This window comes from Rhea pennata, chromosome 4 (assembly GCF_028389875.1).
Source record: "Rhea pennata isolate bPtePen1 chromosome 4, bPtePen1.pri, whole genome shotgun sequence".
Taxonomy (NCBI): Eukaryota; Metazoa; Chordata; class Aves; order Rheiformes; family Rheidae; genus Rhea; species Rhea pennata.
The window spans coordinates 24,716,407-25,290,260 of record NC_084666.1 but is presented as its reverse complement, the minus strand read 5'-3'; the positions used below and the strand labels follow the sequence as shown (position 1 = coordinate 25,290,260).

The 573,854-nt window shown below is 38.2% G+C and overlaps 14 protein-coding genes across 33 annotated transcripts; 6 read left to right on the top strand and 8 right to left on the bottom strand.

Annotated features, from left to right (window-relative positions):
• Positions 1–7,302: 7,302 nt before the first annotated feature.
• Positions 7,303–13,116, bottom strand: CHRNA9 (cholinergic receptor nicotinic alpha 9 subunit). The gene is made up of 5 exons (XM_062574650.1): positions 13,047–13,116; positions 11,834–11,979; positions 10,862–11,016; positions 9,675–10,207; positions 7,303–7,850 (listed from the first exon to the last, which is right to left on the bottom strand). The coding sequence occupies exons 1-5, from the start codon at positions 13,114–13,116 to the stop codon at positions 7,303–7,305; spliced, it is 1,452 nt and encodes a 483-aa protein (XP_062430634.1).
• Positions 13,117–52,598: 39,482 nt separating this feature from the next.
• RHOH (ras homolog family member H) lies at positions 52,599–53,273 on the bottom strand. Its single transcript, XM_062574655.1, has one exon. The coding sequence runs from the start codon at positions 53,271–53,273 to the stop codon at positions 52,698–52,700; it is 576 nt and encodes a 191-aa protein (XP_062430639.1). The 3' UTR covers positions 52,599–52,697.
• A 30,674-nt stretch (positions 53,274–83,947) lies between these two features.
• Positions 83,948–123,346, bottom strand: N4BP2 (NEDD4 binding protein 2). 4 transcript variants are annotated; one of them, XM_062575473.1, is made up of 19 exons: positions 123,259–123,346; positions 116,097–116,211; positions 115,628–115,800; positions 109,032–109,371; positions 106,110–107,349; positions 105,105–105,229; positions 103,823–103,911; positions 101,333–101,409; positions 98,935–99,090; positions 95,373–97,714; positions 94,807–94,892; positions 93,968–94,013; positions 92,855–93,099; positions 91,398–91,516; positions 89,912–90,050; positions 89,627–89,815; positions 87,262–87,430; positions 85,541–85,664; positions 83,948–84,762 (listed from the first exon to the last, which is right to left on the bottom strand). In XM_062575473.1, the coding sequence occupies exons 4-19, from the start codon at positions 109,249–109,251 to the stop codon at positions 84,717–84,719; spliced, it is 5,412 nt and encodes a 1,803-aa protein (XP_062431457.1). In that variant the 5' UTR covers positions 109,252–109,371; positions 115,628–115,800; positions 116,097–116,211; positions 123,259–123,346; the 3' UTR covers positions 83,948–84,716. The 4 variants fall into 4 exon arrangements, with proteins under 4 accessions (XP_062431457.1, XP_062431456.1, XP_062431458.1 ...); XM_062575472.1 differs by lacking the exon at positions 123,259–123,346 and adding an exon at positions 119,014–120,877; XM_062575474.1 differs by lacking the exon at positions 123,259–123,346 and adding an exon at positions 120,017–120,877.
• Positions 123,347–140,194: 16,848 nt separating this feature from the next.
• Positions 140,195–217,703, top strand: PDS5A (PDS5 cohesin associated factor A). 4 transcript variants are annotated; one of them, XM_062575471.1, is made up of 33 exons: positions 140,206–140,436; positions 141,225–141,395; positions 168,318–168,521; positions 168,875–168,961; positions 169,761–169,858; positions 170,271–170,397; positions 174,024–174,104; positions 175,572–175,712; positions 176,805–176,920; positions 177,697–177,791; positions 178,650–178,795; positions 185,047–185,198; positions 188,460–188,573; positions 190,022–190,103; positions 190,895–190,943; positions 191,065–191,204; positions 192,668–192,783; positions 193,457–193,562; positions 194,981–195,141; positions 197,880–198,003; positions 199,163–199,321; positions 199,596–199,664; positions 200,313–200,449; positions 201,156–201,279; positions 201,516–201,720; positions 202,270–202,384; positions 205,547–205,679; positions 206,329–206,448; positions 207,535–207,597; positions 210,542–210,687; positions 211,913–212,018; positions 214,268–214,620; positions 215,805–215,961. In XM_062575471.1, the coding sequence occupies exons 1-33, from the start codon at positions 140,410–140,412 to the stop codon at positions 215,959–215,961; spliced, it is 4,224 nt and encodes a 1,407-aa protein (XP_062431455.1). In that variant the 5' UTR covers positions 140,206–140,409. The 4 variants fall into 4 exon arrangements, with proteins under 4 accessions (XP_062431453.1, XP_062431454.1, XP_062431455.1 ...); XM_062575468.1 differs by lacking the exon at positions 215,805–215,961 and adding an exon at positions 216,501–217,703 and having other exon boundaries at positions 140,208–140,436; XM_062575469.1 differs by lacking the exons at positions 199,596–199,664; positions 215,805–215,961 and adding an exon at positions 216,501–217,703 and having other exon boundaries at positions 140,195–140,436.
• A 10,555-nt stretch (positions 217,704–228,258) lies between these two features.
• UBE2K (ubiquitin conjugating enzyme E2 K) lies at positions 228,259–266,291 on the bottom strand. The gene is made up of 7 exons (XM_062574602.1): positions 266,052–266,291; positions 250,617–250,710; positions 245,435–245,493; positions 242,572–242,654; positions 233,698–233,797; positions 229,933–230,061; positions 228,259–229,586 (listed from the first exon to the last, which is right to left on the bottom strand). The coding sequence occupies exons 1-7, from the start codon at positions 266,112–266,114 to the stop codon at positions 229,512–229,514; spliced, it is 603 nt and encodes a 200-aa protein (XP_062430586.1). The 5' UTR covers positions 266,115–266,291; the 3' UTR covers positions 228,259–229,511.
• A 15,106-nt stretch (positions 266,292–281,397) lies between these two features.
• Positions 281,398–323,826, top strand: SMIM14 (small integral membrane protein 14). Its single transcript, XM_062575467.1, has 6 exons — positions 281,398–281,527; positions 282,296–282,392; positions 297,672–297,782; positions 311,711–311,759; positions 320,049–320,197; positions 320,647–323,826. Exons 3-6 carry the CDS (start codon positions 297,708–297,710, stop codon positions 320,677–320,679), a joined length of 306 nt encoding a protein of 101 aa, XP_062431451.1. The 5' UTR covers positions 281,398–281,527; positions 282,296–282,392; positions 297,672–297,707; the 3' UTR covers positions 320,680–323,826.
• A 7,094-nt stretch (positions 323,827–330,920) lies between these two features.
• On the top strand, positions 330,921–345,848 carry UGDH (UDP-glucose 6-dehydrogenase). Of its 2 annotated transcripts, XM_062575465.1 has the most exons (12): positions 331,144–331,215; positions 332,800–332,942; positions 333,556–333,657; positions 335,109–335,309; positions 335,407–335,604; positions 335,819–335,966; positions 336,990–337,084; positions 340,310–340,440; positions 341,174–341,307; positions 342,585–342,676; positions 342,759–342,869; positions 344,317–345,848. In XM_062575465.1, exons 2-12 carry the CDS (start codon positions 332,892–332,894, stop codon positions 344,425–344,427), a joined length of 1,374 nt encoding a protein of 457 aa, XP_062431449.1. In that variant the 5' UTR covers positions 331,144–331,215; positions 332,800–332,891; the 3' UTR covers positions 344,428–345,848. The 2 variants fall into 2 exon arrangements, with proteins under 2 accessions (XP_062431448.1, XP_062431449.1); XM_062575464.1 differs by lacking the exon at positions 332,800–332,942 and having other exon boundaries at positions 330,921–331,215.
• Positions 345,849–349,279: 3,431 nt separating this feature from the next.
• Positions 349,280–360,716, bottom strand: LIAS (lipoic acid synthetase). Its single transcript, XM_062575463.1, has 11 exons — positions 360,607–360,716; positions 360,099–360,271; positions 359,312–359,405; positions 358,491–358,571; positions 358,091–358,247; positions 357,107–357,164; positions 355,478–355,606; positions 353,977–354,122; positions 352,172–352,242; positions 351,304–351,415; positions 349,280–350,382 (listed from the first exon to the last, which is right to left on the bottom strand). The coding sequence occupies exons 1-11, from the start codon at positions 360,685–360,687 to the stop codon at positions 350,330–350,332; spliced, it is 1,155 nt and encodes a 384-aa protein (XP_062431447.1). The 5' UTR covers positions 360,688–360,716; the 3' UTR covers positions 349,280–350,329.
• A 165-nt stretch (positions 360,717–360,881) lies between these two features.
• On the top strand, positions 360,882–366,349 carry RPL9 (ribosomal protein L9). The gene is made up of 8 exons (XM_062575460.1): positions 360,882–360,903; positions 361,275–361,321; positions 361,404–361,519; positions 362,430–362,525; positions 362,914–363,046; positions 364,322–364,402; positions 364,900–365,015; positions 366,217–366,349. Exons 2-7 carry the CDS (start codon positions 361,276–361,278, stop codon positions 365,004–365,006), a joined length of 579 nt encoding a protein of 192 aa, XP_062431444.1. The 5' UTR covers positions 360,882–360,903; position 361,275; the 3' UTR covers positions 365,007–365,015; positions 366,217–366,349.
• Positions 366,350–371,288: 4,939 nt separating this feature from the next.
• On the bottom strand, positions 371,289–393,142 carry KLB (klotho beta). The gene is made up of 5 exons (XM_062574516.1): positions 392,405–393,142; positions 381,989–382,496; positions 376,017–376,285; positions 373,714–374,857; positions 371,289–371,680 (listed from the first exon to the last, which is right to left on the bottom strand). The coding sequence occupies exons 1-5, from the start codon at positions 393,140–393,142 to the stop codon at positions 371,289–371,291; spliced, it is 3,051 nt and encodes a 1,016-aa protein (XP_062430500.1).
• A 6,531-nt stretch (positions 393,143–399,673) lies between these two features.
• Positions 399,674–440,593, top strand: RFC1 (replication factor C subunit 1). Of its 5 annotated transcripts, none has more exons than XM_062575455.1 (25): positions 399,674–399,743; positions 405,701–405,829; positions 407,562–407,637; positions 409,640–409,714; positions 422,732–422,964; positions 423,674–423,748; positions 425,254–425,331; positions 427,264–427,351; positions 427,442–427,743; positions 428,601–428,708; positions 429,222–429,401; positions 430,266–430,370; positions 430,724–431,120; positions 431,929–432,038; positions 433,231–433,345; positions 433,825–433,913; positions 434,930–435,067; positions 435,408–435,503; positions 435,681–435,779; positions 436,239–436,393; positions 436,506–436,623; positions 437,515–437,660; positions 437,946–438,159; positions 439,235–439,426; positions 440,080–440,593. In XM_062575455.1, the coding sequence occupies exons 1-25, from the start codon at positions 399,741–399,743 to the stop codon at positions 440,173–440,175; spliced, it is 3,417 nt and encodes a 1,138-aa protein (XP_062431439.1). In that variant the 5' UTR covers positions 399,674–399,740; the 3' UTR covers positions 440,176–440,593. The 5 variants fall into 5 exon arrangements, with proteins under 5 accessions (XP_062431439.1, XP_062431441.1, XP_062431438.1 ...); XM_062575457.1 differs by having other exon boundaries at positions 409,640–409,759; positions 422,873–422,964; XM_062575454.1 differs by having other exon boundaries at positions 409,640–409,759.
• Positions 440,594–441,053: 460 nt separating this feature from the next.
• Positions 441,054–485,571, bottom strand: WDR19 (WD repeat domain 19). The gene is made up of 37 exons (XM_062575459.1): positions 485,520–485,571; positions 484,165–484,256; positions 483,862–483,927; positions 480,996–481,121; positions 477,649–477,764; positions 476,945–477,060; positions 475,821–475,901; positions 474,066–474,178; positions 472,625–472,798; positions 471,347–471,417; positions 470,444–470,616; positions 470,239–470,353; positions 469,409–469,515; positions 468,875–468,997; positions 466,948–467,097; positions 466,485–466,632; positions 465,660–465,864; positions 464,940–465,099; positions 462,618–462,728; positions 462,223–462,332; positions 460,656–460,713; positions 460,091–460,237; positions 459,901–459,983; positions 458,281–458,364; positions 457,038–457,184; positions 455,940–456,064; positions 454,370–454,482; positions 453,417–453,485; positions 451,983–452,060; positions 449,048–449,144; positions 446,668–446,792; positions 445,893–445,974; positions 445,101–445,251; positions 444,489–444,612; positions 443,056–443,132; positions 442,079–442,196; positions 441,054–441,232 (listed from the first exon to the last, which is right to left on the bottom strand). Exons 1-36 carry the CDS (start codon positions 485,523–485,525, stop codon positions 442,085–442,087), a joined length of 4,035 nt encoding a protein of 1,344 aa, XP_062431443.1. The 5' UTR covers positions 485,526–485,571; the 3' UTR covers positions 441,054–441,232; positions 442,079–442,084.
• A 975-nt stretch (positions 485,572–486,546) lies between these two features.
• KLHL5 (kelch like family member 5) lies at positions 486,547–545,766 on the bottom strand. Of its 9 annotated transcripts, none has more exons than XM_062575446.1 (13): positions 545,545–545,766; positions 545,101–545,227; positions 542,463–542,553; positions 515,756–515,941; positions 509,657–509,793; positions 509,050–509,246; positions 500,924–501,136; positions 497,797–497,983; positions 496,998–497,222; positions 496,516–496,678; positions 493,987–494,199; positions 491,749–491,920; positions 486,547–488,062 (listed from the first exon to the last, which is right to left on the bottom strand). In XM_062575446.1, the coding sequence occupies exons 4-13, from the start codon at positions 515,896–515,898 to the stop codon at positions 488,006–488,008; spliced, it is 1,707 nt and encodes a 568-aa protein (XP_062431430.1). In that variant the 5' UTR covers positions 515,899–515,941; positions 542,463–542,553; positions 545,101–545,227; positions 545,545–545,766; the 3' UTR covers positions 486,547–488,005. The 9 variants fall into 9 exon arrangements, with proteins under 9 accessions (XP_062431430.1, XP_062431432.1, XP_062431433.1 ...); XM_062575448.1 differs by having other exon boundaries at positions 515,756–515,938; XM_062575449.1 differs by having other exon boundaries at positions 542,467–542,553.
• Positions 545,767–548,512: 2,746 nt separating this feature from the next.
• Positions 548,513–572,482, top strand: TMEM156 (transmembrane protein 156). Its single transcript, XM_062575306.1, has 7 exons — positions 548,513–548,612; positions 553,076–553,357; positions 554,896–555,153; positions 557,232–557,339; positions 559,628–559,732; positions 565,978–566,082; positions 572,321–572,482. Exons 1-7 carry the CDS (start codon positions 548,513–548,515, stop codon positions 572,338–572,340), a joined length of 978 nt encoding a protein of 325 aa, XP_062431290.1. The 3' UTR covers positions 572,341–572,482.
• The last annotated feature ends 1,372 nt before the right edge of the window (positions 572,483–573,854 follow it).

The following is a 573,854-nucleotide window of genomic DNA, read 5'->3' as shown; positions in this document are numbered from 1 at the left end:
CTGCTGAACAGTATTTAACGGAACAAGAGCAAACTACAGATGACTGTATAGATACTTGATAAGATACTTTCTTACCCTGTTTTGCAGTGAACCTTGGACCTTTTAGCTTGGTACCAGAATGCAACCCTTTTCTCTCAATAGCATGCAATTAGGTAAATTACTTGTCATAGATAAAATTGCCCTTTAGAGAGATATTACTTACAGTGAGATACCATAATCCATAAAAGTGATAAAAATAGGTGAGGCTCACACAGCAGGTAAAATGGTAATGAGATTCTAACAAGGCTCTTTTCTTGAGCACTCACTCTCTCCCACATACACTCTCTTCTGGATTAAAGTAAATCTCTATTCCCTTTCCCTGCAGATTCAATTCATTTTAAGAGAAATCTTCATCTCTAATGCAAATTGTCTGTTTATTCAGCTATAACAGCTGCATGCACCTGAAGGGTCAACATGTGAGAACTACACACCTATAAGCAAGCTCCATACACCCAGTAGCACACCTCCAAAACAGTGGTTTCACTTCCAAGACACTAGGCACCCGTAAGTGCCAGCAGTCATAACCTGATCCAGATTTAAAGCACCAGCAGTCATAACCCGATCCAGATTTAAAGCACCAGCAGTGGGTAACCTGTTTGCAGGCTCTTTAACTTAGCCAAAGCAGCTATTGTAGCACAATGCTCTATTCTAGAAGTTTCACCTCTCTAAACTCGATGAATGCTTTTATTAATAATTTTTAATAAAAAGTTAATGCTTTTCCTACTTTTCTGTTTAACATTAGCATTGCCCTGACCAAGCAATCCCCTAAACATATCAGGCAATGAAACAATACGCTTATCACTTCACATTGTCTTGTACTCACCTCGAATCCAGAGTGATTTACCTATACACACTGCAAGAAAACCACTGGATGCCTGCAGGACTATGTCCCATTGTTGGGACACTATCATCAGCAAAACCATGACTCAAACCCGTAATACTTTGGTGCCTCATTTCTAATATGCTAAAGCATATCAATGAAACTAGATGCCAAAACAACATTGTGAATCCTGCCCATTGCCTCTCTCCTTTCTGTGATAAAGCCTCACTATCCATGCACAAAGACTGCAGTTCTAGGTCCCATTGCATCCCTGCAAGGCATCTATTTCTTTTGTTTTCATTTGTAACCTCTCAGATAGCATGTATGAACAGGAATTTGAAACAACTAGTTGTTCCTTTATTACATGTTCCTTTACCGAAAAGCAAGGTTTAATATATTTAATGAATTTAAATCCATACTCATACAGATCTGAGCAGTTAATTAACCTCACTGTCCTGGCTGGGTTCTTTTCTTTAAGAATAAATAACTGCTACTAAATAGCAATGTAACAATGTAACAATAACAGTTGCAGTGCAAAGGAAATGAACAAGGATTTATGTTTTCCTCCTGCACAAATAGAAATCTACCCTCTGAACTGACCTGCTAGCAGCAGCCCTCATTAGGTTTGCTGCTCATTAGTATTTCCAGGTCTAGGTTGTCCTAATAATTGTATGGAAGAATACTCATTTAGTAATACCATGCAAGTGTATTTCATTGTGCTGAACAAGTAATACATTTTGCCACATGTTCATCTTGACAGGCTTCCATGTTGATCTGATCACAGGTAGATCCCATAACCATCACTCAAGCAAGTATGCTTAGATCTATGACACAGCCTGGCTGCATCTTCAGCCATTCTGCCTTCTCAGCAACATCTGCTTCAAGGTATAGTCAAGGATTGCCTCCTACACCCTCCCACATGAAGGGAAACCTTCAGCTCTAGGCCCTTTCAGGATGGATGGACAACACTACAATGCTAAAGTAGGTTTGTATGCCTTAAATTATGGCCCTATCCACCAAAACAGAATTCTTTTACTGTAAGAGAGCATAACTAACTAGAGTAGGAAGAGGGCTGAATGCAGAAGCAACCTAGACAAGAGACAGATAATTTAATCCAGAAGTAAGATATTACAATGGAAGACAGTAAACCGTTTGCACAAAGCTTCTATTCTTTCAAGTTACTTGAAGTTAGAAACCAAGTCAATGCATCTCTGCTGACCTGGCCCAGGGAGGGAGTTCCTGCTGCTGTAATGCTCATTGCCTTCAGCAGGCACTTTCTGGTGGTCTCATAAGCATGCCAGAATCCCTGACCAGCTGCATGCTCACAGCTTCCACTACTCACAAAGCTTTGATTTCCCAGTACAGTGAAAAATCAAATTCCAAACAGTTTTGTTTATAAGACTATTGGTCCCTCAATCACATTATAAACCAAAACCTAACTTCAAGGGATAAAACTGCCATTCAGAACAGTAGCTACTACACTGGCCTGTAGGATACATTTTATTGAAAGTCTAAGTAAAAGAAGAAAAGTCAAAGTTACCATGCTAACAAGACACCAAGTCTACATCATCTGGAGAAAAAAAATGGAACATCTAGGGTTAAGAGTAGCAGTTTTTTTGCTCAATTATTAAAAAAAAAAAAATCCACACAGTCTTGAAGCACCCAGGCAACCAGAACAGCACTCGTATGACCCCTAGAGGTATCAGGATTTAGGTGAAGAACCATCCTTACATGGAGTTTTGCTGTAGAAGGCAGCACCTTATGATGGCCACAGGCCCTGGATTCATCATCACACTTCACCTCTATTCTCCTCACTCAGGCTGGCCCCAGTCCTTTTGCAGTCCTTAACTATGTTAGTAATTCACCTTTCAGTCTTACTGACTGCTGAAGCTGCACAGCCAAGGGAACAGAGGCAACTGCAAGTTAGATATGGGCACGTAAGATGGGAACTGGAATCTGGTTTACTGCCAGTATCTCAGGAAACCACAGTCTCAGCGTAAGGCTCCTAATACAACATGCACTGGGTTGAAGTATTGCCGTGAATGACACAGGTTCAGCTGTGCCGTGCCATGCCCTACCCACTTCATTTTGAACTATGGTATTTAGAAAAGCTCATTTTTTAGTGCAAACAGAACCTCTGCAGGGTAGCAAGAACCGTTTTCAAAAGCAGAATCAGAGCAGTGTAGCTGAGTGCAAGCTTCCAATATCAAACATCAGGCACTACACACTACACTACTGTTTAAGAGTGCAAGGGATAAGAGGCCATGTACTACTTCAGACATGTGATGGTGTTAAAGAAAAATTCCCATCCTTCAGCCATGAGGAAACATGATCATAACACTGTTTCACAATCACTGTTTTGCTGCCATCAGTTCCAAAAAGAAAAATAGATAAAAGCAAAAAAGTTTCACTCACCACAGATATATTATTGCCAGTCATCTAAACCATTATCATGCTTAAAATACACACAACTTATAGTACAACACCTTTAAATACCATGAACCATGTCAAACCACCTATGGAGAAAGTACATCAAGTTTCTTGTGGAAAAAGTAGGCAAAGTGGACAGGATTTGAATACACATAGGTGCTAGAAGAAATGTAGAGTGATCAAGTAGCCCAGAAATAGCCAACCTTTGAGACTGCACAAATGGAACATCTCCATACGGAGAGACTAGACACTTACCTTTAGGAACTGAGTAGAGAGGGAAAGTAGGACTGACTTACAGGCAGGAAGTGGCAGTAGCTCCTCAAGGTCCCACCTTTTCATCACAAGTAGTGCAGGCTTGAACACATCACTGACGCCAGGTAAGATAGCAACCTTGTCTTTAGCAGGCCCTTTTTGCTTCCACAGCTGAAAACTTAACTGAGCCACTAATCCCTGTCCCAGAACAGACCTGCTGTTGCGATACAGCCCATGGTGAGAGCTGCATTTGAGTTGCTGGCAGTCTACCTACAGCCACAGGCTGCCTGCCTATCCTTCCTCCCTCTGCTCTCCCCCATGAGTAGGATGCAGAAAGAAAGCAGCTGTACCACAGGGAGAAGGCACTCTAGCAAACAAACTCTCAAAGTTACTGAATGAAGGGCTTTTCTGGTCTCTGGAGACTACCCTGGAAGATATTAACACTTAAGTACCTTTACAGGTAGAATCCATTTTTGTCATTAGGAAATGCTAGCAAGGCTCTGCTCTGTCACTTGAATGAAGAGCACAGTTTGAGCTATGCCTCTTATTCATTCCACATTTTAAATTCTAGCTGATTCTAATAAAATATAATTAACCTAAGACTAACTACAGTCAGATGTGCCTTAATAATACCATTATTTGTCCACATTATATTGGTTTGATAATTTCCTGCTAGTATGTTACATACAGAGAATTCAAATACATAACAATGTTATTAAACAGTATTTAAAGGCATTATACAGTATATTTATACAGTATTTAAGTTAACCAGATTTCTGTCAGTGGTCACTCATAACAAGCAAGCACCCAATGAATCCTAATTTACTCAGATTATTCGCTGACATACTTTGCTTACAATTGTCAGGGTTGGGTTTAAGCAACTCTTAAAAACCATACCAGTTTTTGCTCCACTGGAAACACTACTACTCCCTTTTGCCAGCTCTGTCATTTCATTTACAATAATTAAAACCTGAGTATTCTTCAAACTAAAGGAGAACGCTGAACAGAATCTCTTTGGAATGAAGTGCAGTCCCCAGCAACTCCAAACACCACTGAAAAATCTTATTCAATAGAGAGTGGTAAGATAATGGTATAGAAAATGTTTCAAGTTCTCTCACAACACAAGTGAAAGCTTACTGCAAGTAGCTGCATGAACATCATTAGGTACAGAACTTCATAAAGAAGAGTGCTCAGAATAGCAGAGGAAGCAAACAACAACACTGGCTCTTCAGAAGAGTTCTTAATTCTGGATAGGGTTAAGTGTACACCAAGAATTAAAAGCAGGAAAGGGTTTGCTGCAAGATGACAATTTAACATATGGAAATTAAAAAAAGATTCCTAAGACTGCCTAGTAATCCAAACAAAAGAAGCCACCTGAAGAATAGTTGAGAATAATTTAATAAGCAGGTATAGTTGTATATAAACTAGTTGTGAATAATTTTCAAACCTTATCATATTCTTATAAAGGAAAATTCTTTAGGGCTACCAGATCTTTACAGAAAAGAGACTAGGAAAGTACAAAGTATGATTCAACTTCAAGCATGCAGCCCGGCAGAAACTTCTGAAGGGCACCAGCATGACAAAAAGCTCCATGATCCACCCATAGTTACAATATTTACCATTACATATGTGAGGTACACAGCTATAGGCACATGTGCTCTAGTTTATTTTAAACAGAACAGAGTAGGCACAGTCTGAGTTTTAAGAACACCAATTCTGAGTGGTCTTGCTAAATCCAAGATCTGTCTCCAATAGATGCTTGCTGAAGAGCACAAGAGACATGCAGTCAGAATTCCTTAAATACTTTTCCAGTTTTCAACATTCAGGACTGTATTTAGTTGTATTCTTTATAGATTTTCTTCCATTTTTCCCCTGACTCTTTAAATCTATAACAATCTTTTAACATCCACAAATCCTGCTGCAAGGATTTTTTTCCTCACACATTGTATGACCATCTCCCCCATAGTCACTCCCTGTATTTGATGCATCTGAGTCCTGTACTGAAAGAAACAACGAAGAGTATTTCTCTATTCTTTATACTACCCATATAGACCCTGGATGAACATACCCTCATTCATCTATTTTCCACTCTGAAGACTCATGTTCTGAATATCTTAACCTTATCTGTAAGATATTTCACTTCTCAGGCTTTTGAGACTGTTTTTTCCATCACAAAGAACAAATCAGTTTCCTCAAACAGGCAATATAAGCACTAAACCCTGAACTCCATGGCAAATGGATGAGACCATTTTTCTGCACAGTGAAAAAAACAGCTTGTTTTCTAAAGGAACTATTCATTAAAGTCACCCCAGTTGCCTGGGAACTGGTAATATACAGGGAACACACTTGAGACTTTTTCCACATACTGAGTTTATTCTTCGCTAGCTACCCAGTTCATCTTTACATTGTAACCTCAACTTTAAAGCCTTGCTTTATTTATGAGAATCCAGATAGACTTACGGCTTTCATTATTCCATACAAAAGACTAAACCTGCATTAAGAATTCAACACATCATTTATAGACTAGTAATCACAAATCCCTTCTTCCAATAAATTTGGGCATAACAATGGCATCACTGTCATTCTGACTCCTAACTACCTTAAATTAGTTTCACAGGTGAGCTCCCTATTAACTGTAACAATTACAAAAATAAGCTTTATCACATGAACTTTTGACTGGGATCTATTACAGTGTCATTCTGCCTCTCCCACTGCATCTAGGATATCATGGTTTCAAAGTTCAGAGTGCTTTGTAAAGGCAATTCATCTGCCCAAGGTACACCCAGGATATTAGCTTCTCACTTTACTACATGAGACATCTTCCAAAGTTCCAGTTTAGTCTGAAAAGGTTAAGAGAAATTAACACACAGAAGAGAGGTGGTGGTGGTGGTGGTATTGTCAGTGAAGCAAACATTTAGTACATAAGTACTAAAGGTGCTGAGTAAGTGTTGATTACAACGCTAATTTAATGGGCCAGTAAGATCATGCTTTTGTGCTAGAAAATGCACACAGTAACCTCGAATTGTAAGCTGTCTGGAAGAATGTTAAGTATTAAAGAGAATGTAACAGTAGACACAGGACACGTGGAGTGAGCATTGGTGAGGGTCAGTAAAATGAGAAGGGACAAGTCACAGCTCCCTACTTTAAATCCTACTTGTGAGACTGCTAAAGATCCATCTTGCATAGATGCCCAGAAGAATGAGACATTAAGGGCAAGAGAAACAGTATATTAAGAGAATGAAGAGCAAAAGAATGGAAAAGCCACCTTATGGTTTGGTGAGGAAGAAATCCTGGGAATCTAGATTACTGGAGCTGGGTGGCAGTGGGGAAATTCAGCAGCAGGAAATGGTTAAGAGAAAAATCAAGGTAATCATCATGTTCAGTAAGCTAAATAGCATTAGAAGTGAAAGGCAGCAGAGACAGGTAGAGCCTACCAACTAATACGAGCAATGATCAGAGAGCAACAGACACAAGTTAGCAAGACAAGCTAAGAAAGGAGGGAAAAAAAATGTAATGCCATGAAGGATAATTTCCGGGGTCTGCCATGATCTCTCTAATACCCTAGTTTTGTTTTGGCAGAGAGGAAGGGCTGGCTAAGTTAGATCTTGCAGAGATGATGTCTTCTGCTGCTACACTGTTGTAGCCTACAGAATCATTTATCATTACAGAGGGCAAAGAGCACAAAAGCACCCATTACAGAGCTCCACAAAAAAGCTTACCAAGAAAATACTTATAAAAAACAAATGTGCTCAGATCTTCAGTTAAGCTGCTTTCCCAATGATCAGCATGCTCATAAAAAACACCATGATAAAGAAAATCCACATGAAGAATCTGTCCATCACTTTTGCTACCTTTTTCCACTCCATTCCTTTGGCTCGGTTTGCTTTATGGTCTCGAACACAATTAGCAATATACTCGATATTTTTTATCAGTATTTTGTAACAAGAGCAGTAACCTGCCTCCCTAACATTTTCACCATGAATTCCACAGCTTTTATTTAAATTTCCATTCAGCTTCTCCTTGAGATCACAGTCATCATTTCTACTGGAAAGGTGACTCCTTTTCTCTTTGTGCCTTCTCTGACATCTGTCATCCATTTCTAACTTATGTTCTTTCTTTCTTTGTGGACTTGTGCAATTTTCACCCACATCATAAACAAAAAAGATTTTTGACATGTAGTCCAAAATGATCACTCTGGCCCACTGTGGGACAGGCTTTGCTTCTGAGCCACAGTGGTGAACATTCATTATAATGATTGTCAGTGCAGTGGAAGCTGTGATCATCGTCATAGTTGCTATGTAATACTTGCCTGAAACATAAAAGAAAGTTATATTAAAAAAGGTATCCCAACAAATACTCAATTCAGCAACAAAAAAAAAATCTTACAACATAATGCTAAACCTAAATGCAAGTGAAACTTTTTTCTTACTCACCCTAATATTCTGTACTTAGATTGCACTGAATTTATTATTTAAAACAGATTAAAGCAAAAACATCATATTCTGGCAAGCCTATATCAGATGACTGTTGCAACAACATGGTAAATATTTGCAAACCAAACCCCTGCAACTTCCCTGAAAAACAAAAACATTCAAAAAACAACTCTATATCAGGAGACACTTTTCCTGATCTCCAGGTTTCCAGTATCTGTATCTTCAAATGGCATTTTAGAAATTCTACTTCCTGATGTATTAATAAAAGTGACAATTCTTTTTTGGAGCTATTAAAGTACCCCACATCAGCAGATATATGGCTCTTCAATCACACAGAGCTATGAGTTTCCACACATTATTGGCATGCACAGCTAGCGCACAGACAGATAAGCCAGGCACAGAGTGACTCAGTTGCCAGGTGAGGAATACTGTTTGAATTTCTTTCAAACTAGCCAGGTTTTAGCATGGCCAGTCCAAGGAAGGCATTCTTGCCAGGAATATTTAACAAATACAATGAACACAAATTAGGACCCTCAGCTATTGCCCTTCACAGTGGAAGAAGGCAGCTGACCTACGGTGGCCTGTGGCTATGCAAAGATGCAGCTCCCAGCTCCTGCTCTGCTGCTCCTAAGCATCTGCAGGAACTTGGTCAGTATAGGATCAGCAGTGCTTAAGAACAGAGAATAAAAGCTAGCATTAATGAAATAGGATGATGTGCCACAGAGGAGTTTTATATGACCTCAGTTTTCAAAGGAATTGGGAAGGATGCCAAGGAAAAGTGGGAGAATATATTTAAAAATCACTCTGCGGTCAGGTCCTGGCTTCTTAATTTAGACAGCGAAGGAGGGTAGAAAGATACTCAAGTGCAGTAAGCCCATACTCCAAGTGGGAACAGTGCTTCCCAGTGTGGGAAGCACATTCAATACAGTCCTATTCGTTGACAGCTTTTAGTCTCCGTATACCACGTATTCTTCATAAACGTACACAACTTAGCAACAAGAACAGAAATAAGATCTGAATTATCTTAATGAAGCAGGAGACCAGTGTGGAGGCAGTGCACCCAGTCCTCTGGAACTCCCATCAAGGGAGCTGGGCAGCCTCCTTCCCCAATAGGAGGCAGATCAGCCAGGGACAGGAGAAAGGTCTTGCAGAGGACAGAACTGAATGTCATTCACTACCCCACAGAGTCCATATGGGGATCTTCTGAACAAAGAGGCAGTAAAAAAAAAAAAAAAAAAAAAATCAGCATAACTGATTCCCAGATATTAAAATTCAACACAATAAATGACAGATCTTAAGTCACCCTGGAGTGTCCCAGCCAGGTCATCTAACCATCTGGCAGGAACACATTCTGAAACAGTCCAACCTTGTGTTTATAGTTCCCTCACTTGGTCTTTGTAATCTAGTTCCACTTTTAAAGAAAAAACAGTAAATAATAAAATTGCTTTGAACATCCTAGCCATATGATGCTAATGAAATAGATTAATATGATAGCTAACAAATACATAATCTAAAATAGACAGAAGATGACCTTAAAGAGCTTCAACGTACATGTACAAGTTCCATGCACATTTTAAATACTCCAGTAGGTTTCAGAAATGCAGTGCATTTATCTTCTCAGAAGACATGAGTGACATATGACTTATTAATAGCAAGACTTTATGTCAGAGAAATCATATTTAAAAAAGTATAAAACTCACCTATCAAAGGCACATTTTCAGAAGGAGGCATGATCTCTGCAACCATCAGCTGGAACACAGTCAGAGCAAGAAGAACTGTAACACCCAGAGACACTTTTTCTCCAGAGTCTGCAGGGAGATAAAATCCCAGTGGAGCCAGGAAGGATATCAGAATGCAAGGCAGTAACAGATTAAATATATAGAAAGAAGACTTCCTCTTCAAAATCAATGTGAATGTCACATCTGGATAAGGCTCAGAGCAGCAGCCATAAGTTACTACATTCTTAATTGCTGGCATACCATGGATCTCCCACTCCACATCTTCTATAAAGTCAGAGAGGTCACCACTATCAAGAGAATTGATGATGTCTACCTGATTACCATTGTAGGTCCAGGACCCAAATGTAAGGTTGCACTGCTGGCTGTCAAAAGGAAAATAGGATACATCCACTACACAAGAGCTCTTTGTGATAGCTGGTGCATCCCAAGTGATTTTTCCATCATATCTCAACACAACATTAGTATTCACTGGTTCTGAAAAGTCATCATCAGCCCTAAAAGACAGAAAAGTGACAAACTGATAGGTAACAACTTACTGTGATAAAAACCCCTCCCTTCAGACCACTAAAAGCATGCTTCTGAAATCATTATTTATACTGAATTTTATCAGGAATTCACTATTTATTATTTATAGGTAGTAATGCCCGTTTTTGGACAGAGGGATTATTACTCAGACGAGTGCTAAACATCAGTGCTGCTAAACTATACTGTATTTCTTGGCCATAGTTTCTTCAAACTTAATCTGAAACAGGATACAGCTGGGATACAAAATCAAATCAAATATCATGATAATCTGCTCTTCACTACTGGTCAAGGAGAGCAGTGTGTGTACTACTATTTTGTGAACACAATCTTCCAGAGTTCTTCAATAGCCTCAGCAGAAAGCACTTCAGACTGGCAGCAGGAGAGAAGGGTGTTCTGAATTTTTCTGTTGTACTGGGAAATAAACAGTTTTGCTGTGTAGCACAAGCAGTAGTCAAATAATCCTGTCTATGGCTTTAATACCAAATATTTGGATGATCAGCAATAAATCTTAAAATAAGTATTCCCAAAGTCAACTGATTAAAGTGGGTCCGTGGGTCCTGCTTTCACCTTCTCCTTTAGCCAAATATTAACAAAGCTGATTCTTTTCAGCTACACTCACTTACTTGTTATATAAGACAATATCTGGTCTCCAAACCAAATTGCTTGGAATCCTGATAGAATCCAACCCATCATATTTATCCTTGTCCCATTTGAGGTATGCATCATACCAGCTTTGTCTAATCCATAAGTAAGCTGTCAAAATTTGGTTTCTTTCATCCTGTATAAACATGTAGAAATATTTCCAGCTGAAGGTGACAAAAGTATATCTTGGATACAGACAACATTTGTTTCATAGCCATAAATTAGTACTAAAAATAGGCCAGTACACTGGCAGGCAAAAACAGTACTTCTCAAATAGATGCATATGTTCATATATTGCACAGGGGGTTACACATTTCAGCTTTCTCATCCCAACTCTTTTTTCCCTATACAAGGATTCTTTTCTCTGCATCCTCCCTAGCTTTGCCATTATAGAAAAACTTTTGCTTAAGGTTTCCAGTATCTTAAGAATTCTATTTGGCCAACTTAAGAAAACAGACCAGCTGAGAGATTTGGTGCAATTGATTCTCTGAAGGCTGGTGGAGGCGTTTAAATTGTAATTCAGAAGTCAAAGTAGTGATTTTCCTTTCTTCTTCCAGACACCTTCTCTTTTGCCTTAAAAGCAAAGTCTGGCAGAACCAAATTTCTAAAAAAATGAAGTGTACTTTTTCTATTTAAGTTGATACATTGCAAAAAATGTGAAAACTGAAGATGCAAAATCAGTATTTAACTGTTACTACAAAATAAATTTTAATAATTCAGCAGCTGTCAGTTTGTAGCCATATAATGGAAGTCCTAGTATTGCAGATGGTTAAGTACCTATTAAGATTCCTTTACTTAAAAAGCGTTACAGAAGTTGTCACAGTAAGATATAGGCCACTTTTCCTGCTCCTAGCAAAAAAAAATTCCATCCTTATAGCTATATATTTTCTGAAGTTTAGAGTCAGCACACTGATTTCTGCACCTCTCTAGAAAATTGAACAATTTTTACTCACCATGTCTTTAATCTGGGACAATGTGATCTGAAGGGTGACATTCAATACTTTATCTGTGTCTTCCACTGGTCTTAAAGCATTTGAATAGTCTTCAAACAGTTCATTAAACAGCATGTGTGCATATTTTCCTTTAGCTGAATCCACAGCTAGATAAGATTTGTTCAGTAGATCAGATTAAGTACTGAATAATATCAGAAAACACTTCTATAACTTCAAGTAGCATTAACTATAAATTTTATACTATAACCATACTTTATCATCCATATACTCTAGAATATCATTTAACACAGACAATAACTCTGATGAAGCTATTCAAATGAGAACATCATTCTTCTGTAGCAAACACATGGCTAACAGCTTCAGTTGTTCATACTCACTATTTATCTTCCCCCAAAAAGCAGTAGCAATACAGAAGATTTTTTTTTTTTGAGGAAAAATACCTTTAGCTGTTTTACTGATTTCTTTTCATAAGCACAGAGAGATCAACGGTCACATACCTGCCAAACTAAAATTAGAAGCAAAATCTGAAGTCAAAACTGCTCCCTAGCTAATGACTTGTTATATAAGCCCAAACGCAAGACTCAGACTCGTGCTTTCAGAGTTTTTTCAATGGCATCTGGAAAAAGTATGAGCATGAACACATCCTTGGAGTAACATCTTCAACTGCTTGGTAAACGACTCTCAAATCACATTTAGAGATGCTTCTTGCTATACGAATTTACTTGCTAAGGACAATTCACTGAAATGCATCCTTTCAAATTACTCCTGCTGTTCCATTCTACTCTGTGCATCAAGTTTCTCTAGACTACCTGTATTATCTTCAGATGGATTCACGCATTTCTGCGAGCAAAAGGCAAGGACTAACATTCACAAGACTTGCACAACTGCCAGCTGGCACAACACAGGAAACAAGTGCTTGGACTACTTCACTCTTCAGTGACTCACACTGACTTCCCGGACTAGAGTTAAAAGCAAATGTTTCTGACTAAGAAGAAATTCTAACAAATAAAACTTATAATAATAAAAAATAAGAAATAGTATTCAGATCTGGCTGTATAGGATCATTCCATTTTGTCTACGTATTAGTAAGAAAAAAGTAAAACAGATGAAGGAATCCTCTGGAGCTGAGCTAGGTAAGATGTACACATTCAGACAACAGCTCCTACCTAGGTAAAACTCAATGAAACATTTAACTACCAAGAAGTGCTCTCACCTTGAAGCACCACTGCTGTCAACAGCCACAGGAGACATATGCAGGAGGAGAACAGGCTATTTCTCTTCATTTCTGGACCATAAGCAAAATTCTGTTCATTCAAGAGGCAAAGACTTTTATCGCCATCCAAAACTAACAAGTTGCACAGCAGCACAGAACTATCTGAGGCACCAATGAGCTGCCAGAAGCAATTCTGCCTTCCTTCAGCAGTTGTCAGGGTCCTAACTTCAAACTTCAGCCTGTCTCTGCCACCTCCACAGGGATCTGATGAACCCTCCTCTCTAGGTAACCTGAGAGCAGTTCTCACACTGATGCTGAGCAAGATGATAAATGGAAGGGATATCAGCAGGAAAGCTGCACTCCACTGCATTTCTTATTACAAATCCAGCATTCAATGGCCAGTCTATGATAAACTCATTTCCTCAGAGTGGGCCAAGGTTTGCTGCTCTTATGTTCAGCAGTAGCTCGCTCAGAACCAGTCACCTGAAGCCTTACAGACCCTCACCCAAAAAAGTATCAGGCTCGACAGTTTAACTGGCATAGTGGTACTGTATATCATAGCCAATGTGCCACAAAAGAAAAATCCCCTGCCTACCTACCCTAATGCTGACAAAACAATGCTTTTTCAGTCAAACTGATGCCACACAGAAGGCATGCATCTACACCAACAGCAAGATTTCTCCTTTGGACAACACAGGTAACACTTGCAGGAGCGGGCACTGCCAACACAGTTGTGCAAGCAAAAGCTTCCACTGGCACTGATAGCTCCAAGACAGTGGTCTACTCAGCATAGGAAGGAGGAACAGAACTTGACCCTACAGATAAAGTACCATTTTCTGGTACAGTATGAGTACAGTTTGCCAGAAGAACTGTAGTCTTGACAGCTCTGAAGTTTAGCAAAAGGACTGGTAAGAAGCACAAGTTTACTGTAACTGGACTCCCTCCTACCCCAATGTCCTGCAAGAAATGCTCATTAACTCTGTCTGTTCCCCATATTGCCAATTTAGTTTCCTAGTGTTGCAGGCATTTTCCAGGTTTCTCACAGAGAAGAGGCAGTTGCTTCTTCTTTTCCCTATAGGCAAATTCCATCACTTATGATATCCTGCTATCAATAATCTTTGCTCTACTTTAAAAACAGGTAACAGAAGACAACAGCCACTAAAAATGGTAAATAGAAAGGTGGAAAGGTATGAATTACCAACAAAAAAAATAGCCCAGAACACTCCTAATCCACACAAAGATTAAATACTGTTGCTTTGCTCTTGTGCATTCTTTTGGCTAGAAGCAAACTGATCCCTCCATACACATAGTATCTTCTATATAGTAGCACCCCCTGGTACTCACTGCTTAATATTGGTGCTTTAGTGGGCTCCATAAATCAGTGACATTTGTGGCCAGATTTAACAGCTAAGCAATAAATAATTTCAGTCAAGGCACCTGTAATGAAATCCATCTCTGTCACTTCATTTGCTGAATTCTCAAAAGGGAAAAAAGTAGAAAACTGTTTAGAAGTCAAAAAGGTCAAAGCAGCCCAGAGGCAGTATGTAATATCCTGCTTTTTCTGTTAGAGACAAGAGAAATTAGACACTAAGGAGATAAAAGTTATTGGATACGGTCCAGTCAGTGGGTTCTCAGGTGATAACTTCAGTCTCTAGTATGCTTGCCATTATATCATGTCTGCAAGTAACTACTGTTCTTACTGTAACTACAAGAGAATGGCCAGGGCTAGTGCTTTAAATATGCTGCTCTGAACACTGCTGAAATCAAGATCAAGCCTGCTTTGCCACTGGCTTGGGGCAGGCTTGTGACCAGCCACACCAGTATAATGTAGCTGCAGAATACCGCAGATTGATATACAGTAATTTACGTAAGATTACTGCAGAGGTGTGAAGTACTTCAATAATGTGTTCTTTTTAGAAGTAAGCTGCATGTTGAGAACACGCAGAAACAAGAAGCATGTCTACATGCATTTATTACTCGGAATATTCCATAAATTGCTTGTTAAGAACTCAAGTGGATATAGTATAACCTCTCAGTAATTTTCAAATAAATTTAGCTAGTTGCCATCTATATGGTAAAGACAGGTAAGTTGACACACGTATATACAAGAACACAGCTCTTGTGTGAGGTGTCACATCTATTACACAATGACTGTAAAAACAAACTAAATATATCCGAAAACCTTTCCAATATTAAAGATAAGATATTTAACAATTTCAGTATGTCAGGCTATTTGGCTTTTTACTTTGTTCACAAGAAATTGGATTTGTAATTTTAATCAGAATGTCTCTAATGCAGATACTTTGAGAAGAGTGATTTTTAACATTAATTGTTATTTAATGATCCAGGAGATTCATCTACAGACTTCCTCAGAATATAGTTTTAGATTGTGGCTTACTCTATGGTAATACTATTCCCAGATCAAATATCCTATTTAACATTTCAATGGGTCTTAAATTTATAGTTAGGCAGTCCTCTATTTTTAGAATAAGAAGTTCGGCTACAAAGTCAAGAATTAATATAAAGTATGAAGAAGCTCACAAAGATAATTTAGAAAGAGTCACGGGTGTTTGGAAGTTAGAATCAAGTCATTAACCTCTTCCAAAACTAGATCTTGTTCCAAGGAAATTCAAAGTTACTTTGTTAGAGTATCAACCAGCAGGTGTCCCTGTTAACCACTCTACTGAAAACCCAAACGTTCAAGACAATTTTTCTTTATCACATAAAAATCACATTTAAATCTACTTTAATTTCACCACTAATTACTTGCTTCACATTTGACATAAGACAATGCAGAGACAAGATACTCTTTTAAAGAAGTAAAAAGATAAGCAGAAGGAACAAAATTACTTAATGTTTGGATCTGGCTCTCTGGTCTCCCTGATAGACAAAACTAGACACAAGAAAATTTCAGAGCAGGCGAATATAAATCATTGTCAACAAACATACTATATAAAACCATATTCAGAGCACAGGCTGCTTCTGCTGATACGGAGAGCACTTAAGGCACGGGGTACAGCACCCCATCTTGCTTCCATATATGATTTCATTCAAATATTTGACTTTTAGAACATATGTGGGCTATTAACAGAACATTGTGTTCATTTCTGCATTCAATAGGATGATAATGTTCCATTCCTTTATCAGTGCACTGAGCTTCTTTGACACTCATACAACCTGCATAGCTTCTTATGGTTCTAGACAAGCGCACATGTTATGAAGACTTCCAAAAAAATCTGAATTCCACGTATTGCCATGTAAGGGAGGTTTGACTTCACATGCATCTTAAAAAGAGACTGAAATACAGAGGAATTTTTATTTAATATTAAGCACTTTCGATCCTGGATTTTTATCTCAGTCAAGCAAAGCAGAAAAAAAGTTAAAAATAAATATTTTTAAATTTGCTCTTTTGAGTAAACAATCTGTATTTCTTATTCTGCCTAAATTAATTATTTGCTCCTAAAGATGATTTTTTTAAAAACATGTTCACATCTTTTTTTGCATGAAGAATATGGAAGATTGAGTCTCAAACTGGAAAAGCTACAGATACTGTATTATCACAAGCCTCAAGGCTGTCCATACCATTTATAATCCATCCCTCCATTGGAGAACAATAAAGAAGAACAGATTGGTTTCTAAGCACAGTTTGTTGCAAGCGTCTCACAGTCTGCTTCTACTTGCCTTCCTGCCAATTTTTCTTCTCAGAAGCTGTTGTGTTCACATTCTTCAAAGCATTTGCTACAGAATAATATCTTGTGATGAGGTCAAGCAGCATGCTAACTCTGATTCGAGTCCAGACTTCTCCTCAGACTAACTGAAGTCTTACTAGCACAGGTAACAGCTCTTCCTGCTAGTAGTACTGCCTACTGGGCCTGCTCTATATATGTAGAATACAGCACTTCATTCAGACGCAATGCGTTTTTTTTGCCTCTTTCTCACCCACCTACTGCCGCCTCCTCCTTCCTTCCTTCCCCCTAAAAATCCCCTACCACTTGAAACCAGCACCCTCATTCATATTTTCTTCCTCTTACACACACAGAAGATAGGAAATACATTAGGAAGTGTTCAGAATGTCAGGTCATGGAATCTTAGCCACACTTTCCAGAAATGGAAAAACTTAATTTGTGTTAGTTAGTTTTTCTGAAAGTAAGTTTTATTTAGGTCCACTTATATACACAGCTTTACCAACTGTCTTCGAGCATGTGAAGGGGAGAAAGCTTTTGCCCTGAGCTTTGTATGTTCATTCTCTTTCACCAGGATGCATGCAAGTTGACTGGGTAACCAGGGCTCCCTAGTTTTATGCTATATTGCTAGGACACAGATTACAGATGACAATATAGATGACTATATTGCCAGCAAACAGACCTACTGGTAGGGACTTTGCTTATGCTCACAGCATTTTACCACCTTATGCACCACTACGTTGACCCAGCAAAGCATCTCCAAGCATGAACATGGCTACATGGCACAGCTGACTGAGCTAAAAGTTCACCCTTGAGCAAGTTACAATAGTAGAACTGCAATTTTTCTCAAAATCTGCACCTACACTCATTCTGCCACAGGGTCATTTAGATCTTGGGGACAAAGCACCACTAATTGAGCTGAAAACAGTATCTCTTACCTTAAGCATCTCTGAACACAGTGGCTTCTGGCCAGAGCTGAAAGTTGTATTCATACTTTTGGTTTATTTCTACAAAATTCTGAGAGACTGTCTAAGATCAAGGCATCAGTTCTTTTTCTGTGCACTTTTCTGTGGTGCCAAGTGACAGGACAAGAGGCAACAGGCACAAATGGAAACACAAGAAGTTCTGCCTGAATATGAGGAGGAATTTCTTTACTGTGAGAGTGACAGCACTGGAACAGGTTGCCCAGAAAGGTTGTGGAGTTTCCTTTTCTGGAGATATTCAAAATCTGCCCAGATGTGATCCTGTCTAACATGCTATAGGTGACCCTCCTTGAGCAGGGGGGGTGGACTAGATGATCTCCCTTCCAACCTCAACCATTCTGTGCGATTCCCATTCAAGTGCTAGTTTCAGACAAATGCAACTGCTTCTATTTGAAAATTGTCTCAAATAGTCCCTTCAACACGTAGAGCACAAAATTTTCTATAAAATCGCAAGAGCCTAAGTTGCCTTATTCTTACCTTTCTAGACTTGACAAGTGCAACTGATTTCTGTACCTACTCAACTTTCAACAGATATCAAAAAAGCTATTTCCTGCAAGTTTCCTCTGCTTCAGGAATATGAGCTAACTGAGAATTTCAGCAATGACATACACTTAATATTTGATTAATTAGTACTATACTGCTTAATGGATAATGTTGTTATTGGTCATGTTAAGGAATATACTTCACCAGAAGCAGAAGAGAATTGAAACCATATTAACCAGCTGTACAAAGAAATACTTTTCTGAAATAAAACAAGCAATTGCTTCCCCTTTACTCTTTGAAGGGCCCAATTATTTGCTAACCAACAATTAGAAATGCTAGAAATTGTAGATGTTCAGAACTCAGTGAAGTTTATTTTATAGCTCTGTCCTCTTTACCTCCCCAGCTACTTCCTAGACTTCATTTCTGCTTTGAGGGTACAAGATCAACATCTCTGGCTACAGATATAGAGCACAGAAACAAAAAAGTTAATTTGCTCTTCTGCTTCGTGTATCACACTGGAAAAACATTGTGAAAATACAGATCTACAGTAAGACAGTCATCCATTTTCTAGTAGTGTCAAGTAGTCACTGCGGAGCTTGTCTGCAAAATACAAAGCAACCCATGCTTTGGGTGAAAGCAGTACTGTGAAATTATTGTAGAAATAATTTCTGGAGTACTGTGTCGAGTTCTGGGCTCCCCAGTACGAGACATGGAGCTACTGGAAGGAGTCCAGCGTAGGGCTACGATGATCAGAGAGCTGGAACACCTGCCCTGTGAGGAACGGCTGCAAGAGCTGGGCCTCTTCAGCCTGGGGAAGAGAAGACTGAGGGGGGATCTTATCAATGTGTACAAGTACCTGAAGGGAGGGTGTCAAGGGGACAGGAAAAACTCTTTTCAGTTGTCGTGTGTGACAGGACAAGAGGAAATGGGCAGAAATTGAAGCACAGGAAGTTCCGCCTGAACGTGAGGGGGAATTTCTTCGCTGTGAGTGACAGAGCACTGGAACATGCTGCCCAGAGTGGTTGCGGAGTCTCCTTCTGGAGATGTTCGAGGCCCGCCTGGATGCAACCCTGTCTAACATGTTCTAGGTGACCCTGCTGAGCAGGGAGGTTGGACTAGCTGATCTCCAACCTTACTGATTCTATGGAGCATGGATGAATCCATGAAGATGCACTTACTTTAAGCTTTAAAACAAAATGCACTTTTATTAAAGGCACAAATACCAATACTGTCATCCCTGTCTTACCAGAATATCCATTTACTCTAAAAATATTTGCAAGGCCTTTTTGTTTCCCTATCTGGGATGCCCAATCTGTTGTCAAAATCACTTAAATGGGAGAGTCTAGGCCTTGGCAAGCAGGAATGCCAGAGCTTGTCTGAGGACCTGCTCTTGTACTGTTTATATCACTGATACATCCCAGCTTTGTAATACTGGTGCAGCTATTTTGATCTACTTGGAGAAAGAACTTTTATTGAGATATTCTGATAAGAAAACCTCACAGACTGATCAGAGGTTTCTGACTGTCTTGAAAAGACTTTGTCAAAAAACCCTAAAACCTTAAGGGCTTTTCCCCCCTTCAACTGAAACATGCCATTTAGATCAGGCCATGCTCTTCCACCAGAACTCAGTTTCCTACTGAATAGAATGTACACAGGCTCCAGATGTTTCCATCTGTGGCCACGCCAGGACAAACCAAGATGGAAAAGGCAGAACCTTCTCTACTTGGTTCCTCTCATGCCAAGCTCTGCACCTCCAAACCTACATTCATTAGGAGGCAGTAACAACTCATTTCCATCCACGCTCTTTCCCTCCATCCTGAAACAGATGAACTTGACTACCAGTTAAGCTCCTTATTGAACTCCATTATTGAGGTCAGCTGTGCTTTAGAGCCTCCTGATCAACAAGAAGTCATATGCCAAATTAGTTTTTCCATAAGCAGCAAGTCAATTTGACCACAAGACAATCCTTTGGCAAATCTTTCTCTCCAGAGAGAAAAAGACAATTTCACTTACAGTAATTAAGAATTCACAGTAGCCTTTATATTCTGGAAGTTGAATACTCAGCTGTAGTTCTCTATTCAGTTACATCCTTAGTAGGAAAACATTACTGGAATATTTTACAGAACCCTATGGGGAAAAAGGGATTCTACTGAAATAGTTGTTTGGGGCACTAAGAACCCATTGGCAGCACTAGTGACACTGATTTCACCTTTGCTCAAAAGAATTCTGACACACAAGCAACAATCATTAAGACTTATATCCTTCCATATCATCCTCTCATACAACTCTGCAAAAACATCAACCAAAAGGACTACCATTCACACTAAAAGCTCTTGCTTTTTCCTCTGTAGGGAAAAAAAAAAGTCACCAAAACCAAATATATTTGCATGCCAGCTTTCTAAGATCCTTTGTCTCCCCAAGCTACATGGCAGCCAGCTCAGCTTGTCCATTTGCCCCATGACACAGGACTGTTAACCCCTCAGAGAGGCTGAGGACATTTTCTGGGATAAGGCAATAGGATAGGAAGCCCTGCAGTAGGACAGCTTTCAGGAGTTGTCCAACTCAATCCCATTGCCTTTCCTTGTGCTCTTGGAAGACTCTTCACTGATGAAGTTCCACCAGATGCCATCTCTTCCTTATTTTATACTCTCAACAGCCAAACAGGAGCCTCGGTTGCAGGTGTTCCCTTGCTACCTGCTGTCATCAGGCCTCAGCTAGTAAACATAGGAATACTCCAGTGTTTTTTTTATAGCCTGACTACATGATATATTACCTCTAGGATTATTCCACCATCCCACTACCAAAGAGCCAAAGAAGCCTATGTGACTCTGACCTGAACTGTTCAGTCCTTGGTGCTTTGCAACCATCCCAGAATTTGTCTCTCAAATCTACCCACAGAAGTGTGAGACCTGTCATACTGTTCACAGCAAGATGATAGACAATAGATCTGTACAGCATGCCTTGGAAGTACATACATCATGTACACAGGTGACAGCAAAAGTCTATCACAGTTTGCACTGAGCACATAAAACACACTTGCATAAGGAACAATTAAGAATCTACGTAGTCTAACCAGCGGCAGCAACAGCCAGTAGGGACTCCAGGCTAAGTTCCTGGTGCATTGCTATGTTCACATCACCTCAGTTCTGCTTACAGTTAGGTGTTATGTATCCAGACAGACGTTATTTAATAAACAAGCATTTCTAATGAACAAAGCCAGACAGTGAAACACAAATAGCTTTTAGCTGAGCTGCAGCTCAAACAAAGACCTCAAGAGAACCTTAGATATGATAGTGACCACTTAAGTCTTGCCACACTGTATTAAAGTCCTACAGAGGATCCAAACACCGCTTTTGCCATGTAGCAAAACATAAAACTGCTGTTGATTGATGGTGGCCTAAATGGACAGTGTTAACTTCTAGTAACCAGAAATCTCAAGAAAACTCATACAGTTATCTACCTAGAAGTCAAGCCAGCCTTATCAACTTTCAACTAGCACCCAAAGATTAGTTAGAAAAGGGCATACACTAGCCAGTTTAATAACACTTATGGTCCATGTTTAGAGCAGTGACTAACAAGAATTATCAGTAAGCTTGCTCACTATAGTTCTCAGCCAGGGTCAACACATTCTCATACCCACCAGTTCTCTCCCAACCTAGCCACATGATGAAAAGCATTCAGATGCATGCTATCAAGCAGTATATAATTCAAATTACAAAGTTAAAGTACAATGATTTGAGTACTTCTAAGACTAGGGTTGAGAACTGCTCAAGTTTAGGAGTGTCTTAAAATTCAGGCCAAAAAAAAAATAGAAAAGTAGGTTGAATTGAGGACAACAAGCAACACATCTTAAGGAAATCATTAATTGTTGAGTGAACTGTTGCTATTTTAATTATTTAAAGTTCTGATTAGACTAATTATGCTCAGAGGGAATTTCAGTTAGAAGATTAAGTGATATACTTTCAGAGCCAGAGTTTGCCTGATAGAAAAGCTGCTGTCTCCAGTCTGAACAGTTCAAGTCATTGCCTTATCTCTTAAGGATAAGAATGTTTTATAAAAACTCAACTTTTAGTATCTCAGTTACTAGGCTGATAATGCAACTTTTATCTCCCTTTTGACCTCAGTGGCATCTTTTGGTACAGCTCTACATTTTAACACCAATATATACTGTAAAAGAGTAGGTAATTAACACATAATGTTAGAATGCAACATTAAAGGGCACGAATTTTCCTTCAAAACTCAGTCTGTTAGTCACTTACTGCTGTAAAAGCCAAGTCTACAAGTTCTTCTGGGTGAAGAATAGTAGTATTATTAGTAGGCAGAGACTGTTTATAAAAAGAAAGCTTTTATTAATTTAAACTATGCAAGATAAAAGTGCTTTCAGACTTCTCTGCCAAGACATACAGATGAAACCCAGAGCACCTTTGACACTCTCCCCACCCTCAACACTAGACAATGCAAGCAGCAACATGAGTTAACTTCAGAAATCATCCCTTCTGAAATAAAACACTCATTACAGCTATTAATACTAAATTACTGCCAAAGATTATAAACTAAAAATTCTGCACTACAGAAAGTAATTCATTAGTTTCAATTTTCCAATTGGTCTCCATGGTTATGATCGCTCTGGGTTCATACACTGCTATCTTGCCAAGCAAGTAATATCTTCCTCAGAATACCCACAGCGCAGAGCAGTGACAACAGTCCCCCGCCAGAAGGGACGCACGCCATACTGCTCTGGGTGAAGGCCAAGCAACCTAAAGGCCCACTGGAGAACAGTAATGAACTCCCTCTTTGTTACAGACAGACTGCTTGACTGCATAAGGAGGGGCCCTTCCAGCTGCAAATTACCATCTAGCTCTGGAGAGCCAGAACAGGGCGCAGCCATGGCTCTCCCAACAGCCTAAGGCTGATGACATGTCTCTGCTGACTCACAGATAGAAGAGCTGTGCAGACAAAGCATAGCTGTCCTTTCTGTCAGCTGGAAGTCATTGAAAAAGAGCAGTTCTGGCTGCAAAAGATTTTAGTGCATTGCCACCATCTCTTCCAGTCAAAGTGCCCAGTAAATAAGTCACAAAACAGTAAACATTCATAATGGGATATGCACATAGACTCCAGAGCTCCTAAAAGAGATCACAACACCTCAATTGTTAGAATTGAGTATTTATTCCTTACAATGCCTGCTCAATGTATCAAGTCTAACATCACACAACAACTTAGGGGATTTTTCAGCATGACCAGTCAGCCTGCATACATAAGACAGCACAGCCACATACATCAGTGTCTTTGAGGATGAGTAAAGAGATTCCACAGCCAGAAACCCTCTAATGTAATCCTCTGGCACTGGGCAGGCTGCATGCTTTTCCTAAAGTCAAGACATTCCTTCAGTCCTTTGAGGCAGGCTTGCCAAAGCTTACCATTCCCTGAGCACTCCAACAGCGACTAAGTCTTCAGAGGCCAAGGTCCCAAGCAATGCTTCTAAGCCTGCCTAAGCCCCCTTCCTACAAGAGGATCATCATCTGCACAAGTCAGCAACGGGTACAAGCATGCCACTGAAACAATGGAGACAGACTCTCGAATTGATACAACTCTAAACCATACTCAGCCATGAGTTTACCTGCCCGAAGGAATTCACTTCACATTCAGTTACACCCATCAGAATGGCTGAAGAGTAGATACATTTCACAAATTCACAAGACCACACATGACATACAAAACCCATTTTAGGGATTAGATTAGCAATGGTCTTGCAACTAATAAATTCATGGAGGAGCCCCAGAGAAAACTAGCAAAAGGAAAATTTTAAACCAAGTCCTGCTGCCATAGGTTACAGAACATATGACCAACAAGGGACAGCACATACTCCCACAACCAGACACCACCCTCACCATGTCTTCAATTGCAACAACCCTGTCCCTGTACAGCTCCTTTTATAGCTGCAGCATGCAGCCACGCCCACCTCTCTCCTCCGATTGGCCGATCTGGTTCGGAGCGCTGCCATTGGCTGCGCCAGCGCGGGCGAGCCCCGGCAGGGCCGGGCCTCCCCCTCCCGCTCCCGCTCGCGGTCCGCGGCGGTTGTGAGGCGGCCGTCAGGGAGGGGCGGCCGTCAGGGAGGGGCGGCCGTTAGCGGGGGCGGTGCCGTCGCGGGAGCGGGCCGTACCTGCTGTGTTAGGCGGCGGAGGAAGATTTTGGCAGGCGTTTTGTAGCTACCTTGGCCTCATCCTTCTCTGTTAACTACAGACAGCACTGAGAGATTTCAGACACGGCTCAGTGACACTGTAAACCCCTCCAAACGGGCTCTTTCTACAGACCCACCAGATAAAATACGCAAGCCAGGCCCTATAGCCTAAAATTTTCTGGTCTGAGGTTTTGGTGTTTTCCTGTGAAACTCCATCCCGTTGGGCTGCGCTCAAGGAGCCTGGTCACTCCGCTGGCAGGGCAGCCTGGCAGGCAGAAGGCTGCGGGCTGGACAGGAGATGCCCTGCTCACCAGGACCCCCAGGGCCTTGGTCTGTTCAAATTTGTCATGGAAAATTAGGCTTGCTGGCCACCGTAAGTGTGTCCGACCTTAGATTTCCACAGAGACAGAAGTTTGAAGCTGAATTAAAGAAAAATAAATTTTAATGACACACATGCAGTAATTACAGCTTGGGTTGGGTACATCCAAAGAGGGACCCCCAACAAAGAAATTCCTAGGCTATTATAGCCTTACAATCTAAATCCCTTCATGTGATAGTTTGGAAGCAATAGTAATACTAGAGTTTGGGGTCTTGCAGCTCCTGTAGTTTCCAGGTGTGTTCTTTACTTCTTAACTCACTCCTACATAGTTGTGGATGGCTCTTTTACTCCCTGATGGCTCTCCATGGCCCTTTTACTCCACTGATGGCTCTCAGAACCAATCTTTGAAACCAGTCTTTGTGGCTTCTTCTTTCTTGCATAGTTGTCTTGCTTTTCTTTTACTTAAGAAAGTTCACAGCTTAGGCCGAAAGCTTCAGCAAATTTAGCTATTAATGTTAAGCAAGTTATGCTAAGCGACTAACTCCTGATCACTTCAGTCTAATATTCTTTAGCAGTCCTCCCTTTGTTTTTTATTAAACATTCCTGCTAATATTTTAAGCAGAGTCCTTCTAAGTCTTTTGAGATGTACTACTCGCTATAACTTTATGTATAATATGAACGTGAGGGGGAATTTGTTCACTGTGAGAGTGACAGAGCACTGAAACAGGCTGCCCAGAAAGGTTGTGGAGTCTCCTTCTGGAGATCTTGAAGGCCCGCCTGGGTGCAACCCTGTCTAACTTGTTCTAGGTGACCCTGCTGAGCAGGGAGGTTGGGCTAGATGATCTCCAGAGGTCCCTTCCAACCTTACTGATTCTATGATTCTAAGATTCTATGATTGTAAGTAATAGGCATAACATGGTTAAACTTAATACAACCACTACTAGATGCAACATGCAATTATAAATTCCTCTTGCGGTTAGTTACCATCCCAAGAGTTTCCCGCCAGCAACACTCAGTCTCTCTCTAACCTTGCTAAGACACAATGTATTTCTTCTGTATCATGGTGAACCATAGGATTCTTTGTCCATTATTCCAAATGCCTTCTAGCAACTGATACTGGTCATTATGTTGTAGTAGTTTTTTCACCAATGTTAAATTCATTCCAATGAGGGTAGGCAATAAATCTTGACTCAATGTATAGTTAGATTGGAGTAATTGATAAGATGTAACAGGAACTGAATAATTAAAGTCGTATCCAATAATTTTAATAAAGTTGCAAACACAATTATTTGAGTGATTACTTTTATCTACATAACTGATATCTACAAATATAAGATCACAGAGGGTTCTCATACAAACACATCCTTTACCAGTATACACAAGTACAGTTTCAGGAGTTTCACTGGGATGTATTTCAAAATGACAAACATTTTGTTTTTTGTCAAGACAAATATCTTGAGCTTTAATGATATTACTTTCACAAATAAATCTTTGTTGTTCCCATGCAACATACGCATTAATGTCTAAAGTTTGCCATTTGTTTCTGTTTTGTTGTGTGCACACTCTGTGTTCTAATGGATAGAGTATAATTCCATTGTGGTTTAATCCCAGCACAATGATTAGGTAAAAGGTGTATACTGAAGCATTGCAAATAGTTAAGACAAATTAGTCATACTGTTGATGGGGTCATAAGTAAAACTGACTAAATACCACCAAGATTAGAATTCCTTTTCAAATTTAGTTGCATTATCCCAAATTACCCTTTGAATCTCAGTGGATAAGCTGCCCTCTTCACCTTCTCTTATAACTGCTGCTACCACAGATTGCATCCACATTTGAGCTTGGATACATCTAAGAGCTAGTGAAACATTAATTTGATCTGCACCAAATGCCTCCACAATCTAGTGGTGGTCCTATATACCCCAAATACCCTAGGTTACTCTCCTCACCACATCTGCACTCTGCTGACAAGTGTTTCAGCTGTTCTGAGAATGGGGTATCTTGGGGTTAAATAATTGTGACTTGCGAGTCAGTTAGCTTGCATGTTATTCAGCACGTTCTGTCAGTATTGTGATCTTGTGTAATCTTAGCAATAAACTACATTTCATCACAGTGGTTAGTTACAAGGTAACTTCGTACAAGCTTATGCATCCTTTTTATTGTCCCATGGAATGAGAAGTGAAACTGGCTAGTAATTGGTGATTGGAAGATGTGGATATGGAGGGGATTTAGCTGTTACCCCATCCAAATGTAACACTAACAAAAGCTGACACTTGTCCAGCTCCATAGCAGCTGTATCCAGCCTAAGCAGTGGCTGCCATCTCAATCCTATCCTTCCTCTACTAATGTGAGCCTGCCCCCTTAACACTTCCTAGGCACCTTCACTGAGCCTTTCAAAGGATGTCTCAAACCCAGACACTGACCAAAAATAGCCTCTAATTGAAATAAAGTTAAAACATCAAAAACCCTGCTGAGTTCAAAGGAGCCTTTCTTGTAGCAAGGAACACTATGAAAAAGGTAGCACAATAGCTGACGTTTAGTGATGGAGCATTAAGTATTTGTTAGAGTCAGAATGTTACTGCAGATTGGGTTACTAACATCTAAGAAGCAGGATCGTAAGCAAGCTGTGTCTCACCTTTCAGTATAACAAGAATGTCTAATGGTATCCCTGGTAGTGCATCACATCAGTGCATTCAGGAACTACCTAGGTATGAACTAGGTATGCAGTAGCAGCCAGCATAAGTCCATTTTCATTTTTCAACACCCATCTAGTTTCCACGAGAAGCTTTAATGGCAGAAAGCATTACAAATCCATAAGATGTAATAGCAGACTAAGGAATCTGTTGCTTCCTTGATGTGCACTTGAGAGCTTCCCTTCTACAGTTTTAGTCTAAGCTGTTGTGGAATTTCACGCACTGTGGGTGCTGACCCAGAGTACCAACCATCTTGCCTATGTTTGTGGAAATTTAAGGGTTATGTCAGATTGTCTAGAACTCTGACTGTAAGGTAAAGAGGTTAGTTAAAATGCTCAAGTGAAGGTTGCCAGGGAAAACAGGCCTTAGGTTGGGTTGTGAAGGAATGGAGAAGATTGATTTACAAGGAGAGACAGGAAAAGGGCTTTGTGAGGAGGACTGGCTTATTGTGCAAATGTAAGAGGGAGTCTTGTGGGTCATTATTAAATGATTTATTCAAGAAAGAGAAGGGATGTGTTTTAGAAGGAGAAACAGTTGTACTTCACACATGATGGTGGGAGTAGAACTGACAGCACAGGCCCAAGCATTTGTACTTTGTGTATATGACACTTGTAGGCCTTATGCCATGTGATCACACATGGAGTCCTTGCCTGCTTTTTCATCCTGAAACAGCATTTGGCATGTGGCAACAACAGGTTGGATGAAAGTGATTGGAGGACCCATTTTGCTATCCCTTGTGCTACCATAAAAGCACTTACGTGCTTCACAAGAGTGTAGCAGGCTACCGTAGCCAGGATGACACTGGCAATATCAGCCTTGAGACTGTCCTCAGGTGTGCAGTTGGAAGTTTGTCCCATCCTTACCCAGCAGCTCTCTATTAAAATCTAAATATACATTGATAATCTTTTCAAGGCAATTGATAATCTTTCCAAGGAGGAAGGGCATGGTGTTTTCAGCTACAGTTACGGTAACAGTAGATACAGTATGCTCTCACTCTACTGCTCTTTAAATTCCTGAAATGGAAAAGGATTCTGGCTTGTCTCGGATAGAAACCAGAGTATTTGTGATAGTAACAATCTCAAAGATGGAAACATGATCCATTTCTACAGTCTGCTTAAGGGCTAGAATGAGAAAAGATGTAGAGCTCACTGTAGCCAATTCAGAGACAGGAAAGCCTCTCTGGGTATCCCTAGTGGTGATCTCAGGGATGCCAACCAAACAGGGAAGGATGGAGGAGGAACTTACAAAAATCTGCTGAATATTACTGTGCAGAGCAGCTTTGTAAGCAGCTTCCAAATGGCAAAGGTTATACTTTTTCCTAATGGGGAAAAGAGCTCCAAAAGAGATACCAAAAAAAAGTTTAATCAAATTACGTCATAAAAACACTTCTGTGGTTAAGTCTGCCCGGGGAACTGCCTTCCTAAAGAGCAACCATCAGTAATTTTTGTTATTTTGCATCCTTGAGGCAAAATTACTGCAGCAACAACCTTAGGATAACAAAATCAGACAAGTAAACACAAATTGCCTTTAACTGATGTTGTTAAAGTTTCCAGGTAGATTTCAGTGGCCGGTTAATGAGCATTGTACACATCATCATGGAAAAGTTTTGCATCATTATAGCATAAAAAGTTCTATAATTCTGTGAACACAGCAGCTCTGAAGTGTAGTGATATCCTAATGAAAGGGAATCGGTTAACTACCTAAACAGACAACTTTGTCAGATATTATCCTAGATTACCAGATAGATCCATTTTAGTAGCCCACAGAGAAGTGGAGAGAGAGTCCACAGAGAGCTGTACTTAAATATGATCCTCAAGAAGTCCATGTAAGCTAATGTAAAGACTGAAGGTAGCAATTGAACTCTTCATGGACATAAAACCTTAGACACTGGCTCCTCCAAGTTTAGACCTTCTAAGCTCAGATTTTAAAGTTATTGAGGCTTTTTGTGTTAGATTTCATATGCATTCTTCACTGAGTATTCATAAAAATAATACTATACTGTACCCAGTATAGTATACCCATCTAAACCCATTTGTTTAGATTTACCCTCACCTTTACCTTTTGGTGTGTTCCACCTGTTCCTTTAGAGACAAGGATTTACTTTAAGACTTGGTCAATTAGGAACCAAGTGTTGCATCTCAGCTTGGCTTTCACAATAGCATACTTGCTAGCATAGCTGCCAGATGACTTTGTACCCAACCCCTTCTCATCCCCAGCTGCTAGGCAGTGTGAGATCTTGTACCCTCTCACACTACAGGTATGTTGTACTGAGTTTGCTTGCTGCTAACTCTGGGGATAAAATTCCTAAAGAGCAATTCTTAAGAAATACCTTAAATAGCAAAAACCACAGAGGAGTTTATTAAAAATGCACTCTCATTGGTCATGCAATAGAATAAACCATGCACATGTCACATTAATGACAGGTAAAGCCTGTGTGCTATATATGAGTGAAGCTTAAAAATAAGGTGAACTTCCACAAGCATGGAAGGAACAGAGGCAGTGTTTATCATCTGTAGAGAAGTTCCTGTTGCTGCTCCAGTAACTCACTCGAGTGGCTTGTTCCTGTTCCAGTATCTCCTCCAACTCTGAATATAGGGATGCAGCTCTCTTGTTGCCACTGTGGTCAGATGAGTGTCTGGGGGGGGGAGGGCCTTTTCCTTTTCCCTTCTTTTTTCTTTGGAAAAATGGCATATTCTCAAAACATCATTGGAAGCTGAGGCACATGGACTCTGAGCACATTCAGGAGTATTTCAGGTGTGAAACGGCCCACTCATGTTTCAAGGTATTGCATCCCTTCCTATTAGCACTGAAGCATAGTTTCCAGTTTAATTACATCCAAGAAAAATCCAGTTTGTCCATGCCACAGTGCAAAGCTCTTGGTCATCTACTCTTGGCATGCTTTGGTAGCTTCACAAAAGCACATCCACTGCAAAACAAAATGCAAAGAGACATCTAGGAGGCACAACCACCTGAGAACCGTTCTACACTGGACGGTGCTCATAACAAGCAACAGTGCAAGCCATTCAGAATACTATAGCTTGAAACCCTATGCCACCTTCCTTCCTCAGGCACACTAAGCTTTCACTGACATCACTTTCTGCAGGACTTACTAACTGTACTCACCCATACAGACCCCTGAAGGGAACTAGAGTCAAGTCCAAGACAGAAGGTGGCAGCCCCATCCATAAGGAGTGGTAGGACCATGTGCCCCAATGCAAGATCCTCACTCAACTCTGCAGAAACAAAGGTCCATAAAGGGGCCATTATCCATGTTGTTTCCGTATTTGTGTCATTCCTGGGCATAGTCTAGTTAAGAAATTAGATATACCTTATCTGTTGATATTTGACTATTTTCAGTCCTGGGCAGTATACACAGTGGATGAGTACAGAGCACTGTTTATTTAAGGCTGACTCCCTCACTTCATGATTAAAGCGTGTGCACTAAAGCACTTCTGGGATTTGTACAAGGCAGTTCAGTCTCTGAATTAATGCTGAGCAAAAGCATGCCCTAGGGTGACTTTCCCACTCAGCTTTTCTCTTCTTACCCCTTCCTACACAGGTGTTGTAACTTTCATAGCCCTCTGGAGTTACTACTGCTATTTTCACCAGAGGTGTGGGTAGGAGATGACACCCGAATGGTTAAGAGCAGACTCAACAGGTTTTCCATGACTTAAGGAGCAGCTTTCACGGGTCACAAATATTGTCCCCACTAGCATCCCCAGCACTAGAACCTTGATCTTGTTACTGGACAAATAGTAGACACTGAAAATTAAATCAGTTTAGACAGTTTCCAAAAGCTGCCTGTGCTTTTACTGGGCTCATTTTAGCTGAGTTTAAAAGAGGCAGAATGAACTCTTCCTAGATCTTGACATTTAAATGAGCCCAGCTTGGCAAGCCTCCATTTTGTCAGAGGAGAAGAGGTGACAAAACGAGCACTGGCAGTGAATTGTGTGTAGTGGCTACCTGCTGAAAGGAAGAGGCAAAAACATTGAATTGCTTTCCCAGTGAGGCATTACGGCCTTCCCCTGATCTGTGGATTGCACTCCTAGACATAGAGTAAAAGACTGCGAGTTCCAGAACTCTAGCTTTGACCTGATGAGGGCTTTTGTCATGGAGACTATACTGAAAAAGTCCAGAGAGAACATAAGTAGCCAGTTGTTCCTCTTCATGAAGCTCTGTGCTTCATTCAGCAAGTTATAGAAATGCAAGGTTACCATTTTGGCAAAGGATATGGTACCCCCTTCTGGGTGCACTAAGGGTTCAGCCTATCCTGGGGGAGGCCTGCAGCACTTACACTGCAGGAAACACCCAGCAGATGTGAGACCCAGAAAACACCCTCCTCTGCCTGGTGGCCTGTGCTGGAGGAAGACCTGCTAACCAAGTTACATCACAGGCTCTGTGCTCCCAGTTGAATCAAAGTACTGTGTCTCCATACTGGGGCCAGCAGTTCTACAGCTAATTCTTTGTTATATAAAATGGTTTGTATGGTCACAAATCACATTTAATCATTCCATTACAATTCATTTTTTCCAAATTCTTTTCAGTCAGGAGAAGATAAAATGAACCTCCCAGTGAACTGACAGTGTGCAGTTGTGAAAAATACATTTTACAGAAGCTTGCTTTCAGGCACCTCTATGTTAGCAATGCACCTGGTGAAATAATACTATGAACTGCATTTAATTTAAATCAATGTACCAAATTTCATCTGATAACCTATTATTATATGCATAGAAGGTTAATTCAGGGCTTTTCTACATACAGTCTTAGTGAACACAGCCTTTTTGGCAGGTGTTTCCGGTGCAGAAAGAAAACAGGTCTCTGTGGTTAAGCTGTTTAGTTTTCTACAGCTTACCCACCAATCAATGCAGAGTGCAAGTACTCAGCCACGTTATCTGAGCCTGTGTGAAAAACTCCAGAATTAGGAGGATATTTTAACACCCCCCCCAACATGACTGCTTAATATTACACAGAAAAAGTAACTTTAAAAATACTTTAAAAGAAAAGAAAATCACTTTGCTTTTCTTCAGCAGTAGCTACAAAACCTGGGCTAAGGCAGTGGTCCTGTTCTTCCTTCCAGCTTCCCAGGGAGAAACTTTCCAGCACTGCCTGGCACATTGTGCATATCAGAATCACTGAATTAGTTCATGTGAACTAACTTAAGTGAATGGAAGTGTTATTACCTTCATTTTTTTGACTGGGAAAACTGAGGCACACTGCAAATACAGGAAGTTTATGGGAAAACAATGTATGGGAGGCACAAGTTGCTCTGCTCTGAATCTCACTTAAACCCTCTCTGTGAATCTGTGAGTGCTCAAAAGCAGCAATGTCCAATACACATCAAAGAAAGAGTCCCCAAGATCCCAGAAGCTTCTAGTTCTTTCTCCCATCCTCTCTTCCTCTGGTTTAATGCATTATTACTCTGCTTTCAGTACTGTAGGAGAAGTAACATTTGTCAACAGCCCAAGGGTTTCATGTGCTTGCACCTTGCACAGCTGGCATGCCAGAGCCATGCGCAAGGCTGGAGTGCTACATTGATGGAAGCACACGCTTGTGTCCTCCAACATCAGCTCTTACATCCAGAGGCCTCGTGCAGCCCCATATCAGACTGCATCTCTGCACTGAGAGTGCCCCTGGCCAGCACCCAGATCTTAGCTCTGCACCCCTAAACATCGGTGAATCCTGTCTTTGACAGCATCAGTGCACTGCCTCCAAAAAGAGCAGGGACAAAGCCTGCAAATCCAGAGCAGCAAACTGATGCAGTTGTTAAAAGTAACCTGGAGGAAGTGCAAAGGGATCATTAAATCACTTTGATTTAAAACAATTCTTCCCTCCTTGGGCCTCAGCCGCTTACAAACTGAAATGAATGAAAGAGACCTGCCACTACCTTACCTGCCTTGGAGTTTCAGGCTCTGGTACAGCACTTTGCTGCAGCCCTGCTATCAGGTATTGCCTACCTCTGTATGGTGCACTCTGTTAACACGTACATTTTACCAGAAAGCTGGCATTGGTGGCTGAACTTCCAGAAAAAGCTTGATTCAAGGCTGCAGCATTTTCCAGCCATGCTTGTCCCTTTTCCAGTTCTCTGTAAACCCATGCAAGTGCTTGTGTTGGCACAGCACAGATGGGCATGCCTACCCATTTTAATTGGGATACTGGCATCTGAGTTGAAAATGCTACCCCATTCCACAGTGATCCTTTCTTTGTGCTGTTCTTCAGGACAGGTTCAACTCTGGTGTGCTGCAGGCACAGCCTTTGAGTCCATCTGAGACAAATAAAATTGCAGACAAGACTACAGGCACACAGTTCGTGATTTCCCTTGATTTTCCTACTAAATGTGCTCAGAAGTGTTTGTTTTGACAGAGTATCTTCCTCACACCTCCCCTCACCCACACTCCTGAAACAAGGTTTTCCTCCATTGCATGGAGGTACATGAAGAGCTGAGTACATGAAGAGATTTAATTGATCAAACACAGAAGCAGCAGCCTTCCCTGGGTGCTTTCATGTGATTCCCACTTAGCTGCTTGAAAGAGCCTAGAGGCACCTTCCTTCCGAAGAACGCTGAGGCCTGTAGGTGCTAAACAGGCAGAGTTTTCCCTGAAGCCCTTGCAAGACTCCTGAGGTAGGGTTTGCATCTGCCAGATCTATGCAGCTGCCTGTGGAGCTCGGTGGCTCCAGCAGACTGCTCTGATGCTCCATCCTCTGGGGCTTTTGACATTCCCCAGACGCCATACTGCCACCCATGCTCTGCTCCGGGACCAGACACCTGAAATTGAGGGGTGCTGGATGCTATTTCTTAGCACCTGTGCATCTGCTCCTGCCTCAAAGGGTAGATGCAGTCACTGAAAGCTGAGACTCATGGAATTGAGACTCAGGGAATTATAATGCACTTTTTCAAAATGATGGAGAAGACAATGCTCTATGCCACAAATGCACTTGCATATAACTTGGACAGCCTGCTCTAGATGACCCTGCTTGAGCAGGGGAGTTGGACCAGATGATCTCCAAAGGCCGCTGCTAGCCCCAGTTCTTCTGTGATTCTGTGATAACAAGACACACCAATGCTTGGGCCATCTGCCTATTCCCACTGAGCTTTATGTTGGCATTATTATACAGTGTACAATGTTGAAAGAGCTGCAGTAGCCAATGACTTTCAGCAGAATTATTTCTGCTGTGCACCATCAGAACAAGCAAGAGATTCCCCAGCTCACTAATGGTTACATTTCTGATGAAGTGACTCAGTCAGCAGATGCTGATGGTCAAACCAGAGTGTCAAAGAGAGCAAAAGAAATCAAGCAGAGAAACCCCACAGAAAAATAAAGACTTCTGAACTCTTGATTTCATTATGCTGCTTCAAAAGTACCCGTCAAAATTGTCATCAGAAGATGAGATCAGTGGGGCAGTCATACTGCACTTCTGGCCTAATCCAGTCACTTAAAGTTGAAGAGTCTCTCTCTTCATTTCAGAGAGTTAACTCCCTGGCAAAGATAAAACGTTTACATGACCTTTAGTTAAATAATCCATCTCGCATCTGGAATGTCATATTCATTGTTCTGTGTGACAGGGCAGAAGAGATTGTGGCTACTTTTAAATAGGAGCTTGGTCAGGCTTGAGAGCTGTTTCTTGCTGGCAGATAAAAGGACCTCATAACTGAATTCTCATTAGTACAAGACTGAGTCTTTTCCAGAATAATCTAGTGATTTTATTTATTTGGTATTTGGTATAGTGGTATTTCTCCCTATCGTAGGTAGGAACTAGGCCAAGAACTCTCATCTTACCTTCAGGCTTGGAGTTACACGCTTGCAATCGATACGCTTGCACTTCCTCCCTCTTCCCAAGCTAAGACCATGCCTCCTGGCAGATTCACATGTGTAGTGTGATCCGTGCAAAATGTCTCACTCACCAACAAAATCTGGCAGATAAGTTCTCTGGGCCCTACTTCAAAACTTCCATGTCAATTTAATTTATGTGAAGCAGGCAGGTTTTGTCACCTTTAGCCCAACGTCATCTCAACGATTTGCCACTAGCATTTATCTATGGACTCTGAAGGGAGATGACAACTGCTGGGAATGCAGATGACAGACTTCTCAATGGGACATTTTTTGTCTTGAAATCCCTGTTCAAGAAACACTTCAGGTGCAGTATTACCTAAGGGCTAGCGAATGTTAGGGGAAAAAATACTGCTTCCTTGTATGTGCATGAAGATATGCTGTAGGTAGCTGTGTATTGTAAAGGCACTGACACTCTTCATCATTAAAAGCATTTCTACTTGGGGGCAGGTTTAGCTCAGTTGGTTAGAGCATGGTACTGCTAATGCCAAGGTTGTGGTTTCAGTCCCCATATGGGCTACACTGAGGGTTGGACTAGATGATCTCCAGAGGTCCCTTCCAACCTTACCATTCTATGATTTCTATGAACTCACAGTAATGACACACTGCTGTCCTCTGTAGATGTATGCCATATGGGGGAGGTGAGTTCATCAGATACTGAAGGAGGACTGGGCATCTAAAAGCTTCTCTGTCTTCTCTCACTATATCATTCCAACAAAAGATGGGAGCACTCCCTAATCTTGCCAAGCATTTTTTACAACAAACATTGTCTGGAATACCAACAGCAGAGGCCTCCTTTCACTGGAGTCTCTGTAAACAGTTTCTCATGTGCATAGTGAATATTAAGAGAAAAAATACTGTTTCCTTGTATCTGCATGAAGATATGCTATATCCTCTCTTGATAGGCCTGGAGACCACAAAACAGAGTACAGTGATAGGCCTTAGAGGATAAGACCTGGTCCTTTCTGTATGTTCTTCCTTTACTCAGCCATGAAGTGGATAAAAAGAGTAGATGAGAGGGTTTGATTCCTTCCTGAAGGTGCTAAAGACTGAATTATTATTTAACCTGCAGGCACAGCACCAGCAGCACCAGCTTCAGCTCTCTTTCCCCAGAACCTGAGGTAAAATTACATAGTGTTTAGCCAGGTGGAAGGAATAGTGTTGACTGTAATAATTCAGCCGGCATACACTTCTCTAATGAGACCACATCAAAAAGTGAAACTGCAGTCTCATGCGGTTCTTTGCAGTGTAGATGAGTCAGAGCCTTCTCTCTTTCCATGCTGCAGCTCACTAAGCCTGTGCCCTGTTTAAAAATTTCCATGCTCTGCTGGAGAGAATGCCACATTTATGCTGTGTGATCACATAAATATTCTCCACAATGCAGTGAAAGATTTTAAAGTCTTAACCTTAAAGTGTAATTGATGAACAATATTTCATTTAAATTGTTAGATTTAACTCATGTCTGCTTTGGTGGAGAAACTCATATCTTAAATCCAAGTATAGACAAGTTTTGCAGTCAGTCACAATGATCTCTGGATTCCCTCTTTGGATTTAATCTAACCAGCAAAGCTGATGCAGACCACTTTATAAGTGAGGATGGTTAAAGAGGGAGGGCTCTAGCCTTCACATTAGCATCAGGCCGCGCATTCACACTGCACAACCCTCACCCTCACCAGCAGCCATCCCTATCTTAATAAATTGTAAGTCTGACAATTTAGTCTCAGTTGCCTTTATATCCTATTCTATGGGAAACCTCTGAAATGGTTGCAATGAGATTAAATGCCACAGATACACAGGGCAGAATAATCCTTAGTTAATGCAGAAGTTTAACTTCAGTCAACTATCTCTGTACCTTTGTCTTTAATTCCTTTGAGCATTATTTGATTCTAATCAAATATTGATGATCTTATATCTATGCTGCTTTGTTGCACAGTGTCATTCATAGCAGTTACTAGTTTTGCCTCTGTTGCGATAGGTGACAAAAACACCTTTAAAGTGCAATTAACTTCAGAAAGAAGCAATAACTGTGACAAGTGCCTCCATCCCTCTCAGTGGAATAGTAATATAAAAGGTTTAATACAAGTAGAAGTCTGTTTTGTTATATATCCACCCCCAGTTTCAACAACAGCATCCACATCATGTGCCTATCTAGCTGAATACACTGAGAGGATTTTCCCTAAGGATTAGATTTATCACAGGAATAAGGCGATCATTCTATTAACTTGAATTTGTAGGAAAACTCATATTATGTGGTTGGTGTTTGCTTGTCTCTCTCTTCTCCAGTAACTTGTTAATTTATTGTCAGAAATACAGCTAAATTCAGTGGATAAGCAAAATCCTTAGGATACTCAATTCTTTAAAATTTCATGAAAATATACAAACAAGTTAAGGGAAAATCTTGCAATTTGAGCTGAATTCATCCAACTTTGAGACACAGTCATAGGAAAGGAGGTTTCACTAGTTCTGCTGCTGCATACAAACACTGCAAAGGTAATAGGTGAGGCAAGACTCACCAGACCAACATCATAAAGGACACAGGAGGATGTCAAAAGCTGTGCTAATTGTTGTCCGAGGATAAATAGACAAGGGTGGAATTAATCTCCCCTATCTTCAGATGTCACAGTATGGACACCTACGACTGAGTTAGTTGTCTAGACTCCTTTTACAGTAATAGGGAGAAGTATTGCTTTTCTGGGGCACAGTTCGCCTCACCAAAGTCTGGAATAGACTAAATGAATCATATGTCAGAAGTACCTTTTTATCTCTGCTATGTTTCTGTCCGCTTGCTTTCTGAGAGAGGAGGAGGCAGGCCTGCCAGCTCACTGAGAAGCAGACCCATACCCACGCCTTGCAGAGAAGCTATATTGCGTTTCACATCTGCAAATGGCTGGCACAAATCGAGTCTGTGAGCATTTGCTTGCAAGGCAAGGAGAGAAGAATAGTGTGTGATCATGTTACCTTCTTTCATCTCCACTCAACTCTGTGAATGCTCTTTTCCTGACAGTTCTTCTAAAGTGCTATGCAAGTGGGCACATGGATCTCAAACACTTTGAAATACCAGCTGTTGGACCAGAAGCTATGCTCTAAGCTATGCTCAGAATAGTTACGTTGTTCCAAAAGCAAACCTTGCTGAAACCCACCAATATGTACAATTCATATCCCAAGAGAGCCACATGTCATCATGAGTCACCCAGTTTCTCTAGCATCTGGCCACCGGTGTGCAATACTTTGCAGCAGAGCTCCAGTCCCACACCAAATGCTGTGAAGACTTTCTGCATCACTTCATCTAGGCAGGAGATGATTTTTGCTCTGATCACTCGACTGGCAAATAAGATTGTTTGTGCAAACTGCTGCATGCTTGGCAGGCTACTCCCTGGCAGTCTGTAGCAAACCTGGGCAAGATCAGTGCCGGAGCTTCAGTCTCAGCACTGTAAAAAGCTCCCAAGTCAGTCAGCAAACTTGTTTAGGATGAGGCTGTATTTTGGAAACCTTTTGTTTAGCAGCTTCATATTCAGGCCACCAAATCTTAGCTTTCCCTTTCAATTTTTGATGATTGTAGTAACTGTGCAGATTCCAAAACATGAAGGAAAATCAGCCCCAGGTTTCAGTGTCACAAACACTACTGCACCCTGGCTGCTACCACTTGGTGTCACTGGATGTCACAGTTCTGCTGCTGTGCTGAAGCCTCACCCCACTTGGAGCATTCACAGATGCTCCATCCTCACACCCTGGTCCCATATCCCCAGCCTCCAACCCCTGCAAAACAGCCTACTCGGCTCCTACCTGAGGTCAGACTTCTTCCCGTGTGCTCACAGCCAGGTTCCTTTCCCTGGGAACTCACCCCATTCAGCCGATGCACAGCCTCTCCGTCCGGGCTGAGGAAGCGACCCTCACCTCACCTTTGCCCTGTGCCTGGCACACCACAGTCCCCTCAGCCAGGGCACATGCTCCAACCCTAGGAACCAGGGCTGGGAGAGGAGTAGGCCACTGGGAAGGTGAGCATGTGGCAAGGTGGAGGTGTTACACCTGGAACAATGCAGATGTATAGGAAATATACTTTTTTATGAGCTTATATTATACTTTGCCTTTAACTCTCCTTCTAGGGAAGGACTGGGCTCCAAAATGTCTTGATCACCTTTCTGTGCTTTCATGGCTGGGAAGAGGCTGACCTAGCAGGAGAGTCTTGTTTTAACCACCAAATGCAAGTCTTCCTTCAAATTGCATGTTCATCAATTAATTCCTAGTTTGGGGTGTCATGTTTTCTGCTCTGCTTCTAGGAGAAGGATCAGAATAATCTACTTTCAAATGCCTATATAATTCCTTGTGGTACAAACCACACAGGGTGTAACAACTTTTAAAAATAGGAGTGAGAAGTTCAGGAAAAGCTCTATTCAGCCAGATTGTCTCTTCTGCAATTTCTTCAGTTCTCAGTAACATTTTTCACTTTTTTCAGCCTCAGCTATTTCCTTTCACTACACTTTAACTCCTACCATTCTGCTTAACAGCAGCCCACCTCTCTCTCCTCCTTTCCCTCCTACCTTCTTTCAAGACCTTCTTTAGAGCAAACCACATCCTTATGTTCATCTCATTGTTAGAGCCTCTGTCAGTGCTGCTCTTACAGCTCTTTACTACTTTTTGATCAAGTGGTCTAGCACAGCTCTGAACCTAAACAGCTTTTCAGATGTTCATGTCTGCAGGTGTTCAGACTATTTCAGTAAGCCATATTTGATAGGTGTTTGAACCAAGTTCTCATTAACTGCACAGTATACACCTGTAAAAATATTACACTAAACAAACATTTCAGACATAAATAGACATTTCAGAGAAAGGAAAAAAGTGGTTCTATTTCTAAATCTGTTTACTGTTTATTAGTGCTGAATTTGTACATTGTTGGATCATTCAGTGATTAACTTACACTTGAGCTACTGAGGCACAAGTACGTAACTGAATGTTCTTTGCACCATTGACCACATTTGCGCTTACCTGCACAGAGCATGGAACAGTGATCACAAAGCCCAGCTGTTGCCAGCTATGACAGCTTGCATCATCCCCATCCCTCTGCTTGCCAATATTTTTCATTCCATGACATAAACCCACTTTGCACTGTGGAAATGTTTTTTGGACATTTGCATTAGGGAAGTTGTCTTGCTCATTCCAAGCAGCATCTCTGTCACAGTCATTTAAGTGATTTTGCAATTTGATCAACATTTGCTACATCAAGGGAAAGCTGGGGCTAGTTAAGCTGGGGCCACAGTCAGGGGGAGGCACAACATGCAGATCTGCTTCTCAGCACTGGTGGCTTGCTCCATGTATGGGCTCAGCCTGAGAAAGGAAAATGGTTGTGCAAAGGTTATATTGCAAATGTGAGAAGACCAACAGGAGAGGACTTAGCAATGAGCAATATGGAAATCTGCTGTGCTGTGCTGTCCAGATGGGGAGCAACTAGAGATCCCTCTTTTGACATCTGGCAGCAGGCAACCCCTGATTCCCTTCACTGTGTTGCCAGTGAGTTTAAGCCTGGAAATGTGGTCACCACCGCAAGAGGTGACATCTGCCATTGCTGCAGGTCTTGACCCACACAACCTCTGGTTGCAGAGGAACTCACAGGGGATTTTGTCAACGAAATGCATACTTCTATGGGCTAGCTCCTTTGGTCAAGCTGAGTTCTTCATGAGGAAGCAGAAATACGACTGCATTGTCAAATACCCTGGATGCTTTACACCACTGTTTGGTCTGATGAGGCATGTGACAGCTGTATTTTCCACTTCTCCAGCTTCGTTGTCGTTGAACAGGCATGGTCCTGGCACCTGATCCCCAGTACACGGAGCAAAAAGGAGTCCCTATGCCACTCTCCTACATGGCAATTCTATCCATCTAGCTGATGTTTTGAAGCTGTTACTAGATCACTTTAATTACTGCTATATGGCCAAAGAATGTATTTTTATATGTAAGAATTACAGACAGAAAACTTTCCTTTTCATACTTTAGTCTGACCCTACCTGAGTTTGATTTTGTTTCCTGTTTGCCTGCTGCGTCCTGCACAGTATTTGTGAGATCAGAGAGGAGCAGACTTCCGCCCATCATGGTCACTGCCTGCACCAGCTGTGGCTCATTTGCTCATGCCCCCCTTGGGATTACCACATCATGAAAGATGGTTGTTTTATGCCAATTCCATAACAGCTGCTTGCTGTCATGCAATGCTGTGCACACACTGGAAGCTCACAACAAATTTGTTCTTGTTTTTTGCAACTTGTTCCTGGTTGCTGTCTTATCTTGGCAAGCCTCTCCCACAAATTCTGTTGTTCCAACAGCCTTCAGTGTCTTACAGTCTAGTCCTGCAGCCTATTGCACCCCAGGCCCTTCTCAAAGCAGGATGTGCTTTGTGGGTTTCTGTGTTGCAGACCCAGAGCCTGAAAATTTCTTCAGCATGATGTGTAGAATGGCCTAGAAGTAATGACCTCACTGAAGCAGGTGCAAACAAGTAGTGCGATAAACCAGCCAAACCAACCATAAACTTGTATAGCCAAGAAAGGGCCGGGTGTGAAGGTTGGTGAGCCAGCTCAGGGAAATCTAGTTAAACTGCTGCAGAGGAAAGGGAACTGGCATGAAGTAACATACAGGAAGTCTGTCAGGACAAAGGTAATCCCCAAATTTCTGGAACCATTTTCACCATGAGTTTATGTCAAAGTGGAGTTTAAAGAGTGCTTCACATCAGGGATTGCAACATTTATAATCCAGCATGAGGGACCCTAAATCCAGACTGACCATCTCATGAAATCACAAGGTAACTGAGCTGCACTGTTGAATGCTCTTATATTGCTGCAAAACACATGGCCTCTGGAGAAGCAAAGAAGCACACGGAAAATGTACTCCGGACTTAGCCAGTTATGTAATGCTGTGCAGCCAGGGCCTTAGGCACTCAAGCTAGCGCTGCAGAGCACACAGTCTGAGCTCACTGAACCTTTTTCTTAGTGTCCCCTCCATACAGTCACACAGTTTCCACTTCTGGGACTGGTGGCATTAGCTCAGGCTTCTCTGTACCATACCAATATCTGCTTCTTTGTACCAATACCTACCGCAGATATTCCCCCCAAAAGCCCATCTCTGACATCTTCCATCCTCGCCAAACACAGGGATAGTATGAGTTAGACTCAGCCAGGTCTTCACAGAGAAGCCCACAGTTCTGCAGATAGTGCCAGGACTCTGTGGTCTCTGAGATCCTCCACGGTGCCATGTGGGCCTGTAAGCAGCACCCCAGATACTGACATTGACCTTGTCTTTTGTTTCGATAATGTTATATCCTATAGCCTAATTTTTTCAATCTGCTGCCTTTTGAGACCTTTCTAACAAAATGGCCGATTCATCATGTCCTTCACTTTGGGCTTCAGAGAGTGTCATTCATTTTTCTGTACTATGTACCTGCCAGGGCAACACCAGCTTGTGACTACACTTAAGAATTGCCATTGTTTGTGACCACGGTTTTCCATCAGACAAGCACAGCATCAACTTCACAAAACAGGAGTAGCTTTGGAAACCCCAGATCCTGTCAAAGGCTTTTTCTTTCCAATTTATTTATATATCTGCAAGTCCCTGAGAGCCTGACACAGCTTTTCTTCCACAGCATAGGGATTTAAGAGTTACATGAGTATCTCTAGCATCATCATTGCTTACATAATGAATGTAATTTCCATTCACATTCATGCTGACTGTCTGTTCATCTCCTGCTGCAACTTTGTCCATTGCTCTTATGAAGAACATCTCTGAGCTCTGAGGCTTTTTTTTTATCTTCTCTTCTTCCCATGCTGGGTATGTTCTGCTGGTGCTTGCAGACTGCTATGAAATGATGTGGTCCATTGCTTTTTCTACACTTCATTCCACATGTTTGGCACACTCTTAGTTTCTGTTAATCACAGCATACACAGCTCTGCAGGCTAATTTTGTGAAATTAAAAGCAGACTTTTTCATGCTATCCTGCCTCAGGTTTCTGTTTTCCCAATGTTTCATTCTTCCATCATACCCACAGCATCAGATACCTACCCTGCAGCCATCTAAGTTCCTCTGCCTGGTGAATGCTCTGTTAATTCTGGGTACTTCAGTGGTGTCCCTGAGTGATTTGTCCCAAATCCCGAAGAGAAACTGGTCTCTTTTCAGGGACCCAGTTAACCCCTTCTGCATTAGATCTTTCTTGAACTTATCTCTGTTCTCATATTCTATTTGTACTCTCTACTCGAAGCCGTATCACTCATATGTTTTATAAGGAATACAGTGATACTTTTCTCTGTTGTGCAGTTTCATGGGTAGTTAACTCCACCAGAGTCAGCTAGCTCCCACTGCAAAGATGAGGTCCATCAGAATTAGCTATTCTAAGGCGAAAAGCAACTCTCCTGCTAATCTCCTTTTGCTAGGGAAAAAGCTTTCATTTGTAAATTAGAAGTTTAATTCTGATATCTTCAGCAGTGGAAGTCAAAAGCACAGGTCAGCTATGAAAGGAGAGGAATTTTGTGGGTAAAGGTATCTTATTTTCTTTAAATGCCTCAGGATAGCCAGGGGAAAATAATAAAGCCATATCCCTACACACTACAGAACAAAAGACTTGAGGATGTTCCAGAGCAAGAGCAGTACATTCTTTTTCTTAGCAGCCAGAGTCCTTTGAAAAGTTGTGAAAGACCTGGAGTAGTCAGAAAGTCCTCTCCCTGAGTTAATCTCCTTGAGTTATGTCTTGTAATGCATATAGAAGATGAGACTTCATATCCGTATCTCTAGCAGTTCCTAACACGGAAGAAAACTTTTCCCATTATTGTGGAACAATTTCAAGAAATACTGGTTATTTCTCCTCTATCATGGAAGGGTGAAATTCTAAGCGAGAAAAAGTCATACTAAGTCACCTTGTGGCTACTCTCCTCACTCTTACTAAACCTAAATTCTCGTTCAGGTTATGTTCAATCCTTTCTGTTCACTCAGAAAAGAAAACTGAAACATTTTCAAAGTGATGAAATTTCAGTGAGAGCTGCCAACTGGGGGCTAAGTCCTTGCCATAAGAATGTCCCCACTCTACAGATCAAGGTTGATCTAGTACAGAGACCTATTTTCAGCAGTAGCCACTGTAGGGAATGTAAGAGAGTGTTCCAAAAACAGGGTTTAGAGGGCAATATAGGGTGATCTTCCCTCTGTTAAACCCTCTTGGCAGTCAGCAGAACTTCCTCAGGCAGAATTTGCCTTCTAAACATGTCACTGATGGATGAGATGTTAGCTCAACCCATTACCTATGTTTTACACAATTAAGACGAACATTATGTTGATAGATGTGATTACAATCTGTAAAAATAGTAAAGGAATTCCTGCATCATATATGTTCTCCCTTCTCCTTGTTTTCCTTGTGCTTACTTACACCCTATGCCTGCAATTAATTGAAATACTAAAGAGCTCTAATCCTATAAAGCTGTACTACAAATCCATTCAGAGCAAACTCCACAGATCTAACTTACCATCAGAAATGTTTCTCAGAAGGGGAACTAGGGACCATCAAACTAAAAAAAAAAATACGTATAACTACCAAGATCTTGCATGATAGATCTGAAAGTATATTAAGAAAAGGTTGGTAACATCTTCCTATTTCACATACAGGGCAAGTGGAGAAGGGACTTGCCTAGTGTCACCCAATCAGTCAGCAGCAGAGCTGGGAAACAACCGAGGTGTCTGTGCCGTAGAGTTTCATGTCTACTGTTCATCCTATTGTCTTATCTACGCAAACTATGTAGAACAGGCACAAGGCAGATGAATCAATTTGGGTCAAAATTATCCTGATTATAATCCCTTATGGAGGGAAAATGCGCTAACAGTCAAATTGAATTTGCATTTCTGAAAGTTACTTATTTAGGCTTACCTAAGGCTTGATCCAAGGCCTGGTTGAATTTAAAAGCTTCCTCTTAGTCTGAATTGGCTTTGGCTTGACTTTATGGAGTCAGGGATAAAAAACAGATTGGACACCAAAAAGTCTTTGCCTAATCCAGTGCCCTAGACTGTGGATTAGGCAGGGCTATAGCTCTGGTTTAGTAGGACAATAACTCTGTGATAGACCAGATAATGGTACAAATTCTACATCCTACACGATAATTTATATATATATATATGTGTGTGTGTGTGTGTTAATACCCAAGAGCCATTAAAAATCCCCAAACAGCTTCTTATGAAATCTTGTGACCTTTAACACTTATTCAAACACATACTGTATGAACACTGCGTCACTCACAGCCAGATGGCTCTAATATTGTCTTTTAAGCAGCAGATCTTGTCTCTTGATGGTAAATGAAATAATAAATAAATGAAAGTGTTAATAGATAAATGACTGTTGCATTTTTTATATAGGAAAACTGTAGTGTTTTCTGTGAATGAGAGAATTCTGTAATTGCTTGCGTGTTAGCAGAGGTTTGGGGCGGAAGAAAGACATCTCCCTCCAGTGGTTTCTACAGAATTAATTCATCTTACAAGTTGCCAAGTCTCAGTTTCACTGCCAGCCCTTCTCTACGCTCTCGCCCCACATGAGGAGGCAAAGCTGGATTCAGGTGCCACGTGTTCAGGGCTTGATGGCAGCTCCGCTCACAGCCAGGGCCAGACACCCTCCTCTGGACACCACAGCCCTGCCTGCCCTCAGCAGCCACACTCAGCAGCACTCGGGGTGGCCAGCGTTTGTAGCCCAGCGGGGGAAACACCACGTGAAAGCTGCTGCTGGCCTGCTGGCCTTGTTCTCACGCTGCCACAGTGGATGTCCGCTAGGAGGGAGCCATGGGAGAGGCCCCACATCACCAGCTTCTTGGAAATGCTACGCATGCGAGAAAGCGAGCACCTCGCGCCATGCAGAGGCATCGGTCGCCGTTTCCTTCCTCTTTTCCAGAGATAGAAACAACCCCCAACATATGCAGTTGTGCCCTTCTACGCCTCTGCATGAATCATACTGGCTTCTGCCCAAGGTGAGAAAAATAATGACAAAAATCCCCCCAGCGTGCCGTATGAAGGTCATTTCTGAGAGATGTAAGATAGACATGTATTCATTCACTTTTCATAACTAGGAAGGCCATGACAGTTATTATTTCATTTGCTAATAACTAATTCAAGGCTCTTTTAGCAGACACACATAAAGCCAACAAATGCAAGGCTAGTTCCCTTGCACTCGGTAAAGTGAAGCAGAGATTTTGCCCCAGCAGTTTGGGACGCTCCAGAAACGGTCTCCAGCCTGCGTTGCCAGCACAACAACATGCGCAGGAGCCCGCCTTGGGCCAGGAGTTGATGAGACACTGATTTTTAAAATGGCACAAAAAATATGTCTGTTGCTGCAAGGGCACCTGAAGGTGACAGAAGTGCAGCCAGTGCAGGAGCAGATCCGCTTGCAGAGGGAGTTAACAGGGGCACTGGCCACGATAGCTGCTGAGGAGGAGCCCCAAGGCACATCCCGGCTCAGGCCGGGGCACTCTCCCACCAGGCTCTGTCCGAGCCTGGCTCCGGCGCCGTTCGGTTCTGCCGGTCCTCACGGCTCCCTGAGCGGCACCACCTGCACTAGTAAAAAGCAGCTGTGTGCTTGCGCCGCGTGGAAGCAAGCAGCCCGGGGCGGGGGGGGAAAGAGCCATCGTCACTTTAGATAAGCAGTTAAGGCAATATAAGCATCTAAATAAGCCAAAATATTGTTTTCTCAGTGAATTTTGCTTTTAGCAGCTGGCTGCTCAGAGCACAAGGTGAAGGATATGCAGGAGGTCAGCTACGCCAGGTACACAGTGATAGCTAATCACAGGTTTTTGCTCGTGGCTATGAAGGAAATCTCCGAGGCATAAGATGTTTTTCCTCACATCCAGAGACAACAATTCATTACAGTAGCTTCAGACTATTTTCTATTTTCATATTTCAGACTTTTTTCTAATCTAATTGTGCCTATACCTAGCACAGGGGTTTTCAGGGATTAAACTGATTTTTAGTTAAGGTAGTTAAGTTGCTCACAAACGGCAAGAATGGGCAAGCCTTGAGATACTTGAGAAAAATGAAGTTTTTCTTTGTTGAAAGTATTAGAAGATGTTAAGAGATATAAATTGCCTCTCTCATTTGAAATTACATTAAGGCTGCATTCATGTGAATGGAATAGCAATACAAGAGAGGCTGAGACCCGAGAATGACACCGTCTTTTTACTTCATGTCTGATCCCTGCAGCGATTGCGGAACCATGTATAGAAAGACTGTTTTAAATGCATTTTCTGTATCAACACCTGCATTAGGTAGCATGTGTTCAAAAGCAGCTGCAGTGTACACACAGGGTAACTTACTGGGCACCTGTTACCAAATTTTCAAAGCATCTAAAGGTATATTTTTTTCAAAGTGCTCTCTAAAAGGGGCCTAGATCACATTATTTGAGAGTCCAAGTGACACAGGTAATTTTGAAAATGCTACCCTTTTCCAATATGGACCCAGTTTTGGCCCTAACTTAAGCACATTTTTAGGCATCATTCCTGGACAGGGCTCTGTGCTTGGGCACATCCGAGGGGACTTTACGTCCAAACAGTGCATCCTGGGACCGTTTGATGTCTCTGCCTGTGCTCCAATTGCACGCTGAAAGGTGGGGGGGGGGGGTGATAAAATGCACACTATTCCCCTTCTGCCCTTTTTTCCCTCAGATGCTGCAAAAGGGAAACCAGGGAGACCCCACTGTGTGCTCCAGGAGGGCCCCTGTTAGGCTGGTATGGAACCAGGGCTGAAAATGCAGAGCAGGGGCACTTGCCCCACTCTCTAGGTAGAGCAATTGCATCGGCTTGTTCCCTGCCATTGCCACCGTCCGTTATTGCCTCCTGCGGAGTTCTGCCGCTGTACTAGGAGAAATCCTTGGCCGTGAAAGAGAGAGAGATTCTTTCAACCTGAAGTTAAGAAGGTAACCACAAAAACAGAAGCAACTGTGACACAAAGCTTTGCCAAACAGAGCAACACAAGCACAAGTAGTTAAAAACCACACAAACATTTGCAAACTGTTCATTACAAATATCAGACAGACTAAATAGTGTTAATTATACCTATCATGCTTGAATAATTTTCCACATGAAAATTCTGGGGAAAAAAGATCGGAAGCATATTTTTATTGTTTATTCTTAGAAAAGGTTTCTATTGTGTGCTATGGATCAAGTATGAGAAAGCTGTGAAATCTGCATTTAAAATAACAAAATGTGTTCTCATCACATTTTGCAAATAACAAAAGGAATTTTTTTTTTGCTGTTGAAAGGGTAGTTCATGATCTTAATTCAAATTGCATATCCATGCAACTTTTTATTCAACTTGCAGAATTAATTTAAGAAATGAGTAACCCAAAATGATTTTTTTCTGTCAAAAAGAAAAGTCAAATGATGACAAAAATAACAGCGCTTTTTCTGACCTTATTTGAAGTTTCAAGTATTTTCTCTCTTTCTTTTTTCCTTTTAAGCTTTTTTAATGGTGAGCCAAAGTAAACTTAGCAACAAAATAACAACTTGAAATGGTTTGGTTTGGAAGGGCTGAAATGGAGCATTTGGACAAAGTTTCTTCTCCTAGCTGAAAAAAATCAACCCAACAGACATGAGGCTGCATGGCGTTTTATTCTCCTTGAACCTGCCGATTTTCAGAGGAAAAAAAGTCGAAACTAATTTTGCCCAGCTGTCATTTGAATATCTTTTGAATATTACAGGCAGATTCTTATCACAGATCTGTACCCAAGGACCCTGTTGCCCAAGTAACGTTAGCAAAACAACCTTGGTATGGTTTTACGGGAGGCCCAGGGGGTCCATCCCTGCCTTGCCTTGCCACAGGCTGTGCCCAGCGCCACATGTTTCCCCTCGGGCCGGCACAGTTGCCGTTGTGCAATCCCCATCCCAAGCAGCCATTCAGCTGAGGCCCCTCTGCGGACACAAAATGACAGTTTAAAGTTTGTGTATTCCAAACTGATAAGAGAAAGAATCTTTCCGTATGAAACATAAACAGGAGGTGGCCCAATGTCTCGTATCGCTCAAAAGAAGAAAAAGATTAATATTTCTCAAAACAACACAGACAGCTACGTAATTCATGCTGACAACATTTCTGGAAGGAGGATTAAACCAGGCATCTCAGGGCTTTGGCCAGGTCAAAACCTGAGGTGAGAGCGGGGTACTGCAGACCTGTGCACTTGTGTCCTCTGTGGGGACACATGGTGCTGGGCATCATGAAAACCACAGTGCTGGATTCAATGCTTTGTTGGGCTGAGTCGCTCTGTAAAACCCAGTGTCACGTCAGAGCATGCTAACAGCTCTGTGGTCCCCACTCAGACCCAAAAGGGGTTTCTGTTATGTCCAGATCTTGCTCTCTGCATTTGAGATGCCACACGTCTTGAGCACAGCACAGGGAAAGCTACCTAATTACTGATGCTAAAATAGTGTATTTCACAGTTTGTCCCCGATGAAATGGGCCTGCTAGCTTTGAGAGCTTGTAAATAGCAAGGCTGTGAAAATTGGACACATTTTTTCATATGGCACCAAACTAAAATTCCCTTCATCCATTTCATGTCTCTATCTGATCTGATATTAAAAACGAGCCTGCTTTTACGCAGTGACCTCACACCTTGCATTGACTTTAGGACCCAAAATCAAGAGCATATCAAGACACTCCAAAATTCCCCATGCATCCCAGATTGTCAACTCAGGTGTCTCTGAGAATCCTACCTGCTTTGCTCCACTGCAAACAAACCTTCATTTCTTCATTTTGTAATGCACCATAACAAGCCTTGTGAAACAAATATGGATGGAGTGGGAATTTCACTTATGCTGTAATTCTGGAACATACATTCATCTGGCTTTGATACAGTTGTCTGCAGCCACTCTGCAGGCTTCTGGTCACTGACTGCCAGAATCCCATGGCAGGTATCATGACATAGCATCCTGGCCTAGCAGTTACTAATTCTTCAAATCATGAAAAAATATAAATATGAACTGTTGTAAACAAAACTTAACCCACAGAACAAAAGACCATTTAATGGAACATGGTGGCAAAAATGTGTCTCAAAAAAAGCTGACTAAACCAAGTATTAAATCAGTTAGTGGGGTGGAAACCATAACAGAAATTTCTAAAAATATAATAGATTTGAAGATTTACAATGTGATATTTTGCATGTGTTCTTTAATATTCAAACAGTAACAATAGCTACTTTTAAATTAGGGTTACAAAAAACACAACTGTCAGTGAAGGGCATTACAAGAGCTGAGATGTGGAAATATGCGTGTTCCAAAAGTCAAAAGGTTTTTAAATGAGGACTGCAAATACCTAGGCACTTATGTAACTATATCTAAGTAACATGCAGTTCAGGTTGTTTTACAAATATTGTCAATTTTAGTGTTTCAGGGGGCGAAGGGTTTGCAACCTATGCCTAAAGTTTGAGAACGAGAAAGAGAGACAGGAAAGAGAATACCACAGGAAGGCTGGGTGGTGAGGGGAACCCTCATCTTGTGTTCTACGGTGCAAAACCTTGTAAGGATTTAAAGCTAGTATAAAAGCCTCACATGAGACCAATATGTATTTTATGACAAGAAGTCTCCCTTCAAAGGAGGTTAATGAACTCTAAATATTCGCCAGCTCAGGAGTGATGGATGTTTTGTGCACAGTTGCTCTTCAAGTCAGCTATAATGCAAATACTACCTCACAGGTCAGATCATCTCTGGAATTCATAAGAGGAGAATGATTTAATTTGTAATTTCTCTTTAGAGAAACATTTTTCAGGAGGAAACAGTAGGTAAACCTGAGCTATAGCTTATATGCTAAAGAAGGTAACTCTTGAAGTCCCACCTTGGATTTGAATCAGGTAAGCCATTGCATCCATTCCTATTGAAATACATGAATTAAAGCTCAGACAAAACTGAGGTAATTCTCTTTGGGTCCACATGGAGAGAGACTCATCCTACTGTTTTATGTGCTACCTCTCCTAGCACTGTGCTATAAACCCCCTGAAGGCCAGTTCTGAGCTAGCTAAAGGACAGGGAAAGAGAGAACAAAAATCTTGCTGCACTAAGAAATCCCCTTAGGGGATTCCTGTTGTGGGCAGCAGAAACCCTGGGATGAGACAGGTTTGCAAGATCTGAGGGATGCCGTGGAGTAGAGGGTTTTGCACAGATAACCTGAAGAGAAGGGGGACACTGCAAATCACAAGGAATTTATGACATTGTGTGCTGAAACCACATCCATCTTCCAGCAGAGCTCTCTTATGCATATGGAGCTCCCACCTCCTTAGACTGGCTTTCTCTGAACGTGAGAAACTCCTAAGTACCTCAGGATTTGACTCATATTTACCAGGCTCCCCAGGATGCAAAGCCTGTTTCGCTCTTTGTTTTTGTGTAATTACACTCAGTATGCAGACTCCAAAAAAAGTTATTCAGCCATCTAAATATGTGCACACAGCATTGCCATGCACTTGATTTTTATTAAATTTAGTGGCTGGTTTCAGCAAAAGCTGTTTGGAGAAAAAAAGCATACTAAAAATATGTGAGAATTTTAGTTCTCCTGAAAAAATACCTTTCATCCACGGAGACTGAAATCTTTTGCCACCAGAAATATTGCAGGGGCAGCAGAGGCAATAGCACAAATTTCTCTCTGTCACCCCACCTATATGTCTAAACCAGCCTGACTGCAAGCTAAGGTTGTAAGTAGGTCAAGTTTAGGAAGAAATCAGGTTAGTTTCCTCCCAGTTCATCCTATCTTTGATGACATTGTTGATACAGTCTCCAGTCTGCTAGGAATGAGACAAAGATAACAAAAGAGACCTCAAAAAGCCACAGGACTGCTATCAAATGTCACTAACTTTTTTATCATTCCTGCACTGAACACATTGGATTTGATCACTATTGTGTAGTAACTTGGACGTGTGTAAGAACTGCTAGACTGCAGGCCATTATTTTATGGATATGACAATTTGCTTTTGTGGATAGCTACAGGAAGAACTTTCAATATATGAAAACAAACTCTTGTCAGGATTTTACAACAACATATACAAAAGTTTTTTAAATAGAATACACAGTGGTTAGACTTTATGTACAAAGTTCTTAGAGTACAAAAATTCCACATGGGCAGATTTGTCAGGAGACGGTTAGATCAGGGTGGAAGTTTCCATCATTAAATAAATGCAAACAAACCAACAACTGAGGAACATCAATGACAACAACAAAGTCAGCACAGCTAGTATCGATAAATCTCCAGACTAGGCCCATGCCAGTCCAGACTAGCAAAGTCCAAACACACGTTTGTGAAGAAGGGCATTTACCTTTCATTTTTAAAGATAGTACCTGTGGAAAGGGAAAAAAACGAAAAAAGAAAGGCAGATCAGACAGAGTATCTATCTGTCTCATTAGGGGCACCTGCACTGTGTGATCCTGCCGGGAGTCCTCCTTTGATTTGCCTTTCACTGTCTCTGCTGATATATCTTTGTGCAAAGAAAGAACAAACACGGGCCAAACCACTGCTGATGGGACTTAAAAGATCTTGCACTCATTAATGGAGAAGAGCTTCCGCCTGTTCTGTCTTTTGGCTTGATTGACCACTGTGCGGACTGCGTACTCGAACACCTGCTGCACTCCTCTGTTGCTGAGGGCAGAGCACTCCAGATAGCCTTTGGCCCGAACATCCTGGGCTAGCCGCTTCCCGTCCATCGGGCTGATGCAGGAGGAACTGTAGGGCCCTATATCTCGCTGGTCAGTCTGAGTAGCCACAACCAAAACAGGGATGCGGGGCAAGTGGTTGCGGATCTCACCAATCCATTTATTCCTCAGGTTTAGAAAGGAATTGTGGTTTGCCACCGAGTAGCACATTAACACCACATCTGCCTGTTGGTATGAGAGGGGACGAATGCCTTTGAAGGCATCACTGCCAGATGTGTCCCAAAGACCTAGGCTAATCTGTACACCATCCATGAAGACATCCACTCCAGTATTTTCATACACCGTGGGTCTGTACACATCTGGAAAAGTCTCAGAGGTGAAACGTACCAAGAGTGATGTTTTCCCCACTGCAGAGTCTCCCACCAGTACACACTTGATTGAATCCAGCATTTTATTAATGTCCACGTCCAAGTGCACCGTCTCGACGCAGTAGGAGCTGGATGCAGAGATGCAGCGTTCTCAGAGGGCTCTCTAGATCACTTCCATTTGGGTTTGAGAAGCCATCCAAACTCCTTTATTTCTGAAAACTGATTATGTCACTTGAGTAAAATCCCCTTTTCTCCCACACAACTCTGTGGTGCTGTCAGTTTTAATTCTTCGGTGAGTCAAATGATGTTTCTGGAACAATAAAAATAAAGTGTAACATTTATAAACCACAGAAAACAGAACACTCTTAAGATACAATCTCCTGGCTATGTCTTGGGACAGCCATGGGGATACTCCACATCAAGGATGCCAAACTTTGTCACTCCCTCCCACCCAGCTGTCTGGACAACAGTCATTCATGTAAACAAGCTTCTTGCTGCCCCACCAAGGCTAACAGTTGTATCATCTCTGCTATTCTCCAATGAGACCAACAACTTTTTCCCTCCATTTGTCTCAAGAACTAATAAAATCAAGTTATCTTGAATATAACTGTTCCTAATCTGCTTTTAGAGAGACATTTGCTGCATCTGTCTTTAACCAAGACTCTGCCAAAAACATCTGACTCTGAATCACCCTCTACCAGTTAGTTTAGACTCCCCTGGAAACACACCCGTGATCTCTAGAGATAGTCAAGAGAAAAAAAAAGCCCTTCATTAACTGATTTAAGCTAGTCTGTAATGAACAATAACACAGAACCGCTCGCAACAATGAGGAAGAAGACTTCAGATACGACTCTTGAGTAAAATGAACCATAATAGTTTTCGAAGTAACATAGGATTCATAGCAAAAATACAAAAATGTTCAAATTTTTTTCTTATAAATCACTTCCAACAAGCAAATAAGCACAAGCCAAAGGAAGCCATATCACCAATGCTGCCCCAGCCAAACAATTTCATTTGAAGGAGATATAGTTACATTAAGTTTATTGCAAAATTGACCTGAGAGGACCTCCTGACAGTATGTAATTGTTTTTGAGCTCCTGCCAGCATTCTGTCAAATTTTCCTATTTTGAAAACGCTTGTCTTTTCCCCACTAGCTGTGTGGAAGATTCAAAGCTCACACAGGGAGAAACTGGCTACACACGAAATACACTTAATGCTTCAGCTTACTTCATAAAGGGAATTAAAAAGGAAAAAAGAGAAAAGCACTGGCTGAGCTTCGAGAAGATTTTACAGGCATTGACAACTGCTACCGGCAACTCCCCCACTTCCATTTCATAAATAAGCAGCATCCTACCTCCTCTCTTGCTGCCAGTTGCTGGTACACTTGCCATTTCTTCCATCTGACAGACTGGCCAAAAGAAGATGTGTCCAGGGCTTGGCTGGTGCCTTGTATTTTATACACGCTGCATGGAGCCTGCCTGGCAGTTGTCATGCTTACTCTGGTTACGGGTATTTAAAGTACCATTGCAACAGTCTGCACTTCCTGGTTTGCAAGCGCAACGTACTTTTTCACGATGTAAGTGCAATTCTAAGAATTTGGATGGAGGCTGAGGCCCGCTGAGCAGCATTCCTGTCTGCCGAGAAATCAGCAGTTCCATGAACATAAGGTTTCGTGATAGCAACTGAAAGAGGGCTAACACTACTGTTCTTCTTCCTCTTCTCCCAAAATTTAATTCTGTCCCAAGGAAATTAAATGAGATATTTACAGAATGTAACTACACAAAATTCAAAAAGTCTGTGCGGGATGCACACTCTACTTAAGTGCATCATCATCTTTCCCTCAGGGCAGTCTACTTCAAAATTGTGTCAGCAGCACAGTGTGAGAACACTGCAATTCACCACAGCCCGGCAGCCTGTGATTCAGACAAAACAGCACGCTCTCAGGAGAAAGTTGGCATGTACAAAGTCTCCTTTTCAGAACAGACATTTCCTTCGCACAAGTAGTCTTTAATGCCTTTAGTCTCAGTATTTTGTGTATATTTGACAGTGGGGAAAACAAGGATGTTCAAACTGTGACCTTTGCTATTTCACTAATGCCAAAATAGAAAAAGAGAGATAAAAGAATCGTTCTGCTGTTCAGTTCATTGGTAAACAGATCTGATTATGTTGCCCATTTTGAAAAGAAAATATGTAAATAATTAAAGATTTTAAAAATTGTCAAAGACTAGTGGGCATAGCTAGTCCATACACACAGTAACAAACACTGAAGCATCCCACCACGACAGCGCAGGGACGCTTTCAAAGCCGATTGTATTGATCTCCATTCCATTGCTGAATAAAAATGAAGAGTACGTAACGGGGTCCATATTCTGATCCTGTGCACAGATGGCAGTCAGTGGTCCTGATCTTGCTTTGGTTTGCAGCCATCTGGAGTTTACACTCCTTTACATACTATTGGTACTACGCCCATGCATATTCAAGTTGTATTTTTAATTATGTACATAGCCTGTTATTGATACAGTCTTAGGACAAGAAAATTTTAATGTATTGAAATAATTCAATAGTTCACTTCAAGTAACTAAAAAAAACCTTTAAACATCAGTAGCAATCAATGTCCTTTAAAGATTGCCAGCACAGGGTAGTTCTAAGCATCAATATACAACCACTTGTATAAATACATGCAAAGCTTTCATTCCCTTCTATCTTATTATATGCTACAGACTAGGTCTGACAGTGCAGCATGCTGTACCCATTAAAAGATTGCACTAAAATGTCTAACAACAAATGGTTGAGTTCATGCTGCTGAAGAAATGTTTTATAGCAGATTAGTTTTCCAAATCTTACAAATTTTATGAAATTAATTTTACAGCCAGATTTCCAGATATATACCTTTATCTTCTTTTCCAGTATTTTGTTTTATGTTTTCATCACTTGCACTAATTGAAGATTTTATCTGCAGGATTTTTAAAATATTTTTATTATAAGCATAGGAATATATGTGTAATTCTGATGCAATAATTCTGAATAGTGACTTTTAATGAATTTTTTTATTTAACTGCCAATAAAAGCCTTGCACAGTTTTGCATAGAGCAATGTTTCTTCAGCTCTATGATACTGTCTACATAACTAATGCAACCTTTATTTTCTCTGTTTTAATATTTTTGTTTTCTTTGCTTTCATATTTTTGTTCCCACCTTCTTTGCAGTATAGGGCACTAGCAGCAATTCGTGTTTAGTGCTTGCGAGTGGCTGCACAGCACTCGGACTTCACTCCCAGCATGGGCCTGGAGCACGAGATGCCGCGCCGGGGCAGAACAGCTGCTGCTCTCCGGGGACGGCAGGCTGCAGCTCACCCTGCAGGCGCGGCGCCTGATACCGCTCCCCTGGGGCAGCAGTCCCGTACTTTAGCATGCCTTAATATGTTATGGGAAGGTAAGCGGCGTTATGATTCTGAAACACAACTATATGGGAAGAGGGCACAGCAACAAGCTCTTTGCAGGTTCAGGTTATCCACATGAATATACACTACATGATAAATCAATCTAATATTTGTTGAAACATTCTGCCAACAGATGAAAGCAAGACTATTTATATCAGAAGGGGATAAGTTTAGCTTCTGAAACAAATGGGGTTTTCATTTATCCCAGGAACACCCCAGCATGTACTAAAGGTCACTGTGAGCACACAGATGGGCATAGGCTCACTGTGGCTAAACGTCTGCAGGGAGGGAGAGGGACAATAAACAGTCGGGAAGTCCTGCTTTCAAACGCTGTCTTGGATATTGATACTGGAGCCTAGGGTAGGCTGGGGTTTGGAAGGGATTAGCTCATATGTAAACAAAATTCAGTAGGCAAGACAACAGGCTTTGTAGACAACACACTAATATGCCAGTCAGAAAATGCTTTAGGAAGAGTTAAAGCAATTAACATACTAGCCAGTATTGCCCTTATCTGGTCCCTACCACAATTACAGCTTACTGCAGTTCCTGCTGATACCAGGACATGAGCTGGGCAATTTTTAAGCTTGAGCATTGCATAAACTGACTCTTGAAGGAAACTGATATTGCAAGGAAATCAGAATATTTATACTAATAGAAAGCTGAAAACACTGGAGAGATTTCCATTGGCTGAGCAATGCTTGAATGCATGTATTGGCTTTGCCTGCCCACATTTCTCCTCTTTACATCACACCAGGTTCCACTTCACACAGAGATTTGTCCTGCAAAATGTTTTCTATGTTTTTTTCCTATCACATTGATTATAAAGAAATCACTCTATGTTCAGACTGCACTGCAGATACATAAAATGTCCATCTCTTACCTAAAGGCTATGAAGGAGAGGAAGAAGTGGAAACTATCCTCACTAACCAGAACAACTCACAGCTTGGCAGATGCCATGAGCACTTCAGAGCACAGAGCAGGATATGAAAGCGATCCCAGGGGCGGTGAGGGTCAGCAGGCCAGCAGTAAATTTGGAGAAGACAGGGATGCTATTGCCCAGTCAGAGGCAGCAACCAGAAAATAGATCGGGGAGAAGGCTGGCCCCCGTGATGGAGACCTTGTGGGCACCACGGATCCAGTCTGGATGCTTGGGTAGAGGACCAGAGAGCCACGGTCGCACATGGCCCTTTGTTTTCCATTCCATACGAGAGTTTTACTAGCTCCATACAGATGCAAACCTCCAGACTGCTGCACATGCCTTTGCCAGCACAGCACAGGACTACCAAAAACCAATACATCAGCAGCAGTCCGTCTGGAGGCTGCCACTGGTCCACAAGCAAATAGCCCTCACTGTGAAGACTTCCTTTCAAGGATTCATTAAGTTGGCCCTCTGACATGGGCGTTGCCTGTCTCCTGGCTTTTAAAATCATTTTTAAACGATTTTTATCCATAGCTCTAAGTGGTCCTAGTCTTGCTGATCTAGGAAATAGGCTCTCTGCCCCTCGGACAGTGTCACCGTTTCAGTCCATAGTGGCTTTTGGCAGTGGTGCCGCTGCCATGAAGAACTGCCTCCCAGAGGACTTTATCTTACAGCCCCATATCCTTCCAGCTCTTCTCCCCACACTACAGCACCAAAGAATCTGCCTTCAACTTACTCCCTTTCCAAGTGGATTACTACAGGATCCATCTTTAATCTTTGGCCCAACAGCAAGATGGAAGACTGTATTACACTGACAAGATGCTTCAGATGCCTGGTATATTTATCATACTGATGGATTAATTGCCAGACCATCAGTCACTGTGTTTTTATATTTTAAAGAATTGTGAGGATGAATAGAAGTTTAGGTGAGAGCTTTTATACAGCTATTTTAACTTTAAAAAAAATCACACCTGTGATGGTTTCCTAAAGTTAGAAGAACAAGCAACATTCAACAAACCTATATTTTCAAAGACAGGATGTCTTACCTTCTCAAAAACAAACTTCTTCAGACATTAAAAAAGAATGGGTCCTGACATAACAACTTTGCAGACATAACAACTTAGAAATTTTTATCTTTAATTTTCCTATTCACAAACTGAAATTCTTTATTTTTAAAAAAATTTCAGTGCTTCATTACCAACAAAAATGCAAAATCAAAATTTTTAAAACTTCCAAATTCATGAATTTTTAAAAATGGACAAACATTTTCTTGTAAGCTTTAAAAAAAATCTCTGCTGGGTCAAGACAATACCTGGAAATTTAAACCTCTTTCTTTTTCTTTGGCAGTTTCTACAACTGAAACTGAAAAGAAAGGATTTAGGAACAAGTATTCAGTCATCTTGACAATTTTATTATTAGCAAGCTAAGTCAAGTTATCAGGTTTAAAGGAAAAATCCACATTTTGCTATAAAACAATGATAAATACAGACCAATGTTATTCAGAAGAAGGAATAAGACATGAAGTCCTGGTAAAGGAATGAAAGCTTTTCTGTATGTAAGCAAATGTACATTTATACACATGCTTACACACATGCACATACGTATATAGCGATATAATGAGATATTTTAACCTAAGGTACCAACTGCCAGTTCGTTAGTTTAGTAATAGTGCCTATAATGAGTGCGTATAGGCAGTGGATAATGGCGTGTCTGAAGATCCATTCAATTAACCACTAGAATCACAGAGAAAAACTATTTAGTCCTAATTTTAATTATCCAATTAAACAAGGGAAATATTTATTTTATCTTCAAGGATCATCTAGCTATGACTAATCACACTTTGATTCAGCCACTTGCAAATTAAACATGAACACAAATAATTAGAACCACTCTAAAAATCAACGAAAAGTCTCTAAGACTCTAGTGTATTGATCTGAGATTTTGAATTCAAGAGAAGCCAAGGAGAGCTGGCAGGGCTAAGTACCTGCTTCAGACTCAAGCCAAGAGTCTGAAGTCTTTTTTTTTCACCTGTTTATGGCTTGACTTGATAACTTACAGACCATGCGGTACTCAAGGGACTACAGGGCATTTTCAAAATGGACCCATTTCCCATATAAACCTTGCATCCTCTCCAAATTAAAATTTGAGTAAATCTAGTGTAGGAAATTCACCCCTTCACAGAGAACCAACCCGTGGCCCATTTGCCGTCTGATCCAGCAGCCTCCCGAGGCAGTGGAAAAGGAGCAGCGGGTTGTGCCCGACGCATTGCGTGTGCCTCGAGCTCCTGCCTCGCGCTTACCGAGCGTGTGCCTTCTGCCAGGTACGGGCACGTCAGCCCTCCCTTCCCACCCTTCCCGGGGAGAACCTTTATTCTCTGCTCTTAGACGTGCCTTGAATTTCACCACAGACACGGCCTCACTTGAAGCAGTTGACGTGCAAATGTTACATGCGTGTTTGCACGCAGAGGCTTGCCAGCCATCTAAGTTCCCTCATAATCCCTCATTTTGTGTACATATTTGTGCTTGTATGTATGCATATGTATACATATGCATATTTATATTCACTGCTAACACAGAACTAGTGCTGGGTGCAGACAGGGATACAGATATGCATGAGGATGAGCACGGATAAACCTCCACGCGCTGACTCTAGCGCTACGGCAGGTACCTATGAAAAATCTTTCTGTAGATCACAACAGACCTCCAGTTTTAATGCAAGTTTTCATGTCTAATTTCATTATAAGCAAATCAAAAGAGTACTCTTATAAAATGTAACTTATTTAAGTAATTTACTTGACTTCAGTGAGACTACCACGTGTAACATTATTCACAGGTGGAAACGTTTGCAGCTTGAGCCCAAACTACTTCAAAATTTTCATGTCATATCCTCCTTTAGCCTTTCTTGAAGTTTGAGACATATCAAAAAAGGCATATTTTTATTTTAGATTTTTAGATTTTTTTTTTTTACTGGCTAAACTTCTCAAAATCTCTTCAAATTTTTGGCTCATCACATTTGAAGTGCTTTCTTATCTACAACCTCAAACAATCGTGTTCTCTTTCTGTAGTCTAGCCCTTTCCTCAGGTCTTTAATAGTTCACTGGCTACCTACAGGTACAGGTATAGTTATCATGAAGTACTCATTTCTCTTTTATACATTATTAATAACTGTTAGTTTTAAATAAACATTTGTCTTTTTTTTCAGAATCATGCATTATTTGCTAGACTTGATGTATATGGTTATATATGCATATATATATATATATATATATATACACACACACACACACAGTACTATCCAAAGATTAAATAATATATAGTCAAAAATTATAACTATTTCAAAAATGAATCCATACATTCATGTACACAAAAATACATGAGATATGTATGTGCACGTATGTTTGTGTGTGTGCCTACATATAAATACATATATACATGCACAGGTATTCATTTGTGGAAGATTTTGCTGCAGTTTGCTACACAAAACAGACAAATACTCAGTGTAAAATATCTTACCCTCATTTCAAAAGCTGCATATATATTCTGCATCAAACAACGGATGCTCTGTTGAAATGTTCATAGTCTTTAAATATATTTTCTTTTATTTCTACATATAAATATGCATATGTATTTGTAAACACGTTTTTTAGACATAATCACAATATGTTACAATAGCTTGTTATTAAGGAGATGCACAGACTTCATCTCCTCTTCCTTGTTTGCACAGTACCAGATCTTCCTAATCAGGTCCCTGAAACACTGCCATGTTACCAGTAATCAATACAAACAGTATAGCTAACTGTTAATATATGAAAAAATACACCTGACATAACCCTCCACAATGTTAAAAACGCTGAGAAAAAATGTCCTACCATTTCTCCGCTGCCCTCCACAGATCCCTTGCAAGGGCTCTGAGGTTACTTTAAGGTCTCTCCTCAAGTTTAACCGTGCTCACTTCAAACACACAGAGCGGTTGCTTTCCAAGCTTTCGCCACATCTTTTTTTACAAAATACATATCACAAATTTAAAAAATAGGGGACTCACAAGCCCAGATCTTCTCCCCATGACTACAGTGCAGTGAAAGTAGGTTCTCCACTTTCATTAAATTATGTAGCATTTGCATAAGTTTGATTTCAGTGGGAGGCAAAAGGTGGAGGAGGAAAATATTAGTGTTAGAACAGAACTATCCAGTGTTTGATGGAAGATTATTTGTGAATTTTATGATAAGAAGAAAATATGCATTGAATGTATAGATGTTTTGAGTAGCAAATAACATTGCATCATTTGACACTGAACAATTCAAAATAATAACTTCTGGATAAAGCACATACATAGAATTCTTTTTGTTTGGGGAGGAACATATATTCACTGCAGGTGACCTTAGTTTTGTTGCAATGGGTGTTAAACTTCTAAAGTTAATGAGCAAAGCCAGGATTAAGTGAGCAACAATAATTCAGTTAGTTAGTTAATTTATATCACCAAGAAACCGGCTGACAATTTTAAATTTTCACCTCAGAATTGCCACCATCAAAAAGTTGTTCTTGCCTCTGTTTACACTAGGCTGTTTAAAGCCATAGTCTAAATTTCAGCCAGGATGAAGCTGCCATTCTTTTAAATTCTTTCTTAATTTTTGTGTGTGCACGCATATGCATTAAGATGTTAAAAATTTTGAGACCGTGCTTGGAAACAATTTTAAACACTTTGCAGGTAGAAGTTGCAATACAAAAACATACAATTATCATACTTTTCCCCCCGTGTGTTTTCCTCCCACGTGTACTTTAGCCCTTTAATTTGTTTTATGAATTAAAAAGGAGTTGCTTTCTACAGCCTAGCCCACAATCCAGGATTCATGCACTCTGCCAGGCGTTAGGGTGAAATCAGTTACAATGCATTTACAAGATAGGTTGGAAAGTATTTTTTTCTCACTGTGTAAACCTCCTAGAATTCCTTAATTGTAGCAGGTTAAAATAAACACCACAAATGTGTGTGCCTACTTGCCTACATGGCATTGCATCCCATCACAATAGTTACGATTAAAGCACAATTTCAAAGGAGCACACTAGCAATATTTGTTTTTGGAAGTAGCACAAGTTATACCTGGCCGTTCAGATTTTACATTGATTTATACCTTACATCAACCATATGCTGGAGCAGAGTATGTCCGCCCAAGCCTGCTTTCCTTCACCTTTTTCCAATTCCGGTGTAACCTTGATCTCTTCTCACTTTTTTATAAAACATGTAATATTGCAGGCAGCACTGGATCGTACAGAATAGGTCAAGAGGAGAAGAGGCTCTACTCTTCAGCACCAAAAATAAATACGAGTCCCTCTTACTCCTTCAGTTCAGCCTTTGGAGAAGCCATTGCGCGTTCTTAAAGTTGACATGTGCTTGGCTTTCATTTAGTGAAAAGATTGGGCAAATCTCTGTGCTATAGTGAATCTCAACACAGGGTTTCTGTTTTTCAGTGGGAGGCAAGGAAAGGAAAATTTAATTTTTTTCCTTAATTTTCTTGGGTTTTATGTATTTGGCATGAAAATGAGCAAACATATGAATAAAAAAGACATATTTTAGGTGAGCTGGAATATTGTGAGAACATTTCCCATGCACAATTTTAAATCCCGGGAGACTTGGTTCAAATTCACAGCGATATTTTACACAGTGCGATGCAGAATTAAAATTCCACTGAAAGATAGGTGAATTTCAAAGCTGGCTTTTATATTGGTGAAAACAAGAAATTACATGGGGGATTTTGAAGGAGGACGTCTTATAATATCTTTTCGTAACGAGGAAAACGCCAGCACACAGACGCCAGGAAGTGAACAGATCGTTCCGATGTCATTAATTTGAGAAAATGGCTACATGTCAAACTCCGAGGCTTAGCCAGGCTTAGCAGCTGCAAATAAGCTGTGTGACCGCTAACACTTTCAACAGAAAGGAAAGAACAGGTTTCCTTGCCAGAGCGAAAGCTTTCACGGTATTTCAGTGACGGTGAGCACAGAAGACAACCGCAACGGCTTAAGTACCTCGGGCCTTGGCCTCCCACTGCTGCTTCAGGAGAGCCGATCTTACCTGTAGTTCTACCTAAACCAGGGACAACCCTGCCGGTCGGGAGGAAAAGGCCAGGTGTTGAAGCACCTTCGGGCTGGGGGAACGTCACTTATTGGGGGCGGCAGTCTGCCCCGCCGAGCGGGCTGGGGGCCAGGCACCGCTCGGCGCCGTGGCTCACCTTGGTCGCAGCCGCTGCTCGGGGAGCTGCTCCGCCCTTCCCGCGCGTGCCGCGTCTTCCCGCCGCCGCCGCCTGGCCCCCTCCCCGCGGCGGGGCCCGCGCGCGCTGCTCGGCGCGTTCCCGTGCCCCGCTGTCCTCGCAGGCAGAGACAAGCTGCCGAGTCCACTCGCCCCCACGTCCGTGAGGAACTGGCAGCTCCCCTTGGCTCCTGCTACTGAGGGCCGCACGAGAGCTGCCGTGCCGAAAACACGACACAGACCCAGCTGCAAGCTGCTCTGAAGGGCGGGAAAGATCAAAGGGCGCGTGAGAAGCGCAGGGCACAGCCAAGAGCGGGCTTAGGGGCAAGCAGGGGTTCCCACACCCTCCTTCCCTCTGGGATGAAGCCACGCGCGGGACAAGCGCTCCGGCTCCGTTCCCCGCTACGGCCCGGCTGTTCGGAGGAGCAGGAATAGCCGCCCCGGCAAAGCCCGCGGCACGACACGGCCGGTTGCGCCTGCTGCTCCTCACTGCTCTGGCAGCTGCTCATTTTAGACCTGTTACACCGAAGTTTTGTACTGATGGCTTCCAGTCCTCACTGCTGCATCACAGAGGTTTCTCTGGCTCCAAATTGCTCTCCTTGGTGAGTTAGGAAGATTTTCCAATTTTTGCCTGACATTAGAAATGAAGCGCAACTGAATTCTGCTAAACATACATGAAACTGCATTTGGCTTTGCAGAAAAATATTTGTTGGTAGGTTGCACCCCACAAATTTTGTTTTAACGTTGTTTCGTTACATTTTTCTGAGCTTCTCCAGTATTTTAAAGCAGTAATGCTTTAATGGCAGGCTTGAGATAGCCACAGACAACTTCCCCTCCTGATTACCCTGCTGGGGTTATCCCGAGCCTTCTTTCAGCTGTAAGCTGTGTTCACAGCATGGAAACATTTGAGAACTGCTGATTTAATAAAACCACACATCGCAGACCCAAGAATGAGAACCTAATTTGGAAATGATGTTAGGCTCCAAAATGGCAAGTTAAGACGCTGAAATACACAAGTTTCAGTTATTCATTTTAATTGCTTTCAAGTGATAATCAAACCTCTACCAAAAAAATTGGCAATTTTTTGTAGTATAGTCAATGCCAAATTGACTTAATCACTCGAGCAGTGTGTTCAGTAATATTTGACTATTTCTTAATTATAAAATTCTAGCACTAGCACCAATATTTTATAAAGAAAATGGAGATGCTAGTTTTAGGCAGAAGAGGCATTTTTTCAGTGAAAATCCTTTTGATTTAAAGCTCTTAGCCAGCTCCCACTACCCATCTAGATTTGCACAGCAATCGCAAGAAGAAAAACAGAGAGAGATTTTCACCTCTCTGTCTTGGGGTCCTCCCGAGGGGTTATCAGAAAGCGCGCCGCAGAGCAAGGCGCTTCCGCTCGAGCAGCGCCCTTGCTGTGCAAGGCGGGCAGCAGGCTCGCTCTGCGAGACGGCCGCCACAAACCCCGCTCGTTTCCAGCGCGGGCAGTCTTTCCAGCTGCCAATATTATTGCAATACTGCAAACTGTCCCCTTAAAGGCTTTGTATGGCTTGCCCTTAGCTGTATGAGAGAGTGCCTCTCTGATATCACTGGTGCTAGCGGCTGTAATCAGCTGATGCAATTTTAATATCAGTCTCCCGGCCTGGCAGGGAGAGTGTTTCCGTATCCTCACCAAATTCACACTCCCAATGGACGAGCTGAGCCAGAATCTGTTAAAATTCTGCATATAAACATTTTCCAGAGAAAGCCGGTCGCCACCAAGGGTGGAAAAGTATTTCTGTTGTTCCAACTTCATGTTTTTACTGCACTACATATGGATATAAAGACTGTCCTCTGATACAGGTGATTAATGTGCAGTGAGGCCATGTTACAGCTCTCCAGCATGGTAAAGCTACCTTAAAATGGGATTAAATGACAGTAATTTACAGCCACTTTGTCCTGCCAAAGGACTATGGATTTGTCTTGTTATATGAGAACCAGGCCCATTTCTTGTATTTTAATTCTTTGCTCTGGAACTTAGTAAGTACAGATTACTTATAAAAGCACAAATTCTCTACAAATATAAAACTACTAACTTTCCCCATTTGTAGTACCTAATCTAGTGAATATAAAATTTGTTATTGTACGCTGCTAAGGCCTTATCTTGTCTTAACAGGAAGCAAGCAGACGTGGGGCTTTTCTACCCTACAGAGGCTCCCCCCCCATCCCAAACAGGGTGTTCACATCCAATCCATATCCACTTTCCCTGGTAAAATGGAATTTTATGACACATCTTCAGACCTGTCTGTGACAGAGGAAATTAAGCCATGTTCTGAAAATTAACTATATGTGTGTGATCTGTTCTACTGGAACATTTGAGGCAGCTTTCAGAAAGGTAAAATTCAGAGCAGCGCAGTGCAGTGCACAATTACACCTTATTCCTACAGCATGTACTGAGAGCAAAAAAATGCCAACCCATCTGTTTGCTAACAACTATCTAATCCCACCTACTTTATCCTACCTTTTTCTTCTGCAAATGTTTTCTTCAGGACAAATCCCTTGTTAAAGCCGGCCTCCTCCAGATGCCACAGACCCACTCCCGCCCCATCCACAGCTGGAAACACAGCTGAAAGAAGAAGATAGAAAATCTTAGAGCCACGTTCAAATTTTTTTGTGGGACCTGTGTCGGAAGGATGGTTCCGGCCTCTGTACACTCTTTCCTCATTCACTTTTTAGATTAACTACCTCTCCTTGGCAATGTGACAAGACCATCCCACAGCCACTAAAACAGTATAAGATGCAGTTTCTGTAAGTAGAATCTAAAAAATGTGAGTGTAGGTGTGCACACACGCAAGTGCACGTACACTCATACCACTCTCTATGGGAGCCCATAGCAGGAGCTCGGTTGGCTCAGAAAGCAGAGGAAAAGAAGGTGCAGGGGTGAGAGGAAAGCGAAGAGTTATGTCCGCGGCCATTTAGGCAGCACACGAAGCCCTTCCTTCCTCAGAATGAAGGTAGAGAAGCTCGTCAGACCCCAGCTGGGCCACAGCGACAAAGATATCAGCAAATTAAAGGCACTTTGAACCTCCCTTTGGTCCTAATAACCTGAACTTCACCGTTCACAAATTCTCACAGTAAAATCTTTTCTCTAAATTTGCTTGGAGCCATTTAAGATGAAACAGAGCAGTTTCCTCACAGGCATGGCGTACTTCACAGATGAGGAAGCAAACTGTCCCGCGAGGTGTTGCAAGTTTATAGCCGTGTGTCTCTGCTGGGCTCCCGGTTCATACAACAGCAACAGGGACCAGAACCAGACCCATCATTTTCAGAGTAATTCACTTTTCTTTCGTTTTTCTTACATCGATTAAAATGTGAATTACTGGCATGGCATAGCCCATCATGCCACTTTTTCTATGGTTATAGAAGGCCTTTTTATGCTGAAGTGGAAAAAAGCTTTGCAATAAACAAAAATCCAGGAGAACATTTGTGACCTGGAGAATTAGACCAATGTTTAACACAGTATCGTAATACTGAAGATTTAACAGATGGTATTAAAACTAAAACTGATTATATACATAATTGTCAGAAATTTATTAATAAGAAGTAAAACTAAAAATGCTGGATTTGATTCAGAATATAAATTCGCATCAAGACATTTAGGAAAAATTAAAAAAAAAAAAAAAAAAGAACTCACCAGACGCAGGAAGCTGAAAGCGGCTTTTGAAAATAAATGTTACGGAAGTCAAATGTTCTAAGCAAGATACGGGAGGAAAGAAGAGTCGAGCCCTCGGTTCTCGGTTTTCAGGTGGATTTTTTTAAACCAGATTAGAACGATTATATTATAGAAGAAGGAAAACAAAACAAAACAAAAAAAAGTAACAGGTAGCACTGCACGTACAGGCCAAATAAGTCCTAGAGTCTGGGTTTAGTTCATCTGGAGGCAGCGGCGGCAGCAGACCCAGATACAGTGTGATGAGAAATAGCTGAGTGGTTTGGGTTAAGTCAGCTTCCTGGTGAGCACTCCTCGGCTCTGCCTGTGCTGGTTTTGTTGTGGGCTGGTGTATGAGTGCAGATGTGTTATTCTCTCTGGTGACTACAGACACGTGTGTTAAACCTGCTCCTTGAAGATGGGGGAGGGAGACAAACCCTCCAGGCATCAGAAAGCTTTTTCTTTGCAATTTGCTGTTCCTGCAGCTGCTGCCTCTCTGCTATAGCTGCTAATAGCATGGTGCCGTCCAAAAACTCCTGTACTAGGAAAAGAAGAGCAGATTGACAACTGCCCAGCAGTGCTGTGTGTGATTGACACTCCATAGGATATTTTTATATGTAACCCTGCCTTAAAGACAAGAGGGTATGTATGTTTAGCTGCCCTTGTGCAAAATGCAAGGGAGGCACTTTTAGATGAATTTGAACCTGGTTTATAGGGATTTCTCTTAATTCAGTGAGGATTCCCCAGTATTACTGGTTAGGATTATCCTGTGTCATTTTACTGGTATGCATGTCCTGTGTGTGCCCTCTTTTCCCAGCACAAGGAGGCCGAGCAATGACGGACCACAAGCATGGGGATCTCTGACTTACCCAGCATGAACAACCCAGACCAGGCCAGGCTAACACCACTTCTAGGTTTCCTGCCGCAACACGGGAAGCAAAGCTCTGATGACAGCATAGGGATTTCAGAGTGTCTCTTCAGCAAGTTTCCTGATGATACCGAACTAGGAGGAGTGGCTGATACACCAGAAGGCTGTGCTGCCATTCAGAGAGACCTGGACAGGCTGGAGAGTCAGGCAAAGAGGAACCTCACAAAGTTCAATGAGGGCAAGTGCAGAGTCCTGCACCTGGGAAGGAATAACCCCATGCACCAGTACAAGCTGGGGGCTGACCTGCTGGAAGGCATCTCTGTCGAGAAGGACCTAGGAGTTCTGGTGGACAGCAAGTTAACCATGAGCCAGCAATGTGCTCTCGTGGCCAAGAAGGCCAACGGTATCCTGGGGTGCATTAGGAAGAGTGTCATCAGCAGGTCAAGGGAGGTGACCCTGCCCCTCTACTCATCCCTGGGGAGGCCTCATCTCAAGTTCTGGGCTCCCCAGTACGAGACATGGAGCTACTAGAGAGACTCCAGCGCAGGTTTACAAAGATGATCAGAGGACTGGAACAACTCTCTTATGAGGAACAGCTGCAAGAGCAGGGCCTCTTTAGCCTGGAGGAGAGAAGGCTGAGAGGGGATCTTATCAACATCTACAAATAGCTGAAGGGAGGGTGTCAAGAGGATGGGGCCAGACTCTTCTCAGTGGTGCCCAGCAATAGGACAAGAGGCAATGGGCACAAACTGAAATGCAGGAAGTTCCACTTGAATATGAGCAAAAACTTCTTTACTGTGGGAGTGACAGAGCCCTGGAGCAGGTTGCCCAGGGAGGTTGTGGAGTCTCCTTCTCTGGAGATCTTCAAAACCCACCTGGATGCAACCCTGTCTAACATGCTGTAGGTGACCCTGCAGCCCCTGAGCAGGGGGGGGTTGGACTGGATGATCTCCAGAGGTGTCTTCCAACCTCAACCACTCTGTGATTCTGTGATTTCAAGTGCCTGGCTCTATGGCAGAGTCCCAGTTGTGTCTACACTCTTAATCTACAAGAATTTATCAGCTCTCAGCTGCTTGCATGCTCCTTCCTGACTCAGGTACAGCCAGTACCCCTCATTCTGACATAGAGGATGATTCCTGCATCCTTTCCATCCACAGGAAACCTAGCTGCACAGATGAGGAGGGAGCCACCAGATGTTACAAGAGGTCGCTGAATTTGGATGATCAGGCAATCAGGATTGTGGGGAGGGCACTCCTGTCCCGAACTCCTGGAGGAGCCTGGCACAGCAGGAATGCTCCCAAGCTGAAGGCATGAGGCCCCAAACCTGACCAGTACAGCAGGCTGGCTCCTTCTCAGCCAGAGACACAGTGCTGGCTTCCCTGGCCACCTCAAAACCTGCCTTGGAGTCAGAGATATGGAACCTGAGGCATTTTCAGAAAATAATTTGGGTTCAGCAAAGCCATTTCTGACCATCTCCAGCCATGAAGTAATAGGAATGGACTGATCCAGACCTAAAGCCGTACATTTTGTGTTTTTGTGTTCATTGCAGGATGAGAGCTCTTTGGAGAGAGCTGGTGAATTTATTCACATAAACGTTATGCCAAGATAATGCATTCCAAGATAAAGTTACATTGCTTCCAAGAATGCTAAGAACAACAGAATAAATGACAAGATAAATCAAAAAGAAAACAAACAGATAACTTATGAGCAGATGAAAACCAGTTTGTGTCAAAAATATAAATAGCTGCAGAAAGAATATTACCTATGTAAACACACTGTAAACCTGTTGAGACAAAGCTCCTAGAACAGTGCTGCACAGATCAGCTGGAGAAACAATTTGTTTGCTTTCCTGATGAAATGAAATGAAATCAGATAATTAGCAAGAGGTATGAAGGCAAGGAAAAGTGGCTCACAAAAGGCGTTTTTGGAATACTCTCTTCCTAAAGGCTTCAATCTTTTCAGTTTGAGACAAGATTTCGGATAAGGGGCTTCAGCATATTACCAGTTTATATGAGAGTTTATGTCACTTAATTTTCACAGAGAACACCTGTTCTTCTGTTTTTAACCAGGTTTGTGTTTCTCAATACTAGTGCATGCAATGAGGCAGTAAGTTTCCATTGCGATCATGATAAAGAAAGTCAGACACCCAAACACTTTGAAATGTTTCCACCAGAACACTGCAGTTTGTCAGAAGTAGAGAAATAAATACCATTTGCAAATTATATTGATACAAATGTCTTAGGTGATCATCACCCATTTTAGGTCTGCTACAGATAGCAGCTGCTTAAAAATGCAACTGTTTTGTTCTGCTTTGTATTGCAGATTAATCCAGATGTGAGACCATCTGAGTAAGCAGTTTGCATTTTGGATAAGAAGTGCATTCATCTGGAAAATAGTTCATAAGCAACTTCTAAATCGACTGAACTTTGGGAAAAAGCAAGACCTTTAGAATTAGAAACAAGTTCTAACATATCTTGATTTCTCCTTGTTCCCTTCCACTACCCTTCCTGGAGCAGCTTCACCCAATGAGTGATTTGAAAGTCAGGGATTTTTTTTTCCTTTTTTCCTTTTTTTTTTCCTTTTTTTTCTTTTTCTTTTTTTTTTTTTTTTTTTGAGTAAAACTTGGAGCCTTTTACGAGGATTGGACATGCTATATATAGCATTTCTTTAATTCCTAGTGGTCTGGAACACCACAAAGAGATCCCCAGTTTCCACTCTTGGCAAAGCACATTCCAAATGACATGCAATGTTGCAGCCTAACTGCCACATTTGCTTTGATTCTTGCTTTTTATTTTTGTTTTTCTTATTGCAGTTTTTCAGCCCCTTTTCACCTGTTCGTGATGTGTGATAGAGGGGAAAATCTGGCTGTGACAGACTATTGTTAATGCATTCAAAAATACCTTGCTTCTCCTTTTTTAAAAACTCAATATGAGTCATACTATGTGGGGGTTTTGTTTTGCAAAATATTTATGGAGGTGGAGTGGAGGCTTGTAAATTATTTTTGCATTGAAAAATCAGTTGACAGCAAAAAAAAATAGTCTTAAACCTCAGGTTACTATGGGCTTATGAAAAATCATATAAAATATTATTATCCAGGGTTTTGCCATGTCAGAGAGAGGCTGGTTCACAGCCACATCCTAGGTGACCATTACATTATACAAAATAAAGACGTTTCCTTCCTGTGTCTAGACGCCTTACTAACGTTACAAATGTACATGGGATATGGTTGTTTGCTAAAGAAAGAACTTAAACTGTATTGTTCACAGTAACAGAGGAAGGCAGGAGAAATGTGTGTGGTCAAGATGTCAGCTCTGGGTCAGGACGACCAGGATGCCACTATTTGCTTTCCCCGTGCAGCCTCAGGGAGGGTGCCCAGACCCATTGAACGCTGCTGGGGCAAGAGCGGTTTCCAGCAGTGCCCTAAGGATAAATGCATCGAAGAGAGGGGGACTTCCTCCCACCATGGAGGAGACCCTCACAAAGCCTCTACTATAGACAAGGCATGCAATGCCAGTGAAATTACTCATCGTAAGAGAACTAGAACAGAAAGGGGAAACAAAAAGACAGTTTCACAAGCAGCTTCTGCATTGATTTTGGGGGAAATAGCTCACACGTCTAATTATTTTTCTCCAGTGAATTTATGCTTTGGTTCCTAAGTAAGCTAATGCAGTGCTTGGACATCCCTAGGTCTGGTATGACTCTGTTGCATAAACTAAGCCCACGTACCTGCGTAGCTCGGACAGGCAGAGACTTCCCTACTTCTTGAGGGCTCAGTCTTCTGCATGTGTGCAGAATTACTCTTTATCACTTGTGTATCTTTACCCCTGTGCACTCACTACCGATTAGCTATTTCTTTGGAGTATGTCTCTTGAAATCTGGTTGTCAGTAATGTACCCTGGGCGATAAAACTAACATTTACACATTTTGCTTTGCTATCTTATAAACAGAAGCAGTATGATAACCTCCCACTATAATTCCTTCCATGACGACAAGGAGGAACTGTGGTCAGAGCAATCTATGGGAAGTGCTTTCCTTTAGAGTAATGTGAATCTCTACTTCCTATTTCTTAAAAGGGAAGTGTGTTTAGCTACGGCACGGAGGGTCCCCCCCATTTCTATTCCTGAGCAGGAAAGCTATAACATTACTGAAAATTTAGTCTTCCTCCTCAACGTTAGGTATGTGTCCTAATTCCCAAAATAACCATCAGCTCTATCAAGGGAATAAGATTTGTTCCGTCTCTGACAGATGATTGTGGAAGGTTTTTCCCGGTGTTCTTTTGGTTGGGCTTTTGGGGGATATCCAGAGCCGCCAAGGAAAGCAGAGCAGATACGTGGCACCAGAGCCCAAGGGAAGAGGGGGAGCAGTAGCCGCATGGCTCATGCTGCCCGCAAAGAGAAAAAGTGGCGGCAAAGGGGCTGCAGGGCTTATGCCAGCAAAGGAGGGCTCAGGCAGCAGGCCGGCAGGATGGACAGACCCCATCATCCAGCCTGCTGGTCTTGCAGGCAGCGTGAGTACAGGCTTGGATCTTTTTCTGCAAATTATCTGACTTTTGTAATTTTCTCTCTCCTCAAGGACATTTATGCAGTCTGGATTTAACACAAAAATAGTCACATTGAATAATCATGTTGAAACCACAGAGAAGGTTCTTCTGGTGGTTTTGTCTGTGAAAACACGTCTGACCCGAGGCTATTTTATGCCTTAGGGCCAGGACAACTTCCTGTATTTGTTGTCCTGGAATTGCCCAAAGGGTCAGAGCATCAAAGATTTCTGAGTGTTGCTGCCTGAGGGAAAGCAAGGAGAAAGAAAATGCTGACTGAAAACCGCAGAACAGCTGGGATTGGAAGGGACATCTGGAGATCCTCTGGTTCAACCCCCTGCTCAAGTAAGGTCACCTAGAGCTGGTTACCCAGGACTGTGTCCATTAAGGTTTTGAGTATCTCCAAGGATGGCGAGTCCACAGCCTCTCTGGGCAACATCTTCCAGTGTTCAACTACCCTTCAGTAAAGAAGTGTTTTCTTATGTTCAGATGGAAATACCTGTGTTTTGGTTTGTGCCCATTGCCTCTTGTTCTGTCCCTGGACATCACTGAGAATAGTCTGGCTCCATCTTCTTTGCTTCCCCTCCCATCAGGTACTTACACATGTTGCTAAGATGCCCCTGAGCCTTATCTTCTCCAGGCTGAGCAGACCAACCTCTCTCAGCCTCTCCTCATGAGAGACACTCTGGTCCCTTAACCACCTACCTCTGTGTAGTGGCAGTGTTGAGGGAAAAGCTGGTGCCCTCCTCCTTTCTTTTACTCTCTTTGAGAAAGAGCAGTAAAGGGAGAACAGAGATCTATTCATAAATACGTGGCAGGAGGAAGAGCATTTGTCTTTCCTGGGAGAGGAGGTGGTGGAAGAGCCCACCACTGCCTCCTGGCCGATGCCGCAGGCAGCTGTGCCACCCAGCTCACAACAGGCCCAGCTCACAGCAGGCAGCTGGATCCCTCATCCTAGCGGAGCAGCTGCCCTGGCAGTTTGGAGCCTCCCATCCCACAGGCCCCTCTCAGCCCTGCTCCAGGCCAGAGAGGAGCTGGAAGGAAGCAGCATTTTCTCCCCAGTTTTTGGAGAAGGGTCAATAGTGTGCTGACCATACAAGTACTCTCGGGGCTCCCGCCCTTTTCCCGTCTCCTCCAGTAGCCACTGCTGCACCCAGCTCGCCAGCACCCTCTCATCACACCAAGCCACGACGAGGTGCATGGCCCCATCACCCTCTCATTCCTCTCTCACTTCTCCCAAGAGGTTATTTCTACCACATGCCTCATTCCATCTTCTTACCTTCACCCCGCAGTGCTCTGTTGTTGGTGTGTGCCCCAGCAAGGCGATCCAGCCCACAGTCTCTGCAGAGGCACAGCTCTTTTGGAAGGCTGTTGCAAAGTTGTGGTCCTACACATTTGTCACTAATGCAAACTATGCTCTCTTAGGGACCAGCAAGCCCTGGAGTGTTGTGAGAAGTGAGCTGGCTTTCAGCAACATCTCCCCCACCACCACCAGGAGGCCAATATGTAATTTGTTTATATTAAGTATTTTAGCACTGAGTTTCTGCTCTCTGAACTCATCTGGAAAGCTCACAGCTCCCTCCCTCTCTCCTATCCTACCCTATCATGGCACCAGGTTCTTGGATGAAGAGGACCTCTGCTCATTTTGGAGCAGGCTGGTCACTACTCTTGGAATTAGGCATTTCCTCCTCCTCCCTCCTCATGAGCTTGAGAGGAGAGCTGGAGGGCAGAAGGGCCAGGGGTAGATCTGTAACTAGGGAAAGGAGAACTGGTAGAGGGGGAGCAGGTCACTGGACTTTAGCTAGCACCAGCTAATCTGTCATCCATGCTAAACCTGCCCCTGCAGCTTAAGTTCAAGATGAGATGAGAAGGTGATGTGACACGGAAGAGAGGAGCTTAAGTACTTTACAGGTTAGGGATTAGTACCCCACCATTCCTTTAAGAGGGATCTCTGGAGTATCAAATGTATCTCTTGTCCACATCTCCCAAGTTTCTTCATGCAAGAATATCCTGATGCAGGCAGATTTGTGCAGAGACTAAGAGTTTGCAGTCAATGATAGTCTTTCATAGGGCCGTATCATGACAGCACAGGAAGTACATGGTGCAGAACAGATGCCAGAAGGACTCTGCTGGGCATGCCCTGAAAGCCAGTAAAGCAGACGCACCCCATGGTAGCATGGTGGGAGCACCACTATGGATGTGCATGCAGTGCAGTCCCCACAAGCATCCAAAAAGCAGCACAGGGGTAGTCACAACACCTTGTGCATAATCATGCTCCCAGGAGACACTGGAGAGAATATGTGCTTTTAATTTCTTCTTGATGAACTTCAGAAAGTGTTAACTGAGAAACTACAAAATATCTCAAACCTGAAACTAGTAATTTTTGCCATCTGTGCACTTGACTTGTAAGAAAAAGAAATGCTAGCACAAAATAGGCTTATTGCCCCAGCAAAGCCTGAAGCCACTGGCATTCCCACTTGGAAAAGCAAGAGCATAAAAACAGTAGTTATTTTTATTTTAAGCATAGTGTTCCTGTTTCCTCCTGTTTTGAAGAAAGCTTTGTATCTGAGGAAAAGGAGGTAGTCATGCTGTCCATGCTGAGGCTCCCTGCTTCACCAGCCAGTTTCCCTGAACTACCTGTCCACCCATGAAGACAGAGGCATTTCCACAGAGGAAGATGCAGACCAGGAGCCTACACCTGTAGGTGCTCCCAGACTTCTCCCAGACTGCTCTGTGCGGTGAAAAAACTTCTGATCAGCCAGGATGCATTACCCTTCCAGGACAATTCTCTTCTCTCTGCAATATGGCTATTTACTACTACTGCTACTACTTTATAAGTTTATTCTGATAAATACTGAAAAGCTTAAGTTTCCAGTCTCCTGTGGCTTGCCTATATGGCACTGCACAGCCAGTAAAAGAGGATCATCTGGAGAAGCCAAAATAGACCCATGGATGAGGAAGACTACTTTTGCCCTAATTTAGAGGTGGGACCTGAGGCAGTGCCTTGCGAGTTAACCTAGGCAGAGCAAGCGCTGCACCGCAGACCTCCCACAGGCTGACCCGAAAAGAGCACCGCTCCCTCCATTTATAGGCTGAACAAACAGCCAAGGTTTGGAGCCTGTGCGGAGGATCTCAGTTGCTCACGCTTCTGTCCAGTGTGCTTGCGGATGTGTTTCACGGAGAGTAAGTAGGAGGGTCCTGTTTCTCAAGATAACACAAAAGTAATAATGCCCATCCATTTGCTTAACACATTGCTCACAAAAATGCTTGCTCGTAGAAATGCCAGTGATCATAGAAACGGTGCCTCGCTCAGATGTTCTACAGCCCAAAGAACACAGCAGATATGAGACCCCGATCTAACAGAGGAAATGTGTCAGCATTTAATATTTTACTATTATTTTAACACACCCTAAGTCACGTTACATACTTTCTAAGCCATTTGAAAACCAGTTCTACTTGGGAGGAGTGTGTACAAATTTTAGACTCAGCACCAAGACAGAGAATAGAAAACAGCTTAGGAGAATAGGGCAAAAAAAGCAAGGTGGCGGCTTTTACCCTCTGCTCCCCTTCAGTTCTTTCCATTTTCACAGCTTGAGTTAAAGTTCACATCACGTGACAGCGCAAGGGTCTCAGCCCATGGGGACCTCTGGTGGCACTGGGGACACACAGTCGCCTTTATCCAACCCCGAAGCTGCAGAAATTGCCTAGACTTTTGTCTCCGAGTGGATGCCAAAAGCCCCGTTTGTTTGCCAAGCTGCCAAAACTGCAAGCCCCCCTTGCCTTTGTAATGTCTATTTTCTTGCTGAGACAAACATCTATAATACTCTTAAAATATGGAAACTACATAAATAAAAATAAAAGAAACCCCCAAATCTGAATGCAGTACAAAACAAGTTATTCACAGGATGCTGAGCCCTATTGACTACACGTACTTAATTCAGCAAAACTTCTGAATAGCGTATGCCAGTGACAGAGTCTGCTTTGAGATGTTGACTTGGATACATCATCCCCACAATGCTGGAGCTGAGAGAAATGGGCTGCCCCAGCGGGAGAGCCCCACTTGTGCATGGTACCTTGCCCCAAGATCTTGCAGTGTGTCAGGGTCTCCTGGACACATCACACTGCCCGCCCCATGAGACACTTTTCTCAGCTCTCACATATCCCTTCTAGCATCTGCCTTCCTCCCAGCTCACTTGCACTGCATGCACCCTGTGCCACCAACCACCCTCTTCCAGAGGAGGCCTCCTCCACCCTCATGCCATAAGAGGCCTCTTTTTTCCACCTAAAACAGAGCCACAGGCTCTTGGTCAGTGGTCAGCCTCCAGGCCCTGTTGTCAGCTTTCCCCACAGCTCCCCAGGCTCTCTACCTGCATCTGGCATTAGCCCCCTCAGATGCAGCCCATCAACATATCTTCACAGATCAGACTCTTCCCCACTAGATTCTTATAGGCTATCTCCATGCCCTGTAGTTTCCCTCACCATGTCCCTGATGCATGTCCTAAGGGGTCACCAGCACCAGGAACACAGGACAGGCCATCTTAGATGGTGGTGAAAGACTCTTGGATTTAGAGGAAGAGTAGAGAGGGGAAAGGGGCACCACGAATTTGAGAATTAAGGCCTTCCTGAGGGCAAGGAGCCAAGAAAGCTATCATATACTATACTCCTAAAAAGTCAAAGCTCATAACTTTCCTTTGGGACAACTATAGGCCCTGTGTAAGAAAAAGGGTTTCTGAGGCAATCTTCTAGAGACAGCAACTCTCAGCTCAATGCCATGTAGCAGCCAGCCAAGCTGTAGGAGACACGGAGCTTTACCTCCTGATGTACCCTGGATAATTAACGGTGGCAATTAATGAGAGGACATAACTAGCCAGCCAGGTCCCCTGATGCAGAAAGTCAGGCAACACCAGGAGGATGCTCTCTCACCATGGATTTTCAGGAAAACTCCTCATTATCTGTGCACCTGCCACCAGCAGTACCCACAGGGAAAGAGGACACCACTGAACAAGCGCAGACGCTTTCCATGTCAGTCTCCGAACTGACCGATAGCTGTTTGTCCACACATCTGGATAAAGAATAAACTGCAAAGAACAGCACACTGCAGCTGAAGGAGGAACCCCAGCCATATCCGCTCCAAATCCGAGGGCAAAACGCACTTCTTTGTCTTGCCCATCTTAACGTTAGCATAGAGCTGCAAGTACATTTCGAAAACAAAATCTACCCCACCCACCTGTAAAAAAAAAAAAAAAAAAAAAAAAAAAGAGAGAGAGAGAGAGAAAGAAAAAAAGAAAGCCACCAAAACAATACTCTGAATACGGTATTCTCCCTCTGAGGAAGAAATGAAGAGCATGTGATATGTCATAACATCCTTCAGGGCACTTCTTACCGAGAAACAACAGCTCTGGTGAGGGCAAAGTAAAAACCAACCACTGCTCTATGCAGTTGGCAATGGCACCACCTATTGGCCAGACACCTGACACCTTCCCAGAGATGCCACCTTAACTGACTTCTTAACGATTCAGACTGAAATTTTCTATGCCAGTTGTCTGCCTCAAGTTTTTATTTGCTACTTTTCAATTTTCAGCCATAAGGTGCGTATCATTTCCCCAAGGAAGGACATGTTAAAAAATACTACACTTTCCCTGTTTAAAAGGGGAGCAGGAGACATTTTGCTTTGAAAGGCCATAGCACAGCCACACTTCAGAGCAGGAACCTGCCATTTGGCAGGAAAAAGAGATGGCTTCCCTGCCAAAATTAAGTTGTTGAGTCTTACTCAGTCTTTTTGGAGACTTCTTCTGTTTCAGCAGATGTAAGAAGATGAGAAGGAATCTCACAGATTCCTTCCATGCTGGACAATATACACACTAGGACTAAGGTGGTCTTCTACAGCTACAGCTTTAGTCACCCACATCCAAGCATTTAAGCAAGAAGCAGTCTGTCTTACAAATGTTTCCTTTCTTATCTCCACAGCACTCCCAGGTGCTAGCGTAGAGGAGTTAGGAGCTAGTCCACCACATAGGGGAAACAAAGATTTAACAAGGGACATGAACTTGAACACAGGATTGGACTATTTCAGCAAGGGTAAAAGTCAAACCAGGTCTCCAAGGTAAGCCCTCCAGAAATACAGCTCTCTTGCCTCCAAGGAGAAAGTGGGTCTAAGAGCAGCATTTCCACTTTGTAACAGTGCAATAAATCCCAAGTTGGACCATGAACCACACTGCCAGGACAGGAAGTCCTGCAAATACTGTGCACACAACCAGCCATACATTCACTGATGCTGTAGTTTATTATTTGTGGCTCAGTATTGGCCATGCTAGATCTAAGCTGGCATCTACCAAGCTTTAACACGTTTCCAAATCCTATTTCTCTACTCGCTTGTACAGCTTGTTTAGTCAGGGTGTTGCTGTGCAAATGCACAAAGCTGGCTTGTTGCCCCACCATATCCAACCTGCAACTCAAAGTCACAGAAATCTCTCTGCAGGAGTTAACTCAGGTCCAAGCCAGCTGTCCTTAGCCTAACCTAATAAAATATGCCAGACTCCAGCCAGCAGTTTGTTCTCAGGTGTCTTTCCACAGTTTCAGGAATATGACACACGAATACCCGCACTAGATCTGCACATACAGTTACAATTGTCCTTCTTCAGGACCTGACCTAATCACCACACTAGACTTAAGATATCCACTGAATGAGGTCTACTGAGAACACCTCTCTCCCACCATGTCCCACCTTCACAGTGCTCACAGCTATCCCTCCCTCGACATGTATCTCTGCCCTCACTCTGCCACAGAGAGCTGCTCCTGAGCAGCTTCTTGCCAGCAACTTTAGACAAGAAAATTCTGCAACCACGACCCTCATCTTCAGTAATGTGAGCGTTCAGCTCCCACTCGCATCACTTAAAATCAGGCCACAAATCTGTTCCTTTTTACACCTGCAGATGGTTGCTTTATCTCTCTACAGATGGTATCCTAAAGTCAAGTGGCTTTCATGCAGAACTCCAAGACAAAATTTGATACAAGCCAAAATGTAATCTTCCAAGGAAAGACACAAGGCTATACTTGTGGTAAAATTCCTTTATTAAACTAGATTCAGTAAATTCCTTTTGACATTAGAAATTCTAAATGCAAATTACAAAACTGTATTCCAGTAAAAAAATGAAAGTTAGAGTTAACAGCAAAATTACAACTTTATACAAATTAAAAAAATCATTTTTTCATTTTAATTTAAAAATAGACATTGATATTCTCCAAGGTACTGGTCCTAACAGCTTTTACATCTGGTAGCTACAATACTGTGTTTTTGCACATGCATATTCACATACATAGTCCTTTAATACTCAGCACTGTTTATTTAGCTGAAACAGCACAAATAGCTAGGTTCTGAGTTGGATTATTTTTAATGAGAAAATAATTGTGACAGTTGGGAATTGTGGCAAGTCAAAGAACTCTTCTTTTTCAGTGTTCATACTCTATCCTTTCTTCATCTCTGCAAATGGGGCAGCATTATTGTGAAGTGTGAATTGCATTTGAAAATAAAAACATCAGTAAAGTCTATGTACGATTTATCATAGTATATTTATGATAATCCTTCTTTGCTATTACCACAATGAGATTATTCTCTTATCTACCCACCATATTCTGCGGCAAGATTAAATAGCAACCTGGTTACATTTTAGGTCTTCAGGTAAAACCTTATGTAAAACACATGTTCTGTGGAGCATGCAAATACTCCCCTGACCTTACGCTTACTCATTACAATGATGTTCTTAGAAAGTCAGACATTGGCATCTGGACATTGTCTGAATGGGCATTCCCAAGTCACAGTTGTTTCCAACAGCCACAGAAAAAAAAAGCTACACTTGGCCTTAGATGTCCTTGAACAGGCCAAGAAAAACACCAAGTTTAAAAGAAATTGAACGACATACTATTATAGTAAGACGTTAAAATATTAAAGTATTATTCAAGGTATCTTAAAATTTTTTAAAATCACTTTTTGACATACTACCTTCATTATCAATGAAAATATAAATATATATTTAAAAAATATTAAACATCTCTCTGGAGAATAACTTTTTTTCATTGCATCTGTCAGTTTTGGTTTTGTGATTTTTTTTTCAACTGTGAGGCTACTGATCGATGCATTAGACATTCTTAGGGAAAAAAAGTAATAATCTTAGAAATTTAAAATTTGGACTGAATATTAAAATGTATTAAAAAAAAATGAAAGTCACATATTAGAGGCTACCAGCCATTACAACCACATGCTGCAGAAGAATAAAATAAGTAGTAGTATACAAGAACAAGATCTAAGAGTCACATATTATTTCAGAGTGCTGGTGGCAATACTGCTATGTGCTCTTTTCAATTAAAAGTGTAAGAAAATATGGAATTTACATGATATCTCAGAATTCTCATTAACTGCAAAAGACATCAGAAATGCTGTAAGTTCTAAAATGTGACATATCTTCAAATAACATTTTCAAACAATTATATTTGAAACAATTAATCTCAGTATACATTATAAATAGAGCCAAAAGAAGTATAAAAATTCCAGTGTTTTTTTTTTTTTCTGGACAGTTTGGCAATTAGTTCAAGGCATAGAGATTCTTAATAATGAAAACCTCCTTGCTCTCTGTGACCTGATCTGCTCCATCCTGTATCCAGCTCAGCAAAATTTCAAGCACACATTTGAAGTCCAATTGAAGAAAAAGGCAGAGCTCACCATACTTTCTCTGAATGAGAACTGCAGTGCTTCATCCTGAGTTGCTGTAGCTGATGGAAGTTCTGCCTCTAATTTCAACAAAGCCAGGATTGTTTCTGCCCATATTATGATTTTAAACCATAACCCTTCATCTAAATTCAGCCTGTAATCAAGCAATTTGTAACTGCTCAATTTAGCAAATGCAATGCTTACTAATAAATCTGTAACCAAATATTCAGAGCACCTAAGTGAATGCAAATATGTATCCAAAAGGATGATGGAGGGAGGGAGGGAGAGAGAAAAAACTCCTAATTGACCTTAAGATACATATTCTTCCACTGACTTTACAGATGGATGAAAACTCTCACAGAAAGGGATGGAGTTGAGGTTTTTCACCTCAACATTTTTTTATGCATTTATGCAAACAAACAGGGCTAAAGAGAGAAAATAATGAGGGTGGGAATCTTAAACTCAGTGGGAGAAGCTTCTTCTCTAAGAGTCTGAGTCCCTGTTTCAGAGACTGCTTATGCAGTTTGCATTCCTTAATCTCCTTATTCCCTTAATCTTGCTTTTTTAGCTTCCAGCAGCAGTTTCAGAAGAGGCTCAGAAAGTGGCATCCTCAAGAATACTGCTGAGCCCACTGGTTAGGACATTTTCTACAGAAGCAAGAGTCAAGTGCAATCATCCTCCCCCTCCGAAGCCAGAAGAAGGTAAAAAGCTGTGTTTCTCACCTCCAGGGCAAGCACGTCAGCAACTAGGTTATGATGAACAGATGGGCAAGACAACAATTTTTTCTCCTTGTATTTTCAACTGAAATCTAAGCTGCTTTTATCCATGTGAGGCATGATCTGAACATGCTGAGCGAATCAAGACCCTTCGCTGAACAAGCAGAAGCGTAGACACTTCCCTGCTCACAGGTGCTCACAGTAGTGCTCAGGTACCCAACAGCTCAACATGCAACACACTTCTGAGCATACATGGGGACCTCTGCCGACCCAGTCATCCAGGCCAACCACTATGCACCACAGGACTATGCACAATGCACTTTAAGTAGGTGCCCCAGAGCGCTGCACATTCATTCACTACAGAAAGCAGTGCTCAAGAGTATCTGTTCAGGAACAGGGGGACTGTCCAAAACAAAGATCCTAGCCCCATTTAGGCAATTCTAGCATCTGCAATCCAGGACAGCAGACAGTCTGAACTGCTGTCTTGAGTCTAAATGCCTAAAGAACATCTCAGTCCATTTTATGTACTGTCACAGAGGATGGAGCATGGGCCTCACCACACAGGTCAGCATGCAATGGCACAGAGCTCTGCTAGTACTGTTCGGGAAGCACAGTTCTCTCATATTTCAAACACTGCTTACCCAAGCGGCCCAGAGAGAAAGAAAAAGTGAAGAGACAGAATTTGGATGAATTAAGTACCCACAAAAAACACAAAACTTATTACAAACATCTATTATTCTTGTAAGAGTCCCTTTGATTAAATAGTATTCAAGCTATTCTTCCACTTGAAATCACTGTAGAATGATTAGTTTTATCTGTTAAAGTATGACAAGCTCATTTCTAAGTCTACCATATATACCATTCACAGTGTATATATTACAATAAATAAGGATATTCAGGAAACATCATGTCTTTCAGTTTGTCAGCAACTTTTATGGACACATTTTCAAAGGAAGCCTATTTCTCTGCAGAGCTTTTCTCACAGAAGTTCCTTGCTTATTACTACCTATTCTCACAAATGGCAGGACTTGCACACACATATGGATTCACATGTGAATTCTCTGTCCATGCAGTTCCTGCATAAAATTTGCTGAAAAGTGGTTTAAAAATTAAAACCCCTCCCATTAATCCTTAACCTATGACTATTATTCCTAATTCATAACTCATATCTGTTCTGAAAACAAAGCCCTACATCAAAAATTAAATGGTTTGTAGTAAAGAATGCTTACGCCTTCCAATAGTCAAAGACATCATTAAAGAAATAATGTATTTAAGATAGCTCTATGAAAATAAATGTTCTGAGCGCTTACTGGAAACACTTGCCAAAGTACATGTTTTTATATCAGTTGCTTTTTTAAAATAGGTGTTTCCAGATGCTGATATGACACCATCTCCAACAGAATAACTTCTGTCCTTCCAGACTTAGAAAATTCTGCAAGAAATTTTAAATGTATTTTTAAAATCAAAATGAGTGCTACTACTACAGTAGTAACTGTCTACAGGGAAAGTACCAAATACAATACATATAGACTAAAAATGACATCACTAACAAACACCTGTTAGAAAAAGGTACTCTTTTTATTCCATTTGAAAAGAGAATGGAAGAAAATTTTTCATCAAATAGATTTTAAAAAATAAAAGGGGCATTTCTTGCAAAATTAAAATTTTAGAGTATTAGCTATGTGTAAGTAGAGAGGGAAATACCGTGTTATATTTTCCTTTTTAAAGGATCACAGTAAGTCTGTAAAATTACCTAATGCACAGCTAGTCTTAATGTAGAGTCCTTTAAATGCAACTTCTATGAATTTCAGGGAGTTTAGAATAGAATAAAGACAACAGAACTGGCCTATTCTACTAGAAAATAACCACAGAAAATACAATATCAGATTTTTGAAAGAAACCTAGGAGTATTTAGCACTAACCCATCATTGGATTTCAAATATCAGTAGTTGCTTAGTTCCTGCCTCCTCTATCTTTTGAAGGGCCTAGCGCAATGTTGCTAATCACAAGATAACCTCCCACGAGGTACTATGTTTCACAAGCATGGAATCCACAGCAATTAAGATACATGAGGGTCAAGAGATTGTCAAAGGCCATGTATGCTGAGAAGACAATTATATTTGAAACCTATACCTTAATTTCCCTTTAAAACATTATACACTGCTCATTAGAATTCTTATCTGCATTTCTGAGACTTCAAATCCTCTAAGCACCATCTTTTTGCAGGAGATCCATTCCACATCCAAGTTTTCTTGGAAACATACTGACAAAACCACTTATTGTAAATTGAAACAAATCCTAATAAAATACTGTCCTTTAAACAGATTACAAAATACTATTGCAGTTGTTTAAAAAGTTGTTAGCTGTCATCTGACACCTCAATTTCTATATTCCTTTTCTCTTCACAACAATCCTTCAGTTCAGCATGACTTTCAGGCAGCCTGGTTTTATTTCTGTGAACCTGTGAAACAAGAAAAGATGAAGCTTCAACATGAAAGCTACATGCAATGCTCCTTCAGCCCTCAAACATACGGAAAATGATACGGTTCTCAATCAAATATGCATGAGAGTGGGGAAAAATCAGCATTATGCCCTATGGATGTGACAGTGAAAGAGGATTTTATAGGGTCTGGAGAGGTAAAGAGCTGTAAACAGAAGGAACTGAGAGGAAGAAAAAAAAAATACACAATATTGTTGGTTATATTAATTCTGCTTCTATCTTTTCCTCCTCCCCTTTCCTCCTACAAATATATTTTCCTCCTTTTCTTCTGTGGAAGATGAGAGGGAAATGGAAAGAGAAATCTTTGCTATACTCATTCTGAGTCTGATCTTCTCAGCCACCTTCATACTCCTGTAAAAGAAAATGAGCAACACACTGACACCAACCCGAACTTGCTACATTGCTCTCCCACTCAGGAAGTCGAGAGCTAAAGCATATATTGCAGCCTAATAAAATTAACTTCTCACACTCAAGTTAGCAACTCTGAATGGAAATAGATAACTAAACTATGTTTAGATGAGTTTATTTTATAATATTTTCACCTATCTCACAAAACGATTTATTAAGTACCACTTATGAGAGAGCTTTGTGTCATACAATTGCATCTCCACTAGACTTGCAAGACAGCAAACCTTAAATGGTTTAGCAATTTAGCAGTACTCTAAAACGGACTTCAATTTTCAGTTAGTTAAGTGTGGGTTAAAAAAAAAAAGTATCAGTAGCAAAAATCTATACTCACCTGAAGTTGTGGCTTGTGAGGTATCTGATAGCTGCTGGTTTGATGCGAGCAACTCCTCCCTGGCTATGGCTTCCTCTTCCCGTGATCACACAGAGATATGGTTTACCACCAGCCTGCTGGTACTCTAACAGCAGGGATTGTAACGGTTAAAATTTTTTCTCTCTAGAGACTTGGCAGTCAGCATAGCTTTTTTATCCATCCTTCTGAAAACTTTCACCACAGTGATTTAGAACTTTGTTTTCCCACACTGGCTCTGCATCTTTTATATAAATACTGCCATTTTTCCCTCTTCTAGTGTAAGAAAAAAATAAATACGTCTTCAAGGTCTAGAAAACATCTAGATTTACCCAGATTACTTGCAATATGCACATTGTGATCATCACAAAATCCTTTTAATTTCAGAGCAGCTTTACTGAATGTATCATCTAATCTTTATTTGGAGTTTACACCCTATGAGAATAAGGTGATTAAAACTGCAAAATTAAAAACAGAGATGTCACATTTGATTATTTTTGTAAGAGTCTTTCTACTAGTAGTGAAATTGTTTATTTAACTCTAAAATAACTTGAAAAAATATAACAAATTTTACTGCATAAAGAAAAAGGAGAGAGAAGGAAAATAAAAGTCAAAAACTATCTGGATTTCTAACTCACACTTATCTGGATACTAACTTTTGCAATATTGCAACACATGAATCAATATATCAACATATGACATAAGCTTTATTAGGGCATCTATCTACGCTAATAAAGGAAATATCTCTTTTCCTGAACAATATAACAGCCTAAATTAATGCAGAATTTGAAAAAGAGGAAAAAAATATAAATAGGATGGGATTCTCACAACAACCCAAGATATGTCAGTTAAAGATTATCACTTCACATGATATCTTTCCTAATCTATCCTCTGTCTTTCTTGCCCAGCTTTACTTACATTTTGTATTAGTTTACTGTTTATACTGTCAGCACTAAGGACTGATCCCTTTACATGTAACAGAGACTGGAGTAAATGTTTTCTAAAATAAGGAAAGTGGACTGAACAGGGAGCCCCTACCACCATATCCAAGACTCCTGATGTAAACGCACCTCCAGGGAATTAAACCTCTAAAAAGCATTATATTACAGCTAAAATATACAAATATTATTTTAGGAGTAGTACGAGATAACACAATTTAATAAGCTCTAACTTATATCGAAAAAAATGGTATATCTAAGACAAATGTATATGAAAGTGCCTGAAAGATGGCTCACTTTGTGCACTTTCATGTAAAAGCTGAAGACTATATAATCATTGTGGTTAGAATTTCAACATAATGATTTCTCTTTACGATTAAAAAAGCAAAACAATTCTGACAAAACAGCGCAAAGGTGACATGAATGCTTGCACTACCCATTCTGTCAAAAACATCAGGAAGATCAGTAAGGGACAGATCAAGTCTTTAATAAAAAAATAGAGAATAAAACAGAAGGAAAAGGAAGATTTACAAAGCAGCACAGGGAGGGGAAGAAGAATCATTGTCATGTCAGAAACAATTCAATGTGGGAGCTTTAAAAATGAAACAACACAAACAGCCAACTGTTCTAGTAAGTTATTCAATTGCACTCAGGCACTGTGATACTGCTATACCTAGTGATTTCTTGGAACTCAGGAAAATTGGGAGATCAGGAAAATAGGGTGGGTTTGTGGGGAGAGGGTTGTTAAGAACTGTTAGCTTCTCCTACCTTCACTTTTTTCCTGCAGCACTCTGGACAACTGATTCACAGCTTCATCCACATGAAGACCATGCAGATCCAACACATTCATAGGCAGCAGGGAAGTATTTACTTTCTCAAAGATTTCCACAGCAGCAGCATGGTTGGCTTCTTTCATCTTCTGCTCATGAAGACGACCCTTTATATTCATAAAGGCATCAACCATTACACTCTGAGACATAATCTAAGCTCCACACTGGTTGTTGAGATTCAAAATGACAGTACAGGTAGGGCTTCACTGCCCTGACTAGACTTCACTAGATTTCACTGCTTCTGTTTGTGAGCTATAATCACAACAGAACTTTGAAGAGGCTCAGTAAGACCCACTCACAAGGAAATTTCATGAAATTTTTCCCTAAGAAACTACTCAAAGCTGGCACAAAGAAGAAATTATAAAGAAATCTTCACAGAAAAAACACAAACCGTAAGATCCTTACAAGACACACTCCATGTTGATTTTCAATTTGTTATTATCCTAAAAATGGTATTTTGCTATTTGAAAATATTTAGCTAAACTTTAATGAAATCATGTCAAAAAACTGACAGATAGCCCAAGTACTATGTTTGAGGTTGATTCTACTAACATATTCCCTTGAAATCAGAACAGACAAAAGGGCAAACACTTTTTTTGACAGACGCCTAGTCTCTACTCATTTTTTTGATAGATCTTTTATGATTGACAAGATCAACAGAGTCCCTATCAGAATTAAGAGCGAGGAGCAGGGCAGTTATTCACTTCGCACACTGTAGGAACAGGAACAGTACCAACTATTTCCTATGAACTTTGCAGTGAGAGTATGCAAGAGATTGATGTAATAGATTGTCTTTGAAGATCTATAGGCATAGTTTGAAAAGAAATGGAACACTTAACTCTAGGTATTGGCCTGGCAAAAGTTCAAGTAAGAGAACAGAAGTGACAGTCTGTCTTGTATTTGCTTAAAATAGATCATCTGAAGTGTATTAGCGTCAAACCAGAGACATTAGCCCCACAACTCTCAGTTTCAAAGGATTACCAGGACAGACTGAGACCACTAATCGTAAAGATCAAAATATTTTTCATGAATAAAGGTAACTGTTTGCATTTTAATTACCTAAAAGAAAATGTATTATAATTTCCAAAGTGTCCTTAGGTCTAAGAACAAAGAGCAAGACAGGACTTGTAATTTCATTTCTATCCCAAAACTATGCATATCTCCCCAAAGCTCAAGAACATACATACCAGGAATATAAAAGTTGTTCATTAAAAAGATACAAATATTCAAGGCTTCACACATGTATAGTAATAATACAAATATTTAGAATATTTTATACAAGTAGCATGAAAGCTTTCTAAAAATAATAAGTAAATTAGCCACTCCTGAATTTGCTTTTTGTTCTGTCAAGATGCAATTCATAATTTTAAAGAATTTCAATAAAAATTCACCATTAATTCTACATATGTCATTAGATCACTGAAAAGCCTTTGTAGAGATCTGCAACAGAATTTTTAAGTGTGGTTTGAATGAAGTATGAATAGAAATGTCTTGTGTGTGAAGGCACTAAAAGAAACAATGTACAGTAAGCGTCACAAGAATGGTCGGTGCTTATAATCAAAAATATGATCAACAGCAATCAAACTAGTATACACTAAGAAATGTTTATATCAAGACCAGAAGACTGGAGTTCCACAGCCAGAGCACAAAAAACTCATCAGCAGAAGATTTGCGTTCCAGTGACAGAAAGACAACAAAGTGTGGCATGCCACACTATATTATGCTAACAGGAAGCCAGACTGTAGCCATAAAATTACCAAAAATGATGAAACAAAGCCAATGTGCAGCAACTGTGCCCAAGATTTATGCAGGATGAAGAAAGTAAGATTCTGAGGCAAAAAATCAGGTCATGGTATCTGTTTAACTCTGGAAAAATAAAAAAGGCTCAACTAAAACCAATTTATTGTTACCAATCAAGAGGAACCCAAGAGATGTAGGTAGAACTCAATAGCTGATGTTTCTTTTACTCTGTGTTGTGTACAAGAGCACATGGACACAAATCCTGGTACTTGCAAGTATCGGGATGCAAGAGCAGGACTGAAACATACACAAAAATGAGTATATTTGAGCACTTAATTATCACATTTCCTGAGGTCTCACACAGAATTTTGTTACATCAGCTGCATCATTACTAATGAAGATGAGTTTAATTATAAGGTGATTCTCCAATATAACCATATGCAGGGAACAGTAATTGAGTAAATTTATCAATTGCAGTAGGGAAAATTTTGTTCTGATCACTTCCAACTCACTAGTTAAGTATCTTTCTAAACTGAGAGGAAAAGCACAATATTTACATTTACCTGATGTGCATAAAACGCTGCCACAGGTTTCATACCCATGCGATATGCCTCCCCAGCCTTTTTCAAACATTCCTGTCTCCTTTGTTGGTGAAGAAAAGCTTCTGCTCTGAAATCATCATATTGTGGATACTCAAAGTCTTGGAACATCATTTCACTCAGAGCATCATCCTCTTCCTTACTTTTTTTTGCCTGTAGGAATTAGCAATGTTGAAGCTAAGTATGAATTGCAGAGTGCTTTCACTGACACGACTTTGCATATGTTTGTAATTACTATTAAAAAAATACCTTCTTCTCACGGTTCTTTGCAGCACTGCAGAAAGGAACAGTTTCATTTTGCTGAACACTCTCTTGAGCTATAACTGTTTTTACAGGCTCTGCCTCCAAAACACAGTTCAGAAACTGTTCAGTCTGTTCTAAAGAATAGCTGGAAAGGATAAGTAAAATCTGTAACTTTACAAATACATTAATAGCTGCTACATTTGTTAGAATACACATTATGGACTTTTATATAGTTAGAGAAACAGATGTAAATGCAAATAAAGCACTGGAACTGAATTTTCCATCTTATTTATCACAAAAAAATCTTGAAGACTCACTCTATTGCATTGGTATCAACACACATGCTGTCTTGGTTGACAGAGGTGTGATTGAGGGGCACTTGAATATTACAAGTACACAGAAATACTAAGTTGTATCATACCTTAATCAAACAGACATCAGTTTAGAAGTAAACACTGCTCTTTGTGCTGGATATATTATTTTATCTTGAACTCCCCTTGGATAGGGATAGATAGTACAAACTAGTCTAAAGCTAGCTCAGTTTTCTGAAACAGTGGTGCAGGCAAACCCTTGTATTTTCAGTCAAGCTTTGTTACTCAATTTAATACAGTAAGAATATGGCATCAGTTGCCATTAGATTTCCAACAACTCCTCTTTTTCCTTTGTTCTTCATGCTATTCAGAAAGCAGACAAGAAGAAATCTGATACAAAATAAAGATAGATTTTGGGAAAGGAAATTCTCTTCACTATGAAGATAAATCAGAAGGTGAAAAACAAGAGGTGGTGAAATGCCTGAGCTGTAGAGATGGATAAAGAACTATTTTAGACATTCTGCAAAGAATGGTTTTGATAACAACCTGGGCAAGCAGAAAGACTGACAAGTAAGCATGCAAACCCGTATGAGTAGAAAGATGGGTAACCTATCAAGGATGAAAGAAGGAAGAAAGGTTTCTTCAAAAACATCTCTGCTCTCGAGAAATTAGATTTAAGAAGGTAGCCACAGACCCCAGTAATATAATGCAGAAAAGAAAAATGGAAGAGATTAAGCAATGGCTCATTCCTTCAAAGCTACTGTAGTAACTTTGAGAGTATTAGCAGCTAACATCAAGCTGTGGTAGTTTTCCTCTTGGGCTGGATGCCACTTGCCGTGAGCCAACCCATCATTAGCATCCTGCACTAATTTCTCCCACTTCATTTTCACCACAGCTCTAGAGCAAATGAGCAGATCCATTGACAGCCAGAGACATTCTTCTCCTGATGAGAGAAACAGTCTACTCCTCAAAGAAACAAACAAGTGTATACATACTGTCTTTATATTCTTTTTCCTTTTTAAGACAAACTAGCTTTGCCTTTAGTTTGTTTTTTTCAAACTAATCCTTTTTTCTGTAAACCTTTCTTTTGCAATTTCTTAAATCTTGACATTTAAGATAGTAACTGCACTATAGAGTGTTGCTGAGTAACAATTTTGCAAAGAACTTTAAAGACCTCTTACTTGTTGTCCTTGAAGATATCCATTAAGAAATTTTGGTTAATGGTTGGGAACATCTCAAAAAGTTGCTTCTCCTTTAGCTTGGCAGCACAGTCTTTTCTTGCCACAAAAGGAACACTTTTCTACCCAGAAGACAAAGGAAGTAATATTACAAGCTCAGGATCAAAACAAAATATATTAACAGTGTAGCCAATCTAATTACACTCTTGTTTGCTACTATTTCAAAAAATATCTACTTAATAGGTATGTACCCACAGCAATGACAAGTCAGTATCAGCCCACTATACTGACTTGAGGAGAAGAAAAGATGACAGATATGTTGTATTATACACTGCTGCAGGACTTCGCAGTCATTTGAAGCCAAGCTAGAGTTCCCTCATAACTCAGAGGAAGTAAAGTGTGAAGGATTTTTAGAAGATGTTTCAGTTTTGGAGTTTTGTTTTGGAGTTTCTGTTCAGGAAACATTTTGTTTTGGTGTAGGGTATTTGTAGCTCTACTGTTATCAATATTCACATCTGTGAAGTCACGCTGAGTAGACAACTTAATTATAGCCCCGAGTAAACAGGACTGATCATTCCAAAACTTAGATTTAAAAAAAATAAAATAAAGAAAAAAAAGGCCAAAATAAAGCCAAGCTCCATGAATTTAAACTGAAAATAAATCTGCTGTCATTGTAATTATCAGTCAGCCACATATATGCAGTTCAAAGAATGAATCCACAAATCATTCTTTTAAAGTGTAAGCTAGTAACATCTGACTTTATATGCCAGTAAAAAGAGTTCCTCTTTTTAGGACAGCTACTTATCAGAGACAATTAACAAAAACTAAAATTCATGTTATAAACTGTCATCCAGTAGAGGGCAATAATATGCTCACACCAGCTAGAGTATGGAAACTACAGAAAACACAAAATTAACAAAAAATTGTAGAAAAAATACTATTTGCTCAGAAGTCAGTATAAGAAAAATGATTGAGATGAATCTCAAAAAAACTTTTTTTAAAAAAATGTCTCATCTGTTGGGAATGTTGTAGGTTCTCCTTAGAAAATGTCAGGTCAAAAGCAATTTCTAAATAAACGGGGTATGGAGCTGAATTTTTTGATACAGCTTTCCCAAGAAGCACAGAAAAAAAAAAAAATCACACTGATCAGCTCTCTCTGTTTTAAAGTGAGCAATCAAAAAATACAATTCAAACAAATGCCAATGCTAACCTGTACAGTGAAATTCAGCATGAACTGTTTGTGAAACAATCAAAACATTATTTTTTTTAAAAAAAAAGAACACAGAAACATCAACCAAAAGCAAACTTCTGTATTACAGTAATTAATACAAGCTGGCACACACTTCTCTTGTGAATTCAGGTTGTTGTCAGCAGCATGAAGAGGAGTCACCAGATAAGCCATATTCTGCTTCACTAACAGTAATGAAGTTATACTGCATTAAAAATGGTAATATACATACGAGATCCTGTTTCTCCTGCATGGCTATTTCTTCGGATATTATTTGTCTGAGAGAAACTTTCTGAATCTGTGCGTTCCAGTGATCCATAAAAGGAAAGACTTCTGATGTTGCTGATTTTTTGGTGTGAATGTCATTAGATGAGTCTGAAACCCAGCCTGATTTTTTCTTCTGCATTTTACTCTCTGTGTTCTGAGATAACTGCATTTCTGAATCATCTGTATCTATCTGCTGATTCAGAGTGGGACCTTCAAAAGCAATAAAAAGAGAAGTGACAAATAAAACACTTAACTTACTTATATAGGCAAAGCCAAAAGTAATTAAAGTAAGTTTTTTCCACCCTAGATGTTTTGTTTCTGTTAAAACAATGTCATTATCATTAAAATAGAAAGCAATACAGTTTTTACCATATTCATTTCTGTTTTCCAAGGACTATATGATCTTCTTCATCTATTTTATAAAACAAGAGCAAAACTACTAGACTCCAACTGAATTTTCAAGTGCTAAGACTCACCTTACTGCTGTAAACAACCATCTTGCACATGCGTAAGGGTGGGGGTTTGTTTGTTCACTATCTTGTAAGACAGTTACTGACTCATGCTTACCTTCCCTCTACAACTTACGGACAGATGAGTAACAACCTGGTCTTGCACTTCCCATACGTTCATGCTAACACCACCATTTGGCCATTTGGGTGACTGGAAACTAAGATTACCAGAGATTCTAACACTTTCTGAACACGGGCTTGTATCTTTCTGCTATAATCAGTTCATCCAAGGAGGAGGAAGAGAAGCTGTGAACACCATAATCCTGACCTGCAGAGATCTTACTCTGCTAGCAACTCTAGCCTGAAGCAGTGCCTGCTGTGCCTGCAGAGACTCCCTTTAAGTACACACAATCATGTATTTTTTGTATATCTACCTGGGATCAGTGATACTGCTTATAATTAGCAGATTTTCTTTTCTATACCTTTAAGAGAACAGTAAATAGAACCAAGGCCAATAAAAACCTTGCTTAATAAATGAATCCATCATTTTTCAACAGACAGAGTATTTGTAGTCTTTCTGGTTTTAAAGAATTAAATATTTTTACAGTATCGGAAAATACATAGCATACCTTCTGCAAACAATTTGCATGATTCATCTTCTCTCCTCTGACGCTTCTAAATAAAAATAGCAAAACCATGAATGTTAAGAAGCAATAAATATAGAATTTCCAAGCAAAATGTGATAAGCATTAGCTTCTAGGTAAACCAGCTTCAAAATGATGTTTTATAGTATTTCTCACAGATTGGATATTTTAAAAGAACTATATTTAAGAAAAATATTTGAGAAGTAACATTTGAAAGATATAGCTGTATTTCCAACAACATATCAAACTAGAGGAACATACTCCTAGAGGAAGTGCTAAGACTTCAGAACTGTAATTAAAAAAAAAATGAAAATTTTGCCAAAATGAGACTGTCTGTGCTTTGTAAGGCTACAGAAGTCTGTACAGTGACATGAAACAGCGAGGGTAGAAAATTCTTCTCAATTATTGTACATGCGGACATTTTCTATATAGAATAATTCATACTAAGAATTCATCTTCTAGGTCAAAAGGCTAGTAATGATTAGATAAGATTTTTAGTCAATATTCTGGTGAAACTGTGTACAACCACCCCCCTCCCATACTTTTTTTTTTTTTTTAAAAAAAAAAAAAGTCATGGTTTTGTTAGCGGCACTCTATGACCTGCAGTTTTTTCACCGCTGAAACTTTCTTTCAACAGTTCTGGTGATTATTCCCTAAATGATATGTTGATATACTCCACATATTTCACAAATTATAACCATATTCTATTATTGTTCTCACAAAGATATTTACATCTTACAAACACATTTGTACTAACAAATACAAAGACAACTGGTTTGACAAAAGTGCAAGCATAATGTTTCATAACTAAGAGAGCTACTGACCAGAATAGATTCTTTCCATTTCTCATGAATCACTTTTGCCAAATTCAGATCAATATGAACCACACAGTCCTCAGCAGTAAGTGATCCTTATGAAAAGGAGAAAATACAGTCATTAAGGCATTCTATAAAGACTTATCCAAGGAACTAAAGTATAGTAGTTTAGTACTTATTAATTTGCAGTTTGGAGATCTGCAAAAACTGGGGGGGGGGAGAGGGGAATCATTTTTTTTTCCCCAATCATCCTTTGCACTGGTCTCATCATTTCAGTATCCTTCAAGAGTTAGAAAATAAGCTCCAAAGGCTTGTTGCTCAAAAAAAAAAGTAAGACAATATATTTCCTCATGCTTTTTAAAGCATGTGCATGGACAAAGAAATACAGGCAGAAGGCAGCACTACTGTATCTACATTTTACACCATGCTTGGCTTGCTTCCTTTCTTAAAGAACTGCACAATTCTGTTTCCCCAAGTCAATCATGGAAGAAGGGAAGAACAGGGAAAAGAAGAGAAAGTTTTTCTTAGCCAAACTTAATTTTTCACAAAAATACGGATTATAATAACGTCCATACCTGCATCAATGCCAACAGGCCCAAATATCTCTTTCAGTTGGAGTGCCAGTTCAGGAGGTAGTGTTAGCTCTAGGCAATCTATATTGAAGGCTACAGAGGGTACTGGTAAAGGGTTTTGTATCTTGGTTCTATCCTCATCCTGATTTGGAGTTTCACTCTCTTCTTTAACAAATATCTCCCTGGAACTCCACTGAGTTTCTTTATCAGATTCCAGTTCTTTATCACTTGTAGGATCCTTCTGAGATGTTTGATCCATTTCCAGTAACAAAGTAGTTGTATTATTTACTTTGCCATTCTCTGTATAGCTTTCTGAAGGGTTGTCATTTTCATTATTTAATTTAAATTTCAAATTGGTAGAAGTTGCGTTAAGACCATGAGGTAAAGTCACAGGTACACACAAACCTACATCAAGCTGTGAACCTGATTGCTTATTTTTCGTTTCCTCAACAGTACTCACAGGTTGCCTGTCTATTTCCTGTATTTCTGAAACAGGCTGCTCAGTGTTACCTGCTGCTGAGCTAACTGTATCAATTCTAAGAGCTGTATCATCTGAATTTTCGTGTTCCACTGAATCATTCATGGAGACAGTAGTTAATGACTCAGATACATTAGCATCTGTCACAATTGCATTGGTACTCCTACCATCTGCAATGCTGATTGATGAGTTCTTGTTTTCTGAAGGCTCAGAAATATCTTCAGCCCCAGTTATTTGCTGGATTTGTTTGGAATTTTTGAGATTCTCACCACAGTCTGCATTTGCCTTGAAATCAAGGTCTGTGACAACTGTCTCAGCTTCTCTTACCTGCAAGCATTCAGTATCAACATCTTTGCATAGCTTTTCATCAGAGTCCAACAGCAGACCTGTGGCCCAGTCAATGTCTTTATTGCATCTTTCATACAAATCTTTCAGAGCTTCAACTGAAAGGGACTCAAAGAGCTTGCACAGCATATTTAACTTTTCAGACTCATCAATATTGCTAAGTTCACTTTCCTCCACAAAGGTACTTTTATCATATGTAACTCGATAAGGTATTTTTTCCTGAGAATCTGAGGTACTGTCCACATCTTTGGGTCTGAAGCCGTCTAGTCTGCCATGCAACACTTTGGTAGTCTCAGGAAAAAGCATTTTCTTTTCTAGTCTCCACAGGAGAGCAAAATCCTGTGATTCAGTCTGCGAATAGCTATTCACTTGCCTGCTTGAGCTTGTGTCATGTTTCTCTTCTGTGGAATTAGGCACAGACAACTGCTCCTCTGCTTTGGGAGGAGGCAAATTGTTGTTTGTAAAAGTAAGGGCTAATTTATGATGTTTCCTCGTTCTCTTATTTTGCTGGGTTTTCTTCTCACCGAATGTTTCACTAGCTACTGTTTCAGGCTGGTGAAAATGTAACTTCTCTGTATCCTGCAGCTCCAGGGTGTTCCCTGGTGTTCCGCGAAGCACATCTACTGTGTCAAGAGCATTTCTAATCACGTCACCTTTAGCACTTCTATCTTCATCCAATTGATTTAGACTTGTCTTTCTCATTCTCCTTGACCTTTGTTGTCTCTGTTCTAAAGAGCCTGAGAGAGGCCAATGTCCTACCATTTGCAATTCTGGTGAAATTATATCTGAACTAACAGACAAATTTTCTTCCTCCAGTCCTTTTTCAATAGTACAGGTATCAGGTAGGCCCACTTGTTCCTTTCCTAACTCAAGAGGAGGCTGACTGGGAGTTTTACATTCCTTATCACTCTTCAAAGAGGATTTTTCTAGTCTTCTAGGTCTTTTGACTCTCTGTCCCATTGTTTGTCCTACAGGCCAATCCCCCAGAAAGTTTAGTAACTCTGTTTTTCCTGGTGTGTCCAAAGCTGAACTGTTTGGTTCAACAACATTATTTCTTTGTGTTAATTGTGGTTCTGTATGTATTTCACCATATTGTTCAATTTCAACTTTGACAACACTGTTATCGCTATGTTCTTCAGCTCTTTCAGAAAAAGGCATATCAAAGCATACAGGCCCTTCAGAGCTGGTCACATCAACCTCACCCATTTCTGTTTCAGTAATCTGTTCTATTTTTTCTCCTTTTTCTTCTTTTTTCTCCAAAGGCAGTACTTTTGCTTCATAATCTGACAAACAGATATTCAAGTCATCTTGAACAGTGTTGTTTCCAGAACTGTGTTCTGCTGAGTTCTTTTCCAGTCCTTTGTCCTCTTTCTGAAAACTTTCAGGAGCAGAGTTATTTTCTAATGTTGAAGTACCAGCATACAAGAGTTTTTTATCTTCAGCTAGTTCAAGTGGCTCCAGTTCAAGAGGCTCCAGATTAGAAGCAAAAGATCTTTCTTCCTTTACATCAGATTGAGTCTCTCTGAAAGACAAATTGGAATGAAAGATACACCATCTCAAATGATTTTAAGCACCTGTCCTTATTCACGTTTCTAATTCTGACTTGGATATTTAACATATTCAAGATACAGATCAAAAGCTGCCTGTTAGAACACATTATAATCATCCAGATGGAGAATACATATGAAATCTTCACAGCCTCACATCCTGAAATCTTGTGAGAGGAAAAAAAAATTAAGATGACTTAGCACAAACCTTAATACTCTTATTTAAGAAGAACAAACAAAAACAAGTAAAGCAGAACTTTACTTGGTAAGTATCCCCTTTTTACTTCAGCAGGGGACTAAGACTATTGAGGAAGTATTCTATCTTCCCCATTTCCTAACATTTAGTTATATACAGAAGCACTCTGCTGCCTCATATTTCCTCCTTTAGATCACAAAACCTGGTAACTAAGTTTATTTAATGAATGTTACATGATCCTGATCACTAGATTCTAAACAAGTCTAGAAATTAACTAGTAAGCGGCCTGCTATTTCTTGTCATAATGTTACAATCTGCTATGCTCCGTTAGCTGCCAGAGTCCACTTCACTTCAAATACATTAAATATGCAAAAATAAATGAGATTATCAACATATGAGATGGTCAACTACAGCAATATCTCATTTCCTGTGCATTTTTCTGATGCATTTATAGCATTATTCAGAGTAGCCACCACAAAAGTCCCACATATACACCAATATAAATCTACAGAATTCTACATTAAATATAATCCACAAGAGCAAGTAGATGACTCATTCCTATTGCACTAAAAATCCCTTTTTGTAACAAACGTTATTATACCAACACACAAACTCAGAAATAGTAATCTGCCTGCATATGGGACTAGATTCTTTCTGAAAAGCTTTTTATAGATTTTAAGTATCTTTAATTACAGTATAGATCTAACAGCACATTTCAAAAACAAGAGAAAGCAAGTCAATTCAAGTTAGCTTGTTGGAAGGTAACACGGCAGTACCAGAGGAGTTTCAAAAAGCGATGGAAAGTTGACTAGATCCCTTGATTGTTCCTTCCCAAATTCTTCAAATTCTTAAAAAAACAAGGAAAAAAATTCTTGTGTATTTTTTTAAATTAAGTTTTTGAATGCATTCACAATTCAATAGCATTAGCCAGGCTCCACTGCTAAAAGTTTGCATTTTTACCCTTTAAGAATATAAAGCTAACAAAAAAACAAATCTAACCTAGAGCTTTCTTCCTGACAAGAATCTTCACTCCATCCAGCAGCTTCTGATTTGTCTGGGATTGAAGAATTCAGGATTGAACTAACAGAAAGGCAGCGTTCATATCGTTCCAACATTCTTTTGATCTTTTCTTTAGATATACCATGAACATTTCGCCTGGATTAAGAAAAAAAAAAGGAGGGGGGAGGAATTTTTTAATATAAAAATTTGAAATGCATTTTTAAAGAGACCAAATAGAAGAGAAAAAAACTAAGTGTACAGCAAGACTGACCAGAGAATGCAGGGGGCCAAGACAAAAGCTGAAACAGCAATTCTTTCTGTATCAGTGTGCCAAGTCATTCAGAATAGGGAGTCTCAGACAAACCTTTGTTCCACTTGCCTTCTCCACCCCATGTGGTGGCCCTTTTCTACAAGAGGACATTTTGCTTAATACTAAAAATCTAAAAATGGCAACAATAACAGATCTTCTTCAAACAAGTATCAGAAGCACACCACATCAGATACTGACTCTGATGCAGGGAGCCAGGCTGGGTAGGGAGGATTTCTAATTCAGTCTTCCTTCTCTGAAAGGAAGCTAAGAGTTCCTAGGAAGCTAAGCTAAGAAATCCTTGAGCCTTGAGGAAAATCTGTTCACCTGTTGTTATTCTGCACAACTTCCCTTGGCCAAGAATTTCCACTGATTTTGTTACATACAAACTAGCAATGTGGTCAGCAGTGGTTCAGCCTAGAAAAAAGGAAATCTGCCTATGATGACAAAACAGGAATTGGAAGGTACAGAAGAAAGTCCCAGTTGAGTTTGAGTCACAGAGGAAGTAGGACTTCCTTTCCATCTTACCTAATTGCACTTTACCCCCAAAAAGGTCATTTGCCCCTACTTTCTGAAAACAAGGTCTGTGTTAGCAAGAGAGTGGTATGCACGCTGAAGGTTGCCCAGAACACCCAATGGGTGGTTCTGAATGATCCAAAACTACTTTCAGCTCTCAGAATTATTTGAGAGCCTCATCTAGGCTTGACAATGAGGAGCTCCTGCTCTTTAAAGACTCAAAGTATTACCAGTCAATGGGAAGCAGGAAGTCCTTGGCTCCTACTGGAGCATTCTATTAAGTTCTGTTTTCAGAAAGAAAAGAGTCTACCAGACCATTTTTGAAAGGTGGTCAGCTTTAAGCTAAGCATGGAAATTCAGATGATGACATATGGTATGAGCTTATGATAAAATCACAAGATAAATTATACTGAAATGGTCCCCTGGAGGTCACATCGTCCCATGTCCTACTCAGGGCAGATTCAACTAGATCAGGCTACACAGGGCCTTACCCTGTCAAATTCTGAATATCCCCAGGATGAAGAGTCCAAAAACTTTCTGGGCAACCTGATTCAGGACTTGACTGTCCTCGTAGTAAATTTTTTTTTTCTTATATGTAATCAAAATTTCCCATGTTTCAACTTGTGTCCCTTTCCTCTTGTCCTATCCCTGAACGCATCTCAGAAGAGACCTTTTTAAACTTCTCTATAACCTCCCAATAGGTAGCTGAAGACATCAATATGATCCTTCCTTAATATTTTCTTCTTCATGCTGAACAAACTACACTGCTCAAAACTGTATCTACTCTCTCCCTTGTCCTTGAGTCTTGTTAACTATTTGAGGGTTTCCACAGCATCACTCCAACAAGAGTGCATGCAAGTTAAAAAAAAAAAGACATTAAATAGTATTGGTGCCAGTATTCATCCCTGAGAGACACCAACATCGTCTTGGACTGTTTTTAGAGAACTGATCACAATCCTCTAAATCTGGTACCCAGACAATCTTCCAGCTACCTTTTCATCCATTTACATAGTTCTTATCTTACCTATTCGGTTCTAAGTACACTGTGGGAGACAGTGTAAAGGATGCTGCTAAAAAAGAGGCAAACAACAACGCTGATTCACTCCCAAAGAAGAGTTTGTTCCTCTCAGTCCATGAGGTACTGACTGCCCTACAGTAAGCGGCAGCAGTAATGTTCAAAGTAAGGCAACAGACCAACTGAATACAAAACACAGATACAACCTGACATCATTTTTGCAATTTCAGGATCCCAAAGGAGCAGTCACTGTACCTTAAATGCAAAAGAAGTGCAGTCATGAAAGTATTATATAATCACTATTGATAATCAGTTTCTTTTGTATGCAGTTGAAGTGACAGGAGAAAATTTGCAGAATACTATGTAAAATCCCACAAAAGCTAATACTGTATGCAAAAACAAAATAAAGTAAATTAAGAAAGCTACTTTCTATCACAAAAATCCTCACTGACCTCTTACTACCTGATGAGCCACTGTACTAAGTGGTACATTTTAAAAATACAACTTACAGAACAAGAAAGATGTACAATCTAATGTGACATTTTCCTTTATATTCTTACCTTTCAAGTTCTTTTGGTTTAAACTTCCACCAAGTGTCTGGCTCTCGGAACATGACTTTATATTTGAATTGCTGAGCCTGAATAAAATAGATACAAAACCAAAGACAAATTAGTCATTTCTTTATGGAAAAGCACACAACATGTAAAAAACTGGCAGCTTTAACAAAGCAGGTTCTGTATTTCTCAAAACATTAAATATTTGGAGTAAGATATTTTTGTTCAGTGTTCATTTCTGATTATACAAATGGAGATTTTTCAAAGCACATATATGATTTATCTACTTCTGTTACTGTAAGCTTAAATGTGTACCATGATCACTGTAAAGTATCAGTCACATACAGACAGATAGATACTACATCTAACTAATTAACTCCAGTTAACATTCACCCTTGACAGACACACACACACACACCCATGCTATTTATAGTGATTTTTTTAAAAAAATTATTTATATCATCCCTTTCAATGTTCAACCTCTTCCCAAGTCAGAGTATCTCCTCTTTCCAAGTATGGTGCGGGCATGTCTCCACAGCCTCTCATACACAGAGACAAACTCGCTGTTTCTATTCAGAGTTGACCAGAGGCAAGCCAATTTCAAAACAGAAGCAATTAATTCACTTGCACTAATGCAGCTATAGTGGACAGCCTTCCTGAAGCATGGGGACTACAAGTGAAGCATGTGGTTCTTACATGGTCTCATCATGAGAGAAAAGCAGTCCAAAGTCTCATCAGGACAAACATTCCAAGTAATATGCCATTTCCTACCCCCCCTCCCCTTTTTCTTTTCCTTATTTTTTTTTGGAAAAGATTTCTTTTCCCTACCCAAGCCTGCATTTCCTGGAAGAACTTTTGTTATACCTTTATTTCAGTATACAGCAAAATCAGAGGCTTTTTGTCTTTCTGACAGACCTGTTAATTTGACAAATGTTAACAGAAGCAAATATAATAGAATCAAAATTTTTATTTAAAAAATGATCTGGATGCAGGTCTCACTGTTCACTAATCCTGCAGAACATGTAGAGCATCTGCTAAAAAGCTGTCCATTCCATATCCTGATACTTTCTAGTGTGCTCATGCACAGGCTCCTGTATGTGTGTAGGAGAAATCCCAGATGATCTACTTTTAAAAGAATCAGGGCTCTTGAGAAGTACAAATGAAATCCATTTATCAACAAAACTAGTACAGCATGAGCAATAGTAGCAGAAGTAGAAGCTACAGCACTATCCAAAAATATATTTGAAGTCAGAGTATGAGAAAAATCACACGAGGGCAAGACACTGAAGTACTATGAATTCTCCCCCTAGTTCATTGCTTTGCTAAACCCAGCTGAAAATCTACCCATTGTTTTCAGTAAAATGATCAGTAGATGTTCTGTCTATCTCTCCCTCATTCCCAAACCACTCACAGTACTTCTTTAAAACAAAACTTTACTGCCATAATGTTATGGAAAGGTATAACACGTTATGTTAAAGGTATAACATTTCCTCAAATAGAAAAAAAAAAAGGATATTAGAGAAAATATTAATCAGAACCAAGTTTATCCAGTAATGAAGTTCTGTAAACAAAAAAAGAAATATATAAAAATGACCAATCAAAATGATGAATGATCAACAGCAAAGTAAGAGCTAGACCCTAGAAGTGCTGACATGCATTAAAAGATGATTAAGTAAAAGGAAAGGTTTTCCAGAAACTGGAGCAGAAGATCCCTATAACAGAGTTCACTAAGTTACTTAAATCATTAAATGTAACTCAGAAAGTTAAATTCAGATTGCATATGCTTAGTGCAAAATAAAAGCAGGCCACTTTTCACTACACCACTAATACAATATTGTAAGTGCCTTAGTTTAATTACATCACTTCAATAAAAATGATTAAGTGTATCTATTTTCAAGCAAGATAACATTTGATAATTGCTTTTAAAGTCTGTTCATAACAGTTCCCTATAACACTGCAACTTTAAGGCAAGGAATTTCTGATAGTAGGTTTTATTTATTCTCAAATAAATACAGTTCTGATTCTCAGACTAATCTTCAAGGAATGAAGCTCATCAAAAATATTAGTCTTCCCACTGTTCTGTTGATAGCCTCATCCTGTATTTGACATAGAGACAAACAAGACTAAGTTTTTGAGTTTCACAGAGCATCAAACATACAATCAGCACTAATTAATATGAATAATAATAAAAAATAACTTTACAATTTTGCTGATAATATACAAAGAGGAATAATTCAGTTTCTTCTACAAAAGTTGAATTTGCTTCCAAGTAGCACTTGGATTTGTCACTTGGAAACTAGGCCAGGTCAATACTCAGGCATGCACAGGCTATGACATGATGTAATGTAATACCATATGATACTTTTCCGACTCCAGGCTTTACTCTCCCTTGTGGAAGAGAAACAAGAGCTGGACAGACAATAACTGCATTTTAAAACATATGTTCTCATGCTCGTCAACAATACCCTTTCACATTGCTCAAGTTATCATACTAACCAAAGTAACATAAGGCTTCATCTCCCATGCTTGTATGTTTGTGTTGTCTATTATTATAGGAGACATTCTCTTTTCAAATGCTTCTTTGGCTGAAAGACACATATACAAAAGAATGTGATCAGTTAACTCCTTGGTAATAGAGCAGATGCGTAACATTTTCAACTCATTCTCTACATTATTTTTTTTTATCCAAATAGATAAGCTATAGTAATTAACCACGGTGTAAAGAACTCTGGCTATAGCTTGATCTTTCTGTTCCAAGGGCATTTTTATTTCAGAAATCCCCCACCCTCACATGGAAAACTACTAAGATACAGCATTATACTTCTGAATTAACATATGTACGATAATCAAGGAATGAAAATGCAGATGTAAAATGCACCAAGATGACTAATCAGTAAATTAAACTAAAAAAAAACTACATGATCACCTTAAAGTGGACTTCTTTGTTGCATACAAAATTCTTGGCTTTTTAACAGTCTTAAGATTAGTCCACTCTGTAAACTGTATAAAATATGAAAAAATCAAAAGAATTATTGTAGTTTTTTAAAATACACAGTAATAAAATGTTTAGAATCACTACCTTTGAGATATACAGCGTCGTGTTTCTGTAGCTATGTTATAATGTATCTGAACAAAGTTATCACTGAATCACATATTTCTTATTAACTCATTTTTCTGCAAGTTAGAAATTTGACAGAAGGAAAGTTCAAAACGAATGAATAAAAGCTTGAAAATAGCTGTTTTATGGAGAGTTTAGTGGAAATCAACATCAAAAAATACACTGATCATGGTAAAAACATCATTCATCATTTTTTCTCTCTCGTTCTTATAGTTTTTGTCTTAAATTTGCCACCAACTGCAATTCTCTTGCTGAAGAGAAAGAAAAGAGCACGAAAATCTGTGTAGGTATTATTCATATCAATATCCTCATTATTTATTGCATATAATTTCTCCTCTTAATATTAAAAGAAATAATCTGGGGAGATGGCAAGATCAGCACTCCAGAAATGGGACACAGCCCAAAAATACATACCATGACAGAATCTGAGGAGAAAAACAATCCACTGACACAGACAGGGGCATTTGTAAGTGTAAAACACACAACAGACAGGTCACTCCTCAGTTTGTGCTCATACTCTTTTTCCTCTTATTAAAAATAATTCTAAAATGGCATAAATGCTCATCCTGCGACACAAGCATTACAGGACAGGCAGCTTCTTAAACAGCACTCAAACACTGAACTGTAAACAAGCAAGCTAATCCCTGGTTCATTTCTCACCTCGTTTCCTGTTCCAGTCATGTGCTTCCCCTAAGCAACTGGCATCATAATGGTAGCGTCCGTGTTTACAAAAGTAATCATCAGTACTAAGAATGATTCCACCTGGGTTATCCTCAAGCAAAGCCCTGTGGAAGATCAAGAGGTAAATAGGTTTTTTCCCCTTCACCTCCGCACGCGCTGTCTTCGCTTCCATGCATGTATTTGGACTTCTGCACAGAAATGGCATGGCTGACTACCAGGAACAGAAGGAGCAACTTCCACTGAGGGAAGAGCAACCCCTAGGGCACAAGTGATCTATAACCATTCCCCTCTTTCCTCCAAAGGCTGAAGATGTTTAAAGGAAACAGCTGCTCAACACTTCCTGAAAGTCTCATTTCAAGAAACGAGAAGATTTTTTCATCTACATCTAGTGACATACTTTCACACCAACAGACAGGTATACAGTCTTAATTGCACCAAATGTTTCTGATGCCAGACACAGATGTCTAAATACAACCAAAGCTTTGGGGAGTTAGGAAAAAAAAAAAAAAAAAAAAAAAAAAAGAAAGAAAAGAAACTTTGATCTGGCCAGTTCAACATATGCTACTTGCACAAATTCTCTTAAAAGAATTCCCACCATGGAAAGGAAATTTCTGCCTTTGCAGACTTTACACATTTCCACCTGTTTAGGTGGACGGAAACACCACCTGAAATGCATAGGGACTGGAAGAACATGGTAGAGCTAAATACTACCATACTAATCCTCTGCTGGCATAAACTCCATTCCAGACCTTAGGCCAGCGACAGAAGTCAGAGCCAACACTTCTTATTTCAGTTTCCACTAGAGGCCAAGGAGCTGCAAGCAACTCAGCAATCATTACACATGATGTTGCATGTACCATGTGACTGCCAATCAGGGTTTATGCATAACTATTTACAAATGCCAGGAAACTGTCTCTGCCTCCATTATATCCCATAAAACAATTAAGCAACTTCTTTTATAAGCTCACAATATAGATGTTCTACCTTGCCAAAAATGTTTTTCCTGATCCTGGAACACCTCTGAGAAGAACAAGTACTTGACCTACAAGGTGCATCTTTTTTCTCATCATGTGACAAACAGGTGGCTGCTGTGCTTGCGAGTGGTTCAATTTTGAGTTTCTATCTTGATTTCCCCATACCTTCAGAGAAGGATTGGTATCCCAGGCATTGGAAACCACTGGAGAGGAAAAAAAATGTCCTTTTGTTTCAAAAGTCTTATAGTCTGAAACAGGTCTCCACTGGCCTGGACTAACAGCCACAGGAGTTACAAAGCTGTGACTTCCACTGGATGGATAAAAATGGGGAGCCATGATATTCCAATGTTGCTGAGTTTGACATGATGGTGTAGAAAAATTTAAGTTATATCCCTGATGAGATTGCTGAGAATCTACTAGTTTTGGTGTTCTGAAATTGGTTCTTTCAAAAAAGACATTCACCTCCGGGAGAAAAGTGCTCTGGTGGCTGTTACAGGCAGTCATTACCTCTTTGTGCTGTTCCAGGCACTTTGAATTAGGATTTTCAGGGACAGCTATTGTAAATTCCACAGGTCTCTGGAAGGACACACCAGAAGCTGCAGTCACATTTTCATAGTCTGAAACAGTATTTTGTGTCTGATCAGAATTTCCACATGATGTGCCTCCGCTCGATTGTTCATAGACTTCTGGAGCTACATCATGAACAAGCATTTCCGACAAGCCAGGATCTTCCAGCATCTGTGCAAAAGGGTCCAATTCATCTGGTGAACTAACTTTTGTGTGGATGCTCAGCTCACTCATAGGTGGCTGAGAAGAGCAGAAATTTTCTAAGTTCTCATTTGTCTCCATTTGCTGTGGAAATAGCAGGGCATTGCAACCTGAATCAGGTTTTTCCCACTCAGAAAATTCATTAAAGCCACTAGAATTGTCATGTTCCACAGAGTGTTTATGTACGATTTGGTCATTTGTAGAATTAGGTAATTCATCACCAAAGCTGTATCTCACAAAAGCATTCTCTATTAAGGAATCCAAATCTTCAGTTAGCTGTACATCATGTGACAGGACCTCTTCTGTTTCTTCAGAATTTTTTTCTTCTGCAGTACTTTCCCCCACTCTTTCACTTACAACAGACCTCTGCTGATTAACAAGAGCTACTGATGATACTACTGAATCAAAACTTGAGATTTCTGAAGATGCTACTCCTTTTGCATGGGTGGACAGCTCTAGCAGGTAATCCATAGCATGTTCTACTGTTGAATAAGGTAAAAAGAATAAAGAATGGTCAGCTGAAGCAGCACAATCTGATGTAAATACAATTTTTACATGAAGCACTTTAAAATGTAAATTGTTAAGCTGACAGTCTTTTTATTAGTATTAATAAACCTTCCACAAACCACTTGCCCTGTTCCTTGTTAGAGATAAAGACAGAACTGAATACAGACATATTGCAGAACAGTAATCTAGTAGGCATAAAAATGACTAAAGAAATATTAACTGAGGGGGGCAGACCAAACAGAACTGGATGTTTATACACATGCTTATTTCTATATACATGCTTATTTCTAACACGTATTATATACAAGAAATAATGTGAAATTAACTGAAAGACATTTAAGATAAGAAAGGATTAAAGAGATACAAGTATAAAAATTACTTTCATTATGATTAGGCCCAACTGAAAATGTCATAACCAGAAAAAGAAAAAAAAAAAAAAAAAAAAAAAAACAGTATCTGCATTACTTCTTTGTAAAGCCACTAAACAAAGTATAGGTTGCCTCTGATCAGTCTGAACAAAATGAAAATCCAGGACATGCAGCACCTGAGACCTAAAACTAAGCTTCTGTTGTTCTGAAGGCCAATGCAGAAAAAATGCAAGGTGTAAGTTCTTTAAAATATAACTCTATTATTTTGATAAAGGTAAATTTTATTAGACTTCAAGGCATAAATCAAAAATTCTATCAATTCCAATTCAAAAAAAGGTTAAAAAAAAAGCATCAAACAACATGAGAAGGCTGTTAAGTACTATACATAATTTACGTAAGCTTAAAACAGTAATAAAAGCAGCCCTTTTAATGGCTACCTAGCTTTCATACATATGAGAAATTCTAAATCTCTGTCTTCTTTGCAAATATCCTTAGAAAAATCTTAACTAATCACATCTGATCATGTGGATATAGATCGTTTAAAGTGTTCCACATACGATTTATTCTCCCCCCATAATAACTCACTGGATGTTGCTATACAGCATGTCATCCATTATTTTTATTATAAGCTAATGAACTCATGTATAAGGTGATTTCAAAACTACAAAAGAATCAGAAGGACTGGACACATGAAGAGACTACCTCAAGTGGGTAAGTAAATTGCAAGGAGAGAAACACAGTTCAAGCAAGGCTGCAGAGAACTAACATGACAAACAAAATTTATCCCGCAAAAGCTAATCCTCAGTGGAAATCACAAGATGATGGTGAAAAACAAAATAAAAGAAAAGAAAAACTCAAACAATTAAGCAAAAGCTGCCAGGACTATACACTGTGTACCTTTGCCTTAGAAATTGTGATGCAGAATTTAATACACCCGTCCAGCAGAAAGTTTCTGCATCTGATATGGCACAGAAACTAACTGGAAAAACTGGGTACTCTACACAACTTTGCCTGTTCTGTGTCACAGAGCAAGCCACCTAAACTGTGCCTATGTTTACAGAGCACACTGCTACTGCGACTCACCAGCCTCACAAAAATGTTGCCAAAAACTTAGGAGAATCTTGTATGGGAAGAGGTATAAGATTTCAAAATATTATGACTCACCTACTCTTTAAAAGCTAAATTGACAAACAGGCTTGCAACTCCCACACCAAGTTTTTTGGAGTTCCCCTTTTTAAGGGCTATCTGCATATGCAACAAAACTATAATGCCAATAGTATTTTGTTTACCTTTAAAATCACATTCAGATAAAACCATATAAACCACACTAGGATCCAGATCAGAAAACATTTCTGACATGCTGTTGAAGAGCTCTTCCTTATTGACACTGTACATCGCTTGTGATATTGAAGGTCTTAGGTCTCCTTGAGGGGATACAGCAAGAACAGTTCTGTCAAAATTCCCATTTTTCCGAGAGGGACTCCCACCAGTTTTTCTTTTCCGTGGCATTTTGTTTTCCAAAATCAGTTTGTTCTCGTTTTATTTTGTCCACCTGAGTTCTACAGTACCAAGTTTAGAAATCACAAGAAACCTGTCCTAACCAGGAAGCGCACATCAGAAATGGCATACCTAGAAAGAAGAGAAAGGAGAAATTTTTACAAGATAAACAATCACATTTCCACATGCCTTCTCTTAAGATAACAAAAAGATCCCCCAAAACCTATAGTATCCAGAAAAGCATTTTGTAGGAGGTTGCTTTCTTCTTTTGAATGGTTAGCAGCAAAATAGCAGCCTTATTTTCCACCTAACTTGATATTCAATCTATGTATGGAAAGTAAAACAAATAAAACAGAGTTTAAAACTTCCAGAAAAGTGAAAGAAGTGAGACAGGGCACACATTTTGAAATATTTCTCTGATGAGTTAACATTACATTGAGTTTATATTCTGTTAAAAATCCAGAACCTTTGCTCCTTCTACAAAAATATTGGAAAACATAACAAATATCTCCAAATCACCCATAAGTCTTCCAAAACATGGCTGTTTTTTTCAATTTCTGCTATTTCTAAAAGAAACAATTGAAATTGTTCAGTGTTCAAACACTGGCACAGATTGCCCAGAGGTTCTGGAGTCACTGTTGGGGATATTCAAAGCCCCACTGGACACAGTTCTCTAGCAGACCCTTCTTTGAGTAGCACGTTGGACTAGGTGAGTTCTAGAAGGACCTTCCAACCTCAACAATGCTGTGATTCTGGGGGTTTAATTGTTGAAAATATTTTGGAGGTTGAAGTGAGAATCATGAAGCAAGAAGAGGCTTCAGCCTTCCTCCTCCACTTCCTCCCTTAATTTTTTTGAATAGTCTTAGTTAAAACATCATGTCATCTAGAATCACTGCAGTTATTACACTAATTCTGCACAGAAAATGAAAGCAATTATTTATTGAAGTATAAGCAAACAGTAGAATCATAGAATCAGTAAGGTTGGAAGGGACCTCTGGAGATTCTAGTCCAACGTCCCTGCTCAGCAGGGTCACCTAGAGCATGTTAGACAGGGTTGCATCCAGCCGGGCCTTGAAGAAAAGGAGACCTCCAGAAAAGGAGACTCCACAACCTCTCTGGGCAGCCTGTTCCAGTGCTCTGTCACTCTTATAGTGAAGAAATTCCCCCTCACGGTCAGGCAGAACTTCCTGTGCTTCAGTTTCTGCCCATTACCTCTTGTCCTGTCACACGGGACAACTGAAAAGAGTTTGTCCCCGTCCCCTTGACACCCTCCCTTCAGGTACTGGTACACATTGATAAGATCCCCCCTCAGCCTTCTCTTCCCCAGGCTGAAGAGGCCCAGCTCTCGCAGCCGTTCCTCACAGGGAAGGTGCTCCAGCCCTCTGATCATCTTCGTAGCCCTACGCACGACTTCAGTTTTTTCTTCATATTAAAGTCGGAGCTCTGTTGTGTTCCAGTGAAGCTCATAATACTAAAATCACTATTAAGTTTTACAAAGAGCTATTCAGTTGACTAACAAACCTTGGTAAGTGCGAGAATCTGATGTTTAAATTACAGTGAGGACTCAGTGTCTGATGATAACAATTACTAAGTAGGACGTAAAACGCCTGCTTTTACATAAAGGTTATTTTTCCAGTGATGAACAATTTAACGTGTACAGATAAATCCATGGCAGCACTACGCAGTCCGTCCCTCCCTGGATCACTGGCACACAAATGGCAATGCCAGATCCTGACAACCTTTCTCCACTATTCTCTCTCTAGCGATCTCTTACAGTAACTATGAGAAGCATCACTTACGAAGAGGTGGATTCTTACACTCCCAAGTCATAGATTTTTTTTTTTTTAATAAGGAAAACAGACAACTCCAGGGTCCCAGGAGTTTCTACCATATGTATCTGCACCTTAGGTAGGTAAGACAGATGTCAGACAATGAAGAGGTCAAAGAAGAATGAAACACATGACATTAGGAAAACAGTACACAGGAAAAGACAGACTTCCAGAAATAAGGGTCAGACAACAGTGGAAGCTGCTAGACTGAGCTGGGACAACCAGAACTATGGTTTTTTAATTATATATTTTTTGGCTATTCTCTGATTAGTCACCCTTCAATTATCTGAATGAAAGTCTGTATGTTTACTTGTAGAATACCAGTTTGGGAAACAAATTATACTATTCATTACAGACAAAAATATTTAAGTAAAATTAAAAAAAAAAAAAAAAGAGTGAGAGAGAGAAACAAAGTTACGGCAACTCATGGATTTCAAACTCATATTCCTATTTGATTCATCCTCCAGCCCGTAAAACAGGTTGAGGCATAACTTCAAGTAAAATGTGTCAGAGCTTAAAAATGTGATTGTTCTTCAGTATAACAACAGGTTCAGTGACAAAGGAAAGATCCTGCAAGGAATAAACTATTCACATACCTTGTTGTTACTAAACAGCAAGATATTATAACCAAGATATTCCAAGTGTTGATAACATTTCAATCCAAGTCCCTTATAATAAATCAATCTCGTAAGGAACTACTGCCAAGAGATTCTCTTAAGCTAGGTCTTTTAATATTGATTTTCTTAATTCACTAAAGTATTTTCCTTTCCCAGGTACTACATACACTGGACTGTGAATCCCATTACATGTTAAAATAAACTAACAAATCCATACACTTAAGACTGTCTGAATCTAAATCAATAAATTATACTGCATTACTTCAGTCTTATTGAGGTTTAAACTGTTCGTTGTGATTAATCACATACCTGCTATCACTCTCCTTATCATCGTATGTCATTCCAACTCTACCAACACTTTATTTTTCTTATGGTTAATATGCTACAGAAAATATTGTGTTTTACAGGAAAAGATTCTACTTATATCAACAATGATCATAATACTTATTTTTCAAGCTAAGATACTGTTGCAGTGGTCCTGAGACCTAAAAATCTTGTAAATACATTACTACAAATCTTTAATATTATTACAGAGAAATAAGAAAAACACAACAGAAAAATCACAGCAAAAACGTAAAGCTTTTTAATTTATTAGATTTTTTTAAAATCTAATAAATGAAAATTTTAAGTGTTAGACTTCTTGCTGGTCCCAGATTTCTTAATCTTTTGTCCAATATATTATTGAGGAAAAGGCTGAAATAAACACGGAGATTTAGATCAAGTAGGTATTTAAGAAATAGATCCACATCTGTTTTTCCTCCCTGCTTTACCTAAAATGTTACCTCTAGTTTTCCAAAATCAATTTTTCCTTCTGTGGATTAAGAAATTCCTCAAAATGTATATTATTACTTTTTTTTTTACTTCAGAAAACAAAATATTCTTAAACATTGCAATAATTTTGCTATAGCATATACTTTTTTGCAAGTTTACTGATCAGTTTAGAACTCTTCCTTTATTTTCCTGGACAGTCATTCCTGAAGTTTGCTTTGTCCCTAATAAAAGAACAGGTATCAAAAAGAAAATGTACTTTTTGTAATTTTGAAAAAAATAAGTTCTTTGAGCTATTACCTGGGTAATTTTGAAAAACTCTTAGATTCCGAAAAGAAATATGTAGACTACAAAGTGGCCGGAAGTAAACAACTGAGTGAAGACTTGGTGGGCAGAAAAGACACTGGTCACCTCAGAATTTGCACACAGGTCAAAGTCTTGTGACTTGCACTACTTCAAGATATACTAAATCAAAGCACAGATCAATATCATCTCCTTGTTCAATCTTTAAAGTTTTAGCAAAATGCTATAAATTGTTAAACCTATCAAAAAGACAGATCAGCAATGCCCATGACTTCTTTTTAAATAAGGTATTTACCATGGCCACTGCTGCAGATAGGTATTTTGACAGAAGCTCCTTTGTTTACCATCATATTGTCCGTGTAATTCCTAGACAGATTCCCGGGCAATATCTCTCTAGATATTACCAAGCACAAAGAAAGTATATTAAAAAAGCCTGTGATCATATAAAGCACGCTGTACTGTTACTATACTCTCAATTTTTATTACATAAGAGATAATTCAAATATACTCAACTAAAAGGCAAAGTTATTCACTTGCTTTTAAGAGCATGTCCTGAACTTTTGAGGACATTAATTAGAGGCTTGTGTTTTCAAATTGTGTATTATTTCAAATTATACATTCAGATTTTGGGGGGAGAAATTAGTTTACTAAAAAGACAGAAATAATTTTCAACAATCTGAGTCAAGACTGCTTCAACAGTTAAATTTGCAGGTCAACCATATTTGTAGGTTCTGAATAATATAATATGAATCAGTCGGTAGTTAGCTAGAAATTAGATTTTTCCCCAAGATTAAAAGGGGTTTGTAATACCATAACGGTTTAGAAGAGCAGGGCTATGCTGGACACACTGAAATGGAATTCTAGACAACTAGCCAAAGGCTGCAACATACTCGGAGGTTCGCTAGTCGATTCTGGGTACCATCATTCTACACACCCGCAACTAAAGCAAACAGCTGTTTCATTTCAGCACTGAGGAAAAGCAATACTCTTGTGGCACCCTCAACTTCACCTTTAAAAAAAAGGCAACAAAAAAAATTAACAGAAAAACCACTGGCCTCTCCCCACTCTTCTTCAAAACTACACATCTCCTGATGGTAAAGATCTTCTCCCAATGTAGTTCAACTACCAGAAGTAAGTATACATACAAAAATCTACTTGCAGAAAAACTACCTCTTAATCAAGCAATCTGAAGAAGAAAAGAGATATTAAGAGACTGGCATCCTCTATAAAATGACTTTCAAGTTTTAACAACCTGCAAAAGAAAAAGCAGAAGACTTATCAGCTCAGGATGCTTAATGTTAGCAAACTTTCTAGGTGGCCACAGTTTATTTTTATGTGTAGATTATGAGCTTAAGATATTGCCTGTTTCTGCACTGCTACCCCAAAGGATCTGGATGGACAAAGCACCGACACGGTCAGGCTTGGAAACATACAGCCAAGGATCAGCAGCCATTACAGGCAAGCCAGTCACTACGCAAACAGACAAGCACCAACCTTATCAACCCAACACAACACCTTTTCCTCTTCTGTTTCACAGATGGAACAATAAAGCAAAGAGAAGTGGCCTGCCTTGCACAGCAAGGGGGGTGATGCTCTATCCCCACATCTTACTAACCACATTCAGCTTTCTTTCCAGTGAAAAGAAAAACAATCAATTAAACAAACACATATTAAAATAACACCATACCAGCCTTCCTGACAAAACAAAGGAGAGTGAAGTTATTGTCTTAGTGAAAGACAATGACTATGAAATGTTTTATGAAAAAAAATTAATCCTGGCCTGGAGGCCCTCCACCTTGTGGTTTGCCATTGCAGAAAGCAGCAATTCAGAGAGCAGGGAAGATACCAGCCATCTTGCATGGAAGAATTCTGCTCACAACATCAGGCCAAAGCCAATACTTAAAATCTTATGGAAACTGTTTGTAAAACAAAATGATCAGCAATTCAATTTAAACAAGTGTTGACACTAGTAGCATTCTTACAGGGTTCAGCCTGAACACGTTCAAAGAAAAACATTAACTCTGGAGCGTGACAACTTAACTATTACTTCAGCTATTAACAAACAAGGTTTGTATTGCTATACCGACAAAAATATTTCTCTCCACCAATTACAGTAAAAGAAGTTTCCAGCCAAAGGGCAATCACATATGGGAATCTCATTTAAACTGCTGAAGTCTTTTCCTTCAATTCAGGTAAGAGACACCGAAGTAAGGGCTGAGGAACAGGTAGTTTCTTCTTAGGTAGAGCAAACATTATAGGGCAAAACCCACGCTCAAACACAGGCCATGCTAATTGTAACTTTACTTAGACTTTACATAAAGGTAATTGAAAGTCTTCCTTGGAAAGGCTTTAAGTGGAATCTTTCTTCGACACATAAGCCAAAGAATTAAAAGCACTTAAAACTACCTAAACAAAAATCTAAGTTAAAAACTCCCCACAACCCTCCAAACACATATTTGTCATTAGGAGAACTTACTATTGAAATGAATAGACCATAAACACACTCTGAGCACTCCTCAAGATATACTAAAAGCATTCAGCAGCATGGGAAATTTCTAGTTTGACTATGATCAAGTTCAAATGACAAATAAGCCATCAAAATTCAACTTTGACCTAATGTAACTTTCAACCAACATGACCAAAGTTGCCTGATTTATATATATTTTTAAATTTCTCTGAGTAATGCAGAAGATAACTGCATAACCTATAAAAGACTATTTTAAACTCAGTTTTGAATTTCAAAATACATAAAATATTTATCATGTAATGTTTCTTTTCATTTTCTGGCTTTAGAAATATACTGACATTCTACAGACTGAAAAAAAATCTGTATTTGTAATTCAAATAAAATAATAATGGTATACAACTTACATTTTGAGCTTCACTGAGTTGCTCCACAGTGGGACCCTTTTCATCTTTTGTAAACCAGCACTGATGACACATTTAATAAAGATTTTGCAGTTAAAAAATATAATACACTCTTCTGTCAGGAAACCATACTGTCAACATATAACTTAGATGTCAATAGAAGTGGATGCTCCTTCCTGACAAAGAAATTAGCAGAACACAAATTAAAATTGATAGTTTGTTCATGGACTATGTAACTGTAGGCAAAGTTTTAACACTGAGCAATATATACACAATTTAAATAGATTAAGCACACTAACATTTTACTGACAAATTACGTAGCATGCCAAGTTGTGCTCAGATGTAAGCTTTGCTAAGGATATCTACTTGATTTCAGCCACGGATTTCTTTTGCAAAATAGTTGACTTACATCAGGCAAAGAAACGATATAATGACAATAGAAATAATTGGTTATAAAAGTAAGTTTCCTCACTTGTCCTTTCACTTTGCTCCTCATCGCAATTCTTAACCATCTTGAAAATGTTCTCATATCCATGCTGGTCACGAAAAGATTCATTCCATCATACGGAGAATTAGGCAAAGAAATCCTGGTACATTAAAATCAGAATATATTACTTACTGATAAATCATTAATTTTTAATGCTCTAATTATGCTAGAAAACTGCATTTCTGTTCACCAAAGCAGCTGAAAAGTCCTAAACAGTGGAGATAAGTTAGATCCACTTGAAGCCTGACTTCATTCCAGTGTACATACATATTAAACCAGAGTTTAGTTTCCTAATAGCAGAGTGACGCTTTCAAACAAATTTAAAATCAATTAAAAGGAAAAAAAATGAAGAAACATATACCAGAAATAGAAATTTAAACAAATATTCTGACATACTCCTAAAACACCTGGTTGATGGCCCAGTTTCTTTAAAAGAATCTTCCCCAGAAGCAGAGAAACCTGTCTCCCATGTTGTACCTGATCACGTACCGTTTCTCCAAAGCATTAAGAACGCCGATCAAAACATATAGAGCGATTAAGATAAGCAAAACCAAAGAGGATCTAAATTTACAAAATGAAGGACAGGTTGCAGGCATAGAACTCGCAAGCACACGGCTTCCCCAAAGCTGCGCTAAACTGCTAAAACCACAAAAGGAGAGACCGAAGAGCCAGTCAGCAATTTTACAGCGCATTTTAACTCTAAAATATAAATTCAGTCCAGGACAGGAAGACAAGGCTGAAGTGTTACCAATAGCAGTGTAACATTATGTTCTTTCCTCTACCTAAATTTCTGCTTTCTGAATCAGACTGCCTAACAAATGCATGAAAATACAAAGGTTATTTCCAGATTTGTTCCCCTGGGGGATTTTTGTTGTTGTTGTTTCTAAGTCTTACAAATGGAGCAAAACAAGCAACTATTTAAACAGAAGCACAGACATAGCAGCAGCTAACAAAACCAAACTGAGACCCAGTCACCGTATTCTCTAGTTCAATTCATACAACAAGGAGGTTTCCATTTTGGTTCAAGCCTCCTCTCTAAAAACCACAAGGTGAAGAAAAGAAGAAGGGAGATGCCTCCCAGCAGATTTTTCTAAACAAGCCAAAGAGTAGCAACGGCAGCAGTTTGGGTCCCTTTTGCATTCTTTAATTTCTGTTCGCAGTTAGTAACAGAACAGGCTACTTGCACAATTCGCTGTTCAATGTGAAAATCTATACCCAGTTAGAGACAAAGCACTTTTAAAAGCACTTAAAATGTCTTCTCTACTCTTTTCCTTCTCCCACTCCGTGTTATTTTCGCTGTTCAGAGGGTTTTTTCTATTTCAACAGTTTTAACTAAGGTCCTGGGTTTTTTAAATAAAATTCTTTTAAAGTGCAAGACACTGACTCACTTGTCTCGATACACTCGCTTTATGTAATCCACTCTGCTTGGGGTTTTTCCCTCCCATCCCACTTTCGTGACTTTTAAGCCTTGTGCACGGCCTGTACCATAGATGGATTCTTTTGCGCTAACAGGAAAGAAAACCTGCTCTGAGTAAGGAACCAAAAGCTTTGTCCATCAAGTGCAAAGTTCGAGAGTGCAAAACCAGCACCAACAGGTCTGAAGCAGAGGATTAGGAAGCAAATACAACCTTCAGAAAGAGAAGAGCCCTGTTGGCTGGGAAAGGCTCGAAGGCTCTCCTCCGCCTGTCAAGAGCGGCACAAGCTAACCTGCAGTGGCAGTCGGCTGCTGTTTGACAAGTGACAGAAACCGCCAAACTCCACATCGTGCGGTTTCCTTTCACGCTGGGAAGCTGCTTTTCTTAGAGGCTCTCCCTACAGGTGAGTACAAGCTCACAGAAAAGTTTGCTCTCAAAGACAGGCATATCTCCTGCCAGTGGCACATGATTAAAGCAGGGAGGCAGAAAAGGAGGAAAAGACAGAATACACACAGCGACTAGTAAGCGCGTTCCCTGGCGGCAGGCTCTGCTTGTTAGGAGCTACTGCTTGTGCGCTCCTCTTTCACTGTTCTTTCTCCCGTTGCCGGATTTTTTTCAGATGAAACTAGAACTGTAGCTGAGCACTCTCAGCACTAGCTTTCCTGTAAGCCAGGCAGGTTTTCTATGAGCTAGGTTTCTATGAGCTATCCCCATCCTTAAGGTAATCCCACCACGCAGCTGTATTCCTTCCACCATTTGCCAAATGCCTCCACAAGGACTCCAAACACCTTCCTTTTTGCTGTATACAGAAGGTCAGAGTTTGGGACACAGTAAACATGGGTGGCCTTGGTATTCTGGAGGCTGCAGATGTACACCATGATGGGCTAGAAAAGCAACAGGCAGCTACTTTCTTTGTTTTGGTGGAGAGGCTTGTTTTGTCAAAAAAGAAAAGACGGCAGTATCTGCAGTATTTCTTTCCAGCCTTAGGGGAGCCTAGAGACAGCAAGTCCTTTTACAGCTTCCCTCCTACGCTCTTTGGTAGCCTCCCTACAGCTCGAAGTCCTGCCTCAGTATTCTGTAGCAAGGGTTATCCCCTCCTTCAAACTCATTTCTGATGAGGGAAGGTCTCCCCGAGGCAGAGCTCTCGGAGCGCCTGGGCAGACCCCGGCGCGGGTTCACACAGCTCTGCTGCTATGCAGTGACACACATCTACCCCCCAGAGCAATGCAGAAAGCTGGAACTAATGAGATCAGACTACAGCTATGTGAGTGTTTCTGTAGTTTAACGCTTGCAGTTAATACTGCTGCTTAGAACTGCATTTCTGCTCCATGTTATAAACAGCAAGAACAAGAGAAACTTTTTTTGGGGGGGGTACTTGCAAAGCAAAAAGAGAATTCCTGCCCAACAGAGCTGCAGTTTGCTCACACTATGTTTCCAGAGACTCTATCCAAAAGTCAGGTTAAAAGGGGAATGAATAAAGGTAATACCTCTGTAAAATGAGAGCTCTGTCATAGCAGTCAGCAAAACAGAATGGTCTTTCACATCTTCTCCAGGTGAAGATTTGTACCTTTCTCTGAACAGCCTCCTGACAGCAGTGCCTCTACCTGTAATCCAAGATTTGCTGCATCTCCAAAGCACTGTTCATAGTCTTTTTTTTTTTTTTTTTTTTTTTTTTTTTTTTTTTTTTACAAACTGCAACTTCAGCAAGATTTAGCAGAGAAGCTAAGAAATAATTTAAGGCACAAAATGTTTGAAACTGGTAAAAGAGGAAAAAATAACAACATGGAGTTGAGCAAGATTTTCCTAATTAGGTTAGCTTTAATACTGCTGTATTCTGCTATACTGCTGTTTGCTCTTTCTCATTAGGATACAGTTTTTTTTTTTTTTTTTTGATTTGCTGTGACTGGGACCTGGCTCATGGGTGAGCATTTATTTTAGTACCTGGAGGATCAGCAGAGTGCAGCAGCAAGTACATGGCAGCAAGACTGAGGAGTGGTTCCCTCATTTTGGGATAATATTAGAGAAAGAGGAGTATTACTGGAGATCACAGGTGATGGTTACTATTACAGACAAAGAGGTTGGTGGCCTTATGGAGGAAGGAAAATGTATTTTACATTTATTTAGAATTTTCTCTGTTGGCAGCAGTCAGCATTGGCAACAAATGCAAACTCTACTTGCACAAATCTTGGCTTGCTGTTAATGCAAATGAAGACAAGTCTGCCTTCTTTATCTAGCTGCTGCTGAAACTCTAACTGTGCTTGGGACTGAAGGGAGCTGGCTCTCAAGGACTCAGACTCCAGAGCACGAATCTGCAGACCTAGGCAGACACCTAGCAGGGCTTCTGCTATGTGACCAGGTCCTGGTTCACGCACTTCTACATATGAAGCCTCCTCTGCTCTACAGTCTCCTCTTGAGATCTGCGTTCGCTACACTGAACAATTCAAAGCTAGCACTGTCCAGCCAACTTTCTGCAGTATATTCTTCTCCTACCTGAAGGTCTATTTCAAGTCCTTCAGAAGTCTGTTACGCAAACAGGGCTGCACTCTGGTGATCCCGAGCTGCCATATCTTTGGTGCCAAGTCTCTCATAATTCCCAGTTCTCCTAACTCCAGATGATGGTTTGTTGCACACTAGGATGAAGCTGAGGTGTAAGAAACCTTTGGACTTCAGCACAGGCCCAAATACAGAAAGAGAAAGAAGATATATTCAGGTTTGCAAAAAGCATTTGCAAGAACAGGTTACAGATGAGAAAAAAAAAAGACTCCTGGAGCACCAGAGCACACATAAGCCAAGGTGATATCCAGTTACCAGTGACCTCAGAATAGTAGAGGACACATCAGAAAGCCTAGGATCCTGGCTGGGAAAGGACGTAAAGCAGTGTATAAACTGTGCTAGTGACCCACACACAACACCAGCCTGAAGTAATTTCTCAAAAATACGATACAGTGAAACCTAATACATTTGCCAACTTACATTGATTCAAGTTGCATCATACTAGTGCCATTTAAAAAAGGAAACAAGAATACAAACTACATTAGGGAAGCAAAACAGGAATGATACCTTAGTCACGCAGATAGATTCCAAAATAATTCTAAATATTCAGGGAGGGAAGGGGATCCACTAGGCCAAGTCCTAGGCTAGAAACTATATTATGTGTATCTATCAGTACAATTCTATCTATGTCATGTGTTTAAATTCACTCTCATTTCTGAGGCTGCTAGGCTAGTTGAACATAGCACATACATAGCTATTGCACTATTAAAAAAATAAATAAAAATAAAATCTTCATGTAAACCACAGATAGATGACCTCATCCAGATCCAGGTACATCAATGAAAAAGGGTATTGCCTCCAAATTACTGCGAATACATACTTGATAAAGACTTAATCCTACCAGATTACCTCCAGAAAGCAATACACAAGTTTACCTCACAGTACTATGGTCAGTCAGGTCAGTAAATAGCTGTAAATGGTAGTTTGAACTAACAGATTTTTTGAGACAGACGGTGGATCAGTTACATAAACCATCCTGCTGGTAGATCAAAATCCCCAGTGGAGTCATGAGAAGAAACAGCTGGAGAATTTAACCTCTTCCACAAGAACAGCTTGTGGAAGGAGAAAACATAGCCTTACTTAATTCTGAGAGGCAGTGTAACACAATGCGTTAATGGCCCTACTGACATTTTTATAGTAGCAAAGACTATTTGTTTTGGCAAAGGCAGTGACTTTCTAAAATTCAGGATTAATAATCTAGAACTTTTACCAGATCTAAACACACACAGAAGTCTATTTAAAATAGAAATTTGACTGATTATTTCAGCTATTTAGCACAGACTCCAGATCAGCACACAGGTAGGAGTCAAAGACCACAACACACTACAGAACTACAATCATCCTACATCCCTATTTCAACATCTTCATACAATAATCCAAAACAACGTAATTCTCTTTTGTAAATTGGACAAGGTCACAGCTAACGAACCACCTACACCACACAGTGAAAGAGTTGTAAATATGCCACAGATGTTCCCAGAAACCATGCCGAGGTTAACATTTTTGTCACCTACTACTGCACTTTTGCATTTGTAACACTCTAGGAATCTGGCTTCTCTCCCGCATCAGTGCCTCCCTTAGGTGAAATGTACTGGTGTTAATACAATACAGGGAGAGTTCTTAAAGAACTGAGTGCAAACAAGGGCATGAAAAGCACAGGAAAATATCACACTAGAAAAGAAAAGAGAGAGAGAGAGAGAGAGAGAAAGCCTATGAAGAAGGAATGAAAGCATTCTTAAGATGTGCTTTGATGCTGTCAGATTTCTTTTGCAGGCTCTACACATGGGTATAACCTACAGCAAGACTACTGCAACTTAAAAGCATTACAAACACATGACACAAGCTAGCCCTGCCCTAGTAATGGTGACTATATGCCAAGTAAACTGGAGACAAACACTGGCATGATTTCAAAAACTTCAGATTTCTCTGCTACTCTTTAATTTGCTTCTGGTTTATATGTTAAGCTTATGCTCTCCAATCATATCCCAAGTCATATAATGTAAAGCTTTCCCTTCAGTGGCCAATCCTGAAGCTAGGATTTGCCACTCAGTAAGGAGAAATGGATGAAGAGCAACTTCATCATCATCTTTGTTCTTCTGCTTCACCTGAAGCCTTCACCAAACAACTTGTGCAGGATTTGTGTTTAAACTCTGTATGAACTAGTTATCTTTTAACTGCAAGGTCCCACCAAAAGCCTCACAAGATTCGAGCACCATACTGTACTTTGTTGAGACTAAAACATTCCCAGAGTCAGCGTTTGCATTGTTCCTAGTAGTTCAGAACAAGAGTTAAGGAATATACTGAAGAACAGTCCTTCTTCCCTCTCCTTCTAAGTCAGGACCCTCTGAAGCCCCAGCGGCTGTACGGCACTTGGCCAGCAGAACGGCAGGATACATCCCAAAGCGCCTATCAATACTATGTCACACAGAACACAGCTTGAACGACCATCCTGTAAGTGTGTTTGTTTTCAGACTACTCAAAATAAAGCCTTAACTATTTCTGGATTTCCTTCTCCATGAAATTTCACGTACGGCCAGTTGAACCGGGCTCTGCTCGGAGCCGCGTCCCGATGCTGACACAGCAACCGGTCACGGCTGCCGCGGGGGAGCGGCCGCCGCGTCCCGCCGCTGTCAGAGCTGCGGCTCCCCCGCAGCAGGAGGCGGCCCGGCCCGGCCCGGCCCGCAGCGCCCGCCCCGCGCCACGCCGCAGCCCTGCGAGGGCAGCGGCCTCCGCGCCGCTCCGGGCCCTCGCCGCCGAGGCAGCGCCTGGCGGGGGCAGCCCGCCCCGCCGGGCCGCGCCGAGCCCCGCGGCTTGCGGCGGCCCCGCTCCCTGCCCGCCCGCCCAGCAACTCCCCCCGCGTGACGCCAGGGCCTGGCCTCCCGGCGCCGCCCGGGCTCGCCGCGTCGCGCCGCGCTGCGGGAGGCGCGGCCGGGGGCCGCCCCCGCCCCGCGGCGCCCCCAGCGCGCCTCCCCGGCCGAGGGGGCCGCCGGCAGGCGCCGGGCCGCCTCCCCGCCGCGGACATGGCGGCGGCCGCCGCCGCCGGGCAGCGCGGGCCGCGGGCTAGGCCTCGGCCCCGGCGCGCCCGGCCCCGCGCCCGGGGCGGCGGCGGCAGCGGCGGCCGCGGGGGGAGGCGCCTCCCCGGCTCCTGCCGCCCCTCGCCGGGCCCGGCCGGCCGTTACCTCTCGCCGCGCCGCTGGCCCTCGGCTCGCTCGCTGCTCGCGGCGGGGCAGGGACCGCGGAGCTGCGCGGCGGCGGGCGGGCAGCGGGGGAGGCTCCGCGGAGCGTGCGCCGCGGGGACACAGTGCCCCTCTCCGTCGGGCCGCGGAAGAGCAGCCCGGGAGGAGGCTCCGCGCCCGCCCGCCCGCTCCCTCCCTCCCTCCCTCCCGCGGCCGCGGCCCGCAGCGCCGCCCCGGCCGGCTCGCAGCGCGGCGGCCGCGGCCTGGCTCGGAGGGCAGCCGCCGCGGCAGCGAACAAGCGGTGCAGGCGGGGGGCGGCCGGGCCCGCCGCGCTTTCACCTGGTCAGCGGTCAGAGCGACTGCTGGCTTCGCCTGCTCATCTCCGAAGAGAGGAGCCGCGTTTGCTGCCCCGGCAGAGCCTCCGCTAGGAGTTAGCCCTCGCCTGCCGAGGGCGCGATGCTGACCGCGGGGTGCGGGGGGTGAAGCGCACGGCTGGAGGCCGACGCCAGCAGGACGGTTGCCTCTGTCAGCCGGGTAGCGACTGGCAGGTTTTACATCAGTAATAAAGAGGAGGGTTGTTTAATTTGTCGTGGCACTGCCCTGTTTTACGAGCGGTTTGTCACGTGGCAGCAGAAGGGTTTCGAGTGCGGTCTAGGATGACCCGGTGGATCTGCGGGCTGGCTCTGCAGGAGGCATAAGTGCATAAGTGGCTGTCGTGAGACCGAAAGTATTTGTGGAGGAGGAAGAGGCGGAGAGGCTGGTGGAATCGGGCATTGGGGTGGAGTGGAGGAATGAGCGGCAACACCGGAGGAAGAGGAGTAACTCGTTAGGGGAGGGTTTGTGAGTTTAGTTCTGCAACAAACAGCACTTGAGAGAGATGGATGATGATGGAGGGAGAAAAGGAGGGAAGATGTGCTTCTGACAGGCTGAGATGTTGGTAAACAGCTCTTAAATTGGAATTGCTGTGAAGCCACTTTGAAGAAAGCTAAGCACCTGAATGAGAATTTTGAATCAACCCAAGAAAAGGGGCAAAACTTTTAGAAACGCTGTCAAAATTAGGGGCAGGTTTCGCTCTGAGGCAGAAATAAATAGTTACGTTTCCCAAGAATCTGAATTTGGTGAACGAGGAAGGGAGATGGAAAACAAACCCTGGAGCCCTGGTGCCCCGGGGAGGGAGGGGGGAGACTGGAGAAGCTCAGGTTCTATAAGGAAACTTTTGTGTGTTTGGATAGAAGTTCACTGATCTGAGAAGTTTCAGGTATAACAAAGAGACATTTTACTTATTTATGTGTGTGTGGTATATCTAGGCATGATACAGTATATAAAAAATGGAAGAATCCCGATCGCCTTTACCCATTACCGATTTCCAAGGACCGCACTTGGAAATACATATATCGTATAGCGATAGGCTTCCGTCTAAGCTCCGTCTCGCTGCCTGTGCCAGCAAGATAGTAGGGCAAGGTCTCAACTTCTTACCTTCCTGCTTTTCCCCGGGCTCCTGAGTGATGAGAGGTTTTCCTCCCATCCCGCCTTTGTGCCTCCCCCACGCTCCATTGTCCGCAGAGACCTCCCCTGCCATCTGCATTCAGCCCTCTCCCGTCGGGGCACAATACCTCTGGAGGAAGTTAGCTGGAGGTGTCACACTGTGATTTTCCTAGGGAACAGAAGCTTCTTCTCCTGTGAAAGACGAGAATCATTTCTTCCCCGAAGGGAGCAATGTTGTCTCCCATCACCGACTTCGCTTACATTGTGATTCATCCAATTCAGAGAACAAGGTGGTATCTCCCAGCCTAATTTCTCTTTGATTTTCCTTCAAAGAGGGAAACAAGAAGTGGCCTTTAACAGACTACTTACATTGAAGCACTACTTATTTAGCACCTCATCTTATATCCTTCACCATGAGAAAGATAAGAAAAATCACTGCCAGTTTCGCGTCGCGGTCACTCCTCCCGCAGCTGCTTCCCTTCCCAGCCTAGCTACCGTTTCCCTCCTCCCTCAGGGCTGACCTGTTTGCATGAGAGATGCAACAACCTTAACGTGAATAAAGAGCAAGAAAGTACATAAAATAATTGATAGTTTCAAGATGAACTAATTAGGGGGTAGCTCACTGTAGTTGTCTTGTGAAACTGCGGAAGAGTGCTCAAAGTAACTTGTCTACGGCTTCTGGGGATCATAGTCCCCAAGTGCTTTCTATCTGAGAGCAGAGCAAATGAAAAGAAAATCACTTGTGTGTGTAGGGTTGCATGTGTTCTCGCAACGCAAACAATGTTTCAATTCTGAAAAAGGCGTTAAAAGCATTTAATATGTTTTGGGACTCAAATTGATTTAGGCATTGCTAAATTGCCTGTCACTTTGGCATTTCAGTGCTTATTTTGTAGTTATGTGGTATGCAATATTTAAATAAATAAGGCCAAACATTTAAATTTCTAATACAATCGCTAAAGCAGTCAGTCCACGGAATGTACTGGTAGGTTCGTTTTTTTGTATTGTTTTGTTTTGTTGTTTTGTTTTAAAAAAGACTCTACTATGACTCACTAAAGTAAAATAAGAAATTCTCCAATATACTAATCTTGTATATGCCCAAAATATTGAGGAAAAGGAATGATGAGAGAGAGAAAGAGAGAGAGATGCCAAGATGCCAACTGGTGGTTTCATGCATATACAAGGAACCGTTTGCTTAATTTTTTCAGTGTCTGGACAAGTATCAGAAACAAAATCTCTTCTCTTTAAGGGTGTGATGCTGGTAATGTGTTAATCATAGACTTGGAAAAATTGGTCATATAAATTCCAGTCTAATGACCATGTGTCTTTAAATTTTTAAGGTTGCCAAAAAAGAGGAAGAGAAAGGTTTTCAGCATGCTTGAATCTGATAGCCTCCATTAAACTGCATTGCTAGTGGGGTGTTGCTACTGGCACTTCATGCATGAAACTATGTTGTTCTTTGCCAGTTGTACATTACAGTATTTGACACCATGAAAATGCCAGACTAATTTGGGTACTGGCAGATTTCTCACTACTACAGTTAACACTTTAAATAGGAGGGATATTGGCATCTAGAAAGTTGAAAGAACCTCTAATACAGTGATTATAATTATCTGGGTTTTTTTAATTTTCACACAACTGTTTTTCAAATAACACAGTAATCACCTATTGTCTGTTATTTTTTTTTTCATTCCTTTGTCTCTCCTCATGTCTGCAGTTGGCTTGTTTTTTACTTAGAGTGGCTTGAACATACAGCATGTAATCTGTGCTGTTTGGCAGAAGTGTTTAGTCTGGTCTTGAGTGAGTGCTTTCACGACAGATTTTCCATTGCAGTTTCTGCAATGCTGCCTCTTCAAAGTAAAAACACTTCACTAAGTTCTGGCTTATGTTATAAATCACATTAAAATATTATTACCAAAGATGGGCCATAAAAACAAGAAAATGACAATCACTTTTACTGTTTCTGACTATATACAGCCTACTAAGTCTACTCAGCAAATTCGTGCCTGCTTTCTTTCTATGCAAAAACAATATGCAGCTTAAACATTACAGGTTTGAGTAACATTACGGGTGTAGTAAGATAGGCATATTTAACTTCAAGTTTAAAGACTATTATTTCTACTTGTAGTAGCATATTGAATATTTAATAATATATAGCGTAGGAAAACATCTAAGAAATTAGAGTGCGTTAAAATATTAATAATGCTACCTGACAAATTCATACCTGCCTTCAGTAAATCTAAAATAAATTATCTTTCAAGCAACTTGATGCATAATCATCATTATTGAACATTTCACTATGGACAACTAATCAGAGCCCTGAATCATAGAGATATTTTTCAGCCCTATAGATGAGAGGTGAAAAGCACCCACATTTAGTTCCCACAGAAAATTTTGTGATACAATGTTGATTCAGTCTCTCTGTGCCATAACCCTTCCTCTTCTTATGGAGCCTTTCTTTTTGTCCCCAGCTTTTGCTTTTATTTACCATAGAGGAAAAAGAAATGTTTGTTAACTGATCCATTCGGGCGGAGGAAGGGGAGGCTCACCCAATGCTGTTTTAAGGTGTCTTACTTGGCTTATTGAAATCTCTGTATCTGCAGTTATCACTGTTTCGCCCAGGAGATTGCACTTTGTGATCCTACAAAAATAACTTTCCCTTCGGCCTAAATTAGATTCCTGAAGTAAAAATTTAATTCTTTAATTCTTTAGGTAAAAAAGTGAAAAGGGGAAGCGGAGAGGAGGGGACAGAAGAGAGGAGGGAGATATACATACATACATACATATACATATATATATATATATATATATATATATACATATATATATATAAATACATGGGTTTTTGGAAAGAGGATGGTGAGAGAGGAAAGATGACAACAAATGATGTAGTCCAAATGGTAAAGAATTATACTTAATTGAGTCTTCTCTGCAGGCAAGGAATGAGATCATGCTTATATGCCTGACAGAAGCCCTACTGCCACAAGGACTGAATTTGAAATAAGTGTGTTTTGAAAAGTGAGTTTGCACTTCAGTTTTGATTTGTGATGACTCTCATTCATGTATTGGATGTTCTCTGCTACGCTGTTTTTATCAATCTGATGTGTCAAATTTCATAGATATCACAAATCCGTCTTGCTCTGTTGAGTCTGGAAAAAGGAAAATCAAACCGTGCTTAATATTTTTGCCTTGCACATGACAAAAAGTTATAAGCTGACCTTCCGTGTAGCTGCTGTATGTTTTTATCTGTTGAATATCACTGTCATTATTTTTTAAAAAGGCAATGAACCTATCCTGTAGAAGATTTAATATTAGAGAGCTCAGAAATCAATGTATTTAAGAGCATTATCTAAAAATTAGATGTAGGAGTAAAATAGTATATTTGTATATTTTAAAAATCAGATTTCATTTGTATTATTGTAATAATTAGACCAAAATTAATAGAAAAAAATTAATCTTTAGCATTTCTTTAACTTGTACCGTCCCAAAAGCGAGTTATAAATGAATATACCAAGGGGATCCATTTCATGCATCAGCCAGCTGAGGCCACCTCTTAAAGTGCAACAGCTGTTTAAGTACATTGTACAGTACCAGAGGGTAGGTTAAGGTGAACGTAATATCTAGTTGAAACCATAGGAAATCTGTAAGTAGAATGCTGTTATCTGATTTGGAATTTGACCAGGATATGAAAGTTTACTTACTGTTTTTACAAAACAATTCTGTTTTATGCTGTCCAAATAAGAGGACATTTGCAACAAGAGGATGTTAATAGCCTCCACTCATTGGTAAAGTCAGAGCTGTAGGAACAAAACTGCCCCAGGACAGAAGATCTTCGGGTCTCCAGTGTGCGAGGAACTGCCCTTAGGCAGCTGTGGTGAGATGACAGTCATAACTGAAGAAGACATTGCTCTGAACTGGAACTGGGGTAAATTTTTTCTAGGTTAAGATAGAATTAACATAATTCAAGAAGTTGCAGTGTATAACTTAAGTATTCATTTCCTTGGGCAGCTGGGATGTGTTATTCACAGTCAGATCCCTAATATGAGTGATCCTAATCATCCTGTTTTGGACCTTGTCTTCATCAAGGAGAAAAAGGAGTGGAGGCAGAAAGGGAAAGATCTTATTGCTTTTAGTGGGAATAATGTAATATAATACATATTAGAGAGTTGTAAAGTAATTTTATGTTCCTACCTGTTTACTTTTGCTCTGATACCATGTAAAAACTACAGACTACCTTGCCAATATTAGGATATTATGGCATTTAGGTATTACACAGCACCTTTTTTTTTTCCTTAGGGCAAAACAGGTTCATTTCCTCAAATGTATTAACTCTCAAGTTCACTTACTATGACCAGTCATGTAGAGATGCAGAACTAAACACCTGAAACCAAACTAATTTCTTGAAAAAGTCAATTTAAATTTGACATTTTGCAGAAAAGTAAAAATGTTACAATTTCTTGCTTTCTTTGAGTATGTAATATTATTTCAACTACATTTTTGAGTGGGTTTGGATTTTATATTTTTGTACGTTATGGTTCTTAATATTTTATGACACTAAACATCATCTTATCAGTCCATTTCACCATACTAGAATACCAAAAAAAGATATTTCCTTATTAAAAACTTTCAGTGATTTCAAATTAAAAACAAAACAAAATAAAAACTTTTTAAATTTTAAAATACTGTACCTTGCTTCAGAATGGAATTTCTGCCTGGATCTAATGTTAAAAGTATCACACGGAATTTTCGGGAAGTTGCAATCACCTGTTAGCATCACTGGAACGAAAAAATGCTTTTACTTGTCAAAACAGACTTTATTCCATGGCCTGTACAATTCACTTATGGGAAGTTAATGGCTTGCCAATCGCAAGTGATTTACAAATGTTTACTTCGCAGTGACTGACCCGCAATGAATCGGAGATTTTTTAAAAGTATAAAAATCTATTCCTTTCAGAAAGAATCCAGCTACAGATCTGATCCAGATCTGCTTTGTCTACAAAATGTGCCCAGATCACAGCTTTCATATTCTACAATACATAAGCATAGCTACGTTATAGCTACCCTGTTTAGTGTCAGTTCTCCTCGGTCCCCAACTGCTACAGGAAAACCGGCTATCCGGAGCAACGCTTAACCTGTACCACAAACATCTCAGAAGTATTCCAACTGCTTATAAAAATAAATTAGGAAACTTGTTATGGTCTAAAACCATAAGCACTCATTTATGAATTCAATTTTACTAACTAGTTTCTGAATTTGAATAACTTGTACGCTGTATTTCTTGCACTGAAACAGGCCGCCAAGCAGAAGGAGATGGGGGAAGGGAGCAGGGAGTGCTGTGCATTTATTAAAACAGCTGCATGGACTACATATTTTCTTTTTTTTTTTTAAGGAAATCCTTTGTTCAGCATGTGATTTTTTGCAACTGTCACATGAGGCAACCTTGATTATTTAAATAGGAAACTGACTCCATAGTTGCTTGGTCCCTGCTGAACGGGCACCTGGGCCTGCTTTGCTTTCCTGTAAATTCCGACCTCTTCTTTTTCTTCCTTCCCCCCTCTCCTTAAAATCCACCCATCACTTCTACTTTTTAAGAGTCTGCACCCTCTGTCACTGGAAATGGAGCCACGTTCTTTCCCCATGAATAACACGAGCCACAAATGAAACACAAATTTAGACCCCTACAGGCAGCTAAAGACCACCTCGTGCTTGCAGAAACGTGAAGGACAGTTCCTCATGGCAAGAGGAAAATCTACAGCTTCCAATTTATTTGAGAATTAGGTAAAAATTAATTAGCTTGGACATGCCAAATTCATGCCCAAATCCAAGTCACGAGGACAGAGGGAGTCAGATCTTAAGATAAGCTCTGCTCCATCCTGCCCTAGTTCAAGATATTCAGATTTATATCTCTAACCAGATTTAGCCTACACATACAATTCAGGTAGAGGAGAGGTGCTGTAGTTTGGATCTGGGCCCATCTGTAATAGACAACTCACATAAAAAATAGTTTATACAACTGTCACAAAAACATGTTTAAGCTTTCTTCAAGTAGTCAATCCAACACTGAACTCTAATTGCTTTATTCCCCTGTTTAAATCCCCCAAAACCTGGAAGAAAGAACGCACTAATTTAAAAGAAAAGGATGATTAAAACCGGGAGTAGTTTGAATTTTATATGCAATTCTTCAATTTCTCAGTTATGATTTCTTCTATGCACTGGTGATGGTTTGGAGTGAACATCCGTGTATTGAAACATCCCTTGGTACATTAAAACCAAACAGGATTTTTATCCATACATTCTCAATTTTTGTTAAGAACTTGACTGTTTTTTGCATGCAAAAAATATATACTATACAGTACTGAAAAGTAGAAGTGGGAAAAGGTTAAATATTCAGCAGAAAATCAAGCTGCATCCTCCTTCATCCATACACATACTGATAATTACTTCCCTGAGTAGCATTACGCAGTTTGTGCTTCTAATGACTCTTAAAGGTGAGTGATTTTGGACTTTTGTAATTGTAGTGGTTGTACTTCTACTTCCCAAATTCAGAAGTGATCAAAGGCACATGCAAGTAAATCTCTATCTGGATTATGATTAAACCTATTATTAGAACTGGAATATGTGAGAAACAGTACTTCCATACATTTAAGCTTGTTTAATACATCTGTCACCACTCTGAAGAGTCAAGTTCACCCTTTTGTGGACAACAGATTGCATCACTCCTGGGTATGACTGTAGCCACCATCACATATATGTTGTTCCCCAGGCTCAGCAAGATCTTTACTAACCCTGGCAGCATTAAAACAGCAAACAAATATATGCATGCAGAAGCAAAAATTTCTAATATATTTTGAAGCTCCCCTTCATATGTCAGTGGGAGGGGGACACGAAAAGAATCCATAACAATTGCCTAGCTTCAGATTTTTATAGTATGTTCTGATATTTTTAAACCTCCTTGCAAGTTCTTTCAGTTAGTTTCAAAAAAGATTTTTTTTGTAGCTTCCAAATATGCAAAGCCAAAATCAAACTGGTGAGGAGCCTTGATATGAAGGAAATATTCAATGTAGATGTAACTAGATTTAAGACGTGTAACAATATATTTAATCATATTGCTTTCCGAAAGTGGCTTCCCCAGTTCAGCCTTAACTTGGCAAAATTATACCTATTGATCACACATACTATAATTAGAATATACTTGCAATTCACTTTGGACCAATTTCTTCACCTTCTATATCTGCATTTATCTTCACTTCATATGAAGTTCCCTGATGTTGAGACAGCTCTCAGTTCTCTACTAGTGTTCTCTTAGATCCTCCCATTTCTTCTCCTCATTCACACCGGTTTACCTGTGTGCCCTCTTCCCAGATCTGGCAACAGGCCCAAGGAAAAGCCTGCTTTTAGAAAGGACCACAGACACAAACCCCGAAGTAAGGACAGAATAGTAGTAACATTGTTCTGTTCTATTTTATTGTATGCGGAATCCAACAGGATTGTGAACTTATTTTTTCATTCAAATATTTTTTACTATCAAGTTGTGTGAGAGAATGTTTAGTGGTAGTTTTTGATGCAAGGATACAAGTCTAAGAGCCTCAGGCAATGTAAGAGCTAAATTATGCTAAAAATGAATGAAGAAAAAAAATGATTCACTCAAGCTTCCTTCTCCACATGCTTGCTTACAGATGACTGCTGAGCAAATTTTGAAGGAAGTTAAAAAAAAAAGTACCGATCAGATATCTACCAATGGCATTCCATAAGCAAAAACTAGTAAATATAAAGTGATGACTTAAATGTTCACATCCTGGCTAAAAGACTTTTGTCTGCCTTTTAAATGGTCTGAGAGACAGGCAAAGGAAGTCTATAATTTTAGAATGTTCTTAACTGGAAATATAAATGGTTTATGAACATGCAGTGTCTTGAAGACAAACAGCACAGAGATATATTTAAGAAAGCAAGTGATTATGTACTTGATATAGTGTAGTTATAGAATATTACACAGAGTACATATGAGCTGCCTTGCCAAATTCAGATAGGATATAAATAGTGGTATTAGATGTTAGTAAATTTGTAAGTGGATACATATCAGACCACTTTACAAACAGTAATCCCTCTGCTGGCATTTAATATCATCACCTTCAGTGATCGCTGCCATCATGGGTTCTTTTTTTTATTCGGTCATAGAGAGTTCTTGGTTAGAAATCTTGACTATCACAAATGCAATTTCTGTATTTTTAAGCATTCATATTTCTCAAGTCTATGCCTTTCCTATTTCTGTATTTGCTCTTCCTTTGTCTAGTCTGCTTCTGGATTTGTCTACTCAATACTGGATATTCTATTTTCTCTTTACATACTAAAGCATTGATTGTCTGCATTGTTAAATACACATTCAAATACTGGCACAAATAATCTTGGTTACTCTCTCTGTTCACCAATGCTGTTGCTATTAAATACTATGCAGTGCCAACTTAAAACGTGAAAGCTTTCTTTTTATTCCATCACTTTCCCCTGCCATTCCCTCTTTTACCTATGGCCGTACCATTTTGGACAAAAGTCATACAGTTTTCATTGATTCTAGATTAGAGACCAGAGGGACCAGACATACAGAACAGCATCCTAAGTTTTAATGTTACGCTAAATGCATACAGGTAGTGGTTTGTCCCATGTTCTGAATTTTGGAAAGTCTTCTTCCCCTAACATTCAGTTCCATGCTGCTCTATCATTATATTGTCAACGTTCTCTTTTGTCATGCTGCTTGACAACCTGCATGTATGCAAACATCTAATACATTAACTGAAGTAGAATCAAAAAGATGAAGTGACAGGAGTTGCAGACTTCAAATAAGTTATTTTATGAATTCAAATTGTTCTTTACAAGAGTTGAACTTCCAGTTTTCATATTCAAGTTCCCAAATATTTATATGGTGTAGTGTTTTAATGAATGTCCCCTCAAACAGTTCACAGAACTCATTGACTGAATCATTAGCTGCTTTCCTAGCAGCACAAACCTATAGGATCAATATATTTCCTGACTTTGTTCAAAGGCAAGTTGTAATGATTCCATTGCTCAGAGTTATACCCAAACACTTTGAAGCCTCCCTGAGTATGATAAATGCAACCCTTTTTTAAGATTCTGATAGTACACCACACATTTATCCATCATCATGAAATGACCCCATCATTACACTACAGCTCTGAGATTTCACACCCATCAAACATCTTTGACTATAATGCTAAAATTCCCTCTCCTCACATTTCAAGTTCATATTCATTTACATAGTTTCATATCACGTTTTTCTTTACTGCAAGCAGCAGGCATTATATTGGTGAAAGGATTATGAATAGCATCACAAACACAATCAATACATTTAATGTCAGAGGCCTCTTAATCGGAATTTGTTACTACCATGGATTGACATGTTCTCATTTTTGAATAGATCATAGGCCAGTTCTCATCTAATTGGGAGAAGGGGGAGGAAGCTGCTGTGCTCAAATTGTCTTCCTCCATTAGGCAGCCACCACAGGCTAAATATATATTACCAAGCTTTCCCAGTCTTCTCAGTGATGTTTCATCTACTAGCAGTCTCATCCACTCAGTTCCCCAGATCTACCTTGTTTATGATTGCCTGGTATTAGTCAAACAAGTGCCACACACTGCTGTTATAACTGCAGATTTCTACGCAACCTGACTTGACTGCAAAAAGTACTTTACCTCAAAAAGCAGAAAGATTTGACTTGGTGAAAGGCTTAATTTTTGCTGTACCAACTTATGAATGTGAATCCCAAGAAATTACTGATAGTGACAGGGAAAAAACTGAAAGAAAACTTTGGAGATGTGGTGCAAGCAAAGACTCTTTCATATCTCCTGGATAGAAAAAACATAAATGGTCACATTAAAGATACTATTGGAGAAAAGCAGACTTGGTTATTAGAAATGAATAGGTGTAAATATGTGTGCTTTTGACACATCAGGAGTAGAGATGAAAATAACCTTGAGAAAGCAATTTTGGAACGAACGGTGGCAAGTCAACATTCTAGAGAACAGCTAGAAAGGAGGTGGCTAGATGATACGCAGTAGATCGCCCTGACTTCAGTTACTGAATGCTCAAAACTAGCAATGGATCAAGGAGGCGTGTAAAAATTTGGCTGTATCACCACTATACAGGTGCTAATAAATTGATTTGATTTAACTTGCAAACAAAGTAAATATAACTGCAATTGTTCTGTCAATACAGTATTTTGTGAATTATAAGCGTATGCACAAATGCACACTTTTTTTACATTACCTTAACAATACTCATTTCTAAATGTGACTTGGGACCATAAAATCTAGCGGCAAGTATAACTACACTGTCTCTAAGTGTGTCTGAAAATAAGGACATTTTCAGATGGCCCACGAAAAACCCTCCTTACCAAAAAATGAAGCAAAATAACACATACATAGATTATGGCAAGGGATCAGTTTCTAAGGAGAAAGATATCCATATAGTGTTTGGACTTTCTCTTTATTCAGAACTGTTGGTAGCCCATCTATGAGTCTTTGGAGTTGCTTTTCTCTCTTCCAAGGAAGCCCTTTATGTCTCTAGCTGATTGGCTTCAATATGCAATGTACACGTCTTCATCTAACTTTCTACGGATTTTTGCTTTGAACAAAGCAACTTGCTTCTAAACCCATCTGTTGCATTTATCATGTACAACTGGGAGATTTTTCTTCCTAGCTTTGGTTGCCAAAGTATCTTATGAAACACGTGCAAGTCCTTATTTTCAAGACAAAACATGCTTCCTGGTCTACTCCTTGATTAGAGTAATTTCACAGCAAATACTCTCTGGAATGGGATATATTTTGGAGCTCTTTCATCATGGCAACCCACACTGAGATGAAATACGCCTTTGACTCTGGTCAGTGTAACCACTGTTCTCAGTTTAGAACAAATGTAAAAAATATGAATTATTTTTTTAATAGGTAGTTAAACTATTAGGTGATATTATCTAAGACAGCAGTACACTGCAAAGTTTCATTAGAAACCTCGGAGATTTCTCTGAAGAACAATACAGCAAACTTAGAGGCTGCAATATTAACTGGAGCAGCTGTTTGCAACTAAGTATGTGAGAAAATCAACAGGCAGACAAAGATACAGAGCAAAGACGATCAGAAACAGAGACTAATACAAAATCAAAAAGATCAAAGAAAGAGCTTCTGTGCAAATTGAGGACAAAAAAATTATTTTCTACAGGTTAATTTATAACGAGTTCAAAGGAACTTGTTTATTGCAAGAAAAAATATATTACTGAAATAAAATAGGATTTCAGAAAAATAAAATCCATTCTTGATCAATTTCTCCTCATGCCAAAAAGCAACCTGTAGGATACTGAAAACTGGCAAAATACTGGAGCTGAAAACAAGTAATGATGATTACTTGAGCACAGTCATTATTAGGAAGTGCTTTGCTAACTCAGCAGTTAGAAATTCTTACTTGTTCCGGTAGGTGACTGGCAGGTAAGACTTATTCTGCAGCTCATGATACACTATGGTATCCTGATATGAATATTTAGTTCTTGATCATTATTAGTATTCATGCACACTGTACTAACAAAGACCTGAGGACAACCATTAAGCTGTTCCTGCAAACATGTGCACGTAGCTCACCTTCATCAACGTGAATTAAGGGATTCTCTGTGCTTAAAGTAAACACTCAATACTATCTTCTGTTCCACGTGAAAGCTATTTTGTTCTGAAAACCTTGTGCTGCATTATTTTCCCTACCAGTAATAATTCCACATTATTCTTTTCCTCTTAGTTTCCTTTACCATCTCCTGACACAATGGAAGAAAGGAGAAAGAAGTGGAACATACTTGCTCCAGAAGAGCATTCAGCACCCTTTGGTTTAGTCTGCTTATAAATTACACTTGCAGTGGTAGTCTAAAATATATTAACATGTGAAAAATTCCAGAGATTAGACTAAATCAAATGATTTCAATGGAAATTTGTCCAGGTAGGAACTCAGTAAAATCTGGGTAAAGATGAAAGGGTTGGGTCTTATTATTAGAGTCACCCATTAAAACTCAAAGGATCATGTGAATCTGGCTACAGCTGTAAAAAAAAAAAGCAGAGTCCAAGTCAGAGCTCAGCTGCATGCTGAAATTAGAAGAGTGAAGGTCAAATAAGCAAAGGCAACAAATCAGACACTAGCGGCTGCAAACATATCTGCAAGCAGATTTCTGGACCATTCAGATTAAGAGTACCACAAGTCAGATTATCTGAAGCTTTTATGTTTGCACATTCTGGAAATTCCATGCATATATTCAAGTTAATTGGCAGCTAAGTGGTCATTCATACCTCCCTTAATTGGGTCTGATATCAAAACCACATGCTTTGTTTTAGCCTTTTAGAATTACAAATGGTGCAGAAGTATGTATCCCACTGCTTCTCTTCTGAGGAAAGATGGAGGGCTGGCTAATCATCCCGTGATTACAGAATTTGCACCTACTCCTCTCCTAACAACTTGGCCTGATCATAATTTATCTCAGACATATTCAGAATATCACATATATCTGACAGTCAGCATCTGAATTAATGGCTATCCTAAGAGCTCTCTGTCAGTTTTAAGCTAGTATGCTGGCAATATACTCCTGCTGTGGAGCTATGTTTACCAGCAAGGTTGGGCTTTGCAGTGATATCACAAATTCCTGTCAGAGGGCAGAGCAAAGTAATGGAGCAATCTACCCGTAAAACTGCATGTATATTTAATCGGTAAGAACTCCAACATTGAGGCAGAGCAGTGGTCAAATTTCTCATGCTACTGACTAATCATATCTGAGCGAACAGAAATCTAATGTAAACTCAGCATAGAATACTCAGCCTTCTGCTGAGGTGTTTCACGACTTTTCCTGTGGCCTGCTCCAGAAGCAAAATCCTGAGAGTAAGGAATCTTCAAATATTACTCCATAGCAATTGCTAACTTCACTATTTAACTGAACTCTGCAGGAAGAGACAGAGATCTTGGTCCACAACCAAGGGTATTTCAGAGCAGGGCTGCATGAACAGCTTGCCCAAAATGAAACAAAGTTTTAGTTAATGAGCAGACTTCAGCTAGCACTTTTGTCTGAACTATTAAATTGCAACATCTAACTACCTGTTTGTTCCAGTGCTTATTTCTTAGAATGCGAGAGTTGATCAAAATCTTCAGTAGAAAACAGAAGCATGTAGAACCACATACTAGGGATCTGCACTTTGTTCAGTCTTAAATTAGACTAAAAGCAAGTTGTAGGAACCTAGCCCATTATCCGTTCATTCCTTTCCCCTACTTTAGGGCCTTTGCTATCTAGATAAAGACGGTATCAGTTCCCGCGGAAAACCTGTAACTACAAGATAACAAGAAAATATTATCATGTTGTAGGTCATATTAATGATATACATAAAATGCCACTTTTAAAGAATACAATTTCACCTGAAAATAAACATTAGAAAACCAGCAAGTTCAGATTTCAGGCTAAATTTCTATAGCACAACACCCAAACTATTTCAGTTCTGTCCAAACTAGGAAGTCCACCTAACATCTTCCTCACTTTATATTTGGGTCATAAAAACATTCAGTGAAGGTCACTGCAACTCTATTTCTTGTATCATTTTTGCTGACTTATATGCTTTCTTCTTTTTAAAACACAGACAATTCATACAGTTTTTTATATATTTTTTCTTTTTTTTTTTTTTTTTAGCAACAGAATCTATTTCTAGGATTTGTTTCTGATTTATTATGCTAATACAAATGCATTAAAAATGAATCTACGTCTAATGAACTGCTTACGTTAGTCATCTGATTCGGGAAGTTTACCTAATGTAAGAAGTGAAAGACAAAACCCCCCAAATTCCTTAAATACATAGGTTTTTGACAGTATATATTTTTTGAATTTTGCTGACAACAAATAAGATAACTGTAGTCTTGAGTACATTGCTACCGCATTGCACCATGTCTAGCAACATCAACTCTAAGGTAAATCTAATCTAAATGGCCACTTAAAAAAAAAAAAAAAAAAAAAAAGGAAAAAAAAAAACATTAAATACTTGGTGGTTATTTTTTTTTTTCCATTCAGCTCCTGTATCCCATTCTTATGGTCACCTGTCTGCTGTGAATGTATCAATCCAGTGATACTCTGTGTTTTTAAATCTGGGATCCATTTTTTCTAATTCTGGATTCACCACCTCTTGTCTGGTACTCTTCTAGATTTCCAGATTAGAGTTTGAACTCTCTTAAGCATTTCTTGCAATCCTCACACATTCCCAGGCTGTCAGCAGCTAGTGCAAGGCCAAACCCCACCACGAACGCCTGGCCGGCAGAGCACCCCGTCCCCTCCTGGGCTCACCCCAACTTCCTCGCTTCAGTGTCCCCCTACAGACAACTCATGGGAGATCTGCAAAGCTGGGAACAATGGTGCTTTCAGTCGGTGCCAGTAAACAACAAAACAAACAAAAAAATCAGCTGGAGGCCTTAGATTAGTCCTGATCAGTTAAAAATGATCTTTCAGTTGTCACGCACCTTCTCTGAAGACTCCACTACCTACTGTACATCAACATAGGCAGGCTTAGCACCTAAGGCAGATTCAAAACGCACAGATACACCCTACTTCACCACTGACTTTCCAGATATATTCCATCTCTTGGAAGTATGAAAGAATATTAAATTACAAAGCACACTGGAAGGCTCTTCTGAGTTTACTGGCAAGGACTCCTTCCATGTGCATATTCAAGCTTCTCCTGAAGATTTAGTAACTAATTTCTGAGAAACGAAGAGAAAAATTCAGATACGAGCGTGCAGACACGGCTCTTTCCCTAGCCCCTGGAAGAAGGGCTGTTTACTTCTACCTGCCCCGGCACAGACTGCGCCACCATGAACCATTCTCCCCTATCTCGTTATCTATCGCGCCCATCAGGCCTCGCCGATGGGAAACGTGGGTCCAAAGCGGCCGGGAAGCTGCTCCGGGCCGGCGGCGAGGCAGGGCCGCGCCGGGGAGGCCGCCGGGGCGGGCGGTGCGGCCTCCCCGCCGCACGCAGCGCCCTGCCCGCCCGGCCCGGCCCGGCCAGGCCTCGCCCGGGCGCGGCGGCGCCCCCGGCCCGCGGCGGCGGCCAAGGAGGGAGCCCGCCGGGCTCGGCGCTGGGGCCCGGCTCTCGGGGGCCGGAGCAGCCGCCAGGCCGCGGCCCGGCCGCCGGGGCCGCTCCGGGGCTTTTGGCGCCAAGCGGGAGGCAGCGCTGCGGCGGCCGCGCCCGGTACTGCCCGCCGCCGCCCTGCGCGAGCCTCGGCGCGGCCCGGGACACCCGCTGGCCGGCGCGGCCCGGCGCGGGGGCTGGGGGCTCCTGGCGGCGCGGCCCAGGCGGAGGGAGGGAGGGAGCAGGGAGGGGGAGGGAGCGGGCGGGCGGGCGCGGAGCCTCCTCCCGGGCTGCTCTTCCGCGGCCCGACGGAGAGCGGCACTGTGTCCCCGCGGCGCACGCTCCGCGGAGCCTCCCCCTCTCGCCGGCCGCCGCCACCGAGCAGCCGTCCCCCCTCCCCCAGCCCTCCGCGAGCAGGAGCCCGAGCCCCAGCCGGAGCGGGAGCCGCCGCCGCCGCACCGCGGAGCAGGCAGGCAGCGGGAGCCGCCGGGGCAGCGGCCGGCGGGGGCGGCGAGCACCACCCGGCACGGAGGCTACTCAATGCTGCACCTTCCGGAGCTGCATGAGGTAAAGGCGGCTCCGGTCCCGCTTCCCTCCCTCCGTGCGCCCTGCCCGCCGCGCCCCCGCCTCGCCGTCGCTCCGCGGCCGGCGGGGGCGTGCGCGCCGAGCCGGGGGGCTCTTTGTGGGCCCCGCCGCGGGAGTTGGGTGAGGGGCGGCGGGGCGGCTGCGGGGCGCGGGGCTGAGGGGACATGAAGTTGCGGGAACAAAATGGAAAGTGGAGAGTGGCCTGGCCGCGACGCCGCGGGGGGGGCCGGGGGGGCGGCCGGGGCCGCGCGGGGCGCCGCGGCCGCGCCGCGGGCCGCGGGGGGTTTTGTTCGCCGTCGGCGCCGCCGCCTCCCTGCCCCCCTCTCCTCCTGGTTCCTCTGCCTCCCGATAGTTTTGAGGCCTAACTGTTTAGGCCTCGTCTCCCAGCTCCGGGGCTTGTGTGCCGGCTCCGGAGCGCCGCGGGCGCCGGGATTCGCCCCCCGCCGCGGCCCCCGCCGCGGCCCCCCGGGTGCGGGGCATCCTTCGATCGAGCCTAAAATTTCATTGTAAAATCGGCGGCTCCAAAGTAATCGTGTTGGGCTGGAGCAGCCCCGCAGTGAAAGGAGGCGCCGCGGGGCCGGGCCGGCGGGCAGGGGCGGCGGCGGCGCGGGCCTCGCCGCGGGGCGGCCCGGGGCGGCGGGATGCGGCGGCCGCGGGGCTCCGCCGCCGCGCTGGTGCGCGGGGCCTTCGGTGAATTGAGGGTTAGAAATGGAAAAAGAGGGGTAGAAAGTCGTTTCTATTCTGCTGAACTTTTGTTTTCTGACCGATAGAGGCCGGTAGAGGACTGTGGAGAAGGAAAGTTTATAACTAGCAGCACCAGGATGGACTTCCCTGCTGCCCAACCAAAACCTGCTGCCGATGGTAAAATCATCTACTACCCTCCCGGCGTGAAGGAGATTACGGACAAAATTACCAACGATGAGGTGGTGAAACGGTTGAAGGTAAGCGCCCCGGCCCCTCTGTTCCGTGCAACTTTTGCTTCTTAAAGTAAACGCTTCGTTGCAAGAAAGGGGAGCCGCCACACTTCTGTGGTAGTTGAAATGTCTCCTCCTTGCCTACAGACCTGCTTGGGGATACTGCTTTCTTGCTTTGCCTTAAAAGAGGAGGAGCCATTTTTTGTAATTCCTGACTGCACTGCCTTGTCTAGGCTTGTGTGTGCTCTCTCAGAGCAAGAGTCAAAGCAGTAAACTGCAAATTTGCACGTGAAATGCATCCAGATTGGTGGAGAGAGGTCTGAAGTGGAATTATAATTGTATAAAATATTACCAGCAATTTTAGTTGGTAAACTAGAACATGTCCTTGGCTTCCAGCACTTTAAGCGAGCGTGGTTGTGTGAGGGGAACAAGTAGATTTAGTTTACAGTATTCTTGACTAAAAAGATAGCATTGTTTACAAGTAGAGAGATGGATTTCTGGAGTTTGTAGATTGAATCTTGAAATTTTCATACGCAAAAACCACTTCAGACTTTGCTATTCGATATAATTCATGTGTATTTTTTCTATTTAGTGTAACTGATGATTTGTAAAGTTGCTGAATTTTCATAAGCAAAAGGAATTGCTCTAAAAGCATCTTTTCTGTTTGTTTGACACTGTCCTGGGGGGACTGTGCAGCTTATCTCTGTTTCTTATCTTTTTAATTCTTTTTTTCCATTGGAAATGTGGAACATTAAGTCATTCAATTTGTGTGGCACAATAGTGTTATTTCTTAACTCTGTGCTGAAAATTGAGATTAAAGTTACGCATTGATCCAATATTGGCAGAGCTCATTTGTTAGCGCTGTGGTCTTTGGACCAGAAGATTGTCGTAACCTAGGATTTGGTCCAGTGCCCAGGGCGGAGATGTAAAAATAAGTTTTCTGAAATCAGAGGTATTCTCACATCTGATTATGTGGTTTACATCGCTACAGTGGCTCTATAAAGATTGAGAAACGTAAATTATGGTCTTGACTAGTCAGTTAGTGCACCTAAATGTCTTAACTATGAACGTGAAGAAAATACAGGCTTCAAACCAGCAAGGTACTTGTCAGTTATTTCTTTGAAAATGAGCCTTGTGGTCCAGTTGCAGTTTTGAAAACTCTGTTGAATGTGCAAGTCTAACCTAATATTTTCAAAACTCGAGTGCCAGCTACAGGAGAATAACCTAGTGTTTTGACAGAAACTTTGAATCAAAATCTGTTGAATGGGGCAGAGTACAATTTTGCGGTGTTCAGACTAAATAGGTATTTTATTTTTTTCCAGTTGGAGAACTTGGAATGGTGAGCAATACTATTCCTAGATAATAGGAATAATAGAATTTTGAAGTTGTGCGTATGTATTTCACTCAATTCACATCTGTGTCTTGGGCATAATTTTCAGACTAAGAGTGGTAGGGTTTTTTAACTTTTTTTTTTTTTTTTTTTTTTGAAGTGCTGTTAAGGAATTCAGAATGACCTCAAGACTGTAGACTAAATTAAAATGTGAATGAATACTTTGTTAGTGTTCCCACTGTTACAGAAGTGTCAGAGAAGATTTTCCTTCTCGTATTGGTACTGCTTAATCTGAGTTGGAAGGTTTTTTCATCAGATACTGGGTTTAATGGTGCATCAAGAAAATTGAGAAGTATTATGTGTTTGACAACTAAATAGCAAATGTTTTTTTCTTTTTTGTATTTTTTTCCCTCTATTATAGACATACAAACATCTAATCTATGTATATGAAACCTATGCTTCTTTACAACAACTTGATTTTTAAAAATACTCACTTTTGCTTGTGGAGTATCATTATGATGCTATGCTTGGGAAGGAATTACTTGGAAAAAAGGTTTTTAATTAAAAGATAGCTTTCCACATCTTTAAATATTACTTGTCAATAAAGGCTACTTTTACAAAATTTATAAGTTCAAGAATTGACCCTTGAAACTGTAGTTTTTTTTTGCCATTTTTTCCTGGCCATATATGACCTAGAGATGCTCTGTTGTCTCTTTTTCAAAAGATCCTTGTGTAACTTATGTTTAGTCTTTGGGTCAGTCAATGCAAATTTTTATTCTCTTACTTATTAAAGTGATGGGCAACTTAACTGACTACAGATCTGTGTCCATATTAGCCATTTTTTTCTGTTATCACATCTGTATTTTTGTGTCCAGACCTCTTCTCGTAATGAAGGCTTTTCTTATTATTGGAACTTGAGATGTTCTGGGCACCTGTCCCAGAGTGCCTCAGCAGCAGCTTTTGTGCCAAGGACTTAAAAAAAAAAATTTTTTTTTAATCCTTTCTCCCCTCTGCTTGGAGTTATGGGTAATAAAATGTAGGCCAGCTTTATTTACAGTGTTTATCATTGATATGGTAACATTATATTGTTGTATAACATTAGCACTGTCCTGAACATGGAAGTGCTTAGAATTTTAAAATCAATGTGTACCTTCTGAATGATATAGAAAGGAATGGCCTCTGAATTGCCTGTGTGGGGAACAGATCACCAGGAGTTCAGGGATTTAACAGAGATGGGGTGGTTTTGGTGTGCAACGTTACATCCATGGAGCAGGGCAGTATGTTATATTGAATTTTGACTATTGAAGAAGAGGTTTTAGTTATAGTGTGCCATGGCTGGGGAGACAAGTGTGTGTTCTACAGATCCAATTAAGTGTAAGCCAAACTAGGCTGCTAGCAACTAGGCAGAGAATTGAGGCAAACTGTGAAGTACTTTGGCTACAAAAACATTTCTTTAGGTGAATGTACCTGTTTGTGTCTGTGTGTCTGTTGTGAACTGTTTGTCAGTTCAAGTTATATAGTGATTGGTTTCAGGGCTGTAAAGAAGATTCTTGTCAATTCACTTAGTAAGGTTTGTGGGGAGAGGTAGTATCTTTTATTACCTATGATAATAGGTAATAGCATAGATGGAGATACAGGTGGAAAAGAACAAACAAGCTCTCAGGCATGCAAGTCCTCCTTCAGGCCTATAGTTGAATTGGCAGCTAAATACAAGTTGAAAACAAATTTCACTATCAATATTATGTTTCTTCCTTTAGGACAGCTGAAGATTGAAGTAAGAAGTTTTAGAACTTCAACTTCTGCTTTATTGCAAAGCTTCTCTACAATATCAAATACCATATTTTACTTACTGTTAGATTTGGAAAATTTCAAATGTCTCTCATTGCCTTGTCAGACTCCAAATTTGTATATTGTCAGTAAAATACTAAATCTCGAATGTAATTTTATCAGTCACAAGAGATTGTTCTGGGTATAATTTTATATAAAACTTTGTCATCATTATGAGTTAAAATAGCAGTGGTATACTTAATTATCAGATACACTTAAAATAACCCTATCGTTCTCTCGTAAAATGACCTAAAAAGCCTTTGTAGGCAAAGCCAGGACTGCCACTGAAAGTTAAGTGGCACTCGCTGCTGCTTGTCTCTACCTCTATTCCATCCCTTCTCTGCAAGCATTTGTTTTGCCACATGGTAAAACTAATGGGTGAACAGATCTTGATTACAATTTAGGAAAAAAATACTGTGTTAGTTTTAGCCAGGATTGTTTTCTTGCCTGTTTTGTTGTGAGAGTTCACAAATACTTGTGCTGGCATAGGAGAGAGAACAGCTTTTTTCCATAGCAGTCCTGCCTTAGAGTGTTGGAGTTTCAATGTCAGTTTGAATGTATAAGTTTGCAAATGTTGTATTCTGAAATAGTTATATAGAAACCACACAAAATTCACTATCTATATTCTCTTTCCTGTTATTTTTTTTCAGTAGAAGAAATAATGCACAATGACCAGTTCAGATATAGATTAGTATGGTTAGCTATACAGTTTGGTAAACTGTATGGCAAATCTGTAGGAAAGAAAAAGTTATAATGCAATGTTCACTTTTGCATAGAGTCCCATCTTAGTGTAAGCAATTCCAGGTCATAAAATCTGTCAAAAGTGTTTCATCAGACACTAAAGATGCAAAGTACAAAAAAGGAACTTTCTAAAATCTTTGAAAAGACTGATAGATTAGTTTCAGTATATATATTTTAACATAGCTTTAAGGCAATATAAGAACAAGTGTTTGTGAAATTAAGAGTTTTGTAGATTATGTTTTTGTTGAAAGCTGTGCAATTCTTTTTTATCATAGCTGGGCTTAGCATTCTGGATTTTGATTTTTTACGGAAGGAAGAGGAATGTCGTCTGGTTTTATGATCAGTTCAATAGTCTTGCTGCTTTTCCCATGGTGACACTTTAGCAAGGTATTTTCTGTGAAAGATGGGGGGCATTTTTTGCTTTGGGTGTTGTTTGGTTTTTTTTTTGATCCCTTCTCTCTTGATCCTCTCCTTTCCAAGGCTTGGCTTGTGATTGTCTGGATTAGATAATGGTCCTGTTGTGCCTTGAAGTCTTCCTTACCTTGTTCCAAGGCATTTTTTAATTACCTGATGTGCATTTGTGTGTGAGTGTGAAATGAACAATGCGAAGAAGGATACTTCTTCCCATTGTCTTTCTGTATGCTGCTCTGGTTATCACATGTTGACCTCTTTTTAGTTGGGCTTGTTGTGTTTCTATCTTTGGAAGATTATCCTCAGATGTCACTGGAAATAGTTACTGCTAATAATTTATCATACTATGTACAGATGTTTTTTGGGCATCTGTTACATAATAAATTAAGAAAGGTATCTTTATTTGTTGACGTATGCTAGAGGTGTGTGAGAGAAGAAAAGTTGCTCTTTACCCACTCTCACATTTCTGCAAAAGTTAGTGGCCACTCTTTGAGATTGCATACTGAGATAGGCAGACCTTTGATCTGACCTGCTATGGCTATCCTTATATAGGTATCTTGAGGGAAGCTAAAAATAAACAAATTAGAGTATTATTTGGGAGAAGAAAATCTGTGCTTCATATGCTTTTCTTTTTGAGGGGAAAAATGTATACATATAAAGTATGCTAGATAATTTTAGTTAATAAATACTATTTACTGGTAAGACCTAGTTGACATGGATATATTCATTACTTAGACCTCTTATTTGCATATACTTAGGTGCTTAAATTTAAGAATTATAAGTAGTTTTGTGGAGGTTATATAGCCTGGTTACAGAAATGATCCACAGTTAATTATTCCAACACTTTGAAACTTTCATTAATTGCATTTAACTGCAGACTGCAGTTTGAGATGTTCTTGAACTATTGCTGGCCACATAAGCCTAAAGCCAAATTTCTAATTTGATTTTGCTCATAGTTTAATCTTTTTAATTAGTTTGACTCTTGTAACAATCAAGTTTTTCATTAACTAGGACAGGCCACTAGTCAGAATATAAGAAATCTTGTTCTGATTTTTTTTTCCAATGGAGTATTAGCTGTTTGCTTTGTAAATGTCCCAATTTTATCAGTCCCTGGAGAAATATACCATGTAGGCTCACCAGTTTCCCCAAATATTACTTCATTTTCAAATGATGGATGAGACTGTTTTTGTTTCTGATGCATTTTTTTTGTTATCAGTGCATCAGTAATTAATGGCAATTTTAATGTACAACATCATTCAGCATGTTTCCTGGCAACAAGAAAGTAAATATATCAGGAAAGAAGCCCCAACTGAAAAAAAAAAAAAAAAAGTTGGGGGAGGGGGTGCCGAGCTGTTGAATTCAGCGTGATAACTTATGATTGACCACAGAAATGGGTGGATGAGTTCAGAAGTCCTTACGGTATTTTATATGAAGCCTCATCTATTGCAAACTAATAATAATCTTGAAAAATTATTGATTTTATTTGGTGAGATGAGGACATAATACTATTCTCAATTTAAAGGATGGGGATCTGAAGAGCAACTGGGAAAAAAAATGTAAGCTGGCTTCATATGCCTGATTTGGCATGTATAAAATGTGACTTTTAAAGTGAATGTGCATTCTATTGCATTTTATATATTCAGACCAGAAATTCCCTTGATTTCAGTTACATTTCTGAGTGCCTAACCCTTCTGTAAACTGGACCCCATCATCTCCACATAGGAACCCAGAAAATGAAATGTTGTGTGTGAATTTTGTTAGAGGCCATTTAACAGTCATCATATGGAAATTTTGTAATAGGTAAAAGGATAGCATACAAATCTTCAGGCTTAACTGTTTTAACACATGGCATAAAATATTCCTTTCCTGCAATATGCTCCTTCAGTTATAGTCTTCCAGCTTCAATAAATGAGAAAGGTGTGTTTTAGGCAATAAGCTCCTCTGCTTAACAATCTTGATTAACTCAGAGCAAGTCCTCTCTGTTAATTGAATGAGACAATGACTTCAGGTTTAAGGGGGAGAAAAAAAAATGTAATCCCTTAGCAAATACCATAGTAACATTATGACTGAGGATGCCAAATAGAGGTTTGAAAAGATGGGATTGTTTACCTTGGGAAAAAAGTGAATAAGAGTTGTTATGGTAAAAGCATAAAAAATAATGTCAGACTTGAGGAATTAGGGATTTCTGGGTTTCCCACCGTCTCCAAAAGCAAAAGTGTGCATTGAAATTGAAAGGTAAAACATAAAAACTGTTGAAGAATAAATATTTCTCAGGGTCTTAGTGTAAGTGTGTGGCAATACAGAGTTGAACCAATGTTGTCTTTAATATAAGCATCATGCTTTAATCATATAAATCACTGTTACTTTCTGTGAGTGTGCCTTTCAGCCTGTAATTTTATGGTTTAATACGGTAGACGACTTCTGTATTCAAATATTTTAATCAAAGTTTGTATATAAAAATCCTTGACATATGACTGCATTTCTATGAGGAGTCATTATGCAAAAGTTTGCAAAACAGCATAGTTTTACCTGTGCTCCAAGTCTCATAAGCAAAGCATTAATCTGTTAATCTTACAACAACTCTATGAAGTGAAAGAAAAATTACCCTTGGTTTGCAGACAGTAATATGAAGATGATTGATAAAAAGGGAAATGAAACAGCATCTGAGTTGTCTTCCTTGTCTGCTTTATGCCTGTGTGCATCTTCTGCTAAAAAAAAAAGTAAAAATCAGAATTTTAAGTTAATAATGGACAAAGTATTTAGCAGTAGTTCACAGAGTCTGTTTGAAATGAGTTTTATCATGAGCAGCAGATATCGTTAGTTCACAGAACCTGTTAGAGCCATTTTTGTAGTTAAAGAGCTACAGACTTCCTTTGAGACCCCAATCTGTGGTAAGCGTTCTTCATATATAAATACAATATCTTCTTAATCACCATTGTTACCTAGAAGTCTAAAACACATGCTTATTATTGGTGTCACTCAAAGCAATGTGTGTTCGCTGGCTCTGCAGCTGCAGTTAACTAATGAACTGTATTCCCACTGCTATGCTGACATCAGTATTTGGCTGTTGCAAAGATGTTTAAGTATGATGAAGTACTGTTAATGGTAAACAAAGATAGGATTTGTCCAAAGCATGCCCCTGCTCAGACAAGAAGGTTGAAAATTTTGTGATACCTAGATAGCATAGGATATCCTAAATGTATGTTTTAATACAAATGACAAGTACTTATTTGGTGGAGATGTCGGAACTACAGTGTTGAGATCAGTTTTGCAGCCATGGCAGGGGTAATGCATTCAAATTCACTTTGAAACACGGTCCAACTTTTTAATGTCTTAGTTATTCTCAAGTGAGTGCCCGTTTGTTTCTAATTTTTTGGTAATATTCCCTAACCTTAATTATATTCTGTTGTCTTAAATGAATAGAGCCTGTCACCTTTTACTGAAACAATGATTATTTAGTGTAGTCATCAGCAATTTTAGGCTGTATGTTACATTGTTAGAGTTGTATTTTTATTACCTTATCATAAAATTATGACATGTATTTCCAGATTTATCAAACTTTATTGAACTGTTGAAGAAGAAAAAAGTTTTGTGTGGATAAAATACATTCTTAAGCATTAAAGATAGATTTTATAAATATATAAAATCTATTTACAAATAATTTGTGAATTGATAAGGATTTGAAGATGGAGGAGAAGGAGAAAAAATTAAAAGGATTCTGGAGAAATCACATATTTCTGGGAGAGGGGGAATTGCTTTGTTTTAATTCTGTGCTGGCTACATACGCCTGAAAAATGCATATGCTTAGAGAACAAATTAGGCTAGTGATTGACAATATCAACATTTTCTTGTGGTTCCTTTCCTTTGCAATTGTACCCTCTTATCATTTGTATGGCTTTTTATGGAAATAACCTGATTGCCCATCATAGCTTTAGATTTGGAAGTTTACTTTTTTTTTAATATTGTTTGACTTAATGATCTTTAAACCATTTTATCAGTGCATCTAACATTAGAGACCACTGAAAGACCAACTTTAAATTTACTACAAAAATATTACTGCTGTTGCTGTAAGTACCGAAGGATTACCATCTCTCAAAAACAGAGAAAACATGTTTGTGTTTTTCAGTTTGCTTCATATATGTGGTAGTGCTTTGTCTGGACAAATGTTTTGAGCTTGCTCTTTCTGATGAAAGAAGGCTCTTATCTGATTATCCAGTCTGTTTGATTTCTTTGTTACTAATCTTCCCTGAAGTTATGTAAGTTCAAAAGTTGTTGGCAGCTGGGCAAAGGTTTCAAAGATACAAGATTCCTCTAATTGATACTGAATAGAATAGAGCCATCCAAATTCTGTTCATGCAATGGAAAATGCACCAGTACTGTGAATGTCTCAAAAGACAGCAGCCCATGGGCCGGCTGGAATAAACGGATCGATCAACTAATTCAGACATGGGTGTTTCAAATGCTCGAGGCAATGTGCTCGAGGCAATGTGCAGTGTCCTCCCTGCCCAGCTCCACAGGCCGAGCGCGGACAGGCAGTGGAGGAGGGCTGGAGTGAAGCATGCAAGAAGGACTTGGGAGCCCCCCTGGAGGAGAGGGATGAGGAGCAGCTCTGTGGGAAACCAGATGTCATTCATTCTGCCAGATGTCATTCATTCTGCTGCTCATGATCAAACTCATTTCAAACAGTAAGGAGGTAAACACCTTAAAAGAACACAAAAAAGTACAATGTAACTTTTCAGTACCTTCTTATCCCACAGATCAGTAGAGGGCTGTGCATGGTATTGGAAAATATTGCTTATTTTGTAAATCAAAGTGATGTTTTCTAACAACTAAAACCAATACCTATGTTGCTTGATTGTTGTATTGCTTATGCAGTGTGTTACCATAGAAAGAGTAAAATAAAACCAAAAAAATGCCAAGTAGCTAAAAATATCTTCATAAATATATGAATATAAAAATATGATCTCCCAAGTTCTTCACTTAGTGATTGTTCTTATATAATTTCATTTTGTTCTGCTTATTTCAGCTGCTCAGAATCCTGATGATATAACTATTATATCTATCTATAACTCTTTTGAAAATCTATGTACATATTTAATTATCTAAAATAGGATGATGGTCCTCCATAATAAGCTTGTTATTGAAATTTAATCAAACCATAGTCATAATTTGGTATTCTTTGGAGGGCGAAATGGATACCCCATATACCTTTTTTTGCCAGATGGTTCTTTCTCAGAACTTAATTGCTATAGGTTTAACATTCATTCACTTAAAAAACAAAAGGAAACCCAAGAAAACTTTAAATTTTTGCTAAAAACAAATGTTTATTTAAATATCTTGTTTCATCATCTTTTGTAAATATAGTTGGCATGTGTCACTATTTCTGCAAAACTTCTAATCCAACTGTTCTCTGAAGCCTCGACTTCTACTATAACTGGTGAAAATCCAGTAGCAAGAAAATAAATACTATTTTTGCTTGTATTAAATCAGTAAATTAAGATCTAGGAGTTGCATTTGCAAGCTGTTAGTGACATTTTCTTTTCTTAGAAAATGTATGTAAAATATGGAAGTAAAAATAACTTTTCAGCCTAAGGAAAATTACAAAGTCTGGAAATTAGATTTCAGCTTTGTTCCAATTGGAACTAGTAGTCTAGACTGCTTCAAAATCATGAGAATTTTGCTTGTAGGAAATAGGAGAGTTCATCAAGTACTAAAATTGTATCTTTGTAGACTATATGCTCATTGGTGCAACTGGAAGTAGGTCGGCTGAAAATCTATTAAGTTTTTTAGAAATCTCTTTGAACTGATCTGAAAGCCAAGTTAAAGGCTATGTTTCTAAATCTCAGCTGGGAAAGTGGGGGTGGCCCATAATGTTTCTCAAAGCTATGCTCTTTCAGTCCTAGCTTTAGTTCCCCTTTAAAAGTTAAAATACCTTCAGTCACGTTACAAAGCAAAAAGGCTGACTTATTTTTCACTTTGACATCTTTACCTGTTGTTCTTAGTTTAGGTTCTGGTGCAAATTGAGCCATTCTGGTCTGTGTTCTGTTTGCTACTCAGATTAATGAATATTCACCCTTGAATTGCAGCTCTGTAAGCCACTCCATTGTTGATGCTAAAACTGGTTTCTGATACCAATGTATATATCTCTGAGGATGAAGTTTTACACTACAGTTTACCTAGCAGTGAAGCTGGTTTAAGAAAGTTCTTCAGCGACTCTCTTAAACTGGCCTTGTCTCCTGAGAAATTACAACGTGGAACTATGCCCTAATTCGCACTATCTTTAGAATCATAGAATCACAGAATTAGATTAGAATTTAGATTCTTTAGTCATTCCTATTTCAATCCATATTCAATCCAGTTGTGATGAATGTAGATGTTGAATAAAATAGTACACAGAAACTTTATCAATACTATGGTTATAAGCTCAGCATCTTGCAGCATATATGTAAAATTAATTTTAAAATTAGCTGATTAATATTTTCCTCATTTATTAAATATGGATTTGAAGTACTTCTAGAGGGTTTCTGGAGGAATCTTTTTCGCACTGCTTTTCATCATCTTTATCAATCACCTACTTGGAAACAAAACTACTAGCAAAAATAATTTCAGCAAAGAGATGAAAAGGAGGAGGGGTAAGAAATGACAGGTTAGTTCCACAGTGCTGTGAGTCAGCTTTGTAATCTGAGCTGACCTGCATGGTGGGTATTTTAACATCGTCAAAAACAAGTTAGTTTAACTAAAATTAAAAAAAGATGCAAGTTCTCTTTACAGAATACCAGAATTGTGTTCTAGAAACTTGCCATTCTGACACATTTGTACTTGAATACTTTGAGTACTTTAAGCTGACGGTGCTACTGAAAGAACCAGTTACTCATCTTTACTGCAGCTGCCATTGCTGTTCAGGGAATACCAACTCCAAAGTGTTTGCCTTTTTAGAGTCAGGAGCTCTCGAAGTTGTGAAGCTTCTGAAGACCAAGAAGAGAAAAGTAAAAAATGCAGATATGTAGTGATTGGAGGAAAAGCATGAGAAATAGTATAATTGAAAAGGATGAAGTTGCAGCACCAGTAACTAGATGATTTTCCTTAATCGAGCCCTAATGTGCTTTGCTGTATTGGAATATGTGGAAATGCAAGCACCAAAGTCAGAGCTTTGAGCCAGAGAAGTAGACTTGTTTGCCTGTGGGTCATCCTCTTCCCACATGCCAACTCAGGTGTGTCTGTGGCTTGCAGGATACCAGATTGTGGAATTGATCCTATTTGGAAACTTTTTTTTTTTTTTTTTTTTTTTTTTTTCCCCCAGGTAAGTTTTCACCTGGATCAGTGTGACTTACTGCTCAGTCACATACTAGCCTCTCCTTGTGCTGGTAGAAGCAGTAACAGTCTTAGCTGGCAGAACTGTTACTTTCAGTGACAGTTTAATTTAAAATGCAGTGTTCTTTGGGTGTGACCTTAGTAGATCAATTTAAGATACATTAAACTGCACTCTTAAGATTGGGTTGGTGCAGTCCCACCCTCCGCTGTACATCCTGTCTTGTACTGACGCAAGCACTTTTACAGCCATCTAGTGAGCTGGGTTAGGAAGCTGATCTATCTGAAGAGTAATCTGGCCAGAAAGGTGATTATTTTTCAGTAGCATCACTCACCAGTCACGTGAGTGCTGGCACAGGGGAGGGACAAGTCTGACAGATTCAGATTGATCTTTGTTGCCCTGAAACTACACCCTAAGATACTCTTGACACCTCCCCCACTATTTTTTCAGGCAGTATCTGTGTACAAATTGAAGTGTGTCTCTTGTTTCAGAGAGCTGCTAATTTAAGTGTAGTGAAAGATAAACATCCCTTCCATGCCTGTGAAAGAAACTAAGATACAGAGAAAAATGTTTTCTGGCTAGAAACAGTTGAAATCAATGCCACATTTCTATACAAATACATGATTTGTGCTAGTGCCAGTAGTTTAGAGCTAACATGATTGTTGTGAGATCCACGATGAATTTCCTGATGCTTTAACCAACATGCTGCCTTAGTAGACCTTGCCATTGATGCTAATGTATGATTATTCTCAAAATAAATGGGTTTTGAACTGGAATTCAAAATTGGTGTGGTCATATTTAGTGGGGGGTACTTACGCACACCTCTCCTCTCTAGAAATGTTTGCTCTGCTGTTTTCTCCTCTTATTCTCTTTCCACAGTTGTGCAAAAGAAGAAGGCTTTAATGCTTTTGTGCTTGAATATTTTCAGGCTAAAATGAAAGATTTAGCCTCCATAAGCCTGACAGTTCACAGTTCTATAGTAGCAGTATGACGGAGAGAGATGCGGTCTTTGATGTTTGCATTGGTCTTTTGCTGTTCTACTGTCCAAACTACTGAGTCTTGTTTGTGATTTGAACTAGAGTAGGTGTGGTACAGGCCAGTGGTTGTGAACAGATTTGTCTTCATGCCAGCTCACTTTTTTGTTTGTTTGTTTGTTTCTTTCTTTCTTTCTTTTTTTCCTCAGTAAGGCCTGCTGTAGTTAGTTGTTATTCAACAAAGACTTTTGCTAGCTTACAACGTATTTGTCTTTAGAGGAATATGTTTGTACATACACACACATTTACAGAAACAAATCTTTTATTTCCAGATAATCACACACTCAGAAAAATTGTACTACCCAGCAGATAAGCACCATAAATAGCTTTTGTTCCAAGAATGAACTGATGAAATACAAGTAGTAGAGTCTCTGTGTTATCCTAAAGTCAGCATTAATAACACTTCACAAGGCTCATAGCAGGGACAGAACAAATGAGTTTACTGTTGTACACTAACCTGTTGTTCTGCAATTATTCTTAGAAAGCAAAACCACTTATTCTTCAGATGTTACACATGTAGTTCCTGTTATGTATGCTGTTTGGGGCCTGAGGGATATGCAAAATAAAGGACCTCTTACTAGGCCAAAATCAGGCTGCTGTTGAAAAATAGTTAGTTAGTTAGTTTATTCTTTGGAGAGACTCTCTTAACAAAGAGCTTGAACTTTTGTGGTGGTATATGCGTTAAAACTGTAGTCGCCAAACCCTAGCCAACCTTAGAACCGAATTTTGCATGTTGTTCCATTAGTAATTTGCTCATATGTGAAACTTTTGAGAAAATAGATGTAGGGAATGTTGTCAGAAGCTGTTGGATTCCATCCAGTTCTATCCAGTTGTTGGATATATAGATAATTTTGATTATACAAATTCTAACTGTGAAGTAATTTGTTGAGTGTTGTTTTTAGCTGATCCATTCCATATTATTAAAGCACAATCTTTATTTCTAATCTTTGGTTCAGAAAACTTCAGAATAATGCATAAACATGAATGAGTGGATCTGTCTTGCATATATATTCATCTAGCAGTAGCCTGTTTGGATTCCTGACTTCAGTCTGTTTTTTTGTGAAGAAGCTCTGAAGGCCTTAAGTGAAACTTCATTCAAAATCTGTAACCAAGTTTCATGTCTTTGGTATTTGAAAAAATTGTGAGCATACCATTTATGACCAGTAAGTCAAATGTTCAGTGGCTTGATTGATATGAAGGTACCTGGGATACATTGGCTGTAGACAATAATCTCATGTTGCAAGCCTCCTGTGCTCCCCAGTGAGAAATTGGATAGAGAAGCTAGTTGAAGGCTAATATCAATCTTTCTGTAAACTGACTTTGCCCTACCTTTGTTCAGACCAGAACACATGTAGAACTATCTTAGTGAAAATGAAAGCAGATTTTTACCACAGATCAAGGGAAGATGTTTGTTCCGGTTTTCCTGGGCTTCTTTAAAATTGCTCACGAGGTGATGCTGCCCTCTTGCCCAAGAGGAGTGGTTAAGCCTCCCCTGATACAAATTGGTAACGTAGTTCCTTGAAGGGTATATGCAGTGGTGCAAAAAACAAGTTTCTTTTACTTGGCCTCTCAATTCCTGACTGTCACAAGAATCTGTTCTTTGTTGAAAGTCCTCCCTAACAGGTAAAAGCAGCTCCTAAGCAAATTCAAACCAGATGATGTAACCTCAGTGTTAACCATGTGCAGATGGCCCAAGACCTGATTCGTATGTTACTGCTTGACTTTACCACTATCAAAATAACCTTGTGCATGAGTAAGCAGAGTTCTGGCAAAAGGCAGATGCTGAAAGCAAGGCTGAGCTTGACAGTGGATAGTGGTGGACAGCAAAAAACGTCTTACTCTCTGTGTTCTTCAGTTTGCTTTGCTGAATGTATCCCTATTCTATTTTTTTTCAGTCCATAGTACAGCGCTACGCTTAGCAATAGTGAGGAAACTCTCAATAGTAGCACCTGGGAGTAACACCTTCTGTCCTCTCTACTTAGCTAGGAATTTCAGCATTATCCTGATCTTAGTTATTAACACTAGTCATCTCTGCATCTGGACTAGAACACTGTAAATAATCTCATCATGAATGCATTGACATTTTGGCAATACCTAATACAAACACTGAAGCATTTTCTTCAATAAAGTAAGCTACTTGAGCAGCAGCATGTTACTGTCTCTTCCTACACTAATTTCCCATAAAATTCATAGTCAAATCTAAGGTCTCAACCCTTCCCCTTAAGATGCTAAATAGCTTGGGCTCAGTGTACTGTGTTTTAGGCTCTAAAGATTATAGTTGACAGCTTTTGTTCTGCAGCCATAGATCTTAGCCAACAGTATTCTTAGAGTTGTAAATGAGCTCCTACAGCTATTAAAGGCTGTTGCAGACCGCCACAATCTATAGGCCAAAGAGCATTTTGAAATTTTTTATTTTTGCTATGCAGACACACTACAGAGTGTTTTGATAGCAAATACAAAAAAATCAAAACAGAAAAAAAGATGTATTGTCTATATTTTTCTTTCTGAGATGAGGAGAAAACATAGCAAGATACAGTTTTCTGTTCATCATTTCAGTATGCATGCTATGATTATGAAGGTGATTTAAAGAAATAAAGGACATGAATGAAGCTGCTATTTCATCATGTTAGACTTTTGAGGAGTAGATAAAGCAATGAAGCTTTTCAACTGCTTTATGTGTTTAAAGTATTGTATATGCAAGCTTTAGACAACCGTAAGAAGTTTATATGTGGTTCATCAGCTGAAAGCAATAACTACAGAGTCTAGAATATTTTTAGACAAGAAAAGATAAATTTTGTGCTTTAATCATCTCATACTTGCTTAGGAAAGATAAAATTATTTTAACAATGGCCTGATCAACTGGTGCTCATTCTTCTGCAGAGTGTGTGTGTGTGAGAGAGAGAGAGATCTGTTGCATCCTTTTTATAGATAGCCTTCCCCCTCCTCTTTTTAGTTTTCTCAGTCATTGTTTTTCGTAAACATTTTTTATTTCAATTTACTTTCGGAATCTCTAGCACATGCATGTGGACTGCTGTTCTGAGGTCACTGCAGCTGAGTAAATGAAGTTGATTCTGTGTTCAGTTCGTGAGTCAGGGAAACAAAACGAAGAATTTTAAAACAATGAGGCTTATGTTTGTAGCTTCAGGCCACTGTGAGCCAATACTCTTGATGAAAAGTGTGCTTTCTTATGTTTTTGGGGTGATTTTACTTGTTCAGGCTGCAGCTTACTGCCTTCTCTGTAAGCCTCTCAGTTTTTTGTTGTTGTTGTTGTTGTTTTTCCATTCTTCACAGATGCAGACATTTGTGAAATTACTGTCCCTGTAAATCCACTGTCCCTGGGTACCAAATTTATGTTTATGCTTGGTGTACAGGCTAGTGTTGTTTCAGGTGTCTGATCGTGTAAAGGGTAAAGCTGCATCTTCCAACTATTTCAAGTGAAGGATTAACAGTTACACTGTTGATTTACCCACCTTCTTGGCGCATAGAGTAGCATACTTATACTCCTAAGAACTGTAAACTGGACATTAAATAATTTTAAATCTCCGATTTTGGGGATATTAGTGGTTTTCACATGTTTCACTATGAAAAGTTTTAGTATGAGAAGACTCCATATTGGAACTTCTTTTTTTAATGTCACATATTTTGAAAGAATTCTAAAAAAATTCTTGCAACAGTATTTTATATCTGATATATTGCCACCTTATCATCTTAACAGAACCTGTAACTGTAAAACTGTGTGATTACATGTGAGGAATGTTGAGGGACAGGTATAGCAGTTTCTGGCATATTTTAGCTATCCAGGAGGCAAATGTTTGAAGGAATTGATAGACAAAATAGTTGTAGAATGCTGGTAGAAAAAAATCAGGAGTTACGTAAGGGTCTCCAAATGTTAAAGAAAAATTCTCAGACAGAACTTTATTAACCTCGAATTAAAAATGACTACAAGAAAATTTAAAAGCAACAACACTTCTGAGAGGTTAATTGTACTCTGAAATAGTAATCTAGAAAGAGACTATAATGCTTTGTAAAAGTAGTCATTTGGGGTTTTAATTAGATAGAAAAACATTTGTCTTTTTTTTTAAAAAAATATGTATTTTAGCAGGGGAGATGTTAATTTTTAATCAGCTTACTGTAACTATTTGTCTTGAAAGTACAATAACATGTTTAGCCAAGTTAGAATCACAGAATGGTTGAGATTGGAAGGGACCTCTGGAGATCATCTAGTCCAACCCCCCTGCTCAAGCAGGGTCACCTAGAGCGTGTTAGACAGGGTTGCATCCAGGTGGGCCTTGAGTATCTCCAGAGAAGGAGACTCCACAACTTCTCTGGGCAACCTGTTCCAGTGCTCATCCATGATCTGGATGAAGGGACAAAATTGAGCAAGATTGGACCCAGTACTGAGCCCTGGGGAGCTCCACTAGCTACAAGGTTCCAACTAGACTCTGCACTGCTGATCACAACACTTTGAGCTCTGCCTTTCAGCCAGTTCTCAATCCACCTCACTGTCCACTCATCTAACCCACACTTCTTGAGCTTGCCTATGAGGCTGTTATGGGAGACAGTGTCAAAAGCCTTGCTGAAGTCATGGTAGACAACATTCAGTGCTCTCTCCTGAGCTCCCAGCCAGTCATTCCATCCTAGAAGCCTATCAGGTTGGTTAAGCATGATGTCCCTATTGTAAATCCATGCTGACTACTCCTGATCACTGTTCCTAGTCACTGATTATTGAAGATAAGACCAGCTCTGAAACTATTTTTCTCTCCAGTCAGTCAGTCAGAAGGAAAGTCCTGTTGTTATATTCCCTGACACAAAATCTGATTATAATCTACTTTTTCATTAATCACAAGCCTTATTAAAAAAAAGCACAGCCTGTTTTGACAGAGCTTTTTTATTTTATTGTTAATAGTTTAAGCTGGTCCTTGCTCAGAGGATGTGAGAGACAAAAAAGATGTTACATTTTCAAAACAGTTAGTATAAACAAACTTATATAATGCTCTTACATGAAGCATAGCAATACCTGCTTTAAAGAAATAGGCTTGGTTTTGAAGTATAATTTGGCTTGGAGAAAAACTCTTGCCATTATCTGTTCTGTGTAATAGTGAAGGAATTGGGTTCAGTAGAAGAGCAGTATTTAACCTTCCAATTCTTATTACAATAGAAAGTTAGGGTTGGCTATATTGTCAAAGTATAAAATACTTATCTCTGAGTAAGGTGTTGTATTTTGTCCAAGTTTGAGTGATGAGGTTATTGTTGTGATGAGGATGCATATAGTGTTTACTTTGCACAGTAAAAATCTTGATTTTTTTTTCTAATGGGCTTGTTCATGGCTAAATAGTACAAGATTTATCGAGGTTTATTTCAGCAAAATAGCAGTGTTAGGATTATCTTTCTGCTGGAGAGGAAGGACAGCAAAACGTAAAGGTACAACACCTTTATATTTAGTTCTGTGCTGTCTTGATTTTGGGGAAGAATACTTCTCTAGGATCTGTAAAACTGTCTTAATTGTCTTAAAATTCCTTCTTTAACCTTTCTTTGCAGCAGTCCATACAAGTTACTGTAATCAAGTTGTCAAAATCATATGGTTGGTTTTGAAGGGCAAAGCACTGCACCACTATTTAAATAAAGTAGTTTATGGCATGCTATACAAGACCTTTTGGATGAAGGTATCTATTTTTTCTCATATGTTATTTGTCCTGCCTCCCTCCCCTCCCCCATCTCATGCATTTGTGTTAGTTGAGGAATCTTCCATATTTGCAGCAGAACTGTAGTTCTACTGTGGTTTAATTTACAGGGGAAAAACCTGTGGGTAATTGTACTACTTCTCCCCAATTCTGTAACAGTATTTGTCCTGTTCTGTTTGTGATGCTGAATGTGTATGATATTTATAGTCACTTTATAGTTACTTAAAAATGTATGTATCCAGAAAGTTGTTATAAATAATTCATGAACTACCGAGTACACTATTTTATCATTAGCAGTAGTAAATTTCTTTGCCTGTTTCTTATGTCAGAATAGCTTAACTTCCAGGCCCCTAGCTTGATGTAAGTAAATTAATGTAGACTGTGCTGTTTTACTGGTATGAATATAGTGGTAAATTACAAGTATTCCTTCCTTGCTCCTGATCTGGTAATCAGCCAAACCTCTGAAGACAGGCCCTGCTAGAGTAGTCCTTCGGGAAGAATAGCCAATTAAGTTGTTTGCCTAGCAAAAAGGAATATTGCTGTACGAGGTACCACTGCTGTTTCTGCCTAAGCTCTACATTTCTTAAGGTATATTCACAGTCATATGTAGAACTCTGGTCGTTGGCTTAGCCTGGTGAGCAATGTATGAAGGAGGAAAAAAACAGTCCTTGTCCCAGTGAGAGCTTCCAGTGTGAGCTGTGTGATCTTTGGTGTAACTTTTTGTCCAGTGGTAGTTCTACTGTCCGTTTCCATGAGGTATTCAGGGCTAATTAAATGTAATGTGAGAATACGCATAGAGATACAATTTTATAGCAGAAATCAGGCAGTAAAATTTCTCTTCTGTGGGTTACTAACAGCACCTGGAAGAGAATGTTATTTTTTGTTTTAATAACGATGATAACAAAACTTCAGAAAAATGTGTTGGTTCCTTGCCAGTTAATCATTTCTGCTATTCACATGTGCCTTTTGCTTAATTTGTGTATCTACTTCTGTCTAGCTGTGACTCTGATAAACGTTGGCCCAAAACCAAAATTATTTGCTATAGAGTGAGCCCTTTCAAGAGAGCTACTCCAGAATTATTCTTCCATGGTCAGAGAGCAGTCTCAGTTTGCAGCCCACAGATATTCCTAGCCAATTTCTACCCACTTTTGCTTACAGAGTCTCATCCCTTAGCATAAATGGCACTTTTGTATTTAAGGCATGTTAAAAGAGAGAAATTTTATGTTTGCCTGTTGTTTTAGTAGATAACAGGCCACAGTTTCATAAGGTCCCCTTACAAAAAAGGGATTTGGAGACTCTTTTGGTAGCCATCTTCTGTACCTTTACCCTCATTGATGAAAAATAATTCAAATTGGGAATCAGATTTAAAGGATGTGTTTCAAATTAGCATTTAACACTTTTATCATTTTGTGAGTTGTATTGATATTTTCCTTTCTTTTACTGGAAATACTTCTGTCATATCCTGCAATTGCATTTTCATTGTTTACTTGCATATATTCTGTTGTTGGTTTATCATCTTTCTCTGGTTGCTTAATAAATGCCTATCTTTCTCTTTTCCTATTATTTCCAGCTGATAAGTTCTTAATAGCACAAATTCTTGGTTTTAAACACTAAGCATATGACCTTGCATTTAATATGTTTAATTTTTGTTAGTCCTATTCTTGTTATACAATATCCAGCCCCCTACTGCCAGCCCCTAACTGTCATTATTATGCTCTATTAGTAATATTCTAACTTTTTGTGCTACAGATGTTGATGGAAATACCAAATAGGGTCCACACTAACACCATTTTCTGCTAATAAACTCGTTCAAGACAAACAGATCCTTTCAGTATCATCCTTAGAAAATGGCTAGGGGGAAATGACAATTTTGGACTAAACTCCATCTCCTCCAAGTTCTTTAATTTTCATGTGGCTCGGTGTGATATTTTTCATGGAGCTAAGACAAATTACCTATCATGTTCTTCCTTGCCTAGAAAGTTGATTATCTTATCAGTTTATCAGGTTAGCAAAGTCCCTTGGTAATTCTCTTTCATGTGCTACCCTGTTTTCTTTAGCTTCTGTATTTAGCCTTTCAAAATGAGATCTGTACTATGAAATTATGTTGATGTCAGTCCATGGGATAAGTTGCTGGATTGCCTTTCTTTCTTGATTATTAATTTCATGTTTACTATTTTCCTGGCCATTTGATATCTTTCCTACTTGATCTTATTTTTTTTAATACCTTACCGCTAAGCTTGTGATCTCATTTGTTGATTATTTAAAAAAGTCTGATATAAAAACTGTCTGATCCTCCTGAACTGAATGTTTTGAGATCTTTTGGTTTTGTTTCTATTCAATATACAGTAATTTCCATGTTTGTCCTCTCATTATGATAAATGTAGTTTAGTTTGTTTGTGTCTATTCCATTTTTGCTAGATCAACTTAAGCTTGTTGGATTCAGTGATATCTTTTTATGGAAAGTTTTTTTAATTTAGGTACTCTATTTATCAAAAGTCTAAAGTTAATGTTACCACTCATGAGCTCAGACTGCAGAGACTAAATTTGTGAGCCATAATATCCAGAAATGACTGTTGCTTAACATTTTGAATTGCGTTTTTTTTTCCATCTAAAGGTAGAAATGTTTCCCATAATTATACAATTCCTAGTAATATTTCTCTAATAATATTTAAATATTATTGGTAGGCAATGATTTACTCTTTAAAATAGCCAAAGAGAGAAAAAACCTCCTTGTTTTCCTGTGTATTTTGTTTTAAAGCCCTTCTTGTTGATGCATAGGACTTGATCTGAGGTACACCAAGACTGTCTTATCCTAAATCTGCAATATTAATTATGCATTTGCCCTGTTGTGAGAAGTACTTTTTTCCAGATTTGCATTTGTGGTTTTTATGACATTTTACAATTAGGTCTTAGTCAAGATCATTATTTATTATAAAATAGCTAATGGCAGGGAGCACCCATGATTTTGCTTAAATTGTATAAGGAAAAAACAAAAAAGTCTGATGACAAAATTGAGAATTTCTTAATTCAATGATTATATGGTGAACTTTCAGGCTGTCTTTTTCAAGCTAGAGGGAGTTGTACTGTGAATAAGCTGTTGTAAGAACAGTAAAACTAGTGCAGCTTGCACACATCTTGCATGTGCTGGGACTGGCTGGAAGTTTGCTTGCCCTGCTGGCTGCAGCGAGGCTCTCCTAGGTCTGCCCGCTTCTTTCGTGCGGGCACCGTTTTGAGTCTTTTCTCTAACTACAGTGATTACTGTGTCCTTTCACTGTGTTTATGTTGTTCTCCTCCCTCTAATACTGGCATCATCGGTATGTATCAATGGTAGCTGACCTTCACGATCCTGCAGAACATGTGCCTAAATCTAGGTGGTCACTAACCGTAGACCAGGAACTGCACAGCAAGACTTGGTGTTCCCACCTGAAGCATAGGTCTTGCGCAGCAGCCATATGCGGCTTCAGCCACGCAGGGTCACGCTATCCTCGTTCACTGCCTTCGAAAAAGGGCCGCATACAAACTGTGTGTGAGGTGTGTGCAGTTCGTGAACCACCTGGGGTATATATATATTAGAAATATCAATAAAATTGAAAGGCTGGCAGTCTCAGAGGATGCCCCAGGTAGAGTTCATCTCACCTGTTTCAGGCATCTAGTCACACTGAGCTGCTTTCATAGCCGGGGAAAGAATTAGGTGCTTCTGGGGTAAAACTGAGCTACCTAGATACCTGTTACCTGCAGTCACAGGAACACCTTCTCTTCCATGTTTGCAGAACCTGACAGTGTGAAACTTTGGTCTGATCATTAGAATTTTGAGGAAATATGGCAAAAATATCAATAATGAAAGTTTCTAGAGTAGTATTGTAGCACTCCTTTTTATGGTAACTAAAGTACCAACCTGTAATTACTCGATGTTATTTATTTAATAGAGATGCATTAAATCAAAAGCAGCATAAAATGAATCTTAAATGTGGGTAGCTATATTTTGTTTGCCTTTGCTAGAATTAATGTTGAAACTGGGAGCTTAGTTGTTGAATGAAATATATGAAGTTACAGTAATATATTTAAATCGTGCTATACCCTCTCTTGCTTTTTTCAGTAGAGGACAGTAGCATTTTTTTTGTGGTGGAAACTACTAAGTCTGTTAGGTTTTTACATAAACGAATATTACTGCTCTATCTAGAGTTGTTTCTACTTCAAGACTTTAGTTAGACAACTATACTGTAATTTGAAAAATAGTGCATTCTTATTACGGTTTAATCACTTTTTCCTGGAATAAAAACTAGCTTAGTGTTATAATAATTAATATTGAACTCTGAAGTAACTACTTCTCTCTGCTAGAGAAGTTTTTACATAACAGTTGAATCGAAACTTATGGAAACTGAGAATCTATTCAGACCTAGAATGAAATTCTTAATACAAAGAGGATTTGGAGAGGGTTTGTTTTGTTGTGTTTTTACTATTTATGCCCTCTACTGCAAGGGTAGATAGGCCATATTGGATGACATATTGAATGTAGTTTGCTTTAATAGAAAACTTAAACACGAATAACTTGAGTAAAACATTTTTGTAACTTAACATGTAGATTCTTGGGAAAAAAAAAACAGTTGTACCAAAAACAGCCTGGCAGTATAATTCATGTCTCTCCATTCTGCAGTTGTATTCTTTTCTCTCTTTTGGTATACATGGTTCAATAAAATACTAACACAGTCAATCCTTCATAAAGTGTTATCAACCTTGAGTTTGTTAGCCATCATGCAACCTTGCGTACTACATTTATTCTTATTATTCCTCTGAGAAATCATGTTATTTGTTATGGAAAGTAACTTACAAGTTGTTGGAACTGTGACTACAGTATGGTTTAAGACAAATTTTTGTTTAGAGCTATGTAAGTATGCTTAAATTAATATTTTGATAGTTCTGTTGACTTTGCATATCCCAAGTAATTATGTATCCCGGATTATAAAAAGGCAACGTTTTTATAAGGAAACTCTGGTTTGGTGTCATTTTATTTCTTTATATTACAGAGGCATTTGGGAACCATAGTCCTAGACCAAGGCTTCTATTAGACGTGGGATAAGCATGGGGGAAGGAAGGGAAAGTAGTTCCTGTCTTAGGAACTTTCTTCTGTCTTGAGAAAACAAAAGATAATGGATAGCTACAGAGAGAAAGGCAAAAGTATCCCAGGAAATCATGGCCCTGCTGATCAATATGTTGTACTTAAGGATTCTGTATATGATTCTATTACAGATAAGTGACTCCGTCAAGTATACATTATTTTGTACTTCTAAAGGTTCAAGTTGCCCTCCTGATTCTTGCTGGGTGACTAATTTTTTAGTTGTGCTAAAGGGCAGGAGGGCCAATCCTATCACTTGTGAAGTTTTGAGCAGGTTCTTGGCTTTCTAACATATATGCAAGTGCCAAGCATATACTGTATTTAATGTCTGAACCTTTTTTTTTTCCCCTCCAATTCCAACACTAACTCTCATATGTAGCTTAGCAGGACTTTGGAAGTAATTCTATTCTGTAATACCTTAATCAATGCCAGCCTGTAGGGATCAGTGCTTAACTATGGGGAGTACTCCCAGGATATGGGCTTTTCCTGCTAGATTATTATATAGTTAAATGCATACATTCAGTGAATGTGTTGAACTGTTTTGTTGGGCCATGTCATACAGAATGTATTATTTAAGTCTCTTAAAAAATTTAATTCTCCTTTTCCTGTATCTTATATGTCATACTGTTGCCAAGAATTTACATAATGTTTTTTGCCATAATATAGCGCTGTGCAGTTTGTTTGCATATTGCTCTCATTATTTGTATTTTTTTATTGTATGTATTTTATATACCCTGCACATCATATTATTTATTTGTATCATTTTAGTATTTAAGATCCTAGATAAAGCCCAAGACACTGTTCTACGTGATTTTTGTGCATGCCGTGAACAGAACGTCATGCACCAAAGAGCTTACAGTCTATTATAAAACAAAAGACAGCACGTGAATACAAGCAGATAGGGGACTAAAAAGAAACAATGAAGAAAACATGGATCAGTGTGTTAAATAGTGTTTGCAGCTTGCCAATGGCCCAATTACTCTCCAAGAGTTGTTTTGTAATAGAAAAGAAGTATCAGGGGCCACTTTATAGGAGAACAGAATGATTTTTTTGTGGATGTTTGCCGTGAGTTCCTCCCAACTATAAGAGACCTGTAGGAAAATTCATGAGGTGTTGTGTTTTCAAACAGATAAGACAATGCTGAAGGCTAATTTTATTAATCTTATCTCAGATTATCCTAATGCTCTGGTAGCAAGTGAGAGAGTTCTTGTGTTCATGGTACCGTGCTGACTTTCCTGGTCTGTGTTCGATGTGTCGGGGAAGTTAAAGCCACCAAAGGCGTGCAGAGGGTCGGTTACAATCCGAACAGCAGGCTGAGCGGTAGCGTTCAGCGTAGATACTGGTGGAATAACACTGAACTGAATCTGCGAACGAGAAGGAATATAGCGTAATGAGGGAATACGAGAACCTGAAGAGAGATCCAAATCAAGGAAGATATTCTGATTATGGAGCTTATGGTATGTAAAAGGAGAGAGGCTTATGGGGAAAGAATAAAAAATTGATTATTTAAAATAATCTAATTGACTGATTATCTAGAATTAATAAAAAGTAGGACTGAAAGGAATCTTGTGCTGTATCTATACCCTATAAACTTGCCCTGCTATCATCAGTCTTCAGGGTAGGATCCACAGACATTTTAGTTCTTTTTGCCTTGTTCTTGAAAGCTTCAGGAACGATTATCTTAATCAATGCTTGGCAGTCGTTACTGCTAAATTCTCATGTGTAACTCACTCTCCCGTGCTGCAACTAAAGGCTATTATTTCTTGTCCTGTCCTCAGTGGACACAAAGAACAGTTCTTACCTTGTGTATTGAAAGAATCCGTTCTGGTTTTGAAGACTGCTACCCTATTTATTTATTTATTTTTATCCTGCATCTAGGAAGGACGGGTGATCTGTGATACTGTCACAGACTTGTGCTGTCAGTAAAAAGATGTGAAAACAAGTTTGATAGGAGTTTGTTTTTGTCCTTTCAGCTAATGATTCTAAGTGTAGTTGCAGAATCCCTTTAGGAAAACAAGCCAATGCAGGTAGAATTTGGGTTTTTATGGGCATTGGCTGTTAAGTTCTTTTTTGACACCCTCTCACACCTAGCCTTGATGCTGGCCTTGCTCTTTGTTGCTTGATGAGAAGATAAACTTGTGCATTTATAGAAATTGAGGAGGAATACAATACAGGACCAATTGCTGTCAAACATTGATTTTTCATTTATAAGGTTTGCTGTATTTAAAACTAGGCTCCAAAACTCAGAGAGGAAGTAAAGCTGAAAGACAATGTTCTCATATTGGAATCAGTGGCATGCTTAATAACGGAGGAGCAATCTCATTATCATTTGAGTGACGTAGTAACAAAAAAATTATAGTAACCCTGGGAAATGTGTTTGTCAGCTGTGTAAGCTCAGTCTGTTGTTTCACTCTTAATATTCTGCAGGCCAAATTTGGCCTGTCAGGACCTATCAATATTTTCTTTAGTAGTTCTCTTTAACGTGTGTATGTATACTAAGTGTTATTGGTACGTAATATCTGTCCTTCACAATTTTAACTCGAAGGATACTCTAGTGATGTGGAGAAATGAACACAAAGACTGACTTGACCAAGATCATACTAAAACTCTGTGGCACAACTCCTAGTCCTGCGCTAACATCCTAGGAGTCCTCATAGTCCATGAGTGAGTCCTATTCCAAAAGTTAAACCTGTAACTTCTGTTTCTTCAAACTAAGTTTTCACTTCCAGTTTTGCCAGGTCATTGTGTTAAATTGTACAACCTCAGTTAATTAAAACATAATTAAAAATAAACACTTCACAGAAACAGATTTTTGCTGTGCTAGAAGGAACGGGGAAACAATGGGCAATTGATTTTATTTGTTATATAGATAAGGATATAGATACAGTTTGGAGCATGCAGAAGGAGTAAATCTGCAGAGTCAGACATGTTTCTCATAAGGGATGAGAGTGTTGTCCAGTATCTGGTCCCTTTAAACAAGATAAAAGGATTGTGCATATATAAAGCAATTCTTGAGCTCTGTGCGTTGGTATAGCCAAAGTGTAAGACTGCCCACTTAGGCTCCCTCCAGTATAGCTAATGAAGCAGCTGCATTATATTGCAGCCTATATGTTAGCCCAGATGGCTGTGATGAGTTGCAGCCTCTCAGAGTGTCCACACTGACAGAAGTCCACACTTTGATGTGGACTGCTTTGATGCAGAAGTGCTGCCATGTCCAACTTCGTCAGTGTATAGCAATTTCTGTGCTGCCCCCCAGGTCAAGACTCGAAAAATATGCAGGGCTGCAAAGCACAATTCAGTGTCTTAATTTCAAATATCAGATGCAATAAGCCTTTAAATATCAGGCTAATACTTCTCTTTTCAGCTGTGTGTTGCAACAACAAAAAAAAGCAATGCTGTAATAACAGGTATTGCTAGTGTTATATCCTTTAAGGAAGTATTGTTTAGTAATTAGGAATAAAAGCTGGATGCATTTGATTTTTTTTGTTGTTGTTGTTTTTCAGATGGTGGTAAAAACCTTCATGGATATGGACCAGGACTCAGAAGATGAGAAACAGCAGTATCTCCCATTAGCCTTGCACCTTGCATCTGAATTCTTCCTCAGGAATCCCAATAAAGATGTGCGCCTTCTTGTAGCATGTTGTTTGGCTGATATCTTTCGAATCTATGCTCCTGAAGCTCCATATACTTCCCATGACAAACTTAAGGTAAAATAGTTTAGAAAATAAAGCCCTTCTTCATAACTTTTTTAAGCACAACAAAGGAATGAGTTAAAAATCTTTTTTTTTTTTACTTGCATTTATTTTTGTGTTCCATTTTAGTAGAGATGTTGCTTTAGTCCTGTCAGTCAATATGGTACTTCAAGGTTGTTCCTATAAAGGAATAATAGACCTAGCAGTATCTGTGTTGGTGACTTTTTTCTGTCAGTGTCTTATGAAAGACAATTTAACATTTTAATTTCATGAGTTTGGAAAACTCGGTAGATGTCATTAACAAAGGATTATATTTGTATACTCTGCTGAAACAAGTTTGTAAACACTTTGTCATTTTTGTTTAACAGGACATATTCTTGTTTATTACAAGACAATTAAAAGGCTTGGAGGACACGAAGAGCCCTCAATTTAACAGATACTTTTACTTGTTAGAGGTAACATATTGTAACTTTCAGTAAATGATATTTGCTCTGTGAACCTAAGAAGTGTAATCAGATTTTATATGTGGCAATATACCTTGAAATTTTATTTTATTTTATATATTACACGAACAAGTTAAAGTTCAGTGTACTGCTTCTTGTAGCTGTTATAATGCAGGTAGCGTTTAATAAGTCCGTGCTTCCTATAGTTGAGGGCATGTTAAAATGATTGATATTTATTAGCATTTAGCCTTTCTCTTACAATTTTATATATTCTTTTTTTTTGTATCATGCACCCTTAAGGTTTTATTACCTTGTCAAGAGAGAATTTGAAATGGCAATTAAAATGCAAATGTGCTTATATTGATTGCAGGGGAAGGAATATAAGATTTTGGTTTAAAAACATTAGAAAAATCTATTCTTGACCAAAAAAAAGTTTGATTTTTATCAGTGTGCATGCAGAAACAGAAAATCTTGTTTATAAGCATTTTATTAATTTTTCAAACTATAGCATTTCATAGCATGAGGAAGATAAGAGTCTAGAGGTATGGCCTTATTATAGTAACAGATTCTGTTGATCTGCTTTTGTATGTGAGATTGGATTATTCTTTAGTTTTCATCTAAATGTATATTACAAAGCCCCTTTGTGTTAAGAGATGTATACATGCAAAGCAGATATGCAGTCTGTTTTCCTAAGGGGTTTACAATCTATTTTATAGTATTTTTCTTTAAATACAAAATCAGCATAATCTTATTTATGTGACTTAATGCAAAGTTGTAATTCCATAATTTGAATATCCCATTTTTGTTTTAGAATTTAGCTTGGGTTAAATCTTACAACATCTGCTTTGAGTTGGAAGATTGCAATGAAATTTTTATTCAGCTTTTTAGGACTCTTTTTTCAGTTATCAAGTAAGTTGAATTATTTAAATTATATTAAACTGTCAAAATATAATCAGTTTTGGGGGTAGGCTGAATCGTTACCTAGTATACAGATGTATAGATCACAACAGAACAAGACTCCTAATGAGGAGATTTAAGGAAAGCAATTGAAGGCACATGATTTGCACTCTAGAGGGATGTGTTTCTAGGAGTAGACTGTTACTGATTTTTATAATCTCCTCTTAAAGTTAAGCTAGAGTGCTTTCGGTCTTGAAGCTTTACAAAACAGAACAGTCAATTAAAGTGGTTTAATCATATGTGCAGAATAAGGGTGAGTGCAAGCTAAACAGTGTTAGGTATTCATCCATTTGTTCTTAAAAGTGCTGTTGGTATTTGTCAGTGTCTGAAAACTTATTAATGAGCATGTTCTTTATCTTCTTAGTAATAGTCACAACCAGAAGGTACAAATGCATATGCTAGATTTGATGAGTTCTATCATCATGGAAGGCGATGGAGTAACTCAGGAGCTGTTGGACTCCATTCTGATTAACCTCATTCCTGCACACAAGGTCTGCAAAGTAAAATACGATACACTATTAAAACAGTTATTTCTATTGAATGTTGTTTATTGCTTTTCTCTTCATGCACTTGAGACCATCATAACTGCAGTTTTTTCCAGTCTTGTAAGAGTGGGTTGAAAATTCACTTTGAGAATTACTTGGTGCTAGTCCTCATCTGTGTCTACATTACTTGGTATCAAGAGATTCCATCTACTTACCACCTTGTGAACTGTGTATTCGCACAGAAACTAAGTATCTCCAAGCAAATTTAGTAAGAAAGGATTTTAAGTTTGTTTTTATTGCAAAGATGTGAAGTATTCTGATTACCTGTAAAAAAGCATGACTTCACCAAAATGAAATGAGTCTTCTGTGGCAACTTGCTGCTTGCCTCAGCTTGACAGTCAGGCTTCTCTCCCCGTCCCTTTTTCCCCAATGTCTTTCCCATTTTTCTCTTTGTAAGCTTAACTATTACCTAAAGTGTAATAGGGTTTTTAGTTCAGTTGGGATTGCCTTTAGTACTCTACATTCTTCTGTGAGTGACCATGAGATGGGAATACCATTGTATTGGCTCCTTTTTATTGACAGTAATGAGATGGTGGCCTATTAATTGTTAACAAGAGGGAAGCCTTTTTTATTCAGAACAATTAAAGCAGATTTCCAAAAGGACTCTTTATTCTTTGCACGTTGTTTCTAAGCAGGATAAAGGCAGTAGAGCCCGAGAGTGGAAAAAAAAACAGTCTAGCTGAGTGATACTATAAACAGTGGTGGGCACTGGTCTGTTGATGCAGAGATCTGGTAAACCTTGTATAACTCAAAAGAGAGTTGTGACTACTTGGTGTAGGCAAATTACTGTTAGTTTAATAATATAATTTTGCCTAATGAAGGGAATTCTCAAGTAAGGCTCTGATAAGAGGAAGGTAAACTTGACAGAATAATATTATGCAGATGTTAAAAATTATTCTTGAAATTAATGTTTATTACTCAAGAAGTTCGAATCCTATTTAGTATGAATTCAAACATGTTCAGATATGGGAACTGATAGCTTAGGTATACGACCTTAACTCTGTTCTTCATCAACACAATGAGGAAGGGATGTAACTGTTTGCAATTAAGACTCCTTTAAAGCGAATTTTAGTTTTTCTAGGACTGCAGATTAATTTTTTCCAGTTTCTGTGTAAAATTCTGTGTATAAATATTTCTTTAAGGGAAACGGAAAAATATATTGGAATGTACTCCATTTTAAAATATCTTCGACCAGTAGTGGCTAGTCTTATTGACTCTTGGCCATCCTGACTGAGCAAGTAATGCTCTGTAATCTGTGCTCGGTATTATACTTTGCTTGGTATTTGGTCTCTGTTTTGACTATTTTGTTTCCTGTAATAGTAGAACTTAAACTACTGCTTCAAATGGTAGTTTTAAAAATCGGAGAAGTTTTTTTCTCTCTGCTCTGCATGGCAGAGTTTGACTGTAGTAATTATGTTCTCCTTTCATGCACAGATCTCCTAGGAAATTCTGTGATTATATCAATTGTATGTCCATAGGTATGTAAATCAGAAGCAACATAGCATGAAAAGCATAGTATATTTTCTTGTACAGGATATGTAATAATAATAATACTTTTACGTCCATGCAAAGTAATTGAATAGTAACCATTGTTATTACATAATAGAGATGTAAATGTGGGTGGATTATTATATTTAATGGAAGTTCTATCTTTATAAAGGAACTGTATTCTGTTCCATTTTAGATCTGTAAACTCTCTTACACTGTATGAGACAATACTGCAATTAATACACACACACACACACACACACACACACACACACACACACACACACACACAGATACATATCAGTACCTAGGCATGAAGTATAGTCTACGTCAGCATCTAAATTACATTCATTTGTACTTTCCTCTTATCACTAAAGTAGCTTTGCTATACATTGTTCATCTCTCTGCGGGCAGCGTGGCTCTACTCTGGTAAGCATGGATTGGGAATTGCGGTATGGCCCATCATATCTTGCTCAGAAGATGCATGACATCAGGCTGTAGTTCTTTTTTTATTAACTTTAAAACTAATACTTTCATTAGTCTATTTAGTGATTTTTTTTCCAGACTCTGTCAAGGTTATTTGTTAAAAACGTGTATTTTGTGTATTTAAAATCAGTGGGTTTTTTTCTGCATCCTCTGTGTCGTGACCAATCCAGACTTTCAAGGCTTTATATTCTGCCTAACAGAATTAGTATTTGTTATTTATTTATTTATTTATTTATACAAATTTTTAGCTCTAGTGAGCCTATGTATAAAACAGTCCATCACCATGTTAGTTATACTGGACCTGGTCTTGTAGAACAGCTGGATTCTGCAGCTGGAATCAATGTTCTTGCAGTTTCTTGCTGAAGACACTGGATAGATAACAAATATAGAAGGAGATCTGTTGTGGGGGGGAAAAGACTTCACAGCAATTAATCCTTTTCCTATATGAACAATGAGGTTGGCAGTCCTTTATTTTAATGTGGACTCACCTGCCAACAAGATTCTCATTGTGATCTAGTTTGGAAAAAAATCTGTTCCACGTTCTGTGGCAGTAAGAATTCAAAGAGTTTATACATATCTGCCTATGTTATATCATGAGAAATCAATTTAGTGCTATTGTGACTAGGGAGTTCTTTGTTTGAGCCCTTGGACCTTTGTTTCTCTTTACTGTCAGTCGATGAGAGCTATCTTTCTAGTTGTCAGCTCATCAACTAGAAGAACTTGGGAAAGTCATTCTCAGTGTAGACTTACCAAATACTGGCTTTCCGAGGATCAGTTATCCTTAGGTTTTATCTGTTTTTTTTTCCTTTCTTTTTTCTTTTCCCCCTACAGTAGTTTCTAGTTTTAAGGTAATCATCTAATCCACCTTTTTTTCCTTCTCTTTTTTTTTTTCTTCAAGCTGCAATAATCCCTAGATGGGATGAGATACTACATATTGGATATTGTGAAGATTTGGGACAGTAACATTTTTCAGATGTGCTCTTGCATTTCTTGTCTTGCTTGAGAGAAATAAAAACAGTGTGGAGATTTGTTCTGTTGCAATCAGACATTTATCTACAGCTAACTATACCCCAAGTTTAGGTGTTTTTCATGGGCTGTCTCAGAGGGTGCCCTTAATGAGTATGTGAGGGGAAAAAAAGTCTTTAAAGAATATGTATAGTAAGTTATACTAATTCATTTTTCAACAGTATGACAAATTTGGTGCATGTTATTTACCAAAATATAAAGGTATGGCAATTCTTCTTCAAAATCTCAACATTTTAAGTGAAGATTTTTTTTTATTATCATATCAATCAATTATTATATTCATCAATAAAGGTAACAACCAGAGCTATAAAGTCTTAGAAGAATGTGTGAGAAGTGGCGTGATTGGTATAGATTATTTTTTTCTTTTTTAAGTTGTGAAAAACTATTTCAAAGATTTTTGTAAGTCTGCAGTTGTGTAATTAACATAAATGAACTTTGATAGCTTTGAAAACAAATAGTTTGTGGTACAACATGCCTTTCCAAAAATGGGATCTAAGTTTGAGAAAGAGAAGTAAAGTCATCTGAAGTAGATTGTAAGCCTTTAAATTTTGATTTTTTTTTCTTTATTTCAGAACCTTAATAAACAAGCATTTGATCTTGCAAAAGTCCTGCTGAAAAGGACAGTCCAGACCATTGAACCATGTATTGCCAATGTACGTAAATTGATTCATTCATGTTAACTACTGTGTTCTTCTTACTCTCTTGATTTATTACAAGTTTGTTTGAAAGAGTAATTTTTATAAAGCTCACACTTTTAATGAAACTACAAGAATATAATTTTCCAAATAGGATATTCCTAACTTGCTTGTTAAAGAAATGTGTGAGGTGTTTAAAATAACTAAAGAGGAAATTAATTTTTATCTACCTTGGTCTAAAGTTAAGCATCTAAATCTAGACTGGGAATATAGATGGCCTGTCTTTTGTACCAAAAAATCCTATTGCAACAAAATGAATTGTTAGTACTTCATATGTCTGGCATCCAGTTATCTTTGTTTTATTCTAGCTTTAGGATGAAATATTTCGGACACTCAGTTCTTTACTAGACTTTGTCTAGCCTAAGCTTGTTTCACTGAGCCTTAAAGAATTTAGTTTCTTAGAAGACTCCCAGCTACTGTCTTTCCTTCTGTTGAATGTCAGTAATATGTTCTAACTATTAAAATATACAGCTACTTCAGTCTTGTAGAGAATGTGGATTGTTCCAGTCTGTTGTCTTCCTTCATGCTGAAGCACTGATTCTTAAAAGTCAAAGTAGGTTAAGAGGGGAAATTAGACAAATTATTGAAAGATTAATCAGTAACTATTTAAAAGCTAAGGGAGTTTCACTAGCAAGTACCGCTTTCCAAATCCCATTTTTTTTAAAGCTTTTGTAGTTATTCTAGCTGGGAGCAGGATAGTGGATAGAGTGATCTTTCAGTTAGTTAATACTGTTCTTCTTACATTCTTATTCAAGTGTAAAATAGCTTTGTACCATTTTTTTCACTACTCAAATAATAATATTAATCCACAGTATCTAAGAGGGAGTGTATTATGCATATTAAAATTGTACAAATACAGGAGAAATTATTCATACCTTAGGCTACTTTGTTTTTCTCTGATAGATCACTAAGCACCTTATACTTAATACATTACTGTCAGTTATCACAGGACCTATTATAAATTGGTGCCATTCTTTAGAATTGAGTAAAAATAGATAAACTTATTTTTCACCACATAATCGTCTTCAATTTGGATTTCTTTGAATTTTAAGACAACTAAAAATAAGACAGTAAAATTGTTCTCAACTTCAAAATGTATGATTATGCATTTTAAATGAATAATTCTTTTATTACCTGTTATTTTGCTTGGGGTGGGTGGAATGGAGTAGATGAGTTCCATTGCTATTTTAAATTATCAATTTATTTTGAACCAATTGGTCTTGATGGAAGTAATAGAACTGAATTATAAAGGATGTTTGGTTTTGATTTGCTTGAGCCAAAACTGTAGGGGTGAAATTTTTTGATCTAATGAACAATGTGCATTGAGTACCTTCTATTATAATTAAATATAAATCATATTATGTTTAAAAATAATTAGTATTTGCATTAAGACAAATCTGTTAATTAATAATGTTTGTATTTTAGTTTTTTAACCAGGTTCTGGTACTGGGAAAATCTTCAGTAAGCGACTTATCAGAACACGTATTTGACTTGATACAAGAGCTTTTTGCCATAGACCCTCATTTATTGCTGTCTGTCATGCCACAGCTTGAATTCAAACTTAAGGTAGGTTACAATGTAGCGTTAGACAAGCAATAAAATTTAAATGAATATTAAAGTGTATAGATCTGTAGATTTAATAAGCATTTTATTGGATTGATAGAACTTTTATGCTTATCATTTTGCTTTAAAAGTTAACATAATTTTAAACAGGGATATTGAAAAGTTGTATACAACTGTGTACTTTGTGTTTGCAAATATGTATTATGCATACATACAAAATATGTAGTCTTTATGATAATAAATACGTATGATCTAACGTAAATGTTATATATACTTAGCCTTTGGATTTCACCAAAATGTATGAAGTTGTTAGACTGTGGCTGGTTTATCGCATGAAATGCAAGAGTGCCAGATTTCAAGATTGGTTTGCAGAATTTCCTTGGGTGAAATACTACTTTAATAGTAGAGGAAAGTATTCCTAAATATTTTCTCAGATATTTCATAATCAACTGGTAAGTCAGCTGACTTGTTTGAAAGGATGAATAGCATCCTTGAAAATAATTTATCATTTATCCTAGTTTTGCTTTTGTTTGTGGTTTTTGTTTGGGTTTTATGATTAAATAACTTTTTTTTTCATGAGATTGTAACTTAACAGGAGCAAGAGTTACCTGTTTATTATATATATTATAATGGGTATGGTGACAGCAAACAAAAATAAACAAAAAGTAAATATCCAAGAAAATTATATTCTAAATGTCTTTTGTTTTAATTGTGCACGTCTACTTGATTGCTAATTTTCCACACAAAAATGCGCTAACATATATTTTATAACAAAAAAATTAGATCATTGATTGTCAAAATTGCTAGAGATGCCCATTACTCAATCTGTGGTATGTACAGCTTATGAAAGAAGGAAACCTTCAAAATACAGGCGTCTGATAAGTGGCTGTGGTATGTTACATTAATTTTAGGTATTTGTATGTTTTTCTTCATACTCATCTAATGATCTACATAGGAAGACTGGGGGTTATCAGAAGTTAGTTAATATTCACATTTTAATCTAATTTATAAAAACAGAAGAGAAAGGAAGATAGAAATTATTATTAGGATATTTCAGGTAATGATTTACAGTTTCCTTTTCACTTTGTTTTTTAGAGCAATGATGGAGAAGAGCGCTTGGCTGTTGTTCGACTTCTGGCTAAACTCTTTGGTTCTAAAGATTCTGATCTGGCCACACAAAATCGTCCTCTTTGGCAGTGCTTTCTTGGGAGGTAAGAGAACTATGGATAGACTTCTGAATTTGTATTCTTTATAAGGAAAATTCAGTACAAATAGTACTGTATCTTTCTTTGTGTTTTCAGAGGATTGAATTTTTTGTATTTGGACAGCAAGTTGACGTGTTAAATCTTTAAAATAGAGAGTTGCTTAAGTTATATTCTAGAAAAAAATACTTGAATAATTGCTATATTGTTGTCAGATATGGAAATATAGATTAGAGATACAGCAACATCAGGTATACAGCAAAATTCACAAAATAGATATAACAACATTGTCTAGAATTTTATACCATTTAACTGTATCTGCAACTCTGCCTCTTTTATGTGGAATTCTGACTGAATATTTTCTTTTTAGTAAATATAAAAAATCAGTAGTTAAGTGAATGTTTTCAAATGGTACCTATTCTGTGGAGATTTATATATTTATCGTTTCATATATGTAAATAAAGATCAATAGTCTTTATAGCCTATGGAGAATTATGTTCAAAAGTTGTTAGATGAAGTCCAGTAGGCCAACATTTAATCTGCATGTAACATTTTCACCCTTGTGTTTCAGTTGTACTTAGTATCACAAGAAATAGTATATAACTTTGTATGGTTGAGGTACATTATAGAGATAAATTTGAAAAGTTTCTTATGTAGTATTTTGCCTTCTAAAAGTATTTTCATAGTTAATGAGGCTTATTATCAACATATGTTACTACATAGAGAATAATCTTGATTTGCAAGACTAATTAAAAATTAATGTTCATCATCATTTCTTCCTCTAGGTTCAATGATATCCATGTGCCTGTGAGATTAGAGAGTGTGAAATTTGCCAGTCACTGTTTAATGAACCATCCAGACTTAGCAAAAGATCTCACCGGTAAGATACTAATATGAGGGTTTAGAATAACATAAGAAATGAGCAAGGGAGAATGTAATTATTTCTATACATAGCAGTGTAGTGTTAACGTGTTAAGTCCAAGTTGACTGCTGGGTAGAAGAATTAACTAATGAGTAGCTGCTACACAAGACAAATGCTAGTAACTAGAAAGACAGAGGAGGTGGTGACATTACATGGACTTTCTAGGACTGTGAGTCTTGTAAAGATAGCTTTTAGAAGTTATCCACGGTAGAATGAGTTTTAAGTATTGTCAGATCCTAGTGAAACTTTCTGCCTATCAAAGCAAGTATTTGTGCAACATATTGAATAATATCTTCAAAAATTGTCCATATGTTCACTAGTACCCTCTTCCACTGACTTTAGAAAATGCCACTGTGCTTCTCTAAAACATGGAGTCGCTTTGTTTAGCTCAGCATCATTTAATTATGAGCTGAATTTCAGTCTTAACTTAAATACTGTTTTTTTTCAATGCAAACTAATCCTCAGTGATTTTCTGTGTTTTTAATTTATTATTTATTTTATTAACTCTTTGGGAGTAAGTGTGTCTTTTTCTTGCTTGTTTTGTAATATATTCAGTATATTCTAATCAATTTTATTTCACTTCATTGAGTTGAAAAACGATTGAAAAAGCTATTCTCTTTTACAATCCTTGCATATTTAAAGTTACCTAAGATATTTTTTAATATTTAACGTAAAAAATGCTAGAACAGCTGTTTCTTTCAAGCAGTTCCATGTTTAATAGATTATATTATGTGTGAATGACAATTATTTGGAAGTTGAAAGACCTCATATCTACACAAAGAAAACTAAGTTATTCATTCTTTCTGATCATAACAGAGTATTTAAAGGTTAGATCACATGACCCAGAGGAAGCCATTCGACATGATGTTATCGTTACAATTATTACTGCAGGCAAGAGAGATCTTTCTTTAGTGAATGACCAGCTGCTTGGCTTTGTAAGGGAAAGAACGCTAGACAAACGGGTAAGTTTTAATACTTTATTTTCAGTAATGTTTACTTCTCATACAAATGATAAAAGCAAAAACAACAACAACCCCCCACCACCACCACCAAAACAGATCATCTTACAGATGACTATTAACTATAATGCTGTGGCAAAAATACTTTTCTTACCAGAGCATCTTTATGAATATACCATGTTATGAAGACACCAATATACATGTTATCAAGGAAATAAGATCATTGTTTTGTGAGAAACACTACCATATTGTAAGAATATAAGAATAGCCATATAGATCTAGACTGAAAGTTCTTGTAGGCTGGTGTAATTCTCAGAGTGGTCAATTCTGGCTTCCAGCAATTTGTGATCTAAGAATTTATTAAATCTACTTGATTATGTCCATCATAGCTTTTGATGGAACTTTCTTCTATGAGTTTGTCAAGTTGTTTCTTGAATCTGTACTTTGTAAGTGTCCATGCTATCTGCAACAGTAAGTTCAGATTTAATGCAATTTAATACATGTGTGGAACGAGTAACTTCATGTATTTGTTTTAACCAGTGAAATTATCAGACAAGTTTATCTCCTAATTCTTGTGTTACATGAAATAAATAATTGTTCTCTATCCCATTTATGATTATTTATATGTATACCATATCTCTTCACCCTAATCTGCTTTCCAAGGTGAAGAATCATCTGATTAACTTCCATGTAAACAGAGGTTATTGCATACGTCTGATCATTCTTGTCTGGTTGTTCTATATCCTATTGCAGCCTAGATGACCAGACTTGGCCATGGTATTCGGGAAATGTACCATGTTGTATACATTCATTGTCATAAAAATTTAATTTCTATTCTTTAACGTTCTATTTGTCTCTTAAAATGCCTCTGAGTACTGAGCTTACAGTTTCAGAGAACATCCACATTGACTTCAGTATCTTGTCTGAATAATTTGAGATGCCCAACACAATGCATAGAGAGTTGATACAGGTTAGAAAACCCTGACTTTAGAGTGAATCTCTATTATTTTAACAGTTCAGTAGCATGATGTTTTTCTGTAGCTCTTCATTGTAATACTAGGTTTAACTATCCTCAAAAATTTAATATCAGCAAATTTTATACTTACTATTCAGTTTATTTTCTAATAATTTTTAATGTCTTAAGTACAGTTCCCTTTTGACTCCATCTGTAGTTTCCTTTTGTTGTGAAAACCAACCATTTATTTATGCCCTTTGTTTCCTGTGTTTTAGTTAATAATTAACTCACAACAAGATTTTCATTTTATGTTCCTCTGATGTGAAACTTTACTGAATTTTTTTTTAAGAATCCACATCCATTTTACTGACGTTTTTGTGAGTCTGACAACAAATTTTTTTTGTTAGACGTGACTTCCTTCTATATAAACTCTAGTGACTCATAGCCATAATGTAGTTTTTCTTCAGTGCCTTCTCCTTGTTGTTGTTGTTTTCTTTCAGCCTCTTTGCTCATTCAAAGGCAGATATTCTGATGTACAGTACTCCATTCCTCTTGAACCCCCTTTAAAAAAAATTAGTTTCACTTTTGCTACTTTTTATTCCTTTTGGTTTCATAAACAGTATGTGACAGATCACAATAATAGAATAGTTGTATTTGATGCATCATTTCTGAATTCCTGTAGAAGTAATGGATGGTCTTAAGAAGTCATTTGCTCTTAATGATTCTGTTACTGTTCATTTTATTGATTCATGCTATAACATCTTTTAATGACACTTAAATTTAAGAAACCTCCTCGGACTTTTCCATAGAATAAATGTTGGCTGTCTATCCGCCCTACAAGCAGTCTGAGAAGACTCCCTGATTCAAGAGTCTTTGGTAAAAGTGTTTAATTAGTATGCCTTCAGTAATTTGGTTCTCAGATTATTTGCATGCTTTATCAAGGATTTCAAAGATTCATATTCTACTTGCCAGAGTTTATATTCTTTACTGTTCAAACTATTTTGGTCGTGGTTCTATACTTTTTGGAACATGATGTTTTAATAGCAGACTTCACTGTGTAACCACATTGATTTTTTTGTTCCTTTTTGATAGGAAGTAACTTTTCTGTGAACCACACCATTCTAGGTAGCCTCTTTAATTCTTTTTTAAATAACTTTATCCTTTTGATGTTGCTTGCCTTTTTAAATTAGAATGCTGCTATAGCAGATTTTGAAAAAAAGGTTTTGTCTTCATACGTACAGAAAAGCTGATTTTTGTCAGGTTATGTTCACAAAGTGGCACTTCAATTAGTTGTCCCGGGGGTTGACCTCACACAGGTGGTCAGAAGTGATTAAGACCACTTTCTTCTTTGAGCGATTAACCAAACAACCCAAAATAAGTCATTTACGGTATCTAAAAATTGTTAGTTTTTTGTTAGTAACCATCACTTCCCACCAGGATTTTCACCTCATCAGAATGGAATGATTGCTGCTGCATATTCTACATAGTATCTCTTTCTCCTTTAGCATGTCACCGTCTGTGGCAAGGGGTCAGTAGTACAGCTGTAATGCTTGTTTTTAGAGTGGCAGGATTTTTCAGTTCATACAGCCTTAAACCCATTGTGGTACTCATTAATGCTCCTAGTATGTTTGATTTTGTGATTCCCCATCAGCCATAGGTTTAATGATAGATTGTGTGGTTGGAGGTCAGGTACCTTTTTGGAAGTTCATCAGCAAAGAATGATTTCACCTGTAAGTGACGTTTCTATTATAAAAATCTCTAGAGATACCTTTAATGAAACTCTATCCTGAGGAAAAATGAAAATTGAGGATTCACTAGAAACGACTACAGAGAGTACTTAGCAATTTGAGGTAGGCTTTAAGACTGTAGTATGCTTTTGAAAATACAATTAAATTGCATTATAGTGAATATCAGGCAGCTGTAAACCTTCATTATTTTAATTCTTTTAAGGATTTTTTTTTCAAATTGGGAGAGCAACGCTGATACTTTATTGTAACTTCCTCCTAATTTCTATATCAGACTTTCTCAATACCAGACTTATAGTACATTATGCAATTATTCTTCTGTTTTTTAAGGACTTGATCTTCTGCCAACTGTATTTACCTCTTGTAGTCGGATTCCCCTTTGATAAATCTATTGCAAACTTGTATGTGTTGTGTCTTCATCAGTTTGACTTCATCTAATTTTTATTGCGCCTGCAGTCATATGTCAAATGAGTATAGATTTTACAATAAAAAGAATATTTGTCAGATGCTGAAATAAAACACTGATGGTTTTAACGCACTAATTTAACCTGTCTTTTTCCTTTATAAAACAATGTGAAATCTAGAACACCTTAAGTTTAAGGCATACAAACTGTTACACCACTTATGCAATGTAATTTTTCTGCTGGCCATATTTTAATCAACATAGTGTTAGTAAAGGACACAGTGTTAGTGAAAGAAGACTATTGACTTTCTTAGGGCAAAAGTTTATGGCTGAAAGACAGTACTGCAGTTTTAAAAAAATATCCTTAATAGGCTTGGTCTGTATCGGCATTTGTGCAATGATTACAGCTATTTCAAACAAATAAACAAAAACTAGAGTTTTCAAATCCATCTTTATTTCTGCTGTTGGAAAAGTAACTCTGTGAACAGATGTTTTCCAAAATGGAATACAGTCTTTGATAAGAATTTTTCTTTGGAGCACTATCCCTAGAGTTTTTCCAGAGTCTTCATTGACTCAGATCATTTTAGTTATTTCTAGGAGATTTAAAAAAAAAAAAGTTTTTAATTTATTAAGTGAGTTCTTCTCTCTGAAGCTCTTGCCAACTTACCAGAAGGGTGTAGCAAAGATGATTCAGGTACATTTCTATTAAGTTGGAATAGCATCTAGAACATAAAAATTATAGGACAGCTTTTGAAAGCTGACTTATGTTCCTGTTTCCCTAAACAACCCTTGTGGTCTAGAGACCTTGTCCATTTATGAGAACAGACTTTTATGTCATCGACATGAAGATGTGAAGGGAGAAGCTGTAGACTGAGAAACTGAAGGAACAGATTCCCATTCTTCTATTTGTCTTTCATCATCCTCTTGCATGTATTACTTTTAACTCTTCCTTCTCTGTGTGTGTAAAAAGTTGTGCTTTTTCACCCACTGAAGGAGGAAGATTTTAGGACTTCTATATTCCTGACTCTGTGGAAAGTAAGAGATTAGCTATTCTGACAGAGAAGGGATTATATTGAGCTTTAGATAACAGGTTTTTTTAACCCAGCACTAGTCTTTAGCGAAGGAATTTAATTATGCAAATTAACTGAAAAAGGCTTTGTCTAAGATCATCAGAATTCTTTTGTTACCTAAATCAAAATAGTACTTTTTAAGGTTATCTTTATTGGTATGATTATTCCTTTCCCCTTTATTTTCATTCATCTTCATCTCTTACCTTACTGTCTGCTCTTCAAACTTTAATTTTCTATAGCACCTTATTCTTTTTTCTATCTGTTTCCTCTTTTGGGACTGGTTCTGTGGTATATCTAAGCATTCCCTGAGGGTGCTGTCCAGGATCTCCCATGTTCTGTGTGAAACTGTCTTTCTGCATCCTCATGGCTTGTCCCATCTATAGCAGTTCCAGTGATTTGGAAATCTGTCAGCAACCCAGACTTCCTTTCATAGCTCTCCTTGTTAAGTACCCAGCTTTCATTTTAGGCTTAAATTTTCTAGAATCACTTTTTCTAATCCTTCCTTGTCTTCTGACAATAGCTTTGCTATCCTTTCTGTGTCATGTAGATGTGATGAAGTAATAGTTGTACATTAGAAAAGTATAGCTGAATGTGAAATGAAGTGTCATGCTCTGCACTATCAAATCCATTACTATCTTGCCTTGTTACTTGTGCTTTTTAATTATTTAAGGAATATATAGCCTAACACAATTTGTTTTTTCTGTTTTTTTGTGATGTTATACCTCACTCCAGCAGCTAGCAGTGTTTAGGCAGACTATTGTGCTGATACAGAGCCATGCTGTCTACAAGATTCCCCCCCCCCCCCCCCCCCCCGCTCCCATCCACTTTTAGACTGCACATTTCAGGATAAGGGTCTCTAGTCTACAGTGATTTTAGTTAAGATAGTTTCATCGTATAGTCATGTTTACCTATATTAAATACTAACATTTTTAGTCATGCTATCTGAAAATAATATGATGAAAACAACAGAATTTAAGAGGGTTCCTTGCAGTGAATTTTACCCAATGCAAGTAGTAAGCAGCAGGTGTAGGGCTTGTATTACTAAAACAAGTCCTCAGTTTAATAAGACTTATGAAATTACACAATGTAAGTAATAGTGTCTACCTTCATATTTGATAGGGTTAAATATTTTGAGCTTTGTCAGTGCTTGGAGATCAAGGCTAAGTTCATATCTAGCTGTATATGGAAGACAGTCTCCCTTGCAGTCTGAATTCCGTGCATTTCTCTTGGATGGTGAGGGAAAACAAGTTTCCTCTGAGGCTTTCTGTGAGAATTGTTCAGCTGAAGACACTATTCTGTCTCTAAATGAATCCTTGATCTATTCTAGTATGATTTCTTCCTCAAATCAGTTTGAGAGATTAAGAAACCTGTCTGTTAACATATGTTTAATTTGGGGACATTTCCTGTTTAGACTAGTGGGTAAAATATGTGACCCTGCCAGAAGCAAGGATGAGAACGTAGGAGCTCCATGTATAAAGGCTGCAGAGTCGGGCATTATCCTGCTTTTCTTTTCTGTCTGCAGTCTTGGAGTGGAGTCTTCAAGGCTTCAGCAAAAGGGATGTCTCCCACTTCTCCTGGAGAGTGGCCTAAGAGTTCAAGTCCTGACAAGCTAAGCTAGGCTTTAGACCAAAATCCGATGTCTAGACCATTGTGCTAACTATAAGTCGGTGGACAAAAAGAAAGTTGCCATCTCTGGTTGGTGCCTCTCTCAGAATAGATACCAGTGTTCCAGATTCTAACTTAAGAAGAATCTTGTGCAGACATACATGTTAAACTGTACTTAAATTTTAAACTGACCTGCTCCAAGCTTTTCCTTGCTCAGCATAGGGGAGTACTAGTTCCTCTGTAGAGATACCACTTACTGTATATAGTAGAGAGGAGAAACGCCTTATTTAAGCTTTACAAATACTAATTTAGAGATTCTAAAATGCATTTTTCAGCTTTTGCAATGTCTACACTTAGGAGGTCAGAATATGGCCATTTTGTCTTTCTCTTTTCTACATCTTTACTGTATTTTTGTATGGTTGATGTTTACTTACCAAAACTACTCACTTACCTCCTTTCATTTCTTCCTCCTTAAGTGGCGAGTGAGAAAAGAAGCTATGATGGGTCTTGCCCAGCTATACAAGAAGTACTGCCTTCATGCCGAGGCTGGAAAAGATGCTGCAGAGAAAGTGAGCTGGATAAAGGATAAACTTTTGCACATATATTATCAAAATAGCATTGATGACAAGTGAGTCAACATAAACCTTCATAATTTTAATTGTGTAGTGATAAGAGATATTCTGAAAATGAAAAATAAAAAATTAAATAAATGAAAACATTGAAATGTGAAAGGTATTATGGTGATGTCCTTATATCACATATTTTTGTAGCTTTAAGTATGATATATTTGATTAATAATCATTAAGACATGTATTAAGATCTTCAGGATGGTTACATTATCTATTCATTTATTCATTCTATATACTGCTAGAACTAGATCTGTTATGATGCTAAATTGTTATTAACTAACTACTGCATAAAAGAGAATTATCAAATTTTGTTTTTGGTATGCTTGTTTCTTATTTCCTTAATACTATCTAGAGGTTTGCATGTTAAAATTTATCAATGTTCTGTGAATGTGGTGCGCTACCACAGTATCTCATTTTGCTGTGCCTCCTAGAACTTGACTCTTCAGATAGAATGAAAGCAATAGAAATATCTCCACTGTTGTCATGTCTTCCCTGTTTTCCCTCCCTTAAATTTTTGAACTACCCTTAGGCTTAGACAAAAGTCTTTTGGCCAAGGTTTTAGAAGGTCATAGTTTTCAGCTCTTGCTGTTAATTCTTTGTCTTTCACAAGGAAAGCCAAGCTATGAGATCACACAAAGATGAAATTCCAGCCTAAATTTTTAATATGGACTACCCAGAATTCAGCTATTTCTCATAGTATTTCTTAGCATCTTGCCTAAATAGCATGCTACTTCAATCTGTTGCGTAGTCTTAGCTACTAGTCCATATGGGCTAATCTGGGCTAAAGTTAATTCTTTCGGATAACATCACACTGCTGCAGAGGTGAAGACTCACCTTGTTCATATTGCTGATCATATCTAGGCCACAGTTATGTATTTATTCATCTTTCTTAGGAAAAAAAAAAGAAAAAAGAAAGATTTATGAAATTGTGTACACAAAAGTTGTACTGAAAGACTGTCGAGGCTGAAGAATCAAATGCTGACAAATTATGAAATTCCCACCTAATTTATAGAAAGCTAATTCTAAATATGTATATGCATCAAATATGCTTCCAACTGTATTGTCACGCATGGTTTTTCTAGCGTGTTCATGTCTCATTCAGCACACAAGCTGATAACAGAGAATGAGTCTAAGTTTTATAGTGACTGTAGCAGATGTTTTTAATATTCCTGCTCACTGAAAATGCAGAACAGTGCAAAGGAAATGAGCCAAGAACTTTCAAGGAAAGACTGTGTCATCAAAGCTGAGTTTCTTTCTCTGACAGGGTCTGGTTAAGCCATTTAAACCAGTCTTTTCATGAGTAACCACTGATATCATACTGTTTTTTTGCATGCCCACACTGAAAGATCAGAGACTTGATTTTTTTTTTCTTTTATTGTTCCTCTAGTTTAGGACCCTGAATTTTAATATGAATTCTATTGCTTTTTAAGGTGATAATGAAGTTCTTGTTCAGTCGTGTTGTTGGGTTGTTTTCTTCATCTTACAGTGGAGGAATAAATGCATTATGTCAAATAACTTTATCATTGTTAGAATTAGGCAGTTAGCACTTTAGCACCTAAAGAGCTATATAAATGCTCTTATCTCTAAGATTCAGTCCATCCAATCCTTAAAGACGCGCACATACATCAGAATAAGCAAAACTTGGCCAGTTTTTCTTCCAGGGTGGGGGATGAGGATAAAAAGTAACAGTGAACAGCTGTCAGCCTTGGAGTGTTTCCATTGTGTGCATGCAATAGCACTAGTTCTCTCAAAGGATAAGAGCACAGTATCACGCAGTACTGTATGCATGCATAAAGTGGAGTAGAACAGATCTTATCTAAATATACTTAACCCTATCATTAATGTTTTTGCTGTTAGTCGACTATTGATGTGCATGTGCAGTTAAGACAGAACTTGCAGCCATAAAAACTACTTGTCAGCTTTTCCCCCTGAGATTCTTCATGCTTTGCATGAACAACTGCACAGAGAATGATGTGAGATAACCACATCCTGAACACTGCCCTGTTACCTGCTGGTGATACACTAGCCAGCAATGAACATTTAGTGGCTTTCCCCACAGGAAAAATATTACCTGTTCGTAAATTCTTACCCTAACCTACAGGGAACAGGGAGGCATGATGCACTCTCTCATTTATACTGGCAGCATTTCTGGAAAATATATGGGCTAAAGCCATGTTCATAAATTAGTAAGTTAGATGATTTTGATGCCTCTGATCTCCTACTACAGTGAGCACAGTGGTGATGGAGTCTCCTGAGGTTCAAAGATCCCCAAAGCAGTTTAGTTTCAGGAGTCATCTGTAGTAAAATGCACATTTAAAGGGAGGAAAACAAGTTGTCTTAAGATAGTTATATTCATATTCATGACCATCCTTTTGTTCTTCTGCCTTGGCATCATGTCCCTTGGAGTTTCTCTGATCAGAGATAAGGTGCTTTTGACCTGCTTTGCCTTGCATAGAGAGGGTAGAAGGCACTCCCAGGGTACTTTAGTAGGAATCTTTATAAACAAAGTCTGGAAATTCAAGCACACAAAGTATCTGTCCGTCAATATTAAATTGTGAACAGCTCTTGCTATAAATTAAAGTCTGAATGTTCTTTCAGGGCTTTTTTGTTAGATGGACTGTACAATCATTATTTAGTTCATGTTTTTATATTTTATGTAAAAATATGTATTCTTGTGGTTTATTTTTTTAAAAAAGAGAAAAAAAATCAAATTTCTCTGCTAGCTTGTTATTTTTCCCCCCTTTTCTCCTTTAGTTGCATATGTTTTAGTGTTTCTTGGTCTCTACCTTTTTAGTGCTTATTTTCAGCACTAAATGGTACTGAATATCATTAGTTTCAAATGTTTTGATTTTTCTCAAGTGTTGCAATTTTATTTTAAATTTCCCTTTTATGATACTTAAGATTTTTACTTTTTCTCACCCTGAAGTTGTTTTCTTGCTATGTCCCTTTTTCTTGTGTATGAGAGCTTCTCAAAGCCTGAAGAAAAAGGAGAATTTGGATGGTGACAAATAAAATAATTACACCCTCTCTGAGGAGGAAATAAAAGGGCATAGAAGAGCTCTTAAGAAGCGGTTCTTGCTAATCTTTCTACCAACACTGGAAGGGATTTTTACAATTGAGAGAAAGACCATTACTTTCTTTTTCTTCTCTGCTGAAAAATCTAGTTTCAGTAAATTCTGATATATCTTATTCCTCCCGCTTATCTAAAATATATTGGTGCTTTTGGAAATGTAGAGATTTTATTTCTTCTTTTGCTGCAGATTACTAGTAGAGAAAATCTTTGCTCAGTATCTTGTCCCGCACAATTTGGAAACTGAAGAGAGAATGAAGTGCTTGTACTATTTGTATGCTAGCTTGGATCCAAATGCTGTCAAGTGAGTATGGTTGATATTTAGCAAATATTTATCTCTCCTTCAGCCTTTTCTAATATCTATATAGTCTGTCAAAGATTTGGTTCTAGTCTAACCATTTACGAACTTTTAGTTCATCTGCTTTTGGAACTTCATTTGCTTGTAATGAATTAATTCCCTAAATTACCACTTACAATGCACAGTTACTCCATTATTCACAGAACTTACTTAGATCTCGCTTGTATTATTAAGATTTAAATAAGGTTATTTATAGTAAGTGTTATTTGCAAGTATCTCAAAATATTTCCTTCAGCTGTATAAATTTTTAGATACTGACTTTACTCAACCATTGGACAACAAGATACCTCAATATTTGAGGAGAGAGTGATTTTAGGGTTCTGTTTATCTGCATTGTTTTCATTGGATTTTATATCAAAATTAAACTGATACAGAAAATTTTAATCAAAATATACCATTGCAGGAATTGAAATTTAATGAGTAAGGAAATGTGTTTCAGCAATAAGCAAAGGTCAGTTTGCTGGCTGAATTTACATTTTTCAAGAGTTTAAAGCATGACAGTTATTTTTTTGCATTATAAACATTATCTGTTCAGCATTTGTGTTCAGGGGCCCATTTGGATTTGCACATGATATTCTTGGCTAAGTCCAGGCAGAGTTAGAAGCGCCCAAGTGATGACTTCTAGATTTGCTCAATGCTAGGATCCGTGATAGAGGTATCCGTAACTGAATTCTGTCTGACAGTGATCTGGTTGTTGTACAGAAAATGTTTTTGAGGTAACTAGGGAGTTGTAAGGCATATTTTGGGTGTCCTGCCATATATGAAATACGTGTGCAAAAGAAATATGTTTATTGTAGATTGCACATGAAAACATGTACAAAATACTGTACTCTTAGGACTTTGTATTCGATATGACTGAATTGACTCATGCGCATTAGTATCTTTTGTAGACTATGCTTTTAGAGTTACTGTTTTAGTCTAAAGGAAATAATATTTGGCAGAAGAGTGATTAAAGGATTAGTTCAGATGGTAGAGTAGATGGACAGGTATTTGGCTTCAGAAGTGCAACTTTAGAGATGCTAAAAACTTTTTTTTTTTTTTTTTAATAAAATAAAATGTTCCCTTGAAGACTTCACAGAAATTGTAAAACTCTGCTAAGATAATGGACCAGGCTGTTTGTTACATCATGAATATAAATTTTGTGGAAGCATTTAAAATTTATAGAAATGCTCTGGATTTACAGTTCTTTTTTTATCTAAGAAAAAAAATTGTTCTGCCTTGTTTAGGATTGTGTTATTTTTAATACTTGGTAGGTTTTGTTTGTCCCTACTACATGCTATACTTGTAAATAAATTATTATTATTTATTATTATTATTATTTTACTAATATATCCAGCATATTCTTGTGACGTACAAATCAGTAAGCTTTTGTTTCTGGTTTTACACTTTTACAGAGCACTGAATGAGATGTGGAAGTGCCAGAACATGCTAAGGAGTCACGTACGAGAATTATTAGACTTGCATAAGCAACCCACTGTACGGTTTTGAAAATATTAATACTTTATCCTATAGACCTGTTGCACTATTTTACCTATTTTGTACTATATTATTTGTTTATTGATTTCTTTTATTTCTTTCTTTTTTTTTTTTTTACTTGTAGACAATATTGCATTTTTGTTAAGTAAAGTTGCTTTCAGTAATTCAGTAATGATTACAGTTTTGAGGCTCCTTTTGATTACCATGTTTTTATGTTAACAGTGAGTAATTGTGAAAGAAGTTAAAAAAAAAAAAAAAAAAAAAAAAAACCTGCAGAGGTTGGGGGATTTTTTTTTGATAGGCTTTTCTTAGTTCTCATTTTGTAATGTATTTTGATATTTTCAAGTGAAATAGGGTGTAACATAAAGCAACAGAAGTTTTCAAGTATTTGTACTCGAACATTGCTTGTAAGCATATCTTCAAACTGGCAGAAACTTTAAATGAAAGCGTGCAGTTGGTTGGGGGTTGTCTTGGTTTTTTGTTTTGTTTGTTTGGGGGGTTTCTGAGATCTTTTTCCAACAGCACAGACAACAGATTTTGATTTATCATCTGTTAGTGAATTTTTGCAATTCTTCGATATTGTAAGATCTTCCCCTTTTTTTTGTATGTACCAACTGCTAATGTTACTATTATACTATTCTACTGTTTATTCTTAAGGCAAAGTCATAAAAAGCCAGATTCCAGAGTAAAACAAACTGCTGCAGAAGAACTGACAGATCAGCTTAAAAATGTATGTTCTAAAGGAAGTGTCACTAATCTTTTTTTCTTTTTGCTTTTGCTGCTGTTCTCAGTCAGAAGCAAACAGTGCTGCCATGTTTGGAAAGCTGATGACCATAGCAAGTGAGTGTTAATAAGTTCTGTAAACTGTTACTACAGCATTCCTGGAAATTGTATTTCTATGAATGTTGACATACTAAAGTGGCAAGTTTATCTTACCTTTGCATTGTGTTTAATCATGTAGAAAACCTTCCAGATCCTGGAAAAGCACAAGATTTTGTGAAGAAATTCAATCAGGTTTTGGGTGATGATGAGAAACTTCGATCCCAGCTTGAACTTTTAATTAGCCCTACATGTTCGTGTAAACAGGCAGATATCTGTGTGGTAAGGAAATGGAAAAGCAAACTTTTATGCCTTTAGTATTTGTACTTAAAGTAATTGTTCAGAGTTAAAGGTCTCTTTTAATACATTAATGTGATTTTATGTATTTCCTATTTTTATAAAAGAACTTTTTGGTTAACCTGTAGGGATTGCTGAAAATATAAACTATAATCATTATCTTACTTTCTAAGAAAATGTTTGGGGGTTTGCTTCCTGGAATTAGGGATCAAACATAAAGTCTAAAAATTCTAATTTCATTTGTGATTTTATTTCAAGAGCCTCTGTTATGAGGTTCCTAAATTCCTTCCCACACTGATGAAACTTGTTTTGAGTACCAGCAAGCCAAATATTCTAACATGTGTATATTATTTATATTTCTCTCTCTCTCTCTCTCTCTCTCTCTCTCTCTCGTGGAGTCTGATATCAAACATCACTGATGAAGACGCTGACCTTAGTATTTAACTAGAGTTTTTCAGAGGTTTACAGATTGTGCCAACAATCATAGTTTTTTTTCATTTTGCTGCCAAAGTAAAACAAACAATTTGATTGGATAATGTTAAAATGGAGAGTATAAAATAGCAAAGGCTTCTTGCTTTTTGTCTGACAGTTCTACAGTCATCTAAGAACCAAAATTACAGAATGATCCTCAGAATTATGTCCTAACCACTAATGTATGGATTTTTTTTCTCCTTCTGAAATAGTGAATTTTGGGCTTTGGGAACACGGTCATGCAATTTCAACAGGAAGACTTCTTTTTTCATCTTCCTAAAGATACTTTAGCATGATAGTTAGGACAGGACAGTCCCCTAGATTTTAAGGTCTATAGGTTCAAACCCTTCAGGAAAAGGAAATTCAAGAAACTACTTCTTTGAGAGATTCTAGACTTTTGTTCAAAATAAAAATACCTTACTCACCGCTTTCTGCTGGGTTTGCAGCTGAATTTAGCATTCTTGACGTATGTTTGCAGTTTTCAGAGGGGAAAAATGGATTTTGGATCCAAAACATTCATAGGCAAGGACATGGGGCCTGAACATCTGTCATAGGCAAGGTAGTGTATAGTAGCGTAGCTTTTACTGTAACATTTTGGTTTTTATGCTAACTCAAGCATTCAGCAAAGTTACGTGGAGATTCACAGACTGCTCTTGTCAGCTTAGGTATCTGAATTCTGTTCACATTGCACTTAGCTCTCCCTTGGTTCTGTTTTGGATCTGGTCTGCAATGACTCAAGAAACTCTGAAGAACTCCAGCTAGAAGCCTAAAGACATCTTACCTTTAAATACTTCTCAGAATCTTACCTGCTTTCACTATGATGTGATTAAAAAAGGCTTGGTGCTAATAGCAGTCTCCCTTAAAATGCATTTCAGTATAGACAATCTCCATAGTTAACCGACTATATTTTGCTTATTTGAGATGCTTAAGAAATAATTAAAATTAGTGTAATTCTTGTAATCTTAACGTTCTTGTAGAGGGAGATAGCCCGGAAACTTGCAAATCCAAAGCAGCCAACAAATCCTTTCTTGGAAATGGTCAAATTTCTTTTGGAAAGAATTGCCCCTGTACATATTGACTCAGAAGCCATTAGGTAAGTTCAGAAGATCATGCTAATTCATGAATGATTATAAAGATGATTTAAATAACAATAACAACAACAGAAGATTTTCTTAGGGTTTAGATTAGTCTGCCATAGCAGTAGGTATAATTTTTTAAAAACCATTTTCCACAAATTTCTTCATTTTAAACAGTCTGGAAAGCCAAATTTGATTTTTGTTACTTCTTTGTAATGCTAAGTCTGCAAATAATTTAAAAAACACCGAAGTTATTCCTGGTAACATTGCTATTCGTGGGTGAAAACGAAGGTGAAAACGAGCATAATTTTCACACAGTTAACTGTCACATAGTCTTCCATGTAACAGCTGAGTTAATTAGTTTTTGTGGGATTGAGTAAGAGAAGGTTTAATGTTTGGATTTCCTGTGAGACTTGTCTGGCAACCTGATTATATACTAAAACTTACGCAAATACATATTGATCTGGATGCTGCCAACGTGTCTTTTTTTAAAAGGAATTAAATTTCATAGTGAGCTCAGTTGGAAGAAAGGGAGTGTAACAGAATAGCTTCATAAAAACAATAGACCATTACCATTCCTTTACTTATTGTCAAAACCAAATACTCTTGTTGATATTGCTAGCCTTAACGTTGTACGTTCTCAGGTTCATTTGTTTGGATTTTTTTTTCTTTCTGTATCTCTTACTTTAGTGCACTAGTAAAACTGATGAATAAATCGATAGAGGGGACAGCTGATGATGAAGAGGAGGGTGTAAGTCCTGATACTGCTATTCGTGCAGGACTTGAACTTCTCAAGGTAATCTTTATTAATGTGGCTATATATTTTGTAATAGTAAAAAGTTTTTATTATTATTGACTGAGAGGATCTTGAAGTAGACTGACTTTTGGAAGGAGTACGTTTTGAAAAAAGTGTGCAGTATGCACATTAAAACAGAAAGTGATTTCTATTTAGGAAAGTCGTATAGAAGAAGGTACAAAGCAAAGTGAGAGGAAGAGAAACGGGGAAGTTAGAGGTATGATTTGAGGCCTGTATGGTACTGGAAGAAAAGCAAACAAGCTCAAGCGCTGACTTATGTAGAGCAAACAAAAGAGCAAACTTTCGTTCTCAGTGGTAATGAGAAATGACTGGCTTAGCAGATTTCCATATACTTCAAATCCTTCTTTCTCCCTCTGTGATGGTTTTGACAGTTTACAAATGCGATATTAGTTTTAATATGTTACAAAGAGGGCAGTATAAAATCAAGAACAGTATGGAGGTGAAGGTTACATAATTAAGGTGACTCTTTTCTCAAGTACGAATGAATAAGCTGGAGTTTATGGAGGCGTATCATGCCAAGTTTGGCAATGGCATCAGTATGGTAGAAGCAGTTCTAAAGAAATACACATGGAAGTAATGTCTGTTTGCTAATGTTGCTCAAAAGATAAAGCTGCCACAATTGAAGATTTTGTATCTGTGACATGGTACCTTTGAAAATGTTATTTCATAAACAGGTATTTACAGGCACATGCATATTATGCACAAGATGAGAAATCCAGATGAGATGAATCCAAAAATATACAAAATATCACGTTCTCCTTATGCTATCTGAACTTTACAACACTTAATACAGTTTTGCTTTGAGATAAATTTCTGTCTCTTTTGCCCTGCCTGGAATCTCTGCATGCTTAGTTTCTTATTTGACACATTTCACCTATTTAACAGAGTATATTAGATTTCATTAGCTTTAGATTAAAATGGCAGTAATTTATGCCTTGTTTCTATCAATACCTTAAGCTTCTTCATTTCTTTTCTGCTCAAGAACTATAGATTCTGAAGAAATTAATATTTAAGTTCAATTAAGTTAAATTGAAAAATGTTCCTAAGTAGATTGAAATATAAATGAATACTCTTGAATAAGTGTTCATATGTTTAAATAGTCAAACAATGCAATGTTTTATAAAATACTTGGAAGAGGGAGGACCTGAAGAACCAGATACAGAAAAATTTATTTGAAAATGTACATATCACCTTCTCCAAAATGCAAGTATTGAATGTAATAATCTCATATGAATATGCAATAGCTATTTATGTTATATATGTGTGGATGTGTATGTTATTGTATGCTATTATATTTGTGTACATTTTTTTTATATTAATGCTCACAAACAGCCATCTTTTTGTTTTTCTGTTTATTTTTCTGTGAATAAAATACATGCTTTAACATGTATCTCCAGGTTCTGTCCTTTACACATCCTACCTCGTTCCACTCTGCAGAGACCTATGAGTCTCTGTTGCAGTGCCTCAGGATGGAAGATGATAAGGTAGCAGAGGCAGCCATACAGATTTTCAGAAACACGGGTCACAAAATAGAAACAGACCTGCCACAGATAAGATCGTGAGTGTATTTCTTTGCATATTACTTTTCATATGTAAACTGCTGCCTCTGGATAGTTTATTCAATATGTTACCCCTAAAATTACCTGCTAGTCTTGTAAATGTCTTCCATCATTTTGTGTTCCTTCACTACTTTTCTGTCTGCTCATTTTTAAACACTGTTCCTACAGTTTTGTGTATTTATTGAAGATGTTATATACTTAAAAATCTCCTTATACTAGACATGTTAAACAATGGAGTGTAGCCTGTTTCCCAGGTTACAAAGTAAGCAACAACAAAAATATGGTGAAGATAAAATTTCTTGGCGTCGTTTCTACTCATATCTGTCCTTCACACAATTTTTACTATCTTTCTGAGGAATGAAAATACAGTCTCTGAAGGATAAGAACTCTGTCTGTTGTGGAACAAGTTTGGAAACTAGTTACAAATGCAGGCATGAATTTCTAACAAAGAATAATTGGCTATCACTCATCTTTTATACAGTTTGCTCTTTAACTGCTGATTAAAGCTGCATAATCTACTAAGTATTCACAGACTATTTAAGACTTTGTGGGTGAAATCCAAAACTTTAAGATCAGTCTTTTGGTAACTAATAATCTAGAACATAAGGTGCAGGTTTCAAGTTCATGTGTATTGGAAATACCATCTCATGCGCTACCTGCCAAAATGCATACTGGCATGCACCTTAAGTTCTGGGTGAATCAAAGGTATAACCTCAGCATTTCTTATGGCTTTGAATCAGATTTTAGGTGAAGAAAAAAGTTCGCATGAAAGACAGCTTTAAGACATTTGTAGGGGTAAAGAGAAGTAAAAGCTGAACATTCCCAATTGTCGGTATAGTTCCTAGAAGCTACAAGAGTTTCATCAAGACTGTGCATTGTTAGAGTGCATCATCTTCTGTGAAAGGAGCTGATATTACTGATGCTTTTTCTGGTTTCTTTACTCAGCCAGATATTGCTGAAGCATAGTCTGGCCAAGTCTCAAATAACTTACAAATGTAATGTCAGAATGGATGTCTAGCCCTTTGCATGGTTTGCAGGCAAGTCAGAGGCACCAAATAACATTACTAAAAGCTGATAATCCAGTAGTTCTCATCAAGACATTTGAGATTGCTTGTTAGTGTTCTGAAATCGAAAAATAAATCAGTATTTCAATGACTGAAAAAAAAACTGAGGATAAGTAAATAAATTTGGACAAGATGTTCCAGATTTTGTATGTTAAGTAATCTCTAGTATAAATAAAAGATCTATTACAATCAGCAGGATTGTTTGCTTCAAGTAATGCTTCTATGTGCAGACTACTTGCTGTCCTTTGAAGTCGTGCTTTTCACCAGTAGCCCAAGTTCATCCTCATAAGGGAAACGGTTTTGTGCATGAGTTCATGAACAGGGGATTTCAAATGGTTCTAGTCAGAGGGTAGCACTCACCATACTCAAGCAGAACCTGTGGAACATATTAAACAAAATTAAGTTCTGCCTTTTGCAGATGTATGTCAGTTGACGTGTGATATATGCTTTGTGACTGATGCATCTACCCTTGGCAAAGGCCCTTCAAAGTGGATGTATTTACACTATTAAAGCTGTAGATGAGACTTTGAAGCTTATTTTGATTATAGGTTTCACTGAATTCTGTGGTGTTTTGTTTCTTATTTAATCTAACTTGTAGAATCTTAGCAGGTTTGAGTGGAGCCATTCAAATAGTTAGCTCTTCCACATCATTTTGGTGCTTACTTCACATACTCACAAGACATTGTTAACATTTTTCTATTTTTTTTTTAATCAGAGTTTATGTGTTTTTTTGAGAGAGGGGGGAAAAAAAGATTTTATTCTTTCAACCCTTCAGGCTTTTCTTCCATCTCTTGTTGCTACCTTTGATTATGTAGAATATTTTAGTGAAGACTGGATGCTAAATAATCTGCATACTGAATGCTGTATTACTATGGAGCTTTACAAGAAACTAGAAATTTTTAAATGTTTTTGTGTCAGACAATTTCTAGGCAGTTTTATTTACTTGTCTCAGTTGCTGAGTGAGTTGCACAGTAAACCTCAAGAGTTAGTCTCTCACTTGATGATCCCTCAGGCGACAGGCTTGCCTTCCTGCATGTTTTCAAGGAGTAGAACTGAACCAACCTACAACTGTTCTCTGGAGTGGCTTCTGCCCTGCTCTTTCCTTCCATGACCTCTTTTCAGGAAATAGATTTAAGGGGACTCAAATGCAAAAGCTCAAAATAAAGCAGTTATTCATAACAATACACACAAATACACACATTGCAATTAAAGATGAAAGTTAAAGGAGTGAAGGCCTCTAAACACACTAATGTTTAATGATTGTTCCTAGCTTTCATAAATTTTATTAAGCCCAATCACTTCCAAGTCTAGCTTGGATAACAAGTCAAGGAGTTTACCCTAGCTGAACCTGTAAGGTTCCACCTCCATCTCCTCCTTTGTATTCCTAAACAGCCTTATTTTGATTATTGCTTTCTTTCATGTTTTATTTTTTTTTTCCTCCCTATGGGCTTTTTTCTGTTTAATTGTGTGCAAGCAGTTGTTCAACAGGTAACACTATATACAGTTCTATGCTGCTTTTCACTCAGTATGATTACTATCTTTCCTGAATAGACTTCAAAGAAATGCTTAATTTATAAGATTGTAGTTCTAGAAGGATAGATCTATATATAAGAACAACTATATTTTTGTAGATTGCAAATTATATTTTGAAGTATTTTGTTTAATGTTCACAGAACACTAATTCCAATTTTGCATCAGAAAGCAAAAAGAGGCACTCCTCACCAGGCAAAACAAGCTGTTCACTGTATACATGCCATATTTTCAAATAAAGAAGTGCAACTTGCACAGATCTTTGAGGTATGTTTTGCTTTTTTGTTTTTAAGATTCGTTTCTGGTCTTAAGTGAGACTAGTAATTAACATTAATTGAATTAATACTTTAATTAACAGATAATATTTATTAGATAAGGAAGGCTACAGGAGCATAGCAGTTGAGATAAGTCATTTTTTCAGTGACAAATTGTTAATGTTTCTGCTTCTTTGAGTTCTGATATTACAATATTCTGATTTCTGATATATAAGCTTTTTGTCTCCATGGGAGAAGTTATGGGGAAGTAAGCTAACTATGCAGGAATGATCCATGCAAACTCCAATGTGGATGCATATAGTAGATACTAAATGAGAGAGAACATTATCTACTTTCAAACTTTATTGAATTACCATACTTAAAACTCTGTGCATACAGCACCTTCTCATGAAGGAAGTTAGTGAAGAGTAAATATTCTACTGTAAGCTCAAACACTGGCTTCCCACTTGCTTCCTTGCTTAGACGGGTTATAAAACAAAACGTCACCTTATGCAGAGAGGAAAAAGTTATTACTTTTCACTGTAATCTTTATATGCTAATATTATTAAGCCACACTTGTAAAATATCTTGCATTTTTCATCTTGGATAACTTTGAATCTGTGTGTAATCCAGAAGCCTGAAGATTTTTGGATTAAACTTAGAGAGGTTGATCTTACTACTTTAACTTCTGTGGGAGTGCAAGTTCATGTTCTTTCCCTACCATCAGAAGACAACTTTTGGATGCTGAGTGATAGAGCAGTACAGAATTATCCTGGTAGCTGTTATCTAGAAGGGAAATGCTGACCACTGATGAAAAGTCCTTGGTTGTTTCCAAGTTTTTACCTATACCATTTGTAATTATCATTCAGGTTTTCACAGCTCATGAGTAGAATTGAGTCTGAGTTTTGTCTCATGTCCTCCAGGTTTGACTGTGCTTCCCTGTTAAAAAGAAGAGAATATAAAATCATTTTGCACTTATCTCATGTGAGATTGTTGATTACTCTGTTAACTAGGAAATTGCACCCTTTCTCCAATTTGCTTTGCTAATTTTATTAATTATTATGGAAAGCTGTGAAATGCATCAGCAATCCTGTAGTCAAATAAGCTATTTTTAAGTGTGCTCATTTGTTAATGTATAGTTCATTTTGAATTTAATTTTTTTTCTTTAACAGCCTCTTAGTAGAAGTTTGAATGCTGATGTACCAGAACAGCTTATAACTCCGTTAGTCTCATTGGGTCATATTTCTATGTTGGCCCCAGATCAGTTTGCTTCTCCAATGAAATCTGTTGTTGCAAATTTCATCGTGAAAGATCTCCTAATGAATGACAGGGTAAGATTTTATTGTTGTTGTTTATTTAGTTAGTTCTTGCTATTCAGTTTTTTGGGTTGTTTTCTGTGTGTGGGGGATAGAGCTGGGTGTTTTTTTTTTGTTAAATGGGTCAATAAAAGATTGTTCTGTAACTATAGTGGTTAGTATGGTGATACTGCATTATAAAAGATCTTCTGCATGAAAGAAAGCTTAGTCCATAAACTTACTTCCATTCCCAGCTCTATATTTTATGAGCAAGTTGAACCAGTTCTTAAACTTACATGAGTATCTGTAGTCAACAGGTGAGAAAAATGGAAAATTGTGGTCTCCAGATGAAGAGGTTTCTCCAGAAGTTCTAGCAAAGGTGAATGGTTTGCTATGAATAATAATGTATGTAATTAAAAAGTTAGTCTTTTCAAGTCATGCAACAGAGAGTATTAAAATAAATTCTTTTGTGTACTTTTGAATTGTTAGTCCTTTTGGGATATGTGCACTCTATGTGGATTATAAACAAGCTTTTAAAACTGGTGAGAACTATATATTTTGGTGTCTTCATGTACAGATGCTAAGTATGCTGAATGCTGAGAAACTTAAGATTCATTGGTTCGCTAGTTTTCCTTACAAGAGAGGGAATTTGATTTTACTGACTGTAAACAGATTTGAAATAAATGGGATCTGGATGGAATTTCTTATTTATACTGTGAATCTAATTATGGCCATTTCTAGAAATATTTATCTAGTTGCTCTCTTTTCTAATCACATAGCAAGTATTCTGCATCCTTTTGATGAACTTGTGAAAAGACACTGAACCATAGTTGAAATGTTGTGATGTCCCAAAAACTGCTATTTACTTCTTCATTTTGTAAATACTTTCCACTTCATTCTATTCCTTTAAAATACATGAACTCTCAAGAATAGGAGTCTTACCAGTATTTCAGTTTAACAGCAGTAGGTTTAGTGACTTATCAACTTCAGGTACTAAGAGCATCATATATTTGTTCATCTTTAATAGGTGCAAGCAATTAAACTTCTGGTACGCTGGCTCTTGGGTATGAAAAACAACCAGTCAAAATCTGCAAATTCCACACTCCGGTTATTATCAGCTATGCTTGTCAGTGAAGGAGACTTGACAGAACAGAAGAGAATCAGGTCAGCTTTTGCTCGTTTCAGAATACCATCAAATTTGTTGTAGAGTCTCAGTGAACATTAATTCTTTCAGAGCTTTTGTAGAATTTTGAGATGCATGCGATGTCAGCTAATCGGATGGTACGAAACAGATCTGATTGGAGTTTTAATTTTAGGATTGGAATGACGTGTATAAAAATACACGTGATGCTCTCTCTTGATTGCAGTTTACTTGCTTGCAATAGTCAAACTCAGAACCTTGTAGACATCTTGATAGTAAAAGACCTTCTAGAGAGTAAACAACCTTCAGAGGTGTCTGTGAAAGCACTGGACTGATCAGATTCAACACACTTAGGAGCTGGGCAGCTTTGGGTGGAGCTTCCTCATGTCAACAATGAGGTTACTTTGCATGTCATCTCCGAGGGTGAGCAAGGGAAATCTATGACGTAAATGTTGCTTTAGGAGTTGATTTTAGACAGTGATACAAAAACAAATAAATTTGACTCTTCTCATTTCACCATTGAGCTGCAATGAAGTTATTCAGGGGAAAGCATAGTGCTTTACTAAGCCAACTAAAATCCTGTGAAAATTTAACTTGATCTGAAGCCATAGTAATGAGAGCTGATTATCAGAGAAAAATATAATTGCTCATTGAGTGATCTTGTGAAAATAAGAAACTATGATACACAAGTAATTTCAGCTTAGGGTTTTTTTTCTTATGTTTGTATAGTAAATCCGATATGTCTCGACTGCGATTGGCTGCTGGTAGTGCAATAATGAAGCTTGCACAGGAACCCTGTTACCATGAAATAATTACCCCAGAACAGTTCCAGCTCTGCGCACTTGTCATTAATGTAAGTGACTATTTTTGAATTAAAGTGACTCTTAATTAATTGAGTTCAGAGTCCTTCCACCTGAGCTCTTCCCCCCCCCATCCTACACTGCAACCTTCAGAAAAATTCTTAAGACTTCCAAAATAGTGCTGCATCTATTGATATGTTTAAAATGTTACCTCACAATTCCAGATTCATTTTTATTTTTAAAGACGCAAATCTTTGTGGTTACACTCTTATGGTTTATATTGCTATAGGATGAGTGCTACCAAGTGAGGCAGATATTTGCCCAGAAACTGCATAAGGCACTTGTGAAATTACTACTCCCTTTGGAATATATGGCAATCTTCGCTTTGTGTGCCAAAGACCCTGTGAAAGAGAGAAGAGCACATGCTAGACAGTGTTTGCTCAAAAACATCAGTATACGAAGAGAATATATTAAGCAGAATCCTATGGCTAACGGTTAGTATTTCTGTAAATTTGTTAAGAATACAATAGTTGAAAACTAAACTGTAATGAGTAATCATTAAAACTTAAGCAAATTACTTTTGTTAAAAAAAAACCAAACTAGATAAATGTAATTTGTTTCCTCATCTTGTATTTATCACATTGAAAAATCTTACTTAGTTTAGCATTAGCATTAACTGTAAAATTCTTTTCTGTACACTGCTGAGAATTATGTATGTGCGTGCTCAGAATAACAAAATGATAGCATTGTATTTAAGTATTGTGATATATACTTCGTCTTTCTCAAAAAAGGAAATTTTCTCATATTTTAGGCTTTATAACTTTCTTTCTGAGGTAAGACCAAGTCGTTTCATAGTAATAAAATTCATTCATTTATTTTTAATGAATCATTAAAAAGAAAATCTACAGGAAAGCAGTGCAAGTCTGTCCCAAATTTTACATTTCATATTTGAAAAAAATAATTATTGGAAACAGTGTTTCTTGTTTTATACATTTGAGTGTAAGATACATTGTTCGTTTGTGCTGTTTTGTTTACTACTGTAGAAAAATTGCTGTCCTTGCTGCCGGAGTATGTGGTACCGTATATGATTCACTTACTGGCACATGATCCAGATTTCACAAAACCTCAGGATGTTGATCAGCTTCGTGATGTCAAAGAGTAAGTGTCAAATGAGTCCATGTCTTTTGTTGCTGGGAGACCTTTTCTTTGCTTGTGATTAAGAAGAGGAACTCTTGTTTTATTAACAATATTTTGTAAAAGGGTAATATTGGAAATGTGTAACACTTTAACCAAGGGAAGAAAGCATCAGCAACTGCTTAGCAATATATTCTGAAAGCCCAAATGGTAATCTGCAGGTCAGGTCTCAGTGTACAAAAATAGTGAGTTTTTTAGGCTTCTTTTAAACTGCAGTAATGATCTTGGATTCTTTTATTTTTGCCTAGGAATATCTGTAGAATTCCCCTGCATATTTAGCGATACCAAGTAATACCAACTCAAACTTTTTGGAACTTACAAAATTCAATACTTACCCAAAACCTAAAATTGTAATGCCATTGATGCTGGATCAGAGTCCTGCTTCTCTGGAAATTAATTATTTTTCTCTTCATGCAAACCTACTAGAATTAATTTTAAGATGCTGCTGGCTTATCGTTTCCAGTGTTTATATGCAGTGCAATTGTAGTGCTTTTTAATGTATTCACAACATATTATTGTACACCAACCTTTCTCAACAGAAGTTTGTTCTGTACTCTTTCCAATTTATTTTTCTGGTACATCTCAAATAATCTTTCATACCTAAAGTACAAATAACTTCTGTATTCCTTTCTGTATCATGAAGAAGTTATCTTGGGGAAAATAAAAAAAAAAAAAAAAAAAAAAGTTGTTAAAGCATCCTGCCAGCTATGTTTTAAGTGTTTTGTTTTTTTCTTGTGTTCATTTTTGGAACTGTAAGATCTGTTGGTTTGGTACTACAAAAGTATGTATAACCATGTGTATTACAAATGCTGTGTTATTAAAAAAGCAGTACATTCTTGGCCTGAATAGACCAGTTTACATCTCTCTTTCCTTTGGCATCTTCACCTAAAAAAGTCAGGGTCCAATTATTTCTTTAAAAGAATACATAAAAAACTTTGTTTGTTATTTCTGAGTTACTTGACTTGCATCTGTTCAGAAGCTGGAGGCAAAGAAGATTTGGTACCTAATCGCCACATCTGCTTTTTGTTCCAGGACTGTGGGTTCCTGGCAACACCTGAAAGTGCTACAATGTGTATTTTACTGTTTCACCCAGAATGGATGGTGAAAACGGTGGCAGGTTCTGATCATCAGTGTTAAGTTGATACTTTCTCTGAGGAGTGCTTTTTTGGGCACCCTTTGTGTAGATCTCCTTTGCCTAGAGGTTTCCTCTCTCAGGATCATCACAGGCTGGCTGAACTACTCAGAGAGGACTGGTCCAAGCAGAGAAATACTCTATACAGGAATTTTGGCAGAAACACTTCTCTGAAGCATCTTCTGAGATATATGCAAAACATTTTTCTCTTTTGTTACAGAAAGTTTCTTTCAAGAATTCTGAAAGTCATGTTGTTCACTCTAAAGTGTTTACATGGATATTTGCAAGCCTGGAAAACCAGATGGGCAGTGTTTTTTGTAGTTGTGTCTTTCCAGTTCATCCTGGTTGTGTGTGGCCTAAATATGATTGCATAAAGTAAATGTGTGCTTAGCAACTATAATCTGAGATATTTATTCTTATGAGGTCCTTTAAGCTTGTCTTATAGATGCATGTTGGTTTTGGGGTTGTTTTTTTTTTTAATCTTGAGATAGTATCTCTTCCTTCTGAACTCATATTCTAAAGGCTATTGAAATGCATACAGGGAATGAATCTACTTTTTTATGTGTTTGTGTTCTTCTAGGTGCATAATTTTGTACATAAAATCCCACTGTGGTTCTAGAAAACTCTTGTTCAGGGATGATAATGATTTGTTGACTTAGTTTGGAAATCCAGCTATTAAATCTGACACATTACCTGTAATTAACACAGTAAAATGTGTCCTAAATAGTTTGCTACTTCTTTTAAAAATCTTTGATAGGCATCATAGAGCTTTGAAGAAACTGGTCAGTGCAGTATGCTGAAGGTTCTGTGTTTGTCATATATAACTTTTTGAGAATAGTGGATTGAAGGATTCAAAGGTACATAGTACATATATTTAGTTAGCTTTTGAAGCTCTTGGATGCAAGTCAAAATTCAGACATTTAATTGAACATCAATTAATAAATGAAATCATTAATTGAACATCAGATAACTATTTAAGTGTTTTGATGAAGCACACCCTTCTTTTATTTTGAACTTTTGAGAAAAATATTCCCTCACCCTGACATTACAATCTTCAGTTTGTATCAGTTACAAAGATTGGAGGCTTTGTTAAGAAAGAAATCTAGTGTTCAGTCATCCTGTTTTTCTAGTTCTGTATTAGCCTTTCTTCAAGGTAATCTCTCTTTTGGAGCCTCAATATTAAATTAGCTACTGCCAAAGTTTACTTTTCACAGACCTACCCATGTGTCTATTCCAGCTAAGTAGTATTTTGTCATATTATGACTGTTGTTGACCCTCTATACGCTTGTAGATCTGAATGATAGTAGCAAGTGATAGTGTGGAACAATTGAATTCTATGCAGCAATTCAAAGATTCTTAAAACACTTTTTTTTTAGTCAAAATGTAATGTGTTCTGTTAAATAAATTGAATTTAAAGAAAGAAAACTGGAAAAGCTAATTTCATTATATCTATCTGTAAAATTCCTTTTCTTCCTGTATGAGGCATTAGCAATATTGGACCTGTTCAGTTTTGGATCCTCCAGTACATAAGTTTACAGTATTAAACCATCCACTGTGTTTAACAGTCTAGTTGCAATACGATTTGTTTAAGCCTGTTTTGATTGTGGTCACAGTGTATCATTGACTATAATGTAGACATAGCCAAGGAAGTTATTAGACAATTTCATCTAGTACATGGTAGTACCAGAATTTTTGTTTATATTCACATTTGGAAGAGAAAAATATTGATAGGTTGGGCAGTGTCTATATACCTAGTAGGAAAGCATACTGATATAGCAGATTTATTCTGAAGAGTACAGTAGAGATTCAGTTTGTATTAAAGGCCTAGACTGTATTTACATCTTCAGATGATTTTCTTTTTTAATAATATCTTCAAATTGAGTGTAGTTTCTAAGGAAAAGTACAGCTGGCAAAAATTTTTAAGATATTGCTATATGTGGGAGCCACATTATAAAAGCTGAAATGTAACTGTGTGTGGTTTTATGGCTTCTTAGGTGCCTGTGGTTCATGCTTGAAGTTTTAATGACAAAGAATGAGAACAACAGCCATGCCTTCATGAAAAAGATGGCAGAAAACATCAAGCTCACCCGAGATGCTCAGTCTCCTGATGAGCCAAAGGCCAATGAAGTAAGAAATGCAATTCAGATAAGGGTGAAGGGGTAAAGGTTTCACAAGTAGTTGCTGAACAGGATTTGCAGGAATCTTGAAAGCACTAGATTAGACATTTCTTTTGTCTTTTAGAGACAGTGTTAATTGCAAGCATTGTCCGTATGTTACCAATCTCATTCTTTCAGAAACTTGCTGACCTTAACCAGCACAGTAAACAAAAATTTGTTAACTATACAAATATTTATATAAAACAAATAAATAAACAAAATTTGTTAAATATTTATGTTACTGTTTGACTGCCTTGTTATAATTCCAGCCGTCTAGTTTCCTACATAAGCAGCTTCTACTGTTGAGGAAAATACTGTAAAGTATGACTGACCATTAATCCTGTTAGATTCTAGTAAAAGTGAGAAACCTGAATGAGTAAGAGCTGCTTTTGTACAGCATTAGCATGTAAACTATTTTTAGTTCTTATTAAATAGTATAGTATGAAATATGAGGACTTCTGTATGTGTTTGAAGAGCCAATAGTGTGCTTAATGATGTAATATACGTGCTTAGTAGTGGTTATTTTTGCACACAGTTGATCCTTTTTAGAGTACATTGTCTGTACACCTATAAAAACAGTAAGTAATTCCTATTCCCTTTCCTTTTCTTTTTTCCCCCAGAAACTTTATACAGTATGTGATGTAGCACTATGTGTCATCAACAGCAAAAGTGCTTTGTGCAATGCAGATTCACCGAAGGACCCAGTGTTGCCTACCAAATTTTTTACACAACCTGAAAAGGTAAATTCATTAATTTAATTTCTGAAAATACTAAGGGGTATACTTTGATTTTTATAATCAAGAGATGGTTATCTCATGACATCAAATGATGAGTTGGAATATGTATATATTGTATCCTCAGGAATACAATTTTTTAGCATCAGCTATATGCTGTGTCATCTCTCTCTCATGAGCATGTACCAGAAAATGAGGTGAGAGCTAATTAGAATAAATATCAGATTTTAAACTGATACTGCTAGATCATTTCACTAAAGCATTTTATAAATGCAGCTGCGAATGTATAAGATGAATCAGAATGCAAAGCATACAAAAAGGGAACATTTGTTGATGTTATCCTTTGTATGTTTATGTATGTGAATAACTATTTGGCTAGCTTGTTTGTCGTACAAGTCAGTCCTCTTAGCCTTGGTAACTATAACTCTACTGTCATCAATAGCACTACTGCTATTTAAGGGACATACTTTTAAAGTGGAGCCAAATCAATTGTCCAGACTGGACCTGCTGATTCGGTTGTAGTAAAGAATACATTTCACATACTTACTATCCTTCACAGTTAAGAGCCCTTGCAGAGTCTGTCTGTTCAAGCAAAATATAGTTTCTTTGTTTAGTTATAAAATGACAGATGTGATGGTGACAGGGAACTGGTACCTGTAATAGGCTGTTTGCATTCTGATTTAATGTTTGGTCTGTATATTCTGTAGCCAAAGTGACTAGAAACTTTATTTAGAGAAAACAACATCTCTTTTCTTCTCTTCGGACTTCCAATAAAAACAGAGAAGTGACACAATAGGGAGACAATTTTGCTTTGTTTTAAGTGATTCATGTAATTCAAGAAGAAAAAATAAGAATCCCAGATTCAAGTTGTCATACTGCCATTCAATAATGCACAGTACAAATCTCTTTTGAAATGCCAGTTTGAATTATCTTTATTAGCTTAAAATTCATTTATCAGTAGAAGGTTATATAGTCTGGAAGCTCTTGTAGCACTTGATAGTAGTATCTAATTTGAGAAATCAATCAGGTATGTTTAAAAACAAAAGTAAGATTGAGAGAATGAATACAATTTTTTTTTTTAAAAAAATACAGGATTTCTGCAATGACAGGAACTACATTTCAGAAGAGACAAGAGTTCTTCTTTTAACGGGAAAGGTACCATATTTTGACAAGTTATTCGTTCAATTGAATATTGTGTGAGATTTTTTAATGTTATTTTTAGTTTTTGGGGTTTTTTTTAATCCAAACACAGACGACCATAGTTTGTGTGTAATAATTTGTCATTCTGAACAGTCATAAATGTACATTTCTTTTACTTGCTGGCTTTATTAAGACCTTTATTCCACTGTCTTAAGTACTTGCTGAGGATGGATCTGAGGATGGTAAGATTTTTATCTTTGCACTGTCTATCCTGTGCACTGAGGCTTAGGTTCTTGACTAACTAGTTTTTCACATAGTTACAGAATTTTTCTTTATTGATACAAAATTACATAAGGTTATGATTCAGATATTTAATTGTGACACCACTTAGCACTGAGGGTCTTAACTATGTAATCATAATATTTTTAGTATGGTTCGCTCTGCAGTTAGATTGAACTACAAAAGTTTACACCCTTTTGAAGAGCTCATTTTATTGGTATATAGTCACTCTAGACATAATTTGGCTGGTACTGTCACAAGAGAGAGAATATTCTGAATCTTTCTAGTGAAGAAAACAAAAAACAGAATCTATTTTTATTCCTTTTTCCCTACCAGCTGTCCTTTCTTTTTCAGATTTCTGAACCTTTCTTTCCTATGTTCTCTTTAAATTGTATCAGAGTGCTTTTTAATCTAGTTCACAAGATGAGATTTTTTTAATGAAATTAGAGAAACAGTGCTGGCTGTCCTGTAGAATAGAAAAATCCTGAGAACAGAACAAATCATATTTCTAATACAAATTCCATTCATATTTGTTAATTTTCACATTCCCTGTTCTTTGAACTGTTACTGTGTTAGTTTCTAAAATCTTCGGTTAGATAAAGCAGTATGTTATGATGGTTGTTTTCATGGTAAGGGTAGAGACAGAGGATCATTCTGTAAATAGCCGTATCATTTAAAACTGCTCCTCCTCCTTTTTTTTTTCTTTTTTTTTCTCCTCTACAGAAAGTTTCCACACTCAGAGCAGTTCATGTATGTGAAGTTTGCTCGGCTGGCCGAATCAGTTCTGCTCTCCCGCCCCTCCTTGCTTCACGTTCACATGCCCTGGCAGGCTGCCCCCCGCCCCCCAAGAAAAAGAAAAAATTGCTTTGTAATCCGTGTTGGACTAAAAACAGATTGGCAGTTTCAGTAGAATTATTCTATCTGATTTTTATTATCTGAAGGAGATCAGCATTTATGCACTGCCAACATTGCAGGGAGTGACAGGCAGCTCAAGGGCACCAGCATAACTGAACTAGAAGAAGTTGTCTGTCTGCTGCTAAAACTATTCCACTTTTAGTGACGTTCAGATGTCATTAATGAAACATTGGTAACTTTGAAGCAAGTTTGGTGCTTGTATAAACTGACAGTATTCTGCTTTTGATAAGGCATTCAGCAAATTAGGCTAAAGCTGTGTTGTAGCTAAAATATCTTGCTAATTTAAGACAAGCTTTTCTTATGCATTCTGTTAAAATACAGTTATATTGGAGAGGAGTTCCCATATAAAGCTAGGGTCGTTTAAGTAATTTTCACTGCTGTGGAAAAATGAACACTTATTCCATGCTCTAATACCATGCACAACACTTGCTTCATTTTCTGTCTACTTCCATTTCGTATTAGGATACATCAGTCAGTCAGGCCAGTGGTCCCTTTGGTCTGGTATTCTCTTTACAGAGAGGCCAAACAACATGATTCGAGAGAGCGTGCAAATCTAGCCACTCTGTCCAGCACATTTCCCTTTAGTACTCCCCAGCATTTGTCGTGTTTGTATTGGGGTGTTAGACTCCGCACCTCTTCCTGTTGGTTTTGATACCTGATTGTGGACTTGTCTATGAATTTGTTTGCTCTTGTTTTGAACCTGCTGATACTCTGCCTTAACAACCTCTTGTCGTAATAGGTGCCAAAAGTTCACAGCCTGCAGTATGAAGCAGCACTTACTTTCCTCTCTTAATGTTTTCTTTTTCCTACTAGTTGTACCATTTCCTATTTTTTATAAAATACTCAGCAAATTGAGCAAATAAGACATGTTATAAGAATAATTTTTTAAAGTAAATTTTGTGCAGTATTAGCATCTAGGATGATGCAACTACTGAACAGGAGATCAGCAACAAGCCATTTCTATGGAGGTTGTTGCTTCTTTGCTGGCAAAGTGGTATCCAGTGTCTGTGCTCTCTCTCCTGCTTGCTCCCTCATAACTTCCACACATGGGAATTAATTTTTCTTGTGAGAATATTGTAATAAACTAACTTGGTCTCTGAGGAAATGTAAAATTACATGAAGAATGTGTCATGCCAGTAACAAAAAATTCCTTGGCTTATCTCAAGAGACAAAATAAACATTCTTCCTACTGTCTGCCTGGCCTGACCAAATCAGTCAACAGACACCAGCCATAGCAATTTCTCAAATACTATCACTGTGTCAGAAGACCCCAGAATAGATGATTTTAAAATAAAAGATATTTTTGTAACAACTCACTGTGTAGTTTAAGAAAAGCATACATGTTTCCTTCTGTTGAGGTGAACCTAATCCTACTTTATGTTTTGGAAAGCATTTGTGTCTGTCTTGCTGCAGATGCCATTGGTTCTGCAGACTTAGAGGCTTTGCAATTACAGGAAGTTGCCACACTCCTTCAGCCTCCTAATATTTTCTACCATTTTGGCCTGCACTGAGACTTTTATAGCTGATACCTCTTTCAAAGCATGAGAGAGAGCAAGGCAATTGATCAAGTGCGGTTAGCTGATGAGATACGAAAGTGTGATAGACTGCGTTTTTTTAAGTAAAGGTGAGACCTTTTGCTTTAAATTGGTAGCATCATGGATAAGACTGTTAATTCTCATTATCCCAGAAAAGCCAAGGAAATAATTTTTTTTAGAAAAATAGGTACTGAAGTTCCTGTTTTTAACACTAAACCATTTTCTTTTAGCCAAAACCAACCGGTGTATTAGGTACAGTAAACAAACCATTATCTGCTACTGGAAGGAGACCATATATTAGAACCACAGGATCAGAGACTGGAAGCAATATCAGTGTAAACTCTGAGCTGAGCTCTTCTGCAGGAAACAGATCAAGGTACAGGAGTTTCAAAGATAGCTGCTTTCATCAACTCTTAATTTCGTGTTCCCCAGGGTACTTGCATGTTTTAGGATAGAAGATGATTTGGTGTGTGTGTCACTGTTATTGTCTGGATTTGAACAGTGAGCTGCTGTTCTTGATCCAGTATTTATAAAATAGTAGGTAAAATCTCCATCTTTGGTTCTTCACTAGGCAAGAATTTTGGTTGTACCTGCCTGTAGTTATACAGAATACAACAGAAGAGACACTACAATGTCCTGAAATTATGATAGTTAATATTGGTAGTATTTTTGTATCAGAAAATATATGAATTGAAGAAACTAGTTACAGTTAACACTGAACAGCCTTCGCAACCCACACATTTGTAATGTATAAATTAGGATTAATCTTGATTGGTAACAGTAAATATTTTTGGTATGGTTGAAATATTTTAAGATCAAGAACAATGAAAAAGAATATGCTTAAGAGGACCAGGATCTCAGTGGAAAGATGCAATATATAATTTCATACTCTCTCTTTTTTTCTAGTAAGTGTTATTTTCCTTTTGAATCCAAAAAGCTTTTCAGTTTCTCAGAAATCTTGAGAAACAGTTTACATTTTTAGATTTTAGGATTAAGTTTAATTTGATTTGGAATTGACCCTTGGATAAGATAAAGGGTTTAAAAAAAAAAAGAGAGAGAAAATCAGCTGCTTAGTTGCTACTTTTCATAAAGCCTAAAGTAAGTAGCTCTCAGCTCAGAATGTGTTCTGTGTATGGGAAAGGGGTTTAGGTGGGTCTAATACGTAGTGATGATCTTTTTTCTTTTTCTTTTTTTTTTATTATTTTAATTTTTAAATTCTTGTGTATAAATTAACTAGAAGCTTGAGCATTACTGGTCCTGATATTTATTTTTTTCTCTCTGCCGATATCAGACTTTCCTATCTGAAACAAGAACACAGCATTGTTTAGAGCACAGCTCTTAAGTTTGTGAAAAGAATTATATGGCATAGTGCCTGTGATGAAGGACTGGACTCAGTGACTAGGCAATCCCTTTCAGTTCTGTTCTGAGATAGAAAATGTAAACACAAATAAGGCAAATCCAACTCTCAATAATCAGCCTCTCTGCACTGATATTTAAAAAAAAGAAAAGAGAGAGAGAGAAAAAAAAAAGTTTCCATTTACTACTTCTCGCTTTTTGTTCTTTATATTTTGGTTTTCTTTTGTCTTTAATTGTGCTAACAGGGAACAAAGTTCAGATATGTCAGAAACTGGGGTCAGTGAAAATGATGAAAACCCTGTGAGGATTATTTCAGTCACACCAGCAAAGACAGAACCTGTGAAAAACAAGGTATGGTTTGCAGGCTTTGTGGACTTTGTCTCTCTAATTAGCTTGGCATGGGGGATTTATTCGGTATATATCATTGCATCTTAGATGATCCCTGCAAAACTAGTAATATCTGGTTTCATTTCACATAATTGTATCATTTCCTTAGTGCATGAAAAGACCTCTTAATTTCAAATTAATAGAGAACATGTGCTCAGAAATACCTCAGGCAAATCAGAAAGGATTTTCTCCTTTTCTATATAAAATTCCACAAAATTTTCACCTTTATTTTGTCTTTTTCCAGTTTAAATAACAGTAAAGTGATGATTCAAAGTGAGGGTTGACACCTGTGTCCTTTAACTTATAAAACATAAAATTGCATGAAGTTTAACGAAGATAAGTGTGAAGTCCTGCACCTGTGATAGATTAAAGCCAAGCCGCAGTACAGCAGATTGAGATCTGCCTGGCTGGGGTGCAGCTGTGCTGCGGAGGAGCCAGGGGTTGGGGTGCCCAGCCAGCTGAACACCAGCCAGCAGTGTACCTTGGCAGCACTGAGGGCAAACCAGGTTCCGGGCTGCATCAGCAAGAGGATAGCCAGCAGGGCAAGGGGTGTGATCCTCCCACTCCGTCCAGCACTTGTAAGGCCACACATGAAATACTGTGTCCTGGATTGGTCCTCCCCAGTTCAACAGAGACATCCAAAACCTGAAGAGTCAAGCAGAGGGCCACCAAGATGATTGAAGGATTGAAGAACTTGACATGCGAATAAAGGAATTGAATTTGTGAAGCCTAGAGAAGAGGCAGCTTGGGGTGTAATCACAGTCTTCCGATATCTAAAAGGTAGTTAGGGAGAAAATGGAGTCTTTTTAAGGCTACATGATAACAGGACAAGATGCTCCAGGCATGAGTTGCTTCAGGGGAAATTCTGTCTGGATATAAAACAAAACAGTTCTTCATTGTGAGAAAAATTAAATACTGGAGTAGGTTGTGCAGAAAAATGGTGTTTTGGATTTGTATCTTCACATAGAGAAGCTATTTTTTTCCTTGATCTTTTTAAATAAAATCCATATAATATAAACACCTGTGAACTAATGAAGAAGATATATTACTGATGTTTCACCAGTATGATTCTTTTCGCCCTCCCAATAGAATTCTGAAAAGTTAGATAAGTTAGGCAAAGCATTTAGAAAATAAGTCTTCAAAAAATGTTTTCTCAGCTCTTGAAACCTGACTTTAGTTGAGATTTTCAAAGAGCCTAATTCATCTATAACATTTCTATGAATAGCAATTGTAAATGTTTCATGTGAATCTGATAAAATAATAAAGATTACAGAGACTGCATGACTTATTTAAACGTTTAAGAAATAATGGTAGAATATTTAACAAAAAAAGTCCTTGCTTCAGGCACAGCACTTAGGATAGAGAATGGTCTTAACTGATGTGTTTGAAATTGTTAACTCTCATCCCAGCCGTGCTCCCTTTTCCCTGCTCATCTTCCTGGAAAACTATTCCAGAAGCCTCTGCTCAAATGGAAGTCCAACATCCAATTGCTTCCGCTTTGTTTCCATATGAATGATTTTCTATGTTGAGACGTAGACTGCCATCACCCTTTATTTCCCACATATACAGACACAGCTTCATGAAATGTAATCACTTTCATTACCTTGTTCAGTGTATTGAGATGTCATGCACATAGGCCATACTTACTTAAACGTAGAAGAATTAAGAAGGACAGTAGGTTTCATTTGTGTCTAGATCTTACTCCCTTTATTCCACCCAAGCCTTGCTTTTTTTTTTTCTTTTTTTTTCCTTTAATGGCATTTAGGGTTTTTTATTATTTGAATCTTCCCAGAAGTTTGGCCTCAAAATTTGCATCTATTGAAGTAAATATCATCTGCTTTAGCAGAATCACTGCGCTTGCTCCAGTTATCTCTCCTGTAGATTGGCAGAGAGACAATAAAGGAGCTTGTCCAGTGGAATTGCCTTGGGAGAATCGGATTATTAGTTTTACTTTAATCTTACTTCCAAGCAACTAAAAAGATATATTGAGTTCAGATATTAAAATTACAGTTATAGTGCAGAAAATCATTTTGCAAGGTTAATGTAAAATATCCCACTTAGTAATACATTGTACTAGAACTAAGCCAATGTGATATATTTTTGTAAAAACATGCATGTTTCACAGACTCATGTTATGTCAGAAGGAGGTAACCCAGTTAACTTTGGGGAATTTTTTCTCTTTTTATTTCACATTTAATGATTTTCTTTTATAGGAAATCAATTCTGATCAGGCTACGCAAGGAAACAGCACTGAACGTGGGAAAAAAAGAACAGCCACAGCATCTGGAACTGAGAATATTCATCAAAAAACAGAAGAAAAGAATGTAGAAGAAACAGGACCATCACTCGCAGCAAAAACCAGGAGAGGGCGTCCACCCAAACCTGAACCTCAGGGCACCACTGCAAAAAATGAGGAAACAAATAAACCACCTGTCAGGGGAAGGAAAAGGGCAGCAGTCAGTCAAGAAAATCCAGGGGGATTAGAAGCAGGTAATGCCAAAGCACCAAAACAGCAAGACACAGCAAAAAAGCCAGCAGCAGCACAGAGACAAATTGATCTACAAAGGTAAATAATAATAATAATAATAATAATAATAACTTTTTAAAAAGATTTTTTTTTTAATCTCTCAAGATAGGCCCAAAATTTACGATTATATCAGATCAAGCACAGGTTAAGGGTATCATTAAACCAAAGAATTTATATGAAGAATAAAAACCATGGTCCGGCATGTTGTGTTGGGTTCTGTTTTTCAATCAGGACAGCTAGAATTAGAAAACTGAATTTGTTCTGTCAGAACAAGATAATCTAACCTGTCTTAACCATATTGTATTTTTGGTATGTTACATCCTAGTTCCCCTTTCTAGCACTACTATGTAAAAGAACTAAGAGTTGAGGGTATTTTAAGTGCTTTCATCCCAGATATACAGGGGTTCAAGTGCTTTGCTCTGCTAGAGTTCATTGAAAATGGTGGTTTGAAAACTGACCATCTTTCACAAAAAGAATAAACTCTGATTCTTTTCTGATATTCTGGATCAGATGCTTTTTTAATGCCATAATGTTAGTATTAACAGCATTTATAATTGTAAATGTATATGCATGTATGTACATATATACGTATTTACACATGTATATATGTATACATACATATACATATGTATACATACATATTTAAATGAAAAACAGAATTTAGAACTGTGCAAACTACCAAATAGTTCTTGGATAATATTTTTATTTTTCTGTATGTTTTAATATGTTGATTTGGTTTCTAATACAATGAAACCTCAAATGCACCTAGACACTGAGCAATTATAATTATTTTAACACTTTTGTACTAAAGTGTCCAAAGTTGCAGAACAGTAAGGTAAGCTCAGCAAACCAGTGTGCTGGAAGAAATTTCAATTTGATATGAAGGAAGTGTGAATAATTTGCACAACAGATTTTTTTTTCTGGAGATCTTGTCAAATTGAAGATCTTACACAGAACCTTGATCAAATATGATTTCCCATTTCCTCTCACAGGAAGCTTCATACACTAGTAAGTTATCCAGTCTTTCAAGAGAACAGTGTTTGTATACTGCCTTGCAAAGCTTTTTTTTTCCCCCCTTTTTTTAAATACTTCTTAAGTCTTCATAATAAACTACTCTACCTGTAGCCTTAAATAAGACACTTATATATTTCAAAGTAGTTATCTTATGTAAGACCTCAGTATTTCTTGAAAAAAATACCACAACCGTATTAACATTTTTTCAGAAGCCAGGTGCTTGGAAGTGATGGAGATTCACTGTTGGAGATAGACTCAAGTCCAGGATATTCCCAAAATGCAATGGATCTTTTTAAAGCCTGTGAGAGCAGCCAGGAAGACACTGAGGATACAGAGATAGCAGAAGGAGGCTTCCTTAAGGTGTAGCAGGCATTTTATGTAGGACACTTCTGTGTTTTTATTGTAGCTTATAGAATAGGGAGTCAAAGAAACTTGTCTTCCTTCTGTAAAAAGATGTGTAAGAATAGCTCTGTCTGATAGTTTTTTTGTTTTTAAGTAGAAATGTACAAGTTACTATAAATTTTCGAAGCACTACTTGCTTTCAAGATAAGATGCACACAATCCTTCTGTAAACCTGAGTAACTGCATACTTAGTTACCATTCTTATTCTCTCATTTCAGTGAAAGCTATGGAGAAATGTATTTCTGTTTATGCTGAATTATCATTATTCAACTTGTGTATTTTCCAAGTTTATCCGAAAGTTTTATTATACAATAACAGAATGCAGTTATATTGAATTAATGCTGCGATAGTTGAGAAAATTTAAGATACAGCTGGAAAAGTCACAAGTATAATGAAATAGATAAGATATACATAATATAGAAAGGATCTTGAGTCAGAATTAGTTATAATTTCCTTGTTCTTGTGATTAACTTTTTTTTTTCCCCTCTTCTCCTCCCCAAAAGGTAAAAAGAAAACTCACTCGCAAAGGGAGGAAATGAAGGCCAAATAAAGGCATGCTCCAAGCTTCTGCAAAAACTAGGATTCAGAAATTTCCTGTACAGGAACTGAAATTACTTCAAAACACACAGCTTTCAGCTCTGTAAACAGAAGGAAAACTATGCTTCCCTTTCACATGAATTTAATCCTTCTCAATGGAAATGTAAAGCAGAAACTCTTGAGAAAGAGGCTAAAAGCATCTGTACTTATTTCCCCAGAGACTTTTTTTATGAAAAGTCAATAATTAAGCAAATTGCTTAACACTTGGTTCCAGTTCCTGAGTTCTGGAGTTTAAAAGTGTATTTACACCATTAATTTTCATGCTGCATTTTTTTAAAGAAAGTCAGAGGAGGTCCTTACACTGACATTGAAAATTCATGATCCTAGAGCCAGGTATTCCCATGTTTCACAGAGAAAGTAGAAGTCTACTGAATGGATTTTAAACAAGACTAGAGGAAAAAAAATCACAAAAAAAATTTTTTTTGCTTTACTTTTGGAGACTGTTTTATGTATAATTCTTTCTGCCTGCCTACTTTTCTGCAAAAATAAGATGTACAGATTTCAGTTCCCTGCTATGAAAAGTCATGTGGTGGCAATTTTATAAATGTTGCTTTCTGATTTTTATCAGAGTGGGAAAGTAATCACTTAAAATTATTATTAATTCGCAAGTAGACATTTCATTTTTTTTTTAATTTTCCCTCCATTTTAGTTTAATATAATTTGCAATAAATGTACATATTGATGTTTGTTTTATAAAAACATATATCACTTTTAAGTGTTTTTACTCCCGTGGTTCTGTTGGAATATTCTAAATTTTAAAGGAGTAAAGACAGTCCAGCATTTGATTTTATAATGTTCGTCACCAGATTTTTATTATTGATGTAAAGAAAAAAAATTCAATTTTTAAAAATAGTTGGACTTTGGCAGCTTTGTAAGGAAAGTTGGAAATGTTTAGGATTGCTCTCAATTTTAAGCATTGTGCTGATTGGAAGTAAGTCTGTTTTGCATTTTGTCTTCCTGTCCAGACTCATTTTTTAATGTTTATTTTAGAAGATTGTTGCATCAATATTATGTTTCCTGGCATTGTTCAGCATAGATACAGTGTACACTTTTATGTACACATGATCATATTTAAGTTTGTTGCATAAAATAAACGCTTCTAGGTGTCATGTGGTAGTCGTCTTTTTCTTTCTTTCTCCCTAAAACAGCTATTTGCTCTGTACCTGCGCGTGGTCTTGGGTTCGTAGAAATACTATGTTGCGCAACTAAGCTGTAATGAAGGTAGTTATGTAGTTTAAAAGATACGTTTCTGGCTGATATTATGGTGCTTTATTTTGTAAAGTGTGTGAAGAAGGGGGGTTGTCTGCAGAATGGCAGTGAGCAAGTCGCTGTCTCAGGTTCCCATTTCTCACAGATCGTTTCCTTGAAGTCTCTTGATGCTCTGTAGAAGAGCTGGATACTATTGACATTAGTTAAGGATTACCAGCTATCCTAAGATGGTTAAGCAAAGCTGGGTGCTGTTAAAATAAATGACCGTCTCCTGTATCAAGATACGGTATTTAATTGGTGTTGCCGTTATTTTTCCTCTGTAACAGAAAAAATAAGCTGTCTTCACAGAGCCATATATATGCCTCTCTCTTACTAAAGCAGTCTGAGATGCTGTGACTTGAAAGATTTTATATGCTTTTGATAGAGTCACTAGGAGATTAAAAGCAAATAATTACACTTATATCCATCAGGGTTTTGATTTCTAAAACTGAAATACTTTCGCAAATTGGATTTACTGATAATAATGTAGTTATATAAAGTTTCCTGGGTTCTCTGTTCAAATACTTCTCTCATGCAGAAGGTGTGCCATTTTGGTTCTTCTTAAAACATTTTTAAACCATTTTGTTACAATATTTTAAGTACTACCCCAAAAAAAAGGAAAAAAAACCCTCAAAATTAGCTCTAGTAGCTAGTAGTTCTAGGTAGTAGTGTGCCTCTGACAATGCTTTGGAATCTAGACTTGAAAAATTTTGCAAATCTTTCATTCAGAATTGTTTCAGAAAGCTTTTGATTTTTTAAGTGGATGATAGATCTTTTTTTTTTTTTTTCAGTTTTTGGTCAAATTGATTCCAGTGTCAAGTTACTCATGGACTCATCCTAAATAGTTTAGTTTAGAAGGGATTTCTGAAGGTCTTACGGTCCAATGCCCAGCTCAGAGCATGGCCTTTCAGTTGTCTTTAATTTACATAAAGAGTTATGCAAGTTCTGCAAGATAACTGTGTTTCTTTTATTTGTTTTCTTTAAGAGAATGTTTGAGTTATTTTAAGTTGGTTACCAGAATAGTCAAAGAAAATTGGCCTTCGTGTAGTAAATTATGCTGGACATAGTTGGCTGAGCGAGAAAAAAAATACAGGAAAAAGTCTGGTCTTTTGATGGACAAGTCTATGTACAGAATTTCTCTGTTCTCCTGCTCTCTAGTTTTTCCAAAAAAAAAAAAAAACAAAACATTTGTACTTAAACACTGATGAATTTTAGAATATTTTACAAAAGAATGGTGATTGTCTCACTGTAATCAGAAAATTGATGCTCAGAGTTAGTCACTTGTTCAAAGTGAGGTGAAGAACAAAAGGAAGCAGAATAAAACTGCTGTTTATCCAGGGTAGTATTAGAAGGTCCTGAAGTTTTATATTCAGAGTTACTTAGTTTGAGCTAAATTTTCATCATCTGATGTTCCCTGTCTCTTCCATTAATCTCATACTCACTGATCTTTTGCTTCAAGCTGAAGATAGTCCATAGTGCCCATCCAGTAATTCCTTAGGATCAAGTCATTCTTTTGACCTGCAGGATGACTACTTGCTCTTTTCTGTTTCATGCCCAAATGATGGAACTCAAACAGATCATGTCTGCCTGTTCTTTGAAAATAGTGGTTACTTAATGACTTTGGGAGGGCGGGGGAGGGCTGGTTTCCAGCTTTCAGATGGCTAATCTAGTAAAAGAGGAAGAGTTGTGTCTGTTTTGGAAAATCCCATCTTCCATGTGGTTCAAGAACATAGCACTTAATGAGGTCTACATGGGAGGCTAGACAGCAGGTTACCCAGACAGGAGCTGTATTGCTCTCGGTGGCCAGAAATCCCAATCAGGGCAGCGTTCTCTTTTTGCAAAAACTAAGGGGTGTATAAAAGACCCTGTCTTTGATCTTCCTCACGCTCAGGTTGCTCATGCTGTGCTGCCACGTGGGTGGCTCGGGGGTCTGGCTGCAGAGAGAAAGAGGAATTCCTGCTCTGAGCCATTTCTGACCCTTTGGGGGAGATGCATTTACATGTTGTTAGACTCTGCAGCAGTAACAAGAATTTAAACTTCGCTTTTCCCACCAAGGCACTCCTGATTCAGCCCAGTTTGCTTGTGTTACTCGCTCCCTTGGTCAAGTGGTGAGTCCTTACTGGCCTCCAGGCACCATCCAGTCTGGTAAGCTGTTACCTAAATGTAACCTGGTCTATTAACCACATGTAGTCAGCGCAGAAACAGCCTGAACGTCTTTCTCCATAGTGCACTGAATGGCCAAATCTCTAAATGCTTTAGGGACATCATTGACTGGTCATCTGGAATACTGCAAGCAACCACAGAAGATCCAGTGCTCCCCAACCCAGAAGTGGTAAGCATGCATTTTTAATCCTTTCTGGTTTCCACAGGCATTTTATGAGGTTCTGCATCCTCACAGACTGAACATCCCAGGTCATGGTGACATTTACAGTCCTATTGGGCTCACCATAAGGTAGGTGTGGGCATCTCCTGGGCTTCATGGGATGTGGCAGAGCAGATAGTCAGTTACTTCTTGCCAGTTCCTCTGAGTCATTTCAGAGTGATGACAAGTGGTTGGTGGCAGGTGACCTAACACTCATCAGAGGAAAAAGACATCATTTTCATCACTATCCTGAATTGGTTCCTGCCCAATTTCAGGGGTGGATGAATCTGCGAAGAGGTTGCTGCATCTGTGTGGTGTGTTAGTTCACAGGGAGGGAGAAGGAAAAGAACGAGCAGAGGCAGGAGCTGTGGGCTGGATCACTGGGGAGGAGAAACAAGCCTGACGCAAAGAGCTCAGAGGAGCCTGCGTGCCAAAACCAGAGCGGGGCAGCCTCAAACTTGCAGGGAGCGCCTCAGCGCCAAGACATCCTCCCTGCCATGGGAAAGCCAGCTGGTGTGACCGAGGCAGCTGGGCTGATTTGAGCTCAGAGACCAACCTGGCTTTAGAATATGTCTTATTACTGCAGAGAAGGGTGATAATCAGGGACAAAACCTAGAGGCTGAGCACGGCTGCACGTGCCAGCAGCGGGGAAAACTCATCCCGCAGCCCGTCAGTACCGACCAGCTGCTCCTCATGCTTTTCGCTCAGGCAGGGTCACAGGCTGGAGGACTCCTGCACGTGCTTGTTTATAACAAGCCTTTTGCTATTATGAACTAGCACAAATTTGTGTGTGTGTGTGTGTGTTTGGAGGGGGGGGAGGAAACGTGGAAGGCTGGGTTTGAAATCCTTCTCCTTTGCCCAGTTCTTGGACGCCTACGCAGAACTTCTTACAGAAGTAGGATTTCTGGAAGACTGCCCACCTATCTGCTGCCATAACCCTGGGATGGGGTCTCTGACGGCCACAGACTATTTTGACATGCAAACGCACATTTTATTTCTAAGCATATGCTAAATTGCTTTCTACATAATCCCACAGTTTTACCTATTGTTTTTTGGCACGGTTTCAGAGGTGTTTGTATAGGAGAAGCAACGGACAGACAGAACTGGTGGTTTCTTACAGGGAAGTTGCTATCAAATTGCTTTTAAAGTAAGTGCTCAAAAGTAAGTAGGCAGCATATCCCTGAGCAGGTGAAAAGGGCAAGTTCCTACGGAACAACCAACAGCAATTTAGATGCAAATTTGGTAGAAAAGTGCCCTTCTTAGGGATTATAAGAACTGACAAACAGGATCACAAGACAACCTTGTGCGGCTTTTGGGTGTTACTGCCTTAGAGCGCTGCGAACAGCCGCTTGGTTTTCATCCAGACAGCTTTTCCAGGGAGCTGCACTTCTTGCTCTGGAAACTCCCAGGCCTTTCCATTCATGTCCCAAGTCTCAGCTGAAACCTCGCAAATCACGGCAGCTGAGGCTTGCTTCCACCTCATTCCTCATTAGTTGAAGTCTTTGTTCCACTTAGATTTGGGAAATGGCAAATTAACAGTAATTCATTCCTTGTTCATATTTAAGAACTTTTTTTTTTGTTTTTCCATTGCTACGTCGTCTAACTTAGGAACAAAATAATGATGACCGAAAGTTCACTACCTGCCGTCTCTTGACAAATAACAGCCCAGAGCCAGATGACTCCTGGCATTTTTGATGTGGTTCAGGCCAGTTAAGGACTTGAAGGCGGACAACGTTAGGAAGTAGAACACGCAGAAGAGCGAGAACCTCCCACCCCCGAAAATCAGAAACCTCCAAAACTGGTAATTTTCCTCTAGAAAGTTAATACACCAGCTTCCTTTCTTAAAGGAGCAAACTTTAGCAGAAAAAACTATAAAAGTGGTGGGAGTGTTTTTTTTTTTTTGGGGGGGGGGGGAATGTGCATGCTTTTTTTTTTTTTTTTTTTTTTTTTTTTTTTTTTTCCATTTAAATTGACAGCTTCTGCTCATCCAGCTCACTTTCTCCACATCCAAGCCCCACCACATTCACCGTACCTTCTTGCAACAAGGTTCCCCCTCCAGGACCATTTGGGCCCTCCTCTGTATCTAGTTCTTCAGCTTTGCATTTAGGAAATTAAAGCCTACAGCAATGCTTCCTCTGTTACGAAGGTGAAGCAGCGGGAGCTCTCTCGCACCTTCCCGCCGCCGGCAGTGTGAAATGGGACTGACTAGTTCTGGATCTGCTCTTCGAATCAAAGCTGAGCTTGGAGCTGAACCAGCTCTTCTCTTGGGGCCGCTCCCCCACCCCCAGCAGAGCCACCCTCGTGCCCAGCTCCGCCTGACGACGGAGGGCAGACGCTGGAAAGGGGGCAGCAGGCTGCACCCAGAGAGGGGCCGGGCTGCTCCCGCGGTCCCCTACGACAGCTTCGCTGCGGGCGATCCAACAGGATCAGCCAGAGGCTCAATTACTCGCCGCCCACCGTGCTGTCACTTGTGCCTGCAATAACTTCCCCCTTGACCTGCTAGCTGCGAGAACAGTTATTTTTCAGGAAAGATGCAGGAAAGTATCAGGGCAGGGAAAACAGGGCACCGCCTCCGGAGCGAGCTGGATAAAGAGAACTGCAGCAAGTCATTGCTCAGCACCAGTGTTCAGCGCAGACAGCTGCGCGCTGCTGCTGCAGGGTCTGCGCTACTCCCCGTGGCCCAAATACCATCAGCACCGAATAGCCCCTCTCTCACTCCCCCGCTACCCCAGCGGCAGTGCGCTGGTAACTTTTTCTCCCACTGTCATGATTACTGCTTATTTTACACTGAAAGAATTTTACACTTATTTTTCACAAAAGAACTTAATGTATTTCAACACAAAGCAGCCACTAAGTGAAGCAAAGTAATTTATTTGACATTATACTAGACACTGGTGTTCCAGATCCAAGACTCAGACTTGACCTTTGAACAATTTAAAATCCTGAATTTTTCTATATTGGCTTTATCAAAAGGTAACTGGCTCAGAGCTAAATTTGTCAGCAAGTATTACAGCCCCTGAACCGCAGAGCTCAATACAAGAGTATCGCCTGACTGCGTGTGGCACTAGCCCCTTTCATCCGTAAACTCACTTCCAGCTTCTGGAAGACACTGCGCGGCTGTAGGACACCTTCACTCAGGATTGCACGGTTAGTCTCCCTACAAGAACAAGGTAAAGCACCCCCCCCAAAAAAAAAAAAAAAAAAAATTAACGGATGGGCTGAGAGTAGGAGCACCCTGGCCCAGCCCTGCTCCTAAGGACAAGCACAAAGCCGCCCTCCCGCGACCCTCTGCTCAACGCCGCGCAGCAACACCGGGGCGCCTGGTGGAGCCTTTCCAGAAGCTGGCCAAAACCTGCTCAGGAGGGACCGCAAGCCTGATGGTGGGAAAGCGATTTGAGAGCAGCACACCAAGCGTCACGCCTCGGCTCCCTGCTCCGAGCTTTACGCTACGCAGAAGTCATCTTCTTTACCGCTTTTCTCGATTTCACAAACAGACAAATCGCACTTACAGAGCTGGCATTTTACACGCGGGTGGCAAACAGCTCCACCGCCACAGCCCCCACCAGGTTCCTCCTACAGCCGAAAAACAGCAGCGGCAGCCCTGCTGGCTACACTACAGGCTACCCGTCACTTCTCCAGGGAAAAACCGACTGCCGCTCAAATACACAGTTTAAAATGCACAAAGTCAAGATGAGCCAGAGTGACACTGAAAAACCCAAATAACAACTTTTTTCCTCTCTAAGTTACCTACTCTGTTTCTTCAGACCCAAACATCGTAAACATTCTTATAGGAGACAGTATGCGCACATATTTCTTACCCTGTCATATTAAGTGGTCATGGTTGAAATAATACATACTTTCACTTCGTTACATGGATTACTTTCTTCAGTATTTCCAATGTGCATTATCAAAATTATCTTCCTTTCCCTCCTGTTTTTACAAAGTACATATTGCCTCCAGGTCAATCTCAAAAGATTTTGAGCTACCAGAAATAAAATGAGAACTGTTTTCAGGGAAACATGCATTTATTGTTAAGCATTCCCAGTGAAAATCAACATCTTTTAAAACGTGTATTTATTTAAAAAATCATTTGTGTACAAAAGTGTTTGCGTAGTTTTTATTTTCAAGACAAAAAACACTGATGCTGCATTCGAACCCACCCACTCGCCCTTTACAGGAAGTCTGATGCTCAAGAACAAGCCTCCTGCAATATCCTTTATCGGTAATTTTTTTTTTTTTTTTTTTTTTTTTTTTTTTAGAAAAGTCAGAATTTGGGATGGAAAGGTAAGTGAAAAGCAGGGTTCTTCAACAGTTGACATCAGCATTGCTATGATGGCAGCCTCCTTCAGACACCACAACAGAGCACCAGCAGTTGCCGCAAATCGGAGAAGGGACAAGTACAGCATTTTCATAGTACATTTCCTCATCTGTTGAATCACGTATCTTAACTTACGTTATCAATGAATGGCTCAGCACCGTAAGCAATTGGCTAGCTATTTTGACGCCTACAAAGCAGGTAACAGCCGAGAAGGAACATCACATCACAGTGCAAATGATTGGCAAGAGTTTGTCTGGTAAGAACAAATCTGAAAGGCAGAGTTACCAACAACAGAGCACTGCAGCTGAAAAAAAACCACGCAAGAAGCAAAATGTGTTAAGGACATTTGGTCTTATGCTTCTAACGATGTATCAGCTGGTGACACCAGAACAGCACAAACAGAAAGAGCAAGCTACATAGTTTTACTGATGTATTTTAACTATAGATCAGAAATCTACCAAGAAATAAGAAGCAATTGCCCCTTTACCTAGCCCTAAGAGAAAGCTGTGCCTGGAAAATGAAGACATCAAACAGTGGAAACATCTACAGAGTCCTCCCGGAGAAGAGCTTTTGGCACCCAACGAGCAGCTTTATTTTCACGCTTCAGTTCTGCGATGCAGGAGCAGGCAGGATGAGTTGTGTTTTCAAGCTCCACTGCTTAGCCAACTGCCCACCAAGTTCTACAGAACAAATCGCCTGATCAGGGCTCTGCTCATCAAGATGCTTCTTATCAACTTTATATAGCAAGAGAGGGCATGGCATCTTACAGCCGTGTCCGCTCAAGAACGGGCATCAAGTACGACTGACTTGCACCGCTATCTAATCTAACACCCTCCCTTTTGGGCAAGCCTCCAGCCACAAGCTAGCTTTTGTGGCCATTTCAGAAGGAAACAACGGACATGCACACGGTCACGCTTCCCCTCGCTCTGAGAAGTGAAACGCTTGCATTAGCGGTGTCTAACCAAAGCTGTAAACAAGAACTCTTGCTTGAAACTCCAGTTCAGGTTTGGTTTTATTTTTTATTTTTATTTTTTATTTTGCCCCCTCCCACTCCCTTCCCCCCCCCATTAAATAAGCAATCCACATGCTCTGAAGTGCCAAGTCTGATTCACAGCTGTTAAGCTTAAATTTGCATAGTTTAAATGTTTCTTTTACCCACATCACATAATGCAGTTTTGGCATTACAAGGTAAATCTCTTTCTGGCCATTTATTTTATCCTTTCAGACAAAAAGAGCCTACGTTCTTTATGTCAGCATTCCAGTAGTAATTTATTTGGAAAAGAACTAAATACAATGATAATTAAAAAAAAAAATCCTGACATATTCATTAGTACCTAATTCCTCAAATAAATACTACCAAACCAGTTATAGTCAAGGCCCCATTACTCTATGGCAAGCTGACGTGAGCTCTACTGGAAAGCTGCTCGCTCGCACAAAATTGGGTGCAGAGAATTTGAAAGTTGCAGTGTATTTTTTCTCTAATGGAAAGTTTGGAATATGCAGAATGAATAGCATTAAGTGCAGCATCTTTCTAAAAGGATTTGTCCTGAAGATTTTTGTCTCTGAAATGCACCATTTTGTCATTCTGGGAACACAGCTTGTTTACAGAAGCAATGGTGGGAGCTGTGAATTTGCTAAGTGAGGGTGGGATATAGTCAGGACTTTCGGCACCCATGGGAAAACTGAGGCTTTTGGCAACAGGAAAGGACATTTCTTTACCTTTGAGCAAGATTATACTTTAATTTTTGAGGAACTGGAAGCGATAGGAGTTTCTTGCTCCCCAGCAACAATACTAACAAACAAGAGAGAAACCACTTAAGCTAGATGCATGTTAAAATGTTGAGCAGTGAAATCTGACTGATGCTCCGGCAATCATTAAGCTCCATATCAATACCCTGTTAAGATAAATGGGGCCATTTGGACTTCAAAACTACCGTTTCAAGCTGTCTTCTTACACAACAGATGAAGAAACACAGGATTTATTTGTACTGTACCCATGTTTTATGTAAGTGGTAAATGTGCAGCATGAGTCTGCAACAGAAGCAGAGTGCATGGCAACCCCACATCTGTGAATGCACAGGGCCCTGAATATAGTCATGTTCAGTCACACACAACTACAATTTTGTTATGTACAAATTCACAATGTTAAACTGAACACTAACAGTAGAATTCCTAGGGCTCAGCCCCAGCTGCAGGTAAACTAACCTTGTACAACATTATCCCTATATTCAACTCTGATAATTACCAAGAATACAAAAACTTTCCTTATAAAGGACTCACTTGGCAAAATTCATAGGGGCTTCAGATCACAGATGTCTCCTTAAGACTGGGTCATCTTTCCATCCCAGCTCTGTTCTTGAGAAGCTTCCCTCTCATCAACATCTGAGCTAGCAACCAAGATACCTTTGCTATTAAGCACATATTTGGAAGTGGGGGGCAGGAACAGTATCCAATATCTATACATAAGGGGAAGAGGAAGACGAGCACTTTGCAGTAGAAAAGAAAATGAGGTAACTTCATGAGAACTAAATCTCTTAACAGGGCATTTTTCATGATGCACTGATCATGATCACCAAATAATCATTTCCTCCCCCTCCCGCCCACCTCCCCCAAAATTTCTCTGTCTTCCTTATCCTATCCCTTTACATATACCTGGAAAAATCTGCTCTGGCTGTCATCAGACATGTGCTTACAGTCTGTTCTTAAGAAACTATTCTTATCAAATGACACATTCAAAAGCCCGTAACGGTGAACCACTATGTCCCCTGACAATGATTTCCAAGTTCTTTCTTTTGATAAATAGCAGCGAAGAACAAGGGAAGGTAGTTAGCCATTCATAATTACCACCAGGGTAAAAAACAAAGAAAAAAGTGTTGATGAAATCAAGAAGTTTTTAGCCTGTATAACAGAAAAGACAGCAAACTGAGATTTACACAAGTAGCATTTTGCCATAGTTTCCTACTGTCCCTGGTTTCCACCTAGCAAACCAGGTGAACAGTAGCAGCCTCTTGTTAAAAAAATAAATAAATACAATGCAAGACAAAACAATTCATTTCCTTTGGCATCTTTGAAAATGATTCACACTAACTCGAGAAAATCCAAGAGAAGTAATCACTGACTATACCTTAAAAAGCAGTACGTATAAAGACTACGCAAATGCATTTAGTATTGCACTGATATGAACTAAAGGTATTTACTGTCTGTGTCCCATAATATTTTAACCTTGGACAGTTCAGACAGAACAGCACAGGGAGCAATCCTGAACCAGTTAGGTCTCTACAGCTCTATTTTCAGGTTTTGTTCCCCTGCAATGATGCTCCAAATATTTAACAGATTCAATAATGTTCCCAATTTCTTCTAGTATAATTTACAAACAAACTGCCTATGAAGCGTGAAACTATTTCAACTTGTACTTCACAGTTCAAGCAAAAAGCCCAGATACACATTTCCCCAACCCACTTGATCTACTGTTTAGGAGAAGAAATAGTCATGAAAAAGATGATTTATACAGTACTCCATTATCAACAATCCCCAGTCTCTGTTCTCAGTTTTTCTCTGAACATTGTCAAATACATTTTTAAAAGTTAGCATCATATTCATAAAGATATTACAGTTCTCTTTAAGTAGATGTACTAGTGTTTGAAGTTGCAAAACTAATAATTTTCAAGCTTTTGCACTCAGGATGAAATGTCATTTTAATACGAATAGAAAGACTGACTGTATGTACAAGCCAAGATAAGATTTCAGTTCTTGTTTATCAGAAACATCAATCCAAAAGAAAGCTAAATTGAGAACACACTTCTACTTCTATGTGCATTTGAAGTATGTACAGTAAAAACACCAACACAGCCTCCATGTGTCAACTGGAGAAAAATGCAAGCAAGGATGAATTTTGAAGTACCTGGTAAGCAATCCTTAAACTGAAGCCAAAAATAAAGCTAGAAAATTGCTGCAAAAAACAGCTGATTGCATCATATCAAGTACTCAAAAAGAAATTAATTCTCAATATGCTAGAGAATCATTTTTCCTCCTTCAAATCCAGTGAAATCATTATTATCCAGAATGTACTGAAGAACATTTTACATCTACTTAAGACAGGAGAAAAAAAAAGCAAGAAAAAAAAAAGAAAAAAAAAAAGTCAGCTCCACCTTTCTGTGCTATGTCCAAGCACACTAAATCCTTATTAGTTTGTTGTAGAAAACATGATGGTTGAAAACCGTTATGGTAATTCAAAATATATTCTTTAAAGTGGAGCCTAGACTACTGTAAGTGACACACATACCCACAGACGACGAAAAATAATCCAGTGAGAATTTTTTAGTTCTGCAATGCAATGTATGACGCAAGGGAGAGGAGAATCAGGTTTCCCAATTAATAAACTAGGAAGAAAAAGGTTCTGAATAGGTCACCATTTTGAACTTTGGGTAAATCTTGAAAGTCTTTCAGGAAAAGTTACAAGAATACTCGAGTATTTAAATGGTGCTCTCTTCAGCGACCCTACCTAATACGTCTATTAAGTACAAGCATGCAAATATAGGTCAATCCACAGGCACATAGGATCCATGTTAAGAAACAGTAAGATAGCTGTGATGAGTGTCACCAACAATTTTGATGACTAACACTCAAAAAATGTTGCTTTCTGAATTACTAAATCAAATTCCTGAAGCAAGTTCCTGCTAGTCTTTGTCACACTGCTAAACACTAAAGTAGGCATGTTTTTCCCCCATTGTTTTAGCTGAGCTCAAAGAATTTTTACAATATTTAGTAAGAAAAAAATTAAAGTATTTCCCCTTTTTAAATTTACACAGACGTTTAATTAGCTTTATTTACAGAGCGGTTTTTCAGTCTCCAATAGTGCCTAGATAGCATCATCAGGCAAGAGTGCCAGTTTTAAAAGAGAATCTATATAGAATCCTAAAAATAACAGATGGTGATGCTCCTCCAGAAGGGGCAAGCTGGACTACTGAAGCAGCTCTCTCTCTACATGGCTCAGTTACTCAGAAGTAATTCTGTTGCAGTCTCTACATCCCATGATTTTGAAGACAAGGCCACTATTACCGCATTCTGCAAAGAGAAAACAAAAAGCAAAAATATTTTAAGTGTGTGAACCAGCAGCTCTGAGAGGTGGCACAAGAAGTACACAGATTTATCAGAACCATTATATTACCATTTAATAAATCTTAACTTACGATTTGTAAAATTATAAATTATTGTGTCAAAAAGGCAGAAGGCAGCTCAAAACTTACTAATAATGTAGTATCTCAAAACTTCAATTCATAAAAACAATTAGCAGAACAGAATTTAGATCTGCAGAAGGTTACGGAAGTAGTGAGCCCACTAACAACTCCCTTTATTTGTACATATATTTGCCCTGCATCTGCTAGAAAATCATTAAGTTACGTATACTTACCCTATCAAAGCCCATAGCACAAAGGTTTTCTATTTTTTTGGTGTATTCTGGACTAGAAACTGGTGCTCCAGCATACACATGTGCCCAAAGTCGAGCTGTCTGTTTAAACATTTCTGGATTTTGTTTGTACTACACAAAAGAAAGGGAGTAGGGGGAGGGAGAAGGGGAAAAGTTAAATTAACTTAGCAATCCAACCAAAAAGCAAGATGACTAAAATAGATTCCAATTTGTAACTCTCACTATAGTATCTTCAACACTGTATCACATCTATTATAATGATATTTCTGAAATGAAATTTGGGGGTTAGGGTGACACATAGAAAAAGTCTGTGCAAACATTTGATTTAATGCGTTTGCCTTTAGGTTAAATTATGCACTTATAAGTATTTTATGTGTATAATCAAATTCTGCTCTCAATTGCATTGATCAAAACTAGAACAGCTATATTTAGCACAGGTATTCAAAACTGTGAGCGGGTCTGCAGTTTTTCAGTGAGGGCTGACATTTTACTGCCAGGCTTCCTCCTTGGGAATAAGCAAACTGATATTGTGTGTGACAATAGAAAGGCTGAAAAAAAAAGAAAAAAGGCAGACGTGCAAAAAGCTGGAGAGCTGCCACTCTTTTCATATAAACTGTTTTTACTAGAAAAAAAAATCATGTAAGCATGTAAGTGTTATTTTGCACCAATCTTGCCACAAAATAAGTTTCCTTAATAAATAACAAAATGGACCTTAGCATAGAGTGTTTCTAGCCTGTACCAGGAACTCAAAATCTGAAGAGTGGGTCATGTGTCATAAAGCAAACAATCAAACAAAAAAAAAAAATAACAGTTTCCTATTTTAGTAACTTTGATATTAAATACAAAGTTTTAAATCAACACAGCCGTATTAACGTTTTTTATTTAAAAAGACACTTCCTTCAATCATTACACCCTAAAAAAAAAAAAGGTATGTTTAATAGCCTTGAACCACCTAATAAATGTTAGCACTAAACAATAAGACAAGATACCGGAAAACACACCTTTCAAATATTTAGATGCATTTTAAGGACAGAAATACGGCTGGTTATGATTTTAAGTATTTTATTTGTATATGAAAGTAATCATTAAATCTGCAAAGCACTGTAAAAGTGAATATAGTAATTTTTACTACTGTACATTTTGTCTCTTCTAAAGTGCACACACTGACTCCCTTGCTCTGTACACTTACCACTAACTCTGCCCCCATATGAAGTAATTCATAGAGTTAGCATCTGATTATTAGTGGCATTAGAACAAAGATCAACATGCCTACATCAACATGCTAAGAGATAATCTATTGTTGGAAATACTCCACTGTATTATATATATATTATACAACATATCAAAATATATGCAAGAATATAAATACACATACCTAAATATATGAAAAAAATACATAACACTATATGGATTTATTACAAACCGCTATAAAGTCTTTACAACTGAAGAAAAAAAAGCATTAAGTTCAGCACAAAGAGTATCCTAAATACTACATTTTCCTGCTCTTAGAGGACTTCCCTTTTTAAACACATCTGAGAACACAGTCAAGCCTAAAAAGCAACTAGCTGAAGTGGAAAGGTTTCAGTTATGCAAACATGAGTTTAGTTTTATTCAGAACTAGCTTTCAGTGTTCTATCAGTAAGATTCTTTTATTTAGGTATTTGTAAATAATCTGACTTCACACAGAGAGAGAAAATTAAGGCACTTTTTTATTTATGTCTGCAAATCAAGAACCCTAGGCAGTTATGTTGCTGGACTTAAAAGGCAGCAAGTAGTCCAGTATCTGTAAGCAGGGTTGAGATCAGATAGGTTTTGAATTTACATGCCACTGTGTTCTCCCTGGGGTTCATCTGGAATGCTTAGAGGACACTGCCATTTACCTGGAAGGCTTGGTAGGCTAACCTGTAGTTAATGAAAAGCAGTCTAATGAACGTAGAGGATAATTAATTCTCCGCAAATCTTTGTTTTGAAGAAACACTTGGAAACACTGACTGTTCAACACCACTTCTCTCAAAAACATTACAGTGACTTCCTGCTTATATATACATGCTTGTAACTAAAGGCCAAGCCTCAGTGAAGTTTTCATGCTGGTATTTGCTGCAAACAGGGGACACTGAATCCTCTTCATATCAGCAGCAGCACGGCAGTCCCATTTGGGCACATCCCCACTAGTGCCTGAGAGGCAGTGTGGAAAACCGCTCTTCAGACCCTAGGATCTCCACGGGTTTTTTTTGTTTGTTTGTTTTGGTTTTTTTTGGCTTGGAGAAACCCTCTTTCTAGCTAGTGTTTCTACAAGACTGTCATGATTTCCATAGAGAACTCAGCCATCAGTGCCCAGAGCAGGAAACTATGTCTGTTGTTTGGGGGGGGGGGGAAGAGGGTTTGTTTTTTGGCTTTTTAGTAGAGAGAGAGCAAGAGCACACGCACGCTAGTGTCAAGCACAAAAAACCAATGCTGGGACACCATTTGCATGGCCTGCCTAGTGGCCTTGCCTGCCTTTGCAACAAATCTGCCCGCATATGGCAATTCACTTTGACAGCACTGTTTGGGTACATTTATTCAGAGAAAGCTTTACAGCACATTCCAGAACCCCACCAACACCCGTAAGTAAACCTTCAGTACTTGTTACTGAGTATAGGGATTTCAGTAGCTTTAAATCAGCTCTTCCCCACCAAGCAATACAACGGGCCACCGCTGATCCCTGTGTTTCACTCTAAAACCTGACAGATTTGATAAACGACATTAAGAATTCCAGTAGAATGTTTCAAAGGGTTGAAGTACCCACTTCTCACCCTCTCCGACGGCGTGCTCCCTTACAGGAGAGATGTAGATGACACCCATCCTGGAAGCTTCTTCCCTTCCTGCCCCTCTTTCTTTGCTTTGTCATTACTGAAATATATCCTCATTATCAACAGTCACTCGTGGACCTAGGCCTTCATCTCGCAGCCTCTCTTGTGCTCAGTCTCCCTCTCTCCAGTTAAAAGAGAAAAACAACACGCATGTACTTGGGGCTCTGTTAAAGCCTGTCAACTACTAAATTATGGAATGACTGCTCCTATCTTCCATCAGTATTTTAAATAGCACTATGTGACTTTTCATATGGCATAAGACCCAATTAATATTTTTATGTTTTGCTTCTGTTTGAAAAAGTAACAAACCTGATGCAATCAACAAGAATTCTATTGATAGCAGTTTGATCAATGTGTAAAACAGTTATCCCAAGTACTTGCAAACGTCAGATATGTATGATGCTTCATTCAGATGAACTGCTTCTCAGGATTAAATGAAACAATGATTTGTCCAAAGTGTATTCATAAAATTTTGACATTAACAGATATGACGCTCAACAATATTCTTATTGAACTAGATGAGGGGCTACATACTAAGCCAAGCCAAAGGAGTACCAACAAGTTAAAACTTGCTTTAAACAAATACAACATTTCTTATACTAAAAGCCTTAGATTTTAAAAGGAAAATTATACCGGAATTCATTTCTCACAAGCCTAATTAAAAAAACAAACAAACAAACAAACAAAAAAAAAAACTCTTGACAGTTCAAAATAACTGCTATTTACTTTGGAAGCCTGAGAGTAAAGAGTACAAAGTAAAAAGTACATTTCTCAAGAAATTCTTTTAGTAAATTCTTTAAAATTCTTCTCTTACCTAAGGAAGATGTTTGGGACCCAGTCAGAGTTAACAAAATTTAAGAAAGTGTTAAAAATACATACAGTTAACCAAGTATCTTACCTGGTTTGCCACTACTGCATCTTGCGGATCATCTGGTTCTGCAGCTGCCAACAATGCTTGCAGTGATAGTAACACTGTTCTTAGAGTCATTGCTGCTGCCCTAAAATTACAGTTTGAAAATAACTTTACCAAATCCCATGTCTATACTCATCTTTGCTGCAGTTCTAATATTGCACTAGATACAGAAATAAATACAAAGACTGTAAGTGTAAGAAACATAATTTTAAACTGCTGCAAGTTATATGTATTACAATACAACCCATTATATGTATTTTAAAAGGCTTTAAATGCACTCTTCCTTATTATAATGCTTTCTTAAGCACCTGGAAAACAACCCCCGGTCTACACATTTGACTTTGCCAACTTAACAAAACTAATTTTGCTTAAAGAAAAAAGTAACTTAAAGCTCACCTCCTCTTGCCACCAGTATTAGCACCTTAAGTAAGCTCTACATGCTGAGCTGGTAGCCCATGTGTGCTCCCTCTGCTGGCACTCTTTGAGGCAAAGTAGCATATACTGAAATAGTGACCTATATTTTTAATTCTTGTAACAGATAAGCAGTTTTATACACTTGAGACCTTTTGCATTGTGCCAGTTTAATTATGCTATTTTTCAGTAAAAATAATTAGCAGTTTACATAGCAAAACTACTCCTTCAGTAATAGAAGGGTTTTGCTACTACAAAACCGTGTACTCTGAAAATATTATCTCAACTTCCTTTCATTTCAATCTGACATTACTGACAGATTTTTAACCAAATATGAGGCCAGAAAAGCATTCCTGCAGTCAAGATATTGCCCTAAAGGCACACTTCTGCACCTATTAAAGAATCCTGTTGAAACTGGGCAGTTCTAGAGGCTGAAACATTCAACTTCTACACGCACTGAGTTCAAATTAAATGATGAGATCTTAGAATAAGAGACAAAGAATTTGAGAGAAAAAAAAAACAAACTACATAAAACTTAATCATCACTCAGAAAAGTAAAAGCAGCAAATTTCAGTTAAATACTATAAATCTGGAAAGTTGCAACATTTTAAATACACATATTAATTAGACTTTGATCATGACTACCATCTCTGTGATCTACCATTTCAGCTGACACAGCAGAAGCCAAATAAGGACCGCACAGAATCTGCAGTTGAGTGTTCCAGCCGAAGAAGAGTCATTCTCCGGAAAAGGAGCTCTAGACTCCTCATCGTTACAGCTCAGAGCAGAAAGGCATAGAGAATAGTAATACACAAAACTATTCATTGTGCTCAAGTCTTAGTAGAATAACAAGTGAGAAAACGTGACACCTTAGATTTGAGCAAAATGGTCACAGCATATGAAATGCTAAAGGAAAGTCATTAAACAGAGACACCTGATTTCTCACAGAAGGGTTGTTCAATTTTCAAATCAATAGAAAATAATTTCTTCTTTTCAAAGGACTGAAAGCAAATGCAGTGAGTCAGAGAGGACAGGAAAGAGTCTGACCTACTGGTCCAGACATAAAAGAAACAGTTTGCAGATCTGTATATCCAGTGTCAAATTTCAGAAACTTGTCTTTTTTCCAGGACTGTGGCACTGTATTGAGGTACCACAGCAGAGCATATGGATAAACTGGCAGAAAATAGATACTGGTAAGATGTCAGAGGTACATTTATGACACGAATATTATATTCCCAGAGGCTCGTATGCACGGCTTTCATGTAACGTCACTAATCATTCAAATAAGACATTCTTCCCTGATTGTTTCCAATTCTAAAAGATTTTTCCAGGAAATTCAGTTCTTTTCTTAAAAAAAACATGATAATCATCACTGAGCTTTCACAGTGCAATGTTCTACATTAAAATGCAAGTGAGAAACATCCCAAGTGATAGAGATTTTAATTAGCACATATTGTCTCTTTCCAACTGCCACATCAGCTTAAAGTCCCTCAAGCTGAATTTTGTAGACTTAACTCTTCAAAAACTCATGCTTTTAGAAGCATGAATTCTGGAGGGAAAAAAAATTACAAAAATCTTCACAACATGTAATTTTCCATTTTCAAACACATTCCTTAGTTACTAATCAGACTTTTCAGAATTTCAGATTCAGTTTCTCTTCCAATTAAATTTCAGATTAAGCATTTCAGCTTCCAAGCTGGTCACTTCTTCCAAGTTAAAGAATGCTTCTTTAAATTACAAATGAAGCTAGGGATTAACCAGTAAGATTATATTTGATCAGATAAAGAACATCTAGTTACTGAAACACATCCTCAGTTGTGTGATGAGAATCTAGCTAACTCAGTAAACACCAGATACAAAGCATCTTGTTTTTTCCACATCTAATTCCCCTCCCCCCAAAAAACCCAACAACAACAACAAAGACCACTGAGTGGAGAACATTTTTGCCTTATAGGTACCTATGCTATTTTCTTCTTTTCATTTTCTGTTCTCTGTGACCTCTGCTGATTCTTACTCTTCTGAAATTGACCTATTTAGTGTGTGTAATGATGACAATTCACAGAGGTATCTGCTAGTATTAAATGAAACTTCATGTAGCTTGTTTACTTGAAGATACAACTACTTTGAGAAACAGCTATCTCTGCATTCAGGTGTCCCAGAAGGCTAGCCTTCCAGGCTCTCTGTGCATTATTGTACTTATGCAGGGAATTTCAGAAACCACCACAACTGTGACGCATGCTCCAAAATGTAAAGTCCTTTGTCCCAGCTAAGTAGTTTTATTATACTATCTACTGCAATTTTTCAACAGAAGCTTAATAAGAAAACTATCAACTGTAACCATAATTATTTTCACTAAATAAAAGTTGTTCTGTACTTTTCTTTACAGAAATTTTTTAACTTCAGAGGAGTCTGAAAATACTGCCACTATTTAAAACTACAATAAAACACATGGAAGGGGTTTAGCCACTTAGGCCGCTTTGTCAAGAAATTTACTTCCCTCTTACATTTTACTTCCCAGAGCGGAAAGATGCCTTGGGAGGCGGCATTGCTAAGGGCAAAAAGGACCATAAATGGCTAGAACGTGAGTTCTGTGCTTACTCCAGCTGCCTCTGGCTCCTAAGACTGCTAGACTCTTTCACCCCATTCATCTACTCTGTTTGTAGATTTTCATATAAAGCATACTGAGACCTCAACTTCTGTTGTAACTTTCCAACCTTAAAATGAGTAATAAAAAATAAATACCGCATCCATTTGGATATACAGATGGCAAAACACTACCTCTCAAAGAATTCAAATTCTGAAATTTTAAGTTTATGGACAAGACTAGTTTAGCTACATATGAAAAAAGGTTTAAAAATATAATTTACAATTTATTTTCAAGCCTTGTTTCTCAGAAAAGGCTTTCACTGCTCATGCATAGTTAAACAAAGTTGCCATCGGACACAAAAGTTTGAAGAAGAAATATCCATAAATTACAAAAGAAAACCTGTTACAACTTTAGCTGCTGTCTGTAATAAAAGTATGGAGAATAAGGTTTGTGATCAATATCAAAAAAAAAAAAAAAAAACACACACGTTTACTGCAACTATTGTATACTCATGTAACACTATCTTCAGGACCTCAATTATGTTCCCTTATCAAAGAAAGTACTGAAGTCTTCATCTACATAGCTTAGTCTTATATTCCAGAGACTAATTAGATTTCTAGAAGAAATTGCACAGACAGCTAAAAATAGGTTCTCATTTCCTAATTTCCTTAAAAAGTTCTTCCTTCCTATTACCTTCTTTGGGAGAATAGAGTGAATGGAGATGACTGCTCAGAATTACAAGCAGACACTAGAAAAGCAGGACCTGTTCCTCTCATTAACAAAGGACAGAAACAACAATTCTCCACCATCAGTTCCGGAGGAAGACCTAGGTTGAGCACTGCATAACTCCCTCCTCAACACACATGCACGCACACTCACACGCACATATCTCAGAGAGAAAAGTGCTGCAACAGAAGTTGCGTGAATCCTTCCTTAAAACTTTGGAAAGAAATATACTCTGCATTTTCCAATGCTCCCCAAGGGTTTACTTTTCAGGAACGTAAAAAAAAAAATTGTATTTTTTAATATATAAAAATATCACCTTTAGATATTTCTGTTAAAAAAGCAGCAGCAGTTGTTGGCATGAATATAATGATAATGTTAAAAAAACACGGCAAGGCAGTTGTGTCCAGCATGCCTGAGTATGAAAGGTAGGAGATTTCTATGAGCAGAAAGGATCCTAAGAGGATTACAAAACATTGCCAGTTTTTCCTCTCTCTTATTTTTAAAGGCTAAATAATTCTTCATTCAGGAGGTTTTAACTTATGCTTTGTATGTCTCACTCTGAAAATAAGTCTCTGTAATATCTCAACATTGAGAGGTAACCCAGCAGAGCAACCAGAACAACTACAGCCAGTAGACTGCTGCTCTGGTCTAGTTGCTGGCAATGACATTTTTTAAAATCTGCAGTATTTATTCCATTTGTGAAAAAGCTAAGCTTGTTAATCTGAGAAAAAAAAGCTGTGGTAATTTGTACCAAGCGTTCAAGGAATTTGAAAATAGGGAGGAAGGGCATCAGGCGTTTCAGCAGAAGCCTGTTGTATAGTCACTATTTACAGGGAAAATACAGGATTGGGCACCCATTAAAAAACAAAAAACAAACAAACAAACCAACCTCCCTGCAAATAATAGAATAGTTTTGACATAATGCAGGGGGACAGACTGGCCTGCATGCTGAAGAGTTCCCTAAAACAATGTCAATATTCTTTGCATCTTTCTCAAAGCTTTAAAGAGGCTCAGTGTTCCTCAAACAGCCTAAGCAAAAGCCAGCAGTTTCAGAAAGTCCAAGAAAATGCATCATAAAAATGATTACTGCTAACTGACTGCTGACCGTATACCTACTCTAATTATATTATCTCTTAAACTAATGATTTCTGCTTCTCAGACAAAACTAGTTAGAATAGACTAGTAGAGGCACTATGAAAATAACATTATGCATCTGTATTTTGACTGTCAAAACCATCGCAGCCAAGAATTTGGCTACGCCTATAGCCACGCACACAGCCACAACACATTTACTGGATAACACTGCTCAAGGGATTTATGTAAAACAATTTTCAAGTAGTTAAGTTCTCAAATTCCAATACATAGTATTTGCTGTTTTATTTAAGAATAGATTTTTGGGACAGAATACTAGCCAGAAAGAAAACATAGGCTACAGCAAGTGAAATTGCACAACAAAAGTCATACCGTATCAGCATAAACGGTATGACTTCTATACAGTCATCTCCTTGTTTTAACTTCACCAGCAAACAGTGGTTGTTTTGCAAACTAACTGGCATAACAGGTATTTGCAAATCTAAATATGATGAAGAAAATCTACAGCTGCAGAGAATTTCAGCATAAAACATATACCAAGGAGAAAGAAATTCATTAAACTCATTACAAAATCATTTAAAGATATTACTTTACAAGTTGGTAAGACCTCCTGCCAATATGTATAACAATACCTCAATGATGCTCACTGAAATAGAAAATCATTATCATGAGATGCACAAGGAGGAAAGAAACATGAATTACTTAAATACATTAAAACGTTGGGATTTGTATTCACCATATATTGATGAATATTGTATCAGTTTATTTAACTCTTAAAAAAAAAAAAAAATCCAGGTTTAACTATTAGGTCCCACAGACCCAAATTCTGCTCTTCAACTTCCACTGACCTCAGTGAAAATGATGGACATGCATTCGAACTTTTAAATTGGATTTACTTTTAAACATAGCAACAAGAAAATCATTCAGTATGAGCACTACAAGTCAGACAAGCAGCACCTTAGAAGCAAATCTTATTACCAAAGTATTTAACAAGAATGATTGTAGACTAAATATATATTCTGATAGCTGCCTTCTGGAAGATATAAGAATTGCATTTGTCACATTCACCTTTGAATGCCTGTTGAAATCCATTAAAAAATGAATTCAAGGTTTGGGTGGGTGGGTTATCTTTTTTTTTTTGCTGCTGTTTTTGTTTTAAAGAAGCTGTCATCTTATTCAAACTCTTATTCAACCTACACCTGGGGAAAGCTTAACCATGGTAGTGTGGGCATTTCTCACATTAAGCAGTTAAAAACAGCACATGCTCTACCAACATAAATACTGAATAAATAATTAATATCAGTATTAACTATTCCTATGGCTTAGGAATAGTTTTAGGAAACTGAGAAAGAAAAAAGAAAGGCTCATCTGTCATTACTGAAATCCTTCAAACAACAGAGGATGCAGGTAGCCACACAGGTTTCTCACCTCCAGAAAAGGACTACGGAGTCTTAAAAAAAAAAAAAAAAAAGAAAAAAGAAAAAAGAAAAAAAACCTCAAGCGATTTGCTCTCACTTACAAAAAAGAAGCAATATTAGAAAAATGAAGGGATCGCTATAATAAGAATCATTTGAAAAGGGACCACAGTATTGGGGGATGGGGGGGGGAGGCAGGAGGGAAGATATTTTCTGAAAATTCTTTTCTTAACACTTCTAAATGAAGACAGCATTTAGCAGGAAGAGTTTAGCAGCATACAAGTGGTGTGATACTGGTGTTCCCTGTGCCAATCACTGTTTAATTACGCAGACAGCAAGTTGTTGTTCCAAGACCTCTATTTTATAATTATCTTAGTGAAGGCAGGTAGGAGCACTCTTTTAACTGAGGGAATTCAACACAAATTTAAGTGTTCTGTGCAAGACCTAACTTTCAAACATGAGAAGAATACAAGTCAAATCTCCACTCTCTTTCTTCCTCTCCAAATTTCCAGGGGAGGAATAAATAAAAACTTAAGTTCATGATTTCTTTGGATCTGTCTATTGCCTTTTGATATTTTAGATTTTTTTTCAGATTGATCAGCAATTAAAAAAGCCAGAATGTTTCATCTTAAAGAACAAACTATTAACTGTTCGACTCTTGAAGTTAAAAAAAAAAAAAAAAAAAAAGCCGTTAAATCAGTTGGATCTTATTTTAGAATATGATAAATAAGCATGACTTCTGTTAAGAACTGTCTTTCCTCTAAGTTTGCAGTGCAAAGTGCTAGATAAGTGCCATTTTGAGAAATGTGATTATATATATATATATTTATATACACACACACATATATATAGGCTTCAGTGTGGAAAGATTATCTCTGAAGACCCTTAGCTGCGTAAAACACAAACTTTGATACTATGTGCAAATCAACTAGACTGTGGATAAAGAAGTACCAAAACATGGAAGGAAAAAATCTCGTCCTTCAACCTTGGACAAGTTCCTCTCAAGAGAGTATTAATTAATGTGGAACTGCATCCCAGCTTCACCACTTTTACTGCTAGAAATAATGAATTTTTGCCCTCCCAGATCCTCACTACTTAAACCTACTTTCCCAGTTAGGCATAATTCACTCTGGGAAAGTCTGTATCTGCTCTAGTTCAAATCAGTGAAGTGATCTTTGTTTAAAGCAAAAAAAATACCCCCAAGATACGTTTGTTTTGATTTTGTTTGTCTGGCAAAACAAAGAATAAACAGCAGAAACAAACACACACACACACACACACACCCCTCATGCCCTTTCACTGCAGGAAACTGCATTTGCACAACTGAAGAAGTACTTATCTCTACTACAGCTGTGGGATGGAACGAATAACTAAGTTCAGGTAGAAAGCTGCACTGGCTTTATTACTAGAGAAACTACAGTATGTACCATGGCATGTAAGCTGAGAGATTCTACTGCCTGAAAGAAGGGAAACTGCTCTGAGACTGTAAGAAAAAAGTTCCAAAAATGAAAATGACAGCTAATAGCACCTTACAAATTCAGTTTAGTAATTTATACTAGACTATACTTTAATATCACACATTTTGTATAACTCTGTAATCCCGTAAGGGATGGATACACTGGATCTGTTACTGCAAAACCTGACTGAAAACTTCCTGCTCTGGAGTTTTTCTTTCAACCCCAACTGATGTCTGCTTGGTCCTGAAGAGGGGGTTAAAATTATAAGCACTTGAAGCTTGCATACATTAGATATCCATATTATCTACTTGGGAATTATGGTCTTGTCTCTTGGGTTAGACGGGAAAAAAACTGATCAGTGAATTCTACTCCTCGGATATCAAATCTAACATACGGTTGGTGCATACAACCTTCAAGCAGTATCAAACAGTTGGTTTGTTTTTCCCAATGATGCAAGTTCAGCTGTTACAGTTTTGACTCTTACAGGTTTATCCCACAGATTATGGCTATTAAAACTTTTTCAGTAACAGTAACTACACAAATGTCAGCAGCTGACAAGCAACTAAAAGACAAATTCTTTACAGATGTTCAAGTCATATCAATAACAACAGTAAGAGAATTAGTACAGTCAGTCCCTTTTCTTTAGTCCTTTGTTTTTCTACGGTGCCCTCCTATTGCCTACCTGTCACCTTTCACACTCCTAGATTCTTATTCTAGTCACTGTTTTACCTCCATCAGAACTAGTTTTCTTTGGAAGTACAAAACAATAATCAGAAAAAAGATAAACATTTGTTTTTTCTATATACCTCAGGATATCGGATGTATAAAACACAGAAGACTACAGGTAGCACTATTTGTGAAGAACTAAGCACAAAGAGAACATTAACTGCTACCAAAAAAACCTTCCCACCATTCACCATGATCTTAGTGTAAAAGTTTTCAAAAATACTATTTTAAAATCATATCTACTCAATATTTTCCAAAATTACCATCCAATCATTTTACTAGAATCCTCTTTTCAATTCAAAATACTACACTGAAACACATTTAAACTTTGAGGATCAAATTACAAACACAAAATGAAAAACAACATGAGCTATGAGCTGTTGCTTCCTCTTCAGGACTCTGGTATACTTGATTGTGCACATTTAAAATCTGCATAGAAACTTACCATTGATCTTTCAGAATATCCAAACAAATGGCCCCAGTGACTGAACTAATATTAGGATGCCATATTTTGGTGATAAACCGCACCTAGAATACAAGACAATTTTTAGGAACAGATTTTTATTAAATGCAGTCCATTAAGTAAATATATTTTAAACGTACCACTTTAATTATATTACAAAAGAAATGCTAATTCAGGATATATTACAAAAGAAATGCTAATTCAGGATATATTACAAAAGAAATGCTAATTCAGGATATACTAAGAAAAAAGATATATGACAATATTTTAGGAGGCCTCAAGTTTGCAAGGAGACTTGTTAGACAGAACCTTACTTTACTCAGAAATGGGCTAGCATCTATTTGAGGACATCAAAATCATCCACATCTGTTTTCTCATGTATTCTCACATGGGCACATCCTCTACATCACACAAAGCATACCATTTATAAATACCCTCCAGCAGTACTAGTGTTTTAACACAAGCAGATGGTCAAATGTAGAAATACAGCTTCCAACACTGTCAGAAAAATCAGTTAAAACACTAGAAACTCAGCTCATTTATTAAAGAGAAATGGGCCCCAGAAGTCTTAGTGTAGGCATAGGATCTCACTGTTAAGCTAAATTGTTGGTAGTTGCATGAAATAGAATAAAGTTCCTCTGTTCAATGCAAGACCACTGTTTATTTTAACATCAGATTTTACCATCTGTTCATCAACCATCCAGTCCTGTTATCTGTATGCACAAAGCTCTTCAACAAATCTAAAACCTAACCAGGTTATAGTTATTTTTCTCTGCTGCTGGAAGGATCTAGTCCTGATATTCGCTCATTGATCATGCCTATTTTTACACTAAAATAATTTACACTCAGAGCAGGAATAAAATCCAATTTGATTTTTTCCCCAGCAAAGTTTTTAAAAGGTCATATTTTATTCTAAAAGTCTCAAAAAAAAAATAATAAAAAAAACCAAGCTCTCTTCTGAATATATACTGGCTGCTTTTAGAATTTCTTCCATCGTTTTCTTTAAATATCTTCTTTCAAGTTGCATTTTAACTGCTAGTGACGTTGTTCTGTCTCAGAATTTCCCATCTCTCCCTTCTCACTCTGAACTCTTGTCAAATATTCTGTGCGAGACACAGATTTTCTTTCAACTTTTGCCCCTAATCTGCAGGCAAATCAGCACAAAAAACACATTATTTGTCAGGCACTACAGCAAAACATTGCATGTACAGGGCTGTAATAAAATTAGTACAATCACGGTATATAAATAAATAGGTTTGGAGTGACACCACAAGAGTTCGGCTTTCCAGGACGGAAAACAAGAGATCATGTCAGCCAAGCCATTTATTAACTAGCTCAAGTCTATAAATCACTTTGAAAATGTAAAAAGTCACGTAATTACTAGGTAATTTCTCACAGTGAATGAAGGCTAACAATGGCTGTCAAAGCACATTCGGAAGAGGATAAAAAAATCTTCCAGATGAAAGGCAGGGCTAAACATAAGCAAAAGGGCCTCCAATCAAGACTACAGAGACTCCAGAATAAGCAGTTCTATGCTACAGTGCCCTGAGCTTCTAACAGCCGTCTATAAGCTTTGGAATGGAAGCCACCAAGCCCTAAAGCAGCAATTAAACCATGGTCCACAGACCCATGTTTCAAGGTCTGTGACCTGTTTCGGCTCTCCTTATTTTAGCTCCTGCCAGAATACGCATAGATGAAAGAGCTGAAACCAGCAGACTTTTCATTAAGAAAGTCTTTCTATGCCTTTCATTCCAGACTCAAGAAAGTGATTCAAAGCACAAGAACTAAGGACAATCTACTGGCATCTCTCCCTTTCTCTTTGTCCCCAGCCCCTTCCCAGTAGGGCATGCCAAGGTGAAAATAATCAGGATCTAGGACGTGTACTTATAGTTCAAAGACATCTTTCAGACTGAAAGAGAAAGCCAATCAAGAAGCGGAGTCAGACAACTCAGGAGTCTGAAGATTGGTCAGAAACCACTGAAAAAAAGACTGAACTGGGGCACAGGAATATACAATTGCAGCTGCACATGGCCTGGGGAGCACATTATTTTGATTGTATTTATCTATTCACTGAAGATGGAAGTGCAGGCACAGATTAAGAGTGCCGGAAAGATACAAGAAAGATGGTAAAGTTGAAAGGGCAAGAAAAGTTGCAAAACACATATAGCGGGAAGAAACATCCAGAAGAGCACAAAGGAATGTGACTGATGAAAAACGGCTGCGTTGAATTCATTTGTACCATGTCTCTCATGCATGTTCACATACTCAAACATGAAGAGAACAGTGCGTCTCATGCATTCCTCCAATGGAGCTGGAGTAAGACCATACTATTTGTATTGCTCCTTCAAGTCACAGACCAACCATACATCTCATTGCATTTAATTACTATTGAAACCTAGTAGCTTTACCTCAAGACTCAACCAAGAATAACTACAGAGTCCACAGATTTAGATAGGAGTAACTAAGTATTTATTACAGCATTTCTTTTGAAAGGAACTTTCAGCAGGACTGTGAAGATAACCTATACTCTCAAAAATCAAGTTATAACCATCTGAAAATCATCTTTATCTTGCCAAAAAGAAATTATGAGAGGGTTAGTAATAAGGAACACAAGCTTCTCCTTAAAATTACCATTTTGTACTTTGATGAATAATCAGAACATATCTCTAATAGGATGCATCCTGCATGATTTCTATCTACAGAAAACAGCTCCAAAACCTATCTAGAGGAGACCTCAAAAATGTTAGATGAGTGCTACAAAGGCAATACACATAAAACCAAAAGAATACTCAAGAACAACTTACTGGCAAATTATTTTATACCAAAAAAAAAGTGTTTACAGTACCTTAGGAGGATTAAATGGATATGTTTCTGGAATTTTTATCTCTAGTTGATATCTTCCACCTGTAAAAGACAAAAATAAGTTAGAAATTAAAAACTGACAGAACATTAATCAAGCATAAATTCACATGACAGCAAAGCCTATGCTTCTAAGCATACAGGTTGTCAGGTAATTTAAATATACCCAGATATATTATCCAATAGTATCTTCTAGATTTCAGATATTTTATAAAGAAACAAATACATATAATCTATTAAAGTCATATTTACTTTAAAAAAAATCAGAATGCATATTTCTCAGATATGTTTAGTGTTTATACTGCCTACAGTTTTTCATTTTTGTCATTATGATTTCCATCCTCTGTTTTAGTAAAATAGATTAAAAATAAAAACAAGATAGCCCCAAAACAGATAGTGAAATAAGCCACAGGAGAGGCCAGAGTGAATATGGACTATTACAGCATTTTTAACTCTTTTCTGATGCCTCCTACCAATAAATTTTCTTCAAATTACAAAATCAAAATCAATTCTATTTCATTTTAAAACTTCTAGACTGGAAGAAGGTTCAACTGTATCATTTAAGATACACACTTCAGAACAAGAACTGCTTCAACAATATTTCCACTATGTGCTACATTATTACCTAAAGTTGTTACTTCCATTTCAGTTCTGCAAACACTTTACATACTAACACTATAAATATGGTTTGCAGGATTACAGCATATAATAAAGGATGGTTCAGTCCTCCAAGCTCATGCTATCCTCTACTGCCTTCTTTTAAACATTTGTTTCTCTCTCCCTGCTACAGTACCATTATCTACTCCTGTTCTAATTACACAGTTTTGTTAAAATTCAAAGTTTTCTATCAATACTTAGGTTTTTCTGGGGCAATCTCAAGCCATGTCTGCATACTCATTCAAGATTATTTGCCAGGCCAAAACCTAACAACCCACAAAACAGTGAGTAGCAAAACATACATCCCAATTTAGATGTTTAGTTTTATAGAAATTGAAAGCATTGCTTCTCACTTGCACTTTTTTTCCACATTCTACCTCTGTCCTTTCAGAAACTAGCATTTTGCATCTTTGAATTTACTTTGTTACATTTTATAAATTTCCTTGAAATAAAAGTTAAAGCACCTGTAATCTATTTCCTTTGGGACTTCAAATGTGATTTACTCTACAGCTAAGCAGTCTATACATAAACAGCTCTCAAGTAGTCTCAAAATAGGCAGTGACATCCACAAGGAGGAAAAAATCTTGCAGGAACACTCTGAACACTCACAGTCAATGGCACTTTTCATCTGTGACAAAATATACATAATTCAGTCTAATACATTAATTTTTGAGATTCTATATTTTATACTACTTTAGTGTTTTTCCTCATTTAAATCTGCAGTAAAACAGAAGATATAACAGAATAAAAGAGAGTAGAATAAAAGGCAATGAATCCAAAATCATCATCAGTAATGTTTGAGTTTATTGTTTGTCTTTGCTTATAGGAGAGCACAGCTAAAATATTTTTGAAAATATTTACTGTTTACATCAACAGCAGACCTTAAATAAGTTTGCTTTTTCTTTTGTTTGAGTCAACATATAATTCGGTAGCATTCCTTCCTACAAAACAGGAAAATTAGGCTATTCTTGTATTATTAAAAACAAACAAAAAAGCAAACAAACAAAACCCCAAAAAACACTATCAGTCTTTATACTGTAGTACCATTTTGTAGGGAATATAAAACCTTCCACTGGGTATTACACCTTCTTCTGCTTACCACTAGATTCTGCCTGTAAAAAACAGGCTACTACAACCTTCTGCATAATAGGCTATTCAGCTACCAAATTTTTGCACTTGGAAAATACAACACCAGAATTTTTAAAAAACAAAGAAAAACACATCAAGGAGAAACGAATTGGCAGCATTATTTATAAAGCTTCATTGTTCTGCATTTAAGTTTACAAATATATGAGCTTGAAGACTGAACAAACTCATCTGGATAAACATAATATTGAGGAAATTAAATAAGTGGGTAAAATGCAAGCGACTAACGTACTAACTTCTGTATCCCACTATTTCTGCCAAATTTTTGAAATATATTTTTAAAAGCAGTAGGCGTATGTTTGGCTTTCTCTCCCAAGCATTTAACACTTGAGATTAATTTAACCATTTAATGAAGAACAATCCTTCTGTATTCCTACAGCAGAGCAGTTCTTACAATACAGTCACAGTAACTTCAACAATTTTTCTTGAAGCAAATACTCCAGTATAAAAAACCCACAATTACTGTAGCTCACATGCAAACTTGGCTTGAAATAAATCTGTAAGTTCTAAAAATCTAACTACTGAAAAGCTCATAATTCATATAAACACAGCAGCCATTAAATCTACATTTTCAAAGGTCCTCACTCTAAATACATCTATTTCAATGTGGGATGCAACAGCATCACTTCAAGCTGTGGCATCTTCAATATTCTGAAGACTGGTCAGTATATGAGTTGAAATAATTTATAGAAAAATAAGATCTGAAAAGATTGTCAAATATAGATGGTATTCTTCTCCGTCCTACTTAAACCAATGTCCCAAGACAATCTAAAAAGAATTCTGCTGTATCAGAATTTTGGTTTCAGATACCTTATCAGTTGTGGCCTATGATAAATATTATGGCTCTTTCACTTAACCAGGTCCTAGAACTCCCTTCTATTCCAGGGAACTGTCTGTCCTGAACTACTGAGTTAATTACCTTGCATCCATAAAACATTTGTTGTGCCATTGTTGAGACTATATCTGCCACGAATCAGCCAGTAATTATACAGCATGCGCTACTGCTTTACTCGTAAGATGTGAGCTACACACACTAGCAAACCCTTCATAATTATATATAGAGCATAAATGCATAAAACTATGTTACAGAAGTGTTAGCGTTCCAAAGTAAAGCACACAAGTGTTAGAAATGCCAGATTTAGGGCTGATAGTAACTTTATTTTGCTGCTTGGTGCATATGCCTGGCAGCTTAGTGTAAGCATATGATCACATTTTCCCGTGAGATTCCTGCCATAATCAATATACGTAATAGTTCCATACAAACAAAGGGATATTTACTACAAAGAATTCTGCACTAAGCACATGTTGCTGATTTTCATCAGCTGGATACCCTGAATACATGAATATACAGTGATCAACTTTCAAAATTCTGGTCTAGGTGAATTATCCGGCATCACACAAAAATCCCAAATAACTCTCAATGCATTCCCTTCCTCCCCCCCCAAAAAAGTCCATTTTATAAGGTGAGATAACACAGGCCTGAGAAAACAAAATGGCAAGCTGTGACATGTCAACTTACCTAAAGAGGAAGAATTGTTTGAAAACAAAAGAACAAAAAAAATCCACATCTCAAGACAATTCAGGTATTTCCTCATTTCCTAGTATCCAGTACTTAAATTTGCAACCTTAATATCTTTGCATTTACAAGATGTTTTGCATTTACAAGACCATCTATATTTTTTAAAAGGTCTGTTTCACTGGAATGATTCACTTCCAAGCAGGCCACCAGCAGTTCTCGGTATCTTAGGTCCACCGCATAGTTCTCCCTTTGTATTGAATGCACATGTTTCAACCAGAAGTAAAGCAGACATTCTCTTCCATGAGCTAAATACCAGTGGTTGATGAGATGAAAATACTGAAATCTGGGAATTGGAAGGACAGAGGAACTACTATCGATTTGCTAGGCAGCAGAGAGAAATCCTGGAAGGATTCTCAAGTTCTGAAGGGGGCCACTGCAGACACATCCACTTTTCTACCCGTTCCCTTCCAGACTCGTTTTCTCTCTTCACTTTCTACTCCTACCCAGCACTGTCCAGCCCCGGCCCCCGAGCGAGGTCAGCGGCTCCTCCGCGCACCCCGGCCCCGGCAGGGGGAGCACGGAGAGCGCGGCCCTGCTCTCAGGCCAGCGCGGCTGCACTAGCTACTGCCAGCCCCAGAGAGAAGCTCCGCCAGGCAGGTCCTGCTCGGGGAAGAAAAGGGGCCAGCAGGATTCGCGTTAGTGGCCACTAACACGCTTTTGAGTGCGTGTATACGTATGCACTCACGGGCACTTTTAGATATTCTGCCTAATTTATTAGAATTTATTTACTTTTCAAAATAGACAGCATGAGTTTGATTTCCAGACAAGATTCAACTTCTCTTCCTGGTTCCAATGCGTAAAAACACTAGAGCAATTCAAAATTTGGGTGAAAAAAAAAAATGTTTTCAACAACACAATTTATTTGCATATACTGTTCCTCGAGACATTCTTCATTACTGAAAATTTTGTAAAAATTCAAATCAAAACAGATACCTAGCATGGAAAACTTGGATAAAGCACCAGATAAAAGCAACTTAAAAAAAGTCTAGCAACTTTTAACTAAAGGTGTCTCTGCTACCTACACAGATATTATGCACAAACAGATAGTTCACATGTGTAAGTGCTACTGAGCAATTTGGGATTGCTCGATAAAGCGTGCTTTACAAGCTTCTGGTAATGTTTTTACTAGTTTCTGTATGTTTTAAATCACCTTTCTTTTTCAAAACTAAGGAGATATATGATTACTGATAACCACCTAGGACAAAAGTAGAAAGTCATAAGGTATAATTTCTGAAGACAGTAACAGACATGAAGTTCTCCTATACATTCCCCAGCTCTAGTATAAATAAAGTATAGAGATGCATGAATGTCACAGATTAGCCCCTAATTTAACTTACAACAGTACTGCTGCTCAAGATAGAAAAATGCAACACTTTTTGAATGACTACCACAGTAATCACAGGAATACACATACAGTTACAGTAGATTCTGAAGTTTAGTTTCTCAAGGCTTATGCTACATGGCTAAGACCTTTAAGTTTGTCAAAAATATATAATGATGACTTTTACTTGAATGTATGTATGTTGCACAGCTTAAACCTGTAAATTAAGCTTTGATGTAGTATGTCCAGTCATAGAATAGATATGCATTCAAGTGACACAAAAGTTGGACTGAAACATTTTCAAGTCTAAAATTTGTATTTAAAATTTTAAAATAACTTTTAAAATTATTTCAAAACATGTGGCTCTACATTTTCATGATGCAGATTATTTTTTAAAAGATAAAAAAAAAATCAAGACACATTACTGAAGTATACAATGATTTCATACATAAAAACATTACTTGCCTTCATACGGTGTGTCCGGAGGTCCTGCTATTTCTCCTCTTAATTCTGTAAAATTCTCATCTACAAGATCTACTTTAATTTGATTTTTGCTTGTCTTGAAAATAAACAGAGAAACAAACAATCATAAGTAAGCATTTGATACACATATTTCCTTGAAAATAAGATACTTTAATTTTTAGAATAGTTTTTAAAAGATAACCTACACTGGATGGCTATGCTCCTGTTAGAGTTTTAACTCATCAAAAACAGGCAAGTCTAAAGAATTAGAATTGTTAATAAAATTATACAACCACTAAAATAAGCAGAGTAATTCAGCAATATAATATCTAAATGCTATTTTTATTTTAATTTATTACATTTCAAAACAATCATTATGTTTCAAATTAGCTATTTATTCTAAATATCTTAAACAATAGAAGAAAATTTAATTGCTCTAAACAATGAAAAAAAGCTACTGTCAACATAATTGTTATTTTCACTGGAAAGTAAGAAGACTTCCCCAAATGGAGTGCTCACTATTTTAAAAGAATATGATGATCCAAGTAGAATACTGAAATCTTTAATATTTAGGTGTACATTATTTTTTCAATACATTTCAATTTCATCATCACCTCCTCAACATTTTCACATCCCTTACCAACTTGTCTACATGATAAAAACACTGTATTTTGATGCTAAGAGATGTTTTACAGAAACAATTTTTCAGAAGACTTTAGCCAGAGCTACATGTTCCACTCAAATTGTGTTCCATTCCCAAACTCAGAAAGCAGTATTAGTGAAATTCATATAAATCCCCCTAACAGTAAATTTTTTTGGCACTGCAAAGCAGAATCTCCTTTCAGAAGGATATTCAGATATATCACAAAGATATTACAGATAAATTGTTCAAGGTTGCCCATTCTGCTACTTCCGCACACCATGCTTATTGAACGAAACAGGGATTTTCTGGATCTACATTATTTCCCATAAAAACTTCACATCATCTTCCTAGATCTTACAATTGTTCCAACTACTTTATGCCAAAAGCCCTGTGCAGCTGCACTTCTCTCTTCTTGCTCAGAGTAAATCATGTTGGTGAAAGCAGAGAAGAATTAGGTCAGAAAAGCTGATGGTTCTTAGATCCAAAGACGTGAACTGATAAGGATGCTGAATTTATTCAGCAAAAGTTAGATTATCTTTATTTGTTCTGTAGATTCAGTCCCTCTCATCAAAACAGAGGGCGTATTCTTCTGACTACAGATGCTCATAGGCATAAAGGGAAAAGCAAGAGTTCTGTTTAAGAGTTAAGAAATCTCACTAAAGTAAAAGCTACCAAATCACCAGTGGATTATGCATCTCTAGTTACAAGTATCTGACTTTAAAATTTGGGTTAAATATATATGTATAAGAAGATGCAGCACCTGCAACTCCATAGTTGAGGTCAAGGACTGTGTTTAAAACAAAGATTTAACCATGTTGCTATGAATTAAGAATGCACCATCTGCCTCCAAAACTGGAATTAAGTATTTATTAGTTGATTTGTTTTACTAGATTCAAATTATAAACTACCTTTTTCCACACTATATCTCATGTTGCTTTTCATAACCTGAGGCAAGACATCAGAGAAGGAAGTTATTAATAGATTGCATAAAATTGTATTCCTTACATTTTTAAGCTTTTAGATCTCCTTTCTGCTGCTGCTCATAGAAGCTCGCTGATCAGACAGCACTGAAAGAAAGTTTTCTTTCACAGAATCTGTCAAAACTTTGTTTCCACAACTTTTTTCCCCAGTGTTTCTGGGAAGCAGAATGACCGGCACAGTACAATCGCCCTCCTGAAACAGCTGGGGCACTGCAAGGAACTGGCTCTGAATCCAGACTTACTCTCTCACAGAGAGCACGTTCCCTTGCAAGCTTTCCAACCTTCCTTTTATTTTTTTTGCCATCACTATTCCAATTGGCAGGTGACTCCACAATCTCATGATTGTTTAAAGCTTTCTGAACTACAATTTAGACAAATTTATAATGCATGTATATCCACTCGTTTGTGACAGCATTTTTCCCTAACTTCAACAGATTTCTTTACATTTCTAGTATTTATTCCACTTCTCAATACATGGTATCAGTTTCCCACACATCACCTTTGTCTTTTTCACGGCCACATTAACCTGGGCTCAAAACTCAAATGTGAGCGATCTAGTAAGCTTTGCTCTACAGGTTTCACTCTTTTTCAATGTCTGAACTGCTCCTTCCACCAGGAGGACTGCCCCTGCACCTCACCACTTAGTTCACAGAGAAGCTATTAGCCTCATAGGATGGAATGACTGGTGGGGAGAGCAGCAGATGTTGTCTACCATAACTTCAGCAAGGCTTTCAATACTGCCTCCCGCAATATCCTCACAGGTAAGCTCAGGAAGTCCAAGCTAGATAAGCAGACAGTGAGATGGACTGAGAATAAGCTGAAAGGTAGAGCTCAGAGGGTTGTGATCAGTCCTGTGAAATCTATTTGGAGGCCAGTAACTAGCAGTGTACTTGAGGAGTCAATACTGAGGCCAATCCTGTTCAACCTATTCATCAGAGGCCTGCATGATGGGACAAAGTGCACCTTCAGCAAATTTGCTGATGATACAAAATTGGAAGTGGCTGATACACTAGGAGGCTGTGCTGCCATTCAGAGAGATCTGGACAAGCTGGAGAGTTGGGCAGGGAGGAAACTCACGAAGTTCAGCAAAAGCAAGCGCAGAGTCCTTCCCCTGGGGAAGAATAAACCCAGGCAATAGAAGAGGGATGAATTTCAATCTATATTTGGTTAACCCAGGCTACAATCTATTCCATTTTCTACTCAGTGTTTTGCTTAAACTTCTCTTCCATGTTTTCTAGAAGACTCTGTACACTGTTGCAGCTGCTTGGATATTTATTTTCACATTCCATTTCAATCAGTACTACACTAGCTGTTCTTCATAACGTATACTTCTTGACTTCATTAGTTTGGTAAGAACAAAAACCCTATCACTAAGGTTATGATTAGTTTTTTTCAAAATATCAGCGATCCTAGCCTTTCCCCATCTGAGATCAGAGAATTATTTTTACTACTACCATTGTGGCTATTTCCATGCGCTCTTTTCCTTCATACCAAATCTAAGGAAAAAATAGCAGGCTACATTACACTGTCCCAGCATTCAATAGGGATTCATTTAATTTGGGGATTATACTTAAACTCTACCTATCCCCCCATATAGAAGCCTTTACTTAGATAGCTGAAGAATCTTTCCATACTATTTTGATAGCCTTCCCACAATGCAACTCATCCTGATTTTACCACTTATTGCGTACTTTTTCCTTCATCCCTATAGTCATGACTAACATTTAACTACACTGAAGTGATTATTCATCCAATTAAATCTGGAATGTTTTTCCAAAATAGTTCCCCTTAATGAGGATCCAGTAGGATAAAATTACCTTTATTTAACATCTCTAAGAGAATAAACTCCCTGGCCTCTTCTGCCAGTCACCTGAGTTGTTTCCGTAGAGGTATGAACATGCAAAGCTCTGTTAAACTCTCCAAGTGTGCCTTTCTGACACCTGTGACCATAGTTGTAGAATTTATGAATCAACTAGTGATCACACAACTCAAGTTCATTTTCTAGAAGCAACTCTCCTACAAAGACTCTTCCACATCAAGTCTAAAATAGTATCAACTGCTACAGATTTGGTAACAGTTTGGTGACTCAATCATTCAGCTAACAAATCCTGAAATATCTGAGTGGAGCCATCAGCAGCAGTCTCCCAAAGACTGGACATTCCATCACCTTCATCACAAGAGCTGCTGACCTCTAATATTTAGGTTAGAGGAGGCAAAGACATGCCCAAATATTTTCCTTGTGCAGAAAATCATCCACCCCTGCAGAAACTTTGAGGAGTAAATTCTGCTAATGGGAAGACTTATCAGTAGTGTCTTCTCTACTTCTATTAAGATCCTTTTAAAGAGCAGCTCCATATCTCGGAATCTTACTCTTCACAAACAAGAAGCACTTCTATGAGCCCTTAACAAGGAGCCTCTCATGAGAGGAAACTGCCTTCTTTCTGCAGTTAATCCACCTTCTTTTTTCCAGAGCCTTCTCCAAATCACTGAAATCTAGTCAGCATCATCCAACAATAATTCAAGTGTTACTCAAACCTCAGAGAGAGAGAGAGAGAGCGCGAGGGGGGGGGGGGGGGGGAAAACAACCCTATAAACTTTATGCATAATAATCACACACACAACGTGGTGACACTTTATGGCAGGGCAGAAATTTTGGAGATAACTACTACTGAAAGCTTAATAGTGCAAAACATTGTCAGGAAGTATTTAGTAAAAGAGATATCAAGTATAGAAGATTCCAGCCCCCCTCAGGCTTCACTGTACAATGCTAAAGACACATTCAAAGACACAAAAAAACATGCATAAAGTGAAGACTAGCAAAGAATAATATCCTTGGAGATGTTTAAAATATTACACTATATTGGTTTAGTCTAGTCAAGATGTGGATATACTAAAGTCTCAGGTAGCCTGGCTCCCAGGTAAACATATTATTCTTTTTGCAAATAGCCTTGCGCAATCAGTCAACTGGAAGTTTTGACCAGGAAACTCAAATCTTTCAGTAAAAGTTTATTCCATTAAATAATTATTTCAATTAATAACTTAGTTAATAGTTCACTTTTATCCTGTTTTACCAGCTCCTCACAGATTTGTGGACAAATATTCCCACTAATTTTGTTCTGTCATATTTGCTAGTTTGTTCTTTTGTTACAGTAGCATTAACTGTCTCAACCCTTCCAAAATATTCAGCTGACATTTCTCCCTCTTCTTCACCAGTACACCAAAAAGGGAGGATCTTAGCTCACCTCTTAGGCTGCTAAGTCAAGCTTACCAGCCTTTCCTTCCTATATCCCTGCATCATATTCCTTGTTTGCAAGACAGCACTCTACCTTCTTAACCCTTTGCTTCTTTCAGAGCAGCTCAGGATGAGCGCACTGCATCTCGTTAGCTCAATCTTTTGCAAAAACTGGAAAACAAAAAACAGGTAGGATGCATCACTTTACCAGGAAGTAAAGCAAAGTGCAGGGCACAAGCTGCAACAAAACAGCAATAAAAACTTTGAGGTTTGTATTAAAATTATGATTTTTTTTTCCAGTTACAAACAATAAAGCGCTACTAGAATGAGATGGGATAGTTCAATACCTCAGAAGTATAGCTTCAGACTCTCTTCCAACTTAAAAACATGGATCAAGTGCACCTCCAGGGCCCTAAAAAAACTGAAGCTTGTGACTGTTAAGAAAATGTCACACAATTGTCACAGTCATGCCTATGAAGTATATGCCCTACACTATCAGCTGATATCAGTAGATCCCGTTTACATTCTCAGAGTTCCTGCTGACCTTCAAAGTACAGAACAATGCTACGCTGGGGCAGGGCCGAGAGAAGACAGGAAGTTAAATCCAACTAAAACACATTAAAAAAAAAAAAAAAAAAAAACAGTTTTCCTCCGCAAGAGAAGGTCAACACAGAGGAATTCATTTTCTTAACAGGCTCTCATTTTTTGACCCTACTATCACTTTCAGTCATGATGGTTATTCACATTCTGATTACATCTTACTGTGTTTCAGACAGATCTTTCAGTTACACCTATTTAAGAAAAAATGAGATTATTTCAGCATATTAATACCAAAGGGGCTTTTTGCTTATTGGCCAATATGTAACTTAGATACATTCAAATATAAGGTGGTACAAATACTGACTTTTTTTCTTTTGTTAACATAGGTAAATATGGAACCTCTAGTATGCAGCTATTATTACAATTTTACTTATTGAATATGTTTCTATAAAATTATCCTTTAACAGAGTGGTTTAACATGAGTTTAAACCCATGCCAACTTTAAAAGTCCATTTTATTACATATGTCTATATAACAGAACAATACTTAGAGGATTCCCCCCTCCCATCAGAAAACAAAACATTTCAGACAAAAAAAAAATAAATTTTTCATTTTGCAAGCATTGTCTTTGGACAAATTTCAAACAGTTTTAACAAAACTTTAGTAAAAAAAATAGGTATTAAAATTAAATCCTAGTAATTCTTTAAAAGAGTCTGCTGTAAAACTATCACTCCACCAAAACATGTAAGAGGTTGCATTTCCATGGCAGCTTAAGTCAGTCTAACAGCTGGCTGCCAAGGTCCTACTTTCCTCCTGTTCCTAGTGGAACTAATACAAAGAAAGAGGAAGAATGGTGCAAATGTTCATTTAACTGTTCATTAAGTGTTAAACTGTTCATTTAACTCTGCAAACATCCAAATTAAAACACTGTTAGTAAGAAAATTCACTTGTTTTCACCCAATCCCCTGATTTGATTCACCACAAACACCACGCAAACGCAAGGGAAGGGGCATAAAAGTAGAAAGTTGAGACCAGAGTGCAGAAGGAATGTGACACTGCTTCTTGGCACTGCCTCAGGACAGCTTAAAAGAATTCTGAAACTTCAGCTCTCGCGTCTGTCTTAACTATTTCTGACAAAGTAGTTAAGTCAGGCAGGGGCGTGCAGAGGTGTAAGTGACACAGCTTTAAGTGCAGTTACACAATCACTGCTTGTTTTCACTCTTCGGAGTAGGATGGTTAAACTGGCAAAGCTGTGGATACAACAACATACTTATACTAGTACAGGAATATAAGGCCCTAACACAGACACTGGCTATGTCTACATTTTACTACACACAGTATTTACAGCGCCTGGGAGTACTAATTGTGGGCAGGACTTGTCGCACTAGAATCTGAATTTCATCCGAGTGCCACTGGTATATTTAATATCAAGAACGGCTGCAATGCAAGGGACTCCTGCTCTAGGTATTACAGTTCAGTAAAACCTGAACAAACGAGCAATATCACAGGAATGTGAAGTGCTTTTTATTTTCTTTTTTAATCTTTTTATGCACAGTTCTGTCTTTAATGCAAAATAACTGAAAAACCCTACAGATAAAATGTTCTTTATTGACTAATTCAAAGTAGAATTCAAATTTATCAATCTATAAACACAAGAAACTGTTACAGGGAGATTCTGTAGTCAATTTTGTAAGTCAACTCTATTTAAGTTGCTGGTGATTCTACATACAAAGAGATGACAGGATTCAGCTGATTTCAAACAGATTACACTAATTCATTCACAGCCCCAGAGCTTGGAGCCCTGTGGAAATAGCTCACAACATTTTTTGTACTAGCTGCCCATATGGATACCCTTACACCAATGCGCAAGGACTCAACCGAACAGCATAAAGGCCTTAAGAGCGTCTAGAAAGGGAGCAAATATAACATAGCTACCCTGATTTACACTTTGTACATGCTACCTTATTTTGCAATAGTCTCCTCAACTTAAACACATCTCAGAATAAGAGAAGGTTAAAAAAGTTTTTGCACAGTTCACTTCCAGCTAAATAGAAAAAGCAATGAAGTATCTACACACGGCTTGAACTACACAACTTAAATAAGCTAAATATGGACTAATCCATTTTGGCTTTTCATAAACCACTGCACAAAAGTATTTCATAATCTAACTGTATGCTAAGCATACAGTTTAAGCTTGGTTTTCTAAAGCAGCAAGACTTATACAATCATGAGTCAGTCCTTTCCAAATAAACTTTCAAACTGACATGCCAACCTAACAAAAAACAACTAAAAATAGGAGAGAAACTAGTTTCCTATGTGTCTTGTGATAACAGAGATAGACAAGACAGTCCCTTTTAATGTCCCAAGAGAAGGATGATACAGAATGTGAGCTCAGCCCTCTTAGGCACAAGGACAGCCAAATGGGAGTTATGACTGTACGCAAATTCTCTGGTGTCAAGCAAAGTGTAAATGCTGAATAAAGCTTCTTCTGTAGTTAGGGATATTCATGACATCTCTCTCCTGTGCAGATGCTTTGATGACTAGTAAGGTACAATCCATAGCCTTAGTACAATTCTGTTAAAATACACTAAAATAACAAATCTGGTCTTCACACAAGTTTCGCTACTTACAGAACCACGTTGTTTAAGTACATAACATTTTATGGAATGCTCATGGCAAGCTGCTTCAAGTGCTCCTGATTCAAACACTACAAGTATTAAAACTAGTAATTTTTTGAGGATATAATCTGAAGGACAAATGCCAGTTAAGTCAGGAGCGCAAAACAGACTATATTTCTATAGTGTCCTATAAAATGTTATTTATCAAAGTTCTTTGGTAATGACAATATTTGCAAAGTCTTTGTCATAATAGACCCAAATTGCTTATTTTCCTTTCCGAATAGCAACAATTTTGCCTAACTTGTCAGAGACAAAGGTATTCTGTGTATTAACTATAAAGTTTAACTAAGAGTCTTCTCTGTTTAAAACTGGTGAAAATTATTAGTGTAAAAAATATGTAGTAACAAACAATAAGCCCCCTAGATTAAGAAAACAAGTTAGAAACTATTTAATAGGTAAATGTAACTTAAGATTTATACAATGTATTTGCACTAGTTTAACAAGTTTAGTACCAATGAAAGCTTTTAGACCTGACTCAAGACTGGACTGTTAACCAGTACTTCTCAGCATGGCTTTTTATACACATCTACTATGATAAAATGTCAGTTTGTTTATACTTTTAGACTGAGTAAAGTAAACTAACCATAGGACTCGTACATCGCTTTGCTAAAAAGCCAAACTCTGCAAACTGTGCAATAAGCACAGAAAAAATGAGTGGGAGACTGGGAAGGTTAAAGGACTGGACTAATTTCTACTAATACTGGACCCACAAAGTGAGACAGTGGATACCATTTCATGGCTGCACTCTAAACCCTAATCCTAAACTGACCACCTCAGTCCTATAACCAGTGACTGACATCTTTCTATTGGCTCTTACGAGATTGCTTTCTTTCCTGAGAAGACCCAAGAAAACCAAATGAATCCGACTGCAATGGAGGTATAAAGTTTTTCCTGCTCTCTGCTTATTACCAAAGTCTTTAGAATTCTGCAAACTGACATGCAGATCTTTCGCTAGAAATCTGGATTCAACTGGATACATATCGACACGAAAAACGTCATTAACTGAACACATGGATAAGTAATAGACCTTGCCTTCCTTGCACAATTATTCCTATTACAGATTCACAGGTCTGGTCAAATGATCACTAACACTCTACATTAAGTATTTTGAATTACAGATTCAAATTAAATACTGAAGTCATTTAAATAACTTTGCTCATAACCTTAGCGCTTATTAATATTTATGTAATACTGATTCTAAAAATGTAATGGTATTATATTCATAAAACTTGAAACACAGCTACATGGTTCAGATAAACAGTATAAAAATGCAAGTCAACCAATGGTTCAGAAAGATCACCTTAGAATGAAGCAATAGTAAGCAATTTTTTTAAACATTAATAAATGCACTTTGCTTTGAGCAAACTACTCCTCAGCTACCAAAAGAAGCAACTATGAATCAACTCCAAAGATGCACAAATCCATTCTGCATTACTTTCCAGTTCAAATTGGAAGACATAATCAAATATGCACTAGACAGAATTCAGAAAATCAAAGGAAAGTAGGAAATAATCTAGAAAGGTACTGAAGTGTCTTTATCTCAGACAGCTCAACATCTCGTCTTGCCTATAATCATAGGCAGGGTTTGAAATGTACAGTAGAAAAATTCTCCTCAGGAACATACAAAAGGCAAAGATATCATAAGCAACTATTTTAAAGTCAAGATCTTTGCAGTTTAGAAAAAAAGCAGCTTAAAGAAGTATTATGGATCTCCTATCTGTTCTACCCTCATGATTTCAAACTGTAAACCAAGATAGCTTTGCTCCAATCACCCATCAGAAAAAGCCAGTCTCTAATTTGAAAATAAACAGAATTTCTTATTGTCTTATAATAGTGAAAACTTCTGAAATAAAAAGAAAAATCCTACTTCAAAATTCTTCAGTTTGTTTACAAGGGGAAAAATTTTAATAAGTAATGCATCAGAGTAGTCTCTGCCTGCAAGCTTTTTTTTTTCCAGCTGAAACCCTTTCATGAACAATAATAATAATAAAAAACATCTTGTACTAGAGTACAGAACCACATAGGACAAGACCCCTGGAGGGCATCTAGTCCTGCTAGACTTCTCCTTAAAGCAGGTCCAATTAGAACAGGTTACTCAAGAACTTGCCTAGTTGGAGTTTTGAATATATCCAGGGATGTAGATTCCACAATCTTTCCATCCAACTTGTTTGTTTGACCACTACTATGGCAATTTTTTTCTCATTGTATCTAGTCTGAATTCCCTGTGTCCCAGCTTGTGTCCCTTGCCTCACTACATGCTCCTCAGAAAAAATCAGGCTCTTCTCCACAGCTTCCCATTATGTGTTTTAGGAAAATAGGAAGATCTCCCTTTAGACTTCTTTTCTTGGCAAATCCAGTTCTCTCAGACTTTCCTCCCACACCATGTGCCCCAGCCCCCTAACCATTCTCATGGTCCTCCACTGGACTCACTCCAGTATGTCAATGTCTTGCCTTACTGGAGAGCCCAAAGCTGGGCACAGTTCTGCAGATGCAGACTCACAATTGCAGAACAGAGGTGCAGAATCACTTCCCTCAAGTGGCCGGCTACAGTCTTACTAATACAACCCAGTACGCAGTTGGTCAACTATGCTCCAAGGGTGCTGCTGAATCACGTTTAACTTGCTGTTCACTTGGACACCCAGTTCTTTTTCTTCTAACCTGCTTTGTCTTTGGTTAGTCCCAGCTTATAAATGCTGCATGGGTTAGTCCATCCCAGATGCAGGACCTGGTACTTGTCTCTGTCAAATCTCATGAGGTTCCTGTCAGCCCATGTCGCCAGCCTGCCAAGGTCCCTCTGCACAATGGCCCAGCCCTCCAGTGTACTGACCACTGCCTCTGCAAACATATGCCTACTTGCTGAGAGCCTGAGCAGAGATTTGTACCAATATAATGACCTCACTTTAAAAGTTCTCATCTTTATGCTTATTTTTAACTAAGTAACTAGACACAGTTTAGCTTTATTCACACAGTCCCACTGCACTCACTAAACGTGTACTGACTTCAACAGGTCCATTTTTAAGAATTATAAGTTAAGTACATGTATTAGCAGAAAATAGTATTCTTTGAAAATTACGTTACTGATATAAGTGTCATAATAGAAGACATCTCATTCTTATATATTGTACCTTCAAGGCAAATGGAAGGAAAAAAAACAACCAGCCTCCCATACGTACACTTCAACAATCCATTTTAATAACACTGAAGCACAATTACAATTTAAAGCTTCCATTTCAGTGAATTCAATGTCTAGTGCTTAAGATTACCCAAATGTAAACAAAATAAGGCAATGAAGTTTTTCTGAGCCTGAAGATTAAACAGTCACAGCTTTTCCAAAAAGCAAGGAAGTTTCACAGATGTCACTTCGCATCTTCTGAGCTGGCAAGAACCACAAGACCACTATACATATAATGACAGAGGCAAAGACCACAGCAACTCTCTAGAGCCCTAAAAGCTGAAGGAAGGATGCAATATGATGGACTCCCACAAGCTATTTTGCTGTTATTTTTCCTTTATCTCACAGAATCACAAAGTTTGGAAGGGACCTCTGGAGATCAGCTAGTCCAACCTCCCTGCTCAGCAGGGTCACCTAGAGCATGGTAGACAGGGCTGCATCCAGGCGGGCCTTGAAGATCTCCAGAGAAGGAGACTAATCTCCTTTTCCTATAAATTAAAACAATACATAAAGACTCCAAAACAATTCCCTTTACCGTTCAGTAGCAAAAGTATGGAAATGAAGTACTTCAAATTTTGCCATCAACCTCCTGGATCCATCTGAATGCTATCGCGGATTCAAGTAACAAATTTTAATTGCTACTTCAGATATCTGCCCATGTAGATATTCATATTTCATAACTGTGGTTGTGTTTAATCTATTCTCAGCTCTATCTGGGTTTAATTTCAATATAGATAAACCCCTCCCTCTCAATATTCAGAGAAAGGGAGCATTTTGTTGCAGAGATACCAACAACTCTCTTCTTGCTAGGAGGATGCTATGTGTCTCACCAGTGGATTACTTTGGGGACAGGACTAGCTAGTGGTTTGGTTATGTATTATTTATTAGCCTCTAGCTTTCAAATAAGCAGAAAACTTTACATTTCTACAGGGTAAATAAATTGATGGCCAATTTATTCTTGTTTCAGTCAATGCTGGCATAATATCGTTTCTTTAAAGCATAACATACTATGCTATATAAAAGTATGAAAACAAGCAATGTGTTAACATGCTCACTGAACTACACTCACTCCTCATTATCAGCCTTTAAGTGACCACAACAGTTTTTAATCCGTTTCTATTCACCATTAACTGCCAGATTCTTCCCCTCATAAGCTAGCTGCTTATAGATGGAGAGAAGGTGAAGATCTGGCTACTTACTGCAATATTCCAGTAACTCTATCCTGAAATAATATTAGCTGTTCTTCACCAAAGCCTGCTCCCACCTCTGAGAGGGAAGAAGAGGAAGAAGAAGAGAAGTAGGGCTACTTCCCTCCACCCGTTTTTTGGTCTCTCCACTACTCTGCAACTTAATGTTGGATTCAAAATGTTTTCCTGCTTTAGAGTTTCACTTAGCCTATGCCATAAAACCAACATGATAGCAAAGTTATGAAATGACAGCACAAGAGACAGGAGTTGAGCAACTGATGCCTTGTCCAGACTAGGATTTAAGGTATGATGTGAGTTAATGTACTACTTACTCATTTTAAAGTTTAAATACAAGCATGGTACAGCAGCTTCAACACATATTTAACTAGTCAAGTTAGTGCCTAGACTAACTCAACAGCTTCAAGTTTCTTAAAGATGCATTACCTCATCTACCTTAGAATTTTTTAACTTTTTTTCAGGACACAAGGCAAATTTGTTTTACTTAAATCCTAGTCCAGAGAGCATTACTGACAAGGAAACTGCTGCTGGTCTCACCTATTTATAGTTCAAATATTTAAGAGATACAAAGTTACAAAGACTTTTATTAAATACTCAATATCTGACTCCTTAGTTAAAGTGTGAGAGCTTATAGCAAAATTGGAAATAATAAAGCAAGCAGAGCAAAAATGCTTCTGCTGCTCAAGTATGAAAGGATTTTAAATGCTTTTTCAAAACCACCCTATTTCAGTCCACAGAGGAATATGAGAAGAACACACAGAGCAAAGTCTGTATGTGCTCCTTTCAAGTGCCAGAAAATGGTATTTTTGCCCATATTGCATCTGCAGAGAAACAAACTGGCGCTGATCTTTATGTTCAGCTGTAATTCAAAGCCTCAAATAAGAATAATCTAAGCACGCATAACGTGAGCTACTTTGCCTTCATAAAACAGACTTAACAAATTTAGCATCATCATTTATGAAAAATATAAATATTTAAGAACAAGGCTTGAGAACGACTTAGTTAAGCAAAACATGTAGAAAAAAAAATCTGTTTTCTTTTTTGATTTGTAGTTTTCAGTTATCCATTCATTCACCATTTCACTCCATGTTTTTATGCTCAGTGGTATGGACACCACAGCTTGACTGACTTTGAAAGTACAAACATCCACAACAAACTTTGCTTGTAACAGAGAATCATAGACAAATGCCTAAATTATGTTTCTAAAATAGAGGAGTTATTATATCCTGTAAGTAGCATTTTTATAGGTTCCACTATGTCAGTATGATGCTTGATAATGTTGCTTGATAATGGCAGGAAAAGATGCCATATTAAACTCTTACGTGCTTTAATTTCATCATTTTAAAGTTTCATAAGAATTCTGGCCTTATAGCTGAAAAATGCTGTGTAGCTCAAAGACTATTTTATAATATTATTTATTTCCAGCATTCTATACTGATCCCCTTCAATGCACAGACTAAACAAAGAGGAAGGGAGAGAAGTGTGCTCTCTGGACCCAACCTTTACAGGAAAAAAAAAAATCAGTATGGATCTCACTACACATTTGCATAGGTTAAGGTTTCTCTTTTTTCCTACATAAAGCATGGGGAAAGGGACTTGAACTCTTTAGACAGTATCTTCAAATACAGACACAAGTTTTGTTTCCATAATATAGAGAGTTATACAGAGTACTAGTTTTGGATTGTCTAATTCTGGCACAAAGATGGCCACCTAGAAATTTGTCTTAGTTTACACATAATTGTGTAGTCACTGTGCAAGAGCTTGGCAAAAACAGCCTGGACTCCAGAAGTGGCTGTAAAACAAGGCCCTTCATTTTTCTAGGGGCTAGTTCAGGCTGCATAGCAACAATGCTGTTAAGACACTTATTTTAAAAACACATTAACTACAGCAATGCTAAATGTGTTTTCCCTAAGGCATTAGTATCCTCAAAAAAGTAATACGCTCTTGATTCTCTTCTGTGAGTGTGTCCAGATTTCTAAAACACTAGCTTTAAGAGTTACACATTCACATTAATATTTCACAAGCATCTAACCTGCAACATCATCCCAAGTAGGACGACAATGACGACACAACTATTAAACCTTATCTGGCTGACGTTCGCCAACTCAGGTACAGACACAGCAAAAATTGTACTGATGGAACCCTTCAAAAGCTGCTACATATTCCCAATAACGGATCAAAACTTCTTTTAACATCCTGCTGAAAGCAGTCTGCTCCTCCCATGCAGCACCACATGTCTCTCAGTAATCTGAACTGCTTCAGAGAGATATTATTTAGAAAGCCAGAAAACTAGAAAATAAGAATTGAATGAGTGCAGTTTTAAAAACATCCACCTTAAGGTGAGTTAACCTACGCTGGAATAAAGGAAGTTCTGGATTAAAGTAACCTAGATAAATACGGATTTACTTGCAGTCTTAAAAAAAATTAAATTAAAAACATACTCTGCAGTCTCCGGCTGGCCAGAGAGGCCAGAGGTTAGGGGGCGGCATGTGCCCATGCACCCCGCAGCTCTGCCTCGCCGACTCCCCCGGCTGCCCGGGGCGGCGCGGGCGGGGGCCGCGGGAGCCCCGCGCGTGGGAGGCCCCACCCCGCGGCGCCCGGCCTGGCTGGCAGCGGGCTCCGCCGCCTCGGCCGCCCGCAGCCCGCCCGGCCCGGCGCCCGGCCCTACCCGCCGCCGCGGCGCTTCCCGCTGCCGGCAGGCCGGGCCCCGCTGCGCGGCGGCGGCTCCCGCTGCCCGCGGGGGGAGGGGCCCCCGCGGCCGCTGGCGGGCCCCGTCTCCCCGGGAGTCGCCATTCCCCTCCCCGAGGCCGAGGGCCGGGCCCACCCCCCGCGCGGGAGGTGGGGCCGAGGGGGGAGCGGGGTCCCGGCGCAGCCCGGCGGGGAGCCCGCACCTTCCCCGCTGCCCGCACACGCACGCACGGGGGAGGGTGGCGGCGGCGCCCGGGGAGGGGACGGGACGGGACGGGAGCGGAGGGGGGAGGCTCTGACCTCCTCGCTCTTCAGCACCTCCTTGAACTCTCGCTTGATCCTCTGCACCGCGATGTTCGCCATCTCCGCAGCGGGCTCCGACCCGCACCCACTCGCCGCTGCCTCCGCGCCGGGCCCAGCGAGCTCCGCCGCCGCTCTCGCTGGATAACTCCCGGCCCCACCAAAATGGCGCCCGCGCCGAGCATGCGCGCTGCGGCACCCGGCTCTGCCGCCGCCGCTGCTCAGGAGGGGCCGCCGTGTGCGCGGCGCGGCGCGGAGCGGAGCGGGCGGTGGGGCTCCGCGGTGGCGGCGGGGGCAGCGGGGCGGGCGGCGGCCGCCGGGGAGAGCGCGGGGGCAGGCGGGCGGGACACGCCAACTGCCGCCTCGCGGCCCCGGGGGGAGGCCGCCGCCGCCGCTCCTGTCACGGGCGGGGCGTGTTTCCTGCGGCGCCGGCCGGCGCCGGGGCAGCGCTGGGGCCGGCGGAGCCCCCGGCCCGCCGCGGCGGCCCAGCGGTGACACGGCCCCGTCCCCCGGGGCGAGGCGGCCCGGCACGCAGCGGGCGGCCCCGGGCGGCGGCGGCGGCGGCCTGCGTGGGGCGGGCCCGAGGCGCGGGGCAGGCGGCGGGTGTCCGTCGGCGAAGGCCTGGCCCGGGGGCTGCTCGCGCCCCTCCTCGGGAAGCGCCTGGGCGCCCATAACCGGGGGACTTTCCGTCCTCCTGCGCCGAGGGGCAGCCCAGCCCCCTTTTTCTCGCTCCCCACCTTCTTTTTCTCTTTTCTTTTCTTTTCTTTTCTTTTCTTTTCTTTTCTTTTCTTTTGGTTTATCTTGGAGCAAACAGCAGTACTCGGCATCTCCCCTGCCCTAGGGCTGCTGCCTCCTCACATGGGCCAGAGGGGTTCAGGGCCGGCAGGCCCGGGAGCCCTGACCCTGGGGAGGCCGCACGAGTAGCTGCTGGCTTGTGCGGCTCCTGCTGCAAGGGTTTGGAGGGAGAGTAAGAGGCGAACGTGTCAGGGCTATCTAATGGACTGTTGTATTTCATTGCAGGGATCTATGACCATCCCTGCTTGTCTGAGGAGGGCAAAATATGGTATGGAGTGAGAGAGTGTAGATAGATTTTCGGAAGGGGGTGAGAGATTGCATTTACAACTTGTTCATTTGGGAACTGGAAGCTTTCCAGGATGTAAAGGTTTATAGAAACATTTTACAGTACCTCCTTTAATCATACAGCGTAGGTCTGTGTACAGCATAGACGTTTATCCCAACAGGAAGCATTTCTGCTTTTTTAGAACCTGATTGCAGTGGCTTATAGTTGGGACTTGTCTCCTTGTGGTATGGCTGTCATTTGCAAATACTGTTCATTTATCTCCAGTAGTATTTTGACTATTACATAAACATTGAAGAGAGAATCATAGAATCGTAGAATGGTAAGGTTGGAAGGGACCTCTGGAGATCATCTAGTCCAACCCTCAGCATAGCCCGTAAGGAAAGTATAGGGCCAACTATTTACAGATGCATATAGTTCTTTTTTCCATGGGTTTGCTCTTTCCCCATGATTTCACTGGGAAATCATTGGGATTCCATCACTGGGAGTCCATTCTCCTGGAATGATGTTGTGCCATGTACATCTTGTTTTTGACACCACCCGTAATGTATTTTTTCAGTTTTTATCACTGTTCCAAAAAGAAACATTTTTGCATTAGGTCTGATTTCTTTTTAATGACTTCGAATGTGATCTTGGGCCTTCAGCTTCAGAATAATTTAGACAGCTAAGTCCTACTGATGTGCCTAAGTTCTGTCGAGGAGGTAGGCCATAGCTTTGCTGTGCCTTAGGTTGCCACCTGTAACTTAAGGGTAATAATTCTTCTATGCCTCACAAAGCTCATAAATTAAAGTTAGGTTTATGGTGTGCTCAGCTCCTGTTGAGTACTATAGACAAAAATTATAAATGCAGTACATAAAATCCTCTAGTTAAATGCCTTATGTCTTTTCATACAGCCCACAGCAGTAAGAAGCTGAGCTTCTAAATATTCAGAGCTTGCTCTGAATGGAGTAGAAAACGTGACCTTTATCAAGTGTCAGAATTCTTCGTGTTGCTGTGAGTATGCTTGTATGTTATAGGTAGTAGACATCCAGTAATAGCCACAGTAAAGTAAAGGGCAGTGATTTTGCCTGGTTTGTATCTAGGTTTATTTCCATGTGCTCATTTGGATTACAAATGTCAGAGTCTGTTACTGCAAAAAGCAAATCAAATTAATATGAATTGCTGTATCTCTTTTCTTTACTCTGCTCTTCTCATTTCCTTTATCCTTATAAAGGCATCTTTCATTTACCTCATGACTGTTTCATATTCATCATATACTGTCTCCAAACCCCCATTTTAGATGTCCTTTTTCAGTTCATTTTCTCTTTGATAAAATAAAGAGAATGTAGAAAAGGAGGGTAGAACAGAGTTGTGGTGAGTCCTACCAGCATTAGAACACTGCATGTAATCAGTACCTTATGTAATCAATGTGCTGGGGCTATCATAGTATAGCTCTTACAATATTTTATAGTTTACTATTCTACAGAAAACTCTACATGTTTTTAAGCCAAAACAGGACCACAGATTAGCAGTTTCAAAATACTATTTCTTTTTTGTGAGATGAGAAAAATGCTTATAAAGAAAAATGCTGAAAAGAAAAATGAGAACGTATTCAACCTCTTCTTGCAATTTCAGTAACTTCACGTCTGACTTCATAATATATTATAGTGTGCTGATAATACTATTCTGTGTACAACCAACGAATTAAGTTTTTCTTAGTCTTTTACCCTTAGAGAAATGCATATGCAAAATATATAACATTTTTGAACATAGTCAGTTCTTCTTTTGTATTATGAAATTCTATAGTATGTCTTATTTCAAGAGCTAGTTCTTCCATTAATCGCTTCATCAATTTAGCTTTACAGCAAGCAGTTCTTTCAATAGCAACTTTCCAAAACCGTCCAGAAATTGATTTAAACTTTTCATGTTGGTCTTGATCATAATAGACTGGAAGACACAATTCCAGGTATCCACACTTTGTTTAGTATGTTTGGCATATTGTTTTGAAATATTTGTGGAACTGGGTGCAGGAAAGATGGTGAACTAGTGGGGGTTGTGACTACATAAAATTATTTCACAAGGAAAATTTGTAGGATCAGTGCCTGTAAACTAAGATCAATGATCTTAAGGCATCAGCCGAGGCTCTCAGTGCAAAAGGGCTGACAATATTCACCATCAGTACTATTATAAGTTATTACTGTAAGTTAAACATCCTAAACAATATTGTTTCCTGTGTTATGTGGTTCAGCCCTACAGCCTGTCCATAAGAATCAATTTTCCCACTCATTTTCATGGAAAAGTGGATGTTGCATGGGGACTCGCTGTATATACAGTAGCGAGTCACTGTGTGCATGGTTCATCTGACTGAGATTACGGGTGCTCCAACCCCAGCACACTGCCAGAGAGGCTCCAAAATGCTTTTGACAGCACTAGGTAAAATTAAATTTCTGATCTTCAAATTATTATTCCTAGTGATCTCTTTCTCATTTCCACACTTTCCTATTTTTTATTCTGATTATACCAATAGGATATTTTTCTATTCAGATTACTCAGAATTTGGAATCATTTTGTTCCCTGTGATTTAAAAGAGGAAAGTTGAATTTCTGAAACTAACTTTATAGCATGCAACATTCTGTTCTTTCTTTTACTGTGTCTTCTTGTATTCTTTGTATCTTGCATAACTAGACTTCTTCCTCTGCTCATCTTGGCCTCTTTAGAAAAATCAGAAATGTCAGGTTTGATCTTCTCTCATTTTTGCTGGAGGACTTCTTATCAGACAGGAGAGCCGTCTCAGGAGATTTGTATAGTAATTTCAAACACTTTAGAAGCAAACGTTGAATCTGTAACATATTTGTTGTTATTGTTTTTTTTATCTTCATGAGCCATCTATAGAAGGATTAACTTTACAGGCAGTATTAGTATGGTATGATGATTAGTATGATAGATGGTATTCACTTTTCATTTAAAAGATAATGTGCTTATTTATAATATGCTTTATTAAAAAAAGAGAAACGAGAAGCCCAAAATATTCATAAAACTAAGGTGTTCTTAAATTTAACCCTTATTTCCCACTTACTTTACACACTACATTTCTTTTTTTGTCATCCCAACTTTTTAACAGAGACGTACATGCCAGAAATAGTCTTATTTAGACTACGAAAATAAATTTATCCTGTGCGATTATTGTCTGTCATATTGCGTTCCTGTTGTGGCAGCTTCTGAAAGACACAAAAATAACTAACTGGTTGTGCAAGTTGACCAAGTTTTAAGTTTTCATCTGAACTTTCTTGTTCCTGCCATACGTGTTCATGTCCGGTTTTGTGGACAGGTGTAACAGTGCCCTCTCCTGGATGAAACAGGGCAGATTTGCTTGCTCCTGTGAGATAGATCCCTCTGTTGGGGAGCAATCTGCCTTGCAAGAGCTCACGACATTGCTACTGTGTTGTCAAGTCTTTCGTGTGGAGGAACTTGAAATTTTCGAGTCCTGCCGTCAGAAATGCTTAGAACAGAAGAGTAGAAATTGTTTGTGTTCCTGATAGAGAGATGGTATTCGTTCAAACATTTTCCAAGTTGTATTTTTCATGTCATTAGCAGCTTGAAAATATATATATATATATATATATATACACACACACACACATATATATATATATGCCCAGGAATACAGCTAGGGTACTCAGTAAACATCAGATTCATCTGTTTTTCAGCTTGAATTCATATGGTGCAATTCACCTGACTTAGTAGAGTTAGATGATAAATTAATCTAGCTATTGATACTATATCAAAAATATATGGTTTAAGCAAAAAGATTTAGCAAAGGTTTCATTAAATAATGCATATGCAGATTTTTTGGGGTAGTTTAGTAGTAACACCTTATTGTTCTTAATTTCTTCAGGGCTTTCATGAGGTATTGACAGTACTCCATAGACTTTTTATTCATTTGGAGACTGACATTTATCTTCTAAATTAATGTTACATATAAATCTGATTTTTTAGTAGGAAAACTACATGAAAACAGCCTCAGTGCTTTTTAGTCTGCCAGGATTTTTTTTCCTTTAATTTCTGTTTCCTTATCATCTAGAGGAGTGTTTTTTGACTTGTGATCTGTATACCTTGGAACCCATGGGCTTCTTCTAGTGGGTTCATGAAAGACACATTAAAAAAAAAGTGGGTTCATCTATGAGATAGTTCTTATAATTGTGCAGGAGGTCCCAAAATTCTTAACATTCTTAATGGGTATGCACCTCCCTTGAAAGAATTGACATGTGTAAATTGACAAACTGATCAGGGGAAACTAAAAGCAATTTTTATACAGGAGAAATTATAAAATTATCCTCCTTTATATCAATCTTTTTGATTCTCTTTCAAAAAAGAAAGAAAATTGCAAATACAAAATACATTTCACCACTATTGACTATTGATATGGCTATATATAGTTATATAAATAATACTATTAGTTTTATGATTATAAAAGTAATAATGAAAGAAAGAATTTGGCCAGTGATATAAAGCATATGATCACCATACTACATTGCTGGTATATTGTTTTCCACTCAGAAACATTTGCTAGTCTGAGGAGAATTTGTAATACCTTAAGCATTTTGCATTACCATCTAATAATGTAATAATTTACAGTACATTATCAAATCTATGTATCTTTAATTAAATCTGTCAGTCTTCCTTTCAGAGATAGGTAGAAAGGATCTTACAGCTGCCTTAAAAGGGCAACTGGACAGCTTTTCCTGGACAGCTGGTCATCATGTTCTCCTCATGTCTTCAGAATCTGTGACTGAAAAAAAAAATCCCCACTGTTTTAATGATTATAGAAATTAAAATCAGTTTCAGGCTGATGCACAGAAAACCTCCGTTTCATAAATGTCCTCAAGACTGAGGTGTGTAGGACTGTGAAGCTGCAAGGTTGTGTTTGATGTTCAGTGCAGCAGTAGTCAGGAAAGTAGGTAAATGCAGTGAGCTAAGTGAAAGAAAAGATAAAATGGCAGTAGTATTTTGGAATGAATGCTTCGGGGTGGAGCTAGGATCTTTCATTAGGAGAACTGAGTTTAGAGTGGAATAGCAAATGATTGTGTAGCATTAGTTGAATGAATGTGGGAATCCAAAGTAAATATCTTCCATCTGCCCCCCCCCCCAAAAAAAAAAAAAAACAACAGTCTGTAACAGCACAAGTAAATGCAGTCACAACAAAGCAGCACAGCATTAGAAGTAGACTATGGCTCTTTAATGGCCAAAATTTCATGTTCCTGGAAGTGTAGATAATCTAACTGCTGGAAAGCTCATTGTGCTCAGAGTGGTCCAACTGGCAGCACGTAGATCAGTTTGGGTCTGCAGGATGCTTCCACCTGGCTTGATGCCTTTTCCTTTGAGGAGACAGAGAACAGTTATTCAGACAGTATATGGTAAAAACTCTCCTCCTACATCACTGGAATGTCCACTAAAGACGAAGGGATGAGACTGGACACTTCTTCCTCTTCTTGTACGTGACCTGGCATATAAAGCCATCAGTGCAGGCTGCAATGAGGGATGTTAGACAGGAGATCAAGCTCCTGCAGGCAGTAGTGTTGTACATTACACAGCAGTCCCAACACAAAAAGCTTTCCAGCTGTAAAAGAATATGAGTTAAAGAAATATGAACAATCATAGTATAATATAGGAATATATGCAGTAAAATCAGGAATCTGCTACAAAAAGAAGTCAAACCAGAGAGAGAACATATTCTGGTGTATGTTACATTGTCAATTGTTACAAATCCCTTGAACGATCTCTCTGTTTTGTAAAGCACAAGAGTTATTAGGGATTCTGAAAGGCAGGAAAATATAATTCCTCATAATAAAAAAGAAATCTAGAGCTTTTGAACTGTTATTACGTGATCTAGCAATTTCAGGATTCTGAGGCTTTTTTAAAAATTTAACTAGAATTTGAATTTATTTTTAATAATAGCCATCTTGCTAAACTACAATATAATCTGTCATGACAGGCACCAAACCCACAACTGATGGAAATCTTTTGGAACCATCTACAATGAAAGTTTACAAACTAGTGAAGTTTGTCAGAGATCATCCAGAAAGAGCTCATCCATGACAGATGGGTGATTTATCAAGCTGTATTACTCTTAATGCCATCCTAAAATATCTTCATTTTGGAGACTAGAACAATTTTACATTGGAAATGTAAAGGAAGAAAAGGAAAGAAAAGGCTTTTCTATTGATCTTTCTACAGCAGAGTACTAATTCAGGGCTAAATCATTATATCTGAATCACTAGTCACAATTTAGACTACACTCTGGTAAAAAAAAAAAAAAGTTAATTGAACTTCATCTGAAGTCAAATAAATGAGTAAATACCAATTTAAGAATACAAACTAAGACAGGTTTATTTTGTTGTTTTCCTAATCTGATTGTCTCCAGATGGACCATGCTGCTAGCAAGAACATAGTATCTGGCAAGTTATTAGACTTGCCAGATAGACTTGAGGATAGAGTCAGGTTAAACAAGCAGGGCCCTAATAGTGTACAGTTAGTATATCAAGTAGTGTATAACTTCCCTCAACACAGTAGGAATTAGGCAGTTTCTCTGGTCTTTAAGCATCTGTCAGGCACACAGCATTTCACAAAACAGTATCTAGAAAACCCTTAATATTCTGCACTTCAGTAGCAACATACTCTTGTTTCCACAGAAGATCTGTTTTGGGGGGAAATAGCTTATTGTCTCATATATTTTTCTCAAATGAGGAGTACCAATTTTAGTAAGGTTTAACCCATCTCATAAAACTCACAGTTCCTATCTTCCTGACAGAGTGCCAAAAATTCACATGGTAAATTGGTAGCTGGCACTTCTTAAATTAGATTGTATTCTTCTTTCCCTAATTAAAGGTTAGCCATGCTGGGAAAAATTCAGTCATGTTATATGGTTGTCTCTCAGGATTTTGTAACTCCCAACTCCTAATCCTAGGAATGCTGTGATTTTAGGTTGTTGGCCCTTTCCCTAAACACATAGCAGAAATAAAAGTTATTGAATCATGCATGCATATAGTGTTTCCCTGCACAGATACTTTTATGCCTTATCATACCTGTACTTTCACATCACTGACTCAAAATAATTTTACTCACACTGAGATTGTGGTGAAAATGTTCTGCAGATGTACCCACTCCCAGGGGGGTACAACACATCACACCCACATCACATTTCAGTCACCCATATCACATTCAAATCTCCCACATCGCACCCATGTCACGTTCAACTCACCCATGTCACATTCTAATCTCCCAGGTTTCCTCTGAGTGGTGCAGTTGTAGTATATCTACAGAAAAGTTAGGCTTCTGCTATAATATGGTCCCACCTTCAAGTCATTTGATCTTTATTCTTCACTAGTTTTTCTCCAGCTGTATAGACAACATCTATATCCAGTTTTGACCTCAGTGGGTTTTAACACAAAAGTAACCACAAGAACCCATTTCAGCACTGAAAATGTACATTCACACTCTGAACATTGAAATGATTTCCCTTAACTTATGCAGTGTTTTTGCAAAAATTACAGACTGTGAAGTAGGAGTTAAATACTATAGAACTGCTTTTTTACCTCAGCAAGTTCTGTAAATCCAAATTTTCTTTCTTATACAAAACGACTTGTGTAGGGTTCACAATAGGTTCAATAGGTTTGACATAAGTTACTGTAGCAAACACCCAGCTGTGCCACCACATCCTCTAACAGCAAATGTGCACAAACTAAAACCATTGCATTAAGATCACATTGATCGTGGCCAGCTGGGAAAGCAGTCATTGCTGGTTCATTTGTCAATGCTCATTTTCTAAGATCCAAGATGAAAAGCATGGTTGAATATGCTACAGAGACCTGAGTATAGACCAATTTCTTTTTCAAACATTTAATTTAGTTCTCCATAGTCCATACAGAGATACTGCCATCTTTTTAATGTGATAGAATACTGATATCCAAAGACTCACTGGCAGTTACGCCTTTTGATATATCTCCTGATGCATGACATCTCTTCTCTGTCTACTCTTGGCAAATAGTGCCTTGGCTTTTTACTAAATGGTTTCTCTTAAATTTCAGTCATATACTGAGTGCTTATACAAATTGCAAGTCAACATATATCCATTTCAAATTAGAATAATTCCAAATTCCTGACCAGAAAAGTATCCTCACTGCTTCTTGGTTAGATGTACTATAGTGTGCCAGAAAAATCCTTTGGGATCTTCCTTTCCTTTTCCTGTCTCACATTTTCTTCTGCAGTAACAATTATGTAATCTACTGCTTCATATTTTGTGCCTATGGTTCTTCTATTAGATGTGGCTTCTTCTGTTAGATGTTCACTTGGAAAATGAACAGAGATTCATTTTTATTTCAAGTCTGTGAGAACTGTAACAGTTGAGGGCTCTGACTCATGTTCAGAGGCAGATTCAGATAGAATGCTGAAATGTCTCTAAACATAGACAGCGACAAAAGATGCATTTTCCCCAAGTGGCAGCAATTTACAGCTGAATGTAGTAATGTTCGCCACTGGTAAGTTTAGCAGTCAGTTTATGGCTGTGAACTACAGTGTTCAAGAAGCAGCTTAAACTGCTTCTCATCTTTTCTTTACAGGAAAGCCACCACAATATGCAGCTGCTATTATGGTTTCTGCCCAGAGGAAAAACAATTTGTTCAGGGTGTACTAGTGCTGGTTGGATTAAACCACATTTTTAGAGGGGATTTCCCAAAGTATTTGTAAAACGCTGTCCTGACCCTGATTGTGTAATTATCAATCATGATGAAATTAGTGGACCTTTGTCTCATTAACTTTCACAGTTATTGAGAACATACTGTGTTACATCTACAGGTCCAGTTTTCAGCCTAGTTCAGATAGTATACCCTGCCAGTCGGTGGTATCACTAACAGTTCAGTGGTTCAGATCTTAATCTTCTATTTTTAGATGATTTTTTGCCAGCCTCATCTTTTAAGTGTCACGATTGACCTGCTTGTATTTCTTAGCTGCTGTTGTAGTTACTCGTTAATATTCTACTTAAGTGTGAAATAGTTCTTGTCTGCTCAATTTCAGTTTTCTTTCTTCTGTTTCCTAGTTTGGAAAACTTCATTGGACCGTTGTGATATTGGCAGCATTACAGCAATGCTTTGTGGTCATTTCCCCTGGACTGTAGCCAACTTATCTCAAAGTCTGTGTTGGTATGTTGATACTTTAGGAACCCTCCGTAAACCCTCTGAAAATTTCAGTGGAGTTTCTTCCTTTTTTTTCTGTGAATCCTGACAGTCTAGGTTGCAATCAGATGATCATTAAGCTTGTGTCTGTGCATTGCCAGAAATTCAGACAGTATAAGTTTGGTTCAGTTCTAGTGTGATCACATGACTAAATTTTCATTAAATTAAGTGCACAATATAGTCTTTGTGCCAGCTAATTCACAGGCATGCTGCCTAATATCCCAGAGTGCTTTGCAATTCTCTGGTGCTCTGTGAGATGTTAGCTCAGCAGAGTTCTAGGAATTTTTGTGAGCAACTTTTCTAAGGACTTGGCTTCTTTTTCCAAAGTTAGATGCGTTTTTCAAAAAAACTAATGTTGCTGCCAAAAGGCCACTTATACCTTGCTACTTTTAAGGGTACTTTATAATCTTGACCTTTCCACTTGCTGGATGCCATTTTCATACAGAGTTCTTACAGGTGGCTTTTTTGTATCAAAATTTGCAGTAGTTTCCTGCAGATTCTCCGAACTGCAAATAGCGTTATCTACTCATTATGAAATGCATGCAGGAAAAGAGGGAGCAGAAAGGAGTTACATTAAGAAGAATTTGCCCCATTTCAAGGTCTTTTTTCAGATCTGATGAAACTGCATGAATTGTAACAAAAAAGTTTCCATTCCATAAAGTGTCTGGATGTAAGCAGTGTCTAGTGCCATAAGTCATGAGGCAAAGACGCGAACATTAGCAGAAGGAGAACTTCAGAATGGGAAAAGTAATGTTCTTCGGGTTCTGTAAAAAAGGTCATCTGTTATTTGGTGAGCTATTGGCATAGGAAAGCTGAAAGCTAGAACCTTAATTTGGAATGTGATATCTGCCTGCTGCTTTATGAAGTGTCCATACATAATGATGTAGGAAGCTTTGCTCAGCTGCCACCCTTCTCCATTGTAGTGGATTATTAAAAAATCACAGAATCACAGAATGGTTGAGGTTGGAAGGGATCTCTGGAAATCATCTAGTCCAACTCCCCTGCTCAAGCAAGGTCACCTAGAGCACGTTGCACAGGATCACATCCAGGCAGATTTTGAATAACTCCAGAGAAGGAGACTCCACAACCTCTCTGGTCAACCTTTTCCAGTGCTCTGCTACCCTCACAGGAAAGAAGATTTTCCTCATATTCAGGTGGAACTTCCTGTGTTTCAGTTTGTGCCCATTGCTTCTTGTCCTGTTGCTGGGCACCACTGAAAAGAGTCTGGTGCCATCCTCTTGACACCCTCCCTTCAGATATTTGTATACACTGGTAAGATCCTCTCCTCAGTCTTCTCTTCTCCAGGTTAAAGAGGCCCAGCTCTTGCAGCCTTTCCTCGTAAGAGGTGGTCCAATCCTCTACGCTGGACTCTCTCCAGTAATGCCGTATTTCTCCTGTACTGGGCAGCCCAGAATTGGTCACAGCACTCCACATGTGGCTTCATCAGGGCTGAGCAGAGCAGCAGGATCACCTCCCTCAACCAACACTCTTCCTAATGCACCCCAGGATACCATTGGCCTTCTTGGCCACGAGGGCACATTGCTGGGTCATGGTTAACTTGTCCAGCAGAACTCCTAGGGCCTTCTCAGCAGAGATGCTTTCCAGCAGGTCAGCTCCCAGCCTGTACTAGTGCATGGAGTTATTCCTTTCTAGATGCAGGACCCTGCGCTTGCCTTTGTTGAACTTTGTGAGGTTCCTCTCTGCCCTCTCCAGCCTGTTGAGGTCTCTCTGAATGGCAGCACAGCCTTCTGGTATATCTGCCATTCTTCCCAGCTTAGAGCAAACTTGCTGAGGAGGTACTCTTTCCCTTCATCCATGTCACTGATGAATAAGTTGAACAAGACTGGGAAGGTGGAAGGAATATTGCCATTCTTTTCCCTTCAAGCAGAGGGATTTTTTACATGGTTCTAGCCTGGCCAATGCCAGAAAGTGGGCAGTATGCCTTTTTTAAGTGTGTATAGATCAATGGAGTTGCTGTTCTGTCCTTGTTACTAGCTGATCTTGAAAGCCTTTGTTCACAAAGTCATCTACTAGTCGGCACAGTCATCACTAGTTTCATCATAGTGTGACTGCCTGAAACGAAACTTGATAGTGTGAGTCTGAACACAGCGTAGGTATCAGGATCTTGTTTTACTGCTGTATCTTGCACTAAATTTGTGAGTGTAAGTGGGAGCAGATGCCTGAAGTCTGGGAGTGGGAAGCTAGGATAGAATCAGTGCCTGCTATGGCTTGTTCATTTGCCCGTGGGAACCAGGAGGGCCAAATTCTGAGGAATGCACTGGCAGAACGTTTTATGCAAAATGCCTAGCTGCTTTCTGCATATATATTTGTCCCTGATGATTTGAAAGCAATAAGCCTTTGTGTTGTGTTTCCTTATTCATAATCTCTACTTTCTGTAGCTTGCATTGCGTGCTCCTTTTCCTTGATAGTTCATGCTCAGAAGTTTCATTCCGTGAGGATCACCCTTTCAATAATGAAGCCTTCATCAGTCCCATTGGCTTCCCATCTCTCCCAGAATGCTAATGGAAACGTGTTGAATAGAGAAAAATTACTAGATTTTTCTGGCAATGAGACAGTGTAAATAATGCAGAACACAATACTGAAAAAGGGCTGAGCACTTCACTGGGACCAATTATGTGGGATTATTTAGAGATATGTAGAACTTTGCAGTAACAACAAGAGGAAGAGAAACAGAGCAGGGAGGGGAGAACTGCTTGGTGTGAGTGCTTATATCCCATCTGGAAGGCTATGGTTGGCCAGATAGAGCTGCTTGTATGCCTCATGAAGGGAGAAGTTCAAGAGAACCAGATAGATGTGTGAGTTCCTGAATGGGGTGACATGAGAAATGAGTGAAAAAGATATGATGTTTAGAGTTTTGAGGAGGCTGCATTTGATTCAAAATAAGAGAGGAAGATATGACAGTTCTAGCTGTGTCTTCATTGCAGACTGCTTTCTTATAGATTGCTCTGCTGTCATCCCCATCAGCTCCTGCCTCTCCCTTTCAGATTCTTTGCAGGTTTGTATCATTTCCAGCAAGGCATCTCAGACTGCCTTTTGAGACTGGCTATCTCAGTTGTGTCCTGCCAATTCTACGATTGTACTAGTTCGGTTCCCCAAGGATCACTATGAAACTCTCTTGCCAGTTCTAACTGTTCCTCCAAGTATGTTTGTTGTCCTTTTGGCAACAACAGGCTGTTTTGTTGTATTTTTGGCTGTTTGGCTTTACCTATGGGCAAAAAAATAGAAATGTCTTGCCCTGCCCCAACTTGACAAGAGAGTTCCTCTCCACTATTTATGGGTTGCCATTGCTCTCCTCTCATGTTTGAGCCAGGACTAGTATCATAAGCTGTGTCTGCTTACTCCTGGTATTTCAAAATCTTGGATCCATTTTCTAGAATAATGACTAGCCCTTGGTGTGAAGGCAGAGACAGATAAGCAAGGATGCTTAATAGTATTCAGAAATTGTCCTTGCTTCCTTCTAGGAAGGAAGTTGATCATTCTGCGTATGGCAGCCTTTGAGACTGAGCAGGAAACCATCATCTTGGATAACCTGCCGCTGGTCCATATTCACTCAGGACAGTTAAAGTACACTTCAAGCCAAAGAAAGCCCAGCCAGGTATACCTTGATGGTCCTGATGTTCACAGTTCCTGTTATAAACTCCTGAACAGGCTGTCAAGAAACTTGTTTTCTGAGTAAATGCTGTAGGAATGTAGCTTTGTATTTCCAAGTTAAAGATCAATGTTAGCATCCTCAGTGCCTTATCAGAGGTTCAGTTCCCTGGGTTGAGGTGGACAACATAGCACAAGCTGTGCAATTTACTTTTTTTGTGATCCTCTGGCTTTGTGTCTGTGGCTCTATTCACTTTTCAGTATTGCTACTGTTTCGTTTGGCATTGACTGACACAAGAGAAGGGCAGAAACGTGGGAAAAGAGAGGCAGGATCCATAACAAGTCAGGACTGTGTGGCACGGTAGACAAAGGTGGCCGGCCTGCTGCCTCTCAGGAAGCAGGACGTTGTGTTCCTGGGCCAGCCCTACAAAGGGAGTGGGCAGACTTAGCCTCCCCGCATCTTACCAGGAGATGCGGCTTTGCACACCAACAATGCCTGGAAGTGCAGGGCTGCCAACTGGCAGTGCACCCATGACTTGGCAGAATAACATAGGCTTGACACCCAATGCTAGAAAAAAAGTTTGGATGAAAACAAATAACCACAAAATAGCCACAAAAGGAGGACTGAAAGGCCTGTGAGCACAGAAAAGGGTGATGAGAACAGCCAAGGTAGTCCCCATATGCAGGCCGTATCAGACTGTATCTGAGGCAGCCAAATCACTGTGCCCTGGGAACCTTCTCAGGGCGCTTGTGATGTGAGGAAGTACTGGCTTCCACCTAACCTTCCTCCTTCACTGTAACTGCAGCATCAAACATATTTTCTATCTTGGAAGAGATAGAAAACACTGGGAAACATTGCGGGACAAGATCTTCTTCCGTGCGTTATCCCCGTTGCATCACGGCATATCACTGTCCCCGCAGCAGGACTGGTGCCATCCCTTTATAGGGGAGCACAGCAGTGCAGCTCCCCGGCTGGGCACAGGTAACCACGGCTGCCTGATCACGACGGGCCACGATCCGACGTTTTCTTTGCTAATCTCACTCTAGAGCTTCTAAGCGCACATTTTGACACGACACCTTAACTGCATAGAAGCCTTTGAAGTCGCAAGGTCCTGAACAAGCTTTAGATCCTTGACAAACCTTAGATTTCTAGAAACTGCACTGTAAACGCCCTTGCGCGGCAGAGCCGCCGGCCGGGCCCCAAGGAGCGGCTGCAGCGAGCCGCCGGCCGGGGCAGGCCCTGCGGCGGCCGCGCTCCCTGCGCCCCTCGGCGCGGGCTCCCCGCGGCTTTCCTTTAAGGCCGCCGCCGGGCGCGGAGGCAGCGAGCGGGGCTGCGCGGCGCGGCAGGGCGGGCGGGCGCGGGGGCGGGCGCTGGAGCCGGAGCCGCGGCGGCGGCCGGGGCCGGAGCCGCGCGGCGCCGCCCCGCCGCCGCCGCCGCCGCCGCCGGGAGCCGGCAGATCCGGGTCTCGTGGCGCGGGCTGACGTGTGAGCCGGCCCGGAGCAGCGGGCCGAGCCGCCGGGGCCGCTCTGCCAGCCGCGGCCGCGCAGCCCTCCGCAGCCCCCGAGACGGCGCCCGGAGCACGGTGAGCGGGGCGCCGCGGCGGCGGGGTCGCGGGCGGCGGGGACGCGGGCCGCTGCCCCGCCGGGCGGGGGTCCGCGGCCCCCGCCCCTGCTCCGCGGCCCGCGGGGACGGGAGCGCCGTGGCGCGCAGCGCGGCGCTCCGCGGGGCGAGCCGAGCCGAGCCGAGCCGAGCCGAGCCGAGCCAAGCGCCGGCGCGCTTGCTCCTGGCGCTGCGGGGTGATGGGTCCCTTTCCCTCGTTTGGCTGCTGGGGTGGGGGGGTTAACCCTATCCCTTCCTTTATTTATTTATTTTATTTTATTTTTCCTTTTAAGGAGCTCTGTGTGATACTTTGAGCCAAAAAGACTTATTTTCCTCTCTCTAAGGCAGCTAGAACTGCCACACTGACAGCCGTGTGTCTGCCCCCGGGGCTGCGCCGCTTTTTGAGGAAAGCATATCCAGCTAAAGTGGCAGAAATCAGGCAATGTCGTGTAAAACACAGTCGCGGAGAAGGAGCCGTGTCACGTGCCCGTTAGTTTACTGAAGACAGGATTCCTGCCAGGAGCGCTTCCTGTGTGCGTGCCAAGATCCGAGATCGCGGCAGAGCACGCTGCGGGGTCGGCTTGGCCTTGGGGAGCGCGGGGCATCCCGCACGGTCGTTCCTCCGTAACCTCACCCAGTCGGGCTCCCGAGACCTGCTCGGCCACCCGCTTCCACGCGAGGCCTCAACTGACCTCTGCTCTTGTATGAGTGTAGCGCGTGACCGACACTAAAAACTTCTTTTTCCCCCCAGAAAATCCAGTCAGTCTCCAGTGGCTGTCTTCCAGGTCACCAGTTTGTGGGTATAGGGACTGTTTGTACCAGCTGAACATCCTTATCTGTGCTAATCGGTAAGTTTTCAAAACTCATCAAAACTTAGAGGCGAGAATATCTAAAATAAAAGCTTCTTATGTTAATTTTATGAGTGTGCTCGCTGGGGAAGGAACGTATCTGCAGTGAGCATTAGTGGGTTACTTCTTGGAGCTCTTCGCATGCTTAGCTCTGAAGAGTGCTCTTGACCTTTGCTCGTTTTGGTTACTTTCCAAAAGCACACATCAGCTCAAAAAATTCAGAATGAGGAAGAAATGAAAATCAGATTTTTACTATTTATAATGACAGAATATATCCTTCATAATCCCATCTCATTCTTTATATTCTTATGAACTGTCCAGATGTAAGAAATCAAGCTATTGTTGTTGATTATTGATTTAAAAATTGACTCTTCCACTGACAGTTTGGCTTGAAATGGTGGAAGCAATTGACAAAATAAAAGTGACAAAATTGATTAAATAACCATTCTAATGGTTAGCGGTACATCAGTCAGTGAAGTTGTGCATGCTTGTTCCTTCCTCCGCTGCTGACATGGCTGAGTCTAAGCTCTTTGGCAGTGTTGCCCCTTTTTGTAAAACACAAGATTTACAATTCTTGCTTAACTCTAGAGTGCTGTAGGCTCCTGTATGTCAAATGGTTTAAGAGCCTTTGTATAAGGTACTAAACCAGTGTAAAGTCACACTGGGTTTATTATTGATCCACAAAGTTTATCTAGTGTGTTTCTTTTATGCAGAGAAGTCCCTGACCTGTTCAGGACCAGAATGAGCTCTTTTAGAATTGAGACTGCAGTAAAAGCCATTCAGTACTTATAGCTGGGTCGTGCATGGGAGAAATGTGCATGGCCCACTTGCGTGGCCTATACTATGCGCACCATGTGCTGCCCTGATTTTAAAGCAAAAATAACAAAATACACTTACCGTTAAAGAAGTAGTAGTGTAAAAGTATTTTTTAAATGTATTAAGGATTTAATTGTTTTGTAACCATCAATGTGTCTGCTCTCAAAACGTTGGTATCTCGTTTTAGAGAAAGTTAGTTTCTAACTGACTTCTTGTTTTGTTATTAATTTCTCATTTCCTACTTTCATATATTTAGACTTCAGAATTAGTGATGTGTGAATGTTATTTGCATAACAGATATGCAATAAAACAGAGTCTGTGTTCATGTTTCAGAATTTTCCCTCCTAGATATTTTAGGTGCTTGACAGGCTTTCTTAAAGGCCAGATTTTGTCTCTGAAGTTCATTTTAGCAGAATTGTGCCTAAATATATACAATATCAAGAGTTTTTTGTAGGGATTTGAACAAGCATATTAAAAGTGGCAAGACCCTCGTTCTCTTCTTACAACTGCATATGAATGGCATCGGTGTATAGTGCCCTGATAATACCAAATACCAGATTCTTTCTCTGTATGTTTTGACCATTTATCCAGTTACTTGTCACAACAAATACAGAAATATATTTTGGCAGATGCATTTATGCGTAGAAAAATTGTATCATCTGCCCATATTCTGCTTGGAGAAGCAAATTAGAGAGCCCATGTGCCTGCTTTGCATAGTCAGGTTATCTATTATTAAACTTTCAAGCATGCTTTATGTTTTAACTTCCTAGGTTGCGGATTGAATTTATTAATGTATAAAGACCTATCTAGTTGTTAATAAGGCACCTGATTCTACAAGATAAGTACTTTTTGAAAGACCCAAAGGCTCCCAAGTTGTCTCTGAGTACAATGGAAGCTAAATAAACATTGCAAGGCAGAGACAAATCTTGCAGTTCTTGTTCACGTAAAAGGGAAAAAAAAGCATTGATTTTTGCCAGAATAGTTCCTTCTGCTTATAATGTTGTGACTCTCCAATATCTAGCTTGCCGAGGAAATTTTTTTGAAGTAAGGCTCCTCTTTACATAGAGGAATACAGTCAGGGATAGAAAAAAGATCAGTGTATATTAGTCTTACTTCTGCTGGACTTTAGTAGTGGTACAGTGGCGAAGTGAGGTTCAATCCTCCTCTTTCCATTCTGTCACCTATTCCATGGTGTTGGCTGAGGCAGGGAAAAGGTCCCTAGTGATGGCTGATGTTGCTTTTCCTGAAAGATTTGAAAATGCTCAGAGAGCAGCCTCTGGCATGTATGAGTTGCACATTTATTAATTGAACCAGTATGCTTCAGAGGCTTTAAGTGTCTAGCTGGTATTTTTAGAGATAGTGGGACGAATTAGTCCTGTTTGGTGGGAGCAGAGTTATGCTTGATAAAAGTTTTCCTCATTAAGATTAGTTCCCTGTTCTGATTCTGCTGCAGCTTTGCATACATTAAAAAACACGACTTTCTGGATATATATATGGAAATATAGTTTCATTCCTGCTTTATAAAACTGCTAGACAAATGTCAGACCTAAAGCATTGAGATCTCCTAGGAAAGAAAAGATTTTATCAAAAAGAATAGAAAAGCTCTACAGAAATGTAGTGCCAACCATTAAGCAGTTGCAACTCTTTACTTGTCAGATCTTTGTCAAATGCTGGTAGCAGAGCCATGGCATTTTTTGTTTAATCCATGCATCCATTTGTATGTTTCATGTCAGTTAATGTTAAAAGCTTTGTTTTTAGCAAGGCAGTATTTTTAGAGAACTTGATAAGATATTTTGTCAGTTTTCATATATGAAGTCAGTTTAGGAAAAGAACTGTCCAAATGAAATTACATGAAAATGTGGCGAAAAGTTGGGAGTTGTTTCTTTAAATAGTTGGACTAAATCAGATGTGAAACAAAGCATCCTGGTGTGAGTAGCCCTACTTAGCAAAAATTCCTGTGCAAGTGCTTACAGTATCATCAGGGGCTTGTCACTTTTCATATCTGGATGAGACTGCTGGCAGCTATCATTAAGCATCCTTATTTAAAAATATTGGACAGAGCTTTTATGATAGAGTTCCAGGAAATACAGGAATATTCTTATGCATAGAATGTGCAAAAAAGACTTTTTTTGAGCCACAGAGATTGTTGGATGCTTCGGTTTCAAATTGTAAGTAGAAAAAATGTGTTTAAAGATTTAAAAAATCTTGTACTTTCCTACCATAAAACTGTGGAGCTGAAGGTGAGATATGTGTTTCAAAGCAACTAATACTCATCTGATGAAATATTACTACGTATTTCTCTTATGCAAATTGATGTAACAGATTTAAAAATCTTTTTTCTAGTAGCTGCAGCAGAGACTTGTATTGGTACCTATAATTTGCATTAGTACTTTTCCCTTTTGATGAACTAAACTAGTCTGCGAATCTGCTGAATAGCTAGATGCTCTTCTTGGGTAAGATCTGGGTTGTCTTTTACCTTAGCACATGTAAATAACCAAGTTCAGAAATCCTATTAATTGCTACAGGTTCCCTCTGGTATAAGTACTGATTAAAAATATCCTAACTGATAAGCTGAAATTGTTTTGTGCAGGTATGCTAAAATCCTGAATCAGCTTCCACTGAAGTCAAAGACAGGCATCTGCTAACTTCTGATAAAATTTGATCTGGCCTAAAGGGTTAGGAGTAGGGCTGCCAGGGAATAGAGCTGCTTTCATCTGAAAATTGAAAATCCTACTATCTTTCTCAGCATGCTGCTACTCTGCTAAATCTGTTTGCTCAGTGGCAAGTTATTAGAAACATATGTCATCCCTGGAGAAAAAAATAATGAAAATATTCCAAAGAAATTCAGTATAATTTTGTGTTTGTATGTGATTGGAGTAACAGTAAGGAGTGGTGCGTTTTTTAACACATTCGAGGATTTAGTTAGGTATTTTGTAATCTAAATAATTGTTCTTTTAATGAACAAGTCTCTAAAAAAAACTTCATAGCTTATGGTTTAGGGCACTAAAGCTGTACTTGCTGGCTCAAGACTGGGAAAACTTTAGTTTTTATTTGTTGTAAAATTGTATACTTGGTAAAGAAGTTAATAAGTTTTTTTAGTGTTAACTTCTGCAAAGAGATGAAATGTCTAAAAATTTATTAGAAACTTAATGGTTTAGCCTCAGAAACAGTTACTTCAAAATAGCAAGTTATTATAGGTCATCTGACCCACAGTAACTACCTGGGCACTGACCGTTAGTTCATGGTAGTCGTGAAGTAAAGTATCTCAGCTTAACTGTTATGGACTAAACAAAGTCACATTAACTCACAATTCCAAAAGGTTAAATGTTTGGAGGGGACAGTTGCCACATCTCAGCTGTTGTACAGTAGCTTTGTTACACCACAATAATTTGCTCATGAACTCGTGTCCTGAAGCTCACTAAATTTGTCTTAGACTTGGATCAACTTTGAACTCCCCAGGTACTTTGGTACATTTGAACATACTAATCATAATACATCTTGTAGTCAGAAGAGAGGGCTTTATATAACTAGGTTACATCGTTTGAGAGGAATAAACCATTTTTTGATATTTAGTCTTTTAAGATAAAAAAAATTGTTTTGTATTATGAAGCTTAGAAGTTAAATACAAAATATTTTTTGGGGTGGGTAACAGGCAGCAAAGTCGGGTTCCCTGTTCTTCAGCCACAGGGAGACTCCTGGGAGATGCTCACCTCTGCTGTTCTTCGTTTGCAGGGAGAACCTTTATTGCTTGCCCAGCAAAGTTTGCTCCCCGGAGCATCAGCCCCTCTTTAATCTGTAGCCACTTGTTTAGGAGCAGGGCTGCCTACCCTTGGAACGCAAGGCTTTATCTCTAGTTGACATGGCACAGCATGTGGGTACGCTCTCAGTGCTGGTGCAGAAGTGCTTGCTTTCAGCAGGGTTTCAGATTCAGTGCGCCTGGCTTCCAGCAGTAGTGCATCAGTCATAGCTGTAGGGGCACTGAATTTAGGAGGCCAGCAGTTGTTGCTGGGGAATGGGAAGAGGAATGTGAGCAGACTGTAGTGCTGGAGAAACTAACCGAAAGCAGGAGAGTAGGCAAATTTGCTTGGGAGCTGGCTCTGCTAGTTACCACTCAAGCAGAAAATCTCATTAATGGTCATGGGAGCTCTTGCCTTACTGAAGACCACAGGAGACGGCTCCTGGTTTGCTCTGCTAACTGGTTGGAAAGCAATAGGTTAGTAATTTTACTGTGATCAGCTCACTCTTTTGCATTAACATCTGTCAGGCAATGATGAAATACCCACTAGTCATTCAGTATAATAGAAATAATGTTGTTGTCCTGGACCATTGTCACAGTCTTCTACATTAGAAATAAATGTTAAAGTGAAGCTGAAGCATTTACTTAGCAGAAAGAGACTATTATTCTTGGACAATGTTCTGTTCAGTTGACATATTCTCTTAATTAGCCTTCATATTCTAAGAGATTTCTTTCAAAAAAAGTCATCATTTTAACAAAAGGGTGACCAAATGTTGACAGTTGGAATTTGGCAGTAGAATTCTGTATCAAATATTAGTAAATTAATTCTAAAATAGCTGGACTGCTTTTTTGGTCTGTGCCTGTATGTAGATAATTAGCTCCTTTTCAAGTGTTTTGCCCAGAAGAATTAAACCACCTGCCTGGGAATAAGTAAATAGCTTTTTAAAGCTCGGTGGATCTTATGTGGCTTCCTTCAGGAATTCAGTTTTGATCACTAACAGCAGCTTAATTGCCTTAAAGTCTGAAATACTTCTCACGTACTGGGGGCTGTCCATGCAAAGGCCAGCTACCTATAACTGGAACAGGGCGGGGAGTTTAATGCGTGGATTCTTGTCCTCCCAGAGTTATACTTGACACTGACCAGCCAGAAGAAGCATTTGTATCATCTTCAGTATTTCTCTGATGCACTGTTCACAGTGTTTAATAAATGTACCTCAGCATACTTGCAGCCTTGGTTAGCATTGTGTCATCTTCACTACCTGCCGAATAGCAAAACGTATTGTTGCTACCAGGCTTGCAGTAGATCCTTCCACTCTTAAAATCAGTGTGAATTTTGTACGTGCCTCAGTGAGAGAATTGTGATGTTTGGCTGTGAAAGGGCTTTCTCTATATTATAGGCCTTGAAGGCCCCATGCTGTGGCTCTTGCTTCATCACTCTAGATGTTAGCACTGTTGACAGGGAGTTGCCAAGAAAATTTTTTCTTTATTCTACTCACAGCAAATCCAGATGGCCTCAAAGAGGTAAAAATGATAGCAACCTTAACTGCTTACAGTGTTGAGGTGCTCAGTCTATGGGGACAAGAGACATCTCTTGTGCTGCAGCGATCTTGTGAGACCATTAGAAAAATATCAGTGAAGTTGCTTTGCACTTGCTTCCCAGTTCTGAGCCTGTCCTTGCTCAACAGCTCCTTCTATAGGTTGAGCGGGTCTCTGTGGTATCCTTCAATGGCTGGATCTGTGTTTCTTTGGTTTTGCTCTTATTTTTAAGGAGCTGTTTTATTGTAAATTAGCATTTGTGAGAAGCACCAGAGGGATGACATGGGAAAATTAATTCATAATTTATTTACATAGAAGTGAATTCTGAGACAGTAGCAAAGTGAACCCGTTAGTATGTCTCAAGCAGGATTTTGTTCGGTAAATAGTCCTTTCATGGTGCTTCTTCTGGTCATGATGTCCCTGCTGAAACCAACAAGAACAGCACCAGTTATGTGTGTGTATGTGTATGGGTAAGCACTGACTTTTCCATGAGGAAAGGAACTGGTTTAACTTAATCTGCATTGAAAGGTTAGTCTCAGATCTTCTTAACTATCCTGAGAAAAGTTGCTGTGCGAAAATAAACTTGACAACTCGTCAGGCTATTGCAAGAAGTCCAGGGAGACACACTTCTGCTTTCAAGTACAAGATTAGCTTCTTTCCCCTCCTCTCCAGATTTATAAGGAAAGAGAATTGCTTTATACTCTGAAAGCGTTGCTCTGTCTAGGAATCATCTTTGGGCTTTATATCAGCCATCAAAATCATTTCAGCACTTTTCACTAGAAAAGCTAAATGGGTGATCTGAACTGGGACAATTAATTAGAGAAATCTGTAATTGGAGCCACACTTCACTGTGGCAGCGCTCCTCTTGGCAGGGCCCACATTTACATCCTGCTGTTCTGCTTTTGTAGCCTAGTCAGCCAGTTGGTTTCCTTTGTACTGAAAACTCAACTTAATGCCCAGGAGTAGGCCTGGTAGAGAAAGATCATGAATACTCCTCTAGAGATCTGTGACCTTCCAGGGCACTACATCCTGGTCTGCTGAAGTCGGTGGGAGTGCTAGTGTTTGTTTCAGTAGAAGCAGTATTTGTTTCAGTAGAAGTAGAAGCATGGAAAAGAGGATGGGAGAGAGCTTCTACTGTGTTGTTAATGAAAGAGATTAAAAATTATAAAAAATATGAATATAATATTGCAGTGTTTCAGACTTAAGTTCTGCAAGACAATATTTACTTGAACCACCTAAATTACAATAATAGAGGAAAACAGATCACTGGAGTGTTTTAATTAGTATCAATTTATATGTAAGATTCTTCTTTTTTAACAGATCCTATTTTTAGCCTTGTTTGAATTGAGAAAGTTGCTTTGTAGAAGAATTCTTAAAATCTTCAAGCTTATTTTAGCCATTCATAACCCCAATAGTTTAGCAGCTCTTCCATGAAAAGGTACAGGCCATCTGCACTGGATAGTTATAAGGATCTGGTCTGACCAGAAAAAAAAAAAACATTTCGTAGGGAAATTCAGTCAGTCCTGTCTGCACATACCTCTGGTTTGATTATTTAAGAGAAAAAAAAATCCAGTCCACGTGTATTATTTTTACATTCTATGCTGCAATGCAATCTGAAGATAAATTTGCTACAGAAGTCAGTGGATAAAATGCCATGGCCCATCTTACTTGAAGAGTTCAGATGTACAGCTGAAATAATAAGCAGTTAAATAATAGACTAGTGAGCTGGATATAGGTAGTTCAACAGAATGACTAACAATACAAGTAAGATTCTGTGGGAAGGAGGATGTGCCTGAAGTAGAAATTTTAGAGAATGTGACAGTCAAGAGGAAAATGATTACACAACAAATATACAAAATAGGTTTAGATGGATTCACCAGGCTCAAATGTTTAGACTCTTTGTTGGTTGATCACTAGTAAGCAGTATTACAGCATTGCCTTGATAAAGATACCTTTATATATTATTTTAGTGCATACCTAATTAATGTTAAGTTAGACTTTGGGTAACTGAGAGGGGTTGAGGAAGTCTAGTCCATCGAAGAGGCAGGATTTTTAGATGCCATAAAAGTATACTTGGAAGTCATTTGGAGATGGGTGAAATTATACAGAAGAACCAAATTTGAGTAGAGCTGTAAAGAAAATAATCACAGGAGGAGTAAGGTGCTGTAAGGATCCAAAGGCTGTTTAAATGCAGATGAGGAGGCAAGAAGAGAACAAGGTTTTTATGGAAACATGGATCTTTTAGGAGATCTTGAAAAGTATAAGAGAAGAGGGTTTCTGCCTGTATCAGCAGGATCAAAATGAACTTTTTGTCTTTGAGGCAGTAAATTGTTCATGGTTCGTGTGTGACTTTTGTTATTTTAGCCCTTCATCAGTTTTCAGAATGCCTGCAAATCCATAACAAGTTACTTGCTTTCCTTCTAAAATTCTATACATCTTTTCATTTGTTTTGCTGTATTCTCTAAAACTGAGTTCAGAAACAAAATTAACCTTGTTAAAGGTATTGACAGCTGTACTTTGAAATCCAGCAATTGCCTGAAAAACAATAGTGAGTCAAATGGGGGGCATTTAGCTTCTCCTTTTAGTAATGTGGAAAGATTCTGTTACTTGTCTGCTGTACTGTGAGGTATTTTGCCCCAAAGGGCTTCTAATCTTCAATCTGCAATGAAATGGTAACACACCAAGAACAGTTCTCAGCAGAGGAAAGTCAGTCATTGTATGTTTGATGTGTGATATTCTGCCTTTTAAAAGTGTCTGGATCCAAGAAAGGTAAGAGTTGATAGGCTTAGTGTTTTAATGCTGGAGATACCACATTTGGTTCATGCTAAATCTGCAGCAAGTCTGATTTGTATATCATGTTCAGTAAATGTTGAATGTCAAAATTATAAATATTTTTAACCACTCCTTTTTACCAGGGAGTACATTTCACCCATACATGTACTTTGACAGTCTTGTTCATCAAGACTGTATTAAAGTCACATTAGAGAGCTTCCAGCACATGAAAGATTGACAAAATTTCTTGTTTGCCTTCATGCTGGAAAGGAATTCAGTTTTGCAATGACTAGGGTGGAGAGAAGCAGAGTATAATTTCTGTCTCCCAGAGCTCACCAGCTGCATGCTATTTATTCAGGAGAGGTGCTGCTGAAGTAGGAAAGAATGTATAGTTATTTCAGTAATTTAAAATATAGAAGAGTCTCCAACTACAGAAGAACAATTGCATTGTATCCATAAAGGTTGCTTTTTTGGTAGTAGGATGTATGAAATATAGTACATAACTGTAGGGATGGGACTGTGAAGGTAATAAAAGGAAGAACAATTTCCAATAATTACTGTGATAACTGAGAATGTTATTTTTTTAAAGCATAACTGAGAAATGTTTTTCAGTCTGGCTTCATTACCTGCAATTGCAAATAGAAACTGAAGTCAGAAGGTAATGGTGGGCTTTTATTTCTGTCTTAAATCATCAGAGACCATCCAGCACTTTGTTCCAGGATAGCAGTAGTCTTGGCTCTGACTACAGTATTTTAATTTCAGTAATACTGCTTATGATTGTCTCTATGGGCCCCTTTACTCAAGGAAGGTCATATTAACTGTTTGATGGTACATCATATTTATCTATGTATTTGTAAACTCTCTTTTATTTTACTTTCTCTCAGTATCTATTACTTTGGTTAGTCTAGAGGACATAATGTATACCTTCTCAGCTGTTATCAGTGAGAGCCTTGGCTCGTTTAGCAAACATACCTTCCAAATTTATGTAAACTCTGTGAATTAAATACTGTATTAGCAATAATATGGCCAAAACAAATACAGTAATTTTAGGCAGAGTAAAAGTAACTCCCTCTGTCAACATATTTGGTATGTACATACGTGACAAGTACTTGATTTCATAGTCTTACCAACTGATGTGGTCTTACTAGTTATTCTGTAAATCCAAAGAAAACCAGGGTAATGGTAAACAGGAAAACATACAGTAAATAGTATAAAACTTCAAGCTCTTTTTTTTTTTTTTTGTCTTTGCTTCCATGTCATGATGAGAAGAAGGGAGCGCTTCCTGCCTTTTTCTGTGACAGATCGTATGTAAAAGCTATATTTGCAGAAGGTGGAGAGTTGATGTGACTCACATCGAGGAGGTCAGAGCTGGGCAAAAAGGGTAGCAGCTGGCAGGAGGCCGGGCAGCTGCGAGTGCTGGGAGGCAGACAGGAAGCGCACTGCAACGCTGCACAGGATTTTCAAACGAACAGGCTGTCTAAAAACACACAGGGCAGTCAAGGAATCCTGCTCAGTTATATACTAAAAATACTAGTCTCTTAGTACCAAATCTTATGCAGGTTCATGAAACATTTATAAGCTAAAGATCGAATTACAGTGCTTAGTTGATATTTAGTAATTATGCATTCAAAGTGTATTGCAAATAATACAGTGATGAAGCAAAAATATTTTTAATGAGACATACAAATATGACAGTGTCATCTTACAAGTGAAAATTATCATATAGTTTGGGGTGGTTCTCTCTTCATTATAGCTGGTCAGCCTCGCATAAAATCTTCAGTTTCCAGCAAAAAATAATTACATAACGAAGAATTACTTGCATGTTTTTTAGAAGTATAAAAACAACCTAATTTTAGCTTCTCTTTGACGGAAAAACACAACGCTGTTCCCAAAATAGATGGTCTGTCTTTGATGCTTTTCCGACAAAAACGTTTCTTAAAGGTTTGGAGTAGAGAAAGATAAATGATGATTCCTTTAAGCATTCATGTGAAAGTGAGAGAGCTTATAAGGGAGCTTGTGTTGAAAGCTTGCATGGCATTTAAGTTTGTGACATGTGTTCTGCTTTATTTTAGCTCACTAAGGTAAGTCATCATGTACAATTCAGGCGCCTTGGGGTAAATTCCTTCCTAGCACAACAACACTTCCATTTATGATGTTATATATGAGATTAATTTGCCCCATTTGTTATCTAATCTTTTTCATTGTATGCACTATGAAGAATGCTATCCTGGTTTCTCTGACGATGATTCTTATCTGATGTTCTGGTTTGTCCTAGTCATATAGAGATTAACACCCCCCTCTATAATTATCATGCCATTATTATGTGATACTGACACCTAAACCCTTTCAAGTGAAAATTAAATACTGCTTTGTGATGTATGGTGCAAATACCTGGTTTTAGATGTCAGCATTATGTCCAGGGTAAATCAGTGCTTACCTGTCATTTACACTAAAATAGTTCTAGAAAGTCAATTCTGGCTGAAGTGACATGTCGTCCAGAGACTACGTAGCTAAAAAAAATTTTTTCTGTTCTTGCCATGCAATTACAATGATTCTGAGATAATTTCTCAAATTTTAGTGTAGTAGCTTTAAAAATTAACTGTCAAAAGTTATCATTAGATCATCTGTTTTGATCCTCAGTATATTGAAGAGCGTTACTTCTATACTTGGTTGCTTCTGTACTTTATTCAATAACCTGTATTTCTTTGAAGCACATCATCTGAATACATGAAGAGATGGGAAATCCACCTCTTTGGCAGTTCATTCTGCTCATCAGTCACCCTATGGGTAAAAATGTATGCCTGTTCCTCTTCAAATTTGGTTGATGATAGTTTCTAAGAATTGGTTCTTGTTACAATTTTCCCCTCTTCATGAAAGAACTTTTCGATACCTAGGGTTTTTTCTATGCAAAGGTATTTGTGTGTTACTGAATCAAGTCATCTCTCAGTTGTCTTCTCAGTAAATTGTTAGATTAATCTTTCTTAGGGTCTAGGCACAGTGTTTTGTCTATCTCTTCCATACATCTTTGCTCTTTTGCAATTTTTGATATCTTTTTTAAAACATGGAAACCCTAGCAGATAAGGTGCTGAAGTTCATGCTCAGTAATGCAGATAGAGATAGCTCAACTTTCACAGTCTGGCCCTTTGCACAATGGCAGAGACTTACACAGAAGAATCATAGAATCATAGAATCGGTAAGGTTGGAAGGGACCTGCAGAGATCATCTAGTCCAACCCCCCTGCTCAGCAGGGTCACTTAGAGCATGGTAGACAGGGTTGCATCCAGGCGGGCCTTGAAGATCTCCAGAGAAGGAGACTCCACAACTTCTCTGGGCAGCCTGTTCCAGTGCTCCGTCACTCTCACAGGGAAGAAATTCCCCCTCGCGGTCAGGCAGAACTTCCTGTGCTTCAATTTCTGCCCATTGCCTCTTGTCCTGTCACACGGGACAACTGAAAAGAGTTTGTCCCTGTCCCCTTGACACCCTCCCTTCAGGTACTTGTGCACATTGATAAGATCCCCCCTCAGTCTTCTCTTCCCCAGGCTAAACAGGCCCAGCTCTCGCAGCCGTTCCTCATAAGGCAGATAGATGCTCCAGCCCTCTGATCATCTTTGTAGCCCTACGCTGGACTCCCTCCAGTAGCTCCATGTCTCTCTTGTCCTGGGGAGCCCAGAACTGGACACAGTACTCGAGATGAGGCCTCCTCAGGGCTGAGTAGAGGGGCAGGATCACCTCCCTTGACCTGCTGGCAACACTCTTCCCAATGCACCCCAGGAGACCATTGGCTTTCTTGGCCACAAGGGCGCATTGCTGGCTCATGGTCAACTTCTTGTCCACCAGCACTCCCAGATCTTTCTCTGCAGAGTTGCTCTCTAGCAGGTCAGCCCCCAGCTTGTAATGGTGCGTGGGGTTATTTTTCCCTAGGTGCAGGACTCTGCACTTGCCCTTGTTGAACCTCATGAGGTTCCTCTCTGCCCAACTCTCCAGCTTATCCAGGTCTCTCTGAATGGCAGCACAGCCCGCTGGTGTGTCAGCCACTCCTCCCAGCTTGGTATCATCAGCAAACTTGCTGAGGATGCACTCTGTCCCCTCATCCAGGTCACTGATGAAGAAGTTGAACAAGATGGGACCCAGTACTGAGCCCTGGGGGATGCCACTAGCCACAGACCTCCAGCTAGACTCTGTGCCACCGATGACAGCCCTATGAGCTCTGCCTTTCAGCCAGTTCTCAATCCACCTCACTGTCCACTCATATAACCCACACTTCGTGAGCTTCTCTAGGAGGACGTTATGGGAGACAGTGCCAAAAGCCTTGCTGAAGTCAAGGTACACAATGCCCACTGCTCTTTCCTCATCTAGCCAGCCAGTCATTCCATCAGAGGAGGCTATCGGGTTGGTTAAACAGGATTTCCCCTTGGGGAATCCATGCTGGCTACTCCTGATCACCTTCTTCTCCTCCATGTGTCTGGAGATGACATCCAAAATGAGCTGTTCCATCATCTTACCAGGGATGGAGGTGAGGCTGACCAGCCTGTAGTTGCCTGGGTCCTCCTTCTTGCCCTTCTTGAAGACTGGAGTGACATTGGCTTTCTTTCAGTCCTCAAGCACCTCTCCAGTTCTCCAGGACCTTTCAAAGATGATGGAGAGCAGCCTGGCAACAACATCCGCCAGCTCCCTCAGTACCCGTGGGTGCATCCCATCTGGGCCCATGGATTTGTGGATGTCTAGCCTGCCCGGAAGGTCTCTAATCCTATCCTCCTCAACCAAAGGAAAGTCTTCCCTTCTCCAGATTTTCTCTCTCACATCCAGGCTGCAGGATTCCTGGGGGCTACCGTTAGCGGTGAAGACTGAAGAAAAGAAGGCATTCAGTAATTCTGCCTTCTCTGAATCCCTTGTCACCAAGGCCCCCGCCCCATTCAGTAGCGAGCCCACATTTTCCCTAGTCCTCCTCTTGCTGCTGATGTATTTGAAGAAGCCCTTCCTGTTGTCCTTGACATCCCTTGCAAGACTCAATTCCAGCTGGGCCTTAGCCTTCCTCACTGCATCTCTACATACTCTGGCTGCATTCCTGTAGTTCTCCCAAGTAGCCAAGAATGGCAGGCACTGACAGGGAAAGGAAGAGAGGACCTCTGAAATGCCTTTTTTCTTTTCCATCTTTTCCTTCCCGTAAGAAGGAAGAATTATTATGGTAATGCATTCCCTTGTATAAAGATACCTTGTAGTAATATGAGCTATTATTCTTTCGCCTAGTGAGGTTAAAACATCCAAATATTTATGTGTAATCAAGGCCATATATTTTTATCAGTGAAGGTTGCAGACTTTATGTGCTGAGTCAGGGTAAGCATGTTCTCTACCTAGCCTTACCAAATGGCTGGCATCTTCATAAACGACTCATTTTAGGAAGTGAAGAGGCTGTCTCTGCTCTATGCCCTTGCATTTATTAAGCCTTCCAGTTATCCCACCAAGGTCCTCAGTATGTGCAACACAAACACAAGCAGAATTTAGTTTTACTGATATCAAATTAACAATAATATTTTGAAAGTATCATTATGCAGAACTGATCTCTATTATTGTAAGAGTCTTCATTAGGGAGGACAAATCTGATTTGACCATTGGAGTAGATATTTCTGGCAATCTGCTATGTATTTTGACCATTAATTAAGTCACTGAGAAAACTATTGGTAGATAGTAAAGATATGCTCATCGTATCGCTGACGTGTCTGGTGTGGAACGTGTTTTAGCAGGTGAGTAACACAGAATGGACTCCCTACTGTGTCCATTACAGTTTCTTTGAACTTTCTGTGTGGCTAACTGGATGGCTTACTTCTTTGATCTAAAATTAGTGTGCATAGCTTCATTTTTAAAGTGTTTCCAAGTACCTCCATTTTTGCACTCCTGCAGCTTGCTTTCATTATACAATAAGGATGATAGTTTCCTCCTGTAGCAAAGAATTTACAGTGTTTATAATTATTTTCCTATGCATTAATCCAGAGGGAGAAGGTGAGTGGTTTGTAAGGGATTTAGGAGCACAAGTTCCACTGACTTTTCAAATTGGATTCATACACTTAAAAGTTCTTCTATGTGAAGATAAGTGATAAGTGACCACAATTTAATCCTTACAGTTTTTCTTTGTTAGGATATCTTTCCTAGAGACATGTGTGAAAACCCAGGATGGGGGATACAGTCTTGCAAAAAATTATTTGGCTCTGTAAGGAAGCGTGTATGAGACACTGCTTTCAGCAACATCAAAATGTAATTGTACGTACCAGGCTTCTTCATTCATGCTGCCAAAGGAATAATAGGATTACCCTGCTTTGTTTTGCTTTTTCACCCTGGCATTAAATGAACTGAAATCTGATGTGTGAGTCTCTGGAAAATAGTGTCAGTTGCAAAAGAGCTCATTTTCCTTTTATTTTTCGTAGGTATTCACAATCAAGTTCTGGTTTATCCAGAGAATCATGGCAGAAGGTGGATTTGATCCTTGTGAATGCATTTGCTCACATGAACATGCAATGAGAAGACTGATAAACCTGGTAAGGATAACATGAGGCTCTTTGAAAGGGAACTGGTTTGAACATTACTGCAGCATTTTCAGACTTGCAGTAACTGAAGCTTTTGATTCTGCTTGTTTAGTTGCCTGTGTAGTTAGAATCTGTGTATCTGACTTTCTAATGAGCTTTTAACTGGTTAATACAAATGATAGCTTTCTGTTTATTTCCCAGAGCTACACTTTTTACAGCATTGGCAGTATTTTTATTGAAATGCTTTTCCATAACCTTTTTTTTAGTCTGTGTAAAAGCAAAGAAACCGTGCTGTAAACATTTGAGTTCAAAGTGATCCTGTACATATCATAACATATGAATATGTGGAGCTTTTGATAACAAGGTCTACATTTCTAAAATTAGGCTTTAAAAATAGCAAAGTTGATAATTCAGTGATTTTTGAGTCCTGACATAAGAAGTTGTATAAGAAGTCTGTTTCTTGCTACATCATTGATTTGGTTGAGGAACTGAGAACTACAAAAATTTATTTTACATTTCTGTGACTGACCTATAAAACAGCAATGATTCCTTGCTTTCATGTAGCACTTACTTTAATATCTATTGAAGAAAAAGCTACATAAGTACTAGGTATTTTTTCTAAGTAAAAGTACATGTATTTTAATATAATACTAACAATTTTGAACTGTGAGCAAATAGGTAGATTTGGTTGCAACTGTAATTTGGCTATTTAAACTATTTTAAGATCACATTTTACATCAGCTTCATTTAGCGTACTTCCCCTTGTTGATTTTTCATAAATTTATTTGTATCCCATTTTCTTTCTTAGGGCCTAAAGTAATATCCCTTTAAGATTGAAGCACAGGAAGTTCTACCTGAATGTGAGGGGGAATTTCTTCCCTGTGAGACCTGACAGAGCACTGGAACAGGCTGCCCAGAGAGGTTGTGGAGTCTCCTTCTCTGGAGATCTTCAAGGCCCGCCTGGATGCAACCCTGTCTACCATGCTCTAAGTGACCCTGCTGAGCAGGGGGGTTGGACTAGATGATCTCCACAGGTCCCTTCCAACCTTACCGATTCTATGTTTCTAAGATACTGAGTACATTGACCACTCAAGCCAGTGTGAGTGAAGAGTGTCCTCTCTAGGATCAGGCCATTATTCAAGGGATTTCTTACGAGCATTTCTGGAAGGGGCTCAGGAAAATGTATTCTGCAGCCTATGCTAAAAGTAAGAAAGACTAATATGTAAGTCCCCAAAGAGTGCATGCTTGAAAAAGATGCACAAACTCATTTGGTTGCCCTTAAAATAAAACAACTTCCACCTGCATATATCCAAGGAAGAACAAACTTGTTTTAAATAGCATTTTGCAAGAAATATAGCTTATTCCTGCAAGTGTGTCGATTGCACTTACATTGTGCTGCTTCACTCTGAACACAGAATCCTGAGTGTCCACACTCTCTTGGTCTTGGAGTGCATCATTAGACTGTCTCATCCAGAGTGCCAGGGGAAACACCTGAAGCTCAAGGAGATTCCATAGCTGTCTGTACTCTCAGAGAGCCTGGGTGACCCCATCTTCCAGAATTACTCTGCTTGGAGTAAGCAGAGTTCACAACACACAACCTTAAAGCAGCACTGCACAGCCTGTGCCATCATGTTCCTACACTGTACCTCTGGGCCTGGACGTACAGCACACCTCTTCAAAAACACATAAGCCACCCTGGGGGCCATGCTTGTACCAAAAAAAACCCAGACAAGGTTCTCTTTGTCAGAGGGCTACATCACTGACTGTAGCTAGAGGCAAAATGATCCCTCACAACAGCAAGAGGAAATGACAAGTGCTTATCATCTTACAGACCATGGCCCCTGTTATGCTAGGCATCAGAACTGGGGTTGCCCAAATCTGTGTGGTGGCCAGCTGCACCAAAGTCCCAATGACACCAGACAAATAGAGCAGATCTATATAGCCAGTTCCATGTTCTGTATGTGCTCACTTTCCCTGGGCAGCTCCTGAGTGGTGCAGCCAGTGCTCCTTTGACTCTCACAAGCCATTGCAGATTGACTCACTTCTGTATTTTATTATTGAACAGGCAACAGGCTTGGTTTGGGTATGGAGGTACAAGGACAGAATGGGATGTGTACCTGTTTGCTTGGGGTATCACAGAATTATTCAGGGTAGAAGGGACTTCAGGAAGTCATCTTGGCTAACCTGCTCAAAGTGGGGTCAACACTGAATTCAGATCAGATTGTTCAGGTCTTTTATTCCAGCTGAGTCCTGAAAACCTTCAAAGGTAACAATTTCACAGCCTCTTGGGGCAACCTGCTTCTGTGTTCGACTGTTCTTGTGGTGAAGAATCTTTTTCAGTGTGTTGGAACATCCATGTTTTGATTTGTCGTACCTTAGCCTCCTGTCGCTGTGAAGAGCCTGGCTCTGTCTTCTCAGTAGCTTCCTTGCAGGTACGGGGAGGCAGCTGTTAAGCCCTTTGTGAAGAGAAATAACATCTCTTTAATTCTCCTTTCTTCCCTGCTACTCTCATATGGATGCTCATACGCACCTCCTTTCCTGAAAAAGCTCTTTCCCTCGTCCTCAACATGAGACTTGTGCCAGGTGCATGAGTGTTGATGAGCTGTTCTGGTTCTGGATCAGGACTTGGGACCTTGAGGCCTCCGGACACAGGCTAAGGTGGTGGCAAAGGAACCCTCAGGGCCAAGCTTCTGAACGCTGGGAGGGAGGAAGGAGGATGCCTGTTGGCTGCTATTCCCTGTGAGGCTTGTCAGATGCAAGATTGAAGCAGTAAAGCCTAGACGTTTGACTTCCCATTCTCCATTTCTCACCTCTTCCTTTTTTGCTAGAAAGCATTAATTGCAGCTGCAGGATTCTGGGTGTGAATGATGAAGGTGAGTTACGTCCAGAGTCAGAAAACAGTCTGCAAAGATCTGTGAGACAGATTTTGTTCCTGAGAAGCCGCATGCAGTGTAAGGTGGGCACAAATGGATGATTTGGAGACTCACAGGTTCCTGCATTGCATGAACAGAGCACATGATCGATGCACGCGATCGTGACCCTCAGTGGGGCAGCCGCAAGGAGCAGTCTAACAGTGCTCCTGTGTCGTTTCAGCAATGGAGTTTACTGCTCGGTGTTCAGCTTCCAAAAGATCATATGAATCAGCACTTGAAACTGTGAGAAATAATGGCAAATGCCAAATTTCATCCATCCTAAAAGGCAAAACAGATGCTGCTAAATATTTATAAGCACAATCACTAGCTGGGATAGTTCAGCAGACTCTAGAAAGGAAAAGTCTCAAAAATCGTAGTCAGCGGCCAGACTATTATCCTCAAATGACCTGTCAGGTGATTTTAGCAGGATATTTGCTAAGCCGCCATCATTACATTTCTAACTCCTATGCTTCAGTAAAAGCTTTCTTTCTAAGCCGCTCCTTTGTCACTCAAACAGGAATTTTGTTATTTTCAAGGGAACCCTTGGACGTTTGTTTTCGGAGTTGCTAAACTGACATCCGTCCTTGGAGGATGGGTGCCTGGTATTTCTGAGAGCTGGATCCTCAAAGCCTGTTTCTGCCTTAGACTCTGAAGCTGTGGGGAAACAAGGGAGCTAGAGAGTTTGCAGTTTTTCAGCTTGGGGGGGGAATCCAAATGTGAAAAAAATACATCCAAAGATGCTGTGTTCCCAGAATCCCAGAATGGTTCCATATGCCTACTTGATTCTTGTTAGTATAGTTAGGTGTGTATGTGAGGATACACCAGAGCCCATTTGCATGACATTATGGCTGGGAGAACTAGTCACAATTTTGGAGCAAAGTATATCACAAAATTGTGGTAATTGGCTCCAGACCAAGTATTGTAAACCCAGAAGCTCAAATTTAAGATCAAATTTATCAAAATGAAAATGTAATTATAAAAAATACTTAGGGGAAGAAATGTACTCTTAGGATCCTTACAGTCCAGTACTGACATTTTTCAGAAATAACACAATTGATGTAAAGACTTAAATAATTTGAATTTGAGTTAAAGTAAACTTTTTCTACACATTGATTTTTTTTATATACCTGTATGGATCAGGTATATATTCAGAAACCTGAACTAAGGTTTCTGCTGATGGAGAGAGCATGAGGTATTCAGTTCTAACTGTTGTATGTAGAGTTAAAAATACATATTCAAATACACAGGATTTCTGTTAGTTTTAACTGGGAAATTTGAATTATCCTGTCATGCCAGGGTCATCAGGAGGTCAGAAAGTCTGACTGTAGCACTTTAAGTTCTTATTTTAATTTCCAAAGTGTTACTTTTAATTTCTAAATTAATCAATCTGTTCACTTTGAAATTCTTAGAAAATGTATTTGGTAATCAAAGTGCAATGATCTATGGATGGATGCACTTTTTATATATGTATAGTATACAGTTTAAACCCTACTTTAAATACAAACTTTGGTTCATCTTGTTGTCACAATTAATGCTTATTCAATGAGAAAGTGATGTTATTGTCATTTAAACTCTTCTTTCTCTCTGTTATCAGTAACACTACAGAAAATTGCAAATAAAATAAGCTGTTTATCTTTTTAAGAAGCCTAACTTTTACTAAACTATGTTGCTTGGTTATTTTTCTGTCTTTCATTTTGATTGACTGAGCAGGTTTCTGTCTAAGTTTTTCTCAGTTCATAATGATATGAAGTTTTTCTATACTTGCACGTTTTTTTTTCCATTTTTTTTTTCTACTTATTAGGTTAGTGGAAGATACCGTTCATACCCACAGTTCCCCTGACTTAAATATACCAGCTTCAGTGGCATTGAATTATCTTTTGGTAAATGTTCTATCATTTTTACTGAAGTGGGATTTTTCAAATTTGGCTTTGCTCTCAAAATCTGATGATTTTGAGTATTGTAAAAATCTGTTGCATGGCCACTGCAAATAATAAGGATGTATTATGACTTGCAAGCAAACAACAGAAACCTTAAGTCTTTGGTTGTGACTTCCTAAATATAACTTCTAGTATGTAATATCTACGGCAGCAGAGTTGCCATGTAACAGTTTGACTATTGCGTGTTGGACTGACTGTTTACTCTATGTATAGATCAGATCATTGTGAATTTTCATGGCGGGAGGTAAGCATAAAAGAAAAATATTGCAAGATTTTCCATCCTCTGCAGATACGTAAGAGTTGTTAAAAGACAATGACAAATCTGTTAGCTTGTATGACCTTATCTCCAGTTCAACCTCCTCCAACTACAAAGCTTGTTTTGACAAGAAGAGCCAGAGTTCAGGAAGGAAGAACAACAAACAGCATCAAGTGCTTTAACAGAGTTGCTCCCTCAGACAAAGAAGCCAGTTGTTTTAGAGATTCATGATGAAGGACACCCCATGGTATTCAGAGGAAATGACTCCCATCTTAGTTGTGGCAAAGGATAGTTAAATTTTTGAATTTCCCTTGAATTTATTTATTTATTTATTTATTTATTTATGTAAAATAAGTTTGGTCACACTGTGTTACTCATCAGACTTCCATGCTCTCCAAGTAAGCGTGGCTTATACATTGAGTATGTTGGCCAACGCTTGTCCAAATCTGGAAACTAGACTGAAAACACATTTTTGTGGGGGGAAGCATAACAACAGTGGGATGGTTACAGAGCATCTTTCATGAAGCCTGAGACCTGTATATGAGTGGCCAAAAAATGTCATAGTAAGCCAGTAATTCTGTACTGCTAAAATAACCTAACCTTTCTATAATGTAAAAGTTTCCTTTCTTAAGCTCAGATACATTATTATTTCCTCTACAGGAACTATGTTTAAATTCTCTAGTACAAAGCTCTATAAAACTATGAGAAATGTGTTATTTACCCAAAACATTTCTAATTTTCTAATACAAAAGGATCCATATCCAACTGTAGAGGTCTGATAGACATATGCACCTCTGTAGGAATTACAACTTTGTGTTATTTTCTTCTCTAGCTAATTGAAAAGCAGTGGCCCATGTCTAGTTATGTTGCTATGCCAGAAGGCTTAAATGTCTCAAAAACTGTGGGTGATAAAAGCAAATCTATTTTTTTTAATGCCTTGTATTTTAAGGTGTCATTGGATTTTTGTAGGAAAAAAGGTGCAAATTCTTAAACCGTTTAATTACAAATAGTTCAAACACTCTTTTGTCAACCAAATTTCCACATTATTCTCTTCTCCAGGTCATTTTAAAATCTTATTATAAACTGGCATACTTTGAAATAGTATCCAGCATAGCCATGAATCTTGGCTGAGGGAGACCTTGTGCAAACAGCACAGAATAAATAAAGATGACTAAAATAGATCTGCATTCTTTGCAAATGGTTGCAAAATTTTTAAGATGTCAGCACAGCTAAGCCTGACTTAACTAGCCCCTCAAGCACCCAACAAAAGTGACTTACCCTGCTGATGTGGCCTTCCCTGGAAAGCCTAGCAGAACTATACTCACTGCATTTTAGATAATTTAAAGTGACCTTCTAAAATGGGATGTTGTCCTCAAGACTTCTTATACATGGTATTCAGCTTCATTTTTTTTTCTTTTTAATAGCTGTTGCTGCTGCTTCTAGTCTACAGCTCTTCTTAGCCAGCCATTCAGGGACCAGGAAGATGCACTTGGTGCTCATTCACTCTTTTCTTTCCCTGAGCTATGCCTTCAGTTCCCAGTTCCTTGGAGTCCAAGGTGGTTTCAAACGGGATCCTTTCCAGCAGTTGAACCTTAGGTTGCTCATTAGGACAAGGAAGAATCTATCACCCTGCTGAGATGCAGGGCAGAGGCCTGACAGGCCTCCTAAAGCACTGAGCCGAAAGAATGAAAAGTGAGCGCGGCAGGGCAGGGCGCGAGCTCGCTCCCGAGTGCCCTCTGCTCCGCTGGCTGCTGCACGGAGCTCACCGGGTGCTCACCGTGCTGTCATTGCGCAGGGTAGGGCCCCAAAGCTGCACCACAGCAATCACGTGCTGCTGATGACCTTTAAGTTAGGAACAAGTTCTAGATCAAGCAGTATAGGTGAAGGCAGTTATCTACATGAGTAAATGTGTGTTTAAAAAAAAGGGGGGGGGGGGAAATTACTATCTCCAGTATGGTCTGTGTCCCATGGAGACCATTTTTACCTATAATGGATTAGATATCAGGATTTAACTGAAAGTTGAAGGTACCTGTGCATGCTTTGCCTGTCTTGTTTTTGAGCTTTGTAGTCAAAGCTGTTGGAAGCTACTGCTTTTTAATCAGTAATTGCAATGTCTCAGTCACCTGTCATGAACATCTCAAAATTACTTGGCTGTATTACAAGTAGTCTAGAAGATTATGCACTGAAAACTCTGGCAGATTACTTATTCTAGAAGTAATCAGTAGGTATGATCTATGTTATGGATGGCTGAACTGTTTCCAGTGATCAGAGCTGTTACAACCATCTCGTTTGAGGGGGAAAAAAAAGAAGAAAACTGCTTTTTTTCTCAGGCCGCCCATGGTTGTGGTCAGCACTTAGAGGAAACAGTACTTATCTGTTGTTATAGTCCTTGTCCTCCAAGGCTATCTATATGGGAGTTCCCTTTTCATTTGCTTGTATGTGCCATTTTGCTGGATAAGGTCCTCAGTCATTTGGTTAAAAAAGGTATGTTCTTTATTTGTATTTTTGGATATAAATTTCTTAATGCCCTCTTGGGAGACCTGTTTGTTATGCATGACTGGTACCAGATGTCTCTGTAGTGACGTGCAGTTCTTTCTTTCTCATCTGTTTGTTATATAGTATTTCCTGTAGTCAGGGGCACTGTGAGCTCTGTATGATGATTTTGACTTTCTCACTGCTTCATTTTTGCTTCCCAGACTCTCCCTGTTTTGCTGCTTCCTTCTGCTTTGTGTTCCCTAAGAGTAGGACATTGGTGATATCCCAGATATTCAAGGCCAGTGATTTTATAAAATGAAGTAGCAATAAATGTTATGAAATTACAGGCAAGTTACAGAAAATTTGAAAAGAAGCCACGTGGTACTGAGGTGAAACAGCAGTCCCAGGAGGGGTGAGAAAATAAGGGGAGGAACGAGTTGTTGCCTGAACCAGGGCTCCTATTCATGAAGTGATCACTGAGACTTGTTTATCTGCTGTCTCTCCTTCCATAAAAATTCATGTCTTTTTATATGAAAGTTAATATAATGTTCTCGCTCTCTCTCGTAACTGGCTGATGGTTCTGGGTCCAAACATCTTCCTCTCTCATTTCCCTAGAGAGAAGAAGTTACCTGTCACCTCACAGAGCTGAACCCCATATTTTATGGGAGATTGTTATTCTGTCCTTTCACAAGTAATCATTTATTTTATTTTAATTCTGCACTTGTTCATAGTCAATGTGGGAGCAGGGAAGGCAGTGTTCACTTTTTCCTTGTGTGTTCCTCTGAGAGGAACTAATATAGTTTAAAAGACAATTTAATTCTATCTATACACAATTCTCTTCCCTTTATTTTTCTTTTATTTCTCTTGGCTGGCTTGTACCAGAATAATGCATGTAGGTGTCATTTTCTGCATGTTTAAATCTGAACTCTATGGATAACACTACAGATCAATTTGCAACCTGGCTTGTGTTCAGGACTGGCCTATCATACCACAGCAATTTACTTATCATGCTGTTTACTAAATCATTTATATCCTTTGGACAGAACACACGTGGCTGCTAACAAAGCTCAAGCAGCAATTCCATTAGCCAGACACATCCGACTGCAATCAGAGTACATCGTGCCATTGTCATCTGGAGTTGTTGGGCGGAAAAGCAGAGCTTAAAACCAGCCTAAACTGCAAAAAATATATATATATATTTTCACAGGGGGTGATATTTTGCCCTTGTTATCAAATAAAAATTTATGTCAACACTTCCCATGGTTCCATTTTAAATTACTCATGGGATAAATGACCACATCAAGTTAGTTATTTTTCCTTGCCTTCTTACTTATCTACCCTTGTCTTTTTTTCTTTTTTTTTTTTTTTTTTCCTTGCAGCCATTATCTATTTCTGCTCTCTTACCTTGGTACCTAAGTTATCTGTTTCTTTCACACATCTCTCCAGGCTTTCTTCCATCACAGTCTTTTGTATGGAAATCTTCTCCTGACCTGGCTCATGAACTTGCTAATTTTTCATTCATGTGTTTTCTGAAGAATTTTTTTTGCTATGAGCTGTCTCAAAAGTTATCCCAAAAGGCAATTATTTTAATTACCTCCTGATAAATAATTCATTTTCATCCCACCTACCATTCATACTAGACTCCACTGATTTTTTTTTGCATTGTGTTCCTGCCACTAGTCCTGCTTTTCTTATTTTGTTACTTCTTTATTGCACCACTTTTGGAGTTGAAAAGTGGTTTGTGTCCGGGATTATGCTGTTCCTCTGGAAAATGAGCCATCTGATCATTGCTATCTCACTGGTATTTGTCAACCACTGTATTCTTTGTCTTTTTTTATTTATTTACTCTAATAATATACTTAAGCATTAAAACAAAATCCTCTTCCAGTTCATACTGGGTATGAACTCTTAATCTTTTTTCAGGCAAAACCACTATTGACTTTAATGAAGAAAAAGTAGTTATCTGAGCAGAGACTGCAGAACCAGTCCAGGGTCTTTGAGATTGTTGTACTCTGGGGTAGCAAATCCTGAAAATTCATCTAAAGAGTAGGAAGCAAGGGAATTGACAGAAGAACGAGTTACTGTGAAGGTAAGCAAAAGTGTGAATTTGCTTCTCCACAGTAACTGTTTGTGATGAGTAGTAAATGCAAAATAGCCTAACTTCTTTCATGCGAAGAATGAAATGAGCCCTGTGGCTGAGGTTAGCGTATTGAAAAAAATGAAGTTCTCTGTTTAGCTAGATGAAGCTGTTTCTCTAAGCTTACTATTTCACTCGAACTTGAGCAGTTTTATGGAGCAGCTAACATGCAGTGAAAGTTTACACCCTGTTCTCACCACACAGCGGCTTGTTTGTGTGCTCAAATACTAGATTTCCACTTGGGGGGAAAAAAAAAAAAAGACTTCTCTAAGTACAGTGACTTTAAAAAAATGTTTCCAGAGGCTGACAGCGGGGCCCCTTTGCTGTTGCTGTGCATGCTGTGTTCACAGCTAGGGGCTGTAGGAAGTCATGGGTCTCGTTGCTAAGAGCCGTGCAAACCCCTGGCAGGCCGTGGCGTCTGCTCGACACGGAGCAGCAGGACACGGTCACGTTTCAGGTGTGTTTGCTGCTGATCTCCAAGATGATGGGTTAAAACCATACTTTATGTATCGTGTCAAAGGAGCAGCTTTAGATCTAACCCTGGTAACTGTTTTTTCTTTTGGAAAAAAAAAAAAGGAAGAGCTATTTCAAATTTGAACTGGGATCCATTTTAAATTTGCTCATTATAGTTCTGTAGTGCGAAAAATGCTCATTTGAGCATCAAGGGGAAAGACTGAGGAAAGGCCATTTTCTTTCGGATCTCTGAAAGTACTTTTTTCTTAGTGTAGTGCTGGCTTTACATTCAGAACTTTTTTCAGTAAATGGACACTGATTTGCTGTAATTCAGTCACTGGTGCCTTTCGATTCCAGGAACTGCCGTAGCAGGGGCTTTAGATAAACCAAATGGAAATACTGACCCAGTGTTCTTGTGTGGTGTGGATTGCTAATTTAAATGATTTTAATTTAAAGTAGTCAAGATATTCGATCTAGTAAAGATTTAGAGGGAGTAAAAGTTCAGACTTATATTTCAAATAGTGTGTGCGTATTTCTGATCATTGTTTTTAGTTGTATTGCCTGCAAGTCTGCACAGTTTTAAAACTGAAAATTTTGGAGCTCTTACTCCGCCTTTAGCTTTTATGCTGTTTAGAATTTCTGCTTAATTCATTTTGGACAATAAAAAAAATAGTTCATTTTTTGGTTCACATGGTTCCCTTTGGTTCACTTTCATGCAAACTGCCCCTCCACAGCAGAATAGCAAACCTAGGTACAAAGGACTGTTCATTCCCAGGCCCTCATGGTTCCACCTTTTTCCATTATTGGGCAGTTGAAATGTGCCACACTCTGGTTTTTCCAGCAGCAGCTATGTCCCTTGAGGGTGGAGTTATCAGGAAGGAGATCACATTAGTAGGAGGAGAGTTCTAGTTCCAGCAGAAAGTGTTACCTTTCCCAGCTATTCAGCTTACATAGGCTTTTCATATACATGCCAGAACCTTTTTTTTCCTCTTTTGACTGATTGAATGAGTATAAGGGATCAGATTTGTATTGGGTTACAAACAACTAGAACGTAGTTCACCTGTGTGAATTGAGTAAAACCGGTTTTTACTGCTGCTTGTTTTCAGTTGTCGGCTGTGGGTCATCCCAAGAGAACAACGTGCTGCCTGTCCCTGGGTGGTTTTGAACAAATCTGCCATGCAGCTCCCTGGCTCGTGGAGCTCTCCTAAAGCTCATGCCTGTGAGCAGTGAAATTTTGCACGCGCTTGTGGCCAGGAGGGGAAGGGAGCAGGAGAAGATGTTTGAGTGTGTTTTCACCATGTGATCTGTGGCTTCTGAAAATCTAATCGAGTCAATGGGTAGGGTTGTGTGATGAGCAAATCTTCTTGCAGCACAAGTGGTTGTAATAAGAAATTTTGAAAATAACCAGAACACTTTCTAAGAAATATCTTTATTACTAGATATGATTATAGCAGAAACTGTGAAGTGTAATGCTTATAGGTGGAGCTCTGTAAATCTGCAGTTATATGATTACTTCTTTTGATTTAGGCAAAATTCATATGACTTATGAATTGAGAATGCTTTTCTCACACTTTTCTCTTGCAAGTACCCATTTCACAATGTAAGTTGAGGTTTCCAAACCTGCCTCATACAGTTAGCTTCTAAATCCTTGTAAAAATAATGGAATATTTGATGTTCAGGACCCCTAAAAAGCACAGCCGCATCATCTGATGACTCAGTACTTTGTAAAGGTTCTTCTGTACGCTGTTCCTCCATAAATAAGCAAACTTTTTTCATATTGTCAGGATATCATCTCATGTAACAGCATTTTTCAGCAGAGATCTGTAGAGCTACTGCTGATGGTATTCTTCCTAAGACTGCTTACTTACTGATACATTTCTGTCACAGGTATTCCCAGTAGCGCTTTTCGTTCAAGAATCTCAAAGCCTTGTCTTTCAGGAAGCAACCAAGGATGACATGGGATAAAACTCAGTATCTTACAGACAACAAGCTTTAAGCAAAACCTTCTGGACATACAAAATCTCAGGGATTTAATACTTCTGTGCCTTACTAGGGTGGCCTACTGCATCAACAGGCATTTCCAGACAGATGCTGTTCAGGCTTTTCGTGAGGGAAGGTCAAGAGGCAGATGAACGAAGAAGCATGGTGTGATCATGATCATCGCTCAGACTGCTCTTTGCAAAAAGGCATAGTGGTAGCCAGAGCGTCTTTCTGTTGTTGTTGAACAAGCTTCTCTGGTGTTTAACATGCTCCTTTCAGTTAAAGCTTGAGCTCTAACGTTTGTTTTGTGGTTGAAGCTACCTTTGTGGTAATGGAAGCTAATGTGGTAGGCAGATGGAGGAACAAGATATTAACAACCTTTCTGTTAATAACGTGCACCCTTTCTGAGCTGGCTTTTATAGAAATGTTAATTGCATAATTTTAAAGAGTTGCATTTGATTATGGTAAGATATGGTAAGATAAATAATGTCATGGTTAGAACACCTCTAGGCAGTGTTGCCTTCTGTGCAGGCAAGGTAAGCTGTATGAGCACTAACCATAACTAGATGTTAAATGTAAGTCAACCTGTGTTACGCTTCTGGTCATATAAAGATATAAAGGAAGAAGTATAAAATTTTCCAGATAAAATCATCTCCTCCTTCAGTTGTTCAGCTGTTTCTCTGTTGGTCTGCAGCTTGTTGGGCTTTGTATGTTATGAATATATACAGCAAATAAGTATATCAGCTGTGCCAATACAAGGGGTTTGCACAAATTACTCATGGATTTCTTTCATAAGGAGCATCTTTCTACTTTGTGTATTTACGCTGATAATAAACAGGTCAGCCTGTTGTGATAAGAAGTGTTGGGAGTTTTAACACTGCTGTGACATGAAACTTGTCATAAAACAAATGGCAGTTCTAACCAAGACATCGTAACAATTCAGTACTTTTTACAACTTTGATTATTAATCAGCATGAACAGCCCATTTTACCCAAGCAGGAAGTACAACCTACTTCCATAATAAAACGAACTGAATCTCATCCATTTAACCTCTATGCAACTCATAAAGAATATTATATGTCTTTGGGTTTTTGACTTTATCATCTATAAAATAGGTATACTGATATGCAGGATATCCAGTGGTGACTTTTCTCACAATTAGCAAGCTTACTTAGTCTGTAAATGCAAATACATTGCCATTAAACATAGTAAAAGTGTTCTAACATAAAGGAAAAAAAAAACAGTAAAATGCATTTTAAAACCTGCTTTTACAAAGGGTCTTAGGTGGAAAAATAGTAATTGCTGAGTTTAATTGTGAAACTTTAATTCTGTTCCTTTGTGCATAATCATTATCAAAGCCTGATCGTTTGTTATTACATAATCACAGAGTATTATAGTGATACTTGATTTAAATAATAGCAGTAACAACTACCCACTATAAATTCCCAAATGTATATGTGGGTGGACAGTGTATCTGTTTCTAATGGTGTCTGTATCTCTATAAATTTTTAACTTGAATTTAAAAAAGCAGTCCGTGGCTGCAACCTTTATGGAAGCAATAGTGTTTTGGTCAGATAATTTGACATTACTATATAAATAGGGTTCAGAAACCTCCTCAATACCTGAGGTTTTTTTTCCTACATCGTAAGTCAAATGTGATGCAGTAAAGATTGGTTACAGTCTTGCTTATCTTGAACTTATACTCTGATAGTATACTAAATAACAATTTTAATAGAAGTTTAACCAAGGCTTGCTGCTAATTGTAGTGCCTTTCATTTTTTCTGTTTCAGCTGAGACAGTCACAGTCATACTGCACAGACACAGAATGCCTTCAGGAATGTGAGTAACTATGGGGATCAGATGTGTGGAAGTAAAATAAAGAGCAGTAATTAAAATACAGTTTGACTGGTCTTTGAAGTTCAGCAGTTGATTTAACACCATATGACCATATTAAATTAAATGAAAGATTACACTACTGAAGTCATTGTGTGGGGGAGGTAATTTCTGAGCACCAGTGACTCAAACTAACCTTTGTATATTTGAAGCGTTGCATGAAAAGGGCAGTAATGAGCAAACTAGAGGTGTCAGTATACCAGAACCACCCTTGATCAGGTCCCAAACTTTGCTGTATGTTAGCATTAACCTCCAAGTAAAAATTATTTCATTTTTTTCCCAAAGAGAGAATTTGGAGGGGGGCTTTATTTGTCCCCCAGCTTTCATGGAAACCTAACCAGTAAAGATTGGAGATTCTGGGAAGTCAGCACAGATCCCCTGTGCCCATGTTCACAGCTGGGGCTGACTAACTTAATTGTGAACCCTCTACTCTGCTGCTAGGAAGAGGAGATTCCCCATCAGCACTAGTGGATAAGCTGACATACGCTGTGACTGCATTTCTGTCTGACTTGGTAGCTGCATAGTTAATGCAGCAGAGTACTGAGGTGCACACTTCCTTGAATTTTCTCTAGAACATATAAAAAAAAATCCCAAGGAGTGAGGATTACTAGGATAATCAAATGTTACTGGTTCTTGCAAGGAAATATAGCTGTGCAGAGGTTCTGCAGTAATGTAAGCATGCCCTGAAGCACACTGTTTACACTTTTCATGGTCTAGAGGGAACGTTGCCAAATGCTTATAAGTAAAAATTAAGCGGATCTGTTTTTCCTGTATTGCTTTACCAACTGAGCATATGAACTCACTCAATTAGCCTGCATTAGGATTACTGTAAGCCTCCAAGGGAGTGGGCAGTACCTGAGCAGAGTTCCTGGAAGAAAGAGCTTCTGGTGCTCATGTCTTCTACAAGGCCACAAGCAGCACATTTAGGGTTTCCAGGATGGTGGGCAGAGTGCATGTCTTCACTTCCTCCCATGTTCCTCCCTTTTCAGTCCCCAGTAAATCCTGTTCAGAGCTGGGCAGCTAGCTTGTACTCGCACTATGCCTTCTTCCCAGTGTGAAATAGTCCCGGTTTCATTGTCATAGTGGGCTGAAGGGATAAAGCTATGATCTTTTCCAGATATTCACAGAAAAAATAGTTGGAAGCATATGTGCCAAAACCATGCTGGTAGCTCTGCTCTTCCCTTATGGGCTTTCCAAGCTATGCTGTGTGTTTGAGACTTCCAGCATCCCTGCTCTCCCAAATGCAGCTATTCTAGAGTGGACTTTTTTAGTCTCCAAGACCTTAGACCTCTATGTCTAGTTTTCTCTTGAATCACACACATGCAGATGTGGGAAAGAGGCAGGTGACAGCAGACAAAATATTTCCTGTGTATGAAGTAGACACAGACAGGCCATGCAGCCTTCTGAGCTGTAGTCCACAGTAAAAGCCAAGTAGTAGTATATATCATTGTCACTCAAGCCTTGGAAGTCTTGGTTCATCAATATTTAGGAAGTTTGGAGGCTGAAGACCATACAAATGAGTAAGCTCTATTTTTATGGGTACAAAGCTTTTGTGATAGCTTTCATGCTACCAAGCCATAGTACAGTAGAAGTGTGGATGGTTTGTGGCAAATAGCTTTCCATGATGAAAGAAATCCTTGCAATAACTCTGTGTGCAGATGCGAGCAATTTGGCAGCAATTGTTCTAAACCAGTGGTTTGTTTCGAAAACCAAAGCAAAAATTATAGAGTAGATCTACTCCTATATTATTATATTGCCTTAAATTTAGTTCCAGCAAAGGTATTTTTATGCTGATGCAGTAATACTCCGACTGCCTCTTTGTCTGATTATTCTGTGATGCTTCTGTGATTCTGTGGTTGGATTAACTTGAGCAGTGTAAGACTCCCAGGAGCCAAAGGCAAAAATAAAAAAGATTGAGCCTCAGAAAGCTTACAAAGACATTTTCAGAGAAAGATTATATTCTGGGCCTAGCTCCATGAAAATTGCACCTCCACTCTCCAGTCCATTCCTTTATTTCTGTTCTCTTTAGCTATATCATGATGAGCTAATGTTTTAGGTGGATATCCTCTTCCCTTGGGCCTGCAGCTCCTTTGCCTTTTATTTGTGCACTTTGTTTTGTCATTTCAGGCTTTCGATATGAGAAATCTTATTTTACTCCCACCCATTTGCTCATTCCCAGGATTTGCTTTTCCTTTGGAAATACATCTGGGAATGTTGTCATACGCAAATTCTTAAGTTACAAAGTTGCGAAATAGCTGATGAGATATGTGTGGTTTTGTTTGGGGAAACATCAGGGTTGTGGTTCAGTCGGTGTCACAGCAGCATCATGTGTTATGCTGTTGCTACCAGCTGGAAGTTCTCAGAAACACCCTACGTTGATTCTTCCTGAGTATCACTTCATTTCTTCAACTCCTCATTTCAGAATGTATTTAGATTTTTGGAGCTAGATCAAAACAGTAGCATCAAATTATGTATAGGGTGCTCTCTTGCATATTTAGTAATAGAGATACTATCTCTAATTTCTTTTTCACTGTTGTTCACACCATTCTATTATAGTAACTACAGTGACGAGAGTTTCCCACTCAGGTCAGGACCAGTGTTTTTAGATTTGTATTCCTACATACAGGAGCATATGAGCACCACTTCAGAGGGCTTTGGGCACTTATGCTTGATGGCTGTTCCACTGCTGATTCTCCCTCAAAATATCTGCTGTGCCTGTAAAGCACTTATTTTGATGACTGTTCCTTCTGTTTCAGTGAGTGCCTTGGAGAAATAAGACTGAAGGTTTTAAATATGCAACACATTTAATATCCTGTTGGGATTCTTTATGTGAAACACATCAGAAGATCTTATAGTTTCCATTAGAAGGAGGAATAAAAGTGGTGATTCTTTTCTGAATTCTGTCTAGTGCAGATGTAAGGTAGCGGAGTTAGGAGGATTTCTCTGAAATGTGTTTGTATTGCAACACCAGCAGTTCATCCAGCACAGGGAGGATCCCCAGCTGGTACTGAGCTACTCTGATGACTCGTGGCCCTTGCAAGTCAGCCTACCATGTGGAAGGGATTTAGGGGGCACCGCCTGAATTTTTTCTCTATATTCTAGCAACTCCCAGATAGTCTGACCTGGATTTACTACATTCATATTTTCAACTCTACTTTTTTAAATGTGCTAGTAGTTTGTAATATTAACAGTCACAGATGATTGTCTTAAATATTGTCTGCCCTACTTCCAGCTTTTTATGTATTTTAAAATGAATGCGTGATTCACCTTGGGTCATACTCATGTAGGAGAGTCACAGCAGCATAACCTAACAGCGCAAAATGTCTGCCAGCTCTTCCCTCCCTTTTCTGGTAAATTCCTTCCTCCTCCTTGTGCTCCAGTCCTTTTGGCTCTCCTCAGTTTCCCTGTCCGTGCCTTTGAGAAGGTCAGCTTTGAGGGATTATCTGCTCACAGGCTCTTTGTCTTCCCTGTTGATTCATCTGTAAAACACTTCTCTCTTCATAGTGTTTCCTGCTTTTTTAGCAGGGATCAGGAAAGGCTAAAAACACCTTGGAAAGAGGACACATGTCAGAGCATATTTTTGCCTTTCTGCATGCAGATATTAAACAGTAGAAATCTGAAGATCCAAAGGAGATCTATCTGTCGTGCTAGGATACAACAAACACCTCCTGGAATAATACACTTTTGCATAAAAGAAAGGCAGTCTTTCCTCTTTAGAGTACAACCCTCATTCTGAATTCAGAGAAATGAAAAACAGCACTTTAGAAGGAGAACTAGGTTCATGTAAGACATACTTTACAAGGGCATTTATTTATTTTAATGTTCATATTCTTAAGATTTCACTTGCACAGTGGCTGACTTTCAGTCTTCAGAAATGATTTTTACCAACCTCATCATTTTAGTAGCTTTGACTGCCTTCTAGTAGATCATTTAATGAAATGGCAAACGTCTGACACGTAAAATTTCTTTCCTCTTCCAGTCTCTCTGGGAGAAGACTAGTTTATGTGGCCTGATGTTCTTAGCTACAAAAAGCACCTATCACTCTCTGTTTCTCTAGGAGAAGGCAAGACAAGTATTTATGTTTTGTACCTGGACCAACGAAGAGGATTCACCATAGTCGTTAGCTTCTGTTGGAGTTCATCCCACAGTCTCATAAAGTCTTTTCCTGTACAGAGATAATTCAGGTATGGTAAAAAGTTCCAGGTAACTTGAGGGGCAGAACTGCCCACAGGCTTCAGACAGAATATCATGGGTATATAGGTATTCTGAGTCCAAACAACCAGCTACTTTGAAAATAATGATACTGAACTGAATTCAGTGTCCTGTGGACAGCCAGGTCAGAGATTTAGAGTTTCATTGGGCTCAGTGACAGAGATTACATTCTGTAGTAGTTTGTATCTCCAAAGCACTGAAGATTAAAACCAGATTTTGCAGTAATTGAGGTGGAGAATGGCAAGGAAATTCATCTTTGAGGCCAGGATGGGACAATTTCTTAGCCACCTGGAAAAATTAGAGGATATCATCCACTGGTGCTTTCGTAGGACAAACTTATATCTACAAGGAATCAAAAAAAACCTGCTGAATTACCTGCAAAAATATCGATTATAGGAAAAACCACTGTGGATGTGGACTAAAAGTTTTCTTTCGTTTCTTCTGTTTTCTTCTACCCATGAACATAAATTACATTCCTGCTTAGTTTCAGCTTTAGTCAACTGTTCTCCATCCATAAGCTGGTCTCAGCTGATTATTTTGTCATCTCTGTGATGGAGCTCTTTGTAGTGAAAGATTTGTTTTTTCTGCAGATTATTGCTCTCAGTACCTATAACAGCTTCTTGTCTGTTCTCGTGTTTCATGATGCAAGGCTTGGAAAAGTGTGATTTACCCCAGCTATGTGAGACTTTGCATATCCTCTTCTCCTTACGTTAAGAGATTAAAGTAGCAGATTTTGAAATATCTCACATCCTTTTTAAAACACATGATCATTTGTAAAAGAAGCGAGTTTAACGCTTCTTGAATGGTATGAACAGTGTTGTGACTGTTCCAGAATCTGGCATGCTTTGAGTAGGTGGTGCAGGACTGGGCTGTGTTAACTCATCTGTTGCCATCCTTAACTTAGTCTAGAGTATGTTTCGGCATGCTTGACTCCATCCAAGCTGTATTACAACTCAGGCTAGATAGCAGTTGCATTCGGTAGGAGTGCCTGTGGTTTCCCTTTGTGATTCCTTATGCTTCCTTCTTTGACCCGTAGCATGAACTGACCTAGCAGCATTTACTTACCCTAAGTCTTGTGTAAACGTGGCCCCTAAATGTGCTGTGGTTCAGCAAAACTCCAAGCGCTTCCAGAAGGTAGCCTGACTATTCCTTACTTCTCTCTATTTCTTGGGAATCCAGCATGATAGGTTATCTGAATTTTCAGTGTTCTCATCATATGTGCCAGAGTAGGTACCTAAGGCTGTCTGAAGTGCTGCTGGAAGTAGTCTCAGGATGGCTATTAGTGCCCTCTGGAATCCCCTAAATAAAGCAGTTGTTCTTTTCATGCCAAATTATATGCTGGTTTACTGGATTGAGTATATAAGGTCATCCAAGTTTTTAAGTGCTGATGCATCGTGCTGATGTATTACTAGCTTCCTTCAACACAATGAGATTGCAGGTCTAAACTCTTACCTGTGTAATTGCATATGCAGTTCCAAATCAGTTTTATGTTAGAATTTAATGATTTAAAAACTATAACATTTTCATTTACTTAGTTTCCAATATACCTTCACCTCATGCACAGCAGCTTGTATAGCTCTCTCTAAAATAAATGCCAGTTTGTAATTGAATATACATTTTATTATAATTGCTCTATATTAGCAACTTCTTCAGTTTAGAAATGTCTCTGTTTTGGACATTCAGAAGATGGAGGTCTGTCAGTTTTGTTTGCTTATAAAGCATTAATGGTCTCCCTGGTGCTGTGAAAAGTCTGAGCTTTCATTATGCATTTTTATTTTACTTCTTTGACATTTTTGAGTGCATGTAATGTTGGCAAAGGATGTCAGTCCAACAGTTTTGCCTCGTGAAGGTCTTATTCACAAAACAGCTGTATTGTGAATGGAATAGCTGTAAGCTTCCCCACAGGGCCCCACTGCTGTGTCTTAGCTGCATTTTGAAGAAACCACTTTCACAGATGAGCTTTGATTAAAAATGCTACCCAGCATGAGAGGGATGAGAATGGTTCTCTGATATCAACATTAACCTGCAAATGAAATGACTGACACCAGCAGTTTACTGAGTATAGATTAACGAACTAATGTTAAATGATAACAACTTCCAAACAATATTGAACTAATCCAGGCTCGACTCCGTAATGAGATGATCTGAATGACTCGATGAGACAACTGAAAAATCTGATGAATACGTCTCCATGTGGAATTTCCGCAGACATTGAAGTTTTCAACTTCAATAATAAAATAGAGTAGCCCTTCTTGTTCTGAAGGTTAATTCATTATAGCATTATACTAATTGGCTTTGAAAACAAACTTTTAACACTTAAAGTCAGTAGCAGGTTTTCTGTTGGATTCAGAAAGTGTATTTTCAGGAAGCAAGAGAAGAAAATTGGCCTTATACAATTTTAAATAAAGTGCTTTAATTTTAATAATTTTATAGACTAGAATATTACTTGTTTTATTGGCATCACGAAAGGAAAGCTGCCTTAATAGATGAAGATGCTAATCACGAGAATCAGGTTGAATTCTGTGCTCTGCCACAGGTTTTCTGTGTGTCGGTCAAGCTATATGGTCTACTAGAGACTAATAGTATTGCTCTACTGTGTGAATAAATACAGCGAATGCTGTTAGGTGCTTAGATACTATTGTAAATGCAGCCACATAAGTACCAGTGGTGGTTAGCTATATATTGGTTTACACTTCAGTTGACAACATTAGTTGTAATTTGATTGTTTGAAATAATGTTCCAGAGGGGAAAATATCGATGCTTTCAAATGCGCTGTTTTTTGCAAGACTTTCTTCATCCAAAAAGGCTAACCAGCTATCTCCAGTGTTGGGGGATTTTCTCAGTTTTATTTCCATGCTCTGAAGTCTCAGCCATTCTTTTTGGAAATGGGTTGTAAAATTTGTATATTGTTCTTTGGCTTTGCTTTTTTCATATGTCTCATCAGCATTTTGCTTTTCCTTCTAACAGATTTGATTTCCTTGATGCTATTAGAAATTCCACATGATCTAGATGGCCAGTCATGGAGATCTAGAATATCTGACACTTGTTTGAACAATCCTCAATAAATAACTTAGATAGCTGCTTATATTAGCTAACAAAATTGTAAGCATTAGTTTGCTCACATCTTGCTAGAATTAGCATGTTCTCTTTGAGCTAACAACGGAGTTTAAGCTATTGTCTCTAATACCACAAGCTTCTAGCTAGTGGAGTCAGATTTTTGCACGTGGATCAGAGAGAACTGATGCTGATGTTCTTTTAACTTGGGTTAAAAATGTACTTGGGTTTGTACTGCAGGACCCAGGCATAGTTCCCTGTTCCACGTGCCAGGGGTCAACCAGGTCCCCAGCCTGGATAGTCCAGGAACAAGGATCAGGGGATACATCAAGGAGCACAAACATTCGGATGTTGCCACAGAGAATTAGGCCTTGCTACTCGCTGCAGATAATGTCTCGCTGCGCCCTGACGCGTCTGCCATGTTCTGAAAGTAGCCTAGTGTACATGCACATCGTGTAGGATTTGCACTGCTATTGGCTTATCAGAGCATGATACTGACTTAAGATTTCCCCTGTTAGAGATTTCAGTCTTATTTTTGTATCTGTGGGAGGGGAAAAAAACAAATACCAGTGTACACATGGGGATTTTTCCCCATATTACTATGTTGCTGAGGTTTATTGCACTGAGTTTGATTTCATAAAATTCAACACTTCAGTAATATCGTGTGTATTCATCATCTCCAGTTCTCTGAGAGTTGATATGAACTAAGAAATATTCCTGAAAATTCTGAGAATTTCAGTGAAATCTTGTGAAATAAATTTTCTCTTTTCAGAGGGAAAGGAAACATGACAAAAATGATGTAGCATTAATAAAAAATTATTTGTCTTAAAGCCAAAAGACAAGTAAGAAAATTTGATTGACAAAACAATATTAGATTTGCCTGAGATTTTTGTTATACTTCTGTTTTCATTTTGGGAAAAGACCTCTGCTATCACTTTGTGTTATAACTTGAGTTTTCCTTGCCTGTAGTACCAGGACCAAATTCCTCCAGTGACACTGGCATCAGCTTTGCCATGATCATGATGGCCTGGGTGGTGATTGCACTTGTCTTGTTCTTACTGAGGCCTAGTAATCTGAGAGGATCCAATACAGCTGGAAAGCCAAGCAGTCCACACAATGTAAGTGTGTCTTCAAGTGCACTGCAGAGAGACTCTGCAAAAATCTAAATTTAATTGTTTTTACTAGAGACTTTGTTATGGTCTTTTTCGTTTCTTAATTAAGAAAATTAAGAATTGTTTTTTTCTATATTTTCTCTGGTTGGAACAATCTTCTTCAGTATAAGGGAAAAAATCACAGGTTTTGCGGAAAAATCATGGTATGAAACTGTGGGAAGAGCATCTTTGTCCTAGATATGGGATGCTGGAAAAGCCCCTGTTGAGGCAGGAAAACAGTATTGTCGTTTGGTGCTCATATACTCTGAGTATAGAAAGAGACAGTGAAAGGTCTTAAACGAAAGCACTGTTTCTCTTCTGAGATTTTTTTTTTTTTTTTTTATGGCTAAGTCCTCTGATGTGAAGTACTGTTTCTAATCTTACGTGGGCTTTTTTCTTTTCCTTTCTTCCCCTAGGGACAAGAACCACCGGCCCCACCCGTGGACTAGAGCTTTCAGTATTGGAAAAGTTCAGCAGCTAAAACCTTGCACGACCAAATGAACGAAGTGACCAGATTATTCCTAAACCCCATTCAGTGCAGTTTCCTTTTCTCATTCACATAAAGCAGAATTATCATTCAGCAGTTATCTTCATGAACTGCTTTTAGCTACTTAAATTTTAAGTTAATTTTTGCTTTGTATGTAATTACCATTTCTAGTAGGTGATAATTTGATTAAATGATAAGGCGTTACAGGGGTTTTTGGTTGTTGTTGTAACTGTGGATGTTCCACTTAGCTTCTTTCTGTTACAGCGATCTTAATTTCTTTGCAGTGGTTTCTGGTATTCATTGAAGGAAAGTGAAAATCCCTGTGCATCTATAAAAATGGAAGGTTATTGATCGTTCTTCAGATTAATCCCTGTTTTTTCTCCAGTATATTTTCGGGAGTTATGTTATGGTTGCAATCATCAGTTTAGTGATGTGGTCAAAAAAAAAATACTTTGTATTTGCCCTCAGTTCAGAGCAGCTTTTAGTCAGTTCATCAGACCACTAACATAACTGACATAGCTTTCAGGGTTGTTGGCAAAAGTATGGATTGTCCACTAGAATTAAAGTACGTGTGTATGTGTACAAAGAAGTGAATGTGATAATCCACTGTCAAAGCCTTTGCATATATGTTGGGAACTTTACACAAGAAATTATACCACCAAAAATGAAATTAACTTAATCTTTTCATTAATAAATGATATATCTTATTCAATATATTGTCAAAAACAATTTATTCCAAAAACTAATTAGTTTACTTATAGATTTTATGAAAAGAGAAATCTAGTGACAAGAACTTGGTAGAATTTTCTGTCCTGGATATAGCCTTTTAATAATTAGTATCTTAACAAATATTTAGCCATGATGTAATGGAGAGGATGAAATCATACCAACAGGTTACCAGCTTCTGAAATACCATACATGCTGGATGTTCAGGTATTTTCACCTGTATGTTATCAGCAATTCTTAACATTTCATCCTTATTTACTGGTTGCAGTTGTAGAATAACAAAATTGCAGGTGGCATATAGGGCATGTATTTTCCCTCTAATATTTGTGTGTGTGTGGTGTGTTTGTTTGTGTTTCTGTGTATGTGTGGCTGTGCACGTATCTGTGCACATCTCCCATTTTAGCAAATGGGAATTAATTTTTTATGTACATTAATTTAAGGACATTTTAAAGATGTACAGAAAAGTGACACTGTATATTTTTCTTGATTAATTTGAAAAAAAAATGATGAGAATAATGTAAAGAGCATTTTTATGTTACCAACATGGAGCTTCTTTCTTTAAAGGTCAGTAGAACAGGCATATGGGAATTCAAAGCCTTGCTCTACAAACCTTTATTTCATGAAGATTTTCGTTATGGAGCTAAAGGGACTAACTGTTCACATGCATAAAGGTTTGTATTAACGGGCTCTAACAAAATCGTACGTTGGATCCCATGGTTGATAGACACAGGATGTTCCTCCTCAGGGTAAATGACAGGTCAGCTAAGCCTCCTTGTAAGGGTACAACATAGACCTGAAGAAAGGCTTCTGTAATTTGACATAATTGCCCATTGAATTTCTGTGGAACAGTATGCTCCCAAGCAATACGTAGGAGCACGTGTTAAAAAAAAAAATTAAGAAAAGTGGGCCAGATGCTCTCAGTCACATCAGTGCAATGCCACGTAAGGCGGTGGAGTTGCAGCCGAGAAATTGAGAGCATCTGTCCTACTATGTCTAATGGTGTACAGGCCACAAACACTGTGTGAAGACGTCACTGGGACATGCAATCTGACTGTGCTTGTTTTTTGCCTTCCTTGTATATTTGTATTGGGGATTTTTTTGAACATTTTGAACGGAGTAAGTAATACGGAATCATTTTGTTGAACCAAGAAGAAAACATGAATAACCTACTACACTGGCCTTTTCACCAAGAACTTTTGGCTACAATTCTTCACTATTGGATGCATAAAACAAGCTTTTCTAAATGATTAAATAACCAACTAAAAAAGGCTTCATTTCGGGCAGAGGGAGCCGTTCCTGGTCCTGTTGAAATCCGTGAGATTTACAGCAGATGTTCCTCACTTCTAAGGATCATTCTTGCTTTACTTAAATATTTGTGTAGGTATTTATAGAACTTATCATGTGCACCCAGCTCTAGCGGTCTTGGCCAATGAACTTCTTGTTCAGAGAAACGTTGATTTTTACGTTTAAATAAGGTGTCTTTGCTTGAAATTCCTCTAAGTAATTGTCCCAGTGATTTTATACATGTATGCTTTCCTCATGTAAATTGCTGTTTTAAATTTTCTATGTAAAAGAAGAACATTGGAAACATTTTATTGTAAAATGTTTTACTGAAGAGCCAGGTCACTATCCCACACCAAAATGTATGCCTTTTAAATTCAGAGATACTCTCTTCAGGACATAACCTTCAGATCACCACTCTTTAATGAAAGTAAAAGTAACTAATTATAGGACTGTATTTTGCCACTCTTATTCATGTTAAATAGTGCCTTACTCATCAAGTAGTTGCACTGAAGTTTGTGGGACTACTCTGAGATAATGTACTAGTAGCAGCTTTAGTAAGGGTGGCAGAAATCTGGCCTTTAGTGATGTAGTTTGCGATGAAATAATTGTATCATGGTTGCAGATGTTTATGGTAAATTTTGAAAAGAAGTGTGGAAAAGATTAGCGGGATGTGAAGCTTCAGGATATGATTAATTGTGTAATAAGGATTTTAAGCTCACTAAGAGACAAATTGTAGCAACTTGGGAAGTACGGAGGACAGTTTACAATTATACTTTAGCTTAGAACTTTGTTGAAACAATAGTATTTTTAGAGTATGCTTAACACAATTATTATACTCTGAAATGAGAAATCATATGTATTCATGTATTGTCTGCAGATCACTTAGCCTTGTAATGATCAGTATTGAAAAAGGAAGGTGACGATGTGATGTACCAAATGTAAATTGGTGGTTTAAAAATGTCTGAATTATGCCAAACAAAAATAATCTGTGCCATTTGCAGTTTCCTAGTAATCTTTTACTGAGTACTTGGATTGGGATAAAGGGCTTGTACTATGCACTTTTTATTGACTTAACAAAATAAATAGCAAACATTAGTAACCTTTTGTCTTTGACTATTAGATTTTGTCTAAGATGTAGGATTGCACCAACTTACCAATTTCTAAGCTCATTTGAAATGCTCTAAAAGTAAGTTTCAGTAAAATCAATGTCCTTTAAAACTTTAAAAATGTAAGTTCTAATTTTTCTAATGCATGCATGCCTTTTTTGTGTATCCCAACCAAGTCAGAATAATTATCAGCATTTTGAGACACTTCTATCACCAACACACATCTGAAGCCAAACATACCCATCATGTTACTTAATTTTTAATCAAATCCTATTACCTCTGGGATTCATAGTCTATTATTTTCTAGCCCCAGTTCTTTGCAGTGACACACTCAAATCCCAAAGTCTGTACGTCTGCGTTGGACTGTGTAATATTGATAAAGCAAGAAATCGTTGGGGCTTTTTGTATGCTGCCTGGAGCAGCCCGTGTTGAAGGAGCGGGTGGTCGGACGCCGCTAGGAGGGCTGTGACTTTCCCTGGCGGCCGCTCAGCCCGCGCCAGCGGTGCCGCGAGGCGGCAGAGTGCTGAGGGATGCTGCTGCGGATCGGGGCAGCGCGCGGAAGCCGGGGGGACCCGCGGCTTCCCTCGCCGAGCCCGCGGGGTGCCCGGCCTCTGCAGCCGCGCCGATCCCAGCGCTGGGCATTTCCGCGTTAACCCCGGGGACGCGGAAGGGAGAACGCCGCGGGAGCACTAGGGTTTCAAATAATCTGCAGCTAGCCAGAGACAGCGGTAATAAACAGCAGGGAATCGGAAACAAAATCTCAAGTGCTTTAGGCATTCCACTCAGTTTAGAAGCTCTTAATCAGAAATCATTAATGCCCACTTGTCAAGATTTAACCTTTTCCCAGAACATGAGGTTATAAGCATAAGTAAGCCTCCTAAATTAAAGCTAAATTTCCTATTTCAAACTTTGCTCATAAATACGCTTGTTAAAATGGTTGGCAAGGTTATACCTGCCTGTTACGAAAAGTCACATAGAATGGAAATGAGAAAAACACAAATTTAAATTCACTCTGCTGGATTGAGCCAAATGAGGCCTGGCTGTCTGAGACTGCCAGGTAAGTGGAAAAGATTACTCTGCCTCAAACATGCTTTATACGATGTTTGAGGAGAAATGCAAGAAAGCATTACAACGTGTTATTCCATTATCATGATCTGAGTTCCTTAGAAAAATGTACAACTTACATTCTTTTCTCTTTCTGCTCCTGCTTGTTTGGTAACAGTCAACAGCGTACAGTGCAATTCACTGCGAAATGTGAAAATTCAGGTGAGGGAAGAACAGGAGCGCATCCCTGTGTGTTGTAAAAGAGCCCAGCTCCACAGGTTGCCAGGAAGTAATGCTGGTTGACACTGACTGAAGATTTGGCCATTTCATACATGAAGAACAGTCGAACCTGCGTTATCTGATCTTTGTCACAAATATTGCCAAACCCCATAGCAGATGCTTTGTAACGAAGTATAATAATTAGAATCTGGCTTCTCCATTTCCTTATTAGGATGTATAGAAAGCAGTGCTAGTTAAAAAGGATGTCTGGAAGAAACATATTTTACTAAATTGTAATAAAGTATTAATTCATCACAGGTCTGTCTGACTTTTTTAAATTTCACTCTTGCTCTTATGGAAATGATAAAATATCTTACACAATATTGATTGAAAGTACAGCAATAATTTCTAATCAGAATGACGTGTAGCAAGCTTAAACAATAAATCTGCATGTGTGGTGGTTGTCATTACGGTCTGCAAGCTACAAATACTGAAACAAAGAAATACATTTTCTGTGACTGTGCAGTTTTCAAAGACTTAACTGTTTTAAAATTCTCGATGGTCAATAATTTCTCTTTACTAAGAATACCCTCAAAATCAAATAAAAGATATTAGAGCCAAGAAAATGTTTCTTAAGTAGACTACCAAAAAAACATTTTATGACATTCTGAAGGTCACAACTGTTACCTCGATATGAAAAATTAATCTTGGAAAAGATGCAATATCTCAGTTAACAGCAGAACTTGGAGATGAAACGATAAATGATAAATTGAGTATGATTGGCAAGCAAATGATCTATAGAAGCCCTTACAGGACAGGATACTGCACCAAGCACTGCATGCAACGTATACAAATGTACTTTTTTTATCATTATTTTGAAGAGCAAAAATCTGGTTTCTTCAACTCTCCCAGTGATTTCATGCAGCTTTGTTTTCCATTTCAATTTTGTACAGATGAAATAGAAAATCCAAATACGCATTTTTCCCATTTCATCAAACTTCATAGCTTGCGACTTGAATCACAAGTGCATCTTGCCTCTGACCTCCCCTGGTTGTATACTTCTTTTGGGCTTCACTGTGGAGGAGGAAGAGATTAAGCCAAGTTTTCTTTTAGCTATTTTGTAAGAGTGAATCAAATCCTCGCCTTATGTGAATAACTGTTAAGGCAATAGGACAACTCAGCTGATTAAAACCCTTGAAAGAAGTATTGCAACAAAATGATTTCTCTCCAATAGGGCTGTGATGAAAAACAGTTCCTTATCTAACTGTTCGTACTTCCATTCTTCTACCGCATTATTTCTTAGCATTTAAGACTTCCTTTTCTTTCCTTTTTTTTTTTTTTGGAAATGGCTGTTATGCCTGAAGTGTCTCTCCTGTTGGGAGATTTAGTGTGCTCCATATTTGTAAAAGCAATTCTGCTGCCCACAGCACTGCTTCTGAAGGCACAGCTTTGATGTCTGGTATAATGTATGGTGGTTTTCAAAAGAATATTGGAAGGGAAAAAGAGAGGTATTTATTAAACAATAGATAAGGCCTTCAAATGTAATCGTGCCTAGGAGGAAGTGTGAATAATTTCTGTGTGTACTGAGAGACAGATTTAAATAATCTAATTAAAAGAAGGTCATATACTGGAAGACAAAACTGTGTCATGCAAGAACTAAAGAATAGGATTTATAAGGACTTTCTCAACGGAAGTTTCAGGCTGCTCTTCCTTTGGTTTTGGGAGGCTTTTAATCCTTCGTGGCGGTGCCCACAGGTCCAAGTTATCGTCCAGATGCTGTGGGCCCTATACAAAAAGACGCAGTGCCCCTGGCCAAAAAGATCACTCCATCCTGGGACAATTTTTTACTGATAATTGCAGTTTGGGGTGCTGGCTGTCACTAATAAAAATACTATATTGGATTAATCACAAACTATTTAGGCTCTGAAAGAGACGGACTGCAGAGCCAAGTTGAAGCTCCGGCGCGCTGGGAGGAGAGGAGCGTGCGCGAGTGCCAGGCAGAAGGCACAGCCCGTCTGTCACGACAGCTCGTAACCACGGCTCGAAGCAGCGGCTGCTGCGGTTGGCTCTCGAGGCGCATCGGCGCTCAGCCGGGCGACGTCCTCGCCGGCGTCCTAACCCGGCATACGGGTTACAACCACCAGCAGCTGTCCGTGCCTGGGGGAGGAACCCGCGGGCCCTGTCCCACGTCCCCCCGCGGCACCTCCTTCCTTTGGCACGCAGCAAAACGCAAAGGGTGGTTGCAGCTGCGGGTCCAGCTGGGCACGTCTCCCGGGCCTTCGCGTGCCTTGCTCCGGGACTGCGGCCAAGCGGCTCAGGCTTCCCTGTTACGAATGGCGTTGCCTCGTGGTTGCACTGGGTTAAACATTAAAAGAGGGGTCGATGGGCAATGACTGGTGTTTGTTGAATCCGTGTCAGATGTCAGTGTCACAAAGTGGTTGGAAAAACACAGCTGCCTCTAGTTAACATCCAGCCGGAGTCTGCAAGGGAATTACACTGGCGTTACACACTCGCTAAATAAAATACATGGAATTTCTTTAATATCTGGGGTTCCTCGACTGCTTTTCCACTCACCTCCAACATCGGTGCTCTGACGACTAGGTTATGTCCTTGTGCACTCGCTTGCTCTGTCTTTCCTTCCTTTCCCTTTCCCCCATCCCCCAAATTCTTGTAAATTGTGATTTGCTGCAAAAGAGGTGAGGAGTGCCCCTGCCAGCCGCCTCCTCGCAGCAGCGAGGTGGTTTCCAGGCACGAGGCCAAGAGGGGCCTGAGCCCTCTCCCCTCTCTTTCGCAGCGAGGAAAGAAGATGAAATCGGATCTTGCACTGGTATGTGCTCCAGCCGTTGAGCTCTTCTTTTCAGAAGTGGTTCCTGCTTTCGTTAGTCAAGCGTTAATGAATGAGGTGGTCTTACCACTTCAGACCATGTGGAGCTTGATCCTGCTGGGGGAGACTTCGCTGGAGCACGCACTGGGGATCAGAGCACACAGCAAAGGAACTGCTCGTGCTCAGGACCAGACCACTCAGCTGTAGGGCACCTGAGCTGCTCAGGCCAGCTCTGAGCGCACACCGAAGGAGATCTTTAGGAGACATAGGAAAACATATTGGTAAAATTGAGAACATTTTGATTTTACAGGACTTTTGGAGTCCATCTACTAAGACACTCTGAGGATTTAACACTAGGTTATTAACTCCATCCTATGTGTGTCTGCAGCCTGAAGCTTATAAACACCTTTTAAAAAATGCCTATTTTCAAGCAGGTGTGTATGAATTATGGTTCCCTGGCCCTCCTGGGCATGCTTCCACCATTCAGGCTGTTAATATCAGGATCTGGAAAGATATATCCTGGCATGATATTAAAAGTAAGCAGTGCTCTCATAAGTATAAATTCCTTATAGTTAAATTATTATGCAGATGATGGCGTTTAAAATGTCAAATTCTGGCTGAATGGAACAGTGACTAATCAATCCTATCAGTAGCCTTCTCAGCTGTGATTCCAAAATAAGACAGAAGAACTTAACTGAAAGACTGAAGAATGAGATGAATCCTATGGGGAGGCTCCTGACCTAGTTTGCAAAGCATGAAAATTATTAGGGATAGCAACAATCCTTTGCTGATGCTGCTGTTCAACTCACTGGATGCCCTGCTAAGGTATCTTGCAGCAGTTAACTAAGGGAATATTTTAGATTAAATCTTGCATTAATACACATATGAAAATCATAAATTATAAATGCATACTAGACTACTGTGATATGATTTGACATCCTCTATAGCACGGGTCAGAGGATTTACATTAATTATTTCCTTTTTGCACTAAAAATTTTCTTTTAGAAAAACTTTCCAGAAATGGACAGTCTCTGCAGATGGTTTCAGTGGTTACATATCCTCACTATTAGAAAACATCCATTCTGAATCTGAATTTGTCAAGCTCTAAATTTTAGCGTTTATGTTTTGCTAAGCTGAAGGAATGATTGTCAAGTTTGTGTTGTCACAGGACATGAGTGTGGCAAAACTTTGTTTTACCTCACTTCCAAGTTAAATACATGGAGTAAGAAGGAAAGGCGTGGTATCTCAGCATGAGGTCCAGATTGGCCAATACGCTGAGCAGGGAGCCACTAATCTAGTCAAAAGGTGATTCCGAAGAAAAAGATACACCTGAAATCCCATTCCTCGTGTTATTTAGGTTATTGACTCCTCACTGCAAAAAGATTCACAGCCTACACTGAGTGGGCCTTTAAAAAATAAAGCAGAATTTGCACTTTTAATTTAAAATGTGGCCAGCAGTGGGCTTGCCTCACCTGTTTTGTCCTGACCTAGAGCTGTTTTTCCCAAGCAGGGTGTTTCAGAGGGTCCAAAGCTGTGCCCTGAAGCTTTACAGAACTTTTATTGCCTCTGTGCAGTGTTGCAAAATATGGTACTTATTGGTAAATGATAGGTCTGCCTGAGGTGAAAAAAATAAAGAACAACCAATAATTTAGAAGTCAGACTGTGCAGTAGAGAAGCGTGAGACCCAAGCTCCATGCCCTTTCCACACAAATGGCTCCCAGTCCCCATCCTCCACCCCCGGGCCGTGTCCTAACCAGCGGAGCGGAGGCTGTAGGGGAAACCAAAGCCGCGCTGCCCCCTCTTCCCGGAGGGGCGGGCAGTTCTGCAGACGGGAACGCAGGGGCCGTATCCTGGAAGGGGAGCGCGACCGGGCAGTCCGTCAGCCGGGGCTGCCTTGCCCGGGCTTCGTCTTCCTCGGGAAAAGGGTGCGTTCAAGCCGAGCGATGAGACAAGGCATTCCTTAACTCCGGCATAAACGAGGCGAACTCCGCGCCTCTGTCCGGGAGCGCCTTGGCTATCCACGCCGGCTCGGCTGGGATCGGCGACTGAGACCGCAAACTTGAGTAGGTTCTTTTGGTAGAAACACACATCTTTACTATATCTTTCCAGAAGGAACAGTGAGTGAGAAGGAAAAGCCTTACTCCGGCAGGAAGAGATTCTTGTATGGAAATATCTCGTCCCTCAGAGCCTTTTATCAACTACAAGTAAAAGATAGAGACAATGAGAGTATGACAACGCCGACAGCCGGGACACTCTCTTTTTAACACCTTTAATTGATGAAAATGCCGTATGAGAACAAAGCAGCATTAACAAGCACACGAGTTACCTAATTTGGCAATGTTTAACACTGAATTTGTACTCTGTCAAAGAGCATAAATGACCGCAGTGCTGCGGATGCAGCAGCAGAGCAGCTTCTGCACGTCCCGGAGGTTCGGCGCAGGCGGAACGGAGGTTTCGGAAACCCTCCCGCTCCCGCAGTCCGACGAGCAAGGCCGGTAACACAGCACGTCTGTGCAAAAGGCAAGGGTAATACGCGAGGCCTGTAGGTAAACTAACAGGCGCCAGCTCCGCGGCCACGGCGCCCCCCGGCCCGCTCCCCCACAGCGAGGCGAGGGGGCTCCAGCCGCCGCCGGGCACCGGCCGCCGCCGCCACAGGCCGCGCCGCGCCGCGCCAGCTGCGCCCGGGCGCCCGGCGGCCCCTGGCCGCGGCGGGGCGGGGAAAGGGGCGGGGCGCCGCGGAGCTGGCCGGCGCCTATTGGCCGGCGGCGCGGAGGGCCCCGCGCCGCGCCCCGCCCCCGCGGGCTGCGCCCCGCCCCCGCGGGCTGCGCCCCCTGCCCGCGCCGCGGGCGGAGGGAGGAGCCGCGCCGCGGCCGGGGCCGGGCCGGCGCCCGCGCCACTTCCCGGCCATGCAGCGGCCGCCTCGGCCCCGCCGCGGCCCCTTAAATAGCGGCCGCGCCGCGCGCCGCGCCTTATCCTGAGCTGCGGAGCATCGTCCCGGCCGGCTCGCGGCGGCGGCGCCGGTGCAGTCCCGCCCGCGGCCCGCGCTCCGCGGCGGCCTGCGGGGCAGCGGCGGCGGTTCCCCCCTCCCGGCTTTGTCCGCAGCGCGGCTCTTCCCCGCCCTTCCAGCGCCGTCATGTTCGAGATCAGGAAGATCTGCTGCATCGGCGCCGGCTACGTCGGGGGCCCGACGTGCAGCGTTATCGCGCAGATGTGCCCCGGCATCCAGGTCACCGTCGTCGACGTCAACGAGGCGAGAATCGACGCCTGGAATTCGGACACGCTTCCGATTTACGAGGTGGATCTGTGCTTTGTTTCTCTCGCTTTTCTTCTCCCCCCCGTTGCCCTTCGCTCCCAGCAGGCGCGGCCGTCGCCGGGTCCCGCCGCGAGGCGTTCGCACGTGGCGCGGCGGCGCCCCCGAGGCGCGTCCTGCGGCAGCCGCCGCCGCGCCCCGGGCCGGCTCCGGAGGGGCCCCCGCGGCGGGGCCCGGCGCGGGGCTGCCTGCGCCCCGGGCCGGCTCCGGAGGGGCCCCCGCGGCGGGGCCCGGCGCGGGGCTGCCTGCGCCCCGGGCCGGCTCCGGAGGGGCCCCCGCGGCGGGGCCCGGCGCGGGGCTGCCTGCGCCCCGCGTGGGAAAGGCGTAGCCGCGTCAGCGTGGCTTCGTCTAGTGAGCTGTGCTGGTTTTCTTGCAGGATCCCGATACCTGTGACTGAGCGAGGGGCCCTGTTACCGTTAAATTGTCTGCTAGGCTGTGGCACAGCGCTGTGTGATGTTCTGATTCGCATGCGCTGAAAACCTCCAAGCAGGAAAAACTAAGCCAGACTAAAATAATTTTTTAAAGTATGCTTTTTTTTTTTTTTTTTTTTTTAATAGAAGCACTTTATTCTGAAGATAAGTCAGCATTTTCTGTACCTCTCTTGATACTTTTTTTAGCTTGTCACCCTTAAAGAATAGCTGCCCTCTTTTATGGGGTACTGTTGTCACGGAAAGACTCTGCTGTAGATCTAAGTTCTCTTCCTCAGTGGGGATGAAAAATTGTTTTCACTTGGAGTCCTCAAAGCAAGGCAGGTTGCTTGATATTGACAGTTACAGTTTTGCTAGAATAAGTCTTCTGGAACCTGTTTGTGTTGTAACACCCCGTAGTTTTCTAAAGTTCCCTAAAATCCAAACCTGTAACATGTGACTTCTCTAAGACTAGCGGATCTCCTTTGCCCTAATTTTTAAAAGGAAAAGCTTTATAATGCACAGATTAGCAGGTGAGAAATGAATAAAGTTCACGAGGGTAAGAACTTTGTTTTGTATTAATACTTAGGTTGAGCAAGTTAAAAGTAGAGCTAGTTTTGATGCGTTAAGAAAACCCCAAAAATTTGTTTCCTGGTATAGTGTCTTTTGCTTACAAAGAATGTACAGAAACTGCCAAGAGTGAGTTCAGATGTTTGCAAATTTCAGCCACAGCATGCTGAGGGATTCTGTATTTTTGTTTGTTTTTTCTCTTGCCAGTGTCAGGAAGGACAAGGATATTCTTTTGCTCTCTAATGACCTACCTTTTTATCTATCTCCTAATAAAACCATTGTTGGCATGTTTGGATGGATTGTAGCGTATGTTATTCTACCTCTATTGACCTTTATATCAAATGTCGTAACTAAAATGAAAATAAAGTGAGACAGCAAAAATGTCTCACCTACAGAAAGCTTCTGCTTCTTTCTTTCCTCCAGTGAACCTTTGCCTTTTTGGCACTTACTCAGGTGTCTCATGTCGTGGTAGGCGTTTTGTATGTTGGAGCTTTGATTACTAGGCTACAGGGCACAACTTTTATTTTCAAACAAATAAAGCTTTTTCTTTTTTTTTTTTTTTTGTCTCTGGCAACTGGAATCATCTACGAAGATGACTCTAATACAGAATTGCTCGTGTGCACGTGGCTTTTTATCATTCTTGCCTGAGTAGGGGTTGTTAAAGAAGGGAATGGGCTCTGCACAATGTGTCTCTGGACAGTATCTCATCAAAGGGTGACAGTGATTCTGCCCACGGTAGGTGTGGTTCCATGATACACCTAACCTGTTCCAGACACGGGTGGTTACCAAAAAAGGGATTTTTTTTTTAATTCCTTTCCTTTGTGCTGTCTGTCTTATACTGAAATCCAAGTCAGATCAACTTGTTAATTTGGTGGAAGATTTTTTTTACAGGTTAGGAAGATGGTAGGAGTATATAGAGAAAGGGGCTGGAATCACCTCTTTTTGTTGTAGCGAAGAACAAAGTCTTAATTTTTGTGTCCTAAGAACTACCTGTAGAGTGATGTAGATTCCTTTAATTGTTGCTCGTGGTAATAGAATTAAATATGCACATAAGCCTGTCAGTAAGTGGAGCTTAAAATCTGATGTGCAAACAGCAACTCAACATAACTGACAAAGACTTAGAAGCTGTGTTTGGAGTCTGTTTTGAATAAGAACTTTTACTTCTAGCCCTTTTACCCTCTCCCCCCAGTAAATCTACAGAAGTTTTATTTTACATCTGAAGGGTTTAAGTGTGTCATACTAAGCACTAAAATCTGTATCTGAAATGACATGCTGTCTATTTTGGTGTGCACTTTGCCACCTCTTCTAACTACGTTAACCTTAAGTACTTTTCTTTTTGCTCTTTCAGCCAGGGTTGAAAGAAGTGGTAGAATCCTGTCGAGGAAGAAATCTCTTCTTTTCTACCAGTATTGATGATGCCATTAGAGAAGCCGATCTTGTATTTATTTCTGTAAGTTCGGAGGGAGGGGGGAGAAGGTTGGTTGTGTTTTGCTTTTTCTGGGTGTTTTTGTTTGTTTGTTTTCCCCTTTTGAGGAGGAGGAGGGGTGGTGTTTTCCTAACAAACCAATGTGGTGAATATCCTTATGTTAGGAAGAGGCCTTTGTTTTGTCTGTTCATTTGGTGATGTAATTGTGTCAGATTTCCTCTAGTATACTGTGGGGAAAGTATTAAGTAAGCTTCCTATTTTATTTTAGTTCTGCAGTTATTTTGTTTCTTTAAGCCAGTAGAGTATTTAATAAACCATTGGGTGGCTCCAAGTCAAAGTGACAGTGTGGATGTTTAGCTATGGAAGGGTGTATGGGGAGCAAGATTGTAGTGCAGATTCATTATTGTAGTGTCCTACTGAAGTTCATAGGACATATATAGATTTATCTGTACTGGGTGACTAGGTGATACCATTCCTAGACTAGGATGCAAAAATCATGCGTTATATGCTGGGTTACAAAGATGACTTAGTTCTTAAGTTTTAAAAACCCAGTGTATTAATGGAAGATAGGATCTTTTTTTGATATCCTTTGGGAGGCTGCTGGCACCAGGAAGGCACCATTCAATTATAAACCATATGGCCTTTTGTAATATAAAAGGCTACTCCTAATACAGAGTCCAAAAGAACTGATTAATATTCAACTTCATAGACCACAGCTCAGTTGTTTTCTTGTTTCTTAAATGTTCTTTTCTTGAGATCCACTCCTCTGTGAGAGCACCTCAGTATAGAGCTCTCCTATCTTTTGTTTTTTTCCTTTTAAGTCTAAAATAACTGCCACTGATGCAGCCTGTATATTGCAACCTGGATTCCTGCCCTTGGCTACTTTTTAAAATTATTTGTAAGATGTACTGTTTTATATGTTGTTGCTGTTTCTGTTTTAAGCTTGTAATGAAAAGGATCCTCTGTATTAATCTAAATGACATGTTTTTGCTCATGGTGCCTTTTTGTGTGTTCTTCAGTATTAGCAATATCCAGCAGCTCTATGCTTAGCTTTCACTGCCAAATGGATTTAAATATAGTTGCCTTACTAGTTGCAAGATTTTTCTGAAGTGAACTTTTTATATTTCTAACATGGGAAAAGAAACAAGAGGTGGTTGTCTGTGGCCATGAAGAAATTATTGTTGTCTCCAGAATAAACACTAAGTTTTACAGAAGCCTGTGGAGCTGCTATGAATTACTCCTGTTTAAATCCTGTTTGATGAACAGAGTCTAGTGAGCTTTCTTTAGAAGACACAATGGGTAATTGACAAATCTAATGGCTGTTTGTCTGATATGGTAACTAGGGTAATTGTGGTGTACAACTAAGCTGGCCTCCGAGAAGCAAAATGTCTGTCACTCCTAACAATTTCAGCATTTCGGTAGTTCCTGTGTGATAAGTGTCACTTCCCCCCACCCTCCTGTGTGTTTGTAACTAGGTTAACACTCCAACAAAGACTTACGGGATGGGAAAAGGCCGGGCGGCTGATCTGAAATACATTGAAGCATGTGCTAGAAGGATTGTACAAAACTCAAATGGCTATAAAATTGTCACTGAGAAGAGCACAGTCCCAGTACGTGCTGCAGAGAGCATTCGTCGAATATTTGATGCTAATACTAAGCCAAACTTGGATTTGCAGGTAAACATAATCTGAGTTGTGAATTTAGATGATGATCTTACTCTTTGCTTTTACCTTTTTTTAATCTTTATTTCAAACTCTATTTTTTTGCTTGCAGGTGTTGTCCAATCCAGAGTTCCTCGCGGAAGGGACAGCAATCAAGGACCTGAAGAACCCAGACAGAGTGCTTATTGGTGGAGATGATTCTCCAGAGGGACAGAAAGCGGTCCGTGCTCTGTGCGCTGTGTATGAGCACTGGGTACCCAAAGAAAAAATTCTCACAACCAACACCTGGTCGTCAGAGCTTTCTAAACTGGTTAGTATGACTAAGTATTACATCATTTTGCTTAGAACTCATTAACTGATACTTATATATTAAGCTACATATATAGTGACCATTTTCTGCTGTTCTCATCAACAGAGATATGTAGATATTAAAGTAATACTACTTTTGGTACTAATTCTGTACTTGTGTAGGATACCTTGGCTTCCAGAAGAGCTAAGTTCTCTGTACTGTTTCTTATTTACAGGCAGCTAATGCTTTTCTTGCCCAACGAATCAGCAGCATTAACTCAATCAGTGCTCTGTGTGAAGCTACAGGAGCAGATGTTGAAGAAGTGGCAAGAGCGATTGGAACAGACCAAAGAATTGGAAATAAATTTCTCAAAGCCAGTGTTGGTAAATGAAATATTTTTCCTTCCAGGCTTTTGCCTAATAGCACAGTAGGTATACTAGCAGTGTTACAAAAGTGCTGTGATAACTTAATCTTTTGAAGCATGAGAGTATGAAAGTATTACTGTAGAATAGTAGTATAAAACCATTTTTCTCTTATTTCCAAGATGAGATTGCACTAGACTCTGACAGTCTGAAGCATGAGAACTAAGAATGCATGCTTTAATTCAGTTCAGATTTTGATACCAGAGAACAAGATGTGATAGAAGTGTTGATCACTGTAAAAATCCTTCAGTTTTATGGAAGAAGACTAGCCTATCTACATGGCCACATTAATGATGCTAGAAAAAGAAAGTTTGTGTGGTGCTTTTTAATTGCCCTACTGAATGTAATCTTTTGCAAGTTTCTGGAACAGAGAAAGGCAGATAGTAAATATGTTTTGCAAATACCTTTTAGGTGGTTATAATCTTCCACATAGTGTGTTGTCTCTGGGACTCTGAGTAGAGCTCTGGGACTCTGAGTAGAGCTCTAGAAGATGAGGATCCTTCTACTAACTATCTCAGTTGTCCCTTAATTGGCAGTGGTGTTCTGTGGCTCTTGATTATGATGGCCATTTTGAAGAACAAGCAGAAGACTTACCTACTTATTTAAGATGATATTTATTCATCTGAACCTCTGGATGGGAGAAGAGCAAACTCAGGAGTTTGTCTGCCCTTTTCTACAAATAAAAATCCAGGGGTTGTCTTATCACATCTTCACTTGAAATTTGATTAAAATTTCCATTGACTTCAGAGGGATTTGGGAAAGGATTTTCGGGCTTTGGTAATCTACAAAATAAGTAGATCTAGGAGTCAGACTTTAGAAGCTGCTGAAGTCCTTCATTTGCTGCGAAGAATAGCAACAAATTATCCTAAGAACTGTAATGCTGTAGAAGTAACTGCCAAATGAATTGATGCCAAAGATTTGATTAGTAGAATAATATCTTTTTGGTGCAAGCCATAGGTTAAAAACTTTTTTTCCCCCTTTCAGGGTTTGGAGGTAGCTGTTTTCAGAAGGATGTTTTGAATTTAGTGTATCTTTGTGAGGCATTGAACTTACCTGAAGTAGCCCGCTATTGGCAACAGGTATGAGTTCATCACTATTATTTTGTGACATGTAGGTATTTCTTCAGTGTGCAGCTTTCAAGCATTGTGTGAATTCTGTGTGTTATTGTTACTGATTGAATGCCTTAATGTTGACAGTGTTTACATTTTAGAGGCCTCAGCCCAACATGACTGTTTGAAACTTATGAGTGCTTAGACTTCTTATCTGGGGGAGATGAACTGAAGAAAGACAATCAAAACAACAATTGGATTGAGAAGTTGCCTAGGAGTAATGGTGTAGAAAATCTGAAGTTCAGAGATTGGCCTGACTGGACTCCTGCCTTTCACTTAAGCGTTGTCTCTGCACTTTAAATTGATCTTCTCTTGAGTGTCTACTCTTATAGCTCATCTTCTAAAAATTCAGCAGAACTTGCTATTCTTCTTGAATTGGTGTGGCTGCTGCTGTTGCCTAGTTAATATTAGAAATGATTAGGAAGGTGTGGATCTCTTGTGTCTGTGCCCGGCCGAGAGATACTGGGTTGGTCCATCTGTATTGGCAGGTGCTACCATACTAGCTAGTGGAAGTACCTCACCCTCTCTTCCCCAGTCCTCTTCACTGAGGAAGCTCCTTTGATATATACATGGTATGGTGAGAACAGCTGCTTTGGTTTTTTGTCCTAACTGAGGCTGTGGTGAACAGGTACCAGACTGCCTGGCAGGTGCTCTCAGATAGCACTGATCACATGATTTGCCTACCTTATCCATTTTCCCATTTCTAGAATTTCCTTTTGACTGTCCTTTCTCTCCTTTTCTCTGACCTAGTCTCCTGCCAAATAAACAGTCCACTCAGAATTACTTTTCCACCGCTGGTCCCAGTTTAGCCACATGCTCATTTTGAGCCATATGCATGCTCAAATTTGGTATTTTTTATAACATTAGTCAGGTAATCTTGCTCTTGCATGGTACTATTGATATGGTTACCTAGGTGCTGTTGACTCCTCAAAAGGTCCCCAATATTCCCCTCCAATTATCTAAGTATGGGCAGTTCTCATATCTCTCCTTTAAGCACTCATGAGATTAGCCATCCCTCCCTTTTGTCAGCTTCTTAATTGCTGGGCATCACAGATAATATCTTACATCATGTCCAGTAGATTTCTAAATGCTGTTCAATTAGCATTAACCTCAGGCCAGGGCCTAGTCAGCAGCCTGGTACGTGCTTGTAGCTCTAACAGTTAAATCAATAATTGCTTTGGACAAGGAAGACATGGGTTTCATACTTTCCTCAATCTGAAGAGGTTCATACCGTTACCATCTTCTAGAATGCTCTTCATCAGGATAAACTAGTCCATGGTAGACACACTTGCAATCCTATCCAGTGAAGCTGGGAGCTCTCTGTACGTGCATTCAGAAGGGGTTTAGTTGAACATATGGGCCTTGATGCATGGACAGGGAGGGAAAGAGAAGGAACCCAAGGTTCTAATATCTTCTCTAAGAACTGCTGTTTTCACTTTGTAAAAAAAAAAAAAAAAAAAAAAAAAAAAAATATATATATATATATATATTAAGCAGACAACAGGCAATTCCTAGAGCAAAGAGCAGCAGGAGCTGCAAAAACTAACTGTTTGCTGTGTAATATGATGAATAGTGAAAAATAATATTCTGTTAAAAGGGACAAAGGATAAATTGGTTTGGCTCTGTTCTTTGAGATCAGAAGGATGCTCCTCAATGCAATCCAGTTGGTATCCTGGCAACACAGAGGCTTAGAAATACTTAGGATTTATGGGTGTGGTGGTTTTTTCCTCCCCTAACAAATCAGCTCTTCAGGCTTTTGCTGATGTAAACAAACTAATTTAAATCATATAAAAATGCTTTAATGCTATCTAATTTTGCCTAAAGAATTACAGCTTATTAGCCCGTGGACAGTTCAGATGGTAAAAATGGTACTGAATTAGTATTGGGTGTCATGTTTGTGTAATGCAGCCCTCTACCTGCACCTTCTGCTTCCTCAGCAATGCACTATATCTGCCTGCTGCAGCCCGCATGGTCAGGTCACACGTGCACCTGTATAAGCAGCAATGTAAACACCTTCTCCTTTGTGGCTTGAGTGCTGCACTGTCAGCAGCTTCATCCCATCCCAGTGCGTGCACATGGGAGACTGCAGTCTGAAGACAGGGCTGTGAATCTGGAAGATATGCCAGTCAGTGGCTCCAGAAACCTAACTTCTGTTGTGTCTGGCCTTTAGATAGGACAGGGTTAGGGCATGCCTAAAGGAAAAAAGAGCTGCGGGAAGACATGAATCCTCCTCCTGTCAGCCAGACCCACTATGTTCCCCTACTCTGGGAGGGCACAAATCTCACTGCTTTTGTCTGTCTTCCTCAAACTTGGTTCCCAGGTACCCTTTTTCTGTATTGTTTGTATCTCGTGTTCTACAAGCCACTGCTAAGTCTTGCTTTGGGCTGAAATCTGTTCAAAATCAAGAGGGATCCAGGCTATGGGAAACCTTGACTAGTTGGGAGAACCTACCTTCCCTCATATAGCAGTGGTCTGGAGGTGTGACCCCTGGTAAGGGTTGGAGATCAAAGTATGAAACAGACTGGGAGGAAAGCTTCAGAACAATCAGGCTGACTGTAACTCCCATATGTTACCAACAAAAGATTTAAGTGCCTCACTTACCACACTACTTTTGTGCGCTGAAATCTGTTATAACGGGTATTACAAAACCTGACAGCTGTCCAGCAATAGCAGGTAGAGAAATGTCAGTCTAGTGATGAGATGTCCTTGTGACATTTAAGTACCCCAAAGTTACCATTTTTTTAGAGACCTATGTAACACTGGAACTGCTTTCCATGCTTCTGCCTGGAGTACAACTTGTTGCGTGTGGTTGCTGTGTATGTGTATAATTTGTTTTTGGAAGGGGAGGGGGGTGTTAGTTCTTAATCAAAACCAAAAGAACCCTCTAGTCTTTGAACTAGATAAAGTGAGAAAGCATGCATGTGAACAGACTCTGCAGTCATTGATTGAAACGGGTCCAACTAAAAAACCTATGAATTAACTAAACTTATATTTGAATTACTTATGTAGTGCTGAGTAAGGATATCTGTTTCTTCCACAGTCTCTGTAATATTAAACTTGCATCTGACTAGCTTGGCTTGAACTTCTGTGTTAAAATGATGCTTCTGATAAGAGTGTTTACTCAGTGATTGCTAATATGATCAACTTAGTTGAAAATAGTTCTCTTCCAAACAGTCATGTCTTATTTGGTTTCAGGTAATAGACATGAATGACTATCAGAGAAGAAGATTTGCTTCTCGTATTATTGACAGCTTGTTCAATACTGTCACTGATAAGAAGATTGCTATTTTAGGGTTTGCATTCAAAAAGGATACTGGAGACACAAGGTAAGAGCAAATTCTATTTGTTAATGTGGCTGCCCTATGTTTATCACCAGCTGTGCAGTTAAACATGCCCATTCAATTGTGTTGATGAAAACAGATGAGATAAGCGGTCCTAAACTTCTGGTGACAAAATTGATTTGTAACAAGTGTGTGTGTGTTTTTTTTTTTTGTTTTTTTTCCTCCCTCAAGTAAGGGAGGGAATTTATTCTTTATCTCTTTAAACCTAATGATAATCTCTTGCATCTGGTCCTTATTACTTGCATAAACTAAGCTGGCTTTTGAACAGAGTCCTTTTCCTCTACAGTGAAGCATGTAAACGTTTTTGTCTTTGCCAAGTGAGAGTCAGTAGCAGTACTTCAGCCTGTTTCCCAAAAGCAGCTATTCTATTGCTTTCCTATAAAGGATGAATTTGATAGTTTTCTTTGACTGGAGTTTGTAGGGTTTGCTCACGGGCATGATACCTTGTTAATTATGCTCAATCAGAATCCTAGCACTTAATGTCTGTCTTATACATGATTCAGTGAAAGAGATGTAAATTTGTTTTTTACGTTACCCTTCTTGACCTCTCTCAAGACTTATTTTGCTGTCATGGATTACCACTCAAATATGTAATGCTAGAGCTTTTATATTGGCTGTACTTTAAACATATCTCATAGTGTCTTTTCATGACACTTGAAGACTTTCATTGTTTAGAACAAACCATCTGATTCTTAAACTGGTTGATTCACTTCCCTAGAGAGTCTTCCAGTATCTACATTAGCAAGTATTTAATGGATGAAGGAGCAAAACTCCATATTTATGATCCTAAAGTACCTAAAGAACAAATCATCTTGGATCTTTCACATCCTGGTGTCTCAGAAGATAATCAAGGTAGGAATGCTCATGAGAAGTATTTTTCCTGGAAGAGGGAGGAGGAAAAAACAAACAATCCCCCCACCTGCCCCAGGCCTTGCACATTTTAAGAATTGGTTAAATACTAGAAATTAACTTTCACCATGGCAGTGATGTGCTGATGGTTACATTTATTAATGCAGAGATCTGCCATAATTTAGAGGATTACTGTAAACTTCCCCTTCTCAGCTTAGCATTTTATGGATAAATGCTAACTCTACCAGTGTGTGTGGTGTTGTTAACAAATATTCATTCAAATGTATGCAAAGAATTTTCTCTGTGTAATGAGAAGAAAGAACAAAGCTTCCAGCAATAGAAGGGACTGGTGTTACTCTCTTTCTTCCTGACCAGAGCCTTGTCTTGCTGTAGTTCTGTCTTGCCTCTTCAGAGTAGAAGTCACAAAATAATTCTGATATTCACTGTGGAATGCTTAGTTTCCTCTCCTGGCCTCCCCATGTCATCTCCCACTTGATTTCTGCTCTTCAATTCAAGAAAACTTAAAATAGTTGTCTATGACTAGGGATTTTGGGGTGGTGGGGGGTGTTTTGGCTCTTCATTCCTTCTCCCTGTTAGGTAGGGGAAGAAGGGAGATGATTTACAGATGGGGAGAAGAATAGATGACCTGTCTCCAAGTGGGGAGAGAATGAGGGAAAACTGGCTACGGACTGGGAGGAGATGATACTCAAACCTTCCAAATGGATGTGGTATGGCAGATGCAGTTGGAGTGAAGGACATGGATTATTTGACATGCAAGGGGGGTGAAGAACAGTAGTAGCTGTTAGAGGCTGGAATGCTTACAAGGGGCTCTTGAATTAGAGGGGGATGGAAGAATGGTCTCCAGGCAGATACTGAGGCAGTCAAGGGATGAAGGCAGCCCTTGATGTATGCACTGAGTCACATGTATTTTTTTTTTTTTTTTTAGTGTGCTGCTGTCGTATAAGCAATGACCTTTATGACAGCTGGCATTTGAATATTTGATAGCAACTTCCAATTCTAGAGATCCTCTTAACTGTTTAAATCAGAATGCTTTATTTTGAGCACTTAAGAGCCCTGACTTTATTCAGATGCCAGGTATCAGCTGCTATCATTATTTATTTATTTTTTTTAAGTGACAAATGTCTTGACTGAAAACAACTCTAGGTGAGTGACCTGGAACTCCTTGTTTGGGCAGAGCAAGGAAGGACATTGTCTTGCCAGGAGTGTGCCAGGTAGACACTAAGCCCTGTGCAGAATGAAACCTTTTCCTTCTATTGCAGTGTCTCGACTGGTTACTGTAAGTAAAGATCCATATGAAGCCTGTGATGGAGCTCATGCCCTTGTAATCTGCACTGAATGGGATATGTTTAAGGTAAAAATTGTCGTTTTCAGTTCAGTTTAAAGATTCAAAGAGAACGTGTTAATTTATTCTCTACTCCATTTGCCCTCTAAAGGAGCTAGATTATGAGCGTATTCACAAGAAGATGCTGAAGCCTGCATTCATTTTTGATGGCAGGAGAGTTCTTGATGATCTTCATAATGAGCTACAAGTCATTGGTTTCCAGGTAACGATCTGGATTTCTTCTTGGCTGTTTTGTATGTTTGTTTCTCCCCTTCCCCCCACTCCTGTTCTTTTTCACTTTTGCCTGCTGGAATGATTGAGTTAGAAGAGAGAACCCTTCTTTTAAAGTGAGGCTTTAAATGTAAAACATCTGTTCTTAGTTCTTCTGCTTTCATCCAGTACCTTCCTGTTCTGTGAGGTGATGCTCTGTTAAAATCCAAGCTACATCAGAATATTCTATCAACATTCAACAGTGTAAACATGTCTGGGGAAAGTCATCTGTCTAGCACTTCTAGTAGAGACAAAATGTGTGACTAATACTGAAATTGCTAATCTCAGAATAATCTCCTAGTACAAGCCTCTTAAACATGAATTAGAGCAAAATCTAGAAGCTAAATCAGATGCATGTTTCAGCTAAATTATTTCCGTTTATGTACTCCTAAGTACAGTGATTATTTGCATAATGGTCATAAGCTTTCCCATCCTCCGCTTCTGCTTCTTTTTCTTTGCTTAAGCTACAGCACAGCTGTTGCATGATTCTATTTACAAACAATGTAAATAGCTTTTAATAGTTAATAACAGCACCATGTGACCACAGCACTTAAGGGCAAATATAGTACATATAGCTGACATGGCTACTTATACAATGTTCTTTAGAAGCTGCTGATGCAACTAGGTAGATAACTTGGGTGCCTGTCTAGAATATCAATTTTCACTGGATTTTTGTTGAATTTATTCTTTAGGATTGTTTTAAATAAAATATGTTGTCTTCTGGTGCTTTGCATCCAATTTAAGAAGAAAACTATATCTCCCTTCACTTAACTGGGCCTCTGAACTATTTCAGTAGTTGGCAGTTTGGCCTCTGCAAGCTCTGCCCTTAAGTGATTTTTACATTAGCCTGATTTTAAGAATTGGAAGAGCTTGGCTCACTTTGAATTTTGCAGTACCTTGTGTTTGTATGCAAACTTCATACATACTTTCCTAAATAGAGTTGATTACCTTTAGCCTTTCAAAATTCTACTTTCTTGAAAAAACCAACTCCCTCCATTAAGGAAGAAAGATGCTTACCTGTTACCTACTTTATCTTAAACTTTTAAAGGAGGCTAAACCTTCATTTTCTGAATACCCAGAAACTTTTTATGATATTTATACTGTAGTTCCATGGAAGTTGAGCCACATGAATGTTCAAATTACAAAGATGATGCTACTATTTTAATACCATGTAAAGCAGGAGCCTCTAAGAGGCTGTGGTTGTCTTTTTTTTTTTTTTTTAAGAAAAATCATACTTCCAAAATAGTCTGTTGGTGTACAGTCTGTGCTTTGCAGCTTATATCTTTCCAGTATCTATTAAAAGCTGTCATGACCCTGGATTAAGTTCATAGATCCCTAATAGCCTGACATGATTCTGTTAGCTTGCCACACTTGCTTGATAACTGTATCTTCTCTTTCAGATTGAAACAATTGGGAAGAAGGTGTCAGCCAAAAGAATCCCTTTTGCTGCTTCTTGTGAAATTCCTAAGTTCAGTCTGCAGGACCCTCCTGTAAAAAAACCGAGAGTGTAACTCTTAATATACCGAGGAATTTCTGTGAACCTTCTTAGTGATATTAACTGTAAGCCTATGCTTTTTTTAAGGAAATATTTTTTCATAAACTGAAAACCATTTTTACACTAGAAATGGTACCTGGTACATGTGAATTCAGTCTACTTTCAAATCTCTATTTTTATAATTTTTTTCAGTTACTGGAGATGGTACAGACCAGTTTTTAATAATGAATCAACGTTTAATTGAAAATTAGTTACAAACTGCGGATTTTTGCTTCCAGAAACATTCCTAAACTGTGCTTGAGATTAAGTGCTGTGAAAGCAAAAGAAATTAAAAAAATTCTTTTACTTCAGTCCAGCTATGGACAGTGATCAAGAGCTTAGCTGGTATCACTGATTATAATTTACCTCTGGGATAACTTTTTGCCCTGTTAAATGTTTGCTCTAACCAGCACTGAAGTCAGAAGATATGTTCTAAATGAATTTGATAAGATTTGGGTGGAGCCCTAAAATAGAGAATTGACTGCAATAATAGTGCCCTGATCTTGGCTGGGATCAATGGGCATTATTAAAATGTAAAGTGACTTCTGGTTTTGGGAGGCCAGATAATTCTGCAGACATCTGTTGTGTAGTTAATGACAGGGGACTAGCGTCTGTAAACTGATCCACTGGCAGATAACACTTTTGATTCTTCATGGTCTTGCCCACATTCCACATACAGCACACAAATTATGGATTTAGTCAGATTCCTGGGGCAAATTTTCCTCACTTGCAGCAGTGTAACCCATCAGCTTTGGCAGAGGAGCATTCTGCTTGCTGTTTGTTTGGACACTGAATTTAAGCAGAATTACCTGAAATTAATTCAGTATCAGTCCAAGTAGAAAGCAAATGCTGGCTTCAAAGCTATCTGGTGTTTATTTTTTCCTTTCTTTCTGCTTGAATACTTGAACTGAATGCAGGTTTCCTAATCAACCTGCAAAAAATATCCTCTGGTCCTAAGAAGAGATTTAAAAATACAAATTCAGCCCCATAAGTTAGTCAGCTTGCTACCTCATGTAATGAGCAGGAATGCATTCTTCCAATGTTATCTTTATACTTTTGCCTTTACTATTACTTTATTTCTACTTGTTCTAATTTTCCCAATTGGCCAGTGCTATTAAATTCCTTGAAATGGCACAGTTTGTGATCAGTTTGTTGCATGGGGTTGTAAATGGAGGGGAGGATAAAGGGGGGGGGTGACTGAACAGGTTTCAGAATGAAAGGGGCAGGAACCTCCTGGCTGAATAACAGTAGTCTTTGGATGTTTGAGAATTGCTGTGTTACTGGTCACATAATACCTTCTGTATTTATTCAATGAGAAAGTATGCTGTATCAATAGCTAAACCAAGAGCACAAGATCCACTTCCTTTTTGCTAATAAAAGTACTATTACTTGCTAAAATGTAGACACAATTTACTATCCTAAGCTTTAGGACAGATCTCTGAAGTGTTTTTTTTTTTTTTTTTTTTTTTTTTTTGAGAAATGTGTATAATTTGGGTAGGTAATATGGAACAATATTGTTTGTTAAATTGCCTGCAATTGCTGTACTCCAGCCAGATGCTTTCAGATTTTGTACGCATCCACGGCTCCCGCGTGGGGATTTGCTCAGTAGCAAGCTTGCAGCACTGCAGGCAAATACCATTGTGGAACAAGATGACCGAAGTGTAAGGCAGCATCAGAAGTGTGAGGAGCATCAGAAGCCAGTCAAAATCGGTGGAAATTAGGGGGGGGTAAACTTACAAATTCATGCAACTTCTGCATCTCCTCTTACTGATTCCGCTATAGTGGAATCTAGTTTGCATTTCTTTCGAAATGGCTGAGGGGGAGGCAGATCCCCTTGCAAGAGCAAAAGGGATATAACTGATATTGGCATTCCTCTTGTTTTGGGGGGGAAAGTCAGCTTGCTTGGTCTTTTGGCTGCTGAATCTTTTAATTAGACACTGGGGTTGCAGTATGGATCAGGTTTAAAAATGATCTGAACAGTTAATGGTATATGCCTTTAGGATACTGGAGTACTTACCCTGCATGTATGCAGGAGAAATTCACCACAGGCCAAAAGAAAGAGGTTCAGCAGCTTCTGCAGCACTGTGAATCATAAGCCATTCTCTTCAGAATAACAGTTGCTAGGGAATGGAGTTGGAGGTAACTTGCATTTCTGCTTTAACAGTTGGAGCTCCCAAGCAGGGCAATACCATAGCGTGGTGTGGTGTGTGTGCAGCCTATGAATATACTATGGACTACATAAATTAAGCTTTACTTGAGATCTATGAAGAAAAACTATACATGCCAGTGGGTGTATGTTGTGGGGGGTTTTTGTTATTGTTTCTCTTCTGTGTCCCTCCATCCCACCTTGTATGTGTGTTCAACTCTTAATGTAAAGCAGTTAAAACTAGCCTGGTTCCAAGCATGTGAAGTCCAAGAATGTAAATTACTGAACAGAAAGTATGTTTTTTGACCAAGAGTAGTATAGGAGTAGTTAAGGGAGAGGTTTCAGTGGCTAACAAATTTACATTCTTTTCCACTTGAACTTACTTTGATGGAGGTGATTTAGAGCTTAAAATAGTGCTCATCTTTCTAAACTTAAATTTGAACTGAATTTTGAAATGCAAGAAAGCAGAGTGGGTTATTTGTAATGAAATACTGGGGACAGTTTTCATTATTCACTTTTTCTGTTCCAAGCTGAGAACTTCTATTGCAAGTTGAGAACATCTTTTATAATGACTTGCAGTATGCAATAGTAAAGAAGTATGCATATTTCTTGAATGAAGGAGAGGCAGTTACTAAGCAAGTAGGAAAAATTGTTTTAAAACTCTATTCTTAAATAAGCAGTCTGTTTTTTGTTGATTTAACAGACTCTCCAAGTCACTGAAAGATGCAATGATTCTTTAGTCAGCTGCATGATGACATTTAATTATGCTGCACAGATTGAAGTAGTGGATTGATGTAATGGTACTAAAAAGGAATATTCATTCTCTTAAAAGAGTCTGTGTCAACTTGAAATTGTATTCTCAAAACTCAATTTGATGTTTTTCTGATTGCAAGGAAGATTAATGGTTCTTAAACTACTTTATTGCTGCCTTGTGGAAACAAACTGCCAAGAGCAAGTGCTTGGTATACAAAAAAACAAAACAAAAACAACCCAAACTCTCACTAAACATGAAAACTTCAGTGGAAACAAAATTGGAAGATTCATGAAACCTGTGCAGAACTTGCAGTTGAGAGTTCCTGGTTCTTGCTTTATATGAGCATGCATGGTGTCTTTAACATAGTTATGGAAAAACTGAACAAGCGATGGAAAAGATAGTTGTAAAGCAGTCCCCCCCCCCCCCCCCCACACACACACTAGGAAAGGACCTTGTCACAGGTCCTCAAAGATGCTTTAAAAATCCCCACACCTATGAAGTCAAAACATGACTGCTTTACATGGTTTACTACAGTTACTGTGAAGTTAGAAAAGTTTCTTATGAAACTTCTGTTAACTTGGTGCCTGCTACCAGACATGGTTGTGTAAAAGCATGAGATCATTTCTGAACCATCCAGGAACAATTTGTGCAATACTTCTAACATGAAATAACATCGGAATCATTTCCAGAAGCATTATGTCTCTTCTTGGAAAAAAAAAAAAAAGTCAAGGATAATTATTGTGCAATGTCCTCTTTTCACAATTTGGCAATAGCCATATTACTTAGAATCTCTCTTCCCATATTGCTGGTGTTAATATGCTTAAAGAGCATACAATTTTTCTACGGTAATATTCAGTTGAATCTGCTCCCCAGGCAAGTCAAAACTGTTATTTATAATAGGACCTCTAATAAAAGCTGGCAGCTGTTAAATGCACAGGTATCCTGGAGTTAGTGTTGCCCGCCGCCTGCGTTGTGGAGGGACTATTGAATTAATCTTCCTACTTTGAATGCTAAAGCAGTGGAAGGTTTTCACTAATGTAGTTCAGCTGAAGCAGGGCAGTTGTAGCTCAATGTTTGCCTTGTTGTTCCAGAACTAGTTGTCAGTTCACAACTGACAGTCACCATTGTCTCAGTCACCACTGAGACTTCTGTTTCTTAGTTCTGTTCTTTAGGACTCGGGTTTCTCTCCCCCTAATTTGTGCTTAATTAATTAGCACATTCCTTCTAGTGTAAGAGTAGTTGTAATTCTGTGGAAAAAGTATTATGAAGATAGAATAATTGGAAGGTGGCAGGGACTGCTGGAGAGAGTCTGGTCAAACCTCCTTGTGCAAGCAAAGTCAGCTATAGCACATTGCCCAAGCCATCCAGATGGCTTCTGAGCGTCTCTAAGGATGTATATGCCACAACCTCTTTGGGCAACCTGTTTCAGTATTCAGCCACCCTCAGTATAGAGGTGCTTTCATGTGTTCAATGTATATATAGAAAAATATGTATTTTGAGTATATAGAATACATACATTTCGTTAGGTGTCAGCTGTACATCACTAGCCTCTCTGGTGTAATTTGACTTTTGTTGTTCGTACATAACAAAATATATAGAAACAACTGTAGTATTAGCGTGCTCTTTCTAAATCTGTCCTCTAATCCCTTGCTGAGAGTGGTGGGTAATTTTTTACTCTGCTTTCTATAGACTCCAGTAACTTGCACAAATACTGCAGCTGACTATAGGACACCTGAATGGGAAGAGTTTGGAACCAGACAACACAGATTCCTGATGTTTCTCTTAAGACTTTGAGCAGGCTTAAGCTGCATTTTGATTAAGTTATCCAAGGTGTTCAAAGCAGACAACTATTAGGGAGGCATATTCTGAAGTAGCAAGAGTATGGTTCCTTGCTCCAATTGCTGGGAAGAGACACGCATTTAAAACTGCTAGCATACCATAAGCATGTTTTATTTCTGCTACAATTAAAAATATATATAATGGTTTTCACATTTCATCCTGCAATGCAATTCATTTCTCTGCTCGATTCATATTTAACAGCTAGACCAAGCCCCAGGGGGTAAGTAACCAGATCAAATGCGACCAACAAACCTTAGACTAGCTGTTAAATTTTCCTTTAACAGTAAGGCAATACCCATGAAACTAAAAGTACAGTACAGTATAGAGTATCAACAGTTCTGCATACCCCATTTTGAAGAAGCATGTATGCAACTCAGTGGGGTTTGCTATAGTCTTACACCCAAACTAGGGGTGGCTCTACTTACGCTATTATGGCAACTTTGATTTTCCATATGGTTTAAATTATGACACCTAAAAAAAATCAATTGGCTTTCCACAGACTAATCCTGCTCATCCTTTGACACCCAAGTACCTGAGAAGCATTAACTATCAGAATGGTTAGCTAGCTTTTTTCAGATACAGTTTAAGACACTGTCTCTTGAAGCATGCTAATAATGTTTTCTCTGGTGTGATTCAAGATAGCCTTAATAGGGGCTTTTGTCATATATACAATCTTTCTTTGATTCTCCCAAGTTTCCCAAATTTGTGTTACATAGTAATGGTAATGTATCAAGACATCAGTACTTCTCTAATTACTTATTATTAACATCTTAACAAGAATCTAATTGCAGCAATAGTGAGAGTAGTAAAAACCTTGTTTACTTGAACTTGTCTGGTATCTTCAGCTTGTACTTCTTCCACCTCTTTTGCTCTTAAAGAGTTTCATCAATACTTTTAAGTTCCATCTTCTCACTGGTTACTGAACACTAAAGTACTAGTAGTCCAACCAGCAGTTGTATCCTTGCCAGGAAGCATTAGGTAAATTAATTTGAAGTGTTTTTGTGAGAGAAAAGTTCTAGAAAGATAGTAAATTTATTCATGCATCCACCATCTGGTCTTCTGTATTTCTGGAACTGAGTTTATGGGCTGGAAAAAATGGATCCTTGGAAAGTAAACTTATTTAAAGCAGCCAGTTCTTTTTCAGATGGCTTTTGTCTTTCTTTTTTCTACTAAGTTCTTCAAGAAGAATTCACCTAATTTAAAAGGCAAAGAAGCACCAAAAGTGATTTTCAAGTATTTCAAATCAATATATTCTTACTGAAAATTGTATTCTGCAATTCAACTGTCCTTACCAGTATTCTACAATTCAATTCTGTATAATACTTCCACTATAGAGATGTAAAAACAAAAACCTTAACGTAACAAACCCTTTCATCCCTAAAGATCATGCTTTTCCTTGACTTTGCTTATGTTCAATCTTATGAAGTCACTCCAACAAAGATGAATTACTTCATAAAAGAAGGATTATTAATTATCAGCAACTTCTACTGAAACTTGCTCCACATTTTGCTTAAACTGTTTTTTTTAAATAGTCTGAAAGACAAGGTTTCCCAGCTGAGTCTTTTCTGCTCTCTTCTTATAAAAAAGCAGGATATTGGACCTACACAACAATCCCATTAAGATCAACTCTTACTTAATACATAGAGCTTTGTTATAAAAATTACTGCTGTAAATGAGTCTATTTCTATAGCACTATAAACAAATTCTTTCTAAAGCCACAAAAATCCACTACAAAAAAAAAAAAAAAAAAAAAAAAAAAAAGAAAGAAAAGAAAAGGCCACTACCAAACCCTGCAGTGTTCAAGAGGCAGGATGTAATGGAAAACCTGCAAATTGTGTTTCTTTTATATGAATCCTGCCTCAAGCAATAAGTATAGTACAAATAAGGTTTGGCAAGAATGAGCTTAAGTGACACAGTAATTGTACAAATACCAGCCACTGCCATTCTGATGCATTCAGATGACCTACAGAAGATAGTATGTATAAATAAAATAAAAACCAAAGGACCACTTTTGCCTTTGAGCTAATGTGAACTTTGTTACATATTACTTCACAGTTGCAACTTTATGTAAGAAAAATTACATCCTAATAATCTAATGCATTTCAGTAATTTACCTGCTTTGTAAGAGGAGCGCACTAAAGGCCCACTAGCTGTGTAATGGAATCCAAGATCATTTCCTACTTTTTCCCAGTACTTGAATTTTTCAGGAGTTATATATTCCTCAACCTGAATGAGAAGAATTACTTGTGATCAGCTAATAATGCAAAGGAAGTGGTACAGATAGAATGCAGTGACAAGAAATACAATTATTTCAAAACTTTACACTCTAAAACCTGCAGCAGACAAGTCACACAAATGCATTTTCTCTGCTTTTTTTTTTTTTTTTTTTTTTACCAGAAGCCTGCATTTAATTTGCTTTTCAAATACAGCTCAACAGTTCAGAATGTAGTATCTGGTTGTTGTTTCATCCTTTTCTTCACTGTTTTTTTGACTGGTCATTTTGAGCAATTGTCCAAGTTGGTTAAAAATACAGTAACCTTATCTCTCTGTGAAGCAAAATACCAGGACACAGACTCAAACAATTCTGGACAGATTACAGAAGAAAACCTGGAAAAATGAAAGTTTTCACAGCTGAACTGGTATCATTAAGGAAGAGCCTTTGAAACAGGGAAGGCAAGATGGTGTCAGCCGTTACACTTACACTGAAACTTGTTTGCCAGAACCATGCCTTAGCTTCAACTGCTTCCCCAGCTAGTAGCAAGTAGCAGTGAGAAGCTGGCAGAAGATGAAAGAGAGATAGCTGAGGTCATTTTTAGCAGAGAGCCCATAATGGATGAAGATCAGGTAAGATGAGGAAGAAAATCTCTCCCAGCATCCACTGTTATGGTAAGGACGCAAATTAAACCTCTTTTCAGAAAGGAGAAACTTTGCTGCAACAAGGTACAGCCCATAATGCTGCCTGTATACTAAAGGCATTTTTACCTTTAGGTGACGTTTTGTTGGCTGCATGTATTGTCCTAGGGTCAAACAATCTACATCGGCTTCACGCAATACTGTAAAAATAAAAATTTCTTGTTAGTGACAAAAGGATTGTAAGGAATTGTCGGCACATGAATAATGTCCTACTTACATTACAAGTCTGAACATGGGTTTCTCCACAGCACACTAGAGGAGCTACGTTGTGCTCTCCAGTAAACAGAATTTGTGATCTCCTTCAGCAGTAGCAATGTAAATTACCCAATTCTGAGCTCCATGCTGCTGCAAGGAGACCTAGCTATACCTGAGCTACCTAGTTTAAAGCTGGAAAGTATATTACTATGCTGCACTGCAGTCACTTGTCTCACTGCAGAGACGACATGCTCTTTTTATTTTATTGCTTTTTATTGTATCTTTAGGTCAGAGCCTTCATTTGATAAAATGTGGATGTATGCACATACGCTTGGCACTTTTCCACTGTTTTAAGTCTTGATGCTGTTACGTGCATAATTCTGAAGAGCTGTAAATCCAGGGGAAATTGCCAACATCTTTTGACAGTTTTATACACTTAAAGGTGTATGTTAATTTTTGTGCCTGCTGCACTTGTAAACTGTGGCTGCTAATATTTGAATATATACTAAAATCAGTATACAGCAAATGAGCTCACATAAAGTCTGTTTACAGAGGGAAATCCAGACACCTGATAGTCAGCTAGCCTGAAGAATTATATTCACAGCAGCTAGTGGGGTATTCTCAACAAAGGAATGGCTGAGGAATCAGATATGATTTTTTCCATACATTCTGGCCACTTGGGCTGGTTTTCCCCGAAGTAGAACAGGAGTGTTTTGATTGGAATGCTGCACTCACTGGCACCCTGAAGTCTGTTTAGACTGAGGGTTCTGTAAAGAAACTGGTTCAATACTAGCTCATGTACATATTCTTTAACTCTTGCCTGCAAGAGGGAAGGGGAACAAAATTAGAGTAACTGAATGAATGCAGTTGGTAAACTCTTGGCTCCAAACATCTGTGAAAGTGGCCTGAAAGCAAAAAGCACCAAATCTGAACTTTCATGCTGTCATGGCCAGGAAATGCCAGAGAGGCAGTGTGGAAGAGTCAGGAATGGTTAATTTTACTGCCCAGATTGTAGGGTAGCTATAGAAAAACTATGCTATACCAGGGCATTCTATCTAAGGGCTTATCAACAAAGAATAAAGTACCAGGTAGACATTCTTTCAACTGGATCTGGCAGAAAAATTATGGGAATTATGAATTTCTTCTTGAAAGCGCTTTCCATTCATTTACCACTGTGAAGTTTTTCCTCTCAAAAAAAACTCCCCACCAAACAAAATCCCACAAAGCAAATAAAATACCCACAAGAACATGCTACAGCTCAAGCAAAAGAACACTTGCTTTACATCTGTGCAGGTAAGCCAAAAATTATTTTTTTCCAGACATTACGGTCTGCCACCTCTAAAAAGAATAAGATAACTATTTCGCAAGCCCATTATTTAAGTATTGCAAAGTTATGAATATTAAAATAGTCACATGGAAACAGTTATAGCTCCCACTGAATCAACAGGAGCTTGATCAGCCTGTCAAATTGTTACTGAGAAATCTGAAAGCTGTAAGAACAGAATGTTTCAGAAATTCATTTTTTTCTTATCTGAACTTTTTCATACAGCTCAGAAAACATTTCCCCCACCAGCAAACTGATTTGACATACATCAATTTGTTGTATTTTGAGATGCTTACAGCTGTTTTCCAATAAAACAAAATTCACACGTGAACATACGTGAACAATACCAACTTACACTTCATCGTTGAATATACTTGCTCATCCGTCTCACCTAGCCCCAACATAATGGAGGTTTTAGAAATTATGCCAGGTTGGACTTCTTTCGCATGCTGCAGGACACGTACAGATTGCTCAAAGTTGGCTCGGGGATCACGCACCTTCCTTTTAGTATCGAACACAAGGGGGGGAAAAACACGTGAAGGGTGCACGGAAGCCAGCGGCGCTGGGACAGCCGCACGCTACCACTTTCCACCAAGTGACAGCCGCCACTTTACAACATGAGCTCTTCAGCTTCACACCAGCTGAAAACGCCCCCGCCCCGCCCCCCGGAGCCTTCACCGGCGGCGAGACGCGCCCCGCTCCGCCCCCGGGCGCCGCCGCCCCAGCGGCGCGGCGCGGCCCAGCCCGGCGCGGCCCAGCCCGGGCGGCGGCCGCTCCTCAGGGCCGCCCAGGGCGGCGCGGCGCGGCGCGGCGGCGGCGCCCTCTGCCGGCGGGCGGCGGGCGCGGCAGGCGCCGCCGCGCGCGAGGCACGCTGGGAGCCGCCCGGCACGCCGCCGCCGCCCCGCCATTTCGCCGCGGCACCGCACGGCGCGGGCTGCTCCGCGCCCCCCGCGGCCCTCCTCGGCCCGGCCCCCGCCTACACGTCAAAGCCTTTCCATTCTACCCAGTTTTCCCAATTAAACCCCGCATAGCCGGGGGCAGCAAGGAAGTGGTTGATGCGAGCAAAAGTTAACAGTCACGATGTGAACTGTCATGAGATGAAGCGAAAACAGAAAGGGGTGTAACGGGTTCAGGACGGGTTTGTAATCCCTTCCTTCATTTGCTTAAACCTCTCTTTCCCAAATTTGTCTCTTCAGCAAAAGCCCTAAACTTCTTCACGTTTCCAAGCGCTCACTGTTCAGTCTTGGACTCTGCCCTGCAACAGTGAGCGTTTTATAGCTGTGTCTGCAATGCAGAAAAATCTGCATTTTTCTCATGGCAGTAGTTTTAAGATGCTGAACAGGTCACACCCTTAAAATCAGAGAAAACCGAAATGCTGAAGACTGACATGAACATAGATTTTTAAAACATACAATATTTGGCTAAGCAAGCATATTTTCTTTCATCCAAAAGACAATCCAATTTATATATGAAATATTACTGTTTAAAAATGAAGTCTATTTCTCAAGTAGAATACCTTATAAAATGGATTAAACTACTCTCCATTAGAATACATGCAGAAGCCTCCTCTTAAGACAAATCAAAGATTTGAAAAGTACATAAAAATACTCAAGACAAATAGAGCTGGAGCATTTTTTTTTTCCAATTAGTGACTATTTGGTTATAAAATAAGAGAAGAACTACTACTGATAACATATTACCATCAACACCAGTTAGGAGAGGAATTTTGGGGACTGGCAGCTAAAGTGTTAGTGCAGATTTAAACAAATGGCTCTGACTATTCCTTTCACAAAATTCCTTTTAGAAAATTTCTTTTATTTATGTATTTCCTTCTATTTATACATATCTTCTCTTACCTCTGTAATTCTGGAACAGTTTCCACATTGTGGGCATATACATCTAGTCCCGACAATGCTACTTTCTCCACAGCTTTAAGGTCCCCTCGAAAATCAGGAGTTAGGCATTCTACTAGAATTTTAGAATTCCTGAAAAGCAAAAACTGAAAATGAAAACAACTATGGGATTTGTATCGCTGTTGCTAAAATCAAGTAGTACACAATATTGCTCCAGAATATCTATACTTAATCAAAGCTCAGCAAAAATAAATGTAATTTAATTATAAGATATGCAGAGGACAGTTAATTCAGGATACATGCATAAAACATATTTTCTGCAAATATTAATATTAGAATTAAAAAAAAACGTAATATATTTCCTTCCTGATTTTACTGACAGGAGCCAGAATAAAATGAAAGATAATAATAAAACCATTCTTACAGTGTGTCAAACAATCACATTTACTGCTTATATATAACTTTTCCTGTGTGTCTATGTTGCATGTTAATTTAGCAAGATTTTTAACATAATTTTAGTATGGTATGTTCTGAAATATAAAGCAGCTATATTCCTGTCTACTGGGAAAGGAATACTCTGCAGTATTGCCCAGGAATCTAATCCCGGTGTCCAGTAGCTAGATTTCAGCTCAGAATGGCAGATGGGGAAAACTGCATCTCTTCACAAGGACCTTCCACTGTGAGGCTTAAAATTCCACACTAGATAGAAAACTCACTAGAAAATGAGGTTATGGGAATTAAATGTGCAGGTAAAACAAACATGCTATCAGATGGCATGCAAGGTAGCAATATATAGAATGAACTGTGGAAAAAACACAAAGCATACTGATTGCTGCTGAAAGGAAAAAAAAAATCAAGCTTCCGTTGTAATGCAGTGACACTATTTTCTAAATCCACTGTGTTTGAACCCCAATCTTCAAGGGTAACATACCTCAAAAGTATGTGCTTACATGCTGGTAAACCAGATGTATGGTCAAAGTGCTAATCCAGTGCTTAGTTTTAAATGATCTTGGGCTAAATTGCATCCATGGATGCTAAAATGCACCCAAATTCAAAATACTTTTGGGGGCGTTATACCAGGAAGGATGAAAAACGGGAAAAAAGGAATGTAACTAAGCCCTATGAGGAACCGCTGCAAGAGCTGGGCCTCTTCAGCCTGAAGAAGAGAAGACTGAGGGGGAATCTGATCAATGTGTACAAGTACCTGAAGGGAGGGTGTCCAGGGGAGGGGGACAAACTCTTTTCAGTTGCCCCGTGTGACAGCACAAGAGGCAATGGGCAGAAATTGAAGCACAGGAAGTTCCACCTGACCGTGAGGGGGAATTTTTTCCCTGTGAGAGTGACGGAGCACTGGACCAGGCTGCCCAGAGAGGTTGTGGAGTCTCCTTCTCTGGAGATCTTCAAGGCCTGCCTGGATGCAACCTTGTCTAACGTGCTCTAGGTGACCCTGCTGAGCAGGGAGGTTGGACTAGATGATCTCCAGAGGTCCCTTCCAACCTTACTGATTCTATGAAAGGGCAGACTTTTGTACTTGCCTGGGCCTGGAGTAATCCAGTTAAAGCTAGTTTTGGCCTACATGCAGTACTATATTCTAAAGTTCTTAATACCAGCTTCATAACATTGATAATATACCTTTCTTTCAGATGAGAGACTGTCTTTGCAAAATGTTCTGCTCCACCATCCGGCATATCTAGAAGCAATTCATTTATTCAGTTAACTTTTTTATTCAAGAAACATGTTTACTACAGTGTAAAATTCAAATCCAAGCTAGCAATACAATTTTTAGTCAAAAGCTGAAACCCCAATCTTATCTTACCACTATGCCAAGGGTTTACAATAGATATTCTACCAAGACTTGTTCTGCGCCCAGGCTGAATATGATCATTTAAGGCAGACTTTGAACACTTGCTCTGAATTTATTTGTCTATGTGGCTTCACTACCAGTCCGAACACGGAATGAATTTATCTATTTATGTTTTTGATCTGAGAGTTAGTTTCTCAAAAATAGAAATATATCCAGTTAATCATTATTGTAAGCCACTTTGAAGCTACTAGACTTTTAGAATAAATATACTGAACAGTCGTTGCAACAGTTTTTCCCACCTATGTAGTATTACCACAGAGGAACCATTACAACGATAGAGAAAGGAAATTAAACTCTTTTGTTAAGTGTAGTCTGTTCCAGGTCTAGTTCTTGAAAGGACGTTCTGTAATGACATTACATATGAACAAGGGCTTTTTGCAGATCAACTAATAGAACATACCACATATGTATAACTTTTGCCAAAAGCAAGTTATAAAAATTTTCTTCAAGACCATTCAATCACAAAATCAGTCTAAGCTTTACTAAAAGAACACAAGCTTTTAGAAATATTTAATAAAATATTATAATGTAATAATTTGAGTCTTTCATAGCAGTGTAATTTCTGGTATATTTTAACAGATAGAGAATACTAAAAATAAATAAAACCCTCCCAAAGTTTCAGTACTGTCTACTCCTTTAAAATAGGGTATCTCGATAATCCCATTGAGTGAGGAATGTTTACTGAGGTCTATAGCTATTCCATGTAACACATGGGTGCTTACACCACAAGACATTAGTAACAACATACTAACCGTCTCTGTCCACAGATGTCAATACAACATAATCCAAGCCCCATTCAGCTATAGCTTTTGCTGTATTGTAAGGCTCCTCAGGATCTAGTGGAGGTGGATTTTTTGCTGTCTTTACTGAACAAAATCTGCAACCTCTAGTGCATGTGTCACCCATCAGCTGAAATAAGAAAGACATTCCTACCTTTATATTTTACACATCACTATTGTTTGGCTAAGAAATAGCTAATTATGCTAATCAGATAAAGCCCAATACCAGAGGAAAAAAAAAGGGAGGACAGTGATTCACTGTACATTTCATATAATAAACCTGGACAGCTACAGCAGAGATTGATGCATATCCAGATACATTACCAACAGCTCAGACATTTACAGAATACTTGAGAAGTGGTTAATGGCTTACCATAATAGTAGCTGTAGCTGTAGCATATTCACCACCTCCCCAGCATTCTCCAATGTTGGGACAACGTGCTTCCTCACATACCTAAAGTTAAAAGACATCATAGTACCATATTTCAACTGTAGCTTACAAACAGAACCCAGTTCCTTCTGTGATAAATGAGAAGATTAACAGAGTTACCTGTTATTACATAAAAAGTCAGTAATAAAGCTATGAATAAAATAATTATTTCCTGGCACCCATTCCTCTACCATCCTTTCCCTCTACTTTACAACTCCAAATACTCCTCAGTCAGATATCTGCCTTATTAATTAGCACTGATTATTTGTCATTAACATCGTAAATTAAATTTAAAAGATGATATTCACGAGGACTAGGATGCATCAAAGCACGATCTTTCCCCCCAAAAGAAGAAGAAAAATCCTATGCATATCTGCCACTTTTTTACCACTTGGGAGGTATATTTGATAAAACCCGTATGTTCCTAGAATGTCTTACCATGCAAAGGCTATATATAATTCTGGAATCATGTGTATATGATTCCTTTACAGGCAGTCATATATCAGTATCTTTGTATCTTTTTGAGAATGCAAGTAGTAAACTCTTATATTTAAATCACAGTAGGGAAAATATGAAGTTCTGTATAGGCTTTTTCCTCATTCTCTATACATAAAATTCACCCCAGGGAAAGGGATCAGCACTAGGCTTGGTTTCAGCCTTCAAGATAAGATATGATTTCTGATTGCCCTCCATAAAGAAATAATTCCAAACTATTAAAAGAATGCCTTATTTCTATAGAAAAACATTGTTGGTTCTAGATTTACCGTATGAAGATTTAAACTTCTCAAGGTATTCTTTAGTTTATTATAGTTCTTTCCCATGGGAATCTTTGTTTTCAGCCATGGAGGAAGTCGTAGCCTGAATAACATTAAGCAAGCATAAAGATTAATAAATTCTTTACATAGTAAGCTTCAATTAATTTCATGTAACTATTTTATCTACTATATGCTATATAATTACTTTTTGTTACAGATCTCAACTATGAAAGACTGCTTGAAAATATCAATGCAGTTCATAGTCATAATGGACTTTTCCATATTTATTATCATGGCAACATTCAAAAGTAGAAGCTTATTGTCATTATAAGGTTTAAAATTGTTTGCTGCTGGGATTTAACAGTGCCACAACAGGGGTAGCAGCAAGTAGTATTTCAGATAATGGCAGTATAAATTACAAAACTATTTCAAAGTCAGATCAAATAAAGAGTAGAAACATGCTTTGTTTTAACCATTTTTTAATTTAGTCTACAATAATTTGTTTTATTGTATTAATAATACTTGAACAAGATCCAAGTAGGATATACTCACCTATTGATGTATACTCATGATTTGATACTGGTCATGGCACAAGTACTCAAGTGAGAAAATACAACCACATCATCAAGTTTTGTTATATATTTTAAATTAACATTTTAAGTGTTTTTCCTTGAAAAAATATTAAATTGACAAACTAGTACGACAGAATAAAATACATTACACACATTATGTAGTTAATAATAAACATACAAGATACTGCACAGAAGCAACTACAGTTGTTTAAAATGACAATTACCTTTCTCCTTTCTGGCGCTTCAAACTGCCTTTATATTCAGCCCATGCATTCTTGTCGGACAAATCTCCAGATACAAAGTCTTTTAAGTCTGGTCCATTTTGCAGAAATTCTTTTTTTTCTTCTGGCAACGAACCTGATGTCCTATGCCGGTTACATACACGGCTCCCAGACACCTACAACAAGCAACGCTGTTATTTATTTAATTACAAACATATTCCTATTACATACTAAAGAACTGCTTGTCCTTTTGGTGATTCACCGTACGCTTTATGTATAGGTCTTTTCCCAAGTGCCTTTAATTAAACATATAATGCCCTTTTTAGTTCATCACTTAACACGTCCCCTTGCCCTCGCCCCCGGCGCTGCCGCCCCCGCGGGATCTGCGCCACCGGCCGCCCGGCCCCTCCGCCCCGCTCCCCTCGCCGCCGCCCGCAGCCGCGAGGGCCCCGCTGACAGCGACGCTCCCCGCCCGGCAGCGGCCCCGCCGCCGCCGCCGCCGCCCGCTCACCCGGCCCGGGGGCCCCAGCAGCAGCCGCCTGGCGGCGGTGGCGGCCACCGCGCAGCGGCGGCCCCGCGGCAACAGCGACATGGCGGCCCCGCGCCCCACTCAGCGCGCCCCGGCCCGGCCGATCGATCCTCTCAGCGCTCGGCTGCCCTGCCTCCCCAGGCAGCTCTCTCACATCAACCCTCAGCTACTCTCGCCTCTCGAACGGCTGTGTCGGCGTGATGACGCCAGCGCCCGGCGCCCGGCTACAAGTACGTGATGACGTAACGCGCTGCCCCTTTCCTCTCTGCGCGCTGCGAGGTGAGGTCGGGGGCCGTTGGGATCCGGACCCATCCGGCGCCGCCGGCGCCCGGGCGCCGCGCTGGGCCGCGGGCAGCCCCCCGGGGCGGCGCCGGGCCCCGCCGCGCCGCTCTGTCCCGAGCCCTGCGGGGGGAACCCCGGGGCGGCGCATTCCCCGCCCTCGTCTCCCCCCTCCCCCCGACACCGGCCGGCCCTGCGGAGCGGAGCGATGGGGCTCGGTGGGGCCGCGGCGGGGGTAGCGCTGTGGGGAGCAGGGCCCTGCGCCGCGGGGGCTTTTCAGCTGGGCGTTTCGCGTAGGGGGGGGCAGGGGAAGGGGCTGAAATGGGGTCTTCGTGGGACGGGCTGCAGCCTCTGCTACGTGTCTCTGGCAGGATGAAGACCATCCTCAGCAACCAGACCGTTGACATCCCCGAGCAAGGTAGGGCTGCCCGCGCGTTCGGGGGGCGCGCCGTGCTGCGGGCTGCCCGGCCGGCTCACTGCTGTTTGTCTTTGATTTCTAGTCAGTGTTTCGCTGAAAGGCCGGACGGTCATTGTAAAGGGCCCCAGAGGAACTCTGCGAAGGGATTTTAACCACATTAATGTGGAGCTGTCCCTCCTGGGAAAGAAACGCAAGAAGGTGAGTACTGTAGAGCTTGTTTCTCTGCTCAGAGAAGAAGCGTATTCTAACAACCAGCTAAAAAATTACTGGCAGCGTAGGAGCTTGAACCAAATTGTTCTGCTACAAGTAGATTGCTTGTTTTTTATTCGTTTATTAATATTTTGAAAACCTGGTGTCATGGAATATGGGGGCCTACTCAGGCTTGGTGATGCTAAGTATAAAAGTCTTTAAATAGTCTACACTATTTGGGGACAAACTGCTTGATTTTTTGTGCGTGTGTAATTACAATCTGCTAGTTATTGGGCTGTGATTTGCTTATTGTGTATTTTATAAATTGTCTGATGTTAAACAGGTGAAGTTAGTTTGGTATACTTAATTTCAGGAATTGAAAAGTTACATTGGGAGAGCAGAAACCTTCTAAGTGAATGGATAGCATTTGCATGGAGCCTAAAAGACTTAAAAGGAGGGGTGAGGGAGGTGGGTGAGTTCAGCCACCTATTTGAGTTAGTATGGTATGGTGCAGGAAGTGATTCCTTATCCTGTGTTTCATTAAAAAAAGTTGATAAATTATAGTCAGGAGACTTAATTTAGGAACAGTATGTTCAGTGTTTGGCATATCTGGCAGTTTATCTTTCAGCTTAAGGATGTCAAATGTTTTTTACTCTTAATATCCATCACAGTTTCTTTCAAGATTTGTTAGTAACTGGATGTGAAGAAAAATTATTTCTCATATCTGGGGGGGTAGGAATTAAGATTTAAGTGGGCCTTTAATAGTCTTTGAAATAAATAGAAAGGGCTTTGTGCTTTTGTTAGCAGGACTTCATAAATTTCATGAATTCTCAGTCTTAGGAAGGTTAAAGTTTTTATAACAAACTAACTTTGAAATGTGGCTGAAGTGTTTTTTTTTTTTTTTTTTTTTTTTTTTTAGCTACGAGTTGACAAATGGTGGGGTAACAGAAAGGAGCTGGCAACAGTTCGTACAATTTGCAGCCATGTGCAGAATATGATAAAAGGCGTTACACTGGTAAGTTTCCTATTTCAAAATAGTCAAAATAGTTAATATTTTCAAAATAGTTTCCTATTTTCAAAATAGTTTGCTGTTTTGCTACTGGCAATAACAGACAACCTCTTATTTAAGCAGGAGCTTTTCTAAGGTATACAAGATGTTATATATGTAGATTGCTTGTAGCTTGCCCCCAACTTGCTGTTGAATGTGTTTTGCAGGTGAAAAAGTATGAACTATAAATTCTGGATGTTGCTTGGGCTCACTGTTTTAGTATTGTTAAGTTCTAGTTCTCAGGAAAAAGTTCTAAGTATTACTTGATTCTTATTTTACCCCAAAAGTTTTATGCATCTACTTTGCATTTTGTATGTGTTCTAATTACGGTACCTAATAATTTGCTTAATTCCAGGGCTTTCGTTACAAGATGAGATCAGTGTATGCTCACTTCCCCATCAACGTAGTTATACAGGATAATGGCTCGCTTGTGGAAATCAGAAATTTCTTGGGAGAGAAGTACATTCGCAGAGTGCGCATGAGACCGGGTGAGTGTATCTGGGGACTTTGTGATCATAATCGTACACATACCACTGTTTAGATTTACAATAAATACTCGGTAATTTATTTTTAGTAATAAGACAGCTTAATGCTAGGTCTTGTAATATGAATTACAAGGAGCACAGGAGTTGCATCGTTGTTGGATCTTGTCAGTGCTGGTTGGTTGGTGAACTGGATGCATTCTGTTTTGTGTTTGTATCTTTTGCAAATGCTGTACATAGACTAGGCTCACCCTATATCACACTTGCGGTCTTTGAAGTGCTATTGTAATTTGATTTTGTGATCACATAGGAGCGTGTATGATAGACTTCAAAATCTTTATTCTTAGTCCTTTACACCTTATATATTTCTTGGAGTGTTAGCAAGATTTCTAGAGACTGGGAACTTGGACTTTGTTAAACATCTGGGTAGAGAGGTAAAACATGTCCTAAAATCACTGCTATCATAAGACTGTGTAGGGAGAATTTTTCCCATAATTTTTCTTCAATAATGTTATGCCTGGTGGAGGTATGGGTGAGCATATTTTGCAGGAAAGATGATGTTTTGGAGTGAATTTAGATGAAAGCATTGGACTTCTGTGAAAAAATTGGCAGATATGGTGCAGGGGTTTTTATGGGGGGGCTTTGATTTTGATTTGTAGTGAACTGCTATGAGTAAGTTTATTGGAATTGATTGTTGTAAATCAGCCATTTACTTGAAACACTTAGGTGTTTTATTTAATAAGTCTATATATATTAGATTCTGAGCTATAAAAAACTGATTTGGATTACTTTCAAGTGAAAGTTCGCATATAGAAGTTCTTGAATGTGGTAGTATTTACTCTATATGAATGTTCCCAGTGTTACTTAGTATAAACATGGTGCTTAGCATGTTGGAGGGCAAGTCTTTCTCACTGACTCTTGATGGTGGAGGAGGGGAGGATCCACTTTTGTCTTAATGAACATAAGAATGTGGAAAATGGCACCACCTAGCTGACAGAGGTGTGCTGGCAAAATCTCTGGTTTAAAGCTGATGTTGGTGATTAATGCTGTGATATAATAATATTTAAGTAGGAACATTAGTTGGTGTAAGGTGTGCTGAAACTGTAGGAGAGGAGAGTTCTGGAAGGAGTTTTGGGTAACCATTTTAATTAAATCATAGAAATATGGCCCAGATTAATACCATCTAGCTCCGTAAATTATGACAGGACGTGAATAGGGTTCTCTTAGTATAACTTCCATGTCTCCATCAGTGATGATGACTGTGCATTTTCCTTTCCCTAGGTGTTTCCTGTGCAGTATCTCAAGCCCAGAAAGATGAATTGATCCTTGAAGGGAATGACATTGAATTGGTCTCAAATTCAGGTTGGTGAGCTAGATATTTGGGAAGATTTAATGATGTGGTCAGTTCTATCTGAAGATAATCAGTTTTGCAAAATGTATCTTAGTCCCTTTTTCTTCATCCAGAGGTAAATGACAGGTCAAATGTATTTCTTCTGTTACTGTTTTTTGTCTAGCTTGTATAATTGATTTTCATAGTTTCTTTTGTTTTTTTTAATGCCGATGACTTTATAAGTCCACAGAACCTATTTTCCAGTCAGTATTGAAGGTCTTTGTGCCTTAACACTTTTCAACTTTTCAGTTGTGCAAGTATGCAGTAATAGACTGTTTATCCCTCAGGCTACCAAGATGAGTGCAGTGAACTGTGTTCTGTTTTCATTAAAACTGACTGGATTTCAAGGTGGCAATTCCCTCCCCCAAGTGACAGTTTCATTTGTCGTTTGAAATGTCGGAGCTGCTACCGGCTAGCAGTAGTCGTGGACCTTTTGCTTTGTGTACTAATGATCATACTTTCTCTGTAGCTGCCTTGATCCAGCAGGCCACTACAGTCAAGAACAAGGATATCAGAAAGTTCTTGGATGGTATCTATGTTTCCGAGAAAGGAACGGTGCAGCAGGCAGATGAGTGAAACCAATAGGTTGGTATTATCTTAAGCAGATTGGCATTATCTTGTTGCATTAATAGGCTATATTTGTCAGATATGTTCAGTTATTTCTCAAGGTGAAGGTGGCACCTTAGTTTGTATCTAAGTTTGATTACGAGTTATCTGGGAGCTGGGAACCATAGGAAAGTGAGACAGTGTGCTTGAGCAGCTATCATGTAGCGAAGATTGCTTGGCTTGGGGACTTGCCAAGGTTTGTCTGCTTTAACAGGGCTGTGGTTAAGCAGTTTGCCAACATGGATGCAGTTATGCTTGTATACGGTGTCTTTATATCCTTAAACTTAATTTCTGCTAGGGCGCTTGATCAGCAGCTTGTCATCTTTTACCAACTTTGTTTTATGGAGAAACATCTAACTCTAGTAAAGGGGTATATTCTGTACTGTGGCTGATAGTTGAAATTGTAGCAGAGAATTAAAAACCCAGGTGACTTAAGCTGATCTGAAAGACCAGTTTCCTCTTATTTATTTGCTGAGAAGACTTTTAGGTTGATACTCAGCTTTGCTGGATACTGACTCCATTTAAATAAGTGGATTGCACACAAGTCTTTTGTGTGATTTATGTGTAAATGCTTGTAAATGAAAGTCAATTTAACAATGACATAACTATTTAATAGTATGTAAGACATCTATAAATAAGGCTGAGTAGAGAGATTTTTTTGGATAAATTAAGAATTGTAACTGCTGAAAGAATTTGATACATTTCAGCCATATATGGCTGCATAGATGGTGCAGAATACTCAAGAAGGATGGGACAGTTTGAGCTGAACTGAAAATGAGTATTTGCCTTCTGAACTTCAATTTGAAACACGGTCCAAATGATGAGTTTCATAAAGTTGTTTTTTAACACCAGCCAGGTACAAAACATGCTCCAGGTACTGGAAAAAATTTAGTACTGCTCAGACTCCTTTGAGAGAAGGAAGAACAACTTTTTCCCTGTTTGTTAAACAATCTGGAGCCATTGTTTGCAAACATCTTTAAGTCAACTTGTCTGAATGAAGTTAAGAGTTCTTTGTAAACTATTAAGAATGTTTTTCTCTCTTTAGAAGTGAGACTAACAAAATTGAGTATTTTTGTCTTGCATTAAAATAGTCAGAAAAAGTGATTTGTCATATGACCACCAACTTTCAGTTTCACATTTGCAGTGCAAAATCCTTTATAAAATCTCTTTTTACTTACAGTTGTCTAGATCCTAAAACACATCACCATGAAAAAAACACCAGGAGACCACCTTATCAACAAATACTGGATCGGTGCATCTGATGTAAAAACTGAACAAGACCAGAGGTTTAATAAAATAAAATGTGTTTCATATCTTGGTCTCATTTTTTTTTAAGAACTAATAGTGATGATACGAATCTCTTCAAGACTTCTTTGGCTCTTGGAAAGCAGAATTTCACTGGGTAATACAGCATAATGTTAGTACTGTGCATGTGTGTGTTATTGTGTGCCTTACCTGTGCAATATATATATATATATATATATATTTTTTTTTTTTTTTACAAGTTTCTTGAACTTCTGGAATCTGAAGTCAATGTCTGTAGGGAAGTTGAGACTTATGATGATACAAACTAAAGTAGGTTAAAAACTAAATCAGGGAGCAGTAGAACTAAATTTCCAATATTGCACTTAAATGGACAGAGAGATGGACTAAGTCTGAAAATAGATCATTTTTAGCGATATTGTTGATGTAAGAAAACCAAGGACTCTACCTCTGAATTCAGATAGTGCTTATTGCTGAGTTTCAATGATAATGATTTGGGTTGTCTGGGAATTCCAGTTCTGTGAGATTTCTTGTTTGCTAATCTTAATGTAGCAACAAATTGTTGGGACTTCGTGCTGTTGCTTATTACATTCAAATTGTGAAAGAGATCAGGATGATGTAAAAACTCTTAACAGCAAGTTGCTAAAGCTTAATACTGAGGAAAGACTCTACATATGTGTAGCAAATTCAGGTTAACCCCCAAATCATGTGATTCTGCTTTCATTTCGTATGAACGTGCAGTACTAGTGTATGTGATTGTGGGAAGGTGTACTAACTTAGCAAACTTGAAAGTTGTGCACGGCCTTCTTCAGTTTTTAGAGATGTTTCTTGTGCTATCCAGATTGTAGCACTAAATTGCTGATATGGTCAACATGGAATCAAGAGTGAGTATTGTTACAGTTGTATTTCAGTTTCCCTATGATATACTTAAATTTGATTCCCTAGTTGCTCTGGATAATAATTAGTCTGTCTTTGGGTATTGAAGGGATATGTGCACTAATACATCTACTGTTCGCTGCACTAATAGTGTAACACGGCCAGTCTCTGATTAATTTACTAGTACTTACCTTTGAATTAATGAACCTTCCTCAATGATGACCAGTGGAGAGATGCTTGCATGCATTTTTGAAATGAGACTTAGGTTTGAGACAGATAATGGGAGTTTGGGGTTCAGCTGGTTGTGCAAGTGTTGTGTGGAGAATATTATGTGCAAAGTCTGTAGCTTGTGAGTGAGCTGTATGGTACAGAGCAGCTTTAAGTCTTTAATGACTGTATATGTCTCTGTATTAGTTGTACTCTATAAACAGCCAACAGTTAACACCTGGGAATGATGACTCTGCTCTGGATAGATAAGGAAGCTCCTTTCTTGATGGCATTGTTTCTGCACTCATTTTGAACTTGTGTTTTCTCGTTGAGTTCTATAGGTTCTTCTGAGTGGATGCTCAGCACTTTCTTGCACTTTGACAGCCATTACATGCTGTTCCCAAAGCTCCCGAAAGAAAAGTAATTCAAAAAACAGCGTTGTGATTCAAATGCATCTGGGAAAGTGGAGTGTGGTATATGAGTTCTTTTCAAAAGTACTGCAGTACAGACAAAGCGATGGCATTTATCTGTTCTGCTGTATGTAACTGTGGTTGCTTAGTCCTGTAATAGGACTCCATGTGGTCAAAGGCTAAGCTATATTGTCTGCTGGAAATGAGACTTAAATGTTAAGGGAAAAATAAGTAGCTATAGTAGCTACTCTGCTCAGGTCTATAATCTAGATAGAAAGTAAAACACCACAAGGCGGTGGAAACTCTGGTTCTCTTTTATGCAGGTATGTTGCTAGAACTGCTTCTTTCTCCAGAGATTAGTGATACATGCCTACCCAGTTACGACCCGGCTGTAAATTTTGTAGAATTGAAAAGGCTGGCCAAGGTGAATTTAAAATAATAGTTCATTCAAAGAATTGTATGCCCATAGCCTAGAGAGATGTTGGGCTTGTTTTGAAATTGCCAGAGTCAGACTAAGGGAAATCAGAGTTTGTTACCTGAAAACTAAAAATGATAGCAGGTTCATTTATTCTTTAAGTTCATTATACTTAGATGAGTGGCCTTTGCTTAATGCAGCTGTAGCTATTAGTATGAAATACAATCTAAAGGACAGGCAAATACAATATTAAAGTGGCTTTAAAGTTACTTTTGGCTCAAAAGTTTGATTCTTGTTAGTATTTCAATTTTAGATGTTATGAGAGAGCTGGGAAAGGAGTGAGTAGATTGAATAGAATCCAAGGAAGCTACACAGGACTTTCATATACCTTACTCTAGCATCCCTTATCCTGTTGTCTTTTATAGGCCATTGGATGAACTTATTTCTGTATTGAGATCAGAACTTTTGGCAGTCTTTTCAGTGAAGATGCTTAGAGTTGAAGGTAGTTCATCTTTTTCATAGTTTAATCATTGAAGCATATACCCTTGTTTTCTAAAGTGTTTAATCACTGATTGTAGTGCCTCAAATGTGCAAGGTCCCCCACCCCAGGCTTTTCTTTGCTAGATTCAATGTCCACCTGGCACTTGGGTTTTTCTCCTTACTAAGGGAATTTTATATTGTGCGTTAGTCTGTTAGTGTCTTTAAAGAATAGCGTTGAAATTAAAACACTAAGGTGAGGTTGAATTGAAGGAGCTTTGACAAGGTAAAGAGAATGATTGGGTGAAAGATGTAGTAAAAAAGCTCCAGCTTTTGATGGAGACCATTTGCCAGATTAAGATGTGCAAAGTTCAACTTTGGCATGTTGTCCTCTAAATTCAGGCAGTGATAGCACCACTGTCAGCTGGTTACAGCAATCTAAGCAATTGGGTGCTGGAAATAAGACTGTTACATGTAGTGTTTGCTCAGTCAACCGAAAAGGCAAATGATCTGCCCATTCCTGTGGCTGGGGGAGGAGGGCACTGGGAAATGGCCCTTGTCATCGTCTTCTAATTCAATAAATTACAATCCTGTTGCTTAAGTACATCCCTTTGTGATTCCCCTTCCCATTTAATGCAGTAGACCACCCATGTCCTGAAGGGTGTTTTTTGACGACTTTTAGTCACTACCAGTGAAGTATGCCTATTTATGCTCTGTTTTTTTCACTTAAACCTAACTTACAAGTACAACTTGACTTGCATCTAATCCCTCAGATATCTACCAAATAAATAAACCGTATCTAATGACTAGCACTTCTATTCTGAATTTTGAGTTTATTAATACAAGTATAGACACATCAGTGTGTTCATACACACTTGGAGACAGTGGATTAAACTAGTTATGCCTTCTAATGATTAAAAATGCTTAGGGTGCATTTACTATTAGTGTTTTAATTTGAATCAGGCTTTTGTAGTGAATGTCCTTTTTGTCCCCAGTAATTGGACTTCAGTTCACACCGTGGAGCAGTTCTGGAGTATGTGAATGGGATTTCTTTGGATGATGCTAAACTGAAAGCTGTGCTGTAGGAGTTTGTAATGTGCCCCAGCCACTAGTCTTGTGTCCATAAGGCCAGCCAAGAGCTCGTCGGAAGTAAACCTTTCCAAAACGCACGGGAGTTGGGACTTCAGCACCAAGCGTTGCACCCTACAGGTGCTCGTATTGCACTACTTGCTAACACTGGCATAATCTTAACATAACTTACTGAAATAAGCAGCTCTGGTAATTGCATTGAAAGGAGGAGAGGAGCTTGAAACTGCCCACAGTGCCTCTACAACTGAAGTACTGGTTTCAGGCTCTTCTGTCACAGGCTTACTTTTGTGTACCAGGAATTAATAAAGGTGTTGACATATTATTATTTAAAACTTAATGTTGCCATACAGTAGAGCTTGTACTACTCAAGGTATCTTCTGCTGCAGGGGCAAAGGAATCCCTAATTGCCAAGTGTGAATGTTGAAACAGCGTGTGTTGATGTGTTTTTAACACTCTCAAAAAAATGCAAAGAAAAAGCTAAATAAAGCAGAGAAAATGCATACCTCTCAGTACCATGGAAGAAAGTTGTTAGTAAAGGATATTTTTGGTAGGATAAAATCTCTGCATGTTATTTCATCTGTGAAACAAGGCATCTGCTGCTTGTTACAGTTCAAAAAAAAAGATGTTTTGGCAGAAACCCGGAAAATGTCATTTTCATAGGAGGTTTGCACAGAATTTTTAATAGAATAAATGCTTCTAAAGAAATTAAGATTTTACTCCAGTCATCTCATGGCTATCACTGGCACTATACCAAAGCTAAGTTGATAGTTTATGTCTATGAAAAAGTGCAATTTAGAATTATGTTTATAATTCTTTTGGCTAGATTCATAGATAATGTTTATTTTGATGTCAGAAAAAATTCAACTGCCCCATTCTGGAAAGGTAGTGATTGTATATTATTATAACCTGTGTCCTGAGGGTCCAGTCATATTTGCTTAAAATAAGATGTTAAAATCATTTCTGCTTCCTCCAATATGTAACAGAGTTATGTTAGTGAATAATGGAGTTATTTGGGTTTGTTCTTTTGGAAGTGTCTTCAGAATCTGGCCCAGCATATTTAGTTCTTGATGTTGGAGTCTGCTGAAGTTTGGTTTTTAATAACTCTTACTTACAATTCCTTGCAACTACATTTTCACACTCAACATTCTTAACAGGAATATACATCACAACAAGGTTTGGTTTGAAGAGGTTCATATAAAAGTGCATATCAGTTCTCACAGCTTAGTATCTCTTTTCAAGTCAAACTATTTGAAAGTTTATTCCAAGGCACAGGAGTCTTTCGATTGTCATCTTTTTTTCCTTTTCTTTTAAATAATTGAATCTATCTTCTTTGTACAGAAAGTGGATAAAAGTAACTTTACCAGAAACAAATGTCATCACAGCTCTTCCTGTGCATACGATTTTTTCCATTTTCAACTGAAATGCTTGGTGTGTATAACTGGAGTGACTCATATAGTGCTTTTCTATAATTGTCTGATCCATGTTATCCTCTGTAGAGCGCAGAGAGTGGAGAATCTAGTTGAAAGTGGGTTTATGGCCCCTCTTTAAAATGAAACACAGATGCGCTGGACGCTTTTTTGCCTTGTAACGTTTTCTTCTTTTTCTCTTGTGAAAAACAATAATTGTTAAAAGCAAGATAAGAGTAGAGAAAAGACAGCAGGCAAAGAATATCAGTGGCTTCTTCTGAGAAATAAACAAACAGAAGGTACATGGTTTTTCCTTGTTTGATGGATCACAGGCTGAATATTCTGCAGGAAAGCCGTTATCGCTTATCAGGTTATTGTAAAGCTTTATTGAAGGCTTTCCTTTGGAATCGGAAGTGAAGAATCCAAATCTGGGCTTAGATTTTTCTTCAGTCAGTTTAAATGCATAGTAACCTCTGATCTTGACTTTGTCGATATAGTATGCTGGGGGGGGGAAAGAGAATGTTATTAATAAAACCTTGTGTGAATTGCAGACTTCCTGGAAATGAATTAACATTTCAAATTATTAATCTTTAGATTTTAAAAAAACTGCATCATAAAATGTTTACCTACATTTATTGCTTCTAATAATATTCAGTTCCTACTGTTTTAATTAAGTAGAAAGTTTATCCTTGTTTAAAAGGAGAGTTAGGATTTGAGAATTTCCAATATTATAAACACCTGACCTCAAACTGGATTTGCAAAAATTTTTTTTGAATACTTGATTTTATATGTGGAAAGTTTCAGAAAGTGCATGCCAGCCTCCTCTTACCTCCTGCTTTGAGTCAGATAGTGGAAACATACAGGGGAAACTACAACTACATGTTCGTGGGGGAACACGTAGTTGAGGAGAAACAAACACTGATTGTTGCCGCTTTTCTGCGTTTCCCTGCATTTAGCACATAGGGCAGGATATGAAACGGAAGTGATTTTAAAATTCAAATGATACCATTTCTGCAAAATGAACTAGATGGTGGAGGAAGAGGAGGACCAAACTTCATCTCTCAGTTCTCCAATATGCAGGACTCAGAAGAACCTTGCCTGCATCTAAACTTGGATGCTTCCAGCTTCTGAGCTCAGAGCTGAGCGGGAGAGAAAAGCTGCCACCTTTGCGAGGGGCAGTGGAGTGCCAGCTCCTCCTGCAGCCAGGGCTAAGGAGCTGGAAGCCCTTGCAGCCTGTTTTCCTTGCAGGCACTGCATGTTCAAACCAGGTTTGAACTGGGTGCTAGCATCTCTGATGAGAGCAAGATGCTGCTGTGTTTCCTGAACCCATCTGCAGGGACTTAAAGGGAGCAGCTACTCGCTGGTGTCATGCAAGAAGCTTTAAAATTCCTGTGGGAATTGCACATCCAGCTGCTCATTCCCCAACATACATGATGGTTATGTTATAGTGCTGCACTTAAGAGTGGGTGACGATGTTTTTATTAAAATCACAAACAGTAACCCTTAGTAAGAATCTCTTCATATGTAAACAGAGGAGATAATCTGTAATGTGACTCAGATTAGGCAAGAAACTGATAAATCAGGAGATCTTTCTATAAGGACTATAAAATAGTATAGAGAGAATATAGTGAGAAGGGTTGCTGTTTCTTGTTGGTGTCAAAATAATCTGAAGCTGTGTTTTTTTAGCCATCTGAGTAAGACCTGTCTTGTTCTTGTAGCTGGCTCCTAGGGAGGGGAAAACCAGGAAAGGTTACATACATACATATATATACATATATATATATATGTATACACAAACATGCACATATATACATGTATATACATATATATAGTGTGTGTGTGTGTACACACATATATACGCCTCAGAAGGGTGTTAGACAATGCAAGTTGTGATCAGGGAACTGCAGACCTTGCTGACAGAGACTAGAGAGGGGACGTTGCTGAAATCCCGCCTTGGCTGCCTAGCCTGGGGGTTGCTGCTGTTGTGATCTATTTGACTGTGTAGCCCAGGTGTCTGTTGCCTTTCTGCTGCTGGGCTTTCAGCCTCACAGTACAGCACTGCAACTTTGCCTTTGGAGAGCTGAACGGAGCGCGCTGCCTTTCTTTCAGTGCTTGATCACAGGAAGAGATGCGGTGGGGTGAGGCTCTTGCCTCATCGCTCTCGGACAATAAGATATTTGGCTTGGATGAAAAGGTAGTCTTGGATTTTTCTCCCTTACCTTCATAACTATATTCAACTTTTTCTCTAAAGTCATTAGGTGAAGAACAGCAAGTGGTGGAGCAAGGTCTAGTCTAGGGCTTCTCCCTTCAAAAGCTTAAAGGCTGGTGACCTGCCATATTTCCTCTGGATCTCCTCAGACTTGCTTATGCTTTGCTGTCCAATGACTCGAATTCAGCAGGCAAGAAGGCTGCTGCCGCCTCTTGCCGGAAGGAAGCCAGGGGTCTGTCCGGGGCGAGCTTTAGGTGCTTGCTTCAGGAACGCCTGGGGAGGCGCTGTGAAAACTGCTCTGAATTTGGATTTATCACACACTCACCTTTTAAAACCTCTTGTACGTATTTTCCTAAGTAATAATTTCGGAGCTCGTCGTTGTCTAAGGACGGGTCGTCTATTCCGTTTGCGGTGATGTAAACGTCGATGTCGCCGTAGGTTGCTCTAACCCATCTCAGAACTTTGCGTATTCCCCACGGCACCACTGCGAGGCGGGAGGGGGAGCTCAGGCAGGTGATATCCTGCAGGAACTGAACATCACGATCAAATTCGTACCGGCTCCCGTTTTGAGGTTCGTGAATCACGAATCTCGTGGTGAAATGGTTCAGCGCATAGAAGTCGGCCGCACCCTTGACAAGCTGCTTTTCCTCCTGCGTGAAACGCGGCAGTGAGGAGGATGAGAGGCCTCTGCTGTTCTTGGAGAGAATGTATTCCCTCATCGCAGCAGGGTAGTCCCCAGTCTTAAATATTGGATCGGCAAACCAGCCTATTTCAAACTGGAGAAACCTGCTGGCGGCTCTCGAGTGAGGCTCGAAGTAGGGGTTGGCAGGCTCAGCCCAGTCCGAGTGCAGCGACAGGGACACCTTGCCGTACTGAACGGGTCTGTATCGCTCATCGTATATTTTCCAGGCCATGGCGTGTGCTATTAATAAATTGTGTGCCGCCCGGTACGTATCGTTGCTGCTCCTGTTGTAGACGTCGCTCAGTCGGTTAGGCTCGTTTATGGTGATCCACAGTTTTACCAAATCGCCGAGTTCCTGAAAGCACAGAGCCGCGTAGTCCTGGAAAGCCCGGGCGGTGGATTGGTTCAACCACCCTCCCGTCCGCAGCAGGGGGCCCGGCAGGCCCAGGTCGGCGTGAGTTGGGTGGTACAGGGTCACCATCGATCGAATATTGAGTTTCAGTACTTCGCTGATCACGCATCTGTAATATCTAAGGACTTGTCTGTTGATCACTGACAGATCTCCATTGGGTAAAATTAGTGGCCAGTCGAGTGCAAACCTGTAATGGGTGACTTTCATTTTTTCCAGGAGGTCAAGCTGCCTTTTAATACTGACAAAATCTGTACACTGCGCCGGTCGGGTTTTCAGCTTCACTCCTTTGACTTTGTGCAAGAGCCCGTCTCCTGTGACGTTCCAGAGATACAGGCTGGAGTCGCAGAACTGCGGGGAGGAAGCCACAGCCTCCGCCTGTGAAAATAAAAAGTAAAAAAATATATATGTATTAAAAGGGTTTTAATTAAGTAAATATCTGCTTGTTTGCATTCCTGCGTGTGTTGTGCTGTAGGATCAGTGCCAGCTGTCAGGGAAGTGGACTTGCCTCTGCGTGCCCTGCCTGCGCTAACGCTCTGCGGCAATGCCAACCGCGCGTTACCCTGCCCTCCTTCGGGTACGGGAGGCAAAGTAAAATTGCTCTCCTGTTTTCTTCAGCTGCATAATGTCATTTCAGTTCTCTTATTAACTTCAGTGTGTCCTGCCTTCTGGCCTCTTCTGAATATATTTTTGCACAGACAAATCTTGATGAGCGCGCGCTGGTCGTGCAAGCTGCAGTTCTCACCCTGCTGACACGACAGCAGGATGGTAAAACAGGATTATTTTGGTGCTGCTGCCTTGTGAAACTGCTGCATGATGCTCCCTGGCCTTACAGGTAGTCCTGCCTGTGCAAACCCCCCAGCTCGCGTGCAGTGATTAGTACTAGCTAAACTGGTAGAAGCCGGTGGAGATGCAACAAGATTGGGTGTCACATAGGTCACTTTTTCATTACACTAAATTTTTTTTTAAACTTTATTATAGGATCTGTAATACCATATGGTCAAGTTTAAAAGCTTTAGATTAAGTCTGTTTTTCTTTTTTTAAGAATGTTCTATCTGTGTATTTGCTCAGAATGATTAACAATCTTTACACAAGCTTTCCTTTTTTTTTTTCTTTTTTTTTTCCTATGGTTTGTAGTGAAAAGATTAAGTTGAGGTTGAGCCTGGCTGTATTTCAGCAGCTTTGGATAAGACCTTCGGTACACGACAGTCCCGTGAGCGCCTGGTGCCGCGCTGGCGTCCGCCGGGCCTCACCATGACCTATGCTGGGAAACTCCGCTGGCTTAAAAACAACCCGGCAAAGCCCGGCCAGGGTCACTTTCTTGCTCTGAGTTTCCCTGATGCGAGCCAGGAGCCAGGTCGGGCTGGACTGCCTGCGCTGCTTCGCCCCGTGGGCGTGCAGAAAATCATGACTATAAGCTTAATTTGCGTCTGTGGTGTGCTTTGAGATTTCTGGATGGCAGGTGCAATTTTCAGACTTTCATTGAGCACGGTTAGTTGCCCTGTCTCTGATGGCCTTGTCAGGATTTAACCCTTACCTTAAGAACAGACTCGGTGACACCCCAGGAGAAGTCGCAGGAGAACTGAGCTTGCACAGGTGGGGTAGACTCTTCTGGGAAGAAGCCATTTTCTCGTATGATTTGTTTATAATAAAGTGCGGATGACTTGGGAATCCTTTCCTTCTTTTCACTTTTGAAATCTACATAAAATAATCCGCGTCTGATGTTGTAGGCATGTTGCCATTCAAAGCCATCAAGGAGTGACCAGGCTGTGTAACCAAACACATCTATGTTGTCATATTTAATAGCTGTATAAGAGAAATAAACACACATGAGTTTTATATTTAGACTCTGACAAGTAAAGGATGACTTATGAAAAAGGTCCATTTACTTTAAAAATCTCAGGGTTTTTCTCGGTGCTCATGGTGGTATTGGCCCATCATATTTCATTGCAAAACTGTGACAGACATGTATCTTAGTCCTTATTCATTAACGAAACACTTAATCATCACTGGTTCCTTAAAAAAAGATATTACTGCAGGTTATGTTATTTCTGCTCTGAGCAAGCGTGAAATACTATGTGCAGCCAGATTTTAAGCTTATTTGATGGTTTGCAAATAACAGATCTGCACCAGTAAAATTAGAGAATCATGACTAAAAATCAGGCCTGCAACAGTTCATCTAGTTTTTGCTTCATTTGTATTTGTCATCAGGCTATGACTTTTTTATTGTCCTACTTTATTTAAGAAATCTTCAACCTGTAACCTTTATAAATATATATTTGGCTTCTGATTTGAAAAATTAAATGTCTATGTGGGAACCTAATGACTATAGAAGAAGCTGGGTTGATTGGCACAGAGTCAGCAGAGTGGTGTATACACAGAATGCGTGTACTGCATGCCTGTTTCTGCAGGCACTTCTCATTGTCCCTCTACCTTGTAAACAGTATATTTTAGAGCCCTTGAGATCCTGGTGCTCTGCTGAGAAAGAAGATAAAATTGGTGCTAAATATGGGGATGCTATCTTTGCTGTTGGACCTGATTTATGGGAATGGGAAAGGCAAAGTGATTTCCAAAGTGGCTTTTCACTAAGCCACCAAGTAGCAAAAACTGTTTGTCACCCACTGAGGCTGCGTGCCAGCTGACAACCTGGAAGAGAAGGTCCAAATTCCATTGTCTGTCAGCTTAGCTGCCTGCTGCCACCTTCTCACTACGCAAGGTGACTCCTCATATTAACCTTGTAAGGGCTGGAATATCAAGGGCAAAGCAATGACCGAGCAGGGTTATTGAGGATTTTGACGCAGGCACCTGGAAAGCCCTATTTCAGCTGAAGACCACTGAGTAAGCCAAGCAATAAGAATATAGTATTCTAGTTTAAGACTCTGCTCTCATCAATGTTACCTTGCCTTGTTTCCTTAGGATGATATTGCAATTAGTGTGTCAGGTTTCCGCTGAAGCTCTCTGTTTTTGTCACGCTACATTACAGCTCCAGCAGGAGCTGGTGTTGCATGGTGCTGGTGTTCGCTCAGCAGAAGAACAAGGTTCCTCCTAATACTGTTGTGGTCCAAAATTCTACTTTATCCAGCTGATGGATAAAAAGATTACAAAGCCTGTGAGTTTGTAATCTGAGCATAAGAAAAAATGCTAGGCTATGCCAGAATCCTGGCAAGGAGAAGAGGGAGCACAAGGGAGCAATGAGATGGCACTGCTAATGGGAACGAGTGGCTGTGTTAGTGCTATGGACACCCAACTTTTAACTTCCATAAAGCATCATGGAGAAGGAGATTTTGAAGGATAACGTTGAAGTAGTTTTGCATGCACTCTCAAGAAAAGTAACTCCCAAATATGAGGGAACGCTTGAGAGAAAGCACAAAAACATCTGGAAATATCAAGTGCAAAACCTGGAGGCAGAGAATGACATAGAGGAAAGAGATGGGCCAGAAGGGCCTTGCAAGTGGAGGTGAGTACTTCATGCCTGCATTTGGGAATACTGGAACAATGATGGCAGATATATAGGGACAGCATATGTGGTAGCCTGGAAAAAAAAACAACTTTGTAAATACATTCTGCATGAATAGAGGCTAAGTTTGGCTGTTCAAGTGAGTAGGAGAAAAAGTACTGTTTATATATATACTGTAATAAGAAACATTTAAGTGGATGTTAGGTGGCAGCCTGATAGATGAAGCTGAGGCTGTGAATCAGAGCTAGAGTATGTTTGTGGTGACTGTGAAAGGAGGTGAGAGAATGCAACAGAGAGATTAAGGAGAGCTGCTAGCCATGATGAGCTTAACTTGTACCTTAAACAAACAAAAACCATAAAACGAGATCAGAGAGAAAGCAAGCTTTTTGTTTGGACCAAAGGCAGCAGATGTTAAGTAGACCTGTAAGTTACCAGTGAAGTGACTGAATTCTTGTCTGTTGACTACGCAGAGAATAAGCGGCAGAGGGAGAAGACAACAGAAGTCAAAAGCCTCATTGAAAGCAAGGTGGGAAAATCCTCCCAAAAGACATGCTGAATAAACAACTGGAAAGGAGGTAGAGAAAAAGGAGCCTCCAAAACCAAGGAGGGATAAGATTTGAAAAGGAGTCTGGTCTCCGTGTTGGAAAAAAAAAATGAAGACATAGTACTGAAGTTAGGCTATCTAGGAGCTTATAATATTTACACAGAGGATGAAGGGGCAAGTGAACCAGTACCGGGATTTGGAAGGGCGGACACTTACCAGGGAACGGGAGTAGAAAGGAATGAAGAACAAAAAGAATCAACTGGTGTAGCAAAAGCTGTGCTGTGTATTTTTACTCTTGCTCGCTTGAAGGCTTTTGTGCTGAGAAGTGCACTATGCTATCCTCCCAGCCTGTTCTGTAATTTCCTAGTGTTAATTTGTTTCTGTTGTTACCTTACGGTTCCTTATCTTCACTGACTACTCGGCCACTAACAGATGCAGGAAATGTTTAGCCCATTTGGATAATTTGAAGACAGGCCACAGAGGAAAATAAATTAACCGGTTGAATATCATAACAACATCTGGCCATACGCCTTTGCAAAGACAAATCAAAGGTGCAATCAAAGGTGTTCCTTTGCTGCCCATCAACCAGCATTAATCCAGGTATTAATAATAAACCAGGTATTAATCAAGCTCATGTTGTTGCCAGACTAATATCCAGAGAAGCAGAGCCTGGGGCACTTATGTGCCTTTTCTATCGGGGGAGGTTTGGAGCGCAGCTACAAACGGTTTCAGTATTGACAGGCTTATGGGTGTCAGCCAAAAGCTGGAGTTTCCACTGCATCACTGGGTGGTGAGAGGGCTCAGCTCGCTTGCAGAGGTGACTTTATGCATCATGTATTTTAGTGACCCACAATACCTTCAGCTGCAGGCACACAGAGCAAAGTTTACAGCAGTCTCCTTATATACACACACTATAGCTCCGCGTAGATATGTGCTATCTTAACGGTCACTATCCCATTGCAATCTGGCCTGAATAAATATGTTCTGAGGTTAAAAAGATCTAAACAATTTTGCTGGGAAACAGTAAATTTACTTTATATCTGATTTCTCTGTAAGTAAAAATGTGAAAAAATGTTCCAAATATTATTCCAATTTAGATGAATTATAAGTTGACTTCATCCAAAGTGCATTAATTAAGAGGTAATCCTGTATTTTGAAGCAGTAGTTGAAGCATCTATATGCATTAAAATGTAGCTTAAAATTCTTGTGAAGCAGTTATTTTCCAAATAGTCACCAAATATTTCAGAAGTGTGAATCCATAGATGGTTATTACAGTCAGATCTACAGTACAGGGTAGAAAAAAAAAAGAATCATAGAACCATAGAATCAATAAGGTTGGAAGGGACCTCTGGAGATCATCTAGCCCAGCCTCAGGGGGCTAGACAGGGTTGCATCCAGGTAGGCCTTGAAGATCTCCAGAGAAGGAGACTCCACAACCTCTCTGGGCAACCTGGTCCAGTGCTCTGTCACTCTCACAGGGAAGAAATTCCCCCTCACGGTCAGGCGGAACTTCCTGTGCTTCAATTTCTGCCCATTGCCTCTTGTCCTGTCACACGGGACAACTGAAAAGAGTTTGTCCCTGTCCCCTTGACACCCTCCCTTCAGGTACTTGTACACGTTGATAAGATCCCCCCTCAGTCTTTTCTTCCCAGGCTGAAGAGGCCCGGCTCTCGCAGCCGTTCCTCATAGGGCAGGTGCTCCAGCCCTCTGATCATCTTTGTAGCCCTACGCTGGACTCTTTCCAGTAGCTCCGTGTCTCTCTTGTCCTGGGGAGCCCAGAACTGGACACAGTACTCGAGATGAGGACCCACCAGGGCTGAGTAGAGGGGCAGGATCACCTCCCTTGACCTGCTGGCAACACTCTTCCCAATGCACCCCAGGAGACCATTGGTTTTCTTGGCCACAAGGGCGCATTGCTGGCTCATGGTCAACTTGTCATCCACCAGCACTCCCAGGTCCTTCTCTGCAGAGCTGCTCTCCAGCAGGTCAGCCTGCAGCTTGCACTGGTGCCTAGGGTTATTTTTCCCTAGGTGCAGGACTCTGCACTTGCCCTTGTTGAACCTCAGGAGGTTCCTCTCTGCCCAACTCTCCAGCCTGTCCAGGTCTCTCTGAATGGCAGCACAGGCCCCTGGTGTATCAGCTTGGCACTTCTGGTGCCAAGTGCTCAGCACGTGCTGGATGCGACCCGCTCTGGGGACTGCATCAGGTGGGGAGTTTGAGTGGGGCAGTACACCTGTCAAACCGTAAAGCAAGTGTCCTAAGGCGAGCTCAGGGAGGACAGAAACTTCCTGTGGAGCAGAAGAACACGCTGTAGGTTTTCTTACACAAGTGTCCAGAAATCTATGTTAGACTAATGGCTACAAGCTGTTTATTTGAAAAGAAATGCACGTCTTCACCTCCAGGTTTGCATCTAAACTTTGCTGCTGGGTCAAGGCAGAGTGTAAAACATCATAAACCCGTTTGCAACCTGCTGAAAATCTGGAAAAGGTGGGACATAGGGTACAATTGGGCTACATGAAGTTTACGATATGGACCAACTCTAATTTAAATATAGCTGGAAAATCTTCATTAGGAACTTAACTTAATGTTAGTTAGTGATGGAGTATTTCCTTAGCTTCCAACATCTACTTGTTTTTGGGGGCTTCACAGTAAATGATTTCTCATAAGCTCCCTTTTCTGAGGATAAGAAAGGACTTTTTTAAAAATAAAAGACCTGAGCCATCCTATCATTGTCCTATGGCAGACCACGTGCTGAAGGAGCTGCCAAGACCAGGTCTCAGAAAGACAGCAGCCACCTGCGAGCATCCTTCCCTGAGGACGGCAGGTGTCACTCGGTGACCGCTGGAGAGAGAAAACCGGCTTGGGGGGAAAAGAAATGCCGAGTGCACTCAGGGATTAGGGATTAACATTGGTTGCATTTTGTATAAAGCTAAATCTTTTCCCTTCAGACAGTGTTTATCTGCTCTGGCATTATGAGGGGAAAATAGCAAGATTTGAAGCTGTGTATTTAAAACATTATCTCTGTTCGCTATGCCGTCAGCCTGACACTCGCTGGCCTCTCTCCCGCTGGTCTGCTCCGGGCGTTCAAGGCTGGCAGAGGAAGCCAGCGGGGCACCGGCAGCCTGCAAACGCAGCCTTGGCCTCGTCTTCGTGTTTTCGAGATACGTACCCACACGCGGGCCTTACAATTGGGTTGCCAGATGTGAAAAGCAATGTGCAATGTATTTGTTTCCATTCGTTTTTTGACTCCATTTTGTACTTACTTTGTTTTCAGATCAAACCTAGATGCTGGACTTTAGCTTTCTGGGACAGCAGCTATGTTTTTGTTCTGCGTTTGTACAATATCTAGCACCAGCATATCCTGATCCACAACTTATGCAGTAGAAATAATTAATAATTAACTTAGTTACCAGTATGTCCTTTAAAAAAGATCAAATCATTAAAGAGCTAAATATCAAATGATTAAAAACAAAGCTCCAAATATCCAGAAACTAAGTTGTGTACAAACCTTGTAAAACCTTATTTATGAAGTTCTTCATCATGTAGATGGCTGTGGTGTCATCTGTTTTCACGTGGCTATCAGTGAACCAGCCATTCTCTGCAATCAAGATTCGAGGATTGTTGTATTCCAGTTTAATCCAGTTCAGTACTTCCCTCAAATTGAGTGACAAATTTTGTCCCATTTTTGGTAGAGTGTTTGGAGGTTTAAAGTTATTAGGACCAAAGGAAAATGCAAAGAAGTCTGCCGTTCCCTTTATATAGTTTTTTTCATCCTCGGTAAAGCTTGGCAAAAAAGATAATTCATTTTTCAGTTCTTCTGGATAATCGCCATCCCCATAGATGGGCTTAGCAAACCATCCAAGTACTCTCTGCATAGACTGCTGACATTTAGAAATGTCCAAAGCATCTTCTGATTTGTTAGGTTCGATCCAGTGGGATCCCAATACTACGGACATCAGCCCCTTCTGACGCGGCCAAAAGCGTGTTTTGTAGTTATGCCAAACTTTTGCATGAGCCTGATGAGAAAAAAATAACATTAAACTGTAATTCCTCAATACAGCTGTGTGCGTGTGCAGCTAGACAGACCGGTAGCTACATCAGATTCCCTGCAGGGTTCTATGGCAACAGCACGAGCATTCAGGACCCTGGTACATTAACTGCGCCGTACGGTCAGGATGGGCAACAACGGTTACGCTGCCAAGTCCTGGGTGGTGGTCATGCTCTAGATCTCATGTGCGTTCTTCCCATGTGGGTTTTGGCCTTTTAACATAAAGTTTACCTCCCAGGAGGTACGTGGAATAGCTCTCACATAGAGGTTTTTGGACCAAATGGCTGTTGATGGTGGGATTTGGACTCAGTGACCTAGATAGTGCCATCTAGCTCTTTGTAACGTAGTGATTGCTGATACAGCTAAAATTTCAAACAATCACAATTGCTACATTATTTATACTTCTCAAATTATGTTTCCGTTGTCAGTGTTGGCTCTGTGCTATTGACTTGTCTCTGTCCTGAGAGTTACCTAGATTTGCTTTGACCAAACCATGTCCACCCCACACTTCCCTTGAGCCACGCTTCTACTTGTTTTGATTTGGGCTAATCATGAGAGTAAGCGTTCAACACTAAGCATGAGATTTGCACAGTACCTAAACCTGAACAACTGGAGAAAGGACCCAGCTGCGAAGTTTGAACCCAGATGTCAGGTTTTATAGTTATGTGTGAGATTTTTCATCCATGAGTTTGGTTCATTTCTTCTTTGAAGTTGCTATAATTATAACTCTTGTGACAGTACACGGTACAGAACAGAATGAGGCTTATTCATTTCGAGCATTCATTTCTAGAGCAACAACACATTGGTTTTAACAGAAAATTTGGCAACATTATTTCATACTAGCTATTAGTTATGGCATATTTTAGTATTCATAACAGGCCAAATATTGGCTTCCCTAGGACAGAGAGAAGTTTTGCTAATTGTGTTAGCGACAACAAAAAGATACTTTGCACCATTTCTTAATTCAGTTTTTCTGATTATTGTCATGCTTAACATCGTCACACACACAGAATTACTGTAAAATGTCATGTCATTAATTAATTAATTAAGAGAATATAGCAGTCATACTTTACATATGGCCTATATATTAAAAGGAATCCATGGGAGATGTAGGTACCACTCGCATGCTAGGGGAGAAGGACGACTCTGGGTAAATGTGAACCAGGCCAGTGGAGCAGACACAGAGGAAGGAGTTGACCTCTCCCCAGCCAAAGAGGAGTTGTCAAGTAACTCAAGGTTTACTTAGTTCCTGAAGTGTGGCTCTATACTCTAAGCTGGAAGGAAAATAACTGTTTGCACCCAGGGAGAAAAAAAAAAAAAACATAGAGTGACATTGTGAAACGCTTATTTTGCTGAGCTATGCTGACATCATTACCAAGCCAAATAGCATTACTTAAATTTGACAATAATTTCAATTTATTTAGCCTTGATAGTGTAAAGAGAATGGCCTGATGTCAGGTAGACATGTGGTTAAGTTAGGGATTAATGCAGAATTACAGTTTTGTGAAATTTCGTGTATCAGTTGTTTATGGTTTCTAAGGTCATGCTCATAACATTTGTTCAAGGTCTGTCTTCGAAAATACTGATAAAGCAACATTAACCTTTGAGATGCAGGTTCTGTAGCTAAAAAGAGAAGTCAGCAAAATTGTATTCTTGAGGCAAATTGCAAGGTACAGGTATCGTATTTTAAGAGGGGCCTCTCAGTAGTCTCATCAGAAAATGTATATGACCAATGCCTCAGTTGTCCCTTCCCAAAGGTCCTTCCAGCCCAGGTGGCTGCTGTGGCCGTGGCTTGCTTTGGCGTTAGCTTTCACAGGTCTCTGCATCTAGTGATTTCTCATGTGGCTAGGATATTATTTTTCCCAGGTACAGCCCACTAACACAACTGTTTAATGAAATGTGTATGTTTGTGCTGGCTTAATAAGAAAACCTCTGCCGAAGTCAGCTGTGTTATTCATGGTGCCAGGCAGCATTGCGATGGTAAATCCTAGCAATTAAACATGTGTAGATGAAGACCTGGAGAAAGACGGCTGCACTGGTGGCAGTTAAAAGGTAACCAGGGAAAATTCCTTATATTTATGCACTGTTTCAGGAGTTTAATTAGAAGCAACTAAAACTACTATTAAAAATATTGCCTGAAGTTGCGAATACAGCCACAGGTATAGAACTGTAGGTGCAAACCTTTGGTACAGATAAGTACATTTGATAGGAACCAGGACAGGATTTTCAAGAATTCATGAGAGTCACTGACATCCCTTAATTCTGAGGGTAAACTGTAGTCAAAGTGAGACTTAGCTGTCTTTGTTAAGGGCTTTTACAGATATAGTAGAGACAATAAGCATTTGCTTGCCTATAATGCTATTTTAAGTTGTTAATTATTTGTAAAGCAGCTTAATGTCCTCAGATGGAAGTTTTTTTTCTCAATGAAAATTATTCTTGTTGATGGAACCAACTGATTAATAGCATTTGTTTTGTAAGACCAAGTATGAAATAAACATCAGTTTAAAAGTTATATCATGCATTATATTGGTTATTTTGAGTAAAACTTGACTAATCTTTTTTTCAGTTAGAGTTTAATCCCTAATCTTTCATTTTCCCTTTTAGATCAAGGACAAATGTCAAGGCTAAGTACACAGTGAAAGCACGATCAATACTGTGTATTTATTCTAGATACATATGACATTAATTTCAACTTGCTTTCCTGATATTAATATAGCAATTGTTCCATAGACTTGAAAGTCACAGAGAATGTTAAATCACTTAGTACTAACTTCTTAAAAAGGCTAGATAAAATGAGTCAATTTAATAGAATTAAGATAACCATTGTACTATTCTCCTCTTTTCTCTTCTTGCAAATATTTCTCATGCCCCTTTAAACGCTGTTCCTGTAGTTATGTTGTGCATAGGCATAGAGCTTGAAAGACAGGTACTTTCAAACTAGTAAGATTTATTAAAGTCAACCACTTTTCCTTGAATGCCACAGGAATGAACAGACAGAACAATGTCACGAATGTATGGAGTTATTTTAGTGTGCTGGAGAGCAAGAACAGTTTAGAACAATTGAACTAAAAATGCTAATAAAAAGATTCTGGCTTTGAGTTTAGCTGTTTCTTCGCCTTTTAAACCGCAACAAGCTAGAACACAGAGTCTGATGATTACGGCATTAAACATGACTTTAGAAGAAGGGCAGATGTGCACAGCTTATTTGGAGAGCCTGTTTCAGTTCAAGGCACTTGTGGTCATTGGTAAAGATGTCATGTAGTCAGTGGCACTAAAGCCCTTAAATTGCAAACTGTTTCTGAAGCTGAATCCCTGTGAAGCAAAAAGGACTCTTCATATCCAGGCAACTAAGCTTCTAAAAGGGTTGTTTGAAAGGCTGAGGTTTTACTGTCAAATGTATTGTATGCTAACTACCTTGATCAATTTTTTTTGATGGTTTCCGAGAATTACAAGAAAGTCAACCTGAAAATAACAAATCACATGAAAAAGTGTGAATCAGTTCTGACCTAAGACTTATAAAATGCTCTTATCACTGATGACTGCTACTGTTTGAAAATTGGACTTCATATAATACTGCTTCTGAACTCATTCATCTCTTTTTCTGACACACATTTATTTAAATCATTCATTGTTCTTATTTCTCCAATTACAAGTTATGGATATTAATACTTAACAGCATGATATTTATTAACAGTGATACTATTTGGGCCCACTGGACTGGACTTTGAGAACTGAAACTTGACTCAAGAATCAGCAGTCGTAATAAATAACAGCAGAGTTGTCCATAGTTTATTTGCAGATATATTCTTCGATTTTGGTTTCCAGAGGATGGTGATAGGGAGAATTTTTGTAAAATACTTTAAGATCTTCAAACACACTGGGCCATCTAAGGCAAATCAGCAGTAATATTCATGGTTAGGTAAAAGCATCTGTTCTGAAGCACTTAGGCACTGAAGAACAGCAGCATCGACAAGGATCAAGTGGCGAAGAACCAGCTAACTGAGCTCAGCTCCTTAGCCTCCCTTCTCTGCTGAAACAAGCTAGTCAACTGGCTTCAGCTAGACCAGGTCCCCAGATACCAGCTGTAAGCAGGAACCCTTCCCTGGTTACATCTTCAAACATGGATTTGGAAAAAACAAATCTTGATAATGGCTTCTTTTGAAGCACACTATAGTTTAATTTCTTTTTAATTGGGATACTTTTAATTTTTCATGATTTCTACAAACTTAGCATAAGAAACAAGATGCTTTGACCTTTATAATACAAACTTAGCAGAGCTGCACTGACAAATATGGATAGATTTCATCTCCACTGGGAAGAAGTGAAGATCCAGAGCTTAATTCTGTGAATTTTTGTTGTCTTACGTTCAGCCATTTAATTCATTCTGTATTTGGCACCTTGCTAAAAGCTGCCTGATTTTTCACAGAGATCGAGAACCCTGAGGGGCCTTGTTGTACACAGCCACTCAGAACGTGTCTCCAGCCTCTGCCACGGAAACCTTGTCACTTTGTGCCTTTTAATTTTTAAATACTTGGCTGTGAACGAACTTGGTGGATTCCACGCTCTTCCTCTCTGATGTACCAAACATTTTTTCTCTTTCTAATATTGTTGTATGTCCACTGCAAAATACAGTCTCCTGTGGCAAATCTAAGTATTTTTGAAATAATGTGTTTAATTAGAATTTAATGATACACAGATGTCAGAAAAGGAGTATGTTAGAAAAAGAATAGCTTTTGTCACAAATAGGTGCCATTCCACTCATTAATGTGTTATTCTGCTTTTCCAGCAAAGCTATGGGTGGCAACTTCTTTTAGAAATGAAGCAGACAAATATAGACAGTTCTGCTGTCCATCTTTGAGCCACACTTGATGGAGACAGAGCTCCCTCCTCCTAGAAGAAATACGGGCATTGGTGTGACTTCATCTTCCTAGATCCTGAGGAATGGAGGCCTCTTCAGAGGAAGGGAAGAGTCTGGTTGGACTTAGGGACAGGAATTATTCACTCATTCTACTGAGTGATTTTTTCCATTCACTCCATAGAAATGTATTTTAAAAGAGAATGAATTACAGAACTTCTCTAGGACATAGTCCTCCAAAGGTCCCAAAGGCAGTAGTGTCCACGAGAAGATCCTAGCACAGTGACTGCTACATGGAGCTGGGCACAGAGATGACCTGATATGTATTGCCTTTTCCCAGTAGCTGATATGAAGGAACATTCACACAATAAATAAATAAATAAATAAATAAATAAATAAATAAGATTTCCTTATTCTGATAGTTTTCCTCTGGGCATTTCTGCAAGATGGAAGGGTGTGTGAATGTTCTTTAAAAGGGCAAATAGAAGTCCCATTCTACCTGTCACTTAGCAAAGGCAGAACTGCCTGGAGGGCACTGATCCAGAGGAAGAAAATAAGACAGTCTGGTCTGTAATTTGTGGTCTCTACAAATCTCAGTCTAAGTGATATATAGAAGGAACGTAACTAAATCGAGAGAGAATGATGATAATAGATCAGATAAATATCTGATTTAGCGCCAATCAGAATGATTCATCTGCTATATATTTTCTTCCTCATTGTCAGATTTATTCTTTAATCAAAGAAGTCCATCTTATTTTTCTGTGTGCAGGTTTTTTCTTCTCTGCTTCAGTATGACAGAGACCTTAGGGGCATGCTTGTTTTTGTATCTTCTTTGATATTTCTTTCAAATGTTGCATGGCAAGTTCAGTGTTATCATTAACTGTTTTTTTGACAATGCTTTTGTAAAGCACAGACTCCTTTAAAGAAGAAGGGAGATACACTTTTGACTGTCACTCTGAATCTGGTGTAAAATTTCACATGCATTCCTAGTATTAATGATAACAATCATACAATTGAACAGAGGCTTATCTAAGTGAATCCCACAGCAATTTACAATTTATAAGCTTCAAATTACTAATTTTGTATTCATTTCTGTGGAAGTGGTGTCAAGTCTTTTAAAATGATTGATAGCAATTATTAGCCTCTGTCTATGAATATCATTCATAGTAACATGCAAATATGATTTTAAATTGAAGTTTTCTTTGAGTTTTTTGGTAGATTATTTTCCTCATGTGGATATCCTAAGCACTCTATTTAGCAGCCATTGCTTTTCTGCAGTCTGTTAGTTCTCTTTGTGTGTCTTGAATTGCAAGACCCTTGTAGAAGGCAGGACTGGCTCTTTAGTATATGCATCTGGGGCTTTCCCTTAAAAGGATGCAAACTACAAAAGGGAAACACATGTATTAGTAGATAAAGCATCCGTAGTACCTTGTGCAGGCAAGAGCATGTGTCTCTGAAGCTTGGTAAAGAAAGATAAATCTTGCTTTTTCTTTTTTTTTTTTTTTTTTTGAAAATCCTTAATAAGATAATTCTCTACATAATGAATTCATTCATGGAAGTATATCATTCTTTTTATCATATAATAGTTCTATTATGCATGCACTTTTTCCTTATGCCACCCAATTATTTTAGTATTAAGCTGCTGGGTTTTTTTAATCTAAAACATTTTGTCACATTTGAAAAATACTAATAGTTAAGAATGAACTGAAATTTCTTCAGCCTTCATCCAGAGACACAAAAATATCCAGCAACTTTCAAACTGTTCCTATAATAAAATAATCCAAAGTCCAGAAAAGCAGAGGTTTATGGTTTGTCGTATCATTTTTGCTATTGTTTGAAACATAGCTTCAGTTTCTGACTGACATACCACATAGAAACACTCCTTTATATAAATACTGATTAGTTCTTGTGCAAGGGAGCACTGCAGTGGTAAATGAAACTAAAAGTAAGACTCGTTTATGAGAGAGCCTGGCTTTTATCTGAAAATACCTCATATATTTCTATAAAAGGGCATTAGAATGATTATTCAGCAGCTTCCCAAGGTAACACAGTGGTGGCCAGATTAATTTCTTTTGAGCATTACAGGCCTGTTTTTCCTGCTTAGCAGTAGGTGGACCTGACAGTATGTATAAGGTGGCATGGAGAATATTGTCCTTTTCTCTTTCAGCAGACTGTGCAAAAATGAAGCCTTGACACTGACATGAATGTGGCTCCTCCTAAAGCCATAAATGATAATCTTTTCAATAACCTTAACAGGCTCTGGATGATATGCCAAACCTGATGTTTTTGTTTGGCTTGTATTTTTGGAAGGACTTTTTTGTATGGCAGTGGTACAATCAAAGGCATCCACAACACAACAGAGTGCAAATCAGAGAAACAGATTCACATGTATTGGTTCTGAAAAAATAAAGCCATGTGATATCTCTTTAAAGATAGATTTTTATAACATTCTCTAATCTAAGGAAAGATATTTCTCATCACATGACTACTGATTGTGCATCAATACATTATATTCATATGCTATTGTCAACAATACTAGACAAATAGAAAATGCAGATAAAGCAGAAAAATCTTTGAAACAAGATTCTGGTTAGTTGGCTTGAAATGTATATTGCTAACTACTTCTGTGGAATGACTGACTTTAATTATATTTTATTCAGAAAAAAAATATATATATATGAGAAGAATTGACTCAACCACACTTTGCAGAGTGGTTCTGCAAAGGCATCCATTCCACTTCCAATCCTAAACTCACCTAATACAATTCCTCTAATACCTTACTACAAATTTAAGATTCCTTGTAAAGAAGACCTAAAATTTTCAGAATTTTTACTGTGCTGCAGAAGAGAACTCAGGTAATGTGTATGGTGCTATAGGAAAGGTACAACATGAAGATAGGTTCTGCCCAGAAATAATAAAAACCTAGCTACTTCGTTGCATATTGCTGAAAGTCTCATTAACTCTTTTCTTGAAGCTGTTATGTTTTATACTCAGATTCACGGATTTTAAAGCTAGAAGGAACTATTAGATCATCAAGTTTGACAGCTATGTAATACAGACCAAGGCTTACTTGGAAAAACTAGTTAATTCTTTGGCAGAGGCATTTCTCTGTATATGCTGTCTGGTCCTTAGATTAATTTTACAGTATGAGAAAATACAGAGATTACCTAGCTAATACCTCAGTTTCCATTTAAAATAATACACTGTGCCGATGAGAAATGTAGGAAAGCAATACTAGATACCTGTGTGTTTTAGAATCATAGAATCGGTAAGGTTGGAAGGGACCTCTGGAGATCATCTAGTCCAACCTCCCTGCTCAGCAGGGTCACCTAGAGCATGTTAGACAGGGTTGCATCCAGGTGGGCCTTGAGTATCTCCAGAGAAGGAGACTCCACAACCTCTCTGGGCAACCTGGTCCAGTGCTCTGTCACTCTCACAGGGAAGAAATTCCCCCTCACGGTCAGGCGGAACTTCCTGTGCTTCAATTTCTGCCCATTGTTTCTTGTCCTGTCACAAGGGACAACTGAAAAGAGTTTGTCCCCGTCCCCTTGACACCCTCCCTTCAGGTACTTATACACATTGGATAATGTGTATAATGTATCTTTTACATGTATTTTCTCAACTATATTTTAAATAACACTCGAAAATAACAAGAATAACTTAGCATGAGTTCTCTTTGACTTGTTTCACAAATCTCTGTGCATTTCTTGTGCTAAGCCAGGAACCAGTTAGTGACTCAGGGTACCTGATGGCTTTTCTTGTGTAAAACTTCTGTTGAGCCTGCAGGTTCAAGCCCAGAAGTAAATACAAGAAATAATAGAAATAGTCAGTTACAAAATACTTTTAACAACTGTGAGAACTGTGTATATGCTTGTTTTTTGTGTATACTTGTGTATATATACTTATATGTACTTGTGTATGACAAATACACTCATTAGTTTATTAATTATAATACATGGTAGGTAGAAAAATTCTCTTGGTGACAGCGAGGAATGGTTTGAGCATGGGAAATTATAGTGGCTTCTTTGTCAAAAGAGACAGGACAGTGACCTGCTCTGTAAAGTACTTTGCACACTACAGATGAAAAAAGCTAGACTGATATTGTTAATTTTTATCTTAAGCTGCTGTGGCTTATAAATTGTTTTAAGTTATAGCAAGAGAAAACAAGAATATTAGCTCCTACGCATAGGAACTACCTAGTTATTCTATAGAATGAAATCAATAATCTGTCAGAGGAGATGTTATAAACTCTGTAATGCTGTTGACACTACCATGAACAACGTCTGCACTTTTGCCTTAAAAAAATATGACCCGCTGTAATCTCTTGTGATCTCAAACTTTTCTTTTTGTCTTTCACAAAGAAAGCGCACCACAGACTTAGGACCCAGTACAGCAGCTGTTCAAGCTAATGATGGGATCAAGCCTTTGAATGTGTAATTTTGGGGAAGACAGCTGATAAATAAAATAACTCTAGCATAAAAGTTAAAATGCTGAAAACAGTATAAAAATGCAATTTTGTTATTTTTAAATGCTGAAAGGGACATTTGTTTTCCTTCAAAACCAAGATAAAACTAATCAGATTAATATATGTGTATACCTTCATATATATATACACACATATTCTTTTGCCAATAGAATTGATCTAGTATGCAGATATAAATAAACCGCTGTATAAATGAATACAATAGTCACCTCTGTGTGACTGACACTTGCTGTTTGACAAAATAAAAGAATAAAGAAGGAAAAACATGTTTTTTTAATAGATTTTGTAAGCAAAATGTCACTGAAATAAAGTAATAAATAAGCACTTTAAAACAAACAGTTATGGAGTTAGCTTGTGACTATAACAATAAAATCAACATTATGATTAAAAAAAGACTACCTTAGCTAAGGGTTATTTCATGGTATTTTCACATTCCTTGATTTTTTTTTTTTTTTTACCCCTAATTACAGAACTGATTCCTCTCATTGCTTTTTAATGGAGGTGCAAGATCGATTTATAAAGTCTTATCATACTGTACCTTGATCAAATTGTGTCCTACAGAGTAGACAGTTGTTATTTTCCCTTTCTCGCCAGGAGCATGAATACCTGTGCCATACCCATGCCAAGCCACTAAATAGGGGTTGTGGATTGTAATCCAATACTTAACACGATCCCCAAAGGTCTGGAAGCAAAAGGTGGCATAGTCATTGAAGAGATCAATCACCGATTCATTTTTCCATCCCCCATATTTTTCTTGCAGTGTCAAGGGCAGGTCCCAGTGGTACAGAGTAACCATGGGGTCAATATTTCTGTAGACTAGAGAGTCAATAAGACTGTTATAGTACCGGAGTCCTTTTTCATTGGGAGCTGCTACTACTCCAGTAGGAAAAAGTCTTGACCATGAAATTGAGAATTGATAAAAAGTAACTCCCAAAAAATCCAGGGCTGACAAATCTTTATCCAACAAGGTGTAACTGTCACTGGAATGGTCGGTGTGGTCTGCACCTCTGAACGTTGTGTGGACAAACTGCTCCCATACAGAGGATCCTCTCCCGTCCTTCCTCCAGCTGCCTTCCACCTGCCATGCCCCTGTCCCTACGCCCCAGAGAAACCCTTTGGGGAAAGTGTCATACAAAAACATCTGTGTTTCGCTCACAGGACTGAAGTTGGGGTCCTTCTTCCACACAGATCTTCCTTCTCCGGCAAGCCCAGTAGCTGTCCTTAGGAAAACCAATGTCCAAAAAGCAACAAACCTCTTCAGTCGTCGGCCACACATTTTGCCCATTTCTAATGCCGGTGTTAAAGCCAGCTTTCTTCCACTGATGCGGAAAAGAAATCCATTCATTCCCTGGAGTCCCTGCTGCACCGACTGTCTTCATTTGCCACTAACTGCTGGAGTGTCTTATCAAAGCTTTGCTAAAAGCTTGTGATCGTAAAAGCCCTGTCAATGATTAGCCTGAACTGTGAAACCCAGGATGGGTCCAAGAACTGCGTAATTTTAGGGAGGTGGCCTCTGTATGATCACTGAGACACCTAGGCTGTGCTCTTGTCCTGGTAAAATAGGTCACCTGAATATTATAAACCCTAGTAACTAATTTATCATTATTTAAAGCTAGGTCACTAAAATGGAAGCATACTAGGTAACTGAGGGTGCTAACAAGCTATTGTATCTTTATTCCTCATGCAACTGCATTTCAAAGAAATGTGGAAGCAATACATTCCATACTACATAGTCCAATTAAAGGGTGATATATCAATTCTTAACAAATAACATGTTAAATAAAAAGGACACACCAAAAAGCTTTTAGGATCACTTTTGAGTGACTTTTCTCAGAGCTGAATTTTTTACCTATCAGAAATTCAACATAATACACTAGGACACATTTTATTACTAGATCCCAGATAGACTCAATAAAAACAAACAAAGTAACATTTTCACCTCCCTAGGCCTAAATGTCTCTTCCATGCCAATTTCTCCTGGAAGCTTTCTGTTTGGCCACAAATCTCCAGATATTTACAGGCATCTTATGAATATTTTTGCTCACGTTTCTTTGGGGAAAAACTGAAGAGCTTGCTCCCATTTTGGGCAGCCCCCCAAACGCTAGTACAGGTCTGCTGGTCTCACAATTTGACAATTAATTTGACAATTTAATTATGCTTACATAGAAATTCTGCTACTCAGAAATTATGACATTTTACCCTTTCTGTATGACTAGATAGCTAGAAAGGCAAAATGTAATTCCCCTGTCCTATCCTGCTCAAGAACAATCCTACATCTGCATGAAAATCCTCCCTGGATTCATGTAGGAAATTCTGTTCTGGAGAAGAGGTATAAGCACATCCCACTGACAATGTAAAAATGTAAAGCAAGTGAATATTTCATTCAAATACATACAACTGTTTTTATATCCTATATAAAAGTCTGCTATACAGCTCTGTACTAACAGTACAAAATTAACACAGGTCTGTTCCAATTCTTAAGCAATTCCCCTTGATTTTTTGAAATGAAGTTTAGCAAAAATAAATAACACTAAAGATGTTACTTCAGTCCTGATTAATTTAACGATCTTGAGATACACAGCTGGTGCAGTGGATCTCTTACAGAGCAGTTATACAATATTTTTGAATCTAATCTCATTATTTTAAAATATTTTAAATCATGGCAAATGTACATTTGTCAATGCAGTAAACACATTAGATGCAGAATGTATCCACTTCTAAATCACAGTTGCTTAGCAGATTCACGGAATTCAATAGCAATACGAAGTATCTTTGCATGGCAGAAAGAGATATACTGAAATCTGAGCTCAGAAACAATTTCTCATGAGTCTAGCATTCTGCTTCAATGAATTAGCTCTGCTGACATGCAGGATGTAAGAGTCCAGATGGACAGCTGCTTTATTGTTCTTGCTACCTAAGAGAGCATGTTTGCAGGCAGCTTGAATGTCTTTGCACAGCATTGCATCATGCCATTTAGACATACCTTTGGCTTAACAATGAAGCTGGTTAAAGCATTGGAAGACATTTTATTTTTGTGTGATTCAGTTGCTAAAAGCTATAAGCATAGTATATGTTTAATTTTATGATAAACAACAAAATATCTATCTCCATATATATTTGTAAGTCTTTCTCTGGATCACCTTTACGTGAAACAGTTTCATCATAGCTGATGGAAGGAAGCTCTTACAGACAACCTCTGCACTGCAGATCTCTGCTGGTGGGATAGCCACCCAGCAAACATCAGTGTGCCCAACATAACTAACCCAGCACTCCCTCAAGCACCTGGAGTAACTGCTGGCAGATCTCAGCATAGACCCTGCAGAGGCACTTTGAGAAGTAGTGAGGAAAGGTACCAAGTTAGTCTTACAGTATGTGCTATATTCCTCCTCTATCACATGGAATAGCATTTTGAAACACATATTAGGATTATAACTCAAAAGTAGATAGTTGCCTTGACCACCAACACACCCATGACAGCTCTTTAACACCATGGCTGTGCACTGACAGAGTAAGGACAACAGACTTCTCTCCAGTAACTACAGCACAGCTAGTACCACTTACATCTTATTGCAGACAACATGGTGCATCGGCATGAGATGTGAGAAGTCTATAGGAGACTTGTGCTCACAAATGCTTAATCTGGACAAAGTTATGAACTAGATTTCTTTCCTTGTTATTGTTGGGACTGGGGGCATGCTTTAATCAACGTTTCAAAAGGTTTCCCACTATAAGACTTTGAATCTAGTTTCTTACTGCTTTGTCAGATTTAATGGTTTGGCCTATAATGCTACTCGATGAAATTAGAGAGGAAGAGAATAAACTGATAAGAGTCCTGTAAGGACTTAATTTGGGAAGATTATGATTAACTGAGCAAAGAATTGGGGAAAGAAAAGGCTGTGAATGTTAACTTGGAAAACTAGTAAAGACCAGTGAGATGTGATCAGGAATGGTCAAGAAGTGAGGGTGCACAGGGAGGTGAAGAGAAGAGGAAGAAATAAATCATGCCACTAGCTCAAGTGGCAGAAGTCAGTGCTGGCTGCAACCCTGATGTTGTGTGTGGTTTTCAGTATGATATTACCCAGCGTGATTTCCTGCCTCAGGCCGTGCTTGGTGAAACTGGTTTCAGAATGAACCGAGGCCAAAAGAGTCTGTGATCTCTAGGGTGCTTGTCATTGCTGTTACAGCAGCTGGGAGACTAATGACAATGCAGTTCAATTCTCACCTATCAAATTTCCTTTTCTATCCTTTCTTCTGCCAAGATAAGTGATTCAAATTACAAAACCAACTTTTCACTTGACCATTAATTATGTATTCTTGTTATTTTATGGGCTCAGCTTGAAAACCTGGGGTCTGATCTGCAGAAGTGCTGAGCACATTAACCAAAAAGAATGGAGTCTGAGAGTACACAATGTTAGTCCGAGTTAAGACACAGTCATTCTGCCTCTAGATATTCAAATGAAGATAGAGAAAAGATTTAAGGACAAAGTACACTTAGAAAAAAGTGTAATGTTTACATTAACCTCAGCTGCTCAGACCTACTAATTTTAAGTGCTCAAAAAAATCACAACTTAGTTTATGTAATTGCTCTCAACAGTGTAGCACATATCAGACTTGCATTCCTTACGCAGCAAAAGCTGTTTGAGACGGGATCAAATATTTTCTAAAGACACAAAATTGTGATGGATACTATAGAAAGCCTAATGTAAATAGAAACTAGATCACAGATTTACAAAGAATTTTTGGAATTTTTGGTCTGCATCAAAATACAAATTCCTATTTCTACAATATAAGAGAAAACTATTAGTAAACAGCATATTCCCTACACAATTAATCCAAAAGAGAGTAAGGGAACATTTCAATATTTATCAATGCCATTAAAAAATGTTGAATTTAACCTGAAGCTTTAATTTCAGGAAACATATTGTTGTGTTTTCCTTATCATCACAGCATTATAATAGTATATTTCTTTAGAGCAATTCTTACCCATGTGGTCTTTTGGATATACACAAAGTTCAAATAACACGTTAGCCATGTCCCATGATATGCTGCAAAGACTTGTTAAATGATAGAAGTGTATCGTTCCCTAAGAACACTGAGAAATACTGCATTGTGGACTTCAAAAGTATCCCAGTATTATGTTACAAGTTTTTCTGCTTTATACTTCAGCTAAGTTTCAAATAACACAAAATATAGATTTTTGTATAACTTTAAAGAAAACATTGCCTCAAAATAGTCACAATAAAAGATGATTCCGTTCTAAAATTGTATCAAAATATTAAAATACAAAAATTCAAATATAAAGCAAACTAGAAAATATTAATAAAAAGGAAAGTGACTAATCTTTTTTATATTTCTCAACTTAAGAACATGTATTTTTCTTCACACAACTTTCCCTCTCAATAAGCAAAACAAGGAATTCCCTAACAACAGTAAGACTGCTTTTGTTCAGTGAGGAAGAAACTGGGGCTCGTGAGTTAACAAATCTCTCAAATTTTAAAATATATTTTGGAAAATATTAACATAAAAATCAGCCAAATAAACCAGGCTATAAGTGATTTGCAAAAAGATAGAAAACAAGTCAAATTCGTTTATTATTTGGTTTAGTTATAAATAGGATGATAACATTGAAGGTACTTCAGCTATTAAAAAAACCCAGTACTTTTAATTGGCTTATATGTCTTTAAAACATAACCCAGTATCAGTGGTACAATCAAATGTGATATTACCCTCATTTTATCTTACAAAGCACATCATAATACAATGAGTATTCGGTTTTGTTTCCAGTGTCATAGCAAGGATTCTCATACTTCCAGTGGTTTTAAAGCCATGCATGTAGAAACAGAGTCTCTCCACTACAACTAGAAGTGAATTATGCTCATTCCAAATATCTGGGTGGATCTACTTTATGCAAAGGGTTAAACTCTTGCCTTCTAAGAAATATGAACATGTCACAAGCCCACAGGCACATACTGCTCTGCTTGATGTTATTCTAAGTAGCTTTATCAAATACAAACATAGATAACCACCTGCAATAATTCTTTAACATTATTTAAACAGTTTGTGTCAGCCATTTTAACTACTCTTAATTTTGGTATCAGGAATACGTACAGCTTAAAAAATGACATAGTAAGAATTAAATACATAAATACAAACATTATAATTAGAGTTGTTTTTCTAAAGTGGTACCATTTTGTTTGCACAGACATCAAAACCCAAGATTTATGGCATAATTTGCAAAAATACTGAAATCACTGCCTGTGCTGTGGCTTGACATTTACTTGTTTCCTCTTTCATTTTGTTATGCAGAAATTCAAACTTACAAGCTACGCTAATATTAAAAATACGAAGGCAAGAGTCCACCTGACCATATGCATTCATAAAAGAAGAGCAGCAACTTCTATATAAACAGGGCCTTAAAATTACTTACAGCCCAATTCAAGGAATTAAACTGAAGTGGTAGTAGACATCATGAGCGTTCATACTTTCTCAGGTCAGGCAAAAAGGTCTGTCTTTTACCTTTACGCAATTAACTTTGCTGGGACTTCGACCATGACATTCTTGTTCTTACAAAAATAGAAAATAAAGGGAATACAGAAGGTATACAAATGATTTGTACTGTAAGATGAGTTGAACTGAGTTGAACTGTTGGTACTCTATTTCTTTATGAATGGTTTCTAAATCAGTATAACTATTTTAAAGGTAATTAATTCAGTTCATCTCCCCTCTCTGCCTGTTTTTTCTCCAAGATTAGCAATGAGTCGGGATTCAATAGGTTGGCAGAACAGAGACATCAAATAAGTAACTCTTACAAAGAAGGGCACAGATTTTTATCAGGATTGCCTAAGTTTTTTTCCCTCCCAATGCTCAACAAGAATGAAAGAAAACATGATTTCATATTAAAAAAAAAAAAAAGTCAGTAGGTAAAGATTGAGTGCAACTCTTCTGTTTCTCTTTGAATCCTCAGATGTAGACTGTGAGCTCTCCTAGGTCTTAACTGATGGTACAAATTAATGTAGAGAAATCAAAGTCCAAGATTTCCTGCATAACTGGGAAAGCAATGAGAAAAGAGCCAAAACACATTTAGGCCTTAAAACATGTCAAAAAAGTAATTTAATGCATCGGGCTGATTCAAATCAGGGTTGCTCTGACTGTACTGCTGTGTTATCTGCTGCCCATATAATTAGGATGCTTCATTTGGCTTAGTGCATAAAAAAAAATGATTCAGCTCCTCGAGGCATGACAGGGATTATGGTTTAGCAGTCAATCCGTCAGCTTTGCTTCTCTGTCAGAGGTGACTGCCCTCACCGCAGAGGCACCTGTTTCTTCTACAGCTGCAGCACCTAACAGCCCAGCAGTTAACATCAGCTCCTGCCGACTGCCTTTTTGACTGACAGGCCGAGACCCGCACCGCAGCTGCCAAGCCCCCCTGTCCAGCCGAGGCGGAGCGGGTGACAGCGCCGCCGCCTCGGGCCGCTAGAGCGGCCTGTCGCTACGGCAGCCCAGCGCGCGGCACCCCGAGCCGCTGCCTGGCAGCCTGCACGCAGCCCGCGCGGGCAAACACGGCGCAGCAAAGCCAGGAGAGAGGAAGGGGACCACGGGCGGAACCGCAGGAGAACGCGGAGACGCGCAGCTCCGCCGGGCACGGCAGGGCAGGCCAACAGCCACCCCGCCAGCACCGCCCCCGCAAGGAACATGGCGCCCGGCGGGAGGCGGGAGGCTGCCCCCGCCCCGCGCAGGGCCCCGCCCCGCCCGTCGCGGCTGTGACGCCGGCGCCGCGCGCCAGGTGTTCGGAGTTGGCGCGAAGGCGGGGGGGGGGAGGTGGGCGCCATGGAGCCGGCGGCCTCCCGCTAACGAGATAAACGGCCGCCAGCAGCATGGTGAGCGCGGTGCCGAGGGAGGGTGGGCTGTGCCGTGCCGTGTCCGGTGAACGCGGCGGCTCGGCCTCGCCACTCCTCCCCCCCCCTTCCCCCCCCCCGCTTCTCTCGGTGGGGGAGGGTGGGGGAGGGAAGGGAGCGTTGCGCAGTCTCCCGCCGTTGGGGCCGTGGTGGCGCGCGCCGGCGGCCGTTGGGGAGCTGCGGCGGCCGGGCCCGCTCGCGCTCCCCGCGCCGCCCCGCGCTGCCGCCGAGCGGCGGGGGCCTGCCGCGGGTGGGGGCGGTTGGGCCGCCGCTCCCTTCCCCGCCTTCGGGCCGCGGGCGCCTGTGCAGAGAAGCAGCTTCCCGGGGGTGCGTGCACAGTCCGGTTACCCGAGAGGGAAGCGGCTGTGACCCTCTCCAGCCCCCATCCACCTCCGAAGCGGTAGTGAAACCAGGCGCAGAGGGCGAGGTTGTCCGAGGTGGGGTGGCCCCTCTTGCCGAGCTCCGGTGGGCAGTCGGACACGTTAGCCTCTTCTGTCTGAACGCAGGCTACGTTTGTGTCTGCCTTTATTTCAGTAAGGGTGTACACGAGGGCACTCCTGTTTCACAAATCGCAGTGTGCAATGTTTGTAGAAAGCCTATTGGAGTCAGAAAGAGAGAACTTAGGCTGTAAGTGGATACGATTGTAAGTAATGGAGGTGGCATCTGTGTGCAGATGTGTTACTGGTTTAACTAAAAATGCTGTTCTATGTCAGATCGTTTAACTCTAATTTTGAACACTATTTACCTAGAATTTGACCATGTGTGTCTCTTACACTTGACACTCAGCAATGATGGGCAATACCACTGAGTCTTTCACAAACTGATACAAAGAGATCTGCCGGCACTATGGATGCTGATACTATTAAACCATGATATTCTGATATTCTGTTGGGGGGAGTTGATGACGTAGAGCTACATAGAGGCACAGGAGTTTTTCTGGCTCTCTGTACCCTGGCCTCGCCTCTTTAGAAAACATTACATGGGAAGATTTACTTCCTGCTTTCTCACCTTCCTGGGATATAAACTGTCTTTCTCCATGTCATCCCCTTCTGAAACACATCTCACAAAGTTTGACACTTTTCTAGAAAGGAGGAAGACAGCCATCATTTGGGGGTGGGGAAGGAGGCAGGAAGGATGAGTTTTCTCAGTCCATTCCTTTTCCAGTGCCGAAAAGAAGAGGCTGTGCAACCATTGTTGCTGCAGTTGTGGAGGGGGGTGCAAAAGGTAGTGATACTAACTTGTACCCTGCTCTTTGCTATGCAATGACAACACAAGCATACTGGCATTTAATATTATGCAGTTGAAACAGACATTTTTCATGTAGCACCAAATACAAGCAGATGCCATCTGCTTGATTCTGCAGAATCTTCTCAGTTCTGCTAAACTGATTTGTGTTAGAAAGTATTTACTTTTATCCAGATCAGTTCCCTGATGCAGTTACCATACAAACAGCTATAGTCCTAGAACTGAATGACTAATAGTAGGGGCTACTTGAGCTGCCTCTGTTGCTGAGAGAAACATTCATATGGCCATAACTGTAATAGCACTTGGTATATACTTAGAACTGTGATATTGTTCTAAAATATACTGTGTAGTACCTATTCCTCGTTTACCACTATTAGTAAGCTTTAAATTAGTATAGGTATCCATGCACGTAGTACTGGTTTAATTGAGGTGATATTTTAAATTTAATTTCAGTTAGTGCAATTTTTGTGGACATACCAGATGTCAAGGCTGGTGTGTGCACAAAACTTGCACTGAAACAGACAGACCTGTAATTGGCACAGATGGTTTTTTTGGTGGAAAGCTTGTATGGATACACATCAGAGTACCTAAAGTAACTTTTTATTGCAGTCATTGAGCTAGGTTGATGAAATTTGATTTTATGCCTCACAGTATAGTTTTGAGATGCAAACTTAGTTGTAACAATGTTGTTCTGGAAAATACTCTGCTTTAAGTGATCCCAGTCTTTTAATAAGACTGCATTTATTGTGGCTAACAGTGCAGTGTTGCATGTACAGTGTACAGTCTCACAGAGTTGAGATTATTCCATCGTCTAAGCGTTGGAATAGCTTTGTGCTGAACTTTTGTCTGCTCTGTGGTCTTTGGTTTAGGGTGCTTTTAAATTATGACAGAAAATCAATTTGGAGTGTTTATGAGAGCAGTGTTGCAAGGACAGGTTTTATAACTGAATTTTCTAACCTGAGTATTATCTAAAGTCTTAAAAGCAATCTTGATAAACTCTTGAGTAACTAGTCTTTGCACTAACAAATTGGTTTAAATTTCAATTAGCCTTATTTCTCCATAGTAAAACTGACAGAAATCTTTCAAGAGAAAACTTGCAACCTGACATGATTAATTTCTATTGTCTTCTACTTTTGCATAAGACTGAAGATTTGAAACGGCGGTGAAAACTGTCAAGAACCAGACCACTTAGCCGTTAGTGAGGTTATACAGTTTTACTAAGATAGCTCAGCAGGAAGCCGTGCACCTGAGTACAGCATTTTAGGCTGACCGGTGCTATGCACCAGCTACCCTCCAATTGTGGGGAGATCGATCATAAACACTGGGCCTTGTCTTGGACCTTGGTTAGATCTCCACGAAATGTAGTGGTCCAGATGTGGATCAGAAGCCTTGGTTTAAAAGATGCCTTTAAACCTGTTATGCCCAGTCAGTATTTTTTTCATGTTTAGGTAGAACTGTTTGAAGTTGTGTTTTACATTGGTGCTGCTGAAGCATCCATGGGGAGCTGCACTAATACAGCTCTGCCTCTTTAATTTCACTCTTCTAGGCAAGTAGATCACCTGGGACAACTGTACTGGTAAATATATCCCCAAGATACACAAGGCTGATGAGTCTTGTGTTTTTTGGGGATACATCCCAAGGGGAACTTGTCAGTCACATTGGTATAAGCCTTCTCTCAATTGAGTGCATACAGATAAAAATGAAACATACACAGTTTCTTTCCACAGGTAGTTGTGTGATGAATTAATTATTTATCTGATATCTCTTAAAAAATAGCACAAAAAACCCTGACTCTTACACATCTCTGATAAAAGCTTCCCAGAAAGGTAACTTTATTATTACGACATACTTTTCTGCCAAATGATTTGAGTTCACTGTCTGTTTTAGTCCAGTGGTGTCTAACAAGGTTATCTTTTCTTCAAAAGAGTAGGATGGCCAAAGAAGATTGGAGGATATATAATGGTGACGATTGATGAAGATTGTACATAGTTGTCAAATTTCCTTTATGCTTAGGGCTGTGTAGTTTAGTCACTGGGAAGTAGATTGTCGCTATGAGAAATTAAAATTTACTACCCAAATACAAACCTCTAGTCGAAAAACTCTAAGTGACTTGTGTACTGTTATATTTACACTATTTTCTAAAAAACCTCTTAACACAAATATATAGCAATAAAAAGGGGGAAAAAAGCAACCATTTCTTGAGGATTGAAGTGCAACTTTCAGCAAAAGAATAGAATGTACTGTGTTAACATATGGAGGTGATTTTAGAATGTGTAGCTGTATCACCACAGTATTTTTGAGGAAAAAATAGTATTTTTGTGGGTGGCGCTTTCTTAACAGATCGGTAGAAGATGCTGCTTTGAGTTAAACAGAAAAAAATCATCACATTAATTATTTATTCTCATTTGACCAGTTAATTTAATGACTTCCTACCTGCATTATCAAAGAAACTAGCAGTTAACTGTCATTTCATCAGTTTATTTTAGATGTTTAAACTGATTTGGGTGAAAAAGAGTAGAAAAGAGAATAGCTTGTTAAGGTGACCATAATTAGGTAAGATTTTTTTTTAGCTTGAAATGACAATTTACTTCCTATTTATAGCACATCAAATGTACAAGGGGTGTGGTATTCATTTTGTGAATTACTGTTGTTTGTAAAGAGCTAACATGATATCTCATGAGAACTGATGAACCAAAAAATAACATGTATTCTGGGCCTTATCAGTTCAAGGACCTTGATTAAAATAGTGGAGGAAGTTGGGGCACACAGGTTGATTTTATTATAATATTATTATATAAAATAATTTTATTTTTTAAGTCTTCATTTCATAAGCAGGATATAATGAAGTATTTCCTTATATCAGTCTATAAAAAATAACATTATTTGGTGTTTTTTTAGAGCGGCTCAGTTATTGTGGTATATGTTCACTAGTCAGTCATTTCTAGTTAAAATACTTGAACAAATATAGAGTTGTTATTAATTTAAAATTAATTATTCCCAAAATATTTTAAACTTGAAAGTAACATTTATAACTATAAAAATAAAAATAAAGCTTCATTCTAAAGTCAGTTTATTTTGCAGTGTTGCAGTATTTATATAATGTTACTATGTGAAAGATCTAATGAGAATTGTAATCAGTTTTGTCTGTTGCCTATGTAAATGAAAAACTCAAGTCAGTAACAAGGCCCGAGTGATCTAATGCTTGAATCTACTTCAGGATTTTTTAAATAGGTGCTTTTGCCAAACAGCTTAGGTACAGATATCTGCAGTTGAAATTTCTGAGCTCACACAGTACTGCATTCATATTGTAGGAGTACATGTAAAATAGCTGAGTGCTGAAAATTTATGCCTTTAAGGTATAAGTAGATATAAGTATATAAAGTCTCATTGGGGAAGAGGGTTTTTCAGTCTACCCGTACCTGTTTGCAGAGTCAGTTTAACAGGAAACACTTCTGATTCTAGAAAATTGTTTTAAGCTAAATACCGTAAATAAATTACAAGTATCCCATATTTTGTGAATGCTTACAAATAATGTCTTCTATTGGTTTTAGACGTATAGGGCTCCGATAACCCAAACAATTGGAGAACTGGTAAGAGAAAAGGAGCCTGAAATACTTTTCACTGATCACATATTTTTATAGAGCCTATAAACAACAGTATTTTCTTAAAAATGGTAATTTCACCTGTGGTTCCCTATAATGATCAAAAACTAACCAGCTGAACTCTGTGATGAGGAAAGGAACACCTATCAGCTGAGCAGAAGAGACACTGCTCAGCTTAAGCCACTCCCTTTATCTGCTATATATTTAGGCCAGCTTGGTACCTTCTTTCTTTAAAAATGGCTGCTAACCCTCGAGGTAGTGATAGGAAACAGGTACAGATTTTTCTCAAACTGTTTTTTAATAAAACTGATTTTTTAAAATAGAGGTTGGATATGCATTGTTGTGTCAAAAAAATGCCCCCTTTTACTGAAGCTTCAGATGTTAGTTTTTACATATATAGGAAGCTTTTTCTTCTGCTTTTTCTTCTTTCTTTTCATAAGGTAATGAAATAGAGTTATAAAATAGACCTTCTGTGGTTCTCTGTGTTAGAGAACCTTTCTCTAACATTCTTAATGCAACTTTTTTCTTTGCTTAAGTTTTAATCTATTTCTTACTGGCTATTTCATAGAGAGATGATGTTTGCTGTCCTAAGTTTGTAGGAAGGTAGAGGATGCTGTGTGTCCTATTGCTTGACTGCTTTCTAGCTCTTCTTAGTGCTTATTTATTTTTTCACATTGAGCACTACTTTGTCATTTTAATTGTAAAAGTATTTTGGGCTGGGTTTGTGGAAGAAAAGGATTCTAACTATAGATCTGTTTTTAAATAGCTCTATTTCATTGTTGATGGAAGTTTGTTTTGAAGTGTGTATTGGTAAAGATGTCTGACTAAGGCAAAAAATAAATTCTTTAATGATTCAAAGATGAGAGAAAGGTTGCACAGTGTCTTGTACTGACCCCCTACATTTAACCAGCTGGTCTTTGTTCTCCAACCTGTAACCAGATTGTCCGGATCATGAAATACTGTATCAGGAGAGTTACTGAGGAAGTAAATTGCTGTGTGAAATGTAATGCTGTTCTGCAGTGTGAAGCTTCTAAGAATGATGTATAATGGAAAAAACAAACAAACAAAGCCCTCTATTTTCCTGTTTAATAGGATATCCGGAAATTCTTTGGGGTTGTACCTCCTGGAAAGAGGCAAGAAAGTGAAACTCTGAAAAAGAATGAAAAAATAAAAAATGGGGAAGGTTCTTCGAATGGGAAGAAAAGGGGGAAGGAGGCTAAGGTTAGTTTTTTGTTTCATTTTTTCTTATTTGTAAAGTGATTGGTTACTCTGATGTATGACTGTACATGCGGCTTTTTTTTAAGTCTTAGTTCTTTCTATATAGTCAAGAAACTGAATAGATACCAGTTTTCTTTTTAAGATATAGGAGGAAATAACTGCTTAACATTAACTTCTAGCAGCAAAACTTTGTAGATGATGAAGAAAGTTACTAGTTTTTGAAACACTTGGGTTGTATGGCAAAGGAAGGCTAGGTGAAAGTTAAGTGGTCAAGTGCTAATGTAGAATGAATCTGATACATTTGAGGTTAATCTAGCTTTGCTTATATTTGTTCTTTTATTTAAAAAGAGGGGTGCTTCTGCGTTGTTAATGTATGCATATAAAAAAATGGCATCTTTGGTGAGGTAAACTAGTGTGATACAGGAGCCCTCTGAGCAGTTTTTTACCTCATAGTTTTTAAACATCTGTAAGGGAAACATTAACATTGTCTTTCTTAGAGAGGTCAGGTATATCAAACTTACTGCAGGGACTAAAATCTATAAAGTGATATGTCAAAATTAGATTCTGGTTTCCTTAAACTTTTCATGTTAATCATTTGAACTGATTTGAAACAGAAAGGTGTAGCTGAAGAGGAGTTTCTAATCAGTTAAAGGTTGGAAAGATTTGTAATGGGATTGCAGTGTTTAATGGGAGAGGTTACAGTCAAGAAGCAAGATATTATTGAAAAAAACCCAGTTATATGAGGTTTGTAATTTGTCTGTCACGATGTAAAAATAACCATTCAGTAGAACTAAAGGATAGTAAACTTAAATCTAGAAAGAACACTATTTTCTGTGCCTTGTTATTTTTTTACTCTGAGTTCCCCCGTTATATCATGGATTTAAAAAGTGTCAGATTAGGACTGGTTGTTGCATTTCAGATTAGAATTGTATTATTAAAAAATTTATCTAGAATTATAATTTAAAAGTCTTTTTAGCCATGCATGATTAAAAAAAACAAAAAAAAAAAACAAAAAAAAACCATACAGACAAACCCTTCCACAGTCAACAGTCAGATAGTCCAGGAAGCTTCCTACCTGTGCAGTTTCTGTTTTTTCTAGATGTCTAAAACTTAATGATTTTTAAAAACTTTCACGCTACCTAATACTAGCTGCTGTGAGATGAAACATATCCTTTAACTGTGACCATTAGTACAATCTGTTTTGACAGTTGTACTGATTAGTGAGAGGAGGAATGGCAAACAACAGCACACTTGAAATAAATCTAACTTCAACTGCTGTATGCGTTTTTCTTGCAATCAGCTATTACTCCAAAGTTATGTATGGCGGGTACAGCTAAGCCTTATCTGGAATGGAACCACAGGTGTACTAGCTCAATTGCTTGCAAATAGTGAATTGGCCTGTACCACTGCTATTTTTGTTGGGACCATGCCATTTCTTCTTTAGATTGGAATTTTGAAGTGCTTGAAGGTCTGTTTGGTTACTTCAATTGGCATTAAAAATTGAGTATCATCATGTACTGTTTATTTGAAGCATACTTAGCTCTGCTGCTATGATTTCTTCCTTGTTTTCTTCCTCACCTGTGGTGAGTTAACCAAAAAGTTGTTCTTAAGCGTAATTTGGGGAAATAAACTATTTCTGTTAGAAATTGTTTGAAACTCATACATTTGAGTGTGTCGCTGAGTAAAATCTGGAAGAACCTGTTTATTGGTTGAACTAATGGAATGTTACTATTAGGTGAAGAATTCACCCAGTGAAGATGATTCCAAACGAAAGCCAACAAACAAGAAAAAAAGAATAATCTATGATTCAGGTAATGAATCCTGCTTCATATCTTCTGCATAAAATTTAAGGTTGTTTAGCTAATTGCTGCACCTGAAAGCTGTGCTTTGTGTCTGTTCTTTGTGTAAACACAATTCTCAAAAAAACAAACAAAAATCTTCTTACATGCAGCTGAACTAATGGAGAGGGATATCTTTGTGTGCACTATTCATGGAGATTTTTATTGGTTCACAGTAATTATTGTTATTGTTGGATATCTAATAATATTTGATAAAGTACAACACGTGCCATAAATATAGTGTGAAATATCTATTAATAGAACCTCTTTCTCCCTCCATTCTCTCCCTCTTTTTAGTTGGTTAATTTGATAAAAATTCTAGATTTTTTTTTCTTTTTTCAAGCCTGTATAGAAATTGGGCATTCTAGGTTTCTCATTTTATTAGAGATAAATAACGTTCTACATTGCTACAGGAGTCTGGTTATATACTATAATTTCACATTTATTCAGTGCATATACATGAAACAGCAATTTTCATAGAATGATTTGTGTTTCCATGCTTATCTTTCTGTTTTGAAGCACTAGCTTCAAAACAAGTTCAACTTGTATTCCTGATGTTCTTGAATGTTTTAAATTCATGATGTTGAATATACAGATTATCACTTGCAGTATTGCTTGTCCCATTCAAAATATATTCTTTGAAATATAATAATACACTACTTTTCTAGCACTCGTATCTTCAAAACCTTGCCTCTCAAGTTTGTTTAATTTAAAAGCTTGGAATTCCTAGTTTGATTTTTCTCAGTTGTTTTGTTTAATCTCTGATTGGTTTCTGAATCTTGCAGAGCTGTCATGAAACCTCAGAAAAGATTGCAGGAATTCCTGCATTTCTTCACCCTTGCCAAATTATTGATCCCTACTTTAGCTCAAGTTTTTAGCTACTAGGCAATTGATTCCCTTGTAAAAGGAAAGCAATGAGACAAACATCTGTCCCAATGATGTCAGTGTACATAAGAAAGTGTGTTCAGAAATTTAGCAAAAATTGTCATATAAACATTTCCTGCTTAACTGCAGAGAATATTTCTGCAATAAGGTTCAGAGTATAAAAGTAACATATAATTCAGCTGTTACCTTTGGAGGTATTTGTATACCTTCAATTAGCACTGCCAGTGTCTGCAGCATTAGCTCATCCTAGCCCATTAGGAGAGGGAAAGAGAAATATTGCTTTTAATTTTTTAAGATGGAAAAGCTTCTCAGGGACTGAAATACATGAGCATGTTGGTATGAACTTGTAGCCATCAGGGAATTTTTCTTTGTTGTTTTAACAAACAACAAAAAAATTAGATACATGAGGACATACCACAGAAAAAAGGCTCTGAAGAGTGGCCACGTGTTAACATATACTGGTTCTGTCAACTTCTTCAGTTTCTGTCCTGTTTATTTGTTTAGATATTGGTATGTGTAATCTTCAGTGCTGTAGTTTTGTTTTCTTGGTAAGCTCTGGGATACAGATAATGGTGATGAGAATGGTAGTCTATCAGTGTCCCCTTTGGGGGGTGAAGGGGAAGAGTACAATGTCAGTGGTGTATTTTAGCCTGTTAATAGCTTTTGGGTCAGTGTATTGACCAGCATAATACAATGCTGTGTAATCATGAAAGTTAAGCCCAATGAATGCATGTTAAAATTTGTTGCTGCTTTGTAACTCTGTGATAGTTGCAGTCATAGTTTCAGAAAGGTTGCTAAGCAGATGGACAGTATTGCTTGTTATTGAAACAAAAATAAAAGGCATAAATGATGCCTAGGCTATTAGCTGATGGGGGGAAAAAGATTAAGCTATACTCTGACCTTCTGTATAATATATATATATATGTGTATATATATATGTATATATATATATATATATATGTGTGTGTGTGTATATTTTCTCAGTCAATTGAATGTATTTAACACATGTTAACTGATGTTATTTGATCTATTACTTAAAGTCTCTGTGTATGTGGAGGAAATCTCTATTTATGCTGTGGTCAAAATACAGATTCAGAAGAGGAGGTGCAGTCAGTGAAAAAATCCAAGAAGCCATCTGAGAAAAAAGCAGCTACTTCAAAACTTGGTAAAGTTCTAAAGCAGGATCCTGTTGTTTATGTTTCAGAGACAGGTAATGGAAGAAATGCATCATTGTGTGTTTAGCTATAATGAGATAGATAATGTTAGAGATGGGATGGATGGTTTAACTGTTGTACTCTTAAATATAAGATCCAATGTTAAGGAAGGAAAATTATGTGCTCCTTAAACCAACCAAAAGCACAAAGAGGTTTAGCCTCCAGTGGCTTAGGTTGGTTTAATTGTCCGTACAATTTCATGAACTACCACTTTCCTGCTTAAAAGTATTTCAAAGGTTTAGTGAGGGGAGTTGAGTAAAGGATTTTAATATGCTTAAGCTGCTCCCTTGCACTTCTGAAACAAATTTTGATTATGATAAAACAATTCTTGTGTTTCAATTTGTAATGCTTATTTTCATGGTTGTTGCTTCTTATTACCGCTTTCAGCGTTGCTTTATGTGATGTCTGTGAGCTTTGTCCTTAGAGACAAGAATCTTATTTGACTGTAAACTTAGAGAGGAGACATTTATCTGTTATAAATCTGCTGTTACGGAAATCACATCCTGCAGAATTCTCATTAAGCATGTTTCTTTTCCAGCTCCCAAACAAAACAAAGTGATACTTTTTTTTTCCCCGGTGTTATTACTTCTATCATGAAGCTGTTTTGTTTATGATTATTTATTTCATATTTGAGATGCAGTGGAAAAAGTGTTGGTGGCATTAGCTACTATTAGTTGACAGGTGAGCATAAGCTTGTGTAGACTTGAATCTTTATATCACATATTTATGACAAGCACCGTTAGAGATACGCTGCCAACATAGGGGGAAAATAGATTTTTGTGAATTCTGTAAAATGCATCTATGGAAGAAAACAGAGCTTCTAGTATTTAACTTAATACTTCAGTACTAGTTGAAGATGGACTTGTGTGTATATATAGTATTTTTTTGGCATTTGAAAGCACTTGGCTGTGTGTGTGTGTTTCTTTGGGGGGAATGTGAAATGTATATGAGTATGCTTGCAGCTTCAGGTTATGCTTTTGATAGTTAAAATGGAACAGGAAGGCAATCAATAAGAAGTCTGTTAGTGGCATGTATTCTTTGCTTTTACTTACATGAAGAATATATGAGAATTCATGTACTAAAATTCATCTTACTGTCAGAATCTTAATCCTGATTTACTGAACAGCATGGATTGGAAGCATCTTAAAAGTTTGAATCAATTTACTCAATGTATTAGAAACTCTTGTGCATTGTTGTTGAATGATTCGCTCTTTCAATGCTGATAGATATCCAACTTAAACTGCTTGTGTTGTTAGGGTTTCTCCCCCCCCTCCCCCCCCCCCCCCGATTTGCTTTTAAAACATAAGTATCTCTTTCTGCATTGATCTATTGTAATTTCACTGTCTTGTTGTAATGAAGAAACTCAGGTGTTTTGACAGCAAGCAATGGTCGCTATACTTTGATCACCTACGGCACAATCTGTAGAATTTCCTCAAAGTGGCAACAGAGGTGAATCTGTTTTCATCCCAGAGGCACATTCCATATTGTTTGTCATGTATCTCTGCCTGTGTTCTATTGCTCGGACTTGAAGTGAGAGAGACTTGTGCTTTTGACAATTGCTGCCCTGGTTAAATACGCTTACTACATCCAGTATAGCTAAGGTTTTAACTGTGGGATCTTATATGTTTGTCTCCTAAATTAGAGTTCTTCATAGTAGAAGCACTTCCCTTATACAAATTTCTGGAAATGGCGATCAAGTTAATGCGAATACTGACTTGAATCCAAATCTTCTTGGGTAAAATGTATCATATGACTGTTACAATTCCAGTAGTTCTTCTGAGATTCATCTTTGAGTTTTAGGTTTGCATTTTGAAAGAGCAGACAGATGCTATGCCTGGGTGTAGTATTTGCGGCTTTTGTAAAATCATTACTGAACGTATAGATAGTACTGCCTCCTCAATTTTACCCTGTATTTTTCATACAAAAAAGGATTGTTTGCTGCTGTATCCCATTAGAAACATGATTCATCTAACTGTTCTCTTCACTCTCTTCCTGGCTCTTTTCAGAATCAGTTTTTCTAATATGGGTTGTGTACATCCTGTTCCAGATATTTGACCTGGCTTTAGCTCTACCTAGTCACATATTCAAATGAGCCCAGTTTACCAAACTATCACGAACACGTTATTTGTTTGTCCTTATCTTTTGCTCAATTTTTGTTCCTTTTGACAGTTTTACCAGCCACTGTTTTCCTCTCTAATCAATTATAAAGGGTGTTTAATAGCATTGACCCCAGAATAGATAAATGATCAGATTCCTGGGTAATAAATATAACACTTTTAGGCTTATTATGCAACTGAAGGTGATGTAATCAAGCTCTTCTGCATATGACACCATGGGAGCACTGGTCAAGGTTATTAGTGAAATCCCTGAAAACCATAGCTCAAAGTTACTGTTATCTAAAGAATCTTAGGTACACACACAAGTTGACTTACACTGTGTGACTAGAACAATGTCCTTATAACCTTGAGAGTTTACACTTTAATTTCATTTGTATGAAATTAAATTAATCTGCGGATAAATTGTTTCTTCAGCATAATAGAGCTGGAGTTTTTGGCCAAGTGGGTATATATTTACTGATACAGCTACTGAGATATATACACACACATATGTGTAAATATTTATACACACACACACACACAATTCTAAATAAATTTGTAGGTGTTTGTCCTTTACTTGTTTTTAATATTACACAGTTGAAAGCTTAAATCAAGAATAGTCCTGTTGGACTTGTTCCATACTCAGAACTTCATTCACAGAGGCTTTGTCTGCAGCAATGTTTTTGAAACGGCCTTTTGGCATTTCTTTGGATAATCGGTTGCCTCTACCTATTTCTGAATCTTTTTTGAGACTTTCTCCCCTGTGTTGCTTGAAGTTTTCCATCTGCTCTTCTGTATAACTTTTGCTTTTAATACAATTTTCTGAAAAATGATGTAGGAATTATCTTTTTAGTTTTTGTAAGCATGGATTTATGAGAATATTGTCTTAGTTTCTGTTTCTTTTTAGCTTATGAAGTTTAGAAAAAAAGTTCTTTGTGGTTCTGTAAGAAATACTTCACTATTGACAAAAGGAATTTAACTTGAATACATGTTTAGTTTCCTGATAGCCAAAGGTAAATTGTAATTATTCTAGCAAGTAACCGGGGAGAGAGTCTCCTTTTATGCCTGCGCCCTACTCCCCCCAAGTTCTATTTCTAAACATGTGATACCACAGTCTAGTGGATTGGGAAAAATTCCAGTGTTTGTTGTACTTGTTAAAATACCACTTTGTTTGACTGTTTAATGAAGTATGGAACCTTGAGCTTTGTTTGCAGAAGATGACCTGCTATTATGATGCATTGAACCTCAGCTGGTTTCATCACAGCTGGTTAGTTTGGTAGGAGCGGTGGCTTTTAGCGAACACCTAGTCTCACAGAAATCGTATAGTGCTAATTATGCATATGTAGCAATTGTCTTTAAGGTTTGAAAATGGCAAAATATAACTATAAAAAAAACCCTTGTTTTAGTGGCAGGCTGAATAACTTACAGAGCTAGGAAAACTGTAGGGTTGCAAGTTATTAGGAAACTGATTTTTTGAGAGCTTAAAAGATAGGACAAGAAGAGAATAGCTGTGAATGTGCTTGCTAAATATAGAGCACATGTTACTTAAAAATAAAAGCGCCAAAATCAAAATGCTGGTTGGAATGAGCAGTGACTGTGAAAGAGCATGTCTTGGACGGTGAAACATTTTATGGGTAAATATAAACTTGCTCTTATTTTCTGACCAATACTAGTATTGTGGCACCTTCCACTAGGATGCACATTTGTGGGAAACGGATGAATGTGGTAAATAGCTCTTAATGTAGCATAATGTAGCAACTTTCCTCTAGAGTTTTATTATTATTATTTGAAAAGATAGTTGAGAACATGCAGGTCAAGGGAATTAGAGTAAATATTCACTTGAGGAAGGGGCGCAGAAGTTCTGGCACAGAAACCCTATGAAGAAGCAGGAACCGGTGTCACAGAGGACAGTGTGAAAGGCATTTAGAAGCAAACCCCACTGAAATTAAATTTGGAACAGATGTCTACATGCTGTCTGTACTGGTGATTCTTGTTCTTTTCTCTGCAGAATCTAAGATGATAGCAGTATCAGGAAATAAATGTGATAACTTCGAATAAAAAAAAAAATGAACATGATTTATTCATCGAAAACCAGAAGGATTTACTTCAGACAGTTTTTTCTTGTCAGCCTGTATTTCAAAGTGGCAAGACATAAAATAAGATCCTAGATTAACAGAGATTAAATAGGTAAATGCTGTTGAATCTAAGAGTTTTTAATAACTGGCACCATGTTATTGCACTTATTTTTATAAGAAACCACTGTTAAGTTATGATGTATTTTAACATAGTCATTTTTATTATTTTTCGGTGTAGTTCTTAAATATGTAGTTCTAGCCAGGCAGATAGCTAGCTTCAGTATTGTGATATTCATTTGATGTGTTTAGATTACAAAATGCTTGTTTTTATTTTTAAGGAAACTTTAATAAAAGTATTTAAAAAATAACTTTCATATATGTTTCATACAATTTATTTCTTTTTTAAGAGATGGGTTTTTTTTGTAAATTTTTTTTTGTTTTTCTTGCTTTATTTTTTTGAAAGCTATTGATTTTTTTTTTTTTTAATTTAATTTTTTTTTAAAGCCAATCCTATTCTTACATCCTTTTAGAAAAGGAGGCTGGAACATAAAAGATATGTTGAAGCCTAAAACTGTTGAACAGTTACATGCACAGCAGAGCACAATGTCAGTGATCTTGTCTACTACCTTGTTGGTAGTACAGAGAGGTGGAAACTGAGATCTCAAAAAGAGTGTGTCCAGAGTAGGACTATGGAAATCATGGTATAGGGAAAAACATTTTTTTGGCCGTTTAATATCTATTTTCCTTTTCACCCCCCAAGTATAACCAGTGATTTGCAGCACAGACTAAAGGATTTTCACAATCCACTGGGTTTGTGAGCCTAGTTGATGCTTAGGTAGATGGGTGTGGGTCTTTTCTTTTATAACTAAAACTTAAGAGTTGTTTTTTTTTTTTTTTAATAAAAATAAAGTTTTGGTCCTGTAAATGCAAACAGATCTTAGTTTTCTCCTATGCTTTGTAGTCCACATTGAACAACATGCTTTTTACTTAGCACCTGAAACAATATAGCTAGTATTTAGTTATTAGTATTTGAAGCAAAATTTTGTAAAATCACTGACACTTGAGGGTTTTTGTGTTTACCAGGTCAGTGTGCCATTTGATGAGGGGGGACGGGGGAAGAAAGCAACGCATTTTTCTTTATTCTATCACTAATTCACATTCAGCTGTGGTAGACCTTAACTTACCTACAAGTAACTTTTTTTCCTCTCCTACTTATAACAGTTGCAGTACAGAGTTTGCATTATTATGTGGTCTATCCATAATGTTATAACTTGAATTGTAATTTTTAAAATAGAAATTCAAGATGTAGGAGAGTGCAGGCTTCTTCCATGTTTTCAATCATTTGTGTAAAATGTGTGTTTTTTTAAGAGGGGTATAGTAAATTTTTGAACGTAACTATTTAAAATGCTTTTAGAAGATAAAAATGAGCACGTTAAGATTTCTTCTAGTTCACACTTTTTTTTTGTTTACTGTAGAGCCTTTCCCTTTATTTTTCCCAATACTTGCACAAATTTGACCTTTGCTCATAAATACCATAAACTTGATTTAGCCATTCAGTATACTTCATTTGAATTATAAAATTGATGAGATTGCTAGCAAAAACTTTCCACTATGAACTTCTCTGCAACTGTAATTCTTAACTTGGCAGGGTGGGAGGTGAAACATAGCACTTGCTGAAAATACTCTATTCTTTGAATATTTGATATTTTTTGTTTTCTTTTTTAGCTCTTTTGTAGTGCGCACATATTTATCCTTCCTTTTGCAGTGATGATTTTATTACTGTACTGAATGCTAGTAAAACTTCCTGGAATTATTCTCTTGGGCATTAAAGTTTCCTTTTTTAATTCCTCCCCTCTCCCCCCTTCAGTATAGAAAGCTATTCTTAAGGTGTTTTGTTTAAAAACAGGCCAAAGGAAGCAGAATCCATTTAGAATTTTTAGTAACTTTTAGAATGAACCTACAGTTTTATACTTGACTAAGTCCCATCAGCTTGGAGCTAAACCTATGTTCTGCATGAAAACAGTACAGAAAACTGTGCTAAGGAAAATGGCATTTACTTATTTATCATGATTTCAATTACAGAGCCTTTAGAAAAAAATCCATCCACTTCTTAAGACTTAGTTTTTGCTAAAAAACTGTGCAGCTTGGAAACTTAGCACAGAAAAAAAAAACATCTACCAGATTTTTTCAGCTTTAAACTCCTATCAAATTGTGGTATCACATGCAGTGTGTGGGTGTTCTTTTTTTTTTTTTTTTTTTTTTTTTTTTAATAAATAATTATTTAAGTGTTGGCTTTTTTGAAGACACTTTCTAGAGAACCTTATTCCTTATTTTGCATTTAACCACTAATATTACAGTGCAGTTCTGATTATTTGTTGAGTTAAAAGCTTCATTTAAAAAAAAAAACAACTCCATTAAAAAAAGAACAAATATATGACACTATCACTGCACGCCTTGGTTGCTTGTTTAGTAAGTCTAAGTGCAATCATTTAGAGGTCTGTTTATTTAACAGATTAAATGCTGTGACTTAGATCTAACTGAATGCATCATTAACTAATTATGTAAGGTGTTTGTTTACTTTTAGGGAGCAAAATAAAACATCTGCTGCTCCCTCCCCTTCCTGAAAAACCTCAAACCAAACGAAAATGGAACTATTGTATGTTTATTTATATTCTCTGCTAAAGCTGGTATTGGAATGTGTGAGCTGTCCTGTTTTGTTTATCATTCATAATTTCCCTGATTTTTTTTCTCATAGTTAGTACTGATTATCCTATTTTAAATAAGTTGACTTCAATGTGAATGCAATGTTGTGTTGTCAGTTGACTTGGCAAGTTGATGCTTTACTTCAGAACATAAGTGTGGTTTATCAAGCTGTAGTTATTAGCTCAAGCTGTTACTGCTTTCCTTTGCCCCATTCCTTTCTACTTGCTGGAGGTTGCCTTTCTCTTTCCTCCTTTCAGTTCTCCTTACTGAGCTGCTTGAGTAATTAGTCCGTTTAATTCAGTTAATCTGCTGGGTTAGCTTAAAAAGTAAAGGAGGATTTTCTGTTAGGCTTGTTTGTTTTGATGGAAATGTAGCACTGTGACCTAAGTGGCTCAGTAAGCTGAGCTACCAACTCTGCTGCTAGAAAAAACTCACCAAAAAAATGGATTTTCTTCAAGTTAATTCTTCCCATTTCTTAAGTATTGATCTGTCATTACTGATTATTCCTGTCTTGCAGATAACTTTAGGCAACAAAACCAGAACATGATGTTTCGTAGCATAGTGAGGATTCAGATCTAATTTGTGAAATAATAAAGCTATCATTATGCTAAAACTATAACATCAGGTCAAATGAAGAAAATTAAAACTCTTTGTAATCACCTGGAAAAGGTAATGAATTGATGACTTCTCATTGCTTGCCAAGGTAACAAACACTGGTTTCTATGCCTTCTAAGTATGAAGATTTAATTTGAAAAGAATTGCTAGAACTGATGTTTTTGCAGATCAAAATTGGTTATTTCAGTTTTAATATGTTGAGCTTTCTGATATATTTGGCTATAAGAATTCAATATATAGTGGGCAAAGGGTATTGAAGGCTATGCGCTGAAGTGTGTAATTGCCATTAGACATGCAGTTTGTTTCAGTAAGGTTTTCAGATCACGTCTGAATACTCAAGCAAGCAGCTCTGACGTTATCTAGGTACATGCATATGTGTAAGAGCATCAGGACTGAACCTTTTCTGGTAAAGTGAAAAATATGACAGAACTTTTTGAAGTTATTTTTTATTATTGGAAGAGTAAAATAGATGTAAATTGGTGTCAGAGGAGCAAAGCTAGAATGGTTTTGGTAAGTTTTATATTTTTATTACATCATAGAACCTTGACACTTCAATATAGGCAGAATACTAACGATTGTGGTTTAAAGTGCATGTTTGTAGTACATCTAAAATCAATTAACATGTTGAGAAATGACGTGGAAAATCTAAATGACTGTAAAGACCAGTTTTTGAAACTTAGTTTACAACTATTGTGTTTTTTTAAATGAGGAGGATGAGCGGAAAAGCCTCATTCTATGGTCACACCTAGGATCTGAATAATTCCTCTCTTCGCAGAGTTAAGGTTGGTGAATTTGAATAGGCTTCCTGGCTTTTTTGAAGAATGTTGGCTCTCTTACGGTTCTTTTTAAAAATTTACTGTAAGCGTAAAGGGAATACAAAATTTATAGTCCTGGCAGTGTTGTCAGGACTGTGTTAAGTCCTGACCAATGCATGCTAAAAATAATCATAGCCTGATATAATGACTCCCCTTCATACAAACACCACTTTCTCACCTTGAACTTCAATTTGGACAGTAATGCTCATTACCTTAGATGGCAAGCTCTTTGGGATAGGAATTGTCTTAAATACTTGTACAGCTGTGGGGCCATTAAAACTGAAGAGTATCCAGAGTATGTTAATTTTATGCAGGTAATGTAGGTTTAATGAATATAGTCCTCTAGCTCCATTTAGAAGTCCTTGTGTAGTAGTGTGCAAACATTTAGTAATTTAGCGTACTTCTACCGTGATAAATTTGTAACCTGTAGGTGTCCTGCTTATATTTGGAGTCAAATAGTTTTAAAACATAGTAAGAGATTTTTCTCTACGTTAAGATATTTTGCATTCTAAACAGAAGAGGAACTTAGGAAATTGCAAGTTACACTGATGAGGAATTTGACAGTACAGCAAAATTAAATGAAGTTGAATAAAATATGTTGTCCTAAAGGCCATTTAATATAGTGTTGTGTGTTCTTTGTCACCATTTCCCCTCCCAGCAATAGGCAGCTGCCTTATTAGATTTGGTGAAGTCACTCCTGCATGTGAGCCTTTTAAATGTTTGAATTTAAGCAAGTGCTTAAAATAACTCAGAAAATTTAAATTGGACAGTGTTAGGGAACAACCACACATGTTGTGCGATCAGCAGGTGAAAACCTGTTGAGGAAAACATGGGGATAGGAAGAAGGAAGAGCAGTAACTAACAGTTACAGGTGGGCTGCAGGCATTTGTTAACCTCATTGTGCTGCTGCCAGAACAGCACATAGAAGCACATCTGATTTTCGTTTTACGTCATAAAATAGTTCTTCAGAAGAACCAGGACTTAGCAGTTGCTGTTTGTTGCTAGGGAAATCTGTGCTTTTACATTGCCTGGTGTACTGGGGCCCTGCTTCATGTTTAGTGTTGCAATTAAAAGCGATCTTGTGGCTGTCATGCTCGTCTGTTGTATTAATCTCATGATTCTCTCTTCTTGTTTCATTTCCAGAGAACTAGACTGTAATACGTGGTCTTGAAATGTGACTTAGTCTTTGTAAGTCTTAACAGGCCGAATTCTGAGAAAGCAAATTCATGTGTTCTGGGTGTGTGTTCATTACATAGTACACAAAATACATGATTGTAGATGGAGAGCAGTGTTCTCAGAATGGTATTCTATATAGACCTTTTCTCAGAGTAAAAGTCATCTAATTAAGAACTAGGAATCAGTTTTATTGTTATCTTTTTGAAATCTATATTCTTGTCCCCTCTGTAATCTTATCTCAATTGTTCACCTAGCAATTGCTGTATAACAGGCTATTAAAAACTGCAGAATTAATCTGCAATTTTTTTGATATGCCAGATTTTTTTTTTTTTTGCTTTTGTTTTCCCACAGTTAGTTGGCTTGCTTGTATGAGTGTGAACTCTCTGTCCTTGTTTCACAAGCCGAAGGTGATCTGCAGATCATATGCTGAGAAACATCCATCAGCAGTAGCAGACATCATAACTTTGAAGATATTAAGAGTTCTAATCATCTTCATTCTTATAAAGAAATGGAAAATGTACAACTGATGGATCACCTTGGCTCACTGGTTCACTTTTTTTGAAACAGGCAAGCTCAAGCAGTTCTGTTTTGAGGAAGAAATATTAACCTTTTACTCTATTCTAAAAAAGAAAGTTATTTTATTAATCTACTTTAAGTAAGAGGAGAGCTTGGAGATCAGGAGAATTGCTGATGGGTTTGTGAATTTCATGAACTTGGGATGAAACTGTCCTGAGCATTTGTCAGCTAAAGCATCTTTTGAAAATTTTGAAATCATTTACTTAATCAAATCAGCTTATTGTTTCTGGATGACCAGTTTCATGTTCTCATCCTGTCTTTTCATTACCTATTTATGTGTATAGATGACTGTTCATCAGTGCTGGAAGTCTCTTTTTCCACAAGCCACAGCTTGTGTTCAATAACTGTTTCTAATTCTGCTGTTTCTAGGAAAGACATGATTAAAGCAAAGCTCTAATTATCAGTAATACTTAATACTTGCATCATAACTGACTCAAATCCACATAATTTTTAATTAAAATCTAATTAGATTTACTCTACATCTCTATTCAGGAGAAAACAATATCCTGGTGGTAGTGGTGGTTGTTGCTTATGAGTAAGTGAGGAAGCAATCAATATTGTGTGCAGATTATCTGATGATAACAGTGAAGAGTAATGATTTTTTTCAACATGATAGCAGCCTTAGATTAAAGGGGAGAGCAGCTTCTGTGTCTTTTCAAGACAAATTAATGTAATTACATCTGCATTAATTGCTGATGTTTAGTAATAGGTACATTTTACTCTGACAAATGCATTTTCTTGTTAAACTGGAAAACTACAAGAAGCAGTAATATTTTTGGAACAAAGTTTGTAGATGAGTAGTCTTCTATTAAGACCTATTGTAAATTGGGAACCCAAAGCATCTAGTATCCAAATCTCACTGGTATGTAATAGTTGCACTGAGCTAAATGGCAATAAGAGATTTACTGCTGCCTAAGGAAAATACCTGATTGTGTTGAGAATAATAAAGCTTTTATCTTCTTGGCAAGACTCTCTGCTGTCAGGTGAGGGGACCTGGACTTGAATTTTTTTTTTTTTTTTTTTTTTTTGGTATTGCTTTGCCAACTGATTTGGCTAAAATGCTGTTTTCTGCTAAATAAATCTCTATCTTTAGGCATTCTTGAGTTAAGTGCTAAACTAATTTCTTCCCTTACAGATATATGTGGTTTAACTTTTCTTTTCCTCTGAACCTTCTTACACAGGAACAGTCAGGATTCTCCTATGTTATATGCTACTTCAATAGCAGAACCTTCCAGCTGATGCCTTAAAACACTGTTGCTACTACCATCCATTGAGGAAAAGATGAAATAAAAAAAATGTTTCTCTCTGTCCAGTGTAGATCAAAAACTACAGATCTAACTGACACCTAAGATGATCTAAGCTTAAGGAAGTGAATAAGAATGTAGAAATTTTTGTATGAACAAAAACATAGGAGCTTAAATTCCAGATACAAACAAATGGTCATTTTCAAACTAATAGTACTGTGGATTTCTTTTTGGTTATAAAATAGATGTTTAGAAAATTCCCTGTTTATGATACGTTGAGGGGAGTGGTTGAAACCTCTGTTTTTTGAGAAGTAAAACCAGACTTCAGTTAGAAGCATGCAAATGAGACCAAGTTTCTGTCAGTTTAGTTCCTATCAAGTCTGTTCTTTTTGTATCTTTAGTTCATTTGGGGCTCTTATTGCTGATTTCTTTGTAGACCTATCATGCTTTGTGAAATCTTTTAAGAATGCAAAGAAAGTGCTTTTATCATTAGTGAAAAGTTTGTACTATAATAGTTTGTCTTCTGGACTCTCACATTAATCTAATCAGTTGGCTATGATATCTGTAGCTTTTTGTGTGAAGTTTTACTGAGAGTTATAGAGATGAAGTCTATATTTGGTGAAGTCCCTGGTAATCTTTTTGTTGATTGAGTGAGTGAAAAGCTTGGGTTCAGAAGGAACAAATGGCTATCAAACCCTTTTCCTCTGTTTTATTGCCTGGAAGACAGTGTCCTGACTGCTATGGAAGAGGAAGGATTGACCTTTTTCAATTGACTTGTGTTCATTGATTGATTTATGGGTTAATTCTTACTGATGCTATGTATACCACATCTTTTTTTTTTTTTTTTTTGGGGGGGGGGGAAGGGGGATTTATTTTTTTATGCCGAGCTCTTGTCTCTGGTATCTGTGTTCTGTCAAATGGTTACATTTCTTTGTCGGAGATAGTTCTGACTACTGGAAGGAGAGTGTGTAAATGTAGAGGCTGTAGAATGGCTTATAGAATTTAAAAGGGACAAAGTAAAAATGGAGGAAGACTATTCATTCATAATGTATGAGCACTACTCTCCAAATAACTAGCTGTTCCTGTCCTGTAATCTTACTCAGGAAGCTACCGTGTGGGTTTTTGGTTAATACAAACTTCAAACCTTTTTCACTGATTAACATTGCAATATTGAGAGACTCTTAGCATATATAACTCTAGGAAGCATATATTAGCTGCTCAATTAATGAATGCTAGAAAGTAATAAAATGTAGCTTTGTATTTCACTATGCTGTATTTCTTCAGCATGAAGCGAAGAGTTGTGCTATTCAACTTGATGTTGCATTAGTTAAGGAAAGGATTCAAGTTTCAGTGACCTAGATTTTCTGTTCATCTACTTTTATGTAAAAGTTTCCTATAAATGAAAGATATGGATGAGTAGAAGTAACTGAAATTCTTGTCTCTTGTTTTATTTTGGCATTCAATTTAGTCAGACTTGAGCTTTGTTATTAAAGATGTTAAATAATGTATCACGCGAGTCTGCCTTTTTCCAAATGGCTCTGAAATATCTGTAATATTTGTTGGGGTGTGAGTTAACAGAATCTGCCCAATAGTTCTCTTAATAGTTACATTATAGTAATTTATTTGAGCTCCTTGTACAAGAGGTAATAAAGTACTCTTCATGTTTAGATGAAGATGATGACTTTGTCATAAAGAGAATTTCTCTGAAACCTAAGGAGAATGGGACATCAGCAATTGGTTGCTCAGGAACAACTACAGTGAAAAAAGATGATGTAAAACTGCGAGCTAAAAGTAAACCTTTATCTCCAGTGAAACTGACCCCGACCTCAGCACTTGATTACTTTGGGACAGGTAACGTCCTGCGATCGGAAAGGAAACTGGTGGCAAGTAAAAGGAAAGAGGTCAGTATTGATGATGTTTGTTCAGGTTGCTTATCTCTCTGATAACAGAACAAAAAACCAGTCTAATGACTGTAAGAAGCTACTTAACTACTTGATGTTACTTTTTAATAATCACTCAAGTGTAGATTCAGTTTTGTTGGTGTGTGCATATCATATCAGTTCCTCAAGTACAATTGTAGAGTTGAACTTTCCTGTATGAAAAGATGGGCACAAAGTTGAAAGTAGTATTCTCTTCTTTCCAAATGACTTTCCTTAAAATTTTTAAAGAGCTTTCTGAGATTAACAAATGGGTGAGAACTTAATGTGGGCCAGTGTGGGTGTTTTCCAAAACTTTATGGCATATATATTTGCTGAGTGCCAAAGCCCCAAATAAAATACACATTGTGATTTCAAATTTCCTTAGTAATTGTTGGTTTCTCTCCAAGATTGCCTGGTGTGGTGACTTCAAAAAGGTCCATCATTGTTTGGAAAAAATGAGTTATTTAAATTTAACACTTTTGTTTTGAATAGTATCATCTCTCAGCTACTATTGACTAGGGCTATGTTGATGTTAGAAAAGTAGGAATAAAATGCTGCATATCTCTTGCCCAGTTCTTTTAGATTTTTAAGGTTTAGCCTATCTATTAAGTATGCAAGATGATTCTTTACAAATTAAATGATTATAATTTATACAATGTTGAGAAACTGAACTGTTGATTTTTACATATAGCCCTCACAAGGCAGAGACTGCACACTGGATGATGAGGCCATTGCCAGGCAACTGCAGCTTGATGAAGATTCAGAGGTAAAAGTTGTATAAATGCATCATTCTGTACAAAGAACAGTTTCATTAATATGCCATTCTTCCTCCTTAAGAAATGAAAATGGACTTTCTATGTACGCTGACCAAAAACCATTGCCATCCACGGCTGCTTCATCTATTGTCATCTTAGTTTGCTTGTAGTCAAGAAGAAAAGTGAATTCTTACTTGTGTATTATAAACTTTTTGAGTTGAATCACTGCTAATATGAGGAAAAGGTATACATCTTGATTTACTTATTCTGTGATGATTATCATAGATCTGATGATTTACTTCTGCGGAGATCAATTCATTTCCTCTATCCTAGTAATATAGTAGCATCTTTTGAAGTAAATATATTTAACATTTAAAACTTGGTGTTATCCTTGGCCTTTTCAGAGTTGTGATGCATCAAGCTTTAATCTACTAGAAAGTTAAATAACTTGACTGGAAAAACATGATGTCAACTGTGAATCAAATCAAACTGTGGCATATTGGTTTTATGAAGTCACCTCTTTGAATCATTTAACTACATATGTTGAACTTTAAGGCAGTTGTGAAAGGATTTTTTTCTGCCCCCCCCCTTTTTTTTAAATGATGTTAAATTGTTGTCAGTAAACAATGCCTATTGTCAGGAAAAGGAAAGGTTTTTTTTTTTTTATTTTTTTTTTTATTTTTTTTTATTTTTTTTTTTTATTTTTTTTCCCCCAAGTGACCATACTGGATAGAAAATGTAACTTGACAGCGGATCATCATTGTAGAAGTTGCAATTATTATTATTTTAGGTGAGAAAAACCTGGTGAAACCTGGTGAAACCAAACCTGGCTGTGTTTTATTTTATACAATAGAATACACAAGTTTCTCAGATTCCATGTGCAGTGTATGTTCTTGCTGTTTTTTTGTTAAAGAAAATCAATTGTAAAAGTAGCATTATAAACATTTAGAATATATTTAGTTTGATTCCATAAAATAAATAAAACTCCTGATGACAAGAGCCAGGTCACAACCAGTAGTTAAATTTCCCCAAAATTACTATTTTCCTTTTCCCCCCCCTCCCCCTTCTCCCTCATGCGATAAATTGTTAGTAGTGAATAGACAGTAATGTATTTTTTGTTGAGGCATCATAGTACTTCAGCAGACTTTGTTTCTACTCTTCTTTTGGTATCTTTCTTCAAAGATTTCTAAAGGCATCAGGTTGCATCCTAATGGCAAGTTGAAAACCTGTCTTTCCTGCAGGTTTTGATTGAGTATGTGAAAGAGATACACTATAATAATAAAAATCCAAAGGAATAGAAAACCTCTTTGAAAACAAATTGTATAGGCTTATTAAAATCTCTAGTGCAACAAACTCACTTTACTCTCTCATTAGAGTTTTTGCCCCTCTTTTTGAGGGGGGAGGGAAGTCATTCTGTGCCATCTTGAGAAACTGACTCTTTGCTTCTTGAAGGATTAAAATTTTTTTTTATTATTATTTTAACTTGAGCCTAAGAGTCATGCTTTTCTTTTCGCAGCTGGAGAGACAGTTGCATGAAGATGAAGAATTTGCTAGAACTCTGGCTTTGTTGGATGAAACTCCACAGAAGAAAAAGGTTGACTTCTTTTTAAATTTTAGTTTTAGTAATTGGATTGGTGGGAGTGTTCTTGTTTAGGCATCTAAACTTTGTTTTGAGACTTCCAGGCACTAATGCCCTTAAGAACAATAAGGAGTATGAGAAGAACATGCTTGTACGTTCTTCCGGGATTTTTCTCACTTAGTAAAGCAATCAACTGACATAATTTTGTATGTTTGTACTATCTATTTCCCTTGGAACTTAATAATTAGGTTAAGTTAATCAGAGTTAGAATTAGTGGCTATATCAAAGCTGTCCTATCTCCTTTTTATTATTCCCTCCACTAGTAGAATTCATCTTTTGTAATGACCTACCTGTACTTGTCCATAAATTTCATCTTAAAATAAATAGGTCTTATCTTTACATTGTCTTGCAAAAGAGTGCTTCAGTGTTGTGTTACTGCAGAAGAATAGACAGTTCGATATTGCCTTAACTGTTGTCTCCTGTATAGTTTCAAAACTAGAAATCTATTTCAGTTGCTCATTATCTTATCAAATATGTACTTGAATGCAAATAACTCAGTTCAAATTATTTATGAAAAGACTTTCAAAGTTTACAAGACCCTCAATCCTAGTTTTTTTAAGAAAGTAGCTTTTGTGGTATGGCATTCAAAACCTCGTAATCACATTGCTGAGTGAGACTGAGGGTCCATCCTGCCCAGTGTTCAGTTTCTGCCAGTGGATGAAAGTATATAGCTAAAGGAGTATAAGAAGGGGGTGATCTCCTTAGAACTTTTTCCTCCTCTAACAATTTAATGTCTTGATTTGGATGTGACTTTTATGTATTTAAGAAAACTCAATGGATTTCTTTTCTATGATCTGGCCTGTTGTCCCCTTGAACCATTCAAACTAGCATCCATGACATACTGAGATGTGGTGTAGAACCAGTTTCTAATCTAAAGAAACATACGCTCTATAGAGTGTCAAAGAACTTGGGTGCTGGAAGGAGCATAGCTGTGGCAGAAGAGAGCACATCATATAGGTTAATTTTTGCGTAGTAAGTTATTTCATGAGAAGTTCTACATAGCAGCTTCTGAAATGCACTTTATTATAGGTATGCATGGTAGGCCTCCCACAGGGTAGTGTATTGTAGCCTCTGAAATACAAATAAAGAAAGCTTAAGGCTGTTTCGTAAAATATCAAAGCAAATTGGAATGTTAGTTTTGCTAAAATATATAGCTGTTTGTCAGCTTAAAAATGGTTGCATAAGATACGATTGATGGAGAGATTTATTTTGCCAATTTCTTGCTGTATGTGCGCTTTTAATTCATCTCAAATTAGTGCGTCTGCCTATGTGTTAGTACCTGGAGTGAGCTGCTGAAGATGCATGCTTTAGATCAGCTATAGTCTTTGTTCCAAGAGAGCCAGATCAAGTAAAATGAGTCAGTGGGACAACACAAGTGAAAAGTGAAGGGGAGGAGAAGGGAGGAGAAAGGCAGAGTAGAATATTGCCCTGCTCTTGAGAGCAGGGGCAAGCAGAAGTCTTGAGAGTTCTGAACCCCACTGCAGTGTTGGAGGCGTGCTCTCCCACTGCTCTTGTGGTAAAAGGCAAAGGGCTACTCCAGACACAGTAAAATACTTGCTAGATTATACACCAGGGCTCTCAGAATTTTGCATTGCTACTTTGAATTAGCAAATATTAGTACTTCTGGACTATTCGGTGAACTGACTAGGATCAAAATGTACTGTAGCTTATAAGTTTGTATCTCCTTTGACTTAAGGATCAATTATATTTGTGGTTGGGAGTTGGAACTTGCTCAGTTTTTGGTAGAGGTTATATTTTGGCCTGTTGTAGGGATCAAATTTTTAAATGTATCATCTTGTCTGGTTTACTTAAACAGTGAGAAAACTCAGGGTTCTGGATTTAGCCATCGGGCAGCCTCTCTTACTCTGGCATTGTTTGTTGATTTAGGCTCGGAAAGATTCAGAAGAAGAGCAAGCAGTTTTGAGCACCAAGAGCAGTCCTAACATGGTAGAAAGATGTAAACAATCGCAAAAAGGTAGAACACTGAATATAGAAAATATTTCACCAACCTGTAATATTATGATATATTCTTATATATGTATTTCTCCCTCTCCCCCTTTCTTAGTGAAAGCAACCAACTCAACAGATGAAGCAAAGAATTATACTGTAAAGGAGCAAACTACATCTGAAAACTCAAAAAGGTCTCGTTTGCCCCTCCAATCATCTGATGGTAAAATAGCAAGAGAGTCAATAGATAAGACCCTGCCTTTGAAACCTAGCTCTAAGCTTGTGGCTCTGAAACAAAAAGAAGAGAGCACTGAGAAGGAAAGAGGTGCTCGAAGTGTGTCATCGAAAGAAAAAAATACTCCAGGGAAAGAAGAGAAGAGAACACCAAAAAAGCAGAAAATTTCTCCCAAAAAGCCTGAGGTAGGTGCTATCAAAAGAATTTAGTTGAGTTCACTGTTTGCAGGAAAACTGTTTTCATTTTGTGTATATATGTTTGTGTATGACTGCTGTAAACTGGTAGTTTGTTTGAATCTTTTGGGTGATTTTTAAGAAATCAAAAAGGATTAGTGTGTGTGGTGGGGATTTTTTATATAATTGTCTGGATCTGTAGCTAGAGTACTGAATGCACTTTAGTAGGTTAGTGAAAACTTTAAAACATACTTTGTATTTTTTTTAGGATTAAAAAAAATCAAAATTTTCTGGCACTTAAAGTTGAGTAATTTAAAATGTGATTAGGAGTGCTAATAAAAGCTGTATATCTTGATAGTCCCGGTGATCAAACGTCAGGCATTGCTTACCATGTCTAGTGTATTTGGCAAATGGAAGATCTTTCTGTTACAGGCAACAGTTGCATTTGGAGAGAGGGAGTCTAAGACTTCTGTTTTTGTAACTTTTTTTTTTCTAAATAATGTTTTCCTAACAAGCTTATATCTCCAAAAAGTAGAAATAAAATGAAGTAGTTTGTATATGAATGTAGGTCATGTCTATACCTGATTGTCATTCTAGAATAAAATAGGCTATAAATTTAAAGCAATTTTTGAATTGAATGAACATATGTATGTGGAGCAGAGATACATCTACAGAAAATGAAGAATAAGCTTGGGTACATGTTTTTTTAAGTTTTCAGATCTTTTGGAAGTCTTTATCAAAGCTTTTTTGTGTTTTATTAAATCAAAACAAACATTTGAACTTCCTTCTCTTTTGATGCATAAAAATGACTTGGAAACTGTGCTTATATTCAAGTATTTCATTGTTTGTATCTCTCATTTCTGCCAAAGTCTGTAAGTCCTGAGGACTCTGAAAAGAAGCGAATAAATTATCAGGCTTACCGAAGCTTCCTAAATCGTGAGGGTCCGAAAGCTCTGGGCTCAAAAGAGATACCTCAAGTAAGTTTAGCTACAGCAGAATTTCTGTATGTTGTGTATCATGGACTTGCAGTTATAAGTGATCTGACAAGCATCAATTTAAATGTTTAAAACTTTTTTTTTTCTCCCAGTAGGAAATACATATTGGAAGAAGCTAAATTGTAATGCAAAGTAGTGCCTAAATTTAATGAATGTATAATTTGCTCAGAAGTAGTATCTGGTTTATGAAGTGATAATGGAAAATTGCTGCTGGTTTTAAGAAGTTGAAGGTTGCTGTCACACATCTGATTGATACCTATGACTGAAACACAGGGTGTTTAGAGTGATACTTGTGTTACCTGTATGTCCTGTCAGTTAAACAAATGCATGAAGCCTTGGTAGCTATACTTTTTGACAGTATTTTTGGCTTCTAGAACTGCTCTTTATCTAGGTAGTAGAATACTTGACATAGTGGTTTAAAATTGTGTATAGGGGAAAGGTACTTGATGGAATTGCATCTGTTAATGGCATTTTTTGTGATGTTGTGGTTTTCAGGGAGCTGAAAACTGTTTGGAAGGCCTGACTTTCGTAATTACAGGAGTTCTGGAGTCTATTGAAAGAGATGAGGCTAAGTCTCTGATTGAACGTTATGGAGGAAAAGTAACTGGCAATGTTAGCAAGAAGACAAACTATCTGGTTATGGGACGAGACTGTGGCCAATCTAAATGTGAGAAGGTGAGTGTTTCTGTGCCTCAGCTAAGCAGAAGTGAAATTGTGACTGTTTCTATCTTAACTTCATTTTGTGTGTGTTTTTCTTTTCAGCCTTTTTTCCAAAAAGAGGTGTTACTATAAACAAAGTGTATGTTAAAGAAAAGTTGTCTTGTATTTTTCTTCTTTGGAGGAAAAAAAAAAAACTTTGTTTCTACTTGTTTAAGCTGCTGATTTAACAGCTGTTTGGTTGTGATGTAGACACTGCTTTTTTTTTTAAAAAAAAAAACCTATTTTGCTTGATGGTCTGTCTGTGCTCAGTTGCATTAGAAACATTATGCCTACATTTACACATACAGGTTCTCTATTGTGCTTACGTAACAGGCCATGCAGCAGAACTTCGTGACTGACTCTTAGGGGTATATTTTCAATACAAGTATTATGCCAAATGCATTTGTTATGGCTAGCTATTAACGCTAAAGGGCAAACTGCTCTATGAGATAGAGCACATGTTGGAGTTGCGGTGAATCAGGTGGAATTGAATCTCAGTGCCTGCATCTAATGCAGATGCTGTAGATATCTTATCTTTTGATTTAGACACTGTGTGTGTCTGTATACATATGTGCATATATATTATATATAAAAATATATTATATACATAAATAATTTTCTCTTCCTTAGCCACCTCCAGCATGTAAACAAGTTTCTAATGTGTCATATTTAGTAACTGATTAAAATACTACTATTTTGCTGTAGTATTATCTTGTTTAATGCTTGAGCCATCTTTTTCAGCAAGGAACAATCACTTCTTTACCCTCCTCAAACAACATTCTCTTTGTTTCTCTTTGTCAATTCTCTTTGACCTTGTTTTAACTTTTGTTTTGGCTCCAGGCATCAACGTTAGGGACAAAAGTTATTGATGAGGATGGCCTGTTTGATCTTATTCGAACTATGCCAGGCAAAAAGTCCAAATACGAATTGGCAGCTGAAGCAGAGGTTTGTCTACAATAAATTAGGGGGTTGTGTGTGGGGGGGTTATTTGTTAATTTTTATTCAAAGGAGCTGTTTGTGGTAGCTTCGGGTTTGTTTGTTACAGTAACACTAACCCTACAGATACCACTTTGATCTTTTCCATTACAAGTATTGAGAATAGGAGTTTTATATTTGTTTTAAGACTTCTACTTCGTACTAATGATCTCTTTCTTTTTTTTTTTTCTTTTTTGCTCTGATGCATTTTTTATTTTAAGTATCTGACTTGGGGGCAGCTGCACCTTTCTACATAGTGTCAGTTTTTACACAATCTCATTTTCAGGTATTAAACTGCAGTTATTAATTTTTGCCCCTCCCAGGCAAAAAAAGCAGAGTTGAAGCATGAGAAGACACCACAGAAAAGTGAAGGTGGAAAAAGAAAATTTAGTCCCTTCAAAAAAGAAACTGATAATAAAAAAAAGAATTCCACGCCTGATAAAGGAAATGCATTCAAATCTGTTAAGAAAGAAACTACTGCTGTTCGGAAGCTTACAGACTTTAAACATCAAACTGTAGAGAAGGAAGAAACCCCAAAGCCTGAGAGGAACTTGGTTTCTGCGCAGAGTGAAGATGGAACAGAGAAATTACTGTGGGTAGATAAATACAAGCCTACATCTCTCAAGGCAATAATTGGACAGCAGGGTGAGCAAAGCTGTGCCAATAAACTGCTTCGATGGCTCCGAAACTGGCACAAGAATACTTCTGAAGACAGACAAGGTGAGAAGCACAGTTAACTTCTGTGTTACAGGTTTTTCCATGCCAGCTGGACTGCTCGGTGCCAAATGCTGATAAAGGGATGTGTGCACTGGAAGAGTGACTCTAGAAATCTGGAATGAGGTTTAAGTATTTTTAGCAGCAGTTGAGCCTGAGGGCAGTTGTCTATTTATTACCCTTCCCCCAGAAAACAAAGCACCAAGCCCTGTCTGAATGTGTCTTAAATCTCTTGGTATTCTTTTAAATGAGATGTTTTCTTACAGAAGAAATCAAAATAACCTAGCAGTAATATATATTAAAATGCCCTCACATTCAGTCTGTTGAATGTCTCTTAAGAAAAATGTTGGCCAGTGGTGACCTCTACACGTGTGGAAAATACGGGATGACAAGATTCCTGGGGAAGAAATGAATTGCTAAGGTCCTGGTTCTGGTAGTCTGTAATTCTGTGGGCAGTGTGTGCTTGATGTGAATGTGTTTGTGACACAATAGCATATATGCTTAACTGCAGCTATATTGTATTTTCTGCTTTTTTTATGATACGGTTGTCAGAAAATTGCTGAAGTGTTTTAAATTATTATCATCAATAGCTCATCTGTTTTTCAGTTTTGAATCACAGTGAGTCTTAAAATAAGTGGTTTAAATTGCATTTCTCCAAATGCCTAGGATGTAGGCAGATACATTTTTGATATATCATAGCAACTATCACAAGAGCTTTTTCTGTTTTAAAACTCAGTATCTTTAAAGGTTTACATAAAGTATATAGCTTTTTAGTAATACATACCTAGGTAAATCCTGCATTTTTTTTTTATAGCAAAGACCAGTAAATTTGGAGGCAAAGACGACGGTACTAGTTTTAAAGCGGCATTACTTTCCGGTCCACCGGGAGTTGGTAAAACTACTACAGCATCTTTGGTTTGTGAGGTGAGTTCATATTAATGTTTGTTCAGAAGAGTATTTGTTAATGTGTTGATGCTGTAACAAGGGCTCACTCCTACACAGGTTTCACCTACTTGGAACAGGGTTATGGATGACATTTGGGTATCTTTATTTCATGAGTATAGCAATGGGTACCTGCACTTCCTTCTGTTTATTGAAAGGAAGTTTGTCAGGGTATGTTAACCAGTTGCTGTAATGGTTTGAAAAACTATGAACTTCTGACATCAATTCTGCAAACCAGAGAATATTTGCACCAAATTTAATAGAAGCAGAATTATCACAACCTCTTAGAAAAGTCTGTACAATCAGACTTGTGATTTTCATACATTATATACATGTATATAAAGTAAAAGACACCTTTTTCCTGGATTTGTTCCTATTCAAATACTTCAGGGTGAGAGAAGTTGACAGAGAAATGACTGTGTGTCCATTCCTAAACACCAGTTTAGAAATTATTCCTTGTGCATTTAATGGAGCACAGTGTTCCTCAAACTGTGTCATGAGCTCAATGGTTGTCAGAATCAGCTGAGGAGTATATGTTGTGGAGGTGCTTTTAAAACTAGAACAGTGAAGAAACTAAGTTAAAATACTACATTTTAATAATGATATTTAACAGTGAATAGTAATATGGACATTGTAATGAGTTATAGACTTTGTTTTTGTGAGCTGAGCTCTCTGCAGGGCGTTTTGTTGTGCTCCACAGATGTAACCAGTGGAACTGCGCTGTCTAAACTGCAGCGCCCGAGTTGTGTGCAGCTCACTGCTGCGGCTCGGGCGTGTGCCTGGTGCCAGGAGGCTGCTGACGCAGGCGTGTCTGGGTCAGATCCCTCCAGGGTCTGAATTGTAGCACAGACCCTTATGGCAGTCTTGCTCATCTCTCACAGCTAAATCTGTGCCTCTGTCTCTTTTTTATTCTTTTTATTTTTATTTATTTTTTATTTTTTTTTTTGCAAAACCTTAGTTCTTTTTGGGGCATATCTGTTCAATGGCTGGTTACGAATATTTTTGAAGTATGAGGGGAAGAAAGGAATCAAAGCTACAAATTAGATTTAGAAAACAGTGTTTTAAGAGCTCTCTTCTGGAACTTTGAAATGTTGTTCCTAATTCTGAGAATGCTTGTGCTTTTCTTAATGGTCTGTATTCTGCTTTTTCTGTGTGGTTTGTGCATTTGGATTAGGAACTGGGCTATAGCTATGTGGAGCTGAATGCCAGTGATACTCGCAGTAAGAACAGCCTGAAGGAAGTAGTTGCTGAATCGCTTAATAACACCAGCATCAGAGACTTCTGTTCTGGTATGTTTGTTGTTTGAAGGAGGGTTTTTGTTAAGAGTCTAGTTACAGGAAGGACTGAGCTTCCTCGTTTCATGACAAAGTTGGAACTAAAATTGCTCAGCCTGTAGAGGGAGCAGGCTCATATTTAAAAGGGATGGTTTAATTTAGTAAGATGTTCTATTTCATCTTCAAGGTAGCATTAAACTGCTATTTAGAGAATCAATTCTTAGCAGAAACTGCACATGTTACTGTTTGCTCTAATTGTACCTCAGGTGGTCTTCCAAGAACTAAGTGCTATGGAACAGAAGAGCAATCAGCTTTATTCTGTGGACATACTGTTGTAATTACACAAGAGGCAGAGCAAGAGGTTCACCAGCATCTCAATTGTCTAGGCTTACCTATTCTATAGAGGGTTGGGTAAACCTCTGAGCAAGACTCTAATTTATTCCCTTGAATTAAATGTTCTGTTGCAATCATTTTTTGTCTATATCCATTTTCAGGCACATCTTCATCAGTTAGTGGGAAACATGTATTGATCATGGATGAAGTGGATGGTATGGCTGGCAATGAAGACAGAGGAGGGATTCAGGTGAAACTGCTATAATCGTTAGCTAATACAATTGCTGAAAGTTTGTACCGTATATCAGCACAAAATACTTCGTCTGCTGTCCTTTCCCTGTAAACTGTACTATAGAAATCTATTTGACCTATTTCATAAGTTTACTTTTGCATAAGCAGACTTATGCCTTAAGAGTAGAACGGACATTTCTGATCTGTGTGTGTACGAGAAACTACCTCGGGTGTGTGCACTGTAGATGTTTGTTCTTGGATATGTGAGTTTAACTCAAGTTCTCTGCAGCTGACTTTCATCTGCAGTGAAGGATTTGTAATCTAGCTGGGACAGTTACTTCCTTGTGGGCAGTAACACTGAATAAATAATGTGCTACTGTCAGTATTATACTTTGTTCTTCTTTGCAGCTCTAATTTTAACTCTTAAAAATTTCCTACGCTTATATGCTGTACTACCCTGACAGTAAAGGACATTCAGATCTTTAGCTCAGATACAGACATTTACATTGCAGGAATATAAAGCTGAACTGAATTTTTCTTTCATTAGAGGAGATGGAGTTTGCTTATGGCAAACCCACTAACACTGAAGCCTTTTGGACAGGGAAGAGTTGATCTTTTTACTACTTGCTACTTCTGTTGTTTGTGGCAAGGTGCTTTGGAAAAGATGTGTGCTCCCTGTGGGCTTGGGCCAGGCCAAAATTGTCTTTGGGCAAAATAACATAGGCTTCCAGGTGGACAGCTGTATTCTACACTACTAATCTTCATTGCTTTTTGAAGAATGATCTAAACATGATAACTGAAAGTGGATGATTTGTGAGACAGCAGAATTACTGCAGCTGAACAGAGTAGGAAACAGAAGGGGAACAGGTTTTTGTTGTGTGGAAAGTTGATTATAGTAGGAGGCATTTTATAGACTTGCATCAGCGAGGGAGCTGACTTAAAGCAGTGAGTAATGCTACTCAGTATGACATGTTTTACTTATTTTTTTTTGTCTGTAGAATCTGATGTAACTGTTGTAATGTGTTTAAATGACAGGAGTTGATTGGTTTAATCAGACACACAAAGATACCCATCATCTGTATGTGTAATGATCGAAACCATCCTAAGATTCGCTCTTTAGTCCACTACTGTTTTGATCTTCGTTTTCAGAGACCTCGTCTAGAACAGATTAAGGTAAGAAGGTTGGTTGTATGAGCTGCAATGAGTTATCAGTAATCTCTATCTTCACCTTAGTGAATAACTCTACTCTTCAGAATGGGTTGTCTGAGTTTGTTTCAAGTCTTCCAGATTTAGATGTCTATCTTAAACAAATCCAAACAACTTTTAAAATGATCTTGCTATTCATATATTCATCCCGTGTTATATATATGTCTATAAAAGGCTGTTAAATTGCTTAAAAACTAGGAAAAAAATACAGTAACATTCTTTGACAAATGTCTGTTAGTTTTCTATAGAGGAAGAATTCATAGAAATTCTTTAGTGATGCTTTCTTAAAATAGTCTGTGCATTACAGGGTGCCATGATGTCTATTGCATTTAAAGAAGGCTTAAAAATTCCACCACCTGCTATGCATGAGATAATCTTGGCAGCAAATCAGGATATCAGACAGGTTAGTACCAATTCAGGATGTTCTGTGCAAGTCATTGACTTCAGTGCAGTATTTGAGCAGTATGAGGTGCTATTTCTAATATACAGATCAGGCTTTTTTCTGCTGAAGTCTTTTGAATGTACTTTTGAAGTCCTTTGAATGTACTTAAACTGCCAAATTGTCCATTTTGTTCTCTAGATTTTGCATAATCTTAATATGTGGTGTGCAAAAGATAAATCGTTGACTTATGATGAGGCCAAAACAGATGCCAGCAAAGCCAAAAAGGATATCAAACTGGTAAGTATCATATAGCGGACTGGTTTTATGGCCATATTCTGATATAAGAAGATGCTTATGAAGCCTGATGACTAATTAAAAGTAAAGCACTGTGATAGCCTATTTCAAGGAGCTAACTGATATTTTGAGCATGTGTCAAACTCACTATGTGGTAAATCCAAGACTGAATATCTATTTTGATGTACTAGTCTTTATATATAAGCTGCAATGATGAAGCTTATACTTCTCATCCTGAATTATCTCTGTAGCAGGTAATTCTCTTAATTCACGTCGGAAATAAGACTCCAATCTCAAAACTGGCAAAAAATAGGGAAGAAATACTGAGCATTGAACTTGTACTGATGAGTCCAGATACTGTTAGATACCATCACTGTAGTAGCTTTGTTGGTAATGTGTTATGTCTTTTATTGTCTGTGTTAGCTTGCAACGCACTTACTACTTGAACTGTCATTTATTTAGGGCCCTTTTGATGTTGTCCGGAAGGTTTTTGCTGCTGGAGAGGAGGCTTCTCATATGTCTCTTATAGATAAATCGGATCTTTTCTTCCATGATTATTCCCTAGCACCTCTCTTTGTCCAAGAGAACTATATACATGTGAAACCAGTTGCTGCTGGGTGAGTTATTCCACACCCTAAATTGATAAGAACCTTTCATGCCAGGGAGTCAAATTGGAGTACAATGTATTTGGATGTTTCTGCATAATGATAATGACCTCTTCTTTCCTAGAGGGAATCTGAAAAAGCACTTAGTGCTATTGAGTAGAGCAGCTGATAGTATATGTGATGGTGATCTAGTGGACAGACAGATTCGTAGCAAGCAAAACTGGAATCTTCTTCCAACACAGGTGAGTACTTGATGTTCATTTTTTGTGCTTTATGGGTGATCAAGGCTGATCCATGGAAATTGTTGTCTTAATATAATTTTATGAGTATAGTTGACACTTTACTATCCAGCAGAACACAAAAATACACATAGTGCACATAGTGCAGTTTTCTGTTTTCATGTGGTTGAACCCATGCTGCATGTCATGAAATGAAGTCTTCTGAAACTTTAGAAAGCTTGAACCTTCTTAGGTTATCGGAACACATGGCACAACTAATTCAAACATGCAGGTAAAAGCCTGCTTAGTTTTATTTGTGTGCATTATATCCCAGCCTCCCACCAGGCCAGTATTTTCCCCAAATCTTGGAGAACTGAACCTCCTCCTTTTTACTTCTCATTTGATGATCACTGAAATTTTCACAAGACTCGTGTTTGAAGGATTATGACTGGCATCAGACAACGTACAGTAGAATAAGTTGGAAGGGACCTCTGCAGTTCATCTAGTCTAACCTGCACTGCACTAGTCTTAATCTGCACTGTGTAGTGCAGATCCAAGTAGATTAGGTTGCTTAGCACTTGCCTAGCTGAGTTTATGTGGTTTCATCTATGAGTGTTAGTAATTGTGTTCTTTTGAAATGTCTCGTTTACTATATTCATCTGTTGGAGCTTGGCTTTTAAAACCCAGATCACTTCACAGATACTGGAACATGATGATAAATAGGATGGCACAAGAGGTGAAGCTGTAGCCTCTAAGGGGTAGAACAGAAACAAGCAGCCAAGAAAGAGTTCTCTTAAAGCCCGTGCAGCTTCCAAAACATTAGCTGCCCACTTTCATTAGAACAAGTTGGGTATTATGTTGTGATGTCAATTTGACTAATTCATTGTGAACTGAGTTTGGCATGTGTATTTTCAGGCTATTTATTCAAGTGTTCTGCCCGGGGAGCTGATGAGAGGTTACATGTCCCAGTTTCCTGTCTTTCCCAGCTGGCTGGGGAAATTTTCATCTACAGGCAAACATGATCGTGTCATTCAAGAACTGGCAATGCATATGAGTCTTAGGTAATACTGACCTTTCTTTTTTTGTGGTTTTTTTTGAAATTGTAGGGTGTTTTTTTTTTTTTTTTTTTCATTTGGGGATGTGTTTTCCCATCTGTTCAGTTTTTGGTACTGGATACCTTGCATCAGATTATTCCTAGTTCAAGTATAACCCAGAAGGAATGATACAATAGAGCCTGCAGTTTTTAAGGTGGTTGGTTAACCGTTTGCTGAGGGCCTGCCTGCAGGCTGCTTGTGTTTAGAAATGTGTCTGTTATATGTTTACTTACCTCTTTCAATTTCGTAAAGAACCCAGACATGCAAGAGGACAGTAAATATGGAGTACTTATCGTATTTGCGGGATGCACTTGTTCAGCCCTTGAAAGACTTTGGAACAGATGGTGTGCAAGATACTGTAGCATTCATGGACTCTTACTGCTTGATGAAAGAAGATGTTGAAAATATCATGGAAATAAGCACCTGGGGAGGCAAACCCAGTCCTTTTTCGAAGCTGGATCCTAAGGTAGAATTCACCAGTGATGGGTGTGTGTGTGCGCGTGTGTCTCTTTTGTGGTTGTTTCCTAAAATAGTTTAAAAATCCTAGAATGATAGATCATGTATGTGCTGCTGAAAGGATGGACCTGGCAGAGTCATTCTATTAACTGTAATATAACGACAAACATGGACTGCATTGTGGCTAGGCTGTCAAACGTGTAATACCCTCAAGACAAGGACTGGCTCAATAAGATTTTGCTTCATTCAGCATTGTTTTACCTGTTGTTTTGGTGAAAAGATAAGAGGGAGCCAGCTGTGTTTGGGGAACAGCTAGAAGTGTAATGCAGAGAAGACGTAAAAGGCAGGATCACACAGACTCCTGACAATAGGCCGTCTTGGCTTCCTGCACTGCTTGGCTCTAGGGATGTGCAGCAACCCCATCCATTACAGCATGGGCTTGGACCCGGCATCCTTTGCATTCTAAGTCAACGGCCTGAACTGCCAGACCCAGGAGGCTTAAGTGGTGCTTTCAGTGCCCCTTTGGGGCTAATTTGAGGCATCAGTGGCTAGGATCCTCATCTGGGATGAGGTGAGTTTAAACTCCAGTCCCTACAACAAACTAGGTGGGTCAGAAAAGTTTACCAAGATCTCCCACATCTGAGGTGAGTGTTCAGGGAATGAGAAGAAATGTGCTCTGCTGATACCACCTGATGGTGGTGTGGGTTTACACAGTCTGATTATGCTGCTCTGGTGTGGCAGGCTGTTCAGTGCTGCTGTGGGGGATTTTGCTGCAAGTGACTTGGGTTAGGTGGCAGCAGGAAAATAGCGTGAAGTTATTAGTGGCCTATATAATTAGCATGTAAAGATGCACCCTCTTGGGTAAACCTGAGGATTATGTAGGACTCAAGTTTTAAATAAGCCTTCGCTATACAGCTTCTATGTGCTTTGTGTGCATCTTCTTGAGATGGTATCTTTGACAAAATGTTTGGTTACATTTTTTTTTCAAACTAAAGATAATGTGGAATTGCTGGATGAGAGTTTGTTAGCGAACAAAGTGTAGAGTCCTTATCTGATGTTCATAGTAACTTCTTCCAAATTAACAGGTCAAAGCAGCTTTTACTCGGGCCTACAACAAAGAGGCACATCTGACTCCATATTCGCTGCATTCTGTCAAGTCATCTAAAAGGCAGTCGGGATCCATGGTGACTTCAGAACTGAGTGAAGACTTGAATGTGGAAGAGATCCACTCTGATGAGGAAGAGAAAGATAGTGTTGAAAGTGATGCAATGATTAAGGTGACTTAGTCTCCTATGGTAGTGCAACACTGGAGAAAGTCTTTTCTTAGTTACCTTTCTGGCACTTTTAACATCTGAATTAAAAATCAACCAAAAACCCCACGTAGTAGGTTTTGTATGCCTTATCCCTCTCAAATTCTTGACTGATAGAACCGTTCTGTAGTGTGACATAATCTAGATTATTTTTACTTGTTTTTTTTCTGCTTGAATGTTGGACTAAAGTAAGATACATCACTAATGCATTAAACATGTGAACAGTCAAGTCCAAAATTTAGCATGGTTCTAGGCATTAGTGGGGACAGTTGCCATTGATTAAGAGCAGCTGCAGGCCTTTTGCATTTGGTTATCATAGACTAAAAGACTATTACTGGAATTGCTGTCTATCTCCAGCTTGGGGAACTCTGGGTCAGCCATTAACACTGTATATTGCAGAGTGTGTCCTCTCTGTGGGATTTAAAATCTTGATACCTAAAAGGGGAAGAAAGGAGATAAGGCCTATACTCATTCTTACTTGTTGACAGTCCATGGTGTGTGTTACAGAACTAAGGATCACCCTGAAACAACTTCTACACTGATTGCATTTTGACTTCTGCTTTTGTCAGGTTACAGTTGCATTTTAAATTATTTATTCTGTCCATCTCTTCTGTTTGTAGCAAAAAAAAGTAAAGTCTTCCAGGCTGATGAAAACAGAGAAAAATGAAGAAACAACAAAAAAAGAAGGGAAAAGGAAAGAGAAAACAAGACGTTAAACAGAATAACCTTGCTATGGATGCAGCTTTGCTTATCTAACTTTTGGCAGGAGCCTGAAACAGATCCAGTAATGTAGCTGGGAAGGTAGAACCAGTGCGTTGAAAATGCACCTCTTATAGAGGTGATGACTGTATTCTCACACTATGCAGTGCTGTAATTACTGTTAACTTGCTACAAAGTTACAAGCTATAACTACCCTTGTAAAACAAGCACCCAGGTGCATGAACATGACAATGTGACAGTTACCTGGCATTATACTAAGTCTTCATAGGACTTCTAACTTTTTAAATAAATTCTCTGCTATTATGTGGTAAAATCTTGTAAATAGTACATGATGCAAAAAATCTGAGTTGCATGTTTGTACAATATAGAAATTAAGCAGTGTATAAAATTACAATAAACTAAGTTTCACACAAATTCTTAAACTGCTCGAGTTCATGGAGCTTTTGCTCTCATGCTCACTTGTGCACTTCCTTGCCTTTTGAGGTTCTGGCTTTCCTGCATGTGTTGGGTTGTGGGTATATTCCTTTCTTGCAACTTCTACTTTGTTCAGTTAGAGACATGGAAAAGCAGTGTGATGCCTTAGTTTCAAAATATGAGGAGCCAATGCTATGAGCTATACTTCTAAAGCCAGAAGGGAATACTTAAAGATTAAGAAACATTTAATAGAGACTAGTCGTGAAAGCTGATACTGAATAAACAATGGTTTCTGGCCTAGTTTAATATATTGTTGTCCACATATGTAACTTGTGGACAGTTTGGATAGTTTAGACTACCTAATTTTGTATAAGTATCACTGTAATGTGGCTGAACAGAAGAACATGGAATGCTCCTTACATTGAACCTTTGAATATGAAACTTGAGTTTTGCTTAGTAAAAAGAAATTATCAGTTTTATTACTAGAATAAAGTACAAAATTTTTCAAAAGTTAAGTATTTACAAATTATCACAAAATAGAAGTGACATGGTCATTATTGAATCTTAGTGGAAAAACACCGGTAATGCAGTAACAGAGCCTTCTTCAATGCTATTGATTACCACACAGCACATACAGTTCTGAAAATAAACAGAAACAGTTACTGATATCTCAGACTAAAGACTTGATAGTAAATTAACATCATTTCTTGGGAAAGGTTTCTGGTGTATGCATAAGTCATAAGACTGAGGTACAGTATGCATCTCGCCATTACTTTCTGCTTCTACAGTTAAGTTTCCACATAAGGTGTTTACTCCACTAAAACAGCATTTAAATGTCAAAATTAATGAGCAACTTTGTTAGTTGTTTGCTGTTACCACGCAACAGAACTGATGTCAAATCAAAAAGTACAGAATAGTAGTCTAAGTGGTCAGATAAGTGCTAACTAGGAAAAGCACATTTGAAATGCAGGTTACATGATCTTAGATTGTAGGGTTTTCATAAGAGAGCATAATGAATTTGCAGCTATTGATAACAGTAATATAGTGGCTAGCTGTACTCATATATCAAAGAATATCTGTCTCTTCCTACACTCAAACTCTTCTGGTAGATCTATGAAAGGCTTTGGTGCTGCTAAGCTCTTCAGACTGCTCCTTATGCTGTTCTAAGCACAGCCACTATTCAGGAAGTTTGTCATTCCAAAACAGTATGTTGCAGAATACAGATGTTTAACGCTGTCCTAGAAGTAAACTACTTCAAAACCTCCCTTCTCAAGTGATTTAATCATGAGGTTACTTACGGTAGCAAAAACTAAGGGGTTATTTTATGCCTGAGGGCCCAGAGTTGATACATCTGGGCTCAGGTGTAAAGACAGACTTAGGCAGTCTGAGCAGACTGAGCTTCCTGTGTTGGGAAAAACTTCTATTTTCTGAGTCTTCAAAATCTTCTAAAATGTGCCCTGTGAAGTAAGAAGCTGTAGCGCATACCTGAATTTACTGGTCCGCTTCTGGTTTGAGGTATTGTGTGCAATCATTTATTTTCTTAAGATGAACAATGTTAATTCTTTCAGAACACATTGGACATATGTTTTCACTCTGTAACATGCTGTTTTAAAGGAAATGTGATCAGTTAAATTATAATTTAATGCTTTCAAACAGACATTTGGGCCTGATGGAGAAAGCATAGAGCAAAGCTCTGACCTATGCATTGCAAGAAGTCTAGAATAGAGCAACAGGTGGTCCTAGCTGGATGTTTGAAGGGGGATACTACTTGATATTTAATGGACGAGTAGTTAGATGTGCCACAGCATATCAAACTTGCGAATGACTGTTGAGTGTTCCCTAGAGCTGAGGTCTATTTATTTATTTTTCAAATATTTGAGAACTGATATCACAAAAGGAAGGCTGCTGCTGTTTGCATGGAGGTAAGGAAAAATTAGCAAGTAAAATGTATAGAGAGTTGCTTGGGCTAGAACATGAAGAGTCCTTGGAGGTTCATTACTTGCAGGAGCGGTTCTTGATCTGAGCAGAACTATCCCATCCCATTGTCTTGGAGATAACAGTGGGGGACAAGTGATTATTGCTTTTGTAGTGTGTACCCAAGTACTGAGTACTGTGTGTATGCTGTGAGAATTTTCTTGGTCTGTTTTCCCTACTCCTTTCAGTGTCTGGTGTTGCAGGAAGCAGCTGCAAACTTAAGGCACTGTCTCTTATTAGTATGGTTTCTGTTGTTGGAGCATTGCATGTATGGCTGAATTCTTTCTTTATGATACCTTCTGATCCACTTCAAAGCATTACTCTGAGATAATGTTAGATGAAACTACTGTGTATGAGTTAAGATTTCTTTTTCCCTGTGAGGATGCTATATTACATGTTTTTTAGTACCAAATGAAACCAAATCTGCTGCTGAAGTATGCGCAGGCAGAATTCTGCAGCAGGAAAAAGGAAAAAAAATCCCAACTTACGTTTTGAATTCTGAATAAAGGGCAGGAAAGTCACAGTGTGGGCAGACTGTCCAGTCATCTTGTACCATATGTCGACCCTAAAGACAAAAGCTGCAAGTGATTAAATGGAATGTACTATCTTAGTTCACTGGTGTAATCTAGTTTTATATCCCATTTCTTTGAAAAAAATCTCAGGAACAAAGACGACCTTGAAGAATTAAATCAAAAAATCCTAAAACAGTATTACTGTAGTTTGGCTACTGTGTGAACTCTCATTAAAAAAGGAACTCTAAATGAGATGCAGTGTTTTCATTATAATTTGCATTTAAAAAACACCCCAAAACCTAATAAATAGTGTGTTGAGTTACCAGTTTAGTCTATCAGAACCCTTGACCACAGTCTGTGAGTATAGCAGCTGTCTTGATAGTAGTCTCTCCTTGTTTTTGGTATGGTTACTCTGTTGACCAGGGTGTAATAGAAGTGAGAAGGATTTGTTTTTGAAACAAAATAATTTGTGTGTACCTTTTCAGCCCTACAAAATACAGCAGAGATTTGCACTGTATTTAGAGATTTATGTTTTAATAAGCTACGCTGCAGTAGGCTTTGACTTTGCAAAGATGCAAGTAAAGTTGGTGCAGACCTTAAGTACAAATACATGTGATGTAAATGAATTATAACCAAGGGAGAACTTACTTAAATATAATGCAAAACAAACATGAGGATGTACATGACAGTTAGCCTATAAAGGTTACCTATTTAGAAGCCTTGATTATTTTCCTTAAGATAATACTTGTAGAATACATTGGTCATCTGTTAAACCAATGAAGTCGGAACTGCTTGCAAGATCTTTTTTTGTAAGACAGATTCTTTAGTTTTAATAAAGAAATTAACTACAACATTTAATTTCTGCTGAAGTAAATCTGTGAATTTTCTGTAACACTAGCATCAATTAAATCTAGCAAAAGTAAGAAGCAAAAATCTCTCACATAGGTAAAGAAACTGAGACTTTCATCTCCACTGTTACAACCCTGAGCTTTGGGGAACTGGAACAAAGGATGTGACTGGGAAGGTACCAGCAGCTCTGTCCCCTCTTGTGTTCTCCCACGCACACCAACTGCTGAACCAACGGAGCTTCATGCGTGTTAGACATACAGGTGAGTCAAGCTTCATGAGTTACCTCCTCAGGAAGGTGAAGTCAGCCAGAGCCACTTAGTGATTTTACTGTCAAAATTAAGTCGCTGCAGCTTGTAGGTGGCAGTTGAGGCCACAGATTATTTTAGCATTCACAAAAGGAACAAAGACAAGAATGGTTTTAACTGATTTGTAACTGCACGAAAAGCTTATTTTGAATCTGCCAGCAAACTGATAATGTTCAGATAAATTTACTTATGTTTTAAATGGAAAAAAGGCTTTGTGTTCGTTCTCGAACTGTAGCAGATATCCCATATACTCACCGTTGCAATACAGTATGGGAGATTGTTTTTACACCCAGGACACAGGAGTTCACATTCCGGGAGCAGGAATGCACAATATGGGCAGGCTGTTGTTGGCTCTTCCACCTCTGATGTGTCTGGACGCCTAAAAGTAACATACAAATACGAGTAAAAGCTCCAAGAAACCTTTTGAACTTGAATAAAGACATTTAGCATGTGTTATTTGCATGATTTCCAGTTAGTATTTCCCTGTATCTATCACTCATACTTTGTCATAATTATATAAGGTTAGAAGTAGGTCATTTTTCATCTAAAATGTTTGCCTTGGTTCAAATTAATTAAAGTTGTAATAGATCGTGGTACTTCGAAGTCTTTAACAGTTCCTGGTCTTACATGCACACAAAATGTAAGGCTATGTGCACATGTATTTAGGATAAATCATATATCCAAGAGAACAGAAAAGCCTTTAATCTTCATCAGAGGAGGGAAATAGTCTTAGGCCTCCAAATATGAGACAGCGAAATAACATGAAAATAGTTTTGCTCATAAAAACCTACTTGCTTTAACCTAACATTACTAATAAATCTGTAATACTGTGCACATTTGTAAATATAGGAGACAACACTTGCTCACCTGACCATTGCTTCAATTTTCTTCTTGTATTTAAGATCTATTTTGTTACGATACTCAGGTCTCATCAACATAGCAGCAAAACTGAAGGCTGAATTTTTCAAGCCTGCTCTATGACACTCTATTACTGCTGAAGTCAATATTGGGACAATGTCTGTAATAGAATGAAACAACACAAAAAAAAATCTATTTACCAAGATTAATGTTGAAAGCCTTTGAGCAAATAGGACTGAAAAGTTTTTGATGAAATATGAGTATATTTTTTTGTCTTCGTCATGGTACAGAGCTTTGCAAGTTTGTGCAATTCCTGTAACCATTCACAAAAAAATCAGGGATTCAGCTGTCACTGCTTTGTATTTCTGAGGTTCAGCATAGCAGAAGGGATTTTTTTGGTTTTATCACTTTCTCCCACGTCTGGCCTGCATCTTTAAAGTCTGCATTCTAATGACAAAGCTGAGAGAATATTAGCTCTAAAAAAAGAAGCAACATAAATTGAGTTTACTACTGATCAGGGATTAATAGAAAAAAGAGAATGGCCTGTGTACATGCAGGTGCAGAGAGCTGCACTGTCAGTACTCTTGTCATACGTGACAAGACGCTACATATAGCGGTCTCAAAGAAACTCTACCTTTAATAAATAAAGTTTCATGAACCAAAAAGAGTAACACTTTTAAAAGAGGACAAATAATAAATAAAAATTTTGTGGTAAGGCCACAAAGCCAGCCGGTTCATTACATATGATCCTGAGACTGTTATGCATGGTTCAGGCAACTCGTCAATGCTGTCAGCACTTACGTGATGGGAACTTGCTGATGTTGTTGGCTACGCGTATAAGCATACGCGCTCCCTTCATGTGGTCGCCGCGTTTCACATGCGTCTGGAACACAAAAAGTATATAGAAAATTAACTGTAGTCTTCAAAGAATAATTTATGCTGCCTGCACCCAGCTGTCCTCCTTCCTGGAGGCAGAGACCCCCCCCAGCCCTTTTATGAAGCTGAGCAGGGGTATAGCCTATGTTGAAGAAAGCCCCAGAGTTACTAGTAGAGGCAGGTCTTCCCTCAAGCAGACTATCTGGACTGCAGCCACCTATTTGCTTGCTCTTGCCTTGCTGCTGGGAGATAGGCAGACCAGAAGCAGGCTGTAGGGTGCACATATATCCCAAAGGGCCACATTTTAACTACTGGAAACAGTTTGGGCACCCTTGTTTAATTTTATTTACCAAAAAGCTCTGATCTGGTTTCTTAAAATTAATGAATAATAGCATTGGTAACATTTTTGTAAGTATGCATGCAAAAAAAAAAAAAAAAAAAAAAAAAAAAAAAAAAAAAAAAAGGAAACCACATGTAGGCTTTAATAATTCAGTATTTATGAAATAATATATTAATCAAAGAGGTAGAAATAAGCAAAACATGCAGACTGGTCTCCTGAAGCGTGGTGTTAGTACAGGCTTGGATTCTGTAATACAATCCGTATGCCTACATAATTTATATATATAGAACATCAACCATATATATACTTTAATAAATTGCACTGCAACATTTATGTAAATTCAGTTTCTGAATTGATTACCTTCACCAAAATATAGCTGTGCAGAATCATAAGGTTTGTAGACATCTCAGAAGGAATTTTAATCTTCTGTATCTTTAATTCTGAATACATACTGAAAAGAACATCATGCGCATTTCGGTAGTTTCCTTAAAAATAAATGACTCAGCATAGTAAATTCAAATTTTCATAACAATTTAATTGTTCAATGTCTAACGGCATATAAGGAAATTGAACAAGAAGTTATGTTGATTCTTAGAGCAAAACCTTTGCATGCCAAAATCTTTAGAAAGTCACAAGCAGTTGCTTGTCACAGTATCCTAAACAATACTAGTCAGGGAGTTAAACAAGAAAAATATTTACACCTTGAGATGTCTGAACAGTAGAATGTTAGAAGAACAGCAAAATATGTATGTGGATGATGACACATAATGCTGTACTCTGCTTTAAAATGGTGCATCCAATACATCACTTCCACAATAAAGCAGAGAAAAGATACTTTTAGAGCACTGTTTGATATATTTCTTTGTTTCCACAAATGACATATTTTGTCTCATTCTTCCTCAATGTCAGATATTCAAAAGCCATTTTTTATATTTTAATTTAACATACTACTTTTACTTTATAATTTGCTTTGGCAACTCCTCCCCTCTGTAAACAAACAAACCCCAAACCTGTCAGTGAGGTTAATTCATTAATTCACTGGATTATACTGCTTCATGGCTACTATCAAAAAACAGTCCAGAAACCCCAAAATTTCATTAAATTATCCATGTAGCTGAATTTGCTACCAAAGCAATCAGTGTTCGGTATGATTAATCTACTATAACATAGTTTCTTCTTTTATGTTTGTTGCACTATTAAGAGATCAGGATGAAGAAATCATACTCTGTAGTTGGAGACATTCACAAAAAATTTCAGAGTATAGTTATTATTTCACCACATGTTTTTTCTCTATATCTTTATAAAGTAATTTGTTATGCAGTGTTACATACTACAACTGAATCTACCTGCTATATTTATGTGAGACAACTACTTATTACTCCAGAATTAGTTGCTGGAAAACAACTGACATCATTAATTTTCACACTGTATGACTGACCCACAGAATAATACATTCAGTCTAAAAACCAGATGACTATTATATAAAATCAGCTTAAAGAAGAAAAAATGCACATAAAATGATAAATAGAAAACACCAAACAGTATAGACTTAAAATGATTTTTACTGATTTTTAAAGCAAAGAATAAACTATATTGGTGAAAGCTTCAAAACTAAAATCACTGAAAGCTCCTGAAGGAAGAGAGGAGAATCTAATACTATCCCTGCATGGGAAATAGTTACTGTTTACCAGTCACCAGTTACTGGTAATTTGACCGAGAAAAATATAGTTCTTGTTATTACAATGTTGCAGAACACGTCTGTACTATGAGAAAATATGAAAAACAACATGCAATACTGTATTTCAGATGTATGTTTTCAGATTCAAAGAAGAAGCTAGTGAATAATTAAACCCTTGAAACTTTACATTTCCTGCTTAAATAATTAGCACAAATGCACTATTCATTGCTATGGTGAATTAGAGATCTTACTTATGAAGGGTTTAGGAGATTACCCCTCCTCCCCTTAGCCACTGCCAAGGAATAGTCAATAAATGTTAACTTGCCAGGACATGACTGTTCTTCTGTTCCCCAGGCTGTTATTTTTCTTTTATGGCTATTTTTCTTAATTTATTTGAAATGAAAAGCAAGCAGTGTTATGGTAGGACTATTGCTGTGGCTGCAGAGGAGAGCAGCTAATGGTGGTGGTAGCTATTTTGCTTCCAGCCCTATCCTTTCTTAGTTCTTTTTTTTCTCTTTAATATCAGCTACCTATTAAGGGGGAAAATAAGGCTTGATAAAGTCTGATTATTCAACAGAAATCATCTCCTGTGCACATCTCTCACTGAAAAATATCAAGAATTTATATGTGCAAACACTAAAGTACTAGATCCAAATTGGAAACCACATTTCGTAGTAACTGCAGTTAAAATGCAGCTCTGTTATACAGAAAAGTAAAGTTGTAGGCAGTCTCCATCAATGTGTTTACTTAAATGCAACGTAAGACATGCAGATATTTTTCACATTTTTTTCCTTTAATATATACTTATAATGGTCCCAATCTTTTCACAAAGGCCACTTCAAATTCAAAATTAAACTTCAATTAAAAGCTTTATACTTACAAAGCAGGGTTTTTCTAAGGCTGACACAAACTTTTTCTGAGTATAAATCTATATCAATAACAGTACCCAAACCACTGAAAGGATGCTGTATATATATGTGTATATATACATATACACACACATATATATATATATATGTATGTATATATGCACACACATATATCAGAAAAAAACAGACTTACCTGAACACTGCTCCTCCCTGGCAATTATTATAGCAGTTCTGGCAGCTTCTCTGTATTGCTTTAGTGCCATGTATAAGCGGAACAGATACTTGGCATCCTTAATTGAATAATACAAAAGTAATTAATAGTAACTAAATACATATTGCTTTATTCTTAAGTAATTAATAGTCACTAAACACATATTGTTGTATTTTTGACTTCCTCATCCCAACATCACTTTCTTCACAGAAAGTGGACAAACCGGCCTGTTTTATGAAGAGCTCTTCATATTGGCATGCTTGAGCTATGCTCGGCCCCCCTGCAAGCTTCATCCCCTAGGACACAGTTGGATGAGGACAGTTTGAAGGACACTGACTAAACTGTGGTAGACACACAGTTAGTTGCTAAGCCCTGTTAAGATGGTTGCACGAAGCAGCAGACCATTAGGTCCTAAAGGAGTTTTATCAGCAGAGACGTTAACAACTTCAGACCTGTAGGCATCTATGGTCTTAGAAAAGAATCAAGGCATTCCTCTTAGAGAAATCTTGCTACAGATACTTAAATCCTGCTATGGATCTAGATGAAGACATTGCTTAGCATGAATAAGGATGACAAAACCTGGCTGTTAAAGAGCATATGGCATCAGGCCAAGATGATAAACATCCAAGACAGTTAAAAGAATTAAAAATGAAGGAATCAAGTGGGTAACAAAAAGATAAAATCTAAAATTTGCTATACTATATACTGGATTCAAGAACGGTAAATGCAGCACAGTGTTTATCCAAGAACTGGCAATCTAACAGCTTAATTCAACATCAAGAAAATTAGTGAAAGAATTTAAAACAAAACTTTAAAATCAAGAGGGTATTATTATAGAAGAAAAAAAAAGAGAATTGGATTTTCATAAGGATTTTGAAAAAGCCCTCAAAAGCGAGCAAAACATTACTGAAAATGTGACTAAAATATAAAATACAAGATAATAGCTTCTTTCTATCATAAACAAGGTTAAGTGGAAAAAATCCATTGTTTCATATCTTTAGTAGTGATTTGTAAAAGGGAATCAATAAAAAGAAAAGTCTGTACATGACAATCTTTTAGCTGGCTAATCAAGACCAAATTAGTCCGACATATTATATATATTGATATAGTTCTGACTTAACTACAGATAAATTAGAAAAAATAGATACTGGTAGATTTATAGACTCATTCTGCAACAAAGCTGCATTTCTTCCCCATCAAGCTGGTTTTCCCTGTTCTCCTCTCCAGCAGAAAGGACAGACCAGTGGCATGAAAGGGTATTTGCCATGACCCTAACTTAGTTTATGTAAATATCACATTTAAATGACTTCTGTGGTAGCTGTGGGTAGAAACAATTACAAAACCAGAAGGCATTTAAGAAAAATAGGAGTGAGTCTTGTGTTTTAATTTCATATTCTAAACTTTAAGTTAGTCATTTTAAAAGCAATAAATATAGGAAGGATTTTCCAATTGGCAACACATTTCCCAAGGCCTTTGGAAAACTTTTATTGTAATCTAACTGATCTTAATTTTGGATAGCAATCATTTTGGTTTTGTTTTTTTAAAACACTTATACTTTAAAAAGGGCACACACAAAAACAGCAGAACCTTGCTTGATAACACTCCCTGAAAAATGAAAAAGGAACCAACATAACGTAAATTAAGAAAACTGCATAATAGTTTTTAATATGTTAACTTTAGCAAATAGAGTATTCTGTATTGTAACACATTTAAGAATTAGTTTACTGTTAGACAGACAATAGTGTAGCAAAATCTTGCTAATTATAACAATTTTGATAATATGGTATATCATTAAAATGACATATAATTGTTTGCTGAAAAAGGTCAGAACAACCAGGCTGCTGTGAGGCTTATCTGGTTTGAACAATCAGTGCTGAAAGAATTAGCAAGTTTCTGCTGCATGGCTACTTTAAGTTTACTCTTACTTAGATTTTTAAACAAACAAGTAAGATTTGATAAAGTAAAATTATGTTACTCACTGAGAGAGACTATGGCAGATTGGATTAAAGCATTCAGAAGAACAAGAGAGAGCTTTTAAATAAGGAAAAGAAAGCTCTATGTTCATGTGCAAAGCAATGTTAAATATGGTATTCACACAATTGTTGAATGTTTTCTAAGATCTTCAGAACTACTTCACTAAAGGAGCTCCTATTGTAGGTGACTTCCCTTCTCCAGTTCTATATATTTCTTTTGGCAACCAGATGGCTAGGCTGCAGCTCACAGAGAACTGGCATAAAAGACAGGATATTACAGTGTGTTTCTGTCCAACCAACTTTTAGCATAAATATGAATTTATTTCCCCTTACACATATGCTTTCTTAGTAACAGACCTTTCATCTCACAGCTCTAACAGCTTCACTGTCGTCCGGTCTCCTGCAGTTTGCTTCATTATTTTTCATTCTAATTCCATTGTCATTCAAATTTCAAATTACAAATAAGAGGTAAATAATAAAAAGATACTACATATATAAAGATTTTAAAAAAAATTATAAAAGAAAGGTTGGCTTGGCAACCAAGTGCCTAGTGTTGTATTTAAAAGTCCAGAATATTAAATTCTTAAACTCTAAGCACTAGAGAGAAATGAAGTAGACAGAATTTTTAATCTCACAACAGAATCATAAACTACAATCATAATATTAAGGATGAAATGACCGTACAGTGCCAAGATTATGTTACCTCCCTTGTTACCAAACCTTACTCCTCTCAATGGAGCAGAACTTACTATTCCAGACATATCATTTTGTACATGACTGAATTTACTGTCGGTTCACAGATGGAGTGATCATATAAGCTTTACTTCTTAATGAAATCTATCTAAAAAGCAAACCACGTCCACCAAAAATTTTATGATAAAAGAAACTCAAAAGATTTTGTAGTACAGAAATATGACACAGCAGTAATGGCAAAAATACAATACCTTGGGCATGCCATCACTCTCTCCCATAAGATAATCTATCAGCTGATTTGTTAGGGCTTCATCTTTTGCCTGTCCCACCTATTAAATAAAGACAGAAGAAAATATCATGATATGAACAACAGAAGTCATAAGAAGGCTTTTTATAAAACCTTTGAATTAAATGAATTTAAAACATGAATTTGTTGGTTTTGTGTGCTCAGCTGAGATGATTTTTTGGTTCATCAGCTTTGACACAAAGTACATGTTTATTTTCTAATGTATTTTGTCAGGGAGTTATAACTAAGTATGTCTTTATCAGTACAAACTGTTTTGCTTCTTCAGTGTTAGGAAAGCTTCTGAGTCTAGGCACCATGAGCTGAAGCTCACTGTCACAAAGGTGCGTCTATCAAGTCAGCAATCTGTGTCTCAGAGGAATATTCAGTGCTGGTCCCTGCACCAGAGCCAAAGTTGGAGACAGTCTAACAAATATGATGATTGCATTGATGAGATTCTAGGAGGATACAGTTCATTTGTAGCAATAGCCTATGGGCGTCTTAGCCTTTCGTTTATTCATCTGGGCTTACCCACTTGGCTCCAGAGGAAAGTATTAAACACCTCAAACACCTCAGTCTTACAGGCTGTGCCAATGGCTTTCTGAGATGAAAGGCTTCAAGAGTGGCTATGCTAGCTCTCAGTAGAGTCAGGCCTACTGTTTAAGAGTTTGAAAAAAAATCTAGTGATCCCTCGTAAAAATTTCAGTGCTGCGGGTTCTTCGAGGCAACAGAGGCAGTCAGCACGGTTTGGATGACTGACAGTGAAAGTCACAGTGGATGCTTAGATGGAAACTGCCAGTGGGCCTGGTTAAGTAGGTTTCCAGCACGTATTGTCTAGAAGGCAATCTCAGAAATCAGACGAGGTTCACATCTGCTGAGGTGCAGCATGAGCTGGGAGGCCTGACAACTCCAGAAATATGGAGGTCATGGGCAACTAAAGACTAAACAAAGATTGTTTCATCTCCAACATTTTTTTTAAGAGATGGAAAAATTATTTTAACAGATATAAGCCAAAAGGGGTTAATAAGGCTGATGCTGCAACTGGTCTTCTATTCAAGAGTGGAAGCTGCCAGAGAGATACAGAGAACAGAAGTGTACTGACCTCTCTTACCAAAGCATGCAGCAGCAGACAGAAAAATTATGAATGGATATTGCTAAATAATGAAGTTCCAAATTCATGCAACCATGAAAGTCTGAATGGATTTATAAACCCTTCTCTGAAGACTGAAAACATTTTCCCTTTGTTGCTAGTTATTTTAGAGGTTTTATATTTAGCTAACATCTTTACTAATACACTTTTTATTCTGTCTGCAATCTGTCCAAACTGACACCAGGACAACGCCACAACACACAAAGTAGATTTCTTGAGAAGATGCAGTTTTTGTTTATCAAAGTTTCTTACTGTTTCAATTGCCATTTCTATAGCCAAGTTATCTTCTGTGCTTGGACTTTTCAGAAAGTGCTTTAATGCCTAAAATGAAACAGAAGATAAGCAAAACTGAGACAAAAGAAATTATTTTTTTCCCTAATTTTTACCAGATTATTCCTCTCTGCCTTTTGAAAAAAGTAGCACCTTGGAGGCTTATCATGACTGCCTTCTGACGGAAAACCAGAACCATGGATGCTTATCGTGATTGCATGTTATGGTCTTAAGGATAATCACTCATGCTATACAGGTAGCAGCAGCTCTTACAGCTCTTCCAACTGTGAAAGATGTTCAGAGCAATACAATGTGCAGAAATTGATTAATGTGGCATTGGGAACCCCTGAGCCCCAGCTGAAGGGGTGATCACCTGTGATAGCTGTAATTCGCAAAAATCAGAAACATATTTTTAAGCATGTGCTCAGTACGAAGAAGTTGAACGTTTAGTTAAGCATCAGCTGACAAACTTGTAACTAATCAAGAATTGTGTCAATTTACATACTTGCTTTTATGCAAAGAAGTTCTAAGTTAAAGTAAGTTAAAGTACGTTCTAAGTTAAAGTATTAAAGTATTTAATAAATGCAAAATAATTCAGCAATGGAGCATTGGTCAAGCAAATAAACTCTAATTAAATTCTATTTCTATTTGCATGTAATTAATAGAGATTCATAGAGAACAGTATGCCTTTGGTCCACTTACAGGCTCTGCTGCTATGAAAAGATTATGTGCATAACTGTGTAATTCATAGAATCCAATTATAAATATAAATAGTTTACTTAGTTTTGTTGCACTTTTTTATATCAGCAAGTTATCAGTGAAGGCAGGCAAAAGTCTCCTGTGAATTTTTCTGATTTTGAAGTACTATATTTTCTATATTTTGAACAGTTTTAATGAACTTTTAAATACCATTGTTTCATTCTCTAAGTACTAACCCGTGCATATTGGCCACACAGCAAGAAAAATTTTCCTGCTTGAAAATGTTTCTTTTCTCCTTCAAAATATAGTGCAATGCTCTGATAATCTTCATTAGTAGTATTCTCAGAACCTGCAAGATATATAAGCAAGGTTAGTATAGTGTTCTTATAAAGTAAGATTAAAAAAAAAAAAAACAAAAAACTTACCAAAGGAAGAAATTCTATATTCTACTTTTTTTTCTATATCAACATTCAAAGAGAACCAAAGCCAGCTAGACTGAAATTACCTTAAACTTTTTTCCCTGTTTAATCAAATACTGAATGTCAGACATTAAAAGCTAATAATGCAGTGAAATATTTGTTTGCATAGGTTTTACACTGTAATGGGATTTCTGTTTTTTGTTTAACAGACATGATAAAATGGCACAACTATGAATGATGAATGAATGACCTGACTTATGAATGATTTCTTAATTCACAATTCATTATGTCTTGGCAACAGTAAAACAGCAAAAAGGAATTCTGCAGATGATGATGAGATTATCATCTGAATTATTTTCATAGCTTCAGAATACGTTTGCATTGCACAATGTATGACTATCAGGAGCAATTTAACTATGTTAGCACAAAATGCTATTTAATCTTCTAACAAAGACTCCATTTTATTGTATTCATCTAAAACAAAGACAGTCGCTACTCCAAAGATAAAGCCCTTTTCCCCCCCAACTAACTACAGTTTCAGTATACACCATGCTATTTTGGATAGAAGAGAAGCAGGAATGCATAGGGAAACAATAGAACAATACTAGTCACCTTGACAAGCACCTATAACAATATACCTGCAAGCTAACTGTTGCCAAGTTTTTCAAATCAGCATAGTAAGAACACATTTTTGAAGGAAGATATTAACTGAAAATACGAGATAACCACAAGATACTTATGTGGAACCGCTTCCACAAAGAAGGGTGATACAGGAGAAGAACATAAAATTTGTTGCAAATTGACAAGCGGGCCACTGACTGACTTGATGACCTGCGGTAAAAATCAGCTTCTCAGTAAAACTTCCTTTTGCTTCTCAACTGAGACATAAGGAGGCCATGAAAGGCCTTAAAGAAGAAAGGAAAGACAAGTGATTTATATATGTAATAAAAGAGTTTGACCCATGGGAAAGGGAAAGATGGCACAAAATCAAAAAATTGCACTAATAAGATTTTCACTTTCAGAAAAACAGTACTAAATACATCAAGGTCAAAGAATGAGATTATTCAACTGACACAAGAAAAAAAGCACCTAGACAAATGATTTTACCTCTACAGATACACAGAAAGTACAGTCAAGATTTAAAAACAACCTACCGGGAGGACCCTGGGAGACACTGGAGCTGAAAGGAATGCTCATTTATGGACCACAATTAGAAACAGGATGGTGAATTGGCCAATGGTAACCAAAAATAGACAATAGATGGAAAGGGCTGGGAAACACAAAACATGCCACCTCTTGTCTTATCACTTCAAATTTATCTAAATCAACTAAGTAAAAAACCCGAGCAAAACATATTCCAAGCAAATTATTGTACTGGAATACTCACTGATGATGTCGGCGTAAATCTCCATCTTGTTGTGTTGCTGAGCTAATGTGAAAGCTTCATTATTGCACTTGGACATGACCAGGAATTGAATGGCAGAACCATAATCACCAAGCTGCAGAAAGAATCTAATCAGAATGAACAAGTTAATACCTTAGTTAAATGACATAATGAATACTCCAAATGTTTTAGAAATATAGTATATTTTATGGCTTACAGATATGATACATTTCTAAATTATTGTATATCTTCATTATTTTAAATAGGCTACTAAAATTAACTCAGTAAAAATCACATAGCATGGCAACTTTTATGACTGTCTAAATTTACTACTTCAGGCTAATATAATTTTAATCAAAAGGTTAAAAAAAAAAAAAGTATCTGCTTAGCTGTCCAAACTTTAGAGAAATCAAATCACCAGACTGAAATCTCTAGTCAATGGCCAAGTACCAGTAACCAGAGTTTGAGACTTTATCAGCCTCCCCAGATTTCGATTGGTATGTCCTCTTTCACCCTTTTTAAATTCTGGTTGCTCATCTCATAAACTAAAAGCAAAATAAAAACCGAAATACTAAGATATCACTCCTGAGAGAAGTTAATATGAAAATCATAGAATACGATATAAACATAATGGGTAATCATAGAATTGGCAAGGTTGGAAGGGACCTCTGGAGATCATCTAGTCCAACCTTCAAACGAGCAGCCAATACAGGGATTGAACTCATGACCTCGGCATTACTGGCACCACACTCTAAGCAACTGAACTAAACCTAACCCCCAGTAATACTATGCTTTGTATAGTTGCTTCTAGGACATCATTAACTTAGAAAACATAATCATGGTCTAAGAGTGGTAAAATACATTCAATATATTTAAACAGTGAAGAAAGCAAACACAATGTCTCAGATGCATCATGAGACATAAAGAATATATTCAAGGAAACACTATACATTCTACAAACTTACAAGAGATTTATTTTTATTTTAATTCCATTTATGTACTGAGTACAACTTTAGTGTCTGGCAAAAATATGAAAGAGGGAAACATGGTTAGAAGTTCTCAAAGGTTACTAACTTTTTAACCTTATAATACGACTGTTACCTGGCCACCATCTTGGCTCCATCAAGAGACTGTGTTTCCCTCACAATATTAACAGCCTTTTCAGGATTGTTAAGGTGATCCAAATATAGCCGGATCACACTGTCCCATTGTTTAGCATTCTCATAAGCTATCACAGCTTCCTTGTACCTGCAAAACAATGGTTTCACATTAGTTTTTCTAACTTTTACATAGCTCTCTACAATACGATATAAAATAAACATACTATAATTTACTTCTGAAAGGTTATCCTGTGACATCTTCTTTTCAGTTTACATATAACAGCTCTATTCTGCATTTTCTATGTTTTTTCTCTCTCCTTCATTTTCTCTTGGGATAATGAAATAATAGAAAAATGTTTACCATGATAGTATTTTTGGCTAACCTGGGGGAAAAATCTCCCTCATACTGTTCTTGGGTAGTTCATCTGTTCTATCAGCGTAACCATATCAAATTGCTTGGGAGTGAGAATACAACGTCATGCCTTGCCAATAAAATCCCAAACAGATGATAACTAGTAACTTTTTTTTTTTTTTTAAACAGTGAGACTTTTTCCCCCCCTCTTCTCAACAGCTTTCAAGAATTTCAAGAAATTTCTCTTTCTCACACTCTGGAGCTGACAAAGAAATAGTACTTTTTAGTCTCATCAATACAAACATTTAGCTTTGGTGATTCCTCATATCATTAAGGTATCATTATTCTGAAGCACATCTAACTACATGTCATGACTAGTAAAAACAGCATTTTGTGATCAAGTATAATCTATTTTTCATTTCAGTCAATAATTACACATTATTCAACACTTCGCAAGTGCAAGCTATTAAGATGTAACAATAATTTGCTTTCAGAAAGAATAATTTTCTTTTATGATTATTGCACCTTTGAATGACCTTAAAAATCACGGCTTTATAAAAAAGGAGTCTTTAGAAGGAAATTGAACTTCAATATTGTACTAAGTGGAATGCTGTAATGGGTGCAGTACCTTAAAACACCTTCTTTCATTAAAAAGATATTAATATTTAGACAGGAACAATCAACTAGAAACATCTTTAATACTAGAGGCAGGTCCTTAGATTATGTTTAAAATTTCCACACAGCACCTTAAATTTGTATATGTCAGAGTTCCTTTTCACAGTAGATATTTTCTACAAAATTTACTTTTTAAAGTCTTTTAATTTATTTTATAAATAATGCATTTCAGAAATAATGACATATTTTATAAAAATAGAGAAACACTCAAGCACACCTGCCATCTGCTTCTTTGGCCTTTGCATATTGCAGGTGAATCTTTGGAGATGAAACATGAGGAAGAAGTTCACCAACCTTTGCCCTAGAAAAAAAAACAAAAAGTAATTTAATAAATATATCTGTTTTAAATTTTTCTCTAATAAAACAGGCATATTTATAATAAGAGTGAAAAAGAAATTAAAAAAACAAGTAATTAAACATAAAGTACAAGTTTTCAGTGTGATTTAATATTTTCAAAAAGCTGTGCTTTATACATGTAAGAACAGAAAATTATATACTTGTTCAGAAACATACAGGCTTAAAGAAGAGTAGCTTCTTTTTTTTTGAGCTGAAAGATGTATGAGCATTAAAAAGTGCCAGAATGAACATTTTAGCCTCCAATATTCTCCAATTCATCTACAGAAACAGCATAGTATTAAAACTGTAACTTAACAAATGAATACTTATACAGGTTCAACTGTGTTGACTCCTGTGATTGCTTAAACTTTGGCCATCGGTTGTACAGAGGACTCTAGGCACTTAGAACCAGTTTCTGTGAGGGACAACATTCCTAACAGTGGAGAGTTGAGGAACACAGAACTACATGTCAGTCCTTCCATAAATTTGAACTCAGGATCTGCACACACAACGTGATCTGCAAAAGCCAGCAAACTAACTGGAGAGCTTTTCAAGACAATGAATATTAAAGGCCAAAGAGAGGCTGATCTTAAATCTTCTATCTCTGTGCCTAGAAGACAGAGCACTGCCCAAGACATCAGGAGACTTGCATCTCCTTCTGCTTGGCTAAACAAAGTTTGTACCTTCCACCTTCCACTCATTATATGTAAGCTACTGAACCTACTGAACAAAGTGTTTTCTTTGTCCATGCTGATGAAACTGATACACTTTTATGAGAGAATAAAATTTTCACTGGAGAATGAGCTTAATGCTCCAACCTTATTTTTAAAGCATTTGTATGAAAGAAGTCTGAGTTCTGATCTTTGCTCCAAGCAGTTCTTAATAGTAAAATACATAAAATATAATCAGACAAGAATTAGGCCCTTAAGTCTCTCTGTAAACTGCACTTCTCCACTGAAAACTTGACAATGACCAAATTCTCTTAAAAAAAAAGAAAATTCACTGAGCATAATGTCAACTGTTTTGACTGCTCATGATACCAACCATCTTCATACTCAGAATCACAGCTATATATTCTATAACTGAAGACATTTAATGAACTAACAGTAACTAGACATATAAAATGTCTTCATTCAGTATATCAAAAAGCCCCTTGAAAATACAGGTCACCTTAAACATTACACAAGAAAACAGAAAAAAAAAAAAAAAAAAAGGAAGACTACCTCCCATATTCAGTATGACTATATTTAAATCTGAATAAGCTGCTGAGGATTTCGTGAATACTGCGCTTGTTTAAGCTTATGGGAGGGAACCATAACACCAACGAAACATAGTTCATGCAACATTTTTGATATACTTGATATATCAAAATATATATACTTGATATGCTTTGATATGATATACATATTTGAGATACTGACAGAATTTTTCCTTTCCAAACAGCATTACAGTAAGCCTTCAGTCTCAACAAATACATCACTTCAGTGGAACCTGTACTTACCAGTTTTTACACCGGATGTATACTGATGCTGCCTTGTCATAATATTGTCCCTTTTCATACAGCTGAGCAGCTTCTGAAAATTGCTACAATATTGGAAACCATTACAATATCACTTGTAAATTACAATGACACGTAAGCAGCCTAATGAATTCACATGTTCAGCATTAGCTTTACTAACTCTTTTGAATACCTTCATACTCTCCAGAATAGCTCCACAGTCTCTTTTTAGCAACCTGCTAGGATGTTTAATGGCCTGGTTTACCCCTCGACGGATATCTCCCACTCGAATGGACATTTGGGCTACTCCAGCAAGGCAAGCTTCATCATGTTCCTGGTACTGGCAATCAAATGAAAAGCAGTAATTATACCTTGCGTATAAGAAATAGCTTGCAAAAGCCATCATAACCAAGCACTGAAACAAGTTAACAAAAAAATAAAATGGACTTGTTTGTCCATTGTCTAAAAATTCTGGTCTAACTGCAGCCACTATTCAAAATTATATTATGAAGTTGCTCAAACTATAAACACTTAATTTGAATTATGTCATGTTAACACAATGGCAATGCTGCTTTATAGCTAGAAAAAGTATCATTCTGTACATTAAAAATAAGTGCATTTAAGACTACTATCCCAAAAGTAATAGTCATACAGATTTACAGTCAAATAAAAAAACCTGAATTTAAGTAAACCTGAAACAAGATAACTCTATGTGCAGGATGAGTGTGCATCTGTTATTATCACTAAAAAGGCATTACCTTATTGTCTCCAGTGATTCCCTTTTCATAATGTGCCAAAGCATTCACATAATCACCCCTAAAAGAAAATCATACATTATATAGAAGAATATTTTTAATAGGAAGAGATAGTTATTGTATCTCTTGTTCTTTCAGACAGATTATGCTTATATCTGTCTTGCTTTAGCCATAAACACTCCATCCAAGGATCTGATGCAAAAATAAGACAGGCAGTTACATAGTACATTAGGGCATTTTCCATGCACTTTATCAACCTATTAGTAAAAGGGACAGTCCATCTCTCTTCAGTTCCTTTATACTGAGACCAGTAAAAAAAAAAAAAAAAACCCTGAAAGACAAGCAAAGAGCCTATCTATGTGCATAATAGATAAAAGAGATCTTACCAATGTGTATAAGAACCTGAAGGGAGCGTGTCAAGGGGATGGGGACAAACTCTTTTCAGTTGTCCCATGCGTAAGGACAAGAGGCAATGGGCAGAAACTGAAGCACAGAAGTTCTGCCTGTACGTGAGGGGGAATTTCTTCACTGGGAGAGTGACAGAGCACTGGACCAGGTTGCCCAGAGAGGTTGTGGAGTCTCCTTCTCTGGAGATACTCAAGGCCTGCCTGGATGCAACCTTGTCTAACATGCTCTAGGCGACCCTGCGTGGGCAGGGGGCTTGGACTAGATGATCTCCAGGGGTCCCTTCCAACCTTATCGATTCTATGATAATACCTATGTGCACAAATCTATGTACACAGTACTCCTCAGTAATTTCATCTCTACTTCCACATCTTTTGCTGGAAAATAAACCAACCTTCTAATGCAATTAATGAGTTTTGCAATATAAAAATGAAGTCTTTTTCTTTTCTTAAGTAAATTCAGAACTCAAGTTACAGATGATCACCTTGCATCAATTGCCTCAACTCCCTCCCTTCTGCAACCAACAACTGTCTTCCCTCAGTGCTAGGGCAACTGGTGAGACATGGAAGGAGTTACCCAAAATCTCTGTTAATGTATAGAATTTTCCTCTTGGTTTAGATGGTAAACAGGATAGGTTTCCTCTCTGCAAAATTAGCTATAAAGTAGCCTTTAAAATCATGGCAAATGGTGAATATTTTCTTGCTTTCAAGTACTGGCAGCCTCGAAATCTGACACTCCTCTAACTAAACTATGAAGAAAATGAAGGCTCGTGGGTGTCATGGAAAAGATAGGAAAAAGTTTTAAATGCAAGGCTTTCTTCCAGTGGAAAAAATGTTAAGTGGCATTAATTTCTTCTGTTTTCCAAACAAACACTTGCCTGCAACAAAACATTTATTTAGCAGATTGTATAATTATATCACAGACCCATCATTTAAAAAAACACAGATACACCTGAATTAATCAAGTGTAACTATTATTTGCTAATGTATTTCTCTATCATGAAAGTATTCATACAAAACTACTCTTCCTGGTAGTATAACTGCAAGACCTCACAGAACTCATTCTCAGCAATGCAATCGGATAAGCTATCTCAATTCTATGTTTTCTTAATTAGCGTGAGCATTAGTTTCACAATCTTATACTGCAGCCTTACAGAGGAACTTACGTGAATTCAAGCTGCATTGCGTATTCCTTTGATATGAACGGGATTTGGTCTGGGGCCAAACGCTTAGCCAGCTGAAGTGCACTATCCCAGTGCTGCAAGTCTCTTCGCATCTATTAATAAAGAACAGTACCATTTTCTGATCCAAGTATCAAATTATAATATGAATTTTACATTATTCTAAATATAATTAGAAAGCTAGTATTCTAGAAGGATTCAGGCAATCTGAGAGATATATTCATCCTAAAAGAAATGTTCTCATTCACAGAATGGCAAGAACAAAACCACCAAAGAGCAGAATTACCAGAAATTAATTGATAATCCAGCATTGAGATGCAGAAAAAGACAGCAAAAAAAAAAAAAAAAAAAAAAAAAAGCTAGACATCTTAAATGAATACCTCAAGTGCTGCAATAGGACAGGTGGATGCAAGATATAAATCCTGAGCCAGATTGAAATCACTAGTAAACATGGCAAGATGTCCTGCTAAAAGGTTGTGGTCTTCTATTCCCTGTGAAAAGACGTAAGAGGCACTAAGGTAGTTCAAACAAACAAAAAAAAAATGTTGCCAGTAATGTAGTCTGGTATGCAGAGTAAAACAAAACCCTGCAAATCAAAAGTATGCATATTATATTCTACAAATGATAAAATAAACTCACTTTCAAAGCTATTACCACTACGACTGTCTAAAATCTAAGTAATTTGCAGAACAATATTCTTAAAGTACTATTTCATGTACATTTTTGGATGTATTATTACATCTGTTTTTTAAAAAATGTAATGCTAAACATTTAATCTTAAATATTTTCTCAAAAGTTACAAAGAAAAAAGAGGCTCCAAATGAGAGACCAATATCTGTGGTATCAAAAGATTGTTCACCTAGAACTGATCTGTCACGAAATGACCTCTTTGGATGGGGGAAGCATCTCAGACAGCTCACAAGGGTGTATCTGCTTCCTAAAACATGCTGCCATTCACGCTGTGTCTAGGTAGTAGGGCAATAGAACATGGACACAAAGTACCATCCCAAAAAGGCCATAATCATGAAAAATCTGAGAATATAGATCAGGGCTTCAATATCCCATTGGGCCTGGAGAATTATTGCTTCAGTTGCAACAATGACTTCTCTGTTTTATCTCCCTGACATAAAGTATCTTCATCCTCTGATGAGCTTATTTCTGGAGAGAAGGGCCATCTTCATTCTTGGCAAGCTACAGAAGTAAATGCAGTATGGAAGGGTTCCTGGTGTCAAAGATGACACAGCAAGGAGTACAGCAGCAGATAGATTTTTTTCCTCCAAGCCATGATGACAGTGATACTCCATGCTAACTCTGAAAACTTGAAGGCATCAAAAACAGGAAGAAGGTGTAGTAGGCAACCTTATTCAGCAGGTGTAGGAATGAAGACTGTCAGAGCACTGCCAATAAACCTCAAAGGTCTTCAAGTCTAACTGTTGTCAAAAGTGAAGATGACACAGACTTGCTATACTTTGCCTTCACTTTTACAAGGTGAACTAGTACTGGAAATAACTTAGTCAATGTCAATGGATAAGCTTCAATCATCAGACAAATCTTCCCAATGATGTTGAAAGTTTTTGACTTTACTAGGTACAAGTGGAAAAAGTGAAGGAGGCATGAATCTATTTAGGAGAAGGATTGCTGATCAATTTGGCCATGGGAGCTTTCACAAGTTCCAAAGCTAGAAGGGTTGAGTAGCCCAACTTAGAAATCATCATCATCATCAAAGCTTCAGATTCCTAGAACTAAGACTTTCATGGCCCTTTCAAGTAAAGAACCCTGCAACTTCAACTCAATTTCCCTCTCAATCTTCTCTCATTCAAGGTTTAAAAAAGCCAGCAGACAGAGCACACTCTGAGCAGTACAGATACATGGACTGCAAGAGTACTTACACAAACATGAAAAGTAAATTTCAGTCATCAAGCAGCTACATAAACTCATCCAGAATGATGAATGAACAAGTCAAAATATGCTGCATACCTGAAAGAAACTGCAGCAGCTGCCTTGAGAGTACCCTTGAAAGCAACTGTAATAGTGAGCCTCATGCCTACATACTGCTTGCTGACTGGACAGCACCTTTTAGAGGTATTGCAGAATCCCAGAATAGTGAAGCTGGAAGGAATCTCTGGAGATCATCTAGTCCAACCCCTCCCTGCTCAAAACAGGGCCAATTAGAGTGGGCTGTTTGAGCTACTCTAAACATTACCTGTATTTTATCAAAACTAGAACTCAAGCCTTGGCATCTAAATTCAGCCAGCAATAACCTTCCCTTAACCACCTAACTGAGGAAGTATCAAAACCTCATCAAGCATTTTTCTAGTTGGTGTAAAAATTCTCTAGATGTCCATATTTAGCACTGGGCATCCTCAAAAGCACCTCAATCTGAGCATTTACTAACTTTATTTCACAATCACTGACTAGCAAGTGATAATTATTATTGAGGAAGTAGAAAAATGGGTCTAAAGTTAGTTCCTGCACTCCAGGAGAGTACTGAAACCACTTTGAGAGAAAACCAAGCAAGAATTGTGCAGGTTGGACACCTTCTCCTCTGTAATTATTAACTCCTTTGAAAATAATTTACCTTCAAATTAAAAACAAACAAATGAAGAAAACCCCCACAATAATAAGAATTCAGCAATTCTTTAAGAAGAATTAAACCATAGTATTTCCTATTTAGAAGAAACTTTGGTACTTTTATATTTTACCTTTATTTGCTCTAGTGACATCACCATCCCAGCATTACCAAATGTTCGATAAACACGTATTGCAAAGTCTACCTCCATGTGATGTAAGCAAGCTCTGGCCAGCTCATTCCAACCAGACTGGTCATTCAGAAGTTTGCACACCTCCCAAGCATCAGAAAACCTACATAATGTAAAAACAAAACTAAACAAAACAAACATTGCTTGCCCCCAATATACTCCTCCTCAACGCATTTTCTTCCTAATCCTAGGGTAGGGAAAACTTAAGAATCATTGTTTTCTAAGCCATGAAGAGATAGACACATCAGGAAGAAAGGAGAAATAAAAACGCATAACTTACAGTGCTTTTTCAGCTGCTTCTACCACTCTTGTTCAGGAAACCATCTGCTTTCCCTACTCTAGATTTCTTTTCATTTTACTTATTTTGCTTTGTTTCACTGCAGTGGAAAGGCAGTGGGCAAGATGTGCCTTCAATCAGTTTTGAAAGAGCCACTGTCATAAAACTTAGAATAATTTTTTTAAAAAAAAAGTTGTTTTAGCTTTTACTTGACAGTGGAAAAACAAATGAACTAGCACTGGGTCACTTTCTTTGTCTGAAAGCTACAGGGACTGATGGATCAATCTAATTTATCAATATTCAGCATGACATTTTTAGATCACCAGGATATGCTGTATTGCACAGAAGAAAACAATTTACATAATATAATTAAAAAGCAGATGTACCTTTTCAACATTAAAGTCTGAGTAAGCATTTGTGTCAACTCATTACGTCCGAAGTCTTTCAAATTGCCAAGGAAACTGTGAGTACTAAGATAGATATTGTTTGTTTTCCCACTCTGAGTCTGACAAGTTATTTCTCCATTATACAACAGCAAAGGTTTATGGGAAAAGGGGACTTCTGTGCCTCCTGCCAAAATAATCTTGGATCCTAGATTCAAAGATTAGGGTGAAAAGACGACATTATTAAAGAAAAAACAACCCTACTTGGCAAATATTTAATAAACAGTCACAAGCGAAATAATGTAGACTTGCTGGCCATTAATTTAAGGGCTCGAATTTTGAGTCACCACATACTGTTATATGTATATATTTTTTAAAGTAGTAACCGCCCCCAACATAAATCTAAATTATTATGATTATTTTCAAAATGTTTGTAGATTAATTTGTCAATGTTTTTCTGTCATGAACATGGAAATTGCTATGATTAAAATTCTGGTTAACAGTATAAGTGAATAAGTGTTGTCATCTTGATCCTAGTATTTCCTCATGAACACTTCAACATACAATTAAAGCACAACATGTAGCTTTGAGATCAAATATTATAATAGCAAGAAACTTGTGGAGTTAAGGCTGAGATGCCTTGCTGGAGCTTTACAGAGAAACATATACAGAAACTATTTCTCTATTAATCAGTTATACTTCAAAGCTTTTGCAACACTACTTATTTTCATATGGAATTATGAAAATTTTTAATACAAATGCAAAAACAGAACATGTTTTGCTTTCTTAACTAAATAGCAAATATGATTTTTCAAGTATTTATGGTACCTTGAATGGCATCTTTATGAAAGACATAAGTGTACACTTTATCATCATCATAAGCTGCAAAAACACCCTTATCCATTGGCCAGTTTTCCCATAGGATTCCTTTAATAGTTGGTGAAAAATTTGGAATCTCATATATTCTATCATTAACCTACAAATAATGCAAAAGTAAAATTACTACGATATAAAAAGGTATAGGGACAAACAGTGCAACTGAAAAGCTAACATATTAGTATTTGAATACATGAACAGATTAATCTCTGAGAATTACTGCTCAGAAATTTAATATTATGAAATTGCTATGACCTAACATGACTTTATTTCCTTACATTATCATTAGGCCTCCTTAGCAATTTCTTCTTTCAGTATACATGTTTAAGCGACAAGTTTTTCAATTCTCTATTAAAAGCATTATGTGGTTAAAAATACCTGTTTGTAATACCATAAGAATCCCAAACTAACTTACTGGACAACAGATGAAGCCATCACTTTTGTCATCTATGAAAACCAATTTGGTTCCATTAGGATCTGGAAAAACTTTTCTCACACTGACAGGATGTCGATATTCATTCACATACTGCCAGTCTTCAATGTAGAAATAATGAATGACTCCAGTCTAATGAGAAATAACAGAAAAGTTATAACAGAAATAACATTAACAAATAAGTATCAAGCAGATAACTAATTAGTTGTAGTTTCTTCTATCTTAAGAGTGCTGAGCATGAAGAGTGTTTAAAGAAAAATATTTTCAGGGTTTTTTTTGGCTTCTTTCCTCATTGTCAGCTGGTCTTGGCAGGACATGAAAACAAGAGGAAGTGGTGTGTGTGGGAGGAGTCGTTTTTTTTTTGCTTAGTTTTTTGTTTTTTTAAAGACAACCTCACTTCCTGCCCTCTCCACTAGAAAGACAAGAATATCTCTTAATCCACTGTAGCAGAAGAGAGTAATAGACTTTTTTATTTCTTACTTCTGTGCTTAGCACAAGTTGTCACTGTCTCTACGTATGATCACAAAAACCAGAAACAGACTGAAGACCCAAAAGTCCAAATACATCCAAGTAAGCTTTAGGCACCCTAAGTTAAGAGCACAGTTAAACACTAAAACTCTTAATATCTTCTGCCAAGATCTGAATTACCTGCTGGAAGTGCCTCTTTCTCCACAGATACACAGGAAATTATGCCAAACTAAGTGTCAGAATTACAAACTTCAAGTAAGGTGGGTGAACCTGAGATGAAACTTTCAGGTGCTATTACATGACTGTTTTTCAAGCAAAATGTAACCATGAGAGAATTTCAGAGAAGGAAGGAGAGGACTAGTCACTTTTCTTGCAGTGCTTTGTGTAGAAAAGCTGTATTTCCCATGTCATTCTATAACTAGGAAGAATATTTGCTTCTTTCACAAGAGAAGCTTAACTTTCAAGTAGAGCGCAAAAATCTGCCTCCAATGAAGAACAATACACTCTTAAGTACAGATGTACCTACTTCACAGTAAAAAGGTGATCAACTGATTTGTGATAATGCTATTTTTAAACTGGTTTTGTACAAAGAACAACACTGAAAGTAAATGAAGGCTTTTGAAGTCAATTATAAAACTTGCATACACCAAATTTATCAACTGTGAATTTAGTATTTTAAATTTATCAGTACCAATTTAGGTAAAAAGGCAAAAGAGGAGGTAGAGAAGCCTTAAAATACTGCAAAACCACTAGTGTTATTAAACCGGTGATAACATCAGATATGGCAATTCTACTTTTCCTCTGTAAGGTCAATACATCACCCTGTGTCACAAAGAGCCAATACTACAGTGATAAATTACCCTGTAAACCCAGTGCAAGGAAACATAAAAAAAAGAAGAAAAAAGAAACTACACTTACACATAGGAAAATCCCCTGAAGAATCCACAAAAATGCTCATATCCTTATTCAGTGTCCTCCTAATTCCCGTCTTTGTGGCTTCAACAAGTCAAGACCTCCATTCAACCTTTAACACTTGCCTACCTCATTACCTTTTCATCCCCATCTATCACATCATCACTTTAACATATTTTCAAGGCAAGTGCTATCCTTTTTCTCTCTCATCTGGAAAACATTTTGATTGCTAAACCTCTCACTAGTGCAATATAATTGCATTGCTATTAAGATCTGTGTTCTGCAACAAGCATTAGTAAAAGCCAGATTTAATCTTCTTGCTAATGCATCTCATATAAACGCAATAGTCAAGGAAGCTGGATGCAATTTTGTCTGTGTTTGCATAACATTCTTGCGCAGAAAATAATCCACACTAAATTTCTCAGAATCACAAATTTTATGCTAATAATATAATGAATAACAATCCAAGCAATTCAGATAAAGACATATTCCATCTAAAAAGATCATTAAAAATGGAAATAATACTCACATCTGTACCATATATGAGGAAATCGCCAGTTAAAGCATGGCACAAAATTCGACATTTATCATCATCTGCTGGGAAGAGTCGAGTCTCTCGTTCCTCCTGAGCATCCAAACATTCACTTTCTATCTAAATATAAAGATGAGAATGAACTGGAAAACTCCATTATTAAAATGAGATATCAGAATTTTGCCTGTATCAAGCTGTAAGAAAATGAGATGAGAACCACCTTACATGTGCATCACTTAAAATCCCACTATCAGCTTCTGCCAAGTTCTCACAGAAACATTTAAAATAAAACTTGTTAAACAGTTCACAAGAAAACACTTTCTCCTCCTCTGTTCCAGACTCAGATTATATTTCTAAAATCTTCAAAAATTCAGTTTTATATCTTACTAGGTAGCAAAAAATGTCTACAGATTTTTTTTATTTTTATCTCCATTATTTGAAGAGCACTCCACTTTCTTTTTTTCAATTTCTGTAACTAATTCAGCTTAGGCAGATTCAATTAATCCAGTGCTCAAAACCAAGCATCCTTACCATATGCAACTGGACTTTACCCTCAAAGAGGGCGGCAGCATAATCAGAATTAAGATGTATACTTGCTACTGTCCCCAGGTACTCCACATCTTTGAGCTTTTTTACACCTACAGAGTTTAAAGAGAAAAGAAAAGGTATAAATATGTTGTATAGGTCTTCATTTATCATAATCTGAATTTGCAGTTGAGTAACTAGATGTGAAGAACTCACAATTGAACAGAGAGGGGGACAAGTCGCATGTAAAGAGGCTTTCTTGATAGCAATCAGACAACTGATTAGAAAGTACAACAGAAACTCTTCCTATGCAGCTGTGACTAGTGTTCTTATAGCAATGATTAATCTATTTTATTGAAAAAGATGCTGGTTAGAAAGGCATCCACTACCTAATATCTGAATACCACATAAGTGATTTTACCTTACCCCTTGCAAAGTACGTGGACATCTGTGGAACTAAGAATTTAATCTTATTGATGGTGTAGTCCTTAGCTACTCTGCCACAGTAAGTATTTAAAGACATGGTCAAATAATTTCTCAAAAGCCAAGAAGTCCTTCATTGGTTAACGTGATTTGATAAAAACCTCAAGGACATATTCTACACCTCATTACTAATATCTTGAACTTGAAGTTTTGTTTTAAATTATTTACAATGCCTTTTCATAACTGCTTCAGCCTGTGAAAATCTTGGTCCAGTCCTAATAGGACGATATGGCAATTCAAGCTGTTATTGTACAACATAAAATGTTCAAAGCTGCTAAACGCAATATTAATATCATAAAATAAGACACACAGTGATGTAGCAGTTTAAAATGAGAGATTTAAATTATGCTTACTTTTCTCTCCAAGTGCATAAAACCAAGCTCGATTGTTCATTCCTACGGCCAAATGATAAACACCAATAGCAACAAAACTGGGCTCTACTTCAACAGAGACCGTGACTGGTAGCTCCTGTAAGAAAAATCCTATCAATTTTAATGCACTACTATTACTTGTTTTACTTATAGCTAAATGAAGATTAAAAGGAACAGATTATCATACTCTTTCCACATGATTGGCTACAGTAACTTCAAGAAGAGAAGTGAGGTATGCAATCCGTGTACTGCAAGCATCTCCGAGGACTGGAAGCTTTGTCAAGAAAACATGGAGTGATCCTCTTCTTGTAGATACTGCCAACAACTGTCCATCATCTGTCCAAGCCAGCTGATCTACACCTAAAACATTTAAAAGCTTTTGCAAAAATTCCTTTCTTTGATTACTGAAACCAGGAATAATCTTTTTTGCTTTAAAATATGAGAACAGCAGGAATTCACAAGCTGTAATATATATATTCAGGTATTCACACCTAACTAGTTAATCATCATTTTGAAATTAACTGTTACCTCTGAAACCAAAACTATAACTTACTAATTTAGCAGTTGTCTAAGAGTGAAGAGTTGACAATAACTGAAATAATTATAGATATTAAAACAGGAGATATAAACAATTACAACTCATTACCCCAAAATAGTATCACAATATTGTTCTGGAAGCCACAGGCACGAACCCTATGTATCACGATGAGAACAGATTAAGTACTATCCCTTAGCAAAACAGACACAAAAAAGCACAAAAAATTCCACCCACTTGAAAAAACATGGAAAAAAGCAGAAACCAGTTAAGTATATTATCTTAGTAACCAATCAAATATTCTGAGTGCTGTATTTCTTCATACTTTGTACAGATAAAAAAAGCTTGTTAAAAGTAACTGTTCTCCCACCTTGCTGTGGGTCACCTCGTAATGCCTATGGGTTGGGAAAGAAGGAATTTATGATAAAATCTATATTTACACAGTTTTTCAACAACAGTATTTTCAGGTACTTCACTTGCTTAAACCAAATGACTCAAAATTCTGTTTTCCCTAATTTGCAAAAATGTCTATCCTTATGGAGATTATTAACATACCTTTATTTTCATCATCCAAGTTTATTATAGCATACATTTCTCTCAGGTCTGACAGATCATGGATTTTAATGCTAAAACCAAAACAAATAGTCATTCTCAATAAAATAAATCTCAGTCATCATGAACTGGAAAAAAAAACAACCCAATCAAGACAGACTAATGAAGCAACACATTACAGCAGGAATGTAAAATGGTTTCCAATTCCTAAGGAGCAACATACACACCCACTGATTGTTATCCATCATTCTAAATACATTATCACTAAAAAGTACAAGAATCTTTCACAGAACTTAATTTAAGGAAAAGGCAGGACTCTTCCAATTCCAAAGGCCTGAGGCAACGTATAGTAATATTCTCTTCAATACCTAATAATAATACTATTCTTCTCTTTTTTAGCTGTTATGATACAGGTTGGGTTACATAGACAACTCTGAGGGACTAACACTACCTGAAGCATGAACCAAAAAAACTAGCTTACAATCTGCTTTGCATAAAAATGGACAGATTGAGATATTTCTCATGCTGCTGTATTACTCAATAAATGCTAAAGAATCTGCTTAAATAATATTGATGGGTAACTGAAGAGCTTGAAGCTGTACCACGTTTTGTTTGTAAGTATACCACTCTCAATGAGAAAGTGTCACACAAAAGTGGTCTGCTAAGGTCACACACACACACACAGAACTGAGGACAGACAGAATGATCTGACTCCAACCATCACTCAGCTCCTTCCTTACCAAAGAATTTAGATATCAGAGGAAATAGCAGAGGAGCTATAGGACTTATATTCTACACTATACTATATAGTATACTATACTACAAACAACATATTTTGAAAGCACTCTGGTTTCTGTAATTATTTCTTCCGTAATGGCTTAGCAATTTATATTTTTCACTAAATCATAAGGAGGATATTAGCGTTTTTAACATACTCTGTATAGCTTTAAATGAATAGTTCTCTTACTGCTAAGAAGATGCCTATGTCCAATTTGCAGATCATGCTAAAGTCTGACACTTTTGCAGTACTAACTCATGCAAAAATAAAGTATCGAAAGAAATCATCTATAAATATTACAGTTTAATTTTAACACATTACAATTCAGAAATCTGGGGCAAAATTAGCTTTTTCTAACTTTAGGTAGAGAGGGATTCCAGAAAGCAATTCATCTCATATCACTTTAATGATTTCTATCGGAGCTTTGAAGTCTAGTTTTAATGCTGACCAGCTAAAGTTACATAAGATGAATACCATTCTTTATTTATAAAACTGTCACTCACCAATTATCTCCACAAGATGCAGCTTTGTTTAATGATTGTGATATAGCAATGCTGCTTAGATTATCCTTATGATTATGAGCTTGAAAGATTTCTTGACCTATCTCACGAATATGTGTAGAAATAACTACAAAACACCCTCGTGAGAAACCAATCATAATGTAGCCATCACCATACCTGTTGCAACAACAACAAAAAAGCAATTCAGAAAAGAGATCTAAATAAAATGTTTTTTTCTCAGACTATCGCAGTAACTGCCAATGACTCCCTTCTCTAATGGGAAAGATAATCAAATTATAGGAATGTATATATACAATATAGTACAATACAGTATAATAAAGATTAGGGGAAAAACAACCAACAAATGTGAGTTTGCCATACAAGGCTTTCCAACCTGATGTTCTCTCATAAGTCTTCCTTGCTCTCTTTTCGAGATTCTATAATGCCACTCTGCTTTCATCAAGGAAAATACATGGTAGCAATGCTAGGAGAAAGACTTCTGATATTTTTAGAATAAGCATACCAAAAGATGAAAACTTCTATTTCAAGGTTCTGGCTGATTTGGTCTTATCAAAGCTATGTGAAAAAATAATGGCAGACATGCTGCCCTTAAGGCATTTCTGTGCAAACACAGTGAAATTACCAAATCTACAACTATATTTGTGATTAGATAGTTTCTTTACTTTTCAGAAAGTCAAGTAGAAATAAAGAGGTAAGATAGAAATAGTAGCACGCTGTAAAGATGAATTCAAACAGATATCTCATCTACATAGTTAAAAAAAAAAAAATCACTGCAGGAAAAACAGTCCAGGTATTGCTAGCTATGTGGCCCTAAGTTAATAAACATACAGCTACAGGTTTTGTTACAGAGTTTCAGCATGAGGGATGAATATCAACTTCCTGTTGACTGAACAGGCATTAAAGGACACAATTCAAAGACAGAGAAACAAACAACTACTTTTCAGGTACATCTGGAACATGTAGTTTGGGATTTCTTCAAAGGAAATTATCAATTGGATTATGTTGTAGGGAGGCTAAGAGAACTTCACACAGCTTTGTAAACTAACAAACTACCCAAAAAAATCCACCTCACTCTTTCAGTTACTTTTTTCATCAATTTCTCATCCAAAAAAACCTACTCCGTAAAGCCTTCGATTTTACCTACTGCCAGGATAGCAACAGTATTATTGTTATAAGCCTGAGTACACCAACATCAGTTACATTTTGACAATACTGCTTTTTTTAGCCATTGTATTGTTAAGTAAAGCAACTACAAAATGTAGACTCCTTTGTGCTTGGAAAAAAATTATTTAAAAGGCTGCAGTATAGCCAAGAAAATTCCACTATGAGCAAGGCATTCTTTTATTTCTAGCATTTATCAGAACTACTGGGAAAACTTTCAGCTTGTTAACATTAGAATGTTGCATAAGAAAGTTCTGCTCACCATCTGTATGTTACAATATTGCCATATGGCTGCTGAAATTTCAGATCAATTGGGTTATCAGGATCATTCAAATTAAAAAGAAAGAGAGTCTTCTTGCCGACCACAACACTTACCTGCCAATGAATGAAAAGGAAAAATAAACTCAGTAAGAACAGTATCATTTTAAAATAAGACCCTATAAAATCACCTAAAAGATGAGATTTAGCATTTTCAATAATTCTTAAGAATCACATGGATTTGAATTCTGGATCTTTCTCAACAGTGGAAGGGAGTTTCAGGATACTCTCCTCATAAGCCAGCAGTTCACAGATCTAAGTGCAAGCCCAGTAGAACACAGATTTTAAATTCAGCGCTTTCCCCCATGGAAGCATCAAGTTTGCCACCATTTTCTCTGAAGAAAAGACAACAGACCATACGGAGTTATCCTGTAAGCTGTAAACTGGACTATGCTTACTTGAACTATGATACATTTTTTGATCCACAGAACTTCTCCTGTAAGATGGAAGGGAACACTACCACAATATTGATACCTCAAGTAACTTGCTCCCACTATGTAGATATGAAGGCAATTCTAAAAGAAGAAACAGCCATTTCAGTATGTATTAAATATGCAATATTTATGGCTGGTGATCAGTCTAGGTGAGTGCATTCTATTTGAGGAAATCCATAGACAAGTTGGACTTCAGAGTGGAAGAAAGGTTCAGCTTTGGGGTTTTTTTTTTTTGTATTCATTTTGTTACCAAAACGTGTAGTATTGTAAGGCAAAAGTAAAACGCTCAGAAAAAGCACAGAGAAGGAACTTGTTTTGTCTTTGTCAAAAATATTTGAAGGGTTTTATACTACCTTTTGTTCCCACCCTCCATCTCAGATCCTGCATTTTCAAAATGTCTGTTAACTAAAATTTCCCTGGAAAGTAGAAAACATTTCACTCCATACAGATAGGCAAAAACCAGATCTTTGTCAATGTGATATGGAGGAATTCCTTTGTGATCCCTATACTGTAAAGATCTAATCCTGAGTATATGAGAATTTAATTTTGCTGCCCATACTTAGTTTATACATAAGGCCAAATTCTAATACAGTAACTCTCTGCTATCCATGGTTTTTCTGTCTGTCGTTTTGATGTTCCATTGCTGATCATTTAATAACGTTTTCTGCTAACTGTTGTCATTATCCCGCTTTTCTGTGCTTCACCACTGACTGATCTGATGGACCTTGATTCACTTGGGAAGAATGACTGAAGACAATGAAAATGTAGGCATGTAGTAGAATGCTTGTACTAGAAGGGTTACATCAGGCATTTAGTCTTGTAGATGCTGAATTTTGCACAAGATGAAATCTTTCAGAGTGGTGATCTGTTTTAAAAACTGACTGCTGGAATCAGCCTCTGAAAGCCAGCATCTCTGCATTTTGATGATCCTGCTCTTTCCTCTCCATCTGTCCCATGTTTATACTGTTGTGTATTTATGCTGTGTGTATTTGTTTAAGTCCCTGCACACAACTCCAACTATTACACTAACAGTTATAGCAAAATTGTTCAATTATCCACCGTATTGATAACTATCGCACTTTTCATGAACGCATCCTCGGATAAAGGGGGTATGGCTATAATTCAAAAGAAAGTTTTGAAAAAATCTTCAACAGCAAATTTTAAGTGAAGGAGGAAAAAAAATTACTTCCTAGCCCACAGAGATTGCCAGAAGCTCTGAAATATGGCATCAACACGCTTTGCAGTATTTTGTATTGACTGCTTACTGTGCTTTCCCTGGTTGATATTCTTTCATCAGTCTTCATAACTGAGAACTGCATATCACTGGGATCAGAGCTCACTGAAGTCTGAAAGAAATAAGTACAGATTGGGAAATCAATATTTACTGTAGCAAATGCTGATGCTAAACTGATTCTATTACTGCTGCCCTGGACATTTTAGCATTAGGATGGATAGAAATATGACCTCAGTTCGGATCGTAATGACATGTTATATTGGAATACACTTGAAGAAATACCTACAAAACAGTTAGAAATACAAGTTCAAATAGAGAAGGAAATGATGAGGAAGAAAGCTTGCAAGGTGGTATTATACAGATAGTATTAACTAAAGCAGTAAAAATAAACAAGGTCATTCCAAAAAGAATGTAAAACAAACAGAGAGGACTGAGAACGAGGCAAATAAGTTAAATATTTTCAAAGCAGCATAATATGGGTGTATTTTACCTGTTTTGGGTAGTGATAGTAATCTAGCTGCAGTAACACAGGCTACTTAGTCAATACAAGATTACAAAATCTTGTAAACTAGCTTTCTTCAGGTCTTTGCTGCCTTGGCAGTTTCTAGTATCTAAGCTAGCTATTTTAAAACACAGACAAATACTACATTTTTTTTCTTTCTTCCTCTACAATATAGGGATATCTTTACACATAAAAATGGAAGTATATGAAATGAATTACGAAAGATTTCATATTGTCCTTTGAAAACCTTGAGTGAACCATTGTTCATTAAAATTCAAGAAGTCAAATACACTCATTGCTATGTTATACCACAACTGTCTTGTCTTGGAAGGACTGTGATGTATGTAAGCAAACAGAATGCTTAATTAGAGAATCTTGTGTACTTGGAAGAAATGCACTGGAGGTCCAGCCTATGAGAAATCCTCAAACATCAGAAGCAAGACTTGTTGTTTAACCCATGTAAAGCAAAACCAACACCGTAAGTATTGCCTGAAGACCTTATAAACAGTTATGGGACAGCTGCCCTGTGCTGGACCTGAGAAAGTCAACCATACAATTACATTCCTGAGACCTTGTTGTAATGGATACAGGGCAGGATCAAGGTTGAGAAAAGTATGCATATCTTGCAATCAAGTGGGGTTTATGAATACTACCTGTCTTATAGTATCCCCTTCCTGATTGCTTATAGTAATCATTTTGTCTTCGCCTCCTAGGGCCAAAAGGTTCTCAGTACTCCAGCAACCACAAGTAATCCGCTTACTGTGCTTACCTGAAAAAAAGAAACAAACCTATAGGACATAAATGAACACAAACACAAAAAATACAGGATGGAAATACGGTCTGCTTGGCTGCTCAAACACAGATTTTCATAATGTGAAATGACCTACCAGAGCAGTTAAATCAAACTCAATTGTAAAATCTTTATTTTAAACTTTTCATCCTTCTACTCCCAGATGAAAGTCTTTCTCACTTTATAAAAACTGCACAGCCAGGGGTCTGCCCTTTTGTTGCATCAGATGTCTGGAGACCATGTTACAGCCTTATTTTTTTCCACCCAGAGGTACTCTAAGCCATAGAAAAAGGTAACTTAGTAACAACAACAACCATATACACACACTTTGGAAAGAGTAAAGCAGAAAAGATAACACAAGTGTCTCATGAGGCAACATCAGGTATGCCTTTTTTTTTTTTTTTAATTATAACTGTAAAAATATAGCAAAGACAACAAAAGTAGCAAGTGGAATATGAGCACATTTTGAGTTGCATATTCACACACAAAACAAAAAGATATCTAAGTGTATTAGCAAAATTTTACTCTGTTACAAATGTGAAAGCTTAATTTCAATATAATGCATACCAAGAACAGGAATCTTGCGAGAAGTCTGACGGTTATATATAAGCAAATTTCCCTTAGTCGTTCCAACAGCAAGTAAAGTTCCAACGCGAGACCATAATAAGACAGACATTGCATCCCTAAAATAAAGAAAATTCTCACTTTGTATCATATAGATTGCTTTCATGTGCTTATACACAAAATATTCTTGCATATTTGTTTGAAGTTTTATGACACCACAGATTAAGCAGAATTTTTCAACTAAGTAAATGGTATCAACAAGTATCTTAATTATTTAAGTATGCACATAACAGCGAAAGCAACAAGTTAACATAATAAGACTTGTAGAAATGGAAATGTGTCCAAAAAAATCAAGTGCCTTTGACACAAACATATAACCAAGTGTAATTTGGCTGACAACACTGTTCTTAAAAAAAAAAAAAAAAAAAAAAAAAAAATGATAATGTAGGTAAAAGATATTTTTCAGTTACCTTTCTGAATTGCTCTTTGTATTTAAATAATTCTATGAATTCAACCAATTCGAAGTTATTAAAATGACTAATTTGTCACGGAATTAGAAGATGTAATATGAGAGCTTAGAAAGAGCAATTTTCACTTGACGTTTCAGATAAAGTAAGGACAAATTTGGTCTACATTTGAGGGTACACTGAATAACACTATACGTTACATTTTAAAAAAGCCTCCTAAGCAGAAGAATTTTAATCAGAACTTTCTCCAGTGCATAGTTATTTCCATCAACATCTCTCACATCTTTTTAACCCTTTCTGTAAGCATACAATAGCAAATCAAATCAAATTTTGGGCATTAATTAACATGTGAAATGACTTCCAACATTTGGTTTGCATATTGAGGATTTTGTCTGTGCTTTCTTTAATTTTGAAAAGAGGAGATACAAGAAAGTCTGCTTTCCACACAGTTTATGTCTTAATGCTTATACTGCTTAAGCAATAGCACTGTGACAAAAGCAGCACTAGGCACTTCAATTAATTTGTGTATAAACCCTCCCAGCAAAGCTGCCTACTATAAACAATTTGCCTCAGGTATTATAAAGACAGATCACAAAGGAACTGCAGTAAGAGCACAATCCATTTTGGTACGTACCTTCTGTGCTCTTCTGTGCTTGCAAACTGATAAAGTACTCTTCCCCCAAAATACTTGTTTACACATGAAAAGGAGGTTTAATACTGTCTATTTCTTTATGCAACATAGTGTGTATATATATCTTCATAAATTGCTATGATTCTACAAAAGGCTATGGTTTAAATCTGACCTATCCAAAAAGAAAAACACACCTACTTATAAAACCTATATATAAAAAAACATGTAGTATTTTAAGGCTAAAGCTGATGTATTCCAGCAGAGCAGAAGACTATAAACAATGCCCATTATAATAACTTCTGCACTAAAGAGGCATATTGCTATTAGGTAGTGACAAAAATGGAATGATTAAGAGATAATCTAGAGATATCTAAACATTCTGAGGATGCCTATTTGATGCTACATAAAATTAATTAGATGGCAGAAAGATGTTAACTATTTTGAATTTCTTGTTGTATGTACAACATTGGCTAGATTTGAATGTTTTCTAACATGACTTGCCATTTTAATAATCTTCAAAAAATAACATCACTAAATCATACATAATTTAAGCCACTGTGCAGTTTGTGTGAAGTAACTGTACTTTTTCTTCTCTAAGAGCAGTAGGACTTGTAAAAAAGTTATTTTAAATACATCTTAAATTCAGTTTCAATGTACACATATATATGGTACAAAGCTGTAAAATACGAAAATATTCCATAATCAAATATCCAATATTCCAAATGGAGTTCACAATGTGCAAATGCAAACATGGAATATTTCTATATTCCAGACATGGAGTTTTAACCTGAATCTGGAAAAAAACAAAAAACAAAAGGAAAAAAACTCAAGAGTCCTACAAATCTTTCCAAATGTATTAAATTTTTTAAAACACTCCAATGTTAATATCTTTATTTTTTACATAAAAGCAAAAACAAAAAAAAAAAAAAAGGATAAAATCAGAAGGAGAATTTGGCTCAACTCACAGAAAAACAAAATAACAGCGTACCCAATTAGCTGTTTCTCTGCTCAGGCAAGTATCCTAACAACCATGGCACGATTGTTTATGTAGAGTGGAACAGTTTGGCATAACAGATTCAAAGAAGCAACAATTTAAATATTAACCCAAGCTTATTTGTTAACCCAATGCTTAATTGTTAAGTAGGCCTCAGGAAACTGAAGTCCATTTTCCAGTTCAGAAAAGATAGATTTGAACCTGTGCCTTCCATATCTCCTTCAATCCTAAAGCAAATAGGAGTATCACATCTGTTTTGTGAATAGCATTTCAATCCTCTTATACATCTAAGGGAAAAAGGAAAAAATCTCAACATCACTAAAATCATTTCGCTTTCTTATTTTAAGGTTCCTGTTTATTTGGGTGAAATACTTTGGATAAAGTTTGGCTGGTGTAGTCACCAAGAAAATTCACTCATCCTTGCTGCTACCCACAAAGTGGAAACATAAAGAGAAACTCACTCAGGACTTTGGCATGATTGGCAATTAGAAAAGAGACAAAAACCTACCACAGTAAACCCCTCAAAAATCAGCAAATCATACCAAAGAATGAAATCATACAAATAATTCAGCAACAAACTGTAGCACATTAGTCTGATAGCATATATCCTTTGAAGACTCCAGCAGAAAAATAGTCTTTGCTCTATATCCCTATGTTAACAAATTTGACCCTTTAAAAAGTAAGATACAAAAAAGAAGTTCTAAAGTTGAGAAGTCCTCATGGAAGGCACCAGTGATGGGAAATGGGACAGGATGCTAACTCATACTTTCTAGTTTTGCATATTTAACTTAGTTGTCTAGTCTTTTCATACTCTTAATGGACAAACAGTAAACTTCTCTTCACTCTCAAGGCACCCAAGTTGTTCCTGGGTTTCTCCACTATATTGGAAGTCTCAAGCTACACTTCAAAGTTAGATGATATGATCACTCTCACACCTTGTGAGTGGGCCCACGGTTCAGGTGTCAGTATTCATCCCAATTTCTAGAGTAAAAGATGAAGTAAGTCTTCTCAAGTATCTGCATGACTACAGGATTTTATAGGTTAAACACAACATATACTCTAGTCATAGACAAAAAACAAAGATTACAACCTACGAGTATGATATCCCAATGGCAATTTAACCAAGAAATATATTGTATCATTTTCCATTAGCATCAGCTTTTAAGTTGTTTTTAAAGATAGCATCATGAACAGCAGATCATAATGGTCTAACTCTTCAAATATACACATTTTTTTTTTTAAGAAAAAACTTTCTTACCTCATGCCACTGTCTAGCTGGCTTGTTTTGTTTGTGTTGGCATCCCACAGATAAATAGTACTAGATTTGTCTGTGATTATTGCTAAAGTATCTCCATCCTTATCCCAGTCCATGGCAACACAGTTACTGAAGGAAAAGAAGTAGTTTCACTATTAAGTTAAAATATGTTTAAAAGTATGCAAGAACAACCAGAATTGTACAAAATTGTAATCCCTGTATTGTAATTGTAATTCCTTTTCCCTCCCAAGCAAATAGACTGTAGATTTATGTGGAAAACATATTTCAGAGGAACCATATTCTTACCCAAATCTCATCTAAACTGTAGAGGCTGAAAAGAACATTCTAAAAAGAGGATTGTTATCTAGGTTGCAGAATTTGAAATACTATTGTCTAGGTTTTCAAGAGACACTAAAAAACTCTGTAAGCTTCTATTTTGTCAGAGGCCACTCTGTACTGGGAATATTTTCTCCTAGCTCCAAAAGCATAATGAACCTGGTAAGAAACATATGCAAAAGCAAGAAAAACCTCTGCTCAGAAATAGTTCCCAGAATGAACATAACAGCAGACATATCCATGAATCTCTAGTGAATAGGAAACAGCCTGGTTTACAACATATTTTTACAGCAACATATGCTGTAGACTAAAAACTTATGACATATGAGACTACTCTTTCCTTTGTAGATAAATAAATTGATAGCTTCAGTTTAGAAAACCTATCTTCACTCTCCTCCCTATTCAAATGAAAACCACTAGGTCAAGCAACTGTGAAACTATCCTATGGAAAAGTATGTAATACCTGTAATGTCTGTAAACAATTTCAGTAAGCCTTCAGCTTAAGTTCTCCTATCTTGTTTTTTTAAAATGTTCTTGTTAATACTTAACAGCCAATGGGAGCATCAAGAGCAGGAATAAAAAGAACAACAACAAACAAAAGGAAAAAAGCTGAGAAGAATGAGAATTAAATAAAACAAATTCTATCAACATAATGATAGGATGATGCTTATAGCATCAACTATTACAGCATTTGATATTTTGAACCCCATTCTTATATAAGAAGAGGTCTAGTGTACGTAACAGTTAACCAACAAATAAAGCAGCAAAGTTTGGACTGAGTGGGAGATTCTCAATATAAGCATCCTTGTTTCTGCTTAAACTGTGCATCATAGGTAGTTATGAGGACTCCCCTTTCTACCATCTGCACCAATCCCCGTAACAGTGGAGGATCCCCAACAGAAGCTCTTCACAGAATTCACAGATTTGACTTTTCTTTTCTTTTGGCATTTTATTGGGCAGAACAAGCATATACAATATGCTTATTATCATGAGCAATACAGCACAGGATGAGCTGGGCCATGGATACTACCAGCAGGTCAGCTAGGTTAGATGCAATGTAACGCAAGTACAGGGAGCATTTTCCTAGTCACTGACATGAACAGCCCTCACTATGAATGCTACCCGACCAGAATAGGAGTTTGATACCGTCCTTTTCATGAGAACTTCCTTGTGAAAAGACAGCAGAAACTAACACACACACACTCAGCTAAACAAAAAAAAAAATCTGTGTCAAGATGCAGTGATCAGTAGGATACTAGCAGGTTTTGTAAAGACAATGAGAATCAGGTGTGTTAGTTCAGTGTAAGGTGGCAAATACCATAAACTCCCAAACTGGATTTCTACAGGGTTCTTCGAGAACTAACCAGTGATTTAGGGATACATAAGTAAGATTCTAGAAATGAAAATTAGACTGGAAAAGAAAGCTAGGATTTAAAGCTTTAGCAGAAGGTTGTTTTGTGGGTTTTTTTTTATAGAATTTAATGTTTCATATCTTGCATAAAAAGAGAAACCTTAATTTTCAACATGTAATTGAAATAATAGAATTAAAAAGAAGAAAGAATTAATTTTATCGCGTATAAGAAGCTACCTATGGGAAGAGTATGACCCCTCATAGGCAACACCTTAGCCTTGACTGAGGTTTTCATCCTAATCAAAATGAATCAGGTTGCTTGAGATAAATTTCTTTTAAAAAATCAGAAGTTTGCATGAATACTTAAGTTATGGGCAAGTAAAACACCAACAAAATCAGGAAGTGCATAAATGACACCACTGATACACCAGGTAATAATGGTGCCCAATGAAAGTATATTTACAGAGCAAAATAGTGTGAGGACCTGATGTCACACTGTATGCACTTCAAGGGATTTTACTTTGGACATTGTCTAGCCTTTTTCCTGTGGACTGACTGCCTTTCAGCAGTTGGAGTGCAACTTCAGTTTAGTTTCATCTGAAAGAAATCCAGTTTGTATACTCCAAGACCAGTCTCTATTGTGAATCAAAGCATGGTAAATAGGAAAAACAGGGAGATTCACTTCAAAAGCACACACTTGATCTAAACTAAAAATGCTAGTAAGACATTAAGCCAGTGACACCAACAAAAGTACTAACAACAGAAGGATATTTTTCCTCAATAAGACTATGATGCAAATTAGTAGAAAATGGACAGTATGTCCATGTAGTCACTATGAACATAACGTGGATATATTACATATGACCTCATTATGTTTATTCTTAACATCATATCTTTTTCCAGCTTTTTAATGAACTAGATCAAGTTTATTATTAATAAGGAATGGTTTGGATATGAGGATGAATTTTTCTGACTATTCCTGATAGCTAATTAGGAATTCACATTTTGTTTCAGGATTACGTCTTGTCTCATATTCTATACATGCTCATAAGCTTGTCTTCTTTTCTAGCTATATCAACCAGAGATTGTATCCCTTCCTACAGACCTCTCACACTGTTTAGGCATCTCATCAGAAGGGCAGCATTTTTAAAGTACACATTTCAAACTCATTTCAGTACCTACCCCGGTAAGTTAATTTCATTTCTCTTCTGACCATGACGATCAAAAATTTTCACAACGCGATCACCTCTAAAAAAGATTAGCATATAGAATAATTCCTTTTCTTTATCTGCAAATGATGAGTTCATAAACCTTTTTCCACATTGAACTCATATCACAGTAAGGCAGCTCAGGAGTTTAATATATTTACACTGATAGGGAATTGATAAATATTTTGCATTGTTTTAAGATGTGTTTAACAATGTTTTCTCCCCTCTACTCTCAATGATTTGTATAGATACACACAATAGATACTTGTGATCTTACCCTGTTACAGCAAGGAAATTTCCCAAAGTTTTCTGCCAAGCAAACTGCACAGGGGAACCAGACCAAGCTTTTTCTAATAGAGTGAATACTTGCTGGGGGACAAAAAGGAGGAAAATTACACATTTTTAAATTGTAAGCATATAACAATATTGCATCTACTTAATGCATGTTAACAACTATCAGTTCTGTGGGGGTGGGGGGAAAAGGAGTTCTGGATGATAATAATGTACTAAAGTACCAAAATTCCACAAAAAATTCTTTTGGTTTGTGCGGGAAAAATTGAAGTTTCTGGTGCTGAGTGCTTGCACTGAGAACCTCTGTAACAATATCACAGCTGTCATTTTTTCCTCTAACAGTCACAAAAAACAGAACTGAGACATTGCAGGAGACTCTCCCCTCGTGTCCAAAGACCGTAATACGTAGCTGAATAGGTTTCACGGAAAAATCTAAGACCAAAAGACATCCTTAGGGCACAAAACACAAAAGGCAATGAAACAGAGGTCAATCTCTCTTTTAATGGTATGTAACTAGTCTGTCTTCTCTCAGTTGTAGGGTCTTAACTCAGGACCTCAAAGCAACTTGACCTTCAAAGAAGATTCTGACTTCTGACTAATTAAGTTTCTTAACTCTATCTCTTCCTTTCACACCACTTGGATAGATTTCTCTGTGAAATAGGGGTGGGCTAAATCCTGCAACTTTGTTTCACAGCTGCATAGTCCCACATTTTTTCCCCCTTCCCACATCACTGAATAAACACAAAATGCCTGGGCTGGCCTACTCAGCCTTTGGCAAAGTTCCCCATCTCCTCTTCTGGGTACACACAAGCTCTGTCAATCCTCGCGTTCACTTTGCGTTTTACTTACGCAAAGTATACCGAAGTTAACGGGCACTGCACTTCGCAAACGCAAATAACATCCAACAATGACGCTCGATTTTGAATCAGTTTTAATAAAACACTTCACAAATCAATGATAAAGAAAAACGTCACTGGAGCGCAGGCAAGCTCCAGCTCCTCCTGACCGCCTCGGGCAGCGACAAGGCGAGCACACCAGGGCCCAACCCCCGCGTAACGGCTTCGGCCGACCCAGCGCCTCGGGCAGCCGCCGCGGGAGGCGCAGCGCGCCCGGGGGCGGAGCGCCCGCCCTCCCCCACCCCCACCCCCCCGCTAGGGGGCGCCAGGCGCGTGGGCACCGGCCGGGGCTTTCCCGCCGCGCCGCCCTCCCCTCCCCTTCCCTCCCGAGGCCGCGACCGCCGCCAGGCCCCGCTCGACGCCGCGGCGACACCGGCCGCCGCAGCAGCCCCCGAGGCCGCCCGCCGCCCGCGCCCCTCCGCACCAGGTGGCCGAGGAAACTCACCTTCATCGCGCCCACCGCTCGCTAGGCAGCGCCGCGCGTGCGCATGCGCCGCGCCCCTTCGGGCCCCCGCCCGCAAGCTGCGCGCCGCACCCCGGCCGCGCGCGGCGTCGCCGTCACCTCGGAGACGGAGGGGCGGGGCGGAGGGAGGCCAGAACCAATCACAGCGGGCGGACAAGGCCCCGCCCCGGACCCCATTCGAGGGCTGCCTTAGCGCCCCGCCCCGGGCGGTGAGGCGCCTCGCTCCGCGCGCGAGGGCGGCTCCCAGCCTCCCCCGAGGGTGGCCGCGGCCTCGCCGCTCGCTACGTCACGCCTGCGCGCGGCGACGGGAGGAGGGGCGCGGGGCGCCTGCGCGCGGCGACAAGCGCGTGACGTGATTCGTTACAGGGAAGTGAGGTGCGGCAGGAGTGCTTAAACAGCTGAATTCTGTTAAAATACAAAGTGAAGGAGCTGTTCAACGGACACAACTGAAACCTTGCAAGAGTAGCTACCGTGGTTTGCTGTACACGCTATATGAAAACTTCAGCTGGTCGCTTTTTTAAAAAAGGTTCGCAGTACATTCGAAAGAGCCTTTTTTTTAAAAAAAAAAAAAGGAAAACAAAACAAAACAAAAAACCCACACAGTTCCGGCACTCCATAATACCACAAAGCACAGAAAAGAGGAAATTGTGTTCTCAGAGGTGTGGCATTTTGCTGGAAATGCAAGTTATTCTAAAATTAGATTATGCTAATACAGTACTTAAATATCTAAAAATGAAATACAGTAACAGTTTTAAAGAGGACTAGGAGTCTCCTAGGGCATAGTAAAATCATATAAATTATGGTGAGGAATACAGGATTATCTAGTATGTATTGTAAGTATAAAGATTTTTTTGTAAGAACAAGTCCAACAAGATTAAACTGTAAAAATAGTATTTCTTAATTAAATCCTTTAAATTGCTAATGCATGTAACACAGCATTAATTTTATAACCTATAGAAAAAAAGGAACTAGATCACTGAAAATGTATTTAAGTTTAATTGTATTCAATTTCAAACAGTGCAGATTTCATCAAAGTTTTACTGCACAGTAATTTCTTTTAGAACAATAAATAGTTCGCTGAGAGCATAAACACAGATTTTAAAGTTACAAATGTACAAAGACTTTGGGTATCAGACACTTCAAACCTACTTTTCAAAAACATTCAGTGAGCTCACATCTTCAAAGTCTATTACAAAGAAACATACTGTACTGTTTTGAAAACATCAGAAACAAGGCACAGAAAAGCAAATACAAAAAGACTTTCAGAGAACATTTCGAACGTTCAAGCAATTGTGTAACAGAACATAGCAATCAAAAAAGGCAAATTATAAAGTATCTGAAAAAAATTAAATAACTGTTAAATAATGTAACTAATCTGATTTAATCCTGTGAGGCACACTTACTTTTTCTACAAGATGCTGAACATGCTTAGATGGTGGTAGTTAAACACCTTGTAGGACTGGGCCCCTTACACTTTGAAACAACAATTATTACATTTTATCATATAAAATTATACTTTTAAAATTAGTGCAAAGCCTCATGTAAAATAATTAAAGAGTATCAAAGTAGACTCTTAAGTGTAAGTGTAATGGAATGCTTACAGAATTCCAAAGTGCTCCTATTAAAAAAGTTAACCCATAGGTTAGCTTTTAGTTACACTTCAGAATTCTTTCAACTTATACTTTCTTAAAAATAACAAAGTAAATACAAGGATCAGATTAAGTAGAAAAAAAGGTATGATATTCTGCATCTTATGTAAAATCTTCAAAAATCCAAAAAGTTCACTGGATGCCAGAAAGTTTCTGCAGAAGTTATTGAACAGCAGATTACTGTTATTGTAATAAGACAATATTTAAAATAAGGCTTTGGTTAAATAAAAAGTTTACTAAACTAGGAATCCTGGAAAAAGTGCAAAAGATTCACCAAATACACACCTTCATTTCCAAGGCAAGCATTACACCTGCCATTTACAATGGTTTGCATTGGTTTGTCAGCCTGCATTGTAATAGCTCAGATACCTATAGCAAAACCTGTTTATTAGAGGCAAAATAAATATATGGGTTCCAATCCTGTAACTTGTTTGTGTATAGTGGAACTATATCCATTAACAGCATCACTCCTGTGCATGTCTGAGGGGTCAAGGCCCTAAGTCTGTAACATTCAATTATTTTAGAACAGAATTCACGCATTTCCTAAACAGAAGTCCTCTGCTGGCAATTAGCTTGTCACAGCTGATTTGCTTACATTAGAATTCTTGTAACATATGTGTAACAAAGATAATTTTTTTTTAAAGGTGCTCAGTATTGGTCCATAAGAAGAGCATGTATATGCTAGCTAAGACCAAACATTTTGCTCTGTGGTGGATTCCTGCATCTTATGTTTATTGGTGCAACGTTAATTTGCTTGAGGTAAAAAAAGAAATCAGCTGAGTCTACAGAGGAGAATGCCACCTTCATACAGAAAATAATTTAAAGTTTTACAGTCACAACACATGCTCCAGCTCTTCCTAAACACAATGGTGCAACCTGCAACCAAAAAAAAAAAAATGTAAATGTAGTCTGCTTGAAGTATTTTTTTCTATAATTTACCATGGTTTACAACTATAATAACAGTTGTACAGCTTCAGCAAAGTAAAGCTGCAATATTATCCATGTATTCTGAAACTTGACTTAAGAGGTTAAATTGAGACAAATTTTGGTATAAAATCCCTCAGAAAAAGTAAAGATATTTTATGATAGGCTTAAATTACTTGAAATCAACAGCAAAATCCAAGAACATGGAACAATTCTTATTATTGATTTCAGCTACTTGGTACTGCAGGAAAAAAAATCCTTTCTGGTCAATTACTAATCAAACTGAATAACTGACCTAGACAGTCCGACATCTGACTGGCAAAATTGTTTCTTTTTCTCTCAACCAGAAAATCCCAAGCATGACGGATTTTTAGACAAAGATTTTTAGGCAGATGGTGAACTTACATAGGGACAACACATCTTGAAGAGGAGCTTACATGTAAATAACTTACCTTTCTCCTTCCATAGGTACAGCCACACATAGTGTTGCAGGAAAATAACTTCTGAGGCCCTAACAAAATAAGTCTGAAAAGCAGTCCTTTCAAAGCCAGTAGCCTGAAGCTTCAGCAACAGTATATGCTTCAACAGAGTGTTGGCTGTGTGGATCCCAAAGCCACAGGGAGCTTGCTGCTGTTGCTTGAGCTCTAGTGGAATGAGCTCCAATTTATACAAGAGATTCCCTTCTCGGCTGTGTCACAGCACTTTTTCCACACAGTCAATTATCCATTAAGAAATTCTGAATGGTTAAATAGGTAAGCGTTGGCCCATTCAGCAGTTGACACAAAAAAGTCCCAGAGATTTTTTTAGAGCGCCTTACGCTGCCAATGTTAAAAGGCATGGCATGCCTGCATCTAGAGAATGCAAGAGATTAGTACTGGAGGCATGTGGCTTAGGGAGTAGAGATGGAGGGACACTTGCACATTTCCTGATTTAAGTGAAATTTTGACACCCTCAACCCTGGGAACAAAGCAGTTCTGGAGCAGAACTGTGGATATTACTAGTTGTGTGCTATGTAAAGGAAGTCAGATTTGGATGGTCTTAGTCATCTGAAACTGTTGCCAAAACCTTGGCTGCAATCCCCACATTTATGATTTAGTATCCTGAACTTTTAAGATGACAAGGTCTGTCTTGTAGAACTCTTAATACCACCAGAAGGTAAACTACTGACAAATTAATCTAATAGCCTAAGTGTTCAATCCAGCCTAGGTACTTTAAATAGTTGAAGATACCTCACAAAATGCTGTGTTTTGGTACAGAACATTACAGTGGTATCACTGATCTACAGGTACTGACCTGCAACATATGGTAGAAGTGTACATGCATATCTAAACTCTCTGAATCTTTGTGTATTTTGTGCAAATTGCACCTGCAGTCCTTAACACCTGAAGTCTCAGACCAGTGAAATGAGTTTTCCCAGCAGGGAAATGAGATTTCCTGGATGAACTGGAAAAATACAGATATTGTTTAGAATCTGCCACGAACAGATGGAACCATAATTTGTGACAGATAATGCCACATTCACTGAATAATCGGTAGGAATACTGACAACGCAGTCTTGTGTTTGCCAAATTTCACATTCTAAGTCTTTATTCATTCTCAGAGATTTCAAGCTGCCTTATGATACAAGAAAGCTAAAAACAGCCTTACTGTGATAGCAGGACTCAAGCTTGTTGCGAGATTTATTGGGGAAAATAGCAGCCCTATCGAAGAAAGGCTCCAGTCACTATTAAGCCCCGTTCCAAGTCTTTTAGTTTCAAACAGCAAGTGGAAACAGTGTACTATTTTCAAATATTTACTTTGAAAACAAACAAACTTAAAATGATTAGAGGCTGACAGAAATGTATCTCCCATTAAAACAGATTGCTTTTTATGAGTCAATTATCCAACTACAGAAAAACCATTATCACTTGGCTTCTTAGAAGCATGAAACTAGAGGCAGAATCTTTGTGAAGACCATTGTTGTGATAGAAAAACTGAAGAGGAGAACTCTGAAATCTCACAATGATCTTGACCTACTGTGAAGCCAAGACAATTCTAAAAGGAAGATCTGTCAAGGCTGTTGAAGTACATATGTAGCAGGCCTTGAAGCTCTAATAAATTTTCTGCTAGAGTACCTAAATTAACAACACTATTATCACCATTTTCATGTGAATATTTGATAAATTACTGTTTAGAGTTCTTAGAATCCCTTTCCCCAGCCTCTATTCTTTCATTGTAACAGGAAGTTACTTCTGATGAGACCCTTTTCCGCTGAGATTCTCTTTGACTTGAGAAGGTAGTTTCTAAACTTCTGCCCTGAAATTCCACTTCCCTCTCCTGAATTCTTTGTGGATGAAGTGGTGACAGATGACTCAGTTAACAAGAGAAAGGAAGACACACAGAGGCTTCTAGTAAGGGTCCAAAACTGACCCATGTACGGGGATTGGGAATTCAGTGAAATACAAAGGGTCAAGGCTAAGGATCCAGGGTTACAGGTGGTCACCAGCATGTGAGGTTCCTTTAGAAGTAATGGTGAGGAGCGCTGCTACACTTTTTCTTCCTTTAGCAGGACAAGTAATGTCAAGGGCTATCACTATCAGTGCTGCCACTGAAGGCCCCAAGCTCTGATGAACCTTTGTGGATGCCTTACCATGCTTTTAAGATCTCATAGCAGTATGAACTGGGGGGAAATGGACAGCTCAGTTTTCTGTGTTACAAAGATTTTGATAGAGTGCAGTTCAGTAAACAAACTTACTCTATTTGAATAAGCCATTTCAGGCTATTATTGGGATAGCAGATTTGCATGGTCAGAATTCAGTTGCTTTAAATATGGTGTCTAATGCTAGGTCATCTAGTTCTGGATGACCCCGGACGTTCATCCTGGCCTGCAGCTGCCACTGCAAAAGGGCCTAGGTCTCCCATGGGTCCTGTGCTTTATCTGCCACTATTCTGTGTATGTCTCAGATACATTTAGGTATCTCAAGAACCAAAAGATACCAAAGGACAGCCTGCCCAGGCTGTGTTTAAGTGAGCTGCTCCCACAGACAGGCACACTCCTGGAGCTATAAGAAAGTAGAAGTAGTGAAGTTATTAATTGATAGTAATGATTTCTGATCATAAATTGAAGATTATTAGCTAGGTGAAAAGACTTCCTGAAAGTTGGACACACTATTCACAGAATGTCAGGAAGGAATTGTTTTATTCCTATTAAGAACTGTTAAGAACACTATTAAGTGACCAAAATCCTGAAGAAATTGATGAACTTGCTAAGACATATACTGGAGCTAAAACTAATCTCCATTTATCATTTACCTTCAGAATAGAAAGTCATGTAAACAGAACCCTCTATGACAATTTGGGAAACATGTCCATGCGTTCTTTTAACAGTATATACACAAAATCGTCAAAGTAATATATTATTGTCAAAGAACCAATGACAGTTTATCAGGATTTAAAAACTCTCTACTGAAGGTGAATCATCTTGAGATGGTAGATTAAATTAAATCTGGAGCAGTATGTGAAGAAAAAAGGAAAAGATTACAGACTAATAGGAAAAATGCTTCTTAGAGGAGAAATATTTGTTTTCTCTCTGTACAGAGAGGTACACTTGACATAACAGCAAAATAAATAACAGTGTACGGTTTGACCAGAAACTGTACCTGCGTCCATTCATTGGTCTGGGGATCATAGGACTCCACTGTATTAAGGTATGTTTGCCCATCATATCCTCCAACAGCATACAACTTGTCACCAAGAAGACATACTCCCACTGCATCTCTGCTAATGCTCATAGAGGCCACAGCAGTCCACATATCTGTTTTTGGATCATACCTAAAAGATAATTTTTGTTATACTCATTGATGCCAAAATTCAATGGAAAAAGTACTAGAACTGACTTTCTTAAGGTAGTAGACAACAGGTACTATTAGGAGGGCACAGGCTTTGGATGTTAATTGAAAAGGATTTTTTCCCAAATATTCTCCTTCAAAGTGTTTATTTAGTCATCTGGTAACACAGACAATATTAGCTACATATCTACTTTGTGCTACTTTCCATACAGTAATATATTCATGTGCATGCACATGCTCTTATTACATTTCTTACAGCATGGTTAAACACACCAATCCAGAAACAGTTCTGCTGCTAGACTATAGCTGGGGCAAGTGCTTTCTTTTTTTGAGAGATAACTAGTAAATATTGAAGTATAGGCTGTAAGAGTGTGGTATTAAGAGATTCACTTATCAAGGAAGATTACCATCTTCCAAAAAGGCCCCTCCCCCCCAGTTTAAGAAGATTCTGGGGGAAAGGCAAAACTCTTAAGACAATTTAAAGCACTTCTTGTATCATAATCTCCTATTACCAGAATTATCAGGACAACAGAAGACAGATGGTTTAATGAAAAAAATTAAATGTGATTCTAGAATTTATCAACAATTTTTGTAAGTCAAACCAAGAATTAAATGGGAGAGTCCATGTTATTCTTGTGTTAAGGAACTTATTTTAACTGATGGAAAGAAATAGTGTTAACAGATTACAGCAGAACTGATGGAATCACAGGGTTTTGAAGAACTATACAAAGAACATATTTCTTTGACTAAAAGATCTTCCAAAAAACATACTTCTAAAAATGAATTTGGAGAATACAAGCCCTAATGTCTTTGCATGAAATGCATGGATGCAATGAGCTATAACAATTTTATCTTTAGTTCTCCATTCAAAGTACTACAGAAATGCATGTTCTATGCAAACATAATTCTAACAAGAATATTGCCTGAAGCACATGATGCAAATAGAAGTACAATGTAGTGAAAAGGGGCAATTCATGGGCTACATACCGAAATTATTTTTCAATTTGAGTTACTTTATAATTCTTTCATAAGCCAATACAGTGGTATTGCTCTAGAAACAGCAACTGTTTCATTGCAAAATACAGTGGTAACCAAGTAATTGGAAGCTTCACATGGCTTTATGAAGTTGCTTTTTTTTTTTTTTTTTTTTGAGGAACTGTTTTCCCTAAAGATTCTACATCTTGATTTCACTGTACAGAAGGAAGACATAATGCACTACAAGATTATTCCAATTTATTGAACTCATGTAATACGTAACTGTGTTTCAGAGAATACTGAGGCAGAAAAATACACAGACTTTTCTAGTGTTTTCTCTTGCACTACTGATTTTCTGTATTCTTCTGAAAATTTAATATCAGCTGAGATATAGTTTCCTAACTGGAAGCTCTTCTACGGTCTTGTATGCACTTTCCATATTTTAAGTGCTGTGGGCCATATGATCTATTTGGGGGTCTCTTAGGACACTGAAAGTTTGAAAACTATACTTCAATAATGCAGTATTTACTGACATTTGTACTTGTTTTATGGTTTACATGTGATTCTGTCATTTGTAATGCAATGATTCTGTAACAACTTTATATAAATAATTTCAGAATAATTAAATTGCATATGAGTTTCTCAGAGTCATCAGGCTATACAGGAAAGGACATGATATTTAAAGGTCCACAAAGTTCAGTCATTAGCTCATTTAAAAGTTATAATATGAACTGATAATGAAACTTGTGAAAGAACTTCTGTTCGATTTGTAAAGACCTTCAGTTCCACATTCTTCTCAATAATTAATTAGCATTTATTCAATAAGATTTTGAGAAAAAAATTCTAGATGAAGTGCATTAGAAATAATTTTCTTTTTAATTGATTCATTTTGGCAACATTATGAATTGTATTATGACCATACAGTACGTTTTTATATATAGGTTTACTCTGCTCACACCAAAAATAATACAGCTATTTTAATAGATTTTATACTTAGCAGCTCTTTCTGTAAATCACTCTACTTGCTAGCATTATTAGAATTACTACCAGGATCCCTCTTTATCAAGATATTACCTTTCTACACAGTCTGAGAGCCTAGATGTTAAGTTTGATGCTGGGGCATCATGTCCACCGATTGCATACAAGAACCCATTCCAGGTAGTTACACCTACTCCGCCTCTTCTTTTTGACATTTGAGCACAGGGAGTCCATTTGTTTGTATGAGGATCAAAACATTCTACTGACTTAAGACAAGAACTTCCGTCTCGACCACCAACCGCATAAAGTCTATAAAGTTAAAAAAAAAAAAAACAAAAAAAACACGAGAAAAAGTATTAACATTACAAATATTGCCTGTCCACTGAAACACTAGCATGAAAAAACACCCAGCAACTTTTTTTTTTTTTTTTTTAACAGGACATAAGCTTCAAATCATGTATGAAGAACTTTCAAGCTTGTTAAGAAGTTTGGAAGCAGAATTTCAGTAGAATTTTCTATTCTTAAAACTCACAAGATTTTTGCTCCAGGTTTTTCCTATTGTCACAATTAATACAGAATAAGAATAATTTATTGATTTTTAATTGATTATAACAACATTTATGTTTCAACTTGTCCACATAGCTAAGATTTTCAAGATTACCTAAGTGACTTGACAATCAAAGGCCCATTTCTAGTGGGCTCACAGGGCCAAATTCAATAATGGATTTGTATATGTAAAAATTCTGTCCTATGTCAATTTAGGCATGTAAATATTTTTACGGACTTGCGTTTCAGTTTATAAATGGTAGATAATTCCCTCACACCCACTAGATGGCCTAGTTTACTTAGTTCTAGCATCCAAAGGTTTCTAATGTTTTGTAATACAAGAATTTCATTTGTTTGTAAAATAAGGTCGAAGGAAGACTGAAGTTATTATTGCATCACTTGGGAATCTTTAAAAGTATTCAGATAAGTGAACCTGATCAATTCTGGGCATTTGATTTTATGTTTATGAGCACTGTACACTTACAAGCAGAAATACAGCATGCCCAGCACTTAACTTTTTAAATGCACATTACTTTTGAAATGTAACGCAGAAAGCGCTTTGAAAAGAGAACAATGCATCAGAAGTCAAGTCTAGTTTGAGAGATGACCTGAAATATCATTAATGAATTCCCTTCAGAATCTGAGGCAGATTACAGTATAGGTAAATAATCAAATATGCATTAGATACTGTGTATGATGGACAGGTGAACATCTGGCAACAGTCATTACAAAGCACTACTCAAGATGTCCTCAGTTTGGGAAATGCTGGGTTTTTTTGTTTATTTGTTTTATAAATGTAGTGAGCAAACTTGAATGCAAATCTGTTGTAAATATGGGTGACCTAGCTCTCACTAATAATTTTAATATCGTCTTAAAAAAAAATACTTTTATGGAAGTATCCATGTTTAAGAACACAACTTGTTTAAGGTAAGGAATGTACTGAAGTATCTTGAAAACGTGTGTGGCAGTTCTAGGAAGTTTATGACTAAAAATCAGTTCTTTATACAACACAGCGTTTAAATGAACCCCTCAGCCCCCTAAAATATGACAGATTTTTGATCACTTATGCAGTGAATTAGCATTCAGGATTTGGAGAAGGATATATTCATTTCTGTATATGGAGATTTTGACCAAATTATCTGAAAGATACCAAGCTACGGACAAGTTACTAAAAAGTGCAGAAGTTACTAGTCCCACAGCTGCAATGCAGTAACTTTGCATGCATTGTCAGAGTGTTCAAGCTTCTTACCTATATGTATCTAGTGTTGCTGCCTGTGTTAAGAGTCCAGGCTATCTTCTATAATAATAGAGAAATGTGAGACTATACTTCTGGTGATTTATATCACATCTGGGACTTCCCACTGAATATTATATATACACACAGGATCTAACTTAGGCATCTGGGTGATCTTCACCCATGAAAATCAGCATTCCCGCTCATTTCTGCACTTGCTCCAGATCTCACAGAACCCTTTGTAGAAGCATTTAAGAACAAAATAAAACAAACAAAAAAAAAACCTCAAGCTTTTTGCTATCTTGCAATACCCAAACAGCTTAAGGGAGATTTGGCAACTGCTGCAAAGTATACATAAGCAGGAAGTGGAAACTTGTGGTCAAGAGCATGATAGTCAGCATTTAGTTTAAGTTAGGCTGCCATAACGCTAGTTAGATTCTTGGAGTCAGATAGTGTTAATATTCGGCCACAGCTACAATAATATTAATAGTTTAGGTAAGTGAACTACAGGGCTAGTGGAAAACTAGATGGACTGCTAGTCTCAAAAGACTGTGTTCAGCAGTACAAAGTCCAGCTGGCAGATGGTTACTAGCAGTGTTCCTCCTAGGCTAACACTGGGGCTGATACTGTTTAATGTCTCCAATAACTCCTTGAAAAGATCTTGTAAGTGATACTAAGGGGCTCTATAATGCTGTGGGGAGGCTTTCTTGGCCCAATATGGTATCTCTTCTGTAAAACAGACTATGCTATCAACATACATCTGTCAAGAGAAATACAGTCATTTAGGATGTTTCTGTAATTTCATTAAAATAATGAAAAAGAAAATGGAAGTTGCCTTCACATACTTTCCATTTAATATTGCTACCCCAACAGTGCTCCTTGGAGTTGACATGCTAGCTACAAAGTTCCACTGACGAGCCTGTGGATCCCATCTTTCTACCGTATTCAGGTAGCTCCAGCCATCATGTCCTCCTACAGCATACATGGGACCTTCCAATACAGCTACTCCTTAAAAAAAAAAAAAAAAAAGAAAAGAAAAAAAAGGAAAAAGCCCCACACACATCTGGATAAGGGAAAAAAAATCACATTCTACTAGCCACAGCCCAGCACACACTTAAGAAAAAAAATTAAAAAACCAAATAAAACCCAAATTTCCATTTAGCAGCCAATGCTGGATATAGTCTGAAGGGGAAAAGTTCAACAACAGGTCAGCATTAAGATTAAATTTAATCTTTCCCTTAAAATTTATTTTTTAAATATTTTTAAACCAATCTGAAAATCTAACCTTTTAAAAATAAGCATTCAGCCTTTAAAGAAATCTACATACCAAGACCATGACGATGTGTGGACATAGGTGGCATTACACTCCACGTTTTTGTTCTAGGGTTGTAGCACTCCACAGTATTCAGTGTTTTCAGTCCATCTCTGCCGCCAACAACATACAATTTATCATCTAACACTGCAACTCCAAACTGTAATCTTCGTCCATTCATGTTTGCAACAGGGGTCCACATGTTAGTACGAAGTTCATACTTTTCAATGCTTGTAGCTCCTGATTGATAACATATTTAAGTTATCAAAAAAAAGTTTGCTCTGAATTATTGGGATAGTTTCTATTTTAGCAATATGCTGATCCCACAAGACCCTTCAGCACGTTCTTAATTCTACGTATATGAATACTAGATTCCTTCTAACTACCATAATATTTGCAGTATGAAGCTTCTATAAAAAAAAAAAGAGTAGCTCTGACAGAAGCCTTTAACAATAAGTCAAAAAGAATTTTTTTTGTTATACATGCACACACCATCTTTGTGTTTTGCCATTTTCTTCCTTTTCCATATTACTTCCCATTCACTTAAATAAAGATTAGTTTTCATTCAATTAAACATTTCATTACTCAGAAATCAGATTTCAAAAATCAATAATAACACAAGCTTCCATAGTGCTTTACAGTATTATCAATGCTATCTATTTTTAACCTAATCAAAAATGCACACTGACTGTTTAAGTTTCATGCTTGATACTGAAGAATCTTCGAATTTTATAATTGACATACTAGATTAACATTTATCAACCATTTCTTAAAACCAAACACTTATCAACTAATCATTATATAAAACCAATACCTTTTGTTGCATCCATTCCTCCAACTGCAAACAACACTCCCACTGTAGATTTTCTAGGTTTGGTGCGAGGACTTTGTAACATAGGTCGTCTCTCTGGCAACAGATGGTACTTCATTGCTTCCATAATGAGTTTTTGGCATTCAATGTCATCTCTAAAGAGTGCATTATTTTCCATATCTGCCAGAAACTGTGGAAAAAGAAAAGAAAATTAAAGAAGCTGAATTACTATGAATTACAAGAAGAGTAAAAACAAAATCACAAGAAAATGTTTTATAGAGAAATGTGTGTATCTAATTTAAAAATATATAAATATTTCCAAAAAAGTCATATGAATTAAGTGTGAAGACCAACTAGTAAAAAACAAAGTGAAAAAGCCACATTTTAAGCTTTTAAGCATTACATACAAAAAATAAAGGTAGGGGAAGACCATCATTTTAATGGACAATCTACACTTTGGAGTACTAAGGAAGAAAACAAAATCCAATTTCTAGTGCCACTGCAAGTATGTTCAAAAAAACAGTTTAACCTGCCTGATTCCAGAAGCACTTTAATCCAGAGGTCTCTGGTAGACACTAGATATTATGATAATAACTATGACAGCATGACAGTATGATATCAATTATTACATAACTTTGTGACATATTTTAAGATCACGAGTGCTAGCAAATTTGAACACGTGTTAAAATATAAAATTGACTTAAATAAAATACAATCTTAAATTTAAAAAACCACTATTAACACTTTTTAAATGAAAAGATTCTAGAGACTTTTGTATTCCACATTTGTCAGATTATAGGAAAAATACTGATTAGTGTCCCAACTGTAATTATTAGAAAGACTAGACGTCTGAGGTTTTTTTGTGTTGCAGGATATTTAGTATGGCTTAAGTAACGGAGGAAAAACAGTCAAAGCCTGGAATGTCCCAGAACAGGACTTTGGCAGTTAAGAGAACAATTAGAAAGAGGCAAATGCCTCAGATTTGCTATCGCAAAATTCAAGCACATTGTGAATATCGGCTGCCTACTGGTAACAGGTACAAAAACGCCGCGAGATCAGACATCAGGAACCTTATGATGAAATGGCTGCACCACTGCGGTGTGTATAGCCCTGGCTTAAAACTGCCTTAGGTTTAGAACGTGGCAAATAAAACATCCACGGTTCCAGAAGAGATGCAGATAATTACACACTGCTAAGCCTGACATCTCTGTATCATGCAAATCAATCAAAACTACGACAGAAAACCGAATTAACAGATACACAGAGAATTCCAGAAGACTTTCAAAGTCCCTCAATAAAGACTTTGAAGAAAACTCAGCCTGGCTTTTTCAATATTTCTCTAATTGGTTAATGTTTTGATTCTATTTAAAACATCAAATTAAAATGTTCTCATGTACATTACCAGTAGGAACTTAATTTTCATTCACTGCTTTCAGTACCTACTCTTAGTTTTTCTTTTGACACAAAGCATCATTTACTGCTTTTATCATTTCATATTGCCACTTTATGATTATAAAATAGTGAACTAAAAGCAATGGTTGAACTGTCAGCATGCAATGCCATAAACTTGCATATTGCTTTAAGAATCAGTGAATTACTACTGTCCTAAACCAGACTTTGTCACAGCTGCTATGTTATTCGTGGTGGAGGGGGAACATAGATATGATTTCTGTATCAAATTTTATAATCCTTACTGATGCTGACTGCTTCTGGGACCAAAACTAAAGAATATTTAAAACAGTATGGACTTCTACATAACTCTGAAAACATGCTGAGACTGTTTCAGGCACTTCAACTCAATAACTAATTGGTGCATTATTAAAATCACAGTTTTAACACTTTCATTGGTTAAAGGAAATAATAAAAAGACAACAGCAAACTATGAAACTAGAAATGCAAGCATATATTTGGAGAAAACATGGAAAGATAAAAATATGAAATATGACACTGCTTTTCTGTTTAATTCTGGTATTTTCCTAATCAGTTACTGAATGGGTTAATTTAATTTCATTACATATTTCTCGGATAAATTCTGGTCTTTCAGTTTCTAAAATGTTTCAATTACAGTCAATTAAAACAAAAGGAATAATGAAGTGGCTAAAATTTTTTTTTCACTTAGTTATCAGTTAATTAAATGCTAAGCAAAACAGTGATTTCCTCTAGGTCAACTGGATTAGACTACACTGTATTCCTAGAAGAAGAGAGCTCCAAAACCAGGGTCATAATGGAGAAAATGATGCTGTTACATATAGAATAATCAATAGATAAATACTAATACTAAAATGCTTGCTGGTGAACCCGTCTAGTCAGTAAGGGAACATTGAATTAGAGGCAATGAACAGAATGTTGCATATGTCATTTATCACTGTGAATGCAGGAAACTCCAGTTTCAGTGTTAAGAAAGTCTACTTATTATTCAGGTTTATTATTTTTTCTCATTTACTAGTGGTAATTCTTACTTTACAAACTGAAAACTGTAACTCAAAAGTCCTTTGACTCTATTTAAGTGTTAAAAATTAATAATGAAGGTCCAGCAAGAAAAGCAAGCACAAGGAAATCAAGTTTAGCTTCCAAGCATGGTATCATATAACAAAACACAGTGTTACACATGACTATCCAGAGTAATCATTCCCACAACACTGGGAAAACTGTCACTCATAACTATTATTCAAACTCAAATCAAGCTCAGGTCTTCCTCAAAAACGTGGAAATACTCAGGAAGGAGAAAAACTGCTAATTGACAAGTAAAAATGCTACCAGAAGATGATTTACCAAGAGTTATGCAAGAAAAAAAAATCACTTAAAATAATTTCTTCAAACTGTATTTCTTAAATCTCAACGACAACTGTCAACTAGATGAATGAAATTTAGCATTTAAAATAAACTGTACAAATTCCATAAAGGAGAAATTTAAAAAGGATACATCTTCTGATGACAAACATCCTTGATAAGCATTTTTTAGGCAATGGAAGGATATTTTCCTAGCAACTCCACTCCTTCTTGGGTCCTGACTGATCTCAGATCTTCCAGAATCTAAAAGCTTTTGCAATTTGTCACTGTCTGTATATAGATACAAGAGGCAGGTCCACAATAACCATGGTATAAATTGGAAAAGAATAGAACGATCTACCTGTGGAGCAAGCAGAGGCAGTCTAATGTAAGCCAGGAGTTTACTGAGATCTTTCCTTCTCTGTTCCAAATCATGTCGAACCCATGTAAGTAGTGCATTCAGTATAGTTTCTTCATTAGGAATATTCATATCATCACTTGCTAAAAGCTTTGCAATTTCAGTGGCTGGCAGTAATAGAAATTCTTGGTTTCTAATTACTTCCATGAAATTTTCCTGGAAAAGGAAAAGTATTTTTTAATACAGATCACATAATTTGAAGTTAGTCTTTTATGGAGCCCCTAATACATCTTCCCCACTTGTCCCTCCTTCATGCCACCTCTCAGTTGTGCCAGTAAGCAGACCTAGGAGAAAAGAAAATCTGTATGGATTTGGTTTTAATCCTGATCATTTCCATCTCTGTTTACCACATGCACCTACAGACAGATATGCTAAAACAATTTAGGGGGAAGTGCATGGAATTGCATGAGCAATGGGTTGTGGGGGCTGTTCATGTAGGCACTGCAATTAGAAGAAATTCTTTCCAAATTATGGTTTAAAAAATAGATCATGTTGTTTGCACTTGATGTAAAATATGTAGAATGCAAGATGCTTTCCCAAGCAAAAAGCACAGCACACCGCAACTACTGAGCATACCTGTAATAGTTTTTATTACTTTAAGTTTCTAGAGGAAATAAACAATATTAACAATTTCATTTTGACATTCAGTAGGTTAAGTTTTACTATTTTATAGGTTTTATACAGCTGATCTGATAAACTGACAGGGGACCAAAAGATGCAAAGAATCCACAATACTGTACACTCTTTGCTTTATTAGCGAGATTTATTTTGATAGGATTCCATCGTTTAATTTTCATTGTCATTTCCAGCAATAAATCCTTACTTCAATGTCAGAAAAATCACAATATATAACATATCTGACATTTACATCATATTACTTCAAAATACTAGGACTTGCAGAATATTCTGCAAGGATTCTCATGAACAGAGGCAAAAGCAGCAGAAAAGTATATAGAAACATGATAAGCACTATGAGCTTATAGTAAGAATCTGAATGATTTTTTTCCCTGTTTGGAATGTAACAGAAAAGGATGAGATCATGTCTAGCCTCTTTCCCCGTACACCTTTACATGGCAGCAAAAGAAAAGTAAAAGCAATCTATGAATCACATGTTCTTAGGCAGCTCAGAAAACAGTTACCTCATACTCCAGGCTCAAAGTTAACGTCAAGGTAATAAACTAATATTACATTCAACAGAGTAAAAACATACTGTTCGCTAGACAGCCAAACGGAATGCTGGTTTTGCTCTTCAACCACACATACCTCCAAAACGCCTGGCGGATGAAGGGCATTAGATTCACAAACGATGTCTAACAACTAAATCAATCAGCCTTAAAATTAGCCTTATTTAGTACTGCGTTTAATGATATCAAAACAGAATTGCATGTTAGTGAAAAAATCTGAATTAGAAGCAGCTATAATACCAGAAAAAACAGGATTTCCAGGTAAAGTAAAAAAATACTGAAAATCAGAAACTTGGGAGCAGAAGCAGGACCTGCAAAACAGGTATAAATTTGGAGTACAAAACAGCAACAAAAACAAATGGCACAATTTGACATTGCTTACACACAAGACACACTGATGACAAAGCAAACATAGTATCTTTTCCTTTTTATTACTTAGTCTAATCGTTTCATTTAAAGCTACGTATCTCAATACTCCACAAATACTAAAAACTAAAGAATGCTGAGCAAAGAGGAAAAAACTAATAAGGAATAAAACAGTCCATCTTACGTGAGAGGTAATATATATAATATGGCTACAAGACATCTAAGGGGAAAGATCAAAGTGACTACACTCCAGAGATAATGCTGGAGTTAAAAATAGGGAAATAAGTCAAAGTATTATCCATGGACATAACTGCATATTCCTGAAGAGAATTCCAAAAGGAAAATTTTATGTTTAACATCTGAAAAGCTCTCCTTACAAAGGGATCCAATTGGCTACAAAAGTAGTGTTTTCAAGTGAAAGATGTACCAGATTAGAAGGGATAGAAGGGAGATTGAACTGTCTTTTCCTCTTTAATTTCTCTCTCTGTATTACAAAGTCAAAGTTCAGATAATGAGCACATACAAGAATTAAACCAGTGAAAGGGCTGTGCTAATTTCAGCAGCATCACACATGCTTCCCCCCCCCTTTTTTTCTTTAATACTCTGTTACTGAATGTTTGGGAGTAAAATCAAAAAAAAATCAATCAAAATTATTTCCAGGGCTCAAACATGCAGTTAAAAAATTCAGATCCCACTGAGTTTTCATTGTTCTTTTTGGTCGGGTCTCTGTCCTAGTGTTTGCAAGCTGGAGCTGTGCTTTCAGTTTTGCTGAACATACAGGCAGTGAGCACTGACAAAGAGAAAAGCCAACACTTACTACCTCAGACCTTCCATATTTTCTATCCAGACCACAGGGAGAGGAAGGGGAAAGCACCTGGATGGAAAGTTTTCTCTGTTTCTGAAGGCAATGATGCAACTGATCTTGCATGAGTCATTCAGGAATCTTCTTCAGAAAGGTTTTTTCCAATTGGATTTAATCTCTTCAACAGCTGTTGCATGTAAAAAGCCTGATTTTCCTTCTTGTTATTTCCACACAATTGCTTTCTGATGGGGACAAATTTAACTTCCTCTTGCTCCCATTCTATTTTTAGAGCAGAGACTCCTTTTGAGCACAGTATCAAACCATTCCACTGGGAATACAGCCACACGGGCCTACGTCTGGGACTTTTTATAATCAGAATCTGAGAGTTCCTCTTCCTCTACAGACAGGGATCCTGAAGACAAAAAGGAGGAGCCAGCGTACCTCCTAGCATTCTTAACCTCCTCATTAGTCTTTGCTTTTCTTCTTCTTATGGGAACCCTCTGTGGAAGAACAGGATATTTCAGAGAACAAATGGTTTGTACTTTCAGTCTCCTGATTTCTGGTCTTCAAAGTATTAAAAAAAAAAAAAAAAAAGTTTCCCTCCCCCAATATTAGCTCCTCAACAACTTTGGCCGGAGGTTTATGCACTAGCTAAAACTACCCACAGTAGCATCCCTCACTCAGATCATAAGCTCAGATCCACCCTCCACTCTCTACCAGCAGCTGTAGAGTGAATAATACTGATATTCTTAACCAGAATTCTGTATCAGTCTTTGTGCAGAGCAAAAGAATATTAGGTGCACATAAAACATATAAGCCATGATCTTTATTTCAGGTGGTGCTTATTTCCCAAAGTGTAATCCAGTTAGACAGTTAGGCTTCCTAACATCAAAAGGGTTTGAATCTGAGTGTAATCAAAAAAACCCACAGGCTGAGAAGAACTGTACACAGAAATCCAAGAGGAAACTAACTGTAGAGCTCTATGTAAATTCTGAACCTGGGCAGTCAAACAGCAAAAGATGCATGACTCATGGGATCTGAAGGAGAACAAACAGGGAATGTAATTTTGTCATCTTCTGGCTGCTGCAGTCAGCTGGCCAATTTAGGTATAGATTTGCTAAGAAGAACTTAGAGCTGAGGTATCTGACCTCCTAGGAACTGAGTATAGTCAGATAAACATACGACAGCAGCCATTTCCCTTTAAGTTAGCTTTGACTGCTATACCTAATGATGAACCCACCCAGTGCTCTTGGTGTGCCCTAAGTTTGTTTAGAGTACATCTGCTGCTGCCTGACTTCTCTCTGCATAGTTTCTGGATTCCAAAAAAGGTTAGGCAGCATCCAGAAACCTATTTAGTTATCCCAAGGCTGCAATGATCTGGGTTAGGCAGAACTGTACTCACAGCCCTTGAAAGCCAAAAGTATCTTGAGAGTTTTCAAAGGTGAAAAAAAAGTTTCAGATGAAAAAAATATTTTTAAAACCAGAAGATCACTGAGCAGGGTATTTTGGAATGCAATTTCAGGTGCACGAATACAAAATTCCTGTTTTACACATTAACATAATCTCTAGATATGGCCCTTTGTGAATGAAAAATACTGAAATTTCTCACCTCTTTCCTGGACATCTCCCCACCTCCCCCCAAAACTACCCTGACTGTTGGAAAAAAAAAGGCCTATTATAACCCTTTGCTTAATCCTCCAAATTGTAAACTCCGTATTGTCATGATTTCTGCTCTTCAATTCCTGCTCTATAAGAGAAAGCAAGTCCCACACCAGCTTGTTCTTCTGCAAAATTCCTAGCTTCTTTTATTGGCCTCCTCATTGTTTGTGCTGAGAAATCACAGAAACTACAAAAGCAACTTTATCTGTATTTTGTAACATTTAGATCATTCCTCATGTACTTCTGAAGAGTTATAATGAAAACCTGCATAACCTTTCACTCTGCTTTAAAGCACAAAAAGCTTTGAGAAACAAAGACTATAAAACTGTCTACTTAAAGATCAAGTCAGGCACCATCACATTTTGCGTTCAAGAATCCACTAACTTTTTTTTTTTTTTTTTTTTTTTTTTTTTTTTTTTTTTTGATTTTAAGTAGCAAAGTTCAAAATTCAGCTACTGAAAAAGCTGCTGACACTTACCTCCTTACTCACTATAGATGAAAATAGCTTGGGCTAACTTTTCCTCATCTGAAGTTTACTTTTTCCTTTGTGAAAAAGAGAGCTAAAGCTTTTCATCTAAGATAACCTATCAGTTGTTCTCAAACAACAAGATAACAAAATAGAAGTCTCTTTAGATGTTTTGAAGACAACTTAAGTTCATCAGTAGGCATTATGTTAGAGGACAAGAAAAATGCAAAGCCACTGTGTGAAAAGGCTTTATGAATTATAGTAAACAGACACACTGCTGGCTAGCCTATTAAAATATTTAAATAGATATGACCCTGGCAAAACAGCAAACAGCATAACCTCGGTGTAAAAGATATCTTTACTCAGATACACCTTATGATTCTGTCAATTGTATTTTACATCTTTGATTCTTGAAAATCAAGTACATAATAGCTCTTTATATAGCATTGCATCCACAGTTGCTCACCTCTTATTATTTCATGTTTCACCTAATGCATCCTGAGAATTTTCAAATTTTAAGTTTGCAGTGTCAAAAAAAAGACCTGTTTTGATAACCTTGAAAATTTTTCTCTTCTGAATAAACAGCTTATCAGCTATCAACTGAATAAACAATAATGTAACTTTCAAGTCCTTTTAGTATAATATACATCTATACCTTTAATATGAAGTGGTGGAGCATTCAAATCCAGATTATTGTATTTATATTTTTTTAATCACATTGCATAGTGTGATTAAAACCATGCCAATGCTTTCCAATGACTCTAATGAACATTATTCAGCACAGGTAGATTAACAGAGGTAGGCTTACTGGGATAACTTACTGATTGATCTTTTATTTTAACCAAATGCTCATTTCATCTGAATTTCTAGTCTTGATGTAATAAAGCTGACAAGGTGCTATCAGAATACTCCACATGTCACATAAATCTTTAAAACTAAGAAGTTGTTTTAATTGCAGAAAATCAGTTGTAGGGCAGTGATTTTTTTGTCAGAGGCAAAGAAAAAGTCATAGAAAATAACATGTATAAATTGAAATATAAATATATCATTTATTACTTTCAATTTCCAGTGCTTTAAGAGAGACAAAATTACATGTAAAAAATTTAAAACATGTACTATATTCACCATAATATCTTATTATTTGCAGGATATAAATAAGCCATGTTTTTAACAAACAATTTACATTTATTACAGGTCTGCTTAACTCTTATGCTCTAATACTTTTTAATGGAAAGAGCTAATAAGTATCTCACATTTATTACTGTTGAACATTTTCTACTTTCAAAAAGCTTTTAAACAAATGAAATTACTTGGGGATTTATTTTAATTGAAGATTCAATTGGACTATACATTTCTATGCAGTTTCCATAGCAACATTCGTTTCAAACTAAGGAAGCCACTTCTATTACTCATCATTACTAAAATTCAATTTCATGTCTCTGTTGGAACTAAACAACATTAAAAGAGGCCTTGGGAAGAATTCATCTAGCACAACTAATTAGTTTTGTAAATGGCTTTTAAAATCCAGCTAATTTAAATTGCATTCACATCAAAGCCTTAAAAGCAACAATTTTGCCACTGTAGTAAACAATGGTCAAAAGGCATACAACTATTTTCCTGTGGTCCGAACAAAAGAAAGATGGGGTGTCATAAAAGAATGATGGTTACAAAGTTCACAATCACTTTTCCCCACAAAAAGTCAAGAGTTGCAGGCCAAAATAGTAAGACTATATAATCTTTTTTTTTAATGTGCACTAGTCTAACATTTGCTACTATTCTAATCTTTGCATTCCATTAATAAAGTTTATAATCACAGAATGGCTGAGGTTGGAAGGAACCTCTGAAGATCATCTAGCTCCTGCTCAAGCAGGGCCACCTAGAGCATGTTGCACAGGATCATGTCCAGGCAAGTTTTGAGCATCTCCAGAGAAGGAGATGCCACAACCTCTCTGGGCAACCTGCTCCAGTGCTCTGTCACTCTCACAGTAAAGAAGTTTTCCCATATATATATGTATGTATATGTATGTATATATGTTTATGCATACATAGGTATATATATTTCCTTTTATAAATATATATATTTACATGTGTGTGTGTGTGTGTGTGTATATATATATATATGCGCATACATATACACACACACACACACACACATATATATAAAAAAGACAACAACATGGACCAGAACACATGCTGCTTATTTTGAGAAAGAAAAACAGACTGAACAAAGGAGGGAGGTTCTCTTTTTGCATACTGTTCTGCATTATGGTCTCTTTCAACATTAATTCTTATATTCTTCAAAAGGTATAAAATACATTTATCTTTACTGTTTCATTTGACTATTTCTAATTGTAGTTTCCTCACCTATGACTGAACAATAATGAAGGTCAAGAATAGAAACATGTAAATTACAAACTGAACACTATTTATTGACTATGTTGGTAACCTTCAGCCCATATACAATTTCAAATAGAGCAGAGATTCAGCCATTAGGAAAGAACATTATATCATAGGGGGAAAAAAGAGCTAATTTAAACTATTTTCATATGAAACTGAGTTATTTTAAGCCAAGGGAGAAGGAATTTTTAAAAAAAGAGCAAAACAGCAGTTTTCAAATCATCAAACATTCAGAAGGTAAGAGGACAACCTACGGATTTTTAATTATAATTATAACACAAAAAAATTACACTTCTTGGATCTAAGCCAATGGTTTAATGGCAATGTAATGCAATGCCATACAAGCAAATTAAGTATCATCTTAATTCCCGTGTCTCTTACACAATATCTATCTACGTGCCCTAGTTCAGATCCCAAGAGCTGAAGCAGGCAGGTGAAACTTCATCAACAGAAGAGAAAAATACTTCACAAAACTCTGCAAAAAGCAGATGAACTGACTTGCCTTAGAGATACTTCTCATACTTTCTTCTGCTGACATTATCAAAACATTCTTTTAAGAAGGAAAATAAGAACATTTTAAATTGGGCAGAGGAAAGTATGGCTATTAAAAGAGCTAAAATTAAGTTGGTAGATCAGTCTTTAAAGAAAAAAAGGATCTCTGACAAATTTGTATCTAGCCCCACATTGGACAGCCCGAGATCATATTCCTTGATGCCTTGCTGATATCCCATTACTAACAAATTAAGAATGAAGTAGAATCTATTCTGATGAGAATCCACAGTCATATCCTATGTGCAACTTAGAACCTGATTTCTGCAGTTCCTTACTTAATGAAACAGTATTTATTTTTCAATTTCTTACTTGGACCAAATGACAGCAGCTTGCCCACTGTTTGTATTTTTCAACTGTTTCAACTAGAAATGAGAACTAACTTTTGACTCATTTTGTTGAATGCATACCACATAATCCCATTACAGCTACAAGGAACTGTAAATGCATGCCTATTTTCTTCTAAGCCAGCAACTTTATAGTTATTTTGTCATTTCTCAGCATAGGAACATACAAGTGTTCTTGCTTAGAAAGTGGCAATGATTTTCTGGGCTGGGGGGGGTGGGGGGAAGTTGCATTTTATTCAGGCTGACATTGTGTACTTTCCTTACTAAAAAGTTAGGTGATACTTCAAATAAGAACATACCATAGTGTAATTGTGAGCCACCTTGTGCAAGTCAGTGCAACCCTGCGCATCAGCAAAGGATCGGATTCCAAGGCAGTTGGACGGGTGAAGCTGCTTCATTAGGAACTTACAACAGGCTTCTACAACCTGAGAGAGCTGAAGAAGGCAAGCTGTAGACAACAGGCACTCAATGTTATCTTCTTTTAATTCAAGACGACCTAGCAACAATATAAAGAAATAGATCACATTATTTTACTTTTATCATTTGTCAAATTCCCCAATACTCATCTGCAACAGAATTATTTACAGATTATATGACAGAACACAAGGTTCAGCAAACCACCTCCAGCAATAGATAACCAGCTTTTCAAAACTCATAGCTATAATGATGCAAGAAAATGGAATCTTAATAAAATTCTTTTTTTTGTCAGTCATAACACATTTGAAATATTCAGGTAATTAGAGAAACTATAGCCTACCAGGTTGCCTCAGGTAAGAGCAGTGATGATAATTTTTTATAGATGAGGAGTTAAATCATGTGAAGAATAATAAAAAGGCACCTGAAATCTAGTAATAGATTATAATGCTCACAGGAGGACAAATCAGATAATTTTCCCATTTTAATTACCTGTATATGCATATTGAACCAGAGCCCACAATGCATTTGGCTCCACACCTTCCATCTTGATTTCTTCTTGTCTTGCTTCCCTTACATCATTAGTAAACATTGCTGCAAAGTAGTCGGAAACAGAGGAGAGAACCAATCTGGGTACATAATGCAGGAGAAATAGAGAGACACAAGGAGAGGGTGAGAAGGGAAGGGGGGGGGGGAAAACCCTTAATCAAGCTGATGTTTGTTAATTTATTCTTCGTTATTTTGCCTTTTGCCAGAACGCTATAGCGTTTCTGAGAAAAACATTTTAAAGTTGACAAACTGCTTCATGCTCCAGTTCTTCTCTATGAATAATGAAGTACTGTCACTGAAACTACACTTGCTGCTGAAGTAAACAATTTACTGTTTCAAAGCTCAGTAACTTTTAATAGTCAACACAAAAATAACCCACAAAAATCATATTCTTGATATGATAAATAAATAAATAAAATAATTTTCATTGATTTGCATTCGTATCAGTTATTTTTTAAAGCATAAAAACTGACTTACTTCTCCTGTTTCAAGTGTTTTAAAATTATTTTACTCTTGGTGCACACACATGCATTCATTTACAAATCCTGATGTTAGAACTAGGCACAATAAAAATGAAGGCAGTACACACAACAAAAGCTTATATGAGTAGAAAGAAGTGCTCCACGGAAGAAAATAATTTACATAGTAATCTGCTTTGTGCGCACTGAGCATCTTATTAACAATTCTGAGTAACTTAAGATACTTAATAAGTAAACATGCTGTTACTGCTCAACTGATATTTCTTTAGATTATGGAGAGTAAAACATGAGGTCTGCTCTTCTCTCTCCTAAGAGACTACGCTATGGCTGAATCAATTTTCTTGCTGTGGCAGTCCACTCTTAGTTGTCTTGCTCACAGAGACACCATAAATAAATACCATTGCATGCGTTCGAGCTACACTAACAGGAACCCCAGGAATTAAGCCTACTGCCTGCACTCTCCCCAGTCCATCTGAGTGCACACTGTGAATCCAGTTCTTCAGGAAGTATCAGTTTGTCCTGTGCTAAGTTTTTATATTGGCTTGTTAAAATGCTAGAGGTTAGGGGGCACAAAATGGAATAAAATTAGTTAACTGTCCAGTTGGAAAGGTGAGTACTACTACTCAGAAATAAGTCACAGATGTGCATAAATGCAGAACACTTGCAGGTACATTAAAAAAAAGTTATGTTAACAGCAAAGTAGCACATTTTTTACTACTTTCAACTACTATTTTTTTCATGCTTTATCTTCTGACCGTTGACCATTTCCATCTTTTTAGTCAGGCCTGCAGTAGGGTAATCATTTTTTTTCTAGTTGCTGAGGCAACAAAGATGCGTATAACTGGATAGAAAAAAGATTATTTTTTTGAAAGCTTGTATGATTGAAATAAAATTTTGTAATGAGAAATAAAGTTCTATTTTTTTTGAGAGTTCTTCTGTGGCTCAGTCTCAGTAAAAAATTAGAACATTTTGTCAGGGTACTAGACAAGCATCAGTCCTAAGCTATTTTGTCTTCAGTTTAAAGACACCATCAGTTGAATTAAAATACTGCCCTCTAGAGAACTGTAAAAATTTTGTGAGATTGAAGAGTAAATTCATCTAAACATCAAGGGAAAATTTCTGAAGTTGGTTTTGATGCTTGAATGCGATGACAAGATCAGATTTATATATGGAAAATAGTGGCCCTACCTGGAAGTAGAAGTGTGTAGATGGGCAGAATTTGAATAACCAAGGCATCTTTGCAATTCTGATTCAGAATAAGAGAAAACCTCAAACAACTTAAAATATTTAATGCTGACCATACTGATGTGACTCTACATAGTGTAGAGCTTGAAAAAGATAATTGTCGTAAGAAACAGAATCTAAAATCTAATCCTAGCACAATTTTTGTTCGTTTTTGTAACCATACACCTATTTTAGTTTAGTCAGCCGCACCACTATTTAGAAAACGACTGGATGTATCTTAACAAGAGCTGTTATAGAAATGACTAATAATAACTCAGGGATCTAGACCTCTACCAGCTCTGCAGGTACCAGAAAAATTCACTCTGTAAATTCCAATCTTGAAGTATTTCAGAAGAAATTATGAGAATTTGAAGATGCAATCCTTTTCATATTTTTGCAAAGTTGTATTCAGATTCATGAGAAAGTATACACGCTTCACAGCATTAAGTGCTTTCCAGAGAGTAACCTGCATATGCCGAAATGGCACATTGCTTGTATTAATCTACTCCTGGGCTGCACATGCTAAAGCACACGACATACTGATAAAAATTTTTATCATAACTTTAGCCAAGAAATACGTTCACAATGGAAAGCCTTAGAATAGACAGCCATATTTTCTTCTTCTTAATTAGACTCACTCAGGAAAAAGCTCTTTCAAAGAAAGAAAGGAGATTAAAAGATACAGGGACAAAGCACCAAGGTGACACTGAACTACTAAACAAGAAAACAAGGCAGCCTTCCAGCCAACTGGCCTTTCAGTTTTCCCCACAAGTCAATAGAAATCAATTACTACTTTACTCATGCCATTTGACACCAATTTGTTCATTGATCTTTTAATTTCATTACTAGTAACTGGTTTTTCTTTCAATCTTTGTTTTTGAATTGTCTTAAAATAAACTGCACTGCAACATACAATTCATATGATGTGAAGCGGCCATATTTCATGTAACTACAGAATCCCTTGAGTAACTTCCCCACCTATATTTGACCTGTTTGCGAAAAGAGCTCTGAAAGACCTAAGTGACAAGTATGATCTTTCAGAAGAAAATCCTGTGCTATATGACTACAAAAACTGTGCCAATTTTAAATGCTAATATTTACAACTCCCCTTTTAAACTGAGCCACCATTTGCAAATGATTGCTTTGTTAGTACACAACACAGATTCTCTCTGTACTATTTATTAATCAGTAAATTTAACATATTTGTTCGTATCAAGAATTCACTAGGAACTAAACTTGCTATAAAATGTTGACTTTCCTCAGTTTGGAAACTGTAGAAAACTTTTTTTTTGTATTCTGAGTTTATATACCTCCCCCCCAAAAAGTAACATTTATTTTATAATTGGTCTGAATAGAAAAGGCCTATAAAATCCAATTAAATCAGGAGTTTAGAGGCTTCTAACAGTACAAGAAAAGCATTAATACAGTTGACTCTGTATTCCTTTAGATGGAGAACATATTTTTCCCTTTTTCTCTTGCTAATCACCAGCCATTGCCAAATCATCAAATCTGCATAGATTAGGTTTACAAGAATTTGGCTACTGGATTAATTGCAGTAGACTGAACACTCTTTTTCAGGACATAGGAGAATTTAGAGGAAGAGGAACATATAAATGCAGTCAGTAATTTTTCATCTGAAAAACAGTGAGATGTATGTACAATTAACCCCTCTGGAAAAAAAAAAAACTCCATAGCTACGACCTAATACTAAAAATAAATCTGTGTTTTAGTATGTCTCCCTGTTTTTAATAGGTGGTTCCAATTCTACTGATGTCTTTAATTCCTGTGAGTTCTCCTGATCAAAAAAACAGAAAGAGCCACCAAGACAGCTTAACTAATTTTGAGGTACCAAGCTTCCTAATTTCACTACTATTTACCAAAGAAAGGAGATTAGAAGATATAGGGACAAAGCACCAAGGTGACACTGAACTACTAAACAAGAAAACAAGGCAGCCTTCCAGCCAACTGGCCTTTCAGTTTTCCCCACAAGTCAATAGAAATCAATAATAAAAGGTATAATTTCAGCACAGAATAGAGATCAACAGTATTAAGACATGCCATATTCAGAAAGATCATGGCCACATATAATATTCTTATCTATCTATCGCTTATAATAGATTCATAGCAGTCTAAGTCTTTAAATAGGTTTAAACCAAAACCCTTCAATGTTTCACAGTAACGTGCTACTTGTACTTACCACTACTGCAGGTATTAAACTCACTGCTCCTTTCTCTGAATATATACTTCATAGCATCAGAGCATTCAAATATCATCAAAAGTAGAAATCAAGAATTAAGAAAACAGTTCTATGTGATCATGTAATCTTTTAGCTTTCTAAAAGAAGAAAGGTGTCCAATGTAAACGAACTTTCTACTTTTGTACATGAATCCTAATGACAAACCATTAAGCTAACATATAATACATGTTTTGTTATTTATTAATAAAGTCTTAAGATAAAACAATCCCTAGTGGTACTGAAATGCAGTGATTGCTCCAGTGCTCCAGCCTGCTGGCAATGCTAAATGAGTCAGAACTTGGATAGACTGTTGCAGGCAGTTAAAAAAAAAAAAAAAAAAAAAAAAAAAAAAAAAAAAAAAAAAAAAACACCCCACACCCACAAACAACAAACAGCATTTTTTCCCCCTTTACAATACAGGCTTCTGCAAAAACATTAAGCCTGCACTCCAATTTTCTTACTATTTTTTCATAAAATGTGGAACCAAATTCAAGATCTTTCCCATTAAGGACAAGTTCAATTTTCAGTGAGGTACTTTTCAAGTACTGGGATGAAGACTGTAGTTATTGCTATGTTCCTCTGGGAAAATAATAAGAGAAAACCTACTGTGCAAAAGACAAAGCTTCTTTATAGGCTGCTCCAACATTATGAAGTAAACTGAGGACTCCCATCTTCTGCTACAAACAGAATGCACAGTTCTTTGGCCTTATTTCTGCGTATATTTAAAACACTGTATTCCAACTAAAGCAAGATGTTTCTCCTACTAAGAGGAGGAGAACAGACAGTAATAGTTAGTAGTGTGTGCCTAATGCGCTACAGAAATAGATATATTAGTAGAAACTAGAGGAGCAACAACCCTATAAATAAATGAGAAACTGGTAGCAAGCACATTAAAGAGCTTTTTAGTATACAGAACATTATGTTTACCTTGTTGCAACAGAATCTTCCGGTCCTTACAAAATATTCACAGCTGCCCTATCCACCTTTTTCCATATTCTTAACCTTTAAGTAAATCAGACTCCAGAACTGTATACTGCAAAGGTATTACCATGGCCACATAATCAAGTCAGATTATTTCCTTACTGTATTTATTATTTTTCTGTTTATCACACTTTACAGAAAGCAGTTCGAAGCGCTCTAATTTCTAACTTATTTCAATGGGTGTAAACTCCCTAGATAAGGGTGTATTCTCTCTTTTGATCTGATTTGCTGTTTCCAACATGCAGTTTTGTCATCAGCTTGAACCACCCTAGGACAGATCTTAAGCAACTGCCATCAGGGACAGCCTTGATTTTAAAAATGAGCCGTCACAAAACGAAGGCTCTAAGAGCAACAGCAACTTGCAGTATAATTGCCTGCCTCCCAAATTGGTTCCTGTTTCCATGCTATCATTTCTTCAGTTGTCTCAGTACAGCAGTGAGGATGATTCTGAATAAAACTAGAGATCTCACTTAAAGGAAAAAAAAAAAAAACAAAACCAAACCAAATCCCAAACAGCAATCTTGCCCTATCCTTTACAAGGAGTATTAAGATAGGGTTTCACTGGAGGGGATAGAAATGAGCAATGGAAAATAGGAATACTTTAGCCTACTATTTCTATTGAAGATCCAATCTTGTAAAACCAAAGCTTAATTAAATCTAGTTTCCTATTTGAACCGCTAATGCCGTATTTTTGTTTCACAATCTTTATTTTGTTACTAGCTTTTAAAATGGTATCATACTTGATCTATTAATTACACAGATGACAGATATGGTAATGTTTGGTCTAATACAGCTCTCTAACACTTACTGTCAGTGTTCAGTAGTCTACTACCATAGGACTTTTCTTACTATGGGAGGCAAAAGACTTTGTGGATACAAGACTGTCGTTGTTGCTATCTCTTCAACAACTCCACTCTTGGTATAAAGGAAAAAAAAATCAAATCTAAGAAAACTTTTAAACTTCACTCTACAGTACAAAAAACACTACTGCTTTTAATATTCCAAGGGTGTATTTTGGATATGTTTTATAGGATGTTCTGAACTTATTAAAACAGAAGACCTACACTTTGAACACAGGTTCGTAAACTAACATGAACTTACTCTGAATTGCAATAAACTTACCTGTGAGCCGGTATTCTACGATCACCAGCAACTAACACCACATCGCACAGTTGTTTGTGTCTCAGATAGTTCTCCATCTTTTTAAAAGTTTGTTCAGCATGGTTGAGAGCCTGAAAAAATTCATCAGATGTACAGGGCTCCATAGTTTGGCAAGATGATAAGGTATGACTGCTGTTGGAGGTTCTGCTGAAGACAAAAAACAGAAGTCTTAGTTTAGACAATATTAAGGTGCAGCAATTCTATATTCAGATGCTAAAAGGAAAAATTGCATGTGATTTTAAAATTGAAATACGTAATTTATGTTAATATATATTCCTTTGCTATTTTATTTCTCTTCACATTCATTCTTTGTTTCTCTGAATTGAATCCAAACTTCTGTGAAAGCAGAAGAATGGTCTCTACATCAAAGAATACACAAAGATCAATCCAGAAATCGTATCTACAATGTGGTCAGATGGTGGAGGAAGAAGAGGCACCTGCAAGTTCTTCCAAGACCCTGCAAAGTGCAAAAGTGACAGAAGGATGCAATAAGGAATTGCCTCTCTCTCTGCCACCCCATTACATATGCACACTGAAGTCTTCATCACAGTCCAAGTTGGCTAGAACAAAACTAAGCATATCCAGAGCTAGTGACAGGGTGTGTGCATACAGGCAAAAGTGATACATCAAGAAACACATCAATACGTCACTACTCCTAGTGCATAAAGCTTCAAGCGTCTGAAATAAGATCTAGCACAGTAGAAACTGATGTTAGGTAAAAGCAAGGCTGCTTGGGATGAAAAGTTATTCTTGCCCATACACACAGCAGCTCAGGAGAAAGAGGAATACAGAAAACTTAACCAGAATGCCTGGGCCTAGGACATAAAACAGCTGAAAAGTATGATCCTGAGACATAAAGGAGCTGTATCCTAGTCATGTGCACTGAGGTCAGCCCAACTTTTCTTGTTCACAATTCTTTAACTGACTACTCCTTGCTTCTCCTCCATGCAGGCAACTTAAACCCCACACCTCTGGGTCTACCATAGTACTTGGAAAGACATGGGTTCACACGATCTGCCTCCAGATTTCTGTTCACCCAAGATATTACGATCTCAGGCAGCACGCTCAAGGCCAAATCCACTGAGAGACTTAGCTAGCTATTAATTCCAAGAGGGAGATCCTCAAAATCAAAGCCTAAATTTTCTGCAGAAAAAAAATATCGCATTTTTGTGCATGTGCCCAGATAACTAAAAAGGCCAAGTACCTGGCATTTAATTCAAACCTAAATTTAGTACTGTATGAGAAATTAGAGGCCTGCCTACCTACTTCCCTTGAGGGAAACTATCTTAAGCGTACCCTCTGAAGTTGTGGTTTTGCATTTATTTAAGCTACACCAACTTGTTTCCATCCCCTAAGGGTCACCTGCTCCACTACTGCCTCTCTGACATCCTGAAACAAGTATTTTTTGTGGCCACATGGGGAACTGAATCAAGGAACGGATACACCTGAAAAACAAGTAAGAGAAGGAAAGAGTTACCTTTCTAACATACCAATTCCTTGATCTGATTCATCATGCAACTACAAAAAACATTATTTTGGCAAAACTGAGGGGCATTCTCACAGAGAATTCAGGAAAGCAGTTCTTTATACCAGCAGTCCTGCAAAAGAAACAGAAGTGGAACAAACAGGGTGCTACTCCATAAAAAAATGCCTAGGAAATTTTTGTTCTCTACTACAATTTATCACATTCTCAATAGTGTTGAGGTATGTTTTTGTTGTCCCATATTTTAGTCCAGATTCCTCAAATTATCACCATTAATAGTGACATAAAGCAACAAAAAAAGATTTTTAATCCACACATTATCAGGGAACTGATATTTACACTATAGTGGCACAAAGAGTTGTGCAGTTATAACTAGAAATAACATATATCCAGGAGGAAAAAATCTTGCAAGTCAGCACTCTCCCAAATCACACCCTGATTCAAGCTATTGTCTGGCCCCAGACTGCACATTTGTACATTCTGCATAAAACTCAGCAGCAGTCACCACTTTTATTCAGTAAGGATTATGATTGTGGTGGTGCTATTTTCTATGTGCCTATAATAAAGCACCTAGTCAAGACACCACAGAGCCAAATTCAGTTCTAACCCTTGAAGAGGTTCAATCCTGCAACTGTCCTTGCTTCTAACCACAAAGTTACAAAACATTTTTCTACTTCAGAGGGGCAGTGGAGAAAAGGGAAAATTAGGCTTCAATGGTCCATAAAGGAACATGAAACAGACAGTCTAATAGTTGAGGTACTTGCACAGAAGGAAAGATGTAGATTCAAGGGCTATTTATGCATATTACCCAATGACTGGTTAATGCAAAACAGAGCTTAGGAGAATACACAAGCAGGGGAAGAAGAGAGGAATCGCAGAATCACAGGAAGGGAAGGATCTACTTTCTCTCTCCCAGTAGTAGCACTGAAATGCATGATTAACTTCTTGGTCTACATATCTCTAACCTAGAGGAAAGGAATGTAGATATCTAACACAGAACTTTAACTCCACACTTGGAACAAACATCTAGGTTTTAGATACCACAGCACTGAGAATCCCAATGATTCTTCTTCCTTCAGATTTTGAATCTTGCCTCAGATTTCTTTAAATATCACAAATTTTCCCTCCTATAGAGTGGACATACTGTTACTTCTGTATGCTCCACATGTATTATTAAGATAATTACATTAACGATGAGACTGTTAGTGCATGGAATAGGTAAGTGTACCAAAGAGCCCTTTCTGCATATTCCTTTAAGAAAGAACATGGAAGAAAAAGTAGATATGCAGTAGTTTTAACTCATTCACTGGAAATATTCTGAATGTCTTACAGTGTTAGTCAGTAGGACTTTTTTTTATAGGCTTAAACTTATCACTCCTGTTTTTTTTCCTCTCCATATTTATGTCAAAAGAACCTATGTAGCACTGACTAATTAACAATTCATTAATTACAGTACAATTTTAAGATTATCATAAAAATGCAAAAGTTTCTCTGAGGACAAGATCTTTCCCACACTAGCTATGTATTTTGCTGTCCTGGTGACAAACTTATTAATCCACTGAAGATGCTAGCTTTCTTTAACTTTGTTGTCTAATAAGGAATTTATATATGAATAGACCCTTTTGAAACTAAAACTATGTTCAACACATGCTATAAGAATCATCCATTTTTAAAGGTTTTTAGTTCTGGAAGTAGGATGTTTGGAGAGAAGACTTTCTGCCCAGTAAAACTATTCATTGCAAAGCAGTGAAGCAATTAACTGGCTGGTAGTAAAATGGTCATAAATGCATTTCAAAAGTAAATAGCATACATGATGACTAGAGAGCTGAATTCACATCTCTGTTCTGTTGTCTCAGGATTCATTGTTGTAGCAATACCACAGCAGTTTTCAAAGTTACAAACACACACACACACACACACACACAACCCAAGCCTCCTTTCCCCCAATCTTTACTAAACTCTATTTTACAAGAGAGAAACATCAGTGTTTCTCAGATTTTGTGGGGGAGAAGAACAATCTGTTCCTGTTAATGGGATTTGTGCTGTTCTTCTAATTATATGAAAGTATTGAGATTCCTTTTAAAGGAGTTACAATGGTTATTTTATAGTAATTACATATATTAGTTACAATCTGTGAATTTAAACAAGTACTAACCATGGTTATAAAAAAGGTTGCTGTCCTTGAAAAAATGCCTTTTTTCAAGCATTTTATTTCATGCTCTGCATTTTAAGTCATCTTAGAAAGGTATCTTTTGGATTTAACGACTCCATGTTGATCTTCGAAATAAAACTCAAGCTAGAAAAACTTTATTACAACAAAAGAAAAAAAACAAACAAACCCCAACCCCACCACATATGCTCATTTTGAAACAGAGCTTGAGAACAAAATCAGAAATTAATTTTAAAATAAATCTGCCTGAAAGAGTTGTGTGTGAATTTACTTATATTAAAAAATGCCCTACTGTTAAAATCAGTTCACTTGATTTAACTGTAACCTTCTCCGCACTTCCAAAAATGGTCAAAATCTTCACAAGATAGTATGCATGAGCTATCCTGTTCTAAAATCCTATGAAGCTGCAAAAACATAATTTTACTACAACATAAAGATGACATGGTTAGAACGCAGGTATGTAGTACAGATGTTGACCTGATGTAGGAAGTACCTCCACTCTCCTAGGATGTCACAGCAAGTTGCAAGTGAAAACTTACTGTAGTGCATTAAAAAGTAACATTTCCTTCTGAACATGCAACACGTTAGAACTGCAAATGAATACCAGAGCCTTGACTGGAAAAATGAGTCAAGAGGTATTACAATGAGATTTCTATCTACAAAATCATGATGGAGAAAATGCCTCAGATATACTGCTACTGCATTCACTAAAATTGCTATTTTATGGAATCAACAAGTGAAGTTTGTTTTTCAAAAGATCTGTATCTTCTGTCCTCTCGTACTACTCCATCCACCACCACGACAACCCTAGCTGCTCTTATTTTCTCTCTGTTCCTTAAGGTGTCTCTTAACTAAGGAAGAGATAGTAAATGCTGTGACTAAAAGCAAGTCATACACTGATGAACAGTCAGCTTTGCAACAAATAAATTCTGCCATTTCTTCAGTAAAGGCAGTAAGCTTGGTTTCTCTCTGTTAACTAGCTGTCACTTGCAGGGAGTTAAATTATCTCTGAGACTGCTGCATACTCTCAAATTAGGCTGAAAATGGCCAATAGGTTCTAATGCTACCAAGGAAAGGGCAGAAGAGATGAAGAACAACTGCATAAACTCAGTACCTTTAGGAAACCAAACTAAAAGTGAATGCTTTGCCTACCCTACTGAAATCTGCAGGAGCACTGCACTTCAACCCCAGTGATGTTGTAAAGATACTCCAAACAGTGCACAATGGGGGTTGCAGCAATAATAACCGGCACATAGAAGTGGTACAAGTCCTATTTTACAAATGTGAATCTCTAATACAAACTGGGCTTAAATGAAGGCATTAAAAGGCAATAAACACTTAAAAAGTAATAAACACTTAAAAAGGCAATAAACTGGAGAGACGGAGAAAGAAAAAAAAAAACCCAAAACCAAAAACCAAACCCCCAAAACCTACTTCTCCAATCTCCTCACCGTCATTCCCTGTGAGCATGTCATTTCTCAATGAATAAAATAACTGCTCTCAATATTTTAAATCTGAATTTATGTATTAAGAATATTACCTTTAAAATATGCCTCTTAAACAGAAAATCAACAAACGAATATGGACAACTCAAACCATATAGCCAGTAAAAAGGCAAGTATCATGAGATTTCCAAGAAGAAAATAGAAAAATTTTTAACTTTTGTTCACACATCTCCAAAAAAGGTTTGCAAAAATAAGAGGTTTAGAGATGAACAATAAAAACAATTTGTGTGTGTGTGTGTGTAGGAAATTGAGCAAGTGTAACTGACTCCAATTTAGAAGAAACAATAGAAGGAAGAGAAAGAATGAATAGTATATATCAGTGTCTACAACTTAGATGCCATTTACATTCTTGCCATGCAAAAGCAGTAATACACTCAAAAATCAAAAGCTAATGTTTGACTAATAAAAGTAGAACTCTGCAATCATAAATAAAGCGTATAGAACTTACTGCAATGCATTATCAATGAGCCATGAATTTCACTATTGTTAAAACACAGCGATGTATTTATTTTATTATTAGAACAGAAAAATCTCCAGTAGATGGAGATCCTAACTAAAAGTTTTATATAGTTAAAAGATAGGCCAATTGCTTACTTTGAGACAAGACCACGTATTTGCTATTCCGTATCACGAACCTATGCACTCAGGGTAATTTTTCATAATATTATTATTAGAAGCTCTGTTATAACTTGAGGTCATCTTCAAGTTAGGTCAGTCCATTTTATGGGTCATAACGTTATAAAAGATGGGGCATGTCTAACTTTAGAACAAGTTAGCATATATATTAAGATACATCTTTTACAAATTTTAATTTCACAAGTTTACTACTGCATTACGAAGTAATGTTTACTTCTGCACCAAAGTTATGTACAGCATTTCAAAATAATGTTAAAAATAATTTGTCAACAATTTCGTCGTTTACGGTACTGTCTCTAAGCTAGGTGGCGTTTATGGTATATGAAGATCAGAACATTAGGATAGTAATATGACAGCTTTTACACCAGCTTCTATGATTTTATATGACACTTTGAAAAAGTGAATATTTGACTCCATATAAAGTTAGGAATATAAGAATCCAAGCTGCAGGAAATGTTTGTTGAAAAGAAGGATGCTGATGGGATTCCTGGAAAAAGCAAATAAAAATAATAATAATAAAAAAAGCCACACAAAACCAGCCAACCAAAAAACCCCAGACGACTTTTCCAAAGGTTGGGAAAAGCATAAATAGAAGGAGGAAGCCAAACACAGTTATGACAAAGGCTGCTAAAATCCACAGAGTATTAGAATTTATGATCAGAATATTAGTGAAAAGAGGACAAAGGTGACTGTGGAGAAAGTGAAGGAACTTGAGGACTAGGGATTTACTCCATGCAAAAGCGAAGAATTATAGCAATAGCCATAACTATAGTTTTATGTCCCTCTTGCAATCAAAAGGTGTATTTGTAGCAAACACAAATATATATGCATTCATTTCAATCTAACCAGCAGGAATAACAGAAGCCATGAGAAGCTGCAGCACAGACTCCAGTGTTACCTATGAAAGCCCAGAGACACATACACAAAAACTGCTATAACAGTACTACTTGCATCTTTATTAGTTTTTAATTTTGTTGAGAAATAATATAGGCTTGTTTCACTGCAGCTAAACCTTTGATTACAGCACACATTTCCTGTCTAACCTCTAAGAAATCTTCTAGACTTACTGCAATAAATTTGTGTATGCACACAAATATCCCCTGTAACTTATGTTCTGTCTGGAAAACGTAACTACCTTGATTAGCTCATGTTACATCTATATTTCAGTATAAGGCAAGCATAATACAATATGCTTTATAGCTTTAATCTGGTCAGGGCGGGCAACAATCAAAAACAAAAAACAAACAAAAATACAAAAATATCAAAGGTCTCTAAGATTGAGGTGGGAGAAAAGACAATACAACAAGGGTTTCTGTAAATGGAAAGTTGCCAGGGGGACAAACTTAGAAATTTACAGTGTAACTTCAAGATTGTTCATACAGAGTATTAAACAGGATGGTTCTGTAAATTCAGACCTTGTCTTAACATCAGTTGCAAACATCTTAAACTGTTCATGGTTAGGACAACTGAAGAATTCTAAAAAACTGTTTGCATTTCATTTTCAAATATGTATTTTAATATTATATTTGAATACAAATATATTACCATAGTTTTATCTACAGTAATTCCAATATTTTAATGCAAGTCTGTGAGAAATGAACCAGACACAATACTTCACGTTAGGTGTGCCCTACAGCACTGATTTTCACCTTGTCATCTACTGTGTCTTCAAGGTCTGCGGATAGCTTCTAAGGCATCCACAAAAAGTAAGGAAGGCACATCTACTGCTAATATGCTTGAATTTGCTATAGCATCCGCACCTCTACAAGAAAATGTTAGAAGTCCACAAATTGAAAATTGGTGACCATGCCTCAGGAAAGTAGGAGAATTAATGAATGGCAACAGTAGAGGAAATCTAAGAGAGGAAAAACAGCAAAAGGAAGAATTCAAACCTTACTGGCTTCACAAACTATCATTCAGGCTAATGCTAGTCATGAACAGCACATAGATTATGATGCGGATAACATTATAGGTAACTAGCTCTGATCCCCGAACCTGAAAGAACTTCTTTCACCTGGAAAAACTGTCATTTGACAAAGATTTGGATCTAAACTTGCAATCTGCTTACTCTTTCTGCCATCGAGCCTTACAATAACAAAGAAATTCCACATTGTCTCTCCTCTAAATGAATCACATAATGATTTAAGACTTTCATAACAAGAGATTTGGTCTACAGCCTCTTCCTTCTATGTCATATGATGTGGCAAAGAGGAAGACTGATGCACACAAAACAGTGCAGCTGCTTTTGTCATTGAAGCTTGCATGTTACATACAGCCCATCCTTTAGGGCTTTATCTGGGCAGTATATACAGAGGCTAGAGAAGTAAGGTAACTCCATGACTTCTATGTAAAGTCAAAAAAAAAAAAAAAAAAAAAAAAAAAAAAAAAAAAAAAAAAAGGAAAGAGAAAAAGAACCCCCCCCCCACCATTTGTACATACAATTTGTTTCTAATGAAGAAAACACAGGGTTCTCATACAGGAAAGAGACCCTCTAAAAGCAACACAGACCACTATTTTTTTTTTTTGGGGGGGGGGGAGGGGAGGGAGGAGGGAAGGTTGTTACTCAAGTCAATAGATAAGCTATATTTCAGAGTAACAAAGTTGACATTTAATCCAGTTCTGAACATTAGAAAAATTTCAGCTGTTAGACAGACTTCTATAGGTTATAAAGTCCTAATAAAGGGAGTATGATAAGGCATGGTTTAAATACAACCTCTCCTAGAGAACAAAAAATAGCTACCAAACAAAGCAAGTTCTTGTTAGATATTAAATTGCACAGATACTGAACCCAAAATTCATATAAAGTATTTATTTTGAAGAATGAAATTTACACACTAGTAAGAGGTACAAATAAAAGAATTAAATAACTCCATATGCTATACTTCATTAAACATGTAATTAAAAAAACACCAAATTTAGTAAATAGAAGTTCAAATCCTATGTGTATTTCCTGCAGTATAAAACTCCCTTCCTCCAAAAACTTATAAATAAAATACTAGTGCTATACAGATTTCCCATATACCCTAAATATATATTTGAAGTATTTCATTTCCATATTAAGTAAGAAATTAGTTTTGTCATAAGTAAATTCTTCTCCTACAGTTAAAAATCTGTATTATTTGTAGTATTTTCAAGCTAACATTAGTCTTAGAACTACATTTTTTCTACATTGATTGCCTTCCTATAGCAAAGGTATCCTATTAGGGGTAATGATTTACATAAAAATTTTGCATCACAAATAGGTATTTCTGAAATGTAAGGTGATGTACCTACTATCATACACAGCATCCAGTGACTGGCACAGCTATTAAAAATAAATAAGATCACGTAAAGTAGGAGGTCTACTGATACATGTTATTTATAGCAGTATATTTTTTGTAGCGTGCTAAGACTGCTTTTATACTGTATCAGTGCATGTAGGTTGCCTTTAGTTAGAATTAGTAATTCTAATACTTTTGCAATCCAGTGATAAAAGCAAATATACCATGCTGACTCCTAAGAATTTTTACCTCCTTCCTCTTCCAGAATCTTAAAAGGTTACACAAACCATAAATAGCTAGTGCTTTTGTTCTTGGTGCAAGGACAAAGCAGTCAAATGAATTTTTCTTCTATGGAATGCAAAACACTAAAACTGTTGTAACTAGATTGATCTGTTCCTAATAGACTTTATTAATAAACAGTGTACCCTTTTATGGGGTCATACTTTCTAAAATGTCGTATCATTGCAAAATTAACTTAAAAGCTAGAAAGCAAACATAAATATTTGAAATAGTAAGTTAACTAGTATGCATTATATACACTATAACAAGGAGGAAAAACACTTTCAGTGAAGGATGGCTGACATGCAGTAACAGGAGCTAACTGAAAAGCTAGTATTTAACAAGAAAGATGATTAAATTGTCTAATTTTCCACCAACCACTAAACATCTTTCACTTAAGAACAAATTTTATAGTTTAATCTTTAGTAATGTACGAGAAAAACACCAAAACATCTCCATAAACATAATAAAATCATTTCCTATTTTTAATTTAGGTGTACAGTTTAACACACTTGAAAGGAAAACTGCAATCATTTTAAAGCAATCTTTTGATACTGGTTTACAGCACAAACTGGTTGATAACGTATCCCTTTCAGCAGATGAATTTTTTTCCCCCTTGAAGTTGCATATGCACAGGCGAAAGATTTATAGCTTTAGTATTTTTAAGGCATTTTCAGCTCCCTCATCTATAAAAGCACTTCGAAACATCAGACGTAAGAGTCAGACACTCGCTCTTTTTATTTTCTCCTAATTCGCATGGAACTAATTCTCAGCAAAACTAGACGATCAGTATCATTTCAAAATAATTCAAAAAACATCCTGTAACATTGTAATGTTATGAAGATTATCTTATCCATAACAGCATGTGCTCAGTATACCACATAAAACAAGGGAGTGCATGCACATACTCACGCATACAGAGATAAAGAGCATCGTTTTCATTTAGCTTTTAAAAACAGTTTTTATAGGCTATCCACACTGACAAAATCTTTTAGCTTTTAAAGAGGTTCTAGTAAACATATAAAAACACTGATAATCAAAGTTCTGTATTTCTGATACACAGCAATTGTTATGTTTCTGAAATCCTTTAATGTAGAATAAAGGATACCCTATACATGGATGGTATATGCAAACATGAAATCACAGTTCTTAAAATAGAAAAGTAATAGTTAACCTGCAAGAACTGCTGTCTGATTCATTTTCTTCTTCACTTGCTCTATCATCTGCTTCTTGTCTGTCAAACCAACGTGCACCTCCACAGTCTTCTGCTGAAAATTCAAATGTACGGACTTCTGAGGTGGATGCCATTGGCCAAGGAGGTGAATTCTGGAAATCTTGTTGGCTGGACCTTCTGTAACCAACTGATGTTAAAGGTAGGTTATCTGGATCTATAAACTTTGTGCCACCAGTTGTTACATTTTGCCCTCTGTTCCAAAAGTCTCCCTGGTTGTTATCAACTGCAGAAACAGGAGCTGATGCGTGATGACCAAACCACCGCCATCTGATTTTTAAAATCTGCTTCACGTCAAACTCTTTACGAGAACCAGACATCCTTAGTGAAAACAAGTGATCGTCTAGGCAACAGGGTAAGAAGCAGTGCACATAAAAGAAGATTTGTGCACCCAACCAAGACAAGAGAAACACACGCTCTCCCTGTCTGTGGCAAACAAATTTTCTAGGGGAAAAGGAGAGGAGAAAGGGAGAACTGCATTCACACAGAAAAGACTTCTTTAAAGCTATGTCATTTGAATAAAAACAAACGGCAAAGGATGATGAAAAATCTTGAGATGAAAAGAAGGTGAAACAATCACCTCAACCAGGAAAAATGCTAATCAGTTTATCCTAAAAGGGTTCAGGGCTGTTTCTACTGCTCTCTTCTTACCATTAGCTTTCAAAAACACCATACAGTATTCATTAAAGCCCTTTCAAGGGCTGACTACCACCTCCTTTTCTTAAACAACAAATGACAGAGAACGTAATTCCTGTACAGCATCTCAGAATCCCTGCTTCTTATTCTGTTAACTCTTGCTCTACACAGGGGAAAACAGATTGCACAAAAAGCAAATGAAATTCTTTCTACACTGCTAGAGAATAATTTACAGAGAAGACTGAAACCAATCCAAAGATCACTGATTGTACTGAGGGGACACTGAACTGGAAATTATTTTTTCCATTAACAGGACATGCATTAAAAAAAAAAAAAAAAAAAAAAAAAAGCCTGGAAGGCTCAAGGGACTAGTAATGGGTTATACAGTCTTTCATCCTGATGTGCTTTTATTCAAATCTAGGTCTGCAGTAACTGAAAAATTCAAACAGTGGTTGCTGAGAGGTCTATCTGAAATGAGCTAGTGGTTTCCATTCATTTATACATCACTAAAAGCATAAGCAACAAAAGTTAACTGGTCACTATCCAAAATATCCCTTAAAAAAGGGGGGGCAACAAAAGACCTTTGCTTCTTTCTCATAATCTGGAATCAGCTCTTGCAGATCAAGTTAAAGATATTGTGATGGAACAGAATAGATAAAAAGTATATATTTTGGGGTCAGAATTCCCTCTAGATATGCAGTTTATCTAATTAGAATTAGATGCATTAGAACATCCAGTAAGTCTTTACCTGAATGAGGAAGACAGTCAAAAGGAAAAAATACACAACAACCAATTTATATTTCCTATTAAAAATAGTCTATTTCCTCTATGACATATGAAGCTAGTAAGGACTAAATTGCTGAGATCCATTCCAATCAAATGGAAATAGTAGCAATGATTTTAGAGGAACAATAAGGAGACCTTGAATTTATCAGCTCTTGAGAACCAGACCTACATTTTCAACTTTCACAGTTCAATTAGTCTGTTCAACTCTCTAGGATAGAAATGCAGTAACTTTATAAAGTGCCTCATTTCTACCTAAAGTGAAAGCTACGTTCCATCAAAAGTGAAAGCTACTCTCTCTCATGTGAATGTTATGAGCTACGAACCATGCTTCTGTGATATTGTAGTTAGGATACGGTAATGTTTCTTATAATGGGCTATGTGAAGAGTCCATACGAAATTTAAGAGCAGCTGAACTTTACCACCCAAAAAGCAACTGCTCAGTTTCATGTCAGGAGTAAATCATACCGTTTTCTTAGGAACTAAAATGCTGAAAAGGCAACCTTTACCTAGAAAAGCTCACCTGCCATTGCTCAGGACAGTTATTTACAGAAGTGCTTCTCATACATGCTAACAAAGATCATTTATATAGAAGTGGTATTCCAGTCAGTTGTTCTCTATAAAGAGATTTTAGATTTCAGAATTTGCATCTTCCTGGCTTCCTGGTCTACCAAAAACCTTAAAGGATGGCCTTTGAAGAATATCCAGAACACAAAGATATTTGAAAAGTGAAAGGATTAAGTAGGGATGTATACAAAGTTGTCACCATCTTTACTGGGGATTTCATCGTGCATGGAAATAACTTAAGAAGGATAATGATTTAATGCATGTTAATGCATGGATGTTTAACTGAAAAAATATGAAAGCCAGTCCCTACTCATCTTGAGCATATTTAACTACCTAATTTTCAGAAAGTCTAACTGCTGCACTGAAAAGCAGAAGTAGTAACGAAATAACCTTTTTTTTTTTTTTTTTTTTTTTTTAAATTATTTATCCTCTCATTACATTTTGTGTAGCTGTCTGGTATTCTTCAAAGGTGAATGAGGTAGGACAAGAAATCATGTTTTGTATTTGATAACATTCACCACAGCAGCAGTATTTTAATTACCTGTTCACTGTAGCCTTGAAAAATAAGTTTTAAATATTTTTACTTCTGTTGGTATGCTAAATCAACTATACTCCATGATTGACCTAGATCTTGTTTCTTATACAACAGAATCATTTAAAATTCAAATCGTCCTTGTACAAATCTACTAACACAATGGCAGATTTGCTAGTTCTAGTGCTTTTTCAGCACTTCCTCATGACTTAAGGGAAATTCAATTTATTTACTGCTTTTTCTGCTGCAAAGCTATAGGATCAATCAGCAATTAGACAACAAACTGTGCTGTAGTTCTCAAAATACAGAAGTATTTTTTTTATTTTCTCTCATCTTTCTAAATTATACAAACTCAGACTCCTCCACAGTCTTCCACATTACAGTTCTAATGCAAAATTTTGAGCAGACTGCATTCTAAAATAGTTCAGTTTCATAATTTAAAAACAAAGTTCATATTACAAATGACAAGATGAGACAAATGCCACAACTCTTCAGTTTATATTGACAACATTGCTCAGAAATAATTGAGGACCTCTTCGTGTTCTGGACAATCTTTATTATTCTGAATAGCGTGACACATTTTCAAGCTCCCCCTGCTGGGAGTAACAGACTTTTGAGGATTCCAAATGGTGAATTATTTAGGACCCCTGCTTACTAGAACTACTCAGACCTCATCTTTGGTGTCTCTTCTGCCAATGGGTGCTCCCAGACCCAAATATTCACATCAATAAAGAAATTTAAGTCTTTTCAATGCATGTACACATTTCTGAGAAAGCTCCTATAAAAAGTAAATTGGAAGGTGCTGTCCACCTCAATGAAAATGTGTAGGGTAGAACCCAGCACAAACAGGCTTTAAAGTTTCTAAAATATTTTTCTATTTACTAAAGAATAGGTACACTGATCTGGAGCAGAGCAAAGAAACCTTATGCACATTTTCTCTGACATTTGCATGTTGCAGCTGAACAACCATTTACTATGTCATAACGAGTCATAACAACATTTTAAACATATGTACACTGTCCTCTTTATGAGTGTAACGTTCTTTAAGCTTACTGTGAAGACAGTATTGAAAACTCTGGCTTTAACTGAATGCTTGATTGATATTCTTTCATGGTACACCTGATCATTTAAGTATATACCTTCTCTCATATGAGTAGCACCACAAAATAATAAATAAATTCCCACAGACACTTGGCACTAGGGGACAGTTTGCCGATTTCTGCCTTCTGAACAAATGGAAAATATTTAAATCCATACTGTCTGTTAAATTTGCAGTAATGCAGATAGTTAACGCCAAGAACAGGATATAACAGCTTTATACATTGCTGATTTCAATATCTTCAGAACAGTTTATTAACACAGAAATATAAAAAGCAAAAAGTGTTTTTCTCTACTAGCCAAGAAATTTACTACACAGATTCTTACATATAATCTGTTTATTCATACACACGTAAAAGGAAGGTTGCAGTGCAGCATAACAGTTCAAATTTAGGCAACATTTTTATTCTTATGATACTTCTGTTGCATAAATTGAGGGTAGATACATTTTAAATAAGGCCGTATATTAAGTGCATTACCAGAAAACATGAAAAAAATCTTTAAATAAGCAGGCCTAAACTCCTTATTCAATATGACTTTATTTAATATGACTTTCAGTAGGAAATCATTAAGTTTCAAAATATATCTACTGAAGATATAGAAGCATTTGTAAGATTTGAATCTCAACATCACTTTTCATGGTAACTTTTTTTTTCCTGACATTGCCATGCTTTAGCTTTAAAAAGCTGTACTATCTAAATCAGGGCAACTCAAATATAACATTTTTAAAGTAATAATTTTGTCAAATAAATTAAAAAATTATCCATTTTTAATAGGGGCATAAAAGCTCAGCTAGTTCTTGGATGACGATAATGATCATTTTAGGTGCCAATTAAGAACGAAAGTGTCAAAATAATTAGATATAGTTCTTGTATTGACTGAAAGAGTTGTTTCTCTTCTAAAAAAAACCACTAACATTTGCATTTAAATATGAAAAGATACATTTTAGACATACACCAATTCATTAAAGTGCAATGAGGTAATGTACTACTGCCAGTGTTTACATACCCTGGATACCTATTCTAAAACATAAGAAAGGTTAAACGACTGCAAGTTTTGTTGAACGATCAAATGCATACTGCACTATTAAAATGTCCATATATTTTACAGATTTTAAAAAAGGAATTTAACTCAAATATTAATTTGAAACATTAAAATAACTGTCCAAAGAAAACTAATACAGATAAAACTCCAAATGCGCAATCCTGCTTATATCTCTGTTTATGATACCAAAAAAAAAGGTCCACCAAACAAACCTTTTTTCTTCCCTATTCCTATGTTCCAGCTCAAGAATCACAAAGATAGCTATGTTCACGCTCTAGGATCTTATGAAACAGTACTCATATCCTATGCAGAAGTTTTTTTGTTAAAAGGAGGTGGTGGTGGTGGGGAAACCACTTCTGGTTCATGTTTGTGAAGAGTCCCTTGTAGCATGAACAGTGTAATTCATCCAAGACAAGAAGGGAAAAACAAGTACAGTTACTAACCATACATATTTAAACTTACTGTTCTGATTGGAGAAAATAAGCTGCTGCCAAATTAGGGGGACTGTATCACGACTTTTTGTGACTTGGCACTGCACATTCCCCTTCGGAAGGTGAGTTGTATGTTGAGAAACACTGACTTCAGAGCACTCAGCTCGGAGAAGACACGCAGAGCAACAGTCTGGTTTGATCTTATTTTATTCAGATAAGAAAACAAAAGCTTTTATGGACAACAAATTCCATATATAGCAGAAGACTATACTGCCATTCCTGATTTTTTTTAGCTTAGGCATCACAGCTGCTCACACAGAGAACAGATGCCATGTTCTAGGACATTTATGTTTCTTTAACATTAAATATACCCCAGTGATACCCAATCATTATCAAGAAATGTATAATCTACATGTAAAATTGTAAATCAGAGCCATTCTTGACTAAACAGTGCACTAAGTCCCCTGAAACTGAATATTCACATTCAAAAAAATCTTTGATTCAAGTCCATCAGATCAGCTGTGGTTTTCAGTTAAAATTCAGTTATAACATCAAATGCACAATCTTGTGACATGCCAATCCAAAAGAATTAAAAGATAATTTTTCTGTACCAAAAGGCTCTGATAGCCACACAAAATGCAAGCAACTCATACATGCCAGGAACACCAGCACTGCCAAATCTAACAAAAAGAGGGTGAAGTGCATCAGTCTAGAGATAGTTGCAGTCCAGCACAAATCATCTCCTCTAAAAATTTCACTGTTAGGGAAGGATGATAACCAAAATACTGTTCCATGGTAATTTAAAGAGGTCCTACCAGAAGTAAAGCCATTATTTAGAACTAGTTCTAGGATGGTATTGCCTAACTAAGCAACAAAAGGACATACACCACACTTTAAAGAACCGTGGCAACTTCAATCAAAACAACATGGAGATAATTTCCTATTACCAATATAATACAAACAAGGCCTACGTCAGCTTTGTGTAAAGAACGGTCCAATTTGCAGGCAAACTGAAAAAGGTATTCTGACATTTTTCTAGCAGTTTTATTTCACCGTATCTTCAGTTTTCCTCAAAAAGTCACAAAAGAATAAATCAAGAATAAGTCAATACTAGTATCCTTGTCAATAATAGAATCAATACTTGTTTGGTGATGCTACCTACAGGTTAACTCACCGTTCTGCATTACGTACCAAATGGAGAATTATAGATTATGATATACTAAAAGAACAGTGAAGAAGTAAATTTGCAGGTGCTCAGGTAATACGAAATAGCTCTCCATGCTTGAATATGCAAGCTTCTAAGAGAGCTATATGGAGGCTTGTAGGCAAACAGCTTAAACTGAATATAAATGTCAAGGTGTGCAAAGCTATAGCTACTGAACCAAACTACTTCAACATATAGATGTTTTAAATCAATGATTTAACACCAAAAGATACCTCAAAAGACTCATCATACATCTCTCAAAAAGGATCTCTGCTTAATCAGCAACTTCAGTTAACAAAAAGAAACTCCCACACATAAGACTTTAGGCTGCCCAAAGGATAATATACGATACATAATAAAATATGATATATTCATATAAAACTAGTGTGATCTCATCTGGAATCTTCTGTGTACTATTGATCATTGTAGCTTAAGAATACTATTTAAAAATAGAAGGTTCAGAGCAAGGCAACATGAATGATCAAAGTTAAAAACAAAGAATCACCACCCTGAAAGAAAGAATGTTTATGAGATTCATTTTATTATCTCTCATAGGTATGAAAAGAGCTATTATTTAATCTTAAGAATTAGTGCTGTATCTACACAAGATATGCAATTATGGCATTTTAGGAACCCTACTGTGCACTATGTCACAGATATCAAACAAAAACTCTCAGAAAAATCCTTGCAATTTAAAAGAATCAATTTTACCACTATATTAAAATGCATACATTTAAAAAGGGGATCAATCTCTCATATAAAAAAAGCCTCTTTATTTTATCATTATCTAATTCTACTAATTCTCTTAAGCACTCTGAATTCACTTTTCCAGTGTAGCTAGAGGCAGATGGAGACCAATGAAGTGCTGATTGATCCATTAGTAAGGAAGCAAATGGAAAATCAAGTATTTAATTAACCCTCATCTCCCTATCCCATGGACCTCAAACTATTTCCCTTAGGTCGCTTCCCCACACTGACTTTTCCGAGATAGCTGCCATGCCAAGGAAAGACTCTTAAAAAAAGAAAACAAAACAAAAAAACCCTGCACTTAAGTATTATGAATAAAACATACCCTATCAACCAAGCATATTAATTCTACCTGCACACTCCCATAAATAAAGTGTCTTTAAACCACCCCTTAAGAGGAAAGGCTGGATAGAATTAAATCATTTTAGTAGCTGAAAGATGAGGTAGATTAAAAAATATTAACCATTTTGATCTATTACCACTTTGTGTTTATCAACCCTACAAGTACAAAGTATAAGCGCCAAATATGGTAACTGAAAGTACAGGAGAAGAACTCGGTGCACGGGTTCTATGACACTGAATGGAAATGTTGCTCTATAGTAGAATATTCTCCCCACCCCACTGTTGAATTAAGCATTTCTTTCATCTTTTATACATGAAAATAGAGGTAATGAATGCCTTAGTTTTTAAATACTTTAAAACTGTTTTGTTAGAACATTACCAAAGGGATATGGTACTACACATATTCTTCATCCCTCCAATACAGTATGTGATTTTCTATGCCAACACTAAATATGTATCATTTATCCTAATTTACAAGTATGTGCAAAATAGCAGCTCACCAGTTAAGCTTTAGTCAAACTGCATAAAGAGCAAGGGTCATTACTGAACATAGATGAAGAAATGACCATGCAAGAAATGCCACAAGAATAAATTACCTCCATTCCTTCCAAAATACAAATTTTTTTTTTTACAAAAATATGGATTTATAATCTAAGTTCTTTATTTTTAAAAAGAGCATTTAAGCGTGCAGAAATTCCAATTAAGGACTAGTGTGATGAATCTACACCAATCTCCAAAAAAATCTTTTGTTGTAATTAGACACACTAGAAGCTGACAGGTATGTTACTAGCAAGTACTAGCATGGAGACTGCAAAACCTTACTCTTTGATGTTATTTCTCCACAAAAAGTGACATTTATCACAGTAACTTTCAAACTTAAAGTTAAGCGCTGAAATGAGAAATCAGTACCAGACAGCAGTGTTCATAATCAAATAGTCCCAGAGATTTTTAAATTGGATCATACATGTATTTTTTTTTTTTATGAAAACACCATAATTAAATGAGTGTTGTGAAGCATTTTGTTACCAGCATAATATCTTGACAAAAAGCTTTTCATGTTACAATAGGCATCACATAGTTGTAAAAGCAACATGATTAAATTAGAGACAATAATTAAAGGTTTCTGTTATTTTTACCCAGGATTTGGCTCAAGGAAATATTGCTTTGGTGGAGAAACATACGGAGCAAATCACAGTACAATTATTCTCTTATCTCTAAAACAGAACTAGTTCTCTGCTTTGAGTCATTACTGTGTAAAATAATATGCATCTGAGGCACACAAGGCAAAACATCCTGTATTTGGATTCTATTAAATCTCAGGTAAAGTCATGTATCAAGTCACCACATATTCCTAAGCATAATCAGTGATCCTTCATAGAATCACATGAATATATATTTGAAGAAGGGCAATGGCACTTAATTTCCCTGGCAATAATTCCTTATTCTGGTTTGCACCCCCTCTCGTATTTTTTATTAAATGACTAGAAAGCAAATCCTATAAATAAATATAAGTGAAGAGAAATAGTTACAATCACCGAGCAGTGTTCATTATACATACTTTTACTTGACTCAACATCAGTTAGTAACTGCGAGTTGCAGAACTAAGACTTTTCTTAGATTCTCCATTCTGTCTTGGCAGTTTCACACCAAAACAATCTCCCATCTCCCACCTTCCTTTATTCTACAAGCTACTCTAACAATAACTCCAGTTTTCTCGTACTCCTCATCTCACATTTCTCCCTACACACTATCCACATGCACAAGCCCCACTGCTAAGTGTCAGACAGGCAGGACAAGTAAATCCTGTGGCCTACTCAGATTCAGCAGAGACGCCGATCAGTTCAGACATCAGGTAATGTAGTAACCAAATACTTACCTGCTTTTTCTATCTAACCTGACATTTTCAAGCTTAAGCACAGCTCCATTTTCTTATTTTGTTTGAATCTGACCAATGGATTCAAAGTTATTAGGGAAGGACTGATAATGCAAAGGACAAATCTAGCTCCTTCCTATCTTTTGCTTTTGGGTATGCACAACAGCTTTAGCCCAAGTAGCTGTATATTACCAAAGCCAGGATTCAGAAAAAAAAAAAAAGAAAAAACAAAGAAAAAAAAAGGAATAGTAGTCAAATCAGAGTATCTGACTGACAGTCTTCAAACACAGCTTTGACCTCGCACCCTCCCACAATTGTATACAACTGGAATGATCTTGAGAAAGAAGGCAGTAATCTCGACCACCTATTAAATCTCTACATCATTAAAGCATTTGCCAAGTTAAAAATTCAGGTATTGTAAGAAGCATACTGACCCATCACCTCTGCTACCTCATTCTTGTTTTTACAAGATTCCGAAAGCATTTTCTATTCTCCACTGGGAGTGAGATAACGGCAATATACCTGAACTGCCAGGGGGAACACGGGACACAGATCTGAACCGTAGGAGTATAAGAATTGTTGCTTTCCTAGAGGAATGAGGTCCACTACAAAGGCAGCATGCTCAAAAAAAGAGAAAACCCTTGAAGCAGCTGGTTAAGCCATCAGAAGGAAAAAGCATAATTAAGAAAAAGCTTTTATTATTTGCTTACCAGATGGTTTTTCTCCATCTACTAAGCCTAAGTCTTAAGGGAAAAGTAAAACTCAGATACTGTAACTACGGAATTTGGCTCTCTAAGTTTGCAACTGTTTGTCCATTTATCCTTCCCATTAGCCCAAATTTATAAAAATGCCTACCTGGCTTTCAGTATTCATAAAAACTATTCTTACATCCATTCAGCTGTAAATTCTCTAAAAACAATATTTGAACTTGGACTAAGTAATAATTTCAGTAAAAGTATGATTATTCTTTGGTCAAAAAGCCAGTTCAATTCTTACGCAATAGAACAGCTGGAATCTATATTTGTTTTAAAAAAATCCATCAAAAAATAAGAACAGGTAAAAAATAGTGAAGTTTTGTTACTTATCACTTGATCTTCCCACATTTTAAGCTCATAGATTAATTTTAGTTAACTATTTTTATTTGCTTAGAGACTATTTCCGAACTTAAAATGTAAGATTTTTGGTGAAAAGCTTGCCAAGCCTCATCAAGTTATGATAACATCATTAAATGTTCTACTTTCTTAATGTTTTAATTATAGTTTGAATGCACAAGCTTGTGATTACATTTACATCCAAACATGCAGTGTCCCTTACTGCATGTAAAAAAGCGAGATTTAAACTTTTATTTCATATCTGGCAATGACCAACTGATTATTTAAGTAAATATTCAAAAGCAGGTACTTTTAGCATATTAATATTTAGAATATATTTTAAAAATATCTACCAGACAAATGCATATTAGAATACACTTTACTTATACTGATACAATGAATAATCAGCGTAGAACATTTTATTTATCTGAAACAGCAACTGTTAGGCTAATAGCTTATTTTTGCGAAAGATGACATAAAATATCAACTCTGATAACAAATAAAAACTTGCTTGCAAAAAAACCCAATTACCAAGGCTGACAAAAAACCCGTATCTTCCTGTGACCTTCTTTCATTTCTTCTCCTCACAACATACAAACTACATGTAAATGTAGCCTTAATTGGGTAATTCAGTCATATTACTATCTGCATTCTCTATAGCTCAGGTTAGCAATCCTCTCTGGACTTGATTCTTGTCTTACTATACGTTACAAATATGTACCACATTACCTAGTCAGGTATCGCAAATATTTCAACTGTTCTTAGTTTCATTTTGACAAGTTCGTTTGGCTTTGAAATTGAGGGTACAATAAGCTTAAAAATGGTGCACACTTTTTTAAAAATAATGAATGATACCGTTTCCACCAAAATAAATTTGTACTGAATAGGTTATGTTATCTTCATCATCCTGCCTGCATAGCATGTATTAGAATGTTAATAGTATTTTCTCTTACCACTTCACATCATAGCAGGGGAAGGGAGGGAGGGAGTAGAGAGGAAACCAAAGACATATCAGAAAAAAAAAAACAACAGAATTTAAAAAATAATCTCATAGAGGCTTCAGGTAACGAAGCCCTCTCCTTACTTCTATTTTGAATAGAGCTATGATTACAAAATAGCATACTTAAATTTTTTTTGAGAGGATGGTAAAAAAAAAAAAAAAAAAAGAAAGAAAGCTCTGAACATGGGTTTGTCTTTTTCTGTTTCTGCCCTTCATTGCTCTTTATGAATAATGTATACATAAAATAGATTCAAGAGTGACAGAAAAAAAACAGAAGTTTTTAAAAAGTGAAAAAGCTTATAGTACAACAGGCTGCAAGCAAATCTTCCTATTCAAAGTCAATACTTAAAAAGGATGTGTAAATACTTCCTGCAACTGAGAATGTGGCTGTGGATAAGTAACATTGAACATTAAAGTATTACAAAACCATAAGCAGATTATAGTACAATACCCTTTATTTATTCTGAAAATTGTATGAAACATATGGAAGGAAGAACAGGAAATAGATTTTTTCTATTTAAATTCAGCTTTTAAAATATATTTCCTATGAAAAATAAATTCATTCTGTGAAATGCTGGCCATTAGGAGACCAGAACCATGATCATAATTCTGTGCTTTGTGATTACTGTATTCTGAATGGGGTGTCTGATATCCATCCCTCTCAGCCCCCAAATCTCAGTTCCGATTAGAATTTGCACCTTTAAGAAGGGAGACTAATACTGGAGGTACTAATCTGAGAGTATCCGAGAATAGTATCAGTTTTCTCTGAAATGCTGTATTAATAGCAACTAAACACTATAACCTTTTGAAAAGCTAAACACAAAATAAACGAAAAAAACAGTTCAACTTAGCAATTTTAAGTCTTCAGATGACTAAAATGTCTCATTCTTAAACCCTTTCTACTCTATTTGTATCCTACTAGTTTCCCTAAAGTTATTACTTCTCATTTTGATGTTGTCTTTTCCAATGGTACTGGTGTAATTGGCTTTGCCAATGTCAGAATGGCTGTATCAAGGGAGACCAAAAGTCCATCCAGCTGAACAGGAAGCATTCAGCTGCAATCCGTAGGAAGTATTTAAGGAAAGATTATCAGAAATGGGACTGAAACTGTGAAGCTGTACACAGAACTCTATTAATAATTTAGACTTTCATTATTTTTAGACAAAAGCACATCTCCTTCCCACTTCTCCCAATAAAATGCAGCAAGTGTAGCCATGAGAAACATGTTAACATTTTCCAGATATTTTAAAGAGGCTAAAAAGGTTGTAATTACGCAAAACACTTGCACAAGATGTGGTGTTTTGAAACTGTAACAGATGTTATTTCTTAGGAAACAAATAGCTTTTTAAGTATAAATAGGTGAGCACTTAGAACATAACTAAGACATCCAGAACAACTTATACATACTTTCAAGGGGAAAAAAAACATGAACCACTGAATGCATAATATAAGACCATAGGAGTTTTCACAGAATAAAAGTAGAATGCTTATTTAAATGGCAATTTCTTGAAGTGTAAAGCACTGCAAATTTCAAGCAAGTTGGAAAAGAATTCATGTTTTCAGTAAAAATAAATACAAAGTATATTGACTACTTTCACAGGCGTATCAGCTAAGGCAGTGGAACAAGTCTATCCAGACTTACTTTACATGGGAAAAGAGAAAACCAAAACTCTATCTTGAACTTCACTGTTTACAAAAAAGATCTTGTGCAAATTTATAAAGAGTTTTCCATGAATTCTGAAAATCTGATGGACATTCTTGGAAAAGTCCATGTTACTGATCACAAATTCTTCTATAATGTAAATCCTGGTGTCATGGAAGACATCAGGACTTCAGCAGCAGTAGCACTTACAGTTGCATGAAAGGGTAAGTAATTGCCAAAACATCCCCTTTTAAGGGATATCATTGAACTCAATTCCTCTTCAACTTTACAGAAATCTGTCTTCTTGAAAAATGCCACTGTAGTTCATAAGGTGTAGGCTAAGTCTAAAAATTCTGGCACCCAGGAGGGGGTTTACTGTTTTAGTAAGTGAACCTACTGTATTTTGGGACAGCTGGCTGCAAGATATTGAAAACAGAATTCCTCTGTTCTGTTCTCATAATCATTTCTGGGAACCTAAAAAGTCTCAACTATTTTTAAAGCTCTGAAAAATTTCAGTGCCATCTATAGTGGAAGATGCCAACAAACAGATTAACAAATATATTAAAAATACATAAAAAATAGATTCACCTGTGGAAAATGAAAAAGAGGAAACCAATAAAATAAAAAAAAAATGAAAGGGAGTTTGGTCCTTTGATTTTTGTCTGTTATTTGTTCCAATGACATTACTCCTCTAAAGTGGATCACTGGCAAGTCAGGAGACTTGCCTTAATCCCAGATTAATCCCCAGGAATGTTTAAGGAGTAGGTGCCAAAATAATCAGTAATGCCAAGGTATATGCCCAGAAATTAAATAAAGCCTACTAGTTTCCAGAAAATACGGCAGCCAAGGAGGAGTGGTTTCCCCAATTGCTTAATGTGATACATATGCTTTATAATGTGTTTTACAATTATCTTTTCTGATTTTCCTTGCTGCTCATTAAAGGTTGTCCAGAAAAGGCTTCTAAACAGGCATGGGAGAGGATAAATAAATAATAATAATAAAGTACTTTTGTAGTCAGAGCTGAATCTTCAGGCATTTTAAAGAAGACAGATTGATGTGTGTTTGAAACTGTTTCATTTTCGTGTTCTTTACAACTCTATGCTTTTAATTTACCAGACCTGAATAAAGTCAGAGGAAGACATCAAGCCATGTGCAGGTGCCTCCTAATCTCTGCGCATTAAATTTGCAGCAACAGGCAGCAAAGGCATCATTCAGCTTTGCAACACTAAGAGTTTTGATACCAATGATGACACCACAGAACGAGAGACAGGTTCTTGTTCGAGTGCTACATGAGCCCACACTGAAGGAAAACACACAGCATACTGATATAACACCGAATACTCTCCTGCCATTGGTGGTGTTGATTGCCATAGCTAGTACCAGTGGTGTGACTACCACTTACATGACAATGTCCATAGAACTTCGGCAGTCACAAACTTGGAACAAGTTTCTTAAGTGTCTTATGAGCATTTTCTTTGGGATTTGGAGAAATAGGAGTGCGAAAGTGCTATTTTAATACATGTTTCAAAGTACAATAGACTTAAGAATGAATTTCATTTAGCTCAGATACTTGCTACTTACCCTATACTAACTAAAACCACGATAGCTATTTCTGCTGCACCAACAGGATAGAAATGAACATTTGAAACAAGTTATAATTAATCCATACATAAGAAAATATTATGCCAGCACAAAAAAGCTGAAATTTCCCCAGCTGCTTAATAAGGAGTAACACAAAGAAGTGAGTGAATGTCTGGGCTGGTGATTACATTCTTGAGAAGGGACAGAGGATGGCAATGGACTCAAACTGAAAACTTCCCGAACTCCTGATGTCCTTACTCACATGTGTGATGGCCATACGTGGATATACCCAAGGCAAAACAAGACTTTGTAATAACTACATCCATATCTTTCAAGCATCTTTCACTACACTTAACTAACATTGTCTTGAGAGCTGCATGGACTTCTAGGCTAGAATTGTTCCAGCAGAGAGGCATAGAGGACTTTGTATTTGATGCTCAGCGCTCACTCTAGGCTAAAGGTATTGGAAACAATGTTATTCCAGCATACAGAACTACAACAAGTCTTTCTGCTGCTGGAAGGCTAGGTGGCCAAAGGTTACAGTTTCCCAAACTACAATATACTGTGACAGAAGGTTTATCAAGAATCAGATAAAGAGACAAACACACAGCAGAACAAATCAAGGCATCTACTGTTAAAGATGTTCATGTATATGGTATATTGCTAGTAATGTGAAAGATGATAAAACAGACAATGAGGAGGACATTCTCTCTTCTGTACTAGTCTCTCAACATGAATGAAATTCAGACAATAGAAAGATACACTGTTATTTTCTGAATGGTTCTTTATCTACATTCCCAAAGTGGAAATCTCATAGTCAAGAAAGCAAGTTTTTTTTCATTTTAGTACAAGCTAGTATCGCTAAATTAACTGGTTCACCTTTCTCACCCACATCACTATTTTTGCAGCACTATTTTACTTTGCAGACACTCCAGAGTGTCTGCTGAAGTCTTGCAGATATTCATGTCTTCAACATTCTTTTATGCCTTTGCTTTGTAAAGGTGTCACAGCTATTTCTTTTGAAAATGACTTTAGTTTAGAAGAATCTTACTACTTTCCGGTTAAAAAAAGAAAGCTAAAGTCTCTCAATATTACTGGAGTAATGAGATTTGGTGGGCTTTTATTGTCAGCATTTCTGTAAGGCAACATTCTCTCTTAAAGATTCAGGGTGAATATTTCTCGTTTTCGTATACTGATTAAAAGAGTCTAAGTTAGAGGTGTCTCACACATTTTGAAAAGATAAAAATCAAAATTTAGAGCAATACAGACAATCCTCTATAAAAGCATGGTTTGATAAAGAGCAGAAGCAGGGAAATTACACAAAATGTTTCTAAACACCAGAATCCTTCCACAAATACAAAGTCAATTGCTGCTCGTGTACACTCATCAGAAGGAAGTCCTCACAAAATTTACAACACACACACACAAAAAAAGAAATTTCACATGGAATTTGGAAAAGCCCATAGCTTTGTTGGTTAAAATCATGTTCCTTATAGCATTTTTATGTTAGAATTGAACAAGTATAATAGTTACCTACAACACCACAATGACCTCTAGGTTTTCATAGAATCATGGAGCTCCATTTGTCGTCTTCTTTCCAAAGTTATGAGGTAGGTAGGAAAATCTGCAGACAGATTAAAAAACAGTACAAATGAACAAGAACAAGCAGTTGAAACAAATCTTGAAAGATGACTGACTACTTGGTTCAGATACAAATTTCTTCTGTTTGTCTTGTGATTCCTAAACTTTCTGATAGAAAGGAGATAAAAGCAGGCCACTGTGGAACTGTCACCTCAGTCCCCTTCACAACTTTAAATCACATATATCATGACAAAGATCCCCAAAAAGGAGGGGAGATGAGTAAGAAATTTGAATATGTAGTTTCAAATAACACTGGGCTGCAAGAAAGGAATCAACTTTCATTTTTATTTATTTTTAATATCCTTAGCACATTCTCGCTCCTATGTTTGGCTAGCTGTAATATCATGAAGGAAATAGCAGCAGAGCATTAAAGAGCAACAAAGAGTAGTTCTGCCAAATGAAGTGCTTAACCTGAAAACTGTTTTCAGAGAGTAACATTTACTGCATCAACAAATACAGTCAAGTATCACAACTAAATATACTTCAATAAAAGGAGAAGCCACAACCACTAGATGTAAAAAGTCACAAACACCACAGTTACAGGGGTTGTCAATTCTTTTAAATTTGCCGGCCACTAAAAACTTTCCAGACAAAAGACTTCTACTCAGAGAATCCAGCCTGCTGAGATAATGTGTGTCCTTCTTTGTGACAGTTTCCAGGCCTCTCACAAATACTCCAAGGTACCCATACATGCTAAAACTTAAAATATTTTACATTTACATATACGTATTTTAGTAGTTTTGCAGTTTCACAAATTGACTATAATTACTTTCAGTAGAAAGAAAACAGACCCTTGCAAGACACGTGAATGCATAATGTGACATCCAATATTTGAGCCTTGAGGCTTGATCTACTACTACCTGCAAGAACCTTCTAGCTGTCTATCACCTCATTCATGCATCTGGAGCACACCACCTCATAACTCTTATATCATTATGTTTCCTAGGGCCATACAACCAATTAATAAACATACAGATCAGCAGTTACTTCACTGGCAATTTCAAATAATAGTTTAACAGTGAGTTTGTTCTCATGAAAGAAAGCAAATGTTGGATAATTACGTTTATAGTTAATGCATTCTTGTACTTTACATGATTGTACAATAAAAGGCAATTTAATTGATAGATAAGGAGACAAATTTCTTAAGCGTTTTGTAAAGGAGATACAAGATCACATTGTGGTTTCTAAAAAGTTGCAGAATTCTTCATATTACGTCCACTTAAGTATTTTTTCTTATTGCATAATAAAAGATGATGTGGTACTGACTTACACCAATGAAAATGTAGAAGACTTGCATAATCAAAGGACAATTTTTTGAAAAACACTTTACAGAAAAGTCTACAGAGTTGGAACAGGTATATCACTGTGAAATGCCACTGTTACTGACAGTTTGTAAATACTGTGTGACTATAACAGTTTAATGCTAGCATATTTCATCTTCATGCACATTCTTTCTTATTGTTAAATGAACACTTACTGCATTTCTATGAAACACAAGGTTTTAAAATTTGCTGCCATGGACTGGCTGACATGACATGACATGACATGACATGCTGGCTTTGGTAGCAGATTTGCTCATTTATTGTATCAGAGGACATGTTTGGGAGACGATTCCATGAAGCTGAAGCAAGGTGAAGGAAAATACTATCATACTCAGATTAGGACTGTTATTGTTTTGGTTCTGTCCTGCTTTGTCATCCCTTAATACTGTTCAGCAAGTAGAAAAAAGGAAAAGCAAAAGATAAGAGCACAATCTCCACTATCAGGAATACACCCATGAAATTCAAAAACATAGCCTTTTTTTTAAATCTTAGTCCACATACTGACAAACATGACATGACATCTTAGTCATTTGTAAATTCTCCAGCAAAAATACCACAATGAGAAAGGTCCAGAAATTGCTTCTGGCAAAATTAATCAACTGTTCATGAAAACACATCTTATAACTTTTTTTTATATATATATATATATATAAAAGGACCCATTGTTTTAATGGGTTTGTCTACATACAAAAGCTACATCAATGTAATATTGAGTTCCCATTTGTAATCCTAGCCATGCTAGTAAGAAAGAGTGCATGGTAATTTTTATTTGAAAATAAGAACAAAATTTCAGTTTAGTTTATGTCACTTCATACTGAAGTTTTACACAAAAATAAACAAACAAAAAATCTCCCTTTTATTATTCTGACATCACTGCCTTAAAACTGACATAACTGCTAAAACACCCAGGTAATGAGCCACAGATGGCTTGACTTCAGCTGGACCGCTAAGCCACATAATTGTTCACACAGCTAAACGAGCACGATTTCAAAGCCAAAAGCCACAAAATGATAACAAAAAAGAGGAACCAATAATACATATGAACAGCAGTTCTTGACGTTCACCATTAGCATTTCTTCTCTCTTGTGTTACGTTACTCCCTATTTTGGTGACCTCGTCGTTTGTTTGTTTGTTTTTTGAAAAGCAACTTTTCAAGGTATTTCCTACGATGGCCGGGAAGGTTACCGGATAAACATAGAGGCAAGTACCTGAAAGCCTACTGTGTTAAGTGCACTTTTACCAGGTCTTCGCTCTGCGTCAGCGCTCAGACACGGGGGCCACCCGGCGCGGAGCGACGCGCTCCTCGGCGGTCTCCATGCGCGCCTCCGTTCCGGCCTGCGGGACAGACCCCCGCCCCGGATCCCACCACGGCCGCTCGCTCGGGCCGCGGCTCCCCCCGGGCGAGCGCTGCCGAGCCCTCCCCGCCCCCGCGCAGGCTGCCGCCGCGGCGGGGCGCGGGCCCCGCGCGGCCTCTCACACGCGTGGCCCCCCGCGGCGGCGGTTGCCGCTCCTTCCCCCCCCCCCCCCCGGGCGCCCCGTGCAGAGGGAGGGCGGCAGCCCGCCCCCTCGCTTCCTCCTCCCCCTCTCCGCCACCTCCCAGCAGCCCCAGACCCCTTCCCCTCGCTGCCGAGCCCCCACCGCCCTTCTCTCACCTCTCCGGGCCCGGGACGGGGGCCGAGCCTGGCAGGGGGAAGGAAAATCACCAGGGAGGCCCCGACCCTCCCCCCTCCTTCCTCTCCCCTGCCCTCCCGCCCCGCCCCAGCGGCGGCCGGCACTCGCGCCTCGCCGGGGAAGGCTGCGGCCGCTGGGCAACCCCCTCCCCGCCGCTCCCGGCTCCCCCAGGGCCCCGTTCCCGGCGCGCTCGGGCGGCTCCAGCCCCACAGCCAGCCGCGCGCGGGGCGGGGCGGGGCGGGAGGCGGGGCCCCAAGGGCAGGGGGCGGGGCGCCTTGGCCACGCCCCCCCCCGCCCTGCCGAGCCGCCGCGCCGGGGGCGGGAGGCGCGCGCACCGTGGCTGCCCGCGCCCGCCGCCCGTTGGCTTGCGCGCGGCCTGTGCGGGGGGAGGCGCGGCGCTGCATGGAAAGCGCGGGAAGGGCGAGGGAGGCGGTTCCCCCTGCGAGGGGTCTCTCCCGGTTCAGCCGACGCGGGTCCCATCCCAGACGTCCCTTTGCCTGTCTTTTAGAAGCACGCCGAGATAGCTGAGTGTTTATGTAATTTTGCCCCATTTAAATGAAATAAATCAGCAGAGGCAAAAAAAACCCTCCTCTCAGGATGCCAGCATCTTTTCCACTGCTACTGTCCATATTCAACCTCCAAAAACACCTCTGACACGCCTCCGAGGCTGCTTCCTCATGGCACACAACGCCCTACAGCTGACCTCTGACATCCAAAGGGAGAATAATTTTCCAGATTAACAGACTGTGACAGCCATACTGGCCCTTCCCAGTCGGCTCTAAATGACTCTGCCAACTCTAGCGAAATTTAATTGAAGCGTAACGACTTCAAAGATGCTCGTTCTTTCAAGTTTTGTAAAAATTATTAACGAGGTTGAGGAATTGTGTCCCTAAAACTCCACTTTTCCCCTGCAGCTGGCTGGTCAGGCCCCGGACACCTGTGAGCCCGCCGGTTCCTGCGCGCCCGGGCTGCCTCTCGCTCCGCTGAGCGGGCCGTGAGGAGCTGCTCGCGCTGCGGCGGGCTGTCAGGGCCATCCGTGGGAGACAGCTGTGAGGAAAAAGGTGTCTCTACCACAGACATACCAGCAAGGTACAAACCAAGGATTTCTTTTCTCCTTAGGGTTATTAAGCTTGGTGTTTTGAGCTTTAAAACAGTGTCTAAGCCTTTAGGATGTGCTGTGGTGAGGCGGGGGAAGATCATTATGTGGGCCTAATGTGCCGTGACGAGAGCTGTGATATAGATATTCCCCATCCGCTTATTCGAGGCCTTGGGAACCTTTCTCTGTAGTATCTGAAATTCAACATGTTCTGTTGTATTAGGCTCAGCTTGGGTATGCTCGTTTAGGGCAATTTCTGCCCTGACTTTTAGTGCTATGAACAGTGACAAAAATCTGTTTATATTAGAAAGGGATACATATAAATAAATAAATAAATAAATAAATAAATCTTGTCTGAGCTGTCCTGCTATTTCTAAGAGATTTTCCTACTTTCCTTCTACACAGAAAGGATAGGTGAACACCATGCAAGCTTAAAAGCAGGAAAATATAAATATGGAAGATATTTAGGGAGGAACACAGTCTCTCAAAAAGTAGAACTAATTTGCCAACAGATGGCAAATATAAATGTTGCAGTGGGTGTGTCTTGCTTTCTAGATTCGTACCTATGACTTCTATGGCACCAGACTTCAAAAAAAAATTTTTTTTTTGAGTTCATTGTTCTTTGCTTTCATTGCTTGCGTTGCATGAAATTGCTACGTGATTAAAATGTTACCAAATTTATATTCACTAAAGCTCTATTAAGAAAATCTTCCTGTATTTACCTACATCTGGCTTGCTCATCTTCTGAGCTAACTAGATGATAAGAAGAGCATTTCAGTTTTGTAGGACATCTAACTTCAGTGGCATTGCTTCATTTTGATAGTATTCAATATTTAATTAGTTGTGGGGAAAAATTCTGTATCAGGAAAGTTTTCTAAATTAATTAAATGCCTCATACTGTATGTACTCTATATTTGAGTCATATTGTTTGTTTTTACATATGCATTATTCAGAGTGCTTTTATACAGAACATTTCAGAAATGTTCTTTGCAGTCTCATCTGAAAGAAGAAATTATGGAATACCATTGTGGTTGTCAGAACAGAATACTTACCTTTTCAGTCTGGAAAGGAAAGTTTAGCTGTAAACTGATCACCACAATATATAGAAATAGTAATGGCTCTTTCAGGTCTTCTTGTAATATATAGGCAGTAAAACACACATTTTAAGACACAGTACACGTTGGCGACGTGTTCTCCCTTAAGAATACAGCAGCAGTGACATTATGCTCATCTCATACTTTGTTCATTGTATGTAGTACATCACTTATTTGCCAGATCAGGAGCTTAAAGTTGAAATGATCATGTTAATAATCTATTAAAGTCTTAAAGATACTGTATTACATACAATTATCTTCCTCCTCACCTCAGTGTATATGTATATAAATAAAAAAATAAGACCTCCATATTTGCCTCATCTGAAGCAGACTCATTTTTGTAATGAGGGTCTGACTCATTTTAAAAAAGCCTTCTCGGCCAAGTGAGAACAAGATTCCTGCACAAAGATGATTCGTTTACTGTTTAGAAGGTATATGAAGTAGCCATTAGAGGGTGATGTTCCTAAAAGAAAAGTACCCCAAAATAATAAAATAGTTTCTAAGCATGATTCTTCTCTTATCTTTATCATGGTTCATTAGTTTTATCTTCATTGTATTCATTTGAGACATCATCATCTATGCCAATGTAAGAAGAGAACTTGGCTCTCTATTACTTAAGGTAACAAGAAGTAGAAAGAAAAGCCATCTCAAAGGAAGGAAATGAATAGGAGTTGTTTTGCATAAAGCCCCACACTAAGTTAGAAGCTAAACCAGGAAGGAACTCATTGTTACTATGATAGATGGGACTGCTTCAGTGACATGTGCTTGGTTTTGAGAAAATCAGAACTCTACAGATTAGTAATAGTAATAATTACCATGTTTATTTTATGTTTACCTGAATTTTTCAAAGTCCATGAAGGTGAGTGATCAGCTTTTAAAATAGCCTCTTTTTTATTCTAAGATCTGATTACAATTGAAAAGTTAGCATATACCTTCTTAAAAGGGATGGTTATGATGCTATAGTCATATGGACTTTGTAAAATGTATATATTATTTTCTTCAGATTTTTAACAAACAAAGTTAATTATATGTGTTAAGTTGAAAGAGGTTTGTCATTCATTTATGTATACTGCAAAATTTTTAGTAACTATTTTTGTAACTGTTCTTTTGCAATCTTCATTGTAAAGAGAGAAAATATTTATGTTATTCTGTAGCAGGTACTTGTGTCTTAAAAGATAGCTTTTTTGAAGTCCCTATACTGAAATGCATGTAAACATTCGTACAGTTGCTATTTGGTATGAGATCATGTCTGAGAAAGAGATATGCAGTAGTAACCGGATAAAATATAGAGCAGAATATGTGTAACTGAGTGAAACAAATCTTTCAAAGTAAATTCCAAATACATCTTGGTGATCTTAAAGGTCAGTACTGGATTTAGGATGAATGCAAAATATATGTGTATAAATTATTCATTCAATGCTTTATTAAAAATCCATAAATAAATTAATATTTAAATAGTTTTGTCACAGACATTCCTAAGTAAGCTTTTGAATAGATCAATGCTATAATAAAAAGCATTGCTTTGACAAATCATATGTGTTCTCAGACTTCATTAAATTATTTATGGAGCATAATTTTCTGCAGAAATTTAATATTAAAAGGTATCAAATTGGTTATTTACATTTTTATTTTCATTTACCAAAAAGAATAACCGTGATACTAAGTTGAATATAATATATTCATTTTTACAGATTATAGAACAACAAACTTGATGAGCTGTTGAAGCTTCAAATATTGTAGAAATAAGCCAATTTAAGATGTTGGAGTAATTAATGTTATACTGGCATGCAGAAGTGTCTAAAACAGTACTTGCTAGCACAGAGTACACAAAAAAACCAGTGGCATGAATATTACCAGAAGAAAATATATTGACATTATTGTCAGTCATCAAAGAGTAATTGCATTTTTCTATGATCAGTTGCCTAGATTGCTCTTCTTGGAGGTACTTTATGTTATAATAGCATGTTCACTGCAATTCTATTATCTACGTGTGAACTTAATCACCACAGTGTGTCTAAAGAATTTCCAATTCTTTGTGCGTGTAAGGTGAAATACGTAAGCAGAATGCAGCATAGAATTGTGTTAGGAAATTTAGAATCATTGTCCTGTTTTGGTCGTTCTAAAAACTACATAACAATGTCTAAATTAACATAAGAGAGAGTAAATATGCTGAACAATTTACTTTGAAAATTCCAAGGAATCTGGCTCGCTGTGCTTCATTGAAAACCTTATGTTGGAAACTGGTTTTATTTCAGATTTTGTATCAAACTTAAGATGTACAGAATTGCTTTGCTGCACACATTTCAAATTGCTCGCTGCCACATGAGGCTGTGTACAATACTTGCATAAAATTTATTGTTGGAAATTTTGTGAAAGACTGTGAAACAGTCTCTGGATATCTTCTTCTGAACCATAAATGATTGGTTGAGACCTCCTAACTCCACATGCTTTTCTAAGATCACATTAAGGCTGTGGATATTTCAAGTTTTTAATATAATCCCTAAAGTGGCAGGTAAGCAAAGAGTACACAGAGAAGTAAGTGAAACTTGGAATTCTTATTTTCATTTAAGAGTGAGAATAAAACTGGAAATTTTTCATTGAACGGCAACTCTGGTGAAAATAAAATTTGCAATAAACCAAGCCTTTTAAAATCTGTGATACAGTTCAGCATTATCAAAAGTGAAATAGTTCCTTTGCATTTGCAGAGCAACCCGCTTGTTTGGTTACAAGTCACTGCAGCTTCAGACTACATTGCTTTAGAACAGGAAGTTGTAGGTTTAGAGTATGACACTCAGTCTTCTCATCTTGGTCCAGCTTGATGGACTATATCTCACACAATCTATCAGTCATGTATTCCCCAAATTGTACCCAAGTTGTATCACTGCAATATTATATGATTTTTACTGCTATCATTTCCATCAGGCAGTGATAAAAATGCAGTTTAATATATTGCTGAATTGATTCAAAACAGAATATCACAGATGAGTAAAGGTCAAGCCAATCCAAAATTAAAAATTTATGATTTTCTTAATGAGAATCATTTTTTTTTACAAATTCAGATTTTCCCTGTGCATAATTTCATTGTAATGGAATTGGATTTTATAGAAAAAACTGTAAATAGAGGCTTAGCAAAAGAATTTCATAATCTCAGAGCTCCTTAACATTAAGCACTTGAGTTACAGATGTTTGAAAATAAAGCAAAGTTTCTTAGAGATGCTTTGCATGATTTGGTCTCACTGGTCCTTACAACTTTATAGTTTGTTTGCATTCAGATTTCCCAGAACCATTGCACGTTTCCAGTAATGTTTACATTTGGGAGGGAACGTTTCCCAGTCCTGCATTAAGCAGCAGGCCTTTTGTGGTTAGGGCTTTGCCTGCCTGCCATGTAATCCACTGAGAAATCTAGTCCTTTTCCAGTCATGCTTACTGTGTTCAGCCATATGTATTCTTCTGTACAAAATCCACAGTCCTGTAAGTTGAAAGAAAATATTTTTTTCTGATACTAGATTATGATTTGTATGGCTTCTCAGTAAAGCTCTTCAAGAGGATAGCAAGCACCCTCCCTCGTAGGACAGTGTACAACATTTCTGATCAGATAATACGCTTTATACGTATCTGTAACATGACTAAACGGTGGTGCTAGAGCTAGTTTCACCATGTGGAAAACACAGTGCAGAAAGGGGTTCACTGTGCTGTGCATGGATGTATGCTGCTGTCACAGCATAGCCAGCAGATCCACAAGTCTGTGTAAAAATTTTTGTGTGAAAGAAACATAGTAGAGAATTGCCATTAGTTGACCCTGAAAGCTGTAGCAGTGGTTTTAGGTTAGTTGCCCAGATGCACACATGCCTTGCACGAGATTAGAATAAGAATTTAGTTTTTACTCCTGGCTCATTTCCACAAAGACTCTGCACAAAACTCTTCCTACTTAGGCTGGAAGAATTTGATTTCAAGAGCTTGCTTCTTGCCAGGCTGTGGGGGTCAGATCATGAGTATTTTGTGGAAAATCTTTGATGTACATAAGGGAAAGATCAAGGCCTAAATTTTGCCTGATATTTTTCTTTTTTGTATCAAAAAAATTATCTTCTTATCTGCATATGATGTATGTTTTACATTTCAATTTATTATCTGTTTTATGAGGGGTTTATGACTCTCTCTGATGTAGGGTTAGTAAAGTGAAGGTAATTGACTTAGGCATTTGATTTTGGATTTTATTTCTGTATCCTTCCCGAAATTCTTCACCAAACTGATTCTGAGATTAGTCCCCCTAGAGGCAGGTACAGATGGCCTGTTGGAACTGTCAGATTGCAGTGGAATATTGGAGCAATTAAAGGGTGTGTTTTCCTCTCTATACATAATGATTTATGGCCATATAACTCCAATTATTTGTAAGGGGAGTTAGACGCATAAATTCATCTTCGCAGAGTTGGAAGGGTACCACTAGAATTGGAAGCTGAACTACAAAACTATGGGTTAGTACTGCATAATCTCCGAACAGAAAGAGAGTGGTTATCTGTATTCATAAAGACACATTTCATGTTGTGTCCCAGTAGCTTTTTACTTTTAAATTATTTTTATATTGAAAAAATAGTTCAAAGTTAACTCAAGTGAAAATGTACATGATTCATAGAATAAAGTGCAGTTCAATGTGAAAGACGGCTGAAAAAAAGTTCACTAAAAATTATACAATATGTTTTTATTATTTACCTGAATTGCGTAAATGTACTCCAGCTACAGTAATCTGATATTGAAATTTGACTAGGAATGGCTAAAAAGTTGTCATAATTAAGATTTCATGTTTGCTGATTCAGTTTTATAAGAGGTCATAAAAATTGTGGTCAGAATTTGGGTGCATTTCTATGTAGTTGTCCTGTGTTCCACTATCATTGGAGAGAAAGTTTTTATTCTGATGAAAGCTATTTTACAGCATAATCATACTGGCATATTGTAGCCATATGGTTCCATGGCTAAATTCCCACTGTGAATGTGAGAGGCTTCATCTTCTTTTCAAATACAATCAGATCTGAACAGCTTTGAAAAAGGAATATGACTAGACACCACCACAAATGCAAGTTATTGTTAGAAGAGATTCCATGTAATTCAACAATAAAATCCAGCATGTAGGTTGTGGGTATAGTCTATGCTTGCTTTCTGCTTTCTCACTTGATGTTATATTCAATATGCTGCCAAAATCCTCAAGAAGGAAACTCTATATTTTATTATATGATGTTTAAAAAGTATGTTACGTGATACTTACATGCATATGTTTGTCCATGTGTCCTATATGATTGTCCTGCTAATATAGTACTCTTTGTTTTACAGCTAACACTTTAGTTGTATCATGCAGGGATACCTGTTCATTAAATAATACCACTTTTCCACTATGTACTTTTAACAATTCTTGCAAAAGCTCCCTGCAACAAAGAAGAAAGAATCAGACTATTTTACTGAAAGCCACTGTAAATCATCCCAGTTTCCAAAATATTCCATGTATTTGCCAATCCTCCAGCAACGAACAACTATCACATACTATGTACTCAGAGTGTGAATCCAAGAGAAAGAGGAATGTTGTTCCCCAAAGATCAAGATCCGTAGTTAAAAAAAGTAAGTAAGAGAAGAAGAACTCTTAATTTGTAAGTAGATAATTGCAGTAAAAGATGTATGTTTTTGTTTGGTAGTTAAATATTACTATATATCACTATAATATAAATATTGCTTTTTGGCCTTAATAGCTTATCTTCGCATTTCCACAAAATGCAGGTTTTATGCCAGATTCTAAGTGGCATTCTTTCCTGTCTGTGAGTGAAAAAATTGGATAGCAAAATGCTGGTTTATTTTGGGGGTGGATCTTGTGCAAAATCTAGTGGGATAATTCCCATTATCATTAAGGACCATCCCTCTACAAGAGGGATGGCCGGGAGTAAAGTGTGGAAAGAGTGTCCCCTACCTCTTCTAGCAACCACTAGGAATATTTCTGCTGAAGATGTCACCTCAGCTATGTGGGTTTTATGAATACTCTTCTATTCCCATCTTTGTTCCTTTAGTTATGCTATATTTTCTAAAATCCTTTATTTGTTTTTAAAGAGTTGGAGTTTCTGATCAGTTTTCATGCAGAATTTGACTTTAAATGTCATTGCATAATTGGTTTCAATATCACATTGATATCTGATATAATATGATGAAAAGTTGAGAGCAAGTATTTGAAGAACTAATTCAAAGATAGCAACTATTTAGAAGGCAGCTTTACAACAAAAGAGCCAAATAACCATTAAAAGTGCCAAAATAACCATTTTGTACTTCTAGTCTCTGCTATGTACAACTATGTAGTATCAGAAATAGCCTTTCATAGAAGGCAACACTGAATAAGGATAGATCCAGCATTCCAGAGAAGAGTTCAGTAAGTAGCATTGTATTCCTTCTTTGCCTTATACTCTTGCAAAGTGGAAACTTTTGGAGGAGAGGATGCTTCCAAATTTTGTTTTTCTGACATACATTACTAGCAACAGTGGCAATAGACCAAGTACTAAATAGAAGAAATTCAGTTCTTTTCAAACTATGTCATTTTTTTTCTAACAAAATAGTTGTCTTTAAAAGGATGGAAAATAAATATGCAAAATATATGTGCACAAATTCTATTCTCAGTTATACCTGTACAACCTGTACAACAAAATCTCATGTGCATATTTGTTGTTAGCATGGTGCAAATGTTACAGCTTGTGTGGTTTGAAGTGAAACTTTAAAAAACTTTCTGCAACAGATAGCAGACAGACTAGATCACACTTCAAATAACTATCATCATATGGTTTTCATTTATTTTTTTTCGTAGTGCAATTTTCTATTATCTTTGTCAACAGAAGACCAAACAACAAAAAGAACTGAATAGCTTTGAAGTTGATAGTAAAGCAAAAAAAGGCTATTATGGTAGAGCAAATGTATTTTGATAAGCCAATCAATACTCCTCAGATCTCTTCAGAATAATTTTACATATTATCCTTTTGTCCATTTTATCATAGTCAGTAAAATTCTGCTATTTGTTTTCACAAATGAGACAAAGAACTTATTTTACCATCCTTTATGAAAGTTCTCGCTCTCTTTCTCTCCCCCCACCATATGTTATATAACAATTTTGTTTTAATTTGTAGTTCCAAAAGCAAAAGGCTCCTCTGAAGTGAAAACAGAAGATGTTGTGTATTTTTATAAATATTTCAATTTCACTGTGCTTCCGGAGAATGAAGAAGAGCCTAATACTTACTACATGCTGGAAGTCCACATCAACAATTCTATAGTCAGAGGAAGAAATGCAGCTGAAGAATACCTAAATCACTCCTGTCTAGTGGCAATGGTGGAAGACCAAAATGACTGTATAAATATTTCACTGCAGCTGAAGTCTTACATGGAATGTAAGTTACAAAGGAGAGTCAGTAGGGGAATCAAACTGAGAAACAATGGGAATCTTGCAAAAAGTCTCCAATAGGTAATTCTCTGCTTTCAGCAACCATTTTAAAGTATTCCCCAAGAAAAAAAAAATGCATTTTTGATCATCCCTTATTAAAAGACCATCTTTTGTAGGCAAATGACATTCTTTCTAGAGTGATTTAAAGCAGGTTTTTGCTGTTTTTTTTCCTAGAAGTAACACGGAAATATAAGTGTCTGTAAATTCACGTAGCTTTTCTTTTTTCTTAATGTTGGCAGACTTCCAGCATTCATGTATGACAGAAACTGGAATCGTCTTTCCCCTACATTTGTCCATAGTGCCATAATCATGTTGTATTGGAGGTGAATTAAAAAATTCCTACCAACTTCAGTGACGGGAGAATCAGGGGACAGATTTGATTCTTCTTAATGTCCTGCTGCAATATCCTACTTTCAGCCTTACTACAGTATACTTAAAAAAAATCTTCAACTGAGCTAAGTTTTGTTTTTCCAGAGGACAGCCTGTCAGATTTTTAATTTTTTTTCTGCTGCAGGAGTTTTTTGGCTGATTGCCTGAGCCTGGTCAGCGCTTCTAGCCCGTGTATGGAGTGTTTACTATCAGGGAATTGGTGAATTATTGCATTCATTTAGTTTTGTATGGCAAGTGTATTTTATGCTGTGGCTTTGCTGGAAAAAATGAGTCTTTTTGATTTGGCTAAACCTGAGTTAAATAATCTTAGGTAAAATCGACTGAAGGCAGTTTAGGTCTTTTATGCAAGTAGATTTAGCTAGAATTACACTTTTTAACTTGCCCTACTAACTTATGTCAAAACTATGAATTAATCATCCTTCACTAATGGTGATTTACCTTGGAAGTGGTTATCTCAAACCAACACAAAGAATTGAGAACACACCTTTTTTTTTCTAGTTACTTCAAAACAAGGCGAGAGATGCTCAGAGCTCTTACAAGGCAATGCTGATTTGCAAGTCATTACAAGTCACTACAGGATGGGGAAGAGTACACTCTTAGGAAGCAGAAGGCATAAATTACTGTATAGAAGATGCTTTTACTTCTGATTTAGGAGGGATAAACTGTGCTTCATCAAAGAGTCATGAAGTTATTGGCAGTTATCTTAGGACTTCTCAGTGGAGAAGACACAAAGGAAATTAAGAGAGATTTAATTATAGTATTCTAAGTCAAGTGTAGGAAAACAGTGGTTTGGATATAATCTGTAATTTGACTTTATGAGAGTCATACATAATTTTTTTTAATTACTATTTGACAATGCTAAGGTGTGCATTAACATGCATCTGCTAAAGAGGTTTGAAGGGACTTCTGAACTCCTGAGGAGGAAAGTTCCCTGGCACCCTTTCTCTGTGCTATATAGCTCTGACTTGTACTAGTTAATGAACTAATTCCATGGGGAATGTGGGTGTATTTGTGCAGTAGCTGTTGACTGAAAGAACAGCTTTCCTTCTACCCAGTCCCAAACAGCTTTCGTTAAAAGAATTCCTCAGAGGGTTCTAGTAGGTGATAAATCATTATCATCCTTTGATAATGATTTTTTTCCATATGTAGTATCTAACATCTCCTATATATGAAGATAGACCAGGAGGCTGAGAATGCCAGTACAGGTGTATGTTGGACAGTGGGCCAATTCCTTTGGTGTCCTTTCAAAGCTTAAAACAAAAGGGGGATATACATTACCCTTGTCTTGCCTTAAGTGTAAATGTTCATCTTTGAAGCACATTCTTCCTGGCAGAATCATATATAGCAGTTTACACAAATAGAAAAGTTTTCACTTACTTCACTACATGTAACTATTTTAGACCTGAAGAGATAGATACAGATGAAAGTGAAGCTAAATTCCAGATAGTAAACTTAATTGCAAATAACACTGAAAACTAAAAGAGAAAGACACAATCTTATCTTTTGTTTTATGTTTTCATCCATCAGGAATAGTCATGATCCAAAAATCTGCCAAGATAGCCATGACAGATTGTTCTGCTTTCTTTTCCCAGTCATTTCCTGCTTTATTTTCTCTTTTCTACATTTTATGGACAGATCCCATGTGTATGACGAAGATCATATGGCTCAGTATGATTCCATTAGTTTTTGTGTTCACTGTTTCAATTGTTGTCTACAAAATCGTCCAAGAAAAAGAACAAAACTGTAAGTAATAAAAAGTAAATCTATATGAATTTAAATTCATGTTTATACAATGTAAAATGTATTGGTTTACAGTAACAAAGCTGTTGACCATTAATGTGGTTCAGACAATAACCTTTTAGTTGTAATATGGTAAAAGTTTCATTTAAAGGGACTGGAATACACACATTATTGGTATTATCATCCTTCACCTCTGAATTGCCAGTGCAAATCCAGACTTAGTGGTTGTGAATGAGATGTGTTTGTATCTGATAGACCCTTGGGATCCTATGATCCCTGATGTAATGTACCACTGATTTCAGACTTATCCCAAAAGACAGAAAGATCACGTTGAACGCTGCTGTGATTTCAGCAAAGAAAATAATGCTGTGATTTCTGAGGTCAGCACTCGTACCTGTTCCAAATGATATAAAAAAATCACTTTACTAGGAGAGAACTTGTCCTTAGAGATTGAAACAGTTATTTCTACAGAATGACTTCACCAGCCAAGACAGGCTCCTCCCATGCATTTCACTTAAGACAGAAGCTGAGTAGGGATTTGCAGTATTTCTTCTAGCAGTATTTCCTAGAGGAAGCAAGAATAAAAGTGTAGCATTCCCCTGAGCGTGAGACCTTTGAGCAATGAACGTAATGTTCTCTGTGCAAAAACAGCACAGAAAACTGACTTCTCGTCAGCTGCTGGTTTTTGCTTTTCATCAGAAGTCAGAGGTAGGTGGTAAGAGGGCACACTGTTCTATCAGTGTAAAAGGAGTGTTAGTTAACATATTACTTGAGGTAAGAGCACTTAGTTGCTATCCACAGCAATTTCCTGAGAGTTTCTGCCTGTGTCAGCCCTGAGTGGGCAGAATGCCTCCGGAGAACCAGCATTTAGCTGCTATCACCAAACAGGTTTCCATTCCCCTTATAATCCAGAACTGCAGAGTGGAGATCTTGGTCACAAGGGTAATGAAAAAATCTCTATTCTATCTATCTAGAGCTGTATCTATTCTCCTGATTATCCTTAGTGTATCCACAGGAAGTTTTATAGCAAAAGAGCAGTAGGAATTTAGCTTTAATCCTAACTGAACAGTAGGAAGAAGAGAGCCTACATACAAAATGTTTCTGTGAAAAATTTTTGCATAAAGTAAATATTTTATGTATATATTTTTAATGAATAAGCAAAATAGTTGCTTAAAATGGCAAATCTTCAGCATTTGCCTCTCCCTCTGTCCAAAAAATGATAAAAGAAACTTCTTTTCATATTATCTTGGTTAAAATATATTATCTTTCACTTATTGCCAGAACCAAAGTCAAAGTCCTATTTTATGTATATAAAAATCTCACAAACCGTAAATTTGGTCTTTACAAGTTGGCTATTAAATGCTCTAGTTTGAAGGACTTTTATCCGTAATTTGAAAGCTACCTATAAATTTCGTGAATATGATTCATAACATCCCATTTTTAGTGCAGAACTCCTATTAATAGCTGTGATTAACCATTTACTGTCTTTATTCTTTTAGACATTAGTTTTCTGTTAAATACAGGTTTCTCAGAACCGTTGTGGAAGACCCTTCCCCAGAAATGAAAAAGATGCCCTATTTGGGCAATTATTGATTGTCCTCTAGAATTCCAGCAGACTTGGTGGAATTTACAACGGATCTATGTATGATGAATAAACCAAATTAGAAATCCATTCCTAAGCCTTTACCCTTCCACTCTTGTCTTTCAGCCACTTCCAGAGCTTCCTTTGACATTAACTGTTTACAGTGCCTGCTTAGGGCTTCAGCATATTAAATCTCAGCCGGGTGTTTAGAAAAAAATCATGACCTAAATAATGCTAATTTAATGAATTTCTTTAGCACGAAATTTTCTAGGGTTCTTAAAATAAAGACGAAAATCAGTTCTGTTATGTAGAATCGGAGCAAACCTGTCGTCAGAAGCTGAGTCCTGAGCTGCTGTCATTGTAGAACAGTGTTAAACATAACAGCTGCACAATCAACCACAATAACTCTACCAAGAGCATGCTATTAAGAAAGGAAATTTGAATGGAATTGTCAGAAAAAAATCATTCAGGAAAATGAAAAACATCTGTCCCTAGAGTTCCCTCTTCACTTTGTTTCCAAACCTTCCTGTAAGCCTGATGATGTCAGTGATTTTTTAGGGTAAATCAATTCAATTACCAAAGCCACTGAAAGTTTTTCTCATGTAAACTGCTGAACAATTTAAACATATAAGGGGTTTTGCCAGCTTTGGTTCTAATGAGTGCTATATGTAATTCTATACCTGAAGACAATTAACTCTGTTTGAAACAGATTGTAAACACAGAGTAGCAGCAGCAGTTTCAACCATTCTAAGAAAAAGAGGTTCTAGACATGCAAGAAGAACTGTATCTGCTACTAAAACTCATCTTTTTCCTGGTAAGTAATACAAAAATAAATATAAACCTAAGAAAACCTTAGGCAAGAGGAGGTCAAGAAAGACCTTTTAAGCCTTTCATGTCACTGGTTGCTTCAGTTGAGTTACAGAGTTACCTTGATTCTACACAAATTTAGTATGATCTGACTTTGTTGTTGAAACATATTTATATCAGAAATAAATAACCCTGACAGTGAAACTACAAGAAGGCTTATTTATGCACACAATGTAGAAATACTTTCTTCAGACTTCTAAATGTCTTGCATTAATACCTTCATTGTTTTTTTTTTTTACCTCATTTTAATTTTTGGTTGTGTTATGTGCCATATTTGGGGTTTGGTGTGAGTGGGATATGTGTGTGTGTACCTGAAAAGTATACACAAATGTACTGACATGGATATGCTCTATCTGTTTATGACTCATGACAAAATCCTCTATCAAAGGATGGAATGAATAGCTATAGTAGGAACCACAGAATGGTTTTGCTTGCACTCTGCAGCCTATTAGTAAGAAAAATTTCCACAGTGTTTAACTTCATAGTTTCAAGTAGTTATTAAAATTTGGTCTCCTGAGAATAGATTATGTTTAGCACAGTTAAATTAAATGGCATGGCTACACTCCGTTTTTTTTTTTTTTTTTTTTTTTTTTTTTCCTGAAATTAGTTTGGAAAAAATTTTCCTTCTATGCGAAGGAAAATTAGGTCTGAGTTTTACTGAGACTGCTGGAAGAGTCATATTCTTTAATAAACCCCACGAATTCTAGTTTCATGTAAGGAACCTTATCTTTTCAAAGATTAGCAAGAAACGTATAAAATAATAGCTCTGAACAGCAAAACAACCTCCTTCCAAAATGAAAACCCATATGAAGCCAGCAAATGAAAAAAGTAGTTTTAAAATTATCTAGTCTTGGGTACGTTGCCATTTGTATTGTAAATTCTTCAGGAGTTATAAAAGACTCAATAATTTCTCTCTTCAACCCAGTAACTTGTGGCATTTCAATTTTACCTGGAAAAGAGTGAATAGCTGCCTGTCTGTCTGAACTCTCCTGTCAGTACAATTTATGTAGCCCAGTTTTAGAGTGTTGGCTACGTCTAAGATGTATTTATGAGCTCATTATTTTCATCCCCCAGGAAAGGAATCTGTCTCTGCCATCTTTTGTCTTTAGTAGCTTCACTAATACCTTTCCTGTTTTATCAGCATGTTCACAATGACATTTTTAGTGTTGTATATCCAAAGGCATTTTTGATTATAGGATTTTATGGAAATCCAAATCTAATTTTATTATACCGAAGGGGATAGGAACCCAATATTGCTCTGTTTTTCTTACTTCCATGTTCCTGCCACATTGGTCTATCCATTTAACCAAGAAAGATGCTTAGCTATATGAACTGCCATAATGGGTTTTATTCTATTCTGAATTTCATTGATTGCACCCACCATAATTCCAGTCAATTCAATAAACATTTTCTGGTTTACCTCACTATAATTTAAAGTAGAATGAAGACTATAAGAAAGTATTTATTTTTTCTACGATTTCCAACTTTAAGATTTTCTACTGGATTATAAATAGCTGTAGGTTGCTTCTTCAACAGTCCTTGATAATATTTTCATTATCACTAGTGCACAGCTTGGAACCTAGAAATAAAACATTGAGATCCATAGAAGAAGACAATACGACTATCTTGGAAACACTGGAATGAGAATAAGTAACTGTAGCTCTGAGAGGATGTGACAGTATCTCATATAGATGAAAAGACATATAGGTACTACTAAAAGGTTATTCAAAGTTCATAAAGGATAAGGAAGGAAAAAGAAGAAATCTTATGCTTTGTGAATGAGAACGATTTCCCAGGTAGGCTCAGGAAATTAGTGGCTTAATACCACTGTGGTCCTACGAGTGTCTGAGCTCCTACTTCCCCACAAATAGGAAATTTACACAATGTATGCTTGTCTTGTGAAGCTCTTAGCGCTTCTATGTCCATAAATCATACCATTGAGTCTGGTAGCCATAGGAAAGCAGGAAATAGCGTATAGTACTACAAGGGATTAAATACATACAGGGAGGAAAGGAGAGTTTTAAAGCATTCTGGTTATAAATGTTGACTGAGTATGTTTTCTAGAGTTTGGGTTCATTCATGTCATTACATTTATGTAAAACACTCCCTTGAATGTTTTGAATTGACAAAATATAGTTATCCTTAAATGTATCCACAAAAGAGAGAGCACAGGATGCTTTTTCCCCAATGCAAGAAGTAAATATTCTTTAAATGCTTGTGGAAATACCTGTATTTCCATGCATAAAGCACTTCCATATCAAGTAGGACTTGATAGTAGTAGCACATGGGAAACAAACCATAGAAGTCTGTTCCTTGCTTCGTTATCATGATAGAGGATTTTAGGGAGATTCCCACACCAGAGAGTTTTCTGTGGGCTTTCTTTGAGGAACTATCCGAAATTGAGGAGGCAATAAAAGGTTTTAGAACAACCTAATAAATTAATAATAGCAATTACAAGGGCTGGATAGTATTCCCCATAGCATATTAGAAGAACTCAGATCAAACTGCTAAACTGTCGTGTGCAGCCTACTGTGTAAATCAGCCTCAGTTCCAGAGAAATGGAAGGTAACGAGGAGCCATTGGTAGAGACAAAAAAAAGAAGCTACTTCTCCGGAAGGTAACTATTGTGATGCTGCTGTTACAGCTTTTTCTTAAACCACTTTCTCTAAACCAGTAAAGCACCTTTTCTACTACTGGCAACTGATTAAGTATGACTGTTCTCATATGGCTGTATCCTAAAAAATTTAAGCCTGGAGGCATGGCACAGAATTACTTTTGCGAGCAGGGCAGTATGCATGAACTGCACTTCAAAAAGAAAAGTTGCACAAGAAACACAGACTATATAAATACCTAAAGCGAATCTGCCTATCAGGGCTTTTTAATTTTAGAAATTATGTTAATATAAGTATCTGTATTATAAGCTAAAGGGTGAATTTAGATCACTGGAAGTTTACCACTATAATTTCTCATTCAGACCTTCTTGTATAAGAATAACAATTTTTATTTATTTTTATCCTATTTTGAAAATACCATAGGGTCTATTGAAAAAAAAAAGTTCCTATTCCTGTTCTAGAAAGGGATTGTCCAGATAGAAATCATATTGTTCGTGTCAACATATTATTACTCTACAGTCTAAGAGAACAACCAAACGTATCTGTGGAGAGTTCAAACGTAATGCCTTCTGCCACACTGCTCAAATGGTTTATTTCTTTGCCTCTCATTTTCAGTGATACTACTTTGGCTCACAGAGCCACAGTTTGGTTCATTACATTTTAGGATAGAAATATAGGATTCTCTGATTCACTTGTCTGCCTCATAATAATGCGAAGTCAATTCTAATGTATTTCAGTATATTTTCTTCTTATTATATTATGATGCTCTTGGCTTTCAACATTATCAAATCAATATTCATATTATATCTGTTGGAAAAGTTTTTAAGCATGTCCCAGTCATGTCACTGTGTTGCAAAGATTGTGTTTGTAGAAGCAGTAATATATTTAATTGAGAATTCAATAACCTATGAATTGCAAGTTGTATTATTACAGTCCTTGTACTATCATATCTATGCTATTTATCTGGAATCTTAGGCTTATTTATACAATTTCTCTTCTGAAAATGAGTGTAGCCTGGAGTCAGCAAATGTGCACAGTACCTAGCTAATCTGTGATCAGCTGCATTCAGTATCAGCAATGACCTGTGTCTATGTTTTGGCCTCAACGCCCAGCAGCACTTGAAATTCCTCCTATGCTGTTCCCAGTGCAAAAGCTTCAGCAGAAGCCACCCATCTCTGTGGGTCAGGCTGTGGCTAGCAGTCAGCAGCTTGGGCCTCTTTTGCTTATTAAAGCAGATATTTCCTGTTTCTCTTCAGGGAAACATGGTGAGCCTGAAGAAAGATGGCCACCGATGAGGTGATGCAGAGTTAGGTCATTGCAGTCTTAGCATTTAAAGTGTAAAAGCTGAAATTATCCTATGAAATAGGGACATCAATATATCAGCATTTATCTTTACATTTGAAATGGAAGAATAAAATATTTCAGAAGTTTGATGTCAATAACAACAGAAAAACAAGACAGTATTATCTTAGCGAATGTGTGGTTTGACTTTCTTGGTTCAGGCTAGAAAAAATGCAAAAGTAAATGTGTAGCATAGATGTTGGTGGAAAGGGGAAATATTTACAGTTCTCAGGTATAGTCATTTTGTATTCAGAAGTAACACGGGAAATGGGGTGGTTTATTTAAAATGCATGTTTTAAATTGATAAAGACCCTCAGTCACTAAGCAGTTGATGGTAATCTAATAACTTTGCACAAAAGAAGGACATTGTAGGATCAGAGTGGCAACCAGGCCTCACATGATGAAGCTCCAGGGTTTCTGGCCTGCAGTTGTTCTCTGGACTGTTTAGACTTTGTATCGTGCACAACATTTGAAATAAATGGGCTTAGCAGCTATAATATGCATGTAAGAAACAGCAAGACAAATTTGTCCTAAATCATTGTAATTCCTGTATCGTTCTCCTTACTATTCTATGAAAATAATAGTTCCTCATCTATGAGATTAGATAGCAGGGGCCAAATTCTGCTGTCTCTCGGATGTATTGCTACAGCTTCAGTTTAGTTTATGGGTTGCAAATGAAAGCAAACTCTGTCCCTGTAGTGTCAGGGCTGTCATTTCACTCAGTTCAAGCTCACTTTTCCTATATTTAGCAAGAACAGGCAGCATACATCTTCTGCAGCATCAAGTAGATGGAAGCCAAGAAAGGAGAAATGTGTTTAATCTTGGCCAAGTGGAGCATCACATATTTGATTCCAGTCCTCCTCAGTTGATTCTTGATGTATTGGTACAGTTGTCTTTTGCTCTGCAGCTTAGAGGAATAATGAGAGGAAAAGATTGTCACAGTATTCAATATTTATCATAGACATACAGTTTCTAAAGCATGATGTTTTCAGAATAAAACATGAAGCCTAATTACTGCTTTGGGTCTTTTGCTATGTTTCAGAAAGGAGGATAAAATCTATACAGCAGCTTAAGGAGCTTTTTATAGCCTCTGTATGATTTCAGGAGCACACTGATACACAAGGGGCCATTTCTGTGTTGAATATGCATGTGTGCAGAAGAGTGTTATACACAGGCTCTGAAGGGAGTATCAGCCCACATTTCCCTTTTATCTTGGTTTGTCCTGAGGTTGAAATAAGATCCACTGCTATTTTTATTACTTCCCTGGTTTTATTTTAACTTTGCTTTTCATATTCCATTGCTTAATTACCAAGATCCAAACTCTACTTTTTAACTGTATTTGTAAAGGAGAGAAACCCAAATGAGATAGTAAGTGGAGTAGAGATGTAGCTAAATATAAGTGTCATAGCCCATCATCTCACTATGAACTCAATAGAAACTCAGAAATTCATTAGCAGGTTTAGAGAAATTATAGATGGTCTGAGACAGGATGGACCTGGAGTTAAGATATTATGTGTTCTACTGTAGTTCTTTGAAAAATAGCTTGTATCAATAACTCTGACTTCATTAGTCTGACACTACTATTTTTGCATTCCTGTATCTATATCCCTGTAAGATATCGTATCAGTGACTGTGTTGTCACTGTGCTAAAGGTGTTATTATGGCTTTACCCGTTTCTGAGATGTGTGGTAATACCTGTGTCAACAACTGTAGCTCTCCGCGTTGTTATGCTTTTGAGAGGGAAGTTATCTGAGGCTGTATCACATGCTCCTGAGCGACAACCCAGGCCACCCCTATGGGAGAATGAACTGGAAAGTTCACAGGCTCCAAGCTGCAGTTTCTGCATAACTGGCCAGCTGTAGATTTTTTATTTTGGGAGACTTTAGCTAACCCCAAATTCGCATGACTACTAGTAAACTTTTCAAGAGCAATTGAGGTGCCTACCTTCAAGCTGGTTTCCAAGAAGTCATTAGATCGTTTTATGGGACGTTTCAACATGTTAAAGTCCTACTAGATCCAAGAGGAAGTCAAATGCCAAAACATGGTCAGTGCTTTCAGGGGTTCCAAACAAGTATCTGCATCTCTAGGCACTGAGCTTTCACTGAAATCTGGCTCTGTACCTCTATCTTGCATTTATAATAGGTCTCAATATTTTAAATATGGATATTCAAAATTTAACACTCTGCAGATGTATTTGCTATTTCATAATATGGATAAACATTATTATAACCTTCAGTAGTGGAGAGCAACAAACAACCGACTGCACTTACTGCACAGACCACAGGGATATTGCCTATAATTCCTGAACAAGAACATTGCCATATGGGTGCATCAAGTGTAGAAGGTAAGTAAACATCTTACAACTCTTGGATTATTCTGTTTTGCCTTGTATTTTTAAAATTAATAATAGTATGCAATATCTGCTCAAAATAAACTACTCCCTAGTTCCAGTCAAAGTATAAGAAATGACAAGCTTGAAAATGTGTTTGTAAAAGCTAGATGGCAAGAAAAAAAAGAAAAATCAGTTTGCTTTCTGGTACCAAGAGTGATCAATTAACTAATCTGTTAGTCTGTTAAGCCTCATGTGTCCCTGAAGACAGTGCAAATTCTGACACTTTTTCATTGTGTCCTGGACTTCAGTATTGCACTGACATTGTTTTTGACAAGGACAGAGGAAAAGCAATTTGCAAATGATCTCTGAAAAGAATTCTGTTTTTGAAATAAATAGTTTGCTGATAAAATTCACAAAACAGAAAAAAAAAAGAAAAAGAAAAAGCTCTCACTCTGTCCTTATTAAACCAATCAAGAGAGGTAGCTAGAAGTTGGTTTCAGCTTGGAACTAAAACTAGTCTCCCACTTCTAATGCTCTGCAGCCCTTGGGCTCCAGTAATTTTTTCAGAAAATCCAGATGTAATGAAAGAAATCTGGAAAGAAGCATATAGTAATGGATACCTCTTCTAGGCAATACTTCTTCTAGGCAATACTTTTAATGTCTAGAAATAGAACACATTCCATTTGAATAAGTAATACAAGCAGACTAATATATCAATTGCATAAATGAGGCTATGGCTATTTGCACAGATTTATATTACTGCACATGGCAAATATTTTAGGTTAAAAGCTTAAGATCCTTTTTTATTTACATATATTTAAATTGGATGGAGTTCTGGTGAAAACTCAATATGATGTCATGCTGTTTTTTAAATGCCTTAGAAAAAAATGATGTACTAAGGTGCTGTTTGATTTCTGCGCTTTATGCAGAACTATAAAAAATGAAGTTTTATGTTGAGAGCACAGCTGAAGAAAAAAAATTGAACAGCATTGCATGGAAAAGATGAACTACTTCCATAATAAATTAATAACACAGCGAGATTAAGGTTTTGCTTCTGTGAGAGACTAGCTAGGTTACAGGCTAGTGTATTATAATAAATAAAAATAATGACTACTTTTTAAACAATTCCCATCCATAAATCTTATGAAGACTTATAAAGATGAAATAGTGTCATTATTGCCATTTTAAAATGGTAATAGAGATAGGTGAGACAGATAACACGACTTGGAAAGTCACTGACATAGTTGAGAGCAGTCCCAGATGATCTGAGTTCAGCTCTTTGCCATCTGAATGCCACGAGCTTTTGCTAGGTGAACAAGCCCTTCCTCAGCGCTCCACCAGCCTTTCCTCTGGGGGCCTCTTCCTTCGTCCAAGGACTCCTTCCACCTACTGCAGGGTTCAGGTACTTCAGACCTCTTCTTTCTGACACCTATCAACTCTCTCTTCAGGTAAACCCTTATCTTCCCATACCACTGTCCCCATGTAACTGCCCATTTTAATTGTTTCCTGGAGTAAAAGCCAGCGTTCAGTCTCAGGTCAGAAACAGGTATTTCTGGGGTTGTAGTAGCCTGTGTTCCTGAGGGCTGCTTACTAATCTGTGCCTCCATTATACAGCACTACAACTGAGCAGCAGCATCCTATGTCCTTCCAGGATATTGGTTCACCAAAGATAATTTTTTAGATATTGGAAACGAAATGGCATGGTTCATTCCCACTCAAACTTAACTTTTGTCATCCTGGAATAACAACTGAGCTTGACCTGCCAGCACTCCTGTTGCTTTGATTATGTTAACTGTTGTGTCTTAAAGAGTAGAAAGAGGAGATGAAACAGCTTGGCAGACCTTTGATTGATAATAAATTCAGCTAATAAAAAATTCATCAACTTCTGTACCCATACCTTTGCCAAAAGAGAATGATTTTGGCATGGATTACTTAAACTCTCTGTGTATTTTCAGGGTACCTATTAAGATAGCATTTGAGTGCTGAAATTAAGGATTCTGCTCTATTTCTGCCATCTATCATTAAATGACTGCATTAGCAACTGTCACGGAAAATGCATGAGTCAAGTCTCTCAAGTGCTTTAACACAGTTCTCTGTGTGTGACAGCTGTAGAGGTATTTCCTTAGAGCTGTCAAAAGGTGACATAAGAATTACTGGAAGTTATGAGACTCCTGTTTATTTGGTTAGAAAGCATGAACATTTCATTCAGGAAGGCAAATATTTGCTTTAGGACCAGTGCTGTTCAGGGGACAACATGTAAGAAAAGGTTCTGCAGTACTAACTTCTTTTTTTTTATCTCTACCAATGGCCCCTCATTACCTCAGTGAGCTTTATCTCCAGCTAAAATGGAGATTGCATAATACTTTTAACTTGTAAAGCACTACTTGCATCAACTATTATTTTTAGCAGGTATAAAATTACTCTTCTGTGATAAATGAAAAGAGAAGAACAAGAAGCTGGACTGATAGCAAAATATTTGGGAGAATATCAGATCTTAGAGCAAATCAGAAGGCTAAATACTGGATTTATATACCAAAGTTAAGACTGCTAGCTTCCTTTACTTGATAAAATGCAGCAAGTGAAACCATATAACAGCTAACATTTCTGAATGCACTTGATTCAATAGCAGTTCCCTAAAACAGTGGAAGAATCACTGGAGAATTAAAAGGGAACAAGGGTCAAATCACCATGCCCATTAAAATATGGTGAACTGTCTATCTGAAGGCACTAGAGCATCCAGTAAGGTGATTTCACTGATGGTTAGCCCCGATATCATTGTTCCATAGGGAAGATTGCAGCTAAACTTGCCTCTCTTTTGAGGGTTAAGAGAACATGTCCCAAGGAATGACTTTTCTCCAGGTTGGTTTCTGTCCTACCCGTATGGTGGACCATCTTTCCCCAGCAGCCTGGACTGCGTGAAATCCAGGCAGACTGGCTATGCAGGCGACCTCTTCCATACCAAAAAAGAACTCTAATCTTAACAATGATCAGAGCAGAATAATAATCACTTGTGTGTAGCATGAAGAGTGATTGGGAGCCCTCTCTTACAGTATTTCTGTCCTCTGCCCATTTATGAGGAAGCAGCATTATATTCTCACAATCAAAAGAAGCATTAAGAAATTTCAGAAGTTCAGAGATGACTAAGGACATATTTTATCTTATTTGGGAAATTGATGACAGATGCAAAACTGATGGTTCCAGGAAGAAAGAAAGCAAACTCCGTGTCTTAAGGTCAACTGCTGTAGAGATTTTTTTCTGTTAAAAGTGTCCAGTGTCTTGCTCTTGGCTGTTATGTCATATCCTAGCTGTTATTCACACAAGTTGGACAATATTAGCCCAAAATACTTTATTTACTACAACATTCTCTTTGGCAGTCAATGTCCCAAAGACAATTTGAAATAATATTAGTGTCCTGCCTCCCATTAATTCTCAGGTAGAAGTGTCTAAGGCTGCATAAAGGCTCATGAAAGTTCCACGTCAACAATGATTTTTAGTAAGCTTCCTTCTGCCATCAGCACTTCACCTCTCTTTGTAAAAAGCTTTGAGATCATTGAATATGTACAGTGCTTCACATCTCTATGTTATTTCCTGAGTGACAGTGTAGCTTTACAGTTAAATAAGTCAGTCTCCCAATGAATATGTAATTTAAGAACTAACCTTTCCTTCCAGTAAAATGGATTATAAGACCAAAGCATGAGACAGATAAAGAACTGAGAGGGAGGATGCATGGGAGGGAGAATGTGTATGGCTAAAAAGATGAAAACTTCTTTCACAGAAACTGCAAAATAAGTTGATTCTTCCCTTTCCTCTCTTACAATCTGAAAGCATGTGGGCACAAACCATCCCACGTGAGGTGCCACAGAGATCAGTAAGTAACAAGTGTATGAGAGTCTGATTCCTACCCAGCTGTATTCAGAGTATTATCACTGCTGTCATTTTTTAAGGATGCCTTTCCCTAGAAATTTAGAAGCTAAGCTGTACAGGAAAATTCAGTGCTCATCCATCTAGGGTATTACACAGGCTTTGGCTCAGGCCCCTCCTTCCTTCCGAAAGAGGTCTTTCAGCACCATGATTACAGAACTTATTAGTGCAAACACAAAAAGCAGCTAAAAATATTTTTGCTTGCTTTTCCTGTTGTGATTGCAGCTTTACAAAAATATTTTCACATTTAGAAGAATGCCTCTCTCATGTGTCTCTTTGAGCAAGACACCCACGCAAACAACATAAAATACAAATTATTCGGGAGAAACAGTGAAACTCGCAGTTCAAAATGTTCTGGCAAAGGCATATACCAAGTGTATTCAGGAATGAGAGGAAGAGTACAGTTAAGCTTTGTTTTTAGAAATCACACATGTATTTGTAAAGAACTGTAGGTGTAATTTTAAATTGACAAGATATTTTTAATTATCCTTTTGACACTCTGAAAAGCAACATTTCAGTGCTCAAAAGTGATAGGTGTGTTGTGGTTAATGTCATGATTAAACAGTGTGATGTGGCTGAAGGCAGCAGTTCGTACAAGCACTGACATACTGGATTTGCCACGTAGCCATTTTTGCAAGATGTCATTTGTTATGCTTTCATGGATCCGTATAGATAACTCTGAACAAAGATGTAGGTCCGCCTGCAGCTTTAAATGTTGTAAGGAGTGCTTTCAGACACTGAATTACATATTTATTTCTTAAATATCATGCAAGATAATTTCTCCTGTTTCTGCTTCCAGAATAGATAGATTCAAGTCTTATTCACACATTAAAACTAAAACTCGTCTTCATACTAGACAACGCACGGAATCAGATTGCTGCCCATATTCCTGGGTACTTGGCACAGTTATTGGGCCCTGCTTAAAATGCATACCAGGATGTGTTTCTGTCCAAAACAAAGACATAGAGGGTTTTGAAGGGATGTTTGCTTGCAGAATAGGACTGCAATGGGCACTGTAGAGAGTGTTTAAAATTTCTATTCCATTAGCTGGCATCAATTTTTGATGCATTATATCCTCCTACATTTGTCATTCTCTAGCTCACTTCAGCAGCTGCTGTTTCCAGTATGAGTTCACAGCCAAAGAAACACGTCACATATCCAATCTTACGATGTAAAGGGAAAAGAAGACAGATACTGTTATTGGGCTCTCAACTACTTGAATTACTATAGAATAGGCAGCAAGCTACATTTGCTTTCTCACTAGGTGTAAGAACAGGAAGTGCAGAAATCTTGCACTTTCCCCCCGTACCTTATATAGTTCCCTGAAAACTAAAGATGAGCCTGATTTGGAACTGGACATTTTCACATTTCAAGCTTGCTCATTGCATGCAACTTCAGCAGCTGCAGTCCAGCTTTCCAAAGCCATATTGATGGTTACTGATGAGTGTTTTTCGTTTTAGAAAGTGAAAAAAGCTGCACTTATTTCATTATTGCCAAATTTGTCTTACCGAATACCAGTATACTACAGGAGATGAGAATGGGCACATTTGCAAATTCTTCCTTCCAGCTGGTGGCTCAGATTCTCCTAAAGCAATTTTATTTTCATTAGGATACTTTAGCTTTTTTGGGCTAACCTGCAGTAGGACCCTCTTAACACTCGAAATATATTTCTGAACACTCTGCAGCAGAGGGAGCAGTTCCTAAAGACATGGCCCAGGAGCTGACACAGAGTGAGAGGTTGTGGAATGGGGGCAGATACCACACACACAACTTTTCTCCCTCATCTAGCTACCAGGAGGAGCAAGGAGAGCTTGAAGCCTGGTCAGTTATTTGAAGGAAAGAGAGCAATCACCACTTACCTTCAAAAGAGAGTTCTTGAGTGAACTCCGCGTGTATGGAGATAGTCCGTGGAAATCCAGTTGGAGAGACCTCAGGAACATCTGGCTTGCTTCAGACACATGCACCTCGGGATTGCTCTCTAGGCCAGCTTCTGGCTCTGCCCACTGGTGGTTTAGATAATCTGAAATTGCTGAGCTTTCCTGAGCAGTGAATAGGAACGAGTGCTTCTCATTCAGGTTTTGCACTATACTCTGTGGAGCAGGTACTTAAAATGCCATCCTACAGGCAGATATCATACTTGGGTCTGTTGCTCCAATCTAATGTATATTCTTTTGTTTCATTTGTAATAAAGAGGAAAATTCATTACCGTGAAAGTTAGAAGAAATCTGTAGTTGTGGAGTACATTACAATGACATTAAATCTAAAGTAAATTAGAAAAGACTGTTTTTTTTAACCTCATCTTTTTGTGCAATAATACTATTTTCTTTAGTTTCAGGCGTCACTATATGAAACATGATCAATGCCGTATGAAAGAAGAAACATAATATACCACAGAAGAAAGCATCTTCATTTCCAGTACAGTTGGGGAGCTATGCTATTCATCTTTTCCTGAGAATGCCAACTCTGTATTTTAGAAGCTATATTAAGAAGCTATCTTGTCCACCCAAACTATCTGGTATTAAGAAAACACGAATGATGGACAAACTGATGTTCTGCTGTACAGTCAGCTTCAGCAAGAGATTATAGGTTTCACATCTATTTTCAATTAATTCTGGATTTATGCTTAATCATAAGGTTGCAAGATAATCCTTCCAATAATTTCTTTTTTTAGCTGAAAGGAAATGCATTTTGTGTTCTCCATAGGATAAAAAGACTGTAAAAGGTAAAAATGAACCTATATTTTCATGGAACGAGCACGGCTTTCATCTTATTTATTGCTCTAAGTGACTAAGATGCTTGAAAGATATAATTTCTGGCTCTTGAGAAAGGTGGCTGAGGCATCATAAAAGGAGAGAATTCTGCAGTACATTTTAAGTTCTCTAGTGAACAAAGAAGACATTCATAAATTCTGCAGCATCTTAGTAGGTAAAGAAAGAAATGTGGAAAAATAGGACATTTGGCTTCAAACCAGGAAATCATTATTATTGTATTTTTATAACCCACTAAGACACTAGATGGACTTTATACTCTTTGATAAATTGCATTCCTCTTTTGTATTAGTTTAGGTCATTAGCATTCAGACTCATTATCTCCTGGAACTTTTCCTTACTTTCCATTTATTACTGCTCCGTTGAGCGTAATGGAGCAGTTTGGGCTGAGCAGGGTCCCAAACTCATTCTGTGCTAACACATTATTTGTGGGTGCAATTTAACCATAAATTACTAGCAAGAGACAGAAATTGCAGAGCCAGGACTTCAAACTCCCTTGTGCTAAATCCATCAGGATGAACAGATTGTAAACTGCCCATTGCAAATATGATATGCAGCAATTTAGCATCATGTTAATACTTCCTAACTTCCATCCCTTACACTTATATAGCTTTTCCCTCCTGAAGCTTTCTGAAATTGCTTCTCCAGTCATTATACTGCACAAAGCAGTTCAGATTTAATAGGAATAGTTGTGAACATTAGATCCTGAATGATTTGAGCCCATGCGGAGTTTTTTATATTTAGCTGGATAAGTCTGAATCATTTGTTTCTATTGTTTGTTAACATCTTATAAAAGAATCCATGAAAAAAATTGACTTCCTTGATTTTGGGGTTTTTGAGGCTTTATTGCTTATCTGTGGTAACAACTTAAAGCTTTTTGGAAATGTATTTTTAATACAGTATGGAATATAAACATCTCACAATTTGTTTTTGGTTTTCTTTATCATAGAACAGCAGAACTTAAAGATGGAAGAAGAGACATACCTATTTCGAATCACTGCAGAACTGCTGAAGCCATTTTAGTCAGTGTTTAAATGATTCAAATGATGGCAGTATCTATCACTCCCTCCTTTCAGTAATCCAGAGATCTTGCTG

Bases quoted from the DNA above. Each gene is read 5' to 3' on its own strand.
- RHOH (XM_062574655.1), bottom strand. From the start codon at position 53,273: ATGCTGGATTCAATCAAGTGTGTACTGGTGGGAGACTCTGCAGTGGGG.
- SMIM14 (XM_062575467.1), top strand. From the start codon at position 297,708: ATGGCAGAAGGTGGATTTGATCCTTGTGAATGCATTTGCTCACATGAA. The intron at 311,760-320,048 runs GTGAGTAACTAT...CCTTGCCTGTAG, and splicing joins CACAGAATGCCTTCAGGAAT to TACCAGGACCAAATTCCTCC. The intron at 320,198-320,646 runs GTAAGTGTGTCT...TTCTTCCCCTAG, and splicing joins AGCCAAGCAGTCCACACAAT to GGACAAGAACCACCGGCCCC.
- CHRNA9 (XM_062574650.1), bottom strand. From the start codon at position 13,116: ATGAAGAGAAATAGCCTGTTCTCCTCCTGCATATGTCTCCTGTGGCTG. The intron at 11,017-11,833 runs GTGAGTAAAAAT...ATGTTTATACAG, and splicing joins TGTCCCAGATTAAAGACATG to GATGAAAGAAACCAAATTTT. The intron at 10,208-10,861 runs GTAAGTGAGTGT...TCTGTCTTTTAG, and splicing joins GATATTGTCTTATATAACAA to GGCTGATGATGACTTTTCAG.
- N4BP2 (XM_062575473.1), bottom strand. From the start codon at position 109,251: ATGCCACGGAAAAGAAAAACTGGTGGGAGTCCCTCTCGGAAAAATGGG. The intron at 103,912-105,104 runs GTGAGAAATGAA...TGTGTCTTTCAG, and splicing joins TGACTGGAACAGGAAACGAG to CCAAAGAAGCATTTGAAAAG. The intron at 93,100-93,967 runs GTATGCTATGTA...TTGCTTTTGAAG, and splicing joins ATGCAAATTGTTTGCAGAAG to GTCCCACTCTGAATCAGCAG.
- WDR19 (XM_062575459.1), bottom strand. The intron at 466,633-466,947 runs GTAAGTTAGTTT...CATTATTTGTAG, and splicing joins ATGGCTTCATCTGTTGTCCA to GTTAATGATAGAATATATGA. The intron at 465,100-465,659 runs GTACATCTGCTT...TACATTATGTAG, and splicing joins CAGACTTTAATGTTGAAAAG to GTTTTCTGATGCTTGGGAGG.
- RPL9 (XM_062575460.1), top strand. From the start codon at position 361,276: ATGAAGACCATCCTCAGCAACCAGACCGTTGACATCCCCGAGCAAG. The intron at 362,526-362,913 runs GTAAGTTTCCTA...GCTTAATTCCAG, and splicing joins TGATAAAAGGCGTTACACTG to GGCTTTCGTTACAAGATGAG. The intron at 363,047-364,321 runs GTGAGTGTATCT...TCCTTTCCCTAG, and splicing joins CAGAGTGCGCATGAGACCGG to GTGTTTCCTGTGCAGTATCT.
- UGDH (XM_062575464.1), top strand. From the start codon at position 331,054: ATGTTCGAGATCAGGAAGATCTGCTGCATCGGCGCCGGCTACGTCGGG. The intron at 331,216-333,555 runs GTGGATCTGTGC...TTGCTCTTTCAG, and splicing joins ACACGCTTCCGATTTACGAG to CCAGGGTTGAAAGAAGTGGT. The intron at 337,085-340,309 runs GTATGAGTTCAT...ATTTGGTTTCAG, and splicing joins TAGCCCGCTATTGGCAACAG to GTAATAGACATGAATGACTA.
- KLHL5 (XM_062575452.1), bottom strand. From the start codon at position 526,678: ATGTCTGGTTCTCGTAAAGAGTTTGACGTGAAGCAGATTTTAAAAATC. The intron at 515,939-526,301 runs GTTAACTATTAC...TGTCTTCAGCAG, and splicing joins TCAGACAGCAGTTCTTGCAG to AACCTCCAACAGCAGTCATA. The intron at 497,223-497,796 runs GTATTGGTTTTA...GTTATCAATCAG, and splicing joins AGGAATGGATGCAACAAAAG to GAGCTACAAGCATTGAAAAG.
- PDS5A (XM_062575471.1), top strand. From the start codon at position 140,410: ATGCTGCACCTTCCGGAGCTGCATGAG. The intron at 178,796-185,046 runs GTAAGTTTTAAT...TTCCTCCTTAAG, and splicing joins AAAGAACGCTAGACAAACGG to TGGCGAGTGAGAAAAGAAGC. The intron at 199,665-200,312 runs GTGAATGGTTTG...CATCTTTAATAG, and splicing joins CTCCAGAAGTTCTAGCAAAG to GTGCAAGCAATTAAACTTCT.
- KLB (XM_062574516.1), bottom strand. From the start codon at position 393,142: ATGTGTGGCCGACGACTGAAGAGGTTTGTTGCTTTTTGGACATTGGTT. The intron at 382,497-392,404 runs GTACAGTATGAT...TTTTCTCATCAG, and splicing joins TAGGACACAATTTGATCAAG to GCTCATGCAAAAGTTTGGCA. The intron at 376,286-381,988 runs GTTTGTACACAA...TCTCTTATACAG, and splicing joins CATAAATAAGGTTTTACAAG to CTATTAAATATGACAACATA.
- LIAS (XM_062575463.1), bottom strand. From the start codon at position 360,687: ATGTCGCTGTTGCCGCGGGGCCGCCGCTGCGCGGTGGCCGCCACCGCC. The intron at 359,406-360,098 runs GTAATTGTCATT...AATGTTATTCAG, and splicing joins AAGCGCCAGAAAGGAGAAAG to GCTACGACTTCCTCCATGGC. The intron at 351,416-352,171 runs GTAAAAATGCCT...CTTCTCATTCAG, and splicing joins CAACAAAACGTCACCTAAAG to GTTGAGGAATATATAACTCC.
- UBE2K (XM_062574602.1), bottom strand. From the start codon at position 266,114: ATGGCGAACATCGCGGTGCAGAGGATCAAGCGAGAGTTCAAGGAGGTG. The intron at 245,494-250,616 runs GCAAGTAATGTT...TGTCTTTTACAG, and splicing joins TCCGGACACACCGTATGAAG to GTGGAAGATATCAACTAGAG. The intron at 230,062-233,697 runs GTAAGATACTTG...TCTTTTGTGTAG, and splicing joins ATGCAGTAGTGGCAAACCAG to TACAAACAAAATCCAGAAAT.
- RFC1 (XM_062575454.1), top strand. The intron at 405,830-407,561 runs GTTAGTTTTTTG...TGTTACTATTAG, and splicing joins AAAGGGGGAAGGAGGCTAAG to GTGAAGAATTCACCCAGTGA. The intron at 429,402-430,265 runs GTGAGTGTTTCT...TTTTGGCTCCAG, and splicing joins GCCAATCTAAATGTGAGAAG to GCATCAACGTTAGGGACAAA.
- TMEM156 (XM_062575306.1), top strand. From the start codon at position 548,513: ATGTGCTTGGTTTTGAGAAAATCAGAACTCTACAGATTAGTAATAGTA. The intron at 553,358-554,895 runs GTAAGTAAGAGA...TTTAATTTGTAG, and splicing joins AAGATCCGTAGTTAAAAAAA to TTCCAAAAGCAAAAGGCTCC. The intron at 566,083-572,320 runs GTAAGTAAACAT...TATTTTCTTTAG, and splicing joins GGGTGCATCAAGTGTAGAAG to TTTCAGGCGTCACTATATGA.